A 576716-nucleotide genomic window follows, 5' to 3' on the forward strand; every position below is an offset into this window, starting at 1 on the left:
AAACCTCCTTCCATCAGCAAGGGCATTGAAGATGAAACGTGGCTGGGTCTTTCAACATGACAATGATCCAAAGCACACCGCCAGGGCAACGAAGGAGTGGCTTCGTAAGAAGCATTTCAAGGTCCTGGAGTGGCCTAGCCAGTCTCCAGATCTCAACCCTATAGAAAACCTTTGGAGGGAGTTGAAAGTCCGTGTTGCCAAGCGAAAAGCCAAAAACATCACTGCTCTAGAGGAGATCTGCATGGAGGAATGGGCCAACATACCAACAACAGTGTGTGGCAACCTTGTGAAGACTTACAGAAAACGTTTGACCTCTGTCATTGCCAACAAAGGATATATTACAAAGTATTGAGATGAAATTTTGTTTCTGACCAAATACTTATTTTCAACCATAACATGCAAATAAAATGTTAAAAAAACAGACAATGTGATTTTCTGGATTTTTTTTTCTCAGTTTGTCTCCCATAGTTGAGGTCTACCTATGATGTAAATTACAGACGCCTCATCTTTTTAAGTGGTGGAACTTGTACTATTGCTGACTGACTAAATACTTTTTTGCCCCACTGTACATACAGAAATACACCAAAGAACAAGTTTTAGTAATACATACATGACAAGAATAAAGGCAGCGATATATAACAAACTTTGCAAAATTCCAGCTATCCAGCCCCCAAGTCCCTCAAACCAATTGGCTGGATTAAAAAGGAGAAGGTGTCTGCCCACCAACTGTCCCTATTACGGTCATTGTCTTTATCATATTAATCTCTGAGTCTTTGAATATCTTCTAACTTTAACTTCATAGTACTATTGGGATCTATATAATCACAGCATGCGGGTCCAATAATCTGACACGTACCACCCTGTGCTGCTGTTAAGTAGTCCAGTACTACAGTATATTGATTAGTGACTATGATAAGTTAGTTTTGGACAGCGACAGTAGTATTAAGTATATCCAATATATCCCCGAATTTGATCTTCTAGATATCTGTGGCCCTAACCAATTTATCCCATATTTGTGTAATCATAGGGTAAATGAAAATAGAACTGACAATTTTATTGGCTATACCCATCTGTACTACTAATCTTTCATGATATTGTACAAACTTATTATTCAAGAATATTGGGGAATTTAGGCTGTCCTATGCGGTTATCAATATTATTATAAGGAAATACGAAAAACCAAAACATTGTCCCCCTTATTTGCTACTAGTCTGTTTGACCAGCTTGCACTGCGATACGTGGATCCATGTCGGCCTTCCTTCCAGCTTTACTGACATAGGAATAATGAGGAGGACTTGGTTGGGACCGTCATACAAGGGTTCTAGTCCGTGTTTTCTGACATAGCTTTTCACGACCACAAAACCACCAGACTTCAAGTTGTGACAAATGTCGGTTTCTGCTTAATCTGGAAGGGAAGAAAAAAACTAAAACATGGGTGTTAGCAACATTTTTACTAAGCTGAATAACATATTGACCAGCACGGTCAGTTTCTTCTGACAACTACTGAGACTGGAAATTTGCAACTGAGGGCCTAGCACCAAACAATATCTCATATAGGGACAGACCATGTTTTGCAATGGGGGTAGTACGAATGGTACAGTACAATGGGTAGGAGCTCTGGCCATGGAGCCGTAGTCTCCTGCATCATTTTGGTCAATTGTCCCTTCAGTGTGCCGTTCAGCCTCTCAACTTTCCCACTAGATTGTGGATGGTACGGAGTATGGAGGGCTACAGTGGATCCAAGCATTGTCAGAACCTCCTGATACACATGAGAAGAAAAGGCCGGACCTTGGTCACTTTCAACAACTTCTGGAACCCCATATCTGCATATAACTTCCATCACCAGTTTCTTCGCTGTGGTCTTCGCAGTCATGTTGGTAACAGGGAATGCTTCTGGCCAACTGGAGAACATATCGACAACCACCAGACAATATTCATACCTTCCAGACTTAGGCAACATGATGTGGTCCACCTGGAGCTTTTGGAAAGGATAGGCTTAGCAAGATGCTTCGGGGGTACACGTTGAAGTTGACCGGGATTGCAGGTCTGACAGATATTACATGCACGGTTGAGTGCTGTCAGGACTGTAGAAATACCTGGAGCCCAGTAGAATTTTTGTACCAGGGCTAGGGCCTGTTTTTTTCTTCTTTCCTTGATGTGTGGGCCCATGGGCCCATGTGCCCACGTGGCAATAGCAGGGTACATCCGCTTAGGGAGACACACAAGTTGGTCCTTTTTCCAGAGACCATTGTCCATACATGCTCCATCTGCCTTCCACTACATCATTTTTTCCTTTGGGGACATTCTCTGCATCATCATAAACGGTCTCACGGGGTCCGACAGAAAACCTCAGTCTGGCGTGGATCATCAGGTTCCTGTAGAGTCAGTGTTTCTTGTAACTGTTTACGCTGAGAGTGTGTGGTCACCATAGTTGGTATGGTCTGTTCAACGGGTAGGAGAGCAGCAGCTTTTGCTTGCATATCCGCAAAGGTGTTACCAACAGTCTGTGGACTGTTCCTAGGACCGTGTGCCTTAACTTTGATAATGGCCACCTGGGTAGGTAATTTGATTGAGTCCATGAGGGTTTTAACAGCTTCAGCATTCTTCACTGGAGTCCCGGCGGTAGTAATAAACCCTCGATTGGCCCATAGAGCTCCGAAATCATGAGCAATTCCAAATGCATACTGTGAGTCCGTGTATATATTAGCCCGCCTGTCTTTGGCCAGAACACATGCAGTAGACAGATCCTGAAGTTCTACTTCTTGTGCTGACAGTGAGGGTGGGAGTGAAGCTCCATGCACTACAGTATCTTCCGTAGTAACAGTGTATCCGGTGTGGAATCTGCCAAAATCATCAGCATATTTTGAACCGTCTTTCAGGGCATTGTAGAGAGATTGCATTATACGGGATGCGTCCGGTATCCACTGACACAATAAGTACATAGTCCAAGGCAGAACCGAAGTTTCGAGGCCGAAACCCGACAGTTCAGATCTGCCAGATACTTGAGGAGACTAACAGTGGCAACAATGGCTTCCTGCTCTGTCTGTGAACACAACAAAAGATTACCCACATACTGAAGAAGCGTGACATAAGGATATTCTAACTGCCAGGGTAAAAGACACTCGCCCATATTTTTTGCAAACTGATTGGGACTGTTTTGGGCCCCTTGTGGCATAAATGTCCACGTCAATTGTCCCTGATAAGTGAATGCAAACAGAAACTGGCAATCTGGGTGTAATGGAATGCTGAAGAAGGCATTGGCGAGGTCGATAACTGTGAACCAAGCAGCATCCTGAAATATCTGGGACAAGAGTGTATGTGGATTAGGCACCACCGGAGTTTCCAGAACAGTAGCTGCATTAACTGCCCGTAGATCTTGTACCAGCCGGTACACAGGGGGTTGGCCAGGTGGGGTCTTTTTCTTAACGGGAAACAAAGGCGTGTTACATGGGGAAACACAGTACCATTATCGAGTAACGTTTGTATTTGACCCTTGAGGCCCTGCTCCTGATCATGTTTCAAAGGGTACTGATGGACTTTGGGAAAAGGGGCACCAGATTTGAGAAACACTTTTACTGGTTCTACAGGTATTATTGGGGGTGGATCTGGGCCTATCAGGGCCATCATAACCGTGGGAAGGGCATGTAAGATACACATCCCATTATGTTCATCTGCATAAGGGTTATATAACGTAAATACCATCTGACCATCATCTTGGAATTACTCACTCACTATCATCTTGGAATTACATTCTGGAGCGGAACTGTGATAATAAATCTGCTCCCAGTAAATTTACCGGACATGAGGGAGAGATTACGAACTGAGCAGTAACTTCAGGGAAAAGGTCCCACAGGGATGGGTTTTGTGAGAGTATATTTATTGGGTTTGCCATCTACTCTAATTAAAACAAGCTCTTGATCTAAGAATTAACATGGCGAGGGAGATTCCCAGACATAGGGTTAAAAAGGGATATTGGAGTATGGGACTGGATTTGTGTAAGGGAGGAGGGCTGGAGCTGAAGTCTGGGCCACTGATAAGGAACCAGCTGCGTCCTTGTAACTGTGGGGGGGGGGGGTTTGAGATTGGAGCAGAAATCGCTGCGGCTACTGGTTTAACCCTTGCTTTCCCTGTTGATGCAGAGCGGCTTAAGTTCTGAAAACCTCTTTTTTTTTTTACTACTTTTAATGCATCATCCGGAGTGGAAGTCTCAATATCGGGTCTGACTGACATTATTGCCTCTTTCAATTCACATTTAAGGCCGGACATCAAAGCTACTATAAAAAGGTGTGTATGGGCTTTATTTTACAATGAGAATCCCAGATCTTTAAATACTACCATAAGAAGCCCAGTCCAGGATATATTGGTGCCTTGGGGTTAAGGGGCATAGGGCTTACAGTCAAGAGTAGAGGCTTAATTTCCTGGGTAGGGACCATATTATCTAGCAGGGAGCCCCCCTGTCCCAAATTTTTAATTGTTTGCATTCCCAACACATTAATCTCAGTCACTTTCTCAGTTCCTTCTTGCACCACAAACATCCAGTTTTTTGTCATAGTAATAGACAACTTTCCTTTTTCAACGTAACAAAAACAAATCCGAATTCACTTCTCCTGTTAATCCTTAATTTGCTATATATCAACCACTCAACTTGAATCCACAAACTATTCTACGAAAATCTGTACTCCAAGAAGTACTGTACAGCCATATATAGGGTGTTGCTACATTCGGCAGAAATTATGTGAAACATTTGGTACAATTTTTTTCCCATTTCTCCTTGTGAAAATGTAAAATCTGGGGCTAAAAATAATTTGTGGTAAAAATGTAGTTTTTTTCTTCACAGCCCAACAGTATAAAATTCTTTGAGACACCTGTGGTGTCAATATGATCACTGCAACCCTAGATTAATTCATCAAGAGGTGTATTTTGTAAAATGGGGCCACTTATGAGGAGTTCTGCTGTTCTGGCACCACAGAGGCTCTCCTAGTGGGTCATGGCACCCGCAAACCATAATTGTAAAATCTGCACAATAATATGGTACTCCTTTGCTTCTGAGCTTTGCACTGTGACTGAAGTATTTCCCGTTTACATGTAGGGTATTGGTGCACTCAGGAGAAGTTTTTACAACAAACTAGGGTCCATTTTTTCCTATTAGCCCTTAGAAAAATTAAAAGTTAGGGCTAATACAACATTTTAGTGGTAAAAAATTTAATTATTCTTCCTTCACTGCCCATTAGTATAGTTTTGTCAATATGATCCCTTCTCCCCTGGATGAAGTCCTGGGTAGAGTAGTTTGTAAAATGAGGTCATGTATGGGGGTTTCTGCCAATGTGACCTACATCAGGGGTGTCAAACTGCATTCCTCAAGGGCTGCAAACAGGTCATGTTTTCAGGATTTCCTCGTACTGCACAGGCGATAATTTAATTACCTAAACACATAATGATTACAGCACCTTGTGCAAAGCTAAGGAAATCTTGAAAACACGCATGGTTTGCGGCCCTCGAGGAATGCAGTTTGACACCCCTGACCTGCATGGCACCCTCAAGCTATTCCAGCAAAAGCTGAACTCCAATATGGTGCTTCTCTTCTGAGCTTTGCACTGTGCCTCAAAAGTAGTTTTCGACCACATATGGTGTATCATTGTACTTGGGAGAAATTGCAGTACAAATTATTGGGATCCATTTTCTCCTGCTATCCTTGTGAAAATGAAAAAACTTTGGGCAAAAACAAAGTTATGTGAGATTTTTTTTAGCATTTTCACAGATCAACATTGTAAAACTCTGTGAAGCACCTTTGGGATTCAAGGTGCTTACCACATATCTAGATAAATTCCTTGAGGGGTCTAGTTTTACAAAATGGGGCCACTCCCACTGTTTAGGCACACCAGTGGCTCTCCAAACGCAGTCTGTGTTCAAAAAGCACTACTTCCTTTCTGAGCCCTACCATGCACCCAAACAGTAGTTTTTCCCCACATATGGGGTATCGACATACTCAGGTGAAATTGCACAACAAATTGAATATGCAATTTCTCCTTTTAACCTTATGAAAAGGCAAAAATTTGGGGCTAAAAAAAACATTTTTGTGGGAAAAATTAGATTTTTGTTTTTTTTAATTTTCACTGCATAGGTAGAAACTTCTGAGAAGCACCTGGGGGGTTTAGGTGCTCACTAGTGATGAGCGAGTATACTCGTTGCTCGGGTGGTCTCCGAGTATTTGTGACTGCTCGGAGATTTAGTTTTCCTGGCCTCAGCTGCATGATTTGCAGCTACTAGATAGCTTGATTACATGTGGGGATTCCCTAGCAACCCCCACATGTACTGAGGCTGGCTAGTAGCTGTAAATCATGCAGCTGTGTCAACAAAAACTAAATCTCCGGAAAACTCGAGCAACGAGTACACTCGTTCATCACTAGTGCTCACCACACATTTAGATAAGTCTAGTTTCCAAAATAGTGTCACTTGTGGGGGTTTTCCATTGTTTAGGTACATCAGGAGCTCTCCAAACGCAACATGGCATCCGCTAATGATTCCACCAAATTTTAATTTTAAAAAGTCAAATGGCGCTCCTTCCCTTCTGAGCCCTGCCATATGCCCAAACAGTGGTTTTCCTCCACATGGGGTATCGGTATATTCAGGAGAAATTGGGGGTCCATTTTTTTTGTTAATGTAAATTTTTTGTGAAAAAAAAATAATTTTTTTTTCCTTACACATTCCAAAAATTACTTGAGGGGTGCAGTTTTTAGAATTGTGTCACTTGTGGGTATCTTCTATTATATAGACCCCTCAGTCACTTCAAATGTAAATTTTGTTGGAAAAATAAGAAATTGATGGTTAGCTTTTAACCTGTATAATTTCGTTTGAAAAATAATTGTTTCAAAAATTGTGCTGATTTAGAGTAAACATGTGGGAAAAGTTATTTATTCACTGCTTTGTGTGACATAACTCTGATTTGCATACAAATTAAGTTTGAAAATTGGTAAACTTCTTAATTTTTCGCCAGATTTCCTTTTTTTTTCACAAAAATGGAAGTCGTATCGAACAAATTTTACCATTATCATGAAGTACAATATGTGACGAAAAAAAAAAAAACAATCTCCAAATCAGTGGGATCTGTTGAAGCTTTCCAGGGTTCTTACCTACTAAAGTGACACTGGTCAGAATTGTAAGAGTTGGCCTGGTCAGGAAGGTAAAAACAGGCGTATTATTCCAAGATCTATTGATTAAAATATACTAGGAAGGTGGGAAAACACCTTTAACCGATATATCTAAAAATGGCTGAATTTACTCAGATGACAACCAAACTGGTCACCATTATAACACTAACAGCCGTTGAAACAAGTTATATACGGCACTCATAAAAATAAGGAGAGAGGTGCTCAAGTAGGGTATCCTGCCCAATCACAATATAATAAAGAAAACAACAACTTGGCACTCAAAAAGGTAGTGATGAGAAAAAAAAGTTCCATTTTATTGTGCACACATAAGTTGAACGTTTTCGGTCTACACCCAGACCTTCATCAGAACTGTGCTTCATTGTGAGGAACCCCAGAATCCAGCGCAAGGGAATGTGAGCTGTGTCGCAAGGGAGAGAGACCTTTTGAGTGCCAAGTTTTTGTTTTTTTACTAACAGCTGCTGACCTAGATGAATCTGCCTAGTAATGCCATCGTCTATCTTCTGTAACCTTTTGCTGCATAACAAGACTGGTTTGCCAGTTTTCTCTGAAATGGCTGAATTTAATGTTTAACAGAAAAGGACAAACTTTAGAGATCTCCCCATCATCAATCTAGCTTAGTGGCCATTGACAATTATATATTAACCAGTTCTACACCTGGACCTGCCATGTAAGTAAGAATCTGGGGGTGTATTTTAAAGTAAGACTCAGCCTAAACTGACAATATAAACTAAGCACATACGGGCCAATTCATCAAACCTATGCCAGAAAATTAATGAAAAATCTTTGAATATTTGCAAAATTGCTGGGTAACTACAGTTGCGCAAAAATTTAGCAACTTATGCCATTTTCACACAAAGTTTGAACCGGCTCAATGGAAGGTGCTAATGTGGGACAGGTGCAAGGTTACGCCTGCTTGTCAAATTAATCAACAATGCTGGCATTTTGTACAACAGAAATGCTACTCTAGTCCCTGACTGGAGTAACATTTCTGACACAGGGCATGCCACTCAGAAGAGGCATCGAATTCATTAGGTAGTGTGTGCCTTCTCCAACAAGACTGGTGCTGTGGGAGCTATGATGAGCCCCTATAATAATTGCTCTGCCGCCGTTCTGCAGAAACTAAAGTTTAAAGGGGTTGATCAACTCCTTGTCAATCTGTGTGTTTGTCTCCGGTAAAATAATAACACCCATACTCCCCTCCGTGCTAGCGCCGTTCCAGTGCTGTCTGCATTGGCTCTCCCAGAAATTGCGTGACATTTTTTATCACATGATACCTATAGCCAATAAGTGCTGGCTTCACCCGCCCCGCCTTTGGATGTATCGCATGCGTCCGGAGTGAGTGAGAGCTGTCTGAAGGCGGGGAGGGTGAAGCTAGCGCTTATTGGCTGAAGAGGCTGCGTGATATATAATGTTACGTGATCCCTGGGAGAGTCAGTGCTGATGGCACTAAAACGGTACCGGCACCAGAGGTGAGTATAGGGGTTATTATTTTATTAGGGGAAAACCTACAGGTTCAAAATGTGGTGTTTGAGTAGTGGACAACCTTTTTAATCAAACGTGATAATCTCGGTGCACAATTGTGGCCAAGAAGCTCAGCGCACCATTCCTCCTATAGTTTTGCATGTCACCGGCTTCCTGATTGTTGAGTTACACTCCTGACCTGTACATCTATGACCGCTATATTGGCAGCTTTCTTCTGTTTATTTTTATCCTATCCATGATGAGTAGAAGTTATATGCACAGAATCTACAAACACATAAAATACAACAGTTACAGTACAGGCCATAATGGAAGATGTAAGTAGTAATGATGCCTCACTGTATGGTGCCTTCTCTAGTTTTCTGCACATCTCCTTACAAACCTTTCTAAAAATTCTACAACCCACATTAAAATAGAGACTTGTAAGTAAAAGCTACATCTTACACCACTTATCATCCACACAACCCTGCAAGTGAAGCAATGGCCACAACTACACAGGGCCGAGGTACAAATACCAACTGTCATTACATGGAGTGACATCATTCATTTCTCCGCATTCTTGGACCTCCACACTGGTATCCCCCCTGAGGGATGAATTGTCTCCAGCTTTCAGAGATTGAAGACAGTGAATAATACCCTTCGGCGTGTTTCTAGCCCACATCCCACTTCACTTCCAATAGCGGAGCTCATTCAGTTGAAGAAGGAATTTATCTGAACAGTTGCATTTGAACCTGGGGTTGACTAGTTCAAGACATGTATCAAAATAGGTTGGACACAAGCCAAAGCCTAGACGTGCTGGAATGACTCATTCCAAAATGGAATGGATGGGACCTACTGGGTACGAACTTAATCATTTTATGTGGCAATAGCTGGGATGACTGTTCTCTCGGCTGATGAGGGTACATTTGCTAGTCTTTTCAAAAACCTACCTTTTGTTAGTTTGATTAATTTGAACTTTTGTTTTCTCCATTGATCTACACTCAGCTCTGCTATAAACTAATGGTAATAAGACAACTAATAAGCCTGTTAGTAAATTGAGCACTAACCATTCATTTCAGCAAATCTAAATATACCCAGAAAAAGTACTGATTTCCATTATTATGATGGAATCGCAGTGATCCTGGTATGGCATGCATAAATAATATTTATAGGATAATTCCTCATTTGAGTTTGTATCGGATCCATCCGAATATTAAGCAGTTCTCCGGTGTAAATCACTAAACCGCAGGGAAAATTCACAGAACATCTATTGATTATAGCTCCCCTAACCTTATTCAGCAGATACTTTTTTATAATTTGCAATTTAAATATTATGAAATAAAAAATTGACTAATTTACAGGTTTTCTTCACCTATAAATAGTGATGAGCGAACTTGTGGATGTCCGGGTTCAGCCAGACTTTTTAAAAAGTCCGGTTCAGGCCCCGAACTTGATTCCAGACACTGAACCCTATATAAGTCAATTGAGACCCGAACTTCAGTGCTGTATAATATCTGTAAAATGGTTGCAGTGAGGGCTAGGTGCTGCAAAAGCAAGAAAAATGGGGTAAATGCAGGACAATTTCCCTGTAAACAAATGTGGATAAGGAAATGACTTAGGCTAGTTTCTCACTAGCGTTCAGCAGGGCTGCGGACTTCCTCCGTGAAGCCCCGCCCACTGCCGCGTCTCTTCATTCAGCTCCGCCTACGGCACCCTATCTTTAACATTGGGTATGCAGGCCATGCCAGTGTATTCGGATGCCACCGCATGCGTTGTTTTGAGGGTACGATGACCTGCGCCAAATGCAACGAGTTGCAATTACGTGCATTCATCGCACCGTCAAAACGACGCATGCGGCGGCATCCGCATACATCCACATGGCCTGCATACCCAATGTTAAAGATGGGGTACACACGCCGCATGCAGCTGTAGGCGGAGCTGAATGAAGAGGTGTGGCAGTGGGCGGGGCTTCATGGAGGAAGTCCGCAGCCCTGCTGAACGCTAGTGTGAAACTAGCCTTAAAGGGTTTCTGTCACCATAGAAATCATGATAAAATAGGAAGTAAATGAATAACATTGCCCTCATAGAGACTGAGACCTGCTGCCGCCACTCCAGTTAAAAATTTCACCTACATGTCATGTGACACAGTTCCCCTACAGAAGCAGCTTACAAATATCACCCACAGAGCATAGGACACAGAATTCATTCAGAACCAGCTTGTAAATTTCACTCACAGAGCATGGAAAACAGTACGGGTATGTTTCCACGCGGCGTATTCCGAACACTTTGGATGCATCGGATTTTGTACGCGAGGTGATTTCACATGTGTTCATTAAACACATACTGAATCACCACATCCTATACATAGAACGGTGCTATTTACCTTGCGGAAACTGTGCGTCTCCGCAAGATAAATAGGCATGTTGGGGTCTGTAAAGACTAGCCACATGTGCGTATACACAGGTTTGCCACCTGCGTCTTTTTACGCATAGTGGATATGGGATTTCATAAAATCCCATCCACTATGCTGTAACATCTGGACGTTTCGGCTGTATGCAGCTTCCATTCCGGAGCAAATAGGCCATGTGGAAACATACCCAGAAGCAGCTTACAAATTTCACCCACAGATCATGAGGCACAGTACCCCCAAAGAAGCAGCTTCACCCACAGAGCATGAGGCACAATACCCCTACAGCTCCAAAATGTCACCTCCAGTAGTGTATGTTACAAATGCTACTGATGAAAAGCTGGTAGTATGATTTTGGATAGAGCAGGTAGTCCGCCACAAGACTTGCTACCGGCAGTCCAATTAAAAATTTCACCCACAGAGCACGTTTTCACATTTTCCCCAGATAAGCTAATTAAAAATTTTCCACCCAGATAATAGGGCACATTACCCCCACAGGCAGGGTTGCATAGTACACACAGAGGCTTTTGACACAGTAATTCCACAAATGGGTTAAAGGGAACCTGTCACCAGGTTTGGCCAATATAAAGTACTGCTTCTGCCTTTCAGGGCTTATCTACAGCATTCTATAATGCTGTAGATAAGGCCCCGATCCGACCTGAAAGATAAGAAAAATAAGTTTCATTATACTCATCCGGGGGGTAGTCCGGTCCGATCGGTGTCGCAGGACCAGTGCCTCCCATCTTCTTATGATCGCCGCCCTCCTGCTTGCTTCATTGCTTCCCGGCATCGCGCACCTGCACAGGTGTACTTATTTGCCCTGTTGAGGGCAGAGCAAAGTACTGGAGTGCGCAGGTGCTGGGCCTTTCTGACCATTCCTGTCACCTGCGCACTGCAGTACTTTCCTCTGCCCTCAACAGGGTAGATAAGTAAGCCTGCACAGGGGTGTGATGTCAGGGAGCCATGAAGCAAACAGGAGAGCGGCGATCACAAGATGGGAGGCGCCGTACCAAGATCTGCGACACTCATCGGTCCGGCGGTGGCCGTATCTTATATCGGCCAAACCTGGTGACAATTTCCATTTAAAGAATACACAGCAGCTTTTGGCACAGTAGTATCACAGACATGGTTGCATAAGAGTAGAAAAATATGTTTAGACGCACATCACTCCCACCGACATAGTTGAAGATTATAAAAACTTTTGGTTACGCACGGTACTATCAGACACGGGTGCAGAGTACACATAAAGACTGTTTTTGGAAAACTGAACACACAAAAAATCTAATCCTGTCCTGTCTCTACGCTAAGCAGAGCAGAAATCAAAAATAAGAATCTTGAACCAGGAGGAACAGGTCAAAGTGGAGGAGTAAAAGATGGACATGGCGGTATAGGTGAAAGAGGCAGGACAACACAGTGGCTCAGTGTTTAGGACTGCAGCTTTACAGTGCTGGGATACTGGGTTCAAATCCATCCAAGGAACACATCTGCAAGGATTTTGTATTGTTTCACCATGTTTGCGTGGGTTTCCCCAGTGGGGACAGTGCTGATAATGTCTGTAAATTGCTATGGAATTAATGGCACTGCATAACTGAGTAAAATAAACAAATAAAGTAGTCATGTGAGGAGTAATCCAACACAATTTTTTGTATTTTTTTTTATGAAACTGACTTTAAAAAACCTAGAATTTGCTAAACTAAAATTAGCAATTAGTGATGAGCGAGAGTGCACAGATAAGGTGTTACTCGAGCATGACCGAGTGTTAATAGAGCGTCTTCGGCATGCTCTAAAACTAAGTTTGAATCACCACGACTGTATGTCTCATGGCTTTTCAACAGCCTCAACACACGTGGGGATTGCCTGTTAGGCAATCCCTGCATATTTTGCAGCTGTTGAAAAGCCACAAGACATGCAGCCGCGGGGACTCAAAGATAGTTTTAGAGCACGCCGAAGATTATCTAGCATGCTCGCTGATCACTACTAGCAATCTATAACTAGGAAGTCCAAGTATAGGAAGAGGTGGACGTGATGGTATGAGTAGAATAGGCAAGTGAGGAGTAATCCACAAAATTTTATTTAAAGAAAAAAAAAATATGGAACCGACTTATAACAACCTAGATTTAACAGAACTAAAACCAGCTATCTAGAACCACGAGGACTAGGTCCAAGTGGAGGGAGAGGTGGCGGTGTAGGTGGAGTAGGAAGTAGCCAAAAAAAATTTGTTGGGTTTTTATTTCGGGAGGAAGCACCCAAATAAAACAAATGCCAAATACTGAGTTGAATACTGGCTGGGGGCGGCTGGTATACAAGTGCTTCTCTCTAAATCATCAAAAAGTTAATTTGTTTCAGGTCTGCAATACGAAAAGTGAAATCCGTATATTATATAATAGAGTCATTACAAACAGAGTGATCTATTTCAAGTTATTTATTTCTGTTAATATTGTCATTATCTCAGTAAATTAAAATAATTAACAAAAAAACACCTTCAAAGACTTCCTAAGTGTTTTAAAAGGTCCCTTAGTCTGTTTCAGTAGGCTTCACAATCATGGGGAAGACTTCTAACTTGACAGATATCCAGAGGGCAGTCATTGACACACTCCACAAGGAGGGTAAGCCACAAAAGGTCATTGCTAAAGAAGCTGGCTGTTCAAAGTGCTGTATCCAAGCATATTAATGGAAAGTTGAGTGGAAGGAAAAGGTGTGGTAGAAAAAGGTGCACAAGCAACCGGGATAACCGCTGCCTTGAAAGGATTGTTAAGAAAAGGCCATTCAAAAATTTGGGGGAGATTCACAAGGAGTGGACTGCTGCTGGAGTCATTGCTTCAAGAGCCACAGCACACAGACATACCCAGGACTTGGGCTACAAGTGTCGCTTTCCTTGTGTCAAGCCACTCATGGACAATAGACAATGCCAGAAGTGTCTTACCTGTATAAAGGAGAACAATAACCGGACTGTTGCTCAGTGGTCCAAGGTGTTGTTTTCGGATAAAAAAAATTTTGCATTTCATTTGGAAATCAAGGTCCCAGAGTCTGTAGCAAGAGTGGAGAGGCACGCAATCCAAGCTGCTTGAGGTCTAGTGTGAAGTTTCCACAATCAGTGATGGTTTGGGGAGCCATGTCACCTACTGGTGTAGGTCCACTGTGATTTATCAAGACTAAAGTCAGCTCAGCTGTTTGCCAGGAAATTTTAGAGCACTTCATGCTTACCTCTGCCAACAAGCTTTTTGGAGATGAACATTTCATCAGGACTTGGCACCAGTCCACACTGCCAAAAGTACCAATACCTGGTTTAGAAACAACAGTATCACTGTGCGTGATTGAGATCTGTACACACCAAACTGAAGAACCAAATTGGCTGCAGTTCTGGTATTAGATTTCTACCTATCTAGAATTTCTTATTTAGCCCTTTTTCTGAAGGAAAGAATGACTGTTTAAAAAATAAAGCAAAGAAAAAACCCCAGTTAATTCAGACTGTTGTTGCACACCTCTTTTAGTAGTCAAATTTGACACCTGCATATGCGACACCAATACTGCGGCCTGTTGCCATTGCTATCTTTTTGAATTTGTACATAGCATTTTTGATTAGTCCTTTTTAGAAATCTGGAATAATTGGAGTTGATAATAGTGGCAAAAGGTATAGTTTGGAAAAAAAAAATAATAGTAAAAGAAAGGATATTAATGGTAATGGCCAGGCAAATGTAAGAGAAAAAAAAATATCATACAATAGTTAAGAGTGTTGGAGCCTCAAACAGCACCATAATTGGCACCTGCCATTGCACATCACAAATGTGCTCCTAGGTGTTCTAGGTTTTCTGGCACCCGTGGCAAGAATTCATTTTGGCGCCACTCACCCTTCCCAAGGACATTTGCGATTTGCACACTTAGGCCGGGATCACATATACATGTGATACGGCCGAGTCTCGCAGGTGAAATCCCTCCTCTGGCACCGCCACTTGGGAGCGGAGCGTGCAGCTCCATGTGTTGCTGTGCGGCTGCACGCTCCGCTCCTGAGTGCCGGCACCAGAGGAGGGATTTCACCTGCGAGACTCGGCCGTATCTCACGTATGTGTGTTCCCGGCCTAAGTCATGTACTCACAAGCTCCTCTCCCTAATGCTCTCAATGTTCAGTGAAAAACTGAGAGAAGCAGGAAGAGAAGCTCGTTATCACAGGACCACAAGTATGAAAATCACATATGAGTGAAGTGTCCGTGTGACGACTACTGGAACCTGCAGAGCTGAATCCTGACATTGCAGGCTTCTGAATTCTCACAACGCATGCACTGCACACTTTTAGTATTCTCCCCTGCTGGTGGACAGTCATGTCAGCACAACCATGTGATTTGTATACCTCTGACCACATTCCGACTAGGCGTGTCTGATCTTGCTCAGTTCATTTTCATTGACTGAGGCCACACATGTCTAGTCTGCACGTGACCGCATGTATGTAAATCGCCAGCACGAGAGAATCCTGACAGTGTGCAGTGCAAGAATTCAGAAGTCTGCAGTCACAAAGAATGACTGCAGATTCATTACAAACCTGGATATCCCCTTTAATGCTCCTAACAAATAAAAACATGAAAATTAGTCAGTATCACAAATAACATTTACATCCAGGTATCTTATAGATGACGTAATCTCTGGAGATGTTCTCCTTTTCTTCTTGATGAGTTTTCTCATCCACAGCTCGTGTTTGCAGACTTCCATCTTCTTCGTTCTTTTGCAGAAAATCTCCACATGATGCCCTTAAAGATAGAAGTGTCATTATAATGCTCCTGAATAAAAAATTGCTCCTCACTATATTGTCTGCACAAAATATGACCCCTACACTGTCCCTCTTATGGTATGTGCTCTTTAGGCTGCCGTCACACTAGCAGTATTTGGTCAGTATTTTACATCAGTATTTGTAAGCCAAAACCAGGAGTGGAACAAATAGGGGAAAAGTATAATAGAAACATATGCACCACTTCTGTAGTTCACACCCACGCCTGGTTTTGGCTTGCAAGTACTGATATAAAATACTGACCAAATACTGCTAGTGTGACGCCAGCCTTGCACTGACCTCTCCTTTCCATACCAGCCCCCTCTTCACATTGTCCTCATACTGTGTACCCCCTATAGGGCCCAGTATTTATACTGTACCCTCTCATTACACTCCCCCTCCTTGGTATACTGTCCCCTCCTGGCTGTGCCCTTACCCTGTCCCCCCATGCTACGCCCCCACTTCTCAGTTTCTATTCTGTGCCCACTCTCGCCCCATACTGTCTCCTCACACTATTCCCCTCCCTCCTCATACTGTCTCCTCTCACATCCCCCTGTTCACCATACTGTCTCTTCATATATTTACCCCCTTCACTTTCTATACTGCCTGCTCACCTGACTCCCCATACTGTGTCTGCACACATCCCATCACCCTCACTCCCTGTACTCTGTCCGCATACATTTTTCACATCGCTACTCATACTGTGTCCAGATACATTCCAGTTTGCTCCCCATACTGTCTGCACCCATCCCCCATAGTGTTTCCTCATATGTGCCCCCCATCCCTCCATCATTGCCTTCTCCACCACCACTATCATTGCTTTCTCCTTCACCACCCCATATCATTGCCCATTCCACCACCTCTACCATTTCCCTCTCCCCCACCACCCCATCATTGCCCTTTCCATCACAGCCTTCTCCTCCACCACCCCATCATTGCCTCCTTCCCCACCATTCCTATCATTGTTTTTTCCACTACCACCATCATTGCCTTCTCCCCCACCACCATCATTTCCTCCTCTCCTACCATACCCATCATTGCCCTTTCCACCACATCCATCAATTCATCATCCCCCAACATCCCATCTTTGCCCTTTCCACCACCATTCTTGTCCATTCCACCACGTCCATCATTTTATCCCCCCTCCACCATCATCATTGTCCTTTCCACCACCACCATCCTTGCCCATTCCACCACCTCCATCATTTCCTCCCCACCCCCACCCCTCATTATTGCCCTTTCCACCACCACCATCATTGCCCACCACCATCCTTGCCCATTCCACCTCCTCCATCACTGCCTTCTCCTCCCACCCCATCATTGCCCATTCCACCACCTCCATCATTTCCTCCTCCCCCACCACCCCATCATTGCCCTTTCCACCACATCCATCATTTCCTCCTCCCCCACCATCCCCATCCTTGCCCATTCCACCACTTCCATCATTTCCTCCTCCCCACCATTGCCTTCTCCTCCCCCTACATGCACACCACCATTTTCCTCTCTGCACATTCCCCCGCAGCGCTACACATGCACAGACAGACACACACACAGCACCTTTCACCTCTGTCGCACGCTCTCCCGTAGCTGAAGCATCACCGTCGGCAGCTTCCTCTCTCTGGCACAGCCGGCCGCTGAATGATGACGTCATCCAGCGGTGCTGCGGTCTGTGTGACAGGAAGCGTGGGCAGGAAGCAGGACAGATTGCGGCACATGCGGTATGTCCGCCCATGTCCCTGGGAGCTGGCGTGCTGCAGCTTCTCTGTACCAGCTGTCAGCTTGACAGTCGGCACACAGAACAGCAGACTCAATCCGGGGGCAGCAGAATGCAGCCGCCGGGGTAGACACTGCGGACCGCCGCATTAGGCGGCCTGGCTGCGCCCAGGGCACATGCCCCAGCTGCCCCCCCCCCCACAACTCTGGCTCCTTCGCCTCTGGCAATCGTATTAGTGGAGAAAAAGCACAGGATGTTATGAAATATTTGGCACATCACTTATGTCAATCTTAGCAGGATGCTGTGATGTTACCACTAACGGTGACACCGTCAGTTTGAGTCAGCGTTCTGCACTGTCCTTGTCTGCCAGCATAACAGTTTTCTTTTATATTGTAGACTTTTCATTCCTTCAATTACATCTTTATTTGTTCTGACTCTTAGGGTACCGTCACACTGAAACGACGCTGCAGCGATACAACGATGCCGATCGCTGCAGCGTCGCTGTGTGGTCACTGGAGAGCTGTCACACAGACAGCTCTCCAGTGACCAACGATCCCGAAGTCCCCTGGTGACCAGGGTAAACATCGGGTTACTAAGCGCAGGGCCGCGCTTAATAACCCGATGTTTACCCTGGTTACCAGCGTAAACATAAAAAAACCAAACATTACATACTTACATTCCGTGTCTGTCCTCCGGCGCTGTGCTCTCCTCTGCACTGTCAGCCGTAAAGCAGAGCGGTGACGTCACCGCTGTGCTTTCTGGCTGGCCGGCGCTGACACAGGATGCAGGAGGAGTGCAGAGAAGCACAGCGCCGGGGACAGACAGCTGAAGGTAAGTATGTAATGTTTGTTTTTTTTTACGTTTACGCTGGTAACCAGGGTAAACATTGGGTTACTAAGCGCGGCCCTGCGCTTAGTAACCCGATGTTTACCCTGGTTACCAGTGAAGACATCGCTGAATCGGCGTCACACACGCCGATTCAGCGATGTCAGCGGGAGATCCAGCGACGAAATAAAGTTTCAGACGATCTGCTACGACGTACGATTCTCAGCGGGGTCCCTGATCGCAGTAGCGTGTCAGACACAGCGAGATCGTAACGCTATCGCTGGAACGTCACGGATCGTGCCGTCCTAGCGATCAAAGTGCCACTGTGTGACGGTACCCTTAGATCCCTAAAGGTACCGTCACACTTAGCGACGCTGCAGCAATACCGACAACGATCCGGATCGCTGCAGCGTCGCTGTTTGGTCGCTGGAGAGCTGTCACACAGACAGCTCTCCAGCGACCAACGATCCCGAGGTCCCCAGTAACCAGGGTAAACATCGGGTAACTAAGCGCAGGGCCGCGCTTAGTAACCCGATGTTTACCCTGGTTACCATCCTAAAAAGTAAAAAAACAAACGCTACATACTTACCTACCGCTGTCTGTCCTCGGCGCTCTGCTTCTCTGGTCTGGCTGTGAGCGCCGGGCAGCCAGAAAGCAGAGCGGTGACGTCACCGCTCTGCTTTCCGGCTGACCGACGCTCACAGCCAGAGCAGGAGGAGAGCAGAGCACAGCGCTGGAGGACAGACGGCTGTAGGTAAGTATGTAGTGTTTGTTTTTTTACTTTTAGGATGGTAACCAGGGTAAACATCGGGTTACTAAGCGCGGCCCTGCGCTTAGTTACCCGATGTTTACCCTGGTTACCAGCAAAGACATCGCTGAATCGGTGTCGCACACGCCGATTCAGCGATGTCTACGGGGAGTCCAGCGACGAAATAAAGTTCTGGACTTTCTTCCCCGACCAGCGATCTCCCAGCAGGGGCCTGATCGCTGCTGCCTGTCACACTGGACGATATCGCTAGCGAGGACGCTGCAACGTCACGGATCGCTAGCGATATCGTCTAGTGTGACAGTACCTTAAGCCACAGCACTCTGGAAGCTACTACAGATATTTCACAACAACTTCAAGATGATTCTAGAGGTGGAAATCTGGAGGTGGCAAAGACACCAGGACATTTACCACAGTGAGACAATTGTCAGCCACTCCAGAGCAGACGATGAGGATGTTGACTGTGTGATGGACAAGACATAGGAGCCAGATCGAGGTGATATCATCAGAGGCACAGGATGTGGTTTTGTTTTTTTTGTTTTTTTTATCAAGAGCAGAGCCGATGACCAGCCAAAAGAACTTCTAGAGCAGATCTTCTGCAGTCAGCGGGTGATGCTGTTGATAGAGGCGGCTCAACAAAGCTATGGTTGTGGTGGTGGTGGTGGTGGTGAGCCCTACTTGCGAGCATCTCGGGTGTGGAAATTATTTTCCACGTTGCCGGAGGACAAGTGTTTCACAACGTGCAGGCTCTACAGTAGGAAAGTAAGCTCTGGACATCACAGCTCAAGTAGACTTTGTACTCTCACTTGGCAGAGACCATGGGCCACTCTTTGGAATGGACATTGTGCTGCAAGATGCACTTCACAATTGACAGCAGCTATTGGGGCCATGTTCTCTACATGTCGTTTGTGGCCAATTGTATCAATGAATGGCAGGGATGCACTAATGTAAGCATTCTTTGGTTACACCTTCTCACTAGGCAATACTTATGCACCTCCTTCCCATCCTCATCAAAGGACATCTCCGTAACAACAACAGAGCGGAACGTTATGTCAAATGTCACATTGGATGGCTCCACGTCAACATGACAACCAGAAACATCAGATTTGAGCAATGTAACACATGATTACTGCATGGTGGTCATCCTCAATTTTTTCATGCACAAAAGGCAACTTTTTTGTTTTCAACAAAAATTTGTGGGCTTCTTGGTGATCAAATTGTTTTATTTACCTTTATAGAACATTCAATGACTACAATTTTCCTCACTGTCAGTTTTCATGTAAACAATTAACTTTGAGCATCAACTGGACTGGATTTCCTTGGTAGGACTCTGCGCAGGATCAGGCACCTGAGTAGGCATGGTTACAAAAGGTCTTTTTTTTTTTCAAAACAAAATTAATTGGTTTCCATTATTACTGTACAATTTTCTTTACCATGATCCTCACTCTTGGTGAAGATCGAATATTTTTTTTTTGTGCATCGAGTGGCATGAGTCTGCAGTGTCGCCAGGCTTGTGTCCCATCGGGCACAGCTGGGAAGCCATTGGTTGGCAATTGGAAAGGGAGCTGCCAGCGGCGGATCTTGCCGATTTGAGCAAGTACATTAAGCATGACAGATATTCCTCAGACACCCATTTATGACCTCTTTCATAGCAGACTAGATATGTAAGTTTATGTATTTCTGTAGGTGGCGTTTGTTCGTACTCAATACAGAATAAAGCAACATGCTCAGGTTTCTTTCATCACTTGCATATTTTTAACATAATATTCATCTTGTGATTTTCATAAATCCACGACTTTATTTTGTTGTTGCAATTTCAATGTTTAGGAGTGTATTTAATAATTAATGAACATTGGTTTGTGAAATCTGGTGGCAGATTCAATTTAACACCTATAACTAACATTGTATTGCTGTTTAAAATTAGTTGTGGCACTGGATTTTATGATACAAATTGTGTACATAAATAATAGATCTCTTAGACCTAATGAGGCTGGTGTACTTGCTTTGAAAAAAAAAAAAAACATCAATGTTAGAATGGCTGTACAATTTGAATATTAAGATTTGCATTTTATGAGTCCAGATAAACCGTGACTCCGAAAATGCTCATTTCAATGTCATGCAGGAAAAGGATAATATAGCTAGTCTGACATGAAGTTTCAAAGTAAGTATATGAGCCTAATCAGATCTGAGAGATTATTTAATAATGTATGCAATTTGCATTGTAAATTCTGGTGACAGATCCTCCAAGACTTTTCTCGTCCTGCACCACTTTTCTGGAATGCACTACCCAGATTATCTGATTAATCCAAAGCCCCCATATTTTTAAGTGTGCTTTAAAAATACATCTTGTTAGACAGGTCTATCACCTCACTTCACTAATCTAACTTATGTTCAAGATTTCTAAATTTTCCCTCAGGATCTGGTCCATCCTATTGATTTGTCTCTACATCCTCCATGCACCCAACAGCACTTAGTAACTGCACTTACACAGATACTGGCAGATGACCGGATCATGAAGCTTTATATGAAAACCCTTATTTATTATAATGATAGGTGAACCACACATGACAGCACTTTCTACCTATTGTGTCCCTCCTATTTCCTTATAGATTATCAGCTTGTGAGCAGGACCCTCACCCCTCCTGTAACTGCACACATCTCCCTCATTTGTAAGGTGCTGCAGAATATGTTGGTGCTACAGAAATAAAATTATTCACCCTTTTTGCCACTTTTTCAATAAGGCAGTTTTGATGCATGACACTAATTGTATTCTCAATGACAAGTCTTGCTTAGAAGACGTCACTCATTATATTAGTCCTACCACTATATAATAAAAGCTCTGTATACTGTTGCTTTCTTGGTCCAGATTTTATAAGAAAGCCATGCATCTAGCATTGTAAACCATTGCTCCGAGATAAGAAAAAATTTCAGTGAGGTTTCTAAATGTTAAATATCCCATTATGTAATCTGGACTCTGGAAATAATTGCTCTGACCTGCCTACATTGTATCTCCATAGAGGCAAGACATTATTAGCCTCTAGTTAGGCTGCAAGTAGAAGCAACAGGTTAGTAATCAGAGAGCGATTCTTGGAAATTCCCCATAAATTCTATTATTTATCATTCAAGCCATGTGGGAGTTGAGGAACAGCAAAATCTTTTGTTAATAAAATCATGCTGCGGAAGCAAACACTATGAAAAAGACTGGAATACATTCAACTTGGCCGTTTTAAAATGTGCATTTTAATTAAAATGTAAAATGGTGCGCTCAGACATAACGATAATGAGAGATGTGTAATGAATTTTAGCAGAACAAAGTCTCATTAGAAACACATGAAGCACGAATCTTGGGAGTGGAGATGTGGAACTCCTAATAAGAGCTGGAACTATCGGGAGTCCAGACAGGTTTCTTCTCCCTTCACAGCTCGTAATCATTATTAATTTTTAGACATGGAGGCAGAGGATACAGGTTGACAAAGGCAATGTGATTTATGGCTCGACCTTGGGAGCTCTTCATAACGACTCACCAAGCTCAGTTCATTAATATGCATTTTACCTTTAACTAATGGTGAAATATGCCAAAAAGTAAGCAATAACCAACCCGTTACAGTTCTAGGTTAACACATGCAAGACGTCTTCACGTTGCTTAATAAGGCTGGGTTCAATGGAAGGTGGTATCTTTTATTTTTTCCTTACTAGTTGATTAAAAATGGGTCATGGTTGGAATCTGCACCTCTATACGCTTCCATGTGGCATCTCTCTAGTTTATTTAAAGCAAAAAGATAAAAGGTTAATGTGCTTGGAGGAGGCCATCGCTGGATTCAGACATCACAAACTGCAGTAGACCTGTGACGTCGGATTGGCTGGGGGTCTCTTAACCCGTATCGGACAGGCTTTCATGCTTCGGTATGGAGACCCACAGGCCGGTCCATGCAACATGGTCCAAATATACACCGCGAAACAGATGTGTGAATCTGAATTTTCAGCATGCTACAGCTACAAGGCCAAAACCAATGGCCACATGAATCTGCAGGGATATGGAAATATTACATCCAAATTCTTCAGTCCAGCATTGGGTGAGTTTTTGTCAGGCAGCGGAGGCATGGAAGAGCAGACTTGTGGTTGGTAAATGTAAAGAAACCTCACCATATGCCGTATCGGTGTTTTTCCATTGAAATAGGACACAAACTCTGAGTATTTGGAACTTTTTTTTTTTTTTTTTTTTTAGTTTAAAGCAACTTCTGTTAGATCACTGCAGGAAAAACTACTACAGAAGTGGTCTTCTCAAAGGACACGATGGAATTGAATATCTGTTATAGGAAGTCTGATCTAGATAAATGTAGTCTTAAAAGAGATGGTGAGAACTCAAGGTAGTTTCAAGATACTTTTTTTGCATTTAGTCCATTTTCTTTAATTTTCTTGGTCATTTTACTGTTACTTTTGCAATTAAAAAAAATGAAATTATATAAATCCTAAAACATTTACTTAAAACCCAAAACATTAGGTAAAGAATGCTAATGGTGTCTTTAGTATTGAGTCTGAAGACGCAAAGAGGCCTGCGAGGAGGTATCGAGTCTTAATGGTACAATTATGACCTTGACAAGAGATAAAGTGAGCTCTTTCCAGTATATTCTCATAAAGATAGTGGCACGTTCTGGCTGTTTTAGTGCAATTACTTTGTGTACGATTCCCGCTTTGTATCATAAGTGATCCTGAATGGAGGCTAAACAATAGTTTCCAGGACAGTGATTGGGCATGAAACAAATATGTGGAGTGGGTGTCTATGGTCTGAACAACACCCAGGGCCCATGGTAGCTGTATTTCACCGCTGATTTTAAAAGTTCAGATTAAATGGACAATAAATTGAAAATCGTTAATTTATTATGTTGGACATAATTTTTTACTGCACAATTTATAGTCCAACACATGTTGCTTGTCAGACTCCAATTACTTCAGTGCTCTCCTAGATGCGAAAAGGAAGATCCTGAATATGTGGTAGGTAAATTAGATCTGTAATATATTGTCTAATGATAGACCACACTTTTACTTTAAGCATTTGCAGAGGGCATTCCCACTTAGTGGTTAGGCACATATCCCATAAAGTGAATTAGACCAATAAATAGTAAATCAGAGGATTGCACTTTACAATGGAGAACTATCAGTGCAGATCTGGTTATAACATTAGCTCAGCTATTTGTTTGAATGTGATCTGTCTACATACACTACTCAGAAAGAAATTAGGGATATTGGGCTTTCAGGTAAAATTAGAGGATAACCCTAAAATGCGCTCCTACCTTTTCAGGTGAACATCATAAGACCTTATCTAAAAACTTTTGAATGCACATGTCCATCTTTTCAATGTTTCAGCACTTTTTGCACAAATTGCTGTTCCCTAACAAGGAGTTTAATGGTAATAGTCACAACAGGCGTTTGATCCATGAATCGCACAAATACATTTCAGAGTTCAATTAGAATTTGTATTAAAACAATCCTCATCATACTGTTCCCATTTTGACATCATTAGACCAAGACAACACGTAACAATTGATCAACAGTACCTCGCTATTGCGAGGCTTCAAGCAGGATGTTCTCAGACAGAAGTAGCCACTGAGTCTCAGCAAATTCCAACAGAGGTACAGATGGGCTAGAAGAGTCACAGAAAGGCAGAGAAGTGGACATAATTTGGCCACATCCCACACTGATGTGATGATGAATGCCACACCACTCCAGGCATATGTAAGGGAGGTGAGAGGCACCCAACTGTCACATCAAACAATTGGAAACCGTTTACATTAGAGTGGTCCTCGTGCTTAACGACTTGCAAGGGCACCTGATCACCCCACCATCATCTTGCATGGACCAGAGATAATCTACGCTGGACGAGGGAGCAGTGGGCCACAGTGCTGTTCACTGATGAAAATCAATTAACGCTGAGCAGAAATGATGACCACCAACGATGTTGGATATGTCAAGGAGAGCACTATGCATCCAGCACTGTTGTCACCGGACAAGCCTTGGCTGGTGATGCTACAGTGTGGGCAATTGGAAGGTGCTGTGTTCAAAATAATAGCAGTGTGGAGTTCAATTAGTGAGGTCAATCATTCCGTGAAGAAACAGGTGTGAATCAGGTGGCCCTTATTTAAGGGTGAAGCCAGGACATGGTGTACATGCATTTCTCCTTGAAAGTTTGAACAACATGGGATGTTTGAGCCATTGTTCAGAAGAACAGCGTACTTTGATTAAAAAGTTGATTGGAGAGGGTAAAACTTATAAAGAAGTACAGGCAATGATAGGCTGATCAGCTAAAATGATCTCCAATGCTTAAGAATGAAAAGCCAAGCCAGGGAGACAATATTCATTTTTGTTATCGTCTGTAAAGTAGTCAAAAAGGATACACATTTCCCTTCATGTTTTTAATTAGAAAACAGTGTGCAATGTTCTGAATGCATGGAAATAAAAACTAGAATAAAAATGTGTGCTTAACTCCTGTTTTTGAGCACACTGCTGTTATTTTGAACACTACTGTACAGTGACAAGCCCTTATTACTTTACCCCCAAGGGTGGTTTGCATGTTAATGACCAGGCCAATTTTTACAATTCTGACCACTGTCCCTTTATGAGGTTATAACTCTGGAACGCTTCAATGGATCCCGGTGATTCTGACAGTTTTCTCTTGACATATTGTACTTCATGATCGTGGTAAAATTACGTTGATATGACTTGCGTTTATTTGTGAAAAAAATAACGGACATTTGGCGAAAAGGTCGCAATTTTCCAACTTTGAATTTTCATGCCCTTAAATCACAGAGATATGTCACAAAAAATACTGAATAAGTAACATTTCTCACATGTCTACTTTACATCAGCACAATTTTGGAACCAAATTTTTTTTTGGTTAGGGAGTTAAGGGTTAAAAGTTTTTTGTTTTTTGGTTTTTTTTAGGGACCCCAACACATTTGAAGTCACTTTGAGGGGTCTATATGATAGAAAATATCCAAAAGTGACACCATTCTAAAAACTGCACCCCTCGAGGTGCACAAAACCACATTAGGTTATTAACCCTTCCGCTACGTCACAGGAATTTTTTGAATGTTTAAAAAAAAAAAAAAAACAAAACAAAAACGAATATTTAACTTTTTTCACAAAACAATTCAGATCCATTTTTTTCCCAAGAGTAACGGGATAAATTGTACAATAACCTTTGGGGTCCAATTTCTCCTGAGTACGCTGATACCCCATATGTGGGGGAGAACCACGGTTTGGGCGCATGGGAGAGCTCGGAAGGGAAGGGGCGCCGTATGACTTTTTCAACGCAAAATTGGCTGGAATTGAAATCTGACGCCATGTCGTGTTTGGAGAGCCCTGATGTGCCTAAACAGTGGAAACCCCCCAATTCTAACTCCCCTGACATCCCTAATCCCAACCCTAACGGGAAAATGGGAATACATACTTTTTTAATTTTATTATTTTCCCTAACTAAGGGGGTGATAAAGTGGGGTTTGATGTTTGGCTGCTGTCACATACTAAAAGATGCTTTTTTTATTGCAAGAAATAGTTTTTGCATCACCACATTTTGAGAGCTATAATTTTTCCTTATTTTGGCCAACAGAATCATGTGAGGTCTTGCTTTTTGCGGGGTTGAGTTGACGTTTTCATTGGTACCATTTTCGGGCACATGCTTTTTTTTTTTTTTTCACCGCTTTTTATTCTGATTTTTGGGAGGTTGAATGAACAAAAACCAGCAATTCACGAATTTCTTGTGGGGAGGCGGCGTTTATACCATTCTGTGTGTGGTAAAATTGATAAGGCAGTTTTGTTCTTTGGGTCAGTACGATACCTCATTTATATCATTTTTTCATGTTTTGGCGCTTTTATACAATAAAAACTATTTAATATAAAAAAATGTTTGCATTGCTTTATTCTGAGAGCTAACACTTTTTTATTTTTCTGGTGATGGAGCTGTATGGCTGCTTGTTATTTTGCGGGACAAGATGTCGTTTTCAGCGGTACCACGTTTATTTATATCCATCTTTTTGATCGCATTATTCCACTTTTTGTTTGGTGGTATGATAGAGAATTGTATATTTTTATATACAACATTTTTATTTTTTATTCAAATATTTATTTGATGGAATATTGACTTAATTTTTTAAAAAAATTTTTACAATTACATTTTTTTAAAATTCATTCTTACTTATACATTTTGTCCTACTATGGGACACATTTTGTGCAGGTTCATAGCTTCTATAGCATGCAGACCTGCATGCTATAGAAGCTGTCAGCGCTGCACGTATTTTACACTGACCTGAGAGACTTCCTGATCATCACTGCACATGACAGGAAGTCTCAGGTCTGGAGACCTAGATGTCATCATGACGACATCGGGTCTCCATGGCAGCGATCGGGACCCCACGGCATGCCGCGGGGTCTTCGATCCAAAGGCAGAGAGGCTGTCAGCCTCTCTGCTGGCTCCTGAATGCTGCCATCATGTTTGATAGCAGTGTTTCGGGGGTTAAAGTGCCGGGAGCGGTCCTTGACCGCTCCTGACACTTCGTGCTGGGTGTTAGCTGTGAGAACCAACTGACACCCAGCCGCGATCAGCCGTGGGGAGCGTGGCTGATTGCCTGTGATGTACTATTCTGTCCATGGGAATTAAGCCCCAGGTCACATGGACGGAATAGTACATCCAATGCCAGAAAGGGGTTAAATATCATCATTACCTATTGTGCCTCTGCACGAACAGCACAGGCCCAATTTCATCTTCATGGGCGACAATGACAGCTTATCAAGGTCACATCATTAGGGAATGGCTGTTGGAAACTGGGGTAGCTCAAATGGAGTGCCTTGCACCTTCTCCGAATCCCATAGAAAACCTAGGGGATCAGCTGAGTTGCCATGTTTAGGCTCGTAACTCTGTAACCCAGTCTCTCAATGACCTGAGAGCCGCTCTTCAAGAAGAATGTGATGTCATACCTCAGCAGGCAATAACTCTACTTGTGAACAGCATGAGAGGTCATTGTCAAGCTGTAATTGATGCTGAAGGCCATGTGACAAGTTATTGACACTGACATTTTTTGTTGGGGTATACCCACCACTGATGGCTTTTGTTTCAATAAATGGTTTGAGGTGAGGAAAATCACCATTGCAGGCTTATACCCTACTTTCATGATAAATTATCACTGTAGGGTTAACTTGTGTTTTCCATAAATTTCACCCAAAAGCCATACATACTTAACTTTGTGAGTAGTGTATTTTTAAAATTAATCCAATCCCTTGAAGACTCAAAAAGGGAACTCAGAGGCTATTAAAGGCAGAGGAATGTGGATTATCATCATAAGCATAAAATAATAGCTTCAGGTTAGTAGCCAAAAAGGGTTTAAAAGAACGCTATGTACTTCTCACCTACTTTAATGAATTGCGACCATAGTGAACTGTTGGTATTATATAAAGTGCTTTCAATAGATTTCTAGGGTTTTCATGCCAGTCTCTGGCAAACCTGCAACACAGTTGAAGCATGGAAAGGATTGAAATGGCATTACGTGACCAGCAAATTCTTCAAATATCAAGCCACTTTAGGTGCCCATAATTGATAAGATGCACCTAATTCACTAAGCAGTGTATGCCAGGCTTCAATGCATGGGTGTGCAGGAGTAAGATGCATTTAGATAGGCATATGAAATGCCAGTCTTAATGAAGTGGCCACAGGTTTAGCACACTGGTGTAAATTTATTAATACTGCCTTAACTTAGCCATTTTATAAAGATCAGATTTGTCAAATTGGTCAGTGGGTCTCATTCTGGATGATACATTTTGTACACACACTTGTGTCACCATATTCCAAAACTCAAATGTTATTTTTCGTTAATGGCGTTGTATGTTTGAATTATATTTTTCCCAGGGTGCAAAGTGTAGTTTTTATTCAAAACATCTACGGGTACAACAATTATCACATTTTATTGCATTTTTGAGTTTGGTGCTTGAACTAAAAAAATAGCAATGCTGGCATGCAGAGTGTTTTTTTTTTCTTTAGTGTTTACAGATTAAATTACTTTCTAATTTTGACAGAAGCTACTTTTAGAGATTGAGATACAAAAGTTTATTGTGAATATTGGGAAAAGGGGTGATCAATTGTTAGAACCTTTTTCTTCAGTTCAACTCGCCTAAAGGAACAAAAAAAAACCCAAAACATTGTATTGCTTGTTTTACATACTGCAATATAACTAGAATCCTACGAAGATAGAATGAGTAGGCCATGGCATCACGTACCACGCTGATATTTTGTCATGGGTCATGATTGGCACCCAACATAGCACGCTAGCTGGACTGCACGCCTTAAAGGGACACTGTCACCTGAATTTGGAGGGAACAATCTTCAGCCATGGAGGCGGGGTTTTGGTTTTGATTCACCCTTTCCTTACCCGCTGGCTGCAATATTGGATTGAAGTTAATGCTGTGTCCTCCGAAGTACACACCTGTGCAAGGCAAGATTGCCTTGTGCAGGCATGTACTATGGAGGACAGAGAATGAACTTCAATCCAATATTGCAGCCAGCATGCAGCCAGCGGGTAAGGAAAGGGTGAATCAAAAAACCCAAAACCCCGCCTCCATGGCTGAAGATTGTTCCCTCCAAATTCAGGTGACAGTGTCCCTTTAAATACTATTGTCAATAGCATATAAGGGGTTACAGAGCAGCCATCAGAGTTAGCACTGACTGCCGATGTTAGAGGGAGGTGTCAGCTGTACTATGCAGCCAACACCTGCTGTGTGTTGAGTGGGCCGCTCCATTCTACAACATCCCACGTGATGTATATTACATGTCAGGTAGTAAACCTGAACAGTGAAAAAGTTGAGTTTCAGCTCACCCCCATCAGCAAATCCATGAGAGTCCACAGGAACATCCGAGCAAGGAAAACGCCACCGCCCAACGTCCTCTGCTGAGTAAGTAAGAAAAAAAATCCAGCTCCGGAGTAAAAGTCATCAATTTTATTTCCACATATTTAAAATTCGGAAAAAGCTGCTTGCAAGTAACTGCACAACTATTCCAGAAAAGAAGCCATAAGTTAGCTGAACGCGTTTCGAGCACGCTTGGTGCTCTTTGTCCACAGGTAGTAAACCGCCATAAAAATCAAGCACCTTTCCTCTAAATCTATGTTCCTTTAAGTACTAGGCACAAAGTGTCAAATACATAAAAATGCACCAGAATATTGGAGTCCACATTCAATCAGTAATAAACCTAACGTCTCTCTGGATTCTAGCATAAACACATTTATTCAGCACTCGTATATTAATAATCTCAGTAGTTACACGGTTAACAGCACATGAAGAAAAACAACTGAGGTGGAAGTTTCCAAGTGACTAATCTTCTATTACCACCAGTGGGGTCTCTTGGTCCATTAGAAGCCCAGTTATTGTTGCTAGGCAACTACATACAGGAAAAAAACAATTGAGCACAAACATCCAGTGCCGTTCACTGATCAGTCTGTAGTGTACACTGGAAATAATCGGATATGGTGGAATATTTATATACTGTCACACTGACGGAATTTAGATTGTGAGCCCCAGTGGAGGTCATTGGTGATGTCTGTAAAGCCCTGTGGACTAGGATGATGCTAAATAAAATAGACAAGTAAAACTGTCCATCTTCAGCCATGTGCACACTGAGCATTTGTTGAGGATTTTACCTCAGTATTTGTAAGCCAATACCAGGAGCGGGTAATAAATACCGAAGTGGTGACGTGTTTCTATTATACGGTCTCACACACTCCTATTTCGGCTTACAAATACGGAGGTAAAAAACTCAAATACTGAAGATGTGAGCGTGGTTTTCGCATTTGGAAAGCTGATACTTAGGGAACCTGAGCAAATTCACTTATCTCTTCTTATTCGGCAAGCTATAGCGTTTGCCAAATATGCTGCAGAGGGAACCCGGTTTCCTGAATTGCACCGGCCGATCATGTGATTGGCACCGCAGCTTCATGTGTTGCGGCTGTGTCACAGTCACGACACATACATGGAGATCCTGTTTGTTGGGCTCTCCATGCATGTGTCATGACTAACACAGCCGCGACAACACATGCAGATGCGGCGCCGATCAGCTGATCGAATGGAGCGATCCAGAAAGCCGGGTTCCCTCTGCAGCTTATCCGGCAGGCGCCATAACTTGCCGAATAAGAAGGAACCTGAGCAAATTCGCTCAACTCTACTGATACTATCTATTTGTAGTTCAATGGAATCATTTAAAGTCCAGAAAACCATCACCAATTACCTAACCTTTTTCACCCCCACACTCGAATATATATATACTAGATTGTAGCCCGATTCTAACGCATCGGGTGTTCTAGAATATGCATGTCCCCGTAGTATATGGACAATGATGATTCCAGAATTCGCGGCAGATTGTGCCCGTCGCTGATTGGTCGAGGCAACCTTTGACATCGTCGCCATGGCAACCATTATGACATCTACGTCGGTACTGTGCCCGTCGCTGATTGGTCGAGGCGAATTCGCGGCAGACTGTGCCCATCGCTGATTGGTCGAGGCAACCTTTATGACATCATCGTCGCCATGGCAACCATTATGACATCTACGTCGATACTGTGCCTGTCGCTGAATCAGAAACGTGGGATTTCCAAGTCCTTTATGACATCGTCGCTGTGCCCGTTGCTGATTGGTCGAAGCCTGGCGGCCTCGACCAATAAGAGACGCGGGATATCTACGTCCTTTATGACATCATCGTCGCTGTGCTCGTCGCTGATTGGTCGAGGCCGCCAGGCCTCGACCAATCAGAGACGCGGGATTTCTACGTCGATGCTGTGCCCGTCGCTGATTGGTCGAGGCCTGGCGGCCTCGACCAGAGAGGCGGGATTTCCAGGACAGACAGAAAGACAGACGGAAAAACCCTTAGACAATTATAGATATACTAGATTGTGGCCCGATTCTAACGCATCGGGTATTCTAGAATATGCATGTCCCCATAGTATATGGACAATGATCATTCCAGAATTTGCGGCAGACTGTGCCCGTCACTGATTGGTCGAGGCAACCTTTATGAGATCATCGTCGCCATGGCAACCATTATGACATCTACGTCGACACTGTGCCCGTTGCTGATTGGTCGAGGCCTGCCGGCCTCGACCAATCAGACGCGGGATGTCTACGTCCTTTATGACATCATCGTCGCTGTGCCCGTCGCTGATTGGTCGACGCCTGGCGGCCTCGACCAATCAGAGACACGGGATTTCTACGTCAATACTGTGCCCGTCGCTGATTGGTCGAGGCCGCCAGGAATCGACCAATCAGAGACGCAGGATTTCCAGGACAGACAGACAGAAAGACAGACAGACGGAAAAACCCTTAGACAATTATATATATAGACTAGATTGTGGCCCGATTCTAACGCATCGGGTATTCTAGAATATGCATGTCCCCGTAGTATATGGACAATGATGATTCCAGAATTCGCGGCACACTGTGCCCGTCGCCGATTGGTCGAGGCAACCTTTAAGACATCGTCGCCATGGCAACCATTATGACATCTACGTCGATACTGTGCCCGTCGCTGAATCAGAAACATGAGATGTCTACGTCCTTTATGACATCATCGTCGCTGTGCCCGTTGCTGATTGATTGGTCGAGGCCTAGCGGCCTCGACCAATCAGAGAGCCGGGATTTCCAGGACAGACAGACAGAGACGGAAAAACCCTTAGACAATTATATATATAGATTATATATATATAATCTCTAAATGCTTACGCCTGTGTATGACAGATCGGTGGCTCTTTTCTGTTAGGCCGGTGTCACTACTGTAGAATTCCGCCAAGTGCTATGTGAGAAAACATCACATAGCACCCAGCCCAGTGTTAATATATGGGGCAGCTCACATCAGCGTTTAGTTTCTCAGGCATATTCGACATGCACGTGTGTAAAATCACAGCATGCTGCGATTATCAGGGAGACTCATCCGAGACTTTCCAATGCAAGCCTATGGGTGTGGGTAGAAGAAGAAAAAAAATCTCACAGTACTCAGACCATGTGAGTGCTTTCCGATTTTCATGCACCGGTGTCCTTTGAAAGCCGGCATACAGTGATCTCTATATCATAGCCTTACTGCCAGTCTGGGAGTGGAGGTGCACGCACTCAGGTTTGTTCTGATGAAGAGGTCCTACGTGACCTCAAAACGCATCGACTTTTAAACCTGTTTCAATGAATGTTTTAGTTTCACCAAATATTGGATTACAGCAGAGCATAAGTGATACTTCCATTCTTTTCCTTTGTATCTGTGGTCGTCCGTTCTGTTACCATTCAGCAACTTATCAAGGTGAGTATTCTTTTCCTGACACCCCTGTGTCATTGGATAAGACCCTATTGCGCTCTTTTCCCAGTCTTTTCGTATTCTATGGGAAAAAAATGGCACCATAACTTCTGGTTTTAGGAATAACCCTTCATTATTCTACTTTGATATTTTTAATAACTTTTAAACTATGTACTTTTAAGCTTTATTTTCGCTTTGTTTCCGTCCACATTTAAAAAGAAAATACTTAACATTTAAAATCGCAAAAATAAAAAAATGTAAGTTCCACCGTAAGAACACACCAAAGCAATACTTTGGGACAGAGCTTGCAAAAATCCCACACCTTTTACTGTCCAGTTTGCAGGATTGTCGCATGAAAATTGAGACTGTTGGCATGGGAAATACAGATGCCATTGTGACCTCATACATTTTAAAGCAAATCATTTTAGAATATAAAAACACAAACTGGAGACAACATAATTTTCAAATTTTATTGTTTTATCACTGTAGTATGACCACAGTGGAATGAGGAACAAGTATAAAACCTTTATTTCATAACGGCACTTGGAACAACAGATTTCATTTTGAAAAAAAGTGATTTTTTTTTGTTATAGAGATAGGTGGGTATACGAATACAGAGTAGCGCATTGAATAATTGTAGGTCAGTCATGACAGTAGAGGGAAATTTTGATACCAATAGTTCGTGCCACCAACCATGTGGGATATAGCCGATGACAGATGGAAGGTGGTCTCATGTTATGTGTTGGATCTGTTCACATTAGTGACCTGGTTTCCATTATTAACAGAGTCATGATTTCTATGCCAAATCCATTGTAAATTCTATTGCCTGTGATGGAGTCTGTAAGGATTCTGATATTTTTGCCACAAAAATACCAGAACGTCAGATGGAAAAAAATTAATGTTAGCAGAACCCAAGTAATACATATGATGTATCTTGCAATCATGAAAGCTGTAGGCAAGTCTGGTTTCACATTCGATGAATCTGCTTTCTTACCAACACCAGATCCCAGAAGAGGGAGCAAAGGACATTTTTCCTGTAGAAATCGACTTCTAGGAAGTACGTTTAAGCAAAAAAACCACTTCACTAATTCATGCAGTTTATCTGGTAAAAGAGAAAGAAATGTCCAGCTTCACCGAGTCCGTAAAAAGGCGATTTCTTTATTAAACTTTAAACATGGAGGATACAGACTTCAGCACAACCATATGGGTAAGAATCTCAACGCGTTTCTGGAGACTAGGCTCCCTTAATCATGGTCATGGTCATGATTAAGGGAGCCTAGTCTCCAGAAACGCGTTGAGATTCTTACCCATATGGTTGTGCTGAAGTCTGTATCCTCCATGTTTAAAGTTTAATAAAGAAATCGCCTTTTTACGGACTCGGTGAAGCTGGACATTTCTTTCTCTTTTTTTGGATCTTGCACGCCTGGACACAGCGGGTCCGTGCTCCCGAGGTTTGGTTGCTGAATCATGGGTGAGCTGGTTTATGTTCCTTCTTACTAAGTTTATCTGGTAGACTAATTTATCTGATTGTCCGTGACACATCTTTATTTGCAGGAAAGATCATTCTTGATCCCGTTAAATACTGGTTAGAAAGTTATTTGCACTATTAGACTATCCAAACTTTTGAAAGGGCTTTCAGTGGCATTATCCCAATTTCAGGAGATGTTGTAACATTCAATTAGGAGAATAGTGCCATGTAATTTCCTAATATACAAGTAGAGCTGAAAATAACAGAATTCTTGACTTAAATAGTATTTTTGGAGGTTCCTTTACCTACCTGATATGGTGGTAATCACATCAAAGTGTAGGGGCAGTGACTGAAAGCAAGCAGCTACAGGGAGAATAGAACTTCAATTTTTTCCCTGTAGTCACACTTCAGGAAACACTGCAAACCATGGTTAAAACGCTACCTAACTGCAGATTACCACTATATCTGTGGGTAAAAAGTGTTTTTAGGCTTCCTTTAAAAGGAATATTTACTAGCGATAAGCCTGCTATGAAAAACTTAAGGTCCTATAAAAATAAGGAAATGCAGTGTTCTATGACTGATAAGGTGTACGGTATAAAAATGGCAAATATAAAACCTTTCTGAAAAGGAGGAGATGCTACTCAACATGTGCAAATATACAAGTACTATGTTCTTTCCAGCAATCAATATAAATTCAGTAAAATGCAATATTTTTTTAATTTGGGTCTTTGGTCCACTTAAAAAAACAAACAAAAAAATAAACCATGAATGTCAAGAAAGCATATTAAAAATGTACTCTCAGCACAGCCTCCTCTGACAGCTGTGGCTTCATAGAGCCAGAGAAGGGAGGAGATCGAGAACAAGCAGGTGGGAAGGGAACCTGTCACCAGATTTTTCCCATACAGTGGGGCACGTAAAGGTTTTTGCACCCCTGGTCAAAAGTTTGTTATTGTGAACAGTTAAGCAAGTTGAAGATGAAATGATCTCTAAAAGGCCTAAAGTTAAAGAGGACACATATCCTTGTATTATAGGCAAAAAAATACATATATACATAAAAATCTTTACAATTTAAAAATTACAAAAAAGGAAAATGAGTTTGGGGACCCTTTGAGATTTGTGTGCTTAGAACTTTTATCAAAAGTTTCAAACCTCAATTAGCCTGTTAGGGTTATGGCTTGTTCACCATTGTTGGGAAAGGCCAGGTGATGCAAATTTCCCAACTTTATATAATCCCAGCCTCCTTTAATCTTGTACCAAAAAACAGCAGCCACGAGTTGTTCTTCTAAGCAGCTGCTGACTAGAACTCAAAATGGTGGAGACCCACAAAGCAGGAGAAGACTATAAGATAAAAAAAGGATTTTCAAGCTGCCCTTTCCTCAGCTTGAAATGAATTAAGAAATGGCAATTAACAGGAACAGTAGAGGTCAAGATAAGGTCTTGAAGACCAAGCAAAATTTCAGTGACCGCTGCTTGTAGGATTGCTAGAAGCACAAATCAGAACCCCAGCTTGTCTGCCAAAGAATTTCAGAAAGATTTAGCAGACTCTGGATTTGTGGTACATTGTTCTACTGTTCAGTGACACCTGCACAAATATGGCCTTCATGGGAAAGTCAGAACAAAACATCTCCTAAATTCCAAACCATAAAATTCAGTGTCAGAACCATGCAAAAACATCTAAACAAGCCTGATGCATTTTGGAAACAAGTCATGTGGACAGGTGAGGTTAAAAATAGAAGTTTTTGCCCCAATGATCAAGGGTATTTGTGTAGAAAAAAAAAGGGGGCACAGAAGTTCAGGAAAAAAAAAAACATCTTGCCAACCATTAAGCATGGGGGTGGATCAATCATGCTTTGGGTTTGGTACGGGTTATGTTTCACAGGTAGAAGGAAGAATGGATTCAATGAAATTTTATCAAATTCTTGAAGCAAAACATACCATCTTTTAGAAGAAAAAAAAAGCTGAAGATGAAAAGAGGGTGGCTTCTACAATGGATAATGATTAGTGATGAGCAAACGTGCTTGGATAAGGCATTATCACAGCATGCTAGTACAATAACCGTGTCTTCGGACCGCCCCATGGTGAATAAAATCTAACGTCTTTTCTCCTCTTTCAGGTAACATCGGCGGCTTATCTACAGCATTACAGAATGCTGTAGATAAGCCCCCGATGATGGTGAGCTTACCTCACCATCGATTTTGGGGGTGACAGGTTCCCTTTAACAGCTGCAACACAAGTCAAAATCCACAATAGACTACCTCAAAAAGGTGCAAACTGAAGTTATTACAATGGCCCTCAGTCCCTTTATCTGATAATTGAAAATTTGTGGCTAGACCTCAAATTATCAGTGCATGCAAGACGACCCAGGGATCTCACAGAACTGGAAGAATTTTCCACCGAAGAATGGATGAAAATCCCTCAAACAATTGAAGGACTCTTTGCTGGTTACAAAAAGCATTTGCAAGCTGTGATGATTGCTAAAGAGGGTGCTACTAGGTACTAAACATGCAGAGTGCCCAAACTTTTGCAACGGTTTATTTTCCTTTCTGTAATTTTTAAAAGGTAAAAGATTAAAATAATTTTTTTCCTAAAATACAAAGGACGTGTATCATTTTTAGGCTGGGTTCCCATTGCGTTATGGGACCGCGTTTAACGGACAGCGTTGCACGGCGAAATTAACGCCGTGCAACGCGTCCGTTAACGCGCCCATTGAAGGCAATGGGAACGCGCTTTACTAGTGCGTGCCATGTTCGGCACGCGCTAGCGACGCGCCGGTGATTCCTGGCGCGCCGCGAACGCTGCTTGCAGCGTCCGAGGCGCGCCCGCGGTCCGTTCCCCGCTCTCGCAGATCGGGGATCTGCGAGAGCGGGGACGTTACCGTGACCCCGACCGCAGCCCCATAGAAAACATTGCGTTAGCGCAATCCGCTAGCGCTAAACGGATTGCACTAACGCAATGTGACCCTAGCCTTAACTTTAGCAAGTTGAAGATGAAATGATCTCTCAAAAGGCTAAAACTTCCAAACAAAAAAAAAAAAAAAATAAAATAAAATGTTTGAGTGTTCATGGCTTTGTGACCCAGAATAATTTCATTACTCTGTTAAAAATTCATACTAGTCGAAAGAACCACAAAAAGTTATGCAGCATTAGGAGTCGAGCTGATATTCCGTGCTCCCAAACATCCCAGAAGTGGCATGAAGAGAAAATACAACGCAATAAAGCTACAGAAAGCATGGAAAATACTGCAGTGATACAGTGCTTTATTCATATGTGACATATCAGGTCATCTGGTTTTCTCATGAATACTAGGCCGGCAAAAGATAAATTAAAAAGTATTTCTTGAACATGGTGCAAGAATAATACTGGTCCAACACAACAAGAGCGTAACAAGCATCGACCTTAAAAGTGGAAGGGGACACTCAGACAAAACATTCACACCAACAATAGAAACAGGTTACTTAAAAACGTAGATTTGTTCTTTTTTTCTCCATATGTGATATATTGATATTTAATAGGAAAATAAAATACATAGATTTCTGTCATCTGTATTCTGCATTCATTTGCAAATCTTCTTACAAAAAAGGACTAGACATGTTAGGCATTCACAAATTCTATGCCATTTTTGTTAAATTCCATATCAACTATACATTATATTACAGTATTAACAATGAATATTTGTTTTCTGTTCTACCCATTGGGTAGGATATGTGCATAATATTCAAGTTATATACAGTTGAAAAATTAAAAAAAATATATAAGACTTACGAAAAGATGAAGTGGAAATAAGCACCTTTACAAATGAGGCACAGCGAAAGCGGAGGTGACCAGGGCGCGGCGAGCCTCCCAGTCGTATACGACGCTGGGCTACGATCTGGTGGCCACGTCACGCACTCCTATGAACACTAACAATGGCAGGTAATGCAGCAGCGGTAACATGTAGCAAACACTGTAGCCAACATGATGACCACACATTTACACTTTGTTGCTTTCGTAATAACATTGGTTTATAACAAATTGCAATCATTTTATCATTAATTTCAGCAATCGAGGTTTTTTCTGCCCAACATATGCAGCAATGACACATGATGAACTGTTGTAGCATAGCGTTTTGTATATATTGCAGTCCCTCCAGTCATTGTTTTATGCAGGGCTGATCGGCTGTCACAGTGAAATGGTTATTAGAATTGAAATGAATGGAAAAATCTTAAAATGCTTGATTATATATTATCTATATTCTATAATTGGTAGCCTGCCGCAACATCAATATGCCTGAATGTCGCCACTGCCTACTAACCTAAAGAGGTGGTGGGGAGGTCACGAGTAGGAAGTTTGCAGTGCTCTGGCTGGCGGACCACCATTGTCGCCACGGGACCAGAGTCCACATATTTTTGGAATATATATATATATATATATATATATATATATATATATATATATATATATATATATATACATACATACATACATACATACATACATATATACACGACCATGATCCCAAGAACAAGCTCGACCTATTGTGCATTTATAATGAGTGGGTTTTTGTTATACAGACTTATTTTAAAAGGTAGTGGGCCAGCACAAGAATGTCCAAACCCTCCGGTGGTAGACGGCATGGAGATCAGTTTTTTTTGTTTTTGTTTTTTTTAGAGGGGGTTCTTGTTCTCGGGATAATGTACTTAATAAAATCCAGACGTACAATAGATCTTATTGCACATCTGTCATAACACTGAATAAGTAACATTGATTTTAGAGTCCTAGGCAGAGTGATTATGTCTTGTTTCACCATGCTTTCTCCATTCTTTTCTGGTTGTAGCCTGGATATGCTGCAGCATTGAGCTAGTGGTAAACCCGACTTCACTCAGACTAAACGCTGCTTTTAGTAATGATGAATTGCCTATCGAGATGGACAGCAAATAGATTAAAGTGCGAGTAGGAGAATGTAATACACTTATCAGAATGTAGACTGTTGATTATGGTATCCTGCCTTCAGGCCAGCGCAGGGTCCGCAGACATGACACCTCCAGGGTCCATGCTTTATTTTTAATGATATGCATATATAGCATGTATATGTCCTCTTATATAAGGGGAAATTCAGCAAATACTAGATCTCTAGTACAGGCATTTGATGTCTCCCATATGTAGCTAGTTAAGTTATATCTGAATATTTTATAATCTTAAGATCTGAAGTGAAGGGGCCACATCAGACACCTCTACAGTTACCTTGCATGTATAGCACAGGCATTATGTTCTTGATAGTAGTGCTGCAGGGTTGTGGAGATCATTAGGATTACTGGGGGCATCTTTGGGAACAATATACTAGTACACAAGGCCTTCAGTGTCGGGATTGCTCAAGTACAACTAATAGCCAGTGTTCTCATGTGAGGTAACCTACATGATGCAGATACATTTCATAACCCTTAAGTAGTAACTCAAGGACCATTCCATCCAGTATGAGCATTAATCAGGTATCGCTGATGCCCTCCCCCACGTGGTATACAGGAATCTTTCCCAACCAGGTATTCTTTATAAAGCAATAGGCAATGTTCTAGGGCTCTTCAACATGGCTGCTAATAAGTAACAGATCTTCAGAAATGTCAAGTAATTTCTCGTCATTAAATCCCCACGCATGAAAAGTTTTTGATCAGTGGATATTTAGAATTGGGAGCTCTATAGACCTAAAAGAGTGCTCGAGTTATTCATTAATGTGACATGCACAATCGTACAAGAACACCTACAATGGATATTCACCTGAAGATCACTTCCGTACATCTGAATGGGCGCCTTGCTCCTAGAGCTCCAACAAACCTGCCGGCATGGCACCCAGCTCTGTTCATTTCTGTGCCATGCTATGTCCTTTATGCTAGATGGAGTACTCATGCCAATCTTTAGCTACATATTAACAAGCCGAGTCCATAGAAAAAGCAGCACAATCAACCCTGAACCTAGGCATTGGTTAGATACGGAATGGCCACCATCCGATTCCCTATTAACAGGCCAACCTATGAAGGTAGAAGGACAAATGTGTCACGGTCCACCCCTTAGGTCGTATGGTTTTCTCATTTTTTGAGGTTTGTTGCATACAGTAACAAATGTGTCATCATGGCGACTTCAGACCTCTGTAGATTTGGGATTTTCTCATACAGATCAGAATCAGATTTCCATCTAAATTTCTACAAGATCTGCAGCGTGCAACTCCACCCAATACAAAAATGTTGTGAATATATGTAAAGTTAGGAAAGAAAGATATTTGGGATTTCCACTAACTTTTCTAGTAATTTTTTTTTTTACAAGGTTTCAGATGACATGCCATGGATATTACCACTCTTTAAAACAGTTTTGTTCTGTTCATGGTGTAGATATGATCCATTGCTATACACCAAGAGGCTAATCTAAAATGTGTGTGAAGAGGGCTATTCTACAGACAGCGGTCATGACAGTCCTTACTTTTGACCACACGTACACACTTAGCCAAGCCCAAAGTCCAAGTAGATGTGTTCTCAATAGTGATGAGCGAGTATGCTCGTTACTAGAGTTTCTCAGAGTATGCTCGGGTGTTCTCCGGGTAATTATGGCGTGCTTGGAGATTTAGTTTATGTCGACGCAGCTGCATGATTTGCAGATGCAAGACAGCTTGAATACATGTGGGGATTGCCTAACAAACAGGCATTCCCCACATGTATTCAAGCTGTCTAGAAGCCGCAACTCATGCAGCTGTGTCGACAAAAACTAAATCTCCGAGCACGCCGAAACTCAGAGCATGCTCGGAGAAGCTTGAGTAACGAGCATACTCGCTCGTCATTAGTTTTCAACAGTGGTGGCAGCTCATCTCTTGTGAGAACAAAGGATCAGACCTGTCAAGCCTGATCCTTATTTCCACAAGCATCTGACATAGAAGGTAAAAATTGGACATCCTTATACAGACAGCTGGCCTGTTTTGCCAAAATTATCAGGTTTGACTACAATTATTCTAATATAAATAGACACCTTAATTCTGTCTTGGCAGAGTACTGTACCACACGCAAAATACAGGGTACACAGCCACATATTTTTGCCTAGTTCATGGCTTTCACAGTGTACAAATGAATAGCCACTGAATGTTACCTGGCAGAAAAGACTTAAGATTCTCACACTTAAGCTAAAAATTCATTTAAAAACAGAGGTTAAAATCCAACAACCAGGCTTATTATCTGGGTGGCTTCGGCACAGCAACTAGCTACATCTGCCAAATGTACATCGTTCATGACCTTCCCAGTCTCTCCTGCATTCGTCTACTGGTTGTAAAAATGATGCATGTACACCTAGTCATAAAACCCTTTTAGAGTCAGAACAAGACATAGTATGTTGATCCTCGTCACCAGCAGTGGTCATGAGTAACATAATTGTGCCAAAACGCAAATGTGTAGGAATGTCACAACCCAAAAATCTGCACACTGACACTATGGACAGTAAAAATGGTCAGTGAACGGATTAAAGGAGGGTTGCTCATTCCGAGTTTACTAGAAAAGAACCGTCATCTAGCAAACTAGTGAGCATGAAACCCTGGCTGGTCTCTGTTGCTGGGTGTCTCAATTGTTGTATCCTCACAGGTAAAAATACTGTATGACAAAAAAAGTCAACGCGTTTCCCTCATAAAATAATCTGAACAATTAGTGCAACTTTTTCTCTTAAAAAACAAAACTCAGCATCCGTTGCATTCACTCTGTCAGTTCACTGTACATATTGGCACGCACAAAAGGGTTATTGATTTACATACAAGAATTAGCGCTGCCCCTACACATCATAAGCACTGGCCATCTGCCGAATAAACGGAGCATTTCTAGATAAACACTTACTTGTTCTATGTCAGTATACAAAAGGCTCGGTGAAGCTTTAGTTCTGTGCCACCTTTCTGTAAAGTTTAAATAAACTGAAATATGATAACATAAAAAAGTTACCTGAAGAAAATGTATGTGGAAAACAGAAAGAACATGTGTAATAGTATCCGATTGCATGCTGTCCTCTGACTGCCATCAGAATCCGCATACATTAAATATGTGCATTTGGCTTAACTTGAGTGTACCACTTGAACAACAGCCCCGTGCACTAGAGTCCCGGGAGTCCTGCGGACAGCGGCCTGGCTACGTCCTTCAGACAAGGTTTCCTGGCTGCCTATCTTTTCCACTGACTGGGACTATTGTGCTCTCTTGATCGGACTGTTGAAGCTGAAGTCTACTACCTGTCTGAGAAGGGGTAGAGGAGTTATTTTGCTGGTGTTGGAAATAAGTTGAGCCTGGGTAATGTCCCATAACTTCACTGTAGGTTGGCGGTGGTCCTTCCATTCTGCCGCTGCTGCTATAGTTGGTTGCACTGATGCCAGAGTTGCTGCTAGGCGGGCACGGGCCCCCATTGTACATGGATATATCTATTAAGTCACTATCAAAAATGGTCCTGTTTGGAGGCGCCCTGACAGATTCTCTGTTCAGTTCCATCTGCTGCTCTGGGTCCCGCAGCTGGAGAGTGCATGGACCTTGGTAAGGTGGAGGCTCCTCGCCATCAGAAAGCGAAATCGTAGGCGGAAGGTCAATCTCATGCTGGATGTAAGGATAAGTCGGCTGGAAGCGGCTGAAACGATCTCTCTGCATAAAGGAAGGAGCTGTGAATCTGTCTCTTGACCTTGGTGCATACATGATCTAGAAAAGAAGATTACAAAGAACAGTCAATGACTCAGTGATAAGGAATTTCAGATATCTCTGCAGTCTGCCAAATCCAAATTCTGTAACAAAGGAGGGGAATCTGTTGTGAATATACAAATGGCAACAGCCCCAAGATTTACTTCTGTAAGCAATGGCCTCAGTCCTGAGACATTTATTCACTCAACATTGAAATTGCAACATTAAGAAGGAAAAGTTGTGGAATTATGGAAATCATAGCATGGAGACATTTATGTGTGAATGATGGAAACGGTTTCAAAACATTTCCATTAATTCTGTACCATTAATTTACAAGCACCACAGCCAGAAATGTTGTGCCATGCTGAATGCAATTGGGCACGCAGGCAGATGAGATCTGCTGCTGGCAGCTGCCTTTGTAACCCATGGCATCTTTCAATGTGCTCAAAGGGAGAAAAGTCTGTTAGCGCTGCAGGCCATCATGGCACATGTAGGCCATTCCCAGAAACGCTACCAACAGGAGGCCACGTCAACACCATGCGATGGTCCCTCGTGAAGGACTCCTCATGGAATTGACCACTTGGTCATGTCAGATTTGAAGAATGGCACGTAGTGAACAATTCTGTTCTGCAATTGAACTTGGAGTTCAAATACCAAGCAAAAAGTGTCTGTGTACACAAACCAACACAAGGCATCAGCATGGCATCAATCTATGACCCAGATGTTCAGACCCAGGGTTCATGACCCCAAGCCACTGCTCTCACTGCTGGAACACATTTACATTCAGGGATAAGTCCAGATTTTGTTTTCAGTGTAATGATAGCCAGAGATTAGTCTGGAAATCATGTGTGCAACACCAGGAAGATGCCTTTATAATGGAAAGTGAGTGTCCAAGCAGAAGTTTTTCAACATGACATTACCAGGCCGCATGTTGCTCGTGCAACTGTGAACAGCCTGCAAGGTCTAAACGTGCTACTATGGCCTGCAGCGCCATCAAACTCCTCTCATCTAGCTCATCTGGGATGTCACTGGTTGGCAATTGCAAACAGAGCTACCAGCAGCAGATCTTTAGGAGTTGTATGTTGAAGTGCATTTGGCACTAAAGAACATTCCTCTAACAACCATGAATGTCCTCACTGATAGTAGCCAAGTTGTGTGCTCATACTTGATACTAAATTAATCCAGATGTTCTGAAAATGGTGTTTCCATTTTTTTCATCATTTGCATATCATTAATATCTATCCATCCTAAGTTTTCCTAATTTCATGACTTTTCCCTTTTGATGTTGCAATTTCAATGTTGCGATGTGTATGTAAAGATCAGATGCAATGCTGCTGGCAAAACCTTCCTGGCAAGACTGGCAGCTCGCACACTTCAGATTATTCCTGTGTGACATGAGCAGCTGAGTTTTCTTTATGGCTATGTGCCTATGATCAGGAAGTAGCAGCACGTTGGAGGTAGCGTATTTTCGCTGCGTTCTAATCACGCAGGCAGATCCGCATGTGTTCACTTAACCATGCGGATTTACCGCATCCAAATACGCTTATTGAAATATCTGCTGTGGAGACCAGCTGATCCGCAGGTGCACGCACACACAGACATGGGATTTCTAGAAATCCCATCCATTATTACTGTAACATCTGGATGCTGTGTTTCACACTGCGTAAATATGTAGCGCCAAAACGGCATCAATTCCTGATCATGAGCACTTACCCTATGAGTGCACCATGTATAGGCTTTAGTTTCCACATTGTAAAAATAAAGGTTGACCATGAACAAGAAAAAAGGGAATCGGTCACTTAAAAAAAAAAAAGCTATTAGCCTGCAGATATAGGGATAATCTGCAGGTTAAAAGTGTTCTGAACTTGCTTGGCACCGGCACTTAACACCCTGCTGCCGGTAGAAAATCAATCAGTTGTTAAAAGGGACTAAAGTTAACAGAATTAATTCCCAGAAGTCTTGCAATCATGTGTCAGCTTTCTCTGCATTTGAGTTTTGGAATAAAACGTCAGTAATCACATATAGCACAGTTTGTGTTGTATGGTTAAGAAAGTTGTCCACTACTTGGACAACTTCTCATACCCCATGCTTGGCCCTGATAAAATTAAAAGGCTATACTCTCCACCCCTGCAGGCGTTGTTCCCGCAATGTCTGTACTCTCTCCCAAAGGCCCTCGTGTGGTTATTGTGACACGTGACCCTGGTGCCCAATCCGTGCTGGTATCACTGTCTCCGCATTCTGTCGATTTGAACATGAAGTCAGATGAGCTGCAGCCCTAACTTCCTCTTCATGTTCAATTCGTCCGAAGGTGGGGACAGTAATGCCGATTGCGCACCAGGGTCATGTGTCAAAAGACCTCACGATAGCCCCAAGAGAGCGAGTGCCGACACCACAGGAATGGTGCCAGCACAGAACGTGAGCATCAGCTATTTTAATCGGGGCCAAGCACAGGGTATGAGAAGGGATTGCTCTAGCAGTGGACTATCCCTTTAAATTTATATTCCCCACCTTAGTTACGGTATTTTTCGGACTATAAGATGCATCGGATCAGAAGACGCACCCCAAATTTTTTTAGAAGGAGAAAGGGGAAAAAAATAAATGTGTCAAATGGGCGTCAGTCTTACATTCCTGAATTAAGCTTACCCGGGGGAAGGGGTCATCGGCAGCGCTGGTGGAGCGGAGTCACAGGGGTTGTTTGGTGGTCCAGTGATGATATGACCCAGACTGGTGAGCAGGTTCGGCGGTGCGGGGGGCTATGGTGACATTTTGTGAAAGCCCGGAGCCCCTGCACATCCATTGCTGCGATGCGATGGTAGTCCCATCCCAGTCTGGTATTGCAGGTTCGGCGGTGATCGGTGGTGCGGGGGCTACCCAGAGGCCACAGCATCAAGGCAATAGAAATTCGGGGACTCCGGGCTTTCACAAATTGTCGCCGGAGCCCCCTGCACCACCGAACCAGGCTGGGATGGGAGCGAGATCGCCTGGCAGCGTCGGACCATGGGAAGAACCGCCCCACGCCTGCTGCCACCATGCTAACTGTAAGTACATTTTGACTAAGACATCCCCCCCCCCCCATTTTCCCCCAAAATTTTTGGGGGAAAAAAGTGCGTCTTGCAGTCCGAAAAATATGATACTTTTATAATGAACATCAGCTGAAAAACTATATCTTACTATATACTACTACATCACTGGTATTTATATGAATATCCTACCTCTGATGCGCCTTGTCGTGACACCAAATTATCTGAAGGCCACAAACACCTTTCCTATTGGAGAAAAAAAAAAATCAGTATAAAATACACATTCATGCATCGAATGTGGAGTTCAATATCTAAGTGGCACAGATAAACTGAGATGTGGATAAACTGGCAGCCACAATAAAACACAGGCACCTACAACCATGTGATCACAGCCATTCACATCTTATATTCAAACTAAAATGTACCCAGGTCAAGTGTTGTCTTTAACCTAAGGTCAAGGAGGCGTCCCTTGTCTGAAGAGGCCATCTTCTAAATAATCACATTTAAATGTGATAAGGTACCAACAAGTGTATACAGGACAGCAGAGACGTATTCTATACCAAGGTCGCGTCCTTGAGCCAGCTTGCTACAAACACTTACCACCAAACCTCCCCCCTCCCTTGCAGTTTCCAGCCTCTGGATCCTGTAGAGTGGGAGTCTGGCACATGAGTGAGTGACTAGAACAGGTTTAGTCTACAGCACTTGATGCATAAATGACTGCCAAACATTTTGGATCTCATGAGTATTACATTATGTAATCAATATGTGTAGACCATACCAGCCACCAGTAGATGGCACCACTGGTATATACATTTTTACTATTAAACTTTTGTTTGACCCTTTGTTTATACAGTCAGTTCCTGGATGTCCAGTCATGTCCAGATCAGGAAAAAGGAACTGTGCAGCCTGACAACTACCTGCGATTTCACCACTAGTGATTTCTACCTTTGGATGAAAGATTTGTTCTTAATTAAAAAAAAAAGAATAACATCTGTGTACAGAGGGCATTTTTGGTACATGCAATTAAGTAAAAATTCTTAAGTATCATCCATGTAGACATGATGCGTAAACGCCCACATAGTAGTTTAGCCCTGCAGTCCTGTGGTCTGGAGGGTGACTACCTAGGAAGACATCTGTATGGAGTTTGTATGGTTTGTTAATTGGGCAAGCAGCTCCAGCTATTGAGTTTAGCCTGCTGCTTGCAAGGAAAGTGAATAACTGGACATATCAGAATTTTTACCAGTGGCGATTGAGAAGGACAGTCTTCATAGTTTCTACGTAAATGGGGTTATTCCCACAAAGTGCATCTGGTCAGTCAGCTCCCAAGATCTAGCTGTGGGGAGAAGACCTGCCTTTAGGAGTCGTCACCAACCCTGTCCGGTACTTTGTCCTGCAGCATTTCAGAGGAAACATAACTGCGATAAAGGAGCCGGTCTATGAAGAGTCATGATGTGATTGGTTACCATTAAAGTGATCTGATAAATCTTCGTCTCGTTGACCATGCTCAATGGGTAATGGAAGCATGTAAACTCGCCCTCTACACAGGAAAGAAGTGTCCCCATACTGAAACCGCTGTCTGTAACGATATTAGCCAAGCCAGGGCCTCAGATAGTCATGGTGTAAAGCTTCTTGAGTCATCCGACACCGACTTGTATGGAGTTGCCTCTAATATATGCCACTAGTGATACTTTGCCCCCGGGTAGAGGCATTTTGACTGATCTAAAGCAGCAACAATCCACACTAGTAACAGCGAAGTGTCACTGCAGGAACCAGAAATTGAGAATTGCTTTAGGACCGTCCTAGTCACTGTCCACATGGTTCAGGTAAAATCTCATGAAGGTAACAGACAAAACAGACAGTGGATACTCATGTTATTCACATGTTACAATAGGTTAGGTTTTCTTTAACGTGTACCCAAAGTGCTATGAGGCCAGGAGGAGAACATATCGTCATCTGCCCGTAGAAGCAGAAGGTAACGAGGTTATACAGCATGACACGAGCTGTGAACAAAGAAAACTAAGAAGCTCTTAAGACAATACTGATGAATTGGGGTGCTGCAAGACTAGCAGATCAAGTGTGGATCATTGCTATCACTTCTGCAGAAGAGATACAGGAATATATTAAGGGGTGTCAGTCACCCCCAAGATCTATACAGTTATTCAGGGGACTGGCTATAGAAGTCATACTAGTGCTGAACTTATCAGTGGAACAATGCTTGAGATAAATACTATTAAAGGAAATCTGTCAGCAGGTTTTTACTATGTATTCTGAAGACAGCAGGAGATTGAGGCTGAAACACCTCAGGGATGTGTCACTTGTCAGTGGGTGCTGTTTACTAAAGGTACCTTCACACTAAACGACGCTGCAGCGATACCGAAAACGATCCGCATCGCTGCAGCGTCGCTGTTTGGTCGCTGGAGAGCTGTCACACAGACAGCTCTCCAGCGACCAACGATGCCGGTAACCAGGGTAAACATCGGGTTACTAAGCGCAGGGCCGTGCTTAGTAACCCGATGTTTACCCTGGTTACCATCCTAAAAGTAAAAAAAAAAAAATGCTTCATACTTACCTTCCGCTGTCTGTCCTCGGCGCTCTGCTTCTCTGTACTGGCTGTGAGCACAGCGGCCGGAAAGCAGAGCGGTGATGCCCAATTATTAGAGGATGACCGTGTCCTCTGCGGCGACTCCATCTGCAACCTGTGAGGAAGCCTGGCAGGAAGTGTTCAATTTCCCCACAAGTGACCCCATATTGGAAACTAGACCCCCCCCAAGGAACTTCTCTAGATGTGTTGTGAGAACTTTGAACCCCCAAGTGTTTCACTACAGTTTAACGCAGAGCCGTGAAAATAAAAATGTTTTTTTAGCCCCCCAAATTTTTATTTTCCCAAGAGTAACGAGAAATTGGACCCCAAAAGTTGTTGTCCAATTTGTCCTGAGTACGCTGATACTCCATATGTTGGGGTAAACCCCTGTTTGGGCACACGGGAGAGCTCGGAAGGGAAGGAGCACCGTTATACTTTTTTAACGCAGAATTGGCTGGAATTGAGATTGGACGCCATGTCGCGTTTGGAGAGCCCCTGATGTACCTAAACTGTGGAAACCCCCCAATTATAACTGAAACCCTAACCCAAAACACACCCCTAACCCTAATCCCAACCCTAACCACACCCCTAACCCGAACATGCCCCTAACCCTAATCCCAACCACACCCCTAATCCCAACCCTAACCACACCCCTAACCCTAATCCCAACCATAACCACGCCCCTAACTCCAACCATAGCCCTAACCACACCCCTAACCCTGACACACCCCTAACCCTAATCCCAACCATAAATGTAATCCAAACCCTAACTTTAAAAATGCACAGCGGAAAAAAATGCAGCATGTTCATTAATTTTGCGGAAAATCTCCAGATTTGCCACTATATAATATAGTAGTGCAAAGCTCCGGAAAAATCAGCATTAAAAAAAGTAAAAAATTCGGGGAAAAAATGCGAGCGGATTTCTTTCAGAAAAAGTCCGGTTTTGTTCAGGAAATTATAGCCTCATAGTAGCTGGATCACAATACAGGTCCTTCTCAAAAAATTAGCATATAGTGTTAAATTTCATTATTTACCATAATGTAATGATTACAATTAAACTTTCATATATTATAGATTCATTATCCACCAACTGAAATTTGTCAGGTCTTTTATTGTTTTAATACTGATGATTTTGGCATACAACTCCTGATAACCCAAAAAACCTGTCTCGATAAATTAGCATATTTCACCCATCCAATCAAATAAAAGTGTTTTTTAATAACAAACCAAAAAACCAACAAATAATAATGTTCAGTTATGCACTCAATACTTGGTCGGGAATCCTTTGGCAGAAATGACTGCTTCAATGCGGCGTGGCATGGAGGCAATCAGCCTGTGACACTGCTGAGATGTTATGGAGGCCCAGGATGCTTCAATAGCGGCCTTAAGCTCATCCAGAGTGTTGGGTCTTGCGTCTCTCAACTTTCTCTTCACAATATCCCACAGATTCTCTATGGGGTTCAGGTCAGGAGAGTTGGCAGGCCAATTGAGCACAGTAATATCATGGTCAGTAAACCATTTACCAGTGGTTTTGGCACTGTGAGCAGGTGCCAGGTCGTGCTGAAAAATGAAATCTTCATCTCCATAAAGCATTTCAGCCGATGGAAGCATGAAGTGCTCCAAAATCTCCTGATAGCTAGCTGCATTGACCCTGCCCTTGATGAAACACAGTGGACCAACACCAGCAGCTGACATGGCACCCCACACCATCACTGACTGTGGGTACTTGACACTGGACTTCAGGCATTTTGGCATTTCCTTCTCCCCAGTCTTCCTCCAGACTGGCACCTTGATTTCCGAATGACATGCAAAATTTGCTTTCATCAGAAAAAAGTACTTGGGACCACTTAGCAACAGTCCAGTGCTGCTTCTCTGTAGCCCAGGTCAGGCGCCTCTGCCGCTGTTTATGGTTCAAAAGTGGCTTTACCTGGGGAATGCGGCACCTGTAGCCCATTTCCTGCACACGCCTGTGCACGGTGGCTCTGGATGTTTCCACACCAGACTCAGTCCACTGCTTCCTCAGGTTCCCCAAGGTCTGGAATCGGTCCTTCTCCACAATCTTCCTCAGGGTCCGGTCTCCTCTTCTCGTTGTACAGCGTTTTCTGCCACATTGTTTCCTTCCAACAGACTTACCATTGAGGTGCCTTGATACAGCACTCTGGGAACAGCCTATTTGTTGAGAAATTTCTTTCTGGGTCTTACCCTCTTGCTTGAGGGTGTCAATGATGGCCTTCTTGACATCTGTCAGGTCGCTAGTCTTACCCATGATGGGGGTTTTGAGTAATGAACCAGGCAGGGAGTTTATAAAAGCCTCAGGTATATTTTGCATGTGTTTAGAGTTAATTAGTTGATTCAGAAGATTAGGGTAATAGGTCGTTTAGAGAACCTTTTCTTGATATGCTAATTTATTGAGACAGGTTTTTTGGGTTATCAGGAGTTGTATGCCAAAATCATCAGTATTAAAACAATAAAAGACCTGACAAATTTCAGTTGGTGGATAATGAATCTATAATATATGAAAGTTTAATTGTAATCATTACATTATGGTAAATAATGAAATTTAACAGTATATGCTAATTTTTTTAGAAGGACCTGTACATACCTAGGGTTGTCTGTACAAGTTGTTGAGACTGATACCCCGCACACTACATATCTGCTCAGAGAGGTAACCATAGGCATTGCCCTGACTGTACCGACATGTTCTATTGGGCTGTATTTTATCTCTAGACTTTATAAGTTGGGAGTTTTATAAGCAACTCTCCTAATTCAACACCAGTCTATGTTCAGGATGGTGAAGACCACATGGGGGGTGACTGATGCCCAGTTGGAAAAGGTTCTGGCAATCCAAGCAGAATTGCAACGTTTCAGGAAAAAAAAAAAAAAAGAACAGGATCCGCAATATGCACTGTTGACATGTTTATTTTTCTCTCTGAAAGGAGATCGCTGGGAAAATGGATCTCAAACCCAAAAGGGACACTTGAAGAATTATTTTGTTATTAGGCATTATAAGCACTTGTGAGCCGGCACTTGAATTAGTGGGACAGCACCAGTAATCGGGGACAAAGGTACAGCCGTTCTTCTAGCACTTCGGGTATGTTCCCAAAGGGATTTTTCAGACAGATAATCCACTATTACAGTAGCACTGAGGTTTATGACATTTTAAGAATCTCATGTTTGTGCTGCAAAGAACATTTGCTGTGTAAACTGACTGCAAATCTACAATACTTGAATGTAAAAATTACCAAAAAGGCTTTAAAGAGACAAGGATTAATGATCACAGTATTACAACTTGTGCCTAAGTCAATACTTCTCTTCCAGCTGCGAGGAAGAGCAGAAACATAGGCCAGCATATAGTGAACTTGGTGTAGTGACATGTGAAGACGCAAGCAGAAACCTCAGGAAGGAAGGGCGTAAACAGCAGAAAAAGCGACAATTTTCATCCAAGGTGGGATAGATAATGAAGCAACAGATTGGTGGGTGTGACCAACTTAGGACTAAAGGTAGGGGTTTCTTCACCTTAGATGATGCCCAATTATTAGAGGATGACCGTGTCCTTTGCGGCGACTCCATCTGCAACCTGTGAGGAAGCCTGGCAGGAAGTGTTCAATTTCCCTACAGCACAATCACAGGGAAAAGAGGTAGTACACCGAGCTGACTGATCTGATGGGTTTGTGTTAGGCAAGGGCTACACCGACACTGGCCATGACATGTAGCACCCAAACATTGCTCTATGGCACAGCTCAATGTAGGCAAGTAAGTGCAGGTTGCGACCTGCAAGTCACAATTTAGAATTTTGTGTGACTTTAGTATTATCAGGTCTCCCCCATCCAATCTGAAGGGAGGAAAAAAAAAAAACTTTGCAGAGCTGCACACGGCAAACCTTGTTCTTTCGCTAAAAAGTTGTACCAACTCTGCTTCCTGTGACTGAATCTGCCCCAAATTAATATTAGTTGTCCCACCTCCCCTCACGTGGTCTTCTAACCTATCGCAACCCCCAGGGTCAGGATGTTGGAGGGCTGGGTTACTTTTAAAGGCTTTGAGGTGTTTTTAGTTGAGAAGTCATGCACATACAAAGTAAAAACGTATGCAGCATGTCAATTTATGCAGCGGATGTTTCCACAGATTTCATTCCAGAAAATAAAATCCACAGTTCTTTAGTGCTGCGTATTTTTCTGCGCCATTTCTGTATGGCTGATACAGTTCTATGTGCATTGTGAGAAATGCAGACACTGGGAAGGTTTATTATAAAGAGATACAGAATCACCAAGAAATGCAGCATCGATCACCGCGTAAATATAAAGAGAAAGCTATGAGTTTTAGAGATGAGCTCTTGTCCTGAAATGGCCGGTAAAAAAGAAAAACCCGCAGAGAAGTTACTCTGTACTAAGGACTACACCAGAATGGCACCCCTAGAGCGCCACAAAATCCTGTCCACTGCCCGTCCTAATGAGAGCCGACTGCCTCCTACAGCTACGCCTTTCATAAAGCCTAGAGAGCAGAGGAGCGATGTGCAGTCAGCTGTCTGGGTCATACATGACACATGCCTCCCATCACAAAAAGCAAAGTGGAGCCCCAGCGCCAGAAGCAGCTCCACAAGTGCACTGTCATGGAAAAAGCTGTTCTTCCCGCTTCTACTGTCATAGCAAAGCCTCAAAAGAAAATGATGGAAGATGAAAGCAGCACAAGTGTAAAGAAATCAAGTTCAGAGCGTTCCCGGTCTCCATCTTCTGTCTCTACAGATCTAATTGTCAGCGACACTGGCCTGTTCAGAAGACTCTTAGGCTGTGAGAACACGTTAAAACTATCAAACGCGAAAAAAACGCATATATTATGCATCCCATCATTTAGAATGCATTCCGCATTTTTTGTGCACATGATGCGTTTTTTTCCGCAAAAAAAAAAAAAACACATTGCGGTAAAAAAATGCAGCATGTTCATTAATTTTGTGGATTTTTGCAGATTTCCCACTATATTATTGCAATGGGAACCTCTGGAAAAATCAGCAAAAAAAACACACCAAAAACGCAGTAAAATCTCTGTAAAGTCGCGGATTTCTTGCAGAAAATGTCCGGTTTTGCACAGGAAATTTCTGCAAGAAATCCTGAACATAGCCGTAGGCAAATAAGGTAGAGTTTAAAAGGCTTTATTCACCCATCAGTGCATTAAAGAAAAAAAAACAGTTGTGCTACTTTGGTCTATTCTCAGGACTTAACTTAGGCTGGGTTCACATTGCGTTATGGTGGTACGTTTAACGGACTACGTTACACCGCGGCATAATGCAGTGTAACGTAGTCCTTTAACGACACCATAGACTGCAATGGGCGTGCGCTAGCGATGTGCCGTCATTGAGTGGCGGACCAGAGACGTGGGCTGCAGCGTTTCCAGGTCAGTCACTGCTAGCGCTGTGCCAAAGTCGGCACTTGCGTTAGCGCAGTCCGTTTAACGTATGCGTTGAACGGACTGCACTAACGCAATGTGAACCCAGCCTTACTCAAGTGATTAGGTCCACAGAAAAACAATACAAAAAACCAGACCGTACAACAGCACAGTTTCCATCTGTGTGCGATCTGTTTTTCATCGACCAGCTGGTAAGGAGAAGTTTGGGAAGCCTCCATTCATGCAAGAGAAAACCGGATTAACAAAAAAAAAAAAACCCAAGGAACGTAAACTGATGAGGACAAATACAGGAAGAGAAAAGGTGTTTTATTAACACAATATGGACAATAAGGCTTTTGTGTAAATATATCCCTGAAAAATGCACCACACTAATGATTACCAATGGAAAATCTTATTCTGCATTGCTGTGTCCAGTTTTATTCATTTTCATTTCTAAACCATCGCTAGAACCAATATTAAAAATCGATGTACTATGGACAGTGATCAACTAAATATACTGAGTGACAAGTTATCGGTATATATAGGAAGAATTAAGCCATGTTCACATGCGACAAATGCTACAGATTCGGTTTGCTACTACTGTATTCTCTGCAGATTTTTCTCCCATAAATCTAAAGTGGATGAGAGTACAATAGAGGGTTTACATTTTTTTGTGTTTATTTTTTAAAATTTGCATACTTTGCTGTTTTTTTGCAGCAAGAGCAACAGGAAAATCTGCACCAGCTTTTCGTGCAATATCATGCGAGTTTCCACTGCAGATTTATCTGTGGGTTTCTTATACTTAACAGGAAAGATATATATCTTGGTACCGTGTTAGCCAGTAGATAGAAAAATATTTAGAATTGAGTCCTCAGTGGTTGATATCTTTTAATGGCTAAGTGAAAAGATGGTAACAAATTGCAAGCTTTCGAGACTACACAGGTCTCTTCATCAGGCAAAGACTAAAACAAATTCTGAAGAATCACATATTTATGCACAACATCATATAGAAGAAAAAAAAAAAAACACCATGGATAAGCCAGGTGACATGAAGAAGAATTACCATGGGTGATAAACAGTTACGTCCATAAATATTGGCCCAATATTTATGGACGTAACTGTTTATCACCCATGGTAATTCTGCTTCATGTCACCTGGCTTATCCATGGTGTTTTTTTTTTTTCTATACGATGTTGTGCATAAATATGTGATTCCTCAGAATTTGTTTTAGTCTTTGCCTGATGAAGAGACGTATGTAGTCTCGAAAGCTTGCAATTTGTTACCATCTTTTCACTTAGCCATTAAAAGGTATCAACCACTGAGGACTCAATTCTAAATATTTTTTTATACTTAACAGTAATTCCTTACCAAATTTTAACAAGCGTGCATGTACAAGCGTGCATGTACAAATATAATTCTAGTAAGGTCAGGTTCACATTGCGTTAACAGCCCGTTCAATACACACGTTAACGGGCTGCTGTTAACACAAGTGCCGATGTCATCGCGCTAGCGCTAGCAGATGCTCTATCTGCACTAGCAGTGACGGACCTGGAAACGCTGCAGCCCGCGTCTCAGGGTCCGTCACTCAACGACGGCACATCGCTAGCGCACGCCCATTGTGGGTGTGTGCTAGCGATGCGTCCGACATTGGCAGTGTTAACAGACTGCGTTACACCGCGTTATGCCGCGGTGTAACAGTCCGTCCAACGGACGCCAGTAACGTAATGTGAACCCAGCCTAATTCTTTATCACTGGATGTCCCACCTACAAGACCTCTTTACGGTACAGGCACAGTCAGTCACCTGTAGCTTCTCGCTATCGCGCACAAATGAAACATTTGAGTGTAGGACACTGGTGCATTGGAAAGGGCACAGATATTATAAGGTATGGAACAATTCAGTTTGTTCACCTTAACAGACATTGACAGAGCCTGGGATTTCCTGGATAAGTTTTAACATGGGTGCAGTGGTTTCCATTATTAAAAGGAAAGGGAAAGTGCCAGATACATTACAGACCTGTGCACTGTTAACTCATGAGATGCATTGGGTCAGTCATTTTCATAGGAAGTGTGTCCTACCTCCTCCTCTCCATAAACCTCTGAGCAGCTGAAGTAATCTGATACCTCAGTGAATGGACTGTGTATTCATCATCACTGATCATTTGGCAAAATCCATCCAGGAGAAATGCAGTGTCTCTTATCTTCCCTTTTACTATGGATTTCAGAAATTACAATGTGAAGTTCAGTTGGTATATATGAAGATGGGGCTCCCCCAAGTGTGACCAATGAGGACTAGACTACAGAAAGGAGGAAGACTCACCGGCTGTAGAACTTCTTCTTGTCTTCTGCTTTGGCTTTGTCGGTTAGTGAAGGACCAGGTGGAGAGTTTATAATGATTAAGAAGGCAGACGATCACGACCACCATCACCGTTATAACCACGATTATGATAATTATCTGCACAAACTCCAGTTCAGCTGAAAGACAAAAACATATCCTTACTATATTACCAAATACTGGATACAGCTTTAAGTGGAGCCCTATGCATTACACTCCAACCCAGTTTCATAAAATTAAAAAGGAATCCGTCAAGTTGATACCTTTCTAAAACAATCCCTTCATGCATGCTCTAAATGATGTAAAGGCCTTTGTCATTGTAATTGTGCACCCAGCAGCAAGCCTTACATGCAACACAGGATATTGAAAACTTTATATTTTGTAAGTGAGGCTGGAAGGGAATCGAGACCACCGGCAATATACTCCGCTCTAAAGTGTCTGACATTTTCATCTCTAATGCAACCCATCTTCCCCTGACTGATGCCTCCTAAGTCAGCCGCAGTCTTCAAATGGCAAATGCACAAAAGAATCTTCAACCCCTTCTGTGCCAGTCCTGATTTGGGGAAATACTATGGAGGATCCAAAACGCACAATCACGTTCACCTGTAAAATGTGACCTCACACAGTACTGGAAATACAAATAAAAATACAAGTTTGGGTAATGGTCACAAATCTATAAAATAAAAACAAAAAAACTTTAAAAAAAAAAAAAAAAAAAAAGTGCTCATCTGCCATCAGCGAGAACTGATGAAAATTAGCTGATGCCTGTGACATGTCACTGATCATTTGTGCTTATGTTGCATTGTAATGTATGCTGGATGCCAGCTTTGGCATAAATTGAGAATTGAAGAAGGAGACATTCCAGCAAGATGAAAACTTGGTAAAGTCAAAAAAATGTTATTAGATAGAAAACATTAGTGGTAGAATAACCAGCAGCACACTGTCCAAATGTGTTTCATCTTAAAAGCCGTATTCTTGGCTTTTTTCACAACCATGAAGTCCAATTTTAGAAAGATCCTCAAAATGGGAGAAACATGTACATCCTTGAGACAAATAAGCTGTGCAGAAAATATGGCGGAAACACAAGGTGTTTAAGATTCATGGTGCAGATACAATGAGAGCCGAGTATGCATTGCATGTGCACAGACAGATACAAGAAAATATACCCAATGATTACATGAATCTGAAGAGCTCACATCCTATCAGATAGGTTCCACAAGTGAAACATCACATCCAGGTGGTGGGTCAAGAAAATGATCTTTGCAGCTTTCATGCAGGGCTAGATAAGAGTACCGTACTTATTACTTTTGTGTTAAGTTCTTGTCATTGAACTTTCCAAAGCTTCACAGTTCCAACTTGAGACCCATTTCAGTTTTCCTCACTCCCCCTAGACTGTTGGTACGCCATATGCGTTCTGTATTGTGAGCATGTACATGGATGGGGAGGCAGGCACTAATTTCACCCTTCTCCTGCTTTATTCAGCAGGAACAATTCCAGGTGATGGGCAACTATGGAGCAAGTATTTTTTTAATTGACTATAGAAAAAAAAAAAAGTTTAACAAAGAATCAAAAGTAAGAAGCGAACATTAAAAAGGTACCGTATATACCCGAGTATAAGCCGAGATTTTCAGCCCATTTTTTTTTTTTTTTAGGCTGAAAGTGCCCCTCGGCTTATACTCGAGTCATTGTCCCAGGGGGGTCGGCGGCTGTCACATACTCACCTGCTCCTGGCGTGGTCCCTGCATCTCCAATGGTCTCCGGGCACTGACAGCTTCTTCCTGTGTTGAGCGGTCACGTGGTACCGCTCATTACAGTAGTGAATATGGATGCGACTCCACTCCGATAGGGGTGGAGCTGCATATTCATTACTGTAATGAGCGGTACCACGTGACCACTCAACGCTGAAAGAAGCTGTCAGCGCCCGGAAAACACCATCAGGGAAGCTGCCAGGGACCGCGCTGGGAGCAGGTGAGTATAATAGGGAGGGTGATCAGCATTGCACGATATTCACCTGTCCTCGATCCACCGCCGGGCATCGCTCTGTCTTCCCCATTCTCTGCTGTGACGCTCAGGTCAGAGGGCGCGAGGACGTGGTTAGTGCGTGCCCTCTGCCTGAACGTCAGGATGCTGAAGACACAGCGGCGCCCGGCAGTGGAACAAGGACAGGTGAATATTGCAAGTGCCGGGGGGCTGAACGACGAGAGATGAGCATGTCATTTTTTTTTTTTTTTAATCGCAGCAACAGCATATGGGGCAAATATCTCTATGGAGCGTCTTATGGGGCCATAATCAGCAATTGTGCAGCATTACATAGGGAAAATATCTCTACGGAGCATCTTATGGGGTCATAATCTCCATTTATGCAGCATTATATGGGGCAAATATCTCTCTTGACCACCTTATGGGGCCATAATCTCCATTTGTGTAGCATTATATGGGGCAAATATCTATGGAGCGTCTTATGGGGCCATAATCAGCATTTGTGCAGCATTATATGGGGAAAATATCTCTATGGAGCATCTTATGGGCCATAATCAGCATTTGTGCAGCATTATACGGGGCAAATATCTCTATGGAGCATCTAATGGGGCCATTATTAATCTTTGTGCAGGGCGTATTTTGTATGGAGCATCTGATGGGGCACATCATGAACTGTAAGGAGGCATCTCTAACAAAGCTTCCAACACAGATTACACAAGAACCACAAGATGGATTTCTTCACCCCAGGCATTATTTTAATCAGCATCACGGCAACATGACAGTGTCTGTAGTTTACTTAGCAAACCCTGCTGACAGGATCTCTAAGCGTAACCATAGTTTTCTAGCTCAATGTGGCTAAGTAATTTTACCTGCGTACAGAAAATCACAGACACTGTCAGAAAATTTTGCCGAACTACATCTCTGAATCACTTCTAAAATTAAGCCAAGGTGACATTTTAGAGACTGCCTTCAAAAGACCCATCAGAACAGAACATGAGGAGTGCAGATGCTTGACAAATGGTTAATACTGACATTACAGCCACAACTCCTTAAAGGTAATCTGTCAGTAGGTTCACCCCTTGTAAGCCATCTATATGGGCATGGAGGTCAAAATGTGGAGTAAACTAATATCTTGATGTCTGTGCGCAGATGATTAAATCCCAGAGAAATCCATGACTTTCTATGTAAGTGAGCTGTTAAGGTCTATGGGCCAGACACTGATCTCCCAGAGAATCTGCCTCCAGAGCTTATTGATAATGACAGTTGGCGTTACCAGTGTGAGACATGTAATGACTCAAGCAAAGAATTACCCAAAAGTTCATCTTCAATCCTTGCCCGATGCAAACAAGCAATGAAACCACAAACTAAGGGTACGTTCACATTCGCGTCTTTGGACGCAGCGTCCTAGACGCAATGCACGACGCACGAAAGACACATATAAAACGCAGGGTTTTTTTACGCAAGCGTTTAACGCATGTGTCGTAAAACGCAGTGTTCTTTTTTCAAAACCTTTGCGTTTTCCCAAAAAAACGCAGCATTTTACGACACATGCGTTTTCATAAAGTGATGTCATTCTTTACAATTGCATTAAAAAAAAGGCCCCAATTAGTGTCTAGACACTAGATAAAGACCATCAATGGCTAGAAGAGGGTGGGTGAATACCCTGGCACAGATGAATTCCTCCTTATTATACTTACAGGTTTTGAAAGCAGATCCTCACTGGTGTCTCAGGTGTCTGATGTGTCCTTGTGTCCTGAAGGCAATTAAAAGACAATGCCAGATATATATATATATATATATATATATATATATATATATATATATATATATATATATATATATATATATATATATATATATATATATATATATATATATAGTCTTTTCAGTGTCTAGACACCGTCTACACATCCTATTTTTTAATTAAAAGAACGCATGCGTCGTACAACGCACAACAACGCAAGTACTTGCGTCTACTGCGTTGCCAATACAATTCAATGGGTTTTGAGACGCATAGACGATGCAAAGGCGACGCATGCGTTCTTTTAAAAAATTTATGACGCCAAAAAAATGCAACATGTTGCGTTTGTCGCGCCCTGCCAGGTGCGTCGAAACGACGCATGCGTCGCAAAACGCACCGAAACACATGACAACGCATGCCCATGCGTCCCCAATGTTAAAGATAGGGACGCGTGACGCATGCGTTGTTTTGCGGCGATGACGCAGTGTCCAAAGACGCGAATGTGAACGTACCCTAATCTGATCTTTTGCAATTGTTCTCATCTTTTATACGTACATAAAAAAAATAGTTTGTCGGTAAAACTCCCACTCCGGTAATAAAGGTTTGTAAACATTGGTCATCAGAGGAGGGAGAAAAAATAAAAATCTCACAACCGCAATAGAAAAAAAAAAGGGGCAATCATTTTATCATACGTATGCAAGTCCTGTAATTATTATAGATTCACTTAAGATTGTATGACCTTATTGGAGGAACCTTAGTCTGAATTTTATACAGTTGTTTGAATTATCACTGACTAGAAAGTTTGTATGAAGAAATACTACAATATACTGCCAGACTATTAGGAAATAGAGCAAACTAGAGTAAAGCAGGTCACAGAGACTACATGAGGACAACGGACTGAACCACAGCGGAGCAGCAGGATTTGGAGAAGAACTAGTAGTCAAAAGTATTTCTAACCTATCATTTCCTTTCCTTCTGACCACACCATCAGTTTTAGATCAAGGTATGTCAACACTTCCAGTACCATAAAGTAATAAAACCATTACATGTTTACTATGGAGGCGACAATGGAAACCTTGCTCTTGTACAGGATGTGCACTCTGAAAGTGACCGTTCACTGAACTTAAACTGATAATGTAGTGTACAGCCAGTTTTAGTATTATGTTCACATAATAGCCTATAAATGCATGGGATACACTGCAGTCAGAACTCGTCCTGTAGAATATTAAAGGGCAAAACCATGGATGTTAGAGTCCCGCCAAACCAATAAAAAAAAAAAAAAAGTTTGGTTCGGGTACCAGAACAGTGCCCGAACCTGGACACCATTCACTTGAATGGGGAGCCCGAACATCCAGTGTTTTGCAAACACTACCTGTGATCGGCGGCAACATTATTATCACCCGTCAGAGCCGCAGTTCCCACACTATCAAATGACAAGGTGAGCCAGCAGCTGTGATCGGAGGTAAAAAAAAAAAAAAAAAGGTCTGGTGACTGGCGTCGGCTGATTAAATTACTGCCATCAGCCTACGCCTGCTGCCGCTAACAGAGCAAGCTGTGGCTGATGGGAGTATCAATTGGTACCTTTGCTCTAAATAAGTATTTTTTTTTTTTTTTAAATGGCATGGTTCCCCTGTATTTTTCATAACCAGCCAGGCAAAGCAGACGGCTGCAACCCTTAGCTATCAGCATTAGCAAGGTTGGTTATCAAGAATAGAGGGGACCGCCCCCATTTTTGACAATCAGCCAAGCTAAAGCTGACAGCTGGGGGCTTGTATTCTCAGGCTTGATAATAGCAGCTCGCAACAACCCAGAAAAGGCACATCTATTAGATGCGCCAGTTCTGGCACTTTGCCTGGCTTTATTCTGGCTGTGTGTTTATTTACAACACAACGATAGGATTAGTAATGGATAGACGCCTCTCCACTACCAAGCCATAGACTTTGTCACCAGACAATACAAATCAACCACACAAATATGAACAGCACTTGCCACTGCCATAGGGCAAGTGGGAAAGCCGGGCAAAGCGCCACAATTGGTGCATCTAATAGATGCACCTTCACTGGGCGGATATGGGCTCCTATTTTTAGGCTGAGGGGGCCAATATCCATGGCCCCTCACCAGTTTGAGAGTACCTGCCCCCAGCTGTGTGCTTTGGCTTAAGCTACTTTCACACTAGCATCGTGCACTGCAAAATTGCTTGCAGGATACGTTTTTCTCCATAGACTAACATTAGCGACGCATTGCGATGCTTTGCCACACGTCGCAACAGTCGTGCGACGGTTGCGTCGTGTTGTGGCGGACAGTCGGCACCAAAAAAGTTGCATGTAACGTTTTTTGGTGCGTTGTGTCCGCCATTTCTGACCGCACATGCGCGGCTGGAACTCCGCCCCCCCTCCCCGCAGCTCAGAATGGGGCAGATGTGTTGTAAAAATGCATCCGCTGCCCCTGTTGTGCAGCGCTTCCACAGTATGCGTCGGTGCGCCGCAATGTCGCATTGCGACGTGCAGTGCACGACGCTAGTGTGAAAGTAGCCTTAGCCAATTGCAAAAAATGGGTGGGACCCCACAGTTATCAAATTTAAATAATTTTCAAAGGTAAGGCATGGGGACCCCTCAATTATTGATAACAATGTTGCTTAAACTGATAGGTGAGGGTTGCCACCAGCTGCTCCTGCTCTCACTGTTATTAGCAGTAGCAGGCATAGTCTGATGGGAGTAGTAGCCCCATCAGCCGACGCCAGTAACCAGAGGTAAACTTTATACCTCCAGTCACAGCTGCAGGCTCACACTCATCTGAAAGCATAAGAGCAGCGCTCTGACCGGTGGTATTAATCTTACGGTCGATGAGTGCCACCAATGTTTTGAGGATGTCATGCAAAGGACAGCACGGGAAACACCCAAACAGTTACACGGACTTTATGGTGAAGTCAGTGTTCGGGTATCGTGCACTTACAGTAGGTGTACAGTACGAACCCTGAACTTTACTGTTCAGGTTCGCCCATCTCTATTGTTGAAAGTCAGAAAATAACTTGGCGCTCAAAAAGAACCTTGGCGTGAAAAGATGCGTGGTGAGTTTTTTTCTGACTTTGAATTATTTTGGACTGGATGCCCTACTTGAGCATCTATACTATACACTGTGTGCAGAATTATTAGGCAAGTTGTATTTTAGAGGATTATTTTATTACTTTTAGTTGTTGATCAATAATATGTTCTCAATCAACCCAAAAGACTCAAATATCAAAGCTTAATATTTTTGGAAGTTGGAGTGGGTTTTTTTTTTTTTTTAGATTTGGCCATCTTAGTAGGATATCTGTTTGTGCAGGTAAATATTACTGTGCAGAAGTATTAGGCAACTTAATAAAAACCAAATCTATTCCTATCTCACTTGTTTATTTTCACCAGGTCAACCAATATCACTGCACAAAATTTAGAAAAACATTTCTGACATGCAAAAACAACCCCCCCCCCCAAAAAAAAAGTGACCAATATAGCCACCTTTCTTTATGATGACACTCAACAGGCTTCCATCCATAGATTCTGTCAGTTCCTCGATCAACATTGCGTGCAGCAGCCACCACAGCCTCCCAGACACTGTTCCGCGAGATGGACCGTTTTCCCTCCCTGTATAGCTCACATTTTATGTCGGACCACAGGTTCTCTATGGGGTTCAGATCAGGTGAACAAGGGGGCCATGTCATTTTTTCCTTCTTTGAGACCTTTACTGGCCAGCCACGCTGTGGAGTAGTTGGAGGTATGTGAGAGCATTGTCCTGCATGAAAACCAGGTTTTTCTTGAACTATACCGACTTCTTCCTGTACCACTACTTGAAGTTGTCTTACAGAAACTGGCAGTAGGTCTGGGAGTTGAGCTTCACTCCATCCTAACCCCGAAAAGGTCCCACAAGTTCATCTTTGATGATAAGAGCCCATACCAGTACCCCACTTCCACCTTGCTGGCGTCTGAGTGGAGCTCTCTGCCCTTTACTGATCCAACCTCTGGCCCATCCATCTGGCCCATCAAGAGTCTCATTTCATCAGTCCATAAAACCTTTGAAAAGTCAGTCTTAAGATAAATTGTCAAGACTGGGCCAAGAAATATCTTATGTTTCTTGTTCAAAGGTGGTCGTTTTTCAGCCTTCCTTACCGTGGCCATGTCCCCGAGTATCGCACACCTTGTGCTTTTTGTTACTCCAGCAACGTTGCAGATCTGAAATATGACAAAACTGATGGCAAATGGCATCTTGGCAGCTTCACGCTTGATTTTCCTCAATTCATGGGCTGTTATTTTGCGCCTTTTTTTTGCCCAACACATCTTGCGACCCATGAAACGCTTGATTGTTCGGTGGTCACGCTTCAAAAGTTTGGCAATTTCAAGACTGCTGCATCCCTCTACAAGACATCTCACAATTTTGAACTTTTCAGTTCAGCGCCGGCCTGCCGCCGCTGTGCTCTGCTTTACGGCCGGCGCTGACAGTGCAGGGAAGCTGACGGCGAGGGACGCGACAGACACCGGAATGTAAGTATGTAGTGTTTTTTTTTTTTTTACATTTACAATGGTAACCAGGGTAAATATCGGGATACTAAGCGCGGCCCTGCGCTTAGTAACCCGATGTTTACCCTGGTTACAAGCGAACACATCGCTGGATCGGCGTCACACACGCCGATTCAGCGATGTCAGCGGGTGATCCAGTGATGAAAAAGTTCTGGCCTTCTAGCTCTGACCAGCGATGTCACAGCAAGATCCTGATCGCTGCTGCGTGTCAAACACAACGATATCGCTATCCAGGACGCTGCAATGTCACGGATCGCTATCGTTATCGTTCTAAAGTTGCTCAGTGTGAAGGTACCTTAAGAAGGTAAGTTCTTAGGCGTCCACTGCGTTGCATGATTAACACGATTGTTAGGCAACCTAAACATTTTCCTATAGTGGGGGGAAAACAATCATGGCGCAATAGGTTAGCTGTGGATAGAAGTCATCTATAAGGGATTGGGTGGCCACAAAATTGGAATGTCATTTTTAGAGAACAAATCAGCTCTCCAGGTAAAGATCTTTGCTTCTAAACATAATTTGGGATTTCTGAGAACGGCATTGTCACTTTTATGTTGGGGTATATTCACACTTTTACGTGATCTTTGGAGTAGATTCATCTTTAAATTCTGCAGAGCAAAAAAAAAAAAGCTTCACTGAACAAACTTCCTTTTAATTCCAAGGATAACAACATGCTTGTAGTTAACAGTGATGTTTTTCCTTGCAGAAAAATGAACTTTAACCCCTTCATGACCCAGCCTATTTTGACCTTAATGACCTGGCCGTTTTTTGCAATTCTGACCAGTGTCTTTTTACGAGGTAATAACTCAGGAACGCTTCAACGGATCTTAGCAGTTCTGAGACTGTTTTTTCATGGCATATTGGGCTTCATGTTAGTGGTAAATTTAGGTAGATAATTTTTGCGTTTATTTGTGAAAAAATGGAAATTTGGCTAAAATGTTGAAAATTTCGCAATTTTCAAATTTTGAATTTTTATTCTGTTAAACAAGAGAGTTGAGTTATGTGACACAAAATAGTTAATAAATAACATTTCCAACAGGTATACTTTACATCAGCACAATTTTTTTTAGCTAGGAAGTTATAAGGGTTAAAATTTGACTAGTGATTTCTCATTTTTACAACGAAATTTACAAAACCATTTTTTTAGGCACCACCTCACATTTGAAGTCAGTTTGAGGGGTCTATATGGATGAAAATACCCAAAAGTGACACCATTCTAAAAACTGCACTCCTCAAGGTGCTCAAAACCACATTCAAAAAGTTTATTAACTTTTCAGGTTCTTCACAGCAGCAGAAGCAACTTGGAAGGAAAAAATGAACATTTAACTTTTTAGTCACAAAAATGATCTTTTAGCAACAATTTTTTTTATTTTCCCAAGGGTAAAAACAGAAACTGGACCCCAAAAGTTATTGTACAAATTGTCCTGAGTACGCCGGTACCCCATATGTGAGGGGGAACCACTGTTTGGGCGCACGACAGAGCTCGGAAGGGAAGGAGTGCCATTTGACTTTTTCAATGAAATATTGCCTCCAATCTTTAGCGGACACCATGTCACGTTTGGAGAGCCCCTGTGTGCCTAAACATTGGAGCTCCCCCACAAGTGACCCCATTTTGGAAACTAGACACCCTCTCCCCCCCCCCCGAAGGAGCTTATCTAGATGTATAGTGAGCACTTTGAACCGCCAGGTGCTTCACAAATTGATCCGTAAAAATGAAAAAGTACTTCTTTTTTTTCACAAAAAAATTCTTTTAGCCTCACTTTTTCATTTTCACATGGGTAACAGGATAAAATGGATCCTAAAATTTATTGGGCAATTTCTCCTGACTCTAGTACACTGATACCTCACATGTGGGGGAACCACTGCTTGGGCACACGGCAGGGCTCGGAAGAGAAGGAGCGCCATTTGACTTTTTGAATGAAAAATTAGCTCCAATCGTTAGCGGACACCATGTCGTGTTTGGAGAGCCCCTGTGTGCCTAAACATTGGAGCTCCCCCCACGTGTGACCCCATTTTGGAAACTAGACCTCCCATGGAACTAATCCAGATGTACGGTGACCACTTTAAATCCCCAAGTGCTTCACAGAAGTTTATAACACAGCTGTGAAAATAAAAAATCATTTTTCTTTCCTCAAAAATTATGTTTTAGTAAGCAATTTTTTATTTTCACAAGGGTAACAGGAGAAGTGGACCCCAATATTTGTTGCGCAGTTTGTCCTGAGTACGCCGATACCCCATATGTGGGGGTAAACCACTGATTGGGCACACGTCGGGGCTCGGAAGGGAAGTAGTGACGTTTTGGAATGCAGACTGATGGATTGGCCTGCAGGCGTCACGTTGCGTTTGTAGAGCCCCTGATGTGCCTAAACAGTAGAAATCCCCCACAAGTGACCCCATTTTGGTAACTAGACCCCCCCCCCCCCCAAGGAACTTATCTAGATGTGTGGTGAGCACTTTGAACCCCCAAGTGCTTCACAGAAGTTTATAACGCAGAGCCGTGAAAATAAAAAGCCGGATTACTCACCGGTAATACTCTTTTAGTGAGTCCACGACAGCACCCTACAGGAGAGAAGGATCCGCCCCACAGGAACAGGAAACCTACAGAAAGATAAAAGGGGGCGGTCCGCCTTTCCTCCTCAGTTTTGATTTCAGAGTACCCGGAGGACCGCCAGTATTAGGCAAATATAATTTATTTCATTTTCAAACTCATTTGCTCATGTATGATTAAAAGAATTTTACTCAATAGTTAGTACTATATTAACCTAGGGAGGGATGTAAGAGGGTGCTGTCGTGGACTCACTAAAAGAGTATTACCGGTGAGTAATCCGGCTTTTTACCCCTCGCCACGACAGCACCCTACAGGAGATCTTTCAGAAACCATCACCTAGGGGGGGAGACCACCGTGCTGAGGACAGTCCTGCTAAAGTCTAGGTCAGAAGTTGACGATAGGTCAAGCCTATAGTGGTTATAGAAAGTAGAAGGATCTGACCAAGTTGCCGCCTTACATATAGTTTCTATTGGGACGTCTCCTCTTTCGGCCCAGGAGGATGCCATAGCTCTGGTAGAGTGCGCTGTTATGCCTTCCGGAGGGTTTTCTTTCCTCGCGGAGTAAGCCAGTGTGATAGACTCCCTGATCCACTGGGATAGGGTGCTCTTTGTGACTGCATGACCCTTCTTGTGACCCTGAAAGGATATAAACAGAGCCCTACACTGTCGCCAGCTACTGGTCCTTTCAATGTATTTTAAAACTACTCTTTTAACATCTAGAGTGTGATATTTACATTCCTCAGGAGTGGAAGGGTTACTGAAAAAGGTGGGTAGGACTATTTCTTGTGACCTATGGAATTTCTTCGCTACCTTGGGAAGATAGGAAGGGTCTAATTTAAGAATCAACTTATCCTGAAAAGTTAGCAGGAAAGGTGGATCTATAGAAAGAGCTTGGATGTCACTGATTCTCCTAGCTGAAGTCAGTGCTACCAAAAGGACAGTTTTAAGTGATAAATATTTAATGGATACTGAATCTATTGGTTCAAATGGAGGGTCTGTTAGGGCTTGTAGAACTAGATTTAGATCCCAAGGTGGAATTCTAGGTATATTAACAGGATTTATCCTTTCACAAGCCGTGATAAATCGGGATACCCATCTATTTCCTGCAATGTTATGGCCATAGAGGGCTCCTAGTGCTGATACGTGAACTTTTAACGTATTTACAGCTAAACCTAGTTCCCTCCCTTTTTGAAGGAATTCCAGGATAGACTGTATCGGAATTTCTGATGTGTTGGGAGATTTATGGAACTGTAGGAATTTTTTCCAGATTTTTGTATAAATTTTCGTAGTAGAGCGTTTTCTACTTTGGAGGAGTGTGTCAATTAGTCCCTCGGAAAACCCCCTTAATTTTAGCATCTGCCTCTCAAATTCCAGGCCGTCAGATGGAGATTGTCCACCTGGGGGTGGAGAAACGGACCCTGGAAGAGAAGATTGGGTGTCGAGGGGAGGACCCAAGGGTCCGAAACCGACATGGCTTGTAGGCATGAGAACCATGGCCTTTTGGGCCAAAATGGTGCTATTAGTACAACTCTCGCTCCATCCTCCCTGATCTTCCGAATGACCTGTGGTAACAATATTATCGGAGGGAAGGCGTACGCTAGACTGTATTGTTAAGGGATTTGGAAAGCGTCTAGAACGTCCGGATGATCTGCTAACGATAGGGATGCAAATTTCTGGACTTGCCTGTTTTGTCTCGTGGCGAAGAGATCTATTTGCGGACAACCCCATAGGGATACTATCCGTTTGAAGATATGATGGCTTAGGCACCACTCTCCCTGCCTTAGGGTATGTCGACTTAAGAAGTCTGCCTGCTGGTTGTTTTTCCCCCTTATGTGAACTGCAGTGAGGGATAATAGATGTTTTTCTGCCAAATCCAGAATTTTCCCAGCGGAAGACATCAGAGTCTCTGATTGAGTACCTCCTTGTCTGTTTATATAAGCCACTGTGGTGGTGTTGTCTGAAAGGATTCGAACGTCTTTTCCCCGGAGCTGTGGGAGAAAATGATATAAGGCGTATCTTACTGCATTTAGTTCTTTCAGATTAGATGAGTTGTGGCATTCTTCAGTGTCCCATAACCCTTGGCAAAAATCATTCCCCATATGAGGGCCCCATCCATGAGGACTGGCGTCAGTGGTTATAATATGAGATGGTGTTATTACCCATGGAACGCCACTCATTAAATGGTTAGAATTCAGCCACCACGTTAAAGAAGATAAAACTTCCTGGGACAACGTTATCCTTGCATTTAAGCTAAGTAACCGTCTTTCCTCTTGGAGGATTTGGTGCTGCAGTGTCCGGGTATGGTATTGTGCCCACTGGACTGCAGGTATACAGGAAATAAGAGATCCCAGTAATGACATGGCTTTTCTTAGGGTCATTTGTGGATTATTTATTGCTGTTGTGACTTTATGTCTGATGAGTGAGATTTTTACCTGAGGGAGCAGACATTTTTGAGTTATGGAGTCTAGATGGAACCCCAGAAACGCTTGAAGTGATAGTGGAGTCAGTCTGGATTTGCCGATATTGATTATCCAACCTAGATCCTGTAGAGATGAAACTGCATGAGCTAAACGGTCAGCACATTGAGAAAATGAGTTTCCGATGACTAAAAAGTCATCCAGGTAGGGCACAATTAATGTCTCTTTTTGACGAAGATAAGCCATCACCTCTAGAATCACTTTGGTGAAAATCCTTGGCGCTGTAGAAAGGCCGAAGGGCATGGCTGCATACTGGAAATGACAAATCTTGCCTTTGATTGCCACCGCTACCCTGAAGAACTTCTGGTATCTGTCATGGATAGGGAGATGGTAGTAAGCATCTTTTAGATCAATGTCCCCATCATACAGTTTGGAAAAAGTAACTTTATGGTGGATTTTATAGACTCCATTTTAAATGTATCATTTTTAATAAATGAATTAAGCTTTTTGAGGTTTAGGATTGTTCTGAATGAACCATCGGGTTTGGAAATTAAGAATAGAGGGGAATAGAATCCTCTAGTCTCTTGTCCTTCCGGAACTTGGACTAAAACCCGTTTTGATAATAGGGTTTGGATTTCACTCTCCAGGGCCTCTTGTTGTATAGGCGAGCTGAGAGATGTTATAATATATGATTCGTGGGGAAAGCGAGAGAATTGTAATTTTATTCCATCTCTGACTATATTTAAAATCCACGAACTAGTTGTAATATTTTCCCACTGGGGAGTGAAAAATTTTAATCTGCCCCCTACTGGAATGGTTATATGCTTAGTATTTGCTGTCTTTTGGGGGGTTGGGTCTTCTGAACATGGTACCTCTTTGTTTATCTTCTTTAGGGAACCATGTTGTCGACCTGTCCGTCTGCCTTCTCTTGCCGAATGGCCTTCTCTTAAAGGCTCTCCTATAAAAGGGAATAGATGTATCAGGAAAAGCCTTTTTCCTGTCTTTTGCCTTTTTGAGTATGTCGTCTAAGGTTTTGCCAAAGAGGAACTCACCCTCACATGGGATTGCGTATATCTTAGATTTTGATTGTGCGTCCCCTTTCCAGCTCTTCATCCATAATGCCCTTCTTGCATTGTTTACCAGACCTGCGGATCTAGCCGCTAGGCGGAGAGAATCTGCAGACGCGTCCGCCATAAAGGCTGCTGCACCCCGTATTAAGGGAATAGCTGCTCGTAATTTTTCCCGTGACATTTTATTCTCAATGCTTTGGTCTAGCTGGTCAATCCAGATGAGCATTGACCTGGCGGTGCAAGTGCTCTTTATTGCTGGCTTAAATATGCCTGTAGTTGCCTCCCAGGATCTTTTAAGGGACGACTCGGCTTTGCGATCTAGAGGGTCTGAGAGAAGTCCCGCGTCTTCAACAGGCAATGTGGATGGCTTAGAGGTAGAGGCAACAGCTGCGTCAACCTTAGGGATTTTGGTCCACGTAAGTAACTCATCGTCACTAAATGGGTATTTCCGTTTTGACGCAGAGGGCAAAAAACTTCTCTGATCTTGTTTCTCCCACTCTCTTTTTATTAATGCTTTTACTGCTGAAATAACTGGAAAGCATTTCCTTTTTCTCTCCGCCAAACCCGCAAACATTATATCCTGCGTGGTTTGTGCGCCCTTTGTCTCCTCACACCCCATAGTGTCTCTTATTGATTTCACTAGATTATCCACACTTTCTACGGGGAAACATGAACGTCCCTCAATTTCCGAAGCTGATGATGATGATGATGATGAAGAGGCTATAGAGATATCTGAGAGTACAGCTTGTTCACTATCAGAGTCTGATGAGGGCGTTGGCCTTTTGGATTTACTTTTTTGTGATTTATCCTGTGACATAGTTTTTAACTCTTCCCTTATAATGGCGCGTAAGTCCGTAATGGACACCGCTGCTCCTTGTGTGGTTTCTGCTATATAATCTTTGCAGAGTTTTTTGGGGTATGCGTCTGGTAGGGGCTGGCTGCATAAGGCGCATTCCTTATGTTTAGATTTTTGCCGTTTTTTGGCCTGGTCAAAATTAAGACATAGCGAGAGAAGGAGAAAGAGAGAGAAAGGAGGGAGACGGCGTCAGCTTAATAGGCAGAGTTTATAAACTCACCCAGTGAAGCTTTTTATTACCGGATCAGACGGCCGAGATCCTTTGGATTTATCCACAGTGTCGCTCTTTCGACCGGCATCTGATGATCCTCTGCTGGAGCGGTCCTTGGTAGGAACTGGTTCTCCTGCTGCAAGATCCATGGCACCTGAAGATGACATCTTGCATCGCAGGTAACAGTGGTTAGCCAGCTTAAATAGAGCGCCATTTTTTTTTTTTTTTTTTTGTAGCGGTACTGCGCATGCGCGAACTCGCGCCACCCTCACCGCTGATCTCGGCCTGCTTACCCCGGAAGTTTAGCATCTACTTCCGGGGTGAACTTACTAATAGCGGACAGCGCTCGCGGTGCGGCCTTCTCCGGACCGCCATGCAGGGAACTCCTGCCACTCACCCTTCCACCGGGCGAGGATCACGCTGGAGCCGCCGCATAATGCAGATGCCGGGCGGCTTTCTCCGGACCCGGCCATCTGTATGCCTCCCAGACGAGGAGGGAGCCGTCTAGCGGAACTCCCCCGACGCTGCTTCCAGGCTGCAGCCCCTGCCGTTCCGAAGACACTGCACAGGCGGCGTACATGCCTAGGTATGTCTGTAGCTTTTTAGCGTCCTGTCGTTTCCGCAGGAACAGGAAACCTAAACTAAGGAGGAAAGGCGGACCGCCCCCTTTTATCTTTCTGTAGGTTTCCTGTTCCTGTGGGGCGGATCCCTCTCTCCTGTAGGGTGCTGTCGTGGCGAGGGGTAGAACATTTTTCTTTCCACAAAAATGATGTTTTAGCAAGCAATTTTTAATTTTTTCAAGGGTAACAGGAGAAGTTGGACCCCATTATTTGTTGCCCAGTTTGTCCTGAGTATGCTGGTACCCCATATGTGGGGGTAAACCACTGTTTGGGCGCACGTCAGGGCTCGGAAGGGAGGGAGCACCATTTGACTTTTTGAACGCAAGATTGGCTGGAATCAATGGTGGCACCATGTTGCGTTTGGAGACCCCTGATGTGCCTAAACAGTGGAAACCCCTCAATTTTACCTCCAACACTAACCCCAACACACCCCTAACCCTAATCCCAACTCTAGCCATAACCTTAATCACAACCCTAACCCCAACACACCCCTAACCACAACCCTATCCCCAACACACCCGTAACACTAATCCCAAACCTAATCCTAACCCTAATCCTAACCCCAACCCCAACCTTAACCCCAACACACCCCTAACCACAAGCCTAATCTTAACCCTATTTCCAACCCTAGCCCTAAGGCTATGTGCCCACGTTGCATATTCGTGTGAGATTTTTCCGCACCATTTTTGAAAAATCCGCAGGTAAAAGGCACTGTGTTTTACCTGAGGATTTAGCGCGGATTTCCAGTGTTTTTTGTGCGGATTTCACCTGCGGATTCCTATTGAGGAACAGGTGTAAAACAATGCGGAATCCACACAAAGAATTGACATGCTGCGGAAAATACAACGCAGCGTTTCCGCGCGGTATTTTCCGCACCATGGGCACAGCGGATTTGGTTTTCCATAGGTTTACATGGTACTGTAAACCTGATGGAACACTGCTACGAATCCGCAGCTACGAATCCGCAGCTACGAATCCGCAGCTACGAATCCGCAGTGGCCAATCCGCAGCCAAATCCGCACCGTGTGCACATAGCATAATTCTAACCCTAGAGGAAAAAAAAATATATATTTTCCATATTTTATTATTGTCCCTACCTATGGGGGTGATAAAAAGGGGGGGGGTTCATTTACAATTATTTTATTTTGATCACTGATTGTGGTTTTATCACAGTGATCAAAATGTACCTGGAACGAATCTGCCGGCCGATTCGGCGGGCGCACTACTCATGCGCCTGCCATTTTGGAAGATGGCGGCGCCCATGGAGAAGACATACGGACACCAGGAGGCTCGGTAAGTATGAGGGGGGGGGGGGGGATCGGAGCACAGGGGGTGGGATCGGAGCACAGGGGGTGGGATCGGAGCACAGGGGGTGGGATCGGAGCACAGGGGGTGGGATCGGAGCACAGGGGGTGGGATCGGAGCACAGGGGGAGCGGACAGGACGACGGAGGGGAGCGGAGCACAGGACAGGACGGAGGACTGGGGAGGAGATTGGTGGCGGTGGGGTGCAGATCAGGGTTTCCAGCCATGGCCGATGATATTGCAGCATCGGCCATGGCTGGATTGTAATATTTCACCAGTTTTCATAGGTGAAATATTACATATCGCTCTGATTGGCTGTTGAAAGTGAAACAGCCAATCACAGCGATCATAGCCATGGGGGAGGGGGGTGTGTGAAGCCACCTCCTTTGGGCTTAAGTACCACTCCCCCTGTCCCTGCAGATCAGGTGAAATTGAAGTTAACATACGCTGCGTCACAGGTCGGAGTGGCACCGACTTTCATAACGCAGCATATGCGTCATAGGTCGGGAAGGGTTAATGTCTAAGCTTCAAAAGTTGCCGCTAGAAAAAAAAACTTAAATTCCAAATTTGACTGAAATAAATCAATTCATAACATTGCCCCAAACAGATAATTTTTGCAGGCCTAAATGAACCGACCAATCAACAATGATGGTATTGCACATTTTGGGGAGATCACTGGCATGTTTGCTCTAACTTCCCATGAGCTCTTCCCACAGGAACAGGAAATTAAATTAATCATTTATAACAATCGATGGCCGCGACAGATCAAAACCTGAAGTAAACCAGCAGCACCCAATACACCCACTGACTAATTCCCGATTTATCAGTTTACAGGAAAGACAAGTGCAGCATCCTGCACAAGTTTTACAGGAATTCTAATTGAAACTGAAGCTTCCAATGCAAATGTGACAGTGCCTTATTCCCTTAGAAATGTATGAACAAACAGAGCTGGGTGTTACTAATTGCGAGAGTGTCCCTACACAATTACATTGTCCAATCACACCGGATTTTTAAAGAGGTTGTCACCATAGTCAAACTAAGGAAATTCATACTTTCCCAGGAGCAAGAGCAGAGGAACAAAACAAAAGTAATAAGAAGAAAGGCTCTATCATTGTGACGACATGGGGATAATGGAACCAAGAGGTGTTGCTTTGCTCTGAAAAAAAAAAATGTGACAAAAGTCTTCCAATTTAGACATGAGGTCCATTGTACATCCGCTGCAGGCCATGATAAGGTGTATGCATTAGTAGCTACATTTAATAGTTGTTATTGGTAGTCATCTTAGAGGATGAATGGAGGTTACAGTTCCTTTCCTCGTTTCATCTTGAGCAGAATCAGTGACAGGTCACAGCGTCGTGTGAAGCCCGACTCTATAGCAGTGTCACAGGCCTTTGTGAATGTCCACCACTAACACTATGAACAGCTGCTTTGCACTGAGGAGATCCTCCGCAGAGCGCTGCCCTCTCCTTGTGTCCCATATTGTCTGCTATAAGAATATAGTGCTACCAGCAGAGGCTCAGGCGGCAGTGAGGCACAAGCGATGCCATGCACATTTCACAGAGCTCTGAACATAAAACTATTATTGTTTTGTCTGGAGGGATCTTAAAGTTGGAGACAGAATGTGAAACTAGGCAAGTTAGGCCCAGCAGGGTTCAAGACTTCCAGTCCTTGCAACAAAACTTCTTATACCACATGGACAATTTCCAACAACTCTGTTCTGGGTGGTCCCTGGGTACGCCCTCCCTCAAGATGACCAAAGAGGCTCTATACAGTTACTGCCAATCTATGAAATTAACAAAGTTCTGCTCATTGTTGCCAAAAGCCCTTAGAAAATTATAGAGCACAGCTGAATGGGTCTGGTCACCAGAGATGTGGCGCCAGCATCGTGGTCCATCTTGGTGGAGTCTAAATTCGTATAAAATGGACTGACTCAAGACTTGTAAAATATATAATAAATTGGGTTCAGTACCGGGTGTGCTGTAAATGTTTCTATAAGAATTTGGTAAAGTTCTGAAATGTCTGTTCTGTTCCTGATCTAACGATCTTGGCTTTTAGCCGAGATGAATCTGTGCTGCACTTTATGTACATGCTCAGTAGTGACCAGTGCTGTGGGGTCAGAGTCAGCGAAATTGGGGAGTCTGAGGTTTGGCTTGCCGACTCCACAGTCCTGCTAGTCACTAATTTAGGGCCCCAATGATCCAAGCTCACGGACTCCACTGATTACCGGTAAATCTTCTGACATCTGTTGTGTCACACATTCACAATGCAGAGGTCTATCTTGTACATCTTTAAATTTCAGGGCCATATCTGTTCTACTTTACGGAAATGATTGTGGTAATCTTCCATTAATCCACGTCACCTAGGTTTTAGACTACTGGGAATACTGAACTACTCTTAAGGCCCCTTCACACTTAGCGACGCTGCAGCGATACCGACAACGATCCGGATCGCTGCAGCGTCGCTGTTTGGTCGCTGGAGAGCTGTCACACAGACCTCCAGCGCTGTGCTCTGCTCTCCTCCTGTACTGTCTGTGTGAGCACAGCGGCCGGAAAGCAGAGCGGTGACGTCACCGCTCTGCTTTCCGGCTGACCGACGCTCACAGACAGTGCAGGAGGAATGCAGAGCACAGCGCTGGAGGACAGACAGCGTTAGGTAAGTATGTACTGTTTGTTTTTTTTACTTTTAGGATGGTAACCAGGGTAAACATCGGGTTACTAAGCGCGGCCCTGCGCTTAGTTACCCGATGTTTACCCTGGTTACCAGTGAAGACATCGCTGGATCGGTGTCACACGCCGATCCAGCGATGTCCACGGGAGATCCAGCGACGAAATAAAGTTCTGGACTTTGTTCAGCGACCAACGATCTCCCAGCAGGGGCCTGATCGTTGGTCGCTGTCACACATAACGATTTTATTAACGATATCGTTGCTACGTCACAAAAAGCAACGATATCGTTAACAATATCGTTATGTGTGAAGGTACCTTTAGGCTATGTGCACACGTTGCAGATTCTGTGCGGATCCGCAGCATTTTTTGCGGTGCAGAAAAGCTGCAGATCGGCAAATGATTTACACTACAATGTAAATCAATTAGAAAAAAAAAAAAGCTGTGCACACTTTGCGGAAAATCCGCTGCGGTTTAAGGGTATGTGCACGTTTACGATTTTGCTGCGGATCCGCAGCGTTTCCCATGAGTTTACAGTACAATGTAAACTTATGGGAAACCAAAAACGCTATGCCCATGCTGCGGAAAAAGCCGCGTGGAAATGCAGCGGATTATTTTCCGCATGTCAATTCTTTGTGCGGAATCCGCAGCGGTTTTCCATCTACTCCAATAGAAAAATGCAGATGGAAAACTGCAGCAGAATCTGCATTAAAAACCGCGATAAATCCGCAGTAAAAACCGTAGTGGATTTTTCTACGTGTGCACATAGCCTAAAAGAAGTAGCATGTCACTTTTTTGTGAATCTGCAGCGTTTTTGTACCCATTCCATTATAGAAAACCGCAGGGGTTAAAAACGCAGCAAATCCGCAGAAAAATGGCAGCAAAAACGCACAAAAAACGCAACAAATCCGCAGGTGCATTTTCTGCCAGGAGAGGCAGAATCTGCACCAGAAATTCCTAAGGCTAATCCGCAACGTGTGCACATAGCCCAAGTCTAACTAGATAGGTGACTGATTAGAAAGACCACTAAATCAGTAAATGACAGTACACTTCATTTTTCACGTAAAGCAGTGAACATTAAGGGTACCGTCACACAGTGCCATTTCGATCGCTACGACGGTACGATTCGTGACGTTCCAGCGATATCGTTACGATATCGCTGTGTCTGACACGCAGCAGCGATCAGGGATCCTGCTGAGAATCGTACGTCGTAGCAGATCGTATGGAACTTTCTTTCGTCGCTGGATCTCCCGCTGTCATTGCTAGATCGGTGTGTGAGACACCGATCTAGCGATGCGTTCGCTTGTAACCAGGGTAAACATCGGGTAACTAAGCGCAGGGCCGCGCTTAGTAACCCGATGTTTACCCTGGTTACAAGCGTAAAACTAAAAAACAAAAACAAACAGCACATACTTACATTCTGGTGTCCGTCAGGTCCCTTGCCGTCTGCTTCCCGCACTGTGACTGCCGGCCGTAAAGTGAAAGCAGAGCACAGCGGTGACGTGTGCTTTCACTTTCACTTTACGGCCGGCAGTCACTGAGTGCGGGAAGCAGAGACGGCAATGGACCTGACGGACACCAGAATGTAAGTATGTGCTGTTTGTTTGTTTTTTTACGCTAGTAACCAGGGTAAACATCGGGTTACTAAGCGCGGTCCTGCGCTTAGTAACCCGATGTTTACCTTGGTTACCCGGGGACCTCGGCATCGTTGGTCGCTGGAGAGCTGTCTGTGTGACAGCTCCCCAGCGACCACACTACGATTTACCTACGATCACGGCCAGGTCATATCGCTGGTCGTGACCGTAGGTAAATCGTATAGTGTGACGGTACCCTAAGTCACAAAGTGACTGCAGACGTATCTGTGACCGCACAACCCCTTAAGCCCCAAGGGTAGTTTGCACATTAATGACCGGGCCAATTTTTACAATTCTGACCACTGTCCCTTTATGAGTATATAACTCTGGAACGCTTCAACGGATACTGATGATTCTGACAGTTTTCTCGTGACATATTGTACTTCATGATAGTGGTAAAATTTCTTTGACAAGACTTGCGTTTATTTGCGAAAAAATGGAAATTTGGCGAAAATTTCCAACTCTGAATTTTTATGCCCTTAAATCACAGAGAATGGTCACACAAAATACTTATGTAACATTTTTCACATGTCTACTTCACATCAGCACAATTTTGGAAACAAAGTTTTTTTTTTTGTTAGGGAGTTATAAGGGTTAAAAGTTGACCAGCAATTTCTCATTTTTACACCACCATTTTTTTTTTTTTTTTAGGGACCACATCTCATTTGAAGTAATTTTGAGGGGTCTATATGATAGAAAATACCCAAGTGTGACACCATTCTAAAAACTGCACCCCTCAAGGTGCTCAAAACCACATTCAAGAAGTTTATTAACCCTTCAGGTGTTTCACAGGAATTTTTGGAATGTTTAAAAAAAAAAAAAAAACATTTTACTTTTTCTCACACAAAATTTACTTCAGCTTTAATTTGTTTTATTTTACAAAGGGTAACAGGAGAAAATGGACCCCAAAAGTTGTACAATTTGTCCCGAGTACGCCGATACCCCATATGTGGGGTAAACCACTGTTTGGGTGCATGGCAGAGCTCGGAAGGGAAGGAGTGCCATTTGACTTTTCAATGCAAAATTGACTGGAATTGAGATGGGAAGCCATGTTGCGTTTGGAGAGCCACTGATGTGCCTAAACATTGAAATCCCCCAAAAGTGACAATTTTGGAAAGTAGACCCCCTAAAGAACTTTTGGAAATCATTCTGTATCCAAATCCGGCTTTAAACTTCTCCACAACAGTATCACGGACCTGCCTGTGGTGTTCCTTGATCTTCATTATGCTCTCTGTGCTTCAAACAGAACAGTGAGACTATCACAGAGTAGGTGCATTTATACAGAGACTTGATTACACACAGGTGGATTATATTTATCATCATTAGGCATTTAGGACAACATTGGATCATTCAGAGATCCACAATGAACTTCTGGAGTAAGTTTACTGCACAGAAAGGTAAAGGGGCCGAATAATATTGCACTCTCCACTTAACCAATAAATTTCGTTCAACCTCACAATTGTGTTCCACTTGTTGATTCTTCACCAAAAATGTACATTTGGTATCTATGTTTGAAGCATGATATGTGGGAAAAAAGTTCCAGGGGGGCCAAATACTTTCGCAAAAACTAAGTATCACAGCTTGTAAACAAGTTTTGTAACCAGCCAAGAGTCTGTCAAACCTTGTTTGAGGGATTTTCATCCATTCTACCTTGGAAAATTCTCCCAGTTATATGTCTTGCATGCACTGCTATTCTGAGGTCTAGCCACAGATTTTCAATGATGCTCTGATCTGGAGACTGTGGGGGGCATTGTAAATTGTGGGGGCTATTGTGAATTTTGACAGTTTATGTTATGTTAGCATCAAGAACTTGTCGAAATGTCATGGAATCTTCTTCCCTCTACCCATTAAATGTTCCCCATGCCATTGGCTGCAACACAACACCAAAGCATGATTGATCCATCACCATGCTTAATGGTTGGCTAGATGTTCTTTTCTTGAAATTCTGTGCCCTTTTTATCCACACATGCCTTTGAGGCCAATCCATTATATCTTAACCTCATTGGTCCACAGGACTTGTTTCCAAAATGTATCAGGCTTGTTTAGATGTTCTTTTGCATACTTCTGACACTGAATTTTATGGCGAGGACGCGGGAGAGGTTTTCTTCTTATGACTCTTCCATGAAGGCCATATTTGTGCTGGATTCTCTGAACAGTAGAATAATGTACCACAATACCACAATATGCTGAATCTTTCTGAAGGTCATTTGCAGTCAAGTGGGGGTTCTGATTTTCCTCTATCAATCCAATGAGCAGCTCTCACTGAAAATTTGCTTGGTCTTTAAGACCTTATCTTGATCTTCACTGTTCCTGTTAATTGCCATTTCTTAATTACGGGAAACTTGAAAACGCTTTGGTATCTTATATATAGCCTTCTGCTTTGTGAGCCTCCATTTTCATTTTCGGAGTGCAAGGCAGTATATGTTCAGAATCGGTCGCCGAATGAATTTGCCATATTGGAACCCTAATCGTGCAGAATTTATGTTTGATGATCGGTTCCGAACATATTCGTCATTTCTATTCCCATTGACGTTCGGTGAATATTGCAAAAACAATATGCGCCGATCGTAATCGGAACAGAATTTGAAAGATTCGCTCAACTCTACTAGGCAGCTGTTTAGAAGAAGCCATGGCTGCTGTTTTTGGCACAAGGTTAGAGGATAGGTTTTTATAAAGCTGGGAAATTTGCATCACCTAGCCTTTCCCACAGATGATTGTGAACAAGTCATAGCCTTAACAGTGCAATGCCCATGATCAGGAACTGTTGCAGGTTTGACGCTGCGTATTTATGAAGCGTCAAACCAGCAGCGGAGCATAGAGGATGGGATTTCTAGAGATTCCATGTCCACTATCCGTGTTTCAACAGAAATGTGTTGAATGTGGTAAATCTGCATGGTTCAGCGAACACATGCGGATTTACCTGCGTTTAATAGAAGGCAGCGCTTTGTACACAGTGAGCATACATTGCATTTAAAGCATTGCTACTTCTGGATCGTGGGCACATAGCCTAACAGGTTAATTTAGGCTACTTTCACACTTCCATCGGTACGGGGCCGTCGCAAACCGTCGGCCCGACGGACGTTGTGCAAAATAGTGCACAACATGGGCAGCGGATGCAGTTTTCAGACGCATCCGCTGCCCATTATGAGTTCCGGGGATGAGGGGGTGGAGTTTCGGCCGCGCATGCGCGGTCGAAAATGGCGGACGCATCGCACAAAAAAGTTACATTGAACGTTTTTTGTGACGGTCCGCAAATTACGGACGCATCCAGTGCACGACGTATGGAACGTGTGTCCATAAGTTGCGATGCGTCGGTAATACAAGTCTATGTGCAAAAAACGCATCCTGCCCGGGTAACTTTGCAGGATGCGTTTTTTTGCATAGAACGACGCATTCCAACGTTTTTATAAAGACGGAAGTGTGAAAGTAGCCTAAGGTCTGAAACCTTGGTCAAATTTATCTGTGAGCACAAATCTCCAAAAGGTGCCTTAAATTTTGTATCTTATTTTACTTTTGTATTTTTTAAAATGTAAAAACGTTTTTTTATTGAAAATACAAAAGAAATGTGTCATCTTTAACTTCAAGTTATTTAAAGATTATTTAATCTTCAACTTGCTTAACTGTTCACAATATCTGTAATTCTCATTTCACCAGGGGTGCTCAAACATTTACATGGCACTGTACTATCAACATGGTGGCACGCACTCCAACATACTCCACATATTCAGTCACCACCCATCTGCTTTTACAGATATCTGACCAGACCCCCCAAAAATCCATCAAGTTTAATAAAATCTCATCCCTAATTTCAGAGATAATCTGCAAGGTAAATTATCCAATGATACGCATTTGGCATATGCAGGTTGTCAATTTAGCCAAATCTTAATATCCCAGCATTTAACCATCCAAACTTTTCATGATCTTGACTTTCAAGCCTTCCTTCAGTTTTTGAAGGTCTTCATTTTGTTGTACAAACAGTAGTAAATCCATCACATCAGTTCAACCCACAGTGGTCAGATACAACCCGAGATGTCCATTGCACTTTTCAGATGCCACATTCAGTCATTCCATCATTGTGCCAATACCAGCGTATGATTAGTGAAGATAATTACTACACAGCAGTGCAGAGGATGAAGTCTCCTGTCTAGATGCCATGGAGATGCAGCAAAATACTGTGCGGATTTCGCAGCTTTTCTGTGGACCCTAAGGGTATGTTCACACGTTCAGGATTTCCATCCTTTTTTTTTCAGGACAGTTTTTTTAAAAAACTGCAGCTCTTGGCAGAAAACGCAGGTCCTTTTTTTGTCCGTTTTTGATGCGTTTTTGATGCGTTTTTTGATGCGTTTTTTTATCCTTTTTTTACTGTGTGTTTCCTAGGAAGCTTTTTAGGGCTAAAATGGCTGAAAATACCTAACCCTACCCCTAACCCTACCCCTAACCCTAACCCTACCCCTAACCCTAACCCTACCCCTAACCCTACCCCTAACCCTAACCCTACCCCTAACCCTACCCCTAACCCTAACCCTATTCTAACCCTATTCTAACCTTAGTGAAAAAAAAAAAAATTCTTAATTTTTTTTATTGTCCCTACCAATGGGGGTGACAAAGTGGGGGGGTGTCATTTACTATTTTTTTATTTTGATCACTGAGATAGGTTATATCTCAGTGATCAAAATGCACTTTGGAGCGAATCTGCCGGCCGGCAGATTCGGCGGGCGCACTGCGCATGCGCCCGCCATTTTGCAAGATGGCGGCGCCCAGGGAGAAGACGGCCGGACGGACACCGGGACGCCGGGTAAGTATAAGGGGGGGGAGATTAGGGCACGGGGGGGGCATCGGAGCACTGGGGGGGGGCATCGGAGCACTGGGGGGGGGCATCGGAGCACGGGGGGCGGGATCGGAGCACGGGGGGGCAGCCACACTCCGCCCACGCACTTCCGCCCGCTCCCCCGCACTTCCTGCTGCAGCGGTTCTGCACATCAAATCGCAGTAAAACCCGCAGATATATTTTTGATCTGCGGGTTTTACTGCGATTTTGACCTCACAATGGAGGTCTATGGGTGCAGAACCGCTGCGGTTCAGGAAGGAGAATTGACATGCTCCTTCTTTTTTCCGGGAGCTATTCAGCGCGTCTTTTTTTTTACAATTTCCGGACCATGTGCACAGTGTGTCCTGTTTTCCATAGGGTACAGTGTACTGTACCCTGCATGGAAAACAGCTGCGGAACCGCAGCTGCAAAACCGCCGCGGTTCCGCGGTAAAAAACGCACTGTGTGAACATGGCCTAAAGGTTTGCCTTCCACAGGCAGATAAACTACCCATGACACGAGCTGATGAATGATGTCACAAGGTGTTCGGCCCTCCTTATGTTACACTGATGACTCCCCCACTACAGTTTGTCGGCAGCACATTACCCATTACTGTGAAAAAAGGGGTGAACAAGGTTAACCCACAGATACTTAATGCCAAGGGCTCAACATCATTGAGGACTCCTTCACAAACAGAAGGCTGAAGTCAGTGAGTCTGCCGCTAATGCAGGGACCAGAACGTGGCGACAGATTACCTCGTCTCTCTAGGATCCACTGCCGATCCTGCCCAACACTACTGTAAAATACCAACAAGTGGAAGTGTCTCAACTCCATCCCACCCGAGCCCACCAGACAAAGATGTCATCTATGCGCCCAGACGTGGGATTAGATTCCGATCCCATACCAGATTAGCAGCATTACATACTGTGCAGGTAATATTAGGAATAGCTGGGCGCAGGACACCAACCAGTTGCCACCTGGACTGAACAATCTACAATCCAGTCACAGATGCCCAGAGCGCGTGCCTTCAGTTATTGCTGGGCTCCGGGCAGGCATACAAGCGGGCACAGTTCACAGGGATGAGGTGGCACATGCACAGGGAGCCAAGAGCGGCCACTTCTACATTCACCAAGACTCGGAGGATTCTCTGAAGGAGACATCCGTTCTGTGAAGCCTTCAGCAGTGTCAAGTTTGGAAACTGTGCTAAGATTCTGCCTAAACCTCACCCAAACCATGAACTGGAGGAACAGAAGAACCAGCCCAAAGATCTTATGTGATTATGTCATGCGCTGCCCAGTATCAAGACACGAGACCCCAATACTCAGTCTCTGTATGCGGGCATGGAGGGTATAAGATACGGCGGCATCGGCAGGTGATCTGTGCAGGGGCATACTGCAAACAAAGCCCGCTCTACAGATGGAGCAGCCCTCCCCCTCATTAACCCTTCGTGGCTACAGTGGGTGCGTTGTGAACAATCCAACCCACAGGACATGATGGATCCTGGAGAAATTCTCTGCACCAGTTTTCTCTACATAATCCATACACAGTACATTAGCCCATAAAGCTGCCGTTTAGCCAACCCCTACATGCCCAAGCATCGCCAGAGCCGAGCACAAAAGTTTTATACACAACCAACTCCTCAGGTGCCAGCGACAAGGTACTAAGAGCCATGCCATAGTCTTCTTACTCAGGCTTAGCAACGCCATGCCAGGCTGATGTGCCCACAGAGTCACATACAAGTGCCAGGGAGGCGGGGAGCAACTCCACCACCGGGCACTACAGGGGGCAGCACACCACCACCGGGCACTACAGGGGGGGCAGCTCACCACCAGGCGCTACAGGGGGGGCAGCACACCACCACCGGGCACTACAGGGGGGCAGCACACCACCACCGGGCACTACAGGGGGGGCAGCACACCACCAGACACTACAGGGGGGGCAGCACACCACCACCAGGCACTACAGGGGGGCAGCACACCACCAGGCACTACAAAGGGGGCAGCACACCACCACCGGGCACTACAGGGGTGGGGGCAGCACACCACCACCGGGCACTACAGGGGGGGGCAGCACACCACCACCGGGCACTACAGGGGGGGCAGCACACCACCACCGGGCACTACAGGGGGGCAGCACACCACCACCGGGCACAAGGGGGGGGCAGCACACCACCACCGGGTACAAGGGGGGGGCAGCACACCACCACCGGGCACTACAGGGGGCAGCACACCACCACCGGGCACTACAGGGGGGGCAGCTCACCACCAGGCGCTACAGGGGGGGCAGCACACCACCACCGGGAGCTACAGGGGGGGCAGCACACCACCACCGGGCACTACAGGGGGGGGCAGCACACCACCGGGCACTACAGGGGGGGCAGCACACCACCAGGCACTACAGGGGGGGCAGCACACCACCACCGGGCACTACAGGGGGGGCAGCACACCACCAGGCACTACAGGGGGGGCAGCACACCACCACCGGGAGCTACAGGGGGGGCAGCACACCACCACCGGGCACTACAGGGGGGGGGCAGCACACCACCGGGCACTACAGGGGGGGCAGCACACCACCAGGCACTACAGGGGGGGCAGCACACCACCACCAGGCACTACAGGGGGGCAGCACACCACCACCGGGCACTACAGGGGGGGCAGCACACCACCAGGCACTACAGGGGGGGCAGCACACCACCACCAGGCACTACAGGGGGGCAGCACACCACCAGGCACTTCAAGGGGGGCAGCACACCATCGGGCACTACAAGGGGGGCAGCACACCACCACCAGGCACTACAGGGGGGGCAGCACACCACCACCGGGCACTACAGGGGGGGCAGCTCACCACCAGGCGCTACAGGGGGGGCAGCACACCACCACCGGGAGCTACAGGGGGGGCAGCACACCACCACCGGGCACTACAGGGGGGGGCAGCACACCACCACCGGGCACTATAGGGGGGGCAGCACACCACCAGGCACTACAGGGGGGGCAGCACACCACCACCAGGCACTACAGGGGGGCAGCACACCACCACCAGGCACTACAGGGGGGCAGCACACCACCAGGCACTTCAAGGGGGGCAGCACACCACCACCAGGCACTACAGGGGGGCAGCACACCACCACCGGGCACTACAGGGGGGCAGCACACCACCACCGGGCACTACAGGGGGCAGCACACCACCACCGGGCACTACAGGGGGGCAGCACACCACCACCGGGCACTACAGGGGGGCAGCACACCACCACCGGGCACTACAGGGGGCAGCACACCACCACCGGGCACTACAGGGGGCAGCACACCACCACCGGGCACTACAGGGGGCAGCACACCACCACCGGGCACTACAGGGGGCAGCACACCACCACCGGGCACTACAGGGGGCAGCACACCACCACCGGGCACTGTACCTTTCACCAGGATGAGGTCTTTGAACGCAGCGTCTTGCAGTGTGGAGTTGCGGTGATCCCTGGACATACTCAGGAGCGGGCACAGGGCACCGCATCCCCCACTGCCGCCCTCCGCCTGTAGGAGCAGACCTCGGGTGGCAGCAGCAGCAGCAAGCTGTAACTAGCAATGGTGGTAGGAAGCAGACAAGAGGGGCGGCAGCCTCATATCCTCCGGCGGAGACTCAGAGCTGTGCAGCCGCTAGTAGGTGCAGTCGCCGCCGTGCTGGGGTGCAGCGCGCAGCCGCTCGGTGTGCCCGGGCCTCTAGTTCCGTATCTGTGCTCCCGGGCGCAGGACTGTGCGTCATTCCTCGGCACTTTCCTCCTTACTTTGGTAGAGACTGCTGCTCAGTGCCGCCCCCTCCCGCCCGCCGGCCGGCATGCACGCACATCCCACACATGCTCCGTGCACAGCTGGACTGTCCGCACCTTCCCCCGAACGGAAAGTTACCTCGGGTGCAGGCAGACCAGGCTGGAGACCGGGCGCTCGCCATTACCGTCACCCATGTCCCTGGCCAGAGCCCTGCCCCGCACTCAGAGGAATGCTGTGGCTGACTGCAGCTCCGGAGGTCCCGGGACCTGTTAATACTGCACAGCTGTGACTGAGGGTTTTCTTCCTTTGACTTAACCCTTCTGAGCCAGGAATTTATTTTTTGGGATAGGAACACCTACTATCGTCACCTATGTGGGGGTCTCTGGGACCAATGTGACATGCACGGGCAGCATGAGACCGGGGCTGTGAGACCACCTAACCCTGTACAGAATCTGTGCACCCCCTCCGGAGGACAGCTCATATGGGACCCATGTAACAAGAGTTCATCTTTGGGTCTTGAATGGGACAGGGATGCAACCCCAGGAAGAATCATTGCACCCCTCATACCACTCATTTTTGGGGGCCATGGAGTCAGGCGGCCATTGCTCAAGCATTGATGGCCTATCCTGTGGATAATATAATGGCAGAGCTCGTCTATAACGTGTACTGTAGGGTAGTCAGCGAGGTGTAGCTATACATACACGTATAAACCTACACCACCAGGGCCGTCCTCCGCTTGCGGTCATATTGGGGCACCTTTTTGGTACTAGGCTTCCATAGAAGGTGCACTGCGCCACTGCCTCAGTGTTCATAACTTCACCATAGAAACACTGGGCAAAAATGGCTGCACGACAGTTTCAAGACCAAAACCACTCCTGAGCAGTAAGAACAAAGGCTTGTCTCAGTTTTGCCAGAAAACATCTTGATGTTCCCAGAGACTTTTGGGAGAATACTCTGGACTGATTAGATAAAAGTTAAAGTTTTTGGAAGGTGCATGTCCCATTACATCTGGCGTAGAAGTAACAGCATTTCAGAAAAGGAACGTTATAATGTGGTGTGATGGTCTGGAGCTGGGTTGCACATTCAGGTCCTGGATGACTTGCTGTCTACCAAGAGATCCTGAAGGAGAATGTCCAACCATCTGTTCCCAGCTCTTCAAGCTGAAGAGCACTTGGTGTTTTGGATCATTGTCCTGCTACACAACCCCAGAAGTCCACCTTTGAGTAGGCCACTCAAGATGGCTTACGAAAAACAAAATTAAGACTTATAAGATTGAGATGCCATGGTATGACTGACCTCAAGGCTGTTCATGCTCAAAAGCCCTCCAATGTGGCTGAAATACAACAATTGTGCAAAGATAAGTGGGAAAAAAAATTCCTTCAGTGTGTTTTAAAAGACTAATTGCTAGTTATTGCAAATGTTTCATTTCAGTTATTGCTGCTAAGGGTAGTTCAACCAGTTATTAGGTTCACGGGGCAATCACTTTCACACAGGGCCCTGATGGTTTGGATTTTTTTTTTTTAATAAAGACCTACTCTTGTAAACTGCATTTTGCGCTTACTTGTATTATCGATCTGTAATCTTTGATTTAAGTGTGTATATGTTGTTTCAGATCTTCAAGCAAATTTAAACACACACACACACACACACACACACACACACACACACACACACACACACACACACACACACACACACACACACTCTAACAACCAAAGCTTGTACCCCAAAGTTTTCTGAAGTCGGACAATCTCTCTAAATGTAACTGGAGATGGAGTGGTTCAGATTCTGTATAAATAGTCCAGCTCCACAAGCCACAGCTTCCAGCGCACGGCTCTGTTGTGTGCAATGATGCCAATTAGGAAATTCACATTCACTCATTTCTCGCCATAAATAGATGGTCACAAAATCTGCATGGGTTACACGTGGGCTTTTAGATAAAAGAAACATGCAAGAATCTGCTTATTTCTTCTCAGGACATGCATTTCTCCACAACTGGGGGGGGGGGGGCTCAAGTAGTCGCCTTTGGGACAAATACCCTGCAGCTCCCCCTGTAACAAGTTCTGACCCACTCGGCACCAGGGGCGGACATATCATTGGTGCAGGCGCACAGGGGTCCAAGAAGTAAGGGGGCTCATTTCCACCTACAAGATTGTGTCCCGTACATTTTATCCCACCGATTAGGTGATCTCTCTAACGAGAGGGGTATGGCATATAGTATCACTAAGCCGAACTAGTAAAACAGACCCACATATGCTGGACAACATGGGTGACATTCTCAGTGGTTCAATAGCACCATGCCTACATGTGGCCTTCTGAATCTACAGCCATTCTTCCTGTCTCCAGCAGATGTCACCTGAAGTAGCCCTTCACTTCCAGGGATGTATACTCTACACTACATGGATATTGGGACACTTAAACCACATACTGTAATTCAGGTTTTTCATTCAGTCCCTTTTCCCTGTTGTGTAAAATAGCCTCTCCATGCAGTCTGCATGTAAACGAATGGTCATTCTAAATAGCTCACTGACCTCCGTGTGTAATAGGAGCCACAGTTGTAACTCAGGTCATTACATTTATTCCCAAATTAAATATTCCACCATCAGGCTACTTTCACACTAGCGTCGGAATCTCCCCGTCGCAATGCGTCGGGCAGAGATTCCGACGCTAGCGTTTGACGCACTGCACAACGGGTGCAGCGGATGCATTTCTCCGGCGCATCCACTGCCCCATTGTGAGGTGCGGGGAGGTGGGGCAGAGTTCCGGCCGCGCATGCGCGGTCGGAAAAAACGGTCCGTCAGGAGCAAAAAACGTTACATGTAACGTTTTTGCTCCCGGCGTTCCGCCACAACACGGCGCAACCGTCGCACGACGGTTGCGACGTGTGGCAAAGCGTCGCTAATGTTAATCTATGGGGCAAAAACGCATCCTGCAAACAACTTTGCGGGATGCGTTTTTTGCCATAAACGACGCATTGCGACGTCTGGCAAAAAACGCCAGTGTGAAAGTAGCCAGAGTGTAAGGAGTTTTATTGAAAAGGAGCATTTAGGAACCAAAAGCAACTTATCCACAAAGAAGAGGCCATGCAAAGTTACAGAGCAGGGGAAGGAGGGTGGGGGTCACCAAGTGCCAAGGTGCATAGTGTCTATAAAGTCACCTATGCTTTGCTGACTCCATACACTGCAGAGCCCAAGCCTCTCCTGGGTTTAACATCAGCACAAAAACAGTGCAAGGAGCTTTAAGTAATTGTTTTCGCTAGCTGAGCAGCACTTGCAAACCTTACATCACCAAGCACAGCGGAAAGCGTCGGATGGAGTGGTGTAAAGTTGGCACCACTGGACTCTGCAGCAGTGGAAACATGTCCTATGGAATGACGAGTCACTATTTTGTCTGGCAATATTAACAAGTCTGAGTTTACCGAATGTCAGGAGATCACTACGGTATATACTGTGGCCACTGTAATGTTTGGTGGAGGAGTGATATTGCAATGGGGTTTACAGGGGTGGGCTTAAACCCCTTCCAGTTACGGTAAATCCTAATGCTTCTGTAAACCAGGACATTTTAGACAACGGTTTACAAATTTGTGGGAACTGTTTGGGAAGGCCCTATTTTGATTCTTGCATGACTATTGACCTGGTTTTGTGCACTGGGGTGCAACGTCAAGGTTGAGAGAGAGAGATGTTGAAAAACTTGACTGGCCACAAAGCTGTTGGATGTGTGAGGTCAGTGCTCTTTGCGAAGAACTAGAATGGAGATTGAGCCATTCTCCAACATCAGGGTCTGACCTCACAAATTCATGAATGAGCAAAAACTCCCACCGACATTCCTGTACAAAACTTGTAGAAAACCTTCCCAGAAGAGTGAAAGCTGTTATATCTGCAAATCAAGGACCAACGCCATATTAGTGCTTATGGATTTAGAATGGGGATGTCAAAAGCCCCTGGATGTCTAATGTTTAGAAGTCTCAATACGTTTGTGCATATAGCGTATGTGATAAAAGTACTGGAATCCGCATGTGTCAGCCAATGTAGGCTAGAAGACTGCTGTACTTGGGAAGAGGAATATTCATTTAGGGCCTCCACAAATAAGATTGAAAAAGTTACAGTTCCCAATAGATCCTCTGCTCCTCCTAAGTCCTGGACCACATGGATTTACATCACAAACTGCTTTTGCCACACGTGAGAAGAACCTTATTACTACACACCATGGATGGAACCGACAGATGTGGCGCTCCCATCCGTTCACTTCGTACATATACACAGTGCTGTACAGTGAAAATTCAAGTGATTACGGAAATCACAAAGAGCAAGTGAAACACCGCAAAGGTGAATTTACTCGCAAATACCTAATCTACAAATGAATGCATGATATAGGCTTTTTCTACTGTTTCCAGACCTACAGATTCTTAACCCCTTAGAGACCGGGACAAATTCTTTAAATCTGACCAGTGTCACTTTATGTAGTAATAACTGGAATTCTTCAACAAATCCCAGTGATTTTGAGACTATTTTCGTGGCCCATTATAATTTATGATAATGGTAAATTTAAGTCAATATGCTTTGCGTTTATTAAAAAAAATCCAAAATTTGACAAATTTAAAAAAAATTTGCAATTTTCAAACTTTGAATGATTATCCCTATAATCCAGATACTCACAGAAAAACATTAATAAATAACATTTCCCACGTCGGCTTTACATCAGCACCATTTGTAAAATGTTATTTTATTTTGTTAGCATTTAGGAGGTTTAAAAATATAACAAATTTTTCATTTTTTTAAGGAAATGTACATTTTTTTTTTTTTTTTTTTTTTAGGGACCTATCCAGGTTTGAGGTGACTCTGGGGGTAATATATATTGGAAACCCCCCCAAAAAGTTACACCATTTTAAAAATAGGACCCCCAGACATATTGAAAACTTCTGTCGGGTAGCTTATTAACCCTTCTGGTGATTTTCAGGAATTAAGGTAAAGTGGCATAACAGGAATGAGAGTGCATTTTTACCACCTAAATGTCGCTAACTTCTGAACAGGCAGCTATAGGCGGCAGACTGTATGGCAGCTATTTGTCCATGAATTGCCATGGCAAACATCAGGACCACACAATCATGATCTCTGTGTGTCGATGGGGTTAAATAGGAAGCCCCACACTCTGATAACCATTTATATGTAAGTCTAAGGGATTAAACAATTATGGACATGTCAATGCTGACACTGGCTGATGGAGCAAGTTGTCAGCTATAGTGGACAGCCGGCAGCTGCTGGATTGTCATTTGTCTGGGGAGGCTACTCTCATATCAGGTCAGTAAAAAAGACGTATTGGTGGTCATTAAGGTTTTTTGTTTTTTTTCTTCTTACAGGGGCCATCCAGCCACAACAAAACTGTTTTCCAGGCAAAATACATTATATAGCTAACTCCATATCCCATATTCACATTCTGCTATATGTGTAATTTACTCTGAAACAAAGGGAGCCTGGCTGCCATCAGCCTTTCCCATAGCCCCAACGCCAGTGGTAAGCCCCTGGAGGTATGCATGTAAAATAGGTGTCAGATGGGAGCAGCATAGGCAGAATATTGGCAACATTTAAAGCTTTTGTTTTGCACAAATGGCAATACCCCTTGCAAAACTGACTGCTAATATTCCCCCTATGAGTGTCTTATTTCAGGTGTTGACCAGTGTCATTTTTCTAACACACTATTGCTTATAAATGTCAGACAACTTACTTCTAGTGGAACTTAGAGGGGAGTTTAAGACTTTAATCTAAAGCAAACTTGAGTAAGATGCTCCAAATTTATATCAGGTGCCTCCTAAGTTGTTGCATCTCTGAGCCACTTGTGCTCCAAAAGATACATGTGCCAGCCATGAGCCAGCATAGATTTCAGCTGCAGTGTACACTTGTTCCTGTTAAGAGATTGTGGGGGCTACCATTTTGCAGAGACTGTCCCACTTTTTGAGAAGTATGAACCCTGGCACAAATGGGCAAAGTCGTTTAATTCTTTTAGGCCCCAAAACCAGGGATTCAAGCTTGAGGAGGATAATTTGCATATTCCAGTTGCCTTCTGGGAAAAGCGAAGAGTCTCCCTAAGCAAGAAGATCGTTGAGTACAGCCGGGACCAGCTGCTTGGAAAGCATCACCAAACCAGGGATTCAAGCTTGAGGAGGATTATTTGCATATTCCAGATGCCTTCTGGGAAAAGCGAAGAGTCTCCCTAAGCAAGAAGATCGTTGGGTACAGCCGGGACCAGCTGCTTGGAAAGCATCACCAAACCAGGGATTCAAGCTTGAGGAGGATAATTTGCATATTCCAGGTGCCTTCTGGGAAAAGCGAAGAGTCTCCCTAAGCAAGAAGATCGTTGGGTACGGCCAGGACCAGCTGCTTGGAAAGCATCACCAAACCGCGCACCTTACAGCGCGCGAATTTTTGCCTGTAGGACATTATTGCAAGAGAGCTTGGCTGAGTAGATTACACAAGAAGGAAAACACACAGCAAGTCAGCAGGATCTAGGAGCAACATGGCAGATGTGACAACCTACATGGTGTGCTGCAGCATGTGCTACATGTTCACAGATTGACCAAAAGAAGAATCAAATTTCACCTGTCAGAAGTGTAGACTAGTGGCCCTTTTAGAAGAAAAGGTGCGGGGTCTGGAAGAAAGAATAGCAACTTTGAAACTCAAAGAGAATGAAGACTTCCTAGACAGAACAGAAGCATCTCTACTGGTCACAGAAGGTGAAAAAAGTGTCAGAGAACCTCCAAAAGCAGATGAGTGGAAGCATGTGACCAAAAGAAGCAAGAAGACCATGGAGAAATCACCAACCACACAACTGAAGAACCGATATCAAATCTTTGTAGAGGATGAAGATGGCACACCTAAGGATGAAGCAATACCAGCAAGCAAAAAAGTAAAGGGCACACAGCAACAAGTGACAGCAAAAAGTACAGCCAAGAAGCAACGAAGAGTGGTGGTGGTGGGAGACTCACTACTGAGAGGCACAGAAGCAGCCATCTGCAGACCGGACATAACCGCAAGAGAAGTATGCTGCCTTCCAGGTGCGATGATCAAGGATGTGACCGATAGGATACCAAAGCTCTTGAGCTCCAAGGACGTCCACCCATTTCCACCCATTTCTTCTCGTACATGTTGGCACCAATGACACGGCAAGGAAGGACCTACCGACAATCTGCAAGGACTTTGAAGAGTTGGGGAAGAAAGTAAAGGAACTGGATGCACAGGTAGTTTTTTCTTCTATCCTTCCAGTAGACGGGCATGGCACCAGGAGATGGAACAGGATCCTTGATGCGAACAACTGGCTAAGACGATGGTGCAGACAACAAGGATTCGGATTCCTGGACCACGGTGTGAATTACTTGTACGATGGACTCCTCGCCAGAGACGGACTACACCTCAACAAACCTGGGAAACACACATTCGCCAGAAGACTTGCTACACTCATCAGGAGTGCGTTAAACTAGAAGAAGAGGGGACGGGAAGAAAAAAATTAGACTCGAACAAAGAAGACCCAGGAAAACATACTCAGAAGGGAGGTAAGAACATTTCTAAAACAATCCACAGCGAGGAGATTGGAACAAAACAAAATCCTCTAAACTGCATGCTCGCAAACGCCAGAAGCCTGACAAACAAGATGGAAGAACTAGAAGCAGAAATATCTACAGGTAACTTTGACATAGTGGGAATAACCGAGACATGGTTAGATGAAAGCTATGACTGGGCAGTTAACTTACAGGGTTACAGTCTGTTTAGAAAGGATCGTAAAAATCGGAGAGGAGGAGGGGTTTGTCTCTATGTAAAGTCTTGTCTAAAGTCCACTTTAAGGGAGGATATTAGCGAAGGGAATGAGGATGTCGAGTCCATATGGGTCGAAATTCATGGAGGGAAAAATGGTAACAAAATTCTCATTGGGGTCTGTTACAAACCCCCAAATATAACAGAAATCATGGAAAGTCTACTTCTAAAGCAGATAGATGAAGCTGCAACCCATAATGAGGTCCTGGTTATGGGGGACTTTAACTACCCGGATATTAACTGGGAAACAGAAACCTGTGAAACCCATAAAGGCAACAGGTTTCTGCTAATAACCAAGAAAAATTATCTTTCACAATTGGTGCAGAATCCAACACTTTTAGACCTAATACTATCTAATAGACCTGACAGAATAACAAATCTGCAGGTGGTCGGGCATCTAGGAAATAGCGACCACAATATTGTACAGTTTCACCGGTCTTTCACTAGGGGGACTTGTCAGGGAGTCACAAAAACACTGAACTTTTAGAAGGCAAAGTTTGACCAGTTTAGAGATGCCCTTAATCTGGTAGACTGGGACAATATCCTCAGAAATAAGAATACAGATAATAAATGGGAAATGTTTAAGAACATCCTAAATAGGCAGTGTAAGCGGTTTATACCTTGTGGGAATAAAAGGACTAGAAATAGAAAAAACCCAATGTGGCTAAACAAAGAAGTAAGACAGGCAATTAACAGTAAAAAGAAAGCATTTGCACTACTAAAGCAGGATGGCACCATTGAAGCTCTAAAAAACTATAGGGAGAAAAATACTTTATCTAAAAAACTAATTAAAGCTGCCAAAATGGAAACAGAGAAGCACATTGCTAAGGAGAGTAAAACTAATCCCAAACTGTTCTTCAACTATATCAATAGTAAAAGAATAAAAACTGAAAATGTAGGCCCCTTAAAAAATAGTGAGGAAAGAATGGTTGTAGATGACGAGGAAAAAGCTAACATATTAAACACCTTCTCCACGGTATTCACGGTGGAAAATGAAATGCTAGGTGAAATCCCAAGAAACAATGAAAACCCTATATTAAGGGTCACCAATCTAACCCAAGAAGAGGTGCGAAACCGGCTAAATAAGATTAAAATAGATAAATCTCCGGGTCCGGATGGCATACACCCACGAGTACTAAGAGAACTAAGTAATGTAATAGATAAACCATTATTTCTTATTTTTAGGGACTCTATAGCGACGGGGTCTGTTCCGCAGGACTGGCGCATAGCAAATGTGGTGCCAATATTCAAAAAGGGCTCTAAAAGTGAACCTGGAAATTATAGGCCAGTAAGTCTAACCTCTGTTGGTAAAATATTTGAAGGGTTTCTGAGGGATGTTATTCTGGATCATCTCAATGAGAATAACTGTTTCAATCCATATCAGCATGGGTTTATGAGAAATCGCTCCTGTCAAACCAATCTAATCAGTTTTTATGAAGAGGTAAGCTATAGACTGGACCACGGTGAGTCATTGGACGTGGTATATCTCGATTTTTCCAAAGCGTTTGATACCGTGCCGCACAAGAGGTTGGTACACAAAATGAGAATGCTTGGTCTGGGGGAAAATGTGTGTAAATGGGTTAGTAACTGGCTTAGTGATAGAAAGGAGAGGGTGGTTATAAATGGTATAGTCTCTAACTGGGTCGCTGTGACCAGTGGGGTACCGCAGGGTTCGGTATTGGGACCTGTTCTCTTCAACATATTCATTAATGATCTGGTAGAAGGTTTACACAGTAAAATATCGATATTTGCAGATGATACAAAACTATGTAAAGCAGTTAATACAAGAGAAGATCGTATTCTGCTACAGATGGATCTGGATAGGTTGGAAACTTGGGCTGAAAGGTGGCAGATGAGGTTTAACAATGATAAATGTAAGGTTATACACATGGGAAGAAGGAATCAATATCACCATTACACACTGAATGGGAAACCACTGGGTAAATCTGACAGGGAGAAGGACTTGGGGATCCTAGTTAATGATAAACTTACCTGGAGCAGCCAGTGCCAGGCAGCAGCTGCCAAGGCAAACAGGATCATGGGGTGCATTAAAAGAGGTCTGGATACACATGATGAGAGCATTATACTGCCTCTGTACAAATCCCTAGTTAGACCGCACATGGAGTACTGTGTCCAGTTTTGGGCACCGGTGCTCAGGAAGGATATAATGGAACTAGAGAGAGTACAAAGGAGGGCAACAAAATAAATAAAGGGGATGGGAGAACTACAATACCTAGATAGATTAGCGAAATTAGGATTATTTAGTCTAGAAAAAAGACGACTGAGGGGCGATCTAATAACCATGTATAAGTATATAAGGGGACAATACAAATATCTCGCTGAGGATTTGTTTATACCAAGGAAGGTGACGGGCACAAGGGGGCATTCTTTGCGTCTGGAGGAGAAAAGGTTTTTCCACCAACATAGAAGAGGATTCTTTACTGTTAGGGCAGTGAGAATCTGGAATTGCTTGCCTGAGGAGGTGGTGATGGCGAACTCAGTCGAGGGGTTCAAGAGAGGCCTGGATGTCTTCCTGGAGCAGAACAATATTGTATCATACAATTATTAGGTTCTGTAGAAGGACGTAGATCTGGGGATTTATTCTGATGGAATATAGGCTGAACTGGATGGACAAATGTCTTTTTTCGGCCTTACTAACTATGTTACTATGTTACTATGTATTTCACAAAGGCAATAATGCTGTAGAGCTGTGATGGGGCTAAAACCATCATCTACATTTTGGTGTTAATAGTGGTTGGATGCAATGTGTTAGAAACCACAAATTGAAACCAAACAGTAAAGAGAACATACACCCTTGTCATCACCGCTCTTTTCACCATTTGGTTTAAATCCGTTTCTTGTCACCAGCATGTGGGGCAGCAGTCGGAGCAGCAACCCTTCATTCTCACAAATATGGAGTTGTGCAAGGTCACAACCCAAGCAGGTGAGCATATACAATCCTTTGCCCATTGTATCCTATATTGAGGGTAACACTTTCATCACCCCTTTCTTATAAATCACATTAAGTCACCTTATGCAAAGGTTATATCCATTGCTCAAATTATCTGCCTTCAGTCACAGTGGAAACCTGTCCTCCCATAGGATGTTCTTGACAGTGGCCATCAGTATTGGTGGTAACACTTCTCTTGCATGACGCAGCTCAATGTGGTGCACCAGCATTTGTAGTGGAGGAATAAAGACTTACGTTACAACGTGAAATTCCATGACCCTACCAGTAACTCATAAGCTTCTCGCTTTTTGTGACAGTCCCAGCTATGGTGATGACAGCAGTTGCACAGAGCCATAACATGGGGCACATGGAAGTCTATGAAGCCACAGATGTAGCCTTCACTTGAGAAGCCAATTTGTATAATTAAGTACAGAGCTACCCTTTTTTGCATGGGAATACCTTTGTAATGTTAAGAAAAGGCTACATGTATATATGGTAATGTGCCTCTGATTCATATACAATCCAACATAAGGGGAGGGACAGTAACAATGGCGCATGCACTGCCTAGCACAGAGCTGCTCAGACTCTGCGCCGTTCTGTCTATACACATCACACACTGCAGTGTGCATCTCGGCTTTGGGAAAATGGCCGCCGCGATCTCTTCTGCCCACGCGTGGCATCCCGCGGCCATTTTCCTGAAGCCCCGTGCAGCAGAGCACTCCATCTGCGCACGCGCGGCCCCAGGAAGATGGCCGCCCCCACCGATTAAAGGGATAACAGCGCAGATCGCGCGCTGTTTCTTCACGTGCGTGCAGGGAATTCGGAACTTGGACATGTGCACACCACTACGCCACCAATGGAAAGCTGGGGAAGAAAAGAGCGATGTCACCACGCCCACCTGACCAGACCAGCCTGATTGACAGGCGAAAACGGCGACTTTGGTAATGTATTTCTCAGCATAGGTGGGGAATCAGGGTACACTACATACACTATAGTAACGCACAGCACAGGCCCTATTTAACAGTATTTATATCTCAATCTGAAAAAACGGGGTGACAGGTTCCCTTTAACTAGGTTGCCCAGGCTTGTTGGAAAAGTCTGCAGTCACCAACTGCAGAATCGTGAAAGTGTGAAATTGGGTCTGAAGGGAACCATCGTTGTGGAGTGCGCGACAAGCAGACTTTTAAGAAGTTATCCAGGACTTATTATTGTGTTTTAGGATCAAGTACCAACAGGCAGGTAGTTACTAACTACCTGAGCGCTCTGCATAGGGATGAACTCAGCTGATTCCCCAGCTTCATTTCCCCTCTAATCAACAGTGCAGTCACCAGGCAGTGAGAGACGGCTGTCAATCAGCATGCCATTGCCAGTCACACCTTATCAACAGAGCAAAGTGGCAGAGAAGACGCTGCTCTGTCGACATGACGTCATCAGAGGCTCTGCTTGTTGTGACGCTCTTTGCCAGCTGAGACAACGCCGGGCAGAGCAAGCGGGCAGCAGTTAGCAGCTACCTGCCAGTATGTTCTTATATCCATGTGCAAAAATAATAAGTCCCAAATAGCCCCACACAATGGTCCTCTGGGGAATTTAGATATGCAAACAGCTTCCAGGAGTTCTAGTGTCATTTATTGGGGCTAGCAATCGTAAAAGTCAATATATCTTTACCACATGACTATGGATTAAAAGCCAAACTACAACCCCTGGCAAAAATTATGGAATCACCGGCCTTGGAGGATGTTCATTCAGTTTAATTTTGTAGAAAAAAAGCAGATCACAGACATGGCACACAACTAAAGTCATTTCAAATGGCAACTTTCTGGCTTTAAGAAACACAAAGAAATCTAGAACTAAAAATGTGGTAGTCAGTAATTGTTACTTTTTTTAACCAAGCATAGGGGAAAAATTATGGAATCACTCAATTATGATTAAAAAAAATTATGGAATCATGACAAAAAAAAAAAAAAAAAAACACTCCAATACATCACTAGTATTTTGTTGCACCACTTCTAGCTTTTATAACAGCTTGCAGTCTCTGAGGCATGGACTTAGAGAAAGTTGGAGCCAGATTGATGAAGAGTACTGTTTGACACTCATTGATTGCTGTTGCCAGATCAGCTTTGCAGGTTGGAGCCTTGTCATGGACCATTTTCTTCGACTTCCACCAAAGATTTTCAATTGGATTGAGATCCGGACTATTTGCAGGCCATGACATTGACCTTATGTGTCTTTTTTCAAGGAATGTTATCACAGTTTTTGCTCTATGGCAGGATGCATTATCATCTTGAAAAATGATTTCATCATCCCCAAACATCCTTCCATGGAATGGGATAAGAAAAGTGTCCAAAATATCAACATAAACTTGTGCATTTATTGAAGATGTAATGACAGCTATCTCCCTAGTGCCTTTACCTGACATGCAGCCCAATATAATCCATGACTGGAAATGTGCATGTTCTCTTCAGGCAGTCATCTTTATAAATCTCATAGGAACGGCAGCAAACAAAAGTTTCAGCATCATCACCTTGCCCAATGCAGATTCGTGATTCATCACTGAATATGACTTTCATCCAGTCATCCACAGTCCACGATTGCTTTTCCTTAGCACATTGTAACCTTGTTTAGCTTTTCTGTATGTAAATCCCATTTCCTTTAAGCGGTTTCTTACCGTTCAGTAACAGGTTGAGTCCAGTTTCCACCCATTCCTTCCTCATTTGTTTTGTTGTGCATTTCCTGTTTTGGAGACATATTGCTTTAAGTTTCCGCTCTTGACACTTTGATGTCTTCCTTGGTCTACCAGTATGTTTGCCTTTAACAACCTTCCCATGTTTGAATTTGGTCCAGATTTTAGACAGCTGACTGAACCACCAACATCTTTTGCAACATTGGGTGATGATTTACCCTCTTTTAGAGTTTACTAATCCTCTCCTTTGTTTCAATTGACATCACTCGTGTTGGAGCCATGATTCATGTCCGTCTACTTGGTGCAACAGCTCTCCACGGTGTGATCACTCCTTTTTAGATGCAGACTAATGAGCAGATCTAAATTTGATGCAGGTGTTATTTTTAGGTCTGAAAATTAACAGGGCGATTCAATAATTTTTTCAACAGAATTGAGTGATTCCGTTATTTTTCCCCTAGGCTTGGTTAAAAAAAGTAACCATTACTGACTACCACATTTTTTGTTCTTGATTTCTTTTAGTGTTTCTTAAAGCCAGAAAGTTGCCATTTGAAATGACTTTAGTTTTGTGCCATGTCTGGGATCTGCTTTTTTTCTACAAAATTAAACAACTGAATGAACATCCTCCAAGGCTGGTGATTCCATAGTTTTTGCCAGGGGTTGTAGACAGCAGTTTTCAGAACCATTTGCCCCTCATGTGCATTTATCCCCTGGTGCTAGCAGGCAGTTATATGGACATAATTATGGGATTTGCATACTTGGTCATGTGATGACTAGTCTCCTCCAGTTCCTCTCAATTCTCTTCTATTGAGAAGCCAAACGCACCTAGTCAGCACGTGACTAAGTAAATTGCATATATTTACTGACCATGCCCATATGGAATACAGGAGGATTAGGACATTGGAAGCAGTCATGATTCAGCAGTCGGGGTGACTGCAGACTTATCAAGCCTGGACAACAACAAGGGTCAGTTCACAAGTAAAGGTACCTTCACACTCAGCGACGCTGCAGCGATACCGACAACGATGTCGATCGCTGCAGCGTCGCTGTTTGGTCGCTGGAGAGCTGTCACACAGACAGCTCTCCAGCGACCAACGATCCCGAGGTCCCCGGGTAACCAGGGTAAACATCGGGTTACTAAGTGCAGGGCCGCGCTTAGTAACCCGATGTTTACCCTGGTTAACAGCGTAAAAGTAAAAAAAACAAACACTACATACTTACCTTCCACTGTCTGTCCCCGGCGCTCAGCTTCTCTGCACTCCTCCTGCACTGACTGTGAGCACAGCAGCCAGAAAGCAGAGCGGTGACATCACCGCTCTGCTTTCCGGCTGACCGACGCTCACAGCCAGTACAGGAGGAGTGCAGAGCACAGCGCCGGGGACAGAGAGCGGTAGGTATGTAGTGTGTTTTTTTTTTACTTTTACACTGGTAACCAGGGTAAACATCGGGTTACTAAGCGCGGCCCTGCGCTTAGTAACCCGATGTTTACCCTGGTTACCAGTGAAGACATCGCTGGATCGGTGTCACACACGCCGATCCAGCGATGTCTGCAGGGAGTCCAGCGACGAAATAAAGTGCTGGACTTTCCTCAGCGACCAACGATCTCCCAGCAGGGCCTGATCATTGGTCGCTGTCACACAGAACGATTTCATTAACGATATCGTTGCTACGTCACAAAAAGCAACAATATCGTTAACTATATCGTTATGTGTGAAGGTACCTTAACAGTAAAGTCTGTGGGTCAGGTCATATTATAACTAAAGTACCAAGACCTTAGACATGTACGCATATTATAAAAAAAAACTATTAAAGTCCCTTTAAAAGTAACATGTCCCAGAATTAGTCTACTTCCTTAAGTACATGCGCCTGTGAAAAGACACACGGCATCCTGTTATGGCTATGCAGCTGTTTTATAAATGGGTGGAGAGCATATGAGGCACAGAAGAGCCATTACAGCCCTACAGAATAAGTACATTTACTTGAGATGAAGCAGAGAGAAGGGAATTATTTGGCTGTTGATTCTGAGAGCATTCCTGCAGCTCATAAAGCAGCCTCTTGTCTGTATATCCCAGCTGGAAGCTAGACAGTGCAGCCACAACAGAAAAATCAAGAAAAACATGATGAGGAGAGAATACTAAGAAGCCGCATCACATCCAGCAGATATGAAAACGGCTCCTTCTACCAGTTCATTGCCTCAATGACATCGGACTATGGAACAGAAACAATGAGAAACCATCCCCATGTATCACTGCCAGAGGAAAGATACTCTGAAGATCCACATTTTTCTTTTTATTTCAGTTTACTATAAAACAACTACACTTGACCACTCCTCGACTTCTATACACAAGTTCATAGCAGAAACACAACCTCAATCTAAGACTACGGAGAGAAAAATGGGTAACAGACATGCAGGTGTGTGTGCCAAATATACATACGCCTGGCCTCTCTACGTTTTGTTCTCCACCAATAGTAGCTAATTTGTCATGAACATGCACAAAGCAGGAAAAGTTGAGGAATTATGGAAACAAGACTGACCGGTCAATGATACAAATGATTAAGGAAATATTTTCAAAACATCAATTTATTCAGTGTCAAGTATGAGCACCACAGGCAAATGAGCTCTAAAATTACTGGCCGTCATCCCAAGACACAAAGGGAAATTCGAATAGAGGTCTGTCCTGTCCAATAGTCTCCATTGCATTTTTTCTTTGCTCCATGATGGCTTTTAAGAGAGCTGGCATCAGGTCAAAAGAACACCTGTAGCTGGACATCTGGTTTGTAGCCCAAAATCATGGAGGCACCACCTGAAGGTTTGTGTAGTCACTGATGCTTGAGGCTAGGCATGTGACATCCAATTTCACTTGCAGAACAAAACTTTTGTTTAAAGGGTCCCAAGAGCAGTTTTTCAACATTAAGTTGCGGGCGCTACTGTGAGCAGCCTGCGTGGCCTAAACATGCTGCCATGACCTGCAGCATCTCGGGACTTTTCTCCCGTCGAGCACATCTGGGACATCATTGGTCAGCAAATACAAAAAGGGAGTTGCCAGCAGAGGATCTTTATGTTATGCCCAACTGGCAGAACATGTGACACTCAATACAGAATTTGTCGAGACTGAGAACTGTGTTTATTTTTCATCACTTGCATATCATTAACATCTATTAAAATCTGCGATTTTTGAAATTCAACTACATTTCCTCCTCCATCTTGCAACCAATGTTGAGGAATATATATGTGCTTGTGACTACACAAACAGTATTAGAAGGCCAAATGAAGGCCAGATTACTCGTACAAAGTAACATCTGTTTGACAGTTCTAGATAGAGTCGTGCCTTGTCATACACTGGGGTCTTTCAGAAAAGCCTATTGACCTAGCATCCTAGTAATAGGATCCATTTATTTTGACTTTGTAAGAAAAAACAAGGGGAAACAAAGTATCAAGAGGGAGCTACAGACTGAAAAAGAGAAATATATAGGTGACCAGACTTTCCCTAGTGAGATACTCACAGCAGTGCCCTTTTCACCATGGTGCTGCAGGTGTCCACACCCTTCTGCTTTTTTTCAGTCTAAATTAGAGAAGTCAAGAATTTTTAATTTTTTTGTGTGTATTTTGTGATGTTGGCCAAGAAAATGGGTCTGCACCGCTCTGAGTATGAAGAAGTTAGTGGTTAAGGGTTGCATTAACCCACTCAGACAATTTTTAGTCTTTACTGCTTTGCTTTTCCTTATTTTTTTTCCAGAAATTTTTTTTTTGTTTTCATTCCTCCTTCAAAATAGCCGTATGAGGGCCTTTTTTGGGGTTAAGTTATAACTTTGAATGACACTTGACTTTTTCATACAAGGAGGCCGAGAAGCCTCCAACACTGCCGGTCAGATCGCTGATCTGACACGGCTATGCAAAGTGTCACCGATCTGACTGTATACAGTGATGTCCCACCCTGGGACAATAAAGTAAAAAAATATATATACTGAATACAAATATTTTTAAAAAATTCCTATGTACGGTAATTAAAATATTGTTCCAATAAATAAATACATGTAAAAAAAAAATACACAATAAAAGTACACACATTTAGTATCGCCGAGTCTGTAATGACAACCTATAAAACTGTCCCACTGGTTAACCCCTTCAGTGAACACCGTAGGAAAAAACCGCAAAAAACTGCTTTATCATCATACTGCCGAACAAAAAGTGGAATAACATGTGATCAAAAAGATGGATATAAATAAAGTGTACCTATGAAAATGTCATCTTGTCCAGCAAAAAATGAGCCGCCATACAGCTCCATCACCGGAAAAATAAAAAAAGTTATAACTCTTAGAATAAAAGGATGCAAAAATTATTTTTTATATAAAATAGTTTTTATTGTATAAAAGTGCCAAAATATAAAAAATGATATAAATGAGGTATTGCTGTAGTCGTACTGACCCCAAGAATAAAACTGCCTTATCAATTTCAACCACATGTGGAACGGTATAAATACCACACCCAAAAGAAATTCATGAATTGCTGGTTTTTGTTCATTCTGCCTCCCACAAATCGTAATAAAACGCGATCAAAAAATGTCATGTGCCCGAAAATGGTACCAATAAAATCAACAACACGTCCCGCAAAAAACAAGACCTCACATGACTGTGGTCCAAAATATGGAGAAAATATAGCTCAAAATGTGGTGATGCAAAAACTATTTTTTGCAATAAAAAGCGTCTTAGTATGCGACAGCTGCCAAATATAAAAACCCGCTATAAAAACCTGCTATAAATAGTATATCAACCCCCCCCCCCCCCCCTTTATCAACCCCTTAGTTTGCGAAAAATAAAATAAAAAAGTATTTTTCCATTTTTCTATTAGGGTTAGGGCTAAAGTTAGGGTTAGGGCTAAAGTTAAGGCAAAAGTTAGGGTGTGGATTAGGGTTAGGGTTGGGATTATGTTTACGGTTGGGATTAGAGTTAGGGGTGTGTCAGGGTTAGGGGTATGTTTAGGGTGAGGGTTGGGGTGAGGGTGTTTTGAATGTTTAGGCACATCAGGGGCTCTCCAAACGTGACATGGCATCCGATCTCAATTCCAGCCTATTCTGCTTTGAAAAAGTCAAATGTTCCTTCCCTTCCGAGCTCTGCCGTGCGACCAACCAGTAGTTTTCTCCCACATATGGGGTATCAGCATACTCAGGAAAAAATTGCACAACTTTTGAGGTTCAATTTTGTATTTTTACAAGGGTAACAGGAAAAATTAGAGCTAAAACATCGTTTTTGTGGGGGAAAAAATGATGTGATATTTTCACGACTGCGTTATAAACTTTTGTGAAACACTTGGGGGTTCAAAGTTCTCAACACATCTAGGTAACTTCCTTGGGGGTCTAGTTTCCAATATGGGGTCACTTGTGGGGAGTTTTTACTGTTTAGATACATCAGGGCCTCTTCCAAACGCAATGTGACGCCTTCAGATCATTCCATCAAAGTCTGCATTCCAAAACGGATTCCTTCCCTTCCGATCTCTGCTATGCGCCCAAATGGTGGTTCCCCCCACATATGGGGTATCAGCGTACTCAGGACAAAATGCACAACAACTTTTGGGATCCAATTTCTCTGGATACCCTTGGGGAAAAAAAATGTGGGGTAAAATTTTGTGGAAAACTTTTATTTTCATAGCTCTACATTATAAAACTTGTGAAACAATTGTGTGGTGAGCACTTTGAACCCCCATCTAGATAAGTTCCTTGGGTGATCTAGTTTCCAAAATGACAAAACAGTAGAAACCCCCAATGCGACATGGCATGTGATCTCAATTCCAGCCAATTCGGCGTTGAAAAAGTCAAACGGTGCTCCTTCCCTTCCGAGCACTGCCATGCGCCCAAACAGTGGTTTACTGTCACATATGGGGTATCCGCATATTCAGGACAAATTGCACAATAATGTTTAGGGTCCAATTTCTGCTGTTACCCTTGGGAAAACAAATTTTATATGAAGTAACTTTTGTAAACTTTTTTTAAACATTCCAAAAATTCCTGTGAAGCATCTGAAGGGTTAATAAACTTCTTGAATGTGGTTATGAGCACCTTGAGGGGTGCAGTTTTTAGAATGGTGTCACTTTGGGTATTTTCTTTCATATAGACCCCTCAAAGTGGCCTTTTTTTCTTCTTATGGACCACATCACATTTTGTGTAGTAAAAATGATAAGTCACTGGTCAACTTTTAACCCTTTAATCCCATATGACGTACTATCCCGTCAAGGTGACCTGGGACTTAATTCCCAGTGACGGGATAGTACGTCATACGCGATCGGCCGCGCTCACGGGGGGAGCGTGGCCGATCGCGGCCGGGTGTCAGCTGCCTATCGCAGCTGACACCCGGCACTATGTGCCAGGAGCGGTCACGGACCGCCCCCGTCACATTAACCCCCGGCGATCAAAGATGATCGCGGTGTGCCGGTGGTACAGGGAAGCATCGCGCAGGGAGGGGGCTCCCTGCGTGCTTCTTTAACCCCTTCATGACTGGGGGATTTTTCGTTTTTCCGTGTTCATTTTTCGCTCCCCTCCTTCCCAGAGCCATAACTTTTTTATTTTTCTGTCAATTTGGCCATGTGAGGGCTTATTTTTTGCGGGACGAGTTGTACTTTTGAACGACATCATTGGTTTTAGCATGTCGTGTACTAGAAAACGGGAAAAAAATTCCAAGTGCGGTGAAATTGCAAAAAAAGTGCAATCACACACTTGTTTTTTGTTTGGCTTTTTTGCTAGGTTCACTAAATGCTAAAACTGACCTGCCATTATGATTCTCCAGGTCATTACGAGTTCATAGACACCAAACATGACTAGGTTATTTTTTATCTAAGTGGTGAAAAAAAATTCCAAACTTTGCTAAAAAAAGAAAAAAAAAATTGCGCCATTTTCCGATGCTCGTAGCGTCTCCATTTTTCATGATCTGGGGTCGGTTGAGGGCTTATTTTTTGCGTGCCGAGATGACGTTTTTAATGATAGCATTTCGGTGCAGATACGTTCTTTTGATCGCCCGTTATTGCATTTTAATGCAATGTCGCGGCGACCAAAAAAACGTAATTTTTTTCCCGCTACGCTGTTTAGCGATCAGGTTAATACTTTTTTTTTAATTGATAGATCGGGCGATTCTGAGCGCGGCGATACCAAATATGCGTAGATTTGATATTTTTTTATTGATTTATTTTGATTGGGGCGAAAGGGGGGTGATTTAAACTTTTATGTTTTTTTTATTTTTTTCACATTTTTTTAAACTTTTTTTTTTAACTTTTGCCATGCTTCAATAGCCTCCATGGGAGGCTAGAAGCAGGCACAGCACGATCGCCTCTGCTACATAGCAGCGATCTGCTGATCGCTGCTATGTAGCAGAATTGCACGTGTGCTGTGAGCGCCGACCACAGGGTGGCGCTCACAGCGACGGGCGATCAGTAACCATAGAGGTCTCTAGGACCTCTATGGTTACCATCCAGACGCATCGCCGACCCCCGATCATGTGACGGGGGTCGGCGATGACGTCATTTCCGGCCGCCCGGCCGGAAGCGGTAGTTAAATGCCGCTGTTTGCGTTTGACAGCGGCATTTAACTAGTTAATAGGTGCGGGCAGATCGCGATTCTGCCCGCACCTATTACGGGCACATGTCAGCTCTTCAAAACAGCTGACATGTCCCGGCTTTGGTGCGGGCTCACCGCGGAGCCCTGCATCAAAGCAAGGGGTTAAGACCCACGCAGCAACGCGATGTGATCGCGTTGCTGCGAGGGTCTATTACCTCTGCGAGGGAGGTGGCTTACCAAGTGCCTGCTCAGAGCAGGCGCTTGGTAAGCCTGCAGCTTTGTAAGTAAGATCGCTGATCTGACAGTGCTGACAAAGTAAAAAAGTTTTTTTTTAAATTTCCACGTGTAAAAAAAATAAATAAATAAATTCCTAAATAAAGAAAAAAAATATTCCCATAAATACATTTCTTTATCTAAATAAAAAAAAACAAATAAAAGTACAAATTTAGTATCGCCGCGTCCGTAACGACCCAACCTATAAAATTGTCCCACTAGTTAACCCCTTCTGTAAACACCGTGAGTAAAAAAAAAAAAGGGCAAAAAACGCTTTATCATACCACCGAACAAAGTGGAATAACACGCGATCAAAAAGACAGATATAAATAACCATGATACCGCTGAAAACGTCATCTTGTCCTGCAAAAAACGAGCCGCCATACAGCATCATCAGCAAAAAAATAAGGTTATAGTCCTGAGAATAAAGCGATGCCAAAATAATTATTTTTTCTATAAAATAGTTTTTATCGTATAAAAGCGCCAAAACATAAAAAAATGATATAAATGAGATATCGCTGTAATCGAACTGACCCGAAGAATAAAACTGCTTTATCAATTTTACCAAACGTGGAACGGTATAAACACCTCCCCCAAAAGAAATTCATGAATAGCTGGTTTTTGGTCATTCTGCCTCACAAAAATCAGAATAAAAAACGATCAAAAAATGTCACATGCCCGAAAATGTTACCAAAAAAAAATGTCAACTCGTCCCGCAAAAAACATGACCTCACATGACTATGTGGACCAAAATATGGAAAAATTATAGGTCTCAAAATGTGGAGACGCAAAAACTTTTTTGCTATAAAAAGCGTCTTTTAGTGTGTGCCAATCATAAAAATCCGCTATAAAAAATGCTATAAAAGTAAATCAAACCCCCCTTCATCACCCCCTTAAGGAAAAATAATAAAATTAAAAAAAAATGTATTTCCATTTTCCCGTTAGGGTTAGGGCTAGGGTTAGGGCAAGGGTTAGGGTTAGGGCTAGGGTTGGAGCTAAAGTCAGGGTTAGGGTTGGGGCTAAAGTTAGGGTTGGGGCTAAAGTTAGGGTTAGGATTACATTTACGGTTGGGATTAGGGTTTGGATTAGAGTTAGGGGTGTGTCAGGGTTAGGGGTGTGGTTAGGGTTACTGTTGGGATTAGGGTTAGGGGTATGTTTGGATTAGGGTTTCAGTTAGAATTGGGGTTTCCACTGCTTAGGTACATCAGGGGCTCTCCAAACGCGACATGGCGTCCGATCTCAATTCCAGCTAATTCTGCGTTGAAAAACTAAAACAGTGCTCCTTCCCTTCCGAGCTCTCCCGTGCACCCAAACAGGGGTTTGCCCCAACATATGGGGTATCAGCGTACTCGGGACAAATTGTACAACAACTTTTGGGGTCCAAGTTCTCTTGTTACCCTTGGGAAAATAAAAATTTGGGGGGCTAAAAAATCATTTTTGTGGGAAAAAAGTTTTATTTTCACGGCTCTGCTTTGTAAACTGTAGTGAAACACTTGCTGGTTCAAAGTTCTCACAACACATCTAGATAAGTTCCTTGGGGGGTCTAGTTTCCAATATGGGGTCACTTGTAGGGTGTTTCTACTGTTTGGGTACATCAGGGGATCTGCAAATGCAACGTGACGCCTGCAGACCAATCCATCTAAATCTGCATTCCAAATGGCGCTCCTTCCTTTCTGAGCTCTGCCATGCGCCCAATCAGTGGTTTCCCACACATATCGGGTATCAGCGTACTCAGGACAAATTGTACAACAACTTTTGGGGTCCAATTTATCCTGTTACCCTTGTGAAAATACAAAACTGGGGGCTAATCATTTTTGTAAAAAAAAAAAATTTTATTTTCACGGCTCTGCATTATAAACTGTAGTGAAACACTTGGGGGTTCAAAGCTCTCAAAACACATCTAGATAAGTTCTTTAGGGGGTCTACTTTCCAAAATGGTGTCACTTGTGGCAACTTTCAATGTTTAGGCACATCAGGGGCTCTCCAAACGCGACATGGTGTCCCATCTCAATTCCAGTCAATTTTGCATTGAAAAGTCAAACGGCGCTCCTTCCCTTCCGAGCTCTGCCATTCGCCCAGTCGTTTACCCCCACATATCAGGTATCAGCGTACTCAGGACAAATTGTACAACAACGTTTGGGGTCCATTTTCTCCTGTTACCCTTGGTAAAATAAAACAAATTGGAGCGGAATTAAATTTTTTGTGAAAAAAAAAGTTAAATGTTCATTTTTATTTAAACATTCCAATAATTCCTGTGAAACACCTGAAGGGTTAATAAACTTCTTGAATGTGGTTTTGAGCACCTTGAGGGGTGCAGCTTTTAGAATGGTGTCACACTTGGGTATTTTCTATCATATAGACCCCTAAAAATGACTTCAAATGAGATGTGGTCCCTAAAAAAAATGGTGTTGTAAAAATGAGAAGTTGCTGGTCAACTTTTAACCCTTATAACTCCCTAACAAAAAACATTTTGGTTCCAAAATTGTGCTGAAGTAAATTAGACATGTGGGAAATGTTATTTATGAAGTATTTTGTGTGACATCTCTGATTTAATTGCATAAAAATTTAAAGTTGGAAAATCGCGAAATTTTCAAAATTTTCGCTACATTTCCGTTCTTTTCACAAATAAACGCAGGTAATATCAAATAAATTTTACCACTATCATGAAGTACAATATGTCACGAGAAAATGTCAGAATCACTGGGATCCGTTGAAGCGTTCCAGAGTTATAACCTCACAAAGGGACAGTGGTCAGAATTGTAAAAATTGGCCTTGTCATTAACGTGCAAACCACCCTCGGGGCTTAAGGGGTTAAACCTTATAACTCCCTAAAAAAAATTTGGTTCCAAAATTGTGCTGATTTAAGTAACAATTCCCACATGTCTACTTTAAGTATTTTGTGTGACATCTGTGTTATTTAAGGGCATGAAAATTCAAAGTTGAAAAATTGCGAAATTTTCAAAATTTGTCAAACTTCCGTTTTTTTTTCCACAAATAAACGCATATCATATCAAAGAAAATTTACCACTATCATGAAGTACATTATGTCATGGGAAAATGTCAGAATCACTGGGATCCATGGAAGCGTTCCAGAGTTATAACCTCAAAGGGACAGTGGTCAGAATTGTAAAAATTAGACTGGTCACTAACATGTAAACCACCCTTGGGGGTAAAGGGGTTAAGGCTTTTTTATTACTGCAAAGTCAAAAGTTTACATAAATTTCATCAGTATTTTCAATCATTGCCCTTAAAATGAAGGACTTGGGTCAAACATTTGAGATATCCTTTCACCAGCTTTTAACAATAGTTGGTCGAAATTTGGGCCCATTCCTCCTTACAAAACCTGGTGTAACTGATCCAAGTTTGTAGGCCGCCTTGCTAGCACCTGCCTTTTCAGCTTTGCCAATACATTTTCAATAGGATGGAAATCTGGGCTTTGTGATGGTCACTCCAAAACATTGACTGTTATCCTTAAGGCTACTTTCAAACTAGCGTTGTGTCGCAATGCGTCATTTTGGAGAAAAAATGCATCCTGCAAAGTTGCCTGCAGGATGCGTTTTTTCTCCATAGACTTGCATTAGCGACGTATTGCGACGTATTGCCACACGTCGCATCCATCATGCGACGGATGCGTCGAGTTTTTGGCGGCCGGGACGCACAAAAAACGTTTAATGTAACTTTTTTTTGTGCGTCAGGCCCGCCATTTTCGACCGCACATACGCGGCCAAAACTCAGCCCCCGCCTCCCCAGAACTCACAATGGGCAGCGGATGTGTTGTAAAACTGCATCTGCTGCCCACATTGTGCTAATCAATCACACTGTCCGTCGGGCCGACTGTTTGCGACGGCCCTTTGCGACGGCCCGTACCGACGGACTAGTGTGAAAGTAGCCTAAGCCACTTTGTTACCATTTTGGCAGTATGCTTCTGGTCATTTCCATTTGGAAGACGCATTTATGCCCAAGCTTTAACTTTAGTTCATTTCTTGAGATCTTGCTTCAGTATTGCCACAATCTTCTCATAATGCCATCTATTTTGTGAAGTGCACCAGTCCCTTGTGCAGCAAAACAATCCCACAACATGATGTTGTTTCATAGTTGGGATGGTATTTTTAAGGCTTCCAAGCTTCTTGTTTTCCACCAAATGAAACGATTGTCATGCCCGAGAATTTCAATTTTAGTCTCATCAGACCACAGGACAGGTCTCCAAAACTTAAAATATTTGTTCCTGTGTGCATTTGCAAGCATTAATCTGGCTTTTTTATGTTTCTTTTAGAGTAATGGCTTGTTCCTGGCAGAGTGGCCTTTCAGCCCATGTTGACAGTTCTCGTTTCAGTGTGGAGATTGAAAAAAATATCTTACCAGCTTCAGCCATCATCTTCACAAGGTCTTTTGCTTTTGTCCTTGGGTTGAAATGCACGTCAGACCAAAGCAAGTTCATCTCTGGGACAAAGAACCAGTCTCCGTCCTGAGCGGTATGTACTTGCGTATAATGGTTTACTGAGATGAATGAGGCATTTTCAGGTATCTTGAAATTGTACCCAAGGATGAGTCAGACTTGTGCAAGTCCACAATTCTCTTGCTGATATTTTGGCTAATTTCTTGAGACTTTCCCATGATGCTACCCAAAAAAGCAGTGTAATTCAGGTGTGCATTAAAATACATCTACATGTGTCTAACTCAGATGTTGCGAAAAACTTCCAAACATAGGACATCATATGGGCAGTCCAGAATTGTTTAAAGGCATAGTAATCTTAGTGTTTGTGAACTTTTGACTTTGCAGTAATAAAAAGGTCTTAAAACATCTCATTCTAGCATTTTGCAAATTATGGTGATCATAACTGACCTAAAACGCAAAAAGTTTTCGGATTTCATGTCAGATATTGAGAAAAACATGCATTTGTGTCTTATATAGGGTATGTAAACTTCTGGTTTCAACTGTATATACAATATATTGATTTTTTTTTTTTTTTAAGTGTGGCATCTAAAGAACTGAAAAACCGGAGTTTCCATTTCTGCATTCTGACAATTAATGTATGGATTACGGTAAGTAATTCTAAATTGGAGTTCAACAATTTCACTCCACACAATCAGACGTTAAACGGTTCACAACTGTAGCTACCCAATAGCCATTACGGTGGTGCTCAACATATAAAATTGAAATTTGTAACCAAAAAACAAAAAATGTGGCACCCACCTCTTACGATTAAATAAGTTATCTTTCATGCAAGTTATGGGATATAGAACTGAGGCAATTAAAAGTATCACCTCTATACAATTAAACTCTGCCACTGATTACAAGTTCATTATTTAATACAGACCTTTATTACAAATGTTTATATGTGCGTGTCTCAGTTTCTGCCTTTATAAGGCTAGTTTCACACTAGCGTTCTGAGGAGCTGCGGAGGGCTGTGGACTTCCTCCGTGAAGCCCCGCCATCGGCCGCACCTCCGCAGCTAGCTCTGCTTACTTCTGCATGTGGCCTGCGTACCTATCTTTAACATTAGGTACGCAGGTCGTGCGGCTGTATGCGGATGCTTCTGCATGCGTCGTTTTGACGATGCGGGGACCAGCGTAGGACACAGCTGGTAGCAATTTTTTTTCTCCTCATCATCAAAACAACGCATGCGGAAGCATCGCATACAGCCGCACGACCTGCGTACCTAATGTTTAAGATAGGTACGCAGGCCGCATGCAGAAGTAGGGGGAGCTAGCGGCGGAGGTGCAGCCGAGGGCGAGGCTTCACGGAGGAAGTCCGCAGCTCCTCAGAACGCTAGTGTGAAACTAGCCTAAGAGTGCGCACATTTTAAATTTAATTTTTAAGTACTAGGGGCATCTTCATTTTTGTAACTCAATTCATGTATATGGAACAGTGAGCTGCATTCTAATACTGAGTGAAGTGGACCGATCTACTGTAAACCTGCAAAATGCATCTCACGGAAATTACTATTGTGTTCATATATCAAATTTGTTTCTAATTTTTGCAGTTGAAGCTTGTACATGGTCTTCAAAATGTTTGTACAACACGTATAGTTTTGTAGAAATAAAAAAAGCAATTGCACATAGCAGGAAGATCGTTGTACATGTAATAAAGTAATTGCTATACAATCCCCAAATTGGAGGGTGTGTAGGGATTCACGCTGGTACTATGATGACAGCATTTTATCTTAATTATCCAGATGTCTATTTTCAGTAAGCCAGGAGGAATAGACATATGTTGACTTTTGAATTTGTGTGTTTCTTTCTGGTTGGTCAAGAAAACAGATTTTTGTTTGTACAAGCTTGTAATATTGATTTTTAAGTTGACATTTGATGCAACACCTTGTGCTGTTACTCTGGATGACTAGAGATGCAGGATAATTGAACAGTGATTAAGAGAACCAGAGAATAACACACGGAGTATAAGTCACATTTTGAAAAAGTATAAATACACATTTGTATTCATAGAACAATCAAATACAATGTTTAGAACCAATTAATCATTACAGACATAATATAAACAGCAGGGGAACCAAAGGAAAACACTGAAACAATCTATACGGCGGCAGCCCCTGTGAATCTCTGATTATTTTCCATCCTAAAGTGCTAATAGTTCATGTTAAAGTAAGAAAACTACACGGACCGGGTTACTAGAGGTCAATCCACATAAATCCCACAATGGGGTACCGATCATGTTTCGGCATATACCGTGCCCAACCCGGTTCAATAGCTCTTACCCATTACACAGGTACACAGGGGTCACAGCCGGAGCCCCAACGCGCGTTTCGCGTCGGCTTAGTCAGGGGGCATGCTCTGGTATGCCCAAAACACCTGTCTGCAAATGTGTCTGTCTGGCTTTATATCCATGTGGCAAGGCTAGGTAAAGGGTCGATATTGACTTTTAGAATTGCTACCCTTAATAAGTGGCACTTGAGTCTTAGTCCTTTTCCTCAAGAATATATTTGCAAAACTTTCACTTTGCATTTCTGTGTCTAAAAACGGTAGGTTTAGCAGCAACGATATTGATTGGTTATCCCCATTCATGTACAAATCTCTGCAACCCTAGGAGCTGCAGTACATCATGTAGCAGGTGATCTTCGTAACATCTCAGTGGCAGACACCAATTCACGAGTATGGACAAAGTATTAGAAAATTAAATGTGTAAACTGTGCTTGATTCAGCATTAAGGGGACTTTATCTTTTACATTTTTACCACTATGTTGGCTTGCCCTTTGTAAAAATCATGAAATCAGCAGTACTCCCCTTGCTAGTCTCTCCTCGGCTCTTCCTGGGGATTGTTTATAATTAACACGATAGCAGAGCACGCTCATTCTTCACTAAACGAGCATGCTCTGGTATTATCCGAGTATCTCGGGCATCTTTTGCAACTGTTGTGCAATCCCCACCTTTGTTACAGATGCGCAACAGCCAAGAATCATGCAGCTGCAGGAACTCGTATAAATCTGAGCACGCCAAGATACTCTGGTAACACTATATGAGCAGGTTCGCTTATCACTTTTCATAATCTATAGCGATGTCACGACTGCTGCACATATGACCACTGCAGTCAATCATTGGGCTCAGCAGTGACGCCGATTTAGATAGCACGCGCAACTAATTTTCTGCAGTAGATTTTTTTATATTTATTTAACTCATTTATATAGGGCCATTAATTCCACAGCGCTTTACATACATTATCTGCACTGTCCCCAATGGGGCTCACAATCTAAATTCCCTATCATTAGGTCTTTGGAATGTGGGAGGAAACTGAAGAAACCACGGGAAACTCACACAAACACGGGGAGAACATACAAACGCCCCAGGACCCCAGCGCTACAAGGCTGCCGTGCTAACCACTGATCCACCGTGCTGCAGATGGAGCAAACTATAAACAATTTGAAAGCAAAAAAAACAACAAAAAATTGTAACATATGCTATTTTTTGCCATTTATTAGATATTAGAGGTTTACTTGGTTTAAAATCTTCATCTAGCCATCTATCTGTATGTAGAGACCCCCCCATTTCCACCATTATATGAAAATAAATGAATACTGAAGCAAAGTGAGGTACACAACTTCAATGTTTGAGCAAAGTAATATGCATGCTTTTGGCGTTTCTTCTGTGACTGAAGGCTGACTGACATTCTGATAAATTCATCAACCAAAGTGACGAATTTACAGCTTATGGGTTTGATGTGCCTGTTCCAATGGACACTGGAGAAGAAAGACATCCAGTACAAACAATTGCTTCTTAAGGTGCCTTCACACTGAGCAACTTTCCAACGAGAACGACAGCGATCCGTGACGTTGCAACGTCCTGGATAGCGATCTCGTTGTGTTTGACACGCAGCAGCGATCAGGATCCCGCTGTGACATCGCTGGACGGAGCTAGAAGTCCGGAACTTTATTTGGTCGTCAGGTCGGCGTGATTCGTCATGTTTGACAGCAAAAGCAACGATGCCTGCAATGGTTTTTCATGGAGCTAACAACCAGCGAGAACGATAAGTGTCACCGGATCGCTCCTGCATCGCTCAGCTGTTGCTGGTGTTTGACGTCTCCTAGCGACCTAAACAGCGACGCTGCAGCGATCGGCTCATTGTCTAAATCGCTCCAGCGTCGCTTAATGTGACGGTACCTTAACTGCTTAGGTCATCTCTTCTAAACTTCACACACCAATCAAACTGGGCTGAGCACACAGCAAACCTGCAAGTAAAGGATATCTGGCCACACAAACCCCAGACATGTCTAGACTTCCAGGTAAAGGACACATTCACAGAATAGAGAGGGGGTGAGGACAAGCTTTCGCTCAGACAGCTCAATAAACACCACCTGTTAAACATGCACCCGAAAATGGAGAGTTCACTAAGCAGATTACAGGAATGCTAACAAATGTGGCGAAAAACCAATGATTATTTTATTACAGCAAATACGTCACAGTTATCTGCACACATTTTATCACCATCCATTTTATTAAAATTGGTTATACAGTTGTCAGTAAACGTTACATTAAGTATTGGGAACCCTACATATTACATGTAAGAGTTTTCATGATATCCCATTCTTAACTGGCATTAATATGAAGATGGTCCCTACTTCGCAGCCAAAACCGTTTTAACTATTCTGGGAAGGCTTTCTACAAGTTTTTGGAGTGTGAGGGAATTATGGACCACACACCCCTAAAAGTAGAATTTTTAAGGTCAGACACTGATTATAGACAAGAGAGCATGTCTCAATCTTTTCTGTGACCTGTCAAGTTCTTCCAGACCAAACTCACCCAACCATTTCTATATGGACCTTGTTTTGTGCAATGGTTACCATGCAACAGAATCAAGTCTTCCTTAAACTTTTGTTGAAGGAAGGAAGATGGAGCAAGGAAATTACAGGCCAGTGAGCCTTGCTTCTATAACAGGAGAGATCGTTCAACACATTAACCCCTTAGCGACCGCCGATACGCCTTTTAACAGCGGCCGCTAAGGGTACTTAAACCACAGCGCCGTTAATTAACTGCGCTGTGGAAAAAGTGAATAGCGCCCTCCAGAGTCGGATTTTCTCCGGGGTCTCGGCTGCCGGGGGTAGCCGAGACCCCAGAGAACATGATTCGGGGGGTTTTGTACCGACCCCGCATTTGCGATCGCCGGTAATTAACCGTTTACCGGCGATCGCAAAAAACAAAAAAACAAAACCGCAATCTCTTTTTAATTTCTCTGTCCTCCGATGTGATCGCACAACAGAGGACAGAGAAAGGGGGTCCCAGATAGCCCCCCCGATACTCACCTATCTCCCCCGGTGCTTCTCGTGGCTCCCGGTGGGCGCCGCCATCTTCAAAACGGCAGGCGCATGCGCAGTGCGCCCGCCGGCCGGCCCCGGGAGAATCTTTGGGGTCTCGGCTGCCGGGGGTAGCCGAGACCCCAAAGAGCATGATCGGGGTCGGTTTTACCGACCCCTGTTTTGCGATCGCCGGTAATTAACTGTTTACCGGCGACCGCAAAAAAAAAAAAAAAGTCAAAGTGTAATTCTCTGTCCTCTGATGTGATCGCACATCAGAGGACAGAGAAATAGGGGGATTCGGGGACCCTGACACACTCACCTGTGTCCCTGGGTCCTCCTGCTGCTCCTCCTGGCCGCGGGCAAAAGAAAATGGCGGGCGCAGGCGCAGTGCGCCCGCCATCTGTCTCCATCTGCCGGCCGGCAGGAGAACAGCAGTTGGGGCTAAAATTAGGGTTAGGGTTAGGGCTAGGGTTAGGCCTAGGGTTAAGGCTAGGGATAAGGCTAGGGCTAGGGTTAGGGCTAAATTCAGGGTTAGGGTTCTTTCACACTTACGTCGGTACGGGGCCGTCGCAATGCGTCGGCCCGACATACCGACGCACGTTGTGAAAATTGTGCACAACGTGGGCAGCGGATGTAGTTTTTCAACGCATCCGCTGCCCAATCTATGTCCTGGGGAGGAGGGGGCGGAGTTACGGCCACGCATGTGCGGTCAGAAATGGCGGACGCGACATACAAAAAAACTTTACATTGAACGTTTTGTGCCGACGGTCCGCCAAAACACAACTGATCCAGTGCACGACGGACGCGACGTGTGGCCATCCGTCACGATCCGTCGGCAATACAAGTCTATGGGCAAAAAACGCATCCTGCGGGCACATTTGGAGGATCCGTTTTTGTCCAAAACGACGGATTGCGACGGATGCCAAACGACGCAAGTGTGAAAGTAGCTTTAGGGTTAGGGTTGGGGCTAAAGTTAGGGCTAGGGTTGGGGCTAAAGTTAGGGTTAGATTTGGGATTAGGGTTTGGATTAGAGTTGGTATTAGGGTTAGGGTTGGCATTAGGGTTACGCTTGGGATTAGGGTTAGGTTTGGGATTAGGGTTAAGGTTAGGGTTGTGATTAGGGGTGTATTGGGATTAGGGTTAGGTTTGAGGTTAGGGTTGAGATTAGGATTAGGGTTGTGTTGGATTTGGGGCTTTGATTAGGGTTGTGGTTAGGGTTGACAGGGTTGTTTTGGGGTAAGGGTTGTGATTATCGTTAGGGTTAGTGATTAGGATTATGGATTGGGTTTGGATTAGGGTTAGGGGTGTGTTGGGGTTAGGGTTGGAGCTAGAATTAGGGGGTTTCCACTGTTTAGTTACATCAGGGGGTCTCCAAACACGACAGCCAATTTTGCGCTCAAAAAGTCAAATGGTGCTCCCTCCCTTCTGAGCTCTGCCGTGCGCCCAAACAGTGGGTTACCCCCACATATGGGGCATCAGCGTACTCTGGATAAATTGGACAACAACTTTTGGGATCCAATTTCTCCTGTTACCCTTGTGAAAATAAAAACTTGGGGGCTAAAAAATCTTTTTTGTGGAAAAAAAAAATATTTTTTTATTTTCACGACTCTGCATTCTAAACTTCTGTGAAGCACTTGGGCATTCAAAGTTCTCACCACACATCTAGATAAGTTCCTTAGGGGGTCGTTTCCAAAATGGGGTCACTTGTGGGGGGTTACTACTGTTTAGGTATATCAGGGGCTCTGCAAACGCAACATAACGCCCGCAGACCATTCTATCAAAGTCTGCATTCCAAAACGGCGCTCCTTCCTTCCGAGCTCTGCCGTGCGCCCAAACAGTGGTTTACCCCCATATATGGGGTACCAGCCTACTCAGGACAAATTGGACAACAACTTTTGGGGTACGATTTCTCTTGTTACCCTTGCGAAAATAAAAACTTGGGGGCTAAAAAATCTTTTTTGTGGAAAAAAAAGCCGGATTACTCACCGGTAATACTTTTATAGTGAGTCCACGACAGCACCCTACAGGAGAGAGGGATCCGCCCCACAGGAACAGGAAACCTACAGAAAGATAAAAGGGGGCGGTCCGCCTTTCCTCCTCAGTTTTGATTTCAGAGTACCCGGAGGACTGCCAGTATTAGGCAAAATATCATTATTTAAGTTTAAACTTATTTGCACTATATTTAGTAAGAGGAACTTTTTACTTTATTAGTATATACTATATTAACCTAGGGAGGGATGTAATAGGGTGCTGTCGTGGACTCACTAAAAGAGTATTACCGGTGAGTAATCCGGCTTTTTACCCCTCGCCACGACAGCACCCTACAGGAGATCTTTCAGAGACCATCACCTAGGGGGGGGGGACCACCGTGCTGATGACAGTCCTGCCAAAGTCTAGGTCAGAAGTTGACGATAGGTCAAGCCTATAGTGGTTATAGAAAGTAGAAGGATCTGACCAAGTTGCCGCCTTACATATGGTTTCTATTGTGACGTCTCCTGTTTCGGCCCAGGAGGATGCCATAGCTCTGGTAGAGTGTGCCGTTATGCCTTCCTGAGGGTTTTCTTTCCTCGCGGAGTAAGCCAGTGTGATAGACTCCCTGATCCACTGGGATAAGGTGCTTTTTGTGACTGCATGACCCTTCTTGTGACCCTGAAAGGATATAAACAGAGCCCTACACTGTCGCCAGCTACTGGTCCTTTCAATGTATTTTAAAACTACTCTTTTAACATCTAGAGTGTGATATTTACATTCCTCAGGAGTGGAAGGGTTACTGAAAAAGGTGGGTAGGACTATTTCTTGTGACCTATGGAATTTCTTCGCTACCTTGGGGAGATAGGAAGGGTCTAATTTAAGAATCAACTTATCCTGAAAAGTTAGCAGGAAAGGTGGATCTATAGAAAGAGCTTGGATGTCACTGATTCTCCTAGCTGAAGTCAGTGCTACCAAGAGGACAGTTTTAAGTGATAAATATTTAATGGATACTGAATCTATTGGTTCAAATGGAGAGTCTGTTAGGGCTTGTAGAACTAAATTTAGATCCCAGGGTGTGGTTTATCCTGTGACATAGTCTTTAACTCCTCTCTTATAATGGCGCGTAAGTCCGTAATAGACACCGCTGCTCCTTGTGTGGTTTCTGCTATACAAACTTTGCAGAGTTTTTTGGGGTATGAGTCTGGTAGGGGCTGGCTACATAAGGCGCATTCCTTATGTTTGGTTTTTTTGTCGTTTTTTGGCCTGATCCAGATAAGACATAGCGAGAGGAGGAGAAACAGAGAGAAAGGAGGAGAGACGGCGTCAGCTTAGGCCTCTTTCACACTTCAGTCTTTTGGCGTCAGTCACTACCGACATAGTGACGGATTGACGGATCCGTCACAATTGTTGCGAAAACGGTTCTAACGGATCCGTTTTTTTGACGGATCCGTTACTTGGGGGTTGTCTGGGAGAAGTATCTACTTTTTGGAGCATGCGCAATTGAAAAAACGGATTGGGGCGACGGATCCCCCGAAAAAACGGTTGCGGCGGATCCGTCGCCCATAGGCGCCCATTCTATGGAATGGCGGACGCGACGGATCCGTCGCGATCCGCCATTTCGGCGTTGACAAAAAACGTTCCAATGTCCGTCTATTTTCAGAAAACGTCCGCCAAATGTCGACGGATCCGTCGCATGGCGGATGGAACGGACGACCATCCGTCACAATCCGTCACTAATGCAAGTCTATGGGAAAATAACGGATCCGTCAAAAAAAAATGACGGATCCGTTATTTGAGGAAAATGGCGGTTTTAGACTGACGCCAAATAACTGAAGTGTGAAAGAGGCCTTAATAGGCAGAGTTATAAACTCACCCAGTGAAGCTTTTTATTACCGGATCAGACGGCCGAGATCCTTTGGATTTATCCACTGTGCCGCTCTTTCGACCGGCATCTGATGATCCCCTGCTGGAGCGGTCCTTGGAGGGAACTGAGTCTCCTGCTGCAGGATCCATGGCACCTGGAGATGACATCTTGCATCGCAGGTAACAGTGGTTAGCCAGTTTATATAGAGCGCCATTTTTTTTTTTAAGCGGTACTGCGCATGCGCGAACTCGCACTACCCCCACCGCTGATCTCGGCCTGCTTACCCCGGAAGTTTAGCATCTACTTCCGGGGTGAACTTACTAATGGCGGTCAGCGTGCGCGGAGCGGCCTCCAGTCCTCGGACCGCCATGCAGGAAGCTCCTCTCACTCACCCCTTCTGCCGGGCGAGGAACTCCCACGCTGAAGCCGCCGCATAATGCAGATGCCGGGCGGCTTTCTCCGGACCCGGCCATCTGTATGCCTCCCAGACGAGGAGGGAGCCGTCTAGCGGAACTCCCCCGACGCTGCTTCCAGGCTGCAGCCCCTGCCGTTCCGAAGAGACTGCACAGGCGGCGTGCATGCCCAGGTACTTCTGTAGCATCTAGAGTCCTGTCGTTCCCGCAGGAACAGGAAACCTAAACTGAGGAGGAAAGGCGGACCGCCCCCTTTTATCTTTCTGTAGGTTTCCTGTTCCTGTGGGGCGGATCCCTCTCTCCTGTAGGGTGCTGTTGTGGCGAGGGGTAAAAAATATTTTTTTATTTTCACGACTCTGCATTCTAAACTTTTGTGAAGCACTTGGGCATTCAAAGTTCTCACCACACATCTAGATAAGTTCCATGGGGGGTCTAGTTTCCAAAATGGGGTCACTTGTGGGGGGATTCCACTGTTTAGGCACATCAGGGGCTCTCCAAATGCGACATGGCGTCCAATCTCAATTCCAGACAATTCTACATTGAAAAAGTAAAAACGGCACTCCTCTTCCAAGCTCTGCAGTGCGCCCAAACAGTGGTTTACCCCCACATATTGGGTATCGACGTACTCAGGAGAAATTGCACTACAACTTTTGTGGTCTAATTTCTCCTGTTACCCTTGTGAAAATAAAAATTTGGGGGCAAAAAGATCATTTTTGTAGAAAAAAATGCGATTTTTTATTTTCACGGATCTACATTATAAACTTCTGTGAAGCTCTTGGGGGTTTAAAGTGCTCACCACACATCTAGATAAGTTCCTTAAGGGGTCTAGTTTACAAAATGGTGTCACTTGTGGGGGGTTTCCACAGTTTAGGCACATCAGGGGCTCTCTAAACGTGACATGGCGTCCGATCTCAATTCCAGCCAATTCTGCATTGAAAAAGTCAAACGGCGCTCCTTCACTTCCAAGTTCTGCGGTGCGCCCAAACAGTGGTTTACCCCCACATATGGGGTATTGGCTTATTCAGGAGAAATTGCATAACAAAATGTATGGTTACATTTCTGTTTTTACACTTGTGAAAATAAAAAAAATTGTTCTGAATTAAAAGGTTTGCAAAAAAAAGTTAAATGTTCATTTTTTCCTTCCACATTGTTTCAGTTCCTGTGAAGCACGTAAAGGGTTAATAAACTTCTTGAATGTGGTTTTCAGAACCTTGAGGGGTGTAGTTTTTAGAATGGTGTCACACTTGGTTATGTTCTATCATATAGACCCCTCAAAATGACTTCAAATGTGATGTGGTCCCTAAAAAAAAAAAAGGTGTTGCAAAAATGAGAAACTGCTGGTCAACTTTTAACCCTTATAACGCCCTAACAAAAAATTTTGTTTCCAAAATTGTGCTGATGTAAAGTAGACGTGTGGGAAATGTTATTTATTAACTATTTTTTGTGACATATCTCTGATTTAAGGGCATAAAAATACAAAGTTTGAAAATTGCAAAATTTTAAAAATTTCACATATTTCCGTTTTTTTCATAAATAATCGCAAGTAATATCGAAGAAATGTTACCACTAACATGAAGTACAATATGTCACGAAAAAACAATCTCAGAATCAGCGGGATCCGTTGAAGCGTTCCAGAGTTATAACCTCAAAGTGACAGTGGTCAGAATTGCAAAAATTGGCTCGGTCATTAAGTACCAAATTGGCTCTGTCACTAAGGGGTTAAACACCATGTACAGGTCCTTCTAAAAAAATTAGCATATAGTGTTAAATTTCATTATTTACCATAATGTAATGATTACAATTAAACTTTCATATATTATAGATTCATTATCCACCAACTGAAATTTGTCAGGTCTTATATTGTTTTAATACTGATGATTTTGGCATACAACTCCTGATAACCCAAAAAACCTGTCTCAATAAATTAGCATATTTCACCCATCCAATCAAATAAAAGTGTTTTTTAATAACAAACAAAAAAACCAACAAATAATAATGTTCAGTTATGCACTCAATACTTGGTCGGGAATCCTTTGGCAGAAATGACTGCTTCAATGCGGCGTGGCATGGAGGCAATCAGCCTGTGACACTGCTGAGATGTTATGGAGGCCCAGGATGCTTCAATAGCGGCCTTAAGCTCATCCAGAGTGTTGGGTCTTGCGTCTCTCAACTTTCTCTTCACAATATCCCACAGATTCTCTATGGGGTTCAGGTCAGGAGAGTTGGCAGGCCAATTGAGCACAGTAATACCATGGTCAGTAAACCATTTACCAGTGGTTTTGGCACTGTGAGCAGGTGCCAGGTCGTGCTGAAAAATGAAATCTTCATCTCCATAAAGCATTTCAGCCGATGGAAGCATGAAGTGCTCCAAAATCTCCTGATAGCTAGCTGCATTGACCCTGCCCTTGATGAAACACAGTGGACCAACACCAGCAGCTGACATGGCACCCCACACCATCACTGACTGTGGGTACTTGACACTGGACTTCAGGCATTTTGGCATTTCCTTCTCCCCAGTCTTCCTCCAGACTCTGGCACCTTGATTTCCGAATGACATGCAAAATTTGCTTTCATCAGAAAAAAGTACTTGGGACCACTTAGCAACAGTCCAGTGCTGCTTCTCTGTAGCCCAGGTCAGGCGTCTCTGCCGCTGTTTATGGTTCAAAAGTGGCTTTACCTGGGGAATGCGGCACCTGTAGCCCATTTCCTGCACACGCCTGTGCACGGTGGCTCTGGATGTTTCCACACCAGACTTAGTCCACTGCCTCCTCAGGTTCCCCAAGGTCTGGAATCGGTCCTTCTCCACAATCTTCCTCAGGGTCCGGTCTCCTCTTCTCGTTGTACAGCGTTTTCTGCCACATTGTTTCCTTCCAACAGACTTACCATTGAGGTGCCTTGATACAGCACTCTGGGAACAGCCTATTTGTTGAGAAATTTCTTTCTGGGTCTTAAGGTACCGTCACACTAGACGATATCGCTAGCGATCCGTGACGTTGCAGCGTCCTCGCTAGCGATATCGTCCAGTGTGACAGGCAGCAGCGATCAGGCCCCTGCTGTGCTGTCGCTGGTCGGGGAAGAAAGTCCAGAACTTTATTTCGTCGCTGGACTCCCCGCAGACATCGCTGAATCGGTGTATGTGACACCGATTCAGCGAGGTCTTCACTGGTAACCAGGGTAAACATCGGGTAACTAAGCGCAGGGCCGCGCTTAGTAACCCGATGTTTACCCTGGTTACCATCGTAAAAAAACAAACAGTACATACTTACATTCAGCTGTCTGTCCCTTGCCGTCTGTTTGCTGCACTGACTGCTGGCCGCAAAGTGAAAGTGAAAGAACAGCACAGCGGTGAGTCACACAGCGGTGACTCACCGCTGTGGCTGTGCTCTGCTTTCACTTTGCGGCCAGCAGTCAGTGCAGCAAACAGACGGCAAGGGACAGACAGCTGAATGTAAGTATGTACTGTTTGTTTTTTTACGATGGTAACCAGGGTAAACATCGGGTTACTAAGCGCGGCCCTGCGCTTAGTTACCCGATGTTTACCCTGGTTACCGGGGACCTCGGGATCGTTGGTCGCTGGAGAGCGGTCTGTGTGACAGCTCTCCAGCGACCAAACAGCGACGCTGCAGCGATCCGGATCGTTGTCGGTATCGCTGCAGCGTCGCTAAGTGTGACGGTACCTTTACCCTCTTGCTTGAGGGTGTCAATGATGGCCTTCTTGACATCTGTCAGGTCGCTAGTCTTACCCATGATGGGGGTTTTGAGTAATGAACCAGGCAGGGAGTTTATAAAAGCTTTAGGTATCTTTTGCATGTGTTTAGAGTTAATTAGTTGATTCAGAAGATTAGGGTAATAGGTCGTTTAGAGAACCTTTTCTTGATATGCTAATTTTTTGAGACAGGTTTTTTGGGTTCTCAGGAGTTGTATGCCAAAATCATCAGTATTAAAACAATAAAAGACCTGACAAATTTCAGTTGGTGGATAATGAATCTATAATATATGAAAGTTTAATTGTAATCATTACATTATGGTAAATAATGAAATTTAACACTATATGCTAATTTTATGAGAAGGACCTGTATGTAAGTACTTGGATAAGAATACAGTAATTAACCAGAGCCAGCATGGGTTTGTAGCAAATAATTCATGCCAGATTCATCTAATTTCCTTCTATGATGGAATCACTGACTGGATGGATGAGGGAAACGCAGTAAATATAGTATATCTAGACATCAACAAAGCATTTGCTAAAGTATCTCATACTATCCTTATTGAAAAAAACAACAATTATAGGATTGACAAGGCTACGGTTAGGTGGATTCATAATTGGATCAGTGATTGTACTCAAAAGAGTAGTAATAAATAGTTGTACAGTACAGACCAAAAGTTTGGACACCTCATTTAAAGATTTATGTATTTTCATGACTAAGAAAATTGTACATTCACACTGAAGTCATCAACTATGCATTAACACATGTGGAATTATATACTTTACAAAAAAGTGTGAAACAACTGAAAATATGTCTTATATTCTAGGTTCTTCAAAGTAGCCACCTTTTGCTTTGATGACTGCTTTGCACACTCTTGGCATTCTCTTGATAATTCCACATGTGTTAATTCATAGTTTTGATGCCTTCAATGAGAATGTACAATTTTCATAGTCATGAAAATACAGAGAAATCTTTAAATTAGGTGTGTCAAAACTTTTGGTCTGTACTGTACATTGATTTGAAAGTGTGTTTCAAGTGGGATACCACTGTTTTGGCCCCAGTGTTCAACATTTTTATAAATTATCTAGATAAGGGAACTGAAGGGATACTAATCAAATTTGCAGATGATTCAAAGCTAGGAAGGAAAGCCAACACTAGAGAAGACAAAGGATTCAGTGGGATCAAGAGAAGCTTGAACAATGGGCAGCAACTAATAATGGTATTTAACAGAAATGCAAGATTTTATATCTGGGCAAGAACAATGAAAATTACATCTACAGAATGGGAGGAACGGAACTAAACAACAGTTCATGTTAAAAAGACTTGGGTATATCTAATATTTCACAGGCCGCAAACGAGTCAACAGGGTGATGCAGCAGCAAAAAAGGCAAAAAGTTCTGGGATGTATTAAGAGAAGCAAAAAGTCGAGATCAACACATTTAATAAAGAAATTGAAAAACTGGAGCAAGTTCAGAGAAGAGCTACCAGGATGGTGAGTAGACTGCAAAGTATGTCCTACGAGGAACTGTTAGGCTATGTGTACACGGATCCACAGTGGATCTGCAGCTGCAGGTCCGCAGCAGCTTTCCATGCGTTTACAGTACAATGTAAACCTATGGAAAATGCAATCCGCAGTGTCCATGCTGCGGAAAAACCACGCGGAAAAACTGCGGTTTACATTCCGCAGCATGTAAATTCTTTGTGCGGATTCCAAAGCGGTTTACACCTGTTCTAATAGGAAAACGCAGGTGGAATCAGCACAAAATCCCCATGAAATCCGCAGGTAAAGCGCAGTGCCTTTTACCTGCGGATTTTTAAATCCGCTGTGGAAAAATCCGCAGAGCTCAAAACTACGTGTACACATACCCTTAAAGGTGATAGGAATGTTTAGATTGCAAAAAAGAAGCATAAGAGGAGACTTAATAGCCATTTTCAAATATCTTAAGGGATGTCACAGTGTAGAGGGATCATGCTTATTCTCATTTGCACATGGAAACCCGAGAAGCAATGGAATGAAACTGAAAGGGAGAAGATACAGATTGGATGTTCGAAAAATCTTTGACAGTGATCAATGAGTGGAACAGGGTGCCACGAGAGGTGGCAAGTTCTCCTTCAGTGTACGTCTTCAAGCAAAGGCTGGACAGACATCTGTCTGAGATGGTTTAGTGAATCCTCCATTGAGCAGGGGGTTAGACATGATTAACTTGGAGGTCCTTTCCATCTCTAACATTCTAGCATTACCCTTCACTAGCATTCTGGGCCTTAGACTTGCCTTTGAAAAACAATCGAATTATTACTCCTCCAAACTTGGCACAATGCTGACTCTTCTTGTAACGCACTCCCAGTGTTAACCAGACTTGTGAATCACTTCTCCAGTAGGATGGACAACTCCACGCAAACTATTTTCATCACTCCATTAAACTATTGGCATTTTGCTTGGTGAGGCAAGTTATTTAGTGCTCAAGTGCTGCTGTTTGGCCATGGAAACCCAAGCCATGAGGCTCCAAGCTGATGGGTGATGTGCTGATATTTCATATTAGGACTGTAGTTATGTAGTCAGCAGAGATGGTTATACACCACAATGCGTCTCAGCATCGTACCTTTACGTGGTCTGCCATTTTGTGGCAGAGGAGTTGTTCTAAATGTTTCCATTTCTCTATAAAAACACGGTTGGGTGTGAAATTCAAATTCTGAATTTCTGCAGTTGTCACTTTAGCCACTATTCCACTGTTCTGTTGAGATCACTTTTTAGCAGTGGTCTCATCACAATAAAAGGTAGTGCCTGTATGAAAATGACAGGACCACACCATTCATCACATTTCCTCCCCCTCCTTGCACAATGACCTCCACACAACATGCCTAAAAACTCCCATGCAAGTCAAGAAACATCTTCAGTATAATTTCCTTTGGTCAATGTGGTGGCTGTAAAGCACATCTCAATGTTTGCCCAGGCAAGATCATTGCCTCAGACACACACACACACACACACACACACACACACACACACACACACAGGGGTATTTCAGTTTTTGAATTTTTTTTTTTGCTCCCTTTTTCCCAGAGCCATAACTTTTTATTTTTCGGTCAACATGGCCATGTGAGAGCTTGTTTTTTTACGGGACAAGTTGTACTTTTGAATGACACCATTGGTTTTAACATATCGTGTACTGATAAACGGGAAAAAATGCCAAATGAAGTGAAATTGCAAAAAATTTTAAATTCCACAGTTTGTCTTAGTTTTTTACCCCGTTCACTAGACGCTAAAACTAACCTTCCATTATGATTCTCCAGGTCATTACGAGTTCACAGACACCAAACATGTATAGATTCTTTTTTTATTTAAGTGGTGAAAAAAAATGGCATTATTTTCCAAGACCTGCAGAGTCTCAATTTCTCGTGATCTGGGGCTGGGTGAGGGCTTATTTTTGCGCACATAGCTTACGTTTGATACCATTTTGGTGTATATTTGATCTTTAGATTGCACGTTGCATTTTATTGCAAAGTAGCGGCGACCAAAAAAAAACACTTAATTCTGGCGTTTTAAATTTTCTCATTACGCCATTTAGTGATCGGGTTGAATTTTTTTTATATTGATAGATCGGGTGATTGTGAACGCGGCTATAGCAAATGTGTATATTTGATTTTTTATTTTGAATGGGGCAAAAGGGGGACGATTGAAACTTATTTTTTTAATAATTTAAACTTTAAAAAAAATAACATTTTTAAAAACTATTTTGCATGCTTCAATAGTCTCCATAGGAGCAATCTGGCAATGACAACCACTGAGATGACCCACGATCATGTGACTGGGTCACCGATGGGTGGGATTAGCAACACACTTCCGGTAATCGCGGGTTAAATGCCACAGTCAGATTAACAGCGGCATTTAACTAGTAAACAGCCACGGGTGGATCGTGATTACACCCGTGGCTGTTGCAGGCACATGTCAGCTGTATAGATCAGCTGTCTCATGCCCAGAAAGGTGTGGACACAGTGCCAGAGCCCACACCAAACAGGGGGAGTAAGACGTGGGTGTGCTATTACACCCAACGTCAGAAAGGTGTTAAAGTACCATAGAAGGATGGATGCAAATGGACTATACGAGTCACTAGATCTCATATGCAAAAACATTTTAAATTGCCTTCAGCTTAATCTCAAGCTATGGTGACTTGATGAATGAACAATCTGCAGGATGACAGATCTTGTTCAAGCCTAAAAATAAACAAGAGGGGAAATGAAGATGCTGTCCCGAGAGACTAACCGGAAATCACATTAACGGTAGGTCCAATTCCCTTTGTCCAGTACGACCGTCCGTACAGCACACTAGGAGTAGTATCAGAGGAATAGAACCAGGGTGGTTATAGAAGCCCCAACAACCAAAATCCCGGGCAAGAACTAGGCTAGACATTTTAACTAATCTGCAAGATCAGAACATAACAGACAATTCTAAATATCTGCAAAGTGACCATAGCGATTGCCTGATCTATGTCTACAATGCCAAATATTTAGAATAAATGTGGACAGATTATACAGCAGAAAAAAGGAATGAGACTTCACTGTTGTAGCTCCAAAACGAAAATATAACTAATCGAACAATCACTGGGGATTATTAATATTCACCGCAGCCATAGAATAGACCTTTACAGGAAGGAAAAAAAATCATCAAGGATCTTTTATATTTGCAGTTGCTTTTAACAAAACCTTGCACAACAGAGGTAAGCGTTTCCATTATTTTCGGGAGTGTATGCCAATTGAAGACCGACAGTCTACTACATCTGAGTTTCTGCCTCCAGTAGGCGTACGGTCCTGAAAATAATGCAAAGCAGAGCAGAATAGCTGTCAGCACCCTTCTAGTCTATGGCCCTGTCTGCACATACGCCCAAATCCAGTTTTCCGAGGGGTTCGGACATAACCCACAATGGGGTCAGTGATCGGGTGCCTGAACGCAATGTGAAAGCACACTTACAGTTGGACTGCAATGGTGACAGGGACCATTTTCTATATAGAGGAAAAGTTTCTTCCAATCACAGGAGGGTGATTATCTACTATGAGAGCAGTGAGTCCATGGATTATTTACGGTAAGTAGTGAGTATGGGACCCTCTGCCACATTATGCTATACTGTTATGACAAAAGTACAAGGAGGCCTGGATGTCTTCCTTGGTAAATATATTCCAGATTATTGTACTGGAATCGGACAAGATGTTGATCAAGAGAACTAGTCTGATAGTTTGTGGAATCGGGAAGAACTAACTAATGGCCACAGCTCCAGATTTAATTTCTTTAACACCTTCCCATATATCAGGATTTTCTTCTTTGAAGTAGAAAACTATGCAGTTTTTCTTTTTTGCATAATCAAGAAGAATAAATGTACATAGTGACAGTGGGGGATGAATGTTACTGAGCAGCTGGGTCAGGCATTCACAATAAGACTAAATACTGGCACAGGCACCACACAGCTGTGTAAGGAACCCTACGCCAATGTCACGACCCAGCTGCTAGATATGAATGTTAGCTTGTGCCAACCACAGGGCCCTGATTATGGGAGTAGTTTTTCAGATTCTTTGTGGAGAATGCATCAGGGAATAATGTCCTATTATATGAGGAATGTGGTGCTGTCAGACTGGCACACACTGGAACAATGTTCATCTGCACAAGTTAAAATTACCATGAGCTTACTTTTGGAAACTGGCAGAATTACTATAGTCCTTCAACACATGATTGTTAGCATTTACGGTACTTTAACCCATAACGTTCTGTCTTATACATAAAAACATTTAGTATTCACATGCCTGTAAAGGGAGTACAGTATATGCTTTGGACATTTATAGCATAAAATATCTTTACAATTTGACTATACATACATTTTGAATTGAAATTGATGGTCCAACTATAAAAAAAAAAGCTTGTATAGTTCTAAACTAAAAAAAACTGTCATGTCCAGTTTACCAATCCCCTGCACTGAACCTCAAGCAGCTGATTACATTGTTCACAGCCCCATGACCGCTGCAGCCGATCTACCATGTGGCTAGACCATGGGTTATGAGATGCTGAGATGTACAAAGCTTACATTATGAAATGAAAAACCTTACAACCCTCTCTACTTTTGGACAATTCCTTTAACATTTGATCCATAGATTGCAAATGTTCCAAAGAAATACTAGTGGACAACAGTAGCCAAAAGCATACACATCACCATGTCATTCCTTTGCGGAGTAAGAGGGGAGCTGTGTAATACAGGTATTTAGAGAATTGGAAAACGAAAATCCCTGTTGCATGCACGGCCTCCTCAGGACCTTGCACTGGGTAGAACAGTATCTAGTTTGCGGATGTGTGCACCCACAAGCTGGACATTTGTAACATTTCTAATCCAGGGGAATTTTCTGATTTCTGCAGTCTGTATACATGCCAGTCCATCTGCAGAGAAGCTTTATTATATAATTAAGACATTTTTACCATCCCATCTGCAAGAGCAAATTACAGTCAAAAATTCAAAAGGAACAAAAACAACAAACAGAAATAGCCTGAAAAAAAGGAAATGGGTGGGTTATGTTCATCAGCATTTTGAAAAATAAAGTCCACGTCTGTCTCGCGCAGAGACATCTGGTTAAAGTCCCGACTTCCTTTCCCAGTCTTGTCTATTTTAAACCTCAGTGCAGGAAACTTGGCAGCGAAATGTTTCCGAATGTTACCCCTGCCACTTCCACATGCTCAGACTACTGCTAAGAGCACAAGCACAATCAGCTTTGTCAAATGGAGTTTGCTTCTGGGCACTTGAGCAGAAAACATACAGAACAGGTTTGAGAAGCTGCTGCTGCTCAAGAGAACCTAATATTTGATGAAATGGCGTGCCTCTGAACTGCAACTGTATGGGAGATCTTCTTACTGAGGCGTCAACAGGATGCTAAGCTACCAACATTTAATTAGAAGGGAAATTCTGCATCATTCTTCAAGACATCACTGACCCCAACCTAAAATGTCTCCATGCGGGGCTGGAAGTAAACCCTTAATCAGTAATAAAGTGAACATTTAACAGATTAACACATTGATGTGGAGCGGGTTTGTGTAGAAAGGGTAACTTTCGAAAAATGGCTGCAAAAAAACAAACATTTGGGGGAGTGGATGTTGAACTTGTCCTCTTCCAGTTTAGAAAAAAAAAAAAAATCTATGTAATACTTGGATACAACTTCCGGCACCTTGATTTAACACTTTAGAAACTAGTCAATAGGGACAACAACATCCATGTGCTTGACAACGATGAGACTTTGGGCATAAATTGTTGATGAGGGTTTATTATGACTGCAATATGCAGAGCCCAAGTCATTTTTGCCTACAGTAAGGAAGGCTTAGCCATATGGTTTTGTTTGCCACAAGAGACCCTTACAATCTGTTAAGTCTTAAGGCTATGTTTCCATAGTGAGCTTTTGATTTTGCAGAATTTCTGCAGCCATTAAGCAGGCTTCTGAAAATATGCAGAGTTAAAAACCTCACCATTCACTCAGGGGAAACATGTCCTAATAGTTTTGACTACAAAAACCCACAACTAGCCAATGCCACATGGAAGCTTGATACAACAGCTCTATATCGTACAGCCTTAGGCCTCTTTCACACTTCCGTGGTTGGCTGTGCGTCATTGTGCAGTGAAATGACGCGTCGACGGACGTTGTGAAAATAGAGGAAAACGTGTGTGACGCATTCAGTATTATAAACATAAGGATGAATGACCTCGGGGACATCAAAACATTTATCACCGGAGACCCCATCACGTGTTTCTCAACGCAGTGATCCAGAACACTGCCCCCATCCCTTATGCAAATGCATGTAGAAAAGCCGTGGAGACACCATCACGTGTTTCTCAATGCAAGCAATAAATAGCCAGGTCTTTCACCGTGTTGAGAAACACGTGATGGTGTCTCCGCGGTGTTGGACGTTTTGATCTCCCCGAGGTCATTCATCCTTATGTTTATAGTCCTTTTACTAGGCACTGCTCCTAATACCCAGTTTCCTACTTCACACTGATGAGGGTCAAATACCCCGAAACAGCTGTCTGTGGATGGATACCATGTTTTGGCATAGGTGGTTTTCCATTTTGGATGCTGCCCTTCCCGTGGTTGTTCCTTCCCAGTGAAAGACCTGGTTATTTATTGCTTGCGTTGAGAAACACGTGATGGTGTCTCCGCGGCTTTTCTACATGCATTCAGTATTCTGACAGATGCGTGGACTGAGTCCTTGGCCGAATTTTATAACGAGAGAGAGAGAGCGAGAGAGATTTTTTTTCCCCCACGGACTTGATATCCTTCCGGGCATGCTTAGAGGGCAAAAATGTGATTCATCGCTGGATTCCTGTGTGTGACGGTCAGCAACAGATCCTGCGTCCATAGGCTTCCATTATAGCCGATGATGGACATGGCGGGACCCGTCGCTGAGCGATTTTCCGACGTGCACAAAAAAAGTTCCTCTGAACGTTAACTCCACACAACGGACCGCTATTTCCCGACGGATCCAGTGCACAACAGATGAAACAGATGGCCATCCGTCACAATCCATTGCTAATACAAGTCTTTGGGAAAAAAACAGGATCCTGCAGAAAAATTAGCAGGATCCTGTTTTTTCAAAACTCGACGGATTTCGACGAGAGACAAAAGACGGAAGTGTGAAAGAAGTCTTAGGGACGCTGTGTGCTTGTGTCAAGTCCGAAAAGGTAGATGAATGTTCTCTGTTCTCATTAAGCACAAAAGAAAATTACTGTATGCGTAGTTCTGCTGTTCATACGTCCCTGACTGGCCACCACATGCAGAGACATAGGATTACTGATTTATGAACAAGGACGTTTCATTGAAATAAACATCAAGAATTACATAACGAGCCATTACCTATAAAATGTGCATAAAACAAACTAGACAGGATCCAGACAAAACTATTCTACTCTGGTACTACTGTCAGCTTAGGTGCTAACATGCTACTCAGCCGGAGAGGGTTTGGAGTTTCTTTGCTCCAGTTGTCTGTGGCCCTACAGTTGCTGAGTAATAAGCCTCAGGCCATGATGAAATAGCTTGGGTATTAATTTTCTTGGCCATGGCGACCCCTGCTGGAAAAATCTTTTATGAATGCAGTGCCGTGGATGATGAGAACAGGAGCTGGCGAGCCAAAAGAATGTGTTCTGCAGAAAATTAAATACTTTAAGAAGTGGTAAAGCAGATTGTCCGTTTTATTATTAATGGGATTTTAAAATTCAGTAAGCCACAATATTCTCTATTCTGCTTCAACCTACACAGTCACGCTTCCTTTGTAGTACAACGATTTCACAAGAGCTCCTCAGCACGATGACGGACAGAAAAGCATTAATCTCCCAGAAGCCCTGAAGTCCCACTATGTTCTCCCATAACTACACTACAAAAGATGGCCTCACCATGGCATCTCAGACGCCACAAGGAACATCATTTACCTAAGAGAAAGAAGCCCATTATATCTATTTACGTAACCAAATCAGGATCATCAATAAGCCAGTACATGCGCTAGCTCCCATTACTGGATTCAATATTTTACACCAAGTGAACGAGTGGCAATACAGCATGATGTGTAGATACATGCACCGATAAATCAATGAAAGAAAGATATTTAATGGAAACCCTCAGAAACAATTAGGTACAAGATTGGTCTAATAGCTAACTCTACGGTTCTGACTCAAGAACTCAAGATAAATTTACACAGGAAGACATGGGGGTTACATTGACAAAGAGGCATCCTAGGTCCAGGAAAATTATGGCAGTAGTTAGACCATTTTACTAAAATTGCAATTGTGCAAAAAAAATAAAGCCCTTAGCACAGTTTATTTTGATCAAGTTTGTTGCAATATGTGAGAAACCATATATTTATTTGGGCCATTAAGTTAGCTTTAGGTTGCATGCAGACTAGCTGACCAGTGGCGTCTAACTGCCGAAAGATTGGCTACATAAAGGCAGATTCATGGTTTGTTAATAGCCCGTTTAGAAAGGGCCGATTACACTTTTAGGCTGCCGTCACACTAGCAGTATTTGGTCAGTATTTTACATCAGTATTTGTAAGCCAAAACCAGGAGTGAGTGATAAATGCAGAAGTGGTGACTTGTTTCTATTTTTCCTCTATTTGTTCCACTCCTGGTTTTGGCTTACAAATACTGATGTAAAATACTGAACAAATACTGCTAGTGTGATGGCAGCCTTAAGGTACCGTCACACATAAGGATATCGTTAACGATATCGTTGCTTTTTGTGACGTAGCAACGATATCGTTAAGGAAATCGTTATGTGTGACAGCGACCAACGATCAGGCCCCTGCTGGGAGATCGTTGGTCGCTGAGGAAAGTCCAGAACTTTATTTCGTCGCTGGACTTCCCGCTGACATCGCTGGATCGGCGTGTGTGACGCCGATCCAGCGATGTCTTCACTGGTAACCAGGGTGAACATCGGGTTACTAAGCGCAGGGCCGCGCTTAGTAACCCGATGTTTATCCTGGTTACCAGCGTAAACGTAAAAAAAACAAACACTACATACTTACCTTCCATGTCTGTCCCTGGCGCTGTGCTTCTCTGCACTGGCTGTGAGCGCCGGCCAGCCGGAAAGCACAGCGGTGACGTCACCGCTCTGCTTTCCGGCTGACCGGCGCTGACAGTGCAGAGGAAAGCAGAGCGCCGGAGGAGAGACACGGAAGGTAAGTATGTAGTTTTTTTTTTTTTTTTACGTTTACGCTGGTAACCAGGGTAAACATCGGGTTACTAAGCGCGGCCCTGCGCTTAGTAACCCGATGTTTACCCTGGTTACCAGGGGACTTCGGGATCGTTGGTCGCTGGAGAGCTGTCTGTGTGACAGCTCTCCAGTGACCAAACACCGACGCTGCAGCGATCGACATCGTTGTCAGTATCGCTGCAGCGTCGCTTAGTGTGACGGTACCCTTAGGCACACAGAACGATCCTAATCATTCAATTTAGATTGTGAGCCCCGATTGGGACAGCGGTGATAATTCTGTGAAGTGCGGTGGAATAGGATGGCTCAATACAAGCAAAGAATTATAATAATGAGCCGACAAAACACTCGTTCAACAGGTGGAATGTTTAAGCTGGCTTCATATTCATTGTTCTTGGCTTTGCATCATTCTGGGTAAACAGGCTATGTGCTGCCGAGAAGGTGGTTACCCTCTGTGTGCCTAGAATACCATTGTTCTCGGCTGCACATATCCTGTTCACACAGGATGACGTGCTACCAATAAATTATTATACATTTCTATAGTGTCATTTATTCCATGGCGCTTTACATGTGAACGGGGCAAATATAGACAAGTACAATAAACATGAGTTAAACAAAGCACACACAAGTACAGGATGAGAGAGGACCCTGCCCACGACGGCTCACAGTCTACAGGGGATGGGTGAGGATATACTAGGAGAGGATAGAGCTAGTCATGCGGCAGTTCAGTAGACTGGGGATCACTGCAGGTTGTAGGCTTGTTGGAAGAAGTAAGTCTTCAGGTTCCTTTTGAAGGTTTCAGTGGTAGGCGAGAGCCTGCTGTGTTGGGGTAGAGAGTTCCAGAGTATAGGTGAAGCATAGGAGAAGTCTTAGATGCGGTTGTGGGAGGAAAAGATGAGAGAGGAGATTATCATGAGGAGATCATGAGCCGATCGAAGGTTGCGTGTAGGTAGGTACTGGGAGACCATGTCACAGATGTATGGAGGAGTCAGGTTGTGAATGGCTTTGTATGTCATTGTTAGTGTTTGAACTGTAGCCTCTGGGCAATAGAAAGCCAGTGTAGGGCCTGGAAGAGGAGAGGCTGGGGAATAGCGGGGAGACAGGTGGATTAGTCGGGCAGCAGAGTTTAGGATGGATTGGAGTGGTGCCAGATTGCTAGAGGGGAGCCAAAGAGTAGGAGGTTGCAGTAGTTGAGGCGGGAGATAAGGGCATGTACTAGTGTTTTTGTGGTTTCATGGTCAAGGAATGCACGGATCCAGGAAATGTTTTTGAGTTGGAATCAGCAGGAGGAGGCAAGGGCTTGGATATGTGGCTTGAAAGAGAGGTTAAAGTCAAGCATCTCCCCGAGGCATCGAGCGTGCGGGGCCGGGGAAAATGAGCAGCCATTGACATTGATGGATAGGTCAGGTGGAGGGGTAGAGCGAGGTTGGGGAAAGATGATTAATTCTGTTTTGTCCATGTTCAGTTTTAGAAAATGCGCAGAAAAGAAGGATGAAATAGCAGACAGACATTGTGGGATTTTGGTCAGTAAGGAAGTGAGGTCAGGTCCAGATAGGTAGATCTGTGTGTCATCAGCGTAGAGATGATATTGTAAGCCGTGGGATTCTATGATCTGTCCCAGGCCGAAGGTGTAGATGGAGAAGAGTAGGGGCCCTAGAACTGAGCCTTGGGGGAACACCGACAGACAGGGGCCAAGATGAGGAGGTGGTGTGAGAGAGACACTGAATGTCCGGTCTGTTCGTTATGATGAGATCCAGGATAGGGCCAAGTCTGATGCCAAGAGATAAATGATTTCTAAGCAATCTTAAAAATTTCACTTGACAAGCGCATCGGTCATTATAAATGCACCTTTACAGTAGTGTTAATTTTAGCATTTTTCATCTCTTAGCAAACGTCAGCTGTCCTAGAAAGATCTGCATGCCAACCTATTTCACATACAATGGTGTACTTCCACTGGGGCTTAAGGACCCCTGGCTGGGATATGCTTACATCTGTACGCTAAGACCCGACTCCCAGCATCTCTTGAGGGCAATCGATCAGGTACATACCGATTTAAACGCATAATCTTTGGTTTACATCACAGATGTCTTTTATCTTAGCCAATAAACCTTATGTCAGAGTGATGTGCATGCTTTGGGTGGGTGGTGAGGGAATACAAGAGAAGATGTGCTTTGTTAAATAAAAGACCAGCTATAATATACATGTGTCCTGCAATATGCTGCACAAGGAGGGTTAGGAGAGGTAGTTACCATAATGTATAGATGTCCTGTAATACAATGCATATAGGGGGTGATATGGGTTATAATGATCATATGCTGCACATAGGTAGTTGGGGGATTGGCTATAGTGTACATGAGTGTCAAATCAGTTGGTTCGCTCCAATGCATGCAGAATACACAGTCGCACGTGTTGTGGAACAGCATCCCCATCCCCTGCCCAGAGTCCACCCATTTTGGCAAGCATGGTTTCCAGCCCTTGGCATCCTTTGTGACCACAAACCGCAGAGGAGTCTTGCTTTTAGGCAGTCTAGCTCCATGAAGGTTCTGGCCCACCTGTCATGTCTGCTCCTGTGCATCCGGAGACGCTACATTTTTTTTAGGTTTTGCTGAGGTACGTCATGATTTTGATCTACACCACTATTTACAAACCGAGGAAGCAGCAGCAATATCACGGGTTACACTTGTGGCTTCCAGCTCTATTGGATTGCTGCATGGTTTCATTTTCTTCTTCACATAGCTCTATTAAATGGTAATGGGCACCTATAGGTACTCAGGAGCAGTAATGGCAAAATATTCCAACCTTCAATGGTTAAAAGTTATAATAAAGCTGCCCACAAATCTATACATTTGTATGCTGCCGGTAGATCACACAACGCGCAATGTGACAGCTTCCCATTTAGAAAAGACAAGGTCGGTTGTAGAAAACTTATTTTATCTCATTTTTGTTATTACAGAAACTCAAGTTCAATGCAGCATAAAATGAATTGTGTAACAACATGGGAATATTATCAAAGTTTGAAGGTACAAAAAAAACCAAAACATTTTGCTTTCCAGTAATTACAGACAACCAATACAGGAGTTTGTAACATAAGGGCAGCACTATTCTCTGCACATTAAGGGCATAATAATAAATAATAATAATAATGTGCACCTGTTTGGTATTTGCAACAGATATCTGCTGAAAGTACAGATGTGCTGGCAAGAAAAACATGGCAAAATAAGCATGTTAATGCTTTTTTGTGCATTTTTCACCATTCAGGTGAAACATTTAACACTGCATACTGCAGATATGAAACGGCTTCAATTTTGCAAGGAAATAATTAAGTGACATGTGCATGAGATCTCAGGAATTTGTTTCACTTTATTGGCACTGGAAAACGGTTTAGTGTTTGACAAATCTGAGCAGAAAAAATGACAAAAACCTAGAAAATATTTAACATTTGCACATAACCAAAAAATGAAACTTTACTTTTAGAACAGAAGGGTAGTAGCTTAAAATAAGGAAGTAAAGTTCATTACAGCCATGATGGAGAAGTCAGTAGAAATCCCTTTAAACATGTCCATTGTAACAATAGTTTGACTAGCAGGCAGTCTGATCTCCTTACCGACATGTATCACAACACAACACCCTCTTAAAATAAGCTCTGGAGGAATTCTCTGGGACATCTACGTTGGAAGGCCGACTGCTGATAAACGTTTCAAGCACCACTCCAGCATTTTGGCTTTTTCAGAGATGGAATGACGCTTTAAATGCAAGTCCCCTGCCCCCGTTATTTTAATCACCTTCCAGCAGAGTACCTTTTACAGATGCCACTCCATCCCGTGGCACCATCTTGTGCCTGTAACATCTGACTAACCTGTAATTAAGTCAGAAGAGCTCAATGCAACTCAGAGCTAGAATGAGCGTCTCGGATGTATTGAAACGAGACTCATGGGAGCAACGCTGGAAAAGGATGAATGCCAACATGAGAATATGAGACAGGGGCAGGAGAATTACATTTAAAGCAATAAAAATAGCTGGAGTGGTGCTTTACCGCTGAAAGTTGCAGTATATCAGGAAAAAATAAAAAGCTTAATAGCCGCTGAGGGCCACCTTAATGACAGTTTCCCATGCATCTCCCCACCCGCTGCCCTGCAGTGACCGGTCTCTCCCTACATGCACTGCCCGGTCTCTCCCTACATGCACTGCAGCATTCCAGTTAAACATACATGGCTGAAATCATGCTGCGGATTGGGCAGAATGTATCAGCTGTCTGGTTATTTTTAACAGCTCACTCACATATAAAAAAAAAAAGCGGATCTCTCTGGAATAAGATGTCAGATCACATGTTACTTTTACACAACTTTTTACGACTTGCATTCCAGTACAGATGGCTTAGGTGGAGGTGGACCCTGCAGACATTTATAGAAAGACACGTGCAATCATGGATTAAGTGACAAGAGAAAAGCCCAAACCTCAATATCATCGATGCAATACAATTTGGAGGTGAAAGAAAGTAAAAAACACCACCCATACACAAGTATTCTTCAATAATGCTCACATTGCAAGACTCGTTAAAGGGTTGATTGTGACTTGTAGGATCGCTACTTCCAACAGGTGGCGCTATAGAGTTCAAGTCCTCTTTCTCTTAAGAGGCAATTTGCATATTAAATTTCCCAGATGAGCATTGCACAGCAAATAAGCCTCCTTACTCTGACAAGCCAGAGATGGTATGTCACTAACAAGGAGAAACCTTACCCCTTAGACCCCAGTCCAGAGCCTCTCACCTAGCCAAATTAGTTCTCATGCTTCGCACTGACGAGGGCCAACAGCCCGAAACACCGTGTCTGAATTGAGATACTTATTTGGCTTTTATCCTTAGTTATATTGCAAGACTCGTGAAAGGGTTGATTGTGACTTGTAGGATCGCTACTTCCTACAGGTGGCGCTATAGAGTCCAGCTCCTATTTTTCTCTGAAGAGGCAATTTGCTTACAGCTTTTTATTGTGAGCCCTTTACACTTACTGTAACCACTTTCACAAATTGCATTGAACATCATACTATTGAAGCAAGAAATAATTTTCCAATGCATCCCAGTGAAATAATTTTTTTTGCATTGTGGTGGCGGATTAATGCTTTTATAATAGATACTGGGAAACGCGAGCTGACTCCAGTCGAGAGTTCCTTGAAGTAATCTGCAAAGCTATTATTTCCTAAACAGCTGTATACTTTGAAGCTTTTCCTTGACGATCCAAGATGACTGCTCTATTTCTGCAGTATTGGTTTTATATATTGTGAGGTGTGAATGCATTTCGCGAGATCGTGGTGGGATATGAGAGGGCCATTTAGGAGCTTATAGGGAGTTTAAAATGTCACATTGAACAACAAAGGTTTTAAGAGTTCCCTGAATTGTACTGTGGGTAATTCACTTTAAAGGGCTCTGTGCCTTTTACTTTAAAAGCAATTTACAATTTTCCAGTACTATTTGTAGGACTGGAAGAACAAAGTTTTTATGTATAAAAGCCATTGAAAAGCAGAATAAAGAGAAAAAAGGAATAAAAAAATGTATACTTGTAGAGAGCAAAGCTAATCTGACACAACCCTTCATTAGAACATAAACGTGTGCGTTACCATGAGTTATACAGCATTACTGAATACAAGCTGGTGACAAAGGTAAAATAAGAGTGCTCTGTACAAATTAAGTCACATTTATCAAAACTGTACTTCATATAGGACATCTGACAACGCAGGTAGACACATTCATACTACCCTATTGTTGATATGCATGTATAACAGCGTAGCACAAGCCTAAGGCTGGTCATACACATGACATGAACTTGCGGCTAACTCTATCATACATACAAGCACTGTGTACTATGAGAAAGCCGCTGCCAGACACCTCTGACAGTGGCTTCTTCCCCGTAAATAAGAGGCTTTGAAATTCCAACTGCCCAATCCTTCTCTCCACGGACATCAGCCTCAAGTTGCCTTCATGGCTGCTCCGAGACAAGCGTTTAAACATCACTCACCTGTAGTTTACATGATTTCTAGAAAACAAGTTTCTAGGATTGAGGATTGTTCACACCCATGCGATGAGGAGCAGCTCTGGAGACCTCAGCTATAGAGGACCATATCCCTCTTCCCCAGTATGGCATGTCAGTGCCGGTGTCCCCCCTCAGTTCTTGGTAGAGATTTGGAATGCATGGTCATCCCTTCTGGACAAAGTACAGTGGCTCCATCGCCTTGTGAACTCCAACAAAAATACTGCTATATTTTAAATGCAGGTCTGTGTAAAGGACATATTAGCAAAACATGAGAAAAGGATAAAAAAAAGGCATTGTTCATGGGTGGGCAATATACATTTTTGTATTGCGCAGTGACATCACTTAGCCTGGAAGCAAAATAGGGGAATCTAAACCTATAGTATAAGCAGTGAACACATTTTCATTAATAAAAATTGCAGATTTCAAAATCAAGAACAATTATAACACCTGTATTCTCTCTCAAGTCTAGATCCCCATAACATCAGATTATATTTACCGTATGCCAACTTGGTATAAAACATAACACGATGGATCTCAGAGGCAAAAGCTTAAAACAGATGGACATCCAATGAGTCCTTGTTAGGCATTTTAGCCCTGCACTGTAATAAATAACCCAAGTAAAGCGGAGCAAAGCATCACAACAGCAAAGAAACATCTTGTAATATTAACAGCCCGGAGATCAAACAGAATCCATTACAACAAGCAGCGAGCAGTCATCCTGTGTCATTGATTATCTGCACATGCGAGCCATTCTGTTGGCACCCTGGTAACTAGCATCATTATCATCCAGAATAATTTACCTTCATCTCGCTCATGGGGCAAACAGTTTAACAGCAGCAGCAGCTGTCCATGTAGAAAAATAAAGCCACTATTCCAGCAATAACGGGCATCTCATGGGTTTATTCATCTTTTCACCTTTCCATCCTCTTATTCCAAAAAGGAATTTTTTTCACATTTTGAGCAATGCAATTGTATGAGGGCTCGCCTTCCTGCTGGTGCAACTTATATTTTTTGTACCATCTTGGGGTAATATATTTGTTTGATTGTTTTTAGAGCGTAGTGCGGAAATTATGAGAAAAAAAAAAGTTAATTCTGCAATTTTTCATTTTTTATAGCATTTATATTGTATAATTGACATGCAAATGTTATTCTGAGTTCATGATTATAGCAACAACAAATACCGTATACATATTAAAAATAAGTCCAATGATTAACATTAGTCAGTAGCCCCCCCAGACAGGAGCCCTGCGTACTGCACCGACACCTGATAATAGGCCAGCCATTTTATTTTCCTCATTCAGTAGATTGGGGCTTTAAGTTTATGTTGTCATTTACCCTTTTTATCACATTTATTTGGGAGACTGTTACAAAAACACATTTATGACTTTTTGTATTGTGTATAGTTTTATGTTTTTTAATACTGTTGATTTAAAGGGGATATACGGCCAGTATTAAATCTCAGATTTTTGTAAAAATGACGGTACGTCAGGTCGGTCATAACTATGCATTGCAGCTCACTAAAAACAACTGTGGAGCTGTGGACTGATCAGAGTATTCAGCAGACAGGGGTCTCCATGGGCAAAGTGACAGAATTTAGCCATGTACATGATCAAGACGCAAGTCCCTTATCGGAGCTAGAATCCACTGTAGGAAGAAGCTAAGTCAGCAAAGTGATGCAAAATCTTACTTTGACACACCAAGTATAACATTGCTGCAGACAAAATCACAGACCATGGCCAGAGTATTCCATGATGCCAAGGAAAAAAGGTCAGTTCACCCAAATATGAAGAGTCAACGCAGGGAAACACGTGGTGTCACTGGAAAGGAAATTCCAGCATCAGAATCATTAAAAACTAGTAATGGAAAATAGCTAAAAAGTTGCAACTAATTAAAGACTGCAGTCAAGACATGCGTTTGCCAATTGCAATCGTTTAACCCCTTAGTGACTAAAACGGACCTGAGATAAGTGAATCCCATCCCCTGACTGGTGAAAATGTTGCAGCCGTCCGCTATACACTATGGTGGACACCCTACTGCATCTGTCAGCATCTGTGCTGGCACCAAACCAGGTTGTTTTAACTCCTTAGATGCTGCTGTCAGGGATTTTGGCATCTAGATTGTTAGAGTGTGGTGGCTTCCTCTAACTCCATTGGCAAAAGAGATCATATTTGTGTTGTCCCCAATTGTGGCTGTGGCAATTTATGGCCAAATAACAGCCTTCGAGTCTGCTGGTTATAAGTGACCTGTTCAGAAATTAGCATAAAGCGTATGAGAACATGATGCGAGGAACCCGATTATGGTTTAAGTTATTTGAATGGGCCACACAGGGATAGTTAGGTTAATGCGTTGAGGCGGTAGGCCAATCTGAACAAATGCGTTTTTAGGGCACGCTTAGAACTGTGGGGATTGGGGATTAATTGTATTAACCTGGGTAGTGCATTCCAAAGAATTGGCGCACCACGTGAAAAGTCTTGGAGACGGGAGTGGGAGGTTCTGATTATTGAGGATGTGGTAGGGTGGTAGGCTGAGACCAGAGAGGAGATTTAGGGTGGTGCTGAGCCATTGAGTGTTGGATGAGAGTAATAAGTTTGTACTAGATTCTGGAATGGATGGGTAACTAGTGTAATGACGATTGGTGAGAAATATGATCCTGGCTGCAGCATTCAGGACAGATTAGAGAGGGGAGAGTTTGGCAAGAAGGAGGCCGATTAGTAGAGAATTACAATAGTCCAGACAAGAATGATTTAGGCCATGTGCACACGCTGCGGATTCCGTTGAGGAATTTTCCGCAGCGGATTTGATTAAATCCGCAGTGCAAAAAGTACTGCGGATTTATCGCGGTTTTTTTGTGCGGTTTCCACTGCGGTTTTAGACACCTGCGGATTTTTAATATGGAGCAGGTGCCAAACCGCTGCGGATTCCGCACAAAGAATTGACATGCTGCGGAAAATAAACCGCAGCGTTTCCGCGCAGTTTTTTCCGCAGCATGTGCACAGCAGTTTTTGTTTTCCATAGGTTAACATTGTACTGTACACCGCATGGAAAACTGCTGCGGATCCGCAGGGTCAAAACCGCTGCGGATCCGCAGCTAAAACCGCAATGTGTGCACATACCCTCAGAGAAACCGTAAGTTTTTGCAGTGTCAAAAGTCAGAAAAGGTCACATTCTAGAAATGTTTTTGAGGTGCCGATAAAAAGAACAAGCCAGTGATCGGATGTGGGGGGGGGAGGGGGTGAATGAAAGCCCGGAATCAAGTATGACCCCAGGGCAGCGGGCATGTTGCTTGGGAGTAATAGTGAAACCACACAAGGAAATGGCAATGTCAGACAATGGTAGGTTAGTAGAGGGAGAAAACACGAGGAGTTCAGTTTTTGACAGGTTCAGTTTCAGATAGAGGGAGGACATGATGTTAGAGACCGCGGTAAGACAATCACTGGTGTTTTCTATAAAGGCAGGCAATGTCAGGAGAAGAAATTGGGTGTCATCTGCAAAGAGATGGTACTGGAACCCAAATCTACTGATTGTTTGTCCAATAGAGGTGGTATACAAAGAGAAGAGGAGGGGGCCTAGTACTGATCTTTGAGGAACCCCGACAGTAAGGGGAAGATGAGAGGAGGAGGAACCAGCAAAGGATACAGTGAAAGAGCAGTCAGAGATAGGAGGAGAACCAGGAGAGAATGGTGTCCTTGAGGCCGATGGAGCAGAGCATAGTGAGGAGGAGGAGCTGATGATCCACAGTGTCGAATGCTGCAGAGATGCAAGAGAATTAGCATGGAGTAGTGACCATTAGATTTAGCTGTTAGTAGATCATTAGAGACTTTAGTAAGGGCAGTTTCAGTAGAGTGTAAGGAGCGGAAACCAGATTGAAGAGGGTCGAGAAGAGAGTTATCTGAGTGATAGCAGGTAAGACGGGAGTGGACCAGCTGTTCGAGGAGTTAAGAGATGAAGGGAAGATTAGAGACAGGTCTATAGTTAGCGGCACAGTTTTGATCAAGAGATAGTTTTTTAAGTAATGGATGTATGATGGCATGCTTAAATGAGGGATAGATACCAGAAGAGAGAGAGGTTGAATATTTTTGTTAGGTGAGCGGTGACAGCAGGGGAAAGGGACTGGAGGAGATGTGACGGAATGAGGTCACTGGTGCAAGTGGTCGGGCGAGAAAATACAAGGAGCCTGAATACTCAATATTCAAAAAGGGTTCTAAAAGTGAACCTGGAAATTATAGGCCAGTAAGTCTAACCTCTATTGTTGGTAAAATATTTGAAAGGTTTCTGAGGGATGTTATTCTGGATTATCTCAATGAGAATAACTGTTTAACTCCATATCAGCATGGGTTTATGAGAAATCGCTCCTGTCAAACCAATCTAATCAGTTTTTATGAAGAGGTAAGCTATAGGCTGGACCACGGTGAGTCATTGGACGTGGTATATCTCGATTTTTCCAAAGCGTTTGATACCGTGCCGCACAAGAGGTTGGTACACAAAATGAGAATGCTTGGTCTGGGGGAAAATGTGTGTAAATGGGTTAGTAACTGGCTTAGTGATAGAAAGCAGAGGGTGGTTATAAATGGTACAGTCTCTAACTGGGTCGCTGTGACCAGTGGGGTACCGCAGGGGTCAGTATTGGGACCTGTTCTCTTCAACATATTCATTAATGATCTGGTAGAAGGTTTACACAGTAAAATATCGATATTTGCAGATGATACAAAACTATGTAAAGCAGTTAATACAAGAGAAGATAGTATTCTGCTACAGATGGATCTGGATAAGTTGGAAACTTGGGCTGAAAGGTGGCAGATGAGGTTTAACAATGATAAATGTAAGGTTATACACATGGGAAGAGTCAATCAATATCACCATTACACACTGAACGGGAAACCACTGGGTAAATCTGACAGGGAGAAGGACTTGGGGATCCTAGTTAATGATAAACTTACCTGGAGCAGCCAGTGCCAGGCAGCAGCTGCCAAGGCAAACAGGATCATGGGGTGCATTAAAAGAGGTCTGGATACACATGATGAGAGCATTATACTGCCTCTGTACAAATCCCTAGTTAGACCGCACATGGAGTACTGTGTCCAGTTTTGGGCACCGGTGCTCAGGAAGGATATAATGGAACTAGAGAGAGTACAAAGGAGGGCAACAAAATTAATAAAGGGGATGGGAGAACTACAATACCCAGATAGATTAGCGAAATTAGGATTATTTAGTCTAGAAAAAAGACGACTGAGGGGCGATCTAATAACCATGTATAAGTATATAAGGGGACAATACAAATATCTCGCTGAGGATCTGTTTATACCAAGGAAGGTGACGGGCACAAGGGGGCATTCTTTGCGTCTGGAGGAGAGAAGGTTTTTCCACCAACATAGAAGAGGATTCTTTACTGTTAGGGCAGTGAGAATCTGGAATTGCTTGCCTGAGGAGGTGGTGATGGCGAACTCAGTCGAGGGGTTCAAGAGAGGCCTGGATGTCTTCCTGGAGCAGAACAATATTGTATCATACAATTATTAGGTTCTGTAGAAGGACGTAGATCTGGGTATTTATTATGATGGAATATAGGCTGAACTGGATGGACAAATGTCTTTTTTCGGCCTTACTAACTATGTTACTATGTTACTATGTTACTTCTTCTTCTGCGACTGGTTCAAAGTCAGAGAGTGAGCTAGATGCAGTGGGGGAGGGAGGACAGTGCATGGTATGAGGTGATTGTGAGATAATTTCCTATCGGATATGGTCAATATTTTCTTTGAAGTAATTGGCCAGATGGTCAGCGCGGAGATCCGTGGTTGGAGTCTTCACTCTTGGGTTGAGTAGGGAATGAAAAGTGTCAGAGAAGTTAAGGGTTATTGGATAATGAGGTGATGAGGGTGTTGAAATAGGTTTGTTTGGAGGTGAAGGGCAGTGTTGTATGTTTTTAACTATTGTGTGGCTTGTCAAACTGATATTTTTATAAATAAAAGCAAAACAAATTGACCTAAATTTACCATCAAAATATAATGTAAAAAAAAAAATTTGGGCTGAAAGGTGGCAGATGAGGTTTAACAATGATAAATGTAAGGTTATACACATGGGAAGAAGGAATCAATATCACCATTACACACTGAACGGGAAACCACTGGGTAAATCTGACAGGGAGAAGGACTTGGGGATCCTAGTTAATGATAAACTTACCTGGAGCAGCCAGTGCCAGGCAGCAGCTGCCAAGGCAAACAGGATCATGGGGTGCATTAAAAGAGGTCTGGATACACATGATGAGAGCATTATACTGCCTCTGTACAAATCCCTAGTTAGACCGCACATGGAGTACTGTGTCCAGTTTTGGGCACCGGTGCTCAGGAAGGATATAATGGAACTAGAGAGAGTACAAAGGAGGGCAACAAAATTAATAAAGGGGATGGGAGAACTACAATACCCAGATAGATTAGCGAAATTAGGATTATTTAGTCTAGAAAAAAGACGACTGAGGGGCGATCTAATAACCATGTATAAGTATATAAGGGGACAATACAAATATCTCGCTGAGGATCTGTTTATACCAAGGAAGGTGACGGGCACAAGGGGGCATTCTTTGCGTCTGGAGGAGAGAAGGTTTTTCCACCAACATAGAAGAGGATTCTTTACTGTTAGGGCAGTGAGAATCTGGAATTGCTTGCCTGAGGAGGTGGTGATGGCGAACTCAGTCGAGGGGTTCAAGAGAGGCCTGGATGTCTTCCTGGAGCAGAACAATATTGTATCATACAATTATTAGGTTCTGTAGAAGGACGTAGATCTGGGTATTTATTATGATGGAATATAGGCTGAACTGGATGGACAAATGTCTTTTTTCGGCCTTACTAACTATGTTACTATGTTACTATGTTACTAAATCTCAATCACTGGGGTATCATGACATTCCAGAGATACTGCCACAAAGTGACACTGGTCAGTTTTGAATAATTTGGCCTGGTCACTAAGGCTACTTTCACACTAGCGTCGTACGACGCACGAAGCAATGTGTCGTGGCGACGTACCGACGCATGCTGTGAAAGCGCAGCACAACGGGGGGCAGCGGATGCAGTTTTACAAGGTATCCGCTGCCCCATAAGCTCCAGGGAGGAGGGGGCGGAGTTCCGTCAGTCGGAAATGGCGGACACAACGCACCAAAAAACGTTACATGCAAAGTTTTTGGTGCCAACGGTCCGCCACAACACGACGCAACCGTCGCACGACGGCTGCGACGTGTGGCAATGCGTCGCTAATACAAGCCTATGGAGAAAAAATGCATCCTGCAGACAACTCTGCAGGATGCGTTTTTTCTACAAAACGACGCATTGCGACGTGCGTCGTACGACGCTAGTGTGAAAGTAGCCTAAAGGGTTAAAGAGTTGAATGAAGCTGATGGTAGAATTTCCTTCTTTTTCCTATTCCGTGATGTGACCTGCCACACCGCAATCATTGCTCAGACATCATTTCAGTAAAATGATAAAAGTGTGCACTGAGTTATTTCTTCAGCTCTCAAATCCATCTAGCATTTGTGGGTTTTGCTGGGAAAAACGTCTGATCCATGGAAGGCAAATGCCACAGGACAGGTCTTCTAGTGTCCATATGCCCCCTAGGTCAGAGCTGCTTCGGCAGAACAATTGGCACGAGCGAATATACTCGTTAATCGAGATTTCCCGAGAATGCTCGGGTGTCCTCCGAGTATTTTTTAGTGCTCGGAGATTTAGTTTTTATTGCCGCAGCTGAATGGCAAGGTCATGGGACTTGTGGGCATCTTACGAAATATCCGAGGTGGTGATGTTGTCCGGAGACTGCTAAGATGTGAATCAAAATGGAACCATAATTTAAATACTCTTACTCCATATGGACTAAACGAGGAACTGCTTTTTTACTGGCTATTACAAACAACTGTAAAATATGTAGTGTGGGTGAAATAATGATAAAGTACGGATTTGTATTATGCTTATATGACTCTTCCCCTTTTCTAGGTTTTAGTACTTTACTGCTCTAGTCACTCAATACGGATGAACTAGTTTCTATCCGTTGAAAACCATGGTTTTCTTAATATATCTTAAGCTAGGTGTCTATATCTGCAGCATTTCTCAGACCGTGCTATGTAACCACATATACTGTGATGGGCTTGGGGATCTAATTCTGCGTCTACAGTCTTATGACTTAACCTGTGGCACCACGCACATGTACCTCTATGCATTATTTTATTTTATTTTGTGGTTTATGTGGGCACTCAGATGTTAATATTCTTGTGGTGATCTTAGTATATGTACCCGTATATGTATATACTTTTTCCCGATGCCTTGGATATCTTCCCCTCCTGTTATCCCCTGGCCTCTTTGTACTTATACCTGACCCATTGTGGTTGTTACTTAGTGTATTTTTCTCCTATGGGCTCCTGTCTCCTCGGTGTCTGGCTTGGGCCCACGACGTGTGCGCTGGTTTGCGCGTGCGCTCGGGGCGGCCATCTTGGGCCGGGGACCCAGACTTCATGCGCCTTAGTGCGCAGGTGCCGGTTTGCTGGGTCTTTGACCGGGCGCTTCTTTATTACATTGCTCCCGTTTTGGATACAGTATACATCTGCCCCCCACGCTTGATACTAGTCTCCACCATTTTTTCTGGTTCCTCTGTCTCCTCGGTGTCCATTCTCGGCCCACTGCGCGTGTGCTGGCTTGCGCATGCGCTCTGGGCCCTGGGCGGACATCTTGGGACAGGGGACCGAGACTTCATGCGCCTGACTGCGCAAGCGCTGGTGTATTGGATGGCTGGTCGGACGCCTCCTTTCTGTGACGTGCCCGACTTGGCGCGGGCGCACTTGCTTCTGGGCGGGCGATCCGGAATGAGAACTCCGGACTCCTTCCTCTCACCGCGCAACTGCGGGCGTTTTGGTCTACTTCCGGTTCTCGGATGTATGTTCACTATCTGGATTATGCCTGAACACCTCCTGCCTCCAGCTGACTCTACTCTGCTTATTACTCTAAAGGTATTTAACCACCTGATGGGGACACTACTGACATTGCCCCTGAGGAAGCCAGTTTACTGGCGATACACGTTGGGCACTTGTGCCCGGTGTCACCCTCTTACCTCACCATCTTCTATTGCCCTGATCCACTACATGGGGATGCTACCTTGGAGGCCTGGTACATTTTGTCAGGTAGTATAGGACGCCCTATGATTCGGCTGTTCTCAGCCACGGGGGGTCTCATTTTTTGATCCTTTAGGTAGTCTTGAGGGTGACACTGTGGTTTGACCTTATCACTGGTCTGGTCTTTATACTCATTTGCTATGTCTTTGCAAATTTTAATTGCCATTAACTGTTTTGTGTAGTGTTCATTATATGTGGTTTAATAAAATTGTTATTTCTTGGTAAACCTTTGTGGTGATCCCTTTATGCGTGCTACCCTTTTTCTTTTGTTTTTTCTACCGTGTTCTTTTGTAGCATGCTATAGGTGATCCCTGGCGGTTGTGCCTGCCTATACTCTGTTGTCTATATATGAATGACAAGCATAAGTACATGTGGGGATTCCCTAGCAACCAGGCAACCCCCACATGTACTCAGGCTGGCTAACCGATGTAAATCATTTAGCTGCGGCAAGAAAAACTGAATCTCCGAGCACTAAAAAAATACTCGGAGGACCCCCAAGCACGTTCAAGAATCTCGAGTAACGAGAATATTCGCTCATCACTACCTGTGTGACATTAGACAGGTATTTGCCGCCTTCTCAGCTTTAAATAAAATATAAATAATACATAGCATATATTGATCAATAACGTATGGGAACTTCACAGGAGATTTTCCAATTTCCTTTTGTCTATTCCGATACGCTTTTGGATACATGCAATATGAATAAAGCTCCTTCATATACACAGGCTCAAATTAGCAAGGCCGCACATAAAAAAGCTCCATCTGAAATGGGAGTTTTCGAAGGTTGGTTATGATGGAGATGACATTCAGGGTGACCACATGGGTCATTTGAGAACTGCTCATTTGGAAAGAACGTAGTTTTGCAAAGACATACTGATAGGGAAATTAGATTGTGAGCCCCAACGGGGACAGTGATGATAATGTGTGCAACTTTTAAAGCGCTGCGGAATATGTTAGCGCTATATAAAAATAAAGATATCCAGTCCCTTGATTAGGTGCGATCATAAAAAAACAGACGCCAAGGTTGTCGTATACATACCTGGGAAGAAGTCATGTAATGTTGTCTTGTAAATTTCCTCAAGACAGCGGAGATCAGGTAACAAAGGTGGCTTCCTGAAATTTTACAGTTTGGACAACTCCCAAAATGTGTTTTCAGGAAATGCAACAGGATTACGAGCTGGTCGGAACAGATGAGCATTTGTTTGTTTTTTTCAGTTTCACTACTTAAATGTGTTGACCTTAAGCAAGTTCTCTACGGACAGTCTCCCACAGCGCAGGACGAGCTGCGCTTTATACTCTGGGACATCTACTGAAGGATATTATACAATACTAGCAGTCCCAGAAGGAGCAAAGATAACACTTTAAACATATAAGACCAGGCAGAAAGCCCTCATAATTTTGGACTAGATCCCATAAAATATGGTTTGGCAGCAAATCCTTGGGAAAAAGGTGGGGGTGGACTAAAAGGAGCAGGGCTAGCTAAAACAATGTCACCGAGCTTTAGAATCATAAAGAAACTTTGCAGACATTGTGAAAGGTTTCAATCCCAAACACAGAATTGACTGCCACTTATTTTTCGGTTCCAAAACTAGTTTTATTCTGCCATCTCCAAACTGCTTAAGATCAGATGGGTCACTTGAGGACAACCTTCCCATTCAGAGAGAGGGAAGGAAAGATTACCTCGGAACAAGTGTGCACAAAAACAAAACGTGCCCTGAAATGCTCCCATCTCGTAGGGAGGGAAAGCGCAGCAGTAACTCTCAAACCACTCCTCTTACCAAAGCTTTTTGAGTATGCAAGACCAAATCTGTGTGAAGACAGTTTAATAGAGGTTGTAGTAATTCAATTACTAAAAAGAAAATCGACCATTCCTGTTAAGAAAATAAGTATGGTGGATAAAAATAAAACGAACGACAAAAGTATATAGGTTAATTACTATAGACAGAAGCAGGTTAACAAGCAAACTAGTAGATCTCCATGAAAGCCTCTTCATGGTTAAAGGGGTTCTCTGAGCATATGTTTTATTACTCCTCTTTGGGATGTCATTAATTTCAGATAGGTGGAAATTGGATACCTTGCATCCCCTCTGACCGGCTATTACTACCTCCAGCAATAGTAGGTATTAACTTTTAAAGGCGCTGGGCAGCACAGTTGTATATTGACATCTACAAAACAACAACTATTCCCTAAAATTTAGTGCAAAATGCTAAAAATTTTAGCAATACTTTTAACCATCTTTGCATAACACTATAGTACACACTAATAGAAGCCAAATTTTCAGATAAGAGAAAGATAGTCTCTCTTATGATCCAGTTCCTCCCCTCCCCCACATCCTGAAGGTGCCTATCCACCCAAGGGAAAAAAAAAAAAACAGCTCAAATTCATAGTGCCAGCAAAGTGAGGGATTAGGTTACACCCAAGGAGAGGTCAGGTGGAAAAGGAGTAAGGAACAAAATTAAATAACAGGCTAATTGAGACACAGATCATTTAAGTATTGACTCACCACAGAGCAGGATTCACATCTACAGTGTTCAGTACTAATGTACAATTAATTCAATGCTCCATCTAGTGTCAACTATAAAGGGGGACACAGGATAAAATGGCACGCTTGTGTTTAGGGGAATGGGGGATTTCAAACTTCACTTTTGCAGATAGTGAAGACCAATATTAAATGCTTTTATCCCAACACTAATTGACAAATGGGAGGTTCACTTACCTACACTGGCCGCTGGCATTTGAATGCAAGGAAATGAAAAATGAGCAGTATGTAGCCGCTATGTCTCCCATTAGCTTACATTTAATTGCAAATTAAGAACTTGCAGAGGTGATCACTGTTGAAAATGCATAATACATATCATAATGACCAGAGAAACGTATTTTTCATATATATATACACATTATCGCTTATTTTCCAAAGTTACTTGAAAGCATAGTTAAGGTTTTAAGTCCATTCTGGGGCAATGAATGTCTGATAGATCATTCCTAGTTGCATTTGTTCTTGATCACTTCCCAGTGAGGACATAAAAATTAACATTGCTCATCCCCTTGGACTGTTGACAAAGCGAGATGGAATTATTAAGTAGCACCAATGATTGTTTACATGGTCATTGTCTCATGAATAAGAAAATTGATCTTTTTCAGTCAACTTCCTATACTGGTCATTGGCATCAACTGTGAGCAGCAAATTAGCCCAAATAAATAGGGACCCCCTAATGTTTTGGTAGTCCTGGCTGTAGTTCGAATTGTTCACATAAAGCTACACGCTGACAGACGAAAGATACATGCCTTATCTACTATATAATTGTCTAAGGGTCACTTCCGTTTATGTGTCTGTCACGGATATTCATTGGTCGCGGCCTCTGTCTGTCATGGAAATCCAAGTCGCTGATTGGTCGTGGCAAAACGACCACAACCATTGCTACGACCAATCAGCGACGGGCGCAGTCCGGTGGCAACATGGCCGCTCCTTACTCCCCGCAGTCAGTGCCAGCTCCATACTCTCCTCCAGTCAGCGCTCACACAGGGTTAATGGCAGCGCTAATGGACCGCGTTATGCTGCGGTGGAACGCACTCCATTAACGCTGCTATTAATCCTGTGTGATCAACTTTTTTACTATTGATGCTGCCTATGCAGAATCAATAATAAAAAGATCTAATGTTATAAATAAAAAAAATAAAAATCATCATATACCGTATATACTGGAGTATAAGCCAACCCGAGTATAAGCCGACCCCCCTAATTTTGCCACAAAAAACTGGGAAAACTTATTGACTTGAGTATAAGCCTAGGGTAGGAAATGCAGCAGCTACCGGTGAATTTCAAAAACAACAATAGATACCAACAAAAATAAAATTATATATATAATGCTCTGCACCGTTCATTATTGCCCCACAGATGTGCCATAGAAAGCTGTGCCCCATATTGAATGCTCTGCACCGTTCATTATTGCCCCATAGATGTGCCATAAAAGCTGCGCCCCATATAGAATGCTCTGCACCGTTCATTATTGCCCAATAGATGTGCCATAGAAAGCTGTGCCCCATATACAATGCTCTGCACCGTTCATTATTACCCCATAGATGTGCCATAAAAGCTGCGCCCCATATAGAATGCTCTGCACCGTTCATTATTGCCCCATAGATGTGCCATAGAAAGCTGTGCCCCATATACAATGCTCTGCACCGTTTATTATTGCCCCATAGATGTGCCATAGAAAGCTGTGCCCCATATAATGCTCTGCACCGTTCATTATTGCCCCATAGATGTGCCATAGAAAGCTGTGCCCCATATACAATGCTCTGCACCGTTAATTATTGCCCCATAGATGTGCCATATAAAGCTGTGCCCCATATAGATTGCTCTGCACCGTTCATTATTGCCCTATAGATGTGCCATAGAAAGCTGTGCCATTGCTGCTGCTGCAATAAAAAAAAAAAATGTAAAAAAAGGACATTCTCACCTCTCTTGCTTGCAGTTCCTCAGCGTCCCGTCTCGGCGTCTCTCCGCACTGACTGTTCAGGCAGAGGGCGGCGCGCACACTATACGTCATCGCGCCCTCTGACCTGAACAGTCACTGCAAGAGGACAGGAAGACTGAGCGGCGCCCGGCGTGTGGAACGCGGACAGGTAACTATGAGATACTTACCTGCTCCCGACGTCCCTGGCTCCTTCTCCCGGACAGATGGTCTCTGGGTGCCGCAGCCTCTTCCTCTATCAGCGGTCACCGTTACCGCTCATTAGAGAAATGAATATGCGGCTCCACCCCTATGGGAGTGGAGTCCATATTCATTACTTTAATGAGCGGTCCCACGTGACCGCTTAACAGGGGAAGAGCTGCGGCACCCGAAGACCGTGGGACTGCAGGGACAGCGCCAGGAGCCCCGGGAGCAGGTGAGTATGCCTCAGACCTCTCTCCCCCTCACCCGCCGACTGTGACTCGAGTATAAGCCGAGAGGGGCACTTTGAGCCCAAAAATTTGGGCTGAAAATCTCGGCTTATACTCGAGTATATACGGTACTCACCTTCCGGCGCCTGCGACGCTCAGGTAACCGGTCCTTGCATTGCGATCTCGCGAGATGATGACGTAGCGGTCTCGCGAGACTGCTATGTCATCATCTCGCGAGACTGCAATGCACTCTTGAGACCGGAGCGCGCGAGGAGCGTCGGTAAACACTTCCTGGATCCAGGGGCCAACGGAAGGTGAGTATATTAATTTAATTTTTTTTTTTAACAGGGATATGATGCCCACATGGCAATGTACTACGCGGGCTGGGCAATGTACTACGTGGGCTGGGCAATGTACTACGTGGACATGCATATTCTAGAATACCCGATGTGTTAGAATCGGGCCACCATCTAATAAATAAATATATATATATATATATACATATACACACACACATATATATTCGTTCATTTTAATAACTCCCGAATTGTTACAAAGTATTCCATGTATAAAGATGCACTCCCATTTAAGCATTTGTGCCATATCGACAGGATTGAAGACCACCGAGCAAAATTTACAGTTCTACAATGGAGACAGTGTCTTATATGTGAAGTAAAAAAAAATGATATAGGGATCTTTTACAGGAGATTGCACACAAGTGGGGTTATTTAAGGTCTGCTTTTTTAGAGATTTTAGAGGTGCAAATTTGTGTTATATGCTCTTCAATTTAATAGAGCTAGCTGGAGGGTTTGTCCAGTAAAGAGGTGAGACATCCTGAAAGGATTGTGTAATTTAGCTCTTCATTATCTATTTTGTACAAGGTTTCTAGTAAAAGCAATTCTGAGTAATCTAAGGGCAACACTAAAATGGAACGACCATATATAACCGCATTTTGATGTGCACTGATGGAGGTCATTAATATTTTAGTTCACACCAAGCATTGACAACCTTGTAGTTGGTAGTGCCTTATGCCCACTTCCTAATGCAGCAACTAAAAAAAAAAAAAACGTCCAAATCAGACTATGGCACTTTAATAACTATAGAACAAATAGCCAAACTATAATAAACAATTAGGCTTAAACGAAGAGATCCATATACAAATTTTAAATGTTTATTGAAATACAACATAGAATTAAAAACGCATAGATCCACAATACACAAAAATACCCAGTGGGGGGAACGCCGACATGTACCCAACCAATAAAGTAAAATTCTCAGAGAACGCATCAATTGAGGTAGAAATCTTAGTTTGCACCGAGCAACAATGAGGTAAGCAGATTCCAGCTATTTCAGTGGCATCAGAGCTGCTAGAGAAGAACTAAGCAAACAATACTATAATTATTATTATTATTATTATTTATTGTTATAGCGCCATTTATTCCATGGCGCTTTACATGTGAGGAGGGGTATACATAATGAAAACAAGTACAATAATCTTAAACAATACAAGTCATAACTGGTACAGGAGGAATGAGGACCCTGCCCGCGAGGGCTCACAATCTACAAATATAATATGATGTCATATACAGCATAAGAAGACGACGGGGGTAGGATACAAAAAGTGAATAGAGTGAGTGCTAATGGCATCCCTTGATTGACTGAGCTCTGTATATCTACACAAATCTTGCCGACATCATAAATGTAATGTGATATAATGAAAGATTATAGTACCTTGGCTTTGGATGCCGAAGTAAAAAGTAGGTCATGACGGGTAAATCGGACGTTCCCCAGACATGCATTTTGCCTTGGGCTTCTTTCGGGGGTGCGTCATCCAAAAAATAAAATTGTATTGATTTCATAGAGTAACGACTTGCCCGCCTTGGTTTTTCTGCATTTAGGTTGTACTCCTCTTTTTCCCCTTTGGGGTATTGTGTACTTCTGTATTAGCTCTTAACAGCATCTTTATTTTGGGGGTCCACTGGTTGTTTTTGCTGGTCACCATTACTGTTCTTGATAATTTTGTTAATCTTATTATAGGTACTGCTTCTTTGGCTAGTCTATTGGGTGTTCACTTCCCCAGACTAGTCAGCCCTCAGCATGGTATTGTGCCCCTGTAGGCTTAACATGATTTGCAAGAGCTGGGGATGCAAATCTCACGCATGCATGCAGCCGGAAACCGCAAGAACAAGCGAAATGACGTAACAGAAGAAAGATTTGCTGAGAGCCGACGATGATGCCGACTCTTGCACCACTGCTACCACAACTACATGTACGATTCTAATATTCGAGAAGAGGATAGACCAAGCATTCACACTAGTCATTCTCATGACAGATGAGATGTAGAAGTTACTGAAAAGTCCATTGTGTAAATGTGCTTAAGGTTTTCTATTCTGCAGCATCTTCAAGTATCTTTACAGCCCTATCAGGCGATAGAATGTATCAAGTCTGCCACCTGTTAACATGTCCTCAAGTGGTAATCTCATTTGATGTCCTTGAAATAAAATTAACCTCAAAACTAAAAAAAAAAAAATTTTAATTAAAAACTAAAAAATAAATAAATCAATGTATATCATTATAGCTAAATGATAGAATTTTTGTAGTGAAATAGACGTTTAAATATTAAAAAAAAAAAAAAAAAAAAAGTTAGCATTTCTTTCTTCCTTGCCTGGTGTTTTATCATGAATATGCATCTACAGTTCTGAACTTTACATTAAAACTATTTAGAAAATTAAAGGGAAGGTGCCACCAGTTTTCTCGTATTTTGTTTTTTTTGTGAAATTAAGCTTAAAATAGTAATTAAAATCTATTAATGCAATGTTTGCACTGTTTGCAAACATTTCTATATGAAAAATATTATATATTTTTCTACAAATATACATATTTACCACTAGGGGGAGCATTTTCCGTTTTAGACCTCAAGCAGCTATAGTAAGATTTAGCAGCTCTGCCCCAGGGATATTAGACCACCCAAAAGGGGAGGGAAATGGTGATGTCAGCAGTTACTGCCCCAACAGTAAGAATGAAGAGCAGCATCACAGGGCAGAGCCATTTTGTGTGTGATTGCCCTGTGACCTGCTATCACCAGCAGTTACTGCATCAGAGGAGCAGAACACAGTGGGCTCAGCAGCATCTGGACCCAAGAAGAGTGAAGACATGTGGTGTGCATGGAGCAGCATTAGGAGCTGTCTGGGAGCTCCAGCTCTGCAGTGAATAGCCAGGCATTATGGAGGGAGGGGAGAGATGCATTGTGTGGCTAAGGCCGGGGTCACACTAGACCGCAATGCGATAAAAAAATCGCATAGCACTCGTCCCAATGTTAATCTATGGGGCAGCTCCCATCATCCGATATTCTCTCGGCCGTATTCAGGATCCGGGTATTCAGGATCCGAGTGAAATCGCAGCATGCTGCGATTGTCAGCGTATCTCGGCCGAGAATCGCCAATGAAAGTCTATGGGGGTGAGAAAAAAAAAAATCGCACAGTACACGGACCATCAGTGTGACGTGCGAGAAATTCTCAGGCATTGGGCAGGTGACAGGAAAGGCTCAGCCATTATTCGCTCATTTTGCAAGTGTGTGAGAAAATCTCACCATACGGATGTCACACGGATGTCACACGGATGCCAAACGGATCATTGGATGCAAGAAAATCGCATCCTCGCACTACACACGGATCACTGTTTTGGTAACATTTGTGCGATTCTCGTCCATCAAAAACGGACCGTTTTTTTATACGTTGTGTGTGTCCCCGGCCTAAGAGTGACTGATGGGAGGGAAAGAGACGTGAAGTATGATGAGTGAGACACATATGGAGTGTGATGGGGAGATGCACCTTGAGGCTGTGTGCACACGTTCAGGATTTTTCGCATTTTTTTGCGTTTGTTCGCTATAAAAATGTGATAAACACAATTTAAAAATGCACACATATGCATCCCATCATTTATAATGCATTCCGCAATTTTTGTGCATATGTTGCGTTTTTTTCTGGGGGAAAAACGCATCGCAGTAAAAAACACAACATGTTCTGCGCATGTCGTGTCTCCTCCTTTGATGTGGGCTCCGGCGCTGAGCCCACATCAAAGTCACGACATGTCGGCTGTTTTGTACAGCTGACATGTGCGCGCAATAGCGGCAGGTGAAATCGCAATTCACCCGCCGCTATTAACCTGTTAAATGCCGCTGTCAAATGCTGACAGCGGCATTTAACTACCGCTTCCAGCTGCGCGGCCAGAAATGGGCGTATCGTCCTCCCCCGTCACATGATCAGGGGTTGGCGATGCGTCAGGATGGTAACCATAGAGGTCCTTGAGACCTCTATAGCAACTGATGCCGGCCTGCTGTGAGCGCCTCCCTGTGGTCAGCACTCATAGCAAGCCTGTAATTCAGCTACGGAGCAGCAATCTGAAGATCGCTGCTATGTAGCTGAGCCGATCGAGTTGTGCCAGCTTCTAGTTTCCCATGGAGGCTATTGAAGCATGGCAAATGTAAAAAAAAATGTTTTTAAAAATATGAAAAAAAAAAAAAATTAAAGTTTAAATCACCCCTTTTGCCCCATCAAAAATAAAACAATAATAAAATCAAACCTACACATATTTAGTATCGCCGCGTTCAGAATCGCCCAATCTGTCAATAGAAAAAAACATGACTGACATGTGCCCGCAATAGCGGCAGGTGAGATCACGATTCAACCATTCCTCTGTATGTGTTTTCCGTCCGACGGAAACAGCTGTTTTGACGGATCCTGCAAAAAACGGATGAAACGTGTGGCCATCCGGCGCTAATACAACTCAATGAGAAAATAACGGATCCGGCGAAAAAAAACTGATCTGACAGAAAAAAAGGAAATTGTGGAAAAAAACGGATCCGGCAGGAATTAACTGATCCAGCAGGAAAAAAATGGAACTGGCGGGAAAAAACGGATCCGGCGGAAAAAAACGGGTCCGGCGGGAAAAAATGGATCCGGTGGAAAAAACTGATCTGGCGGGAAAAAAAAAAAAAAAAGGATTCTGCAAATGTGCTCGCAGGATGCGTTTTTTCCCATAAACTTGTATTAGCGACAGATCGTGACGGATGGCCACACGTCGCGTGGTCGCGTCCGTCGTGCAACGGATCCGTCGTGTTTTGGCGGACCGTCGGCACGAAAAAACGTTCAAGTGAACATTTTTTGTCCAGCGCGTCCGCCATTTTCTACCGCGCATGTGCTGCCAAAACTCCGCCCCCTCCTTCTAGACTTCAGAATGGGCAGTGGATGTGTTGAAAAACTGCATCCGCTGCCCACGTCTGGCACAAATTTCACAACGTGCGTCGGTACGTCGGCCCGACGCAGTGACGGACTCGTACCGATGCAAGTGTGAAAGAGGCCTTTGTGAGGGTTGAATTAAAAAACAAAACAAAAAAAAACCGCGTGGGCGCCCGTGCAATTTTCTGCGCCAGAGGGGGAAAGCCGACGGCCGGGGGCCAATATCTGTAGCCTGCTATGAATATCAGCCCGCAGCTGTCTGTATAGCCTTTACTGGCTATTAAAATAAGGGGACCCCAAAAAAAAAAATTGCGTGGGGTCCCCCTATATTTTATAGCCAGAAAGGCTACGCAGACAGCTGCAGGCTGATATTCATAGCCTAGAGAGGGGCCATGGATATTGCCCCCCCCCACCCCAGGCTACAAATACCAGTCCGCAGCCGCCCCAGAAATGGCGCATCTGTAAGATGCGCCAATTCCGGCACTTAGCCCCTCTCTTCCCACTCCCGTGTAGCGGTGGGATATGGGGTAATGAAGGGTTAATGTCACCTTGCTATTGTAAGGTGACATTAAGCCGGGTTAATAACGGAGAGGCGTCAATAAGACGCCTATCCATTATTAATCCAATAGTAATAAAGGGTCAATAAAACACACACACATAAGGAAAAAAGTATTTTAATATTCTTCATTTCACCATACTTGCCATACTTCAGCGCCTGCAAAAAACGTAAAATAATAAACCGTATACTACCTGTCTGCCGTAGTCCAATTAATATCGAGTATCCCACGACGATCTCCCCTATAGAACAGTGACATCGGGTGATGTCACTGCTCTATAGGACCCTCAGTGACACACTGACAGGAGACAATGGCTCCTACAGTGCATCACTGAGAGGTTACCTTAGGACAAGGTCTCACTTTATGGCAATTGCTGCCTGGGAAAATTTCTCATACACCAAAGTATAAAGCATAAAGTGAGACTAGGCACTATTTTTTTTTTTACAGCGGCGGAGGAATACAGTGGTGGAAGGATACCTTCCTGCTGTCATTGTGTTCCTGGAGCCCCTAGAGAGCAGTCGCATTATCTGATGCTGCTGCTCTCCACGGGAGATCGTCGTGGGACACTCGTGGATTTCTGCGGACAGGGAGTATATTGGTTGTTTGTTTTTTTAATATTTTTTTTACAGATGACACTGGCTTCGGGGAACAAAGTGACAAGTAATGGTGAGTATGAAATCTATGTTTAATGTACTGTATGTCTATATGTATGTAATGTATGAATGTATTGTATGTAGCATGTATGTGGCATGTATGTGGCATGTATGTGGCATGTATGTGGCATGTATGTGGCATGTATGTGGCATGTATGTGGCATGTATGTGGCATGTATGTGGCATGTATGTGGCATGTATGTATGGAGTATTACTGTCCCATAATTGGCTAATGTGTCAATCACTGTCATTGTAGCAGGCATCGTCCGATGGGACTTGTAGTCCCATCGGACGATGCTTGCATACACGCATAGAGACCCCCCCACGCTGCACAGAGACCCCCCCACGCCGCACAGAGGCCCCCCACGCCGCACAGAGACCCCCCCACGCCGCACAGAGATCCCCCCCACGCCGCACAGAGATCCCCCCCACGCCGCACAGAGACCCCCCCACGCCGCACAGAGACCTCCCCACGCCGCACAGAGACCCCCCCACGCCGCACAGAGACCTCCCCACGCCACACAGAGATCCCCCCACGCCGCACAGAGATCCCCCCCACGCCGCACAGAGACTCCCCCATGCCGCAGAGACCCCCCACGCCGCACAGAGACCTCCCCACGCCGCACAGAGACCCCCCCCACGCCGCACAGAGACCTCCCCACGCCACAGAGACCTCCCCACGCCACACAGAGACCCCCCCCCACGCCGCACAGAGACCCCCCCACGCCGCACAGAGAGCCCCCCACGCCGCACAGAGACCTCCCCACGCCGCAGAGACCCCCCCACGCCGCACAGAGACCCCCCCACGCCGCACAGAGAGCCCCCCACGCCGCACAGAGACCTCCCCACGCCGCACAGAGATCCCCCGACGCCGCACAGAGACCACCCCACGCCGCACAGAGACCCCCCACGCCGCAGACCCCCCCACGCCGCACAGAGATCCCCCAACGCTGCAGAGACCCCCCCACGCCGCCCAGAGATCCCCCACGCCGCACAGAGACCCCCCACGCTGCACAGAGACCCCCCCACGCCACACAGAGACCTCCCCACGCCGCACAGCGATCCCCCGACACCGCACAGAGACCCCCCCACGCCGCACAGAGACCCCCCCACGCCGCACAGAGATCCCCCACGCCGCACAGAGACCCCCCACGCCGCACAGAGACCCCCCACGCCACACAGAGACCCCCCCACGCCACACAGAGACCCCCCCACGCCGCACAGAGACCCCCCCACGCCGCACAGAGACCCCCCCACGCCGCACAGAGAGGGAGAGCGACACAGGGGGAGAGTGCAGTTTACCGGAGATCACTGGGACTCTGTGCAAGTGGGGAGGCGGAGACAGAGCAGAGGGAAGCACACGGCAGAGTGTGAGAGCAGAAGATGTCTGCCCAGAACCTGCAGTGCCTGGAGTACAGAGGAGAAGTGAGGGCTTCTTCTCTCCTGTGATAGAGAGCAAGTGGAGCTCGGCAGATAGCACAGGGCTATCATAAAATGGCAGCTAGTCACACCTACAGCAGTGAGTTGTGCAGCCCACAGAGGCGTGCCCAGCTCACTGCTAATGCTGCTGCAATGTTACAGATAGGGTCCGTGCCGGTCTATTATCTCCTATGTCCATGGGGTGCCGTAATCTGACACTGATAGGGCCCTGCTACTGCTGCAAAACCAAGATGTCAGCCCCCAGTGCATTCTTTCTACTCATATATCACACAAAATCTGTTTTACATGCATTCAAATCTGGGTTATAACAGCATGTTATGCTACATTACATTGATTAATTAATGATCTACAAACGCGGTACCTTCCCTTTAAAATGCAGATTTTATGGATATCCTGACACCATAGTGTTCTGGAACTGAAACGAGCCATGTTTATAGAGGCATGACATGTCACAACATACATTATGCTGGATTGATTTTCACTCCCCACAGTTTTTTGTTTCGGTAGAATATTTGCGCAACTAGACATTGATTTATTGGTTCTGCTTTTAAATATAAAGATCTATTCATAATTAATTCTTATAATTAACAGTTCATTTCCTTATTCCCCGCTGTATATTTGATGCTTTAAAAGGCTAAAAAAAAAAAAAGCTTTAAGAAAAGCCACCATTAGCTAATGATCTTTTGTGGTGGCAAATTGGTTTCCTTCTATTAATTGTGATCTATGCAGTTTAGAAATTAAGACTATCTAATATCCAAGTAATGATAGTTGATAATAGGAGCTCAGGGAGGCCTACTCTTCTGTGAGAGATATGTAAATGATATATATATATATAGATAGATAGATAGATATAGATAGATAGATATAGATAGATAGATATATATATATCTACACTATATGATTGTCTAAGGGTCACGAACATCTTTCTGTCCTTCTGTCTTTCTGTCTGTCACGGATATTCATTGGTCGCGGCCTCCATCTGTCATGGAATCCAAGTCGCTGATTGGTCTCGGCAGCTGCCTGTCATGGCTGCCGCGACCAATCAGCGACGGCCACAGTCCGATTAGTCCCTCCCTAATCCCCTGCAGTCGGCGCCCGCACCATACTCCCCGCAGTCACCGCTCGCACAGGGTTAATGCCAGCGCTAACGGACCGCGTTATGCTGCGGGTAACTCACTCCGTTACCGCCGCTATTAACCCAGTGTGATTAAGTTTTTACTATTGATGCTGCCTATGCAGCGTCAATAGTAAAAACATCTAATGTTAAAAATAATAAAAAAAAACACAAAAATTACACACTCACCTTTTGCGACGCTCCGGTGACCTCCGCCAGGTTCCAGTGCCAAGAATAGTATGGGAGAAGGACCTGCCGTGACGTCACGGTCATGTGACCGAACCACAAGGGGCCCTTGGAAGGCGAGTATATGTTTATTTTTTATTTTTTAACCTGTGACATACGTGGCTGGGCGATATATACTACGTGGCTGGGCGATATATACTACGTGGCTGGGCGATATATACTACGTGGCTGGGCGATATATACTACGTGGCTGGGCGATATATACTACGTGGCTGGGCGATATATACTACGTGGCTGGGCAACATACTACGTGGCTGGGCAACATACTACGTGGCTGGGCAACATACTACGTGGACATGCATATTCCAGAATACCCGATGCGTTAGAATCGTGTCACCTTCTAGTAAGTGTATATAATAATATTAATAATGGAGAGGCATCAAAAAGACACCTATCCATTACTAATCCTATAGTAGTGAAAGAGTTAACCCCTTTACCCCCAAGGGTGTTAATGACCAGGCCAATTTTTACAATTCTGACCACTGTCCCTTCATGAGGTTGTAACTCTGGAACGCTTCAAAGGATCCCACTGATTCTGACAATGTTTTCTCGTGACATATTGCACTTCATGATAGTGGTAAAATTTCTTTGATATTACCTACATTTGTGAAAAAAACGGAATTTTGGCAAAAATTTTGAAAATTTCGCAATTTTCCATCTTTGAATTTTTATGCAATTAAATCACAGAGATATGTCACACAAAATACTTAATAAGTAACATTTCCCACATGTCTACTTTACATCAGCACAATTTTGGAACCAACATTTTTTTTTTGTTAGGGAGTTATAAGGGTTAAAAGTTGACCAGCAATTTCTTATTTTTACAACACTTTTTTTTTTTTTTTTAGGAACCACATCTCATTTGAAGTAATTTTGAGGGATCTATATGATAGAAAATAACCAAGTGTGACACCATTCTAAAAACTGCACCCCTCAAGGTGCTCAAAACCACATTCAAGAAGTTTATTAACCCTTCAGGTGTTTCACAGGAATTTTTGGAATGTTTAACCCCTTTCTGACATCAGATGTACTATCCCGTCGAGGTGGGGTGGGCCCCTATGACCACCGACGGGATAGTATGTCATACGCGATCGGCCACGCTCACGGGGGGAGCGCGGCCGATCGCGGCCTGGTGTTAGCTGCCTATTGCAGCTGACATCCGGCACTATGTGCCAGGAGCAGTCACGGACCGCTCCCGGCACACCGCGATCAAACATGATCGTGAGGTGCCGGCGGTACAGGGAAGCATCGCGCAGGGAGGGGGCTCCCTGCGGGCTTCCCTGAGCCCCCCGCAGCAACGCGATGTGATCGCGTTGCCGCGAGGGTCTCTGTACCTCCCTCCCTGCTCCAGGCCCGGATCCAAGATGGCCGCGGCATCCGGGTCCTGCAGGGAGAGAGGTGGCTTCACAGAGCCTGCTCAGAGCAGGCACTGTGAAGCTTGCAGTGCTCTAAGTGAGACCGGTGATCTGAGAGTGCTGTGCAAACTGTCAGATCACCGATCTGTGATGTCCCCACCTGGGACAAAGTAAAAAAGTTAAAAAAAATTTTTCCAAATGTGTAAAAAAAAAAAAAAAAAATTCCTAAATAATGAAAAAAAATATTATTCCCATAAATACATTTCTTTCTCTAAATAAAAAAACCAAAACAATAAAAGTACACATATTTAGTATCGCCGCGTCCGTAACGGCCCGACCTATAAAACTGGCCCACTAGTTAACCCCTTTAGTAAACACCGTAAGGAGAAAAAAAAAAAACGAGCCAAAAACACGCTTTATTATCATACCGCCGAACAAAAGGTGGAATAACATGCGATCAAAAAGACAGATATAAATAACCATGGTACTGCTGAAAACGTCATCTTGTCCCGCAAAAAACGAGCCGCCATACAGCATCAGTAAAAAAATAAAAAAGTTAGTCCTGAGAATAAAGCGATGCAAAAATAATTATTTTTTCTATAAAATAGTTTATCGTATAAAAGCGCCAAAACATAAAAAAATGATATAAATGAGGTATCGCTGTAATCGTACTGACCCGAAGAATAATACTGCTTTATCAATTTTACCAAACGCGGAACGGTATAAACGCCTCCCCCAAAAGAAATTCATGAATAGCTGGTTTTTGGTCATTCTGCCTCACAATAATCGGAATAAAAAGCGATCAAAAAGTGTCACGTGCCCGAAAATGTTACCAATAAAAAAAGTCTACTCGTCTTGCAAAAAACAAGACCTCACATGACTCTGTGGACCAATGTGGAAAAATTAAAGCTCTCAAAATGTGGTAACGCAAAAAATTTTTGCAATAAAAAGCGTCTTTCAGTGTGTGACGGCTGCCAATCATAAAAATCCGCTAAAAAACCCGCTATAAAAGTAAATCAAACCCCCCTTCATCACCCCCTTAGTTAGGGAAAAATTAAAACATTTAAAAAATGTATTTATTTCCATTCTCCCATTAGGGCTAGGGCTAGGGTTAGGGCTAGGGTTAGGGCTAGGGTTAGGGTTTAGATTACATTTACAGTTGGGAATAGGGTTGGGATTAGGGTTAGGGGTGTGGTTAGGGTTACTGTTGGGATTAGCATTAGGGGTGTGTTTGGATTAGGGTTTCAGTTCTAATAGGGGGTTTCCACTGTTTAGGCACATTAGGGGCTCTCCAAACGCGACATGGCGTCCGATCTCAATTCCAGCCAATTCTGCGTTGAAAAAGTAAAACAGTGCTTCTTCCCTTCCGAGCTCTCCCGTGCGCCCAAACAGGGGTTTACCCCAACATATGCAGTATCAGCGTACTCAGGACAAATAGGACAAGTTTTGGGGTCGAATTTCTCCTCTTACCCCCTGGGAAAATACAAAACTGGGGGCTAAAAAATAATTTTTTGGGGAAAGTTTTTTTTGTTTTTTTTTTTTCACGGGTCTGCGTTACAAACTGTAGTGAAACACTTGAGGGTTCAAAGTTCTCACAACACATCTAGATAAGTTCCGGGTCTAGTTTCCAAAATGGTGTCACTTGTGGGGGTTTCTACTGTTACATTAGGGGCTCTGCAAACGCAATGTGACACCTGCAGACCATTCCATCTAAGTCTGCATTCCAAATGGAGCTCCTTCCCTTCCGAGCCCTCCCATGTGCCCAAACGGTGGTTCTCCCCCCCCCACCACATGTGGGGTATCAACGCACTCAGTAGAAATTGGACCCCAAAAGTTGTTGTACAATTTGTCCTCTTACCCTTGGGAAAATAAAAAATTGGGGGCGAAAAGAATTTGTGAAAAAATATGATTTTTTATTTTTACGGTTCTGCATTATAAACTTCTGTGAAGCACTTGGTGGGTCAAAGTGCTCACCACACCTCTATATAAGTTCCTTAGGGGGTCTACTTTACAAAATGTTGTCACTTGTGGGGGGTTTCAATGTTTAGGCACATCAGGGGCTCTCCAAACGCAACATGGTGTCCCATCTCGATTCCAGTCAATTTTACATTGAAAAGTCAAATGGCGCTCCTTCGCTTCCGAGCTCTGTCATGTGCCCAAACAGTGGTTTACCCCCAAATATGGGGTATCGGTGTACTCATGACAAATTGTACAACAACTTTCCGGGTCCATTTACTCCTGTTACCCTTGGTAAAATAAAACAAATTGGAGCTGAAGTAAATTTTTTGTGAAAAAAAGTTAAATGTTCATTTTTATTTAAACATTCCCAAAATTCCTGTGAAGCACCAGAAAGGTTAATAAACTTCTTGAATATGGTTTTGAGCACCTTGAGGGGTGCAGTTTTTAGAATGGTGTCACACCTGGTTGTTTTCTATCATATAGACCCCTCAAAATGACTTCAAATGAGATGTGGTCCCTAAAAAAAAAAAAAGGTGTTGTAAAAACGAGAAATTGCTGGTCAACTTTTAACCCTTATAACTCCCTAACAAAAAAAAAATTTTGGTCCCAAAATTGTGCTGATGTAAAGTAGACATGTGGGAAATGTTACTTATTAAGTATTTTGTGTGACATATCTCTGTGATTTAATTGCATAAAAATTCAAAGATGGAAAATTGCGAAATTTTCATAATTTAACAAAAAATTTCAGTTTTTTTCATAAATAAACGCAGGTACTATCAAAGAATTTTTACCACTATCATGAAGTACAATATGTCACGAGAAAACAATGTCAGAATCACTGGGATCCGTTGAAGCGTTCCAGAGTTATAACCTCAAAGGGACAGTGGTCAGAATTGAAAAAATTGGCCCGTCATTAACGTGCAAACCACCCTTGGGGGTAAAGGGGTTAAATAAAAATGAACATTTAACTTTTCACAAAAAATTTAATTGAGCTCCAATTTGTTTTATTTTACCAAGGGTAACAGGAGAAAATAGACCCCAAAAGTTGTTGTACAATTTGTTCTGAGTACGCAGATACCCCATATGTGGGGGTAAAACACTGTTTGGGTGCATGGCAGAGCTCGGAAGCGAAGGAGCGCCATTTGACTTTTCAATGCAAAATTGACTGGAATTGAGAAGGGACGCCATGTTGCGTTTAGAGAGCCACTGATGTGCCTAAACATTGAAACCCCCCACAAGTGAAACCATTTTGGAAAGTAGACCCCCTAAGGAACTTATCTAGATGTGTGAGCTTTGAATCCCCAAGTGTTTCACTACAGTTTATAAGGCAGAACCGTGGAAAAAAAATCCTTTTTTTTTTTTTTCACAGAAATTTTTTAGCCCCCAGTTTTGTATTTTCTCAAGGGTAACAGGAGAAATTGGACCCCGAAAGTTGTTGTCCAATTTGTCCTGTGTACGCCGATACCCTATATGTGGGGGGGGGAAACCACCGTTTTAACGCATGGCAGAGCTCAGAAGGGAAGGAGCGTCATTTGGAATGCAGACTTAGATGTATTAGTCTGCAGGCATCACATTGCGTTTGCAGAGCCCCTAATGTACCTAAACAGTAGAAAGCCCCCAAAAGTGACCCCATATTGGAAACTAGACCCCACAAGGAACTTATCTATATATGTGTTGTGAGAACTTTGAACCCCCAAGTGTTTCACTACAGTTTATAATGCAGAGCCGTGAAAATAAAAAATCTTATTTTTCCACAAAAATTTTTTAGCCCCCAGTTTTGTATTTTCTCAAAGGTAACAGGAGAAATTGGACTCCAAAAGTTGTTGTCCAATGTGTCCCGAGTACGCTGATACCCTATATGTGGGGAAGAACCAACGTTTGAGCGCATGGAAGAGCTCGGAAGGGAAGGAGCACTATTTTACTTTTTCAACGCAGAATTGGCTGGAATTGTGATCGGACGCCATGTCACGTTTGGAGAGCCCCTGACATGCCTAAACAGTGGAAACCCCCCCAATTATAACTGAAACCCTAATCCAAACACATCCCTAACGGTAACCCTAACCACACCCCTAACCATGACACTACTAACCCTAATCCCAACCCTATTTCCAACCATAAATGTAATCCAAACCCTAACTTTAGCCCCAACTCTAACTGTAGCCTTAACTCTAGCCCCAACCCTAGCTGTTCTGTCTCCGCCATCTAATATTGGTACCCTGATTATCTGTTTGCGTAATTGCAGGTTTCTCAGTATGGATGTTCATATCTTTATTTGTTTTTAGTGCTTTGGCTCCCTCTAGCGGTCAGAGTTATGTTGGCAGTTCAATCTTGTTTTTGTATTATCCATGTCTGATTCTCCTCCTCCTTTGCAATGCATTATGGTAGCTCAGCCTCCATTTCCCTCCATTTTTGCTTTCACTTTCTTCGGTTTCCCTTCAAGGAAAGACGCTTCACTTCATCCCCCTTGCGATTGCATTGCCGGTATGTCTTTATGCTTTCTATAGATATTTCTGCTCTATATTAGCTTAGTTTAACCAGTTGTACTCCTAGTTTAGTCACTAGCTTTCTAAATGTTATGCATAATGTATATCATGTGTATTATGTATCTGTTCTATGCCATGCACTGATTCTATGTATATCATTGTTCACAGTTTCACCGCATCAATATACCACTACGTTTAATAAAGCACAGACTCAACCACAGTCTCCTTATTGGACCCCGGTATAGCGGTTTAGCTGACTGTATAGCTAAGTATGAGCCTCCCTCAGCTAGTGAGGACAGAACAGTGAAACGGCAGCCATCCAACTAGCGGGATTCAAGTCACCGGCTACTCAGAGACTAAATACAGCTACAGCAATCTCTGCACAGCCAAGCACTTTCCCAAGACACCATGTCTCACAAATAGCATAGGACAAGATCTGTCACTTCCGTCTCCTCAAAGACAACATCCATCAGCAGCGCTGTCGCCATTGCCCGCGCAAATGCTGAAGCTGCCAAAATACGAGCGAGCTTTGCTGACCAAGAGATGCAACTTAAATTAGAAAAAGCACGCCTAGATGACGAAGAGAGAAGGTCGCGCTTAGAGAGCTAATCAAGAGAGAAGGTTGCAGTTAGAAAAAGCAAGCACAGATGATGAGAGAGCCGATCAAGAGAGAAGGTTGCAGTTAGAAAAAGCACGCATAGATGATGAGAGAGCCGATCAAGAGAGAAGGTCGCAGTTAGAGAAGGCACGTGTGGATGCCGCCTTAGAAAGCCTAGCAGCAAAAAGGGAAGCTGCCGCAGCCCTCGCCGAAGCAGAATCGCTAGAAGCCGCGCAAAATCCCAAGCTGCATAGCCAAAGCAGTACGTCGAGTCTGGAGTTTCCACTGCAAGACTCACCACAACGCACATCTCAGTATGTTAATGACCTTCCTGATCCAAACTATAACCCTGAACCAGTACCAAAACCAGAATACGACACCCTTAGCGAAGTGAGCGAGAGTCGTCACGAGGCTCAGGACAGAAACAAACTCGAAAATGTGAGGCAAAACAACTCTGCTAATGACTACCTTGCCCCTCGTCAGGTAACCAACGTGGATCACCCTGCTGACGCACCGTACATCAGGCCAAAGCAATACGACACCGGCTGGCGCCATCATGAGGACACTAACAGGTACGAACGCACCTCACATCACTATCAGGGCGACCCATCACCAGTATACTCTGCTGACAACCGGTTCACGACAGAATTTGCCAAGTTCTTCACACGACGTGAACTGGTTGCCAAGGGACTCATGAAATTCACTGACCGAGCTGAAGGTTACAGAGCTTGGAAAGCTTCCTTCCAAAATGTCATTAGAGACTTGGGGCTGCAACACAGGGAAGAGATAGACCTGTTAGTCAAATACCTGGGAGAAGAGTCAGTCAAACACGCAGTAAGGATCAGAGACATTAATATAAACCGCCCTGAGACTGGCCTCAAAGAGATCTGGAAAAGGCTGGATGAGTGTTACGGCTCAGCAGAAGTAATAGAAAGAGCCTTGTTCAAAAGAATCGATGACTTTCCTAAAATATCTAACAAAGGTCTCCAGAAACTTAGAGAGCTAAGCGACCTGCTAAAGGAAGTCCAAGTTGCCAAATACAAGGACGACCTACAGGGAATTGCATTTCTCGACACAGCCAGAGGTGTTAACCCTATAGTCCAGAAGTTGCCCTACAATCTACAAGAGAGGTGGCTCACACATGGTTCCACATACAAATACAAACACAGCGTTCCATTCCCTCCCTTCTCCGTTTTTGTAGACTTCATACACCAACAAGCGAGAATTAGAAACGATCCCAGCTTTGACTTTGCAATACCATATGCCACACCGTCACCACCTGCAAATCCACGCAGAACATCTGTGGCAGTACACAAGACTTATGTTTCTTCTTCAGGTTCTAATTACAGGTCTGCTGGCTGCTCCCAATCAGAGACAAAGGTGCAGGACCCTGACAAGCACTGCCCACTTCATCAGAAGCCTCATCCTCTCCTGAAATGCAAAGCCTTCAGAGGAAAATCTATGCCAGATCGCAGAAGCTTCCTGAAAGAAAACGGTATCTGCTACAAGTGCTGCTCGTCCACAGCTCATCTCGCCAAGGATTGCAAGGTCAGTGTAAAATGCACAGAATGTGGCACCACAGACCATAACACCGCTCTACATCCTGGCCCAGCTCCATGGAGTACACAAAACACGCCTGCTGACAGTGAGCATGGCGGGGAGGAAAGGAACACTGATACAGCTACGCCAGAGATCACTTCACAATGCACCGAGGTCTGCAAAGGGACAATAGACAGTAGGTCCTGTTCAAAAATATGCCTCGTCAAAGTATACCCGAAGGGCCATAGAGACCAAGCTGTAAGACTGTATGCTATCTTGGATGATCAAAGTAATCGATCCTTGGCTAGATCAACGTTCATTGACCTATTCAACATCAAAGGGCCAAGCACTCCCTACTCCTTAAAGACGTGTGCAGGTACTGTGACAACAGCAGGCAGGAAAGCTACTGACTACCAGATCGAGTCTTTAGACGGACAATTCTGCCTACCACTACCTACGATCATCGAATGTAACCAGATCCCAGACAATAGATCTGAAATCCCTACACCAGATGTAGCAATCCATCACGCTCACTTAAAACGAATAGCACACCTTATACCAGAACTCGACCATCAGGCCCAGATAATTCTGCTGTTGGGGAGAGATATCCTGCAGGTTCATAAAGTGAGACGTCATATCAATGGACTCCACAATGCTCTTTATGCCCAAAGGCTAGACCTAGGATGGGTCATAATTGGCAACGTATGCTTGGGACGCATGCACGCCCCATCTTCTGTGACAAGCATGCTGACAAATACATTGGAGAAAGGACGTCCATCTCTGTTTCAACCTTGTAACAATGAGTTCCATGTCAGGGAACTGCCACACAGCATCCAACTGCCCAACCATTTAATAGACTTTACTCACGACAGCAGTATAGTGTCGGGAAGCTATGAGGATCAGTTAGGGTGTACAGTCTTCCAGAGAACTAAGCAGGACAACCAAGTGGCAATGTCGGTAGTTGACAAGTTGTTCTTAGAGGTAATGGACAAGGGACTCGTTAAAGATGAGACCAACAGCTGGGTCGCACCTCTTCCCTTCAAAACCCACAGGCCACGTCTACCGAACAACAGAAATCAGGCATTACAACGTTTCTCCTCTCTCATTCATAATCTGCAAAAGAAACCAGAGATGAAAGATCACTTTTTCTCCTTCATGTCAAAGATTTTTGAAAACTGTCACGCAGAACTAGCTCCCACTCTCAAAGACTCTGAAGAATGCTGGTTCCTACCCATGTTCGGAGTATACCACCGTAAGAAACCAGGCCAGATCAGAGTCGTGTTTGATTCCAGTGCTAAATTTAATGATGTCTCCCTGAATGACGTTCTGCTGACAGGATCAGACCTCAATAACAAACTACTCGGTGTACTTATGCGCTTCCGTAAGGATTCCATTGCCTTCATCGCTGACATCCAGCAAATGTTCCATTGTTTCCTTGTGAGAGAGAGAGAGACAGGAACTTCCTAAGATTCTTCTGGTACAGAGACAATGATCCTACTAAAGAAGTCAAAGAGTATCGCATGAGAGTGCACATCTTTGGCAACAGTCCTTCACCTGCAGTCGCCATTTACGGACTCAAAAGGTCGGCTCAGGAAGGAGAAGCAGAATACGGAGCAGATGTCAGACAATTCATAGAAAAGGACTTTTATGTCGACGACTGTCTAAAAGCCATGCCTTCAAATTAGACTGCCATCAGTCTTCTCAGGAGAGCTCAGGACATGCTTGCCTGCTCGAACCTTAGGCTTCATAAAATAGCCTCAAACAGCCAAGAACTCATGGAAGCGTTCCCTTCTCAGGACCTATGTAATGGTCTCAGAGACCTGGACCTGGGGTCAGACCCCGCACCAATGCAACGCAGCCTCGGGCTTCTCTGGAATCTACAATCAGACACTTTCACCTTTCAGGTCAGCCAGGAAGAAAGGCCTTTCACACGTAGAGGCGTCCTGTCTACCATCAACAGTCTGTACGACCCCTTGGGTTTCACAGCTCCTGTTACTATACAAGGCAAGGCCCTACTAAGAGACTTAACTAGGGAAACATCTGACTGGGATGCACCTCTGCCACCTGATAAGAGGATCCAGTGGGAAGAGTGGAAGAACTCGTTAGCGGCACTCTCCAACTTGCATATGCCAAGACCATACACCCCTGTGCCATCTACCGAGATACAGAGCCAAAGACTGTACATATTTGCAGATGCTTCTGTCAAAGCAATTGCCGCTGTTGCCTACCTCAAAACTGTAGACTCCAAATGTCAGTGCCACATTAGTTTCGTCATGGGAAAGGCCAAACTCGCACCACAACCAGAGCACACTATACCCAGGTTAGAGCTTTGTGCCGCAGTCTTAGCCGTTGAGTTAGCGGAGTTCATCGCAGCAAAGTAGTCCTGGGATATATCCACAACGAAACCAGGCGATTCTACGTTTATGTCAATAACAGAGTGCTACGAATCAGGAGATCAGTTCACCCACAGCAGTGGCATTACATACCCACAGACCAGAATCCCGCAGATCATGCAACTAGAGCAGTTGACGCAAGTCGACTAGGAAGCACAACGTGGCTCTCTGGACCAAAACTATTGTACATTGAGGAATGTTTTCCAGACACCTTTGAACTTGTAGGAGAGGACTCAGATGCTGAAATCTGCCCTCAGGTGTCTACACTACATACAATGACCTCTGTTATCCAGCTTGGATCTTGCAAATTCGACAGATTCTCAAGTTGGAAGTCACTTACTCGAGCCATTACCTGCCTGACACACATAGCTCGCTCATTCATGGCTACCAGAACTTGTGGCACAGAAAAATGTAAAGGTTGGCATCTTTGTAAAAATACCTATGTTACCTCCGACTTAGAGTTCTCTAGAAATCACATCATCCTCACTGTTCAAAGAGAAACCTACTTTGCAGAAATCCAATGTCTTACTAACAAAGCTCCAATACCAGCGAGCAGCGTATTGAGAAAACTCGACCCATTCATCGACAACAGCGGCCTGCTGAGAGTAGGAGGCCGACTCAAAGACGCTGAGATGGAGTTTGTGGAGAAATTCCCTCTTATACTTCCCGGAAAATGTCATGTTGCCTACCTAATCGTACAACATTACCACAATCTGGTCAAGCACCAAGGAAGACTATTTACAGAAGGAGCCATCAGATCTGCTGGCTTGTGGATCATCGGTGCAAAAAGACTCATCAGTAGTGTCATCTACAAATGTGTTACCCGCCGTAAGCTTCGTGGTTCAACTCAAACCCAAAAGATGGCTGACCTACCAGCAGATAGACTCAGCCCAGACCCTCCCTTTACTAGCGTTGGTCTCGATGTGTTTGGGCCTTGGTCAGTTGTTACACGTCGTACGAGAGGTGGACAAGCCAATAGTAAACGTTGGGCAGTCATGTTCACTTGCATGTCAATCAGAGCCGTCCACATAGAGGTCATCGAGTCCCTTGACACGTCAAGCTTCATCAATGCTTTAAGACGTTTTAAGGCCATCCGTGGTCCTATCAAGCACATACGTTCAGACAGAGGTACTAACTTCGTTGGTGCAGCAAAGGAATTAGGAATACCCTCAAATCTAAACTATAAGACTCTCGAGAGGTTCCTCAGTGACCAAGGCTGCACATGGTCATTCAACCCACCTCACTCTTCACATATGGGAGGATCTTGGGAACGAATGATTGGTCTAGTACGGAGAATTCTTGACTCCACTCTTCTTCAAGAAGGAGCAGCGAGACTCACCCACGAAAGTCTCATCACCTTCATGGCTGAAGCTGCAGCTATAATTAACGCAAGACCCCTGGTTCCAGTTCCTAACGACCCTGAGGAGCCTTTGTTATTGACTCCAGCTACTTTACTTACCCAGAAAACAGGACTGTCCAGTGCCCCTCCAGGAGGATTCGACGCGAAGGACCTCTACAAGCGCCAATGGAGACAGGTACAAAGTCTTGCAAATACTTTCTGGGACAGGTGGCGCAAACAATATTTGTCTACCCTGCAGCCACGGACGAAGTGGCAATCTACTAAACCTAATCTGAACATAGGTGACCTTGTTCTTGTGAAAGACTGTCAGATTCACCGGAACCAGTGGCCACTTGGTCTAGTTACCGCAACGTTCCCGAGCAAGGACGGCAACGTCCGCAAAGTTGAGCTAAGGATGACCAAAGGGAATGAACCTAAGACATTTTCCAGACCGGTATCTGAACTGGTCCTATTGTTGCCTTCGGAAGAAAGGAGTAGTGACATCCGTTGATGCCAGACGGGGAGTGTTCTGTCTCCGCCATCTAATATTGTTACCCTGATTATCTGTTTGCGTAATTGCAGGTTTCTCAGTATGGATGTTCATATCTTTATTTGTTTTTAGTGCTTTGGCTCCCTCTAGCGGTCAGAGTTATGTTGGCAGTTCAATCTTGTTTTTGTATTATCCATGTCTGATTCTCCTCCTCCTTTGCAATGCATTATGGTAGCTCAGCCTCCATTTCCCTCCATTTTTGCTTTCACTTTCTTCGGTTTGCCTTCAAGGAAAGACGCTTCACTTCATCCCCCTTGCGATTGCATTGCCGGTATGTCTTTATGCTTCCTATAGATATTTCTGCTCTATATTAGCTTAGTTTAACCAGTTGCACTCCCAGTTTAGTCACTAGCTTTCTAAATGTTATGCATAATGTATATCATGTGTATTATGTATCTGTTCTATGCCATGCACTGATTCTATGTATATCATTGTTCACAGTTTCACCGCATCAATATACCACTACGTTTAATAAAGCACAGACTCAACCACAGTCTCCTTATTGGACCCCGGTATAGCGGTTTAGCTGACTGTATAGCTACGTATGAGCCTGCCTCAGCTAGTGAGGACAGAACACTAGCCCTAACCGGAAATTGGAAATAAATACTTTTTTAATTTTTTAGTTTTTCCCTAACTAAGGGGGTGATGAAGGGGGGTTTGTTTACTTTTATGGCGGGTTTTTTTAGCGGATTTTTATGATTGGCAGCCGTCACACACTGAAAGACTCTTTATTGCAAAAAATATTTTTTGCATTACCACATTTTGAGAGCTATAATTTTTCCATATTTGGGTCCACAGAGTCATGTGAGGTCTTGTTTTTTGCAGGACGAGTTGACGTTTTTCTTGGTAACATTTTCCGGCCTGTGACATTTTTTGATCGCTTTTTATTCCGATTTTTGTGAGGCAGAATGACCAAAAACCAGCTAATCATGAATTTCTTTTGGGGGAGGAGTTTATACCGTTCCGTATTTGGTAAAATCGATAAAGCAGTTTTATTCTTCGGGTCAGTACGATTACAGCGATACCTCATTTAAATCTTTTTTACGATAACTGTTACAGAAAAAAAATTATTATTTTTGCATTACTTTATTCTGAGGACTAACTTATTTTTTCGCTGATGAGCAATGCTGTATGGCGGCTCGTTTTTTGCGGGACAAGATGAGGTTTTCAGCGGTACCATGGTTATTTAAATCCGTCTTTTTTTTTTTTTTTTAAACCAGTTGTTTATTAATCGTCATCATATACAATATGTAAAGAGAACAAACGAATTAACCATAAGGATTGGGGAAAGGGAGATAGGGGAAGGTATGCAGATTTACCAGTATGTCACATATACGATACATAATGTGCTAATATAGGCATCAACCACAAAATATAGAATTTACAGTCGGACAAAACACAATGAGCATCAGAGCGGCACATCAACTGTGTTATAAATTGAGGAAATCCAAGGGTCCCACCAGTTCATAGTCTTTGTTTTCTGGTTCAGGTCATGTGCTAACATAATCTCATATGCGCAGTGAACGTTTAAACGTGATATAGTCTCTAGTAGAGTTGGTAGAACCGGAGTCCTCCAATGAGCTGCTATAGTTTGACGGGCCGCTACGAAGGTATTTGTTAGTTATAATAGGTCTTAAAGGGAACCTGTCACCCCGTTTTTTGAGATTGAGATATAAATACTGTTAAATAGGGCCTGCGCTGGGTGTTACAATAGTGTATGTAGTGTACCCCGATTCCCCACCTATGCTGAGAAATAACTTACCAAAGTCGCCGTTTTCGCCTGTCAATCAGGCTGGTCAGGTCGGGTGGGCGTGGTGACATTGCTGGTTCTTCCTCAGCTTTACGTTGGTGGCGTAGTGGTGTCCGCATGTTGAGGTGACTAATCCACTGTGGGCACGTGAACAAGCAGCGCGCGATCTGCGCTGTCATCCCTTTCGTCGGTGGGGGCGGCCATCTTCCTGGGGCCGCGCGTGCGCAGATCGAGTGCTCTGCTGCACGGGGCTTCAGGAAAATGGCCGCGGGATGCCGCGCGTGCGAATTAGAGATCGCGGCGGCCATTTTCCCAAAGCCGAGTTTGCATCTCGGCTTTGGGAAAATGGCCGCCGCGATCTCTAATGCGCACGCGCGGCATCCCGCGGCCATTTTCCCGAAGCCCCGTGCAGCAGAGCACTCGATCTGCGCACGCGCAGCCCCAGGAAGATGGCCGCCCCCACCGACGAAAGGGATGACAGCGCAGATCGCGCGCTGCTTGTTCACGTGCCCACAGTGGATTAGTCACCTCAACATGCGGACACCACTACGCCACCAACGTAAAGCTGAGGAAGAACCAGCGATGTCACCACGCCCACCCGACCTGACCAGCCTGATTGACAGGCGAAAACGGCGACTTTGGTAAGTTATTTCTCAGCATAGGTGGGGAATCGGGGTACACTACATACACTATTGTAACACCCAGCGCAGGCCCTATTTAACAGTATTTATATCTCAATCTCAAAAAATGGGGTGACAGGTTCCCTTTAAACTAAGGGGGAAGGACTCCAAATCTAAACCTAGTAAGGCCAGAGAAGGCGTTAAGATCATAGGAAGTCCTGTTAGAGAAGAAAGGAGGGAGCCTACTTCAGTCCAGAACTGATTTATTCCTGGGCAGGACCACCACATATGAACTTCTGTGCCCGGATCAGAACATCCCTTCCAACAAGAAGGGGAGAGTGAGGATCTCGGACCACCAAACCTTGCAATACGTGTTGGAGTTAGGTACCAGTTAAACATAAGTTTTTTTGATTGCTCGAGATGATTAATGCAGCGCGTAAAATGGGAAGCATGACCCGAGGCTGTCAGCCATTGTTCTAGAGAAGCTGAGAAAGCAAGTCTGGACTCCCACCTAAGCATATAAGGGAGTTTAGTAGTGAGACGAGCTGTGAGAAGGGCTTTATAAATGATAGAGACTCCATGCTGAGCCTGATTAGATTGTCCAAAAAGTGCTTGCAATGAGAGATTGATTTCTAGGGGGTCGTAAACTGGGATTGTTACTGTGTTGAGAAAGTGTCGGAGACGAAAATAGGAGAACAGTGATGAGGGAGAGAGGGACAATTTGGAAATTAGGGCGTTATAAGGAGAGAGGGACCCCTGGTCTAGTAGGTCGTCAAGTAAAAATATGGATGTGGGTCCATTACTCCAAGTTGCAAAGGAGATTTCTCCCATAAGGGTTTCTACAGCTCGTATAGATATGTGTTTATAGAGGAAGGGGAAATGTGAGTTTTTGAATTTATGCCAAATTGAAAGAAGATTTTGGATAGAGCTTAGGGTAGAGGGTGGGGAGGAGATGCGAAGAAGATTCATCTCCAAAAGAAGTCTGGTCGATCCATGAGGAGCAAAACACGCCTCAATCTGTAACCATAGCGAAGTAGGCGCTTCGAGCCACCAAATCCTCGCCACATCCAGGACAATTGATGAATGGTATAAAGTAATGTCAGGAACTCCAAAGCCACCTCTAGTGTATGGTAGGGTCAGAGTAGACATGGCGACACGGTGTGGTTTGTTACTCCAAATGAACCGACCCAGGACTGATTGGAAAAGGTTAAGATATTTTTTGGGAAAGGGGAGGGGGATGCAGTGAAGCAGGTATAGAATCTTAGGGAGGAGCATCATTTTAACAGTTTGGATTCGGGCGACCCAAGATAATTGATGGGCAGAGTATTCTGAACATAACAAACGGATAGCGGAAAGTAAAGAGTCACAGTTATTCTTAATAATAGTTTTAATAGAAGAGATGTGTATCCCTAAGTAACGGAAGCCATCCGTAGTCCAATTGAAGGGAAATTGTGCAGAGAGCACTTGCTGGGAAGATGAGGGGAGGTTGACCGGGAAGATCGAGGACTTGGAAAGGTTGCGTTTATAGTAAGAGGCATTAGAGAAGTCAGAAAGAGCAGACATAATAGCTGGAATAGAGGTAGAAGGGTTCGTGCAAGTGAGGAGAACGTCATCAGCATATAAGCTGATTCTATGGTCTACAGGACCCACAGAAATACCTGAAATATCAGGGTGAGTGCGAATAATAGCTGCTAGCGGTTCCATAACAAGGGCAAAAATAAGGGGGGAGAGGGGGCAGCCCTGACGCGTCCCGTTGGAGATAGAAAAGGTGGAGGAAGAAAAGCCACCCGCATTAACAAACGCACAAGGGGACGAATATAAGGCCATAATGGCTGACTTAATATTCCCACAGAAGGCAAATTTGTCTAGGACTGCCGCTAGGTACCCCCAGTGCACTCGGTCAAAAGCTTTTTCCGCGTCTAGGGATACGAGCACACCAGGGGTGCCCCTCCCCTCTAGAACTTCCAAGAGATTTATAACTCTTCTTGTGGCATCTCTTGCCTGACGGTCAGGAATGAAACCTACCTGATCCCAAGCAATCAGTGATGGAAGTACCACATTAATGCGGTCCGCTAGCAGCTTAGAATATATTTTCAGGTCACAGTTAAGCAAAGCTATCGGACGATAGTTGCTCGGGTCTGTCGGAGGTTTGCCTGGTTTTGGAATTGTGTAAATCGCTGCTCTTAAACCCTCTGGTTTGATGTAACCCTCACGTTGCCAGAACTGGAAAAGAGATAATAGATGAGGAGCAAGGAGAGAAGAAAAGGAAGAATAGTACAGATAGGGAAATCCGTCTGGACCCGGGGCAGAGCGCTTTTTGGTGGAGCGAATGACTTCTAGAATTTCAGGGAGAGTGAAAGGTTTATTTAGATAATCTAATTGGTCCGTGGACAAAGACGGGAGTTTGACTTTTGCGAGAAAAGCAGAAATAGTTTCAGGGGAGGGTTGGGGGGTAGAGGGAGAGGATGAGAGATTGTAGAGATCATTATAATAAGCGCGGAATTGTTCCACAATTAGAATAGGGTTGCGAATTATTTCTCCATTGGAGGAGGTAATGTGCGATATTCTAGAGCGAATCTCTGCTTTTTTGATTCTTCGGGCAAGGAGGGCACTAGCCCTGTCTCCCGTGCTATAGTAGAGGGATTTGGTTTTTTTCAGTTGGAGCTCAACTCGCGACAGAAGGAGCGCGCGCAGTTGGTTTCGACTTTTCAATAAGTCTGATAGAATCGTAGGATTTTGAGAGGACGCGAGAGACTTTTCAAGCGTTTTAATCCTGGTCAGGAGGGAGTCCAGAGTCACGTTATACTGTCTTTTGGTGTGGGCAGCTAGTTTGAGGAAGTGTCCGCGCATTACCGCTTTATGAGAGAACCATAAGACATCCGGAGCGATGTCATCGATATTATTAAATTGAAAAAACTCTTTCAGGTGGGTAGAAAGGGCGTCATGGTTAGTCGGAGATGTCAGGAGGTATTCGTTCATCTTCCAAGAAGTCAGGGGGGAGTGGGGAGTGGAGTCAGAGATGGTTAATTTAATAGGGGCATGGTCTGACCAAGAGATGGTGTCGATGTCATACATAAGGGGAGGAGGGAATCATTAACTAAAAAGTAATCTATACGGCTAAAGGATTTGTGTCTGGGGGAAAAGAAGGTATAGTCCCGTTCATTGCTGTGAAGGTATCGCCAAATGTCATGTAGATGAAAGGAGGAAGTGATAGGGGCTAGGTCAGACCTAAAAGTCAGGGGATTCGAGCAGTCGAGGGACTTAAGGGGGCATTCAGGTCACCCGCAATTAGTTTATGTCCCACCATAGAAGGGGCAAGGCTAGTCAGTAGCGAGTTGAGAAATGCCGATTGCTTTGAATTCGGGGCGTATATCGTAAGTAGGGAGAACAGGACCTCATTTAAGCGGCAGGTCAGAAGTAAGTATCTTCCCTCAGGGTCAGTTAAGATCTTGATCATTTCAAACGATAGGTTGGCGCTAATAAAAATTGCAACCCCCGATTTTTTATCCTGAGCGTTGGAAAAAAAACGCCGGGGATAAAAGCGGGAGGTTATGCGGTAGTTATCAGCTTCCAGCAAATGAGTCTCCTGTAGGAAGACAATATCCGCACGTGATTTTTTCAACTGGCTATATAAGAGAGATCGCTTTTGAGGGGAATTAAGGCCATTCACGTTTAGGGCTAGTGTCGAGAGAGGCATAATCAGAGTCGGTAATGGACTATTAGATTACATGCTAGAGCAATAGAGAGCACAGGGGTCAATCTGCAAATAAGGGAGCGTAGTAGGGGGAAGGGGTAAGAGGTATACACAAACAGGTTAATAAAAACAATCATTTCAGACGTTGGTATACCATTATAAGAACCAAACCAATAAAGAAGAAAACAAGGAGCAAGGACCGCAGAAACCCTCAATACAGGAAATGAGGGGTCCGCGGCGTCCCTCCACCTGCCAACATTATTTACAAAAAAGAGAAACATTAAAATAAAAGGTGTAAAAAAAAACTAAAAGTTTAGAGCGAGCATAAATCGCTCGGAGGGGCCACATTCCCAGTAGTAGGGGAGAAGGGCGGGTAACGGAACGGGAAAGGGACAGGAACAGTAGTACAATCTGGGAAGCGAGAAAAAAAAAAAGAAAAAAGAACCAGGAAGACGGTCCCCTGGGCATATTATCGAGCAGGAGTGAAATCCAGATCAGCAAGAAGGATATCAGGCGATTCTCCATTCTGGATCGATTCTTTTTCCGCGATGTCCTTTCTTAGCAGTGGCGTCTTGTCCAGAGCGCTGAGTCGATGCAGAAGGGGACGCTGGAAGAAAGTTCCAGTTCTCCAAGAGACGTGCCGCTTGAGCGGGAGTAAGGCAGACGTGGGTGGTATTGTCTCTGCGAATAATCAGGCGTGTAGGATGGCCCCATCTGTATGCGACTTCTTTGTCACGCAAGAGCGTTGTGTACAGTTTGAACGCTCGGCGCTGGGCCAAGGTGCCCGGAGATAAATCCGGATACACTTCCAGTTTCACAAAGCGATCAGAGTGTGGGAGTTGTTCTTAGTGCTTTCAAAAAGACCTCCTTGGCTTCAAAGAAGTGCACTCTTGCGAGAACATCTCGAGGGAGGTCTGCGCGGACGCCAGAAGGCTTCAGCACCCTGTGGATGCGATAAATTTTTAGATCTCTGGGCTCTAAGTCTGGTGAGACTTCCAGCATGAAGTCTTGGAGAAAGGCTCTCAGCTCCTCGGGAGGGATGGACTCTGGGACGCCTCTGAGGCGGACGTTGTTCCGTCTATGTCTATCCTCCAGGTCAAAATTCTTGGTCTGTAATGTCTCAACCGAGAGCTGAAGCTGCTCATGTTCATCTAGTAGCGTGTTGTGGGATTGAACAAGTTCAGCCATTTTGGATTCAAGGTGATCTGTACGATTGCCCAAGTCTACCACTTCCCCCCTGAGCTCCGCAAGCATAATCTTCATGTCGTCTTGAATAGAGGCTCTAAGTTCCGACAGGAGGCCCTTCATTAAGGTGAGAGTGACTGGCGAGTCAGAAGAAAGGACCGCCGAGATTGCTTCCTGCGGCTGTGAGTCTCGACGAGAAGCGCGGGCTGCACGGGGGGAGGCGCCATGTTGGGATGAGGTGCTGCGTCTGAGCGGCTTGGGGGGGGAAGTAATCCGAAACCCGCTTAGCGAGCGCAGACTGCGGGTGTTTTACCTTTCCCATCAGACGAGGAGCAGATAATGTGGCTCTGCGTTAAGCATTGGTAGGATATAGACGATCTGGATGCTTTTAAAGATGCTTTGGTGCCCAGAGGAACGGGAGCTCCTGGATTAAGCAGCCTCCACCATGAGCAGTCAGGCCACGCCCCTATATCCGTCTTTTTGATCGCGTGTTATTCCACTTTTTGTTTGGCGGTATGATAAAGCTTTACTTTTTTTTTTTTTTTAGTGTTCTCTGAAAGGGTTAACTAGGACAGTTTTATAGGTCGAGTCATTACGGACGCGGCGATACTAAATGTGTACTATTAGTTTTTTTTTTTATTTAGATAAAGAAATGTATTCATAGGAACAATATTTTTTTTTTTTGGGGGGGGGGGGGAGGGCGCTGTGAAGCCACCTCCCTGCAGGACCCGGATGCCTCGGCCATCTTGGATCCGGGCCTGCTGCAGGGAGGAGGTAAGAGACCCTCGGAGCAACACGATAACATCGCATTGCATTGCTCCGAGGGTCTCAGGGAAGCACGCAGAGAGCCCACATAGTGCCGGATGTCAGCTGACACCCGGCCACGCTCCCCCCATGAGCGCGGCTGATCGCTATGACGTACTATCCCGTCAAGGGTCAGATAGGCCCAGGTCACCTCGACGGGATAGTACGTCTAAGCTCAGAGAGGGGTTAAAGACAGCCAGAAAAAAAGTTTTGTAATCTTAATTTCACCATACTTCCAACCATGCCTAATTTCCCGAAGACATCAAAAAATAAAAAATAAACCAACAGTATACTCCCTGGTCCGACGCAGTCCAATTAATGTGTCCCACGACGATCTCCCCTATAGAACAGTGACATCGGGTGATGTCACTGTTCTACAGGGCATCCCATGATGCACTGACAGGAGATAATGGCTCCTGCAGTGCATCCCTGAAGAGGTTACCCGAGTTCAGGTTCACCTTACAACAATGCTGGGAATTTTCTCACACAGCACTGCCGGTGACAGAATGAACTCGGGTGACCTCTCTCCCGGCAGCGGCAGAGGGATACATCGCGGAGGATTACACTTGCCTGTCAGTTCATCGCGGAGGCCCTGTAGAGCACTGATATCGCCCGGTGTCACTGTTCTACATGGCATAGTCGTGGGAAACTCGTTATTAACTGGATTACGGCAGAAAGGTATGTATAGGTTGGTTTATTATGTTATTTTTATTACAGGAGATCGAGGGCTTTGTGGACTAGGTGATTGGTCAGTATGTACTATATGTTATGATGTATGTACTGTCTGTAAGGTATGTCCTGTATGTTGTTTTTTTAACTACTGAACACATGCATTGCCTGATGGGACTACTTTCCCATCATCGGATAGCTGTCACTGAGCATTCATAGTCGGATGGGAGCAGTAGTCCCATCAGGCAATGGCTGCTTACATAGACACACAACCTCCCCCCCACACAGTCTCTGCCCACACACTTCCCTCCTATCAGCAGCGTTTCTCGCACCCACATCCGCAGATCTTTTTTGAACCTGCGGTTTTGCTTAGGATGTGCCTGACTCAATGGAAGTCAATGGGTGCAGAAATGCTGCAGATCCGCAAAAAGAATTGACAGGCTGCGGAAACTAATACGCTGCAAATCTGAGCGGATTTTCTAGCAGCGTGTGTACAATTCTTCATTTCACACAGAACATTGGTAGTGCGCTACACTGCGGATTTGAAGCAATTCCATGCTCAAAAAATGCTGCGGATCCACATCAAAATCCGCAACATGTGGACATAGCCTTAGAAAGCATGAGTGTCATGGGCCTTCAGCATGGGGCATAAACTCATTGCCTAACCATGTATCTAAACACCTTGGCCAAGGCTAGTTCGTGCTTTTTGCACATTTCCCTGGATCTTCAGAAATTCTTCTCCCGAGCTGGCACCCAGCATTACTAATCTACCAGAGAAAATGTATTACAAGGTGTTCACCGTAGTGTAAAAACTAAAATATCAGGCACATTTGTTTTTACTCATTGTGGTTCAGTGCATCATATTGTATTTTATAGTGACTTATACCCCACCGTTGGGGATCTGTGCATTAAATTTAGGTGGGTGCTAATATGAACAGGGTGCATTCACCAATTTGTAAACTAACAGTACACGTGAATCATGAAGAACACATTAGCAATCAACAAGGGCTTTGAGCATGTAATTTATTTATTTTGAGAAAATCTATTCAGAAATGCCATGTGAGAATGCAGAAGAGGAGCATGATGTGCATAGATGGAAATTGCAGCTCATTAGTATTTGTGAACCGCTTCAACAAATGTAATCCTCTAAAAACTAAGAAGAAAATGCATCATAATTTGTAAAGTAAGGCCATGTTCATGTAATCTTCTGTGTTGCTGATGTCAGGGTAATTAGTTAATCATGTGGCTCACTATTTCCCAGAAAGTCAGATCACCTAATGAATAGTGCTTTTAGTCTATTCTTTTCCCATTTTCTGTGCAGGGGACCAAATAGTCTGTGTTGCTACATAGTCAAATTTACAAGAGACATGGGAAAACGTAGCATATGTACATATGCATTACTAGCAAGGATTTGCCGACCAGCAGACAAAATATGTACTGATGCAAGAGTTTCCTTCATACAGATTTGGATTTGAGGTGGGGGGGCAACAAGCATCCAGCTAGGTAACGGTTGCAGCTAGAATTGACCAATAACTAAAGCAAAGATGCACCGGGCCATAAATTTTCAGAAGGAAAATAGGGAAGAAATTTAAAGCGTCTAATGGGGGTCCGTCTTACAATCCAAATTCAGCTTTCAGGGGAGGAGTGGGGCGCTGGAGGAGTAGGGTCATAGGTGGTTTTCAGTGATCTGGCACCCATCCTACGCTGGTTTAACAGGTTCGGCGGCGAGATCTCAATCTACACGTGCTGCCTCTGGAGGCCATTATCCCAGAGCCACCGCATTGTAGCAATGGAAGTGGGGGGGCTACAGGCTTTCACAAAATGTTGGAGCCCCCGCACCACAGAGCACTGCCGCACCAGCCTGGAATGAGAGTCAGATCATCGCTCTGCAGTGTCAGACCATCAAACACCCCCTCTTCCCAGCCCAGCACCGGCAGAATCGCTTGAATCCTTCTGCCGCTCCTTGTTAATTACATTCTGACTAAGATTCATCCCCATTTTTCCCCAAACATTTTCTGGAAGAGAGGTGAATCTTCTAGTTCAAAAAAATACAGTATTTAGCTGTAAGTATGCCAACGAGGGGTCAACGTAAACCAAATAAATGCTAAAGCGTTGTACCCAGTCAGTAGTGCCACCAATCATGACTTACGAAGCTCCATGATTCTTTAGCTCCAACAAAGTGCAGACCATTCACAATGCAATCTAAGGACCTTATTCAGACAAATGCCTTACCATATCATTTTAAAATGAAAGTCCAGGTTCCAGCACAAAAAATAGAAATATATAAAGTAAGTTGTTACCTGCTAGAAGCAGCCTGGAATATTTGCTGGCAGAAAAACCTGAACTGCTTCTGGCATAATTTATTCTCTGGATTTAACTCTGTCATTTGAGTTTTAGCACTAAGCTCCTGTGTGCATGTGAAGGCTGCCTCACCTAGCTGGCAGACAGGTATGCTTGTTTTTACCCACTTCTGTGCCACTTGACCTTTCTGAAATGAATCAGCAATAATATTTGCTGACCCATCTAATAACAATGTTGACTAACAACCCAAGTGCCTTTCACAGGCAACATTATAATGCACAGCATCACACCTGTCAAGATAAGCAAGCAAAGGGCAGACGACAACTAGAAGAAATCACTTCCGAACTAGATCTGCTGCTAATCAGCCAAGTAGGTATTAAGCCATTTGCTACTTTAAGCTTACTTCACACAAAGTCGGCCCTCTTCCCAGGAAAGTCATGTAATGTCTGACTTAAATGCTAATCATACTGGACTGATGAGGTAGAATGGGTAACCAGGACCTTGGCATTACTACTGTATTTACTGCTAAAAATAATGGTGGTTTGGCATTACCAATATGGCAGTGTTAAATTAAATTCCACTTTACATTTTTAAGTAAGCACCCCCATCAAAGTGTTTATCTCCTTGATAAATCACAATCATCATACAGCATTGTGCACTTACAATTGCTCATTTTGCCTTTCTACCTACGGTAATTATCTTTCCTTTGCTCCATTTTGAAACAGTGTTTTGTCCCTGCAGGAACCATTTCCCTCGTCAACTCCTGACCGAGCTGCTCAGTCCTCCCTCTGTCAGGGACTTTTGCAGTGACTGATGAGTCATACAGAGAAAATTGTCCTCCTGTTTCTACATAGAGCTTAGAAGGATTAAGCTTGTTAGCATTTAATCACGTGATGTCATAGACCTAATGGAAAAGTAGAATTAGCTCGGCATTAAGGCAAAATGAGCAGTTGTAAGTACACAGTGCTATATAATATGATGACTGCAGTATATTAAGATAAAAGTTTTGATTGACACGAGTCTTTAAGGAGATGTTAAACATACATTTACACACTAATAAAAAACGACAGCAAACTGAAGTAAACACCTAAAGTTAATTTCACCCTTGTTGCCTATTTGTGGCAGATACTAGATAATATTTTTGTCACTGATGGTTCAGGTATTTGTAGTTTATAACTAAACAATTTGCAGTGGGACTACTTCATAGAAAACTTGTGGTAAACAATGGGGAAGAACCAAGGCAGTACTTTGTTCCTCCAACAGGAAATGACAAATACAAAATGGCACACCTGCAATCTGCAAATGCAACTCACCTATACTAAAATACATAATAAAGCCTCATACTTCCAGTATAAAATACACAAATGCAGTATATATATTCCACCAACATGTGAAGACACCAGGTACATTGTCAGAATGCCATCAGCCTCTTCCATTTGCCCATTAGCAGGCTTAGAATAGCTTTTTGCAAGCACTATTGATCACTAGAGATTTCTCCACACTTGGAGAGGGAGTGGGTAAAGCACTCTATCCTGTCAACTTTACGAACCTTGACTTAAGTAATGCTTTGCCATCCCAAAACCAAGAGTCTAGGTATGTATAGTACAAATGGCACAGTTATGGGGGAACAGCAACCCTCAGTACTAGGACTCAAGCACATAGCTGTATTAAATAAAGCTCTGTACAACTTGTGACATGCGTTTTATTCTTCCAATTGAGCAGGACAAAAAAAAATGAAAGTGCCAGCTCCATCATATGTATATGTGAAAGAATTCACTTTAGAAGCTAATGTACATGTACAACCAGATGGAGTTTGTACGGCAGACCATTGAGGCCATCTCATGGCATAATATGGAGGAAATCAAAATTCAGCTATAAGGGATATTTTAGATCTTACATTATTCTTGGCTGAACTTATTTATGTAGTTAAGCGTATAGAAATGTAGAAATGGTCTGTTTGCTGCAATCTATGGAAATAATTGGAGTGGTAGCAGTTGAACTTGCCTTCTTCAAATGCATGAAATGTTAATGATTTCATATTGAAAGAAAATGCTGGCTTTGCAATAACCATTTTGTTAAACATAAGCAGGAACTAGTTAGATACAAACATCCTATCCGTTCCATTGTCCATCTCACACTTCATCACACAGTACTTTGTAACCTCACACAATTCGGGATGAGGCTGGAAGGATAAGCCAGGGTCCCCACCGCGCCAAAAACTTCAAGCGCATTAGCACCACACATGCCAAACAGCGTTATCACTGCAAGGACAGAGCCAGCAACAGCAAAAACATCAGCAAATCTAGTAGGAAAAAACTGGCAGTACTAATAGAGTAGTATCAGGACAGAAGGTCAAGGCAAAAATAGAAACAGAAAATTAACTCCTTCAAAACAAACATTACATTTTGATTTAGCTTTAAAACAGGATCATTAAAGATTAGAAATACACTTTTTCGGAAAATAAAATATATACACTTTAAAAAAACAAACATTTGAATACTGTAGTTTTTAATCATTTTTTTTTTTAGATTAAGTGACCTAGTATTTCGATGTACAGGTAATCTTAACATATACCAACTCCAAGTGGTGCTTTAGCTGAACGGCTGTGAACTATGGTATACAGTTGATTAACTTTAACCCCATTATTTAATACGCAGATAAAAAGGGGAACTAAATCCAGCAGTTATTAGTGTGGAGAAATTAATGGTCCCCTTTCTTAGGACCAAAAGGAGTTGGGAAGTTTGTGGTGGTTTGCATTTTCCCTAATAGAATATTCAATTACTACAAAAAATATCAACTTGCTTGTATAGTGCCAAAATAGCTAAAGTTCATGAAAGACAAAGCAGGTTGTAGCCTGTACGTCGGGTTCATCTGGGACTGGGAAACCTTAAATTGCAAAGATGTCTCTTCAATAACGACAAATACATAAGCTTAAAAAATGGGTGACCAGGATAAATGACCCCCATACAGAGATGAAAGTTGGACAAACCCACAGATTTCCGCAAGACCAGATAACTATATGGTGTATATGGGGAACTAATGGCTGTTGGAATTCCATCGCTTAATTTCCTTGTTTTCAGGAATAAACCACAGCAAAAGATTCTTCACACTCTCGCCTCCTAAAACACATGAATGCTTCGCCAGGCCTGTCCCACACGTCCAGATAATTCCGGTACCGGAAAAATCAGTACCGGAGTTATCCGTGTGCTTACGTGGCACATCAGTGTGGCACACGTGCGGCAGCCGTATGCCGTCCGTGTGCCGACTGGGTACCACACGCACCGTGCAGGAGACAGCGCTAGAGTTAAGCGCTGTCCCCTGCTTTAGGTGCTGAATCAAGAATTCATTCCTTCTTCCCAGCAGCGTTCGCTGGAGAGAAGGAATGAAAAATCAGGGGTTTTTTGTGTGTGTTTAAAATAAAGTTCCCGGTCAGCTCCCGCCTCCCTCCCCCTGTGCGCCCACCCGCTGGCATTAAAATACTTACCCAGCTCCCTCGATGCTTCCTCTCAGCATCGCTGCTTGTCCTGTATGAGTGGTCACGTGGTGCCGCACATTACAGTGATGACTATGCAGCTCCACCCCTATGGGGTAGATCCCTGGGGATTATAGTGCTGTAGCCGGCAGACCCATTTTGCCGGTCACCATTTTTTTTGTATGTATTTTTTTTTTAAATTTCCTTGCACGCATTGAGCACACAATGTACTGAACGCCGCAGTGAATGAAATGAAGGATTACAGTTTGACACTGGCCAACACCAACATCTGGATGTGTTTTGTGGGTGAAGCTGGGGCACAACGTGCAACCGTCCCACAGATGAAAAACAGCAGTGGCAGCCCTTATGTCTCGTGTTTTGGGATATACACTGCTCAAAAAAAGTGAAAGGAACGCTTAAACAGAATATAACTCCAAGTAAAAATCAAACTTCTGTGAAATCAAACTTCCACTTAGGAAGCAACACTGACAAGCAATTTCACATGCTGTTGTGCAAATGGAATAAACAGATGGAAATTATTGGCAATCATCAAGATACTCCAAGGAGAGGTTCTGCAGCTGGGGACCACAGACCACATCTCAGTACCAATGCTTTCTGGCTGATGTTTTGGTCACTTGAATGTTGGTTGTGCTTTCACACTCGTGGTAGCACGAGACGGACTCTACAACCCACACAAGAGGCTCAGGTAGTGCAGCTCATCCAAGATAGCACATCAATGCGAGCTGTGGCAAGAAGGTTTGCTGTGTGTCAGCGTAGTGTCCAGAGGGTGGAGGAGCTACCAGGAGACAGGCCAGTACACCAGGAAACAAGGAGGGGGCCGTAGGAGGGCAACAACCCAGCAGCAGGACTGCTACCTCAGCCTTTGTGCAAGGAGGAACAGGAGGAACACTGCCAGAGCCCTGTAAAATTACCTCCAGCAGGCCCCAAATATGCATGTGTCTGCACAAACGGTTAGAAACAGACTCCACAAGGATGATCTGACTGCCCGACGTCCACAGATGGGTGTTGTGCTCACAGCCCAACACCGTGCAGGACGCTTGGCATTTGCCACATAACACCAGGATTGGCAAATTCACCACTGGCGCCCTGTGCTCTTCACAGATGAAAGCAGGTTCACACTGAGCACATGTGACAGACGTGACAGAGTCTGGAGACACTGTGGAGAGCGATCTGCTGCCTGCAACATTTTTTACATGACCGGTTTGGCAGGGTGTCAGTAATAGTGAGGGGTCGCATTTCTTTGAAGGGCTGCACAGCCCTCCATGTGCTCGCCAAAGGTAGCCTGACTGCCATTAGGTACCGAGTTGAGATCCTCAGACCCCTTGTGAGACCATATGCTGGTGCGGTTGGCCCTGGCTTCCTCCTAATGCAGGACAATGCCTCATGTGGCTGGAGTATGTCAGCAGTTCCTGCAAGATGAAGGCATTGAAGCTATGAACTGGCCCGCCCGTTCCCCAGACCTGAATCCAGTTGAACACATCTGGGACATCATGTCTCGCACCATCCACCAACGTCACGCTGCACCAGACTGTCCAGGAGTTGACTGATGCCTTAATCCTGGTCTAGGAGGAGATCCCTCAGGATAACATCCACAGCTTCTTCACGACAATGCCCAGGCATTGTAGAGAGGTCATACAGGCATGTGAAGGCCACACACTTAATTTTCCTTGTCCTGAGGCATTTCCACTTATAATAATCTTTATTTTTATATAGCGCCAACATATTCCGCAGCGCTTTACAGTTTTGCACACATTATCATCGCTGTCCCTGATGGGGCTCACAATCTAAATTCCCTATCAGTATGTCTTTGGAATGTGGGAGGAAACTGGAGTGCTTGGAGGAAACCCACGCAAACACGGAGAGAACATACTAACTCTTTGCAGATGTTGTCCTTGGTGGGGTTTGAACCCAGGACTCCAGCGCTGCAAGGCTGCTGTGCTAACCACTGCGTCACCGTGCCGCCCTTAACTTAAAGTGGAAAATGAAGTTACAGGCTGATCCAACTTGATTTAGAGCAGCATTCCAACTCAAGACCTCCATGGGATATTAGTTGTGATTTATGTTGATCATTTTTAGGTTTTATTCTCAACACATTCCACTATTGTAATGATTTGCAACTGGAATAATTCATTCAGTGATATCTAGGATATGAGATTTTAGTGTTCCTTTTATTTTTTTGAGCAGTGTATATGCTCCATCCCCAATGTCCCCTATTGTATGTACTCTAGCCCCAGAGTCACAGGTGATGTAGTCTGTAGCCCCAGTTTTCTTTAGTGATATACAGCATATGCTGCAGCCCCATTTTTCCCCATTTGATGCATATGCTATAGTGCCACTCTTTCCTAAGTGATTTATGTGGTGCCGTCCTCGTTTCTATGTGCTGTACATATTCTCCAGTCCAAGTGAATCCTATGTGCTGTACATGCTCCAGCCCCAGTTTGTCTTATGTGCCCCATTGTATTCTATATGTTGTATACCGCAAAACTTCCACTGCTTGAGTTCTATAAAAAGTAGCATGAGCAGTGATTGCATTTCCCACATTTTGGAGACCTGCACTGTAATATACATCCATGTTCAGAACAACTTACTGCTGCCAGTTCTGTACAAAACTTTCAGTTAAATGTCCGCCAATGCAATACAGGTGCAAATCTAGAAAAGCAGTTGCAAGTAATATCAATACAACCTAACATTACACGTCTCATCAAAGATAAGCTGCCCCAGCCATGACATTAGGGATAAGTTAATTAACCCCTTTGCCAAAAGTCTGTATTCACCTTCCTGACTAGGCCAAATTTAACAATTCTGACAAGTGTTCTTTAGTATGCCAATATGAATTCTGGAACACCAACGAACCCCAATGATTCTGAGCAGGGCCGTATTTAGAGTTTCTGCTGCCCTAGGCACTTTTAGTGCTGCCTCCCCCTTTGGTGAGTATGACACTATCGGCAGTGACTTTGGCAAGAATCTCTGATGTGAAAGTAGCCTTTTGCAGCAGATCGGGCAGTTTTTCTGCATCTGCCGCGTAACGGATCACTTACAGCAACACTGCGTTTGGCCTCATTTCATTCCCTATAGGATTTGCGGCACTTGCAGTGATCTGGCAAATGCGGTACCATACCTCCCAACTTTTGAAGAAGGGAAAGAGGCATAAAGTTTGCGGCGCGCGTAGTGCGCCTCAGCAAATTTTAGGCCACGCCTCTGACCACACCATATCCTCGTCCCAACCACACCCATTTAGCACTGCTGATAACACTTTCATAAACAATTATAAACAAAAACAAAATATGGCCACACATGATGCTCAATACTGTATAAATGGCCACACGATGCTCAATACTGTATAATGGCCATACATGATGCTTAATACTGTACGACGGCCACCACACGATGCTCCATACTGTAATGGCCGCACCCAGTTCTCCATACTGTATAATGACACCACATGATGCTCCATACTGTATAATGGCCACATGATGCTCCATACTGTATAATGGCCACACATGATGCTCCATACTGTATAATGGCCACACATGATGATCCATACTGTATAATGGCCACACGTGATGCTCCATGCTGTATAATGGCCACACATGATGCTCCATACTGTATAATGACCCCACATGATGCTCCATACTGTATAATGACCCCACATGATGCTCAATACTGTATAATGCCCCCCCCATCTTGTATGCATGGCTCATCTTCCCCCCTATCCTGTATGCATGGCTCGTCTCCCTCCCATCCTATATGCATAGCTCATATCCCCCCCTCTTGTATGCATGGCTCATAGCCCCCTCTTGTATGCATGGCTCATCTCCCTCCCATCCCATATGCATGTATCATATTCCCCCCTCCTGCATGCATGGCTCATCTCCCTCCCATCCTGTATATGCATGGCTCATATTCCCCCCTCCTGTATGCATGGCTCATCTCCCTCCCATCCTGTATATGCATGGCTCATCTCTCAACCACCCCCCCCCCGCACCCACTCCTGCTCCCATCTTGCATGGCTCAGCTCCCACGTCCTCCTTCATTCCCCCGTCCCCTATACTCACCTTTCCCACACCACGCGACTGCGCCGAACATCCCTCTAGCTCTGTCCCGACTCCCGACGCAGCACCTTCTTCCTGCATGAGCGGTCATGTGGTACCGCTCATTAAGGTCATGAATATGCCCATATTCATGACCTTAATGAGCTGTACCACGTGACCGCTCACTCAGGCCGAGCTGGAGCAGGGTGAGTATGATGTCTTCAAGGAGGGTGGGAGGCAGGAGGGTGGGAGGGCGCCCGGAGGAGGGGTGAGGCTGGGGGGCAGTTGGTCGGGAGGTGACCAAGGACAAAAAAAAACCTTGCTCGGTGCCGCCCCAGCATCATCCCGCCCTAGGCACATGCCCTCAAGTGCTTAGTGGCAAATACGGCCCTGATTCTGTTTTTGGTGACACATTGTACTTTATGTTAATGGTAAATTTAGGCTAAATTACTTTGCTTTTGTGAAAGTATTAGAATTTCGGCAAAAATGTAATAAGATTTACAATGTTCAAAAATTAATATCCTTAAACTAGTCATGCTGTTCAAAATCTACAAATATTTCCCATATGTTTACATAAAAAAAACAAAAAAAAACAAACACAAACTTGATGTTGATTTAATGTTTGAAACTTAGGTTTGAAACTTAGCAGGGTTAAACGTTTATCAGCAATTTCTCAGTTTTTCTGCAAAATTTACAAACTTTTTCTAGGGACCACATGTTTAAAGTGACTTTGAAGGGCTAAATACCCAAAAGTGACAATTTTAAAAACTGCAACCCTCAAAGTGCTCAAAGCCACATTCAAGAAGTTTAACTCTAAGTGCTTTATAGGGATTAAAGCAAAGTGGAATAAACATTTTTTGTTATTTTTCAATGTTCAGTTAGCCCCAATTTTTGCATTTTTACAAGGATAAAAGGAGAAAAACTGTACAATTTGTTCAATTTCTATTAAGTGCGCAGATACCCTATCTGTGAAGGAAAACTACTGTTTGGGCACATGGCAGGGCTTGGAAGAAGCGCCAACTGACTTTTGGAGAACAAAATTGGCTGGAATAGATAGTGGACGCCATGACGTGTTTGCAGAGCCCCTGAAGTGCTTTAACAGTGAAAACCAAATCGCAAGTATTTTGAAAACTACACCCCTTAAGCAATTTATCTAGAAGTGCTGTGAGCGCCGTGAACCCACAGGTGGTTCACATAATTTTAAAATGCTCAGATGTGAAAATACAATTTTTACCATAAACATTTTTTCCCCCAACGTTAACAAGAAGATGAACAATTTGTTGTTCAATTTCTCTTAAATATACTGATGCCCCATATGTAGAGGAAAACTACTGTTTAAGCACATAGAACTCTGAAGATATGTTCGCCAATTGAATTCTAGACCGCAATTTTAACTGGAACAGATTGCATATGTCAAGTCACATTTGAAGAGCCCCCGACAAGCCAAAAATCAGAATCCCCCCCATAAGTGACCATTTTGGAAGCTACACCTTCTACACAGGAATTTGTTTAGTTGTGTAGTGAGCATTGCATAATATTGGGCTGAGTATGGAAAATGACCGTATTTTCCCACTAAAATTATACTTTGGCTGTAAGTTTTTACTTTTCAAAAGGGATTATAGGAGAAAATGTGTAAATATGGCAAGTCATTTCTCTTGAGTATGCCAATATATGTGGTCTTAAACTTTTGAAGCACAGTGTGCCAAGCTCAGAAGGGAAGGAGTGCCTTATTGTAGTGCACAATTTGCTGGAATGCTTTGAGGGTGCCATGTCACATTGGCAAAGCTACCAGAACACCAGAAACCCCCCATAACGGACCTCATTTTACAAACTACACCTCAATCTCTCAGTCTCTCAGAATTCATGCCATTGGGCAATGAAGACATAAAATTACATTTTAACCACAACTTGTTTTAGCCCCAGAATTTACATTGTCACAAGGGGAAAATGGGTAAAAATGGCACCAAAATGTATCAATTTCTGCTAAACATGGCAATAACCCATATGTGGCTGTACAGTATTAATTAGCAACATGGCGTGACTGAATGTAAGGAGCGCCATTTTACTCTTGGGAAAACAAGTCATCGAAGTTTGCCACTAACTGCTAGAAAAGCAGAATCCCCCCTCAAGTGACCTTATTTTGGAAATTACATCACTTGGAATTTATCTACAGGTGTAGTGACCATTTTGACTCCATGGATGTTTTCCAGAAATAAGCAGCAGTGGATGTTTCAGTGAAAAAAGCAAAACGCCATTATACTAGAACCCAGCTTGTGCTTCTAGAGACATGGACCCCTTACATTAAGTGGGCTTTCATCACTACAAAAATGCCAAATGTGGATGCCACTGCGGCTTAGGCACATTGGATTTGGGAGCACAGAATTTGCTGGATTTTTTTTTTTTGATGAGCAGCCATATAGCTTTTCCAGAAAAAGAGCTTTTCCAGTAATTTGGAAGCCCTATATATTTCCATTGATTAATGACGGATCTGAGTGGGAACCTGCCTTTATTGTAGATTGAGTTTAAGCTTTTAGTGGGTACATTTTACATAACATTTTGGATCGGATTTATCCTGTGCTCTATGCTGAGCACTTACATAGAGGTCTCCATCTAAACCTCTGAATAATGTGATTTAGATGAAACCCCAAGGGATCCATTCGCTAAAATGGGGCAGCAGCGTGACTCCGGACTTAGTTTGGCCTTTGTTTAGCGGTGTAGTCTTCAGCACAAAACTGTGGTTGATTGTGCTTTTATGCACATGTATAAAGAACGTGTCATCAGGATCATCCATGTTTAACTAAAGGTATGGGCAGAATGCCACTGTCATACCGATTTAATGCATACCTTTAATGTAAAATTCTGAAGCCTGGCTTTCGTTAAATCAGTTTCCTTGGTACTTTGTAGTGGGACTTGTGGGCGGGACTGTGGGTAGGGTCTTCGGCTCAGAGGGCTCAGCCACTGACCCTCCGCTACCTGTTCCATTCATTTAAATTTTGAGCTGGCGCCATCTTAGCTGTGGATGGAGCTCTTGCAGGTGGCGGTCTTCATGAAATTTACGCAGGCCATGGGGAGATCGACCTCCACGGTCTTCAGGAAAATGGAAGTGGAGGTGGCGCATGAGCCACTTTCCTGAAGATCGTGGCTGAGTCCAAGACCCTGCCCCACAGTTCCACTCCAAAGAAACAAATCCTGGCTGCCGATTTTTTACACTAAAATGTAATAAATGTGCACCATTCTGTCCATGCCTGTAGTTTAACATGGATGACCCTGATGACAGGTTCTCTTTACAAAGACACCACTAGATCGGCCAGACTGCGTCCAGTGTCTCCGTCTGCCTCATTACAGGGTATTGCATTATGCAGATCAGAGCAGAGAGGGAGCTCCTCTGCTATGCCGATAGATGTTGCTGTCACTATTGATAGCGGCATCAGGTGTTAAACACCTGTGATCGGTGCTAGCAATGATTGTGGGCATTGCTGCAGGGTGTCAGCTCATTGCGCTAACACCCGCTTTTGATTGCGCCAATGCTCAAGAGTGGCTATCGTCAAGCCATGCATGGATGGAGGTGTGCGAGAACGCACCTCCTGCAGCCCAGTACATTTACAGTGGCTGTTGTGAAGGGGTTAATGGTTTGATAAAATTAGATGAAGGCACGGTAATTTTCAAGCTGGTAATTGTGCGCCCTTCAATGATGGTATAAATATCCAAAAAGCCGTTGGCAGAAAAAAGGTTTCCCACCAGACTTAGATCGTAAAAAAAAAAAAATTACGAGTAACATTTAAAATTACAACTGTTTAAGAGCAGCATTTCTTTTTGTTGCAAAATTACTTTAATATTTGATAAAGTTATTTAATTTAATAAAGTAAAATCGTTCCAAAATTGAAAGTTCAAGTGTAACAAAAGGACAGGTTACTGTACAAAACTTGTGAGTGAATGAGGAGGATAAATCAGTAAAATGATCCAACGGCAAACACTACCCTTCATATAATCTTGAGCGCATTTCACCACTGCTTTCGCAGAAATTATTCTTTTGATCCTGCTATGAAAAGACATTCTGTAAAATAATTTTCACGACTTAGATTCCAATCCACAGGAAACCCCAATAAATGAGCCATGCTATATATGAAGGAAATTTATTTTCCCTTTATGTTTTACATATTTATTTAAAGCTTTTGTGGCAAGCCTACAACATATAGGTTAGAAGCAATGTACCATCTAGATGTTGCTCCTCACCTCTTCGTATAATTGTTTTCCCAGCTTCATAAAGTTGTACATGCACTTAAGAGCCGCAGGGCACACTTGCTGAACACCAGGAGTCAAAGTGACATGCATGGCTAAGATTGATGCTGTAGCTTCCTTTACAGCATATGTAGACCATTAACTATTTCACTTGATTGTGGCAGCTGACTCATTCCAGATTCTGCAGCACTGCCAATCTCTGCTGGATGCCCATCGTACCTGGCTAACTGGCACGAATGCGATAAATGGGAATATCGCCACTTATTCCAAACTAAATACCATGCTCTTCATCTTTTCAGTGTTTGGCAAGTCAGATGTAGGCAGCCATTTGCTGAAATTTTTTTTTTATTTTATTTACCCTTAGTTACATAGTTTAGTTGGTTTTTAATCCTCATTTAATTTTTAAGGGTCGTTTATATTTGATGTTACCAGAATAGCCCACTTCACACCAGTATGTATACCTAGAACAATGGGTGTACTAACAGTAAGGTACACACAACCCTTAGGGTACCATCACACAGTGGCATTTTGATCGCTACGACGGCACGATTTGTGACGTTCCAGCGATCTCGCTGTGTCTGACACGCTCCTGCGATCAGGGACCCCGCTGAGAATCGTACGTCGTAGCAGAACGTTTGAAACTTTCTTTTGTCGTCTAGTGTCCCGCTGTGGCGGCATGATCGCATGGTGTAACAAAGGTGTGCACGATATTGTATACGATGTGCGCATAGTAACCAACGACTTCTACATCGCACATACGTCATGAAACTATCGCTCCAGCGTCGTACATTGCAAAGTGAGACAGCAGTCTACGACGCTGGAGCGATATTGTTACGATGCTGGAGCGTCACGGATCGTGCCGTCGTAGCGATCAAAATGCCACTGTGTGACGGTACCCTTACATAACCCATACGCTTGAGCAGTTAGTTTAGACAGACCACATTTTTTAACATAAGATCCTGTGACACACAGTATATCACTGTATAGCCATGTATACCTATACCGCTGATGTCCAGTGATGACGCAGAGTAAAAGCAGCCATATTGGCAAAATAGAAAAACAAAACTGCCTAGTGCCGCTTGGCAGCAAGTTATTTTTTTCCCACATGTACCTTTAGTGTTAGTTTTCACCGACAGTAATCCGTGGTACTTCTCAGGGATTACGAAAGTATTAAACTTGGTGCAAGTCTCATCTTTCTCTAATACATTGTCTGTTGTGAATTCTGTGGTCAAGCTCCCTCCTGTGGTCATGAGTGGTACTTCGGCTGGTTCTGTCTATGAGCTTCCGCTGGTGGATGTGAGTGGGGCTGCGGCTTCTGAGTTTCCTTCCTCAGGTGACGAGGTTAAGTCGTTAGGGGCTGCTCTATTTAACTCCACCTAGTTCTTTGTTCCTGGCCTCCAGTCAATGTTCCAGTATTGGTCTGGCTCTCTCCTGGATCGTTCTTGTGGCCTGTCTGCCCTGCATAAGCTAAGTTCTGCTTGTGTTACTTTTGTTTGCTATATTTTCTGTCCAGCTTGCTATATTGGTTTTTCTTGCTTGCTGGAAGCTCTGAGACGCAGAGGGAGCACCTCCGTACCGTTAGTCGGTGCGGAGGGTCTTTTTGCCCCTCTGCGTGGTTGTTTGTAGGTTTTTGTGCTGACCGCAAAGCTATCTTTCCCTCCTCGGTCTATTCAGTAAGTCGGGCCTCACTTTGCTAAAATCTATTTCATCTCTGTGTTTGTATTTTCATCTTAACTCACAGTCATATGTGGGGGGCTGCCTTTTCCTTTGGGGAATTTCTCTGAGGCAAGGTAGGCTTATATTTCTATCTTCAGGGCTAGTTAGTTTCTCAGGCTGTGCCGAGTTGCATAGGGAGCGTTAGGCGCAATCCACGGCTACCTCTAGTGTGGTATGATAGGATTAGGGATTGCGGTCAGCAGAGTTCCCACGTCTCAGAGCTCGTCCTATGTTAGTAACTATCAGGTCACTTTGTGTGCTCTTAACCACTAGGTCCCTTGTGGTTCTGAATCACCTGTTCATAACAATTGTCCATTTGACTACAATGTGTTAAGCGGGAAAGATAATATTTCTAAATTTTGGAGGCGGAGTAAGATTTTATTTAAGTAAGGTAGACATTAATATTTTTTTACGACTTGGAAAGAATGGAATCAAGGATTATTCTTTACGTCATTTATTTAGTAGTGGAGGATATTAGAGGAGCAATCTGTACATTGATGAACATGTGGAGAAATAGATGAATAAAGCAAGCATAGCTCAACCTCAGAAATTATGGTACTTTGTAGACTATGCTATGCATTATGAACTAAAAGCATATGAGAAGACTGGGAAAAAAAGGACCAAAACAACTTTAATAATAGAAAAAGGATAGTCTCCTGCTCACTGGGCTCTATGTAGATGAAGTCTTCTGAACTAACAAATTACAGGCAATGGTTATTAAAGTGTTTCTGATATTCTAAACAAAGGATTTCAGGTTTTTTTTTGTTTTTTTTTAACCTTCACATTGTATTCATGATGCTGCTGTATGAATGCCTAGTTTGCGAGCAGAGTTTTTTTTTTAAAGGGAATCTGTCACCTAATTTTGGCCCTATAAACTTTGGTCACCGCCATCAGGGGCTTATCTACAGCATTCTGTAATGCTGTAGATAAGACCCCGATGTAACCTGAAAGATAAGAAAAACATGTTCGATTATACTCACCCAGGGGCGGTCCGGGTCCGATGGGTTTCGCGGTCCGGCGCATCCCATCTTCACACGATGACGTCCTCTTTGCTTCCTGTCGCGGCTCCTGCGCAGGCATACTGTGTCTGCCCTGTTGAGGGCAGCGTTAAGTACTGCAGTGCGCAGGCGCCGAGCCTCTCTGACCTTTCCAGGCGCCTGCACACTTACTTTGCTCTGCCCTCAACAGGGCAGAAAAAGTATGCCTGCGCAGGAGCCGCGACAGGAAGCAAAGAAGAGGACGTATCTCCTGATACCCTTGTGAAAATGCAAAATTTGGAGCCAATTTATCATTGTGGAAAAAAAAAAAGTTTACATTTTCCTTCCACATTGCTTTAGCTCCTGTGAAGCATCTGAAGGGTTAATAAACATCTTGGATGTGGTTTTGAGCCATTTGACAGGTGCAATTTTTAGAATGGTGTCACTTTTGGATATTTTCTGCCATATAGGCTTTTTCAAGGTAAATTGATGTGATCCCTAAAAAAACATTTTTTTTAACATCATAAAGAACAATGTGTAATGAAAAAAGTCTCCAAATCACTAAGATCTGTTGAAGTGTTCCAGAGTTATTACCTCAAAGTGACACTGGTCACAACTAGGGTTGAGCGACCTTTACTTTTATAGGATCAGGTCGGGTTTCACGAAACCCGACTTTTTCAAAAGTCGGGTCGAATGATATCGGCCGATCCTATAAAATAGTCGGGGTCGGCCGAAACTCGAAACCCAATGCAGTGCATTGGGTTTCCAATGGTTCCCAGGGTCTGAAGGAGCGGAAACTCTCCTTCAGGCCCTGGGATCCATATTTAAGTGTAAAATAAAGAATTAAAATAAAAAATATCGCTATACTTACCCTCTGACGCGCCCTGGTACTAACTGGGAACCTTCCTTCCTTCGAATCAGCGCTTCCAGGACCTTGCGGTGACGTCGCGGCTTGTGATTGGTCGCGCGGCCGCCCATGTGACCGCTCGCGCGACCAATCACAAGCCGCGACGTCACGCAAGGTCCTGCAAGCGCTGATTCTTAGGAAGGAAGGCTGCCGGAAAGAAGCAAGGCGCGTCCGAGGGTGAGTATATTCTTATTAGGTATATTCTCACCCTCGGACGCGCCCTGCTTCTTTCCGGCAGCCTTCCTTCCTAAGAATCATCGCTTGCAGGACCTTGCGTGACGTCGCGGCTTGTGATTGGTCACACGGGCGGCCGTGCGACCAATCACAAGCCGCGACGTCACGCAAGGTCCTGAAAGCGCTGATTCGAAAGGAAGGTTCCCAGTTAGTACCAGGGCACGTCAGAGGGTAAGTATAGCGATATTTTTTATTTTAATTCTTTATTTTACATTAAATATGGATTCCGATACCGATTACCAATATTGCAAACATATCGGAAATCGGGATCGGAATTCCGATACCAGATTCAGAAGATCGCCGACTTCATGGCCGACCCCACACAGGGGTCGGGTCGGGTTTCATGAAACCCGACTTTGCCAAAAGTCGGCGACTTCTGAAAGTGGCCGACCCGTTTCGCTCAACCCTAGTCACAACTGCAAAAACTGGCCTGGTCACAAAGGCAAAAATAGGCTCTGGCGCGAAAGGGTTAGTAAATGTGCAGTGAATCTCATAATATACACCCAAGCATGACCCATTGGGAGACCAGAACAAAAGACTGGTGTGTTTCAATTTACCATCTTGGACTTAACCACAAATTGCCTTTGGGAGCGCAGGTCTTGCCATACAATTATATACAGGGGTAACCAATAAATAAGTAAGAAAGTACAAAATTTATTTAAAAAAAATTAAAAAAAAACACAAAATTGTCAATCAGGACAAGGACACTGAAGTACATACAGTAGTGAGGTGCACATGGGAGTTCAGAGGTAGTACATCTATCTGATTTACATTTGAATGCTTGTCCATTTGACGAACAGGCCTCTTCGTGTCAAGGTAGGTTTCCACGTGCTATTCTACTCAGATCGACAAGGTTCCCTCCCTTGTCCATTAGCCCAGCTATTGAGATTTTCACTAAACTTGTTACTGAGGATTAAGAAATTGTCTACAAGACGCAGATTTGATAACTTAACAGCTGTACAGCGTCGGGCTATTGCCGAATTACAATCGTTATCTGATGTGGTATTCAAACGGGCGGACAAGGGAGGGAACATTGTCGTCTGGCCTACCACTCTATATGAACATGAGGCCTTTCGCCAATTGAGAGATCCTCTCACATATTCAAAATTATCTTATAACCCTGTTACCTCCTTCTCGTGTGAACTCCAATGTATATTAATTTCTGCCTTAGAAAATGACGTAATTACAAAGGAAGCTCTTGAGGGTTTAACAGTCAGATCACCAAAAATACCTATCTTCTATCTTTTGCCGAAAGTCCACAAGGACGCCCTCAACCCACCTGGACGTCCCATTGTGTCCGGAATAGAGGGTCTCTGTGATCCAATCTGTAAGTTTATAGACTTCTACCTGAAACCATTAGTTGAGTCCTTATCATATATCTGTGACACAACGGACGTCCTGGCACGGGTTGACGGCGTCCTTGTGGACGATAATGTTCTTCTAGTCACTGCAGATGTCGAGTCCTTGTACACCTGTAGTGATCATAAGCACGGTCTGGATGCGGTCCGCCTTTTCCTCGGGACCTCCGACCTGGACGGCCCGATGTGCAACTTGATCCTCGAGCTGATGCACTTTGTCCTTACCCACAACTTCTTCGTATTTAAGGACAACTACTATCTACAGAGGCGTGGCACAGCCATGGGCGCGGCCTGTGCGCCTTCGTATGCTAATCTCTTCCTGGGAGCCTGGGAGAGATCTTTATTTGGCAGCGAAGGCGCGCAGGCCGCCTCCCATGTGCTGTGCTGGCTACAATTCATAGATGATGTACTGTTGTGGGACGGGACGGTGGATCAGCTCGAGGAATATATGACATCTTTGAACAACAATACACTTAATATTAAATTAAGTTATAAATATAGTTCGGCTACTATTGACTTTCTGGACATCTCTCTACTGATCGATACCAATCAATCGGTTCAGACAGATGTCTACAGAAAGCCAACATCAGTAAACTCTCTTATACATGCCGACTCATCACATAACCCTGCTACTATTCGGGCTGTCCCGGTCGGACAGTTTCTGACGATGAGGCGGATCTGCTCCACCAATGACCGATTTGAGAAACAAGCCCTCGACTTGAAAACTCGCTTTCAAGATAGAGGGTACAGTAACAGGTGTATAAAGAAAGGATACGACAGAGCAAGGAAGATCCCCGTGGTGATTTGTTATATCCATGTAAAAAGGATTCTAGCCAAACATTGGGCCGTTCTTGGTGCCGAGTCCACCCTGGGTCCCACCATTGGCGACTTCCCACTGACGACATCAAGGAGATCTAAAAATTTGAATGATATCCTCGTTATTAGCCATTATGTACCCAAAATGGCTAATCCTTTTGGTACTAAGGGCCCTATTCCGGGCTGCTTTCCCTGTGGCCACTGTCTTGCCTGCGCAAATGTCCTGCGCTGCTCTTTTCAATCTTCGGATGGGTCACAACAATTTCAGATAAGACAATGAATATCCTGCGGTAGCAGTAATGTTATATACTACGCTACTTGCGGATGTTCTAAAATTATAGGTTTGACCTCCAGAGAATTACGCATCCGCGTACGTGAGCACGTGCGGGACATTTGCGCGGTCAAGACAGTGGTCGACCCCCTCCAATTAAAAACTATCCCCCGCTACTTTAGGGCATATCACAATTGTGATGCCAAAAAGTTGAAAATCAGGGGGATAGACATTATTCATCTAGGTATTAGAGGGGGTAATTACAAGAAAATCCTGGCCCAAAGAGAGGCAAAGTGGATTGTTAAGCTGGATACGGTGGCCCCCAAGGGCCTTAATGAGTCTTTGAGCTTTGCTTCATTTCTATGAATAATTACCGTATATACTCGAGTATAAGCCGACCCGAGTATAAGCCGACCCCCCTAATTTTGCCACAAAAAAACTGGGAAAACTTATTGACTCGAGTATAAGCCTAGGGTGGAAATGCAGCATTTACCGGTGAATTTCAATAATAAAAATAGATCATTATTTCCCCATAGCTGTGCCATATAGTGCTCTGCACCGTTCATTATTGTCCTATAGCTGTGCCCCATATAGTGCTCTGCACCATTCATTATTGCCCTATAGCTGTGCCCCATATAGTGCTCTGCACCGTTCATTATTGCCCTATAGCTGTGCCCCATATAGTGCTCTGTACCGTTCATTATTGCCCTATAGCTGTGCCCCATATAGTGCTCTGCACCGTTCATTATTGCACTATAGCTGTGCCCCATATAGTGCTCTGCACCGTTCATTATTGCCCTATAGCTGTGCCATATAGTGCTCTGCACCGTTCATTATTGCCCTATAGCTGTGCCCCATATAGTGCTCTGTACCGTTCATTATTGCCCCATAGCTGTGCCCCATATAGTGCTCTGCACCGTTCATTATTGCCCTATAGCTGTGCCTCATATAGTGCTCTGCACCGTTCATTATTGCCCTATAGCTGTGCCCCATATAGTGCTCTGCACCGTTCATTATTGCACTATAGCTGTGCCCCATATAGTGCTCTGCACCGTTCATTATTGCCCTATAGCTGTGCCATATAGTGCTCTGCACCGTTCATTATTGCCCTATAGCTGTGCCCCATATAGTGCTCTGCACCGTTCATTATTGCCCCATATAGTGCTCTGCACCGTTCATTATTGCCCTATAGCTGTGCCATATAGTGCTCTGCACCGTTCATTATTGCCCTATAGCTGTGCCCCATATAGTGCTCTGCACCGTTCATTATTGCCCTATAGCTGTGCCATATAGTGCTCTGCACCGTTCATTATTGCCCTATAGCTGTGCCCCATATAGTGCTCTGCACCGTTCATTATTGCCCCATATAGTGCTCTGCACCGTTCATTATTGCCCTATAGCTGTGCCATATAGTGCTCTGCACCGTTCATTATTGCCCCATAGCTGTGCCACATATAGTGCTCTGCACCGTTCATTATTGCCCTATAGCTGTGCCCCATATAGTGCTCTGCACCGTTCATATTTCCCCATAGAAAGCTCTGCCATTGTCGCTGCTGCTGCAGTAAAAAAAAAAAAAAAAACACATACTCACCTCTCTTGCTTGCAGCTCCCGGCGTCCGGTCCCGGCGTCTCTTCGCTCTGACTGATCAGGCAGAGGGCACCGCGCACACTATATGCGTCATCGCGCCCTCTGACCTGCACAGTCAGTGCGCAGAGACGCCGGGAAGATGGAGCGGCGCCCGGCGGCTGGAACAGGGACAGGTGATTATGCGATACTTACCTGGTCCTGGCGTCCGGCTCCTTCCCCCGTACAGCTGTCTTCAGTGCCGCAGCTTCTTCCTCTATCAGCGGTCACCGTTACCGCTGATTAGAGAAATGAATAGGCGGCTCCACCCCTATGGGAGGTGGAGCCGCCTATTCATTTCTCTAATGAGCGGTCCCACGTGACCGCTGAAGAGGGGAAGAGCTGCAGCACAGAAGACCGTGGGACGGCAGGGGGAGCGCCAGGATCGCTGGAAGCAGGTAAGTATGCTTCAGCGCCCTCTCCCCCTCACCCGCCGACCCTGCCACCCACCTTGACTCGAGTATAAGCCGAGAGGGGCACTTTCAGCCCAAAAATTTGGGCTGAAAATCTCGGCTTATACTCAAGTATATACGGTAGTCTCTCTTTTCCTGATTTATGCTCATATATTCACCCATTGATGGTTCTTTTGTGTGTGGTTTTATTATTGTTTTAACTCTTTCTATGTATTCTCTTTATTTTTAGTTATATTTTCATGTGGTTATTCGTCTCTTCTTTGGACCCTATTATGAACATTATGCCGTGCAACCCATCACTGAAAAACAAGCGGAGAAATATATTTGTGCCATCATTTTATTATATTTATATAGTATACTGTCCTCTCTTTATATCAGAATTTGTATGCCACCTTATTATATTGATAATATGTATGGATTTTATGTGTACCAACACTTTGATATTCTGGCACATTTTATAAGTTCAGATACCTCCCCTTTGTTTATATGCGGCCGTGCGCGTTGTTGTCCCCCGCTTCCGGCATTCAGTCGGGCGTCTTTATCAGCCTCCTGTGTGTGACCTAGGTGAATTTTTCACCGGCGCATGCGCAGTATTGCCTGACGCTCTGTCTGGATGCTAGGACCTGCGGGGATGCACTGCACACACGCCGACAGCGCCACTTCTCATAGGGTGATCACAACCATGTGATACACCCTGTGACCCATTGTCATGGCAATATAAGGTCCTTCTATTCACACTTACATCACACGCCCTGAGGAAGTGTCTGGTATAGACACGAAACGTACGTCGGGGTCACCCGTCATCATTTGGGGCTCATTACCATCTGAGTAGTGTTGTGCACTGGGCCTGGTAAGTTTTGCCCTTAATTTATGATACAGTCCCTTTACTCTGCGGATCTCCAGCTGGGCTTGATCTATGTTGATTTACCCAGACTTTTTTTTTTGCCTTACTTTTGGCTTTAAACCTTGCTATAGAGCTCCCGCTGCTTCTGTGGATCCCCGCATTGTTATACAATATTTGGGCTTTATTTATTGTGCCTTATTTTTGGCTCTACTTACCTAGCACATGGTCAAGCATTCCAATGTAAATCAGATAGATGTACTATCTCTGAACTCCCATGTGCACCTCACTACTGTATGTACTTCCGTGTCCTTGTCCTGATTGACAATTTTATTATACGTGTTTTTCTTAGATTTTTTTAAAATAAATTTTGTACTTTCTTATTTATTGGTTTCTCCTATTTATATAGTTACATTATGGAGTCAATAAAATATCCCCACTTTTGGCATATTAAATATGCAATGGGATTTTTTTCTTCTGTGTCTAATTATATACAGGGATTGGGTCAACCAAAGCCAACTCCCTCACCTCCAGGCACAGTCAAGTAGTTGGCCTCTGGTATTTAATGCCTTGCTTAAAGTGGATCAGTCATTAGATTTTACAATACAACTTAAATACATTACAAAATAGATCTTTGACGTGGTTTTTTTTTTTTTTAATTAGCATCATCAGGTCTAATGGCTGCACAATCCTATATGAAAGTTTAAAATTAATCTCTGCTCACCTAGTCTGACTGATGGCTCCTCACTGTCCCTCCTGATGAGATCTCACAATGCTCAGTACAAGCTGCAGCAGTCAAGCTGGGTAGGCTGAATGGCTTTATTTAAACTAAACCCATCTAATCCGGTCTAAAATTGACAAATATACGGTAATTTTCAAAAAGCTGAACAACAAGTTGGCACCTATATGGCAACAAATTCTAAGTAGTTACTATAAAGCCTTCTAATATGACAGCTCAAAGTTAAACAGAATACAGGACAAAAGGCTGCAGCTAGCGGCTTTTGTAAGCTGTCCGCCACACATCCTTCCTATGTTGACAAGTAGTTTGACATTGTACTTTGCCTTATTTTGACTTTGATAACTTTTTTTTTTTTTTTTTTAAGCAAAATGATTCCATACCTCGGAAATATTCCTTGGTTCATAAGCACAATAGTTTCTCAGATTTCATTTGCAGTTAGGTAGCTAAGTGCATGCAGGATGAGAAAGCTTTTATAGTGCAGGCACTACACTGGTTTGCAATGTTCATCCACATAATTGGTACTCAACCTGCACAGGAAGAAAATGTTCCTGTACAAAATACATGAGACCAGTTGTAGCTTTTAACCCCCCACCCCAACATACACACTTTGTAATGCTATTTACGGTGACATTTACCTGCATAATAAAGGAAAAAACATACTAGTGTTTACTCTGCTCCAGATACTATGATTCATAGACCATTCTACAAACCATTTTTTTTCCTCTCTCATTTTGACCTCTTTGAGGCTACAATCCGTATTAATCAGTTTCAAGACCAATTTAAATAAGACACTGCGATTCCCTGGACCACACTGCTTCCAAAATCAAACATTTACACTGTCTCATACAGAAAAACCATGAAACCAAAAGCGGGAAATTATCAGAACCACAGATTTTTGGGGTCCAGGCACCTAGGACATTATTTTATTCACGTGGATCAACATGTCAGTGTCCCATGCCATGGTGTGCCCACATGGTGCACAATGAAGCTTTCCCAACCCACAAACAAATAATCCTTTATCCTCCACATCTGCTGCCTGCGCCCCATTTAATTTTATACTGATGAAAAAAATTCGGGGATGTGTATATCTTGTCAGATGCTTAAGAAACAATCCACTATAGCCATAAAGTGGCGTTCTTCGCACAAGCAGCACAGGTACAAGACTAACCGCTGTGATAACAGTAATTACCGCATGCTTTATGTAAAGAAAGCAGATCATGTTATCAGTTCCTAAACGATATTTATGAAGGTTCAAGAAGAATTGTTCTGTATTTAATAACTTCTAAATATAAGCGTATCAAAATGCAAACCTGAGCAGCAAGAGGCTTCGCAGACATGTACACACCACGTCTGACAAACATGTTAGTTTATGAACACGATTACACACCGCATCACAAATTATACAATTTTGATAAGAGACCAGGCGAAGAATCTTATGATCCTAACATGTTGCTTTTAAAAGTTTTGATAGGTTGGAGTCCAGGATCGGAGTTACCTACTTATAAAACTAAAAAACGAAAGGGACAAAGTGCTCAGCCGAAATCTTTTCTTCTAGGCGACTGAATGCGGTCTCAGAGTTGGTATCCAAAAAGAGCAGAACTCTTAAATTCAAGGGGCAGAATCTGCCATCGGCTGGATCTCCCTGCCTGATCCCCCACTGATCAAAGTTTTTGATTTGTCTGACAAGTCAAAAAGTATTTTGAAAGTGCAGTTAGGCTATGTTCACATGTTGCGTTTTCGCGACTTTTTTTCTGCAGGCAAAACCTGCTCTTGACAGTAAAAATGCCGTGTACTAAAAAGCAGATTTTGGCGAGTTTTTCATGCAGTTTAGTGTGTCAACGTTTTCTGCATCAAAAACACCGCAAAGCAGAGGTGTCAAACTGCATTCCTCAAGGGCCGCAAACAGGTCATGTTTTCAGGATTTCCTTAGCATTGCACAAGGTGCTGTAATCATTATGTGTGTAGGTGATTAAATTATCACCTGTGCAGTACAAGGAAATCCTGAAAACATGACCTGTTTGCGGCCCTTGAGGAATGCAGTTTGACACCTCTGCCGCAAAGCATTACACCTGCGTTTTTGCACTTATTGCTTTTTATGCTTTCTATGGGTGAAAAACCACAAAAACGCTGAAAGCGTCATGCTTAAGTTTCCAAAAAAGGAACAGTTTTCCAATTCATTCAGGGAAAAAAAAACAGTGGGATGAGATTTCTGAAATCTCAGCTTTTGCTGGCACTGTAAAACACAGCTTTTAATTTGCAAAAAACAAAGTAAAAACGCAATGTGTGAACATAGGCGATACTGATAAAACAATGAAGGTGTAAGGCTAAGTGACTGATCTTCCACTTAAACTTCTATTCACTTTGAACACCTAGAAATAGGCCTTTATGAAAACCTTGCTTATCAGCATAGTAAATTTATAGATTTAATAGTTTAATACCCACGTGTTATAATAGATTTATTGATAAAGGTTTGTACAAAGTTTCTTTATGTATAAAGTATAAGTACTGAGGCTCAAATGTCAATACACATTTAGTTTCCCAATAGTAGCAATTTTTAACAATTTAAAAAACCCTTGTATTGGAAACAAACTCTTGCAGTAAAACAAAATATATAATTACCAAATACATTCAAACCCTAGCATGCTAAACCACAATGTCTAGAAATACTAAACTGAGGAACAAAGTCTAAAAAAAAAAAAACAAACCTATTTTAGTGTAACCTAAACTGTGTGGTAAAGCAGATATGTTGTAATTTTAAATGTTAAAACTAGAAGTTCACACATTGAGCCAAAACCAGGAGATTATTCAAAATGAAGGGAAACTTAAGAGGAATTTTATGTCTCCTTCCTCCTGGTTCTACTTACAGTTTTGGCTTTAAAACTACATGTTTGATTCCAGCACCCCCCCCCCCCCCCTCCCCAAAAAATAAATAAATAAATAAATAAATAATAAATAAAATAAGTGTCTTTCCTAACCATCAACCATAAATGTCTGAAGAAATTGAGGAAAGCGTTAGAAGTTCTAAAGTAGATTTATCACACCAACTTTAAAAAAAAGACTTAAATTCTTAATTCAGATAATTGCTTATAAAAGTCATTTTTTGGTCAAAGTCCAATTCAAAGCACTTTATTTCAAATAATTACACAGTTCTATATTTGTTTAAAAAGAAACCTGCCTTTAAGCCGTACTTGAAACCAATTAGGTTTAAAAGTAATTTGATTGGCAATTAGATTGACAGTAACAGGTGAATATATTCATTTTCATCTCGTGTCACCCCAGTAGTTACAAACCTGGCACTGAGTGCGTGGCTTGGATCAGACATTCTGGAGTGCTCTTAATCTACAATTGCATTTTGGGTCTTGATTGTACGTTGCGGTTCACAACAGACTCTCCTCTGTTCCCCAAGAACATTTCACCAAGCTTAGCCCTTTTATCTGAAACCAAAGCCTAAATATCACCCTTTATTTTACTAGCATGTTGGTCACTCAGTGTTTGAATGGAACACAGGCACTTTAGAGATGTTACATTTCTAGTATTCAATGGGACCAGCATACTTAGGACTTTGAATAGAGTGCAACTTAGAAAGGTTTCAGGTCTTCAGAGCTAACAAAAAAAAAAATGGAAAGCATAAATTAAGAGGAATACAGAAATTAATATTTGATCACTGGTGGTTAAATATATCTGTTACAGAACTTTTATGCTAGAATGGGAAATCAACATAGAATTTTTTGAGTATGTTTTCCCTACATACAACAAGCAAATATATACAAACTTCATGATAGGCAAGCATTCACCCAGGTATGTACACACACTAAGCATAAACTTACATACAATGAGCAATAAACTAATCTGTGTGCACATTAACAGTTGCAAGAAAAAGTAAACGCTTTTTGAATTTCATTAATTTCTGCAACAATTACTAAAAATGTGTTCTGTTTTTGTTTATAATTATGACTACATAACAAAAATACAAACCATTTTACTTTTTTAAAGAGAGGGAATCTGTCAGTATGACCTACCTTCTTAAAGGGGTTGTCCAATACAAGGACATTCCCCATGCTTGGCCCCGTGAAAATGAGAACATGTATTACTCACCTCCCATACCGGCACCATTCTAGTAGTGTTGGCAGTCTTGTTCCCTGGGCTCTCCTGTGGTTATGACACATGAGTTGTGTGTTTAATCAGCGCTGGCATTACTGACCCCACCTTCAGACGGATTAGTAATCAAGAGGCTGTGAGCCGTCAGCTGCAGCTCTCACTTCCCCTTCATTATGTATGCGGCCAAAGGTGGGGACAGTGACACCAGCAGTGAATGGGCACAGGGCTCACGTGTCATAACCACAGATGAATGAGGAATGAGATGAGGCCGTCTTGGTGGACAATGCCTTAAAAAAGCAGGCTATATGGGCATGCAGGTCATAGAAAGTTGAATAAAAAATACATCATACCTGCAGTTGGACTGATGACAAGTGCAACTGGAAAAGCTTGCAATGAAAAAAAAAAATCAGATCTGCTATACAGTATTCGTTCTGATCTCACTGCAGAGTTGTGTGTGAGTATGACAGACTGCCAGTCATTACATATCTCACTGATAAAGTCACCTTTCATTTAAAAACACGTTTTAGAGTCAGATTTTCATTTACAAAAGAAAAATGTGGACATGGAATAGCAGATCTTTTAACTTTAACCCCTTCCCGACCTGTGACGCCACGTAGGAGTCATGAAAGTCGGTGCCAAACCGACCTGTGACGCCTATGTGGCGTCATGGAGGGTTCGCGTCCCTGCAGATCGGGTGAAAGGGTTAACTCCAATTTCACCCGATCTGCAGGGACAGGGGGAGTGGTACTTCAGCACAGGGGGGGGTGGCTTAACCCCCCCCCGTGGCTATGATCGCTCTGATTGGATGTTGAAAGTGAAACAGCCAGAGCGATTTGTAATATTTCACCTATGAAGAGTGGTGAAATATTACAATCCAGCCATGGCCGATGCTGCAATACCATCGGCCATGGCTGAAAACTCTGATCTGCCCCTGCCACCGATCTCCTCCACAGTCCTCCGCTCACCTCAGTCCTCCTGTCCACTCCCCTCCGTCCTCCTGTCCGCTCCGCCGAGCTTCGATCCAACCATACTTACCGAGCCTCCCGGTGTCCGTCCGTCTACTCCACGGGCACCGACATCTTCCAAAATGGCGGGCGCATGCACAGTGCGCCCACCGAATCTGCCGGCCGGCAGATTCGTTCCAGGTACAATTTGATCACTGTGATAAAACCTATCACAGTGATCAAAAAAAAAAAATAGTAAATCACCCCCATAGGTAGGGACAATAATAAAATAAAGAAAATATATTTACTTTTATTTTTCCACTAGGGTTAGGCTGCCATCACACTAGCAGTATTTGGTCAGTATTTTACATCAGTATTTGTAAGCCAAAACCAGGAGTGGAACAAATAGAGGAAAAGTATAATAGAAACATGTCACCACTTCTGTATTTATGACCCACTCCTGGTTTTGGCTCACAAACACTGATGTAAAATACTGACCAAATACTGCTAGTGTGACAGCAGCCTTAGGGTTAGAACTAGGGTTAGGGCTAGAACTAGGGTTAGAGTTAGGGCTAGGGTTAGAACTAGGCTTAGAATTAAGCTATGTGCACACAGTGCGGATTTGGCTGCAGATCCACGGCGGATTGGTAGCAGTTTTCCATCAGGTTTACAGTACCATGACCATGTCGCTGTGCCCATGGTGCAAAAATTACCACGCGGAAACGCAGCATTGTATTTTCCGCAGCATGTCAATTCTTTGTACGAATTCCACAGCGTTTACACCTATTCCTTAATAGGAATCCGCAGGTGAAATCCGCACAAAAAAAACACTGGAAATCCGCTGTAAATCCGCAGGTAAAATGCAGTGCCTTTTACCTGCGGATTTTTCAAAAATGGTGCGGAAAAGTCTCACACGAATCCGCAACATGGGCACATAGCCTTAGGGTTGGAATTAGAGTTAGGGTTGGAATTAGGGCTAGGGTTGGAAATCGGGTTAAGATTAGGATTGTGGTTAGGGTTATGGTTGTGGATAGGGTTAGGATTAGGGGTGTGTTGGGGTTAGGGTTGTGGTTAGGATTAGGGGTGTGTTGGGGTTGTTAGGGGTGTGTTGGGGTTAGGGTTGTGATTAGGGTTATGGCTAGAGTTGGGATTAGGGTTAGGGCTGTGTAGGGGTTAGTGTTGGAGATAGAATTGAGGGGGTTTCCACTGTTTAGGCATATCAGGGGTCTCCAAATGCACCATTGATTCCAGTCAATCTTGCATTCAAAAAGTCAAATGGTGCTCCCTCCCTTCCGAGCCCTGACGTGCGCCCAAACAGTGGTTTACCCCCACATATGGGGTACCAGCATACTCAGGACAAACTGGGCAACAACTATTGGGGTCCAATTATTGCTATTGCGCAGGCGCCAGGCCTCTCTGACCTTTCCGGCGCCTGCGCACTGCAGTACTTTGTTCTGCCCTCAAAGAGGACAGACAAAGTACGCCTGCGCCGGAGCTGTGGATTAAGATCAGAAGAGGACGTCTTGGAATGAAGATGGGAGGCGCCGCAGTGGACCAGAGACGCCCATCCGACCGGACCAGCAGCGGGACCACCCCTGGGTGAGTATAATCTAACGTCTTTTTCTCCTCTTTCAGGTAACATCGGGGGCTTATCTACAGCATTACAGAATGCTGTAGATAAGCCCCTGATGCCAGTGTGCTTACCTCACCCGCGATTTTCGGGGTGACAGGTTCCCTTTAAAGTGATCACTGCACATCTAGATTAGTTCCATGGGAGGTCTAGTTTACAAAATGGGGTCACGTGTGGGGGAGCTCAAGTGTTTAGGCACACACGGGCTCTCAAAACGAGACATGGTGTCTGCTAACGATTGGAGCTAATTTTTCATTCAAAAAGTCAAATGGCTCTCCTTCCCTTTCGAGCCCTGCCATGTGCCCAAACAGTGGTTTATCCCCACATGTGAGGTATCGGTGTACTCCGGAGAAATTGCCCAATACATTTTAGGATCCATTTTATCCTGTTGCTTATGTGGAAATGATCAAATTGAGGCTAAAAAAAATTTTGTGAAAAAAAAAAGAAGTACTTTTTCATTTTTACGGATCAATTTGTGAAACACCTGGGGGTTCAAAGTGCTCAATATGCATCTAGATAAGTTCCTTGAGGGGGGATTTACTTTCTAAAATGGGGTCACTTGTGGGGGAGCTCCAATCTTTAGGTACACAGGGGCTCTCCAAACGCGACATGGTGTCCGCTAACGATTGGAGCCAAGTCAAATGGCGCTCCTTCCCTTCCGAGCCCTGTCGTGCGCCCAAACAATGGTCCCCCCCCTCCCACATATGGGGTATCTGCGTACTCAAGACAAATTGTACAATAACCTTTGGGGTCCAGTTTCTCTTTTTACCCTTGGGAAAATAAAAAAATTTGTTGCTAAAAGATCATTTTTGTGACTAGAAAGTTAAATATTCATTTTTTCCTTCCATGTTGCTTCTGCTGCTGTGAAGCACCTGAAGGGTTCTTGAATGTGGTTTTGAGTACCTTGAGGGGTGCAGTTTTAACAATTGTGTCACTTTTGGGTATTTTCAGCCATATTGACACCTCAAACTGACTTCAAATGTGAGGTGGTCCCTAAAAAAAAATGGTTTTGTAAATTTCTTTGTAAAAATGAGAAAATCGCTGGTCAAATTTTAACCCTTAATTTTTTTGCTAGGAAGTTATGTTTCCAAAATTGTGCTGATGTAAAGTAGACATGTGGGAAATGTTATTTATTAACTATTTTGTGTCACATAACTCTCTCGTTTAATAGAATAAAAATTCAAAATTTGAAAATTGCGAAATTTTCAAAATTTTAGCCAAATTTCCATTTTTTTTCACAAATAAACGCAAAAATTATCGACCTACATTTACCACTAACATGAATCCCAATATGTCACAAAAAAACAATCTCAGAATCGCTAGGATCCATTGAAGCGTTCCTGAGTTATTACCTTATAAAAGGGACACTGGTCAGAATTGCAAAAAACGGCCAGGTCATTAAGGTCAAAATAGGCTGGGTCATGAATGGGTTAACTTATTACCTACATGCTCATATAGACAGCTTAGGAGTGTTGATCCTACCAACAGTTTGCCTTTAATCCACTCCCGACATGCAGCGTATATATACACGGCACCACAGAAGATGCGTTCCCGCAAACCACTGTATAGATATGGCAGAGGTCACGCTGAGCACCCCTGCGATCTACTGCGGGTGTCAGCTTTATATGAGAGCTGACATCATGCAGCAACGCCCAAGATCGGTGCTAGCATCAGTCTTGGGCGTTTAACTGCTGTAATGCCACTGTCAATAGTGAAAGCGACATTGCTGGGCATCACAGAGGGAGCTCCCATCAGCACAACACGATGCGATCCCATTGTGTCAATGGTCTCAATGGTGACCATGAGCCCAAAGATGGTCACGGGTTCACCCAGGGATGGTGGCCTGTCAGCTCATGCTGAGAGCACAAGTTAAGGTACCGTCACACTAGACGATATCGCTAGTGATCCGTGACGTTGCAGCGTCCTGGCTAGCGATATTGTCCAGTGTGACAGGCAGCAGCGATCAGGATCCTGCTGTGATGTCGCTGGTCGGGGAAGAAAGGCCAGAACTTTGTTTCGTCGCTGGCTCTCCCGCTGACATCGCTGAATCGGCGTGTGTGACACCGATTCAGCGATGTCTTCGCTGGTAACCAGGGTAAACATCGGGTTACTAAGCGCAGGGCCGCGCTTAGTAACCCGATGTTTACCCTGGTTACCATCGTTAAAGTAAAAAAAAAAACAAACGCTTCATACTTACCTACCGCTGTCTGTCCCCGGCGCTGGGCTTCTCTGCTCTGGCTGTGAGCGCTGGGCAGCCGGAAAGCAGAGCGGTGACGTCACCGCTCTGCTTTCCGGCCGCTGTGCTCACAGTCAGAGCAGAGAAGCCCAGCGCCGGGGACAGACAGCGGTAGGTAAGTATGAAGCGTTTGTTTTTTTTTTTACTTTAACGATGGTAACCAGGGTAAACATCGGGTTACTAAGCGTGGCCCTGCGCTTAGTAACCCGATGTTTACCCTGGTTACTGGCATCGTTGGTCGCTGGTGAGCGGTCTGTGTGACAGCTCTCCAGCGACCAAACAGCGACGCTGCAGCGATCCGGATCGTTGTCGGTATCGCTGCAGCGTCGCTTAGTGTGACGGTACCCTTAACACGCCTCCTCCCTACATGTCAGATACTGCTCTAATGCAGAAGCGTTGCAGAGTAATAGATCACAGGTCTGTCAGAGTAATGCTGATGTTCCATCCTGGGACAATGTAAAAAATTATTAAAAAAAAGTTAACACAAAAGTATGTACACATTTGGTATCACCACGTCCGGAATGATTAGACCTATAAAAAAAGAAAAAGAAAAAAAACTGTCCCACTAGTTAACCACTTTAGTGAACACTAATTAAAAACAAGGCAAAGAAACTGCTTTAATATACCAAACAAAAAGTGCAATAAACCGATCAAAACACCAATCTCTTAAAATATCATCTTGTCCATAAAAAAAAAAAAAAACAAGCAACCATACAGCTCCGTAAGCTGACAAGAGAGGCTAATTTTTGCTATAAAATAGTTTTAAATTGTAAAAGCGCAAAAAAAAAAAAAGTCTCTAATCATACTGACCCGAAGAATAACGTTGCCTTATCAATGTGACCACACAATGGCATAGAAAAAAAAAGAAAAATCTATTTCTTGAATTGAAATGTCGCGTGTCCAAAAATGGAACCAGTAAATGTCAACTCACCCCGCAAACCAGAAGCCCACACATGGCTGTCAGCTGAAATATGGAATTATGAACAAAATATGGTGATTCCGCTTTTGCAATAAACAGCATCAGTGTGGCACAGCAGCCAAATAGAAAAAAAAAAACTAAATCTGGTATTGCTGTAATCGCACCTATCCGAAGAATAAAATAATCTTGTCACTTATACCGCATGAGGAACGGCGTAAAATATAAAGACTATTCTTGACCTGCTGTTTATTTCTGCATTCTGGCTCCCAAAAATCGCAGTAAGGCTCGGCTCACATTTATTCTGCGCCGAGCGCTTACACTGGGGTTTCCATATATATCTCGGAAATACGCAATGTCGGAAGATTCCCTATAATGAGGCAGTGTCCATCTTTTTAGGTGTGCATAAAATCGCAGTCTGCCACAGTCTTGTGCACCTCTGAAAAAGATACCGTTGAACAGAGGCTAGACTGAGCCCAGAGTAACTGATGCCTCATACTGAATGGATCCCTCTGGGGGTTTCATCTGAATCACGTTACTCAGATTCAGATGTAAACCCCGATTTAAGTGCTCAGTGTAAAACACACACCGGATTAATGTGATCCCAAATGTGATGCAAAATTTTGTTCAAAACCTTTGAATCAATCAAAAAAAAAAAAAAAAAAAATTTGAGTCCCCACTCCGGTACGTCATCTGATAAAGCAAGGGTCTGGAAAAGCGCTATATATAGCTCGCTGCCCCCCAAAAGAAATTCTGTACTCCCAAATCTAAATGCCCCTACCCGTCTGTGCACCACTATGGGTTAAGGCCAGGATCACACAAGCGAGATCCGGCTGAGTCTCGCAGGTGAAAACCCAGCTCTGGCACCGGCACTCCGGAGCGGAGCGTGCAGCCGCACAATAACACATGGAGCTGCACGTTCCGCAGTGCCGGCCCCAGAGCTGGGTTTTCACCTGCGAGACTCGGCCGGATCTCGCGTATGTGTGATCCTGGCCTAAACCACATTTAGTGTCCACATGTTTGATTATTCTGTAACGATGAGCCCAATTTACAGGTGCACATCTCTAGAAGTGGGGATTACAGCAGCAGTTACAATTTTCACTCTGCAACATTCCCTGCTGCTAGTTTCTAGAAATAAATTCCCAAAGGGGTATAATTTCCAAAATGCAGTACCTTGAGGGGGGGACTCGGCTCTTCCAGCACTTAGGGGCTCAGTAGAGAGTCTGCAAACTAAATCTAGCAAAATCCGCACTCCAGGAGGAAAATAGCATTTCGTCCCTTCTGAGTCTCGCCGTATGGCCAAGCAGTACTGTACAGCTACATATGGGGTATTTTCACATTCAGCAGAAATTGTGCGAGAAATTTTGGGTTAATTTACCCATTTTCCAGTGTGAAACTAAAATCTGGGGATAAAAAAAAAAACTTGTGGTAAAAATTAATTATTTCTTCAATGCCCAATGGTATAAAATTATGTGACACCTGTGGTGTCAATATGGTCACTGCACCCTTAGATTAATTCATTGAGGTGTAGTTTGTAAAATAGGGTCCCTTCAGGGGGTGGCTTTTGCTACTCCGACACTCTCAAACCTGTCCTTCACTATTGTTCCAAATCCGTGATGGAGATACTTATTTGCATGAACAAAGTCCTTGGAGGTGGAGATTGAGGCCTTTCAAGGGAAACTGAGTAGTGCCCTATCCACCACAGATATGGACACTTTCAAAGGCAAAGTCAATAAACTCACAAATTGGGTAAAGGAGGTACAGGATACCAAAACTAGAAAGTTCCAACGTGACTTACAGAACTATCAAATCATATATATATTGGTGGCAACAATCCCACTCTCTGAGAAGGGCTCCCTCTCACTCATTTTTGTACTCCATAGAAAGCACATCAGGACCACGCCCTCAAAGGGATGGACACATAAGTAGAGGCAGAGAGATCGCCATAGGTACAATCCAAATCCACACAGAAATCTGAGATCCTCTACCATGTCCTCTAAACTCCAGGTAATCAATTTGTCCAACATTGAATTGTCCCCAGATCAAATTGATGTTTTTGGTTTGAGTTTACCTTCCCCCCCCCCCCCCCCCATCTTTCGATTACTTTACCGCATTGAAAGACTTGCATCTATTTGCAAGGAAACTGGTGTTGAAAAAGTTGCATGACAAACCTCCGGCCACAGGCGAGTGGACATCAGAGGAATGAGAATCTATTGCCATCCTGGAAGAATTGAGCAACATGACGCAGCCATCCTCCACCAACAGTAACTTCATAGTCCCCAAGTCTAAAAAGTTTCTGCCCCTTAGCCTTTATCCAGAGATTGAACTGTTAGGCTACGTTCACATTGCGTCAAGTACATGGCGTTAAACGGATCCGTTAAACGCATGTACAGAAAAGGAGCCAATTTGTCTTAAAAAATCAGCGTCACATTAACGCTTGCGTTAACGCATGTGACCGCATTTTTCCCCATTTGGATGTCCGTTAGCGAAGTATCCATTTGTTTGCGTTTGTCACTGTCAAAGTTGTTGTTTTTTTTTTCTCCTTTTGTCAGCGTCGGGTGTGGGTGCATACACATTCTCCATTTTGAAAGCATTGAGTGAACTTCTGCTAGCAAGATGTTTGTGTCTGAGCTCGTTAGATTTCGCTTGATGCGGTTGCGACTTCGGCAGAGAAAGTGTAGTTCGCAAAGGAGATATTGGATCCATTTCCTGTGATCTCTTGCAAGACACTTTCTCTGTCACGTGCAGCAGGCCTCAGGAGAAATGTGTGGGTGGGATATTCCTCCTTTAATGGCTGAAATCATATTTCCTGTCACATGACCACATGGACCACCCTCAAACGCTATTAAAACGTATGGGTCTATTTGGAAATTTTTCATGATTTGCGTCTGTCTGCGTTTGCCATAGCCTTCTATGGCAGAATGAACGCTTCCGTTAGTATTGCGTTAGCTTGGCCGGACCCGAAAACGCTGCAAGCCGCGTTCCAAGGTCCGTCAGAAAAAAACGTTGTGACAAACGCATGCCAATTTTGGCATGTGTCACGATGCGTCAGACAATGCAAGTCTATGGGCGCGTTAGTATGTGCATTATATTGCGTTTTCAGTACTTAAAAACGTGTCCATTAGACGGACTCACCAAGCGCAATGTGAACCTAGCCTTAGGTTTGTCAGGGAAGAATTCAGCCAAATCCCTAAGGAAATACAGAATGACAATCTAACAATGCCAGAGGCTGGCCTTGAAAGAATTAAAACTACTCAAAAATGGCTAGTGTGAACATGCCCTTACATCGTGAATGTTCTCAAGTCATACACCTGCTCAATTTCTGGTTTTTCAATATTTTTGTATTCAGTACAAATAGGGTGTGGCCCCCTTTTCACTGAGCTGGGCAGTGCATATATAGTCCCTCCAAAGTCAGGTGTCCGGTTGGGACCCTGTGACTGCCACTATTCACACTAGGTAGGTTTTAACATTATAGAGTTTAGTTACTGTCCCAATTGGGTATAACTTTCGTCAGTGGGACAGCTTTATGCTTTTTTGATCAAAAACAGCGTTTACCAAGTATCCTATGTTAATTATTTAATTCACTTGCTTTTTACGTGTTAACTTTCATTAGGGTATATGCACATTGCTTTTTCTTTGGTTTTATTTCCATGGCCAGTGTGAACATGCTCTTACATCGTGCATGTTATCAAGTCATACTCAGGCTCAGTTTTCAGTTTTTAAAAAAAACGTAGTAGTAATTAAGCCTCCTGACAAAGTGGGCAACAGTCATATGGCCAACACCAATGTATGAAAGGGAGGCTTTCAGGCAGTTGAGGGATCTCAACTGTTACAAGAGGCTCTTAATCCAACTACCCTCTTCCAGAACCAGTTACAAGATCTTACAGAACAGGCATTCTACAGTGGGATCAGATCATCATGAATGGTCCGATTCCCGAAACTCCAAGGACAGGGTCTGTACCTCCTCTCAAAAATCCACAAATCCACCAGTTCAACCCATTATCTCTGGCAATGGCAGTCCATGTGAACAAATTAACAAATTTCTTGATATCCATCTGAAATCTATGGTTAAATCTCTGTAGCATGTTAATGTTCTCAATGTTGCCTGTTATAAGAAACTAGATGGTGGCCCGATTCTAACGCATCGGGTATTCTAGAATATGTATAGTAGTATATAGCACAGCTCATTTAGTATATAACACAGGCCACGCAGTATATAACACAGGCTACGCAGTATATAACACAGGCCACGCAGTATATAGCACAGGCCACGCAGTATATAACACAGGCCACGCAGTATATAACAGACCACGCAGTATAACACAGGCCACGCAGTATAACACAGGCCACATAGTATAACACAGGCCACATAGTATAACACAGGCCACATAGTATAACACAGGCCACATAGTATAACACAGGCCACATAGTATAACACAGGCCACATAGTATAACACAGCCATGTAGTATATAGCACAGGCACATAGTATATTGCCCAGCCATGCAGTATATTGCACGGCCCACATAGTATATAGCACAGCCACGTAGTATATAACACAGGCCACGCAGTATATAAACAGGCCACACAGTATATAGCAATGTGGGCACCAGATCCCAGTTTAAAAAAAAAAACTTAAAATAAAAAATAGTTATATACTCACCTTCTGTCGGCCCCCAGATCCAGGCCAGGCGGTTACCGATGCTCCGGTCCCAAGAATGCATTGCGGCAATAACACGTCATCTCACGAGACCGCTATGTGATCTCCGGTCACTGTCGAAATGCATTCTTGGGACCGGAATGTCACGAAGAGCGAGAAAGGCGCCAGAAGGTGAGAATAGAATTATTTTTATAGGCAGCATCAATCGTAAAAAGTTGGTCACACAGGGTTAATAGCAGCATTAACGGACTGCTAAAACCCTATGTGGCCGCTGACTGGAGGGGAGTATGGAGGGGGCACTGACTGGAGGGGAGTAGGGAGGGGCCAATTCACAGCCGGACTGTGCCTGTCGCTGATTGGTTGGCCAGCTGGCTGCGACCAATCAGCGATCCGGGATTTCCGTGACAAACAGACGGAAGTTAGAAGCAGAAGGATGTACCCCTTAGGCAATTATATGTACAGATGATGTTGCAATAATTTAGTTTGACCACTAGAGGTCACCATGGAGTAACAAAGAAAGCTCTGGAAACAGGAAGTTGTGAACTCTGGCTTGCCTGAGGTAAAACCGAGAAGGAGCCCTGCCTGAGAGAAGAATCCAGAGCCTGAAGTGATCCAAATTGGACAGTGTGATCCAGAGGGAGCGGCTCCCATGAGTAAAGAGATGTGTGACCAGTCACGGACTGTTTAGTTAGGGATTGTTAGAAGTCGCAGCATATTCAAGAACACTTACTGAGACTACCCATGGACTGATGGAGATTGTGGGAGCTCCTGTATAGCAAGGCTCTGATAAAAACGTAAATGCCATAGAAGAGCTATGTGAAATACTACTGGGACTGATAGGATGGGATCTGAATCTTCACTTGTATCAGAGGATTTGGTGACCTAGAAAGAAGATTAAATCCAATGGCTGGACGTTCGCATAACAAGTCCAGTTTACTGTTGGGTATATTCTGTCAGGGCATCTGCTCGGAGTGCTCGCAAAGAGGACAGTGCACTGTGTACATATTGTGTTGGTTTAAGTAATTTGTCGTGTAAATATATATATTTCAAGGGGAAAACAGGGTACCCAGAATCTATTGTAATTAAGGCGGGTGTAAGATTATATACGTGAGAGGATCACGTGTCATGGTCGCGGTAGAACCCTATACAGGCCCTAAGAGAGGGAGCGGCATAGTCTTTCTCCTGTCCGTGAAGCTGGCACTTGGGATCGCTCAGGTTGCATAATTTGTATTGTGTGGTTTGTGGCTGTTGTGGCCCATATTTTGCTGAGAAGTAATATCCTGTTATCGGTTTCACAAGTTCTAAAGAGAAGCTGGTTTGGTATCAAATCGTGGTCAGTCGTTCATAGCAGCGCCGTCCCCCATTCTCAAACAACCGGCGTACTGGTAGTGACCTCTTACATCATATATAAAAGACTCGTGATGTAGTTCGGAAAATGGAAGGTATAACTCTTGAAGAAAACATGTGGCTGGTGGCCCTGAATGTCGAATCTTTATACACCTCGATTCGGCACAGTAACAGCATTGGAAGTTGTAAGAACCTTTTTTCATATGACCTTATTGAATGGACCTTATGGTTCTTGCTGCTGTAATCCCAATTGACACTTTCAGAGGATACTATGTGCATCTGTAGTACACGTAAGCAGCATGAGGTAGTGACAGACAGATTTTAGTATGACTGGTATATGTTCAGTGAAATTTAACTAACTCAAGTAGTTGCAGTACTTTGAATCAATCAAATTCATAAGATTTCTAAAAAAAATTACCATGCACAAAAAACCTTAGTTAAAAATCTTTTTCAAAGAAAAAAAAAGCTGCAAAATGTGTAAATCCATCACAAAACTACCTAAATTTTGCTTTGTAATGATGTTCACAAACACTCAAAATGCTCCCACTGTAAGGAGCATGATCTGAGTTCTAGATAAACAGCAATTCCCTAATAGGTTGTATACACAATTTACTTTTTACAAGGATAGGATTAGCAAATGAGAACCTAATTTATATGATAATTACAGTATATTCTCTAAGGACATGATCACATAGCACAGATTTGCCAAAGACAATTTTCTTGGGCATATGCATGGAGTATTTTATACCTTATTAACTAGCAGTAATCAAAATTTTTTAGTAGGTTTTTGTTCGTGTTTTAGGTGTGGAATTTATATTATTTGAACATGGCCTAACTAGAATGCATTAGAGCAGCTTAATGCCACTCAAAGTTCTGCTTTAGTCTTTCAACCTTGAAAATGTTAAAAAATCAGTATAATTCTACATTGAATACTGTGGAAAAGTACAATTCTAAATAGCGTGAATACCACTAACGTCTCCATTCTTTGGCAAGTACTACATGTACCGCGGCACTGTACAACTTCTAATAAACACTCACTGAGACCATGTATTTAAAAAATAACACATTGGAGAATTCGTAATTGCTATAGAAAAGCATTATTTTTGGTATAACATTGAACTGCATTTACAATAGTAAAATGCTTTATGTGCTCTGTACATTTTGAGCTAGCAGTTCAGTAATGTCAATTTCTACATTTGCGTACATTTTTTAATAGTTGGAAAAGGTCAGTTGAGGGAATGTGCATATAACAGGTTCGGTACATTCAAGTTTCTAAAGAATGCAAGAACAAAATGCTAAAACATTTAATAATACGCTACACTACAGAATGAGTGTTATTCAGTCAAGAGAATACGTAAGGTAGATTACGTATTTGTGTTAAAAAAAAAAAAAAAAAGATCTACTTCAGTGCTGCATGAAAACAAAGGGATTTGAAGACTGCAATAATTACCGTTACATGTCTTGGAAACAGGAACAAGAAAACAGTCTTGGAAATATAATACATGGACAAATATGGAACACAAAAGTGAAGGGTGCTTATGATGTACAGCAACTTTGTGCCACAACTTGTAACTTGTCAGTCTGGCAAAAACAAACCACATAAAGCGGGTCAAAACTAAATCAAACTAAAAAGAAAGACCCACCTACTATATTACATATTTAAAGGGACTCTGTCACCCCCCCCAGGCGTTTTTAACTAAAATTGTCACCTTGTGCAGCACTAATGCTGCATTCTGTCAAGGTGGCTCTTATTTGGGGTCCTTCCAACACCAATATTTGTTCTTTTAATTTGCCCGCTATACCTGGAGTTTGTCCAGGGGCATGTCTTTTCCTCCCGGACACAAACGCCTCCCACCCATCACTCGGCCCCTCCGTGTGCCGGGTGCCACCTCCTGTGCCTTCATTAACGTCCCCGGCGCCTGTGCTTTAAGTTCCTTTTTCGGGCATGCGCAGTTTGCGCTGCCCTTTGACTCATATCACATAATGGGAACTTACAGTGCAGGCACCGAGGACATTAATGAAGGCAAACGAGATGGCACACAAATATTGCAGTGTTGGAAGGGTCCCCAAATAAAGGAGCCACCTTGACAGAATGCAGCATTAGAGCTGCGCAAGGTGGCTCTTTTGGTTAAAAATGCCAGTGGAGGGGTGACAGGTTCCCTTTAATTCATAAATATTGAAAAGGGGGGCTTAGTATAACAGGGATAGGTCATATGTAGGGGCAGGGGTTCTGGCCCCAATTTGGCCTACTACTTACCCTGCCTTGAGCCACCGCTTACCGTTTGCTTGCCCTCAATTACCCTATTGTAACCTGCAGAAAGTAACTCCACCGTGAAAAATAAGATTCAGAAACATATGTGACCCAGATCACAACATTAAGATCTTTGATAATACATTCTGGGAAATAATCTATATCCATCTCATTACCCAAGCAATTCATAGCAATCATCATTCAAGATAACAAGGCTCATTGGTATCCGAGTGATACTGTATTATTCTTTGGGGAACAGTTAATACATATTGCACTTGCCCAATAGCCTTTAAAAAGTTGAAGAATAAGCATACACACCAAAACATCTCAATAGGTTTGTTAGAAGCGCAGAAATAAAAAAATCACGGATACAAACCTGAAAATGGAAGTTCATAGCCAATAGCCTAGAAATGACATATGGAGGACGTCCAAGTGATACTTATTGTAAGTCTTTTGAGGTACATTACCAACTACCGACACATTTCCCTCTTTAGCAAGGGGATTGGTATCAGAAACGCAAACGTAGTGAAGGCATTCTACCAAAATAGTGTTATGTCATGCTGACCTGGAACGCACTTCTAGCTGATGGGATTATTTCCCAGAATGTATTGTCAGAGACGCTTTTTAATATTAATGAATTAAAAGTTGTTGTAATGTAGTAGGAGGGTCATTGTATTACTTGACAGATTGACATTATGTAAAAAAAAAAAAAAAAAAAATCTTTGTAAAAAAGTGTGCAGAGAGGTTGTTGACGACAGCATTTAATCTTAATTATCCAGACACCCATTTTCAGTCAGCCAGAAGGCATGGGCTTTTATCTTTGTTGACTCTTGTAGGTTTGAATTGAGATTTGTAAACTGATAAATGGTTATTTACCTCTTATAGCCACTCCTACAGTTCATTGTACTTTTATCTTGTTAAACAGGGATGCAAGATCACTGAATAATGATATTTTCTGATTTGTTGACTACACATTATACAAGGCCATTAAGTTTGATTATTAGTTTATCCTTCAATGTTTGCAAGTCAAAGAATGATAATCTCATCACACCTTCACCTTGACCTGTGAATAATGGCTTGAAGAACAGTTGTGAACTATAAAAAGGGAATACGCCTATAACAATATACATCCAGACATCCTAGAGATCCAAAGAACCAGAGACCATGAAACCACAACCAGGAACACTCTACATCTATAGGATAGCTGCCAGATTATGGCTCAATCACGAGGGACAGATTTGACATTCTACAGGATGCCAGCTTAGGGAACCACGACCCGGCTGAAAGAATACAGATCTGTTCTATTGACCATCACTGAATCCATGGATATGTCTGGGGTAGACCGGATTTGGACCCACTGGTCACCTGGTTCCATGTAGATGTTTGGAGAAGCCAGGTTGTGTCCCTCCAGTCACCTGGCCTTGTAAGTCAAAGAGCTGTCAGTTTCCTAATCTTGTCGTTACCTCTGTGTGCCACCAGTCGGGGTAGTCGGCCCTGGAAGCTCTAAAGTCACAGCTTCTGTTATCCAGGTGAGTCAGTGGAAGGGTCCAAAATTACAGAGTATCACTATCTTGGGTAATCTGCAGGGACAGTTCTATGTGCATTTGCCTGTTTTGTGGTTCAATAAAATATTGCCACACTGCTACCCTCACCCTGGTTTTGGCTAGCTGACTAGAGCACCCGCTGACCCACTCCGTGTCTTCACAACCTGTAACTGCCGTAGTCATTCCCCCCCAAAAAACCTGCACATATCCATATGTTTTGCACAGATACATTGTGCGTGTAAAAACATGGACATGTGAATAGCACCTATGTAATGTGTACGTGTAGTATCTGAAAAAGAGCCCCAAAAACCCACTATGTAGTGTATGGGGGACATCCTAGCAGCTAGTTCCAACTCAGATCAGAAAGGATCAGGATGCGGGGTATGACAATTAAAGTGAAATGCAAAGTTTCATAAACGTTCGTAAGACCAGTTATAAATTGATCTCGAGGATGTAGAGTCCAGACTAGATGTATTCCACTGCTTATCAGAAGCACAACTACAGAATACTAGGATATACAGAAGTGTCACTACTGTGGCCTCACTGGTTTATACAGGGAACAGGATTTGTCAATTGAGCCAGATTTAAAGGGAATCTGTCACCCCCTGGGACATATATGACCTATTAAAATGGGCACACGGGTAATATAAATATGTTACACTAGTCCTACCTGTATGCCTCATATTAATGGTCTTGTTGTTGAGAAATCTTATATTATTTTCTTATGCTAATAACTTCTTCCAAGCTCCGGGCATACAGTGCCTGGAAGGATTCTGTGCCTCCTGCCTTCATTATAATTCTGCCCCCCTTCCAGGCACGTCAGTTGTGCCGGAATGCCACACCTGCGCCTTGTACTCCCCTCCACAATATGCATTTTTTCCTCTCTATGGGCACTGCATTCAGGGATTTTCTGCAAACGTGACTATAAAGTGCTCACCCCATTTCCTCCCTGCATAGTCATTGCTAGGAACCACATGTACATAGCGATAATTACGCAGGGAAGAAATGGAGAGCACACCTTATTTTCACGCACGCTGGAGGACACTGGAGCGTTAGTCGCTGGTGCACAATATCCCTGATTGCAGTGCCCATAGAAGGGAGGAAAAAGTACGTATTGTGGAGGGGATTGCAGGGCGCAGGTGCGGGATTCTGGCACCACAACTGACATGCATGGGAGGTTGATATAATGAAGACAGGAGGCTGGGATTACTTCCACGCACCGTTTGCCCCTGGAAGAAATTAGCATAAGGATATATAAGCTCTGTCAACAATAAGACCGCTAATATGAGGCATATAGGTAGGACTTGTTTAACATTTCTACTACCTGTATGCCCATATTGTCATATATATGTTTCAGGGGGTGACAGATTTTCTTTAAAGTCGGTCATAATCCCTATGTGAACAATGATATGTTACAATGAAACTTGAGGTATGCAAGTTTCCTTTGTAGCTAGAGAATATGCCATCAGAATAATTTCCCCCGATGGGCTCAAAGTACATTTATTGGCCCATAATCTAAATATGCATACAATAGTGCCTATTAGTTATCATTGTGTGGCAAGATATGATTTAGCGACTATACAATATGTCATGATGCATTGGATGACAATGTTGAGAAGCTGCTGAAGAACCACTTTTCTATAGGAAATATGTGCAGCCAATAGTGTAAGATCAGGAACGTTTCTACAATATTTTCTTCAAAGTACAATCAAATGGATAATAGGTACAGTACACAGACATTTCTAATACAAAGCAGCAATCAAAGGAGATTCTCAAGTCGTTGGCTTCAGATGTTGCACATGCCTTTAACAGTACGTATCCGATTATCCCAGTGAACGTCGCAGCAGGATTTGATTATCCCAATAACATAAGCTTTTGATTTCTAGTGTATTAATGGCGAGCGCCCTTGTGTTACCCAGTCTCGTGGTCTGCTTTGAGAGACCACAGCTTCCCCCTGTACAGTTAGTCTAGACAGTATTCATGATCCATCTGTCTGGCAAGCCTGGCGGATGGCAAACGCTAACAATCCTAACAATTTTAGTTCCTCTGTTCCATCTCCCATCCCTCTAGGAAATGGTAACCTGATGCTGCAAATTACAATCATTGTTCTAATTCTTACAATGGCAGTGCCAGACGTGTATTAACATCTTCGCTAGACTGCTAAATTTTTAAAGTAGAGGATAAATTTCACCAGGAGCGCGACGCATAAAAAAGCCACATACAAAGAAAGTAAAAATCTAAAATGTTATAGTGAATATGGTCATGAACCTTTACTTTAAGGAGCAAATAGGATTTATTTTCAGCTCATGAACATATTTGTCGAGCATTTAGATTTACATACTTGAGATTTTTTTACCGTCTAATAGCAATGATGGCATTGGAACCATGGCTTTGACAGAAAAATTATCACTCCATTATTCTTCGAATTAGGAGATCTAGAAACTGAGATACAACTTGTACTGCATGTCCGCACCTAGATGTATCCTTTTATGTACTGAATAAAGTGGGTAAACGACCGTCAGTTTCCAGGTACAACTATATCCAGGGCTGTAATGTTGGACTCCATTTTGGGTGGAGTCAGAGTTGGTATCACTTTTATAACTGCAGGTACAAAATTAATGACTATACTGTATTCACTTACAATATTTAATATTTTAAATCAACTATAGTTAGTGTGTTGAGACCCATCATAAATGCCATAAATCATCAATCTAAGACCACTATTTATCCAGTAACTACAGCCAATGACCAATTATGAGCTCTTTAGAGGGAAATTGAGTTGATGTGGAAAAAACAGGATCCGGAGTTGCAAGTTTGGCTCAGCAACAGCAAGCCTTGAGCATATGGGCCCATAAGGATAACGGTTTACAGTAATAATCCACAAAAGACACTTGTCATCAAAAATCTATCCAACACTGAAGGCAGGCAAAACCGCAAATACCCAACTGCGGAGCAGTCAATGAATATTATATCAGCTTTCATACTGCTGTCAAATCCTAGTTTACTACAGTATTGCAGTACATATATTTTGGGTATGATTAGCTTCTGTCTGATTAGCTGCACCTATATGATAGGATACAGTTTAATCATTTCATTTTACTCAATAGCACAATTAGTCTCACTGCGCTTTACAGACACCATTACTGTCCCCATTGGGGCTCACAATCTGAAATCCTTATCAGTATGACTGGAGTGTATGAAGAAACCAACACAGAGGGGTGGGGGACAGGACAACACCTGCAAATAGTTTTTATAGGATAAACTTTTTTAGTTCAAGACTCTGACCTGTCAAATAACTAGACAAATGGCCGCTCTCTTGGTACTGGGTGTGAACATATTTAAAAAGTTTGGATGACTTTCAATAAAATAAATAAAAATAGATTTCACTAGCTGAAGAGCCCGGCGTTGCCTGGGCATAGTAAATATCTGTGGTTAGTTATAGCACCTCACTTCTCTTATTTTCCCATCACGCCTCTCATTTTCACAATCACATCTTTCATTTTCCCCCTCACATCTCTTATTTTCTCCCTCACCCCTCTCATTCCCCCTTAACACTTCTCATTTCGACCTCACATCTGTCATTTTCCGATCACTCCACTATTTTCACCTCACACCTCATTTTCACCTCAGTATATACAGGTTTGTCATCTCCCTTATATATAGTATACACCTGTATGTCATCTCCTGTATATAGTATATACCTGTATATCATCATCTCCTATATATAGTATATACCTGTATGTCATCTCCTATATATAGTATATACCTGTATGTCATCTCCTCCTGTATATAGTATATACCTGTGTGTCATCTCCCCTGTATATAGTATACATCTGTGTGTAATCTCCTCCTGTATATAGTATATACCTGTATGTCATCTTTTATATATAACATATACCTGTATGTCATCACCTCCTGTATATAGTATATACCTGTGTGTCATCTCCCCTGTATATAGTATATACCTGTGTGTCATCTCCTCCTGTATTAGACCTCGTTCACACGTTATTTGCTCAGTATTTTTACCTCACTATTTGTAAGCCAAGTTGGCAGCCTGATAAATCCCCAGCCAACAGGAAGCCCTCCCCCTGGCTGTATATATTAGCTCACACATACACATAATAGACAGGTCATGTGACTGACAGCTGCCGTATTTCCTATATGGTACATTTGTTGCTCTTGTAGTTTGTCTGCTTATTAATCAGATTTTTTATTTTTGAAGGATAATACCAGACTTGTGTGTTTTAGGGCGAGTTTCGTTTGTCAAGTTGTGTGTGTTGAGTTGCGTGTGGCAACATGCATGTAGCGACTTTTGTGAGATGAGTTTTGTGTGGGGACATGCGTGTAGCAACTTTTTGTGTGACAGGTTAGTGTAGCAAGTTGTGTGCAGCAAGTTTTGCGCATGCCAAGTTTTGCGTGTGGCGAGTTTTATGTGTGGTGCCTTTTGAGTATGTGCAAGTTTTGTGTGAGGCAACTTTTGCATGTGTTGCAACTTTTGTGCATGTGGCAATTTTTCCGTGTGTGCAAGTTTTGCGTGTGGCGAGTTTTCCATGAGGTGAGTTTTGCACTTGTGGCGAGTTTTGCGTGAGCCTAGTTTTTGCATGTGGCGAGTTTTGAGCGGCGACTTTTGTGTTTCGACTTATGTGGCGAGGTTGGTGTATGTGTGGTGAAATGTGTGCTGAGGGTAATATGTGTTCAAGCACGTGGTAGTGTGTGGTGCATTTTGTGTGTGTTCATATCCCCGTGTGTGGTGAGTATCCCATGTCGGGGCCCCACCTTAGCAACTGTACGGTATATATACTCTTGGGCGCCATCGCTCTCATTCTTTAAGTCCCCCTTGTTCACATCTGGCAGCTGTCAATTTGCCTCCAACACTTTTCCTTTCACTTTTCCCCATTATGTAGATAGGGGCAAAATTGTTTGGTGAATTGGAAAGCGCGGCGTTAAAATTTCACCTCACAACATAGCCTATGACACTCTCGGGGTCCAGACATGTGACTGTGCAAAATTTTGTGGCTGTAGCTGCGACGGTGCAGATGCCAATCCCGGACACACACACATACACACACACACACACATACAGCTTTATATATTAGATATACAGCAACCTAGGTCATTGACATCATCACACCAGCTGTGTCATGGCAGTGTCCTAGGTTTGTGTAGACCGAACAAAATTAAACAGGAGTACAAGTTGGTATTCATGCAAAATAGGAGCATGTTCACACTGGCCATTATACAGAAAAAACCCTAGACAGAAAACGAACGAATACCTTGTTGAAAGTAAAAACAATGGTGCATATAAATAACACTAGGTACTTGGAAAACAGTTTTATGATTAAAAAAAAAAAAAAAAAAAAAAAGCATGGAAGTCATTACACCAACGTCACGGTGTATCCAAGTTTGGGATGGTCCTAACCTCTAGTATTAAAACAAGTATTGACTTGAGTGAAAATAAGAGATGTACTAGAATGTGAAAAAAGTTGTTAGATCTACAGTTTCAGAGAACAGGAATAAGGTATTCTCATTCATTGGGCATTAGTAAATTAATCAGAGTTCAGAGGGACAATGTGATTATAGCATGTGAAGAGTCTCTGCTTGCCGTATATTTTCTGTTGGCGCTTTGGGTAGGCTTAATGCCCATCAAGTGTGTATAGCTACACAGCTACAAACAATGAAAGCTCTTCTCCCAGGAGAACTACAAAGCTGCTAAACCTGCTAAAACATCTTCTCTCCATGAATTGTCGGTGCACAGACATGTTTATTAATTACCACGACAAGCAGTGAACAGGCAAAGCATAGTGTAAGCTTCACAGACCACCAAAGATGCCTCTTCTCCGCTACTTAATTGCAGGCCTAGAAGAATGGCTATTCAGCCAGATCACAACAACAGAATCTAAGTTTTCTTCATATAAATATTCTGAAATACAGTGCATTTCATGTATTAATCACATTCCTCGATCCAGTGTTGTGAATATGTAGACGTTTTGTCTGATTTACCAGTCTATTTTCCCATTTAATAAATCTCAATGAAAATGGAAACAAATTTTCAATCTACTATATAAAGCTGTGTGTGTGTGTGTGTGTGTGTGTGTGTGTGTGTGTGTGTGTGTGTGTGTGTGTGTGTGTGTGTGTGTGTGTGTATGTATGTCCGGGATTGGCATCTGCACCGTCGCAGCTACAGCCACAAAATTTTGCACAGTCACACGTCTGGACCCCGAGAGCATCATAGGCTATGTTGTGAGGCGAAATTTTAACCCCGCGCTTTCCAATTCACCAAACAATTTTGCCCCTATCTACATAATGGGGAAAAAGTGAAAGGAAAAGTGTTGGAGGCAAATTGACAGCTGCCAGATGTGAACAAGGGGGACTTAAAGAGTGAGAGCGATGGCGCCAAAGAGTATATACCGTACAGTTGCTAAGGTGGGGCCCCGATATGGGATACTCACCACACATGGGGATATGGACACACACAAAATGCGCCACACACTACCACGTGCTTGAACACATATACCACCCTCAGCACACATTTCACCACACATACACCAACCTCGCCACATCAAAGTCGAAACACAAAAGTTGCCGCTCAAAACTCGCCACGCGCAAAACTCGCCACATGCAAAAACTAGGCTCACGCAAAACTCGCCACAAGTGCAAAACTCACCTCATGGAAAACTCACCACACGCAAAACTTGCACACGTGGAAAAATTGCCACATGTACAAAAGTTGCAGCACATGCAAAAGTTGCCTCACACACAACTTGCACATACTCAAAAGGCACCACACATAAAACTCGCCATGCGCAAAACTCGCCATGCGCAAAACTTGCTGCACACAACTTGCTACACTAACCTGTCACATGCAACTCGACACACAAAAAGTTGCTACATGCATGTTGCCACACAAAACTCATCTCACAAAAGTCGCTACATGCATGTCGCCACACGCAACTCAACACACACAACTTGACAAACGAAACTCGCCCTAAAACACACACAAGTCTGGTATTATCCTTCAAAAATAAAAATTAGATTAATAAGCAGACAAACTACAAGAGCAAGGGGGCGTGGCTATGTAAGCCAAGAGAGAAGACGCACCTTTTGGAGGCTCCCATTATCCTGATCTGAATCCGGCCATTTATCCCCCTGAACTGCAGCTGCACCGGCTGAGGCGGTGCTCTGAAAGCTCGGGAGACCGGCGACCCCCCCGGGTGGCGGCGGTGGAACGCTGGAGAGCCGATATCTGTGGCGGTGTGGAGGAGCGGCGAGGTCCCTGGGCTGCGGCGGCCATCTTTAAGCGCGGCTCCGACGGGCGGGACGCAGTGCCGGCGGCGGCTGAAGCCGGGTGGATCCCCCGGGGAGCACGGCAGGCACTTACATACAGCGGGGACGCTGTGGAACATCGAGGAGCAGGAGACAGGTGCCGGGTCTGGAGCGGCGGGCGGGCCCTGGGAGACGGCGGCCATTACCACAGCGCACTCTCCAGCAGTAAGGAGAGAGGCGCTATATAGCAAGACTGCGGTGCATTCAGGAGGTGAGCTACCGGCCTGAAACACTAAAAGGGGCAGAGCGGTGTGCGCCCTGGAAAATTGGGCCCTGCACTCCCCTTATCAAAACCCCTGCTTGCACCATTACTTTGGAGGGATCGTTCCCCCCTCCCTGCTGTTCTTCCTGGGGAACTGTGGCTGCTCTGGGACACAGTGCCTGGGCAAACTCCTAAATTGATACATTTGCAGATATCTGAGACTCTTTGCTTGGTTTGCTGCCTCTCGGGGGTGCATCCCGGTGTTTGGCCCTGTCCGGTCTGCTAGTGGAGAATAGACTGCCATAATAATAAATTTGGTCATTTGGTGGGGATCTTCTGCCAATCACCATGCATCATCCTAAAGGAGCGGGGGCTGCTGACAAGTTGAGGAAATATGCCAGAGAAGATGCCCCAGATAATACACGCTCTCTCAGAAATAATCCCACGCAGAGTCAACGCAAAAATCGTCTTTCTGACAGCAATGAGGAGGGAGAACAAGACGAACTGACTCTTAAACAAGCATCTGAGCAGTTGATGCAGGCTATATCTCTCACCAGGTCCTCTCTCACTGAGAAAATAGAAGACGTGCATACTGAAGTGGGCCGTCTGCGACAAGATATACAAACTATGAGAGGGCGTATTTCAGAGGTTGAAACAAGGGTGTCTCAGATAGAGGACACCATTGCCCCAATGGAGGCTAAGTTATCAAAGGCCACTGGCTCTGTGAATGCCTGGAAGCAAAAGGCAGATGACCTGGAAAACAGGCTGCGCCGTAATAATATCCGAATTATTGGCCTACCAGAACGCTCGGAGGGTCAGCAACCTGAGCAATTTCTAGAGGACTGGCTTAAAACCTCCCTGGGAGACGGATTCTCCTCAACATTTTCTGTGGAAAGGGCCCATAGGGTCCCAACGAGACCTCTTCCTCCTGGAACTCCGCCCCGACCCTTTCTGGCACGTCTCCTTAACTGCAGAGACAGGGATGCAATTCTTCGCTTGGCAAGGCAGAAGGCCCCTATTAAGTTCAATAACGCCACTATATCAATCTTCCCGGACTTCTCTATGGAACTTCAAAAGCAGCGAGTTCGATTTATGGAAGTCAAAAAGCAGCTCAGGGATAAAAACATCATTTACTCCATGCTTTATCCAGCTCGACTCCGTATTGTTCATGAAGGCTCCTCCCTGTTCTTCACTGACCCGGCGGAGGCGGTCGAATGGTTACGGTCATACAAGGGGCCTAGTACCCCGGACTCTTGAGTAGCTCTTTCTATCTGATGGCAACACAATCTAGAGCTCTCTATGTGGGTGCTGAGTTTGTCAACTATACCGGACGCTGATTCCAGTGAGGGTATCCCCTATTCTACTCAACTATAGGAGTGTAGGATTACACTCCTCCACTGTTCAAATGTTGTTTGGTTTGGTATTTTACACCAGTTTCAATTTCAATTGTTTGTTATGTTTATTAGTCGCCAGTGATAACCTTATGCTCTGTATGATGTTCCTGATTCCCGCCCAGGCTGTGGTGTATGTTATGCCTTTTCCCGAACGTAGATATGGGATCTGAGATTGTATGTATGACGTGGAACATACGGGGTATTAAGACTCCTCGAAAGAAAATTAAGGTATTTTCACAAATTAAAAGGTATCATCCACATATTGTAGCACTTGTGGAGACGCATTTGACCAGAGACACAGCTAAGTGTACGCAAAAGCCGTGGGTGCAGTGGTCCCTTCACGCATTTCACACCAGTTACTCCAGAGGGGTCTCCCTGTTGGTACATAGGAATGTCAGGTGGGAGGCTAGAGAGTCACGACGCGATCCCGAGGGTCGCTTTGTTTTTGTTCATGCCTTTATTAATATGAAGGAATATGTGATATTATGTGTTTATAACCCACCCCCGGCCGGCATATCGGTTCTCCGCATGGCACTGGGTTTCTCCCTAAATTATCCTAATGCTAGTGTTATCTGTATGGGAGACTTTAATTTAGTCATGGATAATCTTAAAGACAGACTGAGACTAGACGGCGAGATGTCAAGGGGGTCCCTTTCTCAATCTCCCTCTCAATTGGCATCATTTATGAACGGTAGCGGATGGTTAGACCTATGGAGAATACGTCACCCTGAGATAAAGGAATATACTTGTCATTCTTCAACTAGACAGTCTCTATCCCGTATAGATTACATATTTGGATCTAGCGACCTAGCGCTGTGGGTGAATAGTGTCGAACATGGTAACAGGGGGATATCAGATCACAGCCCAATTGTTCTCAAACTTAAATACGGTCAGTCAAATAATAATATACCTTGGAAATTGAATCCCTTCTGGCTGAAACTAATAGATGCTAGTGATAGAACGGTTGATCAGTTAAACTGCTTTGTCTCTACTCACCCAGACCCCTCGAATCTCAATCTGTTCTGGGACACTCTAAAGGCATATTTGAGGGGATGTCTGTCCTCTACAATCTCCTATATAAAGAGGGTGACGGCGGGGGAAGATGACGAGATTGAGCGACGGCTGAAGGACTCGGAAGCCGCCTATGTGGCCAATCAAACTAACGGCAACAGGGTGGAGTGGCTCACTTCCCAAAGATTATACACCCAAAATATAGACACTAAATCAAAACGTAAATTATTTTTTACCCGTCAGTCTTATTTTGAAATGGGGAATCAGGCCAGTAAACTCCTAGCTTTTTTGGTACGTCAGCATAACACCTCCAACACGGTACTACAGATTCGGACACTCGATGGTTCGTTGGTATCCTCCACCGAGGAAATTCTTCAAAGTTTTTGTAATTACTATAAGTCACTGTACAAATCGGGTAGTGGTCTTGGGGTCCCTGAATGTATAGACTATCTATCAGACATGGCATTCCCCTTACTGAGCCCAACCCAGCAAGCTTTTATGGAAGCCGAGTTTACTCTGGAGGAGGTGGAACAGGCTATAATGGATATGGCCACCGGGAAGGCCCCTGGACCTGACGGGTTTCCCGTTGAGTTCTATAAAAAATATCGGGACCACCTGGCACCACTCTTATTGAAGGTGCTTCAGAATATATGGGAGGGAGAAATTATGCCTGAAACATTTTATGATGCAAATATCATTGTACTTAAGAAGGAGGGAAAGGACCCCTTGGAATGTGGATCATATCGCCCCATATCATTGGTGAACGTAGATTATAAAATCTTCACTAAAATATTGGCCACTAGACTAAATACAATCATATTAGATCTTATACACCCAGATCAAACAGGCTTTATGCCTGGGAAAAGTACCTCTATTAATATTCGGCGGGTCCAATCAGTGATTCAATATAGCTCCCTAGAATTGGATAATAACTGGGCTCTGGCATCCCTAGACACAGCTAAAGCGTTTGACTCCCTTGAATGGCCTTTTCTTTCTGCATGTCTGCAGAAATACGGTTTTGGAGATAAATTTATTAGAGGGATAGATACACTATATAGGAATCCTAGGGCACGGGTAATTGTGAATAATTCTATCTCTGATTCTTTTACTTTACATAGGGGAACCCGTCAGGGATGTCCTCTGTCCCCGGCCCTCTTTGCCCTCGCGATAGAAGCATTGGCAATACGCATAAGGTCTTCCACGGATATCAAGGGAATAAGTATTGCGGATCGTGTAGACACCATCGGTTTATATGCTGATGATATGATCATATTTATGGATAAAACAGAAGAAACACTACCGCGAGTAATAACGACTATAGATAATTTTAGCAAATTCTCTGGTCTCTATATCAATTGGGATAAGTCTGCTCTGATGCCTCTGTCTCATGCGCCGATGCCCCGTCTCGAAAATCTCTCGTCACTACCTGTAGTCTCCAATTTCAAATATCTAGGAATACATATGTCTCAATATAGTCAGCTGGACCTACGACTTAATATTTATCCACTATTGGACCTGGCCAAATCTAAATTCATAGCTTGGAGCAAACTCCCTCTCTCCGTTGCAGGTCGCATTAATTTAGTTAAGATGATATTGCTCCCCAAATTTAATTATTGTCTCCAACATAGTGCTGTGCCAATACCCAAATCTTTTTTTGCAAACTTAAACTCCCTGACCACGTCCTTTATATGGGGGAAGACTAGACCCAAACTCAAGCTATCTACTCTACAGAGACCGACAAGGGGGGGAGGGGCAGCCTTACCAGACTTTTATCTATATTATCTTGCTGGGCAGGCTAGGGCGATAAGCAAATGGATGCCTAGCAACTCCCTACCTAATTCAGAAAGCCATATAATCCATTCTGCCCGTATTGACTGTCCACTGGGTTTTTTGGAAATGGAGAAAGTCAGTGCTCCCCGTTTGCTGCCATTGCTTCGACAAGCGAGATTAATATGGAGACAAATTAAAAAAGTTATTAAATATACAGATATAATAGCCGAAATGCCACTGTGGTATAATAGTTATTTTCCAGAATTACTAAATCACCCGTCTACTGAGTTCTGGATCTCATGTGGTGTTCTCTCGGTAGGTAATTTGTATAACCAAGATGTTTTTGTGTCCTTTGAACAATTGCGGGATACCTGCAATATCCCAAGATCTCAATTCTTCCGTTATTTACAGCTGAGGTCAGCTTTCCAGTCACATATGCGAAATGCAGGTGCAGGTCGAGCAATTTCATCTTTACCCCTTATAGGCATTCTCAAATCACAGGGTCCTCAGGGGCTCATTTCCTCTTTATACACATACCTATTATCCGTGGGAGATGGGCTCACTATTAACACCTTAAAAAAGAAATGGGAGGGACTCCTTCCCGATACACTGGGAGAGGAGTGGGAAGATATTTTGGAATCTCCAACTAAAGTTTCTCCCTCAGTTAACAATAGGATGACCCAGCTATATATTACATATCAGACTTATCTGACTCCGACACGACTTTTTAAAATGGGCCGCCTTCAGACGTCAGACTGCTTACGGTGTCACGCACATGATGCGGATTTTACCCACATGATATGGCGGTGCCCGGTAATCCTTCATTATTGGAAAGAAGTCACGACATTGTTAACGTCTTTATTGTTAATCCCTGTCCCACTTGAACCATTGACTTGCCTATTTGGGGTGTGGGATACAGAGACCTGGGATCACCATACTGGGATCTTCCTTCGAGAAACGCTCTTCTTAGCACGAAAGGTACTGGCATTAAGGTGGATGGGTAGCTCCTCCCCGTCTCTCAGAGCTTGGATTGACCTGGTGAACTCGGTTATCCCATATGAAAGAACACTGTACCATAATAGAGGATGCCCAGGTAAATTCGAAAAAATTTGGGGTAGATGGAACTCATCTCATCATACTCTGTAGTCTGCGTGGATTAGATATATGCACGGGGAGGAGGGCATGGGGTTTGGGGACATCGTTGCAGAGCAAACTTGAATCTGTTTTCTTTTGGCGACTTATTACTAAAGGTTAAAGTTGTTTAAGTTGTATAGTAGGTATTTTGTAGGTACTAGTGATTCAACATGCACAGTCTATTGCCTCTGAACTTTGGATGCGATGATGTTTGTAATCATTTGTATCTGATGGTATGTTTAATAATGATAAATGTAATATGTGCAATGTTTGTCTATTCTGAAATTAATAAACGAATTTAAAAAAAAAAAAACTACAAGAGCAACAAATGTACCATATAGGAAATACGGCAGCTGTCAGTCACATGACCTGTCTATTATGTGTATGTGTGAGCTAATATATACTGCCAGGGGGAGGGCTTCCTGTTGGCTGGGGATTTATCAGGCTGCCAATTTAGCTTACAAATACTGAGGTAAAAATACTGAGCAAATAATGTGTGAACGAGGTCTAATACAGGAGGAGATGACACACAGGTATATACTATATACAGGAGGAGATGACACAGGTATATACTATATACAGGAGCAGATGACCTACAGGTATATACTATATACAGGAGGAGATGACATACAGGTATATGCTATATATAGAAGATGACATACAGGTATATACTATATACAGGAGGAGATGACACAGATATATACTATATACAGGGGAGATGACACAGGTATATACTATATATAGAAGGAGATGACATACAGGTATATACTATATATAGGAGGAGATGACATACAGGTATATACTATATACAGGGGAGATGACACACAGCAGGTATATTATATATACAGGGGAGATGACACAGGTATATACTATATACAGGAGATGACATACAGGTGTATACTATATATAAGGGAGATGACAAACATGTATATACTGAGGTGAAAATGAAAAGGTGTGAGTGCAAAATGAGAGGAGTGAGGGAAAATAGTGGAGTGATCGGAAAATGACAGATGTGGGGTCGAAAGAGGAGTGAGGGAAAATAGTGGAGTGATCGGAAAATGACAGATGTGAGGTCGAAATGACAAGTGTTGGGGGGAATGAGAGGAGTGAGGGAGAAAATGAGAGATGTGAGGGGGAAAATGAAAGATGTGATTGGGAAAATGAGAGGCGTGATGGGAAAATAAGAGAAGTGAGGTGCTATAACTAACCACAGATATTTACTATGCCCAGGCAACGCCGGGCTCTTCAGCTAGTCCTTTTTATAAATGAATTACTGGCTTTGAGGTACTTTGTGAAATATATTTATAAATTATCTAGCTAAAGAGCAGGGCCTCCAAATGCTTCCTTCTTGGGCTATGATCACTAGCGATAAGCGGTATATGAGCATGTTCTTGGTGCTAACCGAGTGACTTCGGCGTGCTAGTAAAAGGTGTTCGAGCCCCCATGGCTGCATGTCTCAAGGCTGGTCGACATGTAGGGGCTTCCTGTGTTAGGCAATCCCCTGCATGTCAGCGAAGCCACTTGGTTAGCACCAGAGCATGCTCTGATAACACCATGTGAGCTTTGGTTGCATCTTATAGTTTGTAGTTCACAATAAAAAGTTTGCTTTAGTAATTAAAAATCCAGAAGAAAAAAATGCATGGTTGCATTTTTTGGGGGCACTCCATGCTTTCAAAGGGTGAAAATACAATACAAATACACTGAAAGCATGGGTATCCTGCAGGTTTCACAATAGTTGGTTTTCAAATGCAGCCAGGAATTAACACAAGCGTGTGCATGAGATTTCTGAAGTCTCAGTTTTTTCTGGTAATATAAAAAAAACTATTTGCATTAAAAACTGTAATGTGCAAACATAGCCTTTTGCTTAATGCCAGACTTTTTGAGCAGTTTTAATCCCTTCCCCTACAAGCCAAAGTGCTCCCATAAAAGAATTATGGAAATGGTTACCAAACCGTGCCAGCCAAGTTCTTACTTAAAAGCTAAATTATCCCACAAAACTACAAAAAGTAACAGAAGTAACAAGTAAATGCCACCAAAACAGCTAGCCATAGTAACCTTATAACAAGCCACAAGGGACAGTCAAAACGCCTCCATAACATCAAAACATGAATCATTAACATGATGCAACAGATTTCAGATTCTTCTGCCAGGACACTTTCACAGATTGCTCCTGTTGGGATTATGAGCCACTGAATCCCTGGAAACTGCAAAACGCCACGTCCAGTGCAGTTTTTTGCATGATTATTGCCATTTTATAGAACAAACAAAAAGTAGTACCAATAAGTTAAAAAAACTAAACCTGGGATGGAGTTTTGTATGTAGGTACTGTTCTTCCATATCTGGAACAGCAGGAACATTTTCCAACTATGGCTGACAAGACCCATGTGGTTGGTAAAGAATACTAATTACTTGCATCCAGGCAAGCAATGAACAATATCCTCATAACTCCATTTTTCCATTTTCTGTTTGAGAAACAATAAGGGACATTCATCTCCTCCAGAGCCGTAGCTTCTCTTGATCAGGATGAATCATGTCTGCTGCTCACCTATTGCTAACCACACAGCTGTTTAACACTTACAAATGCAGATGCATTAAGGACTCTCACTTACCGCTAGCAGACCGCTTTTCATATGGTGCAGATTAAACAAGTCAGACTTGTAACTATTGAGTTTAATGTGTGAATTGGGGGGTAGGTTGAGTGTTTGTAAGATCTATGACATTAGGTTTCAATAAACCCTGTACTGCTGGTGACAGAAATTTGCTCACATTTCCACACTTCAAGAACATGGTGCAAGCAATATTCATCATTGGCATCCTCCTCTCAGCAAGATTAACATACGGCTTACCTAAGCTTTTCACGCTTTACTGAACTTTAGAGACAGATATGGTGGTTTATTTCAGATCCTAATGTAGTTTGATGAAACATTTTGGAAACTAAATGAGGACGAACTTTATGAAAGTTCTGGGCAGCACGGTGGCGCAGTGGATAGCACAGCAGCCTTGCAGCGCTGGGGTCCTGGGTTCGAATCCCACCCAGAACAACATCTGCAAAGAGTGTCCTCCGGGCACTCCGGTTTCCTCCCACATTCCAAAGACATACTGATAGGGATTCTAGATTGTGAGCCCCTTCGGGGACAGTGATGATAATGTGTGCAAAAACTGTAAAGCGCTGCGGAATATGTTAGCGCTATATAAAAATAAAGATTATTATGGAAAACAGTGTTGAGAACGCAGTCAGAGCAATAGAGGAATATGCACTCCTGCAACATCTGTAAGCTACACAATTCATGATCGACAGTACTTGGACAGAAAAAGGAGAATCTGAACAATTTTTCCCAATATAAAGTAAAAAAAAAATGACACTAAAAACCACACTGCTCAACTACATTTTTTAAAGGAGCTCTAAAGCTGTGTGCACATGATGTGGAATTGGTGCGGATCCGCAGCGGATTTTTCCGCGCAGAAACGCTGCAGTTCCGCACTGTGATTTACAGTACAATGTAAATCAATTTTGAAAAAAAAAGCTGTGCTAATGGTGCGGAAAAATCCTCATGAAAACCGCTGCGGAACAAGAGATTCTTTTGTGCGGAACTGCAGCGTTTCTGACACCTTCCATAATAGAAATCCGCAGGGGTAAAATACGCACAAAATCCACATCAATTCCGCATAAAAACCGCACAAAATCTGCAGCAAATCCGCAACAGCGGTTTCTGCCAGGAGATGCAGATTTTGTGCGGAAAATTCTGCACCCCAATCCGCAACGTGTGCACATAGCCTAAGGCCAATGTTCACAAAGTGTTTTTTGCAGCAGCCAAAAACTGATCCAGCAGTGAAAAAGCTGCAGACAAAGCAGGTTTTGCCGATTTTTTCAGGATATCAAAGTTCAGCTTTGCTTCCACCATACAAGCATGAACAATGCCTGATAGGCCACCAATGCAAGACATACAGGTCCTTCTCAAAAAATTAGCATATAGTGTTAAATTTCATTATTTACCATAATGTAATGATTACAATTAAACTTTCATATATTATAGATTCATTATCCACCAACTGAAATTTGTCAGGTCTTTTATTGTTTTAATACTGATGATTTTGGCATACAACTCCTGATAACCCAAAAAACCTGTCTCAATAAATTAGCATATTTCACCCATCCAATCAAATAAAAGTGTTTTTTAATAACAAACAAAAAAACCATCAAATAATAATGTTTAGTTATGCACTCAATACTTGGTCGGGAATCCTTTGGCAGAAATGACTGCTTCAATGCGGCGTGGCATGGAGGCAATCAGCCTGTGACACTGCTGAGATGTTATGGAGGCCCAGGATGCTTCAATAGCGGCCTTAAGCTCAACCAGAGTGTTGGGTCTTGCGTCTCTCAACTTTCTCTTCTCAATATCCCACAGATTCTCTATGGGGTTCAGGTCAGGAGAGTTGGCAGGCCAATTGAGCACAGTAATACCATGGTCAGTAAACCATTTACCAGTGGTTTTGGCACTGTGAGCAGGTGCCAGGTCGTGCTGAAAAAATGAAATCTTCATCACCATAAAGCAATGACCCTGCCCTTGATGAAACACAGTGGACCAACACCAGCAGCTGACATGGCACCCCACACCATCACTGACTGTGGGTACTTGACAAAGGACTTCAGTCATTTTGGCATTTCCTTCTCCCCAGTCTTCCTCCAGACTCTGGCACCTTGATTTCCGAATGACATGCAAAATTTGCTTTCATCAGAAAAAAGTACTTGGGACCACTTAGCAACAGTCCAGTGCTGCTTCTCTGTAGCCCAGGTCAGGCGCTTCTGCCGCTGTTTATGGTTCAAAAGTGGCTTTACCTGGGGAATGCGGCACCTGTAGCCCATTTCCTGCACACGCCTGTGCATGGTGGCTCTGGATGTTTCCACACCAGACTCAGTCCACTGCTTCCTCAGGTTCCCCAAGGTCTGGAATTGGTCCTTCTCCACAATCTTCCTCAGGGTCCGGTCTCCTCTTCTCGTTGTACAGCGTTTTCTGCCACATTGTTTCCTTCCAACAGACTTACCATTGAGGTGCCTTGATACAGCACTCTGGGAACAGCCTATTTGTTGAGAAATTTCTTTCTGGGTCTTACCCTCTTGCTTGAGGGTGTCAATGATGGCCTTCTTGACATCTGTCAGGTCGCTAGTCTAAAGGTACCTTCACACATAACGATATCGTTAACGATATCGTTGCTATTTGTGACGTAGCAACGATATCGTTAATAAAATCGTTATGTGTGACAGCGACCAACGATCAGGCCCCTGCTGGGAGATCGTTGGTCGCTGAATAAAGTCCAGAACTTTATTTCGTCGCTGGATCTCCCGTGGACATCGCTGGATCGGCGTGTGTGACACCGATCCAGCGATGTCTTCACTGGTAACCAGGGTAAACATCGGGTAACTAAGCGCAGGGCCGCGCTTAGTAACCCGATGTTTACCCTGGTTACCATGCTAAAAGTAAAAAAAAACAAACAGTACATACTTACCTACCGCTGTCTGTGCTCCAGCGCTGCGCTCTGCACTCCTCCTGTACTGGCTGTGAGCCGGAAAGCAGAGCGGTGACGTCACCGCTCTGCTTTCCGGCTCCCAGACAGTACAGGAGGAGAGCAGAGAAGCAGAGCACAGCGCTGGAGGACAGACAGCTGTAGGTAAGTATGTACTGTTTGTTTTTTTTTACTTTTAGCATGGTAACCAGGGTAAACATCGGGTTACTAAGCGCGGCCCTGCGCTTAGTTACCCGATGTTTACCCTGGTTACCGGCATCGTTGGTCGCTGGAGAGCGGTCTGTGTGACAGCTCTCCAGCGACCAAACAGCGACGCTGCAGCGATCCGGATCGTTGTCGGTATCGCTGCAGCGTCGCTTAATGTGAAGGGGCCTTTACCCATGATGGGGGTTTTGAGTAATGAACCCGGCAGGGAGTTTATATAAGCCTCAGGTATCTTTTGCATGTGTTTAGAGTTAATTAGTTGATTCAGAAGATTAGGGTAATAGGTCGTTTAGAGAACCTTTTCTTGATATGCTAATTTATTGAGACAGGTTTTTTGGGTTATCAGGAGTTGTATGCCAAAATCATCAGTATTAAAACAATAAAAGACCTGACAAATTTCAGTTGGTGGATAATGAATCTATAATATATGAAAGTTTAATTGTAATCATTACATTATGGTAAATAATGAAATTTAACACTATATGCTAATTTTTTGAGAAGGACCTGTATGTTAAACCATAAATAATTTTTGTTAAAAAGGGCAATTTGACTAAATTTAGTGGAAAAAGTTACAAATGTAACAGTGGGGAGAGTTGAATTGGTCAAGCATAGTTTACTTAAGACATTGGCAGAGCATTGAGTTGGTTAGGCATTGTTTACTTTCACATATCACTAATTTAAACTGCACTAATACTAACTTATGCTTATGTGAGGAGACCAAAACATTTTGGTTTTAACTTTAGGTGGGGTGAGGGAAGAGAAATAAATACATTTTTATACTGCTGTTTTTGCTGCGTTTTTAGTTAATAAAATAAATAAAGAAAAGCAAAAAATTAAAACTTTTGCTGTGTTTTTGCGCTTACTCATTGCATCCTATGGAAGAAAAAAAACCTGCAAAACAACTTGAAAAGTTGACATGCTGCAGTTTGAAAAAAAAAAAAAAAGTCTTAGTTACCAGTAGCAGGATTTTTCGGAATCCATGACAGCACCACGAGAAGGGATCCGCCCACAAAGGACAGGAAACCTATATGCTAAAAAAGGGTAGCACCTCTCTCCCACATCAGTTGGATTACAGGGCATGTTTCCTGGTAAATGAGATTAATGGACTGGTTAAGGCGGTCCATTTACTATGGATATTGTGGATGCTAGGCCAGAGTTCAATGCAGGATCTGATCTGTGTTCTAGATCAAAAGAAGCTGTTTCACGTTAAATAAGATCCAGGGCCTGATACGTAAAGAATGGGTTAAGCCAGAAAGGAAGGGTTCTCTTCCCCGTTAGAAGAAATACCCCTGTGAGTCCTCTTTGTCCTGTTGGGATAAAGCCACAAGGCTGGACGTGGTGATTACTAGGGTGTCCAGGAGATCCTCCTCTTTTTGATGATATGGGGGCTTTAAAACATCCACTGGACAGTAAAGCCGATGCCTTTCTGAAATGATTGTGGGAAACTTCGGCATGTGCTTTGAAGCCGGCATTAGCAGCAAAGTGCACGGCCAGATCGTTAATGATCTGGCTAGAACAGCTAGAATCTCAGCTGAAGGACAGGGGAACAAGAATTGATATCTTGTCCACTATTCAGCTGATGCATGTGGCCGCAGCCTTACTGGCGGATGCTTCAGCAAACTGAGAATGGCAACTAGAGCAGTGGTCCTATCCAATGCTGCCCGTAGGGGATTGTGGCTAAAGTGGCTAAGGGATAACCAGGCCAGAACAAGATTGTTCCATCCCATGTGAGGGAGCATTTCTCTTCAGCTGGCTCGGGATGAGATCCTTGAAAAGTCAGGAGATTTCCCTAATCTTCCCTAATCTTTCCATGCCTATCTATAGGAGTTTTTTCTGGAGGAAATGATTTGTCCGAATAAAGCCTTTTAAGTATCAGGACAGATGGGAAGAGTGCAGAGGTAGGACTCTTATTTGGGTCATCCTCTCCTCCTCCACTTTTTAGGATTTCCAAACCAGATGGCTCCTTCAGGACTATTAATTTAAAAGCCCTGAATAAGTTTGATACTCCATCTTAAAGGTTTGTACTTCCATCTTAAAGGTTTGTACTATCAAGTTAGCAATAAAGCTTCTTTTTTCTGGTTGTTAAATGGCGGTATTGGACAAGTACAGGTCTACAACCTTAACTTGCCACACAGTGATTAGTACAATCCCCGTCCTCCACAAGACTGCATTGGTGCACCATCGTAATCAACTTTTCATTTTCAGTTCTTCCTGCTTCTAGATGTAGCTGTAAGCTGCTGTAAACAGCAACCCCAGGAGATTTTAAAGCCTGTACGAGCTCCTGTGTTTAATGGACAAACCTACAGATAGTTCAATCCTGGTCAATTATGCGTCTAAGGACACAAACACAACTGTTTATGCTGCCACAACTCCGATGAATACAGAGGAGGGGTTCCCATTTAGAGCAGGAATCCTGTTGGTCATTAAGGTTAGGAAGTTTTAGCACATTAGTCCTGGCAGAAAGGATATGAACCTCCTAGTGGATGGCTGGCAACTGCAGCAGCTTATGGGCCCTCTACGGAAAAATAACCCAGACATGAGCTCCATAACCTGTCAGTAAATAAGAGGCCTTAGAGCTACAGTCATAGGCATTTATTTTGTATTTTGAGAATATGACAGGTACAATAAAGATTTGTTCCCCAGAAACATTTGACAACTATCTATAGGATAAGTTAGTTGTTGGGTGTGTTACCATTGGAATACTCCTAAATCCCAAGAGCAGGGGTGAGCTTCAACATAAATGGAATATAGACCCCACATTCTCATAGTCAGTGGGTACTGCATAGTATAGGTGATGGGTTTTCCCAGAATCAAAATTTAAGACACCATACACACGGTACTCAAGGAATTTGAAATCTAAACTACTTTTCTTTAGTGAAAATCTGTCAGAATGGAAAAAAAAAATTATATAACACACCTTATTTTTTAAATAAATTAAAAAAGCTGCATATTGTGAGAAATCTGCCATAGAATCTATATGAAAATCAGACAAAGTACACTTTGGCTATGTCATTACCTGGCCCTACCCCATGTGCACTGGCCCCACCGCAGCTAAGGTACAGTCTTCAGGGTGGGAGCGCGCATCATAGGATCTTACAGCCCTTGCTCCCTTATATATAAAAAAATAAATAAATAAAAAACTAAGAGCGACAAACAGGACGCTGCCTAGTATAGGGCAGCCCAGTCCTCGATTGGTCCATGCTGTGGATTACACCTAAAACCTTCGTGATTTATACAAAATTGCATGGTTTAGTCCTGCATTTAAATTTTTGTAGTTGTATGCTTTAAGTTTACACAAACAAGCCCGTACATTTTTTCCAACAATAATTTTTACAAGAAACCTATGAAAGCAAACGACAGTCAATAGTCACTTTTTTATACCAGTTTATTACATAGTGACAGCTTAAAGGGACAATCCCCTTGATCAAAATATATGGCCCTCATCAAATAAATCCTTTTCTCACCTCCCATGCAGACTTCTCAGTGTTGGCAGACGCTCTCCATGCTGTGACATGGGAGTCAGCGCTGGCATCACTGTCCCTGCCTCCAGGCAAAATCAATCATGAAAAGGAAGTGTCCGAGCTGCAGCGGATCCCAGACTTCCTCTTCATTTTAGATTTGTATGAAGGCAGGGACAGTCATTCCGCCCTGATTGGGCACCGGCGTCCCATGTTACAACAACTTCACGGGAGCCCTGGAGAGAGTGACAGCCAACATTGAGGGAATGGCACTGGCATGGGAGGAGAGTCATTTTATTTTAAATCGGGGCCAACCGAGGGGTTTGACAAGAAGTTGCCCAAGTAGTGGACAACTTTAAAGTACAAGGATCCCAATGAAATGGAAACCATGTCTCCACTTTCCAGACTCGTTAGTTTGACATGAGGTGGTCAAAATTGCGCTCAACGGCACTGAAACATATTGCCCTCTGCCAACCTTCTTCTTTAAACAAAATGGTTGCATACAAAACTATTTCTCCACATAGAAAAGAATCTCATCTGCCAGATTACATTTTGAATTATCAAACCACACAATATTTCCCTGAAACTATTCTTTATGACATGGCTGAGCGTCTACATTTATGGATGATATAAAGCATTCCCAAGTGTCAGACCTAAGTAATTCAGTTCTCTGCAATACGCCTCAAGATCATTTTAGTCATGGCATTAATACAACACCCAATAATAAGATCAGACAAGTGCAAGACTGTAGTGTGCCATGAAAGCCAGTGTTTTCTCAAAGCAGCCTGATGTATCGATTGCATTTTTCATAAAGCAAGGTAAAACCTCAGTCGAGAGGACCAAGCAGAGTTCATCTATAAATAGAGAGTCCGTGAGGAGTTTCATTTCCTCGAAACTTGTAGATGATACACATTTGTATTTTACTAAATTCTCAAACTACCAGCTGCCACATCAGGATCGTCCGCCGCGAGAACATGCCGCTCGGCGTGCCATGGCCTATTAGCACTGTTTCTAGATACTGGGATGCTCTGCTGCTTTCAGAAGAAGTTTTATGGCTGAAAGCCTAACCAAGAATGGCTCATTCAGGAACCAATAACCGATAATTACTTCTTAGTGGAGAAGATGGATAGTGACTGGATACAAGGAAGAGTCAAGAATGCACGCGTCTTAATAAACACACAGCAGATTAACAGTAAGCGAATATCACAGTGGTTAAAGGGAGCATAAATCAGATGCTGCAGACTCATTGTAGCTTGATTAAATAATCAGAGGACAGTTAACCGGAGCCGACTGTGGCCTACATGTAATTAGATCATAGTTGCCATTTCCACATTTTAATGCAGCATTTCATCCTGCTGTCTCACAGCTTTTACAGCGCGATGCTCCGACAGTGCTTCTTTGATGATTTTTTTAATGAATAATATTTTTCAAAACACTTCTGTAAAGCCCTTTTCTCATTTATAACATCTTCAGGTACAGCAGATTGCGCTTCACGATGAGCCGCCATGGTGTTCTTTGCCTTGGGATACAAGTGTCTTCCATATTATCCAACAATTCCATATCATTTTCATTTTACGTTTGATCATTCCCAGTTTCATTGTATAGTCATCTTCAAGGGCTCATTCATGACTATTTACCCTTTGAGTGCTGTCCATATAAAAAAAAAAAAAAATGGACAGCACCTGGACCAGTATTTAATAAGGAAATGTAGATTTGCAATTTTTTTTCCCCTTCACTTACCAAATCTGCATTGAGAGGGGGGAGGGGGAGACTATACCTTAAAGGCCATATTATGGTTGGGTTTCAGTAATCAAGATCAGAGAATAAATTTGAAAGGGGAGAAACATTCTGATTTCTTTACATTTGACCAAATTTTGATTGTATGGATACGCCCATACACATTACATGGCAATTGCCCAACAGAAAATACAGGGAGGAACAGAAAGGATGAGACTTTTTTTACTTTTCAAGGAAACTCATGAAAAAAGGAAAATAGCAACACATTCCTCTCAATCTGATGGAAACAAACATGTTTATGTCACCCAAAAAAACCCCACCAAAACGTCAATTTCAGGCAACCTAACCCCTTCTGTTATGGCTGGCAATCAGGCAACACAGCGTGCAGTAATCAGCGCACATACAGAGATCTGGCAATAACCAAAAACAATAGGACGAGCTCTGAGACGTGGAATCTCTGTAGACTGCAGTACCTGATCTATCCTCACACAACTATAAGCAGCAGTGGATTGCGCCTAACAACTACCTATGCAACTCGGCACTGCCTGAGGAGCTGACTAGACTGAAGATAGAAATACAAGCCTGACTTACCTCAGAGAAATACCCCAAAGGAATAGGCAGCCCCCCACATATAATGACTGTTAGCAAGATGAAAAGACAAACGTAGGAATGAAATAGATTCAGCAAAGTGAGGCCCGATATTCTAGACAGAGCGAGGATAGCAAAGAGAACTATGCAGTCTACAAAAAACCCTAAAACGAAAACCACGCAAAGGGGCAAAAAGACCCACCGTGCCGAACTAACAGCACGGCGGTGCACCCCTCTGCTTCTCAGAGCTTCCAGCAAAAGACAATAGCAAGCTGGACAGAAAAAAACAGAAAACAAACTAGAAGCACTTATCTAGCAGAGCAGCAGGCCCAAGGAAAGATGCAGTAGCTCAGATCCAACACTGGAACATTGACAAGGAGCAAGGAAGACAGACTCAGGTGGAGCTAAATAGCAAGGCAGCCAACGAGCTCACCAAAACACCTGAGGGAGGAAGCCCAGAGACTGCAATACCACTTGTGACCACAGAAGTGAACTCAGCCACAGAATTCACAACAGTACCCCCCCCTTGAGGAGGGGTCACCGAACCCTCACCAGAACCCCCAGGCCGACCAGGATGAGCCACATGAAAGGCACGAACAAGATCTGGGGCATGGACATCAGAGGCAAAAACCCAGGAATTATCTTCCTGAGCATAACCCTTCCATTTGACCAGATACTGGAGTTTCCGTCTAGAGACACGAGAATCCAAAATCTTCTCCACAATATACTCCAATTCCCCCTCCACCAAAACAGGGGCAGGAGGCTCCACAGATGGAACCATAGGTGCCACGTATCTCCTCAACAACGACCTATGGAATACATTATGTATGGAAAAGGAGTCTGGGAGGGTCAGACGAAAAGACACCGGATTGAGAATCTCAGAAATCCTATACGGACCAATAAAACGAGGTTTAAATTTAGGAGAGGAAACCTTCATAGGAATATGACGAGAAGATAACCAAACCAAATCCCCAACACGAAGTCGGGGTCCCACACGGCGTCTGCGATTAGCGAAAAGCTGAGCCTTCTCCTGGGACAAGGTCAAATTGTCCACTACCTGAGTCCAGATCTGCTGCAACCTGTCCACCACAGAATCCACACCAGGACAGTCCGAAGACTCAACCTGTCCTGAAGAGAAACGAGGATGGAACCCAGAATTGCAGAAAAATGGAGAGACCAAGGTAGCCGAGCTGGCCCGATTATTAAGGGCGAACTCAGCCAACGGCAAAAATGACACCCAATCATCCTGGTCAGCGGAAACAAAACATCTCAGATATGTTTCCAAGGTCTGATTGGTTCGTTCGGTCTGGCCATTAGTCTGAGGATGGAAGGCCGAGGAGAAAGATAGGTCAATGCCCATCCTACCACAAAAGGCTCGCCAGAACCTCGAGACAAACTGGGAACCTCTGTCAGAAACAATATTCTCAGGAATGCCATGTAAACGAACCACATGCTGGAAGAACAAAGGCACCAAATCAGAGGAGGAAGGCAATTTAACCAAGGGCACCAGATGGACCATTTTAGAAAAGCGATCACAGACCACCCAAATGACCGACATTTTTTGAGAAACGGGAAGGTCAGAAATGAAATCCATCGAAATATGTGTCCAAGGCCTCTTCGGGACCGGCAAGGGCAAAAGCAACCCACTGGCACGTGAACAGCAGGGCTTAGCCCTAGCACAAATTCCACAGGACTGCACAAAAGCACGCACATCCCGTGACAGAGATGGCCACCAGAAGGATCTAGCAACCAACTCCCTGGTACCAAAGATTCCTGGATGACCGGCCAGCACCGAACAATGAAGTTCAGAGATAACTTTACTAGTCCACCTATCAGGGACGAACAGTTTCTCGGCCGGACAACGATCAGGTTTATTAGCCTGAAATTTCTGCAACACTCTCCGCAAATCAGGGGAGATGGCAGACACAATGACTCCTTCCTTGAGGATACTCGCCGGCTCAGATAACCCCGGAGAGTCGGGCACAAAACTCCTAGACAGAGCATCCGCCTTCACATTTTTAGAGCCCGGAAGGTATGAAATCACAAAATCAAAACGAGCAAAAAATAACGACCAACGGGCCTGTCTAGGATTCAAGCGCTTGGCAGACTCGAGATAAGTCAAGTTCTTATGATCAGTCAATACCACCACGCGATGCTTAGCACCCTCAAGCCAATGACGCCACTCCTCGAATGCCCACTTCATGGCCAGCAACTCTCGGTTGCCCACATCATAATTACGCTCAGCAGCAGAAAATTTCCTGGAAAAGAAAGCACATGGTTTGAACACTGAGCAACCAGAACCTCTCTGTGACAAAACCGCCCCTGCACCAATCTCAGAAGCATCAACCTCGACCTGGAACGGAAGAGAAACATCAGGTTGACACAACACAGGGGCACAGCAAAAACGACGCTTCAACTCCTGAAAAGCTTCCACGGCAGCAGAAGACCAATTAACCAAATCAGCACCCTTCTTGGTCAAATCGGTCAATGGTCTGGCAATGCTAGAAAAATTACAGATGAAGCGACGATAAAAATTAGCAAAGCCCAGGAATTTCTGCAGACTTTTTAGAGATGTCGGCTGAGTCCAATCCTGGATGGCCTGAACCTTAACCGGATCCATCTCGATAGTAGAAGGGGAAAAGATGAACCCCAAAAATGAAACTTTCTGCACACCGAAGAGACACTTTGATCCCTTCACGAACAAGGAATTAGCACGCAGTACCTGGAAAACCATTCTGACTTGCTTCACATGAGACTCCCAATCATCTGAGAAGATCAAAATGTCATCCAAGTAAACAATCAAGAATTTATCCAGATACTCACGGAAAATGTCATGCATAAAAGACTGAAAAACAGATGGAGCATTGGCAAGTCCGAACGGCATCACCAGATACTCAAAATGACCCTCGGGCGTATTAAATGCCGTTTTCCATTCATCTCCCTGCCTGATTCTCACCAGATTATACGCACCACGAAGATCAATCTTAGTAAACCAACTAGCCCCCTTAATCCGAGCAAACAAGTCAGAAATCAATGGCAAGGGATACTGAAACTTAACAGTGATCTTATTAAGAAGGCGGTAATCAATACACGGTCTTAGCGAACCATCCTTCTTGGCTACAAAAAAGAACCCTGCTCCCAATGGTGACGACGATGGGCGAATATGTCCCTTCTCCAGGGACTCCTTCACATAACTGCGCATAGCGGTGTGTTCAGGTACGGACAAATTAAATAAACGACCCTTAGGGAATTTACTACCAGGAATCAAATCGATAGCACAATCACAATTCCTATGCGGAGGTAGGGCATCAGACTTGGACTCTTCAAATACATCCTGAAAGTCCGACAAGAACTCTGGGATGTCAGAAGGAATGGATGACGAAATAGACAAAAATGGAACATCACCATGTACTCCCTGACAACCCCAGCTGGTTACCGACATAGAGTTCCAATCCAATACTGGATTATGGGTTTGTAGCCATGGCAACCCCAACACGACCACATCATGCAAATTATGCAGTACCAGAAAGCGAATAACTTCCTGATGTGCAGGAGCCATGCACATGGTCAGCTGGGCCCAGTACTGAGGCTTATTCTTGGCCAAAGGTGTAGCATCAATTCCTCTCAACGGAATAGGACACCGCAAAGGCTCCAAGAAAAATCCACAACGTTTAGCATAATCCAAATCCATCAGATTCAGGGCAGCGCCTGAATCCACAAACGCCATGACAGAATACGATGACAAAGAGCACATTAAGGTAATGGACAAAAGGAATTTGGACTGTACAGTACCAATAACGGCAGAGCTATCGAACCGCCTAGTGCGTTTAGGACAATTAGAAATAGCATGAGTAGAATCACCACAATAGAAACACAGTCTGTTCAGACGTCTGTGTTCTTGCCGTTCTACTTTAGTCATAGTCCTGTCGCACTGCATAGGCTCAGGTTTACTCTCAGGCAGTACCGCCAGATGGTGCACAGATTTACGCTCGCGCAAGCGACGACCGATCTGAATGGCCAAGGACATAGACTCATTCAAACCAGCAGGCATAGGAAATCCCACCATTACATCCTTAAGAGCTTCAGAGAGACCCTTTCTGAACAAAGCCGCTAGTGCAGATTCATTCCACAGAGTGAGTACTGACCATTTCCTAAATTTCTGACAATATACTTCTACATCATCCTGACCCTGGCATAAAGCCAGCAGATTTTTCTCAGCCTGATCCACTGAATTAGGCTCATCGTAAAGCAATCCGAGCGCCAGGAAAAATGCATCAACATTACTCAATGCAGAATCTCCTGGTGCAAGAGAAAACGCCCAGTCCTGTGGGTCGCCGCGCAAAAAAGAAATAATAATCAAAACCTGTTGAATAGGATTACCAGAAGAATGAGGTTTCAAGGCCAAAAATAGCTTACAATTATTTCTGAAGCTCAGGAATTTTGTTCTGTCACCAAAAAACAAATCAGGAATCGGAATTCTTGGTTCTAGCATCGATTTCTGATCAATAGTATCTTGAATCTTTTGTACATTTACAACGAGATTATCCATTGAGGAGCACAGAGCCTGAATATCCATGTCCACAGCTGTGTCCTGAAGCACTCTAATGTCTAGGGGAAAAAAAAGACTGAAGACAGAGCTAAGAAAAAAAAATGATGTCAGGATTTCTTTTTTCCCTCTATTGGGAATCATTGGTGTGGCTCCTTGTACTGTTATGGCTGGCAATCAGGCAACACAGCGTGCAGTAATCAGCGCACATACAGAGATCTGGCAATAACCAAAAACAATAGGACGAGCTCTGAGACGTGGAATCTCTGTAGACTGCAGTACCTGATCTATCCTCACACAACTATAAGCAGCAGTGGATTGCGCCTAACAACTACCTATGCAACTCGGCACTGCCTGAGGAGCTGACTAGCCTGAAGATAGAAATACAAGCCTGACTTACCTCAGAGAAATACCCCAAAGGAATAGGCAGCCCCCCACATATAATGACTGTTAGCAAGATGAAAAGACAAACGTAGGAATGAAATAGATTCAGCAAAGTGAGGCCCGATATTCTAGACAGAGCGAGGATAGCAAAGAGAACTATGCAGTCTACAAAAAACCCTAAAACGAAAACCACGCAAAGGGGCAAAAAGACCCACCGTGCCGAACTAACAGCACGGCGGTGCACCCCTCTGCTTCTCAGAGCTTCCAGCAAAAGACAATAGCAAGCTGGACAGAAAAAAACAGAAAACAAACTAGAAGCACTTATCTAGCAGAGCAGCAGGCCCAAGGAAAGATGCAGTAGCTCAGATCCAACACTGGAACATTGACAAGGAGCAAGGAAGACAGACTCAGGTGGAGCTAAATAGCAAGGCAGCCAACGAGCTCACCAAAACACCTGAGGGAGGAAGCCCAGAGACTGCAATACCACTTGTGACCACAGAAGTGAACTCAGCCACAGAATTCACAACACCCTTCACAACCAGAGTTTTTTTCGGTTTTGCGTTTTTTTTTTTTGTTTTTTTTTTGCTCCTTCTTCCCAAAGACAAGTTTTTCTATTTTTCGGTCAACATGGCCATGTGAGGTCTTGTTTTTGCAAGACTAGTTGTACCTTTCAATGACACTATTGGTTTTAAACATAGTGTACTGGAAAACGAGAAAAAAAAATCCAAATGTGGTGAAATTGCAAAAAAAAGGGCAATTCCAAAGTTTGTTTTTTGTTAACCACGTTCATTAAATGCTAAAACTAAGCTGCCATTATGATTCTCCAGGACACATTACGAGTTCATAGACACCAAACATGTCTAGGTTCTTTTATTTGAGTGTTGAAAAAAAAAATTCCAAAGTTTGGTAAAAAAAAAAAAAAAAATCCACCATTTTTCAAGACCTGTAGCATCTTTATTTTTCGTGATCTGAGGCTGGTTGAGGGCTTATTTTTTGAGCGACCCATCATGAGTTTAGATCATCAAAATAGTGGAAGACTCATTTAACACAGACATGTTCATAAAAACTAGCAAAAATACAAAGTTTACTGGTTACACAAAGAAAGGAGACCTTAACAGCAAAAAACACATCAGTAATTTAATTATTAATTTGCATTTTATCTTTGAACCAGATACAAAAAATAAAGGCATAGAATAAAAGCTGCTCAGGCAGATACTTACAGGTAAATATCCCTGGTGGAGGGTGCTCCGTCGGGCAGTTTTCTTCATCACTGTTATCACCACAATCATTGAGCTGGTTACAAATCAGCGATCCAAGATATAAACATTTGCCACTGGTGCAGGTAAATTTGCACTCTGGAGAAAAAAAAACAAAAAACAAAAGAAAACCCTAGTATTATAAACATAAGCAAAAGGTTTCTAATGGGATCATTACATTTACCATATTCATTATTAACTTTAAGAATTTAAAGGTTCATTCTTAAAATGGCAAGTTATCCTCCAGAGACATAAGTTACTGATAGCTCAGTGGTCTGACTGCTGAGATCCCGAGGAATTTTAAGAATACATCTTTGGAACCTGGGAATGACCAAATACTGTCTAAAAATTTAGCAGATGCTCAATGCACCTTTAATTGGCAAAAATTGAAGCCAATTTGTTCATAAATTTCGAATTGAAATTACAGATTGATGGCACAAAGTAGAGGCAAGAAAGATAGATTTTTTAATGGGGTGTATTGACTAAATTGACATGTTACTGCATATACTTTGTCAGGAAGCGCTTCCTAACTGTAGCTTTCAGCCGCCATACCCCAGCGCAGACACCTCTTACCACATTCAGTCTGTTTAAAGTCTCTGCCCTATGAGTACCGACTACTCATCTTCCACAACATCACAGCATTTATCTGATGAAGGTCCATGCTGACCGAAATGTTATCCACTTGCTTTTGATGCATTGCCTATAAAATTCAGTTTGTTTTGCAACATATGCTTCTGAGTGCAGAGTTTTATTACTATTAGGGCTTGTTTTCACTTGCGAGGAACACGTTCGTGTTTCGCATGTGGAAACGAAGCTCTGGTGCTGGCACTCCGGAGCGGAGCGTGCGGCTGCATGTGTTGCCATGCGGCCGCACGCTCCGCTCCACAGTGCCGGCACCAGAGCTTCGTTTCCACATGCGAGACACGGACGTGTTCCTCGCAAGTGAAAACAAGCCCTTACTGGCACAGATTGAAACTCTACTCTGGCACCTCATCTATCCCCTCTGGAGTGCAATTTAGGATTTTCTACTTATTTTTCTGTTGGCAGATGATAAATTTGAGTGGAGATTTTTCATGGATGAGTTGAAGTTTTTAGCGATCGAGATTTGGGGTTTAGTTTTTTGATCAGCCTTAAAAGTTATTTCACATTTGGCCTGTGATCTATGCTGAGCATCTGACTGAGGTTACCATCTACATCCCCTAAAAAAAACAAACAAAAAAAAACAAAAAACGAGAGATTCAGACAAAACCTCAAGACAGGGACCCTCACTATGATGCAGATGAAATCATAGGTCACTAGTACAAGGGATCTGACCAGGAAAAAGAACAAAAGATCATGTCCACACGTATGGGAGCACCAAACACAAATATGGAGAATGCAAAAAAATTTTATTGATAAATCTCATTAGAAATATGTACAGCAAAAAACAATTCACACAGAAAACATATCTAAAAACATTTAAAAGTGCAACAACCCGCACAAAACTCCACAAAGTCATATCCTAATACGGGGAAAATGACAAACTACATCCCTGTCCCCTCAAAAAGTTGAAATATACACAAACGTATATACATATATATATATATATACACATATACATATACAGTTAAGTCCATATATATTTGGACAGAGACAACATTTTTCTAATTTTGGTAATAGACATTACCACAATGAATTTTAAACAAAACAATTCAGATGCAGTTGAAGTTCAGACTTTCAGCTTTCATTTGAGGGTATCCACATTAAAATTGGATGAAGGTTTTAGGAGTTTCAGCTTCTTAACATGTGCCACCCTGTTTTTAAAGGGACCAAAAGTAATTGGACAGATTAAATAATTTTAAATGAAATGTTCATTTCAAGTACTTGGTTGAAAACCCTTTGTTGGCAATGACAGCCTGAAGTCTTGACCTCATGGACATCACCAGACGCTGTGTTTCCTCCTTTTTGATGCTCTGCCAGGCCTTCACTGCGGTGGTTTTCAGTTGCTGTTTGTTTGCGGGCCTTTCTGTCTGAAGTTTAGTCTTTAACAAGTGAAATGCATGCTCAATTGGGTTGAGATCAGGTGACTGACTTGGCCATTCAAGAATATTCCACTTCTTTGCTTTAATAAACGCCTTGGTTGCTTTGGCTTTATGTTTTGGGTCATTGTCCATCTGTAGTATGAAACGACGACCAATCAGTTTGGCTGTTTTTGGCTGGATCTGAGCACACAGTATGTCTCTGAATACTTCAGAATTCATTAGGCTGCTTCTGTCCTGTGTCACATTATCAATAAACACTAGTAACCCAGTGCCACTGGCAGCCATGCATGCCCAAGCCATCACACTGCCTCCGCCGTGTTTTACAGATGATGTGCTATGCTTTGGATCATGAGCTGTACCACGCCTTCACCATACTTTTGTCTTTCCATCATTCTGGTAGAAGTTGATCTTGGTTTCATCTGTCCAAAGAATGTTCTTCCAGAACTGTGCTGGCTTTTTTAGATGTTTTTTAGCAAAGTCCAGTCTAGCTTTTTTACTCTTGATGCTTATGAGTGGCTTGCACCATGCAGTGAACCCTCTGTATTAACTTTCATGCAGTCTTCTCTTTATGGTAGATTTGGATATTGATGCGCCGACCTCCTGGAGAGTGTTGTTCACTTGGTTGGCTGTTGTGAAGGGGTTTCTCTTCACCGTGGAGATTATTCTGCGATCATCCACTGCTGTTGTCTTCCATGGGCACCCAGGTCTTTTTGCATTGATGAGTTCACCTGTGCTTTCTTTCTTTCTCAGGATGTACCAAACTGTAGATTTTGCCACTCCTAATATTGTAGCAATTTCTCGGATGGTTTTTTTTCTGTTTTCGCAGCTTAAGGATGGCTTGTTTCACCTGCATGGAGAGCTCCTTTGACCGCATGTTTACTTCACAGCAAAACCTTCCAAATGCAAGCACCACCACCTCATATCAACTCCAGGCCTTTTATCTGCTTAATTGAGAATGACATAACGAAGGGATTGCCCACACCTGTCCATGAAATAGCCTTGGAGTCAATTGTCCAATTACTTTTGGTCCCTTTAAAAACAGGGTGGCACATGTTAAGGAGCTGAAACTCTTAAACCCTTCATCCAATTTTAATGTGGATATCCTCAAATGAAAGCTAAAAGTCTGAACTTCAACTGCATCTGAATTGTTTTTTTTTAAATTCATTGTGGTAATGTCTATAACCAAAATTAGAAAAATGTTGTCTCTGTCCAATTATATATGGACTTAACTGTATATATATATATATATATATATATATATATATATATATATATATATATATATATATATATATATATATATATATATATATATATATATATATCTATCTATCTATCTACAGAATGCTGTAGATAAGCCCGATGCTGGTGGGCTTAGCTCACCTTCGATTTTAGGGGTGAAGATTCCCTTTAAGTATATGGATAAGTGATCAGTTAGATATCCACCTGTTTTGTCCACTTGAAACCGATTCAGTAAGAAAAAACACAGATTTTTTTCAAATTAAAAAAATAAAAATGGATGGCTAATTAACAGTTCAGTGCACCATAGATTTTATTGTAAAAAGAAACATAGGTCTAGTTGCAATCATTTTTCGGCTACCTTCACAAATCCAGTAGCCAATCACTTAGAACAGATGTAGCAGCAATCCGTTTGCAAAAAAAGTTGTGCAGACAACTTTAGTCAGTTTTTAAATAACTGATCTCTGCTGGATAAGTTTTTTTACATTGAAGTCTATGGAAAAGATTCATTGGTCATTTTTTCGTTTGTAACGGTTGAGTTTTTGTTTACTTGATCCAGTAAACTGTACAGATTATGGGTGGGTCATTAATCCCTGCAGGTTGGAGTTTACAGTATCAAGATATCAGCTCTACTTTGTTTTATCAGGTTTAGGGTATGTGCACACGTTGCGGATTTGGCTGCGCATCTGCAGCGGATTTTGGCTATGGATTAGCAGCAGTTTTCCATGTGGTGTACAGTACCATGTAAACCTATGGAAAACCAAATCCGCTGTGCACATGCTGTGGAAAATTCCGCGCAGAAACGCAGCGGTTTATTTTCCGCAGAATGTCAATTCTTTGTGCAGAATCCGCAGCGTTTACACCTATTCCATTATAGGAATCCGGTGAAATCCGCACAAAATCTGCAGAAAACCCGCAGGTAAATCGCAGGTCATTTTAGCTGCGGATTCTGCAGAATCCAAGTGGAAAAATCCACAATGGAATCCACAACGTGTGCTCATATCCTTATAGTGGTAAAAGATAAGGTAGAGCCAGTTCATCTACTGTAGAAAAAAGATACAGCATCATCAATAAGGACAGGTCTATGTAAATATAGGTAAAAGAATAGATAATTTATGGATGTAACAAAAGTGACATTTTTAAAACCCTTTTTCTACTGAATTAAACATTCAGCCATTTGAGACTTGTCCCTTGCACTACAATCATGCAGCTTTCAAAAAGCTTACAGTTTCAGAACATTTCCTAGAGTGACAAGTCAAAACTACATTCACCAGCAACCTAACTTAACAAGTGTTTAATGTCAGGATGATAAAAGAAAATCTAGGGAGTTCTACATTGGCCTAAGCCGACTGCCAGCAGCCAAGTCTCTCGTAATCAGTTTCACCTACTTTCGTCTTCAGTAAAGTTTTAAAACCATAAGGCTGTGTGCACACGTTTATGTTTTCATAGCGAAAAAAAACACGCGAAAAAACACAAACATTAAGGATACTATTAGAATGCAATCTGCAATTTTTGTGCACATGATGTGTTTTTTTCCGGCAGCGGAATCGCATTCCGGAACAAAACGCAGCATGTTCGTTCCTTGTGTGGAATCGTGGGGATTCCGCACACACAGGAATGCATTGATCCGCTTACTTTCCGCATGTGGCTATGCCCACCATGCAGGAAGTAAGCGGATCATGTGCGGTTGGTACCCAGGGTGGAGGAGAGGAGACTCCTCCAGGCCCTGGAAACCATATAATTGTTTAAAAAAAAAATGAATTAAAATAAATAGTGATTCTCACCTTCCGGCGTCCCTTGCAGCGTTCTCGCTCTTCGCGATGCTTCTGTTCCCAGTGATGCTTTGTGGCAATGACCTGTGATGACGTGCAGTCTCGCGAGACCGCTACGTCATCTGAGGTCATTGCAGCTAGGAATTATTGGGAATGGGAACATCGCGAGGAGCGGGAATGCTGCGAGGGATGCCGGAAGGTGAGAATATCACGATTTATTTTTTATTATTTTTAACATTAGATCTTTTTACTATTGATGCTGCATAGGCAGCATCAATAGTAAAAAGTTGGTCACACTTGTCGAACACTGACAAACACTGACAAGTGTGACCAACCTGTCAGTTTTTCAAGCGATGCTACAGATCACTTGGAAAACGATAGCATTCTGCAAGCTAATTACGCTTGTAAAACGTTAGTGTTCAGCAGGAAAATACATGCCAATTCCGCATGCGTTTTACCTGCGGCACAGCTGCGGAATTGCCGAGGAAATTTCTGCGACTATTCCGGACGTGTGCACATAGCCTTAATATTTAAATTAATGCTCCTTGCATGTGTAGAAAACTGTTTACCTGGTATCAAACACGAAAAATTAAGACCCAAAATTAGAAGACTACAATAATATAGATCAAAAATTGAAAAGAAAGTGCTCTTAACCCCTTCACCTGGGGATTCTTCAGGTTTTTTTTCCTCCTCCTCTTCCAAGAGCCATGACTTTTCCACCAAAATATCCATATGTAGGCTTGTTTTTTTGTGGGACAAGTTGTAATTTTGAATGACACCACTTTATCAAAGTAAAGAAAAAGAAAAAAAAAAAAATCAGCCCACCATGTCTTATCTTGACCTCCTGTGTGATCACCAAACACCTCTCACGAACCAGGGTGAAGTAGCCATAATAAATCAACAGAAAAGCAGGTGTGTCCAGCGAGTGGTGAAGGTAAAAAAAACGGTAATTAGACCTACCGGTAATTGTATTTCCAGGAATCCATCCTGACAGCACCATGGAGGACGGTCCTTATCCATAGTGGGACAGAACAACAAGCGGTTAAAAGGACCCTCCCCTTACCACCCACCAGTGATTTTTTATAGTACCACGTCTGGATGGATGCAAAAAAGAAAAAAAAAAAACTTTATTAACAATTCTGACACCAATGTTACGCCACATCAGTATACAAAACAAAATCTTGCAGTGGGGAGTGAACTACTGAGAAAAGTGTATGCAGAAAAATTGGGATCACCACAATAGATATATGGATATAAAAAAAAATCAACTTTATTGGGAACATGAAACACAAACATTAAACACACTTAAAACCCAAACTTGGGGTGATGGGTCCACATAAATGTTAGGTATAATACCATCAAAGACAGCATAGCACTACACAGCCACTAAATAGCAGAATGCATGTACATAGATAGATCCTTCATTATATTAAATGATGATACAAATGATCCTAATATACACAGGTCCTAAGGATAGAGACAAATACGCTCACGCAAATGAGAGCACATGAATACATACTCCATAAATCACAACACATGCTAACACGGGACAAGGAAGATAATAAATATTCCTCCAAATAAGGTCCCCCGTGTCAAATAGGATCTCACCTAGCCCCTCCGAAAGGATCAAGCCTGTGGTTAAAGTGTATCACACACATAGAGTCTGCATGGGATCTGCTGGGCTGTATGAGTGCTAAGACCCACGCGTATCGACGCTAAAGCAGCGTCTTCCTCAAGGTCAGCAATCTAAAATGTGCCGAGCTCCCAGGTATAAATGCAGATATAATTAGTTTAAACACGTACCAGGTGTGCAGAGCATGGCTGCACCGGACGGAACCGCCAGCGTGATGCCAAGTAGTTAGCGCAGGTCCCAATACAACCCCCAGGTGCCGGGAGCCAGAACAGTTCGCGCATGCGCTATGCATCTCCATAGCCTCTCCAGTGCTAGTGGCTTCCAGACCCCGCCCCCCGGGGACGGCGCGCCGCAAGGACCATAACTGTGCCCCTAGTAAACAATGTTAACAGACATGCGTCATGGCAACCTGTTCTCCGATATGAGGCGCGCACACACATCATATGTCCCTGGCCAGGGCGCACTCCACTCATTCAAACAGCCACAACCATGATACTGCTGCCGAAAATAAGATTATAAGGTTACCAATAGTCAAAGTTTTTTTCGCTCTGGATACATACCATGGGCATTGCAGAAAGTATCAGTAATCTTTATTGAGAACAGCGCAACTAAGCAATAATAGCAATATCATCACCCAACACTTGGTTGGGATACCGCAAAAAGAACAGGGGGCACCAATGATCACATAAAGTGGGATATATATCAGATGTTCCCTAAGCAAACACGACTGTATCGCTCTAATTAGGGCGCTTACAGTCGCCATACAGCTGTATGAAACCATCTTTAAAGAGAGCACTTGGGTTTATCCAAATAGAAATAAAAAATGAAAGATGATAGTCCCAAGATCCCACAGTACCCGCAGAGGCGAGGGGCCTATCCTTCTCCCCGATGAATACTCTCGATAAATTTGAATTAACGAAAGATTTATATTTGTTCTGCAGACAAATGACTTTCAGATTGCTATATCAAAACCCCTCGGTACTTGCTGATCTAACGGACATGGATTGACAATTGCTACAGGACTTGACAGACCTGCTGGATGAAAATGAGAACGATCAAGGCAGATGTAAGTTCAATGGGAGGCTACCCTCACAAGCCACACCATCCTTTACCCTTTTTCCCGCCATACAAATGTTCTTTGAAAAAACGAGAAGGGATATTCAAAAGTTGAGATTGGATGAGTTTGGTCAGAACAACCTGTCTAGGGAGGAGAGAAGGGCCCTCAAGACTCTTAGAAACAATGAGGCCATAGAAATAAAGGAGGCCGATAAGGGGGGCAACATAGTGCTGTGGCCAAAGGATATGTACTGCAAGGAGGCCAAGAGACAACTGGGCAATACACGGCATTATGTTGCCTTACCCTCGGATCCAACGTCGGTGTTTAAATCCAGTCTGGATAGACTGTTGAATAATGCATATGCCAACAGCATCATAGACAAGAAGGAGCGGGATTTCTTGATGGTCACCCACCCGGTGGTTCCGACGTTCTATATGCTACCTAAGGTGCATAAGTCGATGTCGGAGCCACCTGGTAGGCCCATTGTTTCGGGGATTGGTGGACTCTATGAAAAGTCATGTATTTATTTGGACTTTTTCCTGCAGCCCATTGTCCTAAAATTGGATTCGTATATACGGGACTCATCGTTCCTGATCCAACAACTGGACCCCCTGATTTTACCTGATGACATCATCTTGGCCACACTTGATGTGGAGGCGCTATACACCAACATCGATCATGATCTAGGTATAGTAGCCGTTGGTTATTTTTTGGATAAATTTTCTACAGGAAACAGGGGGCATGATTCGTTTGTTTTGGATCTCCTTAGAATGATATTGGAAAAAAACTACTTTATCTTCGATAGGGTCTTTTATAAGCAGGTGTCCGGTACAGCTATGGGGGCGAGGTGTGCGCCCTCATATGCGAACCTCTTTATGGGGTGGTGGGAGGAGACCCAGGTGACCAAGAATCGGTACTTATATGAGCATGTTCTGAAGTGGTACCGATTCATCGATGATATTTTTCTTTGGACGGGCACAACAGAGGCCTTGGAGGACTTTGTTGAAGAACTAAACACTAACCAATGTAATATTCACTTAACGTCATGTCATTCTAGGAGCTCGGTTGACTTTTTGGATCTTAAGGTGATGGTTGAAAATAACCGTATTAATACCACCCTTTTCCGGAAGAAAACAGCAACTAATAATATCCTACATTACTCCAGCTTTCACCCGGGTCACCTGCGGGACAGTATCCCAAAAGGACAGTTCCTGCGAGTCCGGCGGAACTGTAGCACAATGGCGAATTTTGAGGAAGAGTCAAGATCACTTACGAACCGCTTTCGAGAACGTGGTTATCCGCGAAGAGTCATCTCAAGGGCATTTGAACACTCCCGACAGAGGCCAAGGGAGGAGGTTCTGAATAAACAACAAAAGAACAAAAAAAACCAACTCAGCCTCATAACTAGATTTAACAACCAGTGGGGCGATATACATCACATAATGAAGATGAATTGGGAAATCTTATTGAGTGACGCAAGATTGAGGACCTTTATCCCGAGCAGGCCGAGGGTTGTGGCGAGGCGAGCGACAAACCTAAAAGATTGCCTTTCAAGGAGCCATTTTAGACGTCAAACGTCGAGGACCCGATCAGGTAAACCCATTATTGGCTCTTTTCCATGTGGAAATTGTTCCATATGTCCATTTATGGTAGCCGAACTGGGAGTGTCCATCCCTTCTATACCCTTCCAGGTAAAATCGAGATCTTACTTTAACTGCCGAACACGCAATCTGGTGTATGCTCTGATTTGTGGCTGTCAGAAAATTTATGTTGGGCAGACCACTCAAGAGCTACGGCGCAGGGTACAACAGCACATTTCAAATATTTCCACGGCTAAGAGTGATAGGGATAAGGGAAAGCAGATTACATCAGTGGCAACACATTTCTGGGAGTGTCATAAGGGGAGCCATAAAACCCTTCGTGTTATTGGCCTGGAGGGGGTGCCCCATAGGATCAGAGGGGGTAGAGTAACGGACGAACTACTTAGGAGGGAATCTCGTCTGATTTATGAGCTCAACAGTTTGGCGCCGGAGGGGCTAAATGAGGAGCTGCTGTACACAGGCTTCTACAAAAGGCTATAGGGGCTTAGCCCTGTGCCCTTGTTGTGGATTGCCAGTATTGCAGCCATGTGTAGCAGACCCTCTTCTGTCTATATCATATATTCTATTTTATGTCCCTTCTCTTTGTCCTGATTATTTCTTGTTTTGCCCTATTTAGCTCTTTCAGGAGGTGACAGGCTTTGTGGACAATACGTGGTCCACTGAGGAATTGGCGCTCGAGAGCCTTAGAAGAATGGACTAATTTCTGAACTAATTTCTGGATGAATTTTCAAGCCTCGGACGGGATTTATCATCATTGTACTTATCTCCATATGTATATGTGTCTCTTTCTGTTACAATTTATTTGGACTAATATCTAAATTTCACCCTGGTATATTAGTAGTGTTTCTTACAATGGTTATATCTGGTGCCCTACATGTGTGTGCTTTGTACCATATGGGCCATTCTATGATTGGTATTGGTATCCCTCTTGTGTAGTTTCAGGAAGGTCCTCGCCTCTGCGGGTACTGTGGGATCTTGGGACTATCATCTTTCATTTTTTATTTCTATTTGGATAAACCCAAGTGCTCTATTTAAAGATGGTTTCATACAGCTGTATGGCGACTGTAAGCGCCCTAATTAGAGCGATACAGTCGTGTTTGCTTAGGGAACATCTGATATATATCCCACTTTATGTGATCATTGGTGCCCCCTGTTCTTTTTGCGGTATCCCAACCAAGTGTTGGGTGATGATATTGTTATTATTGCTTAGTTGCGCTGTTCTCAATAAAGATTACTGATACTTTCTGCAATGTCCATGGTATGTATCCAGAGCGAAAAAAAACTTTGACTATTGGTAACCTTATAATCTTATTTTAGGCAGCAGTATCATGGTTGCGGCTGTTTGAATGAGTGGAGTGCGCCCTGGCCAGGGACATATGATGTGTGTGCGCGCCTCATATCGGAGAACAGGTTGCCATGACGCATGTCTGTTAACATTGTTTACTAGGGGCACAGTTATGGTCCTTGCGGCGCGCCGTCCCCGGGGGGCGGGGTCTGGAAGCCACTAGCACTGGAGAGGCTATGGAGATGCATAGCGCATGCGCGAACTGTTCTGGCTCCGGGCACCTGGGGGTTGTATTGGGACCTGCGCTAACTACTTGGCATCACGCTGGCGGTTCCGTCCGGTGCAGCCATGCTCTGCACACCTGGTACGTGTTTAAACTAATTATATCTGCATTTATACCTGGGAGCTCGGCACATTTTAGATTGCTGACCTTGAGGAAGACGCTGCTTTAGCGTCGATATGCGTGGGTCTTAGCACTCATACAGCCCAGCAGATCCCATGTAGACTCTATGTGTGTGATACACTTTAACCGCAGGCTTGATCCTTTCGGAGGGGCTAGGTGAGATCCTATTTGACACGGGGGACCTTATTTGGAGGAATATTTATTATCTTCCTTGTCCCGTGTTAGCATGTGTTGTGATTTATGGAGTATGTATTCATGTGCTCTCATTTGCATGAGCGTATTTGTCTCTATCCTTAGGACCTGTGTATATTAGGATCATTTGTATCATCATTTAATATAATGAAGGATCTATCTATGTACATGCATTCTGCTATTTAGTGGCTGTGTAGTGCTATGCTGTCTTTGATGGTATTATACCTAACATTTATGTGGACCCATCACCCCACGTTTGGGTTTTAAGTGTTTTTAATGTTTGTGTTTCATGTTCCCAATAAAGTTGATTTTTTTTATATCCATATATCTATTGTGGTGATCCCAATTTTTCTGCATACACTTTTCCCTGTTGTGTCATATGTATATATGGTATGCAGTTGGTGATCCCATTTTGTTTATTATAATTGGATGGTGCCCACTCAGCTGAATACTGTTACTGGGGAGTGAACTACTAGTGCTGTCAGGATGGATTCCTGGAAATACAATTATCGGTAGGTCTAATTACAGTTTTCTAGTTCACTACCTGACAGCACCATGGAGAAGTACCAAAGGATGGTAATCTCAGGGTGGGACTACTGCATGTAATACTTTCCTGCCAAAGGCTAATTGTCCTGAAATAACATTGTCATGATATGTACTTTTGCCCTGTCCTGTATTCGAATAATATGTCATTTGATGTATGTAACTGTTCTCTGGTTTCTATTAGCTGTAATTTATGTATTTTCTTGTGCTGGGAGTTCACCTGTAACAATATGTCTCCTTCCCCCAATACTTACATACTATAATGTAATTAAGCTTTGTCAACATCACTAGTGGAGGAATAGCCATTCTTCCTCACAGCAGGTGGCTAGTCAAATGTACATACTACAAAGACTACTTGGAGCCCACCAGTCTAGAATCTTCTGGTGGACCCAACCATTGAATAGAAGGTGTGACCCCTATGAAAGTTTGGTCAAGCCTCAAGACTATTCGGTCATCAAAAAACTATGTATGGATCCTGTATAGATAGGGCCTGCATCTATCCCGATCTTTTAGCCGATTTAATGGCCACAAGAAAAGCTGTTTTAAAAGAGTCTGGCTATATCCATGTCCTCCAACAGGAGATACAGGGGTTTACACTGGGCATTAAGGACCAAGTTAAGGTCCCATGGTGGAGATGACTTCCTGCTCTAGAGAATCTCACTACCCAGGGATGTGAGGCTAAAGAAAAGTCAAAGAAAACACTAAGGGCCGCAATCTGCACTTTTAAAGTACCAGGCCGAATGCCTTTTTTAACTTTTTTCTGACCTCAGACGGGATAGTACGTCCGAGGTCAGATCCCCTGCTTTGATGTGGGCTCCAGCGGCGAGCCCGCATCAAAGCCAGGACATGTCAGCTGTTTTGAACAGCTGACATGTGCCCGCAATAGGGGCGAGTGGAATCGCGATCCACCCGCCGCTATTAACTAGTTAAATGCCGCTGTCAAACGCTGACAGCGGCATTTAACCGGCGCTTCCTGACGTCAGACCGGAAAGGAGCACATCTCCAACCCCCGTCACATGATCGGGGGTCAGCGATGCATCGGCATAGTAACCAGAGGTCTCGTTGAGACATCTATGGTTGCTGATGCCGGCTTTCTGCAAGTACCACCCTGTGGTCGGCGCTCATAGCAAGCCTGTAATTCAGCTACATAGGAGCGATCTGATGATCTCTCCCATGTAGCAGAGCAGATCAAGATGTGCCAGCTTCTAGCCTCCCATGGAGGCTATTGAAGCATGACAAAAGTAAAGAAAAAAAAAAAAAAGTTTAAAAAAATATGAAAAAACTAAATATAAAAAAAAGTTTATATCACCCCCCTTTCACCCTATTAAAAAAAAAAAAACCTACACATTTGATATCGCCGCGTTCAGAATTGCCCGATCAATTAAAAAAAAAAAAAAAGATTAACGTGATCGCTAAATGGCGTAGCGAGAAAAAAAAATTCTTAATGGAATTAAAATGCAACAACGGGTGATCAAAAGAAGGTATCTGCACCAAAATGATATTAAAAAAGTCAGCTCGGCACGCAAAAAAAAAAAAAAAGCCCTCAAAAGACCCCAGATCACGAAAAACTTTTAGCAAAGTTTGGAATTATTTTTTCACCACTTAGATTAAAAAAAAGAACCTAGACATGTTTGGTGTCTATGAACTCGTAATGACCTGGAAAATCATAATGGTAGGTCAGTTGTAGCATTAAGTGAACCTAGTAAAAAAGCCAAACAAAAAAGTGTGGGATTTCACTTTTTTGCAATTTCACGACACTTGGAATTTTTTTCCCGTTTTCTAGTACACAACATGGTAAAACCAATGATATCGTTCAAAAGTACAACTCGTCCCACAAAAATAAGCCCTCACATGGCCATATTGATGGAAAAATAAAAAAAAAAAAAAGTTATGGCTCTGGGAAGGAGCGGAGTGAAAAACGAACACGGAAAAACGGAAAATCCCAAGGTCATGAAGGGGTTAAAACCTAATTGGAGGGTTTGGGTGATGTCCGGACTTGTAGTGTCTACTGGAGCTCCTCTTGAAAAAGGTACAAAATCACCTCCAAATTTTATTGTAGATTGCCGAGGTCACCGGCTATTTGCTTGCTTGGAGCGTGATATTCACATCTTTTGACAGGCCTCTGGATCTCAGGGTCTGGTGTTCAGGCTCCAAGCAGAGTTGGGGTGAATGGATTCTTGTGGAACAAGGGACCTTTGTACAGTAGGTCCTGTCTCTTTGGTAAAAGAATAGGCCCCTGTTGTGGATTCTGTTTTTGGGCTCCCTCTGGTGGTTACAGATGGTACTGGGTGACTTGTGTTTTCTGCGGTCTCTGGTGTCCACCTGTTCTATCAGGATATGGGAGTTTCTTATTTAACCTGGATTTCTTGTCATTTCCTGGCCGGCTATCAATGTAATCAGTGTGTCTTGTTACCTCTGCTTCCCGCTTCTGTAATCTTCAGGACAAGCTAAGTTTTTGATTTTCCTGTTCCACGTTTTGCTTAATTTTTGTCTTAGTCCAGCTTGCAGATATGTGATTCCTTTTTGCTGGTTGCTCTAGTGGGCTGATATTACTCCTCATGTTCCATGAGTTGGCACATGAGTTCAAGTAATTTCAGGATGGTTTTTTGTAGGGTTTTTCCACGTTTTGCTTAATTTTTGTCTTAGTCCAGCTTGCAGATATGTGATTCCTTTTTGCTGGTTGCTCTAGTGGGCTGATATTACTCCTCATGTTCCATGAGTTGGCACATGAGTTCAAGTAATTTCAGGATGGTTTTTTGTAGGGTTTTTCCACGTTTTGCTTAATTTTTGTCTTAGTCCAGCTTGCAGATATGTGATTCCTTTTTGCTGGTTGCTCTAGTGGGCTGATATTACTCCTCATGTTCCATGAGTTGGCACATGAGTTCAAGTAATTTCAGGATGGTTTTTTGTAGGGTTTTTCGCTGACCGCGCAGTTCACTTTTGTATCCTCTGCTATCTAGCTTTAGCGGGCCTCATTTTGCTGAATCTGTTTTCATAACTACGTATGTGCTTTCCTCTCATTTCACCGTCATTACATGTGGGGGGCTGCTATTTCTGTGGGGTGTTTCTCTGGAGGCAAGAGAGGTCTGTGTTTCTTCTAATAGGGGAAGTTAGTCCTTCGGCTGGCACGAGACGTCTAGGAATCATCGTAGGCACGTTCCCCGGCTACAGCTAGTTGTGTGTTTAGGTTCAGGATCGCGGTCAGCTCAGTTTCCATCACCCTAGAGCTTGTTTTGTTTTTTGTGCTTGTCCTTTTGTGATCCCCTGCCATTGGGATCATGACAGGCCCCTCTACTGTCATTCTGATTAGTAGAGAGAACCAGCTTCTCACTGGCCAAAAATGTACTACCAAGATCACTGTCTCTCTGTCATCCCGTATCTTCCTGCGTGCTCTTGGAACCAATGGGAGAGGTGGTAAGGCATACAGGAGCCCTTCTCCCAGAGGATGTGATAGCGCGTCGACTCCCGCTGCCTCGTCTAGGGGATTTAGTGAGATAAAGGTTCCTTCAGTCCAGAGGAGTCGTCGAATGGAATTGCCGTCTTTTTCGTCACTTTGGCCAACGGCACGTCTGTCTTGGGTACGTCATCCCAAGTCTTTATATCCCCTGGGTTGAAAGGCAAACGGAGCCTAAAGTCTCTCGGTACCACTAGCCTCTTCTCCGCCTCCCGACACTTCTAAGATCATGGACCGGATGTGGTTATTAACAGGGATAGCTAGTGACCTGGTAACGCAGACCGCCAAACATTTAATCCTGTATAGAAACTTCTTCCCTCTTCCTATTGAATCTTCCCTTTCTTCCTGATCCGAATCTTCGGAAACATCGATATCTGAGGAGGGGCTAGATTCCCCAAGTCTTTTCCACGATCTCTGCGGTCTCCTTGGCTGGTCTGAGGGAGATTCAGACTCGAGATGGAAGCCTGAACCTCCTATCTTATTGATCGCATACAGGCTTTACAGAGCGGTTTCCGCCAGTTTTCTGGCAGTTTAGCAGCGCAAATGGAACATTTACTCTTCCCGGATTTCTTTTTCTCTGCTGAAGGGGTGGGTGGCTCTCCCTACAAACACACAGATCTTCGTATTACCTCCGAGTGCAAAGGAGATTGGTATGGCTTTTTTGTGAATAGCCTACTCACATGCCCCTGGCTCTGCTCTGGTCCCTCAGATTTGGCTGTGTCCTCCATTTCAAAAGGGTACACTGACCGAGTGCTCCTATTTCAGGATGGCCGGTGGCAAACACTGCACCCTCCCCCTTATATTCGTTCTTTACCTGGTTGATCCTGCTCTTCCTCACAGTGGTACCAAATGTGTATTTTTTATAGTTTTATTTTTAATGTGGTAAAATGGGGGATTTGAATGTGTTCTCTCCACTTTTTAGTGTACTTAATATTTCTTAGGGATCTTGATGCTACAATCACCTGATTGTTTGTGTTATACATAGTAGTGCATGTATAGCTAAATTCTATCTCCTATGAACGCCAGTTAAACGCTGGCTTTTACTGGAGTATTGTCATGATCAGCATGGTCTTCCACTGGCCTCTGGCTGTGATGGCAACCCTTCAGCACCCCAAGATCACGCCGACTGATGTGGTATGATGCACCCTCCTGCTGACATACGTTAAATGTCGCTGTCAGATTGACAGCAGGATTTAACTGGTTAAGCGCTGTGGGCAGTGCTCTGCTCCACCTGTGGCTGTTAAAGGGAATCAGTCACCCCAAAATTGGCCTATAAATTAAGGCCACCGGCATCAGGGGCTTATCTACAGTATAACAGCAGTGCACAGGCACCAGGCCTCTGACTTTTCCCGGCGCCTGCGCAATACATACTTTGCTCTGCCCTCAACAGGGTAGGCAAAGTACACCTGCGCAGGAGCCGCAGCAGGAAGACAAGAAGACGTCATCGTATGAAGATGGAAGGCGCTAGACCCGGACTGCGACGCCCATCGGACCGGACTGCAGCGGGACCGCCCCTGGGTGAGTATAATAAAACCGGTTTTTCTTCTTTCAGGATACATCAGGGGCTTATCTACAACATTACAGAAAGGCCGGTGGCCTTAGTTTAGAGGCCAATTTTCGGGTGACAGATTCCCTTTAAGGTACGTGATGGCCGATTTAATAAACCATCACCTGCTGGGAAAGGTGTGAGCTCGCATCAAAGGCAGGAACACTACATATGATGTACACGTAACGTGAAATGTCGAAGGGGTTAATGTAACTATAAAACTTTGTAGAAAACCTAATCAAAAGCAATGCTATATTACCTGCCAAGAGCAACTATCCCAAACATATGAAGTCTCACACTGGGTGAATTTAACAGAGCAAGACGCACAAGCGCCACAGACTATGAAATGGAAACATCTTATGGACCGTGACACTATCCTACAGAGGTAGGACAAACGGCCAAAAGAAAGGCAGATAAACCAGGGAGGATTACCTCACCTCAGCCAAAACAGATGTAACACCAGACGTAGGGACAAAAAAAAATTATTTTTTTCACAAGATATTGAACAAGCTGTGTATTAATAGAGACATTTTGACTACACAGATTCTATATGTACCGTAGATGACGTTGAAACAAATACTGGACAAAGGTTGCAAAGTTTATTGGCATCCTAATGTCTACCAGCCACTATAAACAAAGTCATATCTACTAAAAGCTTTCTATCAAAGTTGTTTGTAAATGCGGCAGATCCAAATGCAGCACATTTCTCAAGAAACCTTTCCTATAAACTTATCAACTGTAGCACCACTTGTGCAGTCTCATCCCCTGTACACAATACTCCCTACAACATGTAGGTTGTACTACAAGCACCTTGCGCGGTCGCATAAAAAGGGAACATATCTGGAACATTTCTAATAAATCCACTTGTAAACCCACCAGCACTTAAAAACATTCTTTCAGATGGACACCTTGGACATATCACTCATTTAAAAAAGAATCCACAAAAGAGAAAAGTGCACAAACCACCCACAGGTGATTACTGGCAATGGTTTCTTTTCTATACACTGGAAACTGAATTTCGATACATGTGCCCTAATGGACTCAACATGAAAACGGACATGTACATATACTAAAAAGGGATGAGCAAACCCAAACTGTAAAATTCGGGCAACAAGCTTTTAGACTGTGGGCACTTCGGGAGCCATCACAGCCATGCCAAGTATTGGCACACCACATAACCCAGCCTGTATGAAAGCTGGATTACAGGTGTCCCTGCCATACTGCTCTGATTAGTGACAGGATGCAGATGAAGTGAAGACCGTGTTAGGTTCTGTATTTATTATTATAGCGCCATTTATTCCATGGCGCTTTACATGTGAGGAGGGGTATAAATAGTAAAAAAACAAGTACTATAATCTTATTCAATACAAGTCACGACTGGCAGATGAGGAGAGAGGACCCTGCCTTTGAGGGCTCACAATCTACAAGGGATGGGTGAGGATACAATATGTGAGGGTAGAGCCAGTCATGAAGCGGTTTGGTCGATCGGTGGTTACTGCAGGTTATAGGCTTGTTGGAAGAGTTAGGTCTTCAGGTTCTTTTTGAAGGTTTCCTCGGTAGGCAAAAATCTGATGTGTTGGGGTAGAGAGATCCAGAGTATGGGGGATGCGTGGGAGAAATCTTGTATGTGATTGTGGGAAGAGGAAATAAGAGGGAGTAGAGAAGGAGATCTTGTGAGGATCGGAGGTTGCGTGCAGGTAAGTACCGGGAGAAGAGGTCACAGATGTATGGAGGACACAGGTTGTGGATGACTTTGTATGTCATGGTTAGGGTTTTGAACCAGAGTCTTTGGGTAATGGGGAGCCAGTGAAGGGATTGACAGAGGGGGGACAGGCGAATTAGTCGGGTAGCAGGGTTTAGAATAATGTATGTGCCCTGCACACATCTGTGCGAGTACTGCACCAAAAATATTACTTGTATATGCTCTGCACGCATCTGTGGGAGTAGTCTGCCAAAAAAGCCCATCTCGGGGTGTAAAAAATTAGCGCATCAAAATCGAACGTGGCAGTGGCAATGCTGGTGTAGTTGCTGCAGGGAGAAGACGTGGTATCAGGCACCAAACGACATGCCCAAATGAAACATGTTCTGTCCAGCCATATAATAGCTGTCTAAAAAGTCTAGTCATTTTATGTCTCTGTTATTACAGACATTGTATTTTTGTGTGTTTTAATCCTTCATATATTTCACATTGTAGGTAACAGCACCACCTGCTGTCCGTTTAATGCATAGATTCTAGTTTTAATTTGCAATGTCTTGTTGGATTGTTCCTGTTGCATTATGGTCTTATGACACTGTGAAAGGAACAGCAGCCATTATTCCTCCATGTGTCTTAAAAGAAACTACACCATTCGTGTTCCTCATGCTCCTTAAACAGCCTGCTCTAAGCATAGTTGGTAAGCACTGTGTTATAATCTTGTGTTTATCAATACGTTTGTTGTACTAAGTAGGTAATCATCAGTTTATATATTCTCATGTTACCTGTGTACCGCAGACCATTTGTTTCATGCTCTGTACAGTTATATGTTCTTAAATGCTCCTGTTATTGCATCCTATAGTTTCACCCTTTCCTGTCACATCTGCAATCAATAAAAGAAGGTTACAATTTTACAGGCTCTTTTCTTAAAGAAGACAGGGAGTTTAGCTACATGTCTCATTGCACACCCGCTAACGTGTATGAGGACAGTATAAAACACCTCCCTCTGGTGCAAGCAGGCAACAGGACGCTCTCATTTTGTAGGGCTGAGTACTGCTGCACAAATGGTGATGCCAGAACATGTTGAAGCGGTTTTCAATTGGATGGCTGAAAGTGCCTCCAGTTCCTTTGCATTATCGCCATCCGGTCCTCTGCTCAAAGCACAGAGTTGGCACGTACAGACCATGGGCATCTAGCTTCCACCTCAACTGCTTGCACTTCACCCAAGCAGTCTGAGCCCCAAGTCATGCAGCAGTCACTTCTGCTTTTTGATTAGTCCGCTGGCTGGGGTTTCTTGGTCCATCCACCTGGCCCTGCCCCACAAGTGGAAGAGATTGGGTGTACTAATGACCAACAACTTATTCAGCTGGAGGATGCGTACATGGTATGGTTAGCGCATATAGTCAGCAGACTACGGCAACACATCTCTGATGACGAAACACATGCCAACTACTAACTAAATATTTCTGCAATGTGCAGACCAGCAAAGAGGGTACAGATCAACGCTGGGTGGAAGATTATGCAGGGGATGAGGAGGACCTCAACCCCACATGGAGTTAAGGCCGTCGGAGTGTTGTTTAGTGCAGTTCAGAAGGGGAGGTGGTCACGCTGAACCAGCTGCACAGCACAAGAGAGCAGGATGCAAAAGCACAGCTGCAGGGATATAGCCAATACATCATCTGCTACTGAACACTGTGGTGACACGAGTAAAGTTCCAAATCAGCTCCAAGAAGCTCCCTGCCATTGCATTTATTCAGGTAATGTGCTGACAATAAGATAAGTGGTTTGCACGCTGTGCAGTCAGAGCCCAAAGCAAGGCCTAAACTTTCTAAACCTGAGCACCACCTGCATGATGAGGATTCTGACTTCATAGCACGAGCTAAAGAGTACACACTTGAAAAACCAGGACAAATCGAAAGCTGGCTCCCTCTTGATGTGGTCTTCGCCTCTTCCTCCCACTCCAAATCAAAAAGGGCCACCTGGCTCACAGCAAAGAGGATGTTACAGCACCAACAGAGCTACCGAGCATCTCCACACCGTTCCATGGAAGTGTTCAGCTGTTCATCACCCAAACACTATAGAGAGAAAGTACCCCCTTACCCACCCATGAGCCATGGTCCTGGATGACAGCATTTCAAAATTCCTGGCCATTGAAATGCTTCCATTTCAGCTGGTGGAGACTGGCCGTTAAAAAAAAAAAAAACAACAAAAAAAAAAAAAACAACTGATGCCAGTCCCTCAGTCCATGCGTCCCAGCTACCACTACTTTTCTAGGTAAGTCATCCATGCCCAAAAATGTTGTGGACAAAGAGTGCACTGCACAATGCCATCAGTGGCAAGGTCCACATAACCACTGACATGGTCCAGTAAGCATGGCCAGGGACATTACATCTCCCTAAATGCCTAATGAGTAAATGTAGTGGTGGCTGGTCCGGAGGCGGAAGGTGATCTGGCGCATGTCGTACCACCGAGGATTGCTAAACATTTGTCTGTCCATGTTGCCTCCTCTACCGCTTCCTCATTTGGTCAGCACAAGACCTGCACCATCATCTTCAGCAGAGGGTTAACAGCAGGCTCTTCTAAAACTCATCTGTTTAGGGAATCCGGATGATCAGTGGTTGGTGTTGCTGAGCCTCAAGCCCGGCCTGGTGGTGTGCAATAACCCTGCTGCTCACCTGTCTGCGCTGCAGTGTCACTTCTGCCTTTCCGCTCACAGCCCTATGTGTAGTAGCAACAAGGTAAACTCCACCTTGCACATGCTGGATAGGCTATGCGAGCAGCAGCGGGCAATAGTGGAGTTTCAGATGCAGCATACAAGGTGAGTCGCTCTGTGGAACATTATGAGTTCACAACTGAGTGGGCCTCCATGCAGGAATGTGGAAAGGTTCCTTAGTCTGAAGTTGCCTGACCCCCCCCCCCCCCCCCCTCAATTTCTCACTTTAAAGGGAACCTGTCACCCCGTTTTTTCAGTAGGAGATAAAAATACCGTTAAATAGGGCCTGTGCTTTACAATAGGGTATTTTTTGTCCCCTGATTCCCTACCTATGCTGCCGAAATACCTAAGGCTGGGTTCCCATTGCGTTATGGGACCGCGTTTAACGGACAGCGTTGTACGGCGAAATTAACGCCGTGCAACGCGTCCGTTAACGCGCCCATTGAAGGCAATGGGAACGCGCTTCACTAGCGTGTGCCATGTTCGGCACGCGCTAGCGACGCGCCGGTGATTCCTGGCGCGCCGCGGACGCTGCTTGCAGCGTCCGAGGCGCGCCCGCGGTCCGTTCCCCGCTCTCGCAGATCGGGGATCTGCGAAAGCGGGGACGTTACCGCGACCCCGACCGCAGCCCCATAGAAAACATTGCGTTAGTGCAATCCGTTTAGCGCTAGCGGATTGCGCCAACGCAATGTGACCCTAGCCTTACAAAAGTGGCCTTTTTCGCCTGTCAATCAGGCTGGTCAGGTCAGATGGGCGTGGTCACAGCGCTGTTTCTCCCCCACATCTTGCTTATGTTCCCGTTGGTGGCGTAGTGCTTCTCGCATGCGCAAGTGCCGAATGCACTGCGCAGCTGTAGAAAAAGAGCGCGCTCGCCGCTATTCAGCGGTTTCTCGGTGGGCGCGGCCATCTTCCTGAGGCCGCGCGTGCGCAGATGGAGTCTCCTGCTTCCCGGGGCTTCAGGAAAATGGCCACGGGATGCTGTGCGTGCGCAGATGGACATCGCGGCGGCCATTTTCCTGAAGCTGAGATTCGAACTCGGCTTCAGGAAAGCACAGCTCAGGCCCTATTTAACGGTATTTTTATCTCCTACTGAAAAAACGGGGCGACAGGTTCCCTTTAGCACAGCCTCAGACTGAAGAACAAATCTTGCTGAATTTTGGCCATTTTTACATCTTGTTTATTCAAAATGATGGCAGGACATGTCACCATCTTACCTGAATATCCAACTGGAGGATGACTCCTTGCAAGATTTTATTCGGAACATACGGTAGTCTGCGCAATAAAAGACAGTGCATTTGTTTGGAGGCCAGGGCAGAAACCAAAATCTGACAAAATCTTTGCGTGGGAGAGCATCATCAGCATTCATTACCTGGTGCACAGGCTCATAGTACCTGTCTCTACCTCAGCTACACAGCAGGTAACATACAAGCAATTTTCATTACTTTATCAAAACTGTTTATGCCTTTTCCATCCCCTCTGTTTCAAAGGATACGGTATATCCAATAGTGCCTTGATCACTCCTCAGCATAGGTAGCAATATAATTTGCAATTGGTCATAAGATATTTCACTGGCCTTTTTAGGGGCTTTATGAAATTGTGCTGCTTTTTGGTTTATCTGGAGTACGCTGCAATGTGCACTTTATTTACATCAGTGTTTCTCAACTCCAGTCCTCAAGACCCCACAACAGGTTGTTTTCAGGATATCCTTAGTATTGCACGGGTGATAATTTCATCACCTGCTCAAGCATTAATTCCATCGCCTATGCAATACTAAGGAAATCCTGAAAACATGACCTGTTGTGAGGTCTGGAGGACTGGAGTTGAGAAACACTGATTTACATATACCGGTATGTATTTATTATTGCTGGTCATCCTCCCCCCTTTAATTGGAGGTCCCTCTTATTTGGTCTCCTTTTATTTTTAATTGTTTAATCAATATATTCATTTAACTACATTTGTACTTCACTTCTGTCTTATGGCACAGCACCATAATGGACTCTTCTTAATATATTATTGAAGTGACTTCAGCCGTCCCAAATATAGGACTATGGGAATAAAAATTCTATTAGGGATTATGCTAAGACAGTTTTCATCTTCTTGGATTATGCCACTGAGAAACTGAGGATGGCACCGCTACAAATAACAGGAAATACTCGACACCATTCAAGTAAATGGTGGTATTCTACAGTGCCAAGCACAGCGCTACATGCAAATATGCCATTGCATTTAGATAAGCAAGAGCTTTGAAGTATTCTGCAGTTTTTTGCAGTTTTGTTTAAATCCTGGTAGTAGCAACATACACAACTTTTACCCAGTAGCGTAGCTACTTGGGGGGAGGGGGGACAGAAGGGGGCCATTGCCCCAGGCCCCACTCTCTGAAGGGGCCCACCCGGAGCTACTATCAGCATGTGCACATCACGCCGATACACAGTTACATTCTGCGGCAGAGCAGGGGAAAAAAAAAAAAAATCAGTCTCCCTGCTCTGCCATTTGGCCCTGAGAAGGCGGAGGGAGGGCCCGGTGGCGCTATACTCCCTTTCTCATCATTCCTCTCTCAGCGTCTGACGTCACCAACGCAGACACCGACAGCGGGCGCGATGGGGTCACTACCCGGTGCCCACAGTCTGAAGATGTGCGGGCGCTCAGAGCAGCGGAAGAACAAGGAAGAAGAGAGGTGAGTATTTTTATGGGGGCTTCCTTATACTATATGGAGGCCTATGGGGAGTGCATTATGCTATATGGAGGCCTATGGGGAGTGCATTATGCTATATGGAGGCCTATGGGGAGTGCATTATACTATATGGAGGCCTATGGGGGTGCATTATATATGGAGGCTTATCTGGTGCATTATACTATATGGAGGCTTATCTGGTGCATTATACTATATGAAGGCTTATCTGGTGCATACTATATGGAGGCTATCTAGAAGGCCATCATACAGAGTTACAGCCATCAAAAAGTCTGGGGTCTACTAAAGGGTCAGTATACTGTGCGGGTGGTACTATACAGTGAGGGGGCATTCTACTGTGTATATGAGCATCATGCTGTGTATAGAGAAGTTGTACAGGGGGGAGACTTGGGACATTATTAAATGTAAAAGTGGGCACTTATTGTTATAGGGGAACTCCGGTTACTGCGACTATTAAAGGGGCACACAGAGGGCATTATTAGTTTCTAGGGGGCAAAATATGGGCAGTATTATCCAGGGCACTAGTATAGTAGAACAAGACGTGCACTCTCGCTATGGGTGGTGCAGACTGAACACGGAGGGTTGCTCCAGATTATGTTCATACAACAACAGTCGCACTCAAAGAAAGATTTTCGGAGGTTTGATTTTTGTCTCAAAAAATTGTGGTTTTCTTTATTACAAACACCAAAAATAAAGGTAGCACCGCAGTGTTTCAAGGTAGGCAACGTTTCGACCCACAGGGTCTTTCTCAAACCTTAGAATTGTAGGAGCAGAGCGAAGGACATAGATGACTGGGTGGGTGCAGGAGTCCCGTTCGGGGCTGTAGCTTTGAAGATACCGGTGTCTGCGGTGGTGGTGTGTCAGTAATTATCTGTAACTGTGATCTCTTATATGTTCTGTAGGACTGGTGTACCACTGACCATATGGCGGTAATATCCATGTTTGTTTTTGTAGAGAGATTATTTTCAGCAACATCGCCATCATCTGCTGAGGTTCTCCTCCAGTATTAGGGTGTGTCACAGTTGTAATCAAGGTTACCTGGTTAGGGGCCCACTCAGAAGTTTCGCCCCCTGAACCTAAACCCAAGCTACACCTTTGCTTTTACCATATGTAATGCATGAGACATTGATAAGTATTATAGGTTTAGGGGAAGGTCAGAATAGCAGTACAATCTGTGCCAACATGCAATGAAGGAGACACCTTACAAGTAGAGTTGAGCGAATATGTTCAGAATCTGTCACCGAATCTGAATTTGCCATATTCGTGTCACATTGGTACCCTATTCGTGCCAAATTTATGCTTTATTGGTTCAAAACATTCGGTCATTTCTACTCCAATTAACTCCAATGACGTTCGGATGTGTTCAGCGAATATTGCAAATATTCACTGCCGATCATAATCGGAACCGAATTTTGAAAAATTTGCTTAACTCTGCTACCAAGATTCCACCAAGAACCTCCTCCATGTACACTTCTTCAAAAGACAGAACACCAGATCAATAAATCAAGCGTAAAAAAAAAATAGGTTATTCAGCCCAGGAAGTGACGATTCAGCTCAGACAGCAAAGTCTTAAGAAGGGCTCAAATATTGAGTGGAAACATTACCACATGAGCAACTATGAGAGGCATAGATGGCCAGATTGATAGAAAACAAAGACTGCACCAATACAATTACCAATATTGAATGTGTGACATTAAGGCTAAGTGCACACGTTGCAGAATTACCATGGAAATTTCAGCGGCAATTATGCATCCCTGCCACGGGTATATCGCATGCAGAATTGGCATGCGTAATCCCGCTAAACACTAGCATTTTACAAGCGTAATTAGCTTGCAGAATGCTAGCGTTTCCCAAGCGATCTTGTAGCATCGCTTGGAAAACTGATTGACAGGTTGGTCACACTTGTCAAACATAGTGTTTGACAAGTGTGATTAACTTTTTACTATTGATGCTGCGTATGCCTCTTCAATAGTAAAAAGATATGTTAAAAATAATAATTAAAAAAAATCGTGATATTCTTACCATCTGGTGGCAACTGCACCCTTCCCGATCCTCGCGATGCTCCCTTTCCCAGTAATGCCTTGCGGCAATGACCCCAGATGACATCGCATCACGCGAGACCGCTACGTCATCACAGGTCATTGCCGCAAAGAATTACTGGGAAAGGGAGCATTGCGAGAAGCGGGAAGGCTGCGGGGGACTCCGGAAAGAGAGAATATCACGATTAATGGTTTTTTTTTTACCAATATATGGTTCCCAGGGCCTGGAGGAGAAAGTCTACTCTCATCCACCCTGGGTACCAACCGCACGTGATCCGCTTACTTCCCGTATGGTGGGCATAGCCACATGCGGAAAGTAAGCGGATCAATGCATTCCTATGTGTGCGGAATCCCCGCAAATTCCGCACAAAGAATGAACATGCCGCGTTTTTTCCGGAATGCGATTTCGCAGTGGGGAAAAAACGCAACATGTGCACAAAAATTGCGGCATGCATTAAAAATGATGGGATGCTTATGTAAGCATTTTTTAGTGTTTTTCGGCGGAAAACGGCCGGAAAAAAAACGCTAAAAATCCTGAACATGTGCACATAGTCTAAAAGTGTATTACTGCAGTAAAGAATATACTGATTATGTTAGATAGGTGATTACATGGATAGAGAAATTATAACAATCACTATATGTATATGCAAATTAACTCTTCTGAGGAAAAGAGGACTTAAACTCTATAGCGCCACAAGTTGGAGGTAGCGATCCTAGAAGTCACAATCAACCCTTTAACGAGTCGTGCAATATGACTTAGGATAAAAGCCAAATCAGTATCTTAATTCGCAGACACGGTGTTTCAGGCTGTTGGCCCTCGTCAGTGCGAAGCATGAGAACTGATTTGGCTAGGTGAGGGGCTCTGGACTGGGGTCTAATGGGTAACGTTTCTCCTGATAGAGAGTAACATACCAGCTGGCTTGTCAAGGTAAGGAGGCTTATTTGCTGTGCAATGCTCCTCTGGGAAATTAAATATGCAAATTGCCTCTTTTGAGGAAAAGTATATATCTGTATATACAAACACACGTAAAGCAGTTTATTACACACTAGATTGTGGCTCGATTCTAACGCATCGGGTATTCTAGAATATGCATTGCATGTCCACATAGTATATTGCCTAGCAACATAGTATATTGCAAAGTCATGTACTATATTGCCCAGTCACGTACTATATTGCCCAGTCACGTACTATATTGCCCAGTCACGTAGTATATTGCCCAGTCACGTAGTATATTGCCCAGTCACGTAGTATATTGCCCAGTCACGTAGTATATTGCCCAGTCACGTAGTATATTGCCCAGTCACGTAGTATATTGCCCAGTCACGTAGTATATTGCCCAGTCACGTAGTATATTGCCCAGTCACGTAGTATATTGCCCAGTCACGTAGTATATTGCCCAGTCACGTAGTATATTGCCCAGTCACGTAGTATATTGCCCAGTCACGTAGTATATTGCCCAGCGACGTAGTATACAGCACAGACACGTAGTATATTGGCCAGTCACGTAGTATATTGCCCAGCCACGTATGTAACAGGTTAAAAAAGACTTAAAATAAAAAATAAACATACTCACCATCCGAGGGCCTCTTGTAGTCCTGGCGCTTGTGTGTGGTGCACGCGGCAGCTTCCGATCCCAGGGTTGGTATGAGAGCAGGACCTGTGATGACTTCGAGGTCACATGACCGTGACGTCATGGAAGGTCCTTCTCGCATAGCATCCTTGGCACCGGAGCCTGCCGCTTGCACTGCCGAGGACATCGCGCACGTCGGAGGGTGAGAATAACTTTTTATTATTATTTGTAACATTAGATCTTTTTACTATTGATGCTGCATACGCATCATCAATAGTACGGTAAAAAGTTGGTCACACAAGAGTTAATAGCAGCGTTAATGGAGTGCGTTACATCGCGGCATAACGCGGTCCATTAACGCTGCCATTAACCCTGTGTGAGGGCTGACTGGAGGGGAGTATGGAGAAGGCACTGACTGTGGAGAGGAAGGAGCGACCATGTTGCCGCCGGACTGTGCCCGTCGCTGATTGGTTGTGGCAAAATGCCCACGACCATTGCCACAACCAATCAGCGACTTGGATTTTCATGACAGACAGAGGCCGCGACCAATGAATATCCGTGACAAAGAAAGACAGAAGGACAGACAGACAGACGGAAGTGACCCTTAGACAATTATATAGTAGATACGTATGGATAAATAGACTTTAATATATGAAGATGGATAAATAGAAGGCACATTGATAGGAGACCCATGATATCTCACACTCATCCCCATCTATGATATGCATAGATAAAAGGAGCTACATACAAGAAAGTTACTAAATAAAAATATTAAATGTTGTTCTCTCATTGAGCTACACTCCCCCCCCCCCCCACATTTACTACAAGCGGCTTGAATACTTTCTAATGCAGCAATTACCAGAAAGGAAATCACATACAAAATGATAATATCAGGAGCCGAGCAATGGATTTTTCCCCCATCTGGGATAATTCACACAGCACGCAGCCTTTCCTCCCACACAGTCACATCTTATAAATAGAATTACGCTATTTTCATCTGACAGCCTCAGAAGGGGGAAAAAAAAACAAACATTAGCGTTTGAGGGAAAAAAAGAAAAGGAATATGAATTCTCCAGTGAAAAAATAACCAAGTATACAAATACCGCGATTGGGAATCATTAACTCTACATGGCATCTTTTCAGAATTCAGATACTTTCCAGGTACAGAATAATGTGGGCAGTCAATTCAGAGGAGACCATTTCACACAAATTGTTTTTATTTTCCTTTAATCCCTTAGTGACAGAGCCAATTTTTACAATTCTGACCACTGTCACTTTATGAGGTTATAACTCTGGAACGCTTTAACGGATCCCACTGATTCTGAGATTGTTTTTTCGTGACATATTGTACTTCATGTTAGTGGTAACATTTCTTTGATATTACTTGCGATTATTTATGAAAAAACGGAAATATGGCAAAAAAAAATGTTTAAATTTTGCAATTTTCAAACTTTGTATTTTCATGCCCTTAAACCAGTTAGATATGTCACAAAATACCGTAGTTAATAAACAACATTTCCCACATGTCTACTTTACATCAGCACAATTCTTTTTTCCAAATCCTTTTTTCTTAGGGAGTTATAAGGGTTAAAAGTTGACCAGCAATTTCTCATTTTTACACCACTTTTTATTTTTTTTATTTTTTTTTTAAGGGACATCACATCACATTTGAAGTCATTTTGAGGGGTCTATATGATAGAAAATACCCAAGTGTGACATCATTCTAAAAACTCCACCACTCAAAGTGCTCAAAACTACATTCAAGAAGTTTATTAATCCTTTACGTGCTTCACAGAAACAATGTGGAAGGAAAAAATGAATATTTAACTTTTTTTTGCAAACATTTTACTTCAGAACCATTTTTTTAAAGTGTAAAAACAGAAATATAACCATAAATTTTGTTGTGCAATTTCTCCTGAATACGCCGATACCCCATGTGTGGGGTTAAACCACTGTTTGGGCGGGCGCACCGCAGAGCTTGGAAGAGAAGGAGCGCCGTTTGACTTTTTCAATGCAGAATTGACTGGAATTGAGATCGGACGCCATGTCACGTTTAGAGAGCCCCTGATGTGCCTAAACAGTGGAAACGCTCCACAAGTGACACCATTTTGGAAACTAGACCCCTTAAGGAACTTATCTAGATGGGGGTTTTAAGTGCTCACCACACAAGTTCTTCACAGAAGTTTATAACAGAGCCGTGAAAAAAAAAATTTGCATTTGTTTACACAAAAATGATCTTTTCGCCCACAAATTCTTTTTTCACAAGGGTAACAGGAGAAATTAGACCACAAAAGTTGTTGTGCAATTTCTTTCGAGTACGTAGATACCCCATATGTGGGGGTAAACCACTGTTTGGGCGCACCGCAGAGCTTGGAAGAGAAGGAGTGCGGTTTTACTTTTTCAATGTAGAATTGGCTGGAATTGAGATTGGACGCCATGTCGCGTTTGGAGAGCCCCTGATGTGCCTAAACAGTGGAAACCCCCCACAAGTGACCCCATTTTGGAAACTAGACTTCTTAAGGAACTTATCTAGATGTGTCGTGAGCACTTTATAAATTTCTGTGAAGCACTTGGGGGTTTAAAGTAGAGCTGTGAAAATAAAAAAATCCTTTTTTTCCCTCAAAAATGATTTTTTTAGCCTGCGATTTTTTTATTTTCTCAAGGGTAACAGGAGACATTGGACCCCAAAATCTGTTGACCAGTTTGTCCCGAGTATGCGGATACCCCATATGTGGGGGGGGCACCGTTTTGGGCACCCATCGGGGCTCGGAAGGGAAGGAGCGCCACTTGGAATGCAGACTTTGATGTGATGGTCTGCGGGCGTCATGTTGCATTTGCAGAGCTCCTGATGTACCTAAACAGTAGAAACCCCCCACAAGTGACCCCATTTTGGAAACTAAACCCCCAAAGAGCTTATCTAGATGTGTGGTGAGCACTATGAACCCCCAACTGCTTCACAGACGTTTATAATGTAGAGCCATGAAAATAAAAAAAAATCATTTATTTCCACAAAAATGATCTTTTCACCCCCAAATTTTTACTTTCACAAGGGTAACAGGAGAAATTGGACCCCAAAACTTATTGTGCGATTTATGCTGAGTAGGCTGGTACCCCATGTATGGGGGGGAACACTGTTTGGGTGCAAGGCAGAGCTCGGAAGGGAAGGAGCGCCGTTTTGGAATGCAGACTTTGATAGAATGGTCTGCGGGCGTTATGTTGCGTTTGCAGAGCCCCTGATGTACCTGAACAGTAGAAACCCCCCACAAGTGACCCTATTTTGGAAACTAGACCCCCCAAAGAACTTATCTAGATGTGTGGTGAGAACTTTGAAAGCCCAAGTGCTTCACAGACGTTTATAATGCAGAGTTGTGAAAATGAATATTTTTTGTCCACAAAAAAGATTTTTTAGCCCCCAAGTTTTTATTTTCATAAAGGTAACAGGAGAAATTGGACCCCAAAAGTTGTCCAATTTATCCCGAGTACGCTGATGCCCCATATGTGGGGGTAAACCACTGTTTGGGCGCACGACAGAGCTCAGGAGGGAGGGAGCACCATTTGACTTTTTGAGCACAAAATTGGCTGTCTTGTTTGGAGACCCCCTGATGTACCTAAACAGTGGAAACCCCCCAACTCTAACTCCAACCCTAACCCAAACACACCCCTAACCCTAATCCCAACCCGATCCATAATCCTAATCACAACCCTAACCCCAAAACAACCCTAATCTCAACCCTAACCATAACTCTAATCAAAATCCCTAAATCCAACACATCCCTAATCCCAATCTCAACCCTAATCTCAAACCTAACCCTAATCCCAATACACCCCTAACCCTAATCCCAACCCTAACCTTAACCCTAATCCCAAACGTAATCCTAATGCCAACCCTAACCCCAAACCCTAGCCCTAACTTTAGCCCCACCCCTTGCCCTAACTTTAGCCCTAGCCCTAACTTTAGCCCCAGCCCTAGCCCTAACTTTAGCCCCAACCATAACCCTAAATTTAGCTCCAACCCTAACCCTAAATTTAGCCCCAACCCTAAATTTAGCCCCAAACCCAACTTTAGCCCCAACCCTAACCCTAAATTTAACCCTAACCCTAAATTTAGCCCCAACTCCTCTAGCTGCCGGCTGGCAGATCATGGCGGGCACACTGCGCATGCGCCCACCATTTTCTTACCGCATGAAGAAGCCAGAGGGCAGGAGGGGATGCAGGAGGACCCAGGGACACCGGTAAGTATAACAGAGTCCCTGAATCCCCCTATTTATCTGTCCTCTGATATGCGATCACATCAGAGGACAGAGAATAACACATCGCTTTCTTTTTTTTTTTGTGGCTGCTGGTAAACCGTTAATTACCGGCGATCGCAAAACAGAGGTCGGTAAAAACCCACTCTGATCATGTTCTTTGGGGTCTCGGCTACCCCCGGCAGCCGAGACCCCAAAGATCTTCCGGGTGCCGGCCGGCGGGTGCACTGCGCCTGCCATTTTTTTGCTGGAAAAAGATGGTGGCGCCCATCGGGAGCCACGAGGAGCACCAGGGGAGACATGTGATTATTGGGGGGCTATCAGGGATCCCATTTCTCGGTCCTCTAATGTGCGATCACATCGGAGGACAGAGAAATTACCGTAAATGGGAAATGGCGTTTTTTGGGGGTTTTTTGCGACCGCCGGTAAACGGTTAATTACCGGCAATCGCAACTCGGGGGTCGGTAAAAAACCCCTGAATCATGTTCAAATCGGACTCTGGGGGGCGCTATTGACTTTTTCCACAGCACCGTTAATTAACGGCGCTGTGGTTTAAGTACCCTTAACTGCCGCCGTTAAAAGGAGTATCGGCGGTCGTTAAGGGGTTAATGTAAAGCTACATGAGCTATAACGGCAGATCATTCTATCTGCACAGGGATCCCATCACCCCGTGCATAACTTCTTACCTGCATGTCCAACAGAATGCTATGTAGCCAGCAAAATGTCCAGTCAATGAAGAAAAACCATCCGGAAACATAGAAGGGGTTATTAAACCAGACATTTTAGGAAAACTGCATCCAATACTGTAAAACTCACTACTCACCTTTGCCCCCAGCAATCCAGTGCAGTTCATCCTACATCACTCCCTCTCTTCAGTTACATGTGACCACTGCAGCCAATCAGTGGCTGTATCGGTCACATGAGCAATACTGGCAGCATGGCTCCCAATGCGGAATGTTGATACCAGTCGTATGCCACTGACCACTCAAGCCATTGAATCTGCTGCATATCCTAATAGGTCACGGTATATGTACACAAGTGTGTAACGACCCTGGGCTTTATTGTATGATTCTTTAGTAAATCACTCGCATATATACAAGGATCCAAAGATTTTTTTTTTTTTAACCCCTTAGTGACAGAGCCAATTTGGTACTTAATGACCGAGCCAATTTTTGCAATTCTGACCATTGTCACTTTATGAGGTTATAACTCTGGAACGCTTCAATGGATCCCGCTGATTCTGAGATTGTTTTTTCGTCACATATTGTACTTCATGTTAGTGGTAACATTTCTTCGATATTACTTGCGATTATTTATGATAAAAACGGAAATATGGCAACAAATTTTAAAATTTTGCAATTTTCAAACTTTGTATTTTTATGCCCTTAAATCAGAGAGATAGGTCACGAAAAATAGTTAATAAATAACATTTCCCACATGTCTACTTTACATCAGCACAATTTTGGAAACAATTTTTTTTGGTTACGGAGTTATAAGGGTTAAAAGTTGACCAGCAATTTCTCATTTTTACAACACCATTTTTTTTTTAGGGACCACATCACATTTGAAGTCATTTTGAGGGGTCTATATGATAGAAAATAATGAAGTGTGACACCATTCTAAAAACTGCACCCCTCAAGGTGCTCAAAACCACATTCAAGAAGTTTATTAACCCTTTATGTGCTTCACAGGAACTGAAACAATGTGGAAGGAAAAAATGAACATTTAACTTTTTTTTTTCAAACATCTCAATTCAGAACCATTTTTTTTATTTTCACATGTGTAAAAACAGAAACGTAACCATAAATTTTGTTATGCAATTTCTCCTGAATACGCCAATACCCCATATGTGGGGGTAAACCACTTTTTGGACGCACCGCAGAACTTAGAAGTGAAGGAGCGCCGTTTGACTTTTTCAATGTAGAATTGGCTGGAATTGAGATTGGACGCCATGTCGCGTTTGGAGAGCCCCTGATGTGCCTAAACAGTGGAAACCCCCCACAAGTGACACCATTTTGGAAACTAGACCCCTTAAGGAACTTATTTAGATGTGTGGTGAGCACTTTGAACCCCCATGTGCTTCACAGAAGTTTATAACGTAGAGCCGTGAAAAAAAGAAAAAAAAAAAAAAGAAAAATCGCATTTTTTCTACAAATATGATCTTTTTGCCCACAAATTTTTATTTTCACAAGGGTAAGAGGAGAAATCAGACCACTAAAGTTGTTGTGCAATTTCTCCTGAGTACGTCGATACCCAATATGTGGGGGTAAACCACTGTTTGGGCGCGCCGCAGAGCTTGGAAGAGAAAGAGTGCCGTTTTACTTTTTCAATGTAGAATTGGCTGTAATTCAGATCGGACGCCATGTCGCGTTTGGAGAGCCCCTGATGTGCCTAAACAGTAGAAATCCCCCACAAGTGACCCCATTTTGGAAACTAGACCCCCCATGGAACTTATCTAGATGTGTGGTGAGAACTTTGAATGCCCAAGTGCTTCACAGAAGTTTAGAATGCAGAGTCGTGAAAATAAAAAATATTTTTTTTTCCACAAAAAAGATATTGTAGCCCCCAAGTTTTTATTTTCACAAGGGTAACAGGAGAAATTGGACTGCAATAGTTGTCCAATTTATCCCGAGTACGCTGATGCGCCATATGTGGGGGTAAACCACTGTTTGGGCGCACGGCAGAGCTCGGAAGGGAAGGAGCGCCGTTTTGGAATGCAGACTTTGATAGAATGGTCTGTGGGCATTATGTTGCGATTGCAGAGCCCCTGATGTACCTAAACAGTAGTAACCCCCCACAAGTGACCCCATTTTGGAAACTAGACCCCCCAGGGAACTCATCTAGATGTGTGATGAGAACTTTGAATGCCCAAGTGCGTCACAGAAGTTTATAATGCAGAGTCATAAAAAATAAATAAATAAATAAAAATTTCTACAAAAAAAGATTTTGTAGCCCCCAAGTTTTTATTTTCACAAGGGTAACAAGAGAAATTGGACCCCAGAAGTTGTTGTCCAATTTATCCCGAGTACGCTGATGCCCCATATGTGGGGGTAACCCACTGTTTGGGCGCACGGCAGAGCTCAGAAGGGAGGGAGCACCATTTGACTTTTTGAGCGCAAAATTGGCTGTCGTGTTTGGAGACCCCCTGATGTAACTAAACAGTGGAAACCCCCCAATTCTAGCTCCAACCCAACTCCAACACACCCCTAACCCTAATCCCAACCTGATCCATAATCCTAATCACTAACCCTAACCATAATCACAACCCTTACCCCAAAACAACCCTGATGTCAACCCTAACCATAACCCTAATCAAAAACCTAAATCCAACACACCCCTAATCCTAATCTCAACCCTAACCTCAAACCTAACCCTAATCCCAATACACCCCTAATCACAACCCTAACCTTAACCCTAATCCCAAACCTAACCCTAATGCCGACCCTAACCCTAATACCAACCCTAATCCAAACCCTAACCCTAATCCCAACTCTAACCCTAACTTTAGCCCCAACCCTAGCCCTAACTTTAGCCACAACCCTAACCCTAAGGCTACTTTCACACTTGCGTCGTTTGGCATCCGTCGCAATCCGTAGTTTTGGACAAGAAACGGATCCTGCAAATGTGCCCGCAGGATGCGTTTTTTGCCCATAGACTTGTATTGCCAACGGATCGTGACGGATGGCCACACGTCGCGTCCGTCGTGCACTGGATCAGTTGTGTTTTGGCGGACCGTCGGCACAAAGAAAGTCCAATGAAACCTTTTTTTGTACGTCGCATACGCCATTTCTGACCGAGCATGCGTGGCCGTAACTCCGCCCCCTCCTCCCCAGGACATAGATTGGGCAGCGGCTGCATTGAAAAACTACATCCGCTGCCCACGTTGTGCACAATTTTCACAACGTGCGTCGGTATGTCGGGCCGACGCATTGCGACGGCCCCGTACCGACGTAAGTGTGAAAGAAGCCTAACCCTAAATTTAGCCCCAACCCTAAATTTAGCCCTAGCCCTAACCCTACCCCTAGCCCTAACCCTACCCCTAATTTTAGCCCCAACTGCTGTTCTCCTGCCGGCCAGGAGATGGAGACAGATGGCGGGCGCACTGCGCATGCGCCCGCCATTTTCTTTTCCCCGGCAGCCAGGAGGAGCAGCAGGAGGATCCAGGGACACAGGTGAGTATGCTAGGGTCCCTGAATCCCCCTATTTCTCTGTCCTCTGATGTGCGATCACATCAGAGGGCAGAGAATTACACTTTGCTTTTTTTTTGCGGTCGCCGGTAAAACAGTTAATTACCGGCGATCGCAAAACAGAGTTCGGTAAAACCGACCCTGATCATGTTCTTTGGGGTCTCGGCTACCCCCGGCAGCCGAGACCCCAAAGATTCTTCCGGTGGCGGCTGGCGGGCGCACTGCGCATGCGCCCGCCATTTTGAAGATGGCAGCGCCCACCGGGAGCCACGACGAGCATCGGGGGAAATAGGTGAGTATTGGGGGGCTTCCTGGGACCTTTTTTCTCTGTCCTCCGATGTGCGATCACATCGGAGGACAGAGAAATTAAAAAGAGATCGCTTTTTTTTTTTTTTTCGATCGCCGGTAACCGGTTAATTACCGGCGATCGCAAATGCGGGGTGGGTAAAAAAAAACCCCGAATCATGTTCTCTGGGGTCTCGGCTACCCCTGGCAGCCGAGACCCCGGAGAAAATCCGACTCTGGGGGGCGCTATTCACTTTTTCCACAGCGCCGTTAATTAACGGCGCTGTGGTTTAAGTACCCTTAGCGGCCGCCGTTAAAAGGCATATCGGCGGTCGCTAAGGGGTTAAAGCACTACATGGCGGTACACACTGCACATTTTATATAGCAGCAGGAGCCCTGGGTGTCCACTCCACCTTCTGCACACAGTTATGCCATGCTCAGAGACCCAAAGCTGGGGAAGGAACTTAATTTTCATAACGATAAGCTACAGAATTTGCAATATATGACCTCTTGTGCAAACATTATGGAGGCAACAGTCTTAATCTGGCATTAGACATGGCTGACAGAGGTTATAAAGGGTAAAAAAAATCCAGGTGCCCCAGCTGCAGTACACCACAAAACATGAGCGGAGATTTAGGCTATGTGCACACGTATTCTGGTCCACTGCGGACTTTTCCGCAGCGGATTTGATAAATCAGCAGTGCAAAACCACGTTTTTTTCTGTGGATTTCACTGCGGTTTTACAAGTGCAGTTTTCCATAGGGGCAGCTGTAAAACCGCTGTGGAATCTGCAGAAAGTAGTGACATGCTGCACAATGTAAACCGCTGCGTTTCCGCGCGTTTTTTTCCGCAGCATGTGCACAGCGTTTTTTGTTTCCCCATAGGTTTACATTGAACAGTAAACTCATGGGAAACTACTACGGATCCGCAGCGTGTGCACATACCCTCAGCCGTCGTTAAGACATTAGAACAAACAATGGATGTGCATTATTTTCTCTGTTAATATGAAAGGAGAGAAGAACATTTTAAAATTAAATTCTCTTACAGTGCCATTTTCACTAGTAATAGAAGTGGTGGGAAATGTTATTTTAGCCTTTGTGTAACTGACAGTTGTTCAGCCATAGCATCTGGAAGCGCAGACAACATGCTATCTGCCGCATAAATTAGTAGCCCATTTCAATAAGGAGAACTGTGTTTTTCCAGAGTTTATCAGCACCTGCTAAATTAAATACTACATGAAGTCCTCCAACCTCTACCTCCCCTCACAGTACAGAGCACCAGCAATCTACGTGCTGACAGGTCAGTGAGCTACAGTCTGCAGCTCCTCATCCATCCAGAGAGTAGAATGCTCTGTCTCCAATACATAAAAGTACTGATCATACACATATCGTAAATATATATATATATATATATATATATATATATATATATTATATATATATATATATATATATATATATATATATATATATATATATATATATACACACACACATACACATATATATACATACATACATACACAAAGAAAGAAAAAAACAATCAGCACTCCTAATGTGAACACGTGCAAGCTGCATCATATAGATAAAGAACACAGCAGCACATGTACATGAATCGAGGCCATGTGAAAACACAGACATATTCAATATGAATTATACTTCTCAAAAATATTTTTCCAAAAAAATTTCTTCATAAAACACACGCGTATATATACACACACATCTTCACTATCCTACAACCCAAAACAACTATTCAGCACATTTACCTCCCTACTCCACCCACCACTGCCACCTCCAACTCCCCTCATCTCTTCCGAGGACTTTGCCACCTACTTCAAAAACAAGATCGACCAAAGAAGGCAATTCTTTACTGTTCCACGACCCCAAACACTCCATATACCAGACCTCTGCCCTTCCCTAAACCTCCCTCTCCAACATCACTGAAGGAGAGCTTACTCGCCTCTTTTCCAAATCGTACCTCACCACCTGTGCACTTGACCCCATCCCCTCCCACCTGCTCCCCAACCTCACTAACATGCTCATTCCAGCCCTAACCCATCTCTTCAACCTATCGCTATCTTCTGGTACCTTCCCCTCGGCCTTCAAACATGCCACCATCACACCCATCCTCAAAAAAAACTAACCTTGACCCAACTGCTATGCCCAGTTACCGCCCCATATCACTGCTCCCGTTTGCTTCAAAACTCCTTGAACAGCATGTCCATGTTCAAATTTCCTCCCATCTCTCATCTAACTCTCTCCTTGACAACCTCCAATCTGGCTTCCGCCCCCACCACTCCACCGAAACTGCCCTGACAAAAATTACTAATGACTTACAGCCAATGCTAACAGACAGTTCTCCATCCTCCTCCTTCTTGACCTGTCCTCTGCTTTCGACACAGTCGATCACTGTCTACAGATTCTTTCTTCCCTTGGCATCAAAGACCTTGGCCTGTCCTGGATTGCCTCATACCTTTCCGACTGCACATTTAGCGTTTCCCACTCCCACACCACCTCCTCATCCCACCCTCTCTCTGTTGGAGTCCCTCAAGGCTCTGTCCTAGGGCCCCTACTTTTTTTCCCATCTATACTCTTGGCCTAGGACAACTCAAAGTCCCACGGCTTCCAGTACCACCTGTATGCGGACGACACTCAGATCTACCTCTCTGGCCCAGAATGCACCTCTCTGCTGTCCAGAATCCCAAAGTGTCTGTCAGCCATATCCTCCTTCCCCTCTCGTTTCCTAAAACTCAATGTAGACAAAACCAAACTCATCATCTTTCCCCCATCTCACGTATCCCCCCTACCTGATCTATCATAGTAAACGGCATCACGCTCTCTCCCGCACCTGAAATCCGTAACTCTCGACTCTGCCCTGTCCTTCAAACCGCACTTCCAAACTTGCCACCTCCTGTCGCCTCCAACTTAAAAATATTGCCAGAATCCGTTCCTTCCTCCGCCCACAATCTACCAAAACTCTTGTGCATGCCCTCATCATCTCCCGCCTCGACTACTGCAACACCCTCCTCTGTGGCCTCCCTGCTAACTCTCTTGCACCACTCCAGTCTGTCCTCAACTCTGCTGCCCGGCTAATCCACCTCTCCTCCCCTGCTTCTCCCCTCCGCAAATCCCTCCACTGGCTCCCAATTCCCCAACAAATCCAGTTCAAACTACTAACACTGATCTACAAAGCCATCCACAACCTGTCCCCTCCCTATATCTCTGATCTAATCTCCCAATATCCTCCCTCACGTAATCTCCGATCCTCCCAAGACCTCCTACTCTCCTCCACACTTATTCGTTCCTCACAAAACCACCTCCAAGATTTCTCCCAAATATCCCCCATCCTCTGGAATTCCATGCCTCAACACGTCCGACTATCCACCACCCTCGGCTCCTTCAGACGGAACCTGAAAACCCATCTCTTAAAGGAAACCTACAGCCTGCAATAACCATTCTGCCACCTAGCCATCGCCAGAGCCGCCGCGCCATCGCCAGAGCTGCTGCACCCCCGACCTTCTGTCTATTCCCCACTATCCCATAGAATGTAAGTCTGCAAGGACAGGGTCCTCTCCCCTCTGTACCAGTCTGTCATTGTAAACTTGTTTACTGTAAACGATATCTATACCTCTATGTAACCCCTTTCTCATGTACAGCACCATGGAATTAATGGTGCTATATAAAATAATAATAATAATAATTATATATAGTAGTAAAAAAAAGGAACAGCACAACACTTTCCACTTATCTCTGGGTGCAAAGCCTCCAGGAAGCCCGTCCACCAGCTATCCAAAGTCCATAGATTTAAGCAAAAAACAGGCAGCACTCCATTTTTTTCTTGATCAACTGTGCAGAGTTTAATCAGACCCACATGTCTGTACATGGCAGACTAGGCAATGGTGTAGTTTTTACGGTCACGCATTGATCTTGCATTATTGAAATCTGTGACACCTTTGTTGTGCTCAGCGCCCGCTGTTGCTACTGCTGCTGTTAATTTGTTGAAATGTGGAGACTCATAGTTGGGTCACCATCTAGTGGGTTGCCTGTAGTAGGTGGTGTGTCAGAGGCCTATTCTACGGTTTCTACTCTGTGAAAATTGATACCACTTAGTGGTGGGCGACTTTTTTGAAATGTGCATAATTCAAAGTTGGGTCTCCTTCATGTGTGCCTGTAGAAGTAGTGCTCCCAGACAGGCAGCCTGCACGCACTTTCCCTCAACTACCTTTGATAATTCCCTTAAATTTTATTTTTTACCAATAGTACTGTATGAAACTGATGTTTGTGCCATACGAGTGTGGCTGGGAAAAGAAAAAATATTGGAGATGTTGCATGAGGCACCAGGGCACCCACAGCTAAGGCGGCTTACACGGCTCCCTTAACCACCAGGTCCTTATTGAAACCAATTCAAAGCTATAAATGCCAGACCCCAATACTGCATGCTTGGCCCATGGCTGACTGCTGCAGTGTCATTTGCAAATTTCTACCGTGGGTTAATCGATGCCACTTTTCATGGCGTCTGCCCTTACTTTTAGGTGTTGGAGAAGCTTTTTATCACCCCTTAAGGTGTTGTCTATACGTTTGGTTTGTCCTTCCATTGAATTTAATAAAGTTTGGGTATGTTTGTCAAATGAGTAAAAAGTCAGCGAGGCAAGAGAGACCAAAAGCGATTGCTTTTCCCCGAAAGCAACTTGACTCATAAATGCATAATTTTCATATGGATGAATTCTTAATTATAATTAATTCAGCAAAATTAAATGGGATTTTTTAATTCAGCACCCTCAAAATAACCCAAATCCATAAAAAAAAAACGTGGCACCTGAAAATTTTTGTAGACCTTTGTTAAATAATGCATTCAGTTTTGCATTGTGAGAAATCAGAGAAACATATCAAACTGTATAGAAACCAAGAGAATCTTTAAAGGGGTTGTCTACTTCTAGGACAACGTATTCTTTAACTAAATGTTGGGCCCCAATAAAAAATAAAATATACTCCCGGAGCTCTTGTGCAGTGTTGTGACACATGGTGCCCAATCTGTGCTGGCGTCACCGTCTCAGCCTTCGTATGGATTGAACATGAAGAGGAAGTGAATGAGCAGCTTATCCTCAACTTCACGTTCAATCCGTATGAAGGCTGAGACTTACCGCGCTGATCAGGGACCACACATTGCTACCCCGCATGAGAGTTCTGGGATCGCGAGTGCCGACAGAAGGAACGGCGCCAACACTGGAGGAGAGTATAGTTTTTTATTTTATTGGGGGCAAACATTTAGTTCAAGAAGTGGTTGTACTAGTAGTGGACAACCCCTGTAAGAAAAATCCTTCCCATTGCACCAGTAGGGAAGCTGCTTTGCTGTCTTTGGCGAGATCAAAGTGACATCTACATACTACCAATCTCAGTTTCTACCTTTATCATTATTGATGTAAGCAGTGCGTCCCGTTTCCATATACAAAATGTAATAAATGTCATTGTATATAATACCAGGTAACAACGTAATCTTAGAGAAGATTTCCGGAGATGCGCCATCTGGCCTGCCTGTCATCTTATTGCAGATGTAAATCTGACAACATATCAATGTATTGCCAGCTGTTTCATGCACCGCATATAATAATCAATGCAGGTTCTTTAGCATCAGTCCTGCTGCTAACATAAGAACCAACCGTGCAGGAATCAGGATGTAAAGGCAATAAATCTGAATAATGTCACTGACACTTCCGCTTGTTCAGTCTTCTAGGCCAGCTGGTGTACCGCCAGAGCGAAAGCATGTCTGCGGCTGACAAATGGCACAGACAGGCACACTTTATATTAAATCATCTTTTAATACCGAGCTTGCACAAGATCAAGAGGCTGTCCAATAAAAAGCATACATATTCATGCACTCCTTGACAGTCAGTGGTCTGACAAGACAGAAGTGATTATGTCCCTCCCATTCTTTGTTCACCTGACCCCTGAAGCTGGTGATCGGAAGCAGCGGTCAGGAGACTGCAATAGGCCATCAGCAGAGATCCATCCAACAATCTGTACAGAGCAGAGCGATGAGTAGTGATTACACTACACTGAACTTAATAGTCACTGTATGGCTGATGCCAAGTTTTTAAAGGATTTAACAAGCAAAATTAAAGACGTGGAGATTTGTAGAAGTTTCGCATTAAAATGTGGAACATGAAATCATATGTCAATCCAACTCAAAGTAATCGCTTTATTTTATTTAAATATATTGGTCCATGATCCCTTTAATTTAGTCAATAAGTCGCTACACCAACTTTATGTTCTGCACAAGTGGAAAACGTTTACCGCTTATAACCAGTCAGCCAAATCATGTCAACGGTTTGCACTGATGAGGGGAAAACACCCTGAAACGCTCAATATTGACATTTAGGCTCACTACTTACAAAAAGGTGGCACAAGCTCCAGACTGCTTCTTCACTGAAAGCCATTTGCATATTTAACTGCAGTAAAATTAGGAAGCTACAGACCAAAGATCAGATGTTTTTCTAAAAAAATAAATAAATAAAAACCCAAACCCCAGCAATTCCACGGTCATCTAAAGGTTAATTTGAGTAATCATGCTCTTTCACCAATTAACACTTATTCGCAATTATTGGCTTGCATAAACACGCAAGCGTTTTACTTGTGATTGTTACTTCGTTGATTGATCAGATATTAAGGTAAACAATTATTGACAGCACATCGTCCTGTATTCGCACAGATGTGCTGCTGATCGTGACCATTAGGGTTAAGCTACAAAGCAGCCTAAAGATAAACCATGTTCAGATGGATTATTTTATGGTCTGTATACACACTGCAATGCCCAGAGTGTGCAGGTCACCTATCCTGACCTTACAAGCTTACAGGCACATAGGCTGTAAGTTTGGGTCACAAAATTTGGCCATAGGAAGGTGGTCTAAAAAAGTACCCAAAGTAACATCAAGAGTAACCCTTTTCTGTAAGGCTATGTGCACACAATGAAGATTTAGTGAGGATCCGCAGTGGATTTTTCTGCGCAGAATCGCTGCAGATCCGCACTGATGTACAGTACAATGTAAATCAATGTGAAAAAAAAAAGCTGTGCAGATGGTGCGGAAAAATCCGCACAGAAACACTGCGGATTTAAAAGAAGTGCATGTCACTTTTGTGCGGATCTGCAGCGTTTCTGCACCCTTTCATTATAGAAATCCGCAGTGGTAAAACTGCACAAAATCCGCATCAATTCCGCATAAAAACCGCACAAAATCCACGGCAAATCTGCACCTGCGGTTTCTGCCAGTAGATGCGGATTTTGTACAGAAAATTCTGCACCCCATTCCGCAACGTGTGCACATAGCCTTAGAGTGTTGCTCAGACGAGTCTGAGCGGTCCAAGTAGAGAAGGATTTTTTTGAGCTAAATAAAATAAAAAAAGTTTGCAATGTAATTTCTTAGTTCAACACCACCTTTTTCATTCTGATGCAGTAGATTAGAGATTGGCGTCAGCAGCTGTATTGATATCAAGCCCTAGGCTTAAGGTACCGTCACACTCAGCAACTTTGCAACGAGAACGACAACGATCCGTGACGTTGCAGCGTCCTGGATAGCGATCTCGTTGTGTTTGACACGCAGCAGCGATCTGGATCCCGCTGTGACATCGGCTGGTCGGAGCTAGAAGGCCAGAACTTTATTTCGTCGTCAGGTCGGCGTGTATCGTCATGTTTGACATCAAAAGCAACGATGCCTGCAATGTTTTACATGGAGCGAACAACCAGCGAGAACGATAAGTCAGTCGCCATTACGTCACTGGATCGCTCCTGCATCGTTCTGGAGTTGCTGTGTTTGACGTCTACAGCGACCTAAACAGCGACGCTCCAGCGATCGGCTCGTTGTCTATATCGCTGCAGCGTCGCTGAGTGTGACGGTACCTTTAGTAATGAAAAAGGTGTCAGCCCAACACCCCCATTACTAAGCCTGAAAGTAAAGACATACACACACACACTGTCAGTCTATGTAGGAGCATTAACATAATGACCAATAGCCATAAAGGTTCCCAGACTATAAATATCAGCTCACAGCTGTTTGCTCAGCCTTTAGCCTGGCTAGTGTACACGGTGACCCCAGAAAAAAAAAGGCGATATGTGGTCCCAACTATAAAATCTAACCAGCAAATGCTAGGCAAACAGCGGCGGGCTGATATTAATAGCCTAGGAAGTCACCATGGATACTGCCCCCCCAGGCTAAAAACATCAGGTCTCAGCTGCCCCAGAAAAGGCACAGCTATAAGATGAGCCAAATCTGGCGCTTCGCCTTGCTCTTCCCACTTGCACTGTAGCGTAGTCAAGTGGGGGTGATGGTGTGTGGGTGATGGTTTGGGGGGGGGGGAGGGGGGTTGATGTAACCTTTGTATTATCAGGCGACATGTCCAAAGGTTAGTACTGGAGAAGCATTTAAGACACCCCCATTACTAACCCCATAAATGATATTCTAAAAACACAGATACCCAGAATAAAGTCTTTTATTTGAAAAAAAAATGACAGACTCCTTTAACCCCTTTCTGACCTCGGACGGGATAGTACGTCCGAGGTCAGAAGCCCCGCTTTGATGCGGGCTCCGGCGGGGAGCCCGCATCAAAGCCGGGACATGTCAGCTGTTTTGAAGAGCTGACATGTGCCCATAATAGGCGCGGGCAGAATCGCAATCTGCCCGCGCCTATTAACTAGTTAAATGCCGCTGTCAAACGCAGACAGCGGCATTTATAGGGAACCTGTCACCCCGTTTTTTCAAGATGAGCTACAAATAGGGGCAGAGCTGTGCTTTACATTAGTGTATTTTGTGAGCCTTTATTCCCCACCTATGCTGCCGAAATACCTTTGTAAAGTCGCCGTTTTGGGCTGTCACTCACGCTGGTCAGGTCATATGGGCGTGGTGACAGCGCTGTTTCTCCCCCAGATCTCCGTTGGTGGCGTAGTGGTGTGCGCATGTCCAACTGGCGAATCCACTGCGCAGCTTGAAGGAAAATAGCGCGATCTGTTTATCGGTGGGCGTGGCCATCTTTGTGAGGCCACGCATGCGCAGATGGTTCTTCTCGGCTTCCCGGGGCTTCAGGAAAATGGCTGCGGGATTCCGCGCGTGCGCAGATGGCGATCGCGGCGGCCATTTTCCTGCAGCCGAGATGCGAACTCGGCTTCAGGAAAATGGCCACCGAGATCTCCATGTGCGCACACGGGCCACCAACGGAGATCTGGGGGAGAAACAGCGCTGTCACCACGCCCATATGACCTGACCAGCATGAGCGACAGCCCAAAACGGCTACTTTACAAAGGTATTTCGGCAGCATAGGTGGGGAATAAAGGCTCACAAAATACACTAATGTAAAGCACAGCTCTGTCCCTATTTAACGGTATTTGTAGCTCATCTTGAAAAAAACGGGGTGACAGTTTCCCTTTAACTACCGCTTCCGGCCGGGCGGCCGGAAATGACCGCATCGCCGACCCCCGTCACATGGTTGGAGGTCGGCGATGCTTCTGAATAGTAACCATAGAGGTCCTTGAGACCTCTATGGTTATTGTTCGCCGGTAGCTGTGAGCGCCACCCTGTGGTCGGCGCTCACAGCACACCTGCATTTCTGATACATAGCAGCGAACATCAGATCGCCGCTATGTAGCAGAGGCAATCGCGTTGTGCCTGCTTCTAGCCTCCCATGGAGGCTATTGAAGCATGGCAAAAGTAAAAAAAAAAAAAAGTAAAAAATAAAAAAAATATTAAAGTTCAAATCACCCCCCTTTTGCCCCATTCAAAATAAATAAAAAAAATTTAAAAAAAAATCTAACCTACACATTTTGTATCGCCGCGTTCAGAATTGCCCGATCAATAAAAAAAAGAATTTAACCTGATCGCTAAACAGCGTAGTGAGAAAAAAATTCGAATTGCCAGAATTACGGTTTTTTGGCCGCCGCGACATTGAATTAAAATGCAATAACGGGCGATCAAAAGAACGCTGTTGTGAATTCTGTGGCTGAGTTCACTTCTGTGGTCACAAGTGGTATTGCAGTCTCTGGGCTTCCTCCCTCAGGTGTTTTGGTGAGCTCGTTGGCTGCCTTGCTATTTAGCTCCACCTGAGTCTGTCTTCCTTGCTCCTTGTCAATGTTCCAGTGTTGGATCTGAGCTACTGCATCTTTCCTTGGGCCTGCTGCTCTGCTAGATAAGTGCTTCTAGTTTGTTTTCTGTTTTTTCTGTCCAGCTTGTTATTATCTTTTGCTGGAAGCTCTGAGAAGCAAAGGGGTGCACCGCCGTGCTGTTAGTTCGGCACGGTGGGTCTTTTTGCCCCTTTGCGTGGTTTTCGTTTTAGGGTTTTTTGTAGACTGCATAGTTCTCTTTGCTATCCTCGCTCTGTCTAGAATATCGGGCCTCACTTTGCTGAATCTATTTCATTCCTACGTTTGTCTTTTCATCTTGCTAACAGTCATTATATGTGGGGGGCTGCCTATTCCTTTGGGGTATTTCTCTGAGGTAAGTCAGGCTTGTATTTCTATCTTCAGGCTAGTCAGCTCCTCAGGCAGTGTCGAGTTGCATAGGTAGTTGATAGGCGCAATCCACTGCTGCTTATAGTTGTGTGAGGATAGATCAGGTACTGCAGTCTACAGAGATTCCACGTCTCAGAGCTCGTCCTATTGTTTTGGGTTATTGCCAGATCTCTGTATGTGCGCTGATTACTGCACGCTGTGTTGCCTGATTGCCAGCCATAACAGTACAAGGAGCCAATCAATGATTTCCAATAGAGGGAAAAAAGAAATCCTGACATCATTTTTTTTTCTTAGCTCTGTCTTCAGTCTTTTTTTTCCCCTAGACATTAGAGTGCTTCAGGACACAGCTGTGGACATGGATATTCAGGCTCTGTGCTCCTCAATGGATAATCTCGTTGTAAATGTACAAAAGATTCAAGATACTATTGATCAGAAATCGATGCTAGAACCAAGAATTCCGATTCCTGATTTGTTTTTTGGTGACAGAACTAAGTTCCTGAGCTTCAGAAATAATTGTAAGCTATTTTTGGCCTTGAAACCTCATTCTTCTGGTAATCCTATTCAACAGGTTTTGATTATTATTTCTTTTTTGCGCGGCGACCCACAGGACTGGGCGTTTTCTCTTGCACCAGGAGATTCTGCATTGAGTAATGTTGATGCATTTTTCCAGGCGCTGGGATTGCTTTACGATGAGCCTAATTCAGTGGATCAAGCTGAGAAAAATCTGCTGGCTTTATGCCAGGGTCAGGATGATGTAGAAGTATATTGTCAGAAATTTAGAAAATGGTCAGTACTCACTCTGTGGAATGAATCTGCACTAGCGGCTTTGTTCAGAAAGGGTCTCTCTGAAGCTCTTAAGGATGTAATGGTGGGATTTCCTATGCCTGCTGGTTTGAATGAGTCTATGTCCTTGGCCATTCAGATCGGTCGTCGCTTGCGCGAGCGTAAATCTGTGCACCATCTGGCGGTATTGTCTGAGAGTAAGCCTGAGCCTATGCAGTGCGACAGGACTATGACTAAAGTAGAACGGCACGAACACAGACGTCTGAACAGACTGTGTTTCTATTGTGGTGATTCTACTCATGCTATTTCTAATTGTCCTAAACGCACTAGGCGGTTCGATAGCTCTGCCGTTATTGGTACTGTACAGTCCAAATTCCTTTTGTCCATTACCTTAATGTGCTCTTTGTCATCATATTCTGTCATGGCGTTTGTGGATTCAGGCGCTGCCCTGAATCTGATGGATTTGGATTATGCTAAACGTTGTGGATTTTTCTTGGAGCCTTTGCGGTGTCCTATTCCGTTGAGAGGAATTGATGCTACACCTCTGGCCAAGAATAAGCCTCAGTACTGGGCCCAGCTGACCATGTGCATGGCTCCTGCACATCAGGAAGTTATTCGCTTTTTGGTACTGCATAATTTGCATGATGTGGTCGTGTTGGGGTTGCCATGGCTACAAACCCATAATCCAGTATTGGATTGGAACTCTATGTCGGTAACCAGCTGGGGTTGTCAGGGAGTACATGGTGATGTTCCATTTTTGTCTATTTCGTCATCCATTCCTTCTGACATCCCAGAGTTCTTGTCGGACTTTCAGGATGTATTTGAAGAGTCCAAGTCTGATGCCCTTCCTCCGCATAGGAATTGTGATTGTGCTATCGATTTGATTCCTGGTAGTAAATTCCCTAAGGGTCGTTTATTTAATTTGTCCGTACCTGAACACACCGCTATGCGCAGTTATGTGAAGGAGTCCCTGGAGAAGGGACATATTCGCCCATCGTCGTCACCATTGGGAGCAGGGGTTTTTTTTGTAGCCAAGAAGGATGGTTCGCTAAGACCGTGTATTGATTACCGCCTTCTTAATAAGATCACTGTTAAGTTTCAGTATCCCTTGCCATTGATTTCTGACTTGTTTGCTCGGATTAAGGGGGCTAGTTGGTTTACTAAGATTGATCTTCGTGGTGCGTATAATCTGGTGAGAATCAGGCAGGGAGATGAATGGAAAACGGCATTTAATACGCCCGAGGGTCATTTTGAGTATCTGGTGATGCCGTTCGGACTTGCCAATGCTCCATCTGTTTTTCAGTCTTTTATGCATGACATTTTCCGTGAGTATCTGGATAAATTCTTGATTGTTTACTTGGATGACATTTTGATCTTCTCAGATGATTGGGAGTCTCATGTGAAGCAAGTCAGAATGGTTTTCCAGGTACTGCGTGCTAATTCCTTGTTCGTGAAGGGATCAAAGTGTCTCTTCGGTGTGCAGAAAGTTTCATTTTTGGGGTTCATCTTTTCCCCTTCTACTATCGAGATGGATCCGGTTAAGGTTCAGGCCATCCAGGATTGGACTCAGCCGACATCTCTAAAAAGTTTGCAGAAATTCCTGGGCTTTGCTAATTTTTATCGTCGCTTCATCTGTAATTTTTCTAGCATTGCCAGACCATTGACCGATTTGACCAAGAAGGGTGCTGATTTGGTTAATTGGTCTTCTGCTGCCGTGGAAGCTTTTCAGGAGTTGAAGCGTCGTTTTTGCTGTGCCCCTGTGTTGTGTCAACCTGATGTTTCTCTTCCGTTCCAGGTCGAGGTTGATGCTTCTGAGATTGGTGCAGGGGCGGTTTTGTCACAGAGAGGTTCTGGTTGCTCAGTGTTCAAACCATGTGCTTTCTTTTCCAGGAAATTTTCTGCTGCTGAGCGTAATTATGATGTGGGCAACCGAGAGTTGCTGGCCATGAAGTGGGCATTCGAGGAGTGGCGTCATTGGCTTGAGGGTGCTAAGCATCGCGTGGTGGTTTTGACTGATCATAAGAACCTTACTTATCTTGAGTCTGCCAAGCGCTTGAATCCTAGACAGGCCCGTTGGTCGTTATTTTTTGCTCGTTTTGATTTTGTGATTTCATACCTTCCGGGCTCTAAAAATGTGAAGGCGGATGCTCTGTCTAGGAGTTTTGTGCCCGACTCTCCGGGGTTATCTGAGCCGGCGAGTATCCTCAAGGAAGGAGTCATTGTGTCTGCCATCTCCCCTGATTTGCGGAGAGTGTTGCAGAAATTTCAGGCTAATAAACCTGATCGTTGTCCGGCCGAGAAACTGTTCGTCCCTGATAGGTGGACTAGTAAAGTTATCTCTGAACTTCATTGTTCGGTGCTGGCCGGTCATCCAGGAATCTTTGGTACCAGGGAGTTGGTTGCTAGATCCTTCTGGTGGCCATCTCTGTCACGGGATGTGCGTGCTTTTGTGCAGTCCTGTGGAATTTGTGCTAGGGCTAAGCCCTGCTGTTCACGTGCCAGTGGGTTGCTTTTGCCCTTGCCGGTCCCGAAGAGGCCTTGGACACATATTTCGATGGATTTCATTTCTGACCTTCCCGTTTCTCAAAAGATGTCTGTCATTTGGGTGGTCTGTGATCGCTTTTCTAAAATGGTCCATCTGGTGCCCTTGGTTAAATTGCCTTCCTCCTCTGATTTGGTGCCTTTGTTCTTCCAGCATGTGGTTCGTTTACATGGCATTCCTGAGAATATTGTTTCTGACAGAGGTTCCCAGTTTGTCTCGAGGTTCTGGCGAGCCTTTTGTGGTAGGATGGGCATTGACCTATCTTTTTCCTCGGCCTTCCATCCTCAGACTAATGGCCAGACCGAACGAACCAATCAGACCTTGGAAACATATCTGAGATGTTTTGTTTCCGCTGACCAGGATGATTGGGTGTCATTTTTGCCGTTGGCTGAGTTCGCCCTTAATAATCGGGCCAGCTCGGCTACCTTGGTCTCTCCATTTTTCTGCAATTCTGGGTTCCATCCTCGTTTCTCTTCAGGACAGGTTGAGTCTTCGGACTGTCCTGGTGTGGATTATGTGGTGGACAGGTTGCAGCAGATCTGGACTCAGGTAGTGGACAATTTGACCTTGTCCCAGGAGAAGGCTCAGCTTTTCGCTAATCGCAGACGCCGTGTGGGACCCCGACTTCGTGTTGGGGATCTGGTTTGGTTATCTTCTCGTCATATACCTATGAAGGTTTCCTCTCCTAAATTTAAACCTCGTTTTATTGGTCCGTATAGGATTTCTGAGATTCTCAATCCGGTGTCTTTTCGTCTGACCCTCCCAGACTCCTTTTCCATACATAATGTATTCCATAGGTCGTTGTTGAGGAGATACGTGGCACCTATGGTTCCATCTGTGGAGCCTCCTGCCCCTGTTTTGGTGGAGGGGGAATTGGAGTATATTGTGGAGAAGATTTTGGATTCTCGTGTCTCTAGACGGAAACTCCAGTATCTGGTCAAATGGAAGGGTTATGCTCAGGAAGATAATTCCTGGGTTTTTGCCTCTGATGTCCATGCCCCAGATCTTGTTCGTGCCTTTCATGTGGCTCATCCTGGTCGGCCTGGGGGTTCTGGTGAGGGTTCGGTGACCCCTCCTCAAGGGGGGGGTACTGTTGTGAATTCTGTGGCTGAGTTCACTTCTGTGGTCACAAGTGGTATTGCAGTCTCTGGGCTTCCTCCCTCAGGTGTTTTGGTGAGCTCGTTGGCTGCCTTGCTATTTAGCTCCACCTGAGTCTGTCTTCCTTGCTCCTTGTCAATGTTCCAGTGTTGGATCTGAGCTACTGCATCTTTCCTTGGGCCTGCTGCTCTGCTAGATAAGTGCTTCTAGTTTGTTTTCTGTTTTTTCTGTCCAGCTTGTTATTATCTTTTGCTGGAAGCTCTGAGAAGCAAAGGGGTGCACCGCCGTGCTGTTAGTTCGGCACGGTGGGTCTTTTTGCCCCTTTGCGTGGTTTTCGTTTTAGGGTTTTTTGTAGACTGCATAGTTCTCTTTGCTATCCTCGCTCTGTCTAGAATATCGGGCCTCACTTTGCTGAATCTATTTCATTCCTACGTTTGTCTTTTCATCTTGCTAACAGTCATTATATGTGGGGGGCTGCCTATTCCTTTGGGGTATTTCTCTGAGGTAAGTCAGGCTTGTATTTCTATCTTCAGGCTAGTCAGCTCCTCAGGCAGTGTCGAGTTGCATAGGTAGTTGATAGGCGCAATCCACTGCTGCTTCCAGTTGTGTGAGGATAGATCAGGTACTGCAGTCTACAGAGATTCCACGTCTCAGAGCTCGTCCTATTGTTTTGGGTTATTGCCAGATCTCTGTATGTGCGCTGATTACTGCACGCTGTGTTGCCTGATTGCCAGCCATAACAGAACGCATCATTAAAAATGCCAGCTTGGCACACAAAAAATAAGCCCTCACCCGACCCCAGATCACGACAAATGGAGACGCTACGAGTATCGGAAAATGTCACAATTTTTTTTTTTTTTTTTTTAGCAAAATTTGGAATTTTTTCTTCACCACTTAGATAAAAAAAATAACCTAGTCATGCTAGGTGTCATGAACTCGTAATGACCCGGAGAATCATAATGGCAGGTCTGTTTTAGCATTTAGTGAACCTAGCAAAAAAGCCAAGCAAAAAACAAGTGTAGGATTGCACTTTTTTTGCAATTTCACCGCACTTGGAATTTTTTTCCCGTTTTCTAGTACACGATATGGTAAAACCAATGATGTCGTTGAAAAGTACAACTCATCCCGCAAAAAATAAGCCCTCACATGGCCAAATTGACAGAAAAATAAAAAAAAGTTATGGCTCTGGGAAGGAGGGGAGCGAAAAACGAACACGGAAAAACGGAAAATCCCAAGGTCATGAAGGGGTTAAAAACTACCGTACATTAAACCATACTCACTGAATGCCTAATCCACTGACAACATCTCCTGCAACAAAAAAAAACAAAAACCACAATATTCCTCACCTGTCCGCAGAAAAGGTAATCCATAACGTCCTGTAGAATGTAAGCCCGCAAGGGCAGGTTCGTCTTCCCTCTGTATCAGTTTGTCATTGTTCGTTTTGTTTACTGTAAGTGATTTGTATTTTGATGTAAACCCTTCTCATGGAATTAATGGTGCTATATAAATAATAATAATAATAATAATAATAATAATAATAATAATAATAATAATAATAATAATAATAATAAATAATAATAATAATGTCCCATGATGATCCTCATGACTTTGCGAGCAGTCACTGATGTAACTGCTCTCAAAGAGAGCCGGCAATACACTGCATGAGCGATTACCTCCTGTCTGTTACAAATACTCAGATCACCCGAGGGTGCTTGGGAAAACCTGAGCAATAAGTACACTCGCTCATCACTAAAATTTACTGATCATGTGCACAACACTTCAGGATTGTCAATGAATTAGTTTGCTTAATGTTTCCACATAGTTTTTTGGCCCATTTCTGAGCAAAAAGCGCACCGTGTGCACATAGCCTAAAGCACTGAAGAGTGAATATGTGGCACTCATCCATGTAAAAACTTCAGCAAACCATCCCAAGTTGGTAAAACAGCAGCACAGTTTTACACTCATTTTACCAACTTGGAATAAAATTTGCTGAAGTTTTTACATGGGTAGGTGCAGCATATTCAATCTTTCTGCAATATATTGATAAATCTAGGAGCCATGTGCTTTCAGACCGCATATTTGATTCAGTCTATCCCTGCAGACAAGGAATTGCCCACTTCATACACAATATATTTTTTCATGGCTTCTTGTAACAACTCATAGCAGCCAACTGTGCCCAATTAGGAAAATGACTAATATCCCAGTTCCAATTGTCGTCATCTGTTTGGTATAAGTTCTCCTGCTCTGTAGTCAGAATATAATGCTCTTGATTCTGTTTTTCTCATCATTATAAAACTTGATATTTTCTTTGGCAGTCATCTTTACTACATAGATTACAAGGGAAATAAGGAAGTATTTTTAATGTTACGCTAAACTAAATATAATTTCGTTTATTAGAAACATACTGGGTTCTCTTCAGAAATTGCACAGTAAAGTCCAATCAGCCCTTCACAGAAAGGGAGCATTGCTGAGCAACATACTTTCCAAAACAAATAAGGCAAATGTTATAAGAAGGATTCTGGATGGTGATTTCAGTAGAGAAAAACGCACATTCAACTTGAAGGCTGTACATTGGCAGTAAAGATGAACCCTTTCGTGCATTTGAAAAAAAACAAAAATAATCTCGTGCCAAAGTGTCATGCCATGTCTACCCTGTCTGTTAAGGGCTTTGCAACCATATTGTTATGCTATATTGTATTTGTTGGTTTTACCATATAGTGTACTGAAAGGGAAAAAAAAAAATTCTGCGTGCATTTTTTATTTTATTTTCAATGGGACAAAAGTGGGCGGTTTGGACTTATGTGGGGCGGGGGGGTGTTTTGCACCACTTATCACAATTGACAAGCTTCCTGTTTTGGCTTCATGTAGTTTACTGGATCTTTGTACATAGGTGCGTATAATAAGGACGCTATACGGATGCAATGTGGACGCTCTGAGTGCTGTCGGCTTTTTGGCGCACCATAGACTTGCATTGGGGAGTCTCGTCCGATATATGGGCCACTCGCAACGTGCTGCGATGCATTTCTCATGACAAATAAGCTGTGAAAAAGTAAAATGAATATGCAGATCTGCACTGCCATGGAATAACATTGGTATAAGTGCAACCTGACCAATCTTCTTACCTGTGAAAGCATTTGTGGCCTGGTAACCAGCTTCCTGCATACTGCTCTTCCAGCAAAAGTGAGAGTCCAACCTTAACCTGTCCTTGCTGGAAATTATGGATGGGCAAGAAAAATGTCAGGTCACTTCCATTTTAGTCAGAGTCCATTGCTTAGCCTGCTCTCATGCATCCAGTGACCGGATTGGACAATGCCTTTTATCAGAAATGGATTTTAAGCAGCTTATCCATCCAACCAGAAATATATTGCCATGATGATGAACACAAGATTTAGAAAGGTAGAAGTTATAAATGGTGATGTAGTATTATCCAGCAGTTATACAACTCCCATAAGCCCAGTGTTGCATTGATCTTGTTGGTGCTGACTTCAGGCTGTGTATGGCCTTCAATATCTTGACCGTTTCAAGTCCAAATCCCTCAGGCAAGCAAACTAGGATGAGAAAAGAAAAAAAAAAAGTGGAGATTAGGTTACCCAAAGGCCAATACCAACACAGATATGAACAAAGGCATGAAGAAAGAAAACCCTCTGGATCTGGTGGTCCGCATAAAAGGGGATTTTCAAAAGGTAAATATTACAATTTTGCTTAGATGCTAAATGTGACCACATAGCACTTTGAAATGTAAATCTCATCCCGTGCTCGGAGTTGCATATCTCCCCCAACGTTGTTTATCTTTTCACTTCAAAGCTATAGTTAGTAGAGATCGAAGGGGCACAGAGGGAAAGGAGGTGAAAGAACAACAAGATTGGGATGAAACTTGGGAACAGAACTGTCTGAAGTCTGTTTTGATACATTCTTGGAAGAAGAAGAGTATATGCCCAACAGTTTTTTGCTAAATCTTTCAGTATAACTTTAGTTAAACAAGTTTTCAATGGAAATAAGCTATGCTGAAAGCCCCAATATTTTAGCATTTAAAGGAGTTGTCCATTTCCAGCTCAACCTCTCCCCTTGTCACCTTCACAATAGCTGATCTCTGCATCACTGTGCTGTAAGCAAAGGCTAGAGACTGATGAATGTGAGGAACAAAGGCAACCTTGTAAAGACAAATAACCTTCCTTCACTCAATTGCTACTCTACAGCATAAGCCTGCAGCTGTTTCATGCACAATCTTGGTCATGTGTGCACTGCAGACAGTGCTATGTTAACGTGTAGTAGTCTATACTGCACTGTGTTACCCCTTTGGTGTCTTTATGACAGGGGTGCCCTGTAATCTTATGTTGCGATGAAGAAAATAGTTGTATTTAGTGGGAGAATAAACTGTTTTTAACTTGGGACATACAAGTGCTGGTAATTATGCTGAAAGCTCATGTCTACAACAGTTTGTCTTGAAGTATTGCCTCTTTACATTACAAAAAGGGACAATTATTACATATACATTTGTTTTTTAAAACGCTCTGTGCTGCAGGCTTATCAAGACTTTCCCTTACCAAAAGGACAGGTAATGCAGATTCAGATCTCAATCTGTTAGATATACATGTGTACAGTAGGTAGCAAAGCTTATTTTGGGAGTATTGCCTGACCTGTAAGCCACTGCAAGTTTCAACGACAACCAAAAACGGAAGAGAAACCTGTATACACCATGGCATACTTTAGGCGAGCCCGGTCACTTGCGCTTCTCCATGCAGAGGCAGTTCAAAAAGCAAACCTAAAGTATACCCAAAAACTGTGAAAAGGACACCAAGAATAGGTTTACACCAGTAGCACTAGGCTCCAGTGTCAAGTGAACATGATCACTGTCGCACTTAAATAATCTGGTAAAATTTGTACAACTTCGAAATAAAGATCATCAAAAGCTGTAGATACATAAAGCGAGTGTCTGGAGAGAGAAAGTACGGTACATATTAACCAATTAAATTAGCAACCTTGAATAAGGAGAAAGTAGAAAAAAACAATTATAGGAACATTTGCAATCTAGGAGCAAGAAAAATAGAACTATATTTAGAAAGTGGTCATCAAAAGAAGTGAATTCTAGGAAAAGCTTCCTTCAGGCCAAGTATGCATGCAGTACCTGCTATAGATTAATCAATGTATGTGGCTCGATCAGCGGGTGCTTTATCAAAGCCTATACGGTCATTTAACAAGGGAGAATATGTGTTGAATATGTGTGAAAGGCCATAGAGGACAGGAGAATTATTGAAAAGATAAATGACTTGGATCTGAGCTTTGCAGCACACCCCCTGATGAGAACATAACCTAGATTTACTTTAAGGTTCTCTGAGACCCAACAGGGCTCATTATCTTTTCACTGATAATTAAAATTGCTTAATTTGAGTAATTTTTGTGATGGTCTTCTAAAAGTAACCACAAAAGCTTATTACTGCTGGAACCCAAAAAAAAAAAAAATTGATTGAAATCTGTTCAAGAACATGATAGCAATTTACATTCTCAAACAGCACTGCTGAGTGTCAAGTTGAAGCTTTACACATATACTATTAAAATTAAAGTAATGCACTTTGGTCCTCTCTTGCACTTTGGTCCTCTCTTCCAAATAAACCAATTTATTTATACACGTCCCACTTTATGAAACAGATGAAAACATTATCCCCTCCACCATCCGAGAGGCTTTGGCTAGATTTCCTGGCAAAAATAAAACCACCTATTCCGAGACTAATATCGAAGATCTATGTTAACCTAAGCTCTAAAATTAATACTAAACCAATATTTCTTCACTTTTGGGAAGTTGAACTCAAAATCTTATCACCGCAAGATACATAGAAGATCTGTTCCAACTCACACTGCTTCTCTCGATGTATTTTACTCCAGGAATCTGTGTATAAAATCCTGTCAAGGTGGTATTTCACTACAGAGAGGCTTTCATTTAGGTCTAGCTGAATCTCCACTTGCTGGAGATGTAAGACATTTAGGGTATGTGCACACGTTGTGGATTCTCTGCGGATCCGCAGCGTTTTTTGCGGTGCAGAAACGCTGCAGATCCGCAATTGACTTACAGTACAATGTAAATCAATGAGAAAAAAAAAATGCTGTGCAAACTTTGCGGAAAATCCGCTGCGGAAACGCTGCGGTTTAAAAGAAGTAGCATGTCACTTTTTTGTGAATCTGCAGCGTTTTTGTACCCATTCCATTATAGAAAACCGTAGGGGTAAAAAAATGCAGCAAATCCGCAATAAACCGCAGCAAAAACGCACAAAAAAAATGTGACAAATCCACAGGTGCGTTTTCTGCCAGGAAAGGCATAATCCGCACCAGAAATTCCTAAGTCTAATCCACAACGTGTGCACATAGTCATAGAGGTACATTAACTCACATCTTTTGGTCCTGTCAAAAACTCCAACACTTCTGACATCAAATTAATGATTCTATGAAAGCCTAGGAGTGTTGAAATCAGAACTTAATGCCCCAGAAGTTCTTCGGTCCCTTCCTATGCCATATTTTAAACCTAAAAACCATGACCTTCCATCTTTATTGTTGGGAGTAGTAAAACATTTGATTGCCCTGAAGTGGAAACAAACAACCCCACCAACCTTGGGAGAGTGGATAGAGAAGGTTAAAGATATTTTTCGATTAGAAGAACTATCTAGTTGGAGACATTTTCCCATGATCGTTTCTTAAAGATCTGGTCCCCTTGGAACAGTTGGACCGGTAAGGATTAGGCCATTTGGCTTTGGCTTCCTCTTCTGAGTCATGGTGGTCGAGCTCCCTTTAGGGAAGAACTCCTCCCGTGCCAAAATGGCGAGATTTCCCTTTACTTACTGGTTATTTGTTCACCAAGCTGTTTACTTTTCTGATAAGTTTTTCCACAGGATAAAAATACTGGCTATAATTTTGAGCCCATTTGTCGGTAACATCCGTTACTGTGTATCCATTACTAAAAATCTTTACAAACTATTTTGACTATTAAAAAACGCAAAACTATCAGAGAACTTAAAACGTGAAGCAGTGAAAGCTCAACTTTAGAAACCGCACTCCTATTTTGGAGCGATAAAACAATATGTAAGAAACAGTAACAATGTAGGGGTGTTAGCAGTTGGAAGATGACTAATCAGCTGGGATACATTGCAAACCCAAGTTCACAGAAAGATCAGATTGCTATTCATTAGGGAATTAAAAGCTTTGGATTTTGTCAGTTATGGACATGTATAGCAAGGTACAGTCCATTGAACAAGCACTTTATTTGTAATGAGCCCATAACAAAATTTAAATCTTAATTTTTTTTAGAAACTGGGTATATAAACTAATGAATAGGTGCATCTCACAATGAAACACTTGCCCCAATTCATTAAGACTGATGTTTTGTGCACCAGTCTTAATGTGGAGTGCACAGGAGAAGGTGTACAAAATTGTCAGTACGCGAAAAAAAATATTTTGAAAAGCAGATCACTGATTACGGTTTTCTCGCATGTAAAAAAAAAACAAAAAAAAAAAACCCACATCTGAAGGAGGCTTGGGCTGTAGAAATGTTTATTTCTGAAAATAAACTACATTAGAGGACAAGTTACTAACATTAATAAACTGTATACACATACACAAGTACACCGGGAACATGGTGCCTTCGTCCCAGGAGGTAGCAAAGCACCCCCACAACTACGATCACTGATTGGCTGTTTAGTTCTGAACAGCCAATCACAGCAATTCTCAGTGTCTCAGGCAGTCTGATTGCCTGAAACACTGATGTCCAGCCTATAATCAGTGCGGTAAGAACCCAGGATCATTGGCTGGTGCCTGGCAAAACCGGCATCACTAGGGCTAGCTCTGATTGGTGAAAATGACTTACATTGCACCAAGAATGTGGGGGGTGGGGAGTTTCTCTCTCTGATCAAGTTCTCAAGTTCTACAGTGCCATGAGAAAAGCCAAGGTGTGCTACAAGAAGCTGACCTTACATATCGTACAGATGGCAATGTACAATGCTTTTGTGCCATCACAATGTGCAGGCCAGACTAAGACCTTCCTTCAGTTCCAGGAGGAAGTGATCAAGGCCCTAATATTTGGCGGTCAGGAAGGAGCGGGTGCCCCAGTACTTCCAGAACTGAAAGTGCCAGTGTTGTACCAGGGCAATATTTCCATGGTGAGGTCGCAAAAAAAGTGCAAAGTGTGTTACAGAAGAGGGATATGAAAGGACATCATTTATCAGTGTGACATCTGCCCTGACAAACCCAGTCTGTATGATAGACTATCAGTACCACTCATCCATGGACAAAAATCAATTTCTGACTTTCACAACTCGCATATACCAACCGGATGTGATGTACACTACTCCTGTATGCCACATTAAACAAAATTCACATACCAGGAAAACACTACATCAATTCCAATACAGGGTCACTAGTGGGAAGGGGGGAGGGTGCCACTGTTAAGGCACATCAGGGACACTCCAAACATTCCATCAAAGTCTACATTTTAAAAAGGTCACTCCTTCCATTCCAAGCCCTATCAACATTGTCAGGAGAAAATGGACCCCAAAATCTGTTGTGCAATTTCTCCTGTTACCCTTGAGAAAAAAAAATAAATAAATGGGGCTAAAAGATAATTTTTGTGGGAAAATAAAGCACATAGGGGTTCAAGATGCTCACCACACATTAAATACATTTTTTGAGGGATCTAGTTTCCAAAATGGAGCCACTTGTGGGGGGGATGGGGGGAGTGTTTCCACTGTTTAGGCACATCAGGTGCTCTCCAAATGTGACATGGCATCTATCTATTTCAAGCAAATTTTGCGTTAAAAAAGTCAAACGGTGCTCCTTCCTTTCCAAGCCCTGCTGTTTATCCTCCACATACTCGGTATCGGTGTACTTTTGAGAAAATGCACAACAACTTTTGGGTGCCAATTTTTCCTGTTAACCTTGTGAAAATAAAAAAAATTTGGGGCTAAAAGATCTTTGGGTAATAAAATGATTTTCATTTTCATGGCTCCAAGTTAGTAACTTCTGTGGAACACCAGGGAGCTCAAGGTGCTAACAAGACATCTAGATAAGTTACTTGGGGAGTCTAGTTTCCAAAATGGGTTCACTTGTGGGAGATTTTCACTGTTTAGACACATCAGATTCTTTCCAAACAAAATGGCATCCGCTGATAAATCCAGTAAATTTTGCATTCAAAAAGTCAAATGTCGCTCCTTCCCTTCCAAGCACGCAAGCCGTGGTTTTTCCCCTACATATGGGGTATCTGTATGCTCAGGAGAAATTGCATAAATTGAGGGTTTCTTTCTGTTGACTAACCTTGTGAAAATGCAAAAAAACTTGAGTCTAAAGTAAGATTTTTGTGAAAAGTGAAAAAAAAATTTTTTCCTTCCTCATTGCTTACGTTTTTGTGAAGCACCTGAAGGGTTAAACTTCTTTGAGCACTTCTGGGTTTGAGCACCAAGGGATGCAGTTTTTAGAATGGTGTCCCTTCTATGTATTTTCTGTCATATAGACCTCCATGTCACTTCAAATGCGACGTGGTCCCTAAAATTAACAAGTGGTTTTGTAAGTTGTTGTAAAAATTAGAAAATCGCTTGTCAAGTTTTAACACTTAAAACTTCCTAAAAAAAAATGAAAAAAATTAAAATGGCTAACACTTCCCACATGTCTACTTTATCAGCACAATTTTTTTTATTTTTTTTAACCCTTCAGGTGCTTCACAGGAATTTTTGTAATGTGGAAAATGAACATTTAAGTTCACAAAAATTTTAATTTAAGACCAATTTTATTTTTGCAAGGGTAACAGGAAAAAATGGTCCCCCAAAACTTGCTGTGTAATTCATTTTGAGCATGCAGATACCCCATGTGTGGGAGAAAACTGTCGTTTGGGCACATGGCAGGGCTCGGAAGTGAGGAACTGTCATTTGACTTTTTGAATGTAAAATTTCCTGGAATAATTAGCGGATGTCATGTCCCATTTTGAGAGCCTCTGATGTGCCTAAACAGTGGAAATCCCCCACAAGTGACCCCATTTTGGAAACTGAGCACCTTGAACTCCCAGGTGTTTCACAGAAGTTTAGAATGTTGAGCCGTGAAAGAAAAAAAAAAAAAATTCCAAACAAAAATTATTTTAGCTTAAATTTTTTTATTTTCACAAGGTTAACAGGAGAAATTGCACCATACAATTTCTTGTGCAATTTCTCCTGAGTACACAGATACCCCATATGTGGGGGAATACTATTGAGGCACAGCGCAAAGCTCAGAAGGGAAGAAGCACCAAATTGGAATTCAGATTTTGCTGGAATAGTTTGCGGGTGTCATGAGCACACCTCATAAGCGTCACCATTTTATAAACTACACAAAAAATTAATCTAGGGGTGCAGTGATCATATTGACATGACGTGTCAGAATTTTATATATTTATTGTGCAGTGAAGAAAAAAAAATACATTTTTACTTCTAAAATGTTTTAGCCCCAGATTACATTTTCACGCAAAAAGTGGGATAAATTATGGTACCAATTTTACCCACTGAATGTGGCAATAACCCATTTGTGGCTGTAGAGTACTGCACTGCCACACAGCAAGACTCAGGAGAGACAGAGCGCTATTGTCCTAGAATAGTTTGTGGACGCCATATACAGTGCCCCCAAGTGCTAGAAGAGCAGCATCACTCCCTCAAGTGACCCCATTTTGGAAATCACACCCCTTTGGGAATTTATCTATGGTTGTAGAGATTATTTGGACTCCATGGGTGTTATCCAAAAACAAGCAGCAGTGGATGTTGCCGAGTGAAAATTGCAAACTGCAGTTGTAGTGGCCAGTACGTGTAGTGGCCCAGCTCATGCTTCTGAAGACACGCACCCGTAAATTAGACGGGCTCTCATCGCTACAGAAATGCCAAACATGTGGACGCCATATGTGGTTTAGGCACAATGGGGCATTTGGATTTGGGAACGCAGAATTTGCTCTACACTGATCACTAACTTTGGGGTTTCCATCTAAATCTGAGGGACATGATTCAGATGAAACTCCGGAGGGATCTATTCACTATAATGAGGCAGCAGAGTAAAGGTACCGTCACATTAAGCGACGCTGCAGCGATCTAGACAACGATCCCGATCGCTGCAGCGTCGCTGTGTGGTCGCTGGAGAGCTGTCACACAGACCGCTCTCCAGCGACCAACGATGCCGAAGTCCCCTGGTAACCAGGGTAAACATCGGGTTACTAAGCGCAGGGCCGCGCTTAGTAACCCGATGTTTACCCTGGTTACCAGTGTAAATGTGAAAAAAACCAAACACTACATACTTACATTCCAGCGTCTGTCCTCTTCGGCGCTGTGCTTCTCTGCACTAAGCGCCAGCCGGAAAGCAGAGCACAGCGGTGACGTCACCGCTGTGCTTTCCAGCCGCTGCGCTTACACAGTGCAGAGAAGCAGAGCGCCGGAGAGGACAGACGCCGGAATGTAAGTATGTAGTGTTTGGTTTTTTTCACATTTACACTGGCAACCAGGGTAAACATCGGGTTACTAAGCGCGGCCCTGCGCTTAGTAACCTGATGTTTACCCTGGTTACCAGTGAAGACATCGCTGAATCGGCGTCACACACGCCAATTCAGCGATGTCTGCGGGAGGTCCAGCGACGAAATAAAGTTCTGGACTTTCTGCGCCGACCAACCATGGCACAGCAGGATCCAGATCGCTGCTGCCTGTCAAACTGAACGATATCGCTAGCCAGGACGCCGCAACGTCACGGATCGCTAGCGATATCGTTCAGTGTGAAGGTACCTTTACTCTGGATTCTGTTTGGCCTCTGTTCACAGTGTCCTTTTCAGAAGAGCACAAAACTGTGGCCGACTGCATTTTGTTTGTTTTTTACATGCCTAAAAAGAAAGACACCACTGGATCATAGGCCAGACTGCATCCACAGTGCCTCCATATGCCTCATTAAGGGGATTCCGACTGGATCACATATTTCAGGATAAATGTGCGCCGAGCCTTGCTGCAATCTTTGGGAAGCAGAATGAACAGATCAACAGCAGGTGAATTGATTTTTAATGCCGTTCATCATGTGGTATAAGCGATTAGATGACTATTCTTAGGGTCGGTGCGATTACACCGATACCAGATGTTTGGCTGCTGTCACACTAAAAGATGATTTTTTGCAAAAACTAGTTTTTGAATCACCATATTTTTTGAGCTAGCATTTTTCCATATTTCGCCTGACAGTCATGTGAGGGCTTGTTTTTTGCGGTACAAGTTAACATTTTGTATTGGTACCATTTTCGGGCACGTGACTGCTCACTTTCTATTCCAATTTTTGGGAGGCAGATTGAACAAAAAAACAGCGATTCAGTTTTTTTTTTCTTTTAATGTTGTTCAGCATGTGGTAAAATTGATAAGGTAGTTTTACTTTTCAGGTCAGTTCGATTACAGCGATACCACATATAGTTTATGCTTTGGTGCTTTTACACATTAAAAACCTTTATAGAAATAAAGTATTTTTGCATCGCTTTATTCTGAGAGCTAGAACTTATTTTTCCACTGATTGAGCTGTACGATTGCTTTTTTTTTTTCAGAACATGATATTTTCAGTGGTACTTTTTTACGGTTTTCACTAAATGGGTTAAGTAGTGGGACAGTTTTATAGGTCAGGTCAGTCTGGATACTGCAATACCAAGTATGTGTACTTTTGCTTATATATTTTTCAGAAAAATATATTTATGGGTATAATTTAAAATATATTTTTTTAACTTTTACTTTGTCCCACTATGTGACTAATTTTTTGCAGGCTGATCGCTTGTTTAGTATATGGATGCAGGAGCATCCCTACGCTATGCAAGCTGTCAGCACTGCACTGACAGGCAAACTTGCTTCATTAATAATGCTCAGAGAATGATCAAGCAGGTTTGCTAGCTCTGGATGTAGTCATGACTACATTGGGTCACCATGGCAATAATCGGAACCTCGCAATGACGTTGCAGTGTCTCCAGTCCAAAGTTCCTTTCTCTGCCTGCTCCTGAAATACTGCGATCGAGTTAGATTTCAACGTTTAGGAAGTTAAGTGTCAGGAGCCAGCTGTCAATCAACTGACACCCGGCGGAGACAATGAGCGTGCAAAGCATCTGTGCGCACAAAATCGCCTGGCCTTATCCATACGTCCAAGGTCGTTAAGTACCAGGCGACCTGGACGTATGGATAAGTCTAAGGTTGGAAAGGTGTTAAGGGCATAAAAATACAAAGTTTGAACATTTTCCAAATTTTTGCCAAATTTCCTTTTTTCCCCCCACAAAAACACATCGCACAGAAATGTCATCACCATTATGAATTGCAATATGTCGAGGAAGAAAAATCTCAAAATTATAGGGTTCTGTTGAAGCGCTTTAGAGCTATAACCACAAAGTGACAGTGGTCAGAATTACAGGTCCTTCTCAAAAAATTAGCATATAGTGTAAAATTTCATTATTTCCCATAATGTAATGATTACAATTAAACTTTCATATATTATAGATTCATTATCCACCAACTGAAATTTGTCAGGTCTTTTATTGTTTTAATACTGATGATTTTGGCATACAACTCCTGATAACCCAAAAAACCTGTCTCAATAAATTAGCATATCAAGAAAAGGTTCTCTAAACGACCTATTACCCTAATCTTCTGAATCAACTAATTAACTCTAAACACATGCAAAAGATACCTGAGGCTTTTATAAACTCCCTGCCTGGTTCATTACTCAAAACCCCCATCATGGGTAAGACTAGCGACCTGACAGATGTCAAGAAGGCCATCATTGACACCCTCAAGCAAGAGGGTAAGACCCAGAAAGAAATTTCTCAACAAATAGGCTGTTCCCAGAGTGCTGTATCAAGGCACCTCAATGGTAAGTCTGTTGGAAGGAAACAATGTGGCAGAAAACGCTGTACAACGAGAAGAGGAGACCGGACCCTGAGGAAGATTGTGGAGAAGGACCGATTCCAGACCTTGGGGAACCTGAGGAAGCAGTGGACTGAGTCTGGTGTGGAAACATCCAGAGCCACCGTGCACAGGCGTGTGCAGGAAATGGGCTACAGGTGCCGCATTCCCCAGGTAAAGCCACTTTTGAGCTACAGAGAAGCAGCACTGGACTGTTGCTAAGTGGTCCCAAGTACTTTTTTCTGATGAAAGCAAATTTTGCATGTCATTCGGAAATCAAGGTGCCAGAGTCTGGAGGAAGACTGGGGAGAAGGAAATGTCAAAATGCCTGAAGTCCAGTGTCAAGTACCCACAGTCAGTGATGGTGTGGGGTGCCATGTCAGCTGCTGGTGTTGGTCCACTGTGTTTCATCAAGGGCAGGGTCAATGCAGCTAGCTATCAGGAGATTTTGGAGCACTTCATGCTTCCATCGGCTGAAATGCTTTATGGAGATGAAGATTTCATTTTTCAGCACGACCTGGCACCTGCTCACAGTGCCAAAACCACTGGTAAATGGTTTACTGACCATGGTATTACTGTGCTCAATTGGCCTGCCAACTCTCCTGACCTGAACCCCATAGAGAATCTGTGGGATATTGTGAAGAGAAAGTTGAGAGACGCAAGACCCAACACTCTGGATGAGCTTAAGGCCGCTATTGAAGCATCCTGGGCCTCCATAACATCTCAGCAGTGTCACAGGCTGATTGCCTCCATGCCACGCCGCATTGAAGCAGTAATTTCTGCCAAAGGATTCCCGACCAAGTATTGAGTGCATAACTGAACATTATTTGTTGGTTTTTTTGTTTGTTATTAAAAAACACTTTTATTTGATTGGATGGGTGAAATATGCTAATTTATTGAGACAGGTTTTTTGGGTTATCAGGAGTTGTATGCCAAAATCATCAGTATTAAAACAATAAAAGACCTGACAAATTTCAGTTGGTGGATAATGAATCTATAATATATGAAAGTTTAATTGTAATCATTACATTATGGGAAATAATGAAATTTAACACTATATGCTAATTTTTTGAGAAGGACCTGTATAAGATTTGGAAAGTGTTAATAGAAATGCAGCAATAAACCTGATCTTGGCATAACAAAAGCAGTAAACATCTGCTCGACTTGACTTCTGTTAACAGTTATGAAACATGAATGGTTGCGAGCACAAGTTTCTCTTCAGAGGGCGTTATTAAACCAGTGGGTAAGAACTTGAAGTAACATCTTATGATACTAGTTTTCTATTAACCTACTCAAGAACAAGAAATAACAATCCTTCTGCTCAGTGGGCGTCAAATTAAGCCGATAAAGTCATTTTTCTTCTTTCCAAGGTATATGCTTATTAATTTTCTAACAACTAAAATCAGAGAAATGTTAGATTTGGTTTTCAGAAAGAAAAATAGAATTAGACGTTCCGGTAATTCGGTTTCTAGGAGCCTTCCACGACAGCCCAGTAGGTTCTCTCCATACCCTAATGGAGGACAGGAAGCACAAGAGGTAAAAAAAACCCTCCCACCTCCCATTAACCAGTGACTTACAACTGATACCATAGCACCGGTTACCTTTAGGTTCTCAGAAATTTATCCAAGTATGTCGGGAGGGAATTAGTGCAGTCGTGGAAGGCTCATAGAAACCGAATTACCGGCAGGCCTAATTATTTTCCCTAGTTGCCTTCCACGACAGCCTAGGAGGAATGCCAACCAATTCTGCACTGTGGGGGGGGGGAAAGGGGGGGGAAAGGGGGGGGGACCACGGCTTGGAGCACTTTCCGGCCAAAGACTAGATCCCAATTGGACCAGAAGTCCAGTCTATAATGTTTGGTAAAGGTGTGAAGACAAGACCATGTCGGGGCCCTGCAAATCTGCTCAGTAGATGCGCCAGCCCTTTCAGCCCAGGAAACAGAAGTAGATCTGGTGGAATTGGCTTTTAGACCAGCTTCAGGAGGCTAATTTGCATATTCCAGGTGCCTTCTGGGAGAAGCGAAGTCTCCCTAAGCTAGAAGATCGTTGGGTACAGCCGGGACCAGCTGCTTCGAAAGCATCACCAAACCAGGGATTCAAGCTTCAGGAGGCTAATTTGCATATTCCAGGTGCCTTCTGGGAGAGGCGAAGTCTCCCTAAGCTAGAAGATCATTGGGTACAGCCGGGACCAGCTGCTTCGAAAGCATCACCAAACCGCGCGCCTTACGGCGCGCGAATTTTTGCCTGTAGGACATTATTGCAAGAGAGCTTGGCTGAGTAGATTACACAAGAAGGAAAACACACAGCAAGTCAGCAGGATCTAGGAGCAACATGGCAGATGTGACAACCTACATGGTGAGCTGCAGCATGTGCTACATGTTCACAGATCGACCAGAAGAAGAATCCAATTTCACCTGTCAGAAGTGTAGACTAGTGGCCCTTTTAGAAGAAAAGGTGCGGGGTCTGGAAGAAAGAATAGCAACTTTGAAACTCATCAAAGAGAATGAAGACTTTCTAGACAGAACAGAAGCATCTCTACTGGTCACAGAAGGTGCAAAAAGTGTCAGAACCTCCAAAAGCAGATGAGTGTAAGCATGTGACCAAAAGAAGCAAGAAGACCATGGAGAAATCACCAACCACACAACTGAAGAACCGATATCAAATCTTTGTAGAGGATGAAGATGGCACACCTAAGAATGAAGCAATACCAGCAAGCAAAAAAGAAAAGGGCACACAGCAACAAGTGACAGCAAAAAGTACAGCCAAGAAGCAACAAAGAGTGGTGGTGGTGGGAGACTCACTACTGAGAGGCACCGAAGCAGCCATCTGCAGACCGGACATAACTGCAAGAGAAGTATGCTGCCTTCCAGGTGCGATGATCAAGGATGTGACCGATAGGATACCAAAGCTCTTCAGCTCCAAGGACGTCCACCCATTTCTTCTGATACATGTTGGCACCAATGACACGGCAAGGAAGGACCTACCGACAATCTGCAAGGACTTTGAAGAGTTGGGGAAGAAAGTAAAGGAACTGGATGCACAGGTAGTTTTTTCTTCTATCCTTCCAGTAGACGGGCATGGCACCAGGAGATGGAACAGGATCCTTGATGCAAACAACTGGCTAAGACGATGGTGCAGACAACAAGGATTTGGATTCCTGGACCACGGTGTGAATTACTGGTATGATGGACTCCTCGCCAGAGACGGACTACACCTCAACAAACCTGGGAAACACACATTCGCCAGAAGACTCGCTACACTCATCAGGAGGGCGTTAAACTAGAAGAAGAGGGGACGGGAAGAAAAACATTAGACTCGAACAAAGACGACCCAGGAAAACATACTCAGAAGGGAGGTAAGAACATTTCTAAAACAATCCACAGTGAGGAGATTGGAACAAAACAAAATCCTCTAAACTGTATGCTCGCAAACGCCAGAAGCCTGACAAACAAGATGGAAGAACTAGAAGCAGAAATATCTACAGGTAACTTTGACATAGTGGGAATAACCGAGACATGGTTAGATGAAAGCTATGACTGGGCAGTTAACTTACAGGGTTACAGTCTGTTTAGAAAGGATCGTAAAAATCGGAGAGGAGGAGGGGTTTGTCTCTATGTAAAGTCTTGTCTAAAGTCCACTTTAAGGGAGGATATTAGCGAAGGGAATGAGGATGTCGAGTCCATATGGGTCGAAATTCATGGAGGGAAAAATGGTAACAAAATTCTCATTGGGGTCTGTTACAAACCCCCAAATATAACAGAAATCATGGAAAGTCTACTTCTAAAGCAGATAGATGAAGCTGCAACCCATAATGAGGTCCTGGTTATGGGGGACTTTAACTACCCGGATATTAACTGGGAAACAGAAACCTGTGAAACCCATAAAGGCAACAGGTTTCTGCTAATAACCAAGAAAAATTATCTTTCACAATTGGTGCAGAATCCAACCAGAGGAGCAGCACTTTTAGACCTAATACTATCTAATAGACCTGACAGAATAACAAATCTGCAGGTGGTTGGGCATTTAGGAAATAGCGACCACAATATTGTGCAGTTTCACCTGTCTTTCACTAGGGGGACTTGTCAGGGAGTCACAAAAACATTGAACTTTAGGAAGGCAAAGTTTGACCAGCTTAGAGATGCCCTTAATCTGGTAGACTGGGACAATATCCTCAGAAATGAGAATACAGATAATAAATGGGAAATGTTTAAGAACATCCTAAATAGGCAGTGTAAGCGGTTTATACCTTGTGGGAATAAAAGGACTAGAAATAGGAAAAACCCAATGTGGCTAAACAAAGAAGTAAGACAGGCAATTAACAGTAAAAAGAAAGCATTTGCACTACTAAAGCAGGATGGCACCATTGAAGCTCTAAAAAACTATAGGGAGAAAAATACTTTATCTAAAAAACTAATTAAAGCTGCCAAAAAGGAAACAGAGAAGCACATTGCTAAGGAGAGTAAAACTAATCCCAAACTGTTCTTCAACTATATCAATAGTAAAAGAATAAAAACTGAAAATGTAGGCCCCTTAAAAAATAGTGAGGAAAGAATGGTTGTAGATGACGAGGAAAAAGCTAACATATTAAACACCTTCTTCTCCACGGTATTCACGGTGGAAAATGAAATGCTAGGTGAAATCCCAAGAAACAATGAAAACCCTATATTAAGGGTCACCAATCTAACCCAAGAAGAGGTGCGAAACCGGCTAAATAAGATTAAAATAGATAAATCTCCGGGTCCGGATGGCATACACCCACGAGTACTAAGAGAACTAAGTAATGTAATAGATAAACCATTATTTCTTATTTTTAGTGACTCTATAGCGACAGGGTCTGTTCCGCAGGACTGGCGCATAGCAAATGTGGTGCCAATATTCAAAAAGGGCTCTAAAAGTGAACCTGGAAATTATAGGCCAGTAAGTCTAACCTCTATTGTTGGTAAAATATTTGAAGGGTTTCTGAGGGATGTTATTCTGGATTATCTCAATGAGAATAACTGTTTAACTCCATATCAGCATGGGTTTATGAGAAATCGCTCCTGTCAAACCAATCTAATCAGTTTTTATGAAGAGGTAAGCTATAGACTGGACCACGGTGAGTCATTGGACGTGGTATATCTCGATTTTTCCAAAGCGTTTGATACCGTGCCGCACAAGAGGTTGGTACACAAAATGAGAATGCTTGGTCTGGGGGAAAATGTGTGTAAATGGGTTAGTAACTGGCTTAGTGATAGAAAGCAGAGGGTGGTTATAAATGGTATAGTCTTTAACTGGGTCGCTGTGACCAGTGGGGTACCGCAGGGGTCAGTATTGGGACCTGTTCTCTTCAACATATTCATTAATGATCTGGTAGAAGGTTTACACAGTAAAATATCGATATTTGCAGATGATACAAAACTATGTAAAGCAGTTAATACAAGAGAAGATAGTATTCTGCTACAGATGGATCTGGATAAGTTGGAAACTTGGGCTGAAAGGTGGCAGATGAGGTTTAACAATGATAAATGTAAGGTTATACACATGGGAAGAGGGAATCAATATCACCATTACACACTGAACGGGAAACCACTGGGTAAATCTGACAGGGAGAAGGACTTGGGGATCCTAGTTAATGATAAACTTACCTGGAGCAGCCAGTGCCAGGCAGCAGCTGCCAAGGCAAACAGGATCATGGGGTGCATTAAAAGAGGTCTGGATACACATGATGAGAGCATTATACTGCCTCTGTACAAATCCCTAGTTAGACCGCACATGGAGTACTGTGTCCAGTTTTGGGCACCGGTGCTCAGGAAGGATATAATGGAACTAGAGAGAGTACAAAGGAGGGCAACAAAATTAATAAAGGGGATGGGAGAACTACAATACCCAGATAGATTAGCGAAATTAGGATTATTTAGTCTAGAAAAAAGACGACTGAGGGGCGATCTAATAACCATGTATAAGTATATAAGGGGACAATACAAATATCTCGCTGAGGATCTGTTTATACCAAGGAAGGTGACGGGCACAAGGGGGCATTCTTTGCGTCTGGAGGAGAGAAGGTTTTTCCACCAACATAGAAGAGGATTCTTTACTGTTAGGGCAGTGAGAATCTGGAATTGCTTGCCTGAGGAGGTGGTGATGGCGAACTCAGTCGAGGGGTTCAAGAGAGGCCTGGATGTCTTCCTGGAGCAGAACAATATTGTATCATACAATTATTAGGTTCTGTAGAAGGACGTAGATCTGGGTATTTATTATGATGGAATATAGGCTGAACTGGATGGACAAATGTCTTTTTTCGGCCTTACTAACTATGTTACTATGTTACCTGCAGGTACCATCAGATCCTGAGCCAAGTATGCTTCAGTTATGGCTTTTTTTTATCCAGTTGGTGATTGTATTCTTCACTACTTTTTTGCCCTTGTTTCGGCCAGAAAAATGAACGAAGAGATTTTGGTCAATTCTGAAAGATTTGGATTGCTCTAAATAGTATAGGACTATGCGTCGGACATCAAAAGTATGAAATTTTTTATCCTCCGGATTTGCTGGATTCTGGCAGAAAGACGGGAGGACCATGTCCTGTGATCGGTGAAAATCTGAAACCACCTTTGGAAGAAAAAAAATGAATCAGGGCGAAACAATGGAATCATCTCTAATACGGAGGTAAGATTCTCTGATTGATAGGGCTTGCATTTCACCTAGTCGCCTTGCCGTAGATATGGCAACCAGGAAGGCTGCTTTGCAGGACTGGAGCTGCGGGGTACAAGAAGATAGTGGCTCGAATGGAGGAGCTGTGAGACCTCTTAGAACTAGGTTTAAGTCCCATGATGGGACAAAGATCTGTCGTTTGGGATGATGTCCAAGTGCTGAAACCATAAAACTTTATCCAGTGATGACCGGCTAGATCCTGGTGAAAAACAGAACTTAAAGCTGATACCTGGACTTTCAGTGTGCTGTGTTTCAGCCCCAATTCCAGCCCTTTTTGTAAAAAGTAATATTTGAGAGATATTTGGGTGGAAGGGGTCAGGATCATTAGGGTGACACCACGAAGAGAACCTTTTCCAAATTTTGTTATATATGGCATTAGTAATAGGTTTTCTAGATTTTTGCAGAGTAGAGATCACTGATTGAGAGTCCTCTAGCTCTCAATACTTGGGCTTCAGTAGCCAGGCAGCCAAATTGAATTTCCGGGGATTTGGGTGATGAAAAGGACCCCGAAGAAGAAGATCGTCTGATATTGGTAGAAAGACTGGACCATTCACCTGCCCTGCAGTTCTATGATGAGATGGTACCAGCTCCTCTTCGGCCATACTGGGGCTACCAGGATAGTCGGGACCCAGTCGTCTCGGATCTTTCAGAGGGTCTTTGCCAGCAACGGTATTGGAGGAAATACATATGCCAACCGGAACTTCCATGCATGGGCAAAGACGTCTATCCCCTGAGAAGCGTCTCTGGGATCTAAGGAGAAATAAGTCTCGACCTGTGGATTCAGACTTGAGGCTAACAGATCTCTCTTGGGTAGACCCCATCTGATCGTCAACATGTTGAAACCTTCTGTTTTCAGGCTCCAATCTCCTGGTTGTAAGTCATGACGGCTTAGGAGATCTGCTTGAATATTTACAGACCCCTTCAGGTGTATTGCTGACAATGAGAGGAGATGTTTCTCTGCCCAGCAGAAGATTCTGCTTGATATCACTTAGATAGTTGAATTTCGGGCTTCCTTGATGCTTGAGATGGGCTACAGTCATATTGTCCAAGTATACTCTGACATGGCGACCTGTGATTAGACTGCCCGCTGCCAGAAGGGCCTTCTCCACCGTCCTTAACTCTGAAATTGGAGGATTTGGTACCCTCTTTTTGATTCCAGTGTCCCTGGAATGGAACCTGTAACACTACAGCCCCCCAGCCTCTCCTGCTGGCATCCATTGTTACTGTCACCAGGGCAGCTTGTATCCAGTCTACACCTCTGAGAAGATTCGTTTGATTTGGCCACCAGGTTAAGGAGGCTTTCACCTTCTGTTTAAGAAGTCATTTTTCTTGCTGTGGCTTTTTTCTTCCCCTTGGCATAGCACCATCTACCAGTCTTCCCCTTACCCTTAGACTGGGAGGGCTGAGACTCCATTCAGGAAGAGCCTTTTTCCTATCCGTGGCCTTCTCCAGGATATCATCTAAAGATGGCCCGAACACAGTCTCCTTTAAAGGGGATGGAGCACAATTTAATTTCAGAAGTTACATATCCACTCCACATTTTGAGCCAGAGAGCTCTTCTGGCTGAATTGACTTCATGGAGGAGTCAGCAAGGAAACCAGTCAACCTTTGGAGAATAGTCAACCTTTGGAGAATAGGCAACGAGTCCAACACATCATCTCTGAGTTCCCTGGGAGATGTGATTCTCTAACTCTTCCATCCAGCAAAAGATCTGGCTACACAGGTAGATAAACCCGAGAGCCGAAGTGGAGGTTTCCTAGGATTTTTTTAAGCAGACTTTCGATTTTTCTATCCAGGGGATCTTAATTGGGAGGAGTCTCCAAATGGTAGGGCGTTCTTTTTCACCACACTCGCCACTTGAACATCTATATTAGATCCTCATCCAGGGGGAACCCGTGTTTAAAATCTGAGGGGGTGGTCAGCAGTTTTTCTGGAAGTTCCCATTCCCGATTAATCATATTAATGATCCTTTTATGCACAGGAAAACCCAATTTGTTTATCTGTATGCATACCAAATAACTCATCCTGTATGGTCTGTGGGACAGGTTCCTCTTTTAACCCCATAGCATTCCGCACTGCGGACACCAACTCTTCTATATGTTCAGAAGAAAAAAGATATTTCCTGATTTCAGGAGTCTTATAGGGTAGAGAATCTTCTTATTTGGCTGAGGACAACCCATAAGACGTCCAATTCTGAATCACAATATTCCTGGAATTTCCTTTTCTTTGGAAGCGATGCACCAGGTGAAGGTGGTGGAGGGGGAGGGTTGAGTGTAGCTAATGAGGTTTGGACCTCCTGCTTAACCAACGAACGTATCTCAATTAGTGAGGGATGTTCAGCTCTGACCACTTTGTCCATACAGGATTGGCATAATTTTTTCTCCCACTTCAAGGGTAGCTTCTCGTTACATATGGCACATTTGCGTCTGTTGGCGGTTTTATGGGTAGATTTGTCTCCCTGAAAATAGAGGGGGAAAAGTATGAGAAGGTATTCTAAAAAGACCCAAACCTTAGATGGTACCTATCCCTGCCACACTCCGGCTACTTTCACACTAGCGTCGGCCCGTCGCAGTGCGTCAGGCCGACGTATCCTGTGACAACGCAGCTCAACGTAACTCCACCCCTCTTCCCCACAACTCACAATGGGGCAGCGGATGCATTGTAATAATGCATCCGCTGCCCCATTGTGAGTTGCGGGGAGGAGGGGGCGGAGTTACGGCCACGCATGTGCGGTCGGAAATGGCGGACACGACAAAAAAGTTACATGTAATGGTTTTTTTATTCTGACGGTCCGCCACAACACGACGCAACCGTCGCACGACAGTAGCGATGTGTGGCAATGCATCGCTAATGTTAGTCTATGGGGAAAAGAACGCATCCTGCAGCCAACTTTGCAGGATGCGTTTTTTCACCAAAACGACGCATTGCGACATGCGTCGTACGACGCTAGTGTGAAAATAGCCTCACTGGGGCTTGGGGAGCGCCGGGCTCTGCAGCTGCAGGGCAAGACGTATTCTCAATGCTGGAACAGCCTTACCTGAGAGACATCTTCAGGCAGGTTTATATAGATAATAAACGCTGCCCCAGCGCTAGGCAATTACTCTTCCCCTCCCCTGTCCCAGGCAGGCGTGCAGATGTACAGCGTGCCTCACACACCATTCGGAGGTCCCGGAAGTGAGAGTGCTCCCATGCAGGAGCACTAGACCCGGAAGTGAAGCGCCACAGCACCATGCGACTTCCGTGTCATCGAACAGCGTGCCAGGAGGGGGGGGGGGAGATGCCAGAGAGCTCAGGGAGGCCTCCGGGAGGGAATCCCTGGTCCGCTTTACCCCCACAAAGGGGACACAGGTGGACCAGGAGAGCGGTCCCAGAATCCGAAGGAGACGGGAGCAGAACGGAGAGGAAGCCCAGGGCCCGACCACTACTGCCCAACAACAAGATTTAACAGGTACTACTGCCAAAGCCGGCCATGCAGCGTACCAGGAACCTCTCCATGCCCCATGGGGGACAGGAAAGACACTGGTTAATGGGAGGTGGGAGGGTTTTTTTTTTAACCTCTTGTGCTTCCTGTCCCCCATTAGGGTATGGAGACAACCTCCTGGGCTTTCGTAGAAGGCAACTAGAGAATATGTATTAATTCTTTCTGCTCTTGTGTTTCTCAGGTTGACTACACAACACATGGGCTATGTAAGGCTTTCAAGGAATTCTTAAACAAACGTGCGATCAGTAGCTGGCAGATTTTAACTGCATTGCTGGTTGTTGCAATGCCACCTATGAAAAGAGTTCAATTCATTATTGAAAGATGAGCAACTTTTCTCAAGGGATGCACAGTTGAAGTAGTATGTATTTTCCACACATTTAAAGAGGTTGTACACTGTGTGCAGAATTATTAGGCAAGTTGTTTTTTGGATCACATGATACTTTTTATACATGTTGTCCTACTCCAACCTGTTAAGTAAATCAGGTGATGTGCTCCTCTGTAATGAGGAGGGGTGTTGTCTAATGACATCAAAACCCTTTATAAGGTGTGCTTAAGTATTAGGCAACTTTCTTTCCTTTGGCAAAATGGGTTAGAAGAGAGATTTGACGGGCTCTGAAAAGTCCAAAATTGTGAGATGTCTTGCAGAGGGATGGAGCAGTCTTGAAATTGCCAAACTTTTGAAGCGTGATCAACAAACAATCAAGCGATTCATGGCAAATAGCCAAGAGGGTCGCAAGAAGCGTGTTAGGCAAAAAAGGCGCAAAATAACTGACCATGAATTGAGGAAAATCAAGCGTGAAGCTGCCAAGCTGCCAAGATGCCATTTGTCACCAGTTATGCCATATGGGCTGGTATCAAAGATGAACTTGTGGGACCTTTATGGGTTGAGGATGGAGTGAAGCTCAACTCCCAGACCTACTGCCAGTTTCTGGAAGACAACTTCTTCAAGCAGTGGTACAGGAAGAAGTCGGTATCGTTCAAGAAAAACAAGATTTTCATGCAGGACAATGCTCCATCACATACCTCCAACTACTCCACAGCGTGGCTGGCCAGTAAAGGTCTCAAAGAAGAAAAAATAATGACATGGCCCCCTTGTTCACCTTATTTGAGCCCCATAGAGAACCTGTGGTCCCTCAAAATGTGAGATCTACAGGGAGGGAAAACAGTACACCTCTCAGAACAGTGTCTGGGAGGCTGTGGTGGCTGCTGCACGCAATGTTGATCGTAAACAGATCAAGCAACTGACAGAATCTATGGATGGAAGGCTGTTAGTGGCATCATAAAGAAAGGTGGCTATATTGGTCACTAATTTTTTTTGGTTTTGTTTTTGCATGTCTGAAATGTTTATTTCTAAATTTTGTGCAGTTATAGTGGTTTACCTGCTGAAAATAAGTGAGATGGGATTATATTTGGTTTTTATTGATTTGCCTAATTCTGCACAGTAATAGTTACCTGCACAAACATATATCCTCCTAAGAGCCAAATTAAAAAAAACCACTCCAACTTCCAAAAATATTAAGCTTTGATATTTATGAGTCTTTTGGGTTGATTGAGAACATAGTTGTTGATCAATAATAAAAATAATCCTCTAAAATACAACTTGCCTAATTCTGCACGCAGTGTATATAAGGTTTTTTTGAGTAACTAAATACATTATGTGTGTGCGGCACGGTGGCGCAGTGGTTAGCACAGCAGCCTTGCAGCGCTGGAGTCCTGGGTTTAAACCCCACCAAGGACAACATCTGCAAAGAGTTTGTATGTTCTCTCCGTGTTTGCGTGGGTTTCCTCCGGGCACTCCGGTTTCCTCCCACATTCCAAAAGACATACTGATAGGGAATTTAGATTGTGAGCCCCATCAGGGACAGTGATAATGTGTGCAAAAATGTAAAGCGCTGCGGAATATGTTAGCGCTATATAAAAATAAAGATTATTATTATTACAAATTATATATATATCTGGGTTCAAAGCCAAAGCAGCCATTTGATGTTAATGACCTTTGATTGAATTGGGCCTAATTTGGCAGCAAACAACCTGGAGTAGAAAGGCTTCATCAGAAAGTGCCAATCACCTCCGCCAACATTATTTCCAGCCATCTCTTTACAACCGGTTTGGTGTCAACCGCCAACAGCATTGTCGGCCAGTCAATAATGTTACATAGCAGGCTACTAGTAGCCGAGTACAAAGTGTTGCAAACTAATGGCAGCTAAATAGAAGTGCCAGCTTATCGAGGTCTACTGAACACAGAGGAGCTTTTTCCCCCCTCTGCTCTTTACAGAATTCTGTCAATCCATGTTGACTGGGTTGAGCAATTTGAAGTAAATTCTTTTTGTTTCACAGCCCACCCACAGTCCAAACTAATTTTCCATTGTGCTCTGTCACGAGCAGAGTTTTAGTCGCATGCAATTTAAAAGGCAGGTGGCTGCTGAAACCAAATTAATCAATTTCCCACTGTGCATAAGCCCTATTACTGCAGTTTAAAAGAAAATCATTAAAATATGCAGACAAATCCTAATAGAGTCGGAGAGAAAGAGTGAGGAAGAGAACACAGGAATCCGGCGTACGCGGCTCACAGTACAATTGTTGTCTACTCTAGAGGGACATTAATTAAAATGTTTTCTGTAGGGGTATCTCGCCATCTCTGGGTACGTTACATACTGCTGGTGGTAGTAGGGACTGAACTTCTGCTTAACACCAAATGAATTAATTCCATCTGCTATGGGTGGTTTTATCAGAATAGGTCTTTTCAATCCAAGTTTTTTGTATTCTGTTCTTCTATGAAAAAAAAAAAAAAAAGTACTCAAATGGGAAATCCATGCTACGGGATTTGCTTACTGAAGAGAAATTTGCATTGTATAACACTAGCTAAAGAGCGATCCTAACATTCTGCTGCAGAGTTTTACACTGTTCACCAGAAGAACCTCTAGTTGGAAATTTATTGTTATAGTATATACACAAGTCAAAAAAACAAACTCAACTTTTTTCTGTAGGTTTGTAACAAACCAAATTCAGTTCACAACGATTCGTATTGCTTTAAAGAATATGGTGGTGTTCCATGACAAGTCTATTGTTTAAAAGCGCAAGTTTTTGGCTACAAATAAAGCATTATCTTAAAGTTATTAAAAATAATGTTTCAACTGTTTGGCTCATCACTGTACATAACTGGCTACAGAATGAGTGAAATGTCAGAACAAGCCTGAGTGATTCAGAGTTTGTAATAGGGATCTGTCTGCTCCTGAACTACTTAGAACAGAATTAGGAGTTCAAAGTGGAGACAAAATTTTGATATGGTCATGAATCAGGTTAGGGGATGTCAGAAGAGAGAATTACAATCTGAAGCATAGAACCAAGTGGCTGAAAACTTGTGGGGGGTTTTCTGGGCTCAAATTTCTGCAGTCATTTACTGCAGATTGCTAAATCCTGTCAGTGTGCAGTTTGCGCACTGTCAGAATTCAGTTTCTAGCAATCAACATTTCATATGTGACCACAAGTAAGGTATTTGCATACTTGCCAACACATGCAGACTCTCAAAAGAGCATTGAGCGAAACGGGAAACGTTACTAGTCGGCATACTGATTAGACTGGGATCGCACTTGCAAGTGTGACATGAGAAACTCGCGAGAGTCTCTCGCATGAATAGCCAGCACTCGGGACCAGAGCGTGCAGCTGCATATAGTTGTGGCCAAAAGTATTGACACCCCTGCAATTCTGTCAGATAATACTCAGTTTCTTCCTGAAAATGATTGCAATCACAAATTCTTTGGTATTATCTTCATTTAATTTGTCTTAAATGAAAAAACACAAAAGAGAATGAAGAAAAACATTGATCATTTCACACAAAACTCCAAAAATGGGCCAGAAAAGCATTGGCACCCTCAGCCTAATACTTGGTTGCACAACCTTTAGCCAAAATAACTGCGACCAACAGCTTCCGGTAACCATCAATGAGTTTCTTACAATGCTCTGCTGGAATTTTAGACCATTATTCTTTGGCAAACTGCTCCAGGTCCCTGGTATTTGAAGGGTGCCTCCTCCAAACTGCCATTTTTAGATCTCTCCACGGGATTCAGGTCTGGACTCATTGCTGGCCACCTTAGAAGTCTCCAGTGCTTTCTCTCAAACCATTTTCTAGTGCTTTTTGAAGTGTGTTCTGGGTTATTGTCCTGCTGGAAGACCCATGACCTCTGAGGGAGACCCAGCTTTCTCACACTGGGCCCTACATTATGCTGCAAAATTTGTTGGTAGTCTTCAGACTTCATAATGCCATGCACACAGTCAAGCAGTCCAGTGCCAGAGGCAGCAAAGCAACCCCAAAACATCAGGGAACCTCCGCCATGTTTGACTGTAGGCACCGTGTTCTTTTCTTTGAATGCCTCTTTTTTCTCCTGTAAACTCTGTTGATGCCTTTGCCCAAAAAGCTCTACTTTTGTCTCATCTGACCAGAGAACATTCTTCCAAAACGTTTTAGTCTTTTTCAGGTAAGTTTTGGCAAACTCCAGCCTGGCTTTTTTATCTCTCGGGGTAAGAAGTGGGGTCTCTGGGAACGAAGTGGGGTAGACACAGGAACCTTTAGGTCTTTGGAGATGAACTTTTAGCCTTGAGATTGCTCATGCTTCCTCACAGTTTGGTGTCTCACGTCCTCAGACAGTTCTTTGGTCTTCTTTCTTTTCTCCATGCTCAATGTGGTACACAAGGACACAGGACAGAGGTTGAGTCAACTTTAATCCATGTCAACTGGCTGCAAGTGTGATTTAGCTATTGCCAACACCTGTTAGGTGCCACAGGTAAGTTACAGGTGCTGTTAATTACACAAATTAGAAAAGCATCACATGATTTTTCGAGCAGTGCCAATACTTTTGTCCACCCCCTTTTTTATGTTTGGTGTGGAATTACATCCAATTTGGCTTTAGGACAATTCTTTTTGTGTTTTTTCATTTAAGACAAATTAAATGAAGATTACAAAGAATTTGTGTTTGCAATCATTTTCAGGAAGAAACTGAGTACTATCTGACAGAATTTCAGGGGTGTCAATACTTTTGGCCACAACTGTAGAAACAAGTCAGCCTCCATCGCCTGCTGTCTTCAGATTACATAGCAAAAAGCTGCCAACAGATTACCTTTAAGAATGGGTTGCCTGAGTAGTGGACAAACTAACTTACTGGTATGTACTATTCCGTCCGATGGCAGAACCCCCGGTTTGATGCGGGCTCCGGCAGTGAGCCCGCATCAAAGCCGGGGCATGTCAGCTGTTTTGAACAGCTGACATGTGCCCGCAATAGGCGCAGGCGGAATTGCTATTAACTGACATTTAACAAGCTCTTCCAGCCATCACATGATCGGGGGTCATCGGTGCGTTGTCATAACAACCAGAGGTCTCCTGCAGACCTCTATGGTTGTTGATGCCAGATTGCTGTGAGTGCCACCCTGTGGTCATCTCTCATAGCAATGCTGTTATTCAGCTACATAGGAGCGATCTGAGCATCGCCTCTATGTAGCAGAGCTGATCAGGCTATGATAGCTTCTACCCTCCCATGGAGGCTATTGAAGCATGGCAAGTTAAAAAAAAAACATGTTTTTAAAAAATATAAAAAAAGTTCATATCACCCCCCTTTCGGCCCATTCAAAAAAAAAAAAAAAAAAAAATCAATCCTACACATCTGGTGTTGCCGCGTTCAGAATTGCCCAATCAATAAAAACAAAAAGGGGATTAACCGGATTGCTAAACAGTGTAGCGAAAAGAAAAAAAAACACGCCAGAATTTCATTTGTTTGGACGTCGCGACATTGCATTAAAATGAAATAACGGGCGATCAAAAGAACGTATCTGCACCAAAATGGTATCCTTAACCCCTTCATGACCCAGCCTATTTTGACCTTAAAGACCTTGCCCTTTTTTTGCAATTCTGACCAGTGTCCCTTTATGAGGTAATAACTCAGGAACGCTTCAATGGATCCTAGCGGTTCTGAGATTGTTTTTTCGTGACATATTGGGCTTCATGTTAGTGGTAAATTTAGGTCAATACATTATGCGTTTATTTGTGATAAAAACGGAAATTTGGAGAAAATTTTGAAAATTTCGCAATTTTCACATTTTGAATTTTTATTCTGTTAAACCAGAGAGTTATGTGACACAAAATAGTTAATAAATAACGTTTCCCACATGTTTACTTTACATCAGCACAATTTTGGAAACAAAATTTTTTTTTTGCTAGGAAGTTATAAGGGTTAAAATTTGACCAGCGATTTCTCATTTTTACAACGAAATTTACAAAACCATTTTTTTAGGGACCACCTCACATTTGAAGTCAGTTTGAGGGGTCTATATGGCTGAAAATACCCAAAAGTGACACCATTCTAAAAACTGCACCCCTCAAGGTACTCAAAACCACATTCCAGAAGTTTATTAACCCTTCAGGTGCTTCACAGCAGCAGAAGCAACATGGAAGGAAAAAATGAACATTTAACTTTTTAGTCACAAAAATTATCTTTTAGCAACAATTTTTTTATTTTCCCAATGGTAAAAGGAGAAACTGAACCACGTAAGTTGTTGTCCAATTTGTACTGAGTACGCTGATACCTCACATGTGGGGGTAAACCACTGTTTGGGCGCACGGCAGGGCTTGGAGGGGAAGGAGCGCCATTTGACTTTTTGAATCAAAAATTGGCTCCACTCTTTAGCGGACACCATGTCACGTTTGGAGAGCCCCCGTGTGCCTAAAAATTGGAGCTCCCGCACAAGTGACCCCATTTTGGAAACTAGACGCCCCAGGGAACTTATCTAGATGCATAGTGAGCACTTTGAACCCCCAGGTGCTTCACAAATTGATCCGTAAAAATGAAAAAGTACTTTTTTTTTCACAAAAAAATTCTTTTAGCCTCAATTTTTTCATTTTCACATGGGCAACAGGATAAAATGGATCCTAAAATTTGTTGGGCAATTTCTCCTGAGTACACTGATACCTCATATGTGGGGGCAAACCACTGTTTGGGCACATGGTAAGGCTCGGAAGGGAAGGAGCGCCATTTGACTTTTTGAATGAAAAATTATCTCCATCGTTAGCGGACACCATGTCGCGTTTGGAAAGCTCCTGTGTGCCTAAACATTGGCGCTCCCCCACAAGTGACCCCATTTTGTAAACTAGACCCCCCAAGGAACTTATCTAGATGCATATTGAGCACTTTAAACCCCCAGGTGCTTCACAGAAGTTTATAACGCAGAGCCATGAAAATAAAAAATAATTTTTCTTTCCTCAAAAATGATTTTTTAGCCTGGAATTTCCTATTTTGCCAAGGGTAATAGGAGAAATTGGACCCCAAATGTTGCTGTCCAGTTTGTCCTGAGTACGCTGATACCCCATATGTGGGGGTAAACCACTGTTTGGGCGCACGGCAGGGCTCGGAAGGGAAGGCACGCCATTTGGCTTTTTAAATGGGAAATTAGCTCCAATCATTAGCGGACACCATGTCACGTTTGGAGAGCCCCTGTGTGCCAAAACATTGGAGATCCCCCAGAAATGACCCCATTTTGGAAACTAGTCCACCAAAGGAACTAATCTAGATGTGTGGTGAGGACTTTGAACCCCCAAGTGCTTCACAGAAGTTTATAACGCAGAGCCATGAAAATAAAAAAATAAAAAATTATTTTCTCAAAAATGATCTTTTAGCCTGCAATTTTTTATTTTCCCAAGGGTATCAGGAGAAATTTGACCCCAAAATTTGTTGTCCAGTTTCTCCTGAGTACGCTGATACCCCATATGTGGGGGTAAACCACTGTTTAGGCACATGCCGGGGCTCGGAAGTGAAGTAGTGACGTTTTGAAATGCAGACTTTGATGGAATGCTCTGTGGGCGTCACATTGCGTTTGCAGAGCCCCTGGTGTGCCTAAACAGTAGAAACCCCCCACAAGTGACCCCATTTTGGAAACTAGACGCCCCAAGGAACTTATCTAGATATGTGGTAAGCACTTTGAACCCCCAAGTGCTTCACAGACGTTTACAACGTAGAGCCGTGAAAATAATAAATCATTTTTCTTTCCTCAAAAATGATGTTTTAGCAAGCATTTTTTTATTTTCACAAGGGTAACAGGAGAAATTGGACCCCAGTAATTGTCGCGCAGTTTATCCTGAGTATGCTGGTACCCCATATGTGGGGGTAAACCACTGTTTGGGCGCACGGCAGGGCTCGGAAGGGAAGGCACGCCATTTGGCTTTTTAAATGGGAAATTAGCTCCAATCATTAGCGGACACCATGTCACGTTTGGAGAGCCCCTGTGTGCCAAAACATTGGAGATCCCCCAGAAATGACCCCATTTTGGAAACTAGTCCACCAAAGGAACTAATCTAGATGTGTGGTGAGGACTTTGAACCCCCAAGTGCTTCACAGAAGTTTATAACGCAGAGCCATGAAAATAAAAAAATAAAAAATTATTTTCTCAAAAATGATCTTTTAGCCTGCAATTTTTATTTTCCCAAGGGTATCGGGAGAAATTTGACCCCAAAATTTGTTGTCCAGTTTCTCCTGAGTACGCTGATACCCCATATGTGGGGGTAAACCACTGTTTAGGCACATGCCGGGGCTCGGAAGTGAAGTAGTGACGTTTTGAAATGCAGACTTTGATGGAATGCTCTGTGGGCGTCACATTGCGTTTGCAGAGCCCCTGGTGTGCCTAAACAGTAGAAACCCCCCACAAGTGACCCCATTTTGGAAACTAGACGCCCCAAGGAACTTATCTAGATATGTGGTGAGCACTTTGAACCCCCAAGTGCTTCACAGACGTTTACAACGTAGAGCCGTGAAAATAATAAATCATTTTTCTTTCCTCAAAAATGATGTTTTAGCAAGCATATTTTTATTTTCACAAGGGTAACAGGAGAAATTGGACCCCAGTAATTGTCGCGCAGTTTATCCTGAGTATGCTGGTACCCCATATGTGGGGGTAAACCACTGTTTGGGCACACGTCAGGGCTCGGAATTGAGGGAGCACCATTTGACTTTTTGAATACGAGATTGGCTGGAATCAATGGTGGCGCCATGTTGCGTTTGGAGACCCCTGATGTGCCTAAACAGTGGTAACCCCTCAATTCTATCCCCCCCACACCCCTAACCCTAATCCCAACTGTAGCCATAACCCTAACCACAACCCTAACCCCAACACACCCCTAACCCTAACCACAACCCTAATTCCAACCCTAACCACAACCCTAATTCCAACTGTAGCCATAACCCTAATCACAGCCCTAACCCCAACACATCCCTAACCCTAATCCCAACTGTAGCCATAACCCTAATCACAGCCCTAACCCCAACACACCCCTAACCCTAATCCCAACTGTAGCCATAACCCTAATCACAACCCTAACCACAACACACCCCTAACCACAACCCTAATTCCAACCCTAACCCTAAGGTTATGTGCCCACGTTGCGGATTCGTGTGAGATTTTTCAGCATCATTTTTTAAAAATCCGCAGGTAAAAGGCACTGCGTTTTACCTGCGGATTTTCCGCGGATTTCCAGTGTTTTTTGTGCGGATTTCACCTGCGGATTCCTATTGAGGAACAGGTTTAAAACGCTGCGGAATCCGCACAAAGAATTGACATGCTGCGGAAAATAAAACGCTGCGTTTCCGCGCGGTGTTTTCTGCACCATGGGCACAGCGGATTTGGTTTCTATATGTTTACATGGTACTGTACACCTGATGGAACACTGCTGCAAATCCGCAGCGGCCAATCCACTGCGGATCCGCAGCCAAATCCGCACCGTGTGCACATGGCCTAATTCTAAAGGTATGTGCACACGCTGCGGAAAACGCTGCGGATCCGCAGCAGTTTCCCATGAGTTTACAGTTCAATGTAAACCTATGGGAAACAAAAATCGCTGTACACACGCTGCGGAAAAACTGCACGGAAACGCAGCGGTTTACATTCCGCAGCATGTCACTTCTTTGTGCGGATTCCGCAGCGGTTTTACAACTGCTCAAATAGAAAATCGCAGTTGTAAAACCGCAGTGAAATGCGCAGAAAAAAACGCGGTAAATCCGCCATAAATCCGCAGCGGTTTAGCACTGCGGATTTATCAAATCCGCAGCGGAAAAATCCGCAGAGGACCAGAATACGTGTGCACATACCGAAACCCTAACCCTAACCCTACCCCTACCCCTACCCCTATTCTAACATTAGTGGGGAAAAAAAAATTCTTTATTTTTTTTATTGTCCCTACCTATGGGGGTGACAAAGGGAGGGGGGGGTCATTTATTATTTTTTTTTATTTTGATCACTGAGATATAATCTCAGTGATCAAAATGCACTTTGGAACGAATCTGCCGGCAGATTCGGCGGGCGCACTGCGCATGCGCCCGCCATTTTGGAGGATGGCGGCGCCCGGGGAGAAGACGGACGGACCCCAGCAGGATCGGTAAGTATGATAGGATAGGGGGGGGGGAGCGGAGCATGGGGGGGGGGTGAATCGGAGCACGGGAGGGGTGGAACGGAGCACGGGGGGTAGAACGGAGCACGGGGGGTAGAACGGAGCACGGGGGTAGAACGGAGCACGGGGGGTAGAACGGAGCACGGGGGGTGGAACGGAGCACGGGGGGTGGAACGGAGCACGGGGGGTGGAACGGAGCACGGGGGGTGGAACGGAGCACGGAGGGGGGTGGATCGGAGCACGGAGGGGGGTGGATCGGAGCACGGAGGGGGGTGGATCGGAGCACGGGGGGGGTGATTGAAGCACGGGGGGAGCGGACAAGAGCACGGGGGGGAGCGGAGCACAGGACAGAGGGGAGCCGGAGCAGTGTACCGGACAGATCGGGGGGCTGGGGAGGCGATCGGTGGGGTGGGGTGGGGGCACATTAGTATTTCCAGCCATGGCCGATGATATTGCAGCATCGGCCATGGCTGGATTGTAATATTTCACCCGTTATAATAGGTGAAATATTACAAATCGCTCTGATTTGCTGTTGAAAGTGAAACTGCCAATCAGAGCGATCGTAGCCACGAGGGGGTGAAGCCACCCCCCCTGGGCTAAACTACCACTCCCCCTGTCCCTGCAGATCGGGTGAAATGGGAGTTAACCCTTTCACCCGATCTGCAGGGACGCGATCTCTCCATGACGCCACATAGGCGTCATGGGTCGGATTGGCACCGACTTTCATGACGCCTACGTGGCGTCAAAGGTCGGGAAGGGGTTAAAAATGTCAGCTCGGCAGGCAAAAAATAAGCCCTCACCCAACCCCAGATCACGAAAAATGGAGACGCCACGGGCATCGGAATATTGTGCAATTTTTTTTTCTGTAGCCAAGTTTGGATTTTTTTTACCACTTAGATAAAAAAATAACCTAGACATGTTTGGTGTCTATGAACTCGTAATGACCTGGAGAATTATAATGGCAGCTCAGTTTTAGCATTTAGTGAACCTAGCAAAAAAGCCAAACAAAAAACAAGTGTAGGATTGCACTTTTTTGCAGTTTCACCGCACTTGGAATGTTTTTCCTGTTTTCTAGTACACGACATGGTAAAATCAATGATGTCGTTCAAAAGAACAACTCGTCCAGCAAAGATAAGCGCTCACATGACCATATTTAAGGAGAAAAAAAAGTTGCGGCTCTTTGAAGGAGGAGCGAAAAACAAACAAAAAAAAGCTCTGGGGGTTAAGAATTCTTTTAAACCAGACTGACAGTCAACTTTTTCAGAATCTGAGAAATCAGCATGGTACCACTGCACATTTCAGAAGAGCTGATCAAGTCTTCTTAAAGGGAATCTGTCACAATGTTCTTTGCCACCCCATCTGAGAGCTGATTTATCTGCTGAGCTACTAGTTCTTTGCAGGGTTCTGTATAACCTTGCCACACCGCTGATTGGCAGCTTTCGGCTTATGCACCATGTACACAGAGCTCCAGGCAGCGGTGGTGGTGGTGTTATAAAGCTCATGAATACACAGAACTACAGAGCAGCAGGTTTAGTCCTCAAATGACTTGATGAAACTATCATTAGAGGCCTAATATACCTGCTGCCATATACTCCTCCATATTCTGACGCTTTAAAACCCCACCATGACCACTGATGGGCAGTTTTTTGTTTTCACTCTGTATAGGCAGAAAGCTGCCGTTGGTGTCGGCAAAGTTATTTAGCGCACATCTATCAGAAAAGTGCTTTATCTGCAGCAAATAACAGCGATTCTATCAACACTGCAGCGATAAGCCCAGTAATACATACCCGGAATGAGGGTCTGTCTCTACGTCATGCTGCTCTCAGAGTAGCAAACACCAGAATTCTCTGATGCCCTAAACCGTAATTCACACAGGAAGGATGCAGATGGGCAGATTTTAATGTGGAAGTGCGTCAGACTTTATCCTTTGCATTACAAAAGGGAGAAATCCAGGAGGACAAATCTGTGGTATAAAAAAATTTACATTCTGCAGATGTCAAATCAGTAGAAACAGCGAATCAGATATATATTTTTTCCGGTATCCGTATTGTTAATGAAATCTTATATCTACTGGCTAACACCTACAAAGATGTAACATTAGAATTTGAGAGTCACCAGTGGTTGATACCTTTTCATGGTTAACTAAAAAGGTAAAATCGCAAGCTTCCAAGATAACTTCAGTCTCCATCAGGCATGGAATAACTAGAGGTATCTGAAGAAGCAGATAAAGTCCACAGTGGAAGGAAAATCTACTGCATATTAGCCTTCTACATATCTTAAGATGGACAAGTTTCTGTGATTACTAGGTACACCTACCTGCTGCTCTGCTGCTACTGTATATACTTTCCATTAGTAAGACTGCAGAGACCCAGCCTATTGTCACATTACACTTCAAGGTCTACATGCAAAGCCAACACCGAGTGGTTTTATTTCGTTCATTAGATCTCCATTATATTAAACAGTCGAGTCTTGCTTCCATTAAACTATACTATATCATTATTCTGCCGACTATATTGAACACATTAGTATAACCACAAGACATCAGCATGTTAATTAATCACGTCAGTCATTTCAATACAAAGAATTTACTAACGGCAAGTGATGGAAGAATGGAACTGTGGAAAAAAAAAGTAGAATCATCACAAGTACCGGCCATATAAAGAACATGCCATTTTATATGGTATTTTCTATTGCTTTTTTTCCCCCCTCAAAATTTTACTGAAACTGAGGATTCAGTTAGGAGACTTGAGAAGAGCCACATGTCCGTCTCCACAGGCGAGTTGCAGGTGTCTGTGCATGCATATTAGGAATGGGATTTCTTGAAATCCCATCCACTATGTTGTCACATCAGGCAGCTTCAGGTTTGAAGCTGCATACTTGCAGCGGTTACGGACTGTGTGCACATATCTTGAAAGTCGTTTATTGGCTTACACCTTCTGTAGTTTGTGTTGAAGAAAAAAAAAAAAAAAAGTGCGGTTCAATCATGAAACATGTAAAAACTACTTTTACTTCTCCAAGTGTGGAACTATTCGAATAGCAGCATGGTCAGTCTTCTACCTCTACAATTATGAAAAGTAGCTCTTAGAAAAAAAAAGATAAGAAAAAGCAATGATAAATTTACAATCACCAGTCATTTAATAGACCATTAAGACCGGCCATTCGCACTTCCATATCATGTGCACGGCACATACATGGTTTTTAGGCAATGTGCTGCAAGAACTCCGACCTGAGCAAATTTAAGAATTTTAACCAAAGAACATAAGCTTCTTGCTCACCACATGATGGGCAAGCTATATATGCGCATCTTTAGACCGTTCTGTCGAGTACGGTTAGCCGTATTAACTATGTGATCTGCAGACCAAGAACAAAATCTTAAAAAGGGAAATTGTGCAAAGCAGCACTTCATAGTGTAGAGGTTAAAGTAGGAGAGCATAAACTATTCACAAGTTTTTGAACAAAGATGTGCCAGTAATGAAGCACATCTCGCCAACTTTAAAAGTGCACTAGCTGCTCCTCAGATTGTGCATGATGGCACTGACAATAAGTGCTGTAGGGCACAGAACAAGGGCTAGAGTCTCTATTGGGGCTAAGCGTTTCAGCACCAAACAAGTGTCTTCATCATGGCACATGTTCGGTGATGAAAGCCAAGCGCTGGTATCTGCAAGAGCTGGCAATCAAGTAGGGGCCTTTACATTGACAATGGGCCAAAATCTTTACTAGATTGGAAAAATAAAATGGCACAAGTAACTATTTTGTCACATTCATTGCCCGCCTTCTAGAATTTGGCCATCACTAGTTTAGGCCAGTTGGAAAAGACAACAGTGTAGCAAAATAAATTTGTTTGTGCATGCTGCAGATTTCTTGAAGTTTGTTTGACATTTCATAAGTTTGGTTTAGAGCATTTACACTAAAAGGGGTAAAAATTAACTAAAATGTGTTTGAGCACAGCACACACTGGGCACAGAACTATCAAGAATTCCTGGATCTGAGTAATAAACTAAAATGGCAGTTTTACTAGAATCTTATCTCCATGAAAACGAAAAACATGTCACAATAATCAACTTTACACTTTTCAAAAAGTCAAGCCAAGTTCAATAGCTTCAAGTAGCCAATTTCATGGGGTCACTGGAACTCGGCAGTGCTCTGAAATCACCAGTACATGACTGATTACAGAACAATGTTTACATATTTGTCTTGTCGTTTCTTTATTAGAAGTTTATCTTCGACTTTATTTTTTTTTTTTAATTTTTTTGGTTTCTATAAAGTGTAAAAGTCAACGATTTCAGCAACGGAGGAGCAGATTGTACCCAATTGTAAAGATGAGCGAATTTGTTCAGATTCGGTTCCGAATACGATCGGCATCGAATATTGTTTTTGCAATATTCGTCGAACACAGCCAAACGTCATAGTCAATGGGAATAGAAATTTCTGCATTTGTTCGGAAACGATCAAACATACATTCGGCACAAATAGTGTTCAAATATGGCACAAATATGTCAACATCAGACACTGGGACAAAAACCGAACAAATTGGCTCATCTACTAATTTTCCAGGTAAATGTTTGTTCGCTATGACTTGCATTTATTTGTATAAATATCTGAAATTTGGTGAAAATGTGGAAAATTTTGCTCTTTTCAAACTTGACGCCAAGTTAAGAGTAAAATTTATGTCACAATATAGTTAAACATTTCCAACTTGTCTACTTTACATCAGCATTTTTTTTTTTAAATTATTTTTATTAGAACGTTATAAGGTTTAAGGGTATGTGTATTTTTTAGGGCTGCGGATTTTTCCGCAGCGGATTTCAGAAATCTGCAGGTAAAAGGCACTGCGTTTTACCTGCAGATTTACCGCAGATTTTATGGGGAATTTGTGCGGATTCCACCTGCGGTTTTACACCTGCAGATTTCTATTATTGAGCAGGTGTAAACCGCAGCGGAATCCGCACAAAATTGACATGCGGCAGAATGTAACCCGCAGCGTTTCCACCACGCGTTTGTTTTTGCAGCATGGGCACTGCGGATTGTGTTTTCCATAGATTTACATTGTACTGTAAACGCATGGAAAGCTGCTGCGGATCCGCAGCAAAATCCGCAACGCGTGCACATAGCTTAAAAGATTGCCATCATCACATTTGTAGTGACTGAGGGGTCTGCAGGACAGAAAATACCCAAGCGTGACACCATTCGAAAAATTGCACCACTCAGGGTGTTCAAAAATCACTTATATTTATTAACCATTCAGGTGCTTTACAGAAATTGATGCAGTGTAGAAGGGGAATAAAAAAAAAACTTAACTTTTTCAAAAATTTCTTTACTTTAGACATTTTTAATTTTCACAAGGGAAACCAAAGAAAAAGCACAACAAACCATGGTGCAGTTTCTGTTGAGCACGTATGCTGTTCCGCATGTGGTAAAATTTAAAGCAGCTTAAGGGTATGTGCACACGTTGCGGATTTGCAGCAGTTTTCCATGCGATGTACAATACCGTGTAAACCTATGGAAAACCAAATTCGCAGTGCACATGCTGCGGAAAACTCAGCACAGAAACGCAGCGGTTTATTTTAAACAGCATGACAATTCTTTGCGCAGATTCCGCAGTGTTTTACACCTATTCCATAATAGGAATCCGCAGGTGTAAAAATGAAGGCGAATTCCACACAAAATCTGCAGAAAACCCGCAGGTAAAAACGCAGGGCGTTTTGCCTGTGGATTCTGCATAATCAGCGTGGAAAAATCCACAATGGAATCCGCAATGTGTGCACATACCCTTATTCTTCAGATCAGTACGATTACAGTGATACCACTTTTATATTTTAGGTTTTGGCGCCTTAACACAAAAACTTTAAGAAAAAAAAATGATTTTTTGCATAATTTTATTCTAAGATATACAACTTATTTTTCTGCTAGCCGAGTCAAAAGGTGGCTTGCTTTTTATGGGACAAGATGGCGTTAGAGATTCCATTTTTTATTTACATTAGTGTTTTTGATCGGCAGTATGATGAAAAGTTTGACTCTGGGGGTTCACTGAAGGGGTTTTTTACATAAATTGGGTAAATATTTTATTTATTTATTTTTGGATTGTAAAAAAAAAAAAAAGTATACAATTTTTTATTATTGTCCCAGGATGGGACATCAAATTTAACCTGACAGATCGCTGATCTGTAAAGCTTTTGCATTGCAGAGCATAAGAGCAGGGAGCCGATGGGACACTGTTCATGGGTGACCCTGTGGCCATCTTTCAGCTTTGTGTCATCATTGACTTCAGCGTTACGCGATTGCATTGAGTTATGATGGGAGCACAGAGGGAGCTCCCTCCCTCTATGATGCCCTGCAATGTCGCGGTCACTGTTGACAACTGCATCACAGGTGTTAAACAGCTCTCAGAGCAGACACCTGAACTCGATCGCGGCAGCGCTCAGATGAGCCTGCGTGATCTCGACACCGTACATAGACAAGACGGTTTGTGGGAATGCGGCTCCTGTGGCTGCATACGTATACGGTGCATGTCGGATAGAGATTATAAGACTGCGGCATATACAACAGAATAAGCTCCCAATAATGAGTCAAATTATGTATCAAAAGCATTCACATCACTTCCTTTAATACGTATCCTCTTTAAAGGCCAGTATACAGCAATAACTATTCAACTAAATAGGAGACGAGCGCCAATTCTCTGTAAAACCACATCACAGGGAACGGTACCAGAACAGCACAACTCACCACTTAACAAGGGTCATTAGAGCTGACAATAGCTAAGCAGTGGGGTTGGAGTCTTAGACTTCCACCGATCTCATACTGACAATCCATCTTCAGTAGGGAAATTTCATAAGGCTGGGCTACAATTTTGATTATAAGGGGGGAGGTTTTAACCCAGACCTTAAATTCAGATAGTCACAGCACAAAGTTTGAAAATTGCAAGCTTTTTCCGACGGCGCATGCGCGGCCGGGACTCCGCCCCCTCCTCCCAGGATCTTACAATGGGGCAGCAGATGCGTTTTAAAACTGCATCCGCTGCCCCTGTTGTGATTTTACTTCACAGCATGCGTCGGTACGTTTGCCTGACGCACTGCGACTGGCCCGTACCGACGCTAGTGTGAAAGTAGCCTACGATGCGCCAATTCTGGCACTTAACCCTTCTCTTCGCACTCCCCTGTAGTGGTGGGATATGGGGGTAATAAGGTGTTAGTCACCTTGCTAATATAAGGTTAATAATGGAGACGCGTCAATAAGATGCCTATCCATTACTAATCCCATTGTAGTGAAAGTAAAAAATAAATAAAAAAAACACAAAGCCAGAAAAGTTTTTATTCTTAATTTCACCATACTTACCATATTTGAGAGCCTTCCCTAGCCCCCCCCCCCCCCCCCCCTCATTTTTGACAACCAGCCTTGCTAAAGCTCACAACTGGGGGCTGGTATTATCAGGCTGGTAGGGGGCCATAGATACAGGCCCCCCCAGCCTAAAAATAGCAGCCCGTAGCTGCCCAGAAAAGGCACATCTATTAGATGTGCAAATTCTGTTGCTTTGCCCGGCTCTTCCCACTTGCCCTGTAGTGGTGGCAAGCGGAGTAATGAGGGGTTAATGTCACCTTACTATTACTAATCCTATAGTAGTGAAAGGGTTAAACACATGCAGAAAAAAAAGTCTTCATGAAATAAACCACCACACAGTTTTGCAATCTTTTTATTGTTCTGCCATTCCAAGCGAAGCCATCGATCTTCTGAAATAAAATAAAAAAGCAAAAAGTATACTCCTGATCCGTCGCAGGCCAATATAATGTGTAACACGCGGTATCTGGAGAAGATAAAGCTTACAACCGGGAGCAATGCTAATGCGACCGCTCCTGGCTGTAAGCTAATGGGGAATGAATGAGACGGAGTGGGCGCAGGCTCAGTAACCAGCGGTGATGTCACCGAGCCTGCGCTGCCTCACAGCCTGACCTGAAGTTACGTCTGGACCGTGGGGAAATGCCAGTGAAGAGGACACCGCAGGTAAAATTATCAATCCATTCTACCCATCTTATCTATCCATCCTATCTACAGGAAGTTGTTTTTTTTCTAAATGCACTCAGCTTTATTGGCAAAGACAGAAAAAAAAAAGACGCATGAAAAAGACGCACCTAAACCTGTGTTTTTAGCACGGCTTTTTTCCTGCCAATATCATCATGTTTTGCTGCAGAAAAAAACCTCAGCAAAGACGCTCTGTGTGAACTTGCCCTTATAGAAAGGCTCAGTTAGACGTTTATCTATAATAAATTTCTATGAAAGTCCTTTAAAAAAAAAATAAAGTCAGTTCCTTGCGTTTGAGAAACATCACTGGTGTCTGAGCTTTAAGAAGTATTGAGCTTCAATTTGAAAAAGTAGTTTATGTTTTATTTTTGGGGGGTGGCCTCTAATTTGGGTCATTTTACTATGGAAGATCACACAACGCGGTTGGCACGCACAGTACACTTAGCAGCATGGTAATCTGGAGTTCGTGAATAAAAATGAGATGAATGTCAGTATAAATCCAAGGATGGGAATGGAGAATGAGGGAAATGGATCATGAATAATGCATGTGTATGAAATATTTACTTGTATTATTTCCCATAGGAACACTATTTCATATGGTGAAAGAGCTAAGCGACCACCGATTTAACCACTTCAAGCTTTCCTCGTGGGACCATTTATACGGCATAATTTATACACGTGTCTGAGTGAAAGCCGAAACCATTCATGTAACTTAACTACAGATGAGGTTCAGAAACTTGGAACTGCCATACGGCCAATGCACACTACTGCATTTATACGTGCACATCCTCAAGCTACATATACTACATACAGGAAAAGGAACATTTACAGTGATCTTACAAATTGTACTTACCGTACTTTTTTTTTAAATTTGTCAGAATTTTTTTTTACTATTTCTAGATATTGGGCTTACATAGGTAATACATGTACGATAGCTGAGTGTTTCCTACTAAGTCCCCTACCAAATCAAAGCCCGGTCCCCTGTGTTTGAAAGCCAAGTAATGAACACCGCCGCACCACTCACAGGAGACTCCAGGTTCCTGTAATCTGAAATTGTTCCTTAGTCAAATCCCCAGTGACCAAACATTTACCAACTCATCCTGATAGTTGTGTGCAGATCTTTTTCTTACCTTTTAAAGGAATAACATTTTTCTCAATGTAGCTGTAAGGCCATGTGCACACGATGCGGATTTAGTTCGGATCCGCAGCGGATTTTTCCGCGCAGAAACGCTGCAGATCCGCACTGTGATTTACATTACAATGTAAATCAATGGGTTAAAAAAAAAAAAAGTTGTGTAGATGTGAGGAAAAATCAGTGCGGAAATGCTGCGGATTTAAAAGTAGTGCATGTCACTTTTGTGCAGATCTGCAGCGTTTCTTCACCCTTCCATTATAGAAAAACGCAGTGGGAAAACCGCAGAAAATCTGCACAAAATAAGCATCAATTCCGCGGAAAATCCACACAAAATCCGCAGCAAATCCACAGCTGCGGATTCTGCCAGGAGATGCGGATTTTGGGCAGAAAATTCTGCACCCCATTCCTTACGTGTGCACATAGCCTAAAAGGGTTTGTTCAGGGTAAGTTCTACTTTGAGGCTTGAATTTTTTTTAAGTACCGTATATACTTGAGTATAAGCCGAGATTTTCAGCCCATTTTTTTGGGCTGAAAGTCTCCCTCTCGGCTTATACTCGAGTCATATACCCGGGTGTCAGCAGGGGAGGGAGAGCGGGGGCCGTGTAATCATACTTACCTGCTCCCAGCGCGGTCCCTGCAGTCCCTGGCTTCTCCGGCGCTGCAGATTCTTCCTGCACTGAGCGGTCACATGGCACCGCTCATTACAGAAATGAATAGGCAGCTCCACCCCCATAGGGGAGGAGCCGCATATTCATTGCTGTAAATGATCGGTGCCATGTGACCGCTCAATTACAGGAAGAAGCTGCAGCGCCGGAGAAGCCAGGGACTGCAGGGACCGCGCCGCAGCAGGTAAGGGGAGCGCAGCGCTATAATTACCTGCTCCTCGCTCCGGCTCCGTCTGCAGCGTCCTCTAGCAGTGACGCTCAGGTTAGAGGGCGCTGTGACGTAGTCAGTGCGCGCCCTCTGCTGAGCGTCAGTGCTGGAGACGGAGCCGCACGAGGAGCAGGTAATTATTGAAAGCGCCGGCGTCCTGAGAAGAGAGGTGAGTATGTGATTTTTTTTTTTTTTTATGGCAGCACCAGCAGCATTCTAAGGAGCACCTATGGGGCCATAAAGGTGCAGAGCATATAAGGGGCACAGCATTATAAGGAGCATCTATGGGGCCATAAAGGTGCAGAGCATATAAGGGGCACAGCATTATAAGGAGCACCTATGGGGCCATAAAGGTGCAGAGCATAAATGGGGCACAGCATTATAAGGAGCATCTATGGGGCCATAAAGGTGCAGAGCATATAAGGGGCACAGCATTCTAAGGAGCACCTATGGGGCCATAAAGGTGCAGAGCATATAAGGGGCACAGCATTATAAGGAGCACCTATGGGGCCATAAAGGTGCAGAGCATATATGGGGCACAGCATTATAAGGAGCACCTATGGGGCCATAAAGGTGCAGAGCATAAATGGGGCACAGCATTATAAGGAGCATCTATGGGGCCATAAAGGTGCAGAGCATATATGGGGCACAGCATTATAAGGAGCACCTATGGGGCCATAAAGGTGCAGAGCATAAATGGGGCACAGCATTATAAGGAGCATCTATGGGGCCATAAAGGTGCAGAGCATATATGGGGCACAGCATTATAAGGAGCACCTATGGGGCCATAAAGGTGCAGAGCATATATGGGGCACAGCATTATAAGGAGCACCTATGGGGCCATAAAGGTGCAGAGCATATAAGGGGCACAGCATTATAAGGAGCATCTATGGGGCCATAAAGGTGCAGAGCATATATGGGGCACAGCATTATAAGGAGCACCTATGGGGCCATAAAGGTGCAGAGCATATATGGGGCACAGCATTATAAGGAGCACCTATGGGGCCATAAAGGTGCAGAGCATATAAGGGGCACAGCATTATAAGGAGCATCTATGGGGCCATAAAGGTGCAGAGCATATATGGGGCACAGCATTATAAGGAGCACCTATGGGGCCATAAAGGTGCAGAGCATATATGGGGCACAGCATTATAAGGAGCACCTATGGGGCCATAAAGGTGCAGAGCATATAAGGGGCACAGCATTATAAGGAGCATCTATGGGGCCATAAAGGTGCAGAGCATATATGGGGCACAGCATTATAAGGAGCACCTATGGGGCCATAAAGGTGCAGAGCATATATGGGGCACAGCATTATAAGGAGCATCTATGGGGCCATAATCAACGGTGCAGAGCATATATGGCACAGCATTATAAGGAGCATCTATGGGGCCATAATCAACGGTGCAGAGCATTATATATGGCACAGCATTATAAGGAGCATCTATGGGGCCATAATCAACGGTGCAGAGCATTCTATATAGCACAGTTGTATATGGAGCATCTATGGGCAATAATGAACGGTATGGAGCATCTATTTTTATTTTTGAAATTCACCGGTAAATGCTGCATTTTCTACCCTAGGCTTATACTCGAGTCAATAAGTTTTCCCAGTTTTTTGTGGCAAAATTAGGGGGGTCGGCTTATACTCGGGTTGGCTTATACTCGAGTATATACGGTACATTATGTTTATTTTTCACTTTTGCAAAAATACTTTAACCCCTTAGAGACGGAGCCAAATTTTTGAAATCTGACCAGTGTCACTTTATGTGGTAATAACTCTGGAATGCTTCAACAAAGCCCAGTGATTTTGAGATTGTTTTTTCGTGACACATTATACTTTATGATAATGGTAAATTTAGGTTGATATGCTTTATGTTTATTTATAAAAAATATCAGAAATTTGAAAAAATGTAAAAAAAATTAGCAATTTTTTAAACTTTGAATGATTATCCCTTTAATCCCGATAGTCATACCATAGTAAAACATTAATAAATAACATTTCCCACATGTCTGCTTTACAACAGCACCATTTGCAAAATGTTATTTTATTTTGTTAGCATTTTAGGAGGATTAAAAATGTAGCAACAATTTAAATTTTTTTCAAGGAAATTTACAAAATGTATTTTTTTAGGGACCTATCCATGTTTGAAGTGAATTTGGGGGTCCTATATATAGGGAAATCCCCACAAGTGATACTATTTTAAAAACAGCACCCCCTGACATATTGAAAACTGCAGTCAGGTCGTTTGTTAACCCTTCGGGCGATTTTCAGGAATTAATGCAAAGTGGCATGAGAAAAATGAAAATGTGTATTTTTATCACCTAAATGTCACTAACTTCTGAACAGGTTACTACAGCCGACAGACTCTAAGGCCGCTATTTGGTTATGAATTTCCATGAGAAACATCAGGACCATGCAATCATGATCTGAGACCACCAATTGGGATAAAGAGGAAGCCCCCACAGTCTGTTAACCGTTTATAATGATGTAGTCACTATTGACAGCAGCATCTAAGGGGTTAAATAGATTTGGATGGTGCAAACACTGATCATGGCTGATGCAGCAAGTTGTCAGCTATAGTGGACAGCTGACAGCTACTGGCTTGTCACCTGTATGGGGATATAAGTCTCTTATATCTCAGGTCAGTTAAAAGGCGTATTGGCGGTCACTAAGGGGTTAAACCTCAAGTCTGAAATTAAATTGCATTTTATGGCCTAAATGAAAGAAAACCCTCTACAGGAAATGCATATTGTGATGACTAACTGATAAGCACCTTTTTCAGCGTTTTAGGACTATAATTTTAAAATTAAATGTAGTGTACTGACATGACTTCTATTATCCTGTACTTTCTGTATCCTGTGTTTACAGGCCAACCATTAGAAACACAGTATGTCATAGTCCCAGAGTTACAATACACCAGTGATATGTTGAAAATAGGCATCAGCTTAATGCAATTATCCCTTAGACAAGTCATCAGCTCCCTTTAATTAGCAAAATCCATACTACTGCATTTAAATGGTTAAATAGCAGATCACTGGTTCCTCATCTCTGCCATCAGAGTAGACTGTGGCTGTGTTTTAGGCTATGTGCACACATTGCGGATTAGGCTTAGGCCAGTCTCACACGTCCAGATAATTCCGGAACCGGAAAAATCGGTACCGGAATTATGTGTCCGTGTGCCGGTGCGTTTCTGTGGCACACGTGCGGCACACGTGTGCCACCCGTGTGTCCACTGGGTACCACACGCACCGTGCCGGAGACAACGTTAAAGTTTAGCGCTGTCCCCTGCATTGTGCTGAAGCCCCATTCATATCTTCCCCGCAGCAGCGTTTGCTGTAGAGAAGATATGAATAATAGTGTGTAAAATCCAGATCCAGGTCCAACCCCCCCCCCTCCCCCCTCCCCCCTCCCATTGTGATTAAAATACTCACCCAGCTCCCTCGCTGCTTCCTGTCCTGGCCGCACTGTACTGTATGAGCTGTCACGTGGGGCCGCTCATTTACAGTAATGAATATGCGGCTCCACCCCTATGGGAGTCCCCCTATAATTTATAGCCAGAAAGGCTACGCAGACAGCCGCGGGCTGATATTCATAGCCTAGAGAGGGACCATGGATATTGGCCCCTCCCCAGCTACAAATACCAGCCCCCAGCCGCTCCAGAAATGGCGCATCTATAAGATGCGCCAATTCTGGCGCTTAGCCTCTCTTCCCACTCCCGAGTAGCGGTGGGATATGGGGTAATAAGGGGTTAATGACACCTTAGATGACATTAAGCCCGGTTAATAATGGCGAGGAGTCAATAAGACGCCTATCCATTATTAATCCAAGTGTAAATAAAACAGACACTAGAAAAAAGTATTTTAATGAAATTACACACTTTTTGACCATATCTTTATTGTATGCTCAATCCTCTTGAAGACCATCGTCCTGCAAAAAAGCAAAAAAATAAATAAATTCATACTCCCTGTCCGCAGATATCCCATAACAAGTGTCCCACGACGAGTCCAGACAAAGTACGCCTGCGCCGGAGCCGCAGCGTGAAGACAAGAGGAGGACGTCATCGTAAAGCTACTTTCACACTTGCGTCGGTACGGGCCCGTCGCTATGCGTCGGGCCGACGCACGTTGTGAAATTTGTGCATGACGTGGGCAGCGGATGCAGTTTTTCAACGCATCTGCTGCCCATTCTGCAGCCCGGGGAGGAGGGGGCGGAGTTTCTGCCGTGCAAGGCGCGGGCCAAAATGGCGAACGTGACGCACAAAAAAAGTTACATGTAACATGTGGCAATACGTCGCTAATGCAAGTCTATGGAGAAAAAAAAAACGCATCCTGCGGGCAACTTTGCAGGATGTGTTTTTTCACCAAAACTACGCATTGCAACGTACAGCAAACGACGCAAGTGTGAAAGTAGCTTAAGAAGATGGGAGGCCCCCGGACCGCGACACGCCCATCGTACCGGGACCACCCCCCAGGTGAGTATAATCTAACCTCTTTCTCATCTTTCAGGATACAGAGGGCTTATCTACATCATTCCAGAATGCCATGGATAAGCCCCTGATGCCGGTGGGCTTAGCTCAACTTCCATTTTGGGGGTGACAGGTTCCCTTTAAAGGAATTAATTTCATTATATTATAGGGGGCTGGTTAGGGAGGTAGTGTAAGCACACATAGCTGAATGCTGCTGGATTGGAGGGCATGGAGGACCTGACAGGTTCCCTTTAAGCCCCAATTTACTGTATGCAATAGTACAGTTGTGCACCGCTCAACCAAAAGTTGAAAATAAGGTCATACTAGGAAGGATTTTATAGATTTATTAAACTAGATAACAGTGCAGATTTAGGCAGAAATATGCACATGCTCATAGGTATCAATTTATTTCCTGATTTATAAATCTCACTGAATGTATTGGCTGTCCTAAAGTGACATGCACTTGTTACATTTGGCACAAATTACTGTACTCCATTTGAGAACGTCAAATACACCTGCACTGTTCACTTAACCCCTTAGTGACAGTGGTCAGAATTGTAAAAATGGCTTGGTCATTAAGTACCAAATTGGCTCTGTCACTTTATGAGGTTATAACTCTTGAACGCTTTAACAGATACCGCTGATTCTGAGATGTTTTTTCGTGACATATTGTACTTCATGTTAGTGGTATCATTTCTTCGATATTACTTGCGATTATGAAAAAACGGAAATATGGCGAAAATTTTTAAAATTTTGCAATTTTCAAACTTTGTATTTTTATGCCCTTAAAATCAGAGATATGTCATGAAAAATAGTTAATAAACAACACTTCCCACATGTCTACTTTACATTAGCAAACAAATTTTTTTTTGTTAGCGAGTTATAAGGGTTAAAAGTTGACCAGTAATTTCTCATTTTTACAACATCATTTTTTTTTTTTAACTACACCCCTCAAGGTGCTCAAAACCACATTCAAGAATTTTATTAACCCTTTACGTGCTTCACAGGAACTGAAACAATGTGGAAGGAAAAAATTAACATTTAGCTTTTTTTTTGCAAACATTTTACTTCAGAACCATTTTTTTGTGTGTAAAAACAGAAATGTAACCATAAATTTTGTTGTGCAATTTCTCCTGAATACGCCGATACCCCATATGTGGGGGTAAACCACTGATTAGGCGCACCGCAGAGCTTGGAAGTGAAGGAGCTCAGTTTGACTTTTTCAATGCAGAATTGGCTGGAATTGAGATCGGACGCCATGTCGTGTTAGGAGAGCCCCTGACGTGCCTAAACAGTGGAAACCCCCCACAACTGACACCATTTTGGAAACTAGACCCCCAAGGAACTTCTCTAGATGTGTGGTAAGAACTTTGCATTTTAAACTTGGGCATTCAGAGTCGTGAAAATAAAAAAATAAAAATTCCACAAAAAAGGTATTGTAGCCCCCAAGTTTTTATTTTCACAAGGGCAACAGGAGAAATTGGACCCCAAAAGTTGTTGTCCAATTTATCCAGAGTACGTTGATGCACCATATGTGGGGGTAAACCACTGTTTGGGCGCACGGCAGAGCTCAGAAGGGAGGGAGCACCATTTGACTTTTTGAGCGCAAAATTGGCTGTCGTGTTTGGAGACACCCTGATGTACCTAAACAGTGGCAACCCCCCAATTCTAACTCCAACCCTAACCCCAACACACCCCTAACCCTAATCCCAACCCATAATCCTAATCACAACCCTAACGATAATCACAACCCTAACCCCAAAACAACCCTAATGTCAACCCTAACCATAACCCTAAATCCAACACACCCCTAATCTTAACCCTAAACACAAACATAACCCTAATCCCAATACACCCCTAATCCCAACCCTAATCCCAAGCGTAACCCTAACACCAACCCTAATCCAAACCCTAACCCTAACCCCAACTCTAACCCTATCTTTAGCCGCAACCCTCGCCCTAACTTTAGCCCCAACTATAGCCCCAACCCTAACTTTAGCCCCAACCCTAACCCTAGCCCTAACTTTAGCCCCAACCTTAACCCCTGGCAGCCGAGACCCCAAAGATTTTCCGGGTGCCGGCCAGCGGGCGCACTGTGCATGCGCCCGCCATTTTTTGGCCGGAACAAGATGGTGGCGCCCATCGGGAGCCACGAGGAGCACTGAGGGAGACAGGTGAGTATCGGGGGGCTATTGGGGACCCTATTTCTCTGTCCTCTGATGTGCAATCACAGCGGAGGACAGAAATTAAATGGGAAATCGCGGGGTTTTTTGTGATCGCCGGTAAACGGTTAATTACCGGCGATCGCAACCCGGGGGTCGGTAAAATAAACAACCCCCGAATCATGTTCTCTGGGGTCTCTGCTACCCCCGGCAACCGAGACCCCAGAGAAAATCCGACTCTGGGGGGCGCTATTCACTTTTTCCACGGCGCTGTGGTTTAAGTACCCTTAACTGCCGCCGTTAAAAGGCGGTCGTTAAGGGGATAAAGAGCTATACAACTTTCCAGTACACTACCAGAATCAATTCCTCAGTTTTTTAAGATCTTAATTTAAGAAACTAAACGCTTATTTTCATAACAAAATGTCATGGGGTAAAGAACAGAACCCTACTTTTATTTTCCATGCAGAATTATTACATATGATTACTACAAATCTCAAAAAAGACTATGGCCGTAAGTTGCAAAACATTTACATTTCCCAGCAGTCCATGTACCCAGCGAGGCTCACAATTTATATAAATCCATCTCCAACCCACAAACTAAAGCTAGTTTTTAAGTTTTTATAGATATCCATTAGTAAAATTAACCCAAGCATTTTTCTAGGGAACAGTAGGAAAGCAGATAATCATGAGATGGTGTGGAGGGGATAAACATTGTAGTTTAATTTTATCCAGGTTAAACTCCGTGTAATAAAAAAACTCCAGCATATAAAATAAAAAAGGTATTGGGACACCTACAGGAGCTTTCATCGTATCACGTTCTAAATTGGCCTCAATATGGAGGTGAGCCCATATTTCAGCTATAATAGCTTCCACTATTTTGGGAAGGCTTTCTACAAAATTTTCGAGTGCGGGAATTTCCCATTCATTAACCCCTTAGTGACCAGGCCACATTTTTAAAATCTGACCAGTGTCACCTTACGTTGTATTAACTCTGAAACGCTTCAACATATCACGATGATTTGGTGATTGTGTCAAGAAAAAAAAAACATTATACTTTATGGTATTGTAAACTTAAATCAATATGTTTTGTGTTTAAAAGTTTGACAATTTCTGTTATTTTTTTATAATGATTATCCCTTTAACCCAGATAAGACATCCCAGAGCAAAACATTAACAAACATTTCCCACATGTCGCTTTAAATCGGCACCATTTATAAAAAAAAAATAATTTTGTTAGCATTTTAGGAGGTTTAAAAATATAGCAGTTTTTACTTTTCCCCAAGGAAATTTACAAATTAGTTTATTTTTAGGGACCTCTCCATGTTTGAATTGCCTTTGGGGGTCCTATATATTGGGAATCCCCCAAAAGGGATACCATTTTAAAAAACAGCACCCCTTGACACACTGAAAACTTCTGTCAGGTAGTATATTAACCTTTAAGGTGATTTTCAGGAATTAATGCAAACTGACATGACAGGAATTAAAAAATGTTTAACACCTTAATGTCAGTAACTTCTGAACAGATAACTATAGCTGGCAGTCTCTAAGGCCGTTATTTGGCAACTAGATGGTGGCCCGAATCTAACGCATCGGGTATTCTAGAATATATATACATACATATACATACATACATACACATACATACACACATACTAGATTCTGTGCCCGTCGCTGATTGGTCGAGGCAACCTTTATGACATCATCGTCGCCATGGCAACCATTATGACATCATCGTCGCTGTGCCCGTCTCTGATTGGTCGAGGCCACCAGGATTTCCAGGACAGACAGACAGACGGAAAAACCCTTAGACAAATTATACATAGATATATATATATATATGCCATGTAGTATATAGCAGACAAATACTACGTGGCCTGTGCTATATACATACATATTGTAGAATACCTGATGCGTTAATACAGGCCACGCAATATATAACAGTGGCCACGCAGTATATAACACAGCCACATCTATAATATAACGCTGGGAGCGTCACTCTGTCCGAAGCCTTTATAGACTGCGCAGGAGATCTCCCAGGAGATCGCGGTATGCGTAAGCACTGAACGCATACCGCGATCTCCACCGGAGAGTCAGGGACCGTGGACGCGCCAGGAGGGAGGGTAAGTATAGTCACCTGTCCTCCGTTCCAGCGCTGCATGCGGCTCCGTCTCCGGCTCCTCTGCTGTGACAGAGTCCAGTCACAGGCAGAGGAGCCGGAGTGTGTGTTCAAGAAAATGGCGCCGGAAAGCGCGGACTGCGCAGGCGCTGATTCCTGCTGCCGGAATCGGCGCCTGCGCAGTCCGCGCTTTCCGGCGCCATTTTCTTGAACACACCTGCAGTGGAGCCGGACGATAGGCGAGTATGGTATTTTTTTTTTTTTTTTATATGGCAGCAGCATACGGGGGCATATAATACAATAATAATATCCACCGAAGCTCCGGCGATACGCACGCGGCTGCCGCCATCTTCCGTTCCCAGGATGCATTGCGAAATTACCCAGATGACTTAGCGGTCTCGCTGGGTAATTTCGCAATGCATCACCGGGAAAGGAAGATGGCAAAAGGCGCGTGTGGCTTGGCGGACAACGGAGGGTGAGAAAAGCAGGTTTTTTGTTTGTTTTCTTTTATAATTTTTAACATTACTTTTTTTTTTTTACTATTGATGCTGCATAGGCAGCATCAACGGTAAAAAGTTGGGGACACAGGGTTAATAGCAGCGGTTACGGAGTGCGTTACCCGCGGCATAACGCGGTCCGTTACCGCCAGCATTAACCCTGTGTGAGCGGTGACTGGAGGGGAGTATGCGGGCGCCGGGCAGTGACTGTGGGGAGTAAGGAGCGGCCATTTTCTTCCGGCCTGTGCCCGTCACTGATTGGTCGTGGCTGTTTTGCCACGACCAATCAGCAACTTGGATTTCCATGACAGACAGAGGCTGCGACCAATTAATATCCGTGATAGAAAGACAGACAGAAGAACAGACAGAAAGACGGAAGTGACCCGTAGACAATTATATAGTAGATAAATTGCCATGGCAAACATCAGGACCACACAATCATGATGTCAGGGTGGCGATGGGGTTAAAGAGGAATCCCTTCACACTGCTAACTATTTATATGATGTCACTATTGACAGCATACCTCCCAATTTTTGAGGAAGGGAAAGCGGGGCAAATTTTAAGCCACACCCCTGACCACACCCATTTCACAACTAGTCACGCCCCAACCACACCCATTTAGCACTTCTGATCTCAATGTTTCGTAAACAATAATTATAAACAAAAATATGGCCACACAGTGCTCCATACTGTATAATGGCCACACATGATGCTGCTTACAGTGTACTGGCCCCACGTGATGCTCCATACTGCATAATGGCCCCAAATGATGCTGCATACAGTGTATTGGCCCCACGTGATGCTCCATACTGTATAATTGCCACACATGACGCTCGATACTATATAATGGCCCCAAATGATGCTGCGTACAGTGTACTGGCCCCACGTGATGCTGCGTACAGTGTACTGGCCCCATGTGATGCTCCATACAGTATAATGGGCCCACATGATGTTGCATACTGTATAATGGCCACACATGATGCTCCGTACTGTATAATGGCCCCACATGATGCTCCTTACTGTATAATGGCTCCACATGATGCTCCATACTGTATAATGGCCACACAGTGCCCCATACTGTATAATGACCCCACATGATGCTCTGTACAGTATAATGGCCCCACACAATGCTGGGTACAGTATAATGGCCACACATGGTTACCCCCACCCCCATCATTGCCTTCTCCATCACCACACACCTTTCACCACGCACCCTCACAGCAGCCGGCAGCTTCCACTCCCACAGCGCTGAATGGTGTCATCCAGCTGCACCGCTGACTGCTCACGTCTCTGCAGCTGTGATATGTCACTGATAAAGACTTCTCCGTGTCTCCTGTGCCAGAGCGAGGAGCAATATCTGCTCCATACACGCCTCCTCTCCATACCTCTCGTACACATACGGCTCCTCTCCATACCTCTCGTACACATACGGCTCCACTCCATACACCTCGTACACACACGACTGCGCTCCATACACCTTGAACATGCGGCTCCACTCCGTACATCTCGTACACTCGGCTCCGTTCCATACACATTGCACACGCTGCTCTGCTCCATATACCTTGCACACACACTGCTTCGCTCTGTACACCTCATACACACACGGCTCCTCCCCATACACATTGCACACACGGTTCCGATCCGTACACCTCATACACACACGGCTCCTCCCCATACACCTCGTACACACGGCTCCGCTCCATACACATTGCACACGGCTCCGCTGCATATACCTCGTACACACTGCTCCGCTCCGTATACCTTGCACGCGGCTCCGCTCCGTACACCTTGTACACACACGGCTGCGCTCCGTATACCTTGCACACGGCTCCACTCCGTATACCTCGTACACACGGCTCCGCTCCATACACCTCGTACACAAACGGCTCCGCTCCATACACATTGCACACGGCTCCGCTCCATACACCTCATACACGGCTACGCTCCGTATACCTTGCACATACGGCTCCGCACACCTCGTACACGTGGCTCCGCTCCATACACCTTGTACACACGACTCTGCTCCATACACCTTTCACACTCTGCTCCGCTCCGTACACCTCGTACACACGGCTCAGTTCACCTCTTACACACCACTCCATACACCTTTCACACGCTGCTCCGATCCATAAACCTCATACCCACACACTAAACCCCTCCTGACCTCACACGCTTACCCTTGTCCGACGCCATGGCAACCAGCAGAGTCGTGTACAAGGAGGTCCTCCCGATCATGTGACCCCTCTGACTCCTCCCATCCTGTGACCTCATCACAGGTCCTGTGCACACAGAGCAGCCAATATGTGGCTGATACGTACTGCACTGCATACGGAAGGGTAAGGGGAATGGCTTAACACAAGGGGGCATGTTGGCTGCTTCTGCTGGCTGTGGGAAGCAGAGCGTCCCGTGCGGGGCAAAGGCTCAAAACCGGGACAGTCCCACAGAATGAGGGAAAGTTAGATGCTGCGGTCAACATAGCTCCCAAAGGGTTAAACAGATACGGATAGTGCGATCATGGCTGATGCAGCAAGTTGTTAGCTATAGTGTACAGCCGACAGTTGCTGGATTGTCACCTGTATGGGGCGGCTATTCGCTTATATTTCATAGGTCAGTAAAAAGATGTAATGATGGTCATTAAGGGGTTAAGAAAAGCAGTTGTGAAGTAACATTGACTGACAAGAGGGCCTGGCTTGCAGTCTGTTCCAATTAATCCCAAAGGTGTTGGATGGGGCCGTGGTCCGCTCTGCGCGGGCAGTCAAGTTCTTCTTCCATATCAATCTTACCCAACTGCACATCGACATGCAAACCAACGTGCATAAGTCATGCTGGAACAGAAGAGGGCTTTCAAACTAACAAAGATGGACATACAAGTGTCACAAATGTCTTTGTATGATTATAGTAGTATTCCCATATCCAAGACCTTCTTGCAATATGTAGTAGGTGTCATATTAGCAAATACCTCCAATTAGAAATGTAGTATAGTTCTTCTGATTCGCTGTGTCTTCATGTGCAGGCACATTGCATTTTTGCTGCATTTCCTTCTGCAGGCAAAATCTGCTCTTGGCAGTAAAGAAACCACTTACAAAAAGCAGGTTTTGCTGCTTTGTGTCCATTGTTCATGTGGGTAAAGATTAGTGCCCCCATGCCCCCTAGAAAAAAAAAACAAAAAAAACGGAAAGTCATTGCTAATAGAGGCAATTACCTGTGTTATACCCGGCGCCGGTCTTTGACTGCTCCTGCCAGAGATTCAGCTATTTTGCCAACAGAGCAGCAGTTTCTCTTTGTTGACAGGGTGGGACTACTGGTGTCATGCCGATTGCCAGCCAGCTTCCCACAGTTAGGCAGTGGGACGGTCAATCAGCATGACACCAGTAGTGTCTTGTCAACAGTTAGAGAAACTGACTGTTCTTACAGATTCAGCTACTCCAGCATCAGAGCAGCAAAGATCGGCACCGGTACACCAGAGTATGTAGTTGCTAACAGAGGCAACTTTTTTTTTTTTTTTTTTTTTATAGCCCCAGCTATCCCCTTTAAAATGTTTTTGCACTTAATGCATTCTATGGGAGAAAAAAAAAATGCTACAATAATGCTGAAAGTGACAAGCTGCAGCATTTTTAAATTACGGTAGGTGGAGAGAAAAAAAAAAAATAAACTGCATGAGGTGTCTGAAGCCTCATGGCTTTTTCTGGTACTGTAAAAGGCAGCTTAAAATTTGCATGAAAACGCAGCAAAGACGCAACGTGTGAACATAGCCCAAGATTCACTTTTCTGACCAGATGCAAATGTTTACTTCCTAAAAGATTTGCACAGTATTCTTCAAAGTCTATTCTCATTCTTACACTAGTTTATTTTAATGAATAGTTTTAAAAAATAATGGCACAAAAGTCAAGCAATGGGTTTCAAATTCTATTTACTTTAATATAAACTTTGTTACAAAGGTTCTCCAAGAAAAAAAAAATTCTTATGAGTAACTATCAAATACCTTTAACCATCAGATGATTGCCTAAGCAGGAAATCACGAGTTATAATTACTGCTGTTATATTACATTTAATTAAGTTTATCATTTCAATTTTCATCATTTATTTTACTGCTGGAGCAGTGGTGTCATTAATCCAAGTTCCCTGCCCCTAGTATTATAGGCAGCCGTTATGTTGATATGTCAGCACCACTCCGGAGAGAGAGTCTTCTGAAGGTTGTGACCTACCGGATCGCTCCAGTGTTTTCTAGGAAAGCCGGAGGTTACTTCTCAATGAAAATTTAAGAGCGACAGAGGCATTGCTCCAATACCCAAAATTGAAAGCTTGTGACTTACTTCTTGTCAGTCTTAAGTTGTGCTCACAAAATGGTGGACATGGACCAGAGCTGTGCCTGGAACAGCTGACGACAGCTGCCAACTATAAGACTAGGTTTCGTGAACTTATAGTAGTGGTCTCACTCCAGCTTTGAAATAAAAACCCTGGTGTGGTGCTTTAACGACCATTGCCTATGAGCATAGCATGTACAGTAGGAAGCCTTGTGGTCACCTAGAGATACCTATACCATGTATTACCATTCAAGGAGACAGGGTGTCAGCAGTGTGAGAAGCCGCTTAACATATCAGGGGGGCTAAATCCCTACTCCAAACCCAACAGAAGGCCTTGAGGTAAAGAGAACATACAAAATAGTGGCTATATGCAGCCATGGTCAGTAAATCTGTATTCAAGGTCTTGGTTTGTGCAGAAAAAGGTTAAAAATTAATCATTTAGACAGGTAAGCATGTCTGCCTGTTTTTGGTGTGTTTTCTTGAATATTGGAGGATTTTTCCTCTTTTTGTGGTTTTCCTGTTAGAGTAGGACTGGCAAACGTAAGGACCCTTGACGCGGGTTGCCAGCTTACATATTATGGCCAGAATATCAACCAATACCTTACATATAGTGATGTGGTTTTTTTTTGCACTTTGTATTTTTTTTTCAGAGTGCAGTTGGGCCCAAATGGTTCTGTACACTGTGGCCTCGGTTCACACAGGATGCATCATAGTTAGCACTGGGCAGCCCGCCATAGGGCTTCATTAATAGGCTGAGAACCAGATGCTCTGCATTCCTTGTGTGAACATGCCACATACAGAGTATATATTTTAGTGCATTGGTGTGCCACACGGCCAATCCCTGACTGAAGGCTGGCTGTTTCATTTGGTATTGCACCTGTGCAGTTGCCATTTTATTTGGGTCCGCTGCACCCTGGTAGTGCAATTGTATTGAGGCCCATTTAGACAGGTAAGCATCTCTGCCTGTTTTTGTTTCTTTTCTTGGATATTGAAGGATTTTTTCCTCTTTTTGTGGTTTTCATGTTAGAGTAGGACTGGCAAACGTAAGGACCCTTGATGCGGGTTGCCAGCTTCCATATTATGGCCAGAATATCTATCAATACCTTACACATATTGATATGTTTTTTTTTTGCACGTTGTATTTTTTTCGGGGTGCAGTTGGGCTCAAATGGTTCCAACTGTGGCCTTTGTTCACGTAGGATGCATTATAGTTAGCACTGGGCAGCCCGCCATAGGGCATCATTAAATAGGCTAAAAATTAGTCATTTCAACCTCCCTAAATCAGAGCCTCAATATTCCTTCCACAGGAAAAAAAAAATGACACTGCAGTTACTCCATGGCTGCAGACGACCAGTGAGGTCACTTGCAGGGGTGGCCTAGTCTCTGGCACGCCAAGTAGTACGACAGCTGTTTTGGCAGCACAGTTATTCCGAAACCGAACAGATGCTGTAACTCTGCACATTGCACAGCTCACAAGGGGAGACATAGCAGGGGACAATCACAGCCCCTGAAACTAGCAGCACTGATTAAGAGAGAGATAGAGATTTGGGATAAAATCTAGTTAGACTTCGGCCCACCCCTTTAAGATATTTAGCACATATGACAGGTATAGAACAGTATGACTTGCATTTTATAATGAACACAACCAGTCTTCATTTTAACATCTCACAGGAGAAAAAAAATGCAAAAGAAAATGACATCAGTATTTTCCAGCTACTGTTGCCATCATGAAAACACTGTTTTATGCTAATTCAATTGCTACAGCCCAGAGTTATCCAGCAATAAGGCACGCAGAATAATCCAACGCTTATGAGTCATTTGGCTTCTAATGTTGAAGGTATTAATGGTAACTGCAGCAAGCAAAAGATTGTGGAATATAATTATAGCTAAGAGCCATGTGTCTAGATGTACGAGGCTTACATTAATAATAATACATGTGCATTAATTAAACTTATAAACCAGGCCTATGACTACATGCAAATCTATTCTTTAAGTTTGTTAAAAAGGGAAAAAAGTGCAATAGCTTATTTTATCAAAAAGGAACAAAAAGCTAGACAATGTAGAGGGAGGGATATATTACACATTAATTCAAGAGATCGCACCAATATATTCCACAATATTTTATAGACAGTCACTGGCTCAGTCCAAATTCCTTATTAAGCAAAGCATAATTCAGTCATATTGATGATCTATCCTTCATCAGTGGGAGTATTACACCTGGCGCCCCACCAGGCAGCCTTTAGATTTTGTGGAGGCTGGATTTTAACATTGAATTTAGCTGCACAGTGCAAATCCATTCAATGTGTAGCAGGTGCAACCAAGTACTGCAGATCAGCTCTCTCTGATAATAGGAACTGGTGCACAGTACTTGGCAGTGGCCGCTACTGACTGAACAGCGCTGTACATAATGCCATTCAGTGATCAAGTACAGCTGCCTCCCAGGATAAGAGCTGATCGGAGGGGGAGCCAGGCACCTGACTCCCATTAATTTAATATTAAATGTATTCTAAGGCTACATCATCAATATGTGACCAAAAAGCTTTAGAAAAAATAAATAAAATCAGTCAGAAGGTCTTCCCTATTTAATCTGGGAGCAGCATAGTGTCGGGACAGAGCGCCTGAGTCCAGGGATGTCATTTGCTCAGCAGGTTGCTGTAGTTTCAAACCAATCATTGTTTTATCAACAGGAGATTAGCTGGACTGTCTTGTATGTGACAGTCTTCTGGTAATTGTGTACCCCCATCATTGATTGGCAGCATGTTGGCAACGCAGTGTACACCGCAAAAATGTTAAAGGTTGCGGGTGGGGGGGGGGGGGGGGGGTTTACACTGCAAAGCATTCTGAGCACTGCTACATCTGCAGAGAACAGGATTTTATCAACTGCAACAAGAAGCCCAGTAACATCACTATACATCAGCCTTTCACTGTATCATGCTGCTCACAGATTACATCAACAACAAAAAAAAAATCTTTTTTTTTGTTTTTTTACCAATAGGAAATTTAGACTTTATCCCCAGGGGGACAGCGAGTGATGACCGCCTGTAAAATGCAGCGGAATATGTAGGAGAAATAAATGAGAATGAAATAAGCCACAAGGATCAGAGGAAAATGGCAACTTCACCTTAAAACTGGGTTTTTTATTGGTTCAAGTAGATGCTTTTTTATACTGTAGATATGTCAGAAAACATCAAGATATTTTTTAATCACCCTTTTGGAAGCTTCCCCTTCATTAAATGACTGCTTTTGTGGGTACTATTAGATGGAGAGGCCTCCAAAAGAGAAATATCTGCATGAAATTAGCTACACAAGCAATGTTTAGATTACACTGCTAAACCAAAAGGCAACAGAATAGCCCTGCTCTACCGTAATTAAACTTCAGTGAGCCACAAGTTATTGTGGAACATGCAGGACTAAACAAGAACACCATTCACTACGATAGGGCTTAGAACTAAAGTTACTGAGTAATGCAAGCTAATATGCGAGTAGAATTCATTTTACATTCTAACTATTGGGGGGGGGGGGGGGGGGGGGGGAAGGTTTCTATAAAAAGTTTGTCCAAAACTTTAAAGTGAACCTGTCACCTGAATTTGGCGGGACCGGTTTTGGGTCATATGGGCAGAGTTTTCGGGTGTTTGATTCACCCTTTCCTTACCCGCTGGCTGCATGCTGGCCGCAATATTGAAGTTATTATTAATATTATTATCATTATTATTTATTGTTATAGCGCCATTTATTTCATGGCGCTTTACATGTAAGGAGGGGTATATATAATAAAAACAAGTACAATAATCTTAAATAATACAAGTCATAACATGGTACAGGAGAGAGGACTCTGCCCGCGAAGAAGTTCATTCTCTGTCCTCCGTAGTACATGAACTTCAATCCAATATTGCGGCCACCATGCAGCCAGCGGGTAAGGAAAGGGTGAATCAAACACCCAAAAACTCCACCCATATGATCTAAAACCGGTCTCGCCAAATTCAGGCGACAGGTTCCCTTTAACCCCTTCAAGACCCAGCCTATTTTGACCTTAAAGACCTTGCCGTTTTTTGCAATTCTGACCAGTGTCCCTTTATGAGGTAATAACTCAGGAACGCTTCAACGGATCCTAGCGGTTCCGAGATTGTTTTTTCGTGACATATTGGGCTTCATGTTAGTGGTAAATTTAGGTCAATAAATTCTGCATTTATTTGTGATAAACACGGAAATTTGGCGAAAATTTTGAAAATTTCGCAATTTTCACATTTTGAATTTTTATTCTGTTAAACCAGAGAGATATGTGACACAAAATAGTTAATAAATAACATTTCCCACATGTTTACTTTACATCAGCACAATTTTGGAAACAAAATTTTTTTTTGTTAGGAAGTTATAAGGGTTAAAATTTGACCAGCGATTTGTCATTTTTACAACGAAATTTACAAAACCATTTTTTTTAGGGACCACCTCACATTTGAAGTCAGTTTGAGGGGTCTATATGGCTGAAAATACCCAAAAGTGACACCATTCTAAAAACTGCACCCCTCAAGGTACTCAAAACCACATTCAAGAAGTTTATTAACCCTTCAGGTGCTTCACAGCAGCAGAAGCAACATGGAAGGAAAAAATGAACATTTAACTTTTTAGTCACAAAAATTATCTTTTAGCAACAATTTTTTTATTTTCCCAATGGTAAAAGGAGAAACTGAACCACGAAAGTTGTTGTCCAATTTGTCCTGAGTACGCTGATACCTCATATGTGGGGGTAAACCACTGTTTGGGCGCACGGCAGGGCTTGGAAGGGAAGGAGCGCCATTTGACTTTTTGAATCAAAAATTGGCTCCACTCTTTAGCGGACACCATGTCACGTTTGGAGAGCCCCCGTGTGCCTAAAAATTGGAGCTCCCCCACAAGTGACCCCATTTTGGAAACTAGACGCCCCAAGGAACTTATCTAGATGCATAGTGAGCACTTTGAACCCCCAGGTGCTTCACAAATTGATCCGTAAAAATGAAAAAGTACTTTTTTTTCACAAAAAAATTCTTTTAGCCTCAATTTTTTCATTTTCACATGGGCAACAGGATAAAATGGATCCTAAAATGTGTTGGGCAATTTCTCCTGAGTACACCAATACCTCACATGTGGGGGTAAACCACTGTTTGGGCACATGGTAAGGCTCGGAAGGGAAGGAGCGCCATTTGACTTTTTGAATGAAAAATTATTTCCATCGTTAGCGGACACCATGTCGCGTTTGGAGAGCTCCTGTGTGCCTAAACATTGGCGCTCCCCCACAAGTGACCCCATTTTGGAAACTAGACCCCCCAAGGAACTTATTTAGATGCCTAGTGAGCACTTTAAACCCTCAGGTGCTTCACAAATTGATCTGTAAAAATGAAAAAGTACTTTTTTTTCACAAAAAAATTATTTTCGCCTCAATTTTTTCATTTTCACATGGGCAGTAGGATAAAATGGATCATAAAATTTGTTGGGCAATTTCTCCCGAGTACGCCGATACCTCATATGTGGGGGTAAACCACTGTTTGGGCACACGGCAGGGCTCGGAAGGGAAGGCGCGCCATTTGACTTTTTGAATGGAAAATTAGCTCCAATTGTTAGCGGACACCATGTCGCGTTTGGAGAGCCCCCTGTGTGCCTAAACATTGGAGCTCCCCCACAAGTGACCCCATTTTGGAAACTAGACCCCCCAAGGAACTTATCTAGATGCATATTGAGCACTTTAAACCCCCAGGTGCTTCACAGAAGTTTATAACGCAGAGCCATGAAAATAAAAAATAATTTTTCTTTCCTCAAAAATGATTTTTTAGCCTGGAATTTCCTATTTTGCCAAGGATAATGGGAGAAATTGGACCCCAAATATTGTTGTCCAGTTTGTCCTGAGTACGCTGATACCCCATATGTGGGGGCAAACCACTGTTTGGGCGCACGGCAGGGCTCGGAAGGGATGGCACGCCATTTGGCTTTTTAAATGGAAAATTAGCTCCAATCATTAGCGGACACCATGTCACGTTTGGAGAGCCCCTGTGTGCTTAAACATTGGAGATCCCCCAGAAATGACACCATTTTGGAAACTAGACCCCCAAAGGAACTAATCTAGATGTGTGGTGAGGACTTTGAACCCCCAAGTGCTTCACAGAAGTTTATAACGCAGAGCCATGAAAATAAAAAAAAAATTTTTCTCAAAAATGATCTTTTAGCCTGCAATTTTTTATTTTCCCAAGGGTAACAGGAGAAATTTGACCCCAAAAGTTGTTGTCCAGTTTCTCCTGAGTACGCTGATACCCCATATGTGGGGGTAAATCACTGTTTGGGCACATGCCGGGGCTCGGAAGTGAAGTAGTGACGTTTTGAAATGCAGACTTTGATGGAATGCTCTGTGGGCGTCACGTTGCGTTTGCAGAGCCCCTGATGTGGCTTAACAGTAGAAACCCCCCACAAGTGACCCCATTTTGGAAACTAGACCCCCAAAGGAACTTATCTAGATGTGTGGTGAGCACTTTGAACCCCCAAGTGCTTCATAGAAGTTTATAATGCAGAGCCGTGAAAATAATAAATACGTTTTCTTTCCTCAAAAATAATTATTTAGCCCAGAATTTTTTAATTTTCCCAAGGGTAACAGGAGATATTTGACCCCAAAAGTTGTTGTCCAGTTTCTCCTGAGTACGGTGATACCCCATATGTGGGGGTAAACTACTGTTTGGGCACATGCCGGGGCTTGGAATTGAAGTAGTGACGTTTTGAAATGCAGACTTTGATGGAATGCTCTGCGGGCGTCACGTTGCGTTTGCAGAGCCCCTGATGTGCCTAAACAGTAGAAACCCCCCACAAGTGACCCCATTTTGGAAACTAGACCCCGAAAGGAACTTATCTAGATGTGTGGTGAGCACTTTGAACCCCCAAGTGCTTCATAGAAGTTTATAATGCAGAGCCGTGAAAATAATAAATACGTTTTCTTTCCTCAAAAATAATTATTTAGCCCAGAATTTTTTATTTTCCCAAGGGTTACAGGAGAAATTGGACCCCAAAAGTTGTTGTCCAGTTTCTCCTGAGTACGCTGATACCCCATATGTGGGGGTAAACCACTGTTTGGGCACACGTCCGGGCTCGGAAGTGAGGGAGCACCATTTGACTTTTTGAATACGAGATTGGCTGGAATCAATGGTGGCGCCATGTTGCGTTTGGAGACCCCTGATGTGCCTAAACAGTGGTAACCCCTCAATTCTAACTCCAACACTAACCCCAACACACCCCTAACCCTAATCCCAACTGTAGCCGTAACCCTAACCACAACCCTAACCGCAACACACCCCTAACCACAACACTAACCCCAACACACCCCTAACCCTAACCACAACCCTAATTCCAACCCTAACCCTAAGGCTATGTGCCCACGTTGCGGATTCGTGTGAGATATTTCCGCACCATTTTTGAAAAATCTGCGGGTAAAAGGCACTGTGTTTTACCTGCGGATTTTCCGCGGATTTCCAGTGTTTTTTGTGCGGATTTCACCTGCGGATTCCTATTGAGGAACAGGTGTAAAACGCTGCGGAATCCGCACAAAGAATTGACATGCTGCGGAAAATACAACGCAGCGTTCCCGCGCGGTATTTTCCGCACCATGGGCACAGCGGATTTGGTTTTTCATATGTTTACATGGTACTGTAAACCTGATGGAACACTGCTGCGGATCCGCAGCGGCCAATCCGCACCGTGTGCACATAGCCTAATTCTAAAGGTATGTGCACACGCTGCGGATCCGCAGCAGTTTCCCATGAGTGTACAGTTCAATGTAAACCTATGGGAAACAAAAATCGCTGCACACATGCTGCGGAAAAACTGCACGGAAACGCAGCGGTTTACATTCCGCAGCATGTCACTTCTTTGTGCGGATTCCGCAGCGGTTTTACAACTGCTCCAATAGAAAATCGCAATTGTAAAACCGCAGTGAAATGCGCAGAAAAAAACGCGGTAAATCCGCCATAAATCCGCAGCGGTTTAGCACTGCGGATTTATCAAATCCGCAGCGGAAAAATCCGCAGAGGACCAGAATATGTGTGCACATTCCTAACCCTAACCCTAGCCCTAACCCTAGCCCTAACCCTACCCCTAACCCTAACCCTACCCTTAACCCTAACCCTACCCCTAACCCTAACCCTACCCCTAACCCTAACCCTATTCTAACATTAGTGGAAAAAAAAAAATTCTTTATTTTTTTATTGTCCCTATGGGGGTGACAAAGGGGGGGGGGTCATTTATTATTTTTTTTATTTTGATCACTGAGATATAATCTATCTCAGTGATCAAAATGCACTTTGGAACGAATCTGCCGGCCGGCAGATTCGGCGGGCGCACTGCGCATGCGCCCGCCATTTTGGAAGATGGCGGCGCCCGGGAGAAGACGGACGGGACCACGGCTGGATCGGTAAGTATGATAGGGTGGGGGGGATCGGAGCACGGGGGGGGGAATCGGAGCGCGGGAGGGGTGGAACGGAGCGCGGGGGGCGTGGAACGGAGCACGGGGGGGCTGGAATGGAGCACGGGGGGGTTGAACGGAGCACGGGGGGGAGTGGATCGGAGTGCAGGGGGGGTGATTGGAGCACGGGGGGGTGATTGGAGCACGGGGGGAGCGGACACGAGCACGGGGGGGAGCGGAGCACTGGACGGAGGGGAGCCGGAGCAGTGTACCGGCCAGATCGGGGGGGTGGGGGGGCGATCGGAGGGGTGGGGTGGGGGCACACTAGTATTTCCAGCCATGGCCGATGATATTTCAGCATCGGCCATGGCTGGATTGTAATATTTCACCCGTTATAATGGGTGAAATATTACAAATCGCTCTGATTGGCAGTTTCACTTTCAACAGCCAATCAGAGCGATCGTAGCCACGAGGGGGTGAAGCCACCCCCCCTGGGCTAAACTACCACTCCCCCTGTCCCTGCAGATCGGGTGAAATGGGAGTTAACCCTTTCACCCGGCCTGCAGGGACGCGATCTTTCCATGACGCCGCATAGGCGTCATGGGTCGGAATGGCACCGACTTTCATGACGCCTACGTGGCGTCATGGGTCGGGAAGGGGTTAAGAAAAGTGTTTTAAAGGCAAGTGACGTGATAAAATACCAAATTAATGTATTTGACTAGCAAGTCACCTACGGCCCAGTGCTACTGCTGTTTTTTCGCATGTTGTCATTGCAGTATAGTTGCCAATCATCATTCATACTGACTACTATAGACAGTTTAAAATTTCAATAGCCCAATCCTTCCCACCCCATGCATAATCTGTCATTGGAAAGGTAAGACGCATCCGTTCGCCCACTAAGGGTATATGCACACGTTGCAGATTTGCCTGTGGAATTTTCTGTGTAGATTCTGCATCTCTTGGCAGATGCGTTTTGATGCGGATTCTCGTGTCTTTTTCCATGAGGATTTGTATGCATTTTTGAAAGCTAAATAAAGATCTATTTAACAAAAAAAAAAAAAAAAGAATTCTGAAGTCATTTCTTGTCCAACCTCGTCATTTACATACTCCATTAATGAATAATGTTTACACAGAAAGACAGCTAGACCCAATAAATAGATAGATGTATAGATGTATCGATATATCTATCCATCTAAAGATACCGTAGATAATACCAAGCCCGATGTTTAGTAATAAACAAAATGTTACATAAAGAGTTAATAGACACACAATCTGCGTTAGGCCGGGGTCACACTTGTGAGAAAATTGCACGAGTCTCGCATCAATACCCGACACTGCCACCGTCACTCAGACCGGAGCATTCAGCTGCATAGAAATACATGCAGCCACACGCTCCAGTCCCAAGTGCAGGCGGTAGTGCCGGGTATTTATGCGAGACACTCGTACAAGTTTCTCGCAAGTGTGAACCCAGCCTTAGACGAACTATATGTTTAATTTAAAAAAAAAAAAATAAAAAAAAAAAATATGGAGTGGGCTCCCACACAATTTTCTGCACCAGAGAGGGAGAGACAACGACTGGGGGCCGATGTTTATAGCCTGGGAAGGGGTTAATACTCATGGCTCTTCCCAGGCTACGAATATCAGCCCACAGATGTATATTTAGCCTTTACTGGCTATTAAAATAGGGGGACCCTGCAAAAAAAAAAAAAATCAATGTGGGGTCCCCCTATAATGGCCAGAAAAGGCTATGCAGACAGCTGCGGGCTGTTAATAGCCTAGGAAGGGGCCATGGATATTGCCTTCCTCCGGCTACAAACACCAGCTCTCAGTCGCCCCAGAAATGGCACATCTCTAAGATGTACCAATTCCGGCACTTAACCCCTCTCTTCCCACTGCCCTGTAGCGGTGGCATATGAGTTAATAGTTGGGGGTTGATGCCACCTTTGAATTGTAAGGCGAAATCAAGCAGGCTTAGTAATGGAGAAGTGTCAATGAGACACCTATCCACTACTAATCCTATAGTTGTGAAAGGGTTAAATAAAGACAGCCAGAAAAAATTTTTTTAATGAAATAAAACACTACACACTTTTGCCATCTTTATTGTTCTGCCAATCCATGCGACGTCCTCGATTTCCTGCAAGAAAAAAAAAAAAAACACAAATACTCCCTGGTCCAATGCAGTCCATTTAACAATGACTGTCCCACGACGATGTCCCCTATAGTGCTGTCACATCAGGAGATGTGACTGCTCTATAAGCCTCCCGTGACACACTAACAGGAGACAATAGCTCCTGCAGTGTTATCACTGAGGGTTCAAAGTTCAGGCTCTTACTTTATGGCACTGCAGCGTGAGAATTTTCCCACGCAGCGGTGCCGCAAGTGACAGTATGAACTCTGCTGACGTCACGACAGTGGAGGGATACAGTGAAGGAGGATACCTTCTGTCATTATCACCGGAGCCCTTGGACAGCTGACAGCTCTCCACGGAAGATTGTCATGGGACACTCGTTATTAAATGGATTACATCAGATCAGGGAGTACTGTTGGTTTATTTTTTATTTTTATTTTTTTTACAGGTGATTGGTGAGTATATACACTGTAGATGCATGTACTTTTTTTTTTTTTTATACACTACACACACCCACAGTCTGGGCCCTTTGACCGTAAACAGTCTCATCCCACTCTGGGCTGGATCCAAACCTAAATTTACCTGTTCACTTTAACCATCTGATGGGTAGGATACAGGTTCATCACTAACAAAACATACTAAATACAAACATATTGCAACAATACACACATCTTCAAGGAGGAACATAGGCAGCATTTATCTTACATTACACTGTTCGGCTTCTGTTCTCCGTGAAGCCACCACAATTCAGACTAACCATCTCACCATGTGAAAGCTGGAAGTTAATTTTCCAATGCAAGCTTATGGAACCTCATTCTGATACTCTATAGGTGTAAATTCTAAATGCCACAGAGTCTGCCGGGCAGTGACCTCACTGAGCAGGATGGCACTGGATCCTGGAGAAAATTGCGATAGGTGAATATATTAATACATTATACACAAATGGCAAAAATTAGATATACATTATTTTATATATTCTATTTTATATTACATATTCATGAGAGAGGGCTTCTTTAACCCCTTTCTACCATTGGACGTACTATTCAGTCCATGTTGGGTGGGCCCTACTTCCCAAGGATGGAATAGTACGTCCAGTGCGATCAGCCGCGCTCACGAGGGGAGCGTGGACGATCGTGGCCGGGTGTCAGCTGACTATCACAGATGACACCCGACACTATGTGCCAGGAGCGGTCACGAACCGCCCCCGGCACAATAACCCCCGGCACACTGCGATCAAACATGATGGCAATGTTCCGGCAGTATAGGAAAGCATCATGCAGGGAGGGAGCCCCCTGCGTGCTTCCCTGAGACCCCCGGAGCAACGCGATGTGATCACGTTGCTGCGAGGGTCTCTTAAGACCTCCTCCCTGCAGGCTCGGATCCAAAATGGCCTCGGGGCTGCATCCAGGTCCTGCAGGGAGGTGGCTTACCAGCGCCTTCTCAGAGAAGGTGCCGAGAAGCCTCCCTGCTGTGCATGTCAGATCGCTGATCTGACAGTGCACAGTAAAGTGTCAGATCAGCGATCTATCACTTTACTGTGATATCCCCCCGGGGGCAAAGTAAAAAAAAAAAAAAAATTACATGTTTGAAAAAAAAAAAACCCCTAAAATAAAAAAATTAAAAATATGTTTCAATAAATACATTCTTTTATCTAAAAAAATAAAAATAAAAGTACACATTTAGTATCGCCGCGTCCTTAACGACCCAACCTATAAAACTGTCCCACTAGTTAACCCCTTCAGTGAACACCGTACAAAAAAAAAAAAAAAAAAAGGCAGAAAACGCTGCTTTATTTTCATGCCGCCGAACAAGTGGAATAACACGCGATCAAAAAGACGGATATACATAACCATGGTACCGCTGAAAACGTCATCTTGTCCCGCAAAAAACGAGCCGCCATACAGCATCATCAGCGAAAAAATAAAAGTTAAAGTCCTCAGAATAAAGCGATGCAAAAATAATTATTTTTTCTATAAAATTGTTTTTATTGTATAAAAGCACCAAAACATAAAAAAATGATATAAATGAGGTATCGCTGTAATCGTACTGACCCAAAGAATAAAACTGCTTTATCCATTTTACCAAACGCGGAATGGTATAAGAGATGCTAAGAGTAGACTGTTGTCAGAATATTCTTATTTGACTAGGTAGAACAGGGGGTGAGGAACCTCAGACCTGCGGGCTGTTTACAGCACTCGACCTTATACGCTGCCCCGCGGGCAGATTGTCGGTGACCACAGTGCTTGGGCCGGCAGCTGTATTTTGACGGCCATCAGCCCATTCATTTCTTCTTGCTCTGGGCATGCACACTACTGGATGCTGAGGCGTGTGCAATGAAAGATTAAGAGCCGACACCAGTGCCAGCATCAGGACGTACGGAGTTAATGCACAATTTGTAAGGTGTAGGGTGGTGTAAGTATAAACATGGCATCAAGGAAAGAAAAAAAAAAGAAAAACAAACACCTAAATCAGTATTTTTGATCTAATGAATATGTAGACAAGCTGTTCATAAGTCCATGAAGGGTCAGAGCACTCCCTGCCGGGACAAAGGTGACCAGTGAAGGGAAAATACTGGTACTACGGTTTGCTTATTTGTAGCAGTGATTGAACAGAGTATAGTAGAAATCCTCAAGTATAAAAAAGGATTCTTAAAATTAATTGACTTGTACTGTATTTTGCTGTCTGTTTCTCCAACATACAGGCAAGGTGCAGTAACATTAGTCAGGTAAGGACTGGAGTCCTGCCCAATGTTTGACATGGTTTCCCTGGTATTGTTCATAACCTACAATGCCGCCCTCTGCGAGCGCAGCAATGTGACTTTGGCGACTGCGGAGAATCAGTCTGTCACAACTGGCCGTAGTTGCCACAGGCGAGGAATCTCAAGAAACTGACCTTGGCAACAGCACATTTTACACTTCTGTGCTGTTTATTTGTGTTAGTTAGATGAAGGTAAATAAAATAAATGAAAAGGTGACAAATTGTGTAACCAATCTCCATCACTACATACCAGAAAGTGCAAGTAAATTAAAAGGAAAGGGGTTTATTTAACAATTTCTGTATTTGTATATAATTACTTTATCCTGGACAGGATTTGTTCATAGAAATAAAAAGGTAAATTCTAAAAGATTCATAAAGTTTCAAAGAGGTATATATTGCAAAATATATTACATGCATTATAGTGAATGGCAGAAACTCTCCAAGATTAGCACAAAATGGTTACAAATGTTCTACGAGTCCTTTTGTCACACGGCGCATCTATTGACTCAAAACGCGCTGCAGCGGTAATGTGGTCCATGAGCCCATCCAAAGGATGAAATCCCATTTTCAGATAGGCAGACCAGGGGAGCCATCTGAAAAGTGTCAAGTCAACACCGGTACAGCACCCAATCCATTGGTTTGGGAGTTCATTCATAGCTCTGCCTTGTTGGAAAATGACGTTTTTGGAATCAGTTGTGGAAACTATTATAACTAATAGAGGTTTCAATTTTCAGTGGGGGGGGGGGGGGGGGAGATGAGGCCTGTACACCTTTGTTTTGGAGATTACACAGAAAACATTTACTTTAGTAGACTTTATTCCCTGTTTCGGATATCGTTACTGTTCACCTTTCCACTTAAGTGGAAGGTTGCCTCATCACTGAACAAGTCAGGAGGAGGCAAATCAGTCATCTTTCAATGAGATCGGAAAAAGCACACAGAATTTCTATCGGATGCCGTTGTCGGATGGCTGTAAATGTTGCAACAGTTGTACACAACATGGTATCTGGCGCAGTTGCAGAATCTTCCAGTCAGCTGAGGAATACACGATGCGTTTGTGGGCTACGAGCAAAGGTCTCGCCTGTAACACTCACTCGTTATGATCCTTCTGTAAACCTTTAAGCACCAGCATCCTTAAATTGTCAATACCACCGCAGAGCGCTCTATTGACCAGGTGGGTCACTTCCATACTGTCTTCAGAACACTCGCTGCACGGCAACAATTGATTTACCGTACACTTCTCATTCTCTACAGCGCAATGCTTTACAGTCACCATTTTGGGATCAGATGCTGATCGGCCAATTGGCGAGTCAAGCCTGCATGCGCGAGTTACAAAACTGGTGTCACCATTCGGTATGTTATTACAAGCAGGAGAAGCTTGTATCTGCAGTAATATGAATGCAAAACACAATGAATATTATAATCACCCTGTACTAAGCGTTCAACAATACAGTGAAAAAGAAAATACAAAAAGGTTATGAAGTAGCTCAGAAATAGCTTATTAAATGATAACTAGTACATGTATGAATCTGTACTTTGACAAAAAAAAGGATCTACAAGTGACAGCAGAGAATTCATACAAGTGTACAGATGATGACAAGTCTGAGAATTTCTTTACAACCAAATCGGGATTAAATCATGGTGTCGGTAAAGCTCGTCATACAACATTAGTGACAATTAAATTATACATTTGCCAAATGTCTTGTCAATACCATTAAAAAAAAGTCTTCCAATGTTATGCTGGACCCCCACCACATGGCCATGATCCCACATGGCAAACATGCTCTTTTCCCATTGCACTTTATTCATAAGATGTTCACACATTTAGTCTTGTTACATTTAAATCACTTTAGGGTTCAGAAACCATGAAAGGCTTAATAGTAGCATGCTCACTAATTGGGTGGCTTCCACCGAAAAGTCGCACACTAGATATAGTTTAAAGATGCCGGCATTGGGGCTGCTGTAAAACTGATGGCAGAACCGACCGTGGAGCTACTCCAGAAAGAGAGCCAGCTTTTTACTGAAGCAGTTTTGCTTGGGAAAATCTCGGCGTTTTGGCCAGCAATCTACAGGTCACACTTTTTGGCTTAATTCATATTGACAAGGAACACAAACTTCAAAACAAGACTGTTCATAGATAGGAGTTTCTACTTTACTAATCATGTTTTATGGATCAAAATTACTAAGAAAGTCTTTTAGTTAAACGAATGGATTAATAAGACTGAGGATGCCTAGTAAGTCACTGTTACAATCTAACACCTACAGTATCAACTGAATCAGCACACTGGTAAGAAAAGTCTGATCACATTTTATCTATGAAAGTAGAACCCTCATGTCTTATTTATGATAAAGAAAATGCACAGAGCGTGTAATCAAAATATTAATGGGTAGCGCTTTAATATTTCACTCTACAAATCATGTTGCCAGTAGTGCCAACAGAGAAGATTATGCAACTTCCTGAACTCCAAGCAGGCCATCTTCCTACCATCTGTCTATCAGCTTAGTGTGAAGTCTCCTCACAAAGCCTTGTCCCTTAAAGTATGTTATCGCCATATGCTAGAGAAGAACACGCAGCTACTCCAAGAAACTAACAGCTTTCACATTTGAAGTGGAAATCTCCCCAGATCTGCAAACATTCATGTGAAACTTTACATGCACATAACCATCACTAAGGCTATGTGCACACGTAGGAAATGTTATACTTCCTCCAAACTAAAATATGTGACCGACAATCTCCTCTTTAAACAGAATTGTAGAACGACCATAGGAAATGTATGGGAAATGGCCAATATTCATCTTTAATGATGAAGCCACAATTCTATTGTGTGCCAAACAGCACAAAATGAAGTCTGAAGAAGGGCAAACAGACATGTGAAGTTCAGCCCAACAAGTTAATGGTTCTCATACACTGCCGGGTTTGGCTTTCCGGTCACAGACCAAAGCAAGATTCTTAAAGGGGCGATCCTTTAAACAAAGCACATTTTAAAATCGATAGATCTTTGAATAATAAGTTCTGCAATTGGATGTATTAAGGAAAAAAAAAAAAACGTGCCTGTGGCGGGATAATCATATGTGTCCCTGCTGTGTAATGGCTGTGTCTGGGATGGAGGCGATGTTGACCATGTTCCTGCACGGTCAGAAACAGCCATTATATAGTGCACAGGGGCATATTTTTGTGTCTCCACACAGTTACAACAGCTTTTGGCTGCCGTCACACTAGCAGTATTTGGTCAGTATTTTACATCAGTATTTGTAAGCCAAAACCAGGAGTGGAACAAATAGAGGAAAAGTATAATAAATACAGAAGTGGTGCATATGTTTCTATCACCCACTCCTGGTTTTGGCTTACAAATACTGATGGAAAATACTGACCAAATACTGATAGTGTGACGGCAGCCTTTGGCGTTTGTTTTGCTGTTAAGTGTGCCTTCACACAGCAAGTGTGTCTGAACCTCCTCCCCCTCCCTCCACAACAGGATTCGGATGTATGGTTTGATGGGGGCCATAGACCTATAATGGTACAGACAGTTAACATATGCTCTGCTGTGCATAATTTCCAGGTCTATATGCCTACTGGAGGTGGACACCCAGATGTAGATTACTATACAGTCATGGCCAAAAGTATTCACACCCCTGCAATTCTGTCAGATAATACTCAGTTTCTTCCTGAAAATGATTGCAAACACAAATTCTTTGGTATTATTATCTTCATTTAATTTGTCTTAAATGAAAAAAAAAAAAAAAACACAAAAAGAATTGTCCTAAAGCCAAATTGGATATAATTCCACACCAGACAAAAAAGCGGGTGGACAAAAGTATTAGCACTGTTCTAAAAATCATGTGATGCTTCTCTAATTTGTGTAATTAACAGCACTTGTAACTTACCTGTGGCACCTAACAGATGTTGGCAATAACTACATCACACTTGCAGCCAGTTGACATGGATTAACCCCTTAATGACCGCCAATACGCCTTTTAACTGACCTGACATATAAGAGAATGGCCTCCCCATACAGATGACAATCCAGCATCTGTTGGTTGTACACTATAGCTGACAACTTGCTGTATCAGCCATGATCAGTATTTGCACCGTCCAAATCTGTTTAACCCCTTAGATGCTGCTGTCAATAGTGACTACTTCATTATAAATGGTTAACAGAGTGTGGGGGCTTCTTCTTTATCCCAATTGGTGCACTTAGATCATGATTTTGTGGTCTTTATGTTTGCGATGGCAATTCATGACCAAATAGCGGCCTTAGAGTCTGACGGCTATAGTAATCTGTTTAGAAGTTAGCAACATTTAGGTGGTAAAAATACACATTTTCATTTCTGTCATGTCACTTTGCATTAATTCCTGTAAAGCACCTGAAGGGTTAATAAACTACCTGACAGCAGTTTTCAATATGTTTAGGGGTGCTGTTTTTAAAATGGTATCACGTTTGGGGGTTTCCCAATATATGGGACCCCTAAAGTCACTTCAAACATGGATAAGTCCCTAAAAAAATAAATGTGGTAAATTTCTTTGAAAAAATGAAAAATTGCTGCTACATTTTTAAACCTCCTAAAATGCTAACAAAATAAAATAACATTTTACAAATGGTGCTGATGTAAAGCCGACATGTGGGAAATGTTATTTATTAATGGTTTGCTGTTGTATGACTATCTGGATTAAAGGGATAATCATTCAAATTTAGAAAATTGCTAATTTTTTAACTTTTTCTCAAATTTTTTATATTTTTTATAAATAAACACAAAAAATGTTGAACTAAATTTACCATTATCATAAAGTATAATGTGTCACGAAAAAACAATCTCAAAATCACTGGGATTTGTTGAAGCATTGCAGAGTTATTACCACATAAAGTGACACTGGTCAGATTTCAAAAATTTGGCTCGGTCACTAAGGGGTTAAAGTTGACTCAACCTCTGTCCTGTGTCCTTGTGTGTACCACATTGAGCATGGAGAAAAGAAAGACCAAAGAACTGTCTGAGGACTTGAGAAACCAAATTGTGAGAAAGCATGAGCAATCTCAAGGCTACGAGTCCATCTCCAAAGACCTGAATGTTCCCGTGTCTACCGTGCGCAGTGCCATCAAGAAGTTTAAAGCCCATGGCACTGTGGCTAACCTCCCTAGATGTGGATGGAAAAGAAAAATTGAAAAGAATTCAATGCAAGATTGTGCGGATGTTGGATAAAGAACCCCGACTAACATCCAAACAAGTTCAAGCTGCCCTGCAGTCCGAGGGTACACTATCCGTCAGCATCTGAATGAAAAGGGACTCTATGGTAGGAGACCTAGGAATACCCCACTTCTTACCCCGAGACATAAAAAAGCCAGGCTGGAGTTTGCCAAAACTTACTTGAAAAGGCCTAAAACGTTTTGGAAGAATGTTCTCTGGTCAGATGAGTAGAGCTTTTTGGGCAAAGGCATCAACAGAGTTTACAGGAGAAAAAAAGGCATTCAAAGAAAAGAACACGGTCCCTACAGTCAAACATGGTGGAGGTTCCCTGATGTTTTGGGGTTGCTTTGCTGCCTCTTGCACTGGACTGTTTGACCGTGCGCATGGCATTATGAAGTCTGAAGACTACCAACAAATTTTGCAGCATAATGTAGGGCCCAGTGTGAGAAAGCTGGGTCTCCCTCAGAGGTCATGGGTCTTCCAGCAGGACAATGACCCAGAACACACTTCAAAAAGCACTAGAAAATGGTTTAAGAGAAAGCACTGGAGACTTCTAAGGTGGCCAGCATCGAGTCCAGACCTGAAACCTATAGAACACCTGTGGAGAGATCTAAAAATGGCAGTTTGGAGAAGGCACCCTTCAAATATCTGGGACCTGGAGCAGTTTGCCAGAGAAGAATGGTCTAAAATTTCAGCAGAGCATTGTAAGAAACTCACTGATGGTTACCGGAAGCGGTTGGTCGCAGTTATTTTGGTTAAAGGTTGTGCAACCAAGTATTAGGCTGAGGGTGCCAATACTTTTGTCTGGCCCATTTTTGGAGTTGTGTGAAATGATCAATATTTTGCTTTTTGCTTCATTCTCTTGTGTTTTTTCATTTAAGACAAATTAAATGAGGATAATAATACCAAATAATTTGTGTTTGCAATCATTTTCAGGAAGAAAATGAGTATTATCTGACAGAATTGCAGGGGTGTCAATACTTTTGGCCATGACTATCTGGGTGCCCACCTCCAGTAAGCATATGCAATAGAAAATTATGCATTTCAGAGTACACGTGACTGTATATGGTGCAGGTGTCAATTCAGATTTGCAGGGGGATGTCGGATGCAAGCCTTGACAGCACCAACATACATGGGCAAAAAACACTGAAAGCACCCTTAGGCTACTTTCACACTAGCGTCGTACTCGGCCCGTCGCAGTGCGTCGGGCCAACGTACCGACGCATACTGTGGAAGCGCCGCACAACGGGGGCAGCGGATGCATTTTTCCAAAGCATCCGCTGCCCCATTGTGAGTTGTGGAGAGGCGGGGCGGAGTACTGACCGCGCGCGGTCGGAAATAGCGGACACGACGCTCAAAAAAAAAACATTGCAAGCAACGTTTTTTGTTCGGACGGTCCGCAACATCACGACGCAACCGTCGCACGACTGTTGCGACGTGTAGCAATGCACCGCTAATGTTAGTCTATGGGGAAAAAACGCATCCTGCAGACAACTTTGCAGGATGCGTTTTTTCCCTAAAACGACGCAATGCGAGGTATCCCAAACGACGCTAGTGTGAAAGTAGCCTTACACACACACACACATCCAACTGTGGAGCATTTTTATTCAAAGATCTAAATGATAAAGACTGGCTGACAAAGTATGTTTTAAAGGGGGGGGGGGGAATTGATTAGACTCATTAAATAGCAGATTGGCTGAACACCATCATCACTTTGCTTTAGTTTGTTGTCTCCCATCAAACCCCGATGGGTGCAATAGGCATGGAGGCTGGACTATTCCAGGATCCATCTCATCCCACCTGGCTGTAATATGGCAATGTACATACATGGCTTTATAGGTTTAAAGCACATTTTGTGATATGTTGGGAAGTTTCGTGTTACAGACCTTACTGGGAGTGCTGGCTTCATGACATATGCTACTAATGCAGTTTAGGTAACAAAAAGGACCTGAAGAGATTGCGAAGGAAACCCATCATGTTTATGGCCATCTTTACAGTCACTTGGAACTGCATGATTTCCAATTTCCATGTATTTAAATTTACATGTCGCTCCTCAAGTGTGATTAGTAATAAATATCAAATGTCATAGGGAATTTGCTTGAAAACCGTTCTAGATTAAAACTCTTACAAATTTGGCACAGTAGGATTTTTTGATAATTGGACGTGACTTCTGCATTATAACTATGTCCTAGCAGCAGAACACTTGTTTGAGTACATGGGAATCTATGCCAAAAATGATATGGGTATGCCCTATAGACATTTACGCTACATTTTATTGGCAGATCTTTTTGCGGTGTAGTTGGAAGGAAAGATTGCATTTATAGCTGCCAGACAAGAAAAGGGCATTCGTTACAGACTGACAGGAACATGACGGGCTGCAAACATATCAGGATAATTACTCTACATTGAAAGTGCTTGCAGTAAAGAATGTGCACGCTTTCTAGGAAAGCCGCTGCCGTTCTTATTACTAGACTAAGACACGGTTTCAGAATCCTGAAAAACAATTACTACAATTTGCTTTCTGGATCACCATTTCACATTTTGCAATTTCAGAGCCAGATCTAGAAACCTTTGTTACTACAGGGAAACTGGTCATGTTCCAACTGGTATCTGATCTGCAGGCAGGATGCTGCAGGAGCCGATTAGGCTTTACTTTTGTAAGAAAGGTTTCATTAAAACTTGAATTTCATTCATTGAAATCGCTGGTGTTTGTATGCTTGAGTCCAGTGGGCGGTCTTATTTAATGATTGACGGACTTCCCCATGAGTCCAGTGGGCGTTCCTACTCTACTTACTACATGCAAACCCCAGGGATTTCAAAGAAAAAAAAGTTATACTTAATCTTTAACAAGCTTATCATTTTGCTTAGATTTTTCTCTATACTAGACCTGGTTGAAGTTCAGCCTGCGGGTCACATTCAACACTCTGGCTGTTTTAGTCCAGCCCAGTAAATGACGTGCACTCAGTCTGAAAAAATAGGTGCAGGCTGAACCTGGAATGAATCCAGATAACATATCCGAGGAAAATAACAGCCACACTCAACATGTCTTTGGATTTTGCAAAAAAGTGTTTACATTTTATCACAATACACCACAAGAGGAAAAAAAAAAACAAAAAACAATGTACAGAGGTAACGTTTCGACCCTTGCTCCGAGTCTTTATCAATCCTCACTTGCACAGTAGAAAGGGGGGAGGGGGGGGGGGAAGGTCAAGGACGTTGCAGAGACATAGGAAATGGAAGTCCCAGCCGGTGCTAAAATCCGTGCAAGAGAAACACCGTCAGTAGTCAATGTACTGCACTGCGCAGGCACCGGGAAAGGTAAGAGTGGCCTGGCGCCTGTGCACTGCAGTACCCTGCTCTGCCCCCAACAGGGTAGTCAAAGTATGCCTGCATCTGAGCCGCGGCAGGAAAACAAGAAGAGGACGTCATCGTATGAAGATAGGAGGCGCCGGAGCCGGACGGCGATGCTCATCGGACCCGAAACGGGACCCCCCCCGGGCGAGTATAATTTAACCTGTTTTTCTTACCTTTCAGGTTACATCTGGGACTTATCTACAGCATTACAGAATGCTGTAGATAAGCCCTTGATGCCGGTAGCCTTAGCTCATACGATTTTTGGGATGACAGATTCCCTTTAAAAATCAAATTAAACTTCATTAATAGAACAGAATTAATTTTAGCTTATTGGTTCAGCCCTCCACAGTCTCATGTGAACCCTTGGGAAAAGGAATTGCCTGTACCTGCTCTATACCATACTATCCACAGATCAGACTGCATGTACAATGTACAAGCCCCAAAATGCCACTTATTGGCCTTTGTGGAGTTAGGAGGAATAAAATATTACAGTTTGAATCCTATAGTGTCCCATTCACTTAATCTAAGATTCCTGTAAATACTCCATTGTCCATTCTCTTTAACTTCAGCACATTTGTGGGGCAACCCACAAAAGAGAAAAAAAAGTTTCCCCTTTAAAGAGCTCTTTTGATACCTGCAGCTCAAACATTTCAATGTTATTGAGGAATGTAACCAGGGCTGTGGAGTCGGGAGTCCATTTTGTTGGAGTCTGTAATGGAAATTGAGGAGTCAGAGGTTTGGCTTACAGTCTCCACAGCCCTGAATGTAACCACCATAAGTCAATCCAGTTGAACAGATTCTACCTAAACCATTACACTCCAGGCACTCACTTCTCTATACTCATTCTAAACCATACTACCCAAAAAAGCAGACATGCCTACACCACCCACTGTGAACCTGTCAACGGAGTACCAATATCAAGACTAGACAAAACTGGTCCTCCATCACAGGCAGATTACTCAGTTTGATGTTGGAAAGAAATTAAAGTGAGCCGTAGAGTTGTTAGAGCCATTCCTATGTGGCCATGATCAAGAAATCGCAGCATTTTAGATGCGGCGTATTTTCACTGCGTCCAAAACGCTGTGTTTTGAACCATGCAGATTTACTGCATCTAGGGAATGGCTACAGGTGAAACTGTGCAGACTAGTGTCTCTGCTGCAGATAATGGACATGCTGCGGCTCGTAAACCTGCACTGTGGGAGAGTTTACACAGCGTTAAAAAAAAAAAAAAAAAAAACAAACACACACACACACTAAACCAACATCCACAATATGCCCAAATATTGTCACACCCTATTTTTTAATTTTTAAACAGACCAAACAAACTTCTCAGCCTAGAGAAAATCAGGGCTAGATGACTAGACTGCTAGCCGCTAGACCCCTCAGAAGTTACATGGAACCTGTCACCATGGTAGTCCCATGTGAGATACAGCCACCATCTTTGAGCCCCAATATACAGCATTCCAATATGCTGTATATATGCCACCAATCCAGCCTGAAAGACAAGGAAAAAAAAAAAAACACTCCCCTATGTAGAGGGCCAGCCTGATGGCCATCGCTGGTCTCTGTGCGGCACTTTTTTCTGTTAATGATGTCCTCCTGTGCTTTGTGTGGAAGACACGTTCTACGTCATCTACAGTATCCCCGGCATTGGTGTATTTTTCAGCCTTGACAAGAGCTGCATTGTGCATGAGTTGGGAAAGGTTAAAGAGCCCCGGCACATGCGCCCTGCTTTAATCTTCCCTACAATGCCAGGGTCAATAATGACTTGGGACGCATCAACCACAAGAAAGCACGGAATCGAAAGAAGGGAGGCGCTGGACCAAGACCAGCAATGTCCAATGGAAGAGACCACCCCCTAGGTGAGTAAAAGGTGTTTTTCTTTTGTTGCAGGCCGAATTGGGGGCATATATACAGTATATTAGAATGCTGTATATGAGGGCTGAATGGTGGTGGCTGTTTCTCTTATGGAACAAACCTCGTGACAGGTTCCCTTTAAAATACAAACCACCTTTTTCTCATTTGTCATATAACAATTCGTGATGAGCGAGTATACTCGTTCGGGTTTTCAAAAGCATGCTCTTGGTCTCCAAGTATTTGTGACTGCTCAGTGATTAAATTTGCAGCTGCATGATTTACGGCTGCTAGCCAGCCTGAGTACATGTGGCTGTTGGTAGGGTTGTTAGGGAATCCCCACATGTATTCAAGCTAGCTAGCAGCCACAAATCATGCAGCTGCGTCAACAAAAACTAAATCTCCGAGCACACCGAAATACTCGGGAGACCACCCGAGCATACTCGGGAAAACTCAAGCAATGAGTATACTCGCTCCCCACTACTAACAATACATAAATTCCAGAAAATATTGTCACTCTGGGCATAATACAGCAGCCACATTTCTTTTGCCAAAGCACCACTATGCCTACAGAATCCTACAAACTGGATTACTCTAAACTTCATCCATTGAGCAGAACTCTACTTTCTCTCAGGTTTCCTCCAACGCTACCCTCCCATCTCCTCCTTTCCACTCCCCTAGCTGCTCCCCTTAAAAGCTTTTTCCACATTTTCTTATCTTGATACATTACTCGGTTTGACAAACACATTCAATAAAACTGTTAAAAGATATTAATATAATTTATTTTTAATAATAGAACACTATTAGTCACCAAGGTTTTATATAATTGCATGGAAGCTCTCTTTTTTGTTGTCTTTCGAGATGTCGTTGGGGTATTTGACCAAGGGGGGTGGGAGTGATTCCTTTCTTACCCAGGATGTTAAAAGTAATACCCCTTAGTCATACCCCTTGAGCCACCATGGGAAACACTGCCTCCATCACTGGTTAACTAGCTCTTACCATCTCTCCACTTCCTCTAGGCTCAGTGTTTCTCAACTCCAGTCCTCAAGACCCACCAACCGGTCATGTTTTCAGAATTTCCCTAGTATTGCATAGGTGATAGAATTAATGCTTGAGCAGGTGATGAAATTATCACCTGTGCAATACTAAGGATATCCTGAAAACTTAACCTGTTGGTGGGTCTTGAGGACTGGAGTTGAGAAACACTGCTCTAGCTGAATATTGTCACTTCACACCAGAAGTCTTGTGCTTGTTCCCCTCTGAAAGCAGAGACATAATGGAGGGGGATATACAAGGCTTGTACCACCCAGCATCAGTTGCGACACAGATCCTAAAGGACAATGTGAGGCAATGTTCCATGCAACAAGGACTATGAAAAACAAAAGCTCTCTATAGATACAATGTCTGCATAATACTAGAAAATTAGCTCTGCACTGAATAAAACAGATAAAGGTCAGAGATATATCATGTATATTGAGCTAGTGAACAACAAATCTAGTCGACAGTCACTGCCCCTAAAGGAGAGAAGATGTTTCAACCCGCCTCATCACGTAGGAAGAAAAATTATTTTCCATTTAGCCAACGGGTTTATTGAGATGGAAATACTATAATCTTATGACTAAGCAACGGGCAATCTCTGAATATGCAGTAATGAGATTTAAAAAAACAAAAACAAATCTACAGTGGAATATTGTAAGCACTGCCATTCTATAACAATACAAATGATACATGCAGTTATTGGTAATCCAGACCACCATTAAAATATTGTATGCAATGTTTTAAAAGCTCCCATGGAAAGTCATTTAAATTGAACCAATTTTCTGTGACATTAAAATGTCAAAATGTGGGCACTACAATCAAAATATTGCTGTAAATTAGCTTAGGCATGGCTTGATAAATCAGTCACGTTTGTTGCAACTTCGCCAGGTTTGGACAGTTGATGAATCTAGTGGACACTGCACTAGCGGAGAGACTGAATATACAAAATTATGCAAATTGATTCAAACATCATAAAAGAGGTCATCTTGTTTTCAAAATATTCTCATGGATAGTATTTTGATAGTGTTTCAGGGCTCACTGAGATAGAGTTCAGGGGTCCAAACACCTGTGATCATTAGTTTGCCAGGTGAGCACACTTACGGTAAGTGGGTCTTCTAGTCTAGACACCTGTACAGTACATAAGTACTGTAATAAGCACTGTAAAAATGCAGTGAAGTTGGCAAGGAAAAAACAAAAGTTGTGAACAGTGCCTACAACCCCAGCTATTGTACTTGTCTGAAACAAGAAAACCATGTCTACACCTGTCAGAAGTGTAGACTAGTGGCCCTTTTAGAAGAAAAGGTGCGGGGTCTGGAAGAAAGAATAGCAACTTTGAAACTCAAAGAGAATGAAGACTTTCTAGACAGAACAGAAGCATCTCTACTGGTCACAGAAGGTGCAAAAAGTGTCAGAGAACCTCCAAAAGCAGATGAGTGGAAGCATGTGACCAAAAGAAGCAAGAAGACCATGGAGAAATCACCAACCACACAACTGAAGAACCGATATCAAATCTTTGTAGAGGATGAAGATGGCACACCTAAGAATGAAGCAATACCAGCAAGCAAAAAAGAAAAGGGCACACAGCAACAAGTGACAGCAAAAAGTACAGCCAAGAAGCAACGAAGAGTGGTGGTGGTGGGAGACTCACTACTGAGAGGCACCGAAGCAGCCATCTGCAGACCGGACATAACTGCAAGAGAAGTATGCTGCCTTCCAGGTGCGATGATCAAGGATGTGACCGATAGGATACCAAAGCTCTTCAGCTCCAAGGACGTCCACCCATTTCTTCTGATACATGTTGGCACCAATGACACGGCAAGGAAGGACCTACCGACAATCTGCAAGGACTTTGAAGAGTTGGGGAAGAAAGTAAAGGAACTGGATGCACAGGTAGTTTTTTCTTCTATCCTTCCAGTAGACGGGCATGGCACCAGGAGATGGAACAGGATCCTTGATGCAAACAACTGGCTAAGACGATGGTGCAGACAACAAGGATTTGGATTCCTGGACCACGGTGTGAATTACTGGTATGATGGACTCCTCGCCAGAGACGGACTACACCTCAACAAACCTGGGAAACACACATTCGCCAGAAGACTCGCTACACTCATCAGGAGGGCGTTAAACTAGAAGAAGAGGGGACGGGAAGAAAAACATTAGACTCGAACAAAGACGACCCAGGAAAACATACTCAGAAGGGAGGTAAGAACATTTCTAAAACAATCCACAGTGAGGAGATTGGAACAAAACAAAATCCTCTAAACTGCATGCTCGCAAACGCCAGAAGCCTGACAAACAAGATGGAAGAACTAGAAGCAGAAATATCTACAGGTAACTTTGACATAGTGGGAATAACCGAGACATGGTTAGATGAAAGCTATGACTGGGCAGTTAACTTACAGGGTTACAGTCTGTTTAGAAAGGATCGTAAAAATCGGAGAGGAGGAGGGGTTTGTCTCTATGTAAAGTCTTGTCTAAAGTCCACTTTAAGGGAGGATATTAGCGAAGGGAATGAGGATGTCGAGTCCATATGGGTCGAAATTCATGGAGGGAAAAATGGTAACAAAATTCTCATTGGGGTCTGTTACAAACCCCCAAATATAACAGAAACCATGGAAAGTCTACTTCTAAAGCAGATAGATGAAGCTGCAACCCATAATGAGGTCCTGGTTATGGGGGACTTTAACTACCCGGATATTAACTGGGAAACAGAAACCTGTGAAACCCATAAAGGCAACAGGTTTCTGCTAATAACCAAGAAAAATTATCTTTCACAATTGGTGCAGAATCCAACCAGAGGAGCAGCACTTTTAGACCTAATACTATCTAATAGACCTGACAGAATAACAAATCTGCAGGTGGTTGGGCATTTAGGAAATAGCGACCACAATATTGTGCAGTTTCACCTGTCTTTCACTAGGGGGACTTGTCAGGGAGTCACAAAAACATTGAACTTTAGGAAGGCAAAGTTTGAACAGCTTAGAGATGCCCTTAATCTGGTAGACTGGGACAATATCCTCAGAAATGAGAATACAGATAATAAATGGGAAATGTTTAAGAACATCCTAAATAGGCAGTGTAAGCGGTTTATACCTTGTGGGAATAAAAGGACTAGAAATAGGAAAAACCCAATGTGGCTAAACAAAGAAGTAAGACAGGCAATTAACAGTAAAAAGAAAGCATTTGCACTACTAAAGCAGGATGGCACCATTGAAGCTCTAAAAAAACTATAGGGAGAAAAATACTTTATCTAAAAAACTAATTAAAGCTGCCAAAAAGGAAACAGAGAAGCACATTGCTAAGGAGAGTAAACCTAATCCCAAACTGTTCTTCAACTATATCAATAGTAAAAGAATAAAAACTGAAAATGTAGGCCCCTTAAAAAATAGTGAGGAAAGAATGGTTGTAGATGACGAGGAAAAAGCTAACATATTAAACACCTTCTTCTCCACGGTATTCACGGTGGAAAATGAAATGCTAGGTGAAATCCCAAGAAACAATGAAAACCCTATATTAAGGGTCACCAATCTAACCCAAGAAGAGGTGCGAAACCGGCTAAATAAGATTAAAATAGATAAATCTCCGGGTCCGGATGGCATACACCCACGAGTACTAAGAGAACTAAGTAATGTAATAGATAAACCATTATTTCTTATTTTTAGTGACTCTATAGCGACAGGGTCTGTTCCGCAGGACTGGCGCATAGCAAATGTGGTGCCAATATTCAAAAAGGGCTCTAAAAGTGAACCTGGAAATTATAGGCCAGTAAGTCTAACCTCTATTGTTGGTAAAATATTTGAAGGGTTTCTGAGGGATGTTATTCTGGATTATCTCAATGAGAATAACTGTTTCAATCCATATCAGCATGGGTTTATGAGAAATCGCTCCTGTCAAACCAATCTAATCAGTTTTTATGAAGAGGTAAGCTATAGACTGGACCACGGTGAGTCATTGGACGTGGTATATCTCGATTTTTCCAAAGCGTTTGATACCGTGCCGCACAAGAGGTTGGTACACAAAATGAGAATGCTTGGTCTGGGGGAAAATGTGTGTAAATGGGTTAGTAACTGGCTTAGTGATAGAAAGCAGAGGGTGGTTATAAATGGTATAGTTTCTAACTGGGTCGCTGTGACCAGTGGGGTACCGCAGGGGTCAGTATTGGGACCTGTTCTCTTCAACATATTCATTAATGATCTGGTAGAAGGTTTACACAGTAAAATATCGATATTTGCAGATGATACAAAGCTATGTAAAGCAGTTAATACAAGAGAAGATAGTATTCTGCTACAGATGGATCTGGATAAGTTGGAAACTTGGGCTGAAAGGTGGCAGATGAGGTTTAACAATGATAAATGTAAGGTTATACACATGGGAAGAGGGAATCAATATCACCATTACACACTGAACGGGAAACCACTGGGTAAATCTGACAGGGAGAAGGACTTGGGGATCCTAGTTAATGATAAACTTACCTGGAGCAGCCAGTGCCAGGCAGCAGCTGCCAAGGCAAACAGGATCATGGGGTGCATTAAAAGAGGTCTGGATACACATGATGAGAGCATTATACTGCCTCTGTACAAATCCCTAGTTAGACCGCACATGGAGTACTGTGTCCAGTTTTGGGCACCGGTGCTCAGGAAGGATATAATGGAACTAGAGAGAGTACAAAGGAGGGCAACAAAATTAATAAAGGGGATGGGAGAACTACAATACCCAGATAGATTAGCGAAATTAGGATTATTTAGTCTAGAAAAAAGACGACTGAGGGGCGATCTAATAACCATGTATAAGTATATAAGGGGACAATACAAATATCTCGCTGAGGATCTGTTTATACCAAGGAAGGTGACGGGCACAAGGGGGCATTCTTTGCGTCTGGAGGAGAGAAGGTTTTTCCACCAACATAGAAGAGGATTCTTTACTGTTAGGGCAGTGAGAATCTGGAATTGCTTGCCTGAGGAGGTGGTGATGGCGAACTCAGTCGAGGGGTTCAAGAGAGGCCTGGATGTCTTCCTGGAGCAGAACAATATTGTATCATACAATTATTAGGTTCTGTAGAAGGACGTAGATCTGGGTATTTATTATGATGGAATATAGGCTGAACTGGATGGACAAATGTCTTTTTTCGGCCTTACTAACTATGTTACTATGTTACTATGTTACTAAAAGATACCATAATTATGATCTTCCCATTTACAGTACCAGAATTGGGGAGGCGATGGTGAGGATGGTGTCATGCTGAAAATTGAGTATCCATTTTTGTTGCACTTGGCGACTTGTAAAAAAAAAAAAACCTCACATGTTTAGCTTGAATGTGATACGGGAGGCCGAGACTTCTATATTGAAAATGTGTGCACAAGGCCGACTCAATTCTCAATTAACCACTTGGATTTGAAGATATCGTAGCTACATACTGTACTGGAGAAAAGTGGTTGAGAAGAAAAAAAAAAAAAGTGTTAAAGTTTTTTGTACCAATTACATAGACACGTTTACTTACAATCAGCTATTTCAGCACCATAGAGTTATCCTTTGTCGTGCTCATCAAATACCTGCAGAGAGTCAGACTAAGGGTACCGTCACACTATACGATTTACCTACGATCACGACCAGCGATATGACCTGGCCGTGATCGTAGGTAAATCGTAGTGTGGTCGCTGGGGAGCTGTCACACAGACAGCTCTCCAGCGACCAACGATGCCGAGGTCCCTGGGTAACCAGGGTAAACATCGGGTAACTAAGCGCAGGACCGCGCTTAGTTACCCGATGTTTACCCTGGTTACAAGCGTTAAACTAAAAAAAAACAAACAGCACATACTTACATCTGGTGTCCGTCACGTCCCTTGCCGTCTGCTTCCCGCACTCAGTGACTGCCGGCCGTAAAGTGAAAGTGAAAGCACAGCCGCTGTGCTCTGCTTTCACTTTACGGCCGGCAGTCACAGTGCGGGAAGCAGAGACGGCAAGGGACGTGACGGACACCAGAATGTAAGTATGTGCTGTTTGTTTTTTTTTAGTTTAATGCTTGTAACCAGGGTAAACATCGGGTAACTAAGCGCGGTCCTGCGCTTAGTTACCCGATGTTTACCCTGGTTACAAGCGAACGCATCGCTGGATCGCATCGCTAGATCGGTGTCACACACACCGATCTAGCGATGACAGCGGGAGATCCAGCGATGAAAGAAAGTTCTAAACGATCTGCTACGACGTACGATTCTCAGCAGGATCCCTGATCGCTGCTGTGTGTCAGACACAGCGATATCGTAACGATATCGCTGGAACGTCACGAATCGTACCGTCGTAGCGATAGAAATGGTATAGTGTGACGGTACCCTAACGTCGACCCGAGTGACAAACCAGCTTGTAAGTGCGTACATCTCCGCTTGCTGTCCAATAGTCATTCCCATCACATCCATTACTTTAACCCCTTTACCCCCAAGGGTGGTTTGCACGTTAATGACCGGGCCAATTTTTACAATTCTGACCACTGTCCCTTTATGAGGTTATAACTCTGGAACGCTTCAATGGATCCTGGTGATTCTGACATTGTTTTCTCGTGACATATTGTACTTCATGACAATGGTAAAAATTCTTTGATAGTACCTGCGTTTATTTGTGAAAAAAATGGAAATTTGGCGAAAATTATGAAAATTTCGCAATTTTCCAACTTTGAATTTTTATGCAATTAAATCACAGAGATATGTCACACAAAATACTTAATAAGTAACATTTCCCACATGTCTACTTTACATCAGCACAATTTTGGAACCAAAATTTTTTTTTGTTAGGGAGTTATAAGGGTTAAAAGTTGACCAGCAATTTCTCATTTCTACAGCACCATTTTATTTTAGGGACCACATCTCATTTGAAGTCATTTTGAGGGGTCTATATGATAGAAAATACCCAAGTGTGACACCATTCTAAAAACTACACCCCTCAAGGTGCTCAAAACCATATTCAAGAAGTTTATTAACCCTTCTGGTGCTTCACAGGAATTTTTTGAATGCTTAAATAAAAATGAACATTTAACTTTTTTTCACAAAAAATTTAATTCAGCTCCAATTTGTTTTATTTTACCAAGGGTAATAGGAGAAAATGGACCCCAAACATTGTTATACAATTTGTCCTGAGTATGCCAATACCCCACATGTGGGGGTAAACCACTGTTTGGGCGCATGGCAGAGCTCGGAAGCGAAGGAGTGCCATTTGACTTTTCAATGCAAAATTGACTGGAATTGAGATGGGACGCCATGTTTCGTTTGGAGAGCCCCTGATGTGGCTAAACATTGAAACCCCCCACAAGTGACACCATTTTGGAAAGTAGACCCCCTAAGGAACTTATCTAGAGGTGTGGTGAGCACTTTGACCCACCAAGTGCTTCACAGAAGTTTATAATGCAGAGCCGTAAAAATAAAACAACATTTTTTTCCCACAAAAATTATTTTTTTAGCCCCCAGTTTTGTATTTTCCTGAGGGTAACAGGAGAAATTGGACCCCAAAATTTGTTGCCCAATTTGTACTGAGTGCGATGATACACCATATGTGGGGGGAACCACTGTTTGGGCGCATGGGAGGACTCGGAAGGGAAGGAGTGCCATTTGAATGCAGACTTAGATGGAATGGTCTGCAGGTGTCACATTGCGTTTGCAGAGCCCCTAATGTACCTAAACAGTAGAAACCCCCCACAAGTGACACCATTTTGGAAAGTAGACCCCCTAAGGAACTCATCTAGATGTGTTGTGATAGCTTTGAACCCCCAAGTGTTTCACTACAGTTTGTAACGCAGAGCCGTGAAAAGTAAAAAAAAAAATCTTTCCCCCAAAATTATTTTTTAGCCCCCAGTTTTGTATTTTCCCGAGGGTAAGAGGAGAAATTCCACCCCAAAAGTTGTTGTCCAATTTGTCCTGAGTACGCCGATACCCCGTTTGTTGGGGGAAACCACCGTTTGAGCGCATGGCAGAGCTCGGAAGGGAAGGAGCGCCATTTGGAATGCAGACTTAGATGGAATGGTCTGCAGACGTCACATTGCGTTTGCAGAACCCCTAATGTACCTAAACAGTAGAAACCCCCCACAAGTGACCCCATATTGGAAACTAGACCCCCCAGGGAACTAATCTAGATGTGTTGTGAGAACTTTGAACCCCCAAGTGTTTCACTACAGTTTATAACGCAGAGCCGTGAAAATAAAAAATCTTTTTTTTCCCCACAAAAAATATGTTTTAGCCCCGAGTTTTGTATTTTCCCAAGGGTAACAGGAGAAATTGGACCCCAAAAGTTGTTGTCCTCTATGTCCTGAGTACGCTGATACCCCATTTGTTGGGGTAAACCCCTGTTTGGGCACACGGGAGAGCTCGGAAGGGAAGAAGCACTGTTTTACTTTTTCAACGCAGAATTGGCTGGAATGGAGATCGGACGCCATGTCGCGTTTGGAGAGCCCCTGATGTGCCTAAACAGTGGAAACCCCACAATTATAACTGAAACCCTAATCCAAACACACCCCTAACCCTAATCCCAACAGTAACCCTAACCACACCTCTAACCCAGACACACCCCTAACCCTAATCCCAACCCCATTCCCAACTGTAAATGTAATCTAAACCCTAACTGTAACTTTAGCCCCAACCCAAACTGTAGCCCTAGCCCTAACCTTAGCCCTAACCCTAGCCCTAGCCCTAACCCTAACTCTAACCCTAGCCCTAATGGGAAAATGGAAATAAATAAATTTTTTTAATTTTTCCCTAACTAAGGGGGTGATGAAGGGGGGTTTGATTTACTTTTATAGCGGGTTTTTTAGCGGATTTTTATGATTGGCAGCCGTCACACACTGAAAGACGCTTTTTATTGCAAAAAATATTTTTTGCGTTACCACATTTTGAGAGCTATAATTTTTCTATATTTTGGTCCACAGAGTCATGTGAGGTCTTGTTTTTTGCGGGACGAGTTGACGTTTTTATTGGTAACATTTTCGGGCACGTGACATTTTTTGATCGCTTTTTATTCCGATTTTTGTGAGGCAGAATGACCAAAAACCAGCTATTCATGAATTTCTTTTGGGGGAGGCGTTTATACCGTTCCGCGTTTGGTAAAATTGATCAAGCAGTTTTATTCTTCGGGTCAGTACGATTACAGCGACACCTCATTTATATCATTTTTTTATGTTTTGGCGCTTTTATACGATAAAAACTATTTTATAGAAAAAATTATTATTTTGGCATCGCTTTATTCTCAGGACTATAACTTTTTTATTTTTTTGCTCATGATGCTGTATGGCGGCTCGTTTTTTGCGGGACAAGATGACGTTTTCAGCAGTACCATGGTTATTTATATCTGTCTTTTTGATCGCGTGTTATTCCACTTTTTGTTCGGCGGTATGATAATAAAGCGTTGTTTTTTGCCTCGTTTTTTTTTTTTTTTCTTACGGTGTTTACTGAAGGGGTTAACTAGTGGGCCAGTTTTATAGGTCGGGTCGTTACGGACGCGGCGATACTAAATATGTGTACTTTTATTGTTTTTGTTTTTTTTATTTAGATAAAGAAATGTATTTATGGGAATAATATTTTTTTTTTTTTCATTATTTTGGAATATTTTTTTTTTTTTTTTTACACATTTGAAAATTTTTTTTTTTACTTTTTTACTTTGTCCCAGGGGGGGACATCACAGATCGGTGATCTGACAGTTTGCACAGCACTCTGTCAGATCACCGATCTGAGAGCAGTGCAGGCTGCTTCACAGTGCCTGCTCTGAGCAGGCTCTGTGAAGCCACCTCCCTCCCTGCAGGACCCGGATCCGCGGCCATCTTGGATCCGGGGCTCAGGGAGGGAGGGAGGTAAGACCAGGGAAGCCCGCAGGGAGCCCCCTCCCTGCGCGGTGCTTCCCTGCACCGCCGGCACATCGCGATCATATTTGATCGCGGTGTGCCAGGGGTTAATGTGCCGGGGGCGGTCCGTGACCGCTCCTGGCACATAGTGTCGGATGTCAGCTGCGATAGGCAGCTGACACCCGGCCGCGATCGGCGGCGCTCCCCCCGTGATCGCCGCCGATCGCGCTGGACGTACTATCCCGTCCATGGTCATAGGGGCCCACCCCACATGGACGGGATAGTACGTCCGATGTCAGAAAGGGGTTAAGAATTTGCATAAATATCATTAAAAGTATTGCTAAAAATGTAGCTATATTCCCAGTGAGGATGTTTTTGAGCTCAAGTCCAGATAACAGAGTTAAGAGATTCGTTATTTTGCATTTCTGCTCCGACACAATATTCTAGCAAACCATCCTATTAGCAATATCCTCACACTGATCAGAGATCTAAAGGTTATACTACTAAGGACTTTAGGTATCTTCTACAAGTGCTTCTCACTAAATTAGATCAAACAGTAAAATTTCAGTTCTCTAATACAAAAAGTGAAACTCATACAGAGTCATTACAGTGATCTATATCAAGTGTTTATTTCTGTTAATGTTGATGATTATGGCTTATAGCCAATGAACACCCAAAAGTCAACTCAGCAGCAGACCACATTCCATCAGATTCTTCTCCGATAATATTGCACTTAATTTCGACAACAGTAAAGACAATTCAACAGCATTGCCGCACGAATCGGCAAAATCCTGCTGGCCTTACTCCAATTAGCACCAATCCATGACAGGAGCCCCCCCTTCATGTTAAAAACACGTTCTACATATTACCATTTCCGCTACCTACATATATTTTGCCTAAAGTCTAAATTAGCATCTTTACACTAAGCGCATGTTATCTGATGTTCTAGTAATACATGGGGAGAATGATCGTTTATTATGAAGCTAAATTCCACTGCTGCTTTCTCCTTTTGTGGAGACTGCTTTTTCTTTCGCACCTGCTGCCAAATCACCAATCACTGCAAGTCCGGGGGAAAAAAAAAAAAAAAAAAAAAAACAGGCCCAGCTGCTATAGGCATCCAACATGCAGCTTTGTCATCCTTCCTGCTGTTTTGGCTTGCATTCTTTAGACTAGAACATTCGGAAGCTCAGTCTCCAAAGCGTCACAAACGCCAAGACCGTCTAAAGAGGAAAATAGGACAAGACCATCCTGAGGCAAGCTTATATTAAAATCTGCTGGCTGCAAGGCCGATATGCAATAAACACCACACATACCAAAGGACACCATATAGTCAGATAGATCGTGCACTAAGTAGTATCAACCAGTAACAGGAAAAAATAAAAATAAAAAAAAACTTCCTACTCTAGTGCACATATATGCTAGCCACCTTAGGGAGAGACCCAAGTTGGGCTAAATGTAGCGGGACGAAAGAGACCGAAAAGCCCTCTACTTGAAGGAAATACATAGTGGATGCTTTCCTGAAACAAAGTACTTGCAAGCAGCATAATACAAAGAATAGCAGGTTTACCCAGAATCCTTTGCAGTAGGCGGAGCGGGAGGACAGTTAAACACAGCTTTTTTTTTTCACCTTCTTCCCCAGCAGAATTTATTTTGGCTCTTCCCCACTATACAAAACATGTTCAGATTCCTTATCTAATGATGAACGACATGTGCTCAGATAAGGTGTCATCTGAGCATACTCGTGTGCTAATCAAGTTTCTTCGGCGTGCTCCAGTATGTTGGCGTCCTCGAGGCTGCTAGCCAATCCCTACATGTGTATAGGAAGAAAAAAAGTAGTGGTATTTTGGTCTTGATCATTTTTTCTGCTGACAAATAGTCATGCCAATTTCAAAACTGCAGTTAGGCTACTTTCACACTTGCGTCGTGTGGCATCTGTCACAATCTGTTTTTGTCCAAAATGACGGATCCTACAGGTGTGCCCGCAGGATGCGGTTTTTGCCCATAGACTTGTATTGCCGACGGATGGCCATATGTCGTGTCCGTCGTGCACTGGATCCGTTGTGCTTTGGCGGACCGTCGTCACAAAAAAAGTTCAATGTAACTTTTTTGTACATCGCGTCCGCCATTTCCGACCGAACATACGGCCGGAACTCCGCCCCCTCCTCCCCGGGACGTAGACTGGACAGCAGATGCGTTGAAAAACTGCATCCGCTGCCCACGTTGTGCACAATTTTCACAACGTGCGTCAGTACGTCGGGTCAACGCAAGTGTGAAAGGAGCCTTAGTCTCAAATCTGAGTTTTTTTTCTCTACAGCTTATCTTAATGAGATTACTCTAGGCTGCACAGAGGGTAGTACTAGTGCTCTCCTATTGGCTGAGAGCAAACCACCCTCAAGTGAGGATGGGTGGAGGAGGACCTTGGCGGCAAACAGGTTTTTTTGTCTAGGCTGTTCAGTGACATGCAAGACAGTGTGGCAAGAGGTTGTGTGATGCTCTATATAGTGAAACGTATTCTAAACATCTACAAAAAGGTCAGGGTTTTTTTTTTATTGATTTTTGCATACTTCTTGCCTTTCAAATCATGTCTGACTGCCATTTGTCATCAGAAGCGCCTTAACAGCCATGATATTTTGTTACATCTGTGGCAGTTTCACTGTGCTAAAGGATGTACGTCAGTACATTGAAGCATGCAAAATGGGCTACCTTGACCAAAGTAAAACTTGGTGATCAAGATAAGTTGAGCCCTTCACAAGGTGTGCAAGCAGTGGGTAGACAGTTTGTGGAAAAAGGCAACACGGGATAAGATGCCATTTTGTATACCTATGGTTTGGAGAGAGCCCAGAGAATTCCAGCGAGTTACTTTAGCAAAGTGAAAACATCAGGATATAACAAGTAAAATATATGATAGTCTGCCAATAGCTATACATCCAGTGCCTCATTCAGCTGAAATCCCAGTGCCAGTTTTCCTTGAACTACTCTAAGAATAGCATTATGATGAAGAATGAACAAAGTGACAGCAATGATGAATATTTTTAAATTTAATAGGTCTCAGTTCTTGAGGGATTTGACCAGCAGCACGAGTTGAACGATTTGGCACAAGATTGGGACTATCAAATAATGCTTCAGAACTCCTAGCATCAAGACTGCATGAGAAAAACTTGCATGAAAAGGAGCAAAAGCATGCTACTTTCAATAGAGAAAGCTAATCTGACACTTTTGCAGAAACAGTTGTGTATCGTCCTAGCATACATGGTTTGATGAATTGGAAATTCCAATCAATAACTCAAGTCAATGGTGACCGTTCATAGATGGCTCAAAGCAGAGCTTAAAGGGTGTCCTCCACAATGGCTATTCTGTAGTTTCTCTTTGTGGATACGGAGACCAAAAGTACAGTATTTTTCGGACTAAAAAAGACGCACTACTCCCCAAATTTAGGTGGAAAATGGGTGCGTCTTATAGTCAGAATGTAGTTTACCAATGACTAACAGATCTCAATCTGCACATTTGTCGACAACTGGCAGCATTTTCCTGCAGCCTATCGAGAGGTTAATGTGCGCAGCAGGGACTTAGCTACTAGCTCGCACTGCTGGGACACCTTCCTAACCCAGGTCCTGAAGAATTGCCCCACTCCTGCTATCAAATGATAGCATGACAGCCGACTCCACTAAGCTTCAGTTGGACTGTAAGACGCACCTGTGACCCCCTGGCAAACCTGATCCGAATGACCGGTTAAAAATATATTTTTTTTGTATTTCACTCCTCTAAACTTAGGGTTTGTCTTATAGTCTATAAAAAAAAAACAAAAAAAAACAAACAGTAAATTAGTTGTTGCAGTATCAAACACAATTGGAACATCTGTGAACTTTAAATTGGTATGCTTACTTCTTAGTCAGCAACGTGGATAGACCAAGTATCAACGATTGCATCAGTGTATTTTCTACATAGTCCTCTTGCCATATTCCCTGAAAATGTTGGCGCATTCAGTAGTGGGTAAGGTGAACTACCATATACCACCAAGATTTGAAGGTCATGGAAGGACAGTATCAGGGTAGATGGGATGTAAATATGATGGCCGACTTGTTAGAGAAGACTAGATTGAACAGTCAAGGAAAATATAAGCTTAAAATTTTACTTTAACCCCTTCATGACCCAGCCTATTTTGACCTTAAAGACCTTGCAGTTTTTTGCAATTCTGACCAGTGTCCCTTTATGAGGTAATAACTCAGGAACGCTTCAATGGATCCTAGCAGTTCTGAGATTGTTTTTTCGTGACATATTGGGCTTCGTGTTAGTGGTAAATTTAGGTCAATAAATTCTGTGTTTATTTGTGATAAAAACGGAAATTTGGCGAAAATTTTGAAAATTTCGCAATTTTCACATTTTGAATTTTTATTCTATTAAACCAGAGAGTTTTGTGACACAAAATAGTTAATAAATAACATTTCCCACATGTATACTTTACATCAGCACAATTTTGGAAACAAAATTTTTTTTTGCTAGGAAGTTATAAGGGTTAAAATTTGACCAGCGATTTCTCATTTTTACAACGAAATTTACAAAACCATTTTTTTGAGGGACCACCTCACATTTGAAGTCAGTTTGAGGGATCTATATGGCTGAAAATACCCAAAAGTGACACCATTCTAAAAACTGCACCCCTCAAGGTGCACAAAACCACATTCAAGAAGTTTATTAACCCTTCAGGTGCTTCACAGCAGCAGAAGCAACATGGAAGGAAAAAATGAACATTTAACTTTTTAGTCACAAAAATGATTTTTCAGCAACAATTTTTTGTTATTTTCCCAATGGTAAAAGGAGAAACTGAACAACGAAAGTTGTTGTCCAATTTGTCCTGAGTACGATGATACCGCATATGTGGGGGTAAACCACTGTTTGGGCGCACGGCAGGGCTTGGAAGGGAAGGAGCGCAATTTGACTTTTTGAATGAAAAATTGGCTGCACTCTTTAGCGGACACCATGTCACGTTTGGAGAGCCCCCGTGTGCCTAAACATTGGAACTCCCCCACAAGTGACCCCATTTTGGAAACTGGACCCCCCAAGTAACTTATCTAGATGCATAGTGAGCACTTTGAACCCCCAGGTGCTTCACAAATTGATCCGTAAAAATTAAAAAGTACTTTTTTTTTCACAAAAAAATTATTTTAGCCTCAATTTTTTCATTTTCACATGGACAACAGGATAAAATGGATCCTAAAATTTGTTGGGCAATTTCTCCTGAGTACACCGATACCTCACATGTGGGCGTAAACCACTGTTTGGGCACATGGTAAGGCTCGGAAGGGAAGGAGCGCCATTTGACTTTTTGAATGAAAAATTATCTCCATCGTTAGCGGACACCATGTCGCGTTTGGAGAGACCCGGTGTGCCTAAACATTGGAGCTCCCCCACAAATGACCCCATTTTGGAAACTAGACCCCCCAAGGAACTTATCTAGATGCATATTGAGTACTTTAAACCCCCAGGTGCTTCACAGAAGTTTATAATGCAGAGCCATGAAAATCAAAAATAATTTTTCTTTTCTCAAAAATGATTTTTTAGCCTGGAATTTCCTATTTTGCCAATGGTAATAGGAGAAATCTGGAAAAGTCCAGTTTGTCCTGAGTACGCAGATACCCCATATGTGGGGGTAAACCACTGTTTGGGCGCACGACAGGGCTCAGAAGGGAAGGCACGCCATTTGGCTTTTTAAATGGAAAATTATCTCCAATCATTAGCGGACACCATGTCGCGTTTGGAGAGCCCCTGTGTGCCTAAACATTGGAGATCCCCCACAAATGACCCCATTTTGGAAACTAGACCCCCAAAGGAACTAATCTAGATGTGTGGTGAGCACTTTGAACCCTCAAGTGCTTCACAGAAGTTTATAACGCAGAGCCATAAGAAGAAAAAAAAAAAATAATTTCTCAAAAATGATTTTTTAGCCCGCAATTTTTTATTTTCCCAAGGGTAACAGGACAAATTTGACCCCAAAAGTTGTTGTCCAGTTTCTCCTGAGTACGCTGATACCCCATGTGTGGGGGTAAACCACTGTTTGGGCACACGTCGGGGCTCAGAAGGGAAGTAGTGACTTTTGAAATGCAGACTTTGATGGAATGGTCTGCGGGCGTCACGTTGCGTTTGCAGAGCCCCTGGTGTGCCTAAACAGTAGAAACCCCCCACAAGTGACCCCATTTTGGAAACTAGACCCCCCAAGGAACTTATCTAGATATGTGGTGAGCACTTTGAACCCCCAAGTTCTTCACAGACGTTTACAACGCAGAGCCGTGAAAATAAAAAATCATTTTTCTTTCCTCAAAAATGATGTTTTAGCAAGCAATTTTTTATTTTCTCAAGGGTAACAGGAGAAATTGGAGCCCAATAATTGTTGCGCAGTTTGTCCTGAGTATGCTGGTACCCCATATGTGGGGGTAAACCACTGTTTGGGCGCACGTCGGGGCTCGGAAGTGAGGGAGCACCATTTGACCTTTTGAATACAAGATTGGCGCCACCATTGATTCCAGCCATGTTGCGTTTGGAGACCCCCTGATGTGCCTAAACAGTGGAAACCCCTCAATTCTAACTCCAACACACCCCTAACCCTTATCCCAACTGTAGCTGTAACCCTAATCACAACCCTAACCCCAACACACCCCTAACCACAACCCTAACCCCAACACACCCCTAACCCTAACCACAACCCTAATTCCAACCCTAACCCTAAGGCTATGTGCCAACGTTGCGGAGTCGTATGAGATTTTTCAGCACCATTTTTGAAAAATCCGTGGGTAAAAGGCACTGCGTTTTACCTGCGGATTTACCGCGGATTGCCAGTGTTTTTTGTGCGGATTTCACATGCGGATTCCTATTGAGGAACAGGTGTAAAACGCTGTGGAATCCGCACAAAGAATTGACATGCTGCAGAAAATACAACGCAGCGTTTCCGCGCGGTATTTTCCGCACCATGGGCACAGCGGATTTGGTTTTCCATATGTTTACATGGTACTGTAAACCTGATGGAACACTGCTGCGAATCCGCAGCCAAATCCGCACCGTGTGCACATAGCCTAATTCTAAAGGTATGTGCACACGCTGCGGAAAACGCTGCGGATCCGCAGCAGTTTCCCATGAGTTTACAGTTCAATGTAAACCTATGGGAAACAAAAATCGCTGTACACATGCTGCAGAAAAACTGCACGGAAACGCAGCGGTTTACATTCCGCAGCATGTCACTTCTTTCTGCGGATTCCGCAGCGGTTTTACAACTGCTCCAATAGAAAATCGCAGTTGTAAAACCGCAGTGAAATGCGCAGAAAAACCGCGGTAAATCTGCGATAATCCGCAGCGGTTTAGCACTGCGGATTTATCAAATCCTCTGCGGAAAAATCCGCAGAGGACCAGAATACGTGTGCACATTCCTAACCCTAACCCTACCCCTAACCCTAACCCTAGTTCTTACCCCAACATTAGTGGAACAAAAAAAAAAAAAAAAAAATTCACTTTGGAACGAATCTGCCGGCCGATTCGGCGGGCGCACTGCACATGCGCCCGCCATTTTGGAAGATGGCGGCGCCCAGCAAAGAAGACGGACGGACCCCGGGAGGCTAGGTAAGTATAAGGGGGGAGATCAGGGCACGGGGGGGGGGGGGCGTCGGAGCACGGGGGGGTGGATCGGAACACGGGGTGGGGGATTGGAGCACGGGGTGGGGGATCGCTGTGCGGGGAGGGGATCGGAGTGCGGGGGGGTTTGATTGGAGCACGGGGGGTGTGATTGGAGCACGGGGTGAGCGGACAGGAGGACGGGGGAGCGGAGCACAGGACGGAGGGGAGCGGACCACAGATCGGGGGGCTGGGGGGGCGATCGGTGGGGTGGCGTGGAGGCACATAAATGTTTCCAGCCATGACCGATGATATTGCAGCATCGGCCATGGCTGGATTGTAATATTTCACCAGTTTTTTAGGTGAAATATTACAAATCGCTCTGATTGGCAGTTTCACTTTCAACAGCCAATCAGAGCGATCGTAGCCACGGGGGGGGGGATGGGGTGAAGCCACCCCCCCTGGGCTAAACTACCACTCCCCCTGTCCCTGCAGGCCGGGTGAAATGGGAGTTAACCCTTTCACCCGATCTGCAGGGACGCGATCTTTCTGTGACACAGCATATGCGTCACAGGTCGGATTGGCACCGACTTTCATGACGCATACGCTGTGTCACAGGTCGGGAAGGGGTTAAATGCTGCCTAACTTTCATACTTGACCACAAGTTGATTTACAGTAATACATCCTTTGTATGAACAGAATCGCGTCAGATCTAACTTCTTAGTCACAAAAAACCCCCCGATATAATCCTAATAAGTAGGGGAAAAAAATAAATAAAAAAAAAAAAAAAAGATTCTGCCCAACTGCTTTATGAAGTGAAAATCTGCAGTAGATGTATTAATTGTAGATAGTATGTGCAAACTTAGACAAAACAGTCAAACAAACCAAGTGACTGAGCGCCGGCCGTAAAGCAAAGCACAGCGGTGATGTCACCGCTGTGCTTTACGGCCGGCGCTCAGTCAGTGCGGGAAGCTGAAGGCGAGGGACGTGACCAGACACCAGAATGTAAGTATGTAGTTTTTTTGTTTTTTTTTACTTTTACAATGGTAACCAGGGCAAACATCGGGTTACTAAGCGCGGCCCTGCGCTTAGTAACCCGATGTTTACCCTGGTTACCCGGGGACTTCGGGATCGTTGGCCGCTGGAGAGCTGTGTCTCCAGCGACCAAACAGCGACGCTGCAGCGATCGGCATCGTTGTCTAGATCGCTGCAGCGTCGCTTAATGTGACGGTACCTGTAATGAAAAGGTGTCAGCCCAACACAGTCATTACTAAGCCAGTAAGGAAACACAAATACATTGTCACCAGCATATGTAGGAGTATTTACATAATTAACCTATATAGGCTGTAACCAAACAGCAACTCATAGGCTGTGTGCACATGTAGCAGATTGTGGGGTTTTTTTGCAGTTTTTCGCTATAAAACTGAAAAAAAAGCTCACATTAAGCATCCTATTTAATAGAATGCAATCCGCATTTTTTGTGCACATGCTGCATTTTTTTCCTGAGCGGATTCGCATTCCAGAAAAAAACGCAGCATGTTCATTAAATTTGCGGAATTGCGGGGATTCCGCACACCTAGGAATGCATTGATCTGCTTACTTCCCACATGGGGCTATGCCCACCATGCGGGAAGTAAGCAGATCAAATGCGGTTGGTACCCAGGGTGGAGGAGAGGAGACACTCCTTCACGGACTGGGCACCATATAATTGTTAAAAAAAAAAAAATTTAAAAAATCTTGATATACTCACCTTCGGTGGCCCCCGAAGTCTTCCTGCCCCTCAGCGCTGCACGCGGCCGCTTCCGTTCCTATATATGGTGTGTGTGTGTGAAGGACCTGCGATGACGTCGCGGTCACGTGTCGTCATCGAAGGTCCTGCACACACACACCATATATAGGAACGGAAGCCGCTGAGGAGAGCAGCTGTTTGCGGTAGGTGAGAATAACTTTTTTTTTTTTTATTATTTTTAACATTCTATCTTTTACTATTGATGCGGCATAGGCTGCATCAATAGTAAAAAGTTGGTCACACTTGTCAAACACTGTTTCACAAGTGTGACCAACCTGTCAATCAGTTTTCAAAGCGATGCTACAGATCACTTGGAAAACGCTAGCATTCTGCAAGCTAATTATGTTTGCAAAACGCTAGTTTTCTACGGGAATATGCATGCCAATTCCACATGCGATATATCCGTGGCAGAATTGCCACAAATTTCTGCAGCAATTCTGCAACGTGTGCACTTAGCCTTAAAGAAAAAAAAAAAAAATGTGTAGGCTCCCACAATTTTCATAACCTGAAGAAGGAAAGCCGAAGGCTGATGTTAATATTCTGGTAAGGAAAAAGTAGCCATAAACAGGGCCGCCATCAGGGCATTACAGCCATGACTGGCGTATGGGGCCCGGTGGGCAGAGGGGGCCCGCATCGGGCCCCGTTTCATCTGCTCACCGGGCCCCCCCTACAGGCGCTGCGGCACGCTATTGACGTGCGGGCCCGCGCATCAATAGTTAAACAGCCGCCAGCCAGTCGGAGGCTAGCAGCTGACTTGAGCCGCAGTGCACACTTCGCCGGCGTCTGACGTCATTGTCAGCCGCCGGCGAGTGCGTGCTTCACCTGCGTGGAGGCAGTGAGCTTCGCCTGCCGCAGGAGCGCGGCCAGATAAGAACTCATGTTTTTTTTTTTTTGAAGAGCGGCGATCCAGGGGGCCCCAGGGCAGAATGGAGATACAGGGCATGACTCATGGGCGGACATACCGCCGGTTCAACCTGTTCAACTGCACCGGGGCCCAGAGCCGGAGGGGGCCCCTGAAGGACCGAGAAAGCAGGGCGGTGAATGACAGCCGGCGGCAGGATTACTGATAACAGGAGAAGCAGGGGGCCGGCTCTGCTGCACACGTGATATGACGGTCAAAAGGGGCCCCCTGCCTGACCTCTCCTGTTAGCATACATTACGCTGCTGTCCGGCTGTCACTGGTGCAGTGTGGTGAGGGGCGGCAGACCCTGGAAGAGGAGTGAGGGAGTCACTGAAGATGCGTCTCTGCTTGTGGCTCCTTGCTGTGCAGGTACACATTCTTCCAGAGCCCGAGTGATCGGCAGGACTGGGATACACATGAAAATAGGGGGAGGGGAGGAGGAATTACTACTCTAGGTAGGAGATAGGAGAAGGCCTGGCCCGCCGGGAGTCTGCAGGGATGAGTGCTGACAGGCTCCATGTCTCCCCTGCTCATTTCCTGTGTTCTGTTCTGGGCCTGACCAGCTCCCTGCAACTGCACTCTCTGTAGGTACTGTACATATTCCATGTGATGGATGTTGATCTATCCAGTGTGTGTGTGTGTGTGTGTATACTGCTATGTATATTGCTGCTGTGTGTATACTGCTGTGTGTGTATATATAGCTAGTATGTGTGTGTATACTGCTATGTGTATTGCTAGTGTGTGTATATATATATATATATATATATATATATATATAGTTAGTATGTGTATACTGCTGTGTGTGTATATATAGGGTTAGTATGTGTATACTGTTGTGTGTGTATATAGGGCTAGTGTGTATACTGCTGTGTGTGTATATATATATATATATATATATATATATATATATATATATATAGGGCTAGTATATGTGTGTATATATAGGGCTAGTATATGTGTGTATATATAGGGCTAGTATATGTGTGTATATATAGGGCTAGTATATGTGTGTATGTATATAGGGCTAGTATATGTGTGTATGTATATAGGGCTAGTATGTGTGTGTATACTGGTGTGTATACGTGTGTGTGTGTGTGTGTGTGTGTGTGTGTGTGTGTGTGTGTGTGTGTGTGTGTATATATATGTGTGTGTGTATATATCTATATATATAATTGCCTAGGGGTTTTTCCGTCTGTCTGTCTGTCCTGGAAATCCCGGCTCTCTGATTGGTCGAGGCCGCCAGACCTCGACCAATCAGAGACCGGCACAGCATCGACGTAGAAATCCCGCGTCTCTGATTGGTCGAGGCCGCCAGGCCTCGACCAATCAGTAACGGGCACAGTGACGATGATGTCATAATGGTTGCCATGGCGACGATGATGTCATAAAGGTTGCCTCGACCAATCAGCGACGGGCACAGTCTGCCGCGAATTCTGGAATCATCATTGTCCATATACTACGGGGACATGCATATTCTAGAATACCCGATGCGTTAGAATCGGGCCACAGTCTAGTATATATATATATATATATATATATATATATATATATATATATATATATATATATATATATATATATATATATATATATATATATATATATATATATATATATATATATATATATATATATATACACAGTGGGGCAAAAAAGTATTTAGTCAGTCAGCAATAGTGCAAGTTCCACCACTTAAAAAGATGAGAGGCGTCTGTAATTTACATCATAGGTAGACCTCAACTATGGGAGACAAACTGAGAAAAAAAAATCCAGAAAATCACATTGTCTGTTTTTTTAACAATTTATTTTCATATTATGGTGGAAAATAAGTATTTGGTCAGAAACAAACAATCAAGATTTCTGGCTCTCACAGACCTGTAACTTCTTCTTTAAGAGTCTCCTCTTTCCTCCACTCATTACCTGTAGTAATGGCACCTGTTTAAACTTGTTATCAGTATAAAAAGACACCTGTGCACACCCTCAAACAGTCTGACTCCAAACTCCACTATGGTGAAGACCAAAGAGCTGTCAAAGGACACCAGAAACAAAATTGTAGCCCTGCACCAGGCTGGGAAGACTGAATCTGCAATAGCCAACCAGCTTGGAGTGAAGAAATCAACAGTGGGAGCAATAATTAGAAAATGGAAGACATACAAGACCACTGATAATCTCCCTCGATCTGGGGCTCCACGCAAAATCCCACCCCGTGGGGTCAGAATGATCACAAGAACGGTGAGCAAAAATCCCAGAACCACGCGGGGGGACCTAATGAATGAACTGCAGAGAGCTGGGACCAATGTAACAAGGAGTACCATAAGTAACACAGGACGCCACCATGGACTCAGATCCTGCAGTGCCAGATGTGTCCCACTGCTTAAGCCAGTACATGTCCGGGCCCGTCTGAAGTTTGCTAGAGAGCATTTGGATGATCCAGAGGAGTTTTGGGAGAATGTCCTATGGTCTGATGAAACCAAACTGGAACTGTTTGGTAGAAACACAACTTGTCGTGTTTGGAGGAAAAAGAATACTGAGTTGCATCCATCAAACACCATACCTACTGTAAAGCATGGTGGTGGAAACATCATGCTTTGGGGCTGTTTCTCTGCAAAGGGGCCAGGACGACTGATCCGGGTACATGAAAGAATGAATGGGGCCATGTATCGTGAAATTTTGAGTGCAAACCTCCTTCCATCAGCAAGGGCATTGAAGATGAAATGTGGCTGGGTCTTTCAACATGACAATGATCCAAAGCACACCGCCAGGGCAACGAAGGAGTGGCTTCGTAAGAAGCATTTCAAGGTCCTGGAGTGGCCTAGCCAGTCTCCAGATCTCAACCCTATAGAAAACCTTTGGAGGGAGTTGAAAGTCCGTGTTGCCAAGCGAAAAGCCAAAAACATCACTGCTCTAGAGGAGATCTGCATGGAGGAATGGGCCAACATACCAACAACAGTGTGTGGCAACCTTGTGAAGACTTACAGAAAACGTTTGACCTCTGTCATTGCCAACAAAGGATATATTACAAAGTATTGAAATGAAATTTTGTTTCTGACCAAATACTTATTTTCCACCATAATATGCAAATAAATTGTTAAAAAAACAGACAATGTGATTTTCTGGATTTTTTTTTCTCAGTTTGTCTCCCATAGTTGAGGTCTACCTATGATGTAAATTACAGACGCCTCTCATCTTTTTAAGTGGTGGAACTTGCACTATTGCTGACTGACTAAATACTTTTTTGCCGCACTGTATGTATATGTATATATATATATATATATATATATATATATATATATATATATATATATATATATATATATATATATATATATATATATATATATATATATATATATATATATATATATATATATAGCTAGTATGTGTAGGTATTTTATATACAGTGTACATGCATGAGGGGGGCCCCGAATGTATTTCCTGCACAGGGGCCCATTGCTACTTGTGTCCGCCCCTGGCATGACTGGAGACATGGGGGCATTATTGGAGCCATAGGGGGCAGAATGGAGATACATGGTATGATTGGAGACACGGTGCAGGATGAAAGACAAGGGGGCATGATTGGAGACAGATGAGGCAGGGTTGGAGACAGATTGTGCAGGATCATGGGACAGGATGGATACGATGGAGACAGATGGGGCAGAATGGGGAGATCATATGGGGTAGGATGGATACTCATGAGGGCAGGATGGGTGAACATATGGCTGAAGCCAGGAATGAGACACACGGGGCCAGGGTGGGGGATAATATTACCATAGGGGCCAATTAAGGGATATTACTGCAGTGATGTATTTATTTTATTTTTTGAGGACACTTAACCCCTTTACCCCCAAGGGTGGTTTGCACGTTAATGACCGGACCAATTTTTACAATTCTGACCACTGTCCCTTTATGAGGTTATAACTCTGGAACGCTTCAACGGATCCCAGTGATTTTGACATTGTTTTCTCGTGACATATTGTACTTCATGACAATGGTAAAAATTCTTTGATAGTACCTGCGTTTATTTGTGAAAAAAACGGAAATTTGGCGAAAATTATGAAAATTTCGCAATTTTCCAACTTTGAATTTTTATGCAATTAAATCAGAGATATGTCACACAAAATACTTAATAAGTAACATTTCCCACATGTCTACTTTACATCAGCACAATTTTGGAACCAAAATTTTTTTTTGTTAGGGAGTTATAAGGGTTAAAAGTTGACCAGCAATTTCTCATTTCTACAACACCATTTTTTTTTTTTTAGGGACCACATCTCATTTGAAGTCATTTTGAGGGGTCTATATGATAGAAAATACCCAAGTGTGACACCATTCTAAAAGCTACACCCCTCAAGGTGCTCAAAACCATATTCAAGAAGTTTATTAACCCTTCTGGTGCTTCACAGGAATTTTTTGAATGTTTAAATAAAAATGAACATTTAACTTTTTTTCACAAAAAATTTAATTCAGCTCCAATTTGTTTTATTTTACCAAGGGTAACAGGAGAAAATGGACCCCAAACATTGTTGTACAATTTGTCCTGAGTACGCCAGTACCCCACATGTGGGGGTAAACCACTGTTTGGGCGCATGGCAGAGCTCGGAAGCGAAGGAGCGCCATTTGACTTTTCAATGCAAAATTGACTGGAATTGAGATGGGACGCCATGTTTCGTTTGGAGAGCCCCTGATGTGCCTAAACATTGAAACCCCCCACAAGTGACACCATTTTGGAAAGTAGACCCCCTAAGGAACTTATCTAGAGGTGTGGTGAGCACTTTGACCCACCAAGTGCTTCACAGAAGTTTATAATGTAGAACCGTAAAAATAAAAAATCATTTTTTCACAAAAATTATCTTTTCGCCACCAATTTTTTATTTTCCCAAGGGTAAGAGAAGAAATTGGACCCCAAAAGTTGTTGTACAATTTGTCCTGAGTACGCTGATAGTCCATATGTGGGGGTAAACCACTGTTTGGGAGGATGGGAGAGCTCGGAAGGGAAGGAGCGCCATTTGGAATGAGGACTTAGATGGAATGGTCTGCAGGCTTCACATTGCGTTTGCAGAACCCCTAATGTACCTAAACAGTAGAAACCCCCCACAAGTGACCCCATATTGGAAACTAGACCCCCCAGGGAACTAATCTAGATGTGTTGTGAGAACTTTGAACCCCCAAGTGTTTCACTACAGTTTATAACGCAGAGCCGTGAAAATAAAAAAATCTTTTTTTTCCCACAAAAATTATTTTTTAGCCCCCAGTTTTGTATTTTCCCCAAGGGTAACAGGAGAAATTGGACCCCAAAAGTTGTTGTCCTATTTGTCCTGAGTACGCTGATACCCCATATGTTGGGGTAAACCCCTGTTTGGGCACACGGGAGAGCTCGGAAGGGAAGAAGCACTGTTACTTTTTCAACGCAGAATTGGCTGGAATTGAGATCGGACGCCATGTCGCGTTTGGAGAGCCCCTGATGTGCCTAAACAGTGGAAACCCCACAATTATAACTGAAACCCTAATCCAAACACACCCCTAACCCTTAATCCCAACAGTAACCCTAACCACACCTCTAACCCCGACACACCCCTGACCCTAATCCCAACCCTATTCACAAATGTAAATGTAATCTAAACCCTAACTGTAACTTTAGCCCCAACCCGAACCCTAACTTTAGCCCCAACCCAAACTGTAGCCCTAACCCTAGCCCTAACCCTAACCCTAACCCTAGCCCTAACCCTAGCCCTAACCCTAACCCTAACGGGAAAATGGAACTAAATACATTTTTTTTATTTTTCCCTAACTAAGGGGGTGATGAAGGGGGGTTTGATTTACTTTTATAGCGGGATTTTTAGCGGATTTTTATGATTGGCAGCAGTCACACACACACTGAAGGACACTTTTTATTGCAAAAAATATTTTTTGCGTTACCACATTTTGAGAGCTATAATTTTTCCATATTTTGGTCCATGGAGTCATGTGAGGTCTTGTTTTTTGCGGGACGAGTTGACGTTTTTATTGGTAACATTTTCGGGCACGTGACATTTTTTGATCGCTTTTTATTCCGATTTTTGTGAGACAGAATGACCAAAAACCAGCTATTCATGAATTTCTTTTGGGGGAGGCGTTTATACCGTTCCGCGTTTGGTAAAATTGATCAAGCAGTTTTATTCTTCGGGTCAGTACGATTACAGCGACACCTCATTTATATCATTTTTTTATGTTTTGGCGCTTTTATACGATAAAAACTATTTTATAGAAAAAATAATTATTTTTGCATCGCTTTATTCTCAGGACTATAACTTTATTTTTTTGCTGATGCTGTATGGCGGCTCGTTTTTTTGCGGGACAAGATGACGCTTTCAGCGGTACCATGGTTATTTATATCTGTCTTTTTGATCGCGTGTTATTCCACTTTTTGTTCGGCGGTATGATAATAAAGCGTTGTTTTTTGCCTCGTTTTTTCTTACGGTGTTTACTGAAGGGGTTAACTAGTGGGCCAGTTTTATAGGTCGGGCCGTTACGGACGCGGCAATACTAAATATATGTACTTTTATTGTTTGTTTTTTTTATTTAGATAAAGAAATGTATTTATGGGAATAATATTTTTTTTTTTTCATTATTTTGGAATATTTTTTTTTATTTTTTTATTTTATTTTTTTTAATTTTTTTTTACACATTTGAAAATTTTTTTTTTTACTTTTTTACTTTGTCCCAGGGGGGAACATCACAGATCGGTGATCTGACAGTGTGCACAGCACTCTGTCAGATCATCGATCTGATAGGAGTGCAGCCTGCTTCACAGTGCCTGCTCTGAGCAGGCTCTGTGAAGCCACCTCCCTCCCTGCAGGACCCGGATCCGTGGCCATCTTGGATCCGGGGCTCGAGCAGGGAGGGAGGTGAGGAGACCCTCGCAGCAACGCGATCACATCGCGTTGCTGCGGGGGGCTCAGGGAAGCCCGCAGGGAGCCCCCTCCCTGCGCGATGCTTCCCTGCACCGCCGGCACATCGCGATCATCTTTGATCGCTGTGTGCCAGGGGTTAATGTGCCGGGGGCGGTCCGTGACCGCTCCTGGCACATAGTGCCGGATGTCAGCTGCGATAAACAGCTGACACCCGGCCGCGATCGGCGGCGCTCCCCCAGTGAGCGCCGCCGATCGCGCTGGACGTACTATCCCGTCCATGGTCATAGGGGCCCACCCCACCTCGACGGGATAGTACGTCCCATGTCAGAAAGGGGTTAAATGGGCGGGGGGGGCGGTCCTGTTACTTTGTAGAGTGACACTGTCGCCTTTTTTTCTTCATGTGGTGTAATGTAGAAGTTGGAAAAAAATAAGTAATGTATTCTGCAAGCGGAGCTTGAGATAACTTATTTTCTGCAGAGACGAGTCCTGGCTGGATGAAGTGATGGCGGTCTGTGCTGGATGAAAGATGAAGGACTTCACCTAGAGAAGTCACTGGTGAGTGGCCATGGTATTGTATTTGTTCATTGTATGTGATATTATTGGTCATTTTAAAAATTGAAAAATAAATAAAAATATACCTAAATTGTATTGCATATTTTGACAAGTATTTAGTAGGTTACAGCAGAGTAGGGCCCGGCCAAAAGTGTCTACCATGTTATGGTGGTGGCTTAAAAAAATCTTTTGGCCAAAACAAAAGCTGCTGGCTATATGTGTGATCTGGTGATGGGAACTGTTAATATGTGATAGGTGAGAAGTTGAGTTTTTCCAAGAGAGCGGTGGGACTGTGGACAGTTCGAGGGGTGGAGCGTGGAGGCGGGGCTGGGGTGGAGCCTGGGCGGAGTCTTAAGGGGGCCCCAAAAATTTTGCCAGTATGGGGCCCCGAAATTTCTAGTGGCAGCCCTGGCCATAAAGTTTCCCAGGCTATTAATATCATCTCACAGCTGTTTGCTTAGCCTTCACTGGCTAATTTACAGAAGGACCCAAGAAAAAAAAAATTGACAAGGTTCCCCCTATAAAATCTAACCAGCAAAAGCTAGGCAGACAGCTGCAGGCTTATATTAATATCCTAGGAAGGGGCCAAGGATATTAGCCCCCCAGGCTAAAAACATCAGCTCTCAGCCACCCCATAAAAGGCACTGTCTAAGATGCACACTTGCCTTGTAGTGGTGGCAAGTGTGCATCTTATAACAGGCCTCTAATCTGGCCTGTTTTATGGATCAGATTATAGTATATGCAATGGATGGCAACTCCTGCACCCATCTGAAATCCAGACAAGCACACAGCAAATAATCTTAGCTTTTAGTGACTTGGGTCGTATTCAGAATTAAAGATGTTTTGGTAATTCAATTAGGATTATGCTGGAAAGCTTTGACGGTACGTTATAGCATCCAATCCCAGTTTACGGTAACTATTCTAAATGCAGCGAGATGTAGTACAATATAAAGATACCTTTTTGGGGGGATGGAACCCCTAATATTTTGTAGGGAGCAGTAGGCGCATACCATGTGTTACTGATTATTTTTGTACACTTAATTTTCTCAACCAAAAATCCCAATGTCTTGTCAATATTTTTATTTTCCTTAGGTATGAAAAGTCTGAATTAATTTAATTTCTCTTTCGGCATCAAAGCAACACACCAGACATGTACAATCCTTAGGCATCATAGTTTCTTACTTCTGAAATGGTTACAGGCGTATTTACTAAACTGTTACAGAGAAAAGCAGACATTGCCACAAACCATCTACAGTGAAAGATACAGGATTCCTCCTAACAGGTTCTGAAGGTGAGGTGCACATTGAGGAGTGTCATCCATTGAAGTACAATCTTTTCTACAATATGAATGACATCTCAAAGGAAAAAAATCCATCTTTAGATAAGAAACCCAGTTGTAGCATTAAATGAGATACAGCAGAAAATCAGACAGACTTCTTAAATGGGTCACACTCACAACAAAGGCCAGAGCTTCACAAAAAGGAGATCCAAAGACCTTGGCTTTCACAGTCTCATTAAAGAGACCCCTACTGCTTGAATGCATGGGAGTAGGTGCAAATCAGAGGAAAGGGTGTGGTTTTATTAAAACAGAGTTAATTTAAATTGACAATGGAAGCCGAACCAAAGCTTGACCATATAAAAGGCAGTCAGGACACTAGGACAAGAGAATTGCATTTATTATTTTTTTAGGCAATCATGTAGAGAGATAGCTGTTAATACCTTGACCAGTTTCTATCTGCAATGGCTTGAAGTACTGAGGCCAGTGTAAACCTAGTAATGCAGAAGCCATAACCCCACTAAGAACTTACTGCTTTTGACAAAGTCAGAAAGCAATATTCTATAAAGTGGAATGTGGTGGAAAGCATGAAAACATACTTAAAGGGAACCTGTCACCCCGTTTTTTGAGATTGAGCTATAAATACTGTTAAATAGGGCCTGCGCTGTGTGTTCCTATAGTGTATGTAGTGTACCCCGATTCCCCATGTATGCTGAGAAATAACTTACCAAAGTCGCCGTTTTCGCCTGTCAATCAGGCTGGTCAGGTCGGGAGGGCGTGGTGACATCGCTGGTTCTTCCTCAGCTTTACGTTGGTGGCGTAGCGGTGAACAAGCAGCGCGCGATCTGCGCTGTAATCCCTTGCATCGGTGGGGGCGGCCATCTTCCTGGGGCCGCGCGTGCGCAGATCGAGTGCTCTGCTGCACGGGGCTTCAGGAAAATGGCCGCGGGATGCCGCGCGTGCGCATTAGAGATCGCGGCGGCCATTTTCCCAAAGCCAAGTTTGGTAAGTTATTTCTCAGCATTTAACCTATACTGTCTTTAGCTCCATAAGACCAGATATTCTATTACAATTTTGTTCATAGTTGCTAAACCGGTTTTTACGTACCGGTAATAGGATTTTACAGAGTCCACGACAGCACCCACAACGAGAGAGGGGATCCGCCCACCTTCCGGACAGGAACCTAAAGGTTAAAAAGGGGCGGTCCCCCTCGCCCTCCAGTTTGTGTTCCAGAGTACAAGGGATACCGCCAATGAATCAGTACATGATAATATTATCTTAAACAATACTAAATACCACCACCTCTAAAGAGTGATCTTTAAGGCACACCTTCCAACAGAGTGCAGGAATAAGTAACTAAATATAGGGGGGGGGGAATGTATGGGTGCTGTCGTGGACTCTGTAAAATCCTATTACCGGTACGTAAAAACCGGTTTTCCTATCGCCACGACAGCACCCACAACGAGAGACTTTCAAAGACTATTTAACTGGGAGGGACCACAGCACTAAGTACTGAACGGCCAAATTGTAAGCTGGAATTAGCTGATAGATCAAGGCGATAGTGCTTATAAAAGGTGGAAGGTGATGACCAAGTTGCCGCCTTACATATCATTTCAATGGGGACATCTGCCTTCTCCGCCCAGGATGATGCCATAGCCCGAGTGGAGTGCACCCTGATGCCTTCTGGTAGTGTTACTCCCCTGGCAGAGTAGGCAAGACATATCGCTTCTCTAATCCATCTAGCGATAGAGTTCTTCATGACCCCAGAACCTTTTTTCTGATTCTGGAAAGAAACAAACAGAGCCCTACTCTGTCTCCAGCTTTGTGTCCTGTCCAGGTATTCTAATATCGCCCTCTTTACATCTAGAGTATGATATTTTTTCTCCTCTTCTGAACCTGGATTTTCATAGAAAGATGGTAAATAAATCTCCTGACTTCTATGAAATTTAGTTGCTACTTTTGGCAAATATGCAGGATCGGGTTTTAGGACAATCTTATCCTGGAGAATTATTAGATAGGGAGGATCTACTGATAACGCATGTATATCACTGACCCTCCTGGCAGATGTTAAGGCTAAGAGTAGAGCTGTATTTAAGGTTAAATTTTTTATAGAAATAGAGTCTAATGGCTCGAACGGAGGTTCAGTCAATGCCTCAAGTACCAAATTTAAATCCCAAGGGGGTATTCTTACAATATGGATTGGGTTCGAACGCTGACATGCCTTAATAAACCTAGCAACCCATCTATTACCAGCTATATCACTGTTATACAGAGCCCCCAAGGCTGAAACATGAACTCTCAGAGTGTTGACTGCTAAACCCAATTCCCAGCCTTTCTGAAGGAATTCTAGAATAGCTGAAATCGGAGCCTTATCTCCTAATGGTTGCTGATGAAACATAAGGAATTTTTTCCAAATTTTTGTATAGATCTTTGTAGTAATCTCCTTTCTGCTTTTCAATAAGGTAGTAATTAAAGCATTGGAGAACCCCCTCTCCTTCAGAAGCTCCCTCTCAAGTTCCAAGCCGTTAAGTGAAGAGTCTCCAAATTTGGATGACGAAACGGACCTTGAGAAAGGAGCTCCGGAACCACTGGCAACACCCAGGGATCCGTCACTGACATCGTTCTGAGGAGAGAGAACCAAGGCCTCCTGGGCCAGAAGGGGGCGATTAGGATCACTCTGGCTCCTTCTTCCCGAATCTTCCTGAGAACTATCGGAATCAGGCACATAGGAGGAAAGGCATAAGCCAGCTGGAAGTCCCAACGGACACAAAGGGAATCCACTATGAATGGTTGGTCTGCCATGTGTAAGGATGCGAACCTCCTGACCTTCCTGTTCTTTCTCGTAGCAAATAGGTCTATTATCGGCAAACCCCACAGATCGACTATTTGATCGAATACCTGTTGGTCTAGGGACCACTCTCCCTGACGAAGGGAATGGCGACTGAGATAGTCCGCCTCTATATTGAGTTCTCCTTTTATATGAACTGCCGACAGGGATTGTAAGTGATTCTCGGCCAGAGACAATATCTGTGCTGTAGTGGTCATTAGGGATCGAGATCTTGTCCCCCCCTGATGATTGATATAGGCTACCACAGTCATATTGTCTGTTTGTATCTGTACATGTGCATTCCTCAGGGATGGTAGTAAGCAAAGAAGAGCCTGTTTGACTGCCACAAGCTCTCAGATTTGAGGAATACTGGGATTCTTGAATCGACCATTGCCCTTGGGTCAGAATGTCCTCCATATGGGCTCCCCAACCAAACGGACTGGCATCTGTTGTAATTACATTGTTCGGAGTGATGGTCCAGAGAACCCCTTTTGACAGATGTGCCAGATCGAGCCACCATCTTAGATCGTGAAGAGTGGCGGGTGATAGATCGAATTTTCTGCTCAGAGCACCATGAAGATCTTTCTCCGCTTGAAGAACCTCGTATTGAAGCATTCGAGTGTGAACCTGAGCCCATCTCACTGCCGATATACACGCAGTTAAAGATCCTAGTAGAGACATTGCATCTCTTAAACTTAAGTTTGGAATTTTCCTTACAGCCCTGATTCTTTGGATAATCTTCTGCTTCTTCTCTTCTGGTAGGAAGGATGACTGGTCTTCTGAGTCTAGCAGAACTCCTAGAAAGATCTGACGTCTTGTGGGTTCTAGTTTTGATTTTTCCCAGTTGACTATCCACCCGAGTTCCTGTAGGGATGATATTATGGCATTTACCCTACATGTACACTGAGCAATTGAATTTCCGATTATCAAAAAATCATCTAGATAGGGCACTACAAGGGTTTCCTTTTCCCTGATATGGGCCATTACTTCCGAAACAACCTTCGTAAAAACTCTAGGTGCCATGGACAGGCCAAAGGGCATTGCCAAAAATTGAAAATGTTTAATCTGATGGTTTACCCATACTGCCATCCTGAGGAATTGCTGGTGATTTCTGTGAACTGGAAGATGGTAGTACGCATCTTTTAGATCCAAGACCGACATGTAGCACCTAGGAAACAAAAGCTTAGTTGTTGACTTAATGGATTCCATCTTAAAAGCGTGGTACTGAAGATATCTATTCAATTTACGTAAATTTATGATAGTCCTAAAGGACCCATCAGGTTTAGAGATTAAGAATAGCGGAGAATAAAAGCCCGTCTTCTCCTGATGTTTTGGTACTTCTTCAATAACCCGCTTTGTAAGCAATTGTTGGATCTCTAATTCTAAGGCCTGTTGTTGGGCCGGCGTGTCCAGTGATGTTATCACAAAATGATTTGGTGGAGTTCTCAAAAATTCTAATTTTAATCCTGACTCAACCACCCCCATTATCCAGGCACTAGAAGTAATCTTTTCCCATTTTTCTGAGAAGAACTTTAGTCTTCCCCCTACTGGTAGATCAGTATTATCTGTAATTACGTCTACGTCTTGAGAAAGATGGAGGGTTCTTATAGTATCCACCTTTCTTCTTTTGATCCGATGTTTCCCAGTCGCGATTATTTCCCTGCTGGTCTGACTGGAATCTTCTGAAGGGCATGCGTCTCCGGAAGGCATTCCTAAAAGTGGGATTAAATGTTTTAGGGAATCCGTTCTGTCTTCTGCCTTTGCCAGGATGTCATCCAGCACCGGGCCGAATAGGTACTCACCCCTACATGGAATGGAGCACAATTTAGCTTTTGCCTGAGCATCCCCCTTCCAGGTCTTCAGCCAAAGTGCCCGTCGGGCTGCGTTTGAGAGACCCGCCGATCTTGCAGCCAATTTCAGGGAATCAATCGATGCATCCGCTAGATAAGCCGCTCCTTCCCTGATCTGAGACAGGGAGTTTAACAATTTATCCCTGGGTACTTTTGCTTTAAGCTGCTCCTCCAGCTGAGTTACCCAGACCATAACTGATCTTGCCGTACAGGTGCCTGCGATTGCGGGCTTAAAGGCTCCAGATGATGCTTCCCACACCTTCTTAAGGAGCATGTCAGCCTTCCTGTCTGAAGGATCTTTAAGGAGTCCTACATCCTCCAATGGTAGCGAGCCTGTTTTCGAGGTAGAGGCTACTGCCGCATCTATTTTTGGGATCTTCATCCACTGGGATAAGGTGTCATCTTCAAAGGGGTACCTTCTTTTTGCGGCCGAAGGTAAGAACCCTTTATCCAGTTTGTCCCACTCCCGTTTGACCAGATCTTTAATGGTCTCTACTACCGGGAAAGCTTTGCGACTTCTCTGGCTCAGCCCTGCGAACATGATTTCCTGGGTTGTCTTAGGCTCTTTACTCTCAGCTACACCCATCGTCGCACGGACTGCCTTAATTAAAGCCTCCATATTATCTGTGGCAAAGCAAGGCCTTCCTTCCTCATCTGAGGAGGATGGTGATGAACTCTCCGAGCACTCGCCCTCTTGCAATGAAGGGCTGGAATCGGATACCATATCCATACTAATTTTCTCATGCCGTTTAGATTTAAGAGAAGATTTTATCTCTTCCCTGATTACTTCCCTCAAATCCGATACACGAAGGGGGGCCTCTTCCTCTAACGTGCGGCATATACACGTCTGACATAATCTCTTTACATAGGTGTCAGGTAGTGGTTCCATGCATAATGCACACTGCTTATGTTTGGATTTTGAGACCTTCTTCCCCTACAATAAAACATAGTATAGAAGACAATTGTATCAGCCAGTGGCTCAGATATAACACTCACCACTGCTGATGAAATTAGAGTACCGGTTTCTGAGGGGGTGAGGTGCGATGTGGCGTGCCAGGATCCTGCTGCCCGCGTGCCACATCTCCACTCTGAGATCTGCTGCTGCTCCTTTGCTGCTCTCCTTTTCGGTGTTCGGCGTCTCCTGTGGAAGACATATCGCCGCACACCACTCACCAAGCGCTGCCTTCTTTTCAAAGGTCCCGCGCTCCTCCTCCCGGCCTCCTCCGGAAGTCGTTATGACCCGGAAGTGAGCTAAGCGCCGACCTGCTCCCGCAGTGTCGCGCGCGTGTGGACGACCCAGGGCGGCGTGCCTTCCCCTGGGAACGCCACCTCAGCGTTCAGCCGCTCCTTGCCAGACGAGGGGGGAAGCTGGACACAGAACTTCCCCCGACGCTGCTTCCGGGCCCCCGACTCTGCCGTTCTCACCTGGACACCGCACAGAGGCTTGGCGGACCTGGGTAGGTGAAACGACCTGTAGGCTCCCGCCGTCCGGACAGGAACCCAAACTGGAGGGCGAGGGGGACCGTCCCTTTTTAACCTGTAGGTTCCTGTCCGGAAGGTGGGCGGATCCCCTCTCTCGTTGTGGGTGCTGTCGTGGCGATAGGAAAAACTAGCATTTTTGGAACGGATTCCACCAATTTTGCGTGCCAATTTTAATACAAAGTGATTTTTATAGGGTCTACATCACAGACTACAAAGCTTGTGCAGGTGGTTTTAGGTTTACTACTTTTACCAAGTGCCGCTAGTTTAATACATCTCATCCTATACCCACGAAAACCCTTAAAGTACAAATTATGTTTGCAGAAGATTCAGATTGTTATTGTCCCTGACAAAATAGATCTTACTATTAATATAAACTCCAGACTGATGGGAAGAAACATTGCAACCTGCTGTAAAATACAATTGTATCTTGCGGTATCTCAAGCCATCTTGAGACTATCCTTGACTATCCGTTTTGAAACTGCAGTGCATATTACCTGGAAAAAAGGCATAAGGCAAAGTGCACACAATGTAATTGCACTACATTTTTGGAAAGTTGCAAAAAAAAAAAAAAAAAATTTACAGTGGTCACATGTCAGCATGGCCTAAAGTTGGAGGTTTCTATACAGACTAATGTTGTTCACCAACTTGTCCTCAAGGTCCACCTCTAACCGCTAAAGTAGACAATGTCTCAATTTGAAAAATCATATGTAGATACATTTCTTATGCTGCAGTATAGTTTTATGGAGTTTGACCAGAGTCTCCATTATCCTTAATAAGGCTCACCAAGAAACAAACCATGATTCTCAGAAGGACAGAACCAAAGAATGCAGGATATATTGATATAATTTTGCAAGTTAGTTAAATTTAGAAATATTAATTCCGATTATGTTAACCAGAAAGTTGCTCTATGAAGCATCTAATGAGTAAATGATAAGTGTCCCCAGCAGCCAACCCACGACGGACCAATTGCAGTTCTGTTATTTCAGCTTTAAGGGTCGATTGTGTCTGGATCAATCGATGGGATGAAGTGGATGACAAGCTGATAAGACTGCAGGTCACCACTTGTCATGTCAAGTTGTATTCAAGCAAAGCAAACCACCATGTCTTGCCAGCTACAAACACGCTCCAAGCTTCTTCCCCATTTCTGTTATTCGGGGCATGTTCAAGTACAGATCGCTAAACAAAAACAGGCTTCAGGAAATTAAAAGCTTTGCCTCCAAGGTGAGTGAGCAAAACCGGGTGAATCCAGGACAGATCTGTAATATGAGCAATCTGAAATCCCAAACAAAATCAGAGCACAGCAGCAGAGATTTGATACGCAAATTTAAAAAAATAAAACCGTTAATATTACTAAGACTGTCAAATCTGTAAGCGCTGAATACATATACATGAATAGCATCCTTTATACATGTTCCAATAAAAGGTGTGAATTTTGCAAAATTTCTGTGCAATTAATAGCACAGAAATTTTGTAACCAACATTTCCCCCTGCCCAGCTTTACCATTTGAACAGTGGACATGGTTCAGAGATACATACACACACTCCATGGCTGAAGTACATTTCTTATGGTGCATCAGGGCTAAAGTGTTTTTTTGTTGTTAGTTTGTTTTTTTAACTGATGCATTTGTGCCCCAATCTCTTATATAAGGCCGGAGTCACACACAATGTATAGAAATACGGTCCGTTTTTGATGGACGAGATACGCAGAAAATTTCCTGAACAGTGATCCATATTCAATGCGAGGATGCAATTTTTTCTCCAAAAATTATCCGTGTGTCATCCGTATGGCTTGAGAAAATATTCTGAAAAATTCCCACGCTCGAGTTCATATGAGTTTATACCAGCAGGGGGCGCAGCACCGCAAGTCTACGATGCTACCTTCCCCTGCATTCCATTCATTCCCCAGTTCTTACAGGCAGGAGCACAGCTGCATTAGCAGGTTCCTGCTTGTAAAATTATTTAACCCCTTCAGATGGATTTACATCGTGGGACTTGACCAACGCCGGAGAGGTATGGGATATTGTTGTTTTTTTATTTTAACTTTGTTTCAGATGACAAGGGTCTTCAATTGGATTGAGCGTTTAATAAACTATTACAACACCATGTGTATTTCATTAAAACACTTTTCCTAATGTGTGTTTTTTTTTTAACCCTTTAAGAACATAAGATTAATAATGGATAGGTGTCTTCTTGACAACTCTCCATTATTAACCTGGCTTAATGTCACCTTACAATAGCAAGGTGACATTAACCCTTTATTACCCCATATCCCACCGCTACAGGGGAGTGGGAAGAGAGGCTAAGTGCCAGAATAGGCGCATCTTACAGATGTGCCTTTTCTGGGGTGGCAACCATGGTCCCTCTCTAGGCTATTAATATCTGCCCTCAGTCACTGGCTTTCCCACTCTGCGGAGAGAGTTGCGTGGGCGCACGCCAGTTTTTTCCATGATTTAACCCTTTATTTTAACAGCTAGAGACCCCAAATTTTGCATACATACACTTCTAACATTACTAGTGAGGAATATGTAAAAAACTGTATGTAACCATGTCTCATATCCTGTCGGGTTTGGGAAGGAGATAGCAAAAGCCGGCAATTGAATTAGGCTTTTCTGCTATCTAGCGCTGTATGAGAATATGAATGAATAATATGGCGTATTTCTCACAAGTCACACTGATGGTCAGTGTGTAACCGGTTTTATCTCGCACCCATAGACTTGCATTGGCGATTCTCGGCCGAGATACGCTGACAATCACAGCATGCTGCAATTTCACTTGGATCCTGAATACGGCCGAGAAAACAACGTATAATAGGAGCTGCCCCATAGATTAACATTGTGCCGAGTGCTATGCGATTTTTTATCGCATTGCACTCGTCCGTATTACGGTTTAGTGTGACTCCGGCCTTACATGGAGACTCAGGAGTTTGCATGCCACAGTCCACAACTGCATAAGGCTACATTCACACGTGTGTGACACGTCCTAGTGCTTCAGGTTATTTTTACTGACAATTTGAGCTATACACACACATCAGTTTTAAAACTGTCTTGTAAAACTCAAAGCTGGTCATATTCTCATGACATTTTGCAAATCAGACTTTGACATTAATGTTTACGGTAATGCAATTAGAAAAATACACTTTTCACTTCAGAGTTCTGATACACTGTTAATGAATAAAATAAGACTAAGTTCACAATGCATGTCCCTGCGTACCCAACTTTAAAGATAGGTACGCAGGATGCAAGCGGAAGTAGGTGGAGCTTAATGAATAAAGTCTGCAGCACCATGCTGTGGACTCAAACTCTAATGTTAACCCGGCCTAAGTGGAGCCTACCTGCTTCTGAATTTTTATTTATTTTTATTTTATTTTTTCTTTAATACTGATGCAAACAGGATGACACCTGAGCAAGCAGGAGGGGGGTGGGGGATGGGGGGACTTGTCCATTTCTCTCAGATGCCAAAACTGTTTATGGTCACAAGGGATTAGCATTGTGTCCCTAGTTAACCCCTTCAAGTCGCGGCCCTTTTTCATTTTTGCGTTTTCGTTTTTCACTTCCCTCCTTCCCTAAGCCATAACTTTTTTATTTTTCTGTCAATATGGTCATGTGAGGGCTTATTTTTTGCGGGACAAGTTGTACTTTTGAACGACACCATTGGTTTTACCATGTCTTTTACTAGAAAACGGGAAAAAAATTCTGAGTGCGGTGAAATTGCAAAAAAAAGTGCAATCCCACACTTGATTTTTGTTTGGCTTTTTTGCTAGGTTCCCTAAATGCTAAAACTAACCTGCCATTATGATTCTCTAGGTCAGTACGAGTTCATAGACATCTAACATGTCTAGTTTATTTTTTATCCAAGTGGAGAAAAAAAATTCCAAACTTTGCTTAAAAAAAAAAAAAAAGTGCCATTTTCCGATACCCGTAGCGTCTCCATATTTCGTGATCTGGGGTCGGGTGAGGGCTTATTTTTTGCGTGCCGAGCTGATGTTTTAAATGATACCATTTTTGCGCAGATACGTTCTTTTGATCGCCCGTTATTGCATTTTAATGCAATGTCGCGGTGACCAAAAAAAGGTAATTCTGGCGTTTCGGATTTTTTTCTCGCTACGCCGTTTAGCGATCAGGTTAATGCTTTTTTTTAATTGATAGATCGGGTGATTCTGAACGCGGCGATAACAAATGTGTATGTTTGTTTTTTTTTTATTGTTTTATTTAGGATGGGGCGAAAGGGGGGTGATTTAAACTTTTATATTTTCTATATTTTTTTCATATTTTTAAAAACATTTTTTTTTTTTTTTTACTTGTGTCATGCTTCAATAGCCTCCATGGGAGGCTAGAAGCTGGCATAGCCTGATCGGCTCTGCTACATAGCAGCGATCATCAGATCACTGCTATGTAGCTGAAATGCAGGTGTGCTGTGAGCGCCGACCACAGGGGGGGCGCTCAAAGCAGGCCTGCATCAGTAACCATAGAGGTCTCAAGGACCTCTATGGTTACCTTTCTGATGCATCGCCGACCCCCGATCATGTGACGGGGTCGGCGATGACGTCATTTCCGGCTGCCCGGCCTGATGCGGTAGTTAAATGCCGCTGTGTGTTTGACAGCGGCATTTAACAGGTTAATAGCGGCGGGTGAATAGCGATTTCACCCGCCGCTATTGCGCGCACATGTCAGCTGTACAAAACAGCTAACATGTCGCGACTTTGATGTGGGCTCACCGCCGGAGCCCACATCAAAGGGGTGACACGGCATGCGCAGTATTAGTACGGCGCATGTCGTAAAGGGGTTAAAGAAAGCTACTCTAAAAAGTCACAAACTGGTGTTTTAATTAAAAGCCATCAAAATATTTCATTTACCATGTAAAAGAACAATATACTCCCCCTTCCCCCAAGGAGAGGACACATGTTTTACAGTAGTATGACATACATGAGTCTTACAGAACCCTAGAAGGGAATAATCGTTGTGTACAGTCATCCATAAATGTGACGCGAAGGAGGAAGGGGCGATAAGGCAGGCAGATGATTACCCTAATGGGAGCATTGTTATATTTTAACCCCTTACTGGCCAAATTTTTAAAATCTGACCAGGGTCACTTTATGGGGTAACTCAGGAATGCTTCAACATATCCCAGTGATGGAGATTGTTTTTTCTTGGCACATTATAATTTAGGATAATGGTAAATGTAGGTTGATATGTTTTGTGTTTATAAATAAACTACCAGAAATTTGACACAAATGTTAAATTTAGCAATTTTCACACTTTGAATGACTCCCTTTAATCCAGATAGTGATATAGTCCGAAAAATATGGTATTAAGGTTTTCCTGTAAGACGCACCGGACCATAAGACGCACCCCAAATTTGGGGTGAAAATTGCAGAAAAAGATTTTTTATAAGATGGGGGTCTGTCTTATTGTCCGAATTTACAGTATCTTACCTGAGGGCTGGCGGTGGCAGAGCAGGGTCACAGGAGGCATGGTGTCAGCAGAGGTGGGGTGATGCGGTACGGCGTGCACCTGAGCAGGGTCCCTTCCTGCTTAGGTGGGCGACGCCATGGCCTGGTGTCCATGGGGGGGTTGCAGCAGTGGTGTGGCGACGGCAGAGATGCGGGCATAATGAGTGGAATGGCGTGAGCAGGCTCCCTTCCACAGGTGAGGTGATGCAGCAGCCCGGTAAGCAGCAGAGCCGGGTTAATTACCTGTTTATCGGTGGCAGTCTTCCTGAGGCCACGCGTGCGCAGATGGAGTGCTCTGCTTCCCGATGCTTCAGGAAAATGGCCGCGCATGTGCAGATGGAGATCGCGGCGGCCATTTTCCTGAAGCCGAGATCTAAATCTGCGAACTAGGCTTCAGGAAAATGGCCGCCGCGATCTCCATCTGCACACGCGCGAAGCCCCGGGAAGCAAAGCACTCCATCTGCGCACACGCGGCCCCAGGAAGATGGCCGCCGCCACCGATAAACCGGTAATTAACCCGGCTCTGCTGCAACACCTCACCTGTGGAAGGGACCCCGCTCACACCATACCGCCTCATCCACCGCACCACTGCCGGTAAGCCTGCATTATGACTATAAGACGCACCCCCCATTTTCCCCTCCTTTTTGGGGGGGGAAAAAGTGCATCTTATAGTCGGGAAAGTACGGTAAATAACATTTCCCTCAATCAGCAGCATTTGTAAAATGTCATTTTGCTAGCATTTTAAGAAGTTTAATTAATGACCGCCAATACATCTTTTAACTGACCTGAGATATAAGAGGATAGCCTCCCCATACAGGTGACAATCTGGCAGCTGTCGGCTGGACACTATAGCTGACAATTTGCTGTATCAGCAAAATATTTTAGCTACCAGCCTTGGATGTAGGCCAGGTATGGTGATGTAGTTACTGTCTTAGTGTCCTATATGAGCACATCATGATAGAAGGTACCCCTTATGTATACTTCATAGATGGCTGGGTACATTATGGATACACCTGTTATACGTACATTATGATGACCGTGCTTTATGTGCCTCCCATACCCTAATATACTGGAATTTATGGTTATCCTGGGTTTGCATACTTACTGGAGTTCTGTCTATGGGTGTGGGACCTATGGGACCTATGATATATGAAATGATATCAATTAGTTTCTCTTTAGAAATATTATATAGGGCAGGGTCTAGCTGGAGGCTTAGCAGGTAAGCACGGTGTATTGGTGATGTAAGTACTGTTTTTTGATACCCCTTAAGCTGGGGAGAGCAGGAATAAGGCTAGCACGGAGGGAGGTATGATCTAGGGTGCAGTGCCTTATGTTCCGGACGTGCGGTGGTTTTCGAGGTGGTTCGACACATCATAGCGGTATTATTGATGATCATCAAGGAGGGCGTCACTTATCTGCTCCAGTAGGGGCATTGAAGGCAGCGCTGAGGTGTTGCCCTGACTTTTTGGGTGGCGACAATCTGCCGTGAGGCGGGCAAGATGAACGAGCCCCTCCTCTCACTTATGTTTATAGGGGCTGGGGACAGCGGTCACCAAAGGAGGCGGAGCCAACATGAGTACGCCTCCCTCCAGGGTTCTATACCAGTACGTAGGCAGGCTACGTCACCAGGACTCACCAACGTCGGGAGGGGTTTTTTCTCTCTGTGCGTCCCATGTCTTTGGAGCATGCACGGTGGAGCTTTAGGAGGGCCGGACCTTGGGCATGCGCAGTAACAGAGCGCTCTAGCTAGGTTATGCGCAGGAGTAGGATATATTTGCTCTCGCTGCGCACGGCGGTGCAGACATGCGCAGCAAGCTCCAAGGCACGCCACAGGAAGTAGAGAGGAGGCGCCTTGGTTGGTTGTTACCAGCGGCAAATATAAAAGTAAGTTATCTGGCATATGCCATTCAGCTATCCACTATCTTATGTGACACAAGATATCACTGTATCTGGCCTCCTGATGAGCCTGTATAGGCGAAACGCGTTGAGGTGTGTATTTTAGATGGCGTTTGATGAAACACAGTGGCACAGATGAGTATATGGCTTGATTTTGCTGCTTTATGTGGGAAATTATCAATACTGCTGAAGCTTTATATGAAGACCGGATCATGACAGCAGGGACACGATTGGTGTGTTAGCCCATGCAAAGAATAGAGTCGATCCGGCTGAATCTATCTAGATTTTTACTCACACTGTGCTGAGAATATTTGGTTCACAGTGAATGATTATCCAGTTGAATATGGCTCTAGGGCTTTAAGATAGCGCTTTTTGTGGGAAATTATCAATACTGCCTAAGCTTTCTATTGAGACCGGAGTATGACAGCAGGGACACATGAAGGGCATGATAGCCCATGCATATGAATAGAGTCGATCTGGCTGGATCTATCTAGATGTGTATCCATATTGTGCTAAAGATTTCTGGGCCACTGTGAATGACTAGTCGATATATATCTATCGCCATATGTGTTCATATATAGCTCGTTGCTTTTGGGGAACTAGGTAATCCCTAGCATAGTAGATATCTGTATAGTGCTAGAGGACCCTTGAGTGTCTGGGCAGTGGTTTTCATCAGTGGCTGCAGGGCTTATTAGGGCCCGCAGGGATAGTCATCGTGGAGCGGGGGCACCACAACGCTCCCCCCTAGGGCGTCTACCTCCGCAGCCAGGCAGGGGCAGTATAGGTGCCTCAAATAGGGCGTTATAGATTTCCCCATTAGTTTCATTTATATTTGTTTGAGCACATTTGTTTTGTTGGTTTTTGTTTTTTTTGGTTCACTGTAGGTGGGGTTGGTTGCCTTGTTTTTAAATAAAAAGGAATTTTATACTGAGGTTTTTTCATATGATTTTGATGGTAAACACTTTGTGCCAATTTGAATCTTAGTAAGACAATTTCTTGAGAAAAATGTAAAAAAAATTACTGCTACATTTTTAAACCTCCTAAAATGCTAACAAAATAAAATAACATTTTACAAATGGTGCTGATGTAAAGCAGACATGTGGGAAATGTTATTTATTAATGGTTTGCTGTGGTATGGCCATCTGGATTAAAGGGATAATCATTCAAATTTAAAAAATTAGCAATTTTCTAACATTTTTCTCAAATTTGTGATTTTTTTATAAACACAAAACATATTGACCTAAATTTACCATTATCATAAAGTACAATGTTTCATGAAAAAAAAAAAATCTCAAAATCACTGGGATTTGTTGAAGCGTTGCAGAGTTATTACCACAAAGTGACACTGGTCAGGTTTCAAAAATTTGGCTCCGTCACTAAGGGGTTAAGGCTATGTGCACACGTTGCGGATTAGGCATTTCTGGTGCGGATTCTGCCTCTCCTGGCAGAAAACGCACCTGCGGATTTGTCGCGTTTGTTGTGCGGTTCCGCAGCGTTTGTGTTTTTTGCTGCGGTGTTTTACCCCTGCAGTTTTCTATAATGGAATGGGTACAAAAACGCTGCAGATTTACAAAAAAAAAAAAAAAAAAAAAAAAAGAAGTGACATACTACTTCTTTTAAACCGCAGCGTTTCCGCAGCGGATTTTCCGCAAAGTTTGCACAGAATTTTTTTTTTCTCATTGGTTTACATTGTACTGTAAATGAATTGCGGATCTGTAGCGTTTCTGCACTGCAAAAACGCTGTGGATCCGCAGAGAATCCGCAATGTGTGCACATACCCTAAAAGTGTCACAGCAATTTTTCATTGTTCAAGGATAGAGAGATCGATATTAGGAACCTATTTGAAGTGACTTTGAGGGTCTTATATTGGAAAACACCCAAAAATACCCACTGACATATTGAAAACTGCTGTCAGGTAGTTTATTTACCCTTCGGGTGATTTTCAGGAATTAATGCAGAGTGTAGTGCAGGAATGAAAGTATTTTTACCACCTAAGGCTACTTTCACACTTGTGTCGGTACGGGGCTACTTTCACGTTGTGAAAATTAGCCACAACGTGGGCAGCGGATGCAGTTTTTCAACGTATCTGCTGCCCATTCTATATCTGGGGGAGGAGGGGGTGGAGTTACGGCCGCGCATGCGCGGTAGGAAATGGCGGACGCGACGTACAAAATAGTTACATTGAACGTTTTTTCGTGACGACGGTCTGACAACACAACGACACATCCAGTGCACGACGTATGGCCATCCATCGCAATCCGTCGGCAATACAAGTCTGTGGGGGAAAAAACGCATCCTGTGGGCACATTTGCAGGATCCGTTTTTTCCCCAAAACGACGGATTCCAAACGACGCAAGTGTAAAAGCAGCCTAAATGTCATTAACTTCTGAACAGACCGCCATAGCCGACAGACTCTAAGGCAGCTATTTAGCTTTGAATTGCCATGGCAAACATCAGGACCACACCATCATTATCGGAGGGTGCCGATGGGGACAAAGAGGAAGCCCGTACACTTAACCATTTATATACATCCACTATTAACAGTAGCATCTAAGGGGTTAAACAAATATGGACGGTGCCAATGCTGATCGTGGCTAATTCAGCAAGTTGTCAGCTATAGTGTACAGCAGACAGCTGCTGGGTTGTCACCTGTATGGGAATGCTATTTTATATCTCAGATCAGTAAAAAGACATTGGCAGTCATAAAAGGGTTAAGTGGCTGGAGAAACAGACATGACCCATCGAGATACATTATTGTTTGCCACATAAATAAGAATGCTTTTAGAGCGTTCTAGTAGCATACATCTTACCATCCACCATATTGGAATCCCGGTACATCACTGTAGTAATAGATAATGTAGGGGTCTGTCACTGGGCCAAAATGTGTTTATACACATTGCAATTAAATTAAGAAAAACATTGTGCAGCATAAGGCCATGTTCACACGTTCAGTATTTTACCTGTAAGCTGAAACCAGGAGTGGGTGATAAATACAGAAGTGATGACATGTTTATTATACTTTTCCTGTGTTACTGATTTTTTGGGTTAAATACAGATATAAAATACAAACTAGTAGAAAAGTTTGCTTTTCAAGTGAAAAAAAAAAAATACTGTTTTGATTCAGGGATTGACAAAAAAAAGTGCCAGTAGTGAGCGATTATGCCACAATTAACCCCTGCGTGACGGAGCCAATTTGTAGCTTAATGACAGGCCAAATTATTACAATTCTGACCACTGTCACTTTATGAGGTTATAACTCTGGAACGCTTTAATGGATCCCGCTGATTCGGAGGTTGTTTTTTCGTGACATTGTACTTCATGTTAGTGGTAACATTTCTTCGATATTCTTGCATTTATGAAAAAAATGGAAATGGCAAAACAAATTTAAAATTTTGAAGTTTTCAAACTTTGAATTTTTATGCCCTTAAATCAGAGAGGTCACACAAAATAGTTAATAAACAACATTTCCCATATGTCTACTATACATCAGCACAATTTTGGAAAAAAATTTTGTTAGGAAGTTATAAGGGTTAAAAGTTGACCGGCGATTTTCATTTACAACAAAATTTACAAAACTTTTTTTGGGGGACCATCTCACATTTAAAGTCACTTTGAGGAGTGTACGATGGGTGCTCAAAACCACATTCAAGAAGTTTATTAACCCTTTACGTGCTTCACAGGAACTGAAGCAATGTGGAAGGAAAAAAAATTAAACTTTAACTTTTTTTTTAGCAAACATTTTACTTCAGAACCAATTTTCACAAGTTTAAAAAAAGAAAACGAAGCACAAAATTTGAATAAGACGATACCCCATGTGTGGGGGTAAACCACTATTTGGGCGCACGGCAGAGCTTGGAAGAGAAGGAGCACCGTTTGACTTTCAATGCAGAATTGGCTGGAATTGAGATCGGATGCCATGTCACGTTTGAAGGGCCCCTGATGTGCCTAAACAGTGGAAACCCCTCAGAAGTGACACCATTTTGGATACTAGACCCTTTAAGAAATGTATCTAGATGTGTGGTGAGCACTTTGAACCTTCAAGTGCTTCACAGATTATAATGCAGAGCTGTGAAAATAAATACATTTATCTTCCATAAAAATTATTTTTTAGCCCTTAATTTTTTGTTTTCCCACAGGTAACAGGAAAAATTGGACCCCGAAAGTTGTCCAGTTTGTCCTTAGTACGCCGATGCCCTATATGTGGGAGAAAACTACCGTTTGGCACACGTCGGTGGCTCGGAAGGGAAGTAGTGTTGTTTTGGAATGCAGACTGATTGAATGGTCTGCGGGTATCATGTTGCGTTTGCAGAGCTCCTGATGTGCCTATACAGTAGAAACCCCCCACAAGTGACCCCATTTTGGAAACTAGATCCCCTCATGGAGCGTATCTAGATGTGTGGTGAGCACTTTGAACACCCAAGTGCTTCACAGAAGATTGACGCAGAGCCGTGAAAATAAAATCATTAATTCTCCACAAAATTTTTAGCCCCCATTCCTCCCCCCCCCCCCAAGGGTAGCAGGAGAAACTGGACCCCAGAAGTTGTTTAATTTGTCCTAATCCCAATACACCCCTAACCCCAACTCTAACTTTAGCCCCAACCCTAACTTTAACTTAACTCACTTTAGCCCAATTGTAACCCTAATTGGAAAATGGAAATAAAGAAAATCTATTTAAATATTTCCTAACTAAGGTGGTGATAAAGGGGGGTTTACAATTTTTTTTATTTTGATCACTGTGATAGGGTCATTAAGGATCTTTAAGTAATGAAGAACTATCCTCTTTACATCCAATAAGTGAAGAGAGTGCTCCTTCTCATTGCTATAGTTTTGGTAAAAAGTTGGCAATACAATTTCCTGATTTCTATGGAAGTCTGAAACAACTTTGAGAAGGAAGGCGGGATCCAGTCTTAAGATGATACAGTCCTCTTGAATCTTCAAATATGGGTCCCTTATGGAGAGGGTCTGAATTTCGCCAAAACGTCTTGCCGGTTACTAACGTCTTGCTACTAAAAAGAGGGCCTTGAAAGTTACCGATCTTAGGCGTGCCTGGTCTAGGTGCTCATATGGCTCTTTGCATAGTCTGTTCAAAACCAGGCTAAGACCCCAGGGGGGTACTGGGCTTCGTAATGTGGGCTTGAGATGTTGAGTGGCCTTTAATCTCACTACCCAGGGTTGATTGGCAAACAAAGTCAAAGAAGGAACTCCGGGCTGAAATTTGCACTTTTAGGCTATGTGCACACGTAGAGGTTTTTTCGCGATTTTTCGCGCTAAAAACTCATTAAAAAAAAGCATACATTATGCATTCTATCATTTAGAATGCATTCTGCATGTTTTGTGCACATGGATGCGTTTTTTTCCGCGAAAAAACGCATCGCGTTAAAAAAATTAGCATGTTTATTATTTTTGCGGATTTTCTGCGTTTTTCCCGCAATTCTATGCATTTGGGAAAAACGCACCAAAAACGCATCAAAATCGCAGTAAAATCGCATGCGGATTTCTGGCAGAAATGTCCGGTTTTTGTCAGGAAAATTTCTGCAAGAAATCCTGACGTGTGCACATACCCTTAGTGTACTAGGCCTTAAACCTTTATCAAAGCCAGACTGAAGGAGGTCCAGGCTCCGAGGATTTTCTGGGCCCTGAAAGATGGATACTGGAACTGTACTCAGTGAGCAGAACTTCTTCCAGACTTTGCTTTATATTGCTGAAGTTACCGGCTTCCTTCTCTTTTGGATGCATAAGAGAGACTCCTATTCCAACCCTGTGTCAAGGCGTGTATTCCTGTTGGGCCGTCTCCTGGATTTGCTCCTTCATAATTGGCCAATAATGACTCCCAGGCCTTCTTGAGGAGATCCTCTGATCTCTTGTCCATTGGATCCTTGAGGCCAGACGAATCCTCGAAAGGTATGATGGTGGTCTTTGAAACTCTAGCCACTGGTATATCAACCTTCGGCACAGATTTCAATACTTTGGGTTCCCCTGGATCGAATGTAAGGAGGTATTTAAAGTCTCTTGGTACAGCTACTTTCTGACGTTTTCCCATTCTTCCAAGATCATCGCCGTTATGTGGCGATTGACAGGAAACACTTCCTGCAAGCCTAAAGTCCGCTGAACATCTCGTCTTGGATTGTTAGAGGTTCTGTGGAGTCTTCCACCTTCATGGTGCTTCTGACAGCTTGCAGGAGCATGTTTGTTTCCAGAAGAAAACAGATACCTCTTCCTTTCTTCTGGAAGTACGGCTGAGGAACATTCGCCTTCCCTGGAATCCAAAAGAGTAAGCAAAGACTACTCCTTCCTCCGAGCTTGGATCCTCTTCCCATCTGGGTCTCTTCGAAAAAGGAGGGGGGGGGGGGGGGGGGACTGTGCTGGTACTAGTGTTGACACTGTAGTCTGCCCCTCTCTGATCATGGATCTTATGCTGTCCAGTCTCTTCCTCTTTTAGTAGCCCCGACATACACCCATTGCATAGTTTTATATTTTTTTTATGCTGTCCTTCTGGGAGTCTGGTCGAACATAGGGGGCATCTGTTAGCCTTCCATTTAGTTACTGCTGCTGAATGCCTAGGCACTTTATCCTAAAATAGATATATAAAGAAGGCCCTGTAGCTCTGAATCCTAGTAAACTCTACTATGTTCTACTCACATGGTCCGTGGCAAGCTCTGAGGACTGGACGTCAGGTAGGTTAGCACTCTCCATTTTTACCAAGTCAACTGTGCTGTCAGCTGTCAGTCTTTAAGTAGTCTGCCTTACCTGGCTTCAAGACATGATACGTCCTCCTTCCGAGCTCAGCTGCTTATGATCCTGTGGGAATGACCTCCGGCCATAGTGCACACACTCCCGGTGGAACGCACGCTGAAATCCATGGGCTCCAGACTCCTGTCTTTAGCTTCGCCTCCCCGGGCCTACCCGGTGCCACAGAGTCATAATTCCAACCAGCCCAGGCACCTCACGGCCATCGGTGTCACCACGGTGGATTTGAAGGGCGAGATGCTGGCCAGAGGCTCTGCCCCTGAAAATCATCACCGGTGCGCCTGAAGATCCAAGATCAACAACGGCCGCCGGAACAGCAGCTGTCTGCCCAGAGCACCCTCGGGAAGGATGCGGCAGAAGATGGGAGCATCCAACTCGCCCTGCACTGAGGGACCTTACCTCCCTTGATATCAGTGCTGCTTGCGGAGTCTGCCCGTGGACCGAGCCTCCGCCATTCAGAGCCCTCTGGAGAGGGATAAAGCTGTTTCCGTGAGCCCTGCTCTACCGGGTTACCAACAGGTAATTTTCCCACCTTTGCGCTCCTATCTGAAGATCCTATGTCTGTCCCTGATAGGGACAGGAAAAATACTGAAGGGTGGTGGTGGGGAGGGGCTATTTAACCTCTGTGTTCTTGTCCCCATCAAGGATATGAAGGACAGCCTCCCGGTGGTGCTGTCAGGAGGGACGTCCTGGAAAAGCATTAAGCTACTTACTGGTAGCGGCATTTTTCGGAGGCCCATGACAGCACTACGAGAGAGGATCCGCCCTTCAGGAACAGGAAACCTACAGATACAAAAGGGCGGCACCTCTCCCCATGCATCAGTTGTATTTCAGAGCTTAAGAGGACTACCGCGGTTAGTGGTACACAAATATACATTATATACAGTTTATATACAAAACAATCCATTGTATCGAACTAGATACCACTCGTGAGATCTATCATTATATACACTATAGGAAGTGCTACCCCCACGTGAATAGGGAGGGAACTAAGGGTGCTGTCATGGGCCTCCGAAAAATGCCGCTACCAGTAAGTAGCTTAATGCTTTATTCGGACTCCCATGACAGCACTACGAGAGATTTACAGAGATGTAATGTAAGCTACCTTAGGGAGGGACTATAGTCTGTAGCACCCTTAACCCAAAGGAGAGATCAGAGGAGGACCCCAAATCCAACCGATAGTGTTTAAAGAAAGTGGAAGGAGATGACCAAGTGGCCGCCTTACATATTTGCTCCACTGACACTCCAGATCTCTCTGCCCAGGATGACGCCATGGCCCGGGTGGAATGTGCCTTTAGATTCTGCGGAGCTGGCCCCCCACCTGCTGTGTAAGCTAGAGAGATAGTTTCCCTAATCCATTTGGCTAGTAAATATTTTGACACTCTAAATCCTTTCCTTGGACCTTGGAAGGAAAGAAACAGTGCTCCATCTTTCTTCCAATTATCAGTAGCTGAGATATACTGAAGGAGAGATCTCCTAACGTCTAGAGGCCCCTTCACATTAAGCGACGCTGCAGCGATACCGACAACGATCCGGATCGCTGCAGCGTCGCTGTTTGGTCGCTGGAGAGCTGTCACACAGACCGCTCTCCAGCGACCAACGATGCCGGTAACCAGGGTAAACATCGGGTAACTAAGCGCAGGGCCGCGCTTAGTAACCCGATGTTTACCCTGGTTACCATCCTAAAAGTAAAAAAAACAAACAGTACATACTTACCTAACGCTGTCTGTCCTCCAGCGCTGTGCTCTGCACTCCTCCTGTACTGTCTGTGTGAGCACAGCGGCCGGAAAGCAGAGCGGTGACGTCACCGCTCTGCTTTCCGGCTGACCGACGCTCACAGCCAGTACAGGAGGAGTGCAGAGCACAGCGCTGGAGGACACACAGCGTTAGGTAAGTATGTACTGCTTGTCTTTTTTACTTTTAGGATGGTAACCAGGGTAAACATCGGGTTACTAAGCGCGGCCCTGCACTTAGTTACCCGATGTTTACACTGGTTACCAGTGAAGACATCGCTGGATCGGTGTCACACACGCCGATCCAGCGATGTCCACGGGAGATCCAGCGACGAAATAAAGTTCTGGACTTTCTTCAGCGACCAACGATCTTCCAGCAGGGGCCTGATCGTTGGTCGCTGTCACACATAACGATTTTATTAACGATATCGTTGCTACGTCACAAAAAGCAACGATATCGTTAACAATATCGTTATGTGTGAAGGTACCTTAACGTATGAAGCTCCTGCTCTTTAGGATTAGAGGGATTAGGAATAAAGGATGGCAAAAGTATCTCCTGTGATCTATGGAAACGTGTTGCTACCTTCGGCAGATATGCCGGGTCTGGTCTAAGGACTACTCTGTCTGATAAGATTTCTGTGTATGGAGGAGCTCTGGAAAGCGCCTGGATATCCCCTATCCTGCGAGCTGAGGTTATGGCAATCAGGAAGGCTGTCTTAAGTGTCAACATTTTGATCGAGGCCTCTTGCAGAGGTTCAAAGGGGGGTTTTGTTAGAGGACAGAACTAAATTTAAATCCCATGGAACTGTTCTATCCTTATATACCAGTCTAGATCTACTAACTGCCTTCATAAACCTCGCTATCCAATAATTGTTAGCTATATTGCATGAAAACAGGGAACCCAGAGCTGAGACCTGTACTCTAAGGGTACTAGCAGAGAGTTTTAACTCGAAACCCCTCTGTAGGAACTCTAAGATTTGTTGTATTGGTACCCCGTCTCGGATGTCAAATCTTGAACAAGACAAGAACTTCCTCCAAGTTCTAGAGTAGATTTTTGTAGTTATTTGCTTTCTACTCTTTAGGAGAGTCTCGACTAAATTTGGAGAGAAGCCTTTCCCCACTAATAGTGACCGTTCAAACTCCACGCCGTTAAATGGAGCGCTGCTACTTGTGGATGGGAGATCGGTCCCTGAGAAAGCAGGTTCGGGATCTCTGGTAGTACCCAGGGAACCGATACAGACATTGTCTTGAGCCAGGCAAACCAGGTTCTTCTGGGCCAAAAGGGGGCGATAAGGATGACTTTCGCTCGATCCCCCCTGATTTTCCTCACCACTAGAGGTATCAGGTTCAGTGGTGGGAAAGCATAGGCCAGTGGAAAATCCCATTTTATCAGAAACGCGTCCACCGCCAAGGGATTCTCCCTGGGATTTAGCGAGCAAAAAAGTTTTACTTTTCTGTTGTTTCTGGTGGTGAACAGGTCTACCACTGGTTGACCCCATCTGCAGACGATCAGATTGAAAATGTCTTCGTTGAGAGACCACTCTCCTTGTCTTAACACGTTTCGGCTGAGGAAATCTGCTGCCACATTTTCCTTTCCTTTGATGTGGAGAGCCGTCAAAGATAGAAAATTGTGCTCTGCCACCTGGAACAATCGATCCGTGATTTGCATCAATGTCTCGGAACGAGTTCCCCCTTGCCGGTTTATGTAAGTGACTGCAACTCTGTGGTCCGACAGAATTCTGACGTGCTGGCCCTGCAGATGAGGAATTTTTTAACAGCCAATTCAACCGCCAACAACTCCCTTTGGTTGGATGAGAATGTTGTGAAGGGTTCCCATTGTCCCTGGACCACCATGTCCCCCATGTAGGCTCCCCACCCTGAAGAGCTGGCATCTGTGGTTATCACCCGGGACACATTTACTATCCAGGGAACCCCCGCTGATAAATTCTTTTTATCTGACCACCACCTAAGGTAATCTAGCGTGGTTGGCCCTAATGTTATTTTCCCATTTAACGCGCCTCCCAAGGCTCTGTCATGGAACGAGACTTCTCTCTGTAGGGATCTGGTGTGGAACTGAGCCCACTTAACTGCTGGAATGCAAGATGTGAGTGACCCAAGTAGAGACATTGCTTGCCTAAGTGTCATGGAAGGTGTATTGATTGTTTTTAAACACAAATTTGAATTAGATCTATTTTTTCTATAGGGAGGAGACACTGTTGTGTCACTGAATCCAACATTAGACCCAGGAACTTTTGAATATTTAGGGGCTGTAACTTAGATTTTTCGAAGTTTATGATCCAACCCAGGTGTTCTAGCTTGGCTTTAGTAACCTCCCATCGTGACAGACAGTGATCTACCGAGTTCCCTACAATGAGGAAATCATCCAAGTAGGGAATTATAAGGACATTTGATTCTCTTAAATGTGCCATGACTTCAGCGATTATTTTAGTGAACACTCTAGGAGCAGAAGTTATCCCGAAGGGGAGTGCCCTGAACTGAAAATGTTGAATCCTACCCCCCATATTAGTACTGCTACCCTCAGGTATCGTTGGAAATCAGCGTGAATGGGTACATGATAGTAGGCATCTTTCAAATCCACTACCATAAAACAATTGTTGAAAAGCATTTTTATTGTCGAATTGATGGACTCCATTTTGAAGGTATGTTTCACCAAAAACTTATTGAGACCCTTAAGGTTTATAATGGTCCTATAAGACATATCCGGCTTTTGAATTAGGAAAAGGGGAGAGTAGAACCCTTTCCCTGCCTGAGAATACGGCACTTCAATCAAAACATTTTTGGAGCAAAGAGTCCTCACTTCCTCTTCTAAGGCAAATTGTTCAGTGGGAGATGAGCGCAAGGGTGTTAACTGGAATTTGTCCCGTGGGGTATGGACAAACTCAAGTCTGAGACCATGGGAAACAGTGTCTTTTATCCAAACACTGTTTGTGATTTTTGACCACTCTGCCGAGAAATGCGACAGTCTCCCTCCCACCGGGATTGCCAGTCATTGGTCTTGTTTTTTGTTTTCCGTCGGGTTACGGCGAAACATGAGACCTGTGCCTCTTTTTCGCTTATTATCCCATCTGGAACGATCCCTACCCGGTGAGAAGGTGCGCCTTCCTCCCAGATTGAACCTTCTTTTGTTGAAGGGACGGCGATATGGAGTGAAAAGATTGGGAAACTTTTTATTATCATCCCCTGCCTTCTCCAGGAGCTCATCCAGGGTAGGCCCAAATAGATACTCGCCTTTACAAGGGATAGCGCAGAGCTTTGCTTTCACCTGCATATCCCCCGGCCAGCATTTCAACCATAGGGCTCTCCTTGCAGCAATAGCAAGTCATCCTGCCCTAGCTGCCAACTTAACAGAGTCAATAGAGGCGTCCGATAAAAAAGCCGCCCCCTCCTGGATTATTGGTAACGCTTACAGTATGGAATCTCTAGAGGCCCCCTGTTTTAATTGGGTCTCCAACTGGTCCAGCCAGACCATCATTGACCTTGCCGTGCAGGTTGACGCCACCGCAGGTCTTAAGGAGCCGGCTGCCATTTCCCAGGTCCCTTTTAGGAAGGTATCCACTTTCCTATCCAGGGGTTCTTTAAGCGTTCCCATATCCTCAAACGGGAGAGAGGATCGCTTCGCTACCTTAGCAATTGCTGCATCCAGATTTGGGGCCTTCTCCCAGCTACCCACTGCTGGGTCATCAAAAGGGTACCGACGTTTCTGCGCAGGTGGTAAGGAGCCTTTTCTCTCTGGTTTTCTCCACTCCCTGTTAAGTTCCTGTATTTTCTCATTCAAAGGAAAGACTCTGCGCTTTTTCTGTTCTAACCCGCTGAACATCATTTGTTCTTTAGATAGTTGAGGCTTGGGTTCTGTTATACCCATTGTGCCTCTGACCGCCTTTATCAATTTGTCTATCCTCTCTATGGGTAGGCAAAACCGAGCAGCGTCTTCTTCCGAAGAGGAGGATGAAGCTGCTGAATCGTCCGATTCCTCGCTCCTGTCCTTATCCACAGACGAATCAGATGCCCACTGAGTTTTTTGCTTAGAGCCTCCTGTCTGTGAAAGGTTCTTAATGGACTGCTTGACCTCCATTCTAACCATTTCCTTTAGACTGGCCGCAATAGAAGAGGACTCTTCTGCTACCTAAGGGCATAAGTAAGGTAGACTAGAATGTAAGATCTACATGCTATACCCCCTCCCCTCCTTCCAGGACCTCACCGTCTGCTGGATACAGGGGTCACAGTTTTTTAGGGTGTGAGTCAGGCAAGGGGACCCCGCAGATGGCACACTCCCTATGCTTCGCCTTACTGACGTTTTTCCTTCCCTGCACAAAACATATGAGGGGACACTAGTCACCAAGTGAACTTTCTCGGTCACTTACCAGTGGCTGCCCCACACCCAGAAGATACCGAAGTACGAGGGGGATCTTTTCTGGCTGACGTTCCAGACCCCTGTCTGGAGGAGCTTCTGCGGCCAGACCCATCGCTCTTTTTCTCACGATCCTTCTCCATGGATTTCTGAGGCACTTCATCCAGCAGCAGAGGCTGCTGATCCTGATCAGACTCCATCTTCAGTTTGGAGACCAGGAGCAAGGATCGCGCACCTGGGGCCGATATATAGCCCCTCCTTCGGCCAGCGTAATTATGCCGCACTTGTAGCCACTTTCCACCCCCCACCCCACCCCCGCAGCTGCAGGGGATCAGCCGACACCTGAGGGTGATCGGCGCACATTTACCGGTGGGCGCCGCCATCTTGGAGCCCCTGCGCATGCGCAGAAGCTCCGTGACCCGGAAGTCACCGCCGGCTCCGCCTTCCGACGTCACCCCTAGACCACAGCGCTTCCTGTCAGCGCTGTGAACAGCGTGGGACGCCGAGACCATGCCGGGAGACTCCGAGGGCGCCCCCACAATGCCGCCGACCCCCCAGAGCCCCCACAGCGCCTCAAGGGAGGAGGACCTTTATACATACCACGCGCCGGCTTCCGGAGACAGGACACCCCCTGGCGACCGCTCCACGCTGATCAGACACTGCCGTGCAGCCCTGCCAGAGCCACCGTGTCTGCTTCAGGTACCCCGCACCGGCCGAGGTAGGAGACCCCCTCGCTACCCGAATCGGTCCGGCCTGGAATCCTTGCTAGCAATCTTCTTGTAGGATCCAGTCCCTCCAGGAACAGGAAACCAACTGATGCATGGGGAGAGGTGCCGCCCTTTTGTATCTGTAGGTTTCCTGTTCCTGAAGGGCGGATCCTCTCTCGTAGTGCTGTCATGGGAGTCCGAATAAAAAACACTTTTGCAAATGAGAAAATATGATGTCTCAATGAGGTCTTAGAGAGAAAAAAAAAAAAACCTCAGCCTTTAACATAGCCAGGTAGGTAATTCAATAAGGCCTAGAAAAAAACTGACCCAGTATGTGGCAGTCACCTCCGTCAAATTCAAAATTCTAAGCAATTTAGGAATTAGGAAGATGCTGTCACTGATTAGTTTCATCTCTCCATGCAGAGGCGGTCAGATTGCTTTAAGGTACAAGAGCAGTGGCCATATACTTAACCCCTTCATGACCGGGGGATTTTTCGTTTTTCCGTGTTCGTTTTTCGCTCCCCTCCTTCCCAGAGCCATAACTTTTTTATTTTTCCGTCAATTTGGCCATGTGAGGGCTTATTTTTTGCGGGACGAGTTGTACTTTTGAACGACATCATTGGTTTTAGCATGTTGAGTACTAGAAAACGGGAAAAAAATTCCAAGTGCGGTGAAATTGCAAAAAAAGTGCAATCCCACATTGGTTTTTTGTTTGGCTTTTTTGCTAGGTTCACTAAATGCTAGAAATGACCTGCCATTATGATTCTCCAGGTCATTACGAGTTCATAGACACCAAACATGACTAGGTTATTTTTTATCTAAGTGGTGAAAAAAAATTCCAAACTTTGCTAAAAAAAAAAAAAAAAAAAAAAAAAATTGCGCCATTTTCCGATACTCGTAGCGTCTCCATTTTTCATCATCTGGGGTCGGTTGAGGGCTTATTTTTTGCGTGCCGAGATGACGTTTTTAATGATAGCATTTCGGTGCAGATACGTTCTTTTGATCGCCCGTTATTGCATTTTAATGCAATGTCGCAGCGACCAAAAAAAACGTAATTCTGGCGTTTCGAGTTTTTTTCCCGCTACGCTGTTTAGCGATCAGGTTAATACTTATTTTTATTTGATAGATCGGGCGATTCTGAGCGCGGCGATACCAAATATGTGTAGATTTGATATTTTTTTTAATTGATTTATTTTGATTGGGGCGAAAGGGGGGTGATTTAAACTTATGTTTTTTTTATTTTTTTCACATTTTTTTAAACTTTTTTTTTTAACTTTTGCCATGCTTCAATAGCCTCCATGAGAGGCTAGAAGCAGGCACAACCCGATCGGCTCTGCTACATAGCAGCGATCTGCTGATCGCTGCTATGTAGCAGAATTGCACGTGTGCTGTGAGCGCCGACCACAGGGTGGCGCTCACAGCGACGGGCAATCAGTAACCATAGAGGTCTCAAGGACCTCTATGGTTACCATTCACAAGCATCGCCGACCCCCGATCATGTGACGGGGGTCGGCGATGACGTCATTTCCGGCCGGAAGCGGTAGTTAAATGCCGCTGTCTGCGTTTGACAGCGGCATTTAACTAGTTAATAGGTGCGGGCAGATCGCGATTCTGCCCGCGCCTATTACGGGCACATGTCAGCTGTTCAAAACAGCTGACATGTCCCGGCTTTGGTGCGGGCTCACCGCGGAGCCCTGCATCAAAGCAGGGGAGCCGGCATCGGACGGTATAGTACGTCCGATGCCGGTAAGGGGTTAAATCTTGCTTGAACTACTGCCAGCCAACTGAGGGGGCAATCCTACTGCAAATACTAGGGAAGTAAAGGATTTTTTTGACTACTGGGCATTTCAGCAAGGACCAGTATAGCTGCTGTGTACTACAGTTTGGAGCAGTCTTCTAGTCCTGGTCAGGTCTTGCTATTCTTCAAATAAACACATCTTATTGACCTAATGCCCATTACAAATTATACTTTGGAAATCAAAAACGCAACCTACTACACCAAATATCCAAATATGCATTTTAGCATTTCAATTCTTGAATCCATAAATCAGAAATATTAGTTCTTTCCTACTGCTATATGCATTATACCACAGCTCATTTATTTAAAAAGTTGTGATCAGAAGATTAGGAAGCCAAGGAGAAATCAATAGTAATTAATTAGTACCAGGATGTCATCCAAATTGACCACTGTTCTCTTTTGTAATAAGTCAGGAGGTGGGAAGCCCATAAATATGCACCAATTAAAAGTTATTCCATATAGGTAAAATTTTTACTTAGTCCTAAGTGAAGTAAAATTAGTTTTGCCTGCGAGTGAGCCCGTTAAATAAGAGAATTAACTTTCTTCTAATTCCACCCATCAATAAGCACAAAACCAGAGGGAATATAGAAAGTGAGCCGACTTAAAATCGACATGAAATGTTGCCAATTGGAGCCTTTAGGTAAAAAGGGGGAATTGAGTAACTCAGAACGTGCAAAGAGCCGTCTATATAAACACATAAAACAACTTCATCGTCAACAATCAGTACAATTTGGGAACAAAGGAAAGGAGAACAGTTGAGCAGCGCCAACTTCAGTCCACCTACCTCGTCTATCATTTCAGTGACAGATATAGACTCAAAATCAATGGGAATAGTGTTCTTTTAAATCTTAAATTAGCTCCTTAACTAACAAGTTAGAATTTTTATAAGCTTTGTGAATTACAGGCATTAATGACTTCCCAGATCTCTGAGCACTGAAAAGGCGAAGTTTAATGCGTCATTTACTGACTCAGACAAACCAGAAGGATAGCAAAGAAATGCACCAAATTGCATGATAAGGCTAGAAAAGAATAAAAAGGGTCCTATGTATTTAGTGAAAATCTTATAGAGGAATCTAACATTTAATTTTTTTTTTTATTTTACCAGGCAAAGAACACTTTCACTGTCATCTATTCCCTATTTGATACTATTTTTAGTGGAGTAATAGATCTAATTGTGTCATTGTTCTATATTACAAAAGAAAAAGGTATATCCATTTCACAATTCTTCCTCTAAAGACATGACCTACTTATCCATTTCCCATTGCAAGAGATTACATGCTACACTTCAACCATAAAAGCTTTAGCTGATTTTCTAGACACCCCCACAGATCTCGAAGAAATGATCTGCTGCAATAAGACACTGCAAAGAATAACCTTATGCATTATGCTTATTCACACAAGGATCATTATTCTATTATGCTGAACTGTACTTTGAAAAAAGTGGAATATATTTAATTCCGCCTTTGTAACTAAAATATAATTCCCTGCACAAGTTGGAATATGGTCACAAAAACAGCCGGTACATTGGTTAACCCATAATATAGACATGTATAAAAAAATAAATCCAAGAACTACCTGTGCGGGAGCTCCCCTTTTCCAATTTGCAAACATTCCACCATTATTCAAAAAAAGGTGGACTGCTGCTTTAGCATCTATTGACTTCAGCAGCATCTTCAGATTACCACATTGGCACCACCATCCAGTCCAATATAAAAAGGTATACAGTTTAGGTACAACTGAGGTCCCCTGCATGACATTAAGAGGGGAGAGAAAACAAACAAACTACCAGTGGATTATAGCTTCTTTAAATTGACCTAAAAATTAAAACAAAAAGGTACCATTCAATGTCATAAGTCAATAGTGCTCATGAAAATAAGTTTACAATATTGGGAAAAGAAGCAGCACCACACACCCAAAAAGCAATAAGTCAAAAGAAGAGGAAGGAAAAAAAAAAAAAAAAAAAAAAAAAAAAAGGTGTAGAAAAGGCTATAGTAGTAATCTTACAATATAACAGACAACCTGCATACCATAATAAGAAGTATGCCATTGTATAAACAAAGTACAAAAAAAATTATATAGAAGGGACACAATTTTTTTTTCAAAACAGATTCGGTATTTAGATTCCCACAAGGCGTTATACATATGGAGTGCCAAACAATCTCCCTACAAGTCAATGTAGGGCTAGAAACAATATAAATACATGGGTAAAGTGATAAACAGCCAGAATATTGCAGATGGGGGGTGGGGAGGAGAGAGAGATACTAAATAACAGTAAATACTGCCTGTAATAGGGCTTGGGGGCTCAAAAGTCAGTTTTTCCTCAAACAAGTGCCATCTGTTTTTCACAGAAAGCATTTGTACCCATGAGAGTCTATGGTGTACGTCACACGGCCGTTTTTTTTTTTTTCCCCTCGGCCCAAGCGGTTTGCACAAAACACATTTTATTGCCTAGTCATTTTTCTCCTACCCAAGAGTCTGCCAGTTGAAACTTTGATCAAAAAACACTGTTTGGTCAGAATTTTCTCTTATGAAACCAGTCAGAAAAACAGACCCAAATTATATACAAATGCTATCATTTTTATTTCTAACAAAGCCACAGACATGAATTTGAAAGTCTGATTAGACACGGGGTTCAACGTACAAGCCTCCATGATTGTGAGGATCGCTCAATCGAGGAGAAAAAAAAAAAAACGCATGTGACCTACTCCACAGACAGACAGCACGTGTATGAGAACCAGACATCAGAATGCTCTTAAAAATAACATTTGATTGATTGATTTATTCAGTCAATTTGTAAGATCTCCGCATCATCCAGATTCCCTCTACTTCTGAGAGAAGCCGTCGGAATCTGTTGAGCATGCACTGTTCGCCAGCGGCTGGTGCTGAAGCCGGCTCTCATCATTCTCCCCTGCTCTGCCGGCGATTGGCGCAAGCAGAAGAGAATGATGTCCAAACTATGACAGCAGGTCGGGGCTTTTGGGACTCTTACCCCCATTATCCAACACCTGCTGCTGCTAATAACAATGACAGTAGGGTGCAGATCGGGGTATTCCACAGCCATTGCCTGCGATCTAGCTAAATACAGATGTGGGTTTCCTCCTATTTTCTTGAACCAACCAGGGAAAAACTCACAGCTGGGGGCTGCAACCCTCAGCAAGGTTGGTTATCAAGAATAGAGGCGTCCCCACGCCGTTTTTATTTACTTTTTTTTTTTTTTTTAAACGGCATAGGTTAGAGTTTAACATGGCTGTACTTATTCTTTACACAATAGTTGTATAGTTAAAGATGTATGACCGATCACAGAAAGTTAGTATGGAATATAAGAGGATCCATTTGGCACGGTTTTCACAATATATCGCATTTGATTCTTTTTTGAATGTACAATACACAGAACCCTGTAACAAAATAAGTTCTGTCATAGGGGTAGCGATCCTAAACAAGGGGCCAAGATCCTACACTAAGGAACCCATCAACCAGACTAGAGAATCAGCAGTGTCAAGTATCTGCTCTTGGTGCGCCACTTTAGAAACTCTCAGACAGCTTGTCCAGGTGCCAAGACATCAAAATACTTCAGCTGCCAAATTCTTAAGAGATGTAAGACGCAGGATCGCTTTTAAATCTATAATCCAATGCCAGCATTAGTCACCACAAGTGTTGTCCAAGTTAATGAGCAGCCAAGGTTGCTGTTATGGTAACTTAACAGGAGCCTCCTCACTTCCTTCATATAAAATAATGCACCCAGCAGTACAAACCATAGAAATACGGGCAGACGCATAGCCAGATGCAACAAAACAGCAACAAAAATACGAATGGTTAAAGTGTCAAATATTTCACCAGTATTCCAGGTCATAGTAAGGCAAGTAATGCTGTAGCCTCAGAGAGCCAGCGTGATCTTTGTAAGGTATGAAAAATTCCCACATTTAGGGCTCGTGGAAAACCGTATTTGTTCCGAGTGCGATCCAAAACATCGGATCAATTTTATTATTTTATGGGGCTGTGCAAAACACGTTTCTTTTTGTTTTGTGTTACTTCATACCGAGTCTTTCCTAAGAATTTAATTTATTTTAAATCTGCCCGCACTGATGACATCCAAGTGCGCTCTGACAGAATGGAGAAGATCTTTCATCTTATCCTCATCTGAGAAAATAGAGTTTGATCAGACGCAGGGCCGTATTTAGAGTTTCTGCTGCCCTAGGCTCCCCCTTTGGTGAGTATGACACCATCGGCAGTGACTTTGGCAAGAATCTGATGTGAAAGTCTTCTGCAGCAGATTCGGCAGTTTTTCTGCATCTGCCGCGTAACGGATCACTTACGGCTAGTGTTGAGCATTCCGATACCGCAAGTATCGGGTATCGGCCGATACTTGCGGTATCGGAATTCCGATACCAAATCCGATACTTTTGTGGTATCGGGTATCGGTATCGGATCCATAGGGATGTGTAAAATAAAGAATTAAAATAAAAAATATTGATATGCTCACCTCTCCGGCGGCCCCTGGACATCACGCTGGTAACCGGCCGGCTTCTTTGTTTAAAATGAGCGCCTTTAGGACCTGCGAATGACGTCGCGGGTTCTGATTGGTCGCGTGCCGATCATGTGACCGCCACGCGACCAATCAGAAGCCGCGACGTCATTCTCATTCACTAAACTCCTAATTCTAGGAATTAAGGACCTGCGAATGACGTCGCGGCTTCTGATTGGTCGCGTGGCGGTCACATGGGAGGCACGCGACCAATCAGAACCCGCGACGTCATTCGCAGGTCCTAAAGGCGCTCATTTTAAACAAAGAAGCCTGCCGGTTACCAGAGTGAAGTCCAGGGGCCGCCGGAGAGGTGAATATATCAATATTTTTTATTTTAATTCTTTATTTTACAGCTTAATATGGATCCCAGGGCCTGAAGGAGAGATTCCTCTCCTTCAGACCCTGGGAACCATCAGAATACCTTCCGATACTTGGTGTCCCATTGACTTGTATTGGTATCGGATATCGGTATCGGAGATATCCGATATTTTTCAGGTATCGGCCGATACTATCCGATACCGATACTTTCAAGTATCGGACGGTATCGCTCAACACTACTTACGGCAACACTGCGTTCAGCCTCATTCAGGATTTGCGGCACTTGCCGTGATCTGGCAAATGCGGTACCATAACTCCCAACTTTTGAAGAAGGAAAAGAGGTATAAAGTTTGCAGCGCGCGTAGCGGCAAATTTTAGGTCACGCCTCTGACCACACCCATTTCACAACTAGTCACACCCATATCCACGTCCCAACCACACCCATTTAGCACTGCTGATCACACTGTTTCATATACAATACTTATAAACAAAAAACATGGCCACACATGATGCTCAATACTGTATAATGGCCACACATGATGCTCAATACTGTATAATGGCCACCCATGATGCTCAATACTGTATAATGGCCACACATGATGCTCAATACTGTATAATGGCCACACAGTTCTCCATACTGTATAATGGCCACACAGTTCTCAATACTGTATAATGGCCACAGTTCTCCATACTGTATAATGGCCCCACATGATGCTCCATACTGTATAATGGCCACATGATGCTCCATACTGTATAATGGCCACACATGATGCTCCATACTGTATAATGGCCACACATGATGCTCCATACTGTATAATGGCCACACATGATGCTCCATACTGTATAATGGCCACACATGATGCTCCATCTATATACATAATTGTCTAAGGGTCACTTCCGTCTGTCTGTCCTTCTGTCACAGTTATTCATTCGCTGATTGGTCTCAGCAGCTGCCTGTTATGGCTGCTGTGACCAATCAGCGACGTCACAGTCCGATTAGTCCCTCCCCTACTCACTGCCAGGTGCCCGCTCCGTAATCCCCTCCACTCACCGCTCACACAGGGTTAATGGCAGCGGTAACGGCCCGCGGTGTAACACACTCCGTTACCGCTGCTATTAACCCTGTGTGTCCCCAACTATTTACTATGCAGCATCAATAGTAAAAATATGTCATGTTAAAAATAAAAACAAAAAACCTGCTATACTCACCATCCGCCGCCTTTTGCGCTCCTCGCCACGCTCCCGGGACCGCTCCATTGCAAGCGGTAGCTTCCAGTCCCAGGGCTGGTGTGCGACAAGGACCTGCCGTGACGTCGAGGTCATGTGACCACGACGTCATAGGTCCGGCTCACACCAGCCCTGGGACCGAAAGCTGCCGCTTGCAATGGAGCGGTCCCGGGAGCGTGGCGAGGAGCGCGAAAGGCGGCGGATGGTGAGTATAGCAGGACTTCAACGGGCCTTCGGAAGGGGAGTACATTTTTTTTTTTTTTTTAAAAGTCTGTATACTCCGTGGACGGGCAATATACTCCGTGGATGGGCAATATACTCCGTGAACATGCATATTCTAGAATACCCGATGTGTTAGAATCATGCCACCATCTAGTACTGCATAATGGCCCCACATGATGCTCAATACTGTATAATGCCCCCCTCCCATCTTGTATGCATGGCTCAAATCCCCCCTCCTGCATGCATGGCTCATCTCCCTCCCATCCCATATGCATGGCTCATTCCCCCCCCCCCCTCCTGCCCTCCTGTATGCATGGCTCATTTTCACCCCCCCCCCCTCCTGTATGCATGGCTCATTTTCACCCCCCCCCTCCTGTATGCATGGCTCATTTTCACCCCCCCCCCTCCTGTATGCATGGCTCATTTTCACCCCCCCCCCCCTCCTGTATGCATGGCTCATTTTCACCCCTCCTGTATGCACGGCTCATTTCCCTCCCCCCCCCCCCTGTATGCATGGCTCATCTCTCAATCCCCCAGCTCCCATCTTGCAGGGCTCTGCTCCCCGTCCTCCTTCATCCCCCATCCCTCATACTCACCTTTCCCACACCGTGTGGCAGCGCCGAACATCCCTCTAGCTCTGTCCCGACTCCCGATGCAGCACCTTCTTCCTGAGTGAGCGGTCATGTGGTACCGCTCACTAAGGTCGTGAATATGCCCATATTTGTGACCGCTCACTCAGGACGAGCTGCAGACCCCGAGAACAGGCATCGCTGGAGCAGGGCGAGTATGACATCTTCAAGGAGGCAGTGGGGCGGGCAGTCGGTCGGGAGGTGACCCAGGACTTATATAAATAAATAAAAACCTTGCTCAGCTGCTGCCCCCCGCATCGTCCTACCCTAGGCACGTGCCCTCAAGTGCCTAATGGCAAATACGGCCCTGATCAGACAGCGATTAGTAATCAGCTCTGATCTCTCAGATGACAGAAAGTACTGTGGTGTGACCCAAGCCTTAAAAAAAAAAAAAAAAAAAAGAAAAAAAAATTATAGGATTTCATTTACTAAAAACCTTAAAAAAAGGGAAGATGTCAGAATATTTGATGCTGCCCAAATCACGGGCAACATCAAGGAACAAGGTGCGTTATTGCAAATGTATATACTTCTAACACTGTGGACTTTCAGAGAAAACATTATTTTAGCATGTGGTTCGGGAATGAGAGGACTAGGCACAGTTTTGTGTCACCTTCCAGCTCGGCTAGATTGATAGATCCCTCTGTGTATAGAGAGACCCGTCAACCTAACTGCACAAAGCGGTGGAGAAGCCAGTGGCTACATACCTCCACGACTAATTCTAGTCACAGACCTGGAACCCATTTTAAACCCTTAAAGGGAACCTGTCACCCCCAAAATCGAAGGTGAGCCAAGCCCACCAGCATCAGGGGCTTATCTACAGCATTCTGGAATGCTCTAGATAAGCCCCCAATGTATCCTAAAAGATGAGAAAAAGGTTAGATTATACTCACCCAGGGGCGGTCCCGATCCAGTCTGGGGCCTCCCATCTTCATAGGATGACGTCCTCTTGTCTTCACGCTGCGGCTCCGATGCAGGCGTTACTTTGTCTGCCCGGTTGAGGGCAGAGCAAAGTACTGCAGTGCGCAGGCGCCGGGAAAGGTGCCTACAGCAAGTGTCAATGAAAGCCTGTAGTTTGGGTCTCCTTATCATAAATCCATATGAGGCTGTAAGTTAGGGTATTTCCATGTCAGTTTGTGGTTCAGTCATGACTCCTAAACAATATTACAATGGTGAACAATAGCACACGTACTTTCATAGTCTCAGTGTGTATGGAAGTAAATATTTCGACAACTTATAATAGATGCTAATACAAAGTAATAGCAACCTATAAAAAAATAAAAAACTTAAATGCATGCAAGAAGTCTTAGACTACAAAACATGATTAGTGTGACTAATTTGTAATTCTGAGTCTCCTTATAGATGGTAGGCTCTTGTGAGCAGGGCCCTCATGCCACTTCATCCTATGCGATTTGTGGAGCGGCGTTCTTCTGTCATGTCTGATTTTATTTGTCTATGTACCCTCTGAAATGTAGAGTGCTGCAGAATATGTGAAGTATTCAGATAAACCTTCAAGACCAATTGGCCTAGGGTTTGTCTGGCTCTGTTGTGACCATTATGTGCCAGATTAAAGCAAAGTCGTTTTTTTTTTTTATTATTTCTGTTCTTATAGATATGAACATGGCCTAAAGCTTTCCCATCAAAGTTTAATCATGGTAGATCCTCCCATTTAATTTGTTATGACGAATAAAACAAGTTAAGAGAAGACTGCTAGTTGCTTGGAAATAGATGACCTCGGTTAATAGCCTTTTTTTCCCCCTGTTCTGACTCATACCAGGCAGTCGTTCTGTGATTCACATACGGCACAACGTTTGTAGCAACATTGAGAATGATGCGCCTAGGAAGCAGAAGTGTATCTCACACTAGCCAACTCATTCTCTTTAGAGTAACCATATATTTGCAGGTGGGAAGGGAGGTGGTTTATCGAAAGGCAAGTGGTCCATGTCCTTTCAACCCACTCTAGGTTTTGGATTCAGAAACTTCATCAAAAGGCTACTTTCACACATCAGGTTTTCGCCTTCAGGCTCAATCCAGCTAATTTAAAAAAAAACGGATCCGGCGAATGTTGCTGCCGGATGCGTTTTCCCCCCCATAGACTTGTATTAGTGCCGGATGACCTTGTGCTTCGTCCGGTTTTCGCCGGATCCGGTAAATCTGCCGTTTCCAGAAAAACATCCATAGCAACGTTAGTCTCCGGCAAAAAAGCGCTTCCGGCTGTTTGCTAGAATGGAAGCCGGATCCGGAAAATGACAGATTCCGGTGCCGGATTCTGGTTTTTTAAACTGAGCATGCTCAATTTTTTTTAATCTAATTATCTGGATATGCTAGTCGGATCTGTCGAAAAAAAACCGGATCCGTCGCATCAGTTTTTCACAATCTGCGCCGGATCCGTTTTCTTTTAACATTCACCGGATTGTGCCTGATGCAAAAAACCTGATGTGTGAGAGTAGCCTAAGCCTGTGTAAAATCTGCACGTGAACGGGCAGCTTTATGCAGCCAGAGTTAATGACATTAACGAGACACAGGCTTCTTAGATACTGAAGTGGCTAATAAAGTCAATGTAGCACAGGAGCTACACAGACTGGTGCACATTGAACAATTACATAATGGCACAGGCTGAGCACACAGACCGTTTGGCGTTGGCTAGGAGAACAGAAATTTGCCTTTTAAGTCAAGTACAAAAATCAATTCAACAGTAGAATCTGAATTCAAGACCCAGTGTGCAACAGCTTCCTCCTAATTGTACGGAACAGTAATCAGAGGACTCCTGCCAAAGGAGCCTAGGGATGTACAGGGCAGGAATGAGGCAGGTTATTGCAATATTCAATCAAATTAATTTTTGGTTTGAAATTAGGACTAGAAATTAAATAGCTAAAGAAAAAAAAAATTAGGGAGATTTAACAGAAAGCAAGAAGTTGGACATGTGTAACCAATCATGCTGGGATTTTCCAAAAAGGGTCTGAAAAATAGGAACTTAAATGCAAATCTTTCACTTTCTGCCTTTATGCTAACTATACTCCTACAGTGGCTAACAAAAAATAAAGAAAACAAAACCCACACACACACACCACCGAGATCAACTTCAAGTATAAAAAAAAAAAAAAAAAAAAAAAAACACTACATCTTTGAGCATGCATGGTCTATAGTAATACATGTATACCAAGTTATATCCCAGTTCGTCTCCTTAGGTTGGATTGCATATAAAGAAGTGGCCTGCCTTTCCTTGAGGTGGACATTATCTTGATTGTCTCCCATGGCTGTGTGTCCTCTAGCCGGGCTCCGTCCTTCACACTTTTCTGCTCAACATTATGTTAAGCACCATATATTATTTTCAAGCACTATGCTGTTTGTTTATTTACTGCAGGGCATTTACTTATGTTTCTGTCTTTGTTTTTTTGTTGTTTAATGGCCAGTGTGAACATGCTGCATGCATACAAATTTATATCCCCGCTCATTACTTTATTTTTTTTTCATAACTTGCAATAACTAATAATAATATATTACTTTTATATAGCGCTAACATTCCACAGCACTTTACACACATCGCTGTCCCGAATGGGGCTCACAATCTAAATTCCCTCTCAGTATGTCTTTAGTGTGGGAGGAAACTGGAGAACCCGGAGGAAACCCGCGCAAACACGGAGAGAACATACAAACTCCTTGAAGATGTTGTCCTTGGTGGGATTTACCTAACTATGGATAAAGTGTTAGTATGGTCTGGAGCAAATGGATGATGCAGTCATAAGTTACAGCACTATGAACTTCTCTGCATCTCAGTCATTGTATCCGAGTACTGGGCAAAGGCTATATTATATATTGTTAAAATACAGGTTGAGAAAACAATAAAAAGGCGGGGTTTTCTTTAACCCCTTAGTGACAGCCAATTTGGTACTTAATGACCGAGCCAATTTTTGCAATTCTGACCACTGTCACTTTATGAGGTTATAACTCTGGAACGCTTCAACGGATCCCGCTGATTCTGAGATTGTTTTTTCGTGACATATTGTACTTCATGTTAGTGGTAACATTTCTTCGATATTACTTGCGATTATGAAAAAACGGAAATATGGCGAAAATTTTTAAAATTTTGCAATTTTCAAACTTTGTATTTTTATGCCCTTAAATCAGAGAGATATGTCACGAAAAATAGTTAATAAACATTTCCCACATGTCTACTTTACATCAGCACAATTTTGGAAACAACATTTTTTTTTTGTTAGGGAGTTATAAGGGTTAAAAGTTGACCAGCAATTTCTCATTTTTACAACACCATTTTTTTTTTAGGGACCACATCACATTTGAAGTCATTTTGAGGGGTCTATATGATAGAAAATAATGAAGTGTGACACCATTCTAAAAACTGCACCCCTCAAGGTTCTCAAAACCACATTCAAGAAGTTTATTAACCCTTTACGTGCTTCACAGGAACTGAAACAATGTGGAAGGAAAAAATGAACATTTAACTTTTTTTTGCAAACATCTTAATTCAGAACCATTTTTTTTATTTTCACAAGTGTAAAAACAGAAATGTAACCATAAATTTTGTTATGCAATTTCTCCTGAATACGCCAATACCCCATATGTGGGGGTAAACCACTTTTTGGGCGCACCGCAGAACTTAGAAGTGAAGGAGCGCCGTTTGACTTTTTCAATGCAGAATTGGCTGGAATTGAGATCGGACGCCATGTCACGTTTAGAGAGCCCCTGATGTGCCTAAACAGTGGAAAGTCCCCACAAGTGACACCATTTTGGAAACTAGACCCCTTAAGGAACTTATCTAGATGTGTGGTGAGCACTTTGAACCCCCAAGTGCTTCACAGAAGTTTATAACGTAGAGCCGTGAAAATTAAAAAAAAAAAATCGCTTTTGTTTACACAAAAATGATCTTTTCGCCCACAAATTCTTATTTTCACAAGGGTAAGAGGAGAAATCAGACCACTAAAGTTGTTGTGCAATTTCTCCTGAGTACGTCGATACCCAATATGTGGGGGTAAACCACTGTTTGGGCGCACCGCAGAGCTTGGAAGAGAAAGAGTGCCGTTTTACTTTTTCAATGTAGAATTGGCTGGAATTGAGATCGGACGCCATGTCGCGTTTGGAGAGCCCCTGATGTACCTAAACAGTAGAAATCCCCCACAAGTGACCCCATTTTGGAAACTAGACCCCCCATGGAACTTATCTAGATGTGTGGTGAGAACTTTGAATGCCCAAGTGCTTCACAGAAGTTTAGAATGCAGAGTCGTGAAAATTAAAAAAAAAAATTTTTTCCACAAAAAAGATATTGTAGCCCCCAAGTTTTTATTTTCACAAGGGTAACAGGAGAAATTGGACTGCAATAGTTGTCCAATTTATCCCGAGTACGCCGATGCCCCATATGTGGGGGTAACCCACTGTTTGGGCGCACGGCAGAGCTCAGAAGGGAGGGAGCACCATTTGACTTTTTGAGCGCAAAATTGGCTGTCGTGTTTGGAGACCCCCTGATGTACCTAAACAGTGGAAACCCCCCAATTCTAGCTCCAACCCTAACCCCAACACATCCCTAACCCTAATCCCAACCTGATCCATAATCCTAATCACTAACCCTAACCATAATCACAACCCTTACCCCAAAACAACCCTGATGTCAACCCTAACCATAACCCTAATCAAAACCCTAAATCCAACACACCCCTAATCCTAATCTCAACCCTAACCTCAAACCTAACCCTAATCCCAATACACCCCTAATCACAACCCTAACCTTAACCCTAATCCCAAACCTAACCCTAATCCCAAGCGTAACCCTAATCCCAACTCTAACCCTAACTTTAGCCCCAACCCTAGCCCTAACTTTAGCCCCAACCCTAACCCTAAGGCTACTTTCACACTTGCGTCGTTTGGCATCCGTCGCAATCCGTCGTTTTGGACAAGAAACGGATCCTGCAAATGTGCCCGCAGGATGCGTTTTTTGCCCATAGACTTGTATTGCCGACGGATCGTGACGGATGGCCACACGTCGCGTCCGTCATGCACTGGATCTGTGTTTTGGCGGACCATCGGCACAAAAAAACGTTCAATGAAACTTTTTTTGTACGTTGCATCCGCCATTTCTGACCGCACATGCGTGGCCGTAACTCCGCCCCCTCCTACCCAGGACATAGATTGGGCAGCGGATGCGTTGAAAAACTACAGCCGCTGCACACGTTGTGCACAATTTTCACAACATGCGTCGGTATGTCGGGCCGACGCATTGCGACGGCCCCGTACCGACGTAAGTGTGAAAGAAGCCTAACCCTAAATTTAGACCCAACCCTAACCCTAAATTTAGCCCCAACCCCAACCCTAAATTTAGCCCCAACCCTAGCCCTAACCCTACCCCTACCCCTAATTTTAGCCCCAACTGCTGTTCTCCTGCCGGCCAGCAGATGGAGACAGATGGCGGGCGCACTGCGCATGCGCCCGCCATTTTCTTTTGCCGGCGGCCAGGAGGAGCAGCAGGAGGATCCAGGGACGTAGGCGAGTATTGTAGGGTCCCCGAATCCCCCTATTTCTCTGTCCTCTGATGTGCGATCACATCAGAGGACAGAGAATTACACTTTACTTTTTTTTTTTTTTTGCGGTCGCCGGTAAACAGTTAATTACCGGCGATCGCAAAACAGGGGACGGTAAAACCGACCCCGATCATGCTCTTTGGGGTCTCGGCTACCCCCGGCAGCCGAGACCCCAAAGATTCTCGCGGGGGCGGGCGCACTGCGCATGCGCCCGCCATTTTTAAGATGGCGGCGCCCACCGGGAGCCACGAGGAGCACCGGGGGAGATAAGTAAGTATTGGGGGGCCACCTGGGACCCCTTTTCTCTGTCCTCCGATGTGCGATCACATCGGAGGACAGAGAAATTAAAAAGATCGCTTTTTTATTTTTATTTTTTGCGATCGCCAGTAAACGGTTAATTACCGGCGATCGCAAATGCGGGGTGGGTAAAAAAAACCCCGAATCATGTTCTCTGGGGTCTCGGCTACCCCCGGCAGCTGAGACCCCGGAGAAAACCCGACTCTGGGGGGCGCTATTTACTTTTTCCACAGCGCCGTTAATTAACGGCGCTGTGGTTTAAGTACCCTTAGCGGCCGCCGTTAAGAGGCGTATCGGCGGTCGCTAAGGGGTTAAGGAGCATTCCCAGAATTTAGGAAGTTATCCTCTATCGATCACTAAATCCCAAGAGAGGGGTTTTATAGAGTCTTGCTAAATCGTGTGGAAACGTACATGCGCTATGGGACTAATTAAGAAACACGGGTATTACATACCTGGTAATGTGTTTTTTCATGACACAACGGCACCACGAGAGGGGATCCACCCATCAAGGGCAGGAAACCTTCAAGATAAAAGGGGCGGCTCCTCTCTCCACATCAGTTGTTTTACAGAGTACGAGGGGAACTCCGCCGGTTAGTGTACACATAAATAATACATCCTATACGGTTCTAATCACTGACACCCGAGGTAGTGTATAATAAAAATAATGCTAATAAGGCACTCAACTAATGAAGTGATCAAGAAGGTGGAATTATAAAGGTGACGTCATGTCTCATGAAAAAACACATTACCAGGTATGTAATACCCGTGTTTTTCCATCATACATGACGGCACCAGAGAGTTAGAGATTTGTATTCTGTTTCAGGGAGGGATCACTGCTTCTCCCAAATGTGAGATCAGAGGTAGCAGATAGGTCTAACCTATAATGTTTAACTTTAAAGGCTTTTTACATAAGGGACATTCCTTATTTTTAGCTTTTGCCTTATATTTTTGGGGACCTCCTATACTCCACCCCCCAAATGTATGTAACAAAAGAGGGGAGAGACGGAGATAAGAGAAGAGAAAAGAACAGACATTAGCGTGCTGGACTTCTCGCAGTTCACTCACCACTCGGACGCTTTCAAAGTACGGGTACCGGATCTGGAGGTTGACTGGTTTTCTCCGTGTCTCCCAATGAGACTAGAGACCCCTCCTTGGTGTGGCGATCCGTCCGTACGCTGTCCGAGCTGCTTCTGCTGCTGCCATGGCGGATCTGGCTCTTCTCACTTGAGCGAGACCACCTCTCCTGCACCTCTTGCTGTGGCATTAAATGTTCTGTTGAAAAGCTCTCCATCTTGCATACTACCACGTAACAAGAGTAGTCACCTTCAACCTGGCCTGGTTTAGTGACACAGGCCAGCACTTCTGGTTCGTTTAAATACTGTAGATTCACTTCCATTTAAAAAAAAAAAAAAAAATCACCTGGTTGATCCTGCCATTACTGGTCGCTTCAGTAGTCAGGTGCATATGCGCACTTGTCATGATTGATTACCTGGCTGATCGTGCCTGCACCACTTCCGGTGTTCATAGATGCAATCAATCACCTGGTTCTGCCTGCATCGGCCGGCCGCTAGCACAACGCCTGCGCTGTATAATTATGCCAGAGCGCGCACCCGGCAACCACTTCCGGTGCGCGCTATTTGATCCACCATTCACCTGGTTGATCCTGTCCGTCCGAGTGCTGCCACCGGGTTCTACGCGTGCACACGGCCATTATTTCCGGTGCATGCTCCTTCAGAGCCCATGCGCGCTTTACTTCCAGGAGCACACCCGGCCTTTACTTCCGATGCGCGCTGAAGTTTCTGGCCCCCTTACTCGCATCAAACGTTCCACCGCGCATCTCCATTTCCGGGCACCCGACCCCGGCTGAGAAGGAGCTCACAGCGTCGGGAATGTCCACGCCACGGAATCCAGGAGGCAGCGCAGCACTCACTCCCAATGTCCAGATGCTCTCTCAGCGCTCCGGACACCGATCTGTGCAGCCTCAGGTACCGACCAGGGAGGAGGAAGGGGGGGTTTGGAGACCTGCTATCAAAGCTTAACAGGCAGGGCCCCAACCTCCGAGGAGACTTACTCAGCCCATGCACCGATGTGCCTTACGGGCTGCATGGCCACCTTTGGTCAATGGGGGGGGGGGCACCATGTAGTGACCCCCGAGGACAGCAGGATTTTCAATCAACAGGGGGGAAACGCTATCTGCGGCCCCCCCGAGGATAATTTTCTACTCGGGCATTGCCTCACGGGTTGTGGCCATGCTTCGCTCAGGGGGGGGCATGGAATACATAACCCCCGAGGCGACTACGGATACCTGGTGACTGGTGCAGCAGACCAGCACCTGCCCAAATCCACCCGACCCAGGCATCCTCTTCTGTCTTTATCAGAAGTCTTCATCTTGAGGGTTCCCGTCAAGGACAGGAAACCAAGTGATGTGGAGAGAGGAGCCACCCCTTTTATCTTGAAGGTTTCCTGTCCTTGATGGGCGGATTCCCTCTCTCTCCTGGTGCCATCATGTATGATGGGAAAAAAACAAATTACAGAGCTCAGATATTTCTGACAGTCAAAAGAACAATGAATAGAGGAGTCGAGCATGTGCGCCTTCTTTCCAATCTAAAAAGGGCTTTACATAGTTCCATTTTGGAGATTGTGCAGCGTCACACATTCTGATTAGTAAAATATCCTCTAATAGACCCTGCTTTATAAAAAAAAAAAAAAAATACATACGCATTTCTCTGAAGTTTATACAGGGCAATGGTGGCATTTACATGTATTCTTCTTCACAATCTCATTCTACCAAATCCATAGGAAACAAACCAAAAAGGGAACCATGTGGGTTTAGAAAAGTGTAATTTAAAAACAATCCATTTTTTATGAAATCATCAACACCTTTGAGTTTCAAAATGTGAATAAAAACCCTGCTCAAACCCTACAAGCGTAACAGCTCAGGCTGTGCCATTTTCCAAGTAAATTACCAGACAACATACCATAATTGAACCCATCATAATCAAGAGAATCCTGTAGGCGCCATTTGTATCGGTTCTTGTAACAGAACAGCAAAAATATTATTGGAAAACATGTGGACAGTAACACCATCTGTTATCATGCAGAAATGTCTCCTGTACCAATGTATGCATATTCGGCAGAACCAACCCATTGACATGAATAACAGATTTTATTTTAAATTCTGCAGCAAATCAGCCATACATCCAAGGGCTGCAAGCACATTTATTTTCTCAAACTTTATCAAAAGTTTAAAGGATAGGGTGACATGAGCACATGTCTAATAAGGTACTACAAGTGCCATTTGTGACCCCAGCCCATTTAGGTTTAGCTACTGAGGGTCATACAGTTCTACAGCCCAGTGTTCTGCTTTAGAATAATCCAAAAACTCTACAGTCTTTTTTAAAGCCCCCGTACACATCAGGCTAGAGCCAACGATAAACAGGTTCCGCAAACGTTTACGATTGTGTGGGGGTGCCGGGTGACTAATGGTGGGGAGACATGTTGACTACACATGAATAATTTCAGCCTGCCAATCACATTCTCCTGTAGATAGCCGATGGCCAGAGAACACAGGAGCACTCGACCCACCCGTGTATTGGAGAGTCAGCTGAACGACTGGCTGAAGCATTGTTCGGATTTTGAAAAGCTGGCCATACACACTGAATGTCTGTCGGCCAAAGTGGTTAAACACTTCATTGAGACTGGTGCTTGGCCTCTACCAGAAATGTTACACCGAGCCATTTCTGGAGTAATTTACACCATTTTGATGAACTTGCTAAGCAGGCTTTGGTGCGCCCCATTCCTCCCCAGCTTTGCCAGCCTTTGTAGTGCTGGCTGGGACTAGCAAAAATGGCAAGGGTCAAAAAAAATAAATAAATAATAATAACTTTTCAGCAATGTTTTAAGACAGAATTCTGTAGTAAACGCCTTAATCATCCCCAAGTCTGCTCATTTTAGTCTCCTTGTGATTTGTTACTGATGGTGGAGAGGGGGTGAACTTATGAATCAGAACTTGAACAAATCCAGTTAATGTTGGATACCGAGTAAGACTACCATGAAATATTACATCTGTTTTATTAATTTTTTTAATTAGAATTATTGAAGGCGGCTCTTTTGTATAGATATTGCTGTTACATACATGCTATAGCGCCCTCTAATGTTTCCCTCTTAGAACATCCAGCATGTGTTGGTGGAGCGCTGTCCTATCCTACACAGAATTATAGTAATACCCGCTATACAGGAAGCCAAAAAGATTTAGCACCATAAAGAGACTTATGAGCGCTGGATACATTGGGTGCAAATTTTCCAACGAAACGGCTGGTGGCGCCTTAAGTATGTAATAGTATCTAGAACCAGGAGCATTTTTCTTTTAAGGAACTTGATACACCTACAGGCAGCATGTTATAAGGCAGATTAGCAGAGCGATATATAGTTAAGGTGGGAAAAACACCGGTATAATTTCTATTTCACTCAGGTCAATTCCTACTAAGCTTAGAGTCATATGGCGGTCCTTGGTGAGGTCTCAAGAGGAAGGCTGCCCGTCACTGAACAGGACCACTCACTGGACTTTATCATAGAAAGAAAAGCAATTGATGCTAATAAAACAAGTTCCACTGAAAGCGTTCCCACAAACCTTTACATCAGTCTGTTCAGCTCCTTCTGCTAGTTACCATGTTGGCCACAAGTAGGACTTGAGCAAAGTGATATTTGTAAGATATAACACAAATGTAATCCACACCAGACGCACAATATCATTACACGCCCAGCAATGTATACAGAGTAACATAGTAACATAGTTAGTAAGGCCGAAAAAAGACATTTGTCCATCCAGTTCAACCTATATTCCATCATAATAAATCCCCAGATCTACGTCCTTCTACAGAACCTAATAATTCTGATCCAAAAAACTGAAAAATGAAAAGTGATCCATTCCATTATAGCACTGGAGACCGCACAGAACTATTATCTTGCATTTATGTCTCCAACACGGCAAAGTGAATATGACACCTGTAGCCGTCTAAGTAAGTTTATGCCAACATGTCAACGCATTTCTTCACCAACTGGTGACACATGAAAGCTGAACAGCAATGGCTCCTGTTCTGAACGTCAACATTTTCAAATCATCTAATGGTTATGCTGTAATCCCGAAGCCATAACCATCTTAACACCCCATAATAAAGATATATTAGAGTGCTTATGCCAAGTATTGAAACTGGCAGGTCACATAAATCAGTAGGAAGAACTGTCAAGACCTGGCTCTGTACAATAGCTTCATCCACGAGGAACATGACTGAAGTCCTGCATGAACCATTCCATTGTGGGAATTATCTACAGTATCCCTCCATAGCTGGGAGCACAGCAGTAATGCCTTGTGTATAATAATATCAGAACAATTGTGGTTTTAGCGTGCGTTCTTTCTATAATGGCATTGACCAATGACTTTAAGTGTAGATCTGCCACTTTGCACAATAAATCTAATCAGTCTGTGTGTGGTCTACACTTTAATTACAGGCCTTAAATGAATTACTGTTATGCTGCATAAACCAGATGTCCAACATACGTCTCCGCAGAAATGGTTCATTTATGTTCATCCTTTGTAAAATTATGAAGGGTCTTTGCAGAACGAGCTTTCACTTTCCTGCTCTGATCATCAGCGAGGTCATAGTCCTTAGAGAACAAGGCGGATTACAGACTGCAGCGTGGGAGGAAGATATCAGGTCGTGTACATTGACCATACAAAGTAATGACCCCCCATGAACTTTCATTTTTTCAACGCGCAACGTTGAATTTAATGTGACAACTATATCTCTCGTGTTTACATCAAAATTGTGTTTTTGTAGTACAATTTGTTGGATTTTTTTGCCACTTTCTGATGTTATATTAGTAAAAAAAAAAAATGGGACCAATGGAGAAGAACAAATGTGTATATTGATTATTTTATGTTCATGGGTTACTCAAATCTTGTATATTTAAGGCAAACCCATGGAAATGTGCCAAGCAGTTTTGGAGCTCACAAACGTATGAATGAAGAGGCTCGTATGGATGGCCATCTCTCCTTTGACCACAACATGTGATGAGATCCACATTTATCATGAGTTTATGGCATATGTGGCAAAGCCATAAATTCAGGTCATGAATTATAAGTTCGATTTATTACAAGTATTACACAACTATATGAAAAGATTTCCTAGACTCACTTGTAAAGTTCTTGATAATATATCTTTTTATGAACATTCATAAATTAACATGCATCTCTTCAGAGGGGTTGTCCAGGTTTGTGATGAAAGCATGCTGTCATCAAGTGACTTGAATCCACACGCCATCTGCATGGCCTTGCTCAATACAAGGAACATGAGCGAGGGCACGCACATCTAATCGCAGTGTAGAGAGAAGTACATATCAAATACTTGGTCACATGACTGCCCGCTCTCTCCACCGGCACCGGAGAATCCAAAAGTCTGCCATCACTAACCTGGAAAATAGAATTATTCTTACCGTTAATTCGGTTTCTAGGAGCCTTCCACGACAGCCACCAGGAGGTTGTCTCCATTCCCTAATGGGGGACAGGAAGCACAAGAGGTTAAAAACCCCTCCCACCTCCCATTAACCAGTGACTTACAACAGAACCCATAGCACCGGTTACCTTTAGGTTCTCAGAAAAATATCCAAGAACATCGGGAGGGAATTAATGCTGTCGTGGAAGGCTCCTAGAAACCGAATTAACGGTAAGAATAATTCTATTTTCTCTAGTAGCCTTCCACGACAGCCACCAGGAGGAATGCCAACCAATTCTGTATTTAAGGAGGGACCACAGCTTGAAGAACCTTTCGGCCAAAAGCAAGATCCCGATTGGACCAGAAGTCCAATCTATAATGCTTAGTAAAAGTGTGTAGGGAAGACCATGTTGCTGCCCTGCAAATATGCTCCGATGAAGCGCCAGCCCTTTCAGCCCAAGAGACAGAAGTAGATCTGGTGGAATGGGCTTTTAGGCCCGCAGGAACAGCAATATTCTGAGTTGAGTATGCTTCAGAAATGGCCTTTTTTATCCAGTTGGCAATGGTACTCTTCGCTACCTTCTTGCCTTTGTTTCTGCCAGAAAGATGAACGAAGAGATTTTTGTCAATTCTAAATGATTTAGTATGTTCTAAGTAATATAACACTATACGTCGTACATCCAAAGTATGGAATCTGTGTTCTTCCGGATTTGAAGGATTGTGACAGAACGATGGGAGGACTATATCCTGTGATCGATGAAATTCTGACACTACTTTCGGTAGGAAACAAGGATCTGGACGGAACACAATGGAATCATCTCTAATGGTAAGATAAGGTTCTCTTATTGAAAGGGCTTGTATTTCCCCTACTCTTCTTGCGGTAGAAATTGCAACCAAGAAGGCCGTCTTGTAGGACAGAAGTTGCGAGGAACAAGATGATAATGGCTCAAATGGAGGAACCGTAAGACCTTTTAGGACTATGTTTAAGTCCCACGATGGCACGAAAATTTGTCTTCTTGGACAATGTCTTGATGCTGCGACCATAAACCTCTTTATCCAACGATGACCCGCAAGGTCCCGATCAAAGACGGAACTTAAGGCTGACACTTGAACTTTCAAGGTACTTGGCTTCAGCCCCAACTCTAATCCTTTTTGTAAAAAATCTAATATTTGTGAAATATTAGGATGAAAAGGGTCAGGTTTATGAGGATGACACCACGAGGAGAATCTATTCCAGATTTTGCCATATATGGCATTGGTAATAGGTTTTCTAGATTTCTGTAGAGTAGATATTACCGACTCTGAAAGGCCCCTAGCTCTTAGTACCTGGGCTTCAATAGCCAGGCTGCCAGTTTGAACTTCTGTGGTTCTGGATGATAAAAGGGGGCCCTGGCAGAGGAGATCTTCTGATACTTGAAGAAAGACTGGACCGTCCACCTTCAGTTCTTCGATGAGGTGGTACCAGCTCCTCTTCGGCCATGCTGGAGCTACTAAGATAGTCTGGACCTGATCGTCCCGGATCTTCCGGAGGGTCTTCGCAAGTAACGGTATTGGAGGGAACCCGTATGCTAGATGGAACCTCCAAGTATGAGCAAAGGCGTCTACTCCTTGAGACCTGTCCTTGGGGTTTAGGGAGAAGTAGTTCTCGACTTGTGCATTCTGGCTGGACGCTAGAAGGTCTATATCGGGAAGACCCCACCTGTCTGTCAACATTTTGAAAACGTCCGCCTTCAGGCTCCACTCTCCTGGATGCAAGACGTGACGACTTAGGCGATCTGCCTGAACGTTCACTGACCCCTTGAGGTGTATCGCTGAAAGTGAGAGATGTTTCTCTGCCCAGCAAAATATTCTGTTTGAAATTGCTCTTAGTTGGTTGAACTTTGGACTCCCCTGGTGTTTAAGATGCGCAACAGTCGTCATATTGTCCGAGTACACTCTGACATGTTGACCTATAACGAGACTGCTGGCTGCCAGAAGGGCCCTCTCCACTGCCAACAGTTCTCTGGAGTTGGAGGAACCGGAGCTTTCCTTCTGATTCCAGAGACCCTGGAATGGAATTTGCGAGACCACTGCTCCCCAACCTTTTTGACTGGCGTCCGTTGTTACTGTAATTAGCGGATCTTGCACCCAGTTGACCCCCTTCAGTAGGTTTGATTGGATCGCCCACCAGGTTAACGAGGCTTTTACCTTCCCTGGAGTGTAAACTCTTCTGTTTAGGGAATTTGGATTCCCGTTCCAGTTCCCTAAGATGTGCGCCTGCAAAACTCTGGAGTGGCTCTGAGCCCACTGGACTGATTGTATACAGGCCGTCATCGAACCCAGAAGAGACATCGCAACCCGTAAGGTCGGAGAACGTTGTTTCCTGAAGTGTGAGACCTTGGAAATTAGATTCATCCGATGTTCCTCTGGTAGGAAGGATTTTTGACCTTCTGAATCCAAGAGGACTCCGAGGAATTTCCTCACCTTTGATGGTGATAGCTGAGACTTTTTTAGATTTGGAATCCAACCCAAAAGCTGTAAGATGTTCAGAGTTTTGGAAATTCTCTGATTGAGAACTTCGGCGGAAGGACCAATTATTAACAGGTCGTCCAAGTATGGTACTATAGCGATGTCTTGGCTCCTGATATGGGCAACTGCTTCCGCCATGACTCTGGAAAACACCCTTGGGGCTGAAGAGATCCCAAAGGGGAGAACATTGTACTGGAAATGTAAGATTTTTTGGTTGAATTGGACCGCAAATCTCAGGTATTTCCTGTGCCAAGGATGTATTGGAATATGGAAATAGGCATCCTTGAGGTCTATTGTTGCCATATATGAATGAGGAGCTATTAGAGGGATGGCTGTTTTTACTGATTCCATCTTGAACTTGCGGTAGGTTATGTATTTGTTGAGAGCTTTCATATTTATTATAATACGAGATTGCCCGGAAGGCTTTTTTATCATGAAGATACGGGAATAGTGTCCTTCCCCTTGCTCGTTCACCGGGACTATGGATATAGCTCTTGAGTCTAGCAAGTCCTGTATTCCAGCCATCATCAACTTTTGAGTCTCCCGAGATGACGGGGAGGTGACTCTTAAGATCCTGGGAGGAGGCGCATCGAACTCTATCAGTAGACCCTGTTGGATTACACTCACCACCCAGGGGCTGTTGGAGATATTCTGCCAACTGTGAACGAAGTTCGAAAGCCTCCCCCCCACCGGATCGGAGTCATTGCTTTTCTTGTTGTGTTTGTTGGGGAATAAGGATATTCTTAGGCTTCTCTTTAGCATAACTCCACCTCCCGGTCTTTCCTTTCCCTTTACCCTGGGAGGGCTGGGGCTGGGAGGGTCGAAAAAAACGCTTCCTGGGAGGTCTCTGTTCAGGAAGGGTTTTCTTTCTGTCTGTGGCTTTCTCTAAGATGTCATCTAAGGAGGGCCCAAACACGTAGTCACCCTTAAAGGGAATAGAACACAGTTTTATTTTTGACGTAACGTCTCCGCTCCACATCTTTAACCAGAGAGCTATTCTGGCTGAATTTGTCTGGACCAAGGATCTGGCGGCCACCCGGATAGATTCCAGTGAGGCATCTGCAAGGAAACCTGTTGCCCTGTGTAAGATAGGCAAAGAGTCCAGTACCTCCTCTCTTGGGGTACCCTGAGAGATGTGGCTTTCTAACTCTTGTATCCAACGAAAGAGAGAGCGGGCCACGCAGGTGGATGCTATATTGTATCTGAGGGCTGAGGTAGACGTTTCCCAGGATTTTTTGAGAAGGCTCTCAATCTTCCTATCCAAGGGGTCTTTTAATTGGGAGGAATCCTCAAACGGCAGAGCCGTCTTTTTAGCCACTCTAGCCACCTGGACATCAATTTTTGGAATGTCCCATTTTATTAGGTCCTCCTCAAGAGGGAACCGATGCTTAAAGTCTGGAGGCGTTGTTAGCCGTTTCTCAGGCAATTCCCATTCATTATTAATCATATCAATTATGCTTTTATGGACGGGGAACCCGGGTTGTTTTTCAGTATGTATGCCGAACAGTTCGTCTTGTATAGACTGAGGAACTGATTCCTCTTTTAGCCCCATAGTGTTCCTCACTGCAGATACCAATTCCTCAATATATTCAGAGGAAAAAAGGTATTTCCTAATTTCCGCAGATTTACGGGGTAACGCATCTTCCCATTTGACAGAGGAAGACGTATAAGACCCCTCAGACTCTGACTCAGAGTACTCCTGGATTTTCCTCTTTTTAGGGAGTGATGGACCAGGTGAGGATGGTGGTGGCGGTGGAGGTGGGGCGAGTGTGGCCAAAGAGGTTTGAACCTCCTGCCTAACCAAGGAGCGAATTTCATCAATCAAAGAAGGGTGTTCCGCTCTGACGATTTTATCCGTGCAAGGTTGGCATAACTTTTTCTCCCAATCTGGTGGCATTTTTACATTATAGGTGGCACATTTGCGCTTGGTAATGTTTTTAGGGCCAGGCTTGACTCCCTGCAATGAGAGAGGAAGCCGTGTAAGAAAAGGTATATTGAAAAATGTGCCTTTAAATGGGACCCCCTCTGCCGTACTTACTAGGGCTTGGGGAGCGCTGGGCTCTGCAGCTGCAGGGCAAGACGCATCCATGCTTACAGCAGCTTACCTGAGACGTCTTCGCAGCTTATGTAGAAAATAAGCCTGCACCAGCGCGTGGCAATTAGCCGCCCCTCCCCCTCCGGAGTCCCAGGCAGGCGTGCGAGGATGCAGCGTGCCTCGCACGCCGTTCGGTAATCCATCTCTCTGGCCTGTATCGCTCCTGCACAGGAGCGCCGACCCGGAAGTGGAGCTTCACCTGACTTCCGGGTCGCCGAACAGCGCGCGCTGGAGGGGGAAACGCCGGAGAGCTCAGGGAGGCCTCCGGCGGGCACCCCGACCAGCTTTATCCCCGCAAGAGGACGCAGGAGGCCGGGGAAACCGGTCCCAGAATCCCGAGGAGACGGGAGGCACAGCGCAGGAGGAAGCCGAGGGGGGCCCGACCTTAAGTGCCCGGCAAGAAAATTAATACAGGTACTCTGCTTATAGCCGCCGCAGCAGCGCATCAGGAACCTCTCCATGCCCCATGGGGGACAGGAAAGACACTGGTTAATGGGAGGTGGGAGGGGTTTTTAACCTCTTGTGCTTCCTGTCCCCCATTAGGGAATGGAGACAACCTCCTGGTGGCTGTCGTGGAAGGCTACTAGAGAAAACCCCATTAAGGCACAGCTCATTAAAATAGGATGAACCCTAAATACTTCAAGGCCAATATTGCTCAATCACCCTTTATCCACACTCAATAGACAAGTGGTGCGGAGATCCAAGTTGAAGGAGGCCCAACTCCTAGCATCAGTGACAGTGATTTTTCACTGCAATTAATCAGGTTTGGCCAGTGTTTTGATCAGAGTGTTAGATTTTAACAGTTTAATCAGTTCTTTTGGATAACGGGGACAGTGGAGAATGGCATTTGCGTGCCATCACAGATCCATAGACTTGCATTGGCAATTTTGAGCAAACACCTGTATCAATATTGGTCAAGTCTCTGCTTTGTGATGACCACTCAGGAAAAAATAAATAAAACTCATACATGGAAACCACCACATAGGTACCAGAGCCGCTCAAAACTGGGCTAGCTCTGGTGTCAATCATGGTCAGCTTTCATTGGTGATACACAGCAGCTAGGTCCAAGCGATGAACAACCATAGACGACCTACCAGTCACGATTAAGACATAATAGGATGCCAAATACTCAAATTTGGATCACAGTTGTGTCATTATTAAACCGCTATATGGAGCAGAAATATTCAGCCCCCTCATTTATCTATTTTCCTATGGTGTGCCCACAGTCTGGAAAGGAGAATAATGAGGGCAGCTCACCTGTGCTGCGTCTATTTGATGTTGTGGAAACTCATCCGCGGTGCGGGTTTACGAGTCGCAGCATGAAGTTTCCACAATATAACGTATTTGATGCAGTAAATCTGCATGTGTTCAATGTACACATGCAGATTTCACACTGAAAATATGTTTTGTGCAAAGCGCTACCATTTCCTGATCGTGGGCACGCACCCCAAAACTAAGATACTTAATTTTTATTTTTCTAATCTATATTCTGTATGCGATTATGGAGGCAGTCATCTTTCCTGAGATATGATCTCTGCAGAACTGGGGAAGTGTCAGTCTATCATGATGCTTAATAAAGTGAAAACTGAAAAGTTCAGGAATATAGTTTTAAAACACAAGAAAGAACACAGAAAGCAAGGCAGGGGTCTCATGTACTGGTCTCCGATCAGCACTGTGGGTTTGTTTTTGAATAACCAAAAACCATCTGAACACCATTTTTGGGAAGCCTCCAATGGAGTGATGAGTGGGGGACCAGGACAGTGTGAGCTCAACCACCAAAACTAGGAAAGAAGCTCAAGTTGTATATAACTGACAAAACATTTCCAGCTGACATCAGTTTTCTATTATGGTGTTGCTGACTACTACATCCAAGTTCCTATTAGTTTGTTTCCTTCTGAATTGCAGTGTTAAAGTAGGGGGGAAATACACTGAGATGCTTTCTAAATAAAGCACTTAAAGGAAATCTGTCAGCAGGTTTTTACTATGTAATCTGAAGACAGCAGGAGATCGAGGCTGAAACACCTCAGGGATGTGTCACTTGTCAGTGGGTGCTGTTTACTAACTGAAGGATTTATCACTAAGATTAACATTGCTGGACTAGTCCAGCAACTAAGCACCTCACTGTCTATGGACTTTGTACATGAGCCTGGTGTGGGCGGGGTTAGCTTTCTCAGCTCTGATTCATTCTAAAACCTCTGTGTGAGCACAGCTACACCCAGTAAACTAAGTGATACATCATTGGATTCAGCTTCTCTTTTCCTATATCATGCTGCTCTCAGATGAGTTAGCAAACACCTGCTGACAGATTCCATTTAAAACCGAACATTAAGATAAGTTTTATTAAAATAACCATTTAAAAAAATATATTTTTTTATTTTAAAAACCATAATTCACCCCCAACATACGAGTGGGGAAGAGAAAAATTAAAGAAAAAAGAAATCCCCATCAGTAATGCCTCATGCAGAAGTCAGGGGTGGGGGGAGGTTGCGTTCGAATATCAGATTTTCATCAGCGTGTCATTAATATTTTTCACTGGCGAGAAGGAAGAAAAGAAAAAAAAAAAAAAAAAAAAAGGGTTCTCCACCTTCTATCAGTGAAAAACAAACAGCAAATGCATCCGGATGCAGTCAGATTTTTTTAAATTTTTTTTTCCACTGACCCATAGACTTGCATTGCCAATTTTAAGCGGACATGTCTCGGAATTCAAGGAGACCCCTCGGTCCAAGGAAAGATGCGGCATGTGAGCAGCCCCATAGACTGTGATAAGAACAAGTGCTATACATAACACAAACAGCACTTGTATGTGAAAAACTGAAGTGTGAATGAGCCCCAAAGACTATTCCTACAAGAGACTTCGTGTCGTTCAGCCCCAACATGATCGGTGGCTTCCCAGAGACCCTTTACCCTAATGGCAGGATAGAATGTCACAATGAGACCACAATGCAGGACACTGAAGTCAGAAGATCTTGCAGCTTTGACAAAATGAGTACTGTGCAGAATTAGGCTGCCGTCACACTAGCAGTATTTGGTCAGTATTTTACATCAGTATTTGTAGCCAAAACCAGGAGTGGAACAATTAGAGGAAAAGTATAATAGAGACATATGCACCACTTCTGCATTTATCACCCACTCCTGGTTTTGGCTTACAAATACTGATGTAAAATACTGACCAAATACTGCTAGTGTGACGGCAGCCTGAGAGTTAAGAGGATTGATGAGGTAAATTCGTTTTTTTTGTTTGTTTTTTTAACAATTCTGAAAATTAAAAATAGAATATATGTGTTATGTAGATCACACAAGCTGCTTAGCACAGCGATCGGCTGCAGCAGTCCCAGGGGCTGAAGACATAACATCACTACTACAACCTGTCAACCAAGTCTGCACATGTTAGTTGCAGTACCTCTGAAGTGCTGGCGATGGTAATGTACACGTCTCACCACTTCCACAGACTACTAGTTCTGTACCACTGATTGCCAGCCAAGTCATTCTATATCACCAGAAGCAGGCATCACTGGTGGGTCCACGTCTGCCCAGGACAAGAGTTCTGCATTGTCCCACTGTTCACAAACAGGAGTTCATCTTTTCTCCTATACAACAGATCCCAGACTCATTAGCTCAGTAAATAAGTTAGTGGTCTGTTGATGCCATGTAGCAATCTGCATAAATACATTGTCTATAGAGGTCACGGAACCAGGGTCAAACTTTCCTTCTCCATGGACATGGCACAATATCTTGCCTGCATGGCACACAGAGGACAGTCTTACACCATGATAATTATCTGCAGCAGTAGTTAACATTTAGTACTGAACTTCTGCCACAGATTTTGTTCCAGAGTAACCACCTGAACACATTTTGTGCAGCATGGAGCTATGAAAGTCACTTTTAGACCTCATTCAAGCGTCCATTTTTAAATATGTACATGAAGAAAATGGCGCTAGTGTCAGTGTATGGTCCATATAGCCATTTTTACCATCAGTTTGTTTTTTTCAGATAGCTTTGCAAGTTATCAATCGTTTGCAATGATAAAATACGGACAGAACATTGACGCCATCTGTGTGCTGTACGTGCTTTTCATGGACCTGTAAGATTTGTAGACAGGCATGTCCAAGTATTGCAGGAACAAATGACATGTGAAATGACATGAATAGCACCACAGATAGCAGGTATGTGTTCTATAAATGAAAAAAAAAAACGGCAGGTAGTAGAGGCCTTTTAAGAGGATTGGTCTTCACCCTGTAAAATGAATACGCAAGCGGCCTCCAAGCCTCTGCACTGAAGTCAGGACATTCAGGAGGAGTACAGATGATTGCAGTAGAACGGTCAGCACCTGTCTCCTCTGCGCTGATCAGTACAGTCTGCTGCAGCACCTCATCTTCAGGGCTAGTGAGACAGGCGCTGAGCTGACCCATCACTGCCATCATCTGTACTCCAAACCTGCAATCTGATATCAATGCAGCTGAAGGAAGGAAAGCGGCTATGGAGATGCAGTGCTTCCCCCAGGAACGAAGACAAAATCCACTCAAAGCGATTTCTAAAGTTTCATGTACACTATATAAGAGAAATTATTTTAGGAAACACGGCTGATGTGGCAGATCGGCGACGTGTGAACATCTCTTCAGTGCATATTCACAAGGCGCTTTTTTTTTTTTTTGCAGTTTTTCCCAACATAGAAGAAAAAATTAAAAAAAAAAAAAAAGCACTAATAGCATGAAAAACGCTGTACTTTAGCTTTTTATGCATTGAATAGAATAGGTCAGAAAAAAAAATTCTTAAGTCACTCATTCACAATCCTTGTCTTCTGATGAACCAAAAAGCCATTGCAACCCCCCCCCCCCCCTCCAAAAAAAAAAATAATAAAATCACGTGCAACAAGTTGCCTTTGGGCCTAGCCATTATCTAGTGCAGAGGCGATGGCCATCGTGCACATACGACATTGGGGATGTGACCTCCGTCAGACAAGATTTCTTAGAAAGCCACGGGTTGTGCCAAGTGTATTATGCCGCATGTGCCGTCCTGATACATTGGGCACAATCTGCTCTAGGTACGCACGACGCCCCCTTTATGGGACACTATTGATAAAATGAGCCAAATGCACTTTCTGGAGCTTTACATAGGAAATCAGATTAACCTGCATCACCTTGATACTGGGAGAGAGTAGAACTAGAGCCCATGAAATAGAAATACTGCAATAATACATAAGAATATAAACTACACCGTATCCATATTGTCAGTCCGTACATCGGGCGCACAGGTTCCATACAACGGACCAGGCTGGGATATAGATCGGCCACGTTAAAGAATTTCTGATACTTCAACCAAGTCAGAATAAGCACGAGGAGGCGGTAAATACAAAGTGGCATCACACACGGCAGCGGGCACACAGGGGTATGCAGCCTGCATCTTGGTACCCAGGAGCATGGGCACTGGGCACACCCCCTCCATAATAAACTCATGGCAGCAGCCATCCTGGCACCTGAGGAGGAGGAGGTGCTCACCACAGATGTGCCTGGCATCACAGGGCAGATGTGGCTTTCCCAGCACACACAATTAAACTTGGGCCTCTGTCACTTTTCTGCCAGCAGCAGCTCCTCCCCGACTCCCAGAAAAGCTCCAGCTGCAGCCCAGTGACTGGGCACTGCCCCCACACCAGAGCAGCAGCAGCAGCAGCAGCAGGCACAGTGGTGGTGCGGTGCCTGGCTCTTACCTCCCCCTGCAGTGTCTGCACACAGGCTCCGTGTCTGGGACCAGCACTCTCCTCCTGCCTCTGTCTGCAGCCAGTCTAGCTCGCACTCTGACAGCCGGAGAGAGGAGACAAGTTCTAGAGGGAGGTGTGAGGGGGGAAGGGAAATGCTTCCTGCCCAGCCCTGACTGGCGGATCCACAGCCGACACTGACACCTACCGGCCGGATGTGGAAGTGCAGCGCTCAATCCTTCCCACCAGTCCCAGTGCTGAGTGCATCCTATGGAGGGAGGGAGCAGGTACCTCGTAGCCCAAATTGGCCCTACTTTCACTCAGCTGCAGTCATTGCTGCGGGGTTAATGACGTGTCAGGCCAGCGTCACACTAGCGAGTTTTACGGATGTATGAGCGCATTAAATACGTCCGTAAAACACGCATTACACACAGCCCAATTATTCTCTATGCCCCAGCTCCTATCTGCCGTATTTTACTGATCCGAATTATACGGTCTTCTACGGCCATAGAAAATCGCAGCATGCTGCGTTTGTCACCGTATTGCGCAAAAAAATCGCCAATGCAAGTCTATGGAAGCCATAAAAATACGGATTACACACGGACCAGCAGTGTGACTTGCAAGAAATACGCAGCGGGGTTAGCGAGAAAAGCCGGCAATTCAGTGCGGTGTACAGTAAAATCACACTGACAGCTTACAGTAGAATAGGTAGAATAAATGTGTACACATAGTATAGGTATATATATATATATCTATATATGTCAGTGAGACACATATATGTATATATATTAATATTTCATCCAGCGCGAGATAGCTTTAAAGCTGGTAATTCAATTACCGACTTTTGCTTTCTCCTTCCTAAACCCGACATGATATGAGACCTGGTTTACATACAGTAAACCATCTCATATCCCCATTTTTTTGCATATTCCACACTACTAATGTCAGTAGTGTGTATGTGCAAAATTTGGCCGTTCTAGCTATTAAATTAAAAGGTTAAATGGCGGAAAAAATTGGCGTGGGCTCCCGCACAATTTTCTCCGCCAGAGTAGTAAAGCCAGTGACTGAGGGCAGATATTAATAGCCTGGAGAGGGTCCACGGTTATTGCCCTCCCCCCCCCCCCCCATCATGCTAAAAACATCTGCCCCCAGCCACCCCAGAAAAGGCACATCTGGAAGATGCGCCTATTCTGGCACTTGGCCACTCTCTTCCCATTCCTGTGTAGTGGTGGGATATGGGGTAATGAAGGGTTAATGTCACCTTGCTATTGTAAGGTGACATTAAGCCAGATTAATAATGGAGAGGCGTCAATTATGACACCTATGCATTATTAATCCAATAGTACGAAATGGTTAATAAAACACACACATTATTAAAAAGTATTGTAATGAAGTAAAGACACATGGTGTTTTAATATTTTATTATACTCTTAATCCACCTGAAGACCCTTGTCACCTGAAACAAAGTTAAAAAAACAAACTATTCCATACCTTCCATTGTTACAATCTCGTCCCACGCTGTAAATCCATCTAAAGGGGTTAAATCATTTTACACCCAGGAGCTCTGCTAATGCAGCCATTCCTGACTGTAAAACTTGGTGAATGAATGGAATGCAGGGGAATGTACTGTAGTTACCTCAAGTCGCGGTGATGCGCCCTCTGCTGGCATAAACTCATATGAACTTGAGCCTGGGAACTTTTCAGAATATTTTCCCACGCCATATGGATGACACACGGATAATTTTTGGAGAAAAAAATCGCATCCTCGCATTGAATATGGATCACTGTTCAGGGTGCATCGAGGTAACTACAGTACATTCCCCTGCATTCCATTCATTCACCAAGTTTTACAGGCAGGGGCTGCTGAATTAGCAGAGCTCCTGGGTGTAAAATGATTTAACCCCTTCAGATGGATTTACAGCGTGGGACAAGACTGTAATGACGGAAGGTATGGAATATTGTTGTTTGTTTTTTTAACTTTGTTTCAGGTGACAAGGGTGTTCAGGTGGATTAAGAGTGTAATAAAATATTAAAACACCATGTGTCTTTATTTCATTAAAATACTTTTTAATAATGTGTGTGTGCTTTATTAACCATTTACTACTATTGGATTAATAATGGATAGGTGTCTTATTGATGCCTTTCCATTATTAACCTGGCTTAATGTCACCTTACAATAGCAAGGTGACATTAACCCTATATTACCCCATATCCCACCACAACAGGGGAATGGGAAGAGAGAGGCTAAGTGCCAGAATAGGCGCATCTTCCAGATGTGCCTTTTCTGGGGTGGCTGAGGGCAGATGTTTTTAGCCAGGGGGGGAAGGGCAATAACCATGAACCCTCTTTAGGATATTAATATCTGCCCTCAGTCACTGGCTTTCCCACTCTGGCGGAGAAAATTGCGCGGGAGCCCACGCCAATTTTTTCCGGGATTTAACCCTTTAATCTAATAGCTAGATACCCCACATTTGACACAAAGACACTTCTTACACTACTAAAGAGGAATATGTAATAAAAAAAGGGATATGAGATGGTTTACTGTATGTAAACCATGTTTCATATCCTGCCGGGTTTGTGAAGGAGATAGGAAAAGCCGGCAATTGAAATACCGGCTTTTAAGCTATCTAGTGCTGTATTAAATAAATAAATATATATATATATATATATAAATATATATATATATATATATATATATATATATATATATATATATATATATATCACTGACACACACATATATATATATATATAGACTGTATATATGTTTTAAAGAATATTTGAGCCGATGGATCCATGATATGTACATTTTGCAAGCCTGCGAGAAAAAAATCGCCATATGGAAGCCATACGGATGCCATACGGATGACACATGGATAAATTTGTGCGTAAAAATCGCATCCTCGCATTGAATACGGAACAGTGTTTTGGGACAATTACTGCGTATTACGGCCGTAAAAAATGGACCGTATTTACTTACGCCTAGTGTGACGCCAGCCTTAGTCATAACACTAAATCATGCAGCAGAAAAAAGAAAAAAAATATATATATACCAGCTCACCTGTCGGCATGTGTTGTGGGGAAGCACGGATATCGTGTAGTCATCACGTGAGCAAGTAATCCAAAAAAAGTGAAAAAAAAATCCAGCTTTCAAAAACTTACAAATTTATTAAGGATAAAAGTGGGATTCAAATGGCAGCGTGACGTGCAGTGTGTGACCCCAGTGCTAAACCTCCAACTACCACGGGTCTGTCATAGAACTGGTCTTCTCTTAGGGGCCAAAGGGACTTATTGGGCCCCCGAACTCCATGGCCTGGATGTGACTGCAAACCGTGTACCTGCTATCGCTCCTGGCTGGTATACTTAGGCCATGACACAGGTTGTGTGGGCAGTGATTGCTGTATGCGACTCCTACATGGCAGCATTCACGTGTACCATGCTGCAACATAGCTGTGGCATACAACCATCTTCAGCCACACAATCTGTGCCACGGTCTATGTTATTATTTATTATTTATTCCATGGCATATTACATGTGAGATGTTGCCATATAGCCCCAGCCTAAATCAGCTTAGATATCATTTAGGCCAAGGGTGCACGACCTGCAGCCGGGGGTCACATGCAGCCCACAATGATATTCTGTGTGCCCCAATCATATGCACAGGTTATTTGACAGGTTAGCTATACGTGAGCAGTAGTGGCAGCAGCTGAGGGGCAGGGACTGGCAAGTACTAATGGCGCCCTGTGTAGACATCTCTCATACTTCAGGACAATGTGGTCTCTAGATCAGTGTGGCTTCAGAAAAGAGTATATGAATTTGACAAGTGTCATCCGTGTGTGTGCTCGTCCCACTGTAGTTTATGGGAGTTCTGAATCATTAGGCATGAAACAAAAAAAAAACATGGTCTATTGTAGAGAGCCAAGTGCATGCATCACCTCTTCCTCTTTAGGGCCTGTTCACACAGTTTTTATGAGGATTTAGAAAATGATTTTATTGCAAATCTACATTGAAATGCTTCAAACTGTTTTAGAATTAGCTTCATATTAGTTTTAATGCAAAATGTTCAAAACCACATGAAAAAAAAACAGTACTGTGTGCATTGAAGGAGCTTCTCCCATTAAAATCTGTCGGACACTTAGGCCGGGATCACACACAGCGAGATACGGCCGAGTCTCGCAGGTTAAACCAAGCTCTGGCACCGGCACTCCAGAGCGGAGCGTGCGACCGCATAGCAATACATGGAGCCGCACGCTCCGCTCCGGAGTGCCGGTGCCAGAGCTTGTTTTTAACCTGCGAGACTCGGCCGTATCTTGCTGTTGTGTGACTCCGGCCTTATTCAGAGAGTATTTGACACAGGTTTTGATGGGGATTTAAGAGCAGACTCTTTTTGAAAATTCTCGTAAACTAAGGCCGGCCTCACACTAGCGTGTTTTACAGACGTAAGAGAGGTGCTGAAAATACGAATTGCATACGGTACAATGTTTCTCTATGCCCCAGCTCCTATCAGCCGTATTTTACTGATCCATATTATACGGCCGTAGAAAAACGCAGCATGCTGCGTTTGTCACCATATTGCGCAAAGAATACACCAATGAAAGTCTATGGGGGCCAGAAAAATACGGATTACACATGGACCAACAGTGTGACTTGCGAGAAATACGCAGCGGTGTTCTATAGAAAAGCCGGCAATTCAGTGCGGTGTACAGTAAAATCACACTTGACAGGTTAGAATAGAATATCTAGGATAAATGTCTACACATAGTATAGGGGTATATGTATATATATATATATATATATATATATATATATATATACCGTATATACTCGAGTATAAGCCGACCCGAGTATAAGCCGACCCCCCTAATTTTGCCACAAAAAACTGGGAAAACTTATTGACTCGAGTATAAGCCTAGGGTGGAAATGCAGCATTTACCGGTGAATTTCAAAAATAAAAATAGATCATTATTTCCCCATAGCTGTGCCATATAGTGCTCTACACCGTTCATTATTTCCCCATAGCTGTGCCCCATATAGTGCTCTGCACCGTTCATTGTGCCCCATAGCTGTGCCATATACAGTGCTCTGCACCGTTCATTGTGCCCCATTGCTGTGCCATATACAGTGCTCTGCACCGTTCATTGTGCCCCATTGCTGTGCCATATACGGTGCTCTGCACCGTTCATTGTGCCCCATTGCTGTGCCATATACGGTGCTCTGCACCGTTCATTGTGCCCCGTTGCTGTGCCATATACAGTGCTCTGCACCGTTCATTGTGCCCCATTGCTGTGCCATATACGGTGCTCTGCACCGTTCATTGTGCCCCATTGCTGTGCCATATACGGTGCTCTGCACCGTTCATTGTGCCCCATTGCTGTGCCATATACAGTGCTCTGCACCGTTCATTGTGCATATCTGTGCCCATATACGGTGCTCTGCTCCGTTCATTGTGCCCCATTGCTGTGCCATATACGGTGCTCTGCACCGTTCATTGTGCCCCATATCTGTGCCCATATACGGTGCTCTGCTCCGTTCATTGTGCCCCATTGCTGTGCCATATACGGTGCTCTGCACCGTTCATTGTGCCCCATATCTGTGCCCATATACGGTGCTCTGCTCCGTTCATTGTGCCCCATTGCTGTGCCATATACAGTGCTCTGCACCGTTCATTGTGCATATCTGTGCCCATATACGGTGCTCTGCTCCGTTCATTGTGCCCCATTGCTGTGCCATATACGGTGCTCTGCACCGTTCATTGTGCCCCATATCTGTGCCCATATACGGTGCTCTGCTCCGTTCATTGTGCCCCATTGCTGTGCCATATACGGTGCTCTGCACCGTTCATTGTGCCCCATTGCTGTGCCATATACGGTGCTTTGCACCGTTCATTGTGCCCCATTGCTGTGCCATATACGGTGCTCTGCACCGTTCATTGTGCCCCATAGAAATCTCTGCCGCCGCTGCTGCAATAAAAAAAAAAAAACCACATACTCACCTCCCTTGATTGCAGCTCCCGGCGTCTCGTTCCGGCGCCTCCATCTTCCCGGCGTCTCTGCTCTGACTGATCAGGCAGAGGGCGCCGCGCACACTGTATGCGTCATCGCGCCCTCTGCCTGAACAGTCAGAGCGCAGACGCCGGGAAGATGGAGGCGCCGGCCGGGAAGATGGAGCGACGCTCGGCGGCTGGAACGAGGACAGGTGAATATGTTATACTTACCTAGTCCTGGCGATCCTCGCGCTGTCCCTCTGCCTGGTCTTCGGTGCCGCAGCTCTTCCTGTCAGCGGTCACCGGCACCGCTGATTAGAGGAATGAATAGGCGGCTCCGCCCCTATGGGAGGTGGAGCCGCTTATTCATATCTCTAATGAGCGGTCCCACGTGACCGCTGAAGAGGGGAAGAAGCTGCAGCACAGAAGCCCGTGGGACGGCAGGGACAGCGCGAGGATCGCTGGGACTAGGTAAGTATACCTCAGCGCCCTCACCCCCTCACCCGCCGACGCTGCCACCCACATTGACTCGAGTATAAGCCGAGAAGGGCACTTTCAGCCCAAAAATTTGGGCTGAAAATCTCGGCTTATATTCGAGTATATACGGTATATATATATATATATATATATATATATATGTCAGTGAGACACATATATGTATATATATTAATATTTCATACAGTGCTAGATAGCTTAAAAGCTGGTAATTCAATTAACGGCTTTTGCTATCTCCTTCCCAAACCCGACTTGATATGAGACATGGTTTACATACAGTAAACTATCTCATATCCCTTTTTTTTTGCATATTCCACACTACTTATGTTAGTAGTGTGTATGTGCAAAATTTGGGCGCTCTAGCTATTAAAGGGTTAAATCGCAGAAAAATTGGCGTGGGCTCCCGCGCAATTTTCTCCGCCAGAGTGGTAAAGCCAGTGACTGAGGGCAGATATTAATAGCCTGGAGAGGGTCCATGGTTATTGGCCCACACCCCCATAAAGGCAACAGGTTTCTGCTAATAACCAAGAAAAATTATCTTTCACAATTGGTGCAGAATCCAACCAGAGGAGCAGCACTTTTAGACCTAATACTATCTAATAGACCTGACAGAATAACAAATCTGCAGGTGGTCGGGCATCTAGGAAATAGCGACCACAATATTGTACAGTTTCACCTGTCTTTCACTAGGGGGACTTGTCAGGGAGTCACAAAAACACTGAACTTTAGGAAGGCAAAGTTTGACCAGCTTAGAGATGCCCTTAATCTGGTAGACTGGGACAATATCCTCAGAAATAAGAATACAGATAATAAATGGGAAATGTTTAAGAACATCCTAAATAGGCAGTGTAAGCGGTTTATACCTTGTGGGAATAAAAGGACTAGAAATAGGAAAAACCCAATGTGGCTAAACAAAGAAGTAAGACAGGCAATTAACAGTAAAAAGAAAGCATTTGCACTACTAAAGCAGGATGGCACCATTGAAGCTCTAAAAAACTATAGGGAGAAAAATACTTTATCTAAAAAACTAATTAAAGCTGCCAAAAAGGAAACAGAGAAGCACATTGCTAAGGAGAGTAAAACTAATCCCAAACTGTTCTTCAACTATATCAATAGTAAAAGAATAAAAACTGAAAATGTAGGCCCCTTAAAAAATAGTGAGGAAAGAATGGTTGTAGATGACGAGGAAAAAGCTAACATATTAAACACCTTCTTCTCCACGGTATTCACAGTGGAAAATGAAATGCTAGGTGAAATCCCAAGAAACAATGAAAACCCTATATTAAGGGTCACCAATCTAACCCAAGAAGAGGTGCGAAACCGGCTAAATAAGATTAAAATAGATAAATCTCCGGGTCCGGATGGCATACACCCACGAGTACTAAGAGAACTAAGTAATGTAATAGATAAACCATTATTTCTTATTTTTAGGGACTCTATAGCGACAGGGTCTGTTCCGCAGGATTGGCGCATAGCAAATGTGGTGCCAATATTCAAAAAGGGCTCTAAAAGTGAACCTGGAAATTATAGGCCAGTAAGTCTAACCTCTATTGTTGGTAAAATATTTGAAGGGTTTCTGAGGGATGTTATTCTGGATTATCTCAATGAGAATAACTGTTTAACTCCATATCAGCATGGGTTTATGAGAAATCGCTCCTGTCAAACCAATCTAATCAGTTTTTATGAAGAGGTAAGTTATAGGCTGGACCACGGTGAGTCATTGGACGTGGTATATCTCGATTTTTCCAAAGCGTTTGATACCGTGCCGCACAAGAGGTTGGTACACAAAATGAGAATGCTTGGTCTGGGGGAAATTGTGTGTAAATGGGTTAGTAACTGGCTTAGTGATAGAAAGCAGAGGGTGGTTATAAATGGTATAGTCTCTAACTGGGTCGCTGTGACCAGTGGGGTACCGCAGGGGTCAGTATTGGGACCTGTTCTCTTCAACATATTCATTAATGATCTGGTAGAAGGTTTACACAGTAAAATATCGATATTTGCAGATGATACAAAACTATGTAAAGCAGTTAATACAAGTGAAGATAGTATTCTGTTACAGATGGATCTGGATAAGTTGGAAACTTGGGCTGAAAGGTGGCAGATGAGGTTTAACAATGATAAATGTAAGGTTATACACATGGGAAGAAGGAATCAATGTCACCATTACACACTGAATGGGAAACCACTGGGTAAATCTGACAGGGAGAAGTACTTGGGGATCCTAGTTAATGATAAACTTACCTGGAGCAGCCAGTGCCAGGCAGCAGCTGCCAAGGCAAACAGGATCATGGGGTGCATTAAAAGAGGTCTGGATACACATGATGAGAGCATTATACTGCCTCTGTACAAATCCCTAGTTAGACCGCACATGGAGTACTGTGTCCAGTTTTGGGCACCGGTGCTCAGGAAGGATATAATGGAACTAGAGAGAGTACAAAGGAGGGCAACAAAATTAATAAAGGGGATGGGAGAACTACAATACCCAGATAGATTAGCGAAATTAGGATTATTTAGTCTAGAAAAAAGACGACTGAGGGGCGATCTAATAACCATGTATAAGTATATAAGGGGACAATACAAATATCTCGCTGAGGATCTGTTTATACCAAGGAAGGTGACGGGCACAAGGGGGCATTCTTTGCGTCTGGAGGAGAGAAGGTTTTTCCACCAACATAGAAGAGGATTCTTTACTGTTAGGGCAGTGAGAATCTGGAATTGCTTGCCTGAGGAGGTGGTGATGGCGAACTCAGTCGAGGGGTTCAAGAGAGGCCTGGATGTCTTCCTGGAGCAGAACAATATTGTATCATACAATTAGGTTCTGTAGAAGGACGTAGATCTGGGGATTTATTATGATGGAATATAGGCTGAACTGGATGGACAAATGTCTTTTTTCGGCCTTACTAACTATGTTACTATGTTACTATGTTACCCCCGGCTAAAAACATCTGCCCCCAGCCACCCCAGAAAAGGCACATCTGGTAGATGCGCCTATTCTGGCACTTGGCCACTCTCTTCCCATTCCCGTGTAGCGGTGGGATATGGGGTAATGAAGGGTTAATGTCACCTTGCTATTGTAAGGTGACATTAAGCCAGATTAATAATGGAGAGGCGTCAATTATGACACCTATCCATTATTAATCTAATAGTATGAAATGGTTAAAAAACATACACACACATTATTACAAAGTATTTTAATTAAATAAATACACAGTTTTTTGTAATATTTTATTATACTGGTAATCCACCTGAAGACCCTCGTTCTGTAAAAAATCTAAAATAAAAAAACAGCAATATCCCATACCTTCCGACGATCAGTCTCGACCCACACTGTAAATCCATCTGAAAGGGTTAACTAATTTTACAAGCAGAAGCTCTGCTAATGCAGCTGTGTTCCTGCCTGTAAAACCCCGGGGAATGAATGGAATGTAGGTCAATGACCTGTAGTTACCTTCAGTTGCGGTGATGCGCCCTCTGCTGGATGTCCTCATATGAACTCGAGCCTGGGAACTTTTCAGAATATTTTCCCACGCTCGATTTTTTGAGCACATGGATCCATTGTATGTCCGTATGTCGGTTTTGCAAGCCTGCGAGAAAATCTCGCAGTACGGATGCCATACGGATTACATACGGAGGATGCCATGCGCAAAATACGCTGACACACCCTGCCTACGGAGTACTTACGGATCACCATTTTTTGAATTTTGTGGCGTATTACGGCCGTAAAATACGGAGTGTGAGGCTGGCCAAACTCCGTGTATACATACCATTAGAGTGCTGATTTGGAGGTAATAGGCCTGTAAGTAGAACTTACCTTTCAGATATTTATGGTCAAGGACAGAAAAGAGCACCACAAAACTAACCATAAGTCCAATCCAATATAGTTTAATTAGTATAAAATTCTGGTACCAAGAAAAAGTAACAAAAGGGAAAAAACAATACAGATAAAAGTTATAGGCCACAGTGCCTCAATCTATATGGTATAGGAAAATTATATAAAAAAAGAAGAACAGGGGCGGATATCCAGGAGAGAATATGCTGTGAATGTAGCTAGGTGAAACACAAAAGTGTATGAAGTAGTAAGGACTAAATAGGGATCACAAGTCCATAAATATCAAATTATATAGATAGAAAATGTAATTGAGTCCAACAATTGTTGCCCTGGTGCAACCAGTGAGTATAGAACATAAAAAGTGATGACAAAACCGTCAGTAAAAACATGTAATGTGTACAACAAGCATTGTGCCAAAGTAAAAAAAGTCAACCATTATAATTAAAAATAACAAGTGAAATACACAATCACAAGGTAACACCAAAGGTAGGTATGTTAGTGAAGGAGAAACAGCTGATCGCATTTATGGTGTAAACTTTTGATATTCTCGAAAAAAATCCGGCACACTGTTTTTCCAAACACGGTGAAATTTATTAGAAATGTAAATTTATTTCATTTCGTATTCAAGCAAAATGCGCACAAAAAGGACCAAAAAGGTACATAAAGTAGGTATCAAGATCCACATGAGGTAGGTATCATATTTCAACGTTTCGGCTATAGCATTAGCCTTTATCAAGAGATACCAAAAGGATGTGACTCGAGTGCTCAGGAAGGTCCGGAGTGCGGTAGTCACATCCTTTTGGTATCTCTTGATAAAGGCTAATGCTATAGCCGAAACGTTGAAATATGATACCTACCTCATGTGGATCTTGATACCTACTTTATGTACCTTTTCGGTCCTTTTTGTGCGCATTTTGCTTGAATACGAAATGAAATAAATTTACATTTCTAATAAATTTCACCGTGTTTGGAAAAACAGTGTGCCGGATTTTTTTCGAGACTATTAAGATATTTTTTCTGAGCACCTGTATATAACAGTCTGAGCCACTCCTTATCTGCTCTGCGTAAACTTTTGATATGCCGCAAATATCACACAAACACCCCCTTATTGCGGCCCCTGGATTGGATCAGTTTGACAATGTGGCCCTTGGATCAAAAAAGATTGTGTGTCCCTGGTTTAGGAGAACAGAGATAGTAGAGACCTGAGCCTGCTGTATGCTGTGATACATTCAAGCTGCAGAAGACAAGCGAAGCCTTATAGCAAAATGCTTGTCAGCCAGAAAATACTTGCATTCAAAAGTTGTCCATAGCTTGTAATGGAAATGCATTTCTGTGGTCCCTTCAGTCTCAAAATCAGTGGGGGCCATTAATTCTGTGTTCACAAAACATAAAACACAGACGCTTAGACTTCAGCAATCATTCACTATATTTTATTGTCGTTTTCTAGATTTCTGGAATTATTGGACATTTTTTTCCTGTTTCTAATATATGGATCCTCTTTGGCATCGACTGTCTTTTTAATGGCTGTCAGCATATTCACTGACATTCTGCAAACATCTCATTGACTTTATTTTTTTGTAACTGCCATGGAGACATTGGCACCTCTTCTGTGCTGGCAGCTCCTCTCCATGAAACCACATGTGAAGTCAGTAAAAGCCTGTCATGAATCGCAGACTATTTCCTGGAATCTGATAATGTCTCATGTCGTTTGTCTGCAGCACAATGAGTAAACCTCTGCCTGCACATTACAGTAATATACCTAGCTATACATGTCTGGAAGAAGGGTGATTTTGTCAGCATTTCTGGTTAAAATGAGGCATAATTCACATTACTCTATCTTACAATGTTCTGTCGCCCATTAACCCTTCTTAGATATCTGTCAGTGCTCACAAATATACTCAGTAGATTGCTTATAAAATTTGCAAGTGATAATGCCATAGTATAGTATCCCACATGGAGGTGAGGTGACCCCAGGAAAAGCGTTAAATTGCGTCCAACTTCTGGAGCTGGTTAACACTATCATTGCCAAATGTCCAGGCCGCCTTGACAGTTACATGCGCAGCCCTAATCTTAAGGAACACATGGAAGCTTCTTTTCACAGATTATCCACACGTCTGACTCTTGTCTTAGCTTAGTCTTCATTGGAAGGACTGACTTACGACTCGTACAGACAATGCAAATTGACCGCTAATTTACGAAATGGGTCTCCTGACCGGAGCATGACAGCTTCATGTATTTCTGTGAGGCCGTCACGCTCAGATCAGGAGAACCGTGGCCAGTCTGTGTACTGCAGTCCAAGATTAGACCGATTTGCACGGATGTCTGCTTGAGCCTTAAGGCCAGGTTCACATTTGCGTCTGTGTGCGCAGCGTACGATCCGCATGCATCATGCATAGATATCTTTAACAGTCACCTTCCACGACAGCAGTATCGGAGGATGTCTCCCCACCCTAATAGGGGACAGGAAACAAAGAGGTTAAATACCCCTCCCCTTCCTGCAAACACCAGTGTTTTTCCTGTCCCCTTTGGGGCATGAAGAGGTTTCTGATAGTGCTGCCGTGGCCGGCGATCGGGAGCGCTGTTACCTGCATGTGCCGGGCAGTCAAGGTCGGGGGCTCCGCTCTCCTCCTCCTGTGATTGCTTCCATCTCCGTGTCCGCCATGTGACTTGGGACCCCCTATCCTGCCCTTCCTGTGCCTCCTCGTGGGGTAAAGCAGGGTTGTGAAGTGCACCAGGGTCCTCCTGTAGCTCCCCGGCTTTCTCCTCCCTTCTCGCTGCTGCTGGAGGCAGCGCGCGCGCCCCGGAAGTGACGTTCCCGAACGTCCGGTTTCGTCCCTATGCGTTCCACTTTGGAGCACACACGCGCGCCGGCCGGCGTCCTGACCCAGCGGCAGCCATGAGGGGCTTTTTTTGCATCACCCCCTACGGACCCTAGGGAGGAGGAGGAGCACTAAATCTCTCTGGCGACCTTGATGCTATATATTCCTGGTCAGGGGAAAAGCCTCCAGGTTAGGCCCATTTGTCTATGTCCCTCTGTGACTGGTGACTGACTGACCGTATGGACGGCGACAAACCCCTGCACTCTGCTTCTGCAGAGCCCAGCGTTCACCCTCCTACTGTAAGTAGTGGATGAGGTCCCTTGCTGTTGTAATGACCAGAGGTCCGAATAAGATCCAGTGAGTCACAAACCAAGACCAAGGCAGAAATCTCCAACGGTATTTACTCAAAGGCAAATTAATCAAGGTAATATGGAGAATATTAAGGCAGATGCACCCCAAAGATACACTAATTCAGCAGCAGCTGAAATCACTGTGCCACTCAAAGGTCTCCTGAGAACTGTGTACTACAACAGACTAGTAAGAAATTTACCTAACAGGCAACTAAAAACAGGAACAAGTGTAAATTGAATGTAGTGTTATTAAGGGAGCCCCTGGAATGGCACATTGAGTATAACTTACACAACTCTAATATAAGATACACCTCTAAAGTAACAATTTAACACTCTGAGCAGAGATACCCGGGTATCTATAACTATGGTACCGTATCCTGAGATGGATTTCCTCTCAGGCAGGAATCCGCAGAGGCTGTAGCCAGTTCATATCTTCAGCGCCAATAAGTTACAGCAAGCTCCTCTTGTCTTGTCGGCCGATGCCGAGCCCAAACGCCGGGGACTTAGTTAGTGGTCTCACGATGTAGTCTCTGCTTCTGTAGCTCCTAGGAATGGTTCCACGACAATCCGTCCGTCTCTGTATCAGCAGTCTGTCCAGACTTGTTCCTCCACTCAATGCACAGGGAATCCACAGACTTCCAAATTCGTACTGGGTTCTTAGCAAAGTCTCCGTCTTTTCTTAGATAAAGGGTTAGCTCCTCTCCAGGAAACGTTAGCAACACAAGTCTCTCACAGAGTTAAACAAAAGGTTAGCTCTTCTCCAGGGGAACGTTAGCAACAAAAAGTCTCTCAAAAGCTTCTTTTCCTCCAAAAACACTTGCAGTAAATCCACACAGTCTCTTTTTAAGATCTCACAGCAGCTTCTCCTTTTCTTCCCGCCTTTTCTCTCTCAGCTCTCACTTCCTACTTTCACTTTACACTCGAGACACTAGACCCCACCCTGCAGCACACATTGTCTCTGGGAGGTCTGTCCTCTGCTGCAACAGGCAAAAACCACAGGGTCCTAGTGCCCTCTCAGTGGGACTACAGTTCACCATCTTACACTGTCCAGATAATTATAAAGTGAATTAGTTCACCTTTCTCTCCCTTTTTAGGGTGACAAGGTCCCTGCCCCTAAAAAGGATAAGATGCCCAGCCGCAAGTGTGGTGCATGTGCATCCAAGCTTCCCTCCTCTTATAAGAAAAACCATGCACGGATGAAGTGCTGCGTAATGAAGGTTCAGTCCTCTATGGCGGCCATTTCCCAGGCCCCGACACCACAGCCCACTCCTCCTAAGAAAAGGAAGATGGCTCCTGTGGATTCTGACTCTGACTCAGGCGAGATCCGTACCTCAGGTTCGGAGGACATTTGGGAGAATGAGGATTCTACTTCCACCCCCAGACCAATAAAAAATATCTTTTTTCTTCCAAAGATATGGAAGAGCTAACGTCTATGGTGAGGGGCACCATGGGGATGGAGGAGGAGGTAGTGAGCAACTCCGTTCAGGATGATATGTTTGGGGGTTAAAACCCAGGGCCCCGAAAGGGTTCCCTATATATGAAAACATTGAGAATCTTGTCCTTCATGAATGGGGCCTACCTGAGAAAGGTTTGAATGTCCCGTCAGAGTTAAAGAATCGTTTCCCTCTTGATGGGGACTGTTCTTTATGGGAGATACCTAAAGTAGATGTACAGGTGTCCAGGGTAACCAAAAAGATGGCTCTTCCTTTTGAAGATTCCTCTCAGCTCAAAGATCCTTTGGATCGGAAAATCGAGAGCTTGTTACGGAAATCCTGGGACATATCCATTAATCTACTAAAGACAAATGTGGCCTCAACATGTGTTGCTAGATCCCTATTCCTCTGGCTACGTACATTAGAAAATCACCTTTCCCAGGGGACTTCAAGGGAAGAGATACTAAACTCTCTACCACTTCTTCAGAAGGCAACGGGGTTCCTTGCGGATGCTTCCACTGAGTCTGTACGTGTAGCCGCTAGGTCTGCAGTTCTCTCCAATTCAGCTAGGAGAGCTCTGTGGCTTAAATCCTGGGGAGGTGACATTACCTCCAAGTCCAAACTATGTGGTATTCCTTTTCAGGGACATTATGTGTTTGGACCAGCCCTTGATGAAATCTTAGACAAGGCTACAGATAAAAAGAAAGCTCTTCCAGAGCAGAGAAGCTCTAGGAAATGCTTTTTTCGCCCCTCCCGTGAGCAAGCTCCCCAGAGAGATTACAAGGGTAAAGGTAAAACAGGTCGGTGGAGCTACCCAAAAGGGGGTAAAACCAGGAATATCCTTGTCCCCCAACATCAGCAGACCCCTGAGAAGCAATGACTGCTCTCCGGTCGGGGGCTGACTCTCGGGCTTTCTCTCCCAATGGCATACAGGAAGGCCTGAGGTTAGAAATTCGAGAGTCCTCCTCCTCACCGCTTGACAATTAGCTCCCTATAGTCTCCACACCTTCGAGAATCCCTGATTTCAGATCTTCACGGTCTGCTCCAGGCAGGGGTGATTTCCCGGGTACCATATCAGGAAATGGGAGAGGGTCACTATTCTCACCTATTTTTGGTAAAAAAAAAAGCTCTCTAGGAAACATCGGATCATCATAAACCTGAAACCCCTAAATCTGATGATCAAATATCGAAGATTCAAAATGGAATCAATCAGATCAGCAATCCCGCTTATTGGTCAGGATTGGGTAATGGCTACAGTAGATCTGAGGGACGCATATTATCATATGTCGATACATCCCGACCACAGGAAGTTCCTCAGATTTGCAGTGGCCCAAGACCATCAGGTCAGCCATTATCAATTCAATGTCCTTCCATTCGGAGTCTCGTCAGCTCCACGGGTTTTTACCAAGATCATGTCAGAAGCAGTGATCTTCATCCGACAACAGGGGATCTGTATTATCCTGTATCTGGACAATTTTCTTATTGTCTCTCCATCCATTCCTCTTCTGAATCTGGATGTGATGAAGGTCTTGGATATCCTGAGATCCCTGGTGTGGATTCCGAACTTGGAAAAGTCAGATCTCCATCCATCTTCGAGGAAAAAATTCTTGGGAGTTCTTCTGGACTCAGGGGAAAGAATGTCCTTCTTACCCAGGGACCATCAACTTGACCTCGTCCAGAGGATTTCCAGATTCAGGAATCAGAGGACTCCGACCTTAAGAGGCTCGATGTCAATCCTGGGCTCGTTGACGTCGTGCATCCAAGCAGTTTCTCCTGGGCCCAGGTCCACACAAGAGTCCTTCAATCCCACATCCTGCTGCATTCGAAAGGACACAAGAATGCATTAACCAGGAGAATTCCCCTCCCCAGTCACGTGAAATCCTCCCTTTCATGGTGGCTGAACTCCCAAAACCTTCAACAGGGAGTCAGCTGGGATCAACTTCCTCTGAAGGTGCTCACAACGGATGCAAGCCAGAGAGGCTAGTAGAAGGTTCCCATTTTCAGGGGTTGTGGCCCCCAAACATCAGGTCTAGCTCCTCAAATCTGAGGGAACTAAAAGCGGTAGAGAGGCGCTAAAAGCCGCATCTATCCTCATCCTAGGTCACCATGTACGTGTAATGTCCAACAACACAACTACAGTGGCCTACCTCCGACACCAGGGAGGCACGAAATACACCTCCTATCCATCACAGCAGTGCACATAAAGGGATCAGACAATGCCCAAGCGGACTTCCTCAGCATGAGGGACTTCCATCCTGGGGAGTGGTCTCTAAACCAAGAGGTATTCCTATCCCTGGTCCGGAGGTGGGGAAGTCCCAACGTGGATCTGTTTGCCAACAGCCAGAACACGAAGTCGAGCACTTTCTTCTCCCTCAACTCCTCAAGCGAAGCGCAAGGACTGGATGCCTTCTCCCATCCTTGGAGGTTCGCTCTGGCATACGCCTTCCCGAGTAAGTAAGAAAAAAAAAATCCAGCTCCGGAGTAAAAGTCATCAATTTTATTTCCACATATTTAAAATTCGGAAAAAGATGCTTGCAAGTAACTGCACAACTATTCCAGAAAAGAAGCCATAAGTTAGCTGAACGCATTTCGTTCACGCATGGTGCTCTTTGTCCTCTTTGTCTTTGCTGTGGACAAAGAGCACCATGCGTGCTCGAAACGCGTTCAGCTAACTTATGGCTTCTTTTCTGGAATAGTTGTGCAGTTACTTGCAAGCAGCTTTTTCCGAATTTTAAATATGTGGAAATAAAATTGATGACTTTTACTCCGGAGCTGGATTTTTTTTTCTTACTTACTCAGCAGAGGACGTTGGGCGGTGGCGTTTTCCTTGCTCGGATGTTCCTGTGGACTCTCAGGGATTTGCTGATGGGGGTGAGCTGAAACTTAACTTTTTCACTGTTCATACGCCTTCCTGCCAATTCCTATGTTACCAAGAACACTACAAAAGATCCGGGCAGACCGAGTCACAACGATTCTGGTGGCACTGATGTGGCCAGGAAGAAGCTGGTACGGCATATTGACAGACATGTCTCTAGAGGGCCCGATACTTCTGCCCAAGAAGTCGACCTTCTTCAGCAGGGACCCCTGCTACACCCAGACTTACACAGGTTGAAACTGGCGGCCTGGTTACTGAGGCCGAGATTCTGAGAGCCAGAGGTCTCTGAGATGATGTAATTCAGACCTTACAAAAAGTAGGAAACCAATAACCAACGCCATCTATGGCAAGATTTGGAAAAAAAATTTCATCCTGGTGTTTCCCAAACAACCTCGATCCGTTCCATCCCAATATTGCACAAATCTTAGAATCTCTCCAGAGGGGACTGGATCTAGGACTCTCACCTAGTACCCTAAAGGTTCAGGTGTCGGCACTTAGTTCCTTCTTTGATCAGGATTTAGCAAGCCACCGCTTGGTTAGACGTTTCATGACACCTGCAACTAAAATTCACCCTAAGCTCCATGTCCAGACCCCTCCTTGGGATTTGAACCTAGTACTGAATAGTCTGACCAGGGACCCGTTTGAACCTTTATCAACCATCAGTTTAAAAATCCTGACCCTTAAGACCGTCTTCCTAGTAGCAATCACTACCGCTAGGCGTATAGGAGAGCTACAGGCCTTGTCAGTACAGGAGCCATACTTAACCATCACCATGGATAGCATAATCCTTAAGCTAGACCCTTCCTTTATGCCTAAGGTGGTCTCGGATTTCCACAGAAGTCAGTATATCGTTTTACCCTCATTCTGTCCAAATCCCTCTAATCCGAAGGAAGAAGCCTTTCACACCCTGGATGTCTACAGGGTAGTTCTTTTCTACCTCCAACAGACAGAAAATTGGAGGATAGACCAAAACCTATTCGTCCAGTTGACAGGACGGAATAAAGGCAAAAAGGCAGCTAAAAGTACAATCGCTAACTGGATCAAACAAGCCATTTGTCTAGCGTATTCATCTCAGAAGCTTGCACCCCCAGCATCACTGAAAGCCCACTCCACCCGTTCAGTCTCGACTTCCTGGGCAGAGGGAGGGAATGCATCGTCTGAGCAGATATGCAGAGCCGCCACCTGGTCGTCAGTCCACACATTCACCAGGCACTACAGACTAAATTTCAATAGGGACTTATCGTTTGGCAGACACATTCTGCAGGCAGTTGTCCCTCCCTAAGAAATTAGCTGTTGGCATTACTCTGATACTGCTGTCGTGGAAGGTGACTAGAGAAAATAGAATTAGTCTTACCGGTAATTCGGTTTCTAGGAACCTTCCACGACAGCACTAATTTCCCTCCCTATCTGATATTTTTATTGCATGATTCCTGCACTTAAGTGGTAACTATACATGCTACTGTGTCCACAAAAAACACTGGTGTTTGCAGGAAGGGGAGGGGTATTTAACCTCTTTGTTTCCTGTCCCCTATTAGGGCGGGGAGACATCCTCCGATACTGCTGTCGTGGAAGGTTCCTAGAAACCAAATTACCGGTAAGACTAATTCTATTTTCGGAATACATTGCAATATTGCAACATAGGAAACTGTGAGGCTATGTTCCCACGATGAGCTTTTGGTGAGTTTTTGATGTTGAAGATTTCCTGCACCTATTATTAAGTTACTTGCCATTTTTCTTTGCTTTTTTGTGTGCTTTTATTTATCATGCATTCTTATCGCATTTTTTTTTTTTGCCTCTTTTGGGCGTGTCATGCCTTAAATAAAGTTGTTTTATTTTTTATACTTCTTTGGCTTTGACAAAGCTTTATTGATTTGCTTAAATGTGGATTACATGCGTTTGATGTTTTTCCGCCTAAGGCCATGTTCACACATTCGGTTTTCGTTCAGTCAGCATTTTACATCAGTATTTATAAGCCAAAACCAGGAGTGGGTGATAAATATAGAAGTGGTGACGTGTTTCTGTTATACTTTTCCTCTGATTGTTCCACTCCTGGTTTTGGCTTGAAATATTGATGTAAAATACTGACCGAATACTCAATGTCTGAACATGGCCTTAGTGTTGCAGTCAAAAGTAGGGTTGAGCGACCTTGACTTTTTTAGAGTCGAGTCGGGTTTCGCAAAACCCGACTATCTCAATAGTCGGGTCGAGTGAAATCGGCCGATTATGACGTAAAGTCGGGATCGACCGAAACACGAAACCCAATGCAAGTCAATGGGGCAGCATAGTCGGCAGTGAGTGGGGGCCAGGAAAACACCTAGAGTGCCCATTTTAATGCCAAAACCATGCATTCTTCTTAATGAAGCTTGTCAATCTTAATTTCCCTTATAATAATAGTTAAGGTAAGGTAAGTATTTAAACTTTGCAAGTGCTGTGATCCTGAGCAAGCAGGGGGGGCCCACTCCTTGGCATTGGCACTGGCACAGGGCCCCTCAAAGTACGGTGGTGTGTTTGCACGGCGGGGGCGCCTCCCACCGGCAGCGACACTTTTGCGTACTATGAGGGGCCCTGTGCCAGTGACGTCGCCAACGAGTATTCCTCCCCCCACCTGATGAAGGAACCTGCACTTTCATCTGCACCTTCCTCTTTGTCCCCGTGTAAGGTGGTATGGTATGCGGGAAGAGGAACCTGACTTTCAGCAGGGTCACAATCTTGCTGTGTAGCGTGCACGGGGAATGTTGCGTTATGGGTCAATGTACCAGTAGACTCATTTATCACTGGCTGGGCAATGGGCAGGATGAGGAGGAAACACAGATATAGGCCCAAAGAATAAAGTGGTTTAAATGCAGTTCAAAATTGGTAAGAGGACTAACCAGGGGGCATTGCTTTGTTCAGTGGAGGACAACTGTAATGAGAGGCTGACACAGAGAGTAGGCCCAAATCAGTAATTAGTCTAAATGCAGTTCGAAATTGGCAACAGTAGTAAACAGGCGGCACAGCTTTGTTCAGTGGAGGAGAACAGCAAGGAGCGGCAGACACCAATAGTAGGCCCCAACCCAACTAGTAGGCCAAATGCAGTCTAACATTAACAACTACTTAACGAGAGCCTGAAAATGGAATTTCAGGACAGGAAACCAGGAGAACAGCAAGGAGCGGCAGACACTGTTAGTAGGCCCCAACACAACTAGTAGGCCAAATGCAGTTGTTCCATTTAACAACTATTTAACAAGAGCCTGAAGATAGAAGCTCAGGAAAGGCAACCTGGAGAACACCTTGGAGCGGAAGACACTGTCTCTACAACCCAGACCCAACTTGTAGGCCGAATGCAGTGTTGTTTTCAACAACTACTTAAGAAGAGCCTCAAGATTGAAGCAATGGAGAGGCAACCTGGGGAACACCTTGGAGTGGAACACACCGTCTCTACACCCCTGACCCAACTTGTAGGCCGCATGCAGTGTTGTTTTCAACAACTACTAAACGAGAGCCAGAAGATTGAAGCAATCGAGAGGCAACCTGGAGAACACCTTGGAGCGGCAGACACTGGTAGTAGGCCCCAACCCAAGTACTAGCCCCACTGCAGTTAGATTTACAAAAAAATACTAAGCGAGAGCCTGAAGATCAAAGCTCAGAAAAGGCAACCCGGAGAACACCTTGGAGCGGCAGACACTGGTAGTAGGCCCCAACCCAAGTACTAGCCCCACTGCAGTTAGATTTAAAAAAAACTACTAAACGAGAGCCTGAAGATCAAAGCTCAGAAAAGGCAACCCGGAGAACACCTTGGAGCGGCAGACACTGGTAGTAAGCCCCAACCCAAGTACTAGCCCCACTGCAGTTAGATTTAAAAAAAGTACTAAACGAGAGTCTGAAGATCAAAGCTCAGAAAAGGCAACCCGGAGAACACCTTGGAGCGGTAGACACTGGTAGTAGGCCCCAACCCAAGTACTAGCCCCACTGCAGTTAGATTTAAAAAAACTACTAAACGAGAGCCTGAAGATCAAAGCTCAGAAAAGGCAACCCGGAGAACACCTTGGAGCGGCAGACACTGGTAGTAGGCCCCAACCCAAGTACTAGCCCCACTGCAGTTAGATTTAAAAAAACTACTAAACGAGAGCCTGAAGATCAAAGCTCAGAAAAGGCAACCCGGAGAACACCTTGGAGCGGCAGACACTGGTAGTAGGCCCCAACCCAAGTACTAGCCCCACTGCAGTTAGATTTACAAAAAAATACTAAACGAGAGCCTGAAGATCAAAGCTCAGAAAAGGCAACCCGGAGAACACCTTGGAGCGGCAGACACTGGTAGTAGGCCCCAACCCAAGTACTAGCCCCACTGCAGTTAGATTTAAAAAAAACTACTAAACGAGAGCCTGAAGATTAAAGCTCAGAAAAGGCAACCCGGGGAACACCTTGGAGCGACAGACACTGGTAGTAGGCTTTAAACCCAAAATTTTGGTCAATGGAGTTTATAAAATGTTCCAGGGGTACACAGGCAGCATTGGTGTGGTAAGCGGAGGACAATTTCTATTTGGGACTGCAGACAGACTTAGTAGGCTGTCCCCTGTGGACCATGCATCCACAACATTAACCCAGTGCGCTGTAATGGACATGTAACCTTTCGTGGACATGCCTACTGGTCCATGCATCTGTTGTCAGGTGCACCTTTCTACTATTAGATAGCCTGAGAGCATGGACAATGCGGATTTTTACATGATGGTGGAGGGCTGGGATGGCTTTTCTCGCAAAAGAAGTGACGACTGGGTAGCTCTTACCGTGGTACAGCGTAGTCCATCTGGGCTTTATAATTATAAATTAAAGAAAAAAAGTAGGCTGTATGCACTTTGAAATAGGTTCCAGGGGTACACGGGTGGCAGTGGACTGGTCACTGGAGGACTAGTGGAAGGAGGGACCGCAGACAGGCGTAGTAGGCCTAACATTATAAAATTGGGCTGTAGGCACTTTAAAATAGGTTCCAGGGGTACACGGGCAGCAGTGGTCTGGTCAGTGGAGGATTAGTGGAAGGAGGGACCGCAGACAGGCTTCGAAGGCCTAACATAAAGAAAATTGGGCTGTAGGCACTTTAAAATTGGTTCCAGGGGTACACGGGCAGCAGTGGTCTGGTCAGTGGAGGACTAGTGGAAGGAGGGACCGCAGACAGGCTTCGAAGGCCTAACATAAAAAAAATTGGGCTGTAGGCACTTTAAAATTGGTTCCAGGGGTACACGGGCAGCAGTGGTCTGGTCAGTGGAGGAGTAGTAGAAAGAAGGGACCGCAGACAGGCTTCGAAGGCCTAACATAAAAAAATTGGGCTGTAGGCACTTTTAAATAGGTTCCAGGGGTACACGGGCAGCAGTGGTCTGGACAGTGGAGGACTAGTGGAAGGAGGGACCGCAGACAGGCTTCGAAGGCCTAACATAAAAAAAATTGGGCTGTAGGCACTTTTAAATTGGTTCCAGGGGTACACGGGCAGCAGTGGTCTGGTGAGTGGAGGACTAGTGGAAGGAGGGACCGCAGACAGGCTTCGAAGGCCTAACATAAAAAAAATTGGGCTGTAGGCACTTTAAAATTGGTTCCAGGGGTACACGGGCAGCACTAGACAGGTCAGTGGAGGACTAGTGGAAGGAGGGACCGCAGACAGGCGTAGTAGGCCTAACATAACAAAATTTGGCTGTAGGCACTTTATAATTGGTTCCAGGGGTACACGGGCAGCATTGGTGTTGGCAGCGGAGGCCGATTGTAATGAGTGTCTGCCAGTTAGTAGTCCCAAACAATAAATACATGTTAATCTCTCGCATGACAACAAAACGAAACCACCAAAGGGTGCAATCATTCGGTACTGGGGTGGGCTCCTCTGCGGAGTTTCAGACCTAGTAATTTGGCACAAAGTATTTACTTGGGTAAATATAGGACACTGCCCCGGACTATGTTAAGTACCATCATACATGTCAATACAATGGTATTGTCAGTGGCTGGAATTTAAGGATGTCAGCGCATAGACTAAACATTGGTGGAACTGTGAGAGATAATTGTGCAAGTGGTTTAGCAATGTTTGAGCTGGGGGTGGAGGAACTCTCTTGTGGCCGGCGGTACAGGCCCAGGGCCCCTCATGTTACAACAGTGTGTCTGACGTTGGGTGCGCACCACCACCGCCAGAGACACTTTATTGTACTATGGGGCAGTGCCGTCGACCAAAAGCGGGCACACCCACCTCTTCCGACTGTTGCAGAGTGCGTCTTCTTGCAGTCACCGCTGTACTTAGGAAAGCTTCAATCAGCAAGATATCTTGAGTAAACAGTATTTACTTCATACTGGATAAACATGAGATACAATTCAGTGTCACACAGTCCGTGCACTGAAGACAACACATTCATGAAGAAAAGCAAAACCGAAAGTAAGAAAACAACAAACCACTGAGAGCTTCCCTCCCCACATTACAGCAAGTATATGACTTTACACACTATCGCCATCTGCTGTCTGGTTAGTATAAAGTCCTCCTTTCACTTATAATAAGTCCCAATCTGTTGCATATGCCAACACAGACAAACAGCACTCTCACAGGTGCTGGCGCCAAGTGGCGATACCACGGCCCCGTGTGGGGAGTTTGGCCATTTAGGGAGGTGTAAACATGTCGTATGCTGGACAATCAGGTGCTGCAAATTACGAGATTGGAAAAGTCATTCAGAATAGTCCACAGGCAAGACCTTTTCATAGGAAAGCTAGGTGTCGGCCGGGCAAGGTGGGGCAAAAGATTTCGAAATCCAGTTGTGGTTCATTTTAATGAAGGTTAGATCATCTACATTTTGGGTAGCCAGACGAGTCCTTTTTTCGGTTAATATTGAACCTGCAGCACTGAATACTCTTTCTGATAGGACACTAGCTGCCGGGCAAGCAAGCTCCTGCAATGCATATTCTGCCAATTCTGGCCAGGTGTCTAATTTGGATGCCCAGTAATCAAATGGGAATGACGGTTGAGGGAGAACGTCGATAAGGGATGAAAAATAGTTAGTAACCATACTGGACAAATGTTGTCTCCTGTCACTTTGAATTGATTCTGCAGTACCTGTCCTGTCTGCGGTCATAGCAAAATCACTCCACAACCTGGTCAGAAAACCCCTCTGTCCAACGCCACTTCTGATTTCTGCCCCTCTAACACCTCTGGTCTGCTGGCCCCTGCAGCTCGTGTGAGAACGATCACGGGCGCTGTGTGCTGGGAATGCCTGAAGCAAACGGTCAACAAGAGTTGATTGTTTGGTTGCTAATATTAGTTCCAAGTTCTCATGTGGCATTATATTTTGCAATTTGCCTTTATAGCGAGGATCAAGGAGGCAGGCCAACCAGTAATCGTCATGGTTCATCATTTTAGTAATGCGTGTGTCCCTTTTGAGGATACGTAAGGCATAATCCGCCATGTGGGCCAAAGTTCCAGTTGTCAAATCTGCGGTTGTGCTTGGTTGAGGGGCAGTTTCAGGCAAATCTACGTCACTTGTGTCCCTCAAAAAACCAGAACCCGGCCTTGCCACGCCACCAATTTCCAGTGGCCCCGGAAAAGCTTCCTCATTAAAAATATAATCATCCCCATCATCCTCCTCGTCCTCCTCCTCCTCTTCGCCCGCTACCTCGTCCTGTACACTGCCCTGGCCAGACAATGGCTGACTGTCATCAAGGCTTTCCTCTTCCTCTGCTGCAGACGCCTGATCCTTTATGTGCGTCAAACTTTGCATCAGCAGACGCATAAGGGGGATGCTCATGCTTATTATGGCGTTGTCTGCACTAACCAGCCGTGTGCATTCCTCAAAACACTGAAGGACTTGACACATGTCTTGTATCTTCGACCACTGCACACCTGACAACTCCATGTCTGCCATCCTACTGCCTGCCCGTGTATGTGTATCCTCCCACAAAAACATAACAGCCCGCCTCTGTTCGCACAGTCTCTGAAGCATGTGCAGTGTTGAGTTCCACCTTGTTGCAACGTCTATGATTAGGCGATGCTGGGGAAGGTTCAAAGACCGCTGATAGGTCTGCATACGGCTGGAGTGTACGGGCGAACGGCGGATATGTGAGCAAAGTGCACGCACTTTGAGGAGCAGGTCGGATAACCCCGGATAACTTTTCAGGAAGCACTGCACCACCAGGTTTAAGGTGTGAGCCAGGCAAGGAATGTGTTTCAGTTGGGAAAGGGAGATGGCAGCCAAGAAATTCCTTCCGTTATCACTCACTACCTTGCCTGCCTCAAGATCTACAGTGCCCAGCCACGACTGCGTTTCTTTCTGCAAGAACTCGGACAGAACTTCCGCGGTGTGTCTGTTGTCGCCCAAACACTTCATAGCCAATACAGCCTGCTGACGCTTGCCAGTAGCTGCCCCATAATGGGAGACCTGGTGTGCAACAGTGGCAGCTGCGGATGGAGTGGTTGTGCGACTGCGGTCTGTGGACGAGCTCTCGCTTCTGCAGGAGGACGAGGAGGAGGAGGAGGGGGTGCGAACGGCTACAGCCAACTGTTTCCTAGACCGTGGGCTAGGCAGAACTGTCCCAAAATTGCTGTCCCCTGTGGACCCTGCATCCACAACATTCACCCAGTGTGCCGTGATGGACACGTAACGTCCCTGGCCATGCCTACTGGTCCATGCATCTGTTGTCAGGTGCACCTTTGTGCTCACAGATTGCCTGAGTGCATGGACGATGCGCTCTTTAACATGCTAGTGGAGGGCTGGGATGGCTTTTCTGGAAAAGAAGTGTCGACTGGGTAGCTCGTAGCGTGGTACAGCGTAGTCCATCAGGGCTTTGAAAGCTTTGCTTTCAACTAACCGGTAGGGCATCATCTCTAACGAGATTAGTCTAGCTATGTGGGCGTTCAAACCCTGTGTACGCGGATGCGAGGCTAAGTACTTCCTTTTTCTAACCATAGTCTCATGTAGGGTGAGCTGGACTGGAGAGCTGGAGATCGTGGAACTAGCGGGGGTGCCGGTGGACATGGCAGACTGAGAGACGGTGGGAGATGGTATTGTTGCCGCCGGTGCCCTAGATGCAGTGTTTCCTACTACGAAACTGGTGATTCCCTGACCCTGACTGCTTTGGCCTGGCAAAGAAACCTGCACAGATACTGCAGGTGGTGCAGAAAATGGTGGCCCTACACTGCCGGAAGGGATGTTGCGTTGCTGACTAGCTTCATTGGCCGAGGGTGCTACAACCTTAAGGGACGTTTGGTAGTTAGTCCAGGCTTGCAAATGCATGGTGGTTAAATGTCTATGCATGCAACTTGTATTGAGACTTTTCAGATTCTGACCTCTGCTTAAAGGGACACTGTCACCTGAATTTGGAGGGAACAATCTTCAGCCATGGAGGCGGGGTTTTTGGGTGTTTGATTCACCCTTTCCTTACCCGCTGGCTGCATGCTGGCTGCAATATTGGATTGAAGTTCATTCTCTGTCCTCCATAGTACACGCCTGCACAAGTGTCATGATTCCAATGGCAGGGAATCACAAAAGGACAAGCACCAACGAGCTCTAGGGTGATGGAACCTGAGCTGACCGCGACCCTAAACCTGAACACACAAATAACAATAGCCGGGGAATGTGCCTACGTTGATCCTAGACGTCTCGCACCAGCCGAAGATCTAACTTCCCCTTTTAGAAAAAACACAGACCTCTCTTGCCTCCAGAGAAATACCCCACAGAAATAGCAGCCCCCCACATATAATGACGGTGAAATGAGAGGAAGGCACATACACAGTATGAAATCAGATTCAGCAAAATGAGGCCCGCTAAAACTAGATAGCAGAGGATACAAAAGTAAACTGCGCGGTCAGCAAAAAACCCTTCAAAAAACCATCCTGTAATTACTTGAACTCATGTTCCAACTCATGGAACATGAGGAGCAATTACAGCCCGCTAGAGCAACCAGCAGCAAAGAAACAATTATATGCAAGCTGGACAAGACAAAAATAAATCAAAACGTGGAACAAGAAAATCAAAAACTTAGCTTGTCCTGAAGATTACTGAAGCCAGAAGCTGAGGTAACAAAACACTCTGATAACCTTGATAGCCGGCGGGGAAATGACAAGAAAGCCCGGTTAAATAGGAAACTCCCAAATCCTAATAGAACAGGTGGACACCAGAGACAGCAGAACACAAATCACCCAGTACCATCAGTAACCACCAGAGGGAGCCCAAAAACAGAACTCACAACAGTACCCCCCCCCTTGAGGAGGGGTCACCGAACCCTCACGAGAACCACCAGGGCGACCAGGATGAGCCCTATGAAAAGCGCGGACCAAATCATCAGCATGAACATCAGAGGCAACCACCCAAGAATTATCCTCCTGACCATAACCCTTCCACTTGACCAAATATTGGAGTTTCCGTCTGGAAACACGAGAATCCAAGATCTTCTCCACAACATACTCCAATTCTCCCTCCACCAGCACCGGAGCAGGAGGCTCAGGCGAAGGAACAACAGGTACCTCATACCTCCGCAACAACGACCGATGGAACACATTATGAATAGCAAACGATGCCGGGAGATCCAAACGAAACGACACAGGGTTAAGAATTTCCAAGATCCTATAAGGACCGATGAACCGAGGCTTGAACTTAGGAGAAGAGACCTTCATAGGAACAAAACGAGAAGACAACCACACCAAGTCCCCAACACGAAGTCGAGGACCCACGCGGCGACGGCGATTAGCAAACTGCTGAGCCTTCTCCTGGGACAACTTCAAATTGTCCACCACATGACTCCAAATCTGATGCAACCTATCCACCACCATGTCCACTCCAGGACAATCAGAAGGCTCCACCTGACCAGAGGAAAAACGAGGATGAAACCCCGAATTACAAAAGAAAGGAGAAACCAAGGTAGCAGAACTAGCCCGATTATTAAGGGCAAACTCGGCCAGCGGCAAAAAGGTAACCCAGTCATCCTGATCAGCAGAAACAAAACACCTCAAATAAGTTTCCAAGGTCTGATTAGTTCGCTCCGTCTGGCCATTCGTCTGAGGGTGGAATGCAGACGAAAAGGACAAATCAATGCCCATCTTAGCACAGAACGTCCGCCAAAATCTAGACACAAACTGGGATCCCCTGTCAGAAACGATGTTCTCCGGAATCCCATGCAAACGAACCACGTTCTGGAAAAACAGAGGGACCAACTCAGAGGAGGAAGGCAACTTAGGCAAGGGTACAAGATGAACCATTTTAGAAAAGCGGTCACACACAACCCAGATGACGGACATTTTTTGAGAGATAGGGAGATCCGAAATAAAGTCCATGGAAATGTGCGTCCAAGGCCTCTTCGGGATAGGCAAAGGTGACAACAATCCACTGGCTCGAGAACAGCAAGGCTTAGCCCGAGCACAAACCTCACAAGACTGCACAAAAGAACGCACATCCCTAGACACGGAAGGCCACCAAAAAGACCTGGCCACCAAGTCTCTAGTACCAAATATTCCAGGATGACCTGCCAACGCAGAAGAATGGACCTCAGAGATGACTCTACTGGTCCAGCTATCCAGAACAAACAGTCTCTCAGGCGGACAACGATCAGGTTTACCCGCCTGAAACTCCTGCAAAGCACGTCGCAAGTCTGGGAAGACGGCCGACAAAATCACCCCATCCCTAAGGATACCAGTGGGCTCAGAATTTCCAGGGGAGTCAGGCACAAAACTCCTAGAAAGAGCATCCGCCTTCACATTCTTTGAACCTGGCAGGTATGAAACCACAAAATTGAAACGAGAGAAAAACAGTGACCAACGAGCCTGTCTAGGATTCAGACGCCTGGCAGACTCAAGGTAAATCAGATTTTTGTGATCAGTCAAGACCACCACACGATGTCTAGCACCCTCCAGCCAATGACGCCACTCCTCAAATGCCCACTTCATGGCCAAAAGTTCCCGATTACCCACATCATAATTCCGCTCAGCGGGCGAAAATTTTCTAGAAAAGAACGCACATGGTTTCATCACCGAGCAATCGGAGCTTCTCTGTGACAAAACCACCCCCGCTCCAATCTCGGAAGCATCAACCTCAACTTGGAAAGGAAGCGAAACATCAGGCTGACGCAACACAGGAGCAGAAGAAAACCGGCGTTTAAGTTCCTGAAAGGCCTCCACAGCCGCAGGAGACCAATCAGCAACATCAGCACCCTACTTAGTCAAATCCGTCAAAGGCTTAACAACACTAGAAAAATTAGTTATAAAACGACGATAGAAATTAGCAAAGCCCAAGAACTTCTGCAAACTCTTAAGAGATGCAGGCTGCGTCCAGTCACAAATAGCCCGAACCTTGACGGGATCCATCTCAATAGTAGAATGGGAAAAAATATACCCCAAGAAAGAAATCTTCTGGACTCCAAAGAGACACTTTGAGCCCTTTACAAACAAGGAATTAGCCCGCAGGACCTGAAACACCTTCCTGACCTGCTGAACATGAGACTCCCAGTCATCAGAAAAAACCAAAATATCATCCAAATATACAATCATAAATTTATCCAGATATTCACGGAAAATATCGTGCATAAAGGACTGGAAGACTGAAGGAGCATTAGAAAGTCCGAAAGGCATTACCAAATACTCAAAATGGCCCTCAGGCGTATTAAATGCGGTTTTCCACTCATCACCTTGCTTTATTCGTATAAGATTATACGCACCCCGGAGATCATCTTAGTGAACCATTTAGCCCCCTTAATGCGAGCAAACAAATCAGTCAACAAAGGCAAAGGATACTGATATTTTACCGTAATCTTATTCAAAAGACGATAATCTATACAAGGTCTCAAGGACCCATCTTTCTTGGCCACGAAAAAAAAACCTGCTCCCAAAGGGGACGAAGATGGACGGATATGTCCCTTTTCCAAGGACTCCTTAACATAATCCTGCATAGCAGTATGCTCTGGCACTGACAGATTGAACAAACGACCTTTAGGAAATTTACTACCAGGAATTAAATCTATAGCACAATCGCAATCCCTGTGAGGAGGAAGCGAACTGAGCTTAGGCTTCTCAAAAACATCCCGATAATCCGACAAAAATACAGGAACCTCAGAAGGAGTAGATGAAGCGATAGAAATCGGAGGTGCATCATCATGAACCCCCTGACATCCCCAGCTTAACACAGACATTGTTTTCCAGTCAAGGACTGGATTATGAGTTTGTAACCATGGCAGACCAAGTACTAGAACATCATGTAAATTATACAACACCAGGAAGCGAATCACCTCCTGATGAACGGGAGTCATACGCATGGTCACTTGTGTCCAGTACTGAGGTTTATTCATAGCTAAAGGTGTAGAGTCAATTCCCTTCAAAGGAATAGGGACTTCCAGAGGCTCAAGACTAAACCCACATCGCTTGGCAAATGACCAATCCATAAGACTCAGGGCAGCGCCTGAATCTACATAGGCATCGACGGAAATGGATGATAATGAGCAAATCAGAGTCACAGACAGAATGAACTTAGACTGTAACGTACTAATGGCAACAGACTTATCAACCTTTTTTGTGCGTTTAGAGCATGCTGATATAACATGAGCTGAATCACCACAATAAAAGCACAACCCATTTTTCCGCCTATAGTTTTGCCGTTCACTTCTAGACTGAACTCTATCACATTGCATTGTCTCAAGTGCCTGTTCAGAAGACACCGCCAAATGGTGCACAGGTTTGCGCTCCCGTAAACGCCGATCAATCTGAATAGCCAGTCTCATTCAGACCCGTAGGCGCAGGGAACCCCACCATAACATCTTTAATGGCCTCAGAAAGGCCATCTCTGAACTTTGCAGCCAGGGCGCACTCATTCCACTGAGTAAGCACTGACCATTTCCGAAATTTTTGACAATATATTTCTGCTTCACCTTGCCCCTGAGAGAGAGCTAATAAAGCTTTTTCAGCCTGAATCTCTTGGTTAGGTTCCTCATAGAGCAAACCCAATGCCAGAAAAAACGCATCCACATTAAGCAACGCAGGATCCCCTGGTGCCAATGCAAATGCCCAATTTTGAGGATCACCCCGCAGGAAAGATATAATAATCTTAACCTGCTGAGCAGGGTCTCCAGAAGAGCGAGATTTCAAAGAAAGGAACAGCTTGCAATTGTTCCTAAAATTCAGAAAACTAGATCTATCTCCAGCAAAGAACTCTGGAATAGGAATTCTAGGTTCAGACATAGGAGCATGTACAACAAAATCTTGTATATTTTGAACCTTAGCAGCAAGATTATTCAAGCTGGAAGCTAAACTCTGGACATCCATGATAAACAGCTAAGGTCAGAGCCATTCAAGGATTAAGAGGAGGAAAAAAAAAAAAAAAAATCAGCCAGGCTGCAATTAGGGCTAGGCAGCAACCTCAGAGGAGAAAAAAAAAAAAAAACTTCCTCAGACTACTTTTCCTCCTACTTCAGCCCAAACATTTTGGGCCGGCTATACTGTCATGATTCCAATGGCAGGGAATCACAAAAGGACAAGCACCAACGAGCTCTAGGGTGATGGAACCTGAGCTGACCGCGACCCTAAACCTGAACACACAAATAACAATAGCCGGGGAACGTGCCTACGTTGATCCTAGACGTCTCGCACCAGCCGAAGATCTAACTTCCCCTATTAGAAGAAACACAGACCTCTCTTGCCTCCAGAGAAATACCCCACAGAAATAGCAGCCCCCCACATATAATGACGGTGAAATGAGAGGAAGGCACATACACAGTATGAAATCAGATTCAGCAAAATGAGGCCCGCTAAAACTAGATAGCAGAGGATACAAAAGTAAACTGCGTGGTCAGCAAAAAACCCTTCAAAAAACCATCCTTTAATTACTTGAACTCATGTTCCAACTCATGGAACATGAGGAGCAATTACAGCCCGCTAGAGCAACCAGCAGCAAAGAAACAATTATATGCAAGCTGGACAAGACAAAAATAAATCAAAACGTGGAACAAGAAAATCAAAAACTTAGCTTGTCCTGAAGATTACTGAAGCCAGAAGCTGAGGTAACAAAACACTCTGATAACCTTGATAGCCAGCGGGGAAATGACAAGAAAGCCCGGTTAAATAGGAAACTCCCAAATCCTAATAGAACAGGTGGACACCAGAGACAGCAGAACACAAATCACCCAGTACCATCAGTAACCACCAGAGGGAGCCCAAAAACAGAACTCACAACACACAAGGCAATCTTGCACAGCGCAGGCGTGTACTATGGAGGACAGAGAATGAACTTCAATCCAATATTGCAGCCAGCATGCAGCCAGCGGGTAAGGAAAGGGTGAATCAAAAACCCAAAAACCCCGCCTCCATGGATCAAGATTGTTCCCTCCAAATTCAGGTGACAGTGTCCCTTTAAGGTAGTTGAACATTTTTGACAGATGACTTGCGCTGATCAATTGGATGTTGTTTAAAAAAATGCCAGACTGCACTCTTTCTAGCATATGATACCTTTTCAGGCATTGCAGACTGAGCTTTAACCGGATGGCCACGCTGTCCTCCAACAGGTTTTGACTTTGCCACGCGTTTTGGGCCAGATACGGGCCCGGCAGATGGAACCTGTTGCGATGTTGATGCCTGCTGCGGCCCCTCCTCCTCCGCTTCAGAACTACTGCCGCCTGCACCCTGTTCCCCCAATGGCTGCCAATCGGGGTCAACAACTGGGTCATCTATAACCTCCTCTTCTAGCTCGTGCGCAACTCCGTCTGTGTCACCGTGTAAGTTGGTGGTAGAGCGATCGTGACGGGGCAACATAGTCTCATCAGGGTCTGATTCTGGATCAGTACCCTGCGAGGGCAATGTTGTGGTCTGAGTCAAAGGACCAGCATAGTAGTCTGGCTGTGGCTGTGCATCAGTGCACTCCATGTCAGATTCAACTTGTAATGGGCATGGCCTGTTAACTGCTTCACTTTCTAAGCCAGGGACGGTATGTGTAAAGAGCTCCATGGAGTAACCCGTTGTGTCGCCTGCTGCATCCTTCTCTGTTGTTGTTTTTGCTGAAGAGGACAAGGAAGCGACTGGTCCCTGACCGTGAACATCCACTAACGACGCGCTGCTTTTACATTTACCAGTTTCAAAAGAGGAGGCAAAAGAGCTAGAGGCTGAGTCAGCAAGGTAAGCCAAAACTTGCTCTTGCTGCTCCGGCTTTAAAAGCGGTTTTCCTACTCCCAGAAAAGGGAGCGTTCGAGGCCTTGGGTAGCCAGACGACGAACCTGGCTCCACAGCTCCAGACTTAGGTGCAATATTTTTTTTCCCACGACCACCTGATGCTCCACCACTACCACTACCCTCATTACCAGCTGACAATGAACGCCCCCGGCCACAACCTCTTCCACCAGACTTCCTCATTGTTTTAAAAACATAACCAAACTAACGGTATTTGTTGCTGTCAAACAACTTACACGGTGAGCTATAACTTCAGTATGATTTAGATACCCCTTTACAGGTGGGTGAGACCGCAAGGAAAAGCAGGCACAATGTTACACACTCTGTTTTTGGTGGCACCAAATGAGAGAGATGCCACACACGCAGGACTGTCACTCAAGCACAAATGTCAATATTAATCTCCCACTGTTTGTTTTTATTTTTTTCAGGAAGAATTTAGAAAACAAATAAAAAAAAGTGATTGTTTCAGAGAGAATTTAGAAACCAAATAAAAAAATTTAAAAAAAATAGGCTTTCTATGGCCCACTATCTGAGAGAGAGAGATGGCACGCCCAGGAGTCAGGACTGGCACACAAGCAGAAAGGCCAATATTAATCTCCCACTGTTTTTTTTTTTTTTTTCAGGGAGAATTTAGAAACCCCCCCCCAAAAAATGATTTTTTTCAGGAAGAATTTAGAAAACAAATAAAAAAAAGTGATTTTTTTCAGAGAGAATTTAGAAACCAAATGAAAAAAAAAATAGGCTTTCTATGGCCCACTTTCTGAGAGAGAGAGATGGCACACCCAGGAGTCAGGACTGGCACACAAGCAGAAAGGCCAATATTAATCTCCCACTGTTTTTTTTTTTTTCAAGGAGAATTTAGAAACCCCCCCGCAAAAAAAAAAAATGATTTTTTAAGGAAGAATTTAGAAAACAAATAAAAAAAAGTGATTTTTTCAGAGAGAATTTAGAAACCAAATAAAAAAAAAAACAAATAGGCTTTCTATGGCCCACTATTTGAGAGAGAGAGATGGCACACTTAGGAGTCAGGACTGGCACACAAGCAGAATGGCCAATATTAATCTCCCACTGATTTTTTTTTATTTTTTCAGGGAGAATTTAGAAACCCAATAAAAAAAAGGCTTTCTATGGCCCACTATTTGAGAGAGAGAGAGATGGCACACCCAGGAGTCAGGAGTGGCACACAAGCAGAAAGGGCAATATTAATCTCCCACTGATTTTTTTTTAAATTTTTTCAGGGAGAATTTAGAAACCAAATAAAAAAAAAAAAATAGGCTTTCTATGGCCCACTATTTGAGAGAGAGAGAGATGGCACACCCAGGAGTCAAGACTGGCACACAAGCAGAAAGGGCAATATTAATCTCCCACTGATTTTTTTTTATTTTTTCAGGGAGACTTTAGAAACCAAATTAAAAAAAATGATTTTTTCAGGGAGAATTTAGAAGCCAAATAAAAAAAAAAGATTTTTTCAGGGAGAATTTAGAAACCAAATAAAAAAAAAATAGGCTTTCTCTGGCCCACTATTTGAGAGAGAGAGATGGCACACCCAGGAGTCAGGAGTGGCACACAAGCAGAAAGGGCAATATTAATCTCCCACTAATTTTTTTTTATTTTTTCAGGGAGAATTTAGAAACCAAATAAAAAAAAAATAGGCTTTCTATGGCCCACTATTTGAGAGAGAGAGATGGCACACCCAGGAGTCAAGACTGGCACACAAGCAGAAAGGGCAATATTAATCTCCCACTGATTTGTTTTTATTTTTTCAGGGAGAATTTAGAAACCCAATAAAAAAAAAAAGGCTTTCTATGGCCCACTATTTGAGAGAGAGAGATGGCACACCCAGGAGTCAGGAGTGGCACACAAGCAGAAAGGGCAATATTAATCTCCCACTGATTTTTTTTTATTTTTTCAGAAAGAATGTAGAAACCAAATAAAAAAAAAATAGGCTTTCTATGGCCCACTATTTGAGAGAGAGAGATGGCACACCCAGGAGTCAAGACTGGCACACAAGCAGAAAGGGCAATATTAATCTCCCACTGATTTTTTTTTTTAAGGGAGAATTTATAAACCCCACAAAAAAAAACAGAAAAATAAAAAGGCTTTCTATGGCCCACTATGTGAGAGAGATGGCACACACAGGGATGGCACTCTAGCAGAAATGCCAATCTTAATCTCCCACAACTTATTTTTTTAGGGAGAAAAAAAAAAACAAAAAAAAAAAAACAGGGACTGTCCTACAATTACTATCTCCCTGCAGTAATCTCAGCCAGGTATGGCAGGCAGCAATAAGGAGTGGACTGATGCACAAATTAAATAAAAAGTGTGGACAAACAAACAAGATAGCTGTGCAGAAAGGAAGGAACAACAGGATTTGTGCTTTGAAAAAAGCAGTTGGTTTGCACAGCGGCCTACACACAGCAATGCAGCTATCAGGGAGCCTTCTAGGGCAGCCCAATGAGCTACAGCGCTGAGAAAAAAAAAATGTAGCTTCCACTGTCCCTGCAAACAAAGGTGGTGTTGGACAGCACAAGCGGTTTGGTGGTTAATGGACCCTGCCTAACACTATCCCTGCTTCTGAAGAAGCGGCAGCAACCTCTCCCTATGCTCAGATCAGCAGCAGTAAGATGGCGGTCGGCGGGAACGCCTTTTTTAGCCCCTGTGACGCCGCAGACAGCAAGCCAATCACTGCAATGCCCTTCTCTAAGATGGTGGGGACCAGGACCTATGTCATCACGCTGCCCACACTCTGCGTCCACCTTCATTGGCTGAGAAATGGCGCTTTTCGCGTCATTGAAACGCGACTTTGGCGCGAAAGTCGCGTACCGCATGGCCGACCCCGCACAGGGGTCGGGTCGGGTTTCATGAAACCCGACTTTGCTAAAAGTCGGCGACTTTTGAAAATGAACGATCCGTTTCGCTCAACCCTAGTCAAAAGTATTCAACTCCCATTGTTAATAAGGTTTTTTAGCAAAATTTATTAACTTTCTTCTGTTTTCAATAAATTTATCAAACAAAATGTAGTCAAATAGCTCACAGGACTAATATAACAAGTGGTTTCTGAAAATTAAACACACAGGGTCCGATTCGTTATTGCATTTATGTTTATTGGGATTTTGGTCTAGTTTTTGATGGTTTTGCCTGTTTTTGCTTTGTGCCTATTTAATCTGTTAATTAACACTTTTTCAAGTCTATTTCTTATGTACTTGCCTGTTTGTTTGATTTTTTATCATACGCCGCTGTGGGCAGAGTTTAATTGTAAAAATTTTCTTTTTGCCTGATTCATCATTTGCAACTTTTTGAAAAGTCGCAAAATTTATCACAAGCGTACTCCAGATTTCCTCCTCCCTCTGGAGTGATTTTATGTATGTCAATTATTTTTGTGCAACTTTGTACTATTTTGTAAAATGTGCAATTATCTTGTGCTGAAAGATTGAAAAAAAAAAGTTAAAGACAAAAATAAAGACCATTTTTGACTTTGTGCAAAATTCATGAAACACATGCGTTATTTTGATGTCAGACAGGAGGTCCAGAGAATAGCACTGCCTTTGCTACCGAGAGAAATCAAGGTGGAGAAATTTCAGGTTGATTGTAGGTAAAAAAATTTTTTTATTCAAACTGATAAACTGTATACACAACACGTTTCAGCTGTTTGCAGCTTTCTTCAGGTGTTTGGAGAAAATGAATTTGATCCTTCTTATATAGCACTTTCCCAGAGTGAGAGAGGGAGGGGACACACAAGAGGAAGAGGAGGAGTGATTCATCCTACATTGTTCTAATATATATATATATATATATATATATATATATATATGTATATATATATATATATATATACATATATATATATATATATATATACATATATATATATATATATATTATACAGTACAGACCAAAAGTTTGGACGCACCTTCTCATTTCAAGATTTTTCTGTATTTTCATGACTATGAAAATTGTATATTCAGATTGAAGGCATTAAAACTATGAATTAACTCATGTGGAATTATATTCTTAACAAACAAAGTGTGAAACAACTGAAAATATGTCTTATGTTCTAAGTTCTTCAAAGTAGCCACCTTTTGCTTTGATGACTGCTTTGCACACTCTTGGCATTCTCTTGATGAGCTTCAAGAGGTAGTCACCGGGAATGGTTTTCACTTCACAGGTGTGCCCTGGCAGGTTTAATAAGTGGGATTTCTTGCCTTATAAATGGGGTTGGGACCATCAGTTGTGCTGTGCAAAAGTCTGGTGGATACACAGCTGATAGTCCTACTGAATAGACTGTTAGAATTTGTATTATGGCAAGAAAAAAGCAGCTAAGTAAAGAAAAACGAGTGGCCATCATTACTTTAAGAATTGAAGGTCAGTCAGTCCAAAAAATTGGGAAAACTTTGAAAGTGTTCCCAAGTGGAGTAGCAAAAACCATCAAGCGCAACAAAGAAACTGGCTCACATGAGGACCGCCCCAGGAAAGGAAGACCAAGAGTCACCTCTACTTCTGAGGATAAGTTTATGTGAGTCACCAGCCTCAGGAATCGCAGGTTAACAGCAGCTCAGATTAGAGACCAGGTCAATACCACACAGAGTTCTAGAAGCAGACACATCTCTACAACAACTGTTAAGAGGAGACTTTGTGCAGCAGGCCTTCATCGTAAAATAGCTGCTAGGAAACCACTGCTAAGGACAGGCAACAAGCAGAAGAGACTTGTTTGGGCTAAAGAACACAAGGAATGAACATTAGACCAGTGTAAATCTGTGCTTTGGCCTGATGAGTCCAAATTAGAGATCTTTGGTTCCAACCACCGTGTCTTTGTGCGACGCAGAAAAGGTGAACGGATGGACTCTACATGCCTGGTTGCGTTTAGTTGGACCATCATTTATTTTTCAACAGGACAATGACCCCAAACACACCTCCAGGCTGTGTAAGGGCTATTTGACCAAGAAGGAGAGTGATGGGGTGCTACGCCAGATGACCTGGCCTCTACAGTCACCAGACCTGAACCCAATCGAGATGGTTTGGGGTGAGCTGGACCGCAGAGTGAAGGCAAAAGGACCAACAAGTGCTAAGCATCTCTGGGAACTCCTTCAAGATTGTTGGAAGACCATTTCCGATGACTACATCTTGAAGCTCATCAAGAGAATGCCAAGAGTGTGCAAAGCAGTCATCAAAGCAAAAGGTGGCTACTTTGAAGAACCTAGAATATAAGACATATTTTCAGTTGTTTCACACTTTTTTGTTAAGTATATAACACTGGTCAACACAATTTTTCTGGCAAAAGGTTTTTTAAATCAATTTTGTCTGCTGATTACGAATATGAACTCCGTTTTTGGCTATCACATCAGGATTTCGAGATTTTCAATTTTTTATAAATTACTCCTATCTAATGTTTTATGATAAAAACACATGATGTTCTGTACTACATTTTGTACAGTTATATGAAAAAGTTTGGGCACCCCTATTAATCTAAAGCTTAATGTTTTATAAAAATAGTTTTTTTTGTAACAGCTATTTCAGTTTCATATATTTAATAACTGTTGGACACAGTAATGTTTCTGCCTTGAAATGAGGTTTATTGTACTAACAGAAAATGTGCAATCTGCATTCAAACCAAATTTGACAGGTGCATAAGTATGGGCACCCCACCAGAAAAGTTACATTAATATTTAGTAGCTCATCCTTTTGCAAAAAATAACAGCCTCTAGTCGCTTCCTGTAGCTTTTAACCCCTTCATGAATTGGGATTTTTCGTTTTTCCGTGTTCGTTTTTCACTCCCCTCCTTCCCAGAGCCATAACTTTTTTATTTTTCCGTCAATTTGGCCATGTGAGGGCTTATTTTTTGCAGGACGAGTTGTACTTTCGAATGACACCATTGGTTTTAGCATGTAGTGTACTAGAAAACGGGAAAAAAATTCCAAGTGCGGTGAAATTGCAAAAAAAGTGCAACCCCACACTTGTTTATTGTTTGGCTTTTTTGCTAGGTTCACTAAATGCTAAAACTGACCTGACATTATGATTCTCCAGGTCAGTACGAGTTCATAGACACCTAACATGACTAGGTTTTTTTTACCTAAGTGGTGAAAAAAATTCCAAACTTTGCTAAAAAAAAAAAAAAAAAATTGCGCCATTTTCCGATACTCATAGTGTCTCCATTTTTTATGATCTGGGGTCGGTTGAGGGCTTATTTTTTGCATGCCGAGATGATGTTTTTAATGATAGAATTTTTGGTGCAGATACGTTCTTGTGATCGCCTGTTATTGTATTTTAATGCAATGTCGCGGCGACCAAAAAAACGTAATTCTGGCATTTCAAATTTTTTTCTCGCTACGCTGTTTAGCGATCAGGTTAATGCTTTTTTTTAATTGATAGATCAGGCGATTCTGAGCGCGGCGATACCAAATATGTGTAGATTTTATTTTTTTATTGATTTATTTTGATTGGGGCGAAAGGGGGGTGATTTAAACTTTTATATTTTTTTTATTTTTTTCACCTTTTTTTTTTACTTTTGTCATGCTTCAATAGCCTCCATGGGAGGCTAGAAGCAGGCACAGCACGATCGCCTCTGCTACATAGCAGCGATCTGCTGTTCGCTGCTATGTAGCAAAATTGCAGGTGTGCTGTGAGCGCCGACCACAGGGTGGCGCTCACAACTACCGGCGATCAGTAACCATAGAGGTCTCAATGACCTCTATGGTTACAATGGAGAAGCATCGCCGACCTCCGATCATGTGACGGGGGTCGGCGATGACGTCATTTCCGTAGCTAAATGCCGCTGTCTGCGTTAGACAGCAGTATTTAACTAGTTAATAGGCGCGGGCAGATCGCGATTCTGCTCGCGCCTATTACGGGCACATGTCAGCTGTTCAAAACAGCTGACATGTCCCAGCTTTGATGCGGGCTCACCGCCGGAGCCCGCATCAAAGAGGGGCTTCTGACCTCGGACGTACTATCCCATCCGAGGTCAGAAAGGGGTTAATGAGTTCCTGGATCCTGGATGAAGGTATTTTTGACCATTCCTCTTTACAAAACAATTCCAGTTCAGTTAAGTTTGATGGTCGCTGAGCATGGACAGCCCTCTTCAAATGATCCCACAGATGTTCAATGATATTCAGGTCTGAGGTCTGGGATGGCCATTCCCGAACAGTGTAATTGTTCCTCTGCATGAATGCCTGAGTAGATTTGGAGCGGTGTTTTGGATCATTATCTTGCTGAAAGATCCATCCCCTGCGTAACTTCAACTTTGTCACTGATTCATGAACATTATTGTCAAGAATCTGCTGATACTGAGAGGAATCCATGCGTCCCTCAACTTTAACAAGATTCCCGGTGCCTGCGTTGGCCACACAGCCCCAAAGCATGATGGAACCTCCACCAAATTTTACTGTGGGTAGCAAGTGTTTTTCTTGGAATGCTGTGTTTTTTGGCCACCATGCATAACGCCTTTTTGTATGACCAAACAACTCAATCTTGGTTTCATCAGTCCACAGGACCTTCTTCCAAAAGGAAATTGGCTTCTCCAAATGTGCTTTTGCATACCTCAGCCAACTCTGTTTGTGGCGTGCTTGCAGAAATGGCTTCTTTCGCATCACTCTCCCATACAGCTTCTCCTTGTGCAAAGTGCGTTGTATAGTTGACCGATGCACAGTGACACCATCTGCAGCAAGTTGATGCTGCAGCTCTCTGGAGGTGGTCTGAGGATTGTCCTTGACTGATCTCACCATTCTTCTTCTATGCCTTTCTGATGTTTTTCTTGGCCTGCCACTTCTGGCCTTAACAAGAACTATACCTGTGTTCTTCCATTTCCTTACTACCTGTATGTTCCTCACAGTGGAAATTGACAGGTTAAATCTCTGAGACAGCTTTTTGTATCCTTCCCCTGAACAACTATGTTGAATAATCTTTGTTTTCAGATCATTAGACAGTTGTTTTGAGGAGCCCATGATGCCACTCTTCAGAAGAGATTCAAACAGGAGAACAACTTGCAAGTGGCCACTTTAAGTAGATTTTCTCATGATTGCATACATCTGGCTATGAAGTTCAAAGTTCAGTGAGGTCAGAAAACAAAAAAAAGTGCTTTAGAAAGTCAGTAAAAAGTAGGTAGGAGTATTTAAAACAAGAAAATGATAAGGGTGCCCATACTTATGCACCTGTCAAATTTAGTTTGAATGCAGATTGCACATTTTCTGTTAGTACAATAAACCTCATTTCAAGGCAGAAACATTACTGTGTCCAACAGTTATTAGATATATGAAACTGAAATAGCTGTTGCAAAAAAAACAAAAAAACAATTTTTATAAAACATTAAGCTTAAGATTAATAGGGGTGCCCAAACTTTTTCATATAACGGTATATTTTTAATCAAGGAATAACAAAGATTACAAAGTCTATGTACAGCAAATCAAATATACTTACAGAATTAAACTACAAAATATAAAAACACATATATATAGCACACAGATGAATGACAAATGGCAGTTATTTGAGTTTTCTTTTCTTGGCTGATCTGTGATGTACAGCTTCTGGGTTGTCTCTCATCAAGCTCCAGCAATAGTCAGCCATCATATGTGAGTCCCACCAGCCTTGATACCATTCTTCCATTGTTTTAATGTCCTGATGAAAACGCTCCCCTTGTTCCTCGCTCACATCCCCAAGGTTCTCTGGAAAAAAAGTCCAAATGGCTGTGTAAATAGTGAATCTTGATACTCATTCTACATCCAAGATTTCGCAGACTCATTAGTAGCTCTTCCACAATCTCCTCATAGTTGTCTGCTTTCTTATTCCCTAGAAAATTTTGCACCACATTACAAAATGCATTCCAAGCTCTTTCTTCTGTCTCATTCATTGATGTAATAAAATTTGGGTCTCTCATAAGTGTTCTTATTTGAGGTCCATTAAATATTCCAGCCTTTTTCTTCTCTTCACTAAGAGCAGGAAAAGTTGAACATATATAGTTAAAGCATTCTCCACTGTGATTGAGAGCTTTGACAAACTGCTTCATTAATCCAAGTTTTATGTGTAAGGGAGGAAAAACAATGTCCTTCCTATCCACTAGCGGATCATGGATGACATTCTTATCGCCAGATGCCAAACTCTGTCGCTGAGGCCATTCAGTTTTCACCCAATGCTCTGCTGTAGCTCTACTGTCCCAGTAGCACAGAAAACAAGGGGGTTATCATAACAAATGGGAATTATGCATGTTCAAAGAAAACAAAGATATTCTCACATTTATTGGGAGACTAAATGAAAAACAACACCACTTGGAGCTGTCTTAGCAGCTACTTAAAGGTCAACGACAATCTATATTATACCAATAGGAACCCTTTATGTACTAAAGATAACACAGATAAAATATAGCTTTTAATTAATATACCAATTAAAACCATGCCACAAATATAACCAGATAAACACATAAAACACACAACCGTGCACTCTGGGATAACCCTGCCAAACAATACCTCTTAGTACTGCCTACCTATCAGTGGAGGTTGGCACCCTAAACACAGATACGAGATTGGCGCCCCCACTCACCGTCGGCTGTCCCTATGTCTCCTAGTATGGATCCTAATATAGGTTTCACATACAGAGCAGCACTAACACTAGACAGGAAAAAAATAGGCAGACTAACTGGCTGATTGTATATATATATATATTTATGAATAATCATATATATAAACTAGGTTTGTGACAGGGTGAGATACTCGGACTAAAGACCAACAATGTGAATAAAAAAAAGTGCTTGTGTATTAAAAATAGGCCTCACTACCTCTGTACCCTACTGCTGTGCAGCCTGCCTAGCTGTGGAGGTTGGCACCCTACTGGTCAGCGAAATGGTGCCCCCACTCAGCGACGACTGGCCCTGGGAAGCCCTAATATTAAATCTCAGCCTGATAATGATCAGACACAGATGTGTAAATACACAAAAATGGCAAGGCACAAAAACATATATACAGTAGCTGCAGGGAGCTGCAGCATCTACATATAATTAACTGTCCTGCCGTTGTTTGAAGTAATGCGTAGAGTCTGTTACTTCCTCGGTGCTCCGGCCACCGGCTACGCGCCTTAGAAGGATGTTGCCGCGGTCTTAGAACCAGAAGGAGTCGTGCCCCTATCTCCTTAGTACTCTGATCCCGTTTCTCACTTCTCCACAATATACTTTGCTTCGTGTCCTTTCTTAAGATGCCGCCGCAAGGTAGTGCAGGCGCGGCTCCGTAACAATCAGTCCTTTCTGCTAGGTACCTGCCAGGAACCCATTTCTGACAGGTCCTCCCTGGAGCTCTCCCAGGCTGCTTTCTCTCTAACTTCCTATCCAACCCCCAGTTTTACCAGTGTGTGAGGAGTGGCCTAATACATAGAGCCTTTTGCTCCCCCTGGTGGCCGGAGTGTGAAGTGTAATGTGTGACTGTGATACCTGGTCAGGTGAACTCCTTTAGTGCAATCAGACATAACATCACTCCCCTTAGTGGCAGAGCGACATTACTGCAATGACCAGGACTCTGGGGCGCTGCATACCTATAGCGCAAAAACGTGATGTGATAGAGAAATTATAAGATCAGATTTGAATTCAGCACCCTCAAATTAGTCTAAAACGGTTCTTAAAGTCCATGCCAGACATTTTTTTTTGTAGACCAGTGTAATTCCACATGTGTCAATTCATAGTTTTGATGCCTTCAGTGTGAATGTACAATTTTCATAGTCATGAAAATACAGAAAAATCTTTAAATGAGATGGGCTGTCAAACTTTTGGTCTGTACTGTGTGTATATATATATATATATATATATATATATATATATACACACACAACTCTTCATTATACACTATATGAAGACAGCATTATAGTATACTAGCTATTGAACCCGTTCTACGCCCTGGTGGCGAGCATTTATATTGGTATATGGTCTCCATCCTGGTATGTGCTGCTCCATCCTGCGTCCCCATCCTGTCATGTGCTGCACCCATCCTGCGTCCCCATCCTGTCATGTGCTGCACCCATCCTGCGTCCCCATCCTGTCATGTGCTGCTCCATCCTGCGTCCCCATCCTGTCATGTGCTGCTCCCATCCTGCATCCCCATCCTGCGCCCCCATCCTGTCATGTGTTGCTCCATCCTGCGTCCCCATCCTGTCATGTGCTGCACCCATCCTGCGTCCCCATCCTGTCATGTGCTGCACCCATCCTGTGTCCCCATCCTGCGCCCCCATCCTGTCATGTGTTGCTCCATCCTGCGTCCCCATCCTGTCATGTGTTGCTCCCATCCTGCGTCCCCATCCTGTCATGTGCTGCACCCATCCTGCATCCCCATCCTGTCATGTGCTGCACCCATCCTGCGTCACCATCCTGTCATGTGCTGCTCCCATCCTGCATCCCCATCCTGCGCCCCCATCCTGTCATGTGTTGCTCCATCCTGCGTCCCCATCCTGTCATGTGTTGCTCCCATCCTGCGTCCCCATCCTGTCATGTGCTGCACCCATCCTGCATCCCCATCCTGTCATGTGCTGCACCCATCCTGCGTCCCCATCCTGCGTCCCCATCCTGTCATGTGTTGCTCCCATCCTGCGTCCCCATCCTGTCATGTGCTGCACCCATCCTGCGTCCCCATCCTGCGCCCCCATCCTGTCATGTGTTGCTCCCATCCTCCGCCCCCATCCTGTCATGTGCTGCACCCATCCTGCGTCCCCATCCTGCGCCCCCATCCTGTCATGTGTTGCTCCCATCCTGCGCCCCTATTCTGTCATGTGCTGCTCCCATCCTGCGCCCCCGTTCTGTCATGTGCTGCTCCCATCCTGCGCCCCCGTTCTGTCATGTGCTGCTCCCATCCTGCGCCCCCGTTCTGTCATGTGCTGCTCCCACACTGCTCCATTATGGTTTATGGCCTCATAAGATGCTCCATACTCTATGCCCCCGTACACTGCTCCATTATGGTTGATGGCCCCCTTAACATGCTCCATTCTATATGCCCCCGTACACTGCTCCATTATGGTTGATGGCCCCCTTAACATGCTCCATTCCATATGTCCCGTATGCTGCTGCTGCAATATAAAAAAAAACAAAAAAACACATACTCACCTATGGTTGCTGGGCGCCGAGTGCTGGGGGGTCTGAGCAGGCGGGGACACCCGCGCGCTGTGTGGGTCAGGTGCCGGTATCGCCGCCAGCTCAGGCCCCCCCAGCACTTACTATATTCACCTGGCCCCGTTCCACCGCTGAGCACCGCCATCTTCCCGGCTCTTCTGGCTGTGACTGTTCAGTCAGAGGGCGGCGCCGGAGCACATTAAGCGCGTCATCGCGCCCTCTGAACTGAAGGTCACAGGCCGAAGACCGGGAAGATGACGGCGCTCAGCGGTGGAACGGGGACAGGTGAATATGGCCGATACTCACCCTCCTGGCGGTCCCTGCTTCTCTGTTGGAGATCGCGGTGTGCGTTCAGTGTGAACGCATACCGCGATCTCCCGGGAGCGTCACTCTGTGAGGCCCAGACTGCGCCGGTGCCTGCGCTTGTGCAGTCTATAAAGGCTTCGACAGAGTGACGCTCCCAGCGTTATATTATAGATTATGTTGCATACATCATATAGGTGATTCTGCTGTATATACACAACATAGGTGATACTGTGACTCTGCTGTATAAACATTATATAGGTGATACTGTGACTGGTGTGTATAGTCACAGTATCACCTATGTAACATATAGATAGCAGTATCACCCATATATTGTATTTATAAGTCACAGTATCCCCTATATAATGTATGTAGACTGCTGTACAGGGCCGGCGTCAGCACCCGGCGTACCCGGGCAAGTGCCGGGGCCCTGGCAAGACGGGGGGCCCATTCAGGACCGGCGTTAGGGGTAGGCAGCTGCCTAGGACCCCCGCTCCCCCAGGGGCCCTCAGCTAGCGGCACATCAGCAGCCGCTATGGGGCCTCTGTGAGGCAGGGGGGCCTGCCTGTTGCCAGCCCCAACTTCCCCGCCGCCGTATTGAACTATACCGGCGTCTGCCGGGAAAGTTCAAAGCAAATGATGGAGGAGAGAGCGTCACCTGACGCTCCCTCTCCCATCATTCCCCACTCTGCCTCTGACACTGCCGCTGCGCCGAGACCGGAGCAGGGAGCAGCGCGGGCACGTTGAGAGGTGAGTAGTGTTTTTTTTCTTTTTAACTATAACAGTGAGTACTGGACTATGGGGCCATTCTTGGGGGGAGGGGGGCTGTGCTGTATACTACATGTCTGTGCTATATACTACATGGCTGTGTTATTTACTATGTGGGCTGTGCTATATACTATATGGGCTGTTATATGCTATGTGGGCTGTGTTATATACTACATGGCTGTGTTATATGCGATCATGAATCGTGGTATGTGTTAAAGGGGGGGCCCACTGAGACTCGAGACTCTTTCGCCCAGGGCCCTCAAAAACCTGGAGCTGGCCCTGCTGCTGTATATACATTATATAGATGATACTGTGATTATACACAGATTTGGCAGCCAGTATCACCTATATAATGTACTAGCTGAAGAGCCCGGTGTTGCCTGGGCATTGTAAATATCTGTGGTTAGTTATATCACCTCACTTCTCTTATTTTCCCATCACGCCTCTCATTTTCCCCCCACATCTCTCATTTTCTCCCTTAGGCTGGGTTCACATTGAGTTAGTGGGTGTCCGCTAACGGAATCCGTTACATGGTGCAATTGACGCAATTAACGCTATATAACGGATCCGTTAGCGCACCCATTGACCGCAATGTACTAACGCATCGCTAATGTATGCCTTTTTTGGCATGCGTCAGCGATGTCCCGTTATTTTCAGACGGACCTCGAACGCTGCTTGCAGCGTTCAGGGTCCCTTCTTCACTAGCGCAGATCGGGCATGCTGCCTTATATATAGGATCTGCCTTTGGGGGTGCTGCCTTATATACAGGATCTGCCTATGGGGGGGGTGCTGCCTTATATACAGGGTCTGCCTATGGGGGGTGCTGCCTTATACTACAGGGTCTGCCTATGGGGGTGCTGCCTTGCATTATATTGAGGACAATCTGGCACATAATACTATATGGAGGTTATCTATGGGGGCCATCATTCAGTGTGGAGATTACAGTGAAGGGGCCATCATACAGTGTTGGAGCCATCAAACAGTTTGGAGGCTACTAAGGCGTCAGTATATTGTGTGGTGGTACTATACAGTGAGGGGGCATTATACTGTGTATAAGAGAGCATCATGCTGTGCTTAGGGGAGCTGTGCAGGGGGAGAGTCGGGACATTATTAAATGTGAGCACTTATTGTTATAGGGGAACTCAGGTTAGTGTGACTATCAAAGGGGCATCGGGTATTCTAGAATATGCATGTCCCCGTAGTATATGGACAATGGTGATTCCAGAATTCGCGGCAGACTGTGCCCGTCGCTGATTATTCGAGGCAACCTTTATGACATCATCGTCGCCATGGCAACCATTATGACATCTACATCGATACTGTGCCCGTCGCTGAATCAGAAACATGGGATGTCTACGTCCTTTATGACATCATCGTCGCTGTGCCCGTTGCTGATTGGTCGAGGCCTGGCGACCTCGACCAATCAGAGACGCGGGATGTCTACGTCCTTTATGACATCATCGTCGCTGTGCCCGTTGCTGATTGGTCGAGGCCTGGTGGCCTCGACCAATCAGAGACGCGGGATGTCTACGTCCTTTATGACATCATCGTCGCTGTGCCGGTCGCTGATTGGTCGAGGCCTGGCGGCCTCGACCAATCAGAGAGGGGGGATTTCCAGGACAGACAGACAGACAGACAGAAAGACAGAAAGACAGACAGACGGAAAAACCCTTAGACAATTATATATACAGTATAGACTAGATTGTGGCCCGATTCTAACGCATCGGGTATTCTAGAATATGCATGTCCCCGTAGTATATGCACAATGATGATTCCAGAATTCGCGGCAGACTGTGCCCGTCGCTGATTGGTCGAGGCAACCTTTATGACATCATCGTCGCCATGGCAACCATTATGACATCTACGTCGATACTGTGCCCGTCGCTGAATCAGAAACGTGGGATTTCTACGTCCTTTATGACATCATCGTCGCTGTGCCCGTTGCTGATTGGTCGAGGCCTGGCGACCTGACCAATCAGAAACGTGGGATTTCTACGTCCTTTATGACATCATCGTCGCTGTGCCCGTTGCTGATTGGTCGAGGCCTGGTGGCCTCGACCAATCAGAGACGCGGGATGTCTACGTCCTTTATGACATCATCGTCGCTGTGCCGGTCGCTGATTGGTCGAGGCCACCAGGCCTCGACCAATCAGAGACGCGGGATTTCCTGGACAGACAGACAGACAGAAAGACAGACAGACGGAAAAACCCTTAGACAATTATATATATAGACTAGATAGTGGCCCGATTCTAACGCATCGGGTATTCTAGAAAATGCATGTCACCGTAGTATATGGACAATGATGATTCCAGAATTCGCGGCAGACTGTGCCCGTCGCTGATTGGTCGAGGCAACCTTTATGACATCATCGTCGCCATGGCAACCATTATGACATCTACGTCGATACTGTGCCCGTCGCTGAATCAGAAACGTGGGATTTCTACGTCCTTTATGACATCATCGTCGCTGTGCCCGTTGCTGATTGGTCGAGGCCTGGCGACCTCGACCAATCAGAGACGCGGGATGTCTACGTCCTTTATGACATCATCGTCGCTGTGCCCGTTGCTGATTGGTCGAGGCCTGGTGGCCTCGACCAATCAGAGACGCGGGATGTCTACGTCCTTTATGACATCATCGTCGCTGTGCCGGTCGCTGATTGGTCGACGCCTGGCGGCCTCGACCAATCAGAGAAGCGGGATTTCCAGGACAGACAGACAGACAGAAAGACAGACAGACAGAAAGACAGACAGACGGAAAAACCCTTAGACAATTATATATATAGATATGTGTGTGCCATCTCCTCCTGTATATAGTATATATCTGTATGTCATCTCCTGTATATAGTATATACCTGTGTGTCATCTCCCCTGTATATAGTATGTACCTGTATGTCATCTCCTCTGTATATAGTATATACCAGTGTGTCATCCCCTCTTGTATATAGTATATACCTGTATGTCATCTCCTCCTGTATATAGTGTATACCTGTGTGTCATCTCCTCCTGTATATAGTATATATGTGTGTGTCATCTCCTCCTGTATATAGTATATACCTGTGTGTCATCTCCTCCTGTATATAGTATATATGTGTGTGTCATCTCCTCCTGTACATAGTATGTACCTGAAAGTCATCTCCTCCTGTATATAGTATATACCTGTGTCATCTCTCGTGTATATAGTATATACCTGTGTGTCATCTCCTCCTGTATATAGTATATACCTGTGTGTCATCTCCTCCTGTATTAGACCTCATTCACAAGTTATTTGGTCAGTATTTTTACCTCAGTATTTGGTAAGCTAAATTGGCAGCCTGATAAATCTCCAGCCAACAGGAAGCCCTCCCCCCTGGCAGTACATATTAGCTCACACATACACATAATAGACAGGTAATGTGACTGACCGCTGCCGTATTTCCTATATGGTACATTTGTTGCTCTTGTAGTTTGTCTGCTTATTAATCAGATTTTTATTTTTGAAGGCTAATACCAGACTTGTCTGTGTTTTAGGGCGAGTTTCATGTGTCAAGTTTTGTGTGTTGAGTTGCATGTGGCGACATGCATGTAGCGACTTTTGTGAGATGAGTTTTGTGTGGCGACATGCGTGTAGCAACTTTTTGTGTGTCAAGTTGCATGTGACAGGTTAGTGTAGCAAGTTGTGTGCAGCATGTTTTGCGCATGGCGAGTTTTGCGCGTGGTGAGTTTTATGTGTGGTGCGTTTTGAGTATGTGCAAGTTTGCTGTAAGGCAACTTTTGCATGTGTTGCAACTTTTGTGCATGTGGCAATTTTTCCGCGTGTGCAAGTTTTGCGTGTGGCGAGTTTTGAGCGGCGGCTTTTGTGTTTCGACTTTTATGTGGCGAGGTTGGTGTATGTGTGGTGAAATGTGTGCTGAGGGTGGTATATGTGTTCAAGCGCGTGGTAGTGTGTGGTGCATTTTGTGTGTGTGTTCATATCCCCGTGTGTGGTGAGTATCCCATGTCGGGGCCCCACCTTAGCATATACTCTTTGGCGCCATCACTCTCATTCTTTAAGTCCCCCTTGTTCACATCCGGCAGCTGTCAATTTGCCTCCAACACTTTTCCTTTCACTTTTTCCCCATTATGTAGATAGGGGCAAAATTGTTTGGTGAATTGGAACGCGTGGGGTTAAAATTTCGCCTCACAACATAGCCTATGACGCTCTCTGGGTCCAGACGTGTGACTGTGCAAAATTTTGTGGCTGTAGCTGCGACGGTGCAGATGCCAATCCCGGAAATACTATAGGGAAAAAAATGGAGACACAAAGCGCAAGATAGGGTGTTATCCTCTAGATAACCAAGAGAGCTTTCTTAGAATTGCTCACCTGATTTTGTTGAATGAAGAGCATGTAGCAATTTCGGCTGCTGCAGATCCACAAGCCGATCAACGGCCGTATGACAATATAAACTGTGCAGGAGGTGTGGGTTAAATCCACGCTGCCTTAATGATGAAGTTCCAAGGATAATAAATTTAAAAGGTGGTTTATTCAACACGTTTGAAGGTCAGTGCGACCTCTTCTTCAGGAAATTCCACATACAACATGTATGTATGTGGATTTTCCTGAAGAAGAGGTCGCACTGACCTTGAAACGGCATTGAATAAACCACCTTCTAAATTTATTATCCTTGGAACTTCATCATTAAGGCAGCGTGGATTTAACCCACACCTCCTGCACAGTTTAAATAATTCCGGACATACATACACACACGCATTCAGCTTTATATATTAGATATACAGCAGAGTCGCAGTATCACCTATATAATGTATATACAGCAGTCTATATACATTATATAGGGGATACTGTGACTGCTATAAATAAAATATATGGGTGATACTGCTTTATATATGTAACATAAGTGATCCTGCGACTATACAGACCAGTCGCAGTATCACCTATATATTGTATATACAGCAGTTTATATACATTACAAAGGGGATAATGTGACTGCTATAAATACAATATATGGGTGATACTGCTTTATATATGTAACATAGGTGATACTGCGACTATACACACCAGTCACAGTATCACATATATAATGTATATACGGCCGACTCGCAGTATCACCTATATATTGTATATACAGCAGTCTATATACATTACAAAGGGACTATGACTGCTATAAATCTACTATATAAAGCTGAATGTGTGTGTGTGTGTGTGTGTGTGTGTGTGTGTGTGTGTGTGTGTGTGTGTGTGTGTGTGTGTGTGTGTGTGTGTGTGTGTGTGTATGTGTGTGTGTATGTCCGGGATTGGCATCTGCACCGTCGCAGCTACAGCCACAAAATTTTGCACAGTCACACGTCTAGACCCCGGGAGCGTCATAGGCTATGTTGTGAGGCGAAATTTTAACCCCGCGCGTTCCAATTCACCAAACAATTTTGCCCCTATCTACATAATGGGGAAAAAAGTGAAAGGAAAAGTGTTGGAGGCGTCGCAGCTACAGAAACAAAATTTTGCACAGTCACACGTCTGGACCCTGAGAGCGTCATAGGCTACGTTGTGAGGTGAAATTTTAACCCCGCGCTTTCCAATTCACCAAACCATTTTTCCCCTATCTACATAATGGGGAAAAAGTGAAATGAAAAGTGTTGGAGGCGTCGCAGCTACAGCCACAAAATTTTGCACAGTCACACGTCTGGACCCTGAGAGCGTCATAGGCTATGTTGTGAGGTGAAATTTTAACTCCGCGCTTTCCAATTCCCCAAACAATTTTGCCCCTATCTACATAATGGGGAAAAGTGAAAGGAAAAGTGTTGGAGGCAAATTGACAGCTGCCAGATGTGAACAAGGGGGACTTAAAGAATGAGAGCGATGGCGCCAAAGAGTATATACCGTACAGTTGCTAAGGTGGGGCCCCGACATGAGATACTCACCACACATGGGGATATGAACACACACACAAAATGCGCCACACACTACCACGTGCTTGAACACATATACCACCCTCAGCACACATTTCACCACACATACACCAACCTCGCAACATAAAAGTTGAAACACAAAAGTCGCCGCTCAAAACTCACCACGCGCAAAACTCGCCACATGCAAAAACTAGGCTCACGCAAAACGCGCCACAAGTGCAAAACTCACCTCATGGAAAACTCGCCACACGCAAAACTTGCACACGCGGAAAAATTGCCACATGCACAAAATTTGCAACACATGCAAAAGTTGCCTCACACAAAACTTGCACATACTCAAAAGGCACCAGACATAAAACTCACCACGCGCAAAACTCGCCATGCGCAAAACTTGCTGCACACAACTTGCTACCCTAACCTGTCACATGCAACTCGACACACAAAAAGTTGCTACACGCATGTTGCCACACAAAACTCATCTCACAAAAGTCGCTACATGCATGTCGCCACACACAACTCAACACACACAACTTGACAAACGAAACTCGCCCTAAAACAAACACAAGTCTGGTATTAGCCTTCAAAAATAAAAATCTGATTAATAAGCAGACAAACTACAAGAGCAACAAATGTACCATATAGGAAATACGGCAGCTGTCAGTCACATGACCTGTCTATTATGTGTATGTGTGAGCTAATATATACTGCCAGGGGGGAGGGCTTCCTGTTGGCTGGGGATCAGGCTGCCAATTTATCTTACAAATACTGAGGTAAAAATACTGAGCAAATAACGTGTGAACGAGTTCTAACACAGGAGATCAAACAGGTATATACTATATACAGGGGAGATGACACACAGATATATACTATATACAGGAGAGATGACACACAGGTATATACTATATAGAGGAGGAGATGACATACAGGTACATACTATATACAGGAGGAGATGACATACAGGTATGTACTATATACAGGAGGAGATGACACACAGGTATATACTATATACAGGAGCAGATTACCTACAGGTATATACTATATACAGGAGGAGATGACATACAGGTATATGCTATATATAGAAGATGACATACAGGTATATACTATATACAGGAGGAGATGACACACAGATATATACTATATACAGGGGAGATGACACACAGGTATATACTATATACAGGAGGAGATGACATACAGGTATATACTATATATAGAAGGAGATGACATACAGGTATATACTATATATAGGAGGAGATGACATTCAGGTATATACTATATATAGGAGGAGATGACATACAGGTATATACTATATATAGGAGGAGATGACATACAGGTATATACTATATACAGGGGAGATGACACACAGCAGGTATATACTATATACAGGGGAGATGACATACAGGTATATACTATATACAGGAGATGACATACAGGTGTATACTATATATAAGGGAGATGACAAACATGTATATACTGAGGTGAAAATGAGAGGTGTGAGGTGAAAATGAAAAGGTGTGAGTGCAAAATGAGAGGAGTGAGGGAAAATAGTGTAGTGATCGGAAAATGACAGATGTGAGGTCGAAATGACAAGTGTTAGGCGGGAATGAGAGGAGTGAGGGAGAAAATGAGAGGTGTGAGGGAGAAAATGAGAGATGTGAGGGGGAAAATTAAAGATGTGATTGGGAAAATGAGAGGCGTGATGGGAAAATAAGAGAAGTGACGTGCTATAACTAACCACAGATATTTACTATGCCCAGGCAACGCCGGGCTCTTCAGCTAGTCTACTATATAAAGCTGAATGTGTGTGTGTGTGTGTGTGTGTATGTGTGTGTGTATGTCCGGGATTGGCATCTGCACTGTCACAGCTACAGCCACAAAATTTTGCACAGTCACACGTCTGGACCCCGAGAGCGTCATAGGCTACGTTGTGAGGTGAAATTTTAACCCCGCGCGTTCCAATTCACCAAACAATTTTGCCCCTATCTATATAATGGGGAAAAAAGTGAAAGGAAAAGTGTTGGAAGCGTCGCAGCTACAGCAACAAAATTTTGCACAGTCACACATCTGGACCCTGAGAGCGTCATAGGCTACGTTGTGAGGTGAAATTTTAACCCCGCGCTTTCCAATTTACCAAACAATTTTGCCCCTATCTACATAATGGGGAAAAAAGTGAAAGGAAAAGTGTTGGAGGCGTCGCAGCTACAGAAACAAAATTTTGCACAGCCACACGTCTGGACCCTGAGAGCGTCATAGGCTACGTTGTGAGGTGAAATTTTAACCTCGCGCTTTCCAATTCACCAAACAATTTTGCCCCTATCTACATAATGGGGAAAAAAGTGAAAGGAATAGTGTTGGAGGCGTCACAGCTACAGAAACAAAATTTTGCACAGTCACACGTCTGGACCCTGAGAGCGTCATAGGCTATGTTGTGAGGTGAAATTTTAACTCCGCGCTTTCCAATTCACCAAACTATTTTTCCCCTATCTACATAATGGGGAAAAGTGAAAGGAAAAGTGTTGGAGGCAAATTGACAGCTGCCAGATGTGAACAAGGGGGACTTAAAGAGTGAGAGCGATGGCGCCAAAGAGTATATACCGTACAGTTGCTAAGGTAGGACCCCGACATGGGATACTCACCACACGGGAATATGAACACACACACAAAATGCGCCACACACTACCACGTGCTTGAACACATATACCACCCTCAGCACACATTTCACCACACATACGCCAACCTCGCCACATAAAAGTCGAAACACAAAAGTCGCCGCTCAAAACTCGCCACATGCAAAAAATAGGCTCACGCAAAACTCGCCACAAGTGCAAAACTCACCTCATGGAAAACTCGCCACACGCAAAACTTGCACATGCGGAAAAATTGCCATATGCACAAAATTTGCAACACATGCAAAAGTTGCCTCACACAAAACTTGCACATACTCAAAAGGCACCAGACATAAAACTCACCACGCGCAAAACTCGCCATGCGCAAAACTTGCTGCACACAACTTGCTACACTAACCTGTCACATGCAACTCAACACACAAAAAGTTGCTACACGCATGTTGCCACACAAAACTCATCTCACAAAAGTCGCTACATGCATGTCGCCACACACAACTCAACACACACAACTTGACAAACGAAACTCGCCCTAAAACACACACAAGTCTGGTATTAGCCTTCAAAAATAAAAATCTGTTTAATAAGCAGACAAACTACAAGAGCAACAAATGTACCATATAGGAAATACGGCAGCTGTCAGTCACATGACCTGTCTATTATGTGTATGTGTGAGCTAATATATACTGCCAGGGGGAGGGCTTCCTGTTGGCTAGGGATTTATCAGGCTGCCAATTTATCTTACAAATACTGAGGTAAAAATACTGAGCAAATAACGTGTTAACGAGGTCTAATACAGGAGATCACACAGGTATATACTATATACAGGGGAGATGAGACACAGATACAGTGGGGCAAAAAAGTATTTAGTCAGTCAGCAATAGTGCAAGTTCCACCACTTAAAAAGATGAGAGGCGTCTGTAATTTACATCATAGGTAGACCTCAACTATGGGAGACAAACTGAGAAAAAAAAATCCGGAAAATCACATTGTCTGTTTTTTTAACATTTTATTTGCATATTATGGTGGAAAATAAGTATTTGGTCAGAAACAAAATTTCATCTCAACACTTTGTAATATATCCTTTGTTGGCAATGACAGAGGTCAAACGTTTTCTGTAAGTCTTCACAAGGTTGCCACACACTGTTGTTGGTATGTTGGCCCATTCCTCCATGCAGATCTCCTCTAGAGCAGTGATGTTTTTGGCTTTTCGCTTGGCAACACGGACTTTCAACTCCCTCCAAAGGTTTTCTATAGGGTTGAGATCTGGAGACTGGCTAGGCCACTCCAGGACCTTGAAATGCTTCTTACGAAGCCACTCCTTCGTTGCCCAGGCGGTGTGCTTTGGATCATTGTCATGTTGAAAGACCCAGCCACGTTTCATCTTCAATGCCCTTGCTGATGGAAGGAGGTTTGCACTCAAAATCTCACGATACATGGCCCCATTCATTCTTTCATGTACCCGGATCAGTCGTCCTGGCCCCTTTGCAGAGAAACAGCCCCAAAGCATGATGTTTCCACCACCATGCTTTACAGTAGGTATGGTGTTTGATGGATGCAACTCAGTGTTCTTTTTCCTCCAAACATGACAAGTTGTGTTTCTACCAAACAGTTCCAGTTTGGTTTCATCAGACCATAGGACATTCTCCCAAAACTCCTCTGGATCATCCAAATGCTCTCTAGCAAACTTCAGACGGGCCCGGACATGTACTGTCTTAAGCAGTGGGACACGTCTGGCACTGCAGGATCTGAGTCCATGGTGGCGTAGTGTGTTACTTATGGTAGGCCTTGTTACATTGGTCCCAGCTCTCTGCAGTTCATTCACTAGGTCCCCCCGCGTGGTTCTGGGATTTTTGCTCACCGTTCTTGTGATCATTCTGACCCCACGGGGTGGGATTTTGCGTGGAGCCCCAGATCGAGGGAGATTATCAGTGGTCTTGTATGTCTTCCATTTTCTAATTATTGCTCCCACTGTTGATTTCTTCACTCCAAGCTGGTTGGCTATTGCAGATTCAGTCTTCCCAGCCTGGTGCAGGGCTACAATTTTGTTTCTGGTGTCCTTTGACAGCTCTTTGGTCTTCACCATAGTGGAGTTTGGAGTCAGACTGTTTGAGGGTGTGCACAGGTGTCTTTTTATACTGATAACAAGTTTAAACAGGTGCCATTACTACAGGTAATGAGTGGAGGAAAGAGGAGACTCTTAAAGAAGAAGTTACAGGTCTGTGAGAGCCAGAAATCTTGATTGTTTGTTTCTGACCAAATACTTATTTTCCACCATAATATGCAAAAAAAATGATAAAAAAACAGACAATGTGATTTTCTGGATTTTTTTTTCTCAGTTTGTCTCCCATAGTTGAGGTCTACCTATGATGTAAATTACAGACGCCTCTCATCTTTTTAAGTGGTGGAACTTGCACTATTGCTGACTGACTAAATACTTTTTTGCCCCACTGTATATACTATATACAGGAGAGATGACACACAGGTATATACTATATAAAGGAGGAGATGACATACAGGTACATACTATATACAGGAGGAGATGACATACAGGTATATACTATATACAGGAGGAGATGACACACAGGTATATATTATATACAGGAGCAGATTACCTACAGGTATATACTATATACAGGAGGAGATGACATACAGGTATATGCTATATATAGAAGATGACATACAGGTATATACTATATACAGGAGGAGATGACACACAGATATATACTATATACAGGGGAGATGACACACAGGTATATACTATATACAGGAGGAGATGACATACAGGTATATACTATATATAGAAGGAGATGACATAAAGGTATATACTATATATAGGAGGAGATGACATACAGGTATATACTATATATAGGAGGAGATGACATACAGGTATATACTATATACAGGGGAGATGACACACAGCAGGTATATACTATATACAGGGGAGATGACATACAGGTATATACTATATACAGGAGATGACATACAGGTGTATACTATATATAAGGGAGATGACAAACATGTATATACTGAGGTGAAAATGAGAGGTGTGAGGTGAAAATGAAAAGGTGTGAGTGCAAAATGAGAGGAGTGAGGGAAAATAGTGTAGGGATCGGAAAATGACAGATGTGAGGTCGAAATGACAAGTGTTAGGCGGGAATGAGAGGAGTGAGGGAGAAAATGAGAGGTGTGAGGGAGAAAATGAGAGATGTGAGGGGGAAAATTAAAGATGTGATTGGGAAAATGAGAGGCGTGATGGGAAAATAAGAGAAGTGACGTGCTATAACTAACCACAGATATTTACTATGCCCAGGCAACGCCGGGCTCTTCAGCTAGTTCAATATAAATACAATATATGGGTGATACTGCTTTATATATGTAACATAGGTGATACTGCGACTATACACACCAGTCACAGTATCACCTAAATAATGTATATACAGCAGACTCGCAGTATCACCTATATAATGTATATACAGCAGTCTATATACACTGCTCAAAAAAATAAAGGTAACACTAAAATCCCACATCCTAGATATCACTGAATGAAATATTCCAGTTATAAATCTTTATTCATTACATAGTGAAATGTGTTGAGAACAATAAAACCTAAAAATGATCAATGTAAATCACAACTAATATCCCACGGAGGTCTGGAGTTGGAATGATGCTCAAAATCAAAGTGGAAAATTAAGTTACAAGCTGATTCAACTTCAGTAGAAATGCCTCAAGACAGAAGTGTGTGTGGCCTCCAGGTGCCTAAAGGACCTCCCTACAACGCCAGGGCATGCTCCTGATGAGGGGGTGGATGGTCTCCTAAGGGATCTCCACCCAGACCTGAACTAAAGCATCCACCAACTGCTGGACAGTCTGTGGTGCAACGTGACGTTGGTGGATGGTGTGCGGCGCCCCAGGGTCCTGGTTGTCACAGTGGTATTGCTTTCCTCTCGGGGAGAGTGATGCTACGTTTGGAGGCAAAGATGGATAACTGCATCCAGGTGTCACAAGCATGCAGCACATTTGACACTCCAAGCCACCAGGGGGAGCTTCTGCTCCTATTTATTAGGTCACTCCCCACATAGGTAAAACTGGTCGCCTGTAGGGAAAGTTAATTAGTTGCTGGCTGAGCTCAGCTCAGTTAGTTGGTCCCTGACAGGGGTGGGATTCTGTCAGTGAACGAAGGAGAAAGTACACGGAGCTGTGTATGCCCTCAGAGCTGCAGCTCCCAGAAAAGAAACACACAGAAAGCAGAACTGTATTGCAGCGAGCGTGAAGGAAGTCGTAGCAAAGGAGAGGATACCAGAAGGGGACCAGCCCTACACAGGCTGCCTCCTTCTGAGGCGCAGAATCCCGGTAGCCGGGAACACCGAGGGAGTAAGAACCTTTATGCTTTGCTCTAGAGACTGGCAGGACAGCTAATTGCAAGTTACATGTCTGCCCCTATACCCAGGAGGCACGGTGGCAACCTTTGTAGGCCGGGGCGTGCTATTGTCCCTATAAACAACCTCAAGACACCAGTCATATGGGTTTGTCCTATCCTATATGGGGGACAGAGAGAGAGACATTACATCTGTGATGACCTTATGTGAAGCCTTAGGCAGTAAGGAACTACAACACTGCAGCGCAAGGGAAGGCTACTGATTTCCACCTGGACAAGGGGACTCTGGACTTGCCTCCAAACCGGCCAGACTCTGCCTGCCCTGTGATCTGGTGCCCTGGACTGTGGATGCCGAAGTCTTCAGTAAAGAGACTGCAACCTTGTGTCCTCGTTATTCTCTGCGCCATTCACCATCTACCATCCACACACCGGGAAGCCCTGGGGATATACTTCACCTGTGGGAAGCTATACTATCTAGCTGCCATAACATCACCTCAGTGGACCCCTTAAAGCAGCGTTGGTCACCCTGACCGAATACCACAGGTGGCGTCACAAACACAAACTATATCCCTTTAAAGACCTTTCCCTTTTACATGGACGTCCCAGGGCCATGGACCGGGTCAGCCACCATGACATTTCCCTGTGAATGGCAGGACCCGGTACCGAGTACCTCACGGCCCCATGGGGGCGCTCCAACTTTGGCGTCATGAACAGGATTCACTCAAGCCCGTAAATTGGCTCATGTGCGCCTAAAGATTGTGCCAGAATTGTGCTTGAACTGTGGTTTATTGAAAGTCTGTGTATCGCAAAAGACCGCCAAAAATTCCCTCCAAAACTGCCACCATTACAGCACCATGAGGAGCGCTGGAGAAGAAGGGCGTGCCATCGTGGGCGGGAACTAACTGAGAAGCGCGAAAAATAATGACCGCCCAGTCCAAGTATCTCTGTACCATGCGGACATGTCCATCAGCAACAGAGATCCGCCTCCTGATCCTGAATGGCAGAAGAAAGAGAAAGAAGAAGCTCCACCCCTGAAGGAGAGAGCGGGAAAGGGATGAGGACCCAGCAAGAAGGAACATGGAGGACAAGATGGCGAGCAGCCAGGACCTGGAGCGTGGGGTGGAAGCCAAGGACTCCCCCAGCTATCAAGATGGAAGCCACAGCGAGCCGTCACCAGAGGTCCTGGAGTTCCTGAAAGCGGAGGTGGAAGAGCTCAGCGACCAACTCCTGCGGATGCAGCTGAGCACCATGGCCGGGTGGAAGAAGACCTTCATCGGGAGCCTCACCAGACGTCCGTTGGCAGCCTCGTCTGGTCCGGAGCAAGAAAGAAGTTCCGGCGCTCCGAAGCCAGAAATCAAGGCCCTGCTGGAAAGGGAGATGCTGCAAACAGATGACAATGCCACAGCACAAGGCCCTGGACCAGCGTTCCAGACCCCAGCAGAGGCAGAGCAGACCGGCGCCGGAGGGACCGCATCTGAAGCAGGTATGAGGAACGACCCTGCCGCGGTGACCGACCCCATTCCAGCGACTGCTCGTGCCACAGCTACTGACCCCACTCCAGTGACTGATCTTACCGCGGCCCCTGACTGTGCCACGCTGCAGGCCGACGAGTCACTCGTAGGCCCGCTCCCAGCATAAGAGAAAGTAAAAGAAAGAATGTGACTGTAATTAGTTAAGTGTTTGCTGAAAGTTCCTGAATTGACTGTTGCTGTTTTCAAGTTTATTGAACCCGACCAGGGTTTCTTCTTAAAGGGGTCCCACGTTAAAGGGATCCTGTGTTTTGCACAGTTACCTTCTATTTAAAGAACATTGGAGTCATGGACAGTGAGTGGCTCACAAACTTTTCCTGTAAATAGTTTGCACCTTCTTAAAGGTGCTTCCTACTGGTTTTACAAAAGAAGCTTTTAAAGGGACTGCTTCTAAAAGGGACTGTTTCTAATGTAGTTAGAAAGTGTTTTGTTTTATAGAGACCTGAAGAAAAACCCGTTTGGTGTGGCAGGATTCCAGGTCTGGATACACACCTTGTAGCCCACCCAAGTCCAACGTTGGGGGTTAATAACGGGTCCCTCTCATCGTTCCTGCTGTTACAGCTTTATTGACTGACTTGAGTATTGATACTTTGCACTACCTCATTACGAAAGACTTGAGTTCACCCTAAAAGGGAATGTTTGCTAGTTGCACTTTGCTAGAGTATATTAAAGAGTTAACATAGTAAATGTAGTAATGAAAGCTGAAGTTTGAATTTAGTGAGAATGGTGTTTCAATATACCCGATAGTGAGTACTGATATCCTGATACACTCTTGAATAAAATAGAGCAAATAAAGTAACCCTTATGGGTTGGTCGAAAACTTTGCACTTGACAAAGAATAAAAGTAATAAGATGTTGATTTGCACTTGAATAAAGATAGAACGTTTGCCTTTGCACTTAACAGATAGTATACCCGTTTGGGTAATTGTATTACATAGTTAGTAACTGTTCTCCACTCTTATTAAAAGTATGCACACAAAGTAAATATGTTTTTGTTATGCAACGTTCAAGAGTCCTCACCTCCCATAAAGGGAAGCATCAGTTATATTAATTTGTTTCATAGCATTTCAAAAATTTGTATGTCTTTTGCTAACCTGTAACTGTTGTTTTCTTTTCCCAGTCCAGGAGTACTGGATTTAACGGGGGGAGTGTGGTGCCCTAGGCTCCTAGTCATCTGCCTGCTACTACGTTTAGAGGCAAAGAAGGATAACTGCATCCAGGTATCACAAACATGCAACACATTTCACACTCCAGGCTGTTATGACCTGGTGGTTAAGAGGCCACACTGAAATGACCTGGTGGCTAAAACGCAACATGGAACTAGCTCTGAGAAGGTGGTATCTCTACTGACCACAGTCCCTAATCCTAACAACACAACTAGAAATATCCGTGGGATGTTCCTGACACTCCCTAGACACCTCGTCACAGCCTCAGATATAACTACCCCTAAAGAAGGAAACAGAAAGCTATCTTGCCTCAGAGAAACCCCCAAAAGGAAAGACAGCCCCCACAAATATTGACTGTGAAAGGAGAGGGAAATGACGTACATAGAAATGAAATCAGAATTCAGCAAAGGGAGGCCAAAACTAAACTAGATAGACAGAAAGCAAAGGATACTGTGCGGTCAGTATTAAAAACTACAAAATCCACGCAGAGTTTACAAAAATGAACTCCACACCGACTCACGGTGTGGAGGGGCAAATCTGCTTTCCCAGAGCTTCCAGCTAGCCTGAATAAGACATAGTGACAAGCTGGACAAAAAGAGACAAAAATGCAGAGCAATAGAGTCCAAACAAATGGACAAACAAATACAAGCAAAAACTTATCTTTTGCAGACAAGGACTGGCCATATGAGAAATCCAAGGAAAGAATCAAGTCCAACCAAGAACATTGACAGCAGGCATGAACTAAAGCCCAGAGCAGGTTTAAATAGCAAACCCAGGCTAGGCGATTAGTGAAGGCAGCTGCTACAGCCACCTAACAGAGCAGCAGTTCCACTCGAAACCACCAGAGGGAGCCCAAGGGCAGAACCCACAAAAATACCATTAGCAACCACAGGAGGGAGCTCCAGAACGGAACTCACAACAGTACCCCCCCCTTGAGGAGGGGTCACCGAACCCTCACCAGAGCTCCCAGGCCGATCAGGACGAGCCAAATGGAAAGCACGAACCAAATCGTGAGCATGAACATCGGAGGCAACAACCCAAGAATTATCCTCCTGGCTATAACCCTTCCACTTGACCAGATACTGAAGCTTCCGCCTTGAAAAACGAGAATCCAAAATCTTCTCTACCACATATTCCAATTCCCCCTCAACCAACACCGGAGCAGGAGGATCAACGGAGGGAACCATAGGTACCACATATCTCCGCAACAAGGATCTATGGAACACATTATGAATGGAAAAGGAAGCTGGAAGGGCCAAATGAAAAGACACTGGATTGATAATTTCAGAAATCTTATAAGGCCCAATAAAGCGAGGCTTGAACTTAGGGGAAGAAACCTTCATAGGAACATGACGAGAAGACAACCAGACCAAATCCCCAACACGAAGCCGGGGACCAACACACCGACGACGGTTAGCAAAACGCTGAGCTTTCTCCTGAGACAACGTCAAATTGTCCACCACATGAGTCCAAATTTGCTGCAACCTGTCCACCTTGGAATCCACACCAGGACAGTCAGAAGGCTCAAGCTGCCCTGAAGAAAAACGAGGATGAAAACCAAAGTTACAAAAAAAAGGCGAAACCAAGGTAGCAGAACTAGCCCGATTATTAAGGGCAAACTCGGCCAACGGCAAAAAGGTCACCCAATCATCCTGATCAGCAGACACGAAACATCTCAAATAGGTTTCCAAGGTCTGATTGGTTCGCTCCGTTTGGCCATTTGTCTGAGGATGGAATGCAGAAGAAAAAGACAAATCAATGCCCATTCTAGCACAAAAGGACCGCCAAAACCTAGAAACGAACTGAAAACCTCTGTCAGACACAATATTCTCCGGAATACCATGCAAACGAACCACATGCTGAAAAAATAATGGAACCAAATCAGAAGAGGAAGGCAACTTAGGCAACGGCACCAAATGGACCATCTTAGAAAACCGGTCACAAACCACCCAGATGACAGACATCTTCTGAGAAACAGGAAGATCAGAAATAAAATCCATGGAAATATGCGTCCAGGGCCTCTCAGGAATAGGCAAGGGCAAAAGCAACACGCTGGCACGGGAGCAGCAAGGCTTAGCTCGAGCACAGGTCCCACAGGACTGCACAAACGAACGCACATCCCGCGACAAGGAAGGCCACCAAAAGGACCTAGCCACCAAATCTCTGGTACCGAAAATCCCAGGGTGACCAGCCAACACCGAACAATGAACCTCAGAAATTACCCTACTAGTCCATCTATCAGGAACAAACAATTTCCCCACAGGACAGCGGTCAGGTTTATCAGCCTGAAACTCCTGAAGTACCCGCCGCAAATCAGGGGATCTGGCAGAAAGAATCACCCCCTCCTTGAGGATCCCAGCCGGCTCAAGAACTCCCGGAGAATCAGGCAAAAAACTCCTAGAAAGGGCATCAACCTTCACATTCTTAGATCCCGGAATATACGAGACCACAAAATCAAAACGGGAGAAAAACAGAGACCACCGAGCCTGTCTAGGATTCAACCGCTTAGCAGACTCGAGGTAAATCAGATTCTTGTGATCAGTCAAGACCACCACGCGATGCTTGGCTCCCTCAAGCCAATGTCGCCACTCCTCAAATGCCCACTTCATCGCCAACAACTCCCAATTGCCGACATCACAATTACGCTCAGAAGGCGAAAACTTTCTGGAGAAGAAAGCACATGGTTTCATCAAAGAGCCATCAGAATTTCTCTGAGACAAAACGGCCCCTGTCCCAATCTCAGAAGCATCCACCTCAACCTGAAAAGGGAGAGAAACATCTGGCTGATGCAACACAGGGGCAGAAGTAAAACGACGTTTAAGCTCCTGAAAGGCCTCAACAGCCGCAGAGGACCAATTCACCACATCAGCGCCCTTCCTCGTCAAATCGGTCAGAGGCTTCACCACACTAGAAAAATTAGCAATAAAGCGGCGATAAAAATTGGCAAAGCCCAAAAATTTCTGAAGGCTCTTTACCGATGTAGGTTGAGTCCAATCATGAATGGCCTGAACTTTAACAGGGTCCATTTCAATAGCCGAGGGAGAAAAAATGAAACCCAAAAAAGAAACCTTCTGAACTCCAAAGAGGCACTTAGACCCCTTCTCAAACAACGCATTAGCACGAAGGACCTAAAATACCATCCTAACCTGCTTCACATGAGACTCCCAATCATCGGAGAAAACCAAAATATCATCCAAATACACAATCATGAATTTATCCAGATAATTCCGGAAGATATCATGCATAAAGGACTGAAATACCGATGGAGCATTAGAGAGCCCGAATGGCATCACAAGATATTCAAAATGGCCTTCAGGCGTATTAAATGCTGTTTTCCATTCATCACCTTTTTTAATACGCACAAGATTATACGCCCCTCGAAGGTCGATATTAGTAAACCAACTGGCACCCTTAATCCGTGCAAACAAATCAGAAAGTAAAGGTAAAGGATACTGGAATTTGACAGTGATCTTATTGAGTTGGCGATAATCTATACAGGGTCTCAAGGAGCCATCCTTCTTGGCAACAAAAAAGAAACCCGCTCCCAATGGTGACGAAGAGGGCCGAATATGCCCCTTCTCCAAGGACTCCTTTACATAACTCCGCATAGCGGCATGCTCTGGCACAGACAGATTGGAAAGTCGGCCCTTAGGGAACTTACAGCCAGGAATCAAATTAATGGCACAATCGTAGTCCCTATGAGGAGGCAGGGAACTGGACTTGGGCTCATCAAACACATCCTGGAAATCCGACAAAAACTCAGGGACTTCAGAAGAAGGGGACGAGGAAATGGACATCAAAGGAATATCACTATGTATCCCCTGACAACCCCAACCAGTCACAGACATGGATCTCCAATCCAGCACTGGGTTATGTACCTGTAACCATGGAAAACCCAGCACAACAACATCATGCAAATTATGCAACACCAAAAAACGAATATTTTCCTGATGTGCTGGAGCCATGCACATGGTTAACTGTGTCCAATACTGAGGTTTATTCTTGGCCAATGGCGTAGCATAAATCCCCCTTAAGGGAATAGGACTCTGCAAAGGTTCCAAGGAAAAACCACAGCGCCTGGCAAACTCTAAGTCCATTACGTTCAGGGCAGCGCCAGAATCCACAAATGCCATAACAGAAAAGGACGATAATGAGCAAATCAGGGTAACAGACAAGAGAAATTTAGGCTGTACAGTACTAATAGTAACAGACCCAGGGACCCTCCTAGTACGCTTAGGGCAATCAGAAATAGCATGAGCTGAATCACCACAGTAAAAACACAGGCCATTCTGACGTCTGAATTTCTGCCTTTCTGCTCTAGTCAAAATCCTATCACATTGCATAGGTTCAGGACTTTGCTCAGAGGACACTGCCATATGGTGCACAGCCTTGCGCTCACGCAAACGCCGATCAATCTGAATGGCCAGAGACATAGATTCGCTCAAACCGGTAGGCGTAGGAAAGCCCACCATAACATCTTTAAGGGTTTCAGAAAGACCATCATTCCATTTAGTGAGCACAGACCATTTTCTAAATTTCTGGCAGTATAACTCTGCCGCTTCCTGACCCTGACACAGGGCCAACAGTGTTTTCTCAGCATGCTCTACAGAGTTAAATTCGTCATACAACAATCCGAGCGCCTGAAAAAATGCATCTACATTCAACAATGCCGGATCCCCTGTTTCAAGAGCAAATGCCCAGTCTTGAGGATCACCACGCAGTAAGGATATGATGATTTTTACTTGCTGAATGGGATCACCAGAAGAACGGGGTTTCAAAGCAAAAAAACAATTTGCAGCTATTTTTAAAGTTCAAAAACTTGGATCTGTCACCAAAAAACAAATCAGGAGTAGGAATTCTAGGCTCTAGAGCCGGAGTCTGGACAACATAATCTTGGATACTCTGGACTCTTGCAGCAAGTTGATCCACACGAGAAAACAAACTCTGAACCTCCATACCAGAGCATATATCCAGCACCACCCAGATATCAAGAGGAAAAAAAAGACAGAACAGAGCACAGAAAAAAAAATGGTTCAGAACTTTTTTTTCTTCCTTCTTTTGAGATGCATTCAATTCATTTTTGGCCTGCTGTACTGTTATGACCTGGTGGTTAAGAGGCCACACTGAAATGACCTGGTGGCTAAAACGCAACATGGAATGAGCTCTGAGAAGGTGGTATCTCTACTGACCACAGTCCCTAATCCTAACAACACAACTAGAAATAGCCGTGGGATGTTCCTGACACTCCCTAGACACCTCGTCACAGCCTCAGATATAACTACCCCTAAAGAAGGAAACAGAAAGCTATCTTGCCTCAGAGAAACCCCCAAAATGAAAGACAGCCCCCACAAATATTGACTGTGAAAGGAGAGGGAAATGACGTACATAGAAATGAAATCAGAATTCAGCAAAGGGAGGCCAAAACTAAACTAGATAGACAGAAAGCAAAGGATAATGTGCGGTCAGTATTAAAAACTACAAAATCCACGCAGAGTTTACAAAAATGAACTCCACACCGACTCACGGTGTGGAGGGGCAAATCTGCTTTCCCAGAGCTTCCAGCTAGCCTGAATAAGACATAGTGACAAGCTGGACAAAAAGAGACAAAAATGCAGAGCAATAGAGTCCAAACAAATGGACAAACAAATACAAGCAAAAACTTATCTTTTGCAGACAAGGACTGGCCATATGAGAAATCCAAGGAAAGAATCAAGTCCAACCAAGAACATTGACAGCAGGCATGAACTAAAGCCCAGAGCAGGTTTAAATAGCAAACCCAGGCTAGGCGATTAGTGAAGGCAGCTGCTACAGCCACCTAACAGAGCAGCAGTTCCACTCGAAACCACCAGAGGGAGCCCAAGGGCAGAACCCACAAAAATACCATTAGCAACCACAGGAGGGAGCTCCAGAACGGAACTCACAACAACAGGCCACTAGGGGGAGCTTCTGCTCCTATTTATTAGGTCACTCCCCACATAGTTAAAACTGGTCGCCTGTAGGGAAAGTTAGTTAGTTGCTGGCTGAGCTCAGCTCAGTTAGTTGGTCCCTGACAGGGGTGGAATCCTGTCAGTGAACGAAGGAGAAAGTACATGGAGCTGTGCATGCCCTCAGTGCTGCAGCTCCCAGAAAAGAGACACACAGAGGCAGAACTGTATTGCAGCGAGCATGAAGGAAGTCATAGCAAAGGAGAGGATACCAGAAGGGGACCAGCCCTACACAGGCTGCCTCCTTCTGAGGCGCAGAATCCAGGTAGCCAGAACACCGAGGGAGTAAGGACCTTTATGCTGTGCTCCAGAGACCGGCAGGACAGCTAATTGCAAGTTACCTGTCCGCCCCTATACCCAGGAGGCACGGTGGCAATCTTTGGAGTCCGGGGCATGCTAGAGTCCCTATAAACAGCCTTAAGCCACTAGTCATATGGGTTTGTCCTATCCTATATGGGGGACAGAGAGAGAGACATTACATCTGTGAAGACCTTATGTGAAGCCTTAGGCAGTAAGGAACTACAACACTGCAGCGCAAGGGAAGGCTACTGATCTCCACCTGAACAAGGGGACTCTGGACTTGACTCCAAACCGACCGGACTCTGCCTGCCCTGTGATCTGGTGCCCTGGACTGTGGATGTCGAAGTCTTCAGTAAAGGTAAAGAGACTGCAACCTTGTGTCCTCATTATTCTCTGTGCCATTCACCATCTACCATCCACACACCGGGAAGCCCTGGGGATATACTTTGCCTGTGGGAAGGTATACCATCTAGCTGCCATAACATCAACCCAGCGGACCCCTTAAAGCAGCATCGGTCACCCTGACCGAATACCACAGGTGGCGTCACGAACACAAACTCTATCCCTTTAAAGACCTTTCCCTTTTACACGGACATCCCAGGGCCACGGACCGGGTCAGCCACCGTGACTTTCCCCTGTGAACCGCAGGACCCGGTACCGAGTACCCCACGGCCCCATGGGGGCGCTCCAGGTGCAAGACATGATGTACCAGATGTTTTCAATCGGATTCAGGTCTGGGAAATGGGCGGGCCAGTCCATAGCTTCAATGCCTTCATCTTGCTGAAACTGCTGGCACACTCCAGCCACATGAGGTCTGGCATTTTCCTGCATTAGGAGGAACCCAGGGCCAACCGCACCAGCATATGGTCTTACAGGGGGTCTGAGGATTTCATCTCGGTACCTAACGGCAGTCAGGCTACCTCTGGTGAGCACATGGAGGGCTGTCTGGCCTCTAAAGAAATGCCACCCCACACCATTACTGACCCACTGCCAAACCGGTCATGCTGAAGCATTGTTGCAGGCAGCAGATCACTCTCCACGGTGTCTCCAGAATCTGTCACATCTGTCACATGTGCGCAGTGTGAACCTGCTTTCATCTATGAAGAGCACAGGGTGCCAGTGGCTAATTTGCCAATCCTGGTGTTCTGTGACAAATGCCAAACGTCCTGCACGGTGTTGGGCTGTGAGCACAACCCCCATCTGTGGACGTCGGGCACTCAAACCATCTTCATGGAGTCAGTTTCTAACTGTTTGTGCAGACATTTGCACATGTGTGGCATGCTGGAGGTCTTTTTGTAGGGCTCTGGCAGTGCTCCTCCTGTTCCTCTTGGCACAAAGGCTGAGGTAGCGGTCCTGCTGCTGGGTTGTTGCTCTCCTACGGCCCCCTCAATGTCTCCTGGTGTACTGGCCTGTCTCCTGGTAGCGCCTCCAGCCTCTGGACACTACCTTCTTGCCACAGCTTGCATTAATGTGCCATCTCGGATGAGCTGCACTACCTGAGCCACTTGTGTGGGTTGTAGAGTCCATCTCATGCTACCACGAGTGTGAAAGCGTAACCAACATTCAAAAGTGACCAAAACCTCAGCTAGAAAGCATTTGTACTGAGATGTGGTCTGTGGTCCCCACCTGCAGAACCTCTCCTTTATTGAGTGTGTCTTGATAATTGCCAATAATTTCCATCTGTTGTCTATTCCATTAGCACAACAGCATGTGAAATTGATTGTCAAACAGTGTTGCTTCCTAAGTGGACAGTTTGATTTCACAGAAGTTTGATTTACTTGGAGTTATACTCTGTTGTTTCAGTGGTCCCTTTATTTTTTGAGCAGTGTACATTATATAGGGGATACTGTGACTGCTATAAATACAATATATGGGTGATACTGCTTTAGATATGTAACATAGGTGATACTGCGACTATACACACCAGTCACAGTATCACCTATATAATGTATTTACAGCAGAGTCACAGTATCACCTATATACTGTATATAGATTGCTATATATACATTATACAGGTTATACTGTGATTATACATATATTTAGCAGCCAGTATCACCTATATATTGTATATACAGCAGCCTGTATACAGTATACAGGTGGTACTGCAAGTGCTGCTGTACATACAGAAAGCAAAGTTTCCATGTTGGGGCTCACCAAGGTCCCTGAGATCAGGGAGGATGAAGAGAAGAAGTGGGTCCATCGTCAGCCGTGCAGATGAGCGGATCCCTGTTTGGCTGGTGGTAAGTACCGCAGGAAACAAAAAAAAGCTGCTGTAATGCTGGTACCAGCCAGCATCAGACTGAAGATCCTTGCACACGCCTCAGCGGCCCTTTCAAACATGTGTGCACTCGCAGAAGCTGATGAGGGCCGCCGTGGTGAGCACGTACTGACAAGTGCCACAGCGGCCCTTGTCAGTGCGTGCAAGGGAGAGAGCGCGCGTGCACACAGGGACTATAGTAAGATGTTTTAAAGGGCCGGCGGCCCACTTTGTATTACATAGCCGCCAGCCCACTGGGAATCTGCCCGACTCGGCAGATTAGCAATCGGCCTGGTGGTCTCCACCCACATCAGGTGACCCAGCAACTCTGCAATTGCAGTACACAGCCAGCAAGGAAAAAAGGGAAGGTGCCACCAGTTTTCTTGTATTTTTTTTGTGTGAAATTAAGCTTAAAATAGTAATTAAAATGTATTAATGCAATGTTTGCACTGTTTGCAAACATTTCTATATGAAAAATATTATATATTTTTCTACGAATATACATATTTACCACTAGGGGGAGCATTTTCCGTTTTAGACCTCAAGCAGCTATAGTAAGATTTACCAGCAGCAAAATTGGGGCAGTAACTGCTGACATCACCATTTCCCTTCCCTTTTGGGTGGTCTAATATCCCTGGGGCAGAATGAAGAGCAGCATCACAGGGCAGCACCATTTTGTGTGTGACTGCCCTGTGACCTGCTATCACCAGCAGTTACTGCATCAGAGGCACAGCTTGTTTACAGAGGAGCAGAACACAGTGGGCTCAGCAGCATTTTTTGTGAATAACATTCTTGCCATCCCCCTTCCCCCACCTTAATCCCTGTCCTGTCAGCTGCCCTGCTCTCTCTCTCCAGGTGTCACCTCCCTCTCTGCAGGCTGTGAGTGCAGCTTACCGGAGATCACAGGGACTGTGTGTGAGGGGGAGGCAGAGACAGAGCAGGAGAAGCACACAGGGCAGTGTGTGAGGAGCAGAGGATGTCTGCCCACTGTGCCCAGGACGTGCCTGCCTGGAGTACAGAGGAGCAGTGAGGGCTTCTTCTGTCCTGCTATAGAGAGCACAGGGCTATAATAAAATGGCAGCCAGTCACACCTACAGCAGTGAGTTGTGCAGCCCACAGAGGCGTGCCCAGCTCACTGCTAATGCTGCTGCAATGTTACAGATAGGGTCCGAGCCGGTCTATTATCTCCTATGTCCATGGGGTGCCGTAATCTGACACTGATAGTGCCCTGCTACTGCTGCAAAACCAAGATGTCAGCCCCCAGTGCATTCTTTAAACTCATATAACACATGAAATCTGTTTCACATGCATTTCTAACTTGCTTATAGCAGCATGTTATGCTACATTACAGTGATTTATTAATGACCTACAAACGCGGTACCTTCCCTCTAACCCCTCATGGCCTGAAAGGAAAAAAGTTGCATTTAAATCAAAGTGAAACCAGAGCAGCCACGCATCCAGAAATGGATAGTGACAATTGTATTTGCCATATGCTGGATACCTTAATTGGAACCAAACAGCCCCAATTATAGTTACACTTTATTAGTTTCCATAATTATCCTTGGGTTCTACGTTTATACAATAGGACGTCACTGATGAATATCGCTATTTTTTCCCCTGCATTGTGTAAATGGTCTGCAATGATTCTGTATCTGACTTTGAAATTGCACTCCCTGTTAAGTGACATCCCTGAAGTACACCACTTTTTTACTTTTGATAACAATTTATTGGGAAAAAATTAACAATTCTAGTGGAAGTAGTCAACAAATTTGGCTACCTAACCCATCGGAGGGGAAGTGGGTGTGTGCATTAAGGATCCTGTTACGTTAATTTCTGAGCCATTCCTTTGCTTTGGGATGGGGGGGGGGGGAACCATTGCCTTCATCTGCCTAGGGCACCAAAATACTTTGTACCAGCTCTGAACCCACTCATGGTAGGTAGAGGGTTCTAGGACCACGAGATCGCCGCCGGCAGCTTGGTGTAAGTAATAGCCAAGACCCGGATATCACTGTCAGGAGCGGTACCCACACCGCTCCGGGCTATTTAACCAGCTAAATGCTGCTAACAATAACGATTACAACAATTAGGAGGCTGGAAGAGGGAGGGGCCTCTTTCTGCCTTCCGATCGGTACCCATGTCATAGCGATCTCCGAGTCTACCAGCTACGGTGGGTCATAATAATAATAATCTTTATTTTTTATATAGCGCTAACACATTCCGCAGAGCTTTACAGTTTTGCACACATTATCATCGCTGTCCCCGATGGAGCTCATAATCTAAATTCCCTATCAGTATGTCTTTGGAATGTGGGAGGAAACCCACACAAACACGGGGAGAACATACAAACTCTTTGCAGATGTTGTCCTTGGTGGGGTTTGAACCCAGGACTCCAGCGCTGCAAGGCTGCAGTGCAAACCACTGAGCCACCATGCTGCCCATGGTTTGTTAAACCATGCTGAGAGCATGGTCTAAGAGGCTTCTGTTAGTGCAGCACTGACATGTATAATGTATTGCAGTGCTGGTGCATTGCAATGCATTATATCAGTGGTCAAAGTAATGAAAGTTAAAGTCCCATAGAGGGACTAAGTCAAAAAGTAAAAGAAAAGTTTTACAAAATTGTAAAAATATCACAAAATGAAAACTGAAACAAATATATATTATAACAATAAATACACATATTTATGTAAAAACAAAAAATAAACAAATAAAGTACAGATATTTGGTATTGCCAAATCTGTAAAAACCCAAACTATAAAACTGTCACACTAGATAATGCCTACAGTGAACATTGTAAAAAAAGAAAGAAAAAAAGGCAAAAAACTATGCTTTTTCATCATACCACTGAACAAAAGGTGGAATAAAACACTATCTAAAAGACTAATTTTCTCATTTCTAATTAGGGTTTTATCTGAATCACCTCATTCAGAGATTTAGATGGAAACCCGAATGTGAGTGCTCAGTGTAGAGGGCAGGATAACTGTGATCTGAAATGTTATGTAAAATGTTCCCAACAAAAGCTTTTACTCAATCCACAAAAAAGCAAGTCCCAATTTTGTCCATAATCTGTCAATGGAAATACAGGGGACTTCCATATTACGGGTTGTGCAAAGGTTCTGGAAAAATAAAATGGCTCTTTGCCCCCTCAAAGAAATCCAGCAAATTTCTCCTCTCCAAAATGCTAATGACCCCTCCCTTCTTAGCCCTATAGTGTGCCTAAACTGCAGTTAGCATTTCTGTTGCGATGAGAGCCCACTTAATTTACGGGGTGAGTATCTCCAGAAACACGAACTGGGGATAATGTACTGGGCGCTACAATGTACTGGTTACTACAAAGGAAGGTTTGCAATTTTCACTCAGCAACATTCATTGCTGCTTGTTTCTAGAAAAACACCCTGGAGTCAAATCATCACTACACCTGTGATGACCTAAGGGAGGTGGAGCTGCATATTCATCACTGTAATGTGCGGCACCACGTGACCGCTCATACAGGACAAGCAGCGACGCTGAGAGGAAGCATCGAGGGAGCTGGGTAAGTATTTTAATGCCAGCGGGCGGGCGCACAGGGGGTGGGAGGCGGGAGCTGACCGGGAACTTTATTTTAAACACACACAAAAAAAAACCCTGATTTTTCATTCCTTCTCTCCAGCGAACGCTGCTGGGAAGAAGGAGTGATTTCTGGATTCAGCACCCAAAGCATGGGACAGCGCTTAACTCTAGCGCTGTCTCCTGCACGGTGCGTGTGGTACCCAGTCGGCACACGGACGGCACACGGACAGCATCCGTGTGCGGTACGAGTTTACACGGACCCATTGACTTTAATGGGTCTGAGTAATACGTGCGCTCCCACAAACACTGACATGTCTCCGTGTTTTTCAAACGGACACACGGTCCGTGAAAACACGCTGACATGTGCAGAGACACATTGATTTTAATGTGTCTACGTGAGTCAGTGTCTCCGGTACGTGAGGAAACTGTCACCTCACGTACCAGAGCCACTGACATGTGAAACCGGCCTAAGGGGAGTAGTTTCCAAGATGGAGTCACTTATGGGAGGTTTCCACTGTTTAGGCAAATAAGGGGCACTGTAAGAATGACATAGTGTCTACTATCTAATCCAGCCAATTTTGTTTACCAAAAGTGAAATGGTGCCAAACAATGGTTTTCCACCACATTTGGCATATTGGCCAAATTCAAGCGAAATTGCGCAACAAATTGTATGGTCAATTTTATCCTGTTACCCTTGGGAGAATGCAACCCTGTGAAACACCTGAAGGGTTAATAAACTTATTGAATGTGGTTTCAACGACTTTGTGTGATGCAGTTTTTAGAATGGTGTCACTTTTGAGTATTTTCCATCATACAGGCCCCCCAAAGTCAGTCAAATGGCATGTGGTCCGTAAAAAAATTGGTTTTGTAAATTTTGGTGGAAAAAGTAGAATTTGCTGATCAATTTTTAACTTCCTCACAGAACAAATTGTTTTAAAAATGATGCTGATGTAAAGTAGACATGTGGGAAATGTTTTTTTTTTTTTATTTTTTTTTTTATTTTGTGTGATATAGCTATCTAGTTTAAGGACCTAACAATGAAGTTTGAAAATTGCTAATTTTTTGCCAAAATTCCAATATTTTCACAAATAAACGCAAAAAATATCAACGTAAATTTACCACTAACATAAAGTACAATGTGTCATGAAAAAAAAGTCTCAGAATTACTGAGAATTCCAAAGTTATTACCACATAAATTGACACTGATCATAATTGTAAAATATGGCCTGGTAATGAAGGTGCAAACTCGCTGGGAGGGGTGAACGGGTTATATATATATATATATATATATATATATATATATATATATATATATATATATATAAACATAAAAATAAATTTAGCTTTACAGGATATTAGCTTTTAAGGGCTTGTTCATTTCAGAGTAATATGCTTATGTGTGCTGTCTATGTTAAAATTATGTATCATACTGGCCAATGTTATTCATATATAGACAAAGAAAGTTGCACTCTCTCATGCTAAAGCATGTAGACAAGGAATATATATAATATGGTTAGCATTACTGCTCTGGATAATAAGAAAAAATTGAGACGCTTAACTATAATTTGGCCAATTCAATCATGCCCAGTAACCAACGACAAGGTGGTCTTACGCTACTGGGACCCTACATGTCTAGGAGCAGTCAGCTCCATATACAATATACAAAAAATTAGCCAAATTATGTGCTAAGTGTCTCAATTTTTTCTTATTATCCAGAGCAGCATTGCTATTCATATTTCATATATTCCATGTCTACATGCTTTAGCACAACAGAGTGTAACTTCTTTTGTATATTCTATATGGAGGTGGCTGCACCTAGTATGCACCTGTTCACATTAGCTGGAAAGCGCCAGTCAGTCTTTTGTTATTTGTATGTTAGCTCCCTGACCGACCATTCCACCCTTCAACATGTGGTGATTTTAAATACAGCAGGATCCTACCTGCCCATAAATACAGGCTTTTGAGAGAGGTATCCACATTTACCCAGGAATTCAGACTTCAGCCTAAGAGAGGTTTTCACACTAGACACGTAGGGTCCCAGTGAGACTACCTTGTCGTTGGTTGCTGGGCATGCATGAATTGGTCAAATTATGTGCTAAGCGTCTCAATTTTTTCTTATTATCCAGAGCAGCATTGCTATTTGTATATTCCATGTCTACATGCTTTAGCACTACAGAGTGAAGCTTTTTTGTACATTGTATATGGAGGTGGCTGCTCCTAGTATCCACCTGTTTACAATAGCTTGGAAGTGCCAGTCAGTCTTTTGTTATTAATGTTATTCAATAGAGCTGTTAAGAGAAAAAAAACCTCTGACCCATTTTGAATGACAGCTGCAATTTGTGCTGAGCAGTGCAAGATTTTAACATGGAGAAGGGACTTTGAGGAGCTGTCAGTTTGTCTAGGTGGGTAGAAATTGAATTAAACTTTCACAAAGGATTATACTGCCATGCTGATGTAAAGTGACCGCGGGCGATATCCGTGGTTGAGCGGCTGCTCCTTTGCACCCTGGCACTTTACAGGAAAATCTAGTTTCAGTTCCAACTTACTGGCAAGTGTGGGGTGCATCCAGGGGCGGGCTGGGCCGGGTGGCAGGATGCCAGATGCCTCCCGGGCCGGTCCCCCAGCAGCAGTTTCAAGCCGCTGTCTGTTTGATGGGTAGAAGTCGGGTGCCGGCACTGTACCTTTAAATAATGTGTACAAGTACCGGAAGCCGCATCCCAGCACGGCACACATGGCCATACTCTGTGTGCAGTCAGTGTCAGACTGTCAGCTAAACTCCCCTCATCTCACTATCTGGCCGGAGAAGAGCGGGAGCAGGATGGAGATCATCATGAGCCCCGGAGAAGCAGGAACCGGGGCTAGACGAATGAGGAGGTAACAGGAAGATGTTTATCTGCAGTCGGGCTGTCTGTGGCTTACGCTGATTTATTGCAGCAACTGAACTTTCACCCCATCTGTATAGAAGTTCAGTCTGCAGCAATAACTCACTGCCAGGGTCAGATAGAGACTGCAGGCCATGTGTACAGCACCTGCTCTGACTGACCCGAGGCCTACAGGACACCATGTAGTATTTGTATTACCATATATTATATCATGTGAGGTCCTGTAAGCTGAGGATCAGTCAGTGCATATTATACTGTATATTTGTACACAGTAGAACACCCAATATTGTTATATACCCTCTGATGTCTGTAGCCCAGTACATTATATACTAATCTATATGCTGGTTGTGCTGTACTTCGTGCACAGACGTCAGAGGGACAGTGGCATAACTAGAATTCTACTGACCCAGGTGCAAAATTTGGACTGATGCCCCTAATAGTATGTTGGCTGGATCTATGGGCCCTGTAATAACATCCCCTGTCCAGTAATAAGGTCCCCCATCCTGTAATAACATCCACCGTCCAGTAATAACGTCCCCTGTCCTGTAATAATGTCCCCGACCTGTAATAACACCGCCCGACCAGTAATAACATCCCTCTCCTGCAATAATGTCCCCAGTCCTGTAATAGCATTTCCCATCCTGTAATAACATCCCAAACCTGTAATGTTATGAAAGGCAATTCAGTACCACAATGGACATAGCGGTCAGAGCACATACAGTGATCTGACAATAACCCAAAATCATAGAACGAGCTCTGAGACGTGGGAACTCTGCAGACCGCAATCCCTAATCCTCTCCAAACAACACTAGAGGCAGCCGTGGATTGCGCCTAACTCTGCCTATGCAACTCGGCACAGCGTGAGAAACTAACTAGCCTGAAGATAGAAAATAAGCCTACCTTGCCTCAGAGAAATACCCCAAAGAAAAAGGCAGCCCCCCACATATAATGACTGTGAGTTAAGATGAAAAGACAAACGTAGAGATGAAATAGATTCAGCAAAGTGAGGCCCGACTTTCTTAACAGATCGAGGATAGAAAAGGTAACTTTGCGGTCTACACAAAACCCTAAAGAAAACCATGCAAAGGGGGCAAAAAGACCCTCCGTACCGAACTAACGGCACGGAGGTACACCCTTTGCGTCCCAGAGCTTCCAGCAACAAATTAGACAAGCTGGACAGAAAAAATAGCAAACAAATAGCAAAGAAGAACTTAGCTATGCAGAGCAGCAGGCCACAGGAATGATCCAGGGAAAAGCAAGTCCAACACTGGAACATTGACAGGAAGCCAGGATCAAAGCATTAGGTGGAGTTAAGTAGAGAAGCACCTAACGACCTCACCAGATCACCTGAGGGAGGAAACTCAGAAGCCGCAGTACCACTTCCCTCCACCAACAGAAACTCACAGAGAGAATCAGCCGAAGTACCACTTGTGACCACAGGAGGGAGCTCTGCCACAGAATTCACAACAGTACCCCCCCCTTGAGGAGGGGTCACCAAACCCTCACCAGAGCCCCCAGGCCGACCAGGATGAGCCACATGAAAGGCACGAACAAGATCGGGAGCATGGACATCAGAGGCAAAAACCCAGGAATTATCTTCCTGAGCATAACCCTTCCATTTAACCAGATACTGGAGTTTCCGTCTAGAAACACGAGAATCCAAAATCTTCTCCACAATATACTCCAATTCCCCCTCCACCAAAACCGGGGCAGGAGGATCAACAGATGGAACCATAGGTGCCACGTATCTCCGCAACAATGACCTATGGAATACGTTATGTATGGAAAAAGAATCTGGAAGGGTCAGACGAAAAGACACAGGATTAAGAACCTCAGAAATCCTATACGGACCAATGAAACGAGGTTTAAACTTAGGAGAGGAAACCTTCATAGGAATATGACGAGAAGATAACCAAACCAGATCCCCAACACGAAGTCGGGGACCCACACGGCGTCTGCGATTAGCGAAACGTTGAGCCTTCTCCTGGGACAAGGTCAAATTGTCCACTACATGAGTCCAAATCTGCTGCAACCTGTCCACCACAGTATCCACACCAGGACAGTCCGAAGACTCAACCTGTCCTGAAGAGAAACGAGGATGGAACCCAGAATTGCAGAAAAATGGCGAAACCAAGGTAGCCGAGCTGGCCCGATTATTAAGGGCGAACTCAGCCAAAGGCAAAAAGGACACCCAGTCATCCTGATCGGCAGAAACAAAGCATCTCAGATATGTTTCCAAGGTCTGATTGGTTCGTTCGGTCTGGCCATTAGTCTGAGGATGGAAAGCCGAGGAAAAAGACAAGTCAATGCCCATCCTACCACAAAAGGCTCGCCAAAACCTTGAAACAAACTGGGAACCTCTGTCAGAAACGATATTCTCTGGAATGCCATGTAAACGAACCACATGCTGGAAGAACAATGGCACCAAATCAGAGGAGGAAGGCAATTTAGACAAGGGTACCAGATGGACCATCTTAGAAAAGTGATCACAGACCACCCAAATGACTGACATCTTTTGAGAAACGGGAAGATCAGAAATAAAATCCATAGAGATATGTGTCCAAGGCCTCTTCGGGACCGGCAAGGGCAAAAGCAACCCACTGGCACGAGAACAGCAGGGCTTAGCCCGAGCACAAATCCCACAGGACTGCACAAAAACACGCACATCCCGCGACAGAGACGGCCACCAAAAGGATCTAGCCACCAACTCTCTGGTACCAAAGATTCCAGGATGACCAGCCAACACCGAACAATGAACCTCAGAGATAACTTTATTGGTCCACCTATCAGGGACAAACAGTCTCTCCGCTGGACAATGATCAGGTTTATTAGCCTGAAATTTTTGCAGCACCCGCCGCAAATCAGGGGAGATGGCAGACACAATTACTCCTTCCTTGAGGATACCCGCCGGCTCAGACAAACCCGGAGAGTCGGGCACAAAACTCCTAGACAGAGCATCCGCCTTCACATTTTTAGAGCCCGGAAGGTACGAAATCACAAAGTCAAAACGGGCAAAAAACAGCGACCAACGAGCCTGTCTAGGATTCAACCGCTTAGCAGACTCAAGATAAGTCAAGTTCTTATGATCAGTCAATACCACCACGCGATGCTTAGCTCCTTCAAGCCAATGACGCCACTCCTCGAATGCCCACTTCATGGCCAGCAACTCTCGGTTGCCCACATCATAATTTCGCTCAGCAGGCGAAAACTTCCTGGAAAAAAAAGCGCATGGTTTCATCACTGAGCAATCAGAACCTCTCTGCGACAAAACAGCCCCTGCTCCAATCTCAGAAGCATCAACCTCGACCTGGAACGGAAGAGAAACATCTGGTTGACACAACACAGGGGCAGAAGAAAAACGACGCTTCAAGTCTTGAAAAGCTTCCACAGCAGCAGAAGACCAATTGACCAAATCAGCACCCTTCTTGGTCAAATCGGTCAATGGTTTGGCAATACTAGAAAAATTGCAGATGAAGCGACGATAAAAATTAGCAAAGCCCAGGAACTTTTGCAGACTTTTCAGAGATGTCGGCTGAGTCCAATCATGGATGGCTTGGACCTTAACAGGATCCATCTCGATAGTAGAAGGGGAAAAGATGAACCCCAAAAATGAAACCTTCTGCACACCAAAGAGACACTTTGATCCCTTCACAAACAAAGAATTAGCACGCAGGACCTGAAAAACTGTTCTGACCTGCTTCACATGAGACTCCCAATCATCCGAGAAGATCAAAATGTCATCCAAGTACACAATCAGGAATTTATCCAGGTACTCTCGGAAGATGTCATGCATAAAGGACTGAAACACTGATGGAGCATTGGCAAGTCCGAATGGCATCACTAGATACTCAAAATGACCCTCGGGCGTATTAAATGCAGTTTTCCATTCATCTCCTCGCCTGATTCGCACCAGATTATACGCACCACGAAGATCTATCTTGGTGAACCAACTAGCCCCCTTAATCCGAGCAAACAAATCAGATAACAATGGCAAGGGGTACTGAAATTTAACCGTGATCATATTTAGAAGGCGGTAATCTATACAAGGTCTCAGCGAACCATCCTTCTTACATAGTAACATAGTAACATAGTTAGTAAGGCCGAAAAAAGACATTTGTCCATCCAGTTCAGCCTATATTCCATCATAATAAATACCCAGATCTACGTCCTTCTACAGAACCTAATAATTGTATGATACAATATTGTTCTGCTCCAGGAAGACATCCAGGCCTCTCTTGAACCCCTCGACTGAGTTCGCCATCACCACCTCCTCAGGCAAGCAATTCCAGATTCTCACTGCCCTAACAGTAAAGAATCCTCTTCTATGTTGGTGGAAAAACCTTCTCTCCTCCAGACGCAAAGAATGCCCCCTTGTGCCCGTCACCTTCCTTGGTATAAACAGATCCTCAGCGAGATATTTGTATTGTCCCCTTATATACTTATACATGGTTATTAGATCGCCCCTCAGTCGTCTTTTTTCTAGACTAAATAATCCTAATTTCGCTAATCTATCTGGGTATTGTAGTTCTCCCATCCCCTTTATTAATTTTGTTGCCCTCCTTTGTACTCTCTCTAGTTCCATTATATCCTTCCTGAGCACCGGTGCCCAAAACTGGACACAGTACTCCATGTGCGGTCTAACTAGGGATTTGTACAGAGGCAGTATAATGCTCTCATCATGTGTATCCAGACCTCTTTTAATGCACCCCATGATCCTGTTTGCCTTGGCAGCTGCTGCCTGGCACTGGCTGCTCCAGGTAAGTTTATCATTAACTAGGATCCCCAAGTCCTTCTCCCTGTCAGATTTACCCAGTGGTTTCCCGTTCAGTGTGTAATGGTGATATTGATTCCCTCTTCCTATGTGTATAACCTTACATTTATCATTGTTAAACCTCATCTGCCACCTTTCAGCCCAAGTTTCCAACTTATCCAGATCCATCTGTAGCAGAATACTATCTTCTCTTGTATTAACTGCTTTACATAGTTTTGTATCATCTGCAAATATCGATATTTTACTGTGTAAACCTTCTACCAGATCATTAATGAATATGTTGAAGAGAACAGGTCCCAATACTGACCCCTGCGGTACCCCACTGGTCACAGCGACCCAGTTAGAGACTATACCATTTATAACCACCCTCTGCTTTCTATCACTAAGCCAGTTACTAACCCATTTACACACATTTTCCCCCAGACCAAGCATTCTCATTTTGTGTACCAACCTCTTGTGCGGCACGGTATCAAACGCTTTGGAAAAATCGAGATATACCACGTCCAATGACTCACCGTGGTCCAGTCTATAGCTTACCTCTTCATAAAAACTGATTAGATTGGTTTGACAGGAGCGATTTCTCATAAACCCATGCTGATATGGAGTTAAACAGTTATTCTCATTGAGATAATCCAGAATAACATCCCTCAGAAACCCTTCAAATATTTTACCAACAATAGAGGTTAGACTTACTGGCCTATAATTTCCAGGTTCACTTTTAGAGCCCTTTTTGAATATTGGCACCACATTTGCTATGCGCCAGTCCTGCGGAACAGACCCTGTCGCTATAGAGTCACTAAAAATAAGAAATAATGGTTTATCTATTACATTACTTAGTTCTCTTAGTACTCGTGGGTGTATGCCATCCGGACCCGGAGATTTATCTATTTTAATCTTATTTAGCCGGTTTCGCACCTCTTCTTGGGTTAGATTGGTGACCCTTAATATAGGGTTTTCATTGTTTCTTGGGATTTCACCTAGCATTTCATTTTCCACCGTGAATACCGTGGAGAAGAAGGTGTTTAATATGTTAGCTTTTTCCTCGTCATCTACAACCATTCTTTCCTCACTATTTTTTAAGGGGCCTACATTTTCAGTTTTTATTCTTTTACTATTGATATAGTTGAAGAACAGTTTGGGATTAGTTTTACTCTCCTTAGCAATGTGCTTCTCTGTTTCCTTTTTGGCAGCTTTAATTAGTTTTTTAGATAAAGTATTTTTCTCCCTATAGTTTTTTAGAGCTTCAATGGTGCCATCCTGCTTTAGTAGTGCAAATGCTTTCTTTTTACTGTTAATTGCCTGTCTTACTTCTTTGTTTAGCCACATTGGGTTTTTCCTATTTCTAGTCCTTTTATTCCCACAAGGTATAAACCGCTTACACTGCCTATTTAGGATGTTCTTAAACATTTCCCATTTATTATCTGTATTCTCATTTCTGAGGATATTGTCCCAGTCTACCAGATTAAGGGCATCTCTAAGCTGTTCAAACTTTGCCTTCCTAAAGTTCAATGTTTTTGTGACTCCCTGACAAGTCCCCCTAGTGAAAGACAGGTGAAACTGCACAATATTGTGGTCGCTATTTCCTAAATGCCCAACCACCTGCAGATTTGTTATTCTGTCAGGTCTATTAGATAGTATTAGGTCTAAAAGTGCTGCTCCTCTGGTTGGATTTTGCACCAATTGTGAAAGATAATTTTTCTTGGTTATTAGCAGAAACCTGTTGCCTTTATGGGTTTCACAGGTTTCTGTTTCTCAGTTAATATCCGGGTAGTTAAAGTCCCCCATAACCAGGACATCATTATGGGTTGCAGCTTCATCTATCTGCTTTAGAAGTAGACTTTCCATGCTTTCTGTTATATTTGGGGGTTTGTAACAGACCCCAATGAGAATTTTGTTACCATTTTTCCCTCCATGAATTTCAACCCATATGGACTCGACATCCTCATTCCCTTCGCTAATATCCTCCCTTAAAGTGGACTTTAGACAAGACTTTACATAGAGACAAACCCCTCCTCCTCTCCGATTTTTACGATCCTTTCTAAACAGACTGTAACCCTGTAAGTTAACTGCCCAGTCATAGCTTTCATCTAACCATGTCTCGGTTATTCCCACTATGTCAAAGTTACCTGTAGATATTTCTGCTTCTAGTTCTTCCATCTTGTTTGTCAGGCTTCTGGCGTTTGCGAGCATGCAGTTTAGAGGATTTTGTTTTGTTCCAATCTCCTCACTGTGGATTGTTTTAGAAATGTTCTTACCTCCCTTCTGAGTATGTTTTCCTGGGTTGTCTTTGTTCGAGTCTAATGTTTTTCTTCCCGTCCCCTCTTCTTCTAGTTTAACGCCCTCCTGATGGGTGTAGCGAGTCTTCTGGCGAATGTGTGTTTCCCAGGTTTGTTGAGGTGTAGTCCGTCTCTGGCGAGGAGTCCATCATACCAGTAATTCACACCGTGGTCCAGGAATCCAAATCCTTGTTGTCTGCACCATCGTCTTAGCCAGTTGTTTGCATCAAGGATCCTGTTCCATCTCCTGGTGCCATGCCCGTCTACTGGAAGGATAGAAGAAAAAACTACCTGTGCATCCAGTTCCTTTACTTTCTTCCCCAACTCTTCAAAGTCCTTGCAGATTGTCGGTAGGTCCTTCCTTGCCGTGTCATTGGTGCCAACATGTATCAGAAGAAATGGGTGGACGTCCTTGGAGCTGAAGAGCTTTGGTATCCTATCGGTCACATCCTTGATCATCGCACCTGGAAGGCAGCATACTTCTCTTGCAGTTATGTCCGGTCTGCAGATGGCTGCTTTGGTGCCTCTCAGTAGTGAGTCTCCCACCACCACCACTCTTCGTTGCTTCTTGGCTGTACTTTTTGCTGTCACTTGTTGCTGTGTGCCCTTTTCTTTTTTGCTTGCTGGTATTCCTTCATTCTTAGGTGTGCCATCTTCATCCTCTACAAAGATTTGATATCGGTTCTTCAGTTGTGTGGTTGGTGATTTCTCCATGGTCTTCTTGCTTCTTTTGGTCACATGCTTCCACTCATCTGCTTTTGGAGGTTCTCTGACACTTTTTGCACCTTCTGTGACCAGTAGAGATGCTTCTGTTCTGTCTAGAAAGTCTTCATTCTCTTTGATGAGTTTCAAAGTTGCTATTCTTTCTTCCAGACCCCGCACCTTTTCTTCTAAAAGGGCCACTAGTCTACACTTCTGACAGGTGAAATTGGATTCTTCTTCTGGTCGATCTGTGAACATGTAGCACATGCTGCAGCTCACCATGTAGGTTGTCACATCTGCCATGTTGCTCCTAGATCCTGCTGACTTGCTGTGTGTTTTCCTTCTTGTGTAATCTACTCAGCCAAGCTCTCTTGCAATAATGTCCTACAGGCAAAAATTCGCGCGCTGTAAGGCGCGCGGTTTGGTGATGCTTTCCAAGCAGCTGGTCCTGGCTGTACCCAACGATCTTCTTGCTTAGTGAGACTCTTCGCTTTTCCCAGAAGGCACCTGGAATATGCAAATTATCCTCCTCAAGCTTGAATCCCTGGTTTGGTGATGCTTTCCAAGCAGCTGGTCCCGGCTGTACCCAACGATCTTCTTGCTTAGTGAGACTCTTCGCTTTTCCCAGAAGGCACCTGGAATATGCAAATTATCCTCCTCAAGCTTGAATCCCTGGTTTGGTGATGCTTTCCAAGCAGCTGGTCCCGGCTGTACCCAACGATCTTTTTGCTTAGGGAGACTCTTCGCTTTTCCCAGAAGGCACCTGGAATATGCAAATTATCCTCCTCAAGCTTGAATCCCTGGTTTGGTGATGCTTTCCAAGCAGCTGGTCCCGGCTGTACCCAACGATCTTCTTGCTTAGGGAGACTCTTCGCTTCTCCCAGAAGGCACCTGGAATATGCTAATTAGCCTCCTGAAGCTTGAATCCCTGGTTTGGTGATGCTTTCGAAGCAGCTGGTCCCGGCTGTACCCAACGATCTTCTAGCTTAGGGAGACTTCGCTTCTCCCAGAAGGCACCTGGAATATGCAAATTAGCCTCCTGAAGCTTGAATCCCTGGTTTGGTGATGCTTTCGAAGCAGCTGTTCCCGGCTGTACCCAACGATCTTCTAGCTTAGGGAGACTTCGCTTCTCCCAGAAGGCACCTGGAATATGCAAATTAGCCTCCTGAAGCTTGAATCCCTGGTTTGGTGATGCTTTCGAAGCAGCTGGTCCCGGCTGTACCCAACGATCTTCTAGCTTAGGGAGACTTCGCTTCTCCCAGAAGGCACCTGGAATATGCAAATTAGCCTCCTGAAGCTTGAATCCCTGGTTTGGTGATGCTTTCGAAGCAGCTGGTCCCGGCTGTACCCAACGATCTTCTAGCTTAGGGAGACTTCGCTTCTCCCAGAAGGCACCTGGAATATGCAAATTAGCCTCCTGAAGCTTGAATCCCTGGTTTGGTGATGCTTTCGAAGCAGCTGGTCCCGGCTGTACCCAACGATCTTCTAGCTTAGGGAGACTTCGCTTCTCCCAGAAGGCACCTGGAATATGCAAATTAGCCTCCTGAAGCTTGAATCCCTGGTTTGGTGATGCTTTCGAAGCAGCTGGTCCCGGCTGTACCCAACGATCTTCTAGCTTAGGGAGACTTCGCTTCTCCCAGAAGGCACCTGGAATATGCAAATTAGCCTCCTGAAGCTTGAATCCCTGGTTTGGTGATGCTTTCGAAGCAGCTGGTCCCGGCTGTACCCAACGATCTTCTAGCTTAGGGAGACTTCGCTTCTCCCAGAAGGCACCTGGAATATGCAAATTAGCCTCCTGAAGCTTGAATCCCTGGTTTGGTGATGCTTTCGAAGCAGCTGGTCCCGGCTGTACCCAACGATCTTCTAGCTTAGGGAGACTTCGCTTCTCCCAGAAGGCACCTGGAATATGCAAATTAGCCTCCTGAAGCTTGAATCCCTGGTTTGGTGATGCTTTCGAAGCAGCTGGTCCCGGCTGTACCCAACGATCTTCTAGCTTAGGGAGACTTCGCTTCTCCCAGAAGGCACCTGGAATATGCAAATTAGCCTCCTGAAGCTTGAATCCCTGGTTTGGTGATGCTTTCGAAGCAGCTGGTCCCGGCTGTACCCAACGATCTTCTAGCTTAGGGAGACTTCGCTTCTCCCAGAAGGCACCTGGAATATGCAAATTAGCCTCCTGAAGCTTGAATCCCTGGTTTGGTGATGCTTTCGAAGCAGCTGGTCCCGGCTGTACCCAACGATCTTCTAGCTTAGGGAGACTTCGCTTCTCCCAGAAGGCACCTGGAATATGCAAATTAGCCTCCTGAAGCTTGAATCCCTGGTTTGGTGATGCTTTCGAAGCAGCTGGTCCCGGCTGTACCCAACGATCTTCTAGCTTAGGGAGACTTCGCTTCTCCCAGAAGGCACCTGGAATATGCAAATTAGCCTCCTGAAGCTTGAATCCCTGGTTTGGTGATGCTTTCGAAGCAGCTGGTCCCGGCTGTACCCAACGATCTTCTAGCTTAGGGAGACTTCGCTTCTCCCAGAAGGCACCTGGAATATGCAAATTAGCCTCCTGAAGCTTGAATCCCTGGTTTGGTGATGCTTTCGAAGCAGCTGGTCCCGGCTGTACCCAACGATCTTCTAGCTTAGGGAGACTTCGCTTCTCCCAGAAGGCACCTGGAATATGCAAATTAGCCTCCTGAAGCTTGAATCCCTGGTTTGGTGATGCTTTCGAAGCAGCTGGTCCCGGCTGTACCCAACGATCTTCTAGCTTAGGGAGACTTCGCTTCTCCCAGAAGGCACCTGGAATATGCAAATTAGCCTCCTGAAGCTTGAATCCCTGGTTTGGTGATGCTTTCGAAGCAGCTGGTCCCGGCTGTACCCAACGATCTTCTAGCTTAGGGAGACTTCGCTTCTCCCAGAAGGCACCTGGAATATGCAAATTAGCCTCCTGAAGCTTGAATCCCTGGTTTGGTGATGCTTTCGAAGCAGCTGGTCCCGGCTGTACCCAACGATCTTCTAGCTTAGGGAGACTTCGCTTCTCCCAGAAGGCACCTGGAATATGCAAATTAGCCTCCTGAAGCTTGAATCCCTGGTTTGGTGATGCTTTCGAAGCAGCTGGTCCCGGCTGTACCCAACGATCTTCTAGCTTAGGGAGACTTCGCTTCTCCCAGAAGGCACCTGGAATATGCAAATTAGCCTCCTGAAGCTTGAATCCCTGGTTTGGTGATGCTTTCGAAGCAGCTGGTCCCGGCTGTACCCAACGATCTTCTAGCTTAGGGAGACTTCGCTTCTCCCAGAAGGCACCTGGAATATGCAAATTAGCCTCCTGAAGCTTGAATCCCTGGTTTGGTGATGCTTTCGAAGCAGCTGGTCCCGGCTGTACCCAACGATCTTCTAGCTTAGGGAGACTTCGCTTCTCCCAGAAGGCACCTGGAATATGCAAATTAGCCTCCTGAAGCTTGAATCCCTGGTTTGGTGATGCTTTCGAAGCAGCTGGTCCCGGCTGTACCCAACGATCTTCTAGCTTAGGGAGACTTCGCTTCTCCCAGAAGGCACCTGGAATATGCAAATTAGCCTCCTGAAGCTTGAATCCCTGGTTTTGGGTTGATGGGTTTGGGTGATGGGTTCTTGGCTACAAAAAAGAACCCTGCTCCTAATGGTGACGATGACGGGCGAATATGCCCCTTCTCCAGGGATTCCTTCACATAACTGCGCATAGCGGCGTGCTCAGGCACGGATAAATTAAACAGTCGACCTTTTGGGAATTTACTACCAGGAATCAAATTGATAGCACAATCACAATCCCTATGCGGAGGTGGGGCATCGGACTTGGGCTCATCAAATACATCCCGGTAATCAGACAAGAACTCTGGAACCTCAGAAGGGGTGGATGACGAAATTGACAGAAATGGAACATCACCATGTACCCCCCGACAACCCCAGCTGGACACCGACATGGATTTCCAATCTAATACTGGATTATGGGCTTGTAGCCATGGCAACCCCAACACGACCACATCATGCAGATTATGCAACACCAGAAAGCGAATAACCTCCTGATGTGCAGGAGCCATGCACATGGTCAGCTGGGTCCAGTATTGAGGCTTATTCTTGGCCAAAGGCGTGGCATCAATTCCTCTCAATGGAATAGGACACTGCAAGGGCTCTAAGAGAAACCCACAACGCTTAGCATACTCCAAGTCCATCAAATTCAGGGCAGCGCCTGAATCCACAAATGCCATGACAGAATACGATGACAAAGAGCAGATCAAGGTAACGGACAGAAGAAATTTTGACTGTACCGTACCAATGGTGGCAGACCTAGCGAACCGCTTAGTGCGCTTAGGACAATCAGAGATAGCATGAGTGGAATCACCACAGTAGAAACACAGCCCATTCAGACGTCTGTGTTCTTGCCGTTTAACTCTGGTCAAAGTCCTATCGCACTGCATAGGCTCAGGTTTAAGCTCAGGTAATACCGCCAAATGGTGCACAGATTTACGCTCACGCAAGCGTCGACCGATCTGAATGACCAAAGACATAGACTCATTCAAACCAGCAGGCATAGGAAATCCCACCATGACATCCTTAAGGGCTTCAGAGAGACCCTTTCTGAACATAGCTGCCAGCGCAGATTCATTCCATTGAGTGAGCATGGACCACTTTCTAAATTTCTGACAATATACCTCTATCTCATCCTGACCCTGACAAAGAGCCAGCAAATTTTTCTCTGCCTGATCCACTGAATTAGGTTCATTGTACAGCAATCCGAGCGCCAGGAAAAACGCATCGATATTACTCAATGCAGGATCTCCTGGCGCAAGAGAAAATGCCCAGTCCTGAGGGTCGCCGCCCAAAAAAGAAATAACAATCAAACCTGTTGAACTGGATCACCAGAGGAGCGAGGTTTCAAGGCCAGAAATAATTTACAATTATTTTTGAAACTCAGAAACTTAGTTCTATCTCCAAAAAACAAATCAGGAATAAGAATTCTTGGTTCCAACATAGAATTCTGATCAATAGTGTCTTGAATCTTTTGTACTCTTGCCGAGAGCTGATCCACAAATGAAGACAGACTTCTAATTTCCATCGCTACACCTGTGTACTGAACCACCCAAATGTCTAGGGGAAAAAAAAGGCAAAACACAGTGCAAAGAAAAAAAAATGGTCTCAGAACTTCTTTTTTCCCTCTATTGAGAATCATTAGTACTTTTGGCTTCCTGTACTGTTATGAAAGGCAATTCAGTACCACAATGGACATAGCGGTCAGAGCACATACAGTGATCTGACAATAACCCAAAATCATAGAACGAGCTCTGAGACGTGGGAACTCTGCAGACCGCAATCCCTAATCCTCTCCAAACAACACTAGAGGCAGCCGTGGATTGCGCCTAACTCTGCCTATGCAACTCGGCACAGCCTGTCATGATCCCAATGGCAGGGGATCACAAAAGGACAAGCACAAAAAACAAAACAAGCTCTAGGGTGATGGAAACTGAGCTGACCGCGATCCTGAACCTAAACACACAACTAGCTGTAGCCGGGGAACGTGCCTACGATGATCCTAGACGTCTCGCTTCAGCCGAAGGACTAACTTCCCCTATTAGAAGAAACACAGACCTCTCTTGCCTCCAGAGAACACCCCACAGAAATAGCAGCCCCCCACATGTAATGACGGTGAAATGAGAGGAAAGCACATACGTAGTTATGAAAACAGATTCAGCAAAATGAGGCCCGCTAAAGCTAGATAGCAGAGGATACAAAAGTGAACTGCGCGGTCAGCGAAAAACCCTACAAAAAAACATCCTGAAATTACTTGAACTCATGTGCCAACTAATGGAACATGAGGAGTAATATCAGCCCACTAGAGCAACCAGCAAAAAGGAATCACATATCTGCAAGCTGGACTAAGACAAAAATTAAGCAAAACGTGGAACAGGAAAATCAAAAACTTAGCTTGTCCTGAAGATTTACAGAAGCGGGAAGCAGAGGTAACAAGACACACTGATTACATTGATAGCCGGCGAGGAAATGACAAGAAAGCCAGGTTAAATAGGAAACTCCCATATCCTGATAGAACAGGTGGACACCAGAGACCGCAGAAAACACAAGTCACCCAGTACCATCAGTAACCACCAGAGGGAGCCCAAAAACAGAATCCACAACAACAGCCTGAGAAACTAACTAGCCTGAAGATAGAAAATAAGCCTACCTTGCCTCAGAGAAATACCCCAATGGAAAAGGCAGCCCCCCACATATAATGACTGTGAGTTAAGATGAAAAGACAAACGTAGAGATGAAATAGATTCAGCAAAGTGAGGCCCGACTTAACAGATCGAGGATAGAAAAGGTAACTTTGTGGTCTACACAAAACCCTAAAGAAAACCACGCAAAAGGGGCAAAAAGACCCTCCATCGCGAACTAACGGCACAGAGGTACACCCTTTGCGTCCCAGAGCTTCCAGCAACTAATTAGACAAGCTGGACAGAAAAAATAGCAAACAAATAGCAAAGAAGAACTTAGCTATGCAGAGCAGCAGGCCACAGGAATGATCCAGGGAAAAGCAAGTCCAACACTGGAACATTGACAGGAAGCCAGGATCAAAGCATTAGGTGGAGTTAAGTAGAGAAGCACCTAACAACCTCACCAGATCACCTGAGGGAGGAAACTCAGAAGCCGCAGTACCACTTCCCTCCACCAACAGAAACTCACAGAGAGAATCAGCCGAAGTACCACTTGTGACCACAGGAGGGAGCTCTGCCACAGAATTCACAACACTGTAATAACATCCCCCGTCCTGTAATAACATCCCCGTCCCATAACGTCCCCATTCTGTAATAACATACCCCATCCTTTAATAACGTCCCTTGTCCTGTTATAACGTCTCCTGTGTTGCAATAACACTCCTTGTCCTGTAATAACGTCCCCAGTCCAGTAATAACGTGCCTTATCCTGTAATAACTTCCCCAGTCCTGTAATTACTTCCAGGGACTTGTAATAACATCCCTCAACCTGTAATAACGTCCCTTGTTATGTAATAACATCCTCCAATCTGTAATAACATCCCCTGTCCTGTAATAAGGTCCCTTGTCCTGTAATAACATCCCCTGTTCTGCAGAAACGTCCCCGTCCTGTAATAACGTCTCCCATCCTGTATAACATCCCCATCCCGTAATAACATGCCTTATCCTGTAATAACAGCCCCAGTCCTGTAATAACGTCCCCGGACCTGTAATAACATCCCTCGACCTGTAATAACATCCTTCAATCTGTAATAACATCCCCTGTCCTGTAATAATATCCCCTGCTCTGCAATAAGGTCCCTTGTCCTGTAATAATGTCCCCAGTCCTGTAATAAAGTCCATTGTTCTGTAATAACATCCTCTGTCCTGTAATAAAAGTCTCCTGTCCTGTAGTAATGTTCCATGTCCTGTAATAACATCCCCTGACCGCTGTCACGTAATAAGTCTCCCAACCTGTAATAACATTTCCTTTCCTTTAATAACAGCCTCTTATCCTGTAATAACATCCCTCGTCCTGTAATAACTGTCTCCTGTCCTGTAATAAAGGTCTCCTGTCTTGTAAGCGGGATCACAAGGTCCCTTCCTCAGGAAGTCTGCAGCAGCAGAAGTGGGGCAATGCGGCGAGCCCTGAGCGGGAGGAGGGGATGTCTCAGTGGTGCAATGCTGCGGGCCTGGTGTTGGCGGTATGCAAAGAGGGCTGCATTGCTTTCCTGGCGGCCATGTTCCTGAAACTTTTGGCCACCGAAGATTGGGATTTTGGTCCAGCTAATATCTCAGTCTGCTCATGTGTCGCCTATGGCATCTATCTTCCTGAAGCCCTCCGCCAGGAAAGCAATGCACTCCACTCTGCCTCACCGCCGACAGCGGGCCCGCAGCATCGCACCGATAGGACACCCCCTCCTCCCACTCAGGGCTGTCAGCATCGCACCACTGGGACACCCCTTCCTCACACTCAGGGCCGGCAGCATTGCACTGCTGGGACACCCCCTCTTCCCACTCAGAGGGTCGGCAGCATCGCACCGCTGGGACACCCCCTCCTCCCACTCAGGGCCTGCAGCATCGCACCGCTGGGACATCCCCTCCTCCCACTCCCACGTAGCTTTTTTTAACAGGGATATGGTGCCCACATTGCTATATGCTACGTGGCTGTGCTATATACTACGTGGCTGTGCTATATACTACGTGGCTGTGTTATATACTGCGTGGCTGTGATATATACTGTGTGGTCTGTGCTATATACTACGTGGCTGTGCTATATACTACGTGGCTGTGCAATATATTTTGTGGCTGTGCTATATACTATGTGGCTGTGCAATATACCACGTCGCTGTGCTATA

General features: G+C 43.9%; 1 protein-coding gene across 5 annotated transcripts; it reads right to left on the bottom strand.

The window, feature by feature from the left end:
- Nucleotides 1-39515: 39515 nt before the first annotated feature.
- On the bottom strand, nt 39516-483163 carry LDLRAD4 (low density lipoprotein receptor class A domain containing 4). Of its 5 annotated transcripts, XR_011314078.1 has the most exons (7): nt 483048-483163; nt 315196-315621; nt 260957-261091; nt 56814-56968; nt 46731-46784; nt 41583-43539; nt 39516-41522 (listed from the first exon to the last, which is right to left on the bottom strand). XR_011314078.1 is itself a non-coding variant. In XM_069731005.1 (6 exons), the coding sequence occupies exons 2-6, from the start codon at nt 315233-315235 to the stop codon at nt 42997-42999; spliced, it is 927 nt and encodes a 308-aa protein (XP_069587106.1). In that variant the 5' UTR covers nt 315236-315621; nt 483048-483163; the 3' UTR covers nt 39516-42996. The 5 variants fall into 5 exon arrangements, 3 of the variants coding, with proteins under 3 accessions (XP_069587106.1, XP_069587107.1, XP_069587108.1); XM_069731005.1 differs by having other exon boundaries at nt 39516-43539; XR_011314079.1 differs by lacking the exons at nt 260957-261091; nt 315196-315621; nt 483048-483163 and adding an exon at nt 86638-87009 and having other exon boundaries at nt 41157-41522.
- Nucleotides 483164-576716: the final 93553 nt, after the last annotated feature.

The sequence above is a fragment of the Ranitomeya imitator genome, chromosome 6, assembly GCF_032444005.1.
Source record: "Ranitomeya imitator isolate aRanImi1 chromosome 6, aRanImi1.pri, whole genome shotgun sequence".
Classification (NCBI taxonomy): domain Eukaryota; kingdom Metazoa; phylum Chordata; class Amphibia; order Anura; family Dendrobatidae; genus Ranitomeya; species Ranitomeya imitator.

Excerpts from the sequence above, each read along its gene's own strand:
- LDLRAD4 (XM_069731005.1), bottom strand. The coding sequence starts at position 315,235 with ATGCAGGAAGCTGGTTACCAGGCCACAAATGCTTTCACAG. Across the intron at positions 261,092-315,195 it reads GGCCACAAATGCTTTCACAG|AGTGCAAATTTACCTGCACC; the intron begins GTAAGAAGATTG and ends TTTTTTCTCCAG. Across the intron at positions 46,785-56,813 it reads AAGAAGAAGTTCTACAGCCG|GAAAGGTGTTTGTGGCCTTC; the intron begins GTGAGTCTTCCT and ends TTTCTCCAATAG.